A 576,716-nucleotide genomic window follows, 5' to 3' on the forward strand; every position below is an offset into this window, starting at 1 on the left:
ATTTTTTTCAAATCTTCAAAAATGATGAAAAACTGCGTGCTATAGTATGCCGTACGATATGGGCTATAGCCCACGGTCCAAAATGATGAGAAACGAGGCTAACTTTTTTTTTCAAAATTTCAAAAAACATGGGCTATAACCCATCGTTTTTGTCATTTCGTCATTTTTTTCAAATCTTCAAAAATGATGAAAAACTGCGCGCTATAGTATGCCGTACGATATGGGCTATAGCCCACGGTCCAAAATGATGAGAAACGAGGCTAACTTTATTTTTCAAAATTTCAAAAAACATGGGCTATAACCCATCGTTTTTGTCATTTCGTCATTTTTTTAAAATCCTCAAAAATGATGAAAAACGGCGCGCTATAGTATGCCGTACGATATGGGCTATAGCCCATGGTCCAAAATGATGAGAAACGAGGCTAACTTTTTTTTTCAAAATTTCAAAAAACATGGGCTATAACCCATCGTTTTTGTCATTTCGTCATTTTTTTCAAATCTTCAAAAATGATGAAAAACTGCGCGCTATAGTATGCCGTACGATATGGGCTATAGCCCTGTGACGGCGGACGCCGTCACTATACCTAATGCAGATGCTAACCCAATTCTATGTATAATGTAAATAAGGACACAAATTGTAACAAATGCATTTATTGAAGTTAAGGGGGGACACTGAGTTGTCGGTGATTCTCTGAAGTGGTGGATCTCCTCATACACCTACAAATGAGCAGAGATAAGGCACATTAGTTGAGGAATAAATACTATACTAATACTTTCTAATTGACCAGTATCAGGAGAAGACTGGTAAAGAAGGAATGTAAATCTCTGTCTAAACTTACCTCTGTTTATTCTCATCCTCCTCTCAGGGTGGTGTTCGGGCAAATGAGTTCCCTCTGGGTATAGGCACCCCTCTTATAGTTCCGGGAGGGACCAAGTGGGAAATGGAGCAGGGGGGATTGGGATGGACTATGAGGAATGTAATCCTGTATGTGTTGTATATATATCATGTTTACCCATGGGGAATGGTATGGGCTAACCAGGGAATGGACTGCACCATAAAAAGCAGTCAGTTGTATTGAACTCAAGAGATGACAGGTTGTGATGCATAATGCTGTCAAAGTGATGGAAAAATAAAGCCTTATTGAAGGTGCCCCTGGACTGGTCTCCATTCATTTGTTGCCTTGGCCGCTCGACACTCTCACAAGCCCACGGTCCAAAATGATGAGAAACGAGGCTAACTTTTTTTTTCAAAATTTCAAAAAACATGGGCTATAACCCATCGTTTTTGTCATTTTGTCATTTTTTTCAAATCTTCAAAAATGATGAAAAACTGCGCGCTATAGTATGCCGTACGATATGGGCTATAGCCCATGGTCCAAAATGATGAGAAACGAGGCTAACTTTTTTTTTCAAAATAAAAAAAAACATGGGCTATAACCCATCGTTTTTGTCATTTCGTCACTTTTTTTCAAATCCTCAAAAATGATGAAAAACGGCGCGCTATAGTATGCCGTACGATATGGGCTATAGCCCATGGTCCAAAATGATGAGAAACGAGGCTAACTTTTTTTTTCAAAATTAAAAAAAACATGGGCTATAACCCATCGTTTTTGTCATTTCGTCATTTTTTTCAAATCCTCAAAAATGATGAAAAACGGCGCGCTATAGTATGCCGTACGATATGGGCTATAGCCCATGGTCCAAAATGATGAGAAACGAGGCTAACTTTTTTTTTTATTATTTAAAAAAACATGGGCTATAACCCATCGTTTTTGTCATTTTGTCATTTTTTTCAAATCTTCAAAAATGATGAAAAACTGCGCGCTATAGTATGCCGTACGATATGGGCTATAGACCACGGTCCAAAATGATGAGAAACGAGGCTAACTTTTTTTTTCAAAATTTCAAAAAACATGGGCTATAACCCATCGTTTTTGTCATTTCGTCATTTTTTTCAAATCTTCAAAAATGATGAAAAACTGCGTGCTATAGTATGCCGTACGATATGGGCTATAGCCCACGGTCCAAAATGATGAGAAACGAGGCTAACTTTTTTTTTCAAAATTTCAAAAAACATGGGCTATAACCCATCGTTTTTGTCATTTCGTCATTTTTTTCAAATCTTAAAAAATGATGAAAAACTGCGCGCTATAGTATGCCGTACGATATGGGCTATAGCCCACGGTCCAAAATGATGAGAAACGAGGCTAACTTTATTTTTCAAAATTTCAAAAAACATGGGCTATAACCCATCGTTTTTGTCATTTGGTCATTTTTTTAAAATCCTCAAAAATGATGAAAAACGGCGCGCTATAGTATGCCGTACGATATGGGCTATAGCCCATGGTCCAAAATGATGAGAAACGAGGCTAACTTTTTTTTTCAAAATTTCAAAAAACATGGGCTATAACCCATCGTTTTTGTCATTTCGTCATTTTTTTCAAATCTTCAAAAATGATGAAAAACTGTGCGCTATAGTATGCCGTACGATTTGGGCTATAGCCCTGTGACGGCGGACGCCGTCACTATACCTAATGCAGATGCTAACCCAATTCTATGTATAATGTATAATGTAAATAAGGACACAAATTGTAACAAATGCATTTATTGAAGTTAAGGGGGGACACTGAGTTGTCGGTGATTCTCTGAAGTGGTGGATCTCCTCATACACCTACAAATGAGCAGAGATAAGGCACATTAGTTGAGGAATAAATACTATACTAATACTTTCTAATTGACCAGTATCAGGAGAAGACTGGTAAAGAAGGAATGTAAATCTCTGTCTAAACTTACCTCTGTTTATTCTCATCCTCCTCTCAGGGTGGTGTTCGGGCAAATGAGTTCCCTCTGGGTATAGGCACCCCTCTTATAGTTCCGGGAGGGACCAAGTGGGAAATGGAGCAGGGGGGATTGGGATGGACTATGAGGAATGTAATCCTGTATGTGTTGTATATATATCATGTTTACCCATGGGGAATGGTATGGGCTAACCAGGGAATGGACTGCACCATAAAAAGCAGTCAGTTGTATTGAACTCAAGAGATGACAGGTTGTGATGCATAATGCTGTCAAAGTGATGGAAAAATAAAGCCTTATTGAAGGTGCCCCTGGACTGGTCTCCATTCATTTGTTGCCTTGGCCGCTCGACACTCTCACAAGCCCACGGTCCAAAATGATGAGAAACGAGGCTAACTTTTTTTTTCAAAATTTCAAAAAACATGGGCTATAACCCATCGTTTTTGTCATTTTGTCATTTTTTTCAAATCTTCAAAAATGATGAAAAACTGCGCGCTATAGTATGCCGTACGATATGGGCTATAGCCCATGGTCCAAAATGATGAGAAACGAGGCTAACTTTTTTTTTCAAAATAAAAAAAAACATGGGCTATAACCCATCGTTTTTGTCATTTCGTCACTTTTTTTCAAATCCTCAAAAATGATGAAAAACGGCGCGCTATAGTATGCCGTACGATATGGGCTATAGCCCATGGTCCAAAATGATGAGAAACGAGGCTAACTTTTTTTTTCAAAATTAAAAAAAACATGGGCTATAACCCATCGTTTTTGTCATTTTGTCATTTTTTTCAAATCTTCAAAAATGATGAAAAACTGCGCGCTATAGTATGCCGTACGATATGGGCTATAGACCACGGTCCAAAATGATGAGAAACGAGGCTAACTTTTTTTTTCAAAATTTCAAAAAACATGGGCTATAACCCATCGTTTTTGTCATTTCGTCATTTTTTTCAAATCTTCAAAAATGATGAAAAACTGCGTGCTATAGTATGCCGTACGATATGGGCTATAGCCCACGGTCCAAAATGATGAGAAACGAGGCTAACTTTTTTTTTCAAAATTTCAAAAAACATGGGCTATAACCCATCGTTTTTGTCATTTCGTCATTTTTTTCAAATCTTAAAAAATGATGAAAAACTGCGCGCTATAGTATGCCGTACGATATGGGCTATAGCCCACGGTCCAAAATGATGAGAAACGAGGCTAACTTTATTTTTCAAAATTTCAAAAAACATGGGCTATAACCCATCGTTTTTGTCATTTGGTCATTTTTTTAAAATCCTCAAAAATGATGAAAAACGGCGCGCTATAGTATGCCGTACGATATGGGCTATAGCCCATGGTCCAAAATGATGAGAAACGAGGCTAACTTTTTTTTTCAAAATTTCAAAAAACATGGGCTATAACCCATCGTTTTTGTCATTTCGTCATTTTTTTCAAATCTTCAAAAATGATGAAAAACTGTGCGCTATAGTATGCCGTACGATTTGGGCTATAGCCCTGTGACGGCGGACGCCGTCACTATACCTAATGCAGATGCTAACCCAATTCTATGTATAATGTATAATGTAAATAAGGACACAAATTGTAACAAATGCATTTATTGAAGTTAAGGGGGGACACTGAGTTGTCGGTGATTCTCTGAAGTGGTGGATCTCCTCATACACCTACAAATGAGCAGAGATAAGGCACATTAGTTGAGGAATAAATACTATACTAATACTTTCTAATTGACCAGTATCAGGAGAAGACTGGTAAAGAAGGAATGTAAATCTCTGTCTAAACTTACCTCTGTTTATTCTCATCCTCCTCTCAGGGTGGTGTTCGGGCAAATGAGTTCCCTCTGGGTATAGGCACCCCTCTTATAGTTCCGGGAGGGACCAAGTGGGAAATGGAGCAGGGGGGATTGGGATGGACTATGAGGAATGTAATCCTGTATGTGTTGTATATATATCATGTTTACCCATGGGGAATGGTATGGGCTAACCAGGGAATGGACTGCACCATAAAAAGCAGTCAGTTGTATTGAACTCAAGAGATGACAGGTTGTGATGCATAATGCTGTCAAAGTGATGGAAAAATAAAGCCTTATTGAAGGTGCCCCTGGACTGGTCTCCATTCATTTGTTGCCTTGGCCGCTCGACACTCTCACAAGCCCACGGTCCAAAATGATGAGAAACGAGGCTAACTTTTTTTTTCAAAATTTCAAAAAACATGGGCTATAACCCATCGTTTTTGTCATTTTGTCATTTTTTTCAAATCTTCAAAAATGATGAAAAACTGCGCGCTATAGTATGCCGTACGATATGGGCTATAGCCCATGGTCCAAAATGATGAGAAACGAGGCTAACTTTTTTTTTCAAAATAAAAAAAAACATGGGCTATAACCCATCGTTTTTGTCATTTCGTCACTTTTTTTCAAATCCTCAAAAATGATGAAAAACGGCGCGCTATAGTATGCCGTACGATATGGGCTATAGCCCATGGTCCAAAATGATGAGAAACGAGGCTAACTTTTTTTTTCAAAATTAAAAAAAACATGGGCTATAACCCATCGTTTTTGTCATTTCGTCATTTTTTTCAAATCCTCAAAAATGATGAAAAACGGCGCGCTATAGTATGCCGTACGATATGGGCTATAGCCCATGGTCCAAAATGATGAGAAACGAGGCTAACTTTTTTTTTTATTATTTAAAAAAACATGGGCTATAACCCATCGTTTTTGTCATTTTGTCATTTTTTTCAAATCTTCAAAAATGATGAAAAACTGCGCGCTATAGTATGCCGTACGATATGGGCTATAGACCACGGTCCAAAATGATGAGAAACGAGGCTAACTTTTTTTTTCAAAATTTCAAAAAACATCGTTTTTGTCATTTCGTCATTTTTTTCAAATCTTCAAAAATGATGAAAAACTGCGTGCTATAGTATGCCGTACGATATGGGCTATAGCCCACGGTCCAAAATGATGAGAAACGAGGCTAACTTTTTTTTTTTTAATTTCAAAAAACATGGGCTATAACCCATCGTTTTTGTCATTTCGTCATTTTTTTCAAATCTTCAAAAATGATGAAAAACTGCGCGCTATAGTATGCCGTACGATATGGGCTATAGCCCACGGTCCAAAATGATGAGAAACGAGGCTAACTTTTTTTTTCAAAATTTCAAAAAACATGGGCTATAACCCATCGTTTTTGTCATTTCGTCATTTTTTTAAAATCCTCAAAAATGATGAAAAACGGCGCGCTATAGTATGCCGTACGATATGGGCTATAGCCCATGGTCCAAAATGATGAGAAACGAGGCTAACTTTTTTTTTCAAAATTTCAAAAAACATGGGCTATAACCCATCGTTTTTGTCATTTCGTCATTTTTTTCAAATCTTCAAAAATGATGAAAAACTGTGCGCTATAGTATGCCGTACGATATGGGCTATAGCCCTGTGACGGCGGACGCCGTCACTATACCTAATGCAGATGCTAACCCAATTCTATGTATAATGTATAATGTAAATAAGGACACAAATTGTAACAAATGCATTTATTGAAGTTAAGGGGGGACACTGAGTTGTCGGTGATTCTCTGAAGTGGTGGATCTCCTCATACACCTACAAATGAGCAGAGATAAGGCACATTAGTTGAGGAATAAATACTATACTAATACTTTCTAATTGACCAGTATCAGGAGAAGACTGGTAAAGAAGGAATGTAAATCTCTGTCTAAACTTACCTCTGTTTATTCTCATCCTCCTCTCAGGGTGGTGTTCGGGCAAATGAGTTCCCTCTGGGTATAGGCACCCCTCTTATAGTTCCGGGAGGGACCAAGTGGGAAATGGAGCAGGGGGGATTGGGATGGACTATGAGGAATGTAATCCTGTATGTGTTGTATATATATCATGTTTACCCATGGGGAATGGTATGGGCTAACCAGGGAATGGACTGCACCATAAAAAGCAGTCAGTTGTATTGAACTCAAGAGATGACAGGTTGTGATGCATAATGCTGTCAAAGTGATGGAAAAATAAAGCCTTATTGAAGGTGCCCCTGGACTGGTCTCCATTCATTTGTTGCCTTGGCCGCTCGACACTCTCACAAGCCCACGGTCCAAAATGATGAGAAACGAGGCTAACTTTTTTTTTCAAAATTTCAAAAAACATGGGCTATAACCCATCGTTTTTGTCATTTTGTCTTTTTTTTCAAATCTTCAAAAATGATGAAAAACTGCGCGCTATAGTATGCCGTACGATATGGGCTATAGCCCATGGTCCAAAATGATGAGAAACGAGGCTAACTTTTTTTTTCAAAATTTAAAAAAACATGGGCTATAACCCATCGTTTTTGTCATTTCGTCATTTTTTTCAAATCCTCAAAAATGATGAAAAACGGCGCGCTATAGTATGCCGTACGATATGGGCTATAGCCCATGGTCCAAAATGATGAGAAACGAGGCTAACTTTTTTTTTTATTATTTAAAAAAACATGGGCTATAACCCATCGTTTTTGTCATTTTGTCATTTTTTTCAAATCTTCAAAAATGATGAAAAACTGCGCGCTATAGTATGCCGTACGATATGGGCTATAGACCACGGTCCAAAATGATGAGAAACGAGGCTAACTTTTTTTTTCAAAATTTCAAAAAACATGGGCTATAACCCATCGTTTTTGTCATTTCGTCATTTTTTTCAAATCTTCAAAAATGATGAAAAACTGCGTGCTATAGTATGCCGTACGATATGGGCTATAGCCCACGGTCCAAAATGATGAGAAACGAGGCTAACTTTTTTTTTCAAAATTTCAAAAAACATGGGCTATAACCCATCGTTTTTGTCATTTCGTCATTTTTTTCAAATCTTCAAAAATGATGAAAAACTGCGCGCTATAGTATGCCGTACGATATGGGCTATAGCCCACGGTCCAAAATGATGAGAAACGAGGCTAACTTTATTTTTCAAAATTTCAAAAAACATGGGCTATAACCCATCGTTTTTGTCATTTCGTCATTTTTTTTAAATCCTCAAAAATGATGAAAAACGGCGCGCTATAGTATGCCGTACGATATGGGCTATAGCCCATGGTCCAAAATGATGAGAAACGAGGCTAACTTTTTTTTTCAAAATTTCAAAAAACATGGGCTATAACCCATCGTTTTTGTCATTTCGTCATTTTTTTCAAATCTTCAAAAATGATGAAAAACTGCGCGCTATAGTATGCCGTACGATATGGGCTATAGCCCTGTGACGGCGGACGCCGTCACTATACCTAATGCAGATGCTAACCCAATTCTATGTATAATGTAAATAAGGACACAAATTGTAACAAATGCATTTATTGAAGTTAAGGGGGGACACTGAGTTGTCGGTGATTCTCTGAAGTGGTGGATCTCCTCATACACCTACAAATGAGCAGAGATAAGGCACATTAGTTGAGGAATAAATACTATACTAATACTTTCTAATTGACCAGTATCAGGAGAAGACTGGTAAAGAAGGAATGTAAATCTCTGTCTAAACTTACCTCTGTTTATTCTCATCCTCCTCTCAGGGTGGTGTTCGGGCAAATGAGTTCCCTCTGGGTATAGGCACCCCTCTTATAGTTCCGGGAGGGACCAAGTGGGAAATGGAGCAGGGGGGATTGGGATGGACTATGAGGAATGTAATCCTGTATGTGTTGTATATATATCATGTTTACCCATGGGGAATGGTATGGGCTAACCAGGGAATGGACTGCACCATAAAAAGCAGTCAGTTGTATTGAACTCAAGAGATGACAGGTTGTGATGCATAATGCTGTCAAAGTGATGGAAAAATAAAGCCTTATTGAAGGTGCCCCTGGACTGGTCTCCATTCATTTGTTGCCTTGGCCGCTCGACACTCTCACAAGCCCACGGTCCAAAATGATGAGAAACGAGGCTAACTTTTTTTTTCAAAATTTCAAAAAACATGGGCTATAACCCATCGTTTTTGTCATTTTGTCTTTTTTTTCAAATCTTCAAAAATGATGAAAAACTGCGCGCTATAGTATGCCGTACGATATGGGCTATAGCCCATGGTCCAAAATGATGAGAAACGAGGCTAACTTTTTTTTTCAAAATTAAAAAAAACATGGGCTATAACCCATCGTTTTTGTCATTTCGTCATTTTTTTCAAATCCTCAAAAATGATGAAAAACGGCGCGCTATAGTATGCCGTACGATATGGGCTATAGCCCATGGTCCAAAATGATGAGAAACGAGGCTAACTTTTTTTTTTATTATTTAAAAAAACATGGGCTATAACCCATCGTTTTTGTCATTTTGTCATTTTTTTCAAATCTTCAAAAATGATGAAAAACTGCGCGCTATAGTATGCCGTACGATATGGGCTATAGACCACGGTCCAAAATGATGAGAAACGAGGCTAACTTTTTTTTTCAAAATTTCAAAAAACATGGGCTATAACCCATCGTTTTTGTCATTTCGTCATTTTTTTCAAATCTTCAAAAATGATGAAAAACTGCGTGCTATAGTATGCCGTACGATATGGGCTATAGCCCACGGTCCAAAATGATGAGAAACGAGGCTAACTTTTTTTTTCAAAATTTCAAAAAACATGGGCTATAACCCATCGTTTTTGTCATTTCGTCATTTTTTTCAAATCTTCAAAAATGATGAAAAACTGCGCGCTATAGTATGCCGTACGATATGGGCTATAGCCCACGGTCCAAAATGATGAGAAACGAGGCTAACTTTATTTTTCAAAATTTCAAAAAACATGGGCTATAACCCATCGTTTTTGTCATTTCGTCATTTTTTTAAAATCCTCAAAAATGATGAAAAACGGCGCGCTATAGTATGCCGTACGATATGGGCTATAGCCCATGGTCCAAAATGATGAGAAACGAGGCTAACTTTTTTTTTCAAAATTTCAAAAAACATGGGCTATAACCCATCGTTTTTGTCATTTCGTCATTTTTTTCAAATCTTCAAAAATGATGAAAAACTGCGCGCTATAGTATGCCGTACGATATGGGCTATAGCCCTGTGACGGCGGACGCCGTCACTATACCTAATGCAGATGCTAACCCAATTCTATGTATAATGTAAATAAGGACACAAATTGTAACAAATGCATTTATTGAAGTTAAGGGGGGACACTGAGTTGTCGGTGATTCTCTGAAGTGGTGGATCTCCTCATACACCTACAAATGAGCAGAGATAAGGCACATTAGTTGAGGAATAAATACTATACTAATACTTTCTAATTGACCAGTATCAGGAGAAGACTGGTAAAGAAGGAATGTAAATCTCTGTCTAAACTTACCTCTGTTTATTCTCATCCTCCTCTCAGGGTGGTGTTCGGGCAAATGAGTTCCCTCTGGGTATAGGCACCCCTCTTATAGTTCCGGGAGGGACCAAGTGGGAAATGGAGCAGGGGGGATTGGGATGGACTATGAGGAATGTAATCCTGTATGTGTTGTATATATATCATGTTTACCCATGGGGAATGGTATGGGCTAACCAGGGAATGGACTGCACCATAAAAAGCAGTCAGTTGTATTGAACTCAAGAGATGACAGGTTGTGATGCATAATGCTGTCAAAGTGATGGAAAAATAAAGCCTTATTGAAGGTGCCCCTGGACTGGTCTCCATTCATTTGTTGCCTTGGCCGCTCGACACTCTCACAAGCCCACGGTCCAAAATGATGAGAAACGAGGCTAACTTTTTTTTTCAAAATTTCAAAAAACATGGGCTATAACCCATCGTTTTTGTCATTTTGTCATTTTTTTCAAATCTTCAAAAATGATGAAAAACTGCGCGCTATAGTATGCCGTACGATATGGGCTATAGCCCATGGTCCAAAATGATGAGAAACGAGGCTAACTTTTTTTTTCAAAATAAAAAAAAACATGGGCTATAACCCATCGTTTTTGTCATTTCGTCACTTTTTTTCAAATCCTCAAAAATGATGAAAAACGGCGCGCTATAGTATGCCGTACGATATGGGCTATAGCCCATGGTCCAAAATGATGAGAAACGAGGCTAACTTTTTTTTTCAAAATTAAAAAAAACATGGGCTATAACCCATCGTTTTTGTCATTTCGTCATTTTTTTCAAATCCTCAAAAATGATGAAAAACGGCGCGCTATAGTATGCCGTACGATATGGGCTATAGCCCATGGTCCAAAATGATGAGAAACGAGGCTAACTTTTTTTTTTATTATTTAAAAAAACATGGGCTATAACCCATCGTTTTTGTCATTTTGTCATTTTTTTCAAATCTTCAAAAATGATGAAAAACTGCGCGCTATAGTATGCCGTACGATATGGGCTATAGACCACGGTCCAAAATGATGAGAAACGAGGCTAACTTTTTTTTTCAAAATTTCAAAAAACATGGGCTATAACCCATCGTTTTTGTCATTTCGTCATTTTTTTCAAATCTTCAAAAATGATGAAAAACTGCGTGCTATAGTATGCCGTACGATATGGGCTATAGCCCACGGTCCAAAATGATGAGAAACGAGGCTAACTTTTTTTTTCAAAATTTCAAAAAACATGGGCTATAACCCATCGTTTTTGTCATTTCGTCATTTTTTTCAAATCTTCAAAAATGATGAAAAACTGCGCGCTATAGTATGCCGTACGATATGGGCTATAGCCCACGGTCCAAAATGATGAGAAACGAGGCTAACTTTATTTTTCAAAATTTCAAAAAACATGGGCTATAACCCATCGTTTTTGTCATTTCGTCATTTTTTTAAAATCCTCAAAAATGATGAAAAACGGCGCGCTATAGTATGCCGTACGATATGGGCTATAGCCCATGGTCCAAAATGATGAGAAACGAGGCTAACTTTTTTTTTCAAAATTTCAAAAAACATGGGCTATAACCCATCGTTTTTGTCATTTCGTCATTTTTTTCAAATCTTCAAAAATGATGAAAAACTGTGCGCTATAGTATGCCGTACGATATGGGCTATAGCCCTGTGACGGCGGACGCCGTCACTATACCTAATGCAGATGCTAACCCAATTCTATGTATAATGTATAATGTAAATAAGGACACAAATTGTAACAAATGCATTTATTGAAGTTAAGGGGGGACACTGAGTTGTCGGTGATTCTCTGAAGTGGTGGATCTCCTCATACACCTACAAATGAGCAGAGATAAGGCACATTAGTTGAGGAATAAATACTATACTAATACTTTCTAATTGACCAGTATCAGGAGAAGACTGGTAAAGAAGGAATGTAAATCTCTGTCTAAACTTACCTCTGTTTATTCTCATCCTCCTCTCAGGGTGGTGTTCGGGCAAATGAGTTCCCTCTGGGTATAGGCACCCCTCTTATAGTTCCGGGAGGGACCAAGTGGGAAATGGAGCAGGGGGGATTGGGATGGACTATGAGGAATGTAATCCTGTATGTGTTGTATATATATCATGTTTACCCATGGGGAATGGTATGGGCTAACCAGGGAATGGACTGCACCATAAAAAGCAGTCAGTTGTATTGAACTCAAGAGATGACAGGTTGTGATGCATAATGCTGTCAAAGTGATGGAAAAATAAAGCCTTATTGAAGGTGCCCCTGGACTGGTCTCCATTCATTTGTTGCCTTGGCCGCTCGACACTCTCACAAGCCCACGGTCCAAAATGATGAGAAACGAGGCTAACTTTTTTTTTCAAAATTTCAAAAAACATGGGCTATAACCTTAGGCTATAACCCATCGTTTTTGTCATTTTGTCATTTTTTTCAAATCTTCAAAAATGATGAAAAACTGCGCGCTATAGTATGCCGTACGATATGGGCTATAGCCCATGGTCCAAAATGATGAGAAACGAGGCTAACTTTTTTTTTCAAAATAAAAAAAAACATGGGCTATAACCCATCGTTTTTGTCATTTCGTCACTTTTTTTCAAATCCTCAAAAATGATGAAAAACGGCGCGCTATAGTATGCCGTACGATATGGGCTATAGCCCATGGTCCAAAATGATGAGAAACGAGGCTAACTTTTTTTTTCAAAATTAAAAAAAACATGGGCTATAACCCATCGTTTTTGTCATTTCGTCATTTTTTTCAAATCCTCAAAAATGATGAAAAACGGCGCGCTATAGTATGCCGTACGATATGGGCTATAGCCCATGGTCCAAAATGATGAGAAACGAGGCTAACTTTTTTTTTTATTATTTAAAAAAACATGGGCTATAACCCATCGTTTTTGTCATTTTGTCATTTTTTTCAAATCTTCAAAAATGATGAAAAACTGCGCGCTATAGTATGCCGTACGATATGGGCTATAGACCACGGTCCAAAATGATGAGAAACGAGGCTAACTTTTTTTTTCAAAATTTCAAAAAACATGGGCTATAACCCATCGTTTTTGTCATTTCGTCATTTTTTTCAAATCTTCAAAAATGATGAAAAACTGCGTGCTATAGTATGCCGTACGATATGGGCTATAGCCCACGGTCCAAAATGATGAGAAACGAGGCTAACTTTTTTTTTCAAAATTTCAAAAAACATGGGCTATAACCCATCGTTTTTGTCATTTCGTCATTTTTTTCAAATCTTCAAAAATGATGAAAAACTGCGCGCTATAGTATGCCGTACGATATGGGCTATAGCCCACGGTCCAAAATGATGAGAAACGAGGCTAACTTTATTTTTCAAAATTTCAAAAAACATGGGCTATAACCCATCGTTTTTGTCATTTCGTCATTTTTTTAAAATCCTCAAAAATGATGAAAAACGGCGCGCTATAGTATGCCGTACGATATGGGCTATAGCCCATGGTCCAAAATGATGAGAAACGAGGCTAACTTTTTTTTTCAAAATTTCAAAAAACATGGGCTATAACCCATCGTTTTTGTCATTTCGTCATTTTTTTCAAATCTTCAAAAATGATGAAAAACTGTGCGCTATAGTATGCCGTACGATATGGGCTATAGCCCTGTGACGGCGGACGCCGTCACTATACCTAATGCAGATGCTAACCCAATTCTATGTATAATGTATAATGTAAATAAGGACACAAATTGTAACAAATGCATTTATTGAAGTTAAGGGGGGACACTGAGTTGTCGGTGATTCTCTGAAGTGGTGGATCTCCTCATACACCTACAAATGAGCAGAGATAAGGCACATTAGTTGAGGAATAAATACTATACTAATACTTTCTAATTGACCAGTATCAGGAGAAGACTGGTAAAGAAGGAATGTAAATCTCTGTCTAAACTTACCTCTGTTTATTCTCATCCTCCTCTCAGGGTGGTGTTCGGGCAAATGAGTTCCCTCTGGGTATAGGCACCCCTCTTATAGTTCCGGGAGGGACCAAGTGGGAAATGGAGCAGGGGGGATTGGGATGGACTATGAGGAATGTAATCCTGTATGTGTTGTATATATATCATGTTTACCCATGGGGAATGGTATGGGCTAACCAGGGAATGGACTGCACCATAAAAAGCAGTCAGTTGTATTGAACTCAAGAGATGACAGGTTGTGATGCATAATGCTGTCAAAGTGATGGAAAAATAAAGCCTTATTGAAGGTGCCCCTGGACTGGTCTCCATTCATTTGTTGCCTTGGCCGCTCGACACTCTCACAAGCCCACGGTCCAAAATGATGAGAAACGAGGCTAACTTTTTTTTTCAAAATTTCAAAAAACATGGGCTATAACCCATCGTTTTTGTCATTTTGTCTTTTTTTTCAAATCTTCAAAAATGATGAAAAACTGCGCGCTATAGTATGCCGTACGATATGGGCTATAGCCCATGGTCCAAAATGATGAGAAACGAGGCTAACTTTTTTTTTCAAAATTAAAAAAAACATGGGCTATAACCCATCGTTTTTGTCATTTCGTCATTTTTTTCAAATCCTCAAAAATGATGAAAAACGGCGCGCTATAGTATGCCGTACGATATGGGCTATAGCCCATGGTCCAAAATGATGAGAAACGAGGCTAACTTTTTTTTTCAAAATTTAAAAAAACATGGGCTATAACCCATCGTTTTTGTCATTTCGTCATTTTTTTCAAATCCTCAAAAATGATGAAAAACGGCGCGCTATAGTATGCCGTACGATATGGGCTATAGCCCATGGTCCAAAATGATGAGAAACGAGGCTAACTTTTTTTTTTTTTTTTTTTTAAAACATGGGCTATAACCCATCGTTTTTGTCATTTTGTCATTTTTTTCAAAACTTCAAAAATGAAGAAAAACTGCGCGCTATAGTATGCCGTACGATATGGGCTATAGACCACGGTCCAAAATGATGAGAAACGAGGCTAACTTTTTTTTTCAAAATTTCAAAAAACATTGGCTATAACCCATCGTTTTTGTCATTTCGTCATTTTTTTCAAATCCTCAAAAATGATGAAAAACGGCGCGCTATAGTATGCCGTATGATATGGGCTATAGCCCATGGTCCAAAATGATGGGAAAAAGAAATGATGAGCCCATGGTCTCAGCCCCATACAGCAGTACACTAGTAGTATACTACCAGTATACTATTTGGCTGGTTTTCCAGGCTAAGTAAAAAGTAGCAACCACATAGACATTTTACTACAGTTTACTATAGAAATTATGCTCATCTGATTTTCATTTTCATTTTTATTAAAAATTGCAATAAAATACTGAGCAAATATGTATTTGAACATTATAGGCAAAATGCTTTTTTAATATGCATTATGTACAAACAGGACTTAACAGGGAGAATATAAATACTCTTTCAACAAGACCAAGCAATGTCTACAATTTAAAAAGCAACCACGCTATTAGAAAGTGATGAGGGACTGCTTACATTCCTGAGAAATGTATGATTTGTCTTCACTGCATACGGGGAACAGTAGGTACAGTTCTGGACAACCTGCAATGCTCCATTGCTCACCTATCCTGACTTCTTGAACACATCTGTCCCAAGTACTGTTCCATATATGTCCTGACTTCTTGAACACAACTGTCCCAAGTACGGTTCCATATGTTGTGGCTTTAGAAGTCACAACATGGCCTTTTTCACATCCATTTGTTAGTGTACAGTTGGTTGTATGTGAACAAACACGATAATGTAAGCCATCAAGCAGATATCAGTACCATTGTCTTTTTGAGAGGAACTTGAACAATGTCCCTACTACTATGAAATCTCCTATTAGGATGATCAAAATGTACCAATTCTAAGTATGTCCTCTTTAAAGAGAATGTATTACTGTATTAAAAGCACCATTTTCAGTTCATGCAGTATGTTAAGCCATAAGAGCAAGTGCTAGGCATGCACAATCTAACTTTTTGCAAGCACCATGTCCCATTGTCCCAATAAGGTAGTTTTACTTTTGACCGTCATATTGCATAATAAATAACGGAAATACACCCTGTTTCTATGGCACTGTTACACTGGATAAACGAGACCTTATGCTCTTTAACATGGTGCAGACTCCTTATACGTAGCCAATTAAACATATGAGTGGGTCGCAAATTAAACCGTCTTTTATTTTAGAGTTAAACAAACACGGGTTAGAAGACTGTTTGAGACAACCGAGGAAGGCTGATGCCCGCAACGTTTGTATCGTTCATTTCCCCCTTTAGTTGATCTCTTAAAAAAGATGAAGTTTCATGTGCAACCCACTCGTAGAACAGCCTCCCCAAGCATGATGTAAGCTGTAAGGGCGAAATGTCCACCTTGTGAATATGTTCAATGACAAGACGATAACAAAGATGAATTCCAATAGGCGCCACAGCTTCAAAGTATCCCTTGAAATATCAGTGTGCTTGTGAGCCATGGTCGGCTATGCAGGACCTTTACCCAGGAGCCTGAACTTTATAACTGTGACCCAGTGCCTCGTTACCGTTTTTTGATTTGCGTTATCCAAACCCACAGTCATCAAATTTCTAATAACCTCCCTGTTAATGTTTTGGTACTGTAAACCAATAAAGCACCACTGTCTGGGCAACAGATATGCTATCAATGTTCTGTTAAGAATCTGTGCCCAATAGATGCGGTGACACTGCAGGATCAAGATGGTCACTTCCATATCCCCACCCTATCCTCCTTCCCTCCCTCTCTCTCTGTGTCCCTGCACCCCATGACCTCGGGGTGAAGTGTCTCCTTTCTCAGTTTCTGGGCTGGGAGTTGAACTCCTGGCAGATGTTGTGGATGATCTTGGGTACAAATTTGTAGAGGCTGTCGAACTCGTCTACAAAGAAGGAGTGCTCTTTGTCGGGGTCAGTGGCGATGTACTCCAGCTCGTCCTGGGCTGCCCACGCAATACCAATGGAATAGGCAATAACACCTAGAAGGTCACAGGAGATGAGAAACACGAGTCATGAGTCACGATGAGCAGTTTGCAAAGCTGAGGTAGCAAGGCGGCTGTTCAAACCAATACACAGTACAGTTTGTACAGTATAGAACACTTCTGGGTGTTCCATACTGGGTTCTGTTTATCATGTATTGTACAAGTATACTAGCTTGAATAGCTTGAATCAGCAGCTTCCATAAAATAAACAATTTCTCCAGTTCAGATTCTTACCTTGGCGATGGACAGCCAGTGCGGGTGCTCTGACGTCGTCGTAAGAGCGTCCGTCCGTGATGACGATCATGATCTTGCGCTTGTTGGGTTTGGACTTGCTGAACAGCTGATCCGCAGCGTAGGTGATGGCGGCGCCGGTGCTCGTGCCGCCGCTCCAGTAGTTGATGCGCTTGATGGCGTTCAGCAGGTCGGCCTTGTTGTTGTGCTGCCCGAAGGCGAACTCCAGCCGCTGCTCGTACGTGTACTGCACGGCGCCCACCCGCGTGTCCGTGTCGGATATCTCAAACTCCCGCGTGACGTTGGCAACAAACTGCAGCACCGTGCGGAAGTTGCCTGTGCCCACACTGCTGGAGCCGTCGATGACGAATGCGATGTCGTTGGCGTTGAGGCAGGTCTTGCTGCACATCAGACGGTCGGTGTCGCAGACGCGCTTCACAAGGGGCTGCACCGCCTTCCTCAGGCCAAACCAGCTGGACACAGGCAGGGAGTAGAAGCCGTTCGTCCGACACACAGCCTGTGAGGTGGAGGGTTACATAAAAGAAAATAATATATAAGAGTTTATTTTATTTTATCTATCCAAATTCAGGGGGAGTCCAGATTACAAACCCTTCTTTCAAGAAATCTTCACTGTCTACCACGGGGTGCGCACGCTTATCCGACGTACACCAAAGGTCCGACATGTGGAAAGCACCCGTCGCTCCCGACATGCGTTGCGTCGTGCTTGCGGTCAGGGTTAGGTTAGAGTCTGGTGTAGGTTGTCGGCCTAATGACTGTCGGACTGTTCGTATGTCGGAACTAAAGCCTGTACCCGTTTACCACACCTTAGCTCAACACAACTCAACTCCAACCACATGACAAACACCAGCAGCGTCGAGCCTACAACAACTTACACCATTTAGTGCATGGTCTGGTAATATGCACATAAAGCACTTAAACCACCATGTTATTATCAGAAAGACACAGACATACACGTAGGACAATGTGTAAAATACACACATCAGTAAATAATACCTTGTCAACGAAGTTGGGCTCGACCACATTGTGTTTCTCATTGTCATCGGGACCCTCAATAGTGACAAAAAAGATGTTGACGCCAGACTCCCTAGCCAGCCGGGAAGCCTCCTCCACCTTATCCGTGGGCCATCCATCCACCAGCACCACGAGCACATTGGGAGCTGCTCCTCGGTTGCCATTGACATCGCTGAAGTAGTGCTTGTTGATGTAGGAGATTGCCTTCCCTATCAAGACACAAGGGGGCAGTAGGCATTCAGTGCACATTGGTGGATATTATAAAGCAATCACTGAGCATCTTGGTGTCAGACAGTAAAACCATATTTATTCAGATCATGAGGAAATGGGGCTTGTTTGAGATAGTAAAATGGTCAGCAGACTGACATGAATTCTGTTATCAAGTACTTTATTGTATTCAGTGGGCTCATTTTATGTTTTCAATAGTCTGAAATGTCACTATTCACTCACGATATGTATGCACAGGCTTTCTAGACAATGCTCATTAATCAACACGTCAGTCAAGTTTTCACATCCATGTAAATGGGCCAGAGTTAGCCAGAAGCTAATTTCCATCTGTAGTCCCTGAGCATACTTCTACAGGATTGTAGTATGGGCCCAGATTTCTGGCCTAAGCGGTCCAGGTCGTAGGCTCAATGCATGTCGAAGTTCGAATTTCGATCCTGACCCGATCTCTCCTCATCTCGTCTCGACGATCTCTCTCTCTCTCTCTCTCTCTCTCTCTCTTCTCATCTCTCTCTCTCTCTCTCTCTCTCTACTCTCTCTCTCTCTCACTCTCTCTCTCTCTCTCTCTCTCTTCTCTCTCTCTCTCTCTCTCTCTCTCTCTCTCTCTCTCTCTCCTCTCTCTCTCTCTCTCTCTCTCTCTCTCTCTCATCTCTCTCTCTCTCATCCTCTCTCATCTCTCTCTTCTCCTCTCTCTCTCTCTCTCTCTCTCTCTCTCTCTCTCTAAATAAATGAATGAATGAATATAAATAAGGATTGTAGTTGGGTTGGGTTGAATAATGTGAAGTCTTGTGATCACTTCGTATAGTATCGTGATGTGCAATTCCGGGCCAGCGCATAGAATATCAAATTCAAGATAATTATTTTCACATTTGGGAGGTCTGAGGAACGTGTGTAGACCGTAGACAGTAGGCCAGTTGATATGTTATGTATGCCTGAGGCTCAGATAATCAGGGCTCTGTGGGGCGGAAACGTAGCCACATTACTAGAGCAACATTCTAAGAATACATGCATTCATGTCTTCGACATACAAATATCACGTTCTACTTAAAACGTATACAAAAACATTTGCGTCTCTGCAAAGCATATGGTTTGTACAGTTTAGTCTTTCAGAAAACAGTTACAATATGTCATTAAGCCAGTCAAAGTGTAGCGGGTGGTCGATGCTATATCTGTGGGAACAGGAGGAGATCAGTATTTAATGACTGTGAGGTTGACATTGTTGCTTAAGGGGGCTCCTTAACTTACACAAACAGCACTTCTTGTATGAGGCTGCACATTTGAGCCAATCCCACGAACACATGTGGCAATGAACGTGTGCTGACGCACCAGCCAAAGCTGAAAAATAGAGCTTGCTTGTTGTAAGCTGACCCCCTTGAGCTGGTAAAACCAGAATGCTTTTGGTTAGACCAGGAAGAAAACATTGCTTGCAAAAGCAGAGCTGTAATTTAGCAAACGGTGTCTAGGGGCAAATTTAGATTTAATTCTATCCTTGCATGTGAAAATTTGAATCGCCAAGCGATAACTGTGCCCCTTTCACTTTAACAGTTATGTTCGTGATGGCCATACCAGTCCAGTAGTGCACAGTAATTAAGTACATTTACTTTGAGTATTGTACTTAAGTAAATGTGAGCTGTTTCTTAGGATTCTTACTCCACTACATTTCAAAGACAAATATTGTGCTTTTGACTCCTGGTTGTCATTAGGCTACTCTTTATTTTAAACATAGCCTTGAAGTCAGCATTTGAATTTATTGAAGTTTGACCATACTGAGAATTTTCCCTGTCACCACTAGAAACTCGTTTCAACTCATTTGAGATGGACAGAACCGTAGATGTCATTCCCAACAGGTTATTTAGATTAACTGCAGAAGCACACTTCTTTTTGCCTTGAAAAACCGAGTAGACAACCCTTCAAAATGAAAAGAGAAGACATGGTTTTGTTAAGTATTCGTTCACGAAATACTTCACTCTATGGGATGTTTCCCTTTGCGGAGCAAAAGGGCAGAAACTTCATTCATGAACTCCCACAGCACATATCACTCCAAATATGTACTGTGGGTTTAAGAGCGCTGACGTAGACTCCCTGCTTCTCGAGAGGGCAAGGGCTCCATCAACAAGAGCCCGCTACGATACGGCATGGCGCGTTTTTGAGCAGTGGTGCTCAACACGGCCTACCCAAGTGATCCCCTACCAAGCGTCAGTAGTGGACATTTTGACCTTCCTACAGGAGTTCCTAGACAGGGGACTGGGTCTCTCCTCGGTCAAAAATAACTTGGCAGCAATCTCAGTCTGCCATGTGGGATTTGAAAACGAGACGGTATGGAAACACCCTCTAGTTAGACAGTTCGTTAAGGGCGTACGAAGGGAACACAGGGTCAACAGATCCATGGTCCCCTCCTGGGATCTAACCCTGGTCCTGGAGGCCTTAACCATGGATCCCTTCGAACCACTGACGACAGTTAGTTTGAAGAACCTGACACTGAAGGTAGCCCTCCTAGTTGCCTTGACAACTGCTAAAAGGGTCAGCGACCTACACGCCCTCTCGACCTCGCCAGAGTGCATGAGGTTCGATGACAGGTCAACCAAGGTCACTATCAAACCCAACCCAGCCTTCATCCCCAAGAACGCTCTCTCCGTGTGCGTTCCAGTGGACCTACAGGCTTTCCACCCCCCTCCTTTTGCTTCCAACGAAGACAGGAGGTTAAACTGTCTCTGTCCAGTAAGAGCTTTACGCACATACGTGGACAGGACGGCTCCCTTCAGGATAGGGAATCAACTATTCGTATCCTGGGGTACCAGGACCAAAGGAAAGCCTGTCACAACGGTCAGTATCTCCAATTGGATAGTGCAAACCATCCGCCTGGCTTATACTAGTCAGGGAGTGGAGCCCCCACAAGCGCTGAGAGCTCACTCCACAAGAGGCATGGCAGCATCATGGGCACTCTGCAAGGGAGTCCCAATCCAAGAGGTCTGTACCGCAGCGAGCTGGTCCTCTCCCTCAACATTTGCCACATACTATAACCTAGACGTGGCAGCGCCCTCTGTGGCGCACGCAGTGTTGGGAGCTGCCGCACCATAATGGACCTATTAGGCCATTAAACCATGTGTAATCACATAAGTCTAGATGCCCTGGATATACCAGGCCCACTTTAAGCATCTACACTGAGAATGTATATGTCAGCACGAGGCTACTACCATTCTCCACCGGGACCGGCTATCAACCAGAGGTTGTCCAGCCCTCATTTAGGTTACCATATAGCCCTGAACACACTTGACTAAATTCAAGACACGGGAGTTCATAAGGTCCCATAGAGTGAAGTATTTCGTGAACGAATTTCTTTAGAAACCAAGGTTTTGTAAGTAGAGTGAGCGAAATACTTCACTCGAAACACCCTTCTGTCTTGGCCCGGCAGAAAGAAAAGGTGTTCGAATGAGCGCGCTATGACGTAGACGCAGACTAGACGTCTCGAGAAGCAGGGAGTCTACGTCAGCGCTCTTAAACCCACAGTACATATTTGGAGTGATATGTGCTGTGGGAGTTCATGAATTAAGTTTCTGCCCTTTTGCTCCGCAAAGGGAAACATCCCATAGAGTGAAGTATTTCGCTCACTCTACTTACAAAACCTTGGTTTCTAAAGAAACCTCTTCGTTATGATGACATTCATTTCAATGGAAGTTGCTTAGTGGCGTTTGAAGGACCCAGAAGAAAGCTCTACTGCTGCATTTTCTTGATTCCTGAACGAGCGCTCCGTGTTAAACCCCAGCTACGCGCTCTTGGCAGTTCCAATGTTGGCCAGCTGCTCTGGGGGCTTGGGTTATGAATTAATACAATCTTTTTTTTTGCGGCTTACGCCTTTTATTGGTTTTTTGAAGGGACAGACAGTAGGCTGACAGGAAACGGGAGAGAGATGGGGGAAGACATGCAGAAAAGGCCGTGTCAGGCTCGGGAGTCGAACCCGCGGCACACTGCGACTGGATTACCAGTCGGGTGCCCAGACGGTTACGCCACCGCCTGGGCCAATTAATACAATCTTTATTGAGTTTCTCTCTGTGCAGTATTGTTGGGGCAGTTATAAAGCTAGAAGGGAACCTGAATGAGCTTGCAGCTAGCTATTTTCACTAGTTTGTGTCCCGGGCAAACATTTCATTTCTCTTTTGGGCCTTGACTTGAGATAAAGAAAAGGTTTGGGAATCACTGCTGTAGTGCATACTTTGGCCTCACTCACACTGTTGCAACATGCATACAGCATTTGTCTTGTGTCTTGTCCGTGTTTAATGGCCGCCCCCAATGCATTTCCAATGGAAGTCACATGGTTTGACAAAACATTTTTGTTTGATGGCTGTGTTGTGCCCCCCTCCCCCGCATCAAACAAAAATGTTTAAACACAGACAAGACACAAGACAAATGCTGTATGCATGTTGCAACAGTGTGAGTGAGGCCTTTGACTCAAGTCATTTATTTGGTATCCAGGAGACTCACCCACATTGGAGAGACCCCCCTTCTGGGTAATCTTATCTATGGCTGTTTTTACGTCCCTGGAGTTGGAGTACGTCTTCAAACTGAGCTCTGTCACAGGATCATCCCTTTACAATAAAAAAAAAAAGGACCAACAATGTCATTTTGGGGGTATTTGTATATTGTTGCTGCTGGGTGGAAGCCTTGTACAGTAGGTTTTAAAACAAAACTTTAATCGCAGAAATGCGAGTAAAATTTGTGAGAGCCCAAGATCCATATGGCCACCATTGACAACCTATATAGGGCAACATTTCCAAAGTTCATTATGCTTTAAATAGCATGTGACGTGTAAAACTAGGGGGTTTTCATGATTCTGCATCCATTCCAAGCATTTGTTTTGCACGAAAAACACTCTTTGGGCTAAATTCAGCCATAGCCACTTGCCCAAATGTGCCCAAATGTGATGAATTCATCATATTTGTGATGACGGCTATGGCCGTTTTTAGCCCAAGGAGTATTTCTCATGCAAAACTAATGCTTGGAATGGATTCAGAATCATGAAATCTCCCTAGTTTGACATGTCACATGCTACTTAAAGCAGAATGAAATCTAGAAAATGTTGCCTTATATAGGTTGTCAATGGTGGCTATATGGATTTGGGGCTCTCACGAACTTTGCTCTCATTTTTGCGAGGGGCATGGGGGCTCAATCTGTTAGTTAACCTTCATAGATGATAAATCCACTGAGAAACGGACCTTCGTTCTCTACGGTCACGGAAGTATCAATAAAAGACAAAATGTTACGAATGGATAACAAAAGTTACAAAACGTTACAAATGGATAACAAAAGTTACAAAACGTTACAAATGGATAATGATCAGTGAGGATGTTAGGAAGTGCATAGAACAGCGAGGGTACCCGTATTGGATAATTCCCATCATGGGTCCGGCCACGCCCACATTGATGACCTGTGCCACCTCAGCCAGGAAGTCCTTCTGGATCTTGAAACGACGCTTTCCAATGCTCCAGCTCCCATCCATCAGGAAGGCCAGGTCCACTTTACAGTCTGCACAACACAGGTTACAAACACAGGTCCACTTTACAGTCTGCACAACACAGGTTACAAACACAGGTCCACTTTACAGTCTGCACAAGCCCAGGTTACAAACACAGGTCCACTTTACAGTCTGCACAACACAGGTTACAAACACAGGTCCACTTTACAGTCTGCACAACACAGGTTACAAACACAGGTCCACTTTACAGTCTGCACAAGCCCAGGTTACAAACACAGGTTACACACATGGACATTGTCTAGTGCACATCTGTGAATAATGAAATAAGTGAAATATGCAGTGGTACATTTACCCAAGTACTGTATTTAAGTACAATTTTTTGTATTTCCAATTTCCAATACTTTTACTCCACCACATCTCGGATCCAAATATCATACTTTTACTTTATTTGAAAACTTTAGTTACTAGTTATTACTTTGTATTGTATTTTGATTATTATTACAACACACACATTAACCACTTCGGCCTATATTACTAATAAAGCCTACATTACTATAAATATATTTCGGCCATTTGAAAATAGCAGACCTACAAGCTTGCAATGTCACGATATGATGTGATGAGCTTGTAGATCGTCTATTTTCAAAATACTTTTTAATACATTGTGAAACGTGACATTCCGAGTACTTTTACTTTTGGTATATTTTTATACTGCTACTTTTGTACTTTTACTCAAGTACATTTTTAATTCAGACTATTTCTACATTGTGGTATTTATACTTTTACTTAAATAAAGAAGGTGAGTACTTCTTCCGCCACTGAAAATATGAGGGACATACTTGGGTCTCCCTGGGACACAGCAGGCTCTGGTATCCTAGGTATAGAGTCTTGGTCTCTCACACCGAAGCCTGGAAAGTTTAAAATACACACACTTATGCACAGTAACAAAATACATCTAGCAGCTAAATTGCCCTTTGAGTAGGTTTAACCCCTAAAAGATTATATTATATGAATATTTCTGAAGTGCAAATTCTAAACATCAAGTAATAATAAATACCATCACATTACACACAGAATAAGCTTTGTTTGATATAGACAGACAGATGTGAACATACTCTATGAACTTCTGAGATAAATAAAATATATTCTGAACAGTCATATTCCTCTATTTCATCTGGCATCAAGATTTCAAGAATAAAAATATAAAAAAACACAGTATGACTAAGAAACATGACAGTGTCACATATTAATTCAAAATAACTTTATCTGTTTGTCTTTGTGCCTGAGAACACATACAAATTAGAATAACGTTAGGGGTGCTTGCCAGTGCCCACCACCACGGAGTCAGTATACGCATTGAATCCACCGCTGTGCATCTGGTTTGGCTGAGTGTCTACTCTACTGTACATATGATGTACACAAATGGCCTGCATGTTCGGGGGAGGGAAACCAGGCAGGCAGGATGATCTTTGCCCCTGTGCTAGTGACTCCTACGGGCTGGGGTGGCACATGTCAGTGGGGGGGTGAGGAGTAGGAGGTGCCCTCCTGGTGAGGCCTCCTCACTGGTAGGTGAGCCAGTAGGGTACAATAACAATAGCAGTGGCAACACCTCCTCACTGGTAGGTGAGCCAGTAGGGTACAATAACAATAGCAGTGGTGAGGCCTCCTCACTGGTAGGTGAGCCAGTAGGGTACAATAACAATAGCAGTGGTGAGGCCTCCTCACTGGTAGGTGAGACAGTAGGGTACAATAACAATAGCAGTGGTGAGGCCTCCTCACTGGTAGGTGAGCCAGTAGGGTACAATAACAATAGCAGTGGCAACACCTCCTCACTGGTAGGTGAGCCAGTAGGGTACAATAACAATAGCAGTGGTGAGGCCTCCTCACTGGTAGGTGAGCCAGTAGGGTACAATAACAATAGCAGTGGCAACACCTCCTCACTGGTAGGTGAGCCAGTAGGGTACAATAACAATAGCAGTGGCAACACCTCCTCACTGGTAGGTGAGCCAGTAGGGTACAATAACAATAGCAGTGGCAACACCTCCTCACTGGTAGGTGAGCCAGTAGGGTACAATAACAATAGCAGTGGTGAGGCCTCCTCACTGGTAGGTGAGCCAGTAGGGTACAATAACAATAGCAGTGGCAACACCTCCTCACTGGTAGGTGAGCCAGTAGGGTACAATAACAATAGCAGTGGCAACACCTCCTCACTGGTAGGTGAGCCAGTAGGGTACAATAACAATAGCAGTGGCAACACCTCCTCACTGGTAGGTGAGCCAGTAGGGTACAATAACAATAGCAGTGGCAACACAGAAATGTGTGGGGAGGATTAATTGGCATTATGACTAAATAATACTAAATTGAGAGGAGAAAAAAGGGGTGAAAGAAAATAATTGGCTACTTTAATCCAACATTGAAAAAACAATAGAAAGGTAAAAAAAAAAGTGAAACTGGGTCAAATTCCCCTTTCATTACATATCCCATGTGTATACTGATGCGGCAGTTGTGGCAAGATTGTATACCAAACTGGAACCGATTCATTCACCAAGTAAGTCGTCCCGTTTGACATAAATCAGTTAAATTACAGACCGAGCAGCAGTGTGGAAACTGGAAACCAAGAGGCTTTTTGGGTTGACGGTTTGAGCAGCCTTCTCCTCGGATGACCTAACTCACTGACCATCATAACCCAGAAGATGTACTGGATAAGAGGCGGGTTTGAAAAACAGAACCAAAGTTGTGCGACAGAGCAACGCCATCTCACCTAAATCATAAGGGTTTGCTTCTGGATTCCAGGCATCCACTGGCTCCACTGTGTAGATAACATCATACAAGCTCACCATTAGCAAAGTGCCCCCACAAAGCAGCAGGTAGATAGACCATTATTATAATATCATTATTATAATATCATTATTATAACCACAGAAATGGAGAAATATATTGAAGGAAGCCCCTAGAATACAAGAAAATATGTATTAATGCTATAGCGCAAAGAGTCCAATTAGCACTTAAAGGGTTAAATACTTGCTTATTGCGAACGCAGTGAGCACTTACTATGAGACCTAGCAGATCATGTCTGTCTGTCTGTCTGTCTGTCTGTCTGTGTGTCTGTCCCGCTATCCAAATATGGAGTGTGTTGCATCAGCAATCACTCAGCTCCATATATGGGCACAAAAGGGGCCAGGTCCACTCAGCTCCATATATGGGCACAAAAGGGGCACCATATAAGGAGTCCCCAAAGCAGCTATACGTCCAAAACCCAAATATGTACGAGCTGTTTCCCGCGTTTGCGCGTCTTACTCGTTATAGTCATTGCAAAGGAATGAATTGATTGCTTGGTGGGAGCAATCTATTGGTGGGAGTTCTGGTCTGGTTTTGGTGAATATCAAGTAATTCCAGTCATTTGGTGGGGCACTGGTCATTAAAAAAAAGAATATAAAAAATATATAAATATATATATATTTAAGAAAATATATATATTTTTTAATGGGTGGCCTCCCGAGTCCCGACCATTCACCACCAAAACCAGACCAGAACTCCCACCAACTCAAGCAATCAATAAATACCATTGCAAAGACTATATTAATGGCAAGTATTTCCTACAAGTCCAAAGATCTGAACTAAGCCTTTAAGTAGCCAAGAGGTAATAAGCACTAACAGATATTCTGTTGCATAATATATATTTCTTTCAATAGCTTAACCCATTTTGGGCGGGAACCCCTTTTGGTGTTTTAAACATTACGTTATAATTTAGCTATTGAAAAATAGCAGATCCACAAGCTCATACAAGCTTGTAGGTCTGCTATTTTTGAAAAATCGTGAAAATATTTATTTCAGAAAACTGGAGGATTTAGAAGATTTTTTTGAAATTTCGAGGTCAGGCCAAAATGGGTTAATATAATTATCACCATAGTTTGTACAAAGGAAAAGCCACTTTAAAGAATCAATCATGATCATTTCTAGAGACGTAATCATGATCTCCATAATTGGAAAGGTAAAATCCCAAGGAAGGGCTCCCTTGTCTTGTATGCTGTGGGCCAATGTTATGACTTGCTGCATACAGATCGGTATTAAACAATAAGAATCCAGAACATTGCCTTGACATTGCTGTACAATACATCATGGCCATTGAAAAGAATCCCTGGATATAGGAATGCGGGTGTTGAACTATATCCTGCTGTGCCACTCACCTCTAGTATGGGTAGTGTCCAGTGGCACTTTGCGGCTGTTGTCTGAGTCAGTGGAGCGGGGTACTGAAACGTAAACATTTAAAACAGTCATGCACACGCCCTGGCGTAGTAAGACCTCCACATTATCTGAAACAAATGCGCAAACACACCAAGGCAGAACCCCCCCCTCCCTTTTCGCTCAATCTCTCATCTGGTTTTGACGTGTGGTTGTATGTCTGTGTGGGGTATAAAGTTGGAAACCGCCTAGGCACTGGTTTAGAAAACCATTCCATTCTGCCTAGATTTAGATGCCTTGACGTGTGCCATCAAACAGATGGATTCGTGGTCTATATAATCTTAAAAGGAGAGCCGTATGTGCTTGCCACGAGGCTCTGGTTCATTCTGGTTCATACGTAAAATGGCTGTTTGGTGTTTGTGATTTAAGGCGTGTTGTGCGGCTATGAACGCCATTGACAAAGACAAATCTAATTCTCGCACACTTTCAAAGCATTGAATTGTCATGGCCACGTTTAGTAGGGCTTACTATGTGTTGGGATAAATTCAGTTCTGGCATGCACCATTATGCAGTATGAAGGAACTCTTCATATGGGAGGTCTATGTGTTGGGATAAATTCAGTACTGGTATGCACCATTATGTAGTATGAAGTAACTCTTCATATGGGAGGTCTCATTGCATAGAGTCGTGATTCGTGACAAATGTGTCTCACGTCAAACAATATGAAGTTAATAAAATAACTGAAACTTCATGGTAAGGGAGAGAAAATACAATACCGGTATGTTTAAACAATCCTGATTCCAAAAAGGAAATCATAGAAAATAGTAGAGAATATCGTAGTATATATAGTGTGTGTGTGTGTGTGTGTGTGTGTGTGTGTGTGTGTGTGTGTGTGTTCAAAGAAATAAAGTTATGAGACAAGGATGGAGGTGGGTCAGGATAAACGTGTGTGGTGCACCGTGCTACTGTGACAAAACACCAGGTGTTATAATATAATAACATATATTATATACACTTATGCGACATCATAGAACCGGTTAGTTCCCAGTAAATGGAATAGAAAGTCACTTACGGTACGCTCCAAAGTTATAATACCATCGCTCATACTCTGAGATATCAGGCCTGAGATCACGAGCTAGAGGAGGACGTCGTAAGACCCATTAGTATTCCCACAGTGGACATCAGAGGGAGACACACATACATTTCCATGGCTGTGATTGGTCAAATAAGCACAGCCTTTCTTAACCAATCCCAGACCATTGAGGGAGAATGGCCTTGTGCCCTTAACAGAAACACTCTCATCATGCACCAACAATAAACACCGCCCTTACGATGCGATACATGACAGGAATGGTCCCCATATGCCAGGCATATGGCATGTATAAAAACATCCCGACCAGAGCACTCTGGCATGGTACATGGAGCAGTACCAAACTCAACACACACACATGGCCAGCAGATACCAGACTATATCAGTCACACAGGCATGCTACGCTGTGTTTTGAACATGCACTGCAAACGGATATAAATCGATACCAGGCCGGGGTGTAGTCGCCAGCTCCTGTGGGAGGGGGCGCTACACTACACACAAAGCATGTCATGTTGTGCGCTTGTCTGCCAATGCCAGTGGGGGTGTCGGCTTACCTGCGATCTCAGGTGCGTCCACCTCGCTCCACGTGTATCCTGAGTCTGGGGCTGCAAAACTAACATCTGAATGTACAGTAGGAGAAGGTGGAGGTATCAGCAACTACAAGGATCACATTTCATAAAAGGCCAGTTAGTGTGCTTCGGCAATGCTGAACCCCCGATGTGGGGTTTTATGTCCCACAAAATGACTGCATATATCTCTGCTGTCGGGAGGAAACCTCATAACTCCAAAATGTTTTTCCAGGAAATGAAATATATATATACATATTTCAGGAAATTAAGAAAACCATATATTTTTTAAAACAAAGCAATACAGCCTCATCAAAGTTGGTGTTGTAACTGTATATATTGTCATCCATGAGAGGTGGAGAGGTGGTGGAGTTAGTTGATTTAACAGATATTTTGAGGGTCCAATGGAGTTAAGGTTTTGTCCAAAGCACTTTTTACTTTCCATTTTCGAAAGAACACACAGACGTAAAGGGTGTTCAATAGCACTGATTTATGCCAAAAGAAATCAAAAACCTAAAGAAAATGAGTTTTCCTCCCGACAGCAACGATATACAGGTTGATTCTAGAAGCTTGGCACGTACAGTATACTGTAACTGTAGATTCTGCCATTACTCACATTCAATCATTCACAGATCCTAAATTCAAGGAATTGATGGTGGAATATTTATTATTTTGCTCATAGAGATGTATAGGGAGGATGATTTATGCTCATAATACCTGCTGGTCGTCTAGCAGCGGGGAACCAGTCGGGACGAGCAAAGGCGGGGGGCGGCCAATCCCTTCTAGGAAAAGCTGTGCAGGGGCAAGATTAGAAAGCCGCATTCATAGACAAGCTTCAGCCACTGTCATTACTAGGACTACCATACTTGTGTAATTAGTAGAGTATACACAAGATGACCATTCTCAGTCAGTCAGTCTAGGGACAGACAGTGACTGAGGATTGATGGATTGATGTTGTGAAATATTAAAGAACCAAGCTATTTTCCTCTGTGATTTGCGTCCCTTCAACCTGCATTCTGACGCAAAGGAGGCAAGCCTTTGACAGCTGGAGAACTACAGTAGGCTAGGAACGCTCACAGAGCAAGCAGTTGGTCTATCATCATCATAATCATCATCATGTACAGTAACAAAAATGTGGCATAACACCAGCAGCCAAAACTAAACCATAACTGTACACAGCGTCTGATTTAGCAGCTTATCAAAAGCTTACAAAAACACCAAAGCGTACGTTCTGCAGAGTTCCCATCCAGCTAGCGAGCGTTGTCTGTGTTGATGCCGGGGAAAGGCTGGGAGAGCCCAGCTAGCAGCTCAACAGAGCGTGGGAGTATTGTTCTAATACTGGTGTCAAACCAGGGACAGTATATACAGGACGTAGAGATTAGGGTAATCTGCTGCTGTTTCAAAGCCTCAGTGCTGTAGTGTACAGCAGACAGTTTATGTTGTTCTTCTGATTAAACTTACCACTTAAACCCTCTACACTTGATGTGAGTTGGCGCTGTACTCGGTCTGCTCTTTTGTACCGTTGTTGAGCTTGTATAACTTGGATTTAGTTACAAATTGTAATTTTGTTGCACATGCAATGATAAAGCAATTGCATGATTGAATTGAACTGAATTGAAAGGAATGGAGCGCAGGCATGTCGTTTATGGTTATTGGATTAGCATCTCTCATCATAGATGTGTCAGTGATTTAGGCGGGGGGCATACGTTAGTCCGACGTACCAATAGACCGACATGCGCGGCTGGTTAAGACTCATCCGTGTCTCCGGCATATGTGGCCGGTTAAGACTCACCCTTGTGGACTGTTAGGACGTCGGACCAAAGATATGCACCCGATTTAGGCCCAGTGGACAATTACTGGTTACACCGACGTGTACACTACAATGCAGCTGCAAATGATTTTAGATTACAAGACTAGCCCACAAACTCTCAGCCTGTCATCTCCAAAGTCATCTTCAGTCAATGCAAATAATAGCGTAAAGTTACAAAGTGAGCTTGCATATTCAATCAACTCATCAGTTCAGAAAGATCATAGTGCGTGAGTGGTGACTGATACCATCCAATTTGAGGGATTGACGGTTTTTGCATTCCACAGAAGCAAAACAAAAACACATTCCTCCAAGGTTAGTCTGGGCTGGACTCGAACGACTCCGAGAACGTTTCTATTCTAGACAAGCGGGAGAGTGGACCCAGATCCTGCGAGCCCCAGCGGCATTGTGGATTGGGTCAAGTGTCACTCTGTGGGAGCACCGTGGTGCCGCAGCTTTCATCTCACTCCCTCTGCAAGCGTTTACAAGGGAGTGGAAGAGGTCGGACCAGATGGAATCTGTCACAGGATATTATTACAGTACTGACAGAGTGCCTTTCTCATCGTGGTCTTATCAAAAGAGAAAGCATAAGAGCAGGAGTTCACCACCGTCTCATATCTGATGGAGATATGTCCCAAAATGACTCGAAATGAAATCGCCTCGTCTCTTCTTTGAGACAATACCTACCATACCATTTTTCATCACGTTATGCTTGGCGAGATAGAAATCAAGAATAATGAATAATGTCTGCTTTTTTTACCCTTTTATTTATACTGGAGTGGATGTACGTTTGAACCACAAAGTGTTAACATTGGAGCGGCGTTATAAAACATTTCACTTTGGGTTTTATTGCCCTGGTAATTTCCTTGTTTCCCTATTTCGGATGTGTTGCGTTCATTGCCTCTCTAGTAAATAATGGATGTTTTGAAGTATACGGCTTAGAGATGCAGTTTTAGGAGACACTTACTGGGGCTGGACTGGCCAATGTGCAGAGTCCTCTCAGGTGGGGCCGGCTGAACCCGGTTGAAAGCTGCTTGTAGCAATGGGAGACAGGCGCATAGAGCAGAGGAAAGTAGGAATGAGGGTTGGGGATGAGGAGGAAGGGAGAGCTTCAATCCTACGGCTCCATCTGCAAATGGAGCCCAGCTGTTCTTTCTTTTTACTTTAAGGTTGAAGGCATTTTCTCCACAGCATGATATCAAAAAAACAAAAAGGATACATGCTGGATATATTTACCATGCCTTAACTCAGAATGTATTTGTTCTTTTCATCTTGGAAAATAAAAACATCAGTGAGGGAGGGGTGTGTGTTTGACAGCAGACTGCAGTATGCGGTAGTTAATGGCAGTGATTTATTTTGAAGGAATGCCGTGATGCATGATGGAGTGGATTAGTGGTGACCCTGGGGGTGAAGATCACAGGAGCTTACGGGTGTGGACATGAGGGTCAGACTTACAGCAGTCAGCGTCTCCTGGAACGAAGTTCCCACTTCCTGCTACCCAGATCCAATCTGCACCTCTTGTTGTCTATCGAGTGCCCTTGACCCGCATTCCCTGTCAGTTTCCCTCCATGTCTATCCCTTTGCAGTGTCTGTGTGTGCGTGTGTGTGTGCGTGTGTGTGTGTGTGTGTGTGTGTGTGTGTGTGTGTGTGTGTGTGTGTGTGTGTGTGTGTGCATGTGCTTGCGTGTGTGGTGTGTGTTTGATAAAGCTGACCTGAGCCGGCAGGAGGGGCTGGCTGTCTCCTAACAGTAGACCCTGCTTCTGTCCTGCGCAGACCTGTGCCCAAGAAAAAGACAAACTTAGCATTAACAGTATGTTTCCGCAGAACAATCACCATTTATATGCATATTTAAATTAACAGTATATGTACGACAAACATTTAAGCCGCATGTTTGGCACATTGTGATGTGTTAAATTGGTAAATAACTGTTTTGCAGACATGGGGGAATAAAGCGTGGTTAGCTTCAGCAGGAGCCAAGGGGTGAATGCACTCAGAGAATGGAATTGATTAAAGGAGAGCACTGCACAATACAAGTATTCACACATGGTTCCTATTTGCCTGGTACTGTGTGGGCAAATATTGATCACAAATCATACACACAAGTTAAAGCCGGATGAGATTAACTAAAATCTATGATGAGTCAAAGATTGGAGCCAGGAACTGTTCCGCTTACAATGCATGATGGGAGAGTGACTTTGTGAAAATCCCTAAAACAAAATCTCCCTGGATGCTCTCACAGGTATTTTCTAAAGTCATATTTCAAACAGTGACAAGAAAGGCCAATTTGCACATAAAGTGTTCGGTGCGTAAGAGAAGATTTTTTTTTTTGCATTTGTGCGGTTGTTTTTTCAGACTCTATAGGGAACTAACTAAAAATGAACATAAGCCAATCCGTCGTTTGTTTTGACAGTGGGATACATGTGAATAATGGATTTGGGCAGCATTCTACTTTAAAAGACAACAGAACAGACAAGTGGGCCATTCCAGAACATTCTGGGTCCACCCTTGTGTTGGCTCTGTAGTAAAATCCATGTAGGCAGCTGTGCACATAGAGAACAGAGATGCCACGCAGAGATTAAAGATAGTGTCTCAGTGAGAATGAAGAGTGTGTGTGTGGGGAGGGGGTGCGGGGGGGGAACAAAACTCAGCTGCGTGTGTGAGACACTCGGGATAGCCCTGTTTCAAAGGTAGACAAGGTACACAGCATGACAAATAACACATCAGGAATATTAAAGCTTGGTTTACCTGGATTAATGCGTGGTGAGAATCTATTCGGATAGCCAGTCCCTCTGAATACTTTGAAGAGATTTAACGGTTTAGTTAGACTTAAAATATGACTTGTTATGAGAAGGACGTTTGATCTTCAGAGTCAATGAGAGTGTCGACGACATACCTTGACTGGGCCCGTTTCCTTGACCATTCTGTGACTGCCCTATATCAATGTTGAAAGTTTTAGAAAAGAGAATCTTTAATTTGTAATATCTAAACATGAATTACTTGTAAATGTATTGTTCTTATGGTTCAATATGAACAAACAAACTTTCTCTGATCATACGTTAATAGTTTACTTTATGTTAGGAACACTAATACTCTGGTAAGTTTTAATAAAGTATATTTGAAATCCTGATGGACACCAATCCTAGAAGACTAGCATGACAACACTGAAACAACCACAAACAAATACCTCACATCAAAGCACTGCACACTATTGCACACCGTGAGAATACATAATAAACAACAACACTTCATGCTACCAACCAAGGCACTGCATGGGACTGCATAAGGCTTTTGCTACACTTACTTGAGCTGGCAGCTGCTGCAACAGAAGCAAAGTATGGGTGACTGCTGCCTAGATAGAAGAAGCACATTGAGGCCCAATGAGAAAAGAAAGATTGAAATAAAGATAAGAGGGAGGGGAGGAGAGAGAGAGGGAGAGAGAGAGCGAAATGATACGATAAGAAGCAGGCACACAGCCAATCTTATTTAGGACATCGTTAGACAGATACACGAGTACCTGTTTACTGGGACAGAGCGCTCAACCTGATCGCCATCTGACATCGTTTTCATTCTGTGAACAATGAGCTTGTGTTCAAGTCAAATGTACAGCACGGTCAAGCAGTAAAGCAGGAGAACAGAACGGCCCCAAGGTTATCATAGCGACCAGCTGTAATTTAACAAGCACCCATCATTCAAATGAAAGCTTGTTTGGCCAATCAGAGCAATTCCACAGTCGATGCCAATGCCTCTTGGTTAACACAGTAAATGGATCTATCCATCTCGATTGTTATTAAGGCGATCAATTGCTTTTCTTTGTTAACCCAAGGATGTGCTGAGCATTTGCATCCCAGTGAATAAACAATCCGCATACATACATGGATCCAAGTGACACCAATATGGAACATGCACTGTATGCTTGGACTTATCCATGAGTGAGTGAGTGAGCGAGTGAGCGAGCGAGCGAGTGAGCGAGCGAGCGAGTGAATCTGCGTGTAAGTCACCTGCATCCCTGACTTTGTGGACAGCAGCTCGAGTCTTGGTGGTGGTGGTGGGTAGTGTGGTGGTGGGGGGTGTGGTAACTGGCGTTGTGGTTGGCTCTGGTGTGGTGGTTGTCGTAGGTTCGGGGGACGTCACAGGTTGGATGGTTGTGACAGCGGCTGCTTTGGCCTCCTTCTGACCTGTGAAAGATGCAGATGGTTTAAGAGGTTATGGAGGAAGAGCGTCTACAGTAACTCCTGTGTTGTCAACTTGTCATGCATTCTCAGCATTCTTCGGCACAGTGCACACGGCGCGCCCGGTCCCCCCGACTCCACTGCGGCCGGGTTCAAAGTGCCTACACCCATCATGTGATCTGTAGACTGTGACAGGAGGTCATCCCATAACCCCTAGTCCTTATCTGGGTTTTTTGTGATCACTGTGAAATGCCAAACATCTCTCAATCCACCCAGTAACATGTTGGGTAATTAATTATAGTACCTGTATAACAAGACACAAGTCTAATAACGATGTGGCAATTGAAACTATGCAATTAATGTAGCTTTCAGTGAGCTACATAGGTCTATCTGTTTTCTAGCTAACTGGCTATCCCCGTAGCCTACATCTTGAAAGTCGTATTGTAGTTGGACAATTGCTGTATCTCGTGCTGTAGGCACGTGGCAGCGTCTGCTGCACAGTAATTAGGCTAGTTTTGTGGGGACAGAGATACAGAGCAACCCTGTTCTAGACGGCAGGCCCCTTTAGTGCCACAGCAAAACAAGGTGCTGGAGGAAATGGGAATTTGTAGAAGAAAACAAGAACTATTTGACATACTAAATGTAACAGTCTGAAAACACGGTGGTCCCTCGGCCAAGGTGCGACGGACAGACTCAAGCTCTTCTGGCGCTATCGCCGTTTAAAGCCGAAAAGCATAGAACTTATCCACGGCTCCCTCAGAACTTCCAATGCACCCCGTTGCAATAATAAAGCAATATTGTGCACAACCCCACAGATGTCTGACAAGTGGCAGTATGAGTCCTTGATCCAAGTGAAACCCGAACACATTCCATTGCCCGGCCATGCTTATTTTTGGCACACGAGTAGGATTATCATATCTATCCATCTTCTATATATCTACCAGTAAGATGCCCTGAGGACGACACGTGCATGCACCCGCCTGGGTGACGGCAGACAGGAGACTTTGGCATGGGTGGTCAGATCAACATAATGGAATGAATTCTGTACTGGCCATATACGGAGCATGTCTTGAGTGTACAGGGTTTGATGAGGTCACTGTCGTGATCTTCATAAATGGAGATGGCCATATGTATGGTGGCGTGACGTGTCACGAGGCGTGACCATATATGAAAGCGTTACGGGTCTCCATGATGTCACGAGATGTCACAAGGCATGATGGATTGGCAACCATGTATGGAGGTGTGACAGACGAACGCAACCATGTATGGAGGTGTGACAGACGAACGCAACCATGTATGGAGGTGTGACAGACGAACGCAACCATGTATGGAGGTATGACAGACAAACGCAACCATATAATGGAGGTGTGACGGACGGACGTGAGATGCAGGATTTCATAGTAAATGTGACCTTTGGTTGCAAAAAATGCACCAAGTCTCTGTACGTATGTATGTCTGTATTCCACGTAACTCTAAGCCGTTCGCCCCACCGACTTCAAATTTGACACACTCGTTCCACACTACCACAGGGAGTGCAGTACTCAATGTCGAGTCTGTCGGATAGCCAGTTGTCCAGAACCAGCACAAAAGCCTCTGCCCAGGCTCTGGAAAGGGCCCAAATTAGCCAATTGATCACACCTGATCACCACTAGATATCCATGGAGTTGGCCTGTTCTGAGTCAGAATGATGTTCTGACATCTGTATAGACTCCATATTTGGACATGCCTGACAAAGAACTCCATATGGGCATAAAAGGGACAGACATGATAACTGGGTGGGGCATGCATTTTCAACTTTCATCGTTTCAAATAGGCAAGTAAGTGCCCAACGTGCACCGCTCTACTAGCCTATAATGTTGGAATAATCCCACAAAATTCTAGGCTATATTATAATTGGAATACATTTTGAATATCAATTTCACCCAGCACCGATTATATGACTGTCCCGTGTGCCCTGGAGATGTTCATAACGCTAAATGAAAATCCTCTTGCAAGCGCTTATGCTGGAGGTCAAATGTCGAGATAACTGTTCTATTAAAGCTTAAGCTCCCGTTTAAATGGGTGATTATGCATCCAACCTAATAGATTTTAAATACCTCACTTTTAAATGCTTGTAATGATGTCACCCCGTGATTACAACACCCTACACTGCCTACAGTATGGTAGGGATATTTACTTAGCTCTGTAAGATGTTTGGTTACATCATTTTAAGTGACTAGTGGCTGCTGCATATTGATTAAAAGCCATCAGATTGCCAGAAAATGCTGCACCGCTTGTCTACGACGGATCAAACTGGTGTACACGGCTTGGAAACCTGACGGGAGATTTGACTGTGCCGTACGCTTAAAGTGACGATAGAATGATAAATGCAGAAAGTTGCGGTGTCACGCCTGTTTTTCTGTCTGTCTGTTTGATAAATGAGGGCCAGACTCTGTCTGTCATATCGACATCTGTGACCTTGCCCTCCAGAGTATGGGAACTTGGGAAGCGAGAGTGAACCAATCATCTCAAAGATGACAAATACGCCTTCATTTTGCAGAAGTGCAAAACGAGCCTCACTTGTTTTCACGTAGGTTGGTCTTGAAGGGGTGAAGTCCAGGGTAGATGGGTAGATCACACCTTTCTTTGGCTTCCCCACTGCAACACAATAGTGCAAAATAAAGCACAACATCAATTCCATGCACTGATGGCTTTAACATAATATGATCTACCGGTACTATGCAATTATTATTTGCAGGTGAATTTGCATGTTTAAAGCCAACAACAGTGTCATAATAACACACAATTCACGGTGAGCGACTCAATCGTGCAAATCAAACTCTACTCGTTATACCTGAGACTACAAAGGACTCCCTCCATTTTGGCAGGGACAGAGAGCGCACGCCATTGGAATTGCTGCCCTTGTAGATATTCTGCCCAGCCATCTTCCTCACAATCACCTTTCCTCCCGAATTGGTGATGACTCCACTGTGAATCAAATTCAAATAATCTGTAGGAATGCTCTGAAATTATCCATCTGCCAGAACGCTGCATACTCTACACACCAACATGTGAAATGACTACTCCCAGTCTCTGGGGCAAAAATCATGCAGCTGCTCCTTTCAACCGATAACCACTATGGCTTTATGCCACGGGTGCTTTTATATGTTGGGGTTTTTTCATGTCTTTTTCATTACAACACCGTGAAATCACTGGGAGTCACCAGCGTAAGTGAGTGAAAACACTGGTTTCCCCTGCAGGGCAGTAATTATGTTTGGATGTTCCAAACATTAAACATCAGATTTTATCATTGCGGTTGACAGTGGGTTCTGTACCTGTGGATGGCTGCATTGCAGATGCTAGAGATGGAGGCAAAGACTCCCGTTCCATAGACCTGCTGCTTGGTCTCCTTACAGTGTGATGGACACTTGACTATGAATTCTGGGAGGGTGACCTTTCCTGCTCGGACATCGCACTCTATGGCTGGAACAACTGGGCCGGGGTGTGCACAAGAGAGAAGGGTGGGTCAAGACACGGTTTCATGTTTCCTCCTTAATTCATCTATTTCAGGACATTCTGTTTATTTGCAATTAAAACACTGGAAATCTTTTGGTGCAAACATCATCAAAGAAATAAAACTGTATAACAGTGTTTATATAGTGTGTCCACGCCCCTGTGTCCACACCCATAAGAGAAAAGGCCTTTTCACTTATTGGTTCTATATTATAATTTAAAGTGAACAAAATACCTCAAATCATGTGTCAACATAACACTAAATACGGTATATTGTGTTTTTAAATGTGTAATAAAGACTTGAGATGAAGTACAATGTGCGTAACTTAATCCTAGGTATTATAGTTTCAGTACATTTGCAATAGAGTGAAGTGAAAGGGAATTGACCACACCCCTGTGACAAAGAAAGCAGGTGGAGATGATAATACAAGGGCTGACACCGAGATTATAGGCTTGTTCTTGTGTGATGTGTAACCTTGCTTTGGTTTCTTGTTCTTTGATCCAGGCTTGGCCCAGCAAATACTAGAAAGGAGGAGAGCTGTGGGGAAACATAGAAGAGATTCACACAAGTTACACCACAGTAACAGAATCATTAGCTTGTTTTAATGTACACAGAGGATTATGTTAAAATGTGTTCATCAATACACAGTAATCAAATAATGGATCAACACCAAGGGAGTGGGGACAGGATCATCTGCCAGATACATAGCTGGGGGCCACAGGACCCAAAGCTCAAGGAATAGAGTTTAACCTGTGACGTCATGCCGTACTTTTTATTTGTGTTTTTTCTATTCATTTGGTCATTAGGGTCCCCAGAATGAGGTCTGCTTTGCCGGAAACACCCGCTAAAAGTTAAGGCCATTTTTGTATACCACACCATAGACCACCTATAAAAGGCAACATTTTCCAAATTTTATTTTCATGATTCTGAATCTATTCCAAGCATTAGTTTTACAACGAAAACACTCCTTTGGCTATAAACAGCCATAGCCACTTGTCTAAATGTGCCCAAATGTGCTGACCTCATCACATTTGTGCTGAGCTCATCACATTTGTGATGACGGCTAAGGCCGTTTTAGCCCAAGGAGTGTTTCTCGTGCAATACTAATGCTTAGAATGGATTCAGAATCATGAAAAAAGACATTTGGAAAATGTTGCCTTAAATATGTCTATGGTGTGGTATACAAAAATGGCCATAACATTTATTTGCGATGTTTCCGGCAAAGCAGGTCTCTTATTCTGTGGACCCTAATGACCAAATGAATAGAAAAAACACAAATAAAAAGTACGACATCACAAGTCCTATCAAATGTTGGGCCTTTGACTATGTTCCATTTAGGCTTGGTTTGTGGCACTGGCGAGAGAGAGAGAGAGAGAGAGAGAGAGAGAGAGAGAGAGAGAGAGAGAGAGAGAGAGAGAGAGAGAGAGAGAGAGAGACCTACCAAGGCAGATGACAGTGAATGGTGGCTTGGTCATGGTGGGTGGTGGTAGCAGGTTGGCCAGATGTTCTTGTATAACCCCTCACCCTGTGGGAGAGAGGATAACCAGAGAGGAGCTATACGTCATACTTTTATCACATGGTAATTTCCGTAGAGTTCGTTTAATTAGAGTGCAGAAAAAGGACCAAGGACCAACTTTTTCCACTCTCTGGGTTAAATTAACACAAATAAAACAATACAAAAAACTCCCATCAAAGCTTTTTGAACAGGCGACTTTGTGACATATACACATTTATTTGTATGTATATGTCACAATTTATTCTAAATATAGACACATTGGTACTATGAAAAAAGGTAGTTTGAGTCCATACGTGAGATTATGTCAAACGTAAAAGGTCAGAAATCTCTCTCTCTCTCTGAGCAGGGCATCTATTCTATAGCAACATTGTTCAAGAAATCTGGGCTGGAAGACACAAGTCTAGATGTGTGAGGTACTCACAAGTACCAAGGGAGTACTATTACTAATGACATTACGACCATAATACCATAAATCTATCATTGGCATCATGTAAAAATAAACGGCATGGCAAGTTGAATCATGACTACAAAAACCTATCAGTGTTTACAGTACACACAGAAAACGTCTCTCATTGAATCAGCTTGAATGCTTATCCCCATAAAAACACAATAAAACAATGTCAGAGCTAGTCAAGAAGAACATAACTTGGTTGCCAAGGCGGCAAACCAAACAACACAAGTCATAATGTAGTAGTAAAAGTGTAATAATAATAATAATAAGGTGTAAAATCCTGTACAAATGGAAAAGGGTCCATTTGGTTCCATTCGTAAACTCTGAATTGCCTGAATTGACTCACTCACCCCAAAATAGTGTTTTTTGTTTGGCTAATGTCTGAAAATCCTGATTGCTTGTGCTCTGCATACCACCAAACTGTCCAAATTTAAGCATTACTGTAGTGTTCTACACCACCTGGTGCTGTGGGAACCAACACATGGGCACCGATCACGAGGACGTCCCTATGTGGATGTACTCAAGAAAGATGTGAAAGAAAGAGTGCAAAGCACCAACGAGCTGGCCGGATGTATGGAGAACCGGGATGACTGGAAGCGACGATGGAATGCTTGTCTGAGGACGACCTAAAGAGACACCTAAATCTGGTCTTCAGATACTGTATATGCAGCTAGCACTCAGAGTGAGTCACATACCGAACAGTAATCACAGCCTGACTAAAGACAACCACTGGTTAATGATGAAGTACTGTACTTCAGGGACATGTCATTGACTGACTGGTACAAATCAAGTGCTCTTCTCCCATCACAACATGTGGGTCCTGTGACTCCCATTAATGAGAAAGTCAAGTGACTGGCTTGTTATGATTTTGCTGCAGTGAGTTTGGTATTTCTGTTGTTCTCTGTGGATGCTCGTTGAAGTACCTGATCCAACAAAAAATATAGTATGCATATATGATGGAATAGTAAATGAGGGCAAAGATCGAGAAAATATAAAGGTAATTGTAACAATAATATATTAATTGATTGTATTGTAATTTGGATGTTTTTGGGGGGAGAAAAATACTTTATTCTTTTTCTTTCTTTCACATGTGGACAGGGACTGTAAATGAACACTTACTGGGATTTTCCTGTGCAGGTTTTCCGTGCCTGCAGGGCATGTAATCACACAGTGACAGACAGAGAAAGTTTTCTGTGTCCTTCACACAAGCAGCTTAAAAGTTCTGCCCCACAGGTTTTAGGCCAGGAACTGGGGGCGATCGCCATTCCCTGCAAAGCAGCCAGATTCCTGGCCTACGCCAGGGCAGTGAGGCAGAACTCATCACAGGGGAGGTGATGATTGAAGCCTCCCGGTTACCTGTGGAATGCCATGCCCTCCCACAGGAGGCAGCGTCTGGTACAGTACAGTACAGTACAGTACAGTACGTCACTGCTGCCACACGCTGGCAGCTTCAATTTGATCATGTGGAGACGTGATGATTCAGAGAACCATAAACCTGAGGCTTGATCAGTTGCCATTTAGTTCAGTCAGTGTTCCATGTAATATACGGGGCTAGTAGCTATGAGTGGAGTATTAGCAAGACACCGCAAGATCCTCAGTGTCCTCAGTGTTGCAATTTGTAACTTATTTGAATGAATAAAACAATAAAATATAACAAGCTCATCTGCAGTGGTTGTAGTTGGTCTACCTATACTTCCACTAGTAAGAAATGCAATCCCTGGTTGACAAGTAGTACAGTCAGAAGCTCACAAGCACAATATCTCCCCTTGGCCATGCATTCCATCTTAGAAGAGCCGTAAAGGTTTGGTCTCACACATGGGGTTTGAATAGACACTTTTCAAAGATTTCAGCTTTAACAATGAGTCTGTATGCAGAGATCTCTCACAGAATACTGAAAAGGTCAACCAGCACAGCTGTGATAGGTCACCAAGGTCGACTCATGCAATGTCCACTGTACGACTTTCAATGCGCTGTATCTTGCATTCATAACAAGCATTGACACCATTTTTTTCCAAAGTGTTGTGCTTTGACAGGCAGGCAGATAGAACTCCAATCTGCCCTCACGTGGAAGACAGCTGAGGCTTGAACAAGCTGGGGCAGATATGAGTCTGTGGAGGACCCGACCTCCGCTGGATAAAGCAAACTACAGTGGAGACGTCACTACAGTAAATCCTTCATATCCCTTCATATATATTATGTTCATACTATTTAGTTAAAAAAATAAATCTTCAAAAGGGTTTAATGGTTGGCTGACTCCATAGTTCTGATTAAAACCTTGCTTTATATATGAATAACAAAGGAACGTTCTTAAAAAGTGAAAGGTTTAAAAGGTTCCCGTTTGTTTCTTTCTTCCTGAGAGAAGTCAAAGGATGGTGCACTATAAACTCCTACTAATTTAACTCCAAAATGTGTGCAAATGAAACGAAATGGACCCTTAACCATTTGTATAAACTTTGGAGTTAAATAACACGTGATTTTACTGCGTAAAGTGAATAGAGGGTGGCAATGGTTTTCCAGTGGTTATTCCAGCTATGAAATGCAACGCAAATGATATCCTTTACCAAACAGCGGGGAGTTCCCTGAACGGCAGACAGTAGATCTTGAGGGGACTTGCAGAGACACAATCTCCAAGCAGGATAAAAACAAAACAAACAGATCCAGAAGACTTATCGGCCATCACCTGCGTAGATAGCTTTGCAGTGTGTCATGATATGCCAGGCCTTCCACACACTCACTACTTATCATAAATCACAACATGGGAGGGGACATACAATACCCGTACTTAGCTTGAAAAATTAGGGTCATCCCAATGTTCCCCTGGTTCTATGTTTCCCACTTACCTTAGGGTTAGGGTTTAGGGAAGCGGGGAACATGGATACACTCGCTTTGAAAACACCTGTTCTGAGCATTAGACCGACAAATTTATGGGGTTTGCCAGTTTGCTTTAGTTTTCCATCATGAGTTCTTTGGGAATTCCCAACAGTGCATCTCTCCTACCAAAGTAGGGATGCTGCTGATCAAGTACTGCATGCCCTGACGCCTAACTGTACCTCATGGTGCGATCAAATAACTGATTTACAATTTGTTATTGTCGGCAAACAACACTGTCGTAAGTATAAATTGGGCTTAAGTGAATGCACATTTACTTGCGAACATCTGTAACAAATTAGTACAACCAACCAGCATAATGTTTTAAAGGCCTCACTAGCAAAAGTAGGTGACACACTCAGTGCATGCTTAAGCTGAAAAATTGACTAAAGGTCCTTGCACACTGCTGTGTGTTTTTCTGATTTTTAACAGAGTTTTTTGTTTTCCGAAAAACACTTCCAGTCTGCAAAGACCTTAAAGCGAGATTTATCAGACTGACAAAGAGTACGACCTTGCTAGTAAAATATCTGTGGTAGCATGACACAGTACATGTTTTTCTGTTTTCATGCATTCTCCTGTCCATCACCTGGTATTATATTCTTTGATTTGATTGCGTCTTCGTAAAGTTTTTTCAAGCTGCCTCGGTCACTTTTACAATACCCAAGCTCTCAGACATATCACATGGTTTGGGTACCAACATTCTCACTACACCATTTGACCATTACATCAGTGGATTGTGTGAAACAAACTAAAAGCAGTTCTGCACAAACACATATTGTGTTGGGTCTCGTCTCCTGTTGCATAGTGTGGCAGATACATGGAGGTTTTCCCCTAACCAACAGAAATGTGATACTGTATACTGGAATCCTCCAATGTTTTCCATTGAAAGGCTGTTAAAGGTGTCTAGTGATAAGATAAATAATGATAAAGCACAGCAGCTGCGGTGCAAACACGATGTGTATAGTAGCTGTCTAGGCCCATTTCTAAGCTCGCCACACAATAGATTCACAAAGCATGAACAGACCACACACAACCTGCTGCTACTGTACACTGGTGTGCAGGTACACTACACAGTAAAATCCTGAGGGTTCATTTCACCCCGACAGTGAAAAAATGTAACCAGAATTTAGCCGTGCACATGCACAGTAAACTCATTGGGGTTAATTTATCCATTTATAACTCAAGAGTGCACAAATGTAACCAATCTGATAACTTTTGTGGTATTCGCTGACAAGTAATTAGCAGATAAATATAGATTCAAAGTGGTAGGCCTATGTGGTATCAATTCACCCCTGATCTTTCCAGCAAAGTTGGTGACCATCAATCATGGTGAAGAAGAAGAACCGGATATAATCCACGGATGTCCCTTCACACAGAAAATGACCATAATTCATGTTGGCAGTGGTGTAGTGCAAACACATTCCTTGTTCTATAGAGCCAGGCATCAAATGAACGGAGGGATATTGGATAAAATGGATGCATGGGCCAATATCAAGACCAGCTGTGAGCCTGGTTTTACGGTCTCTGAATGACGACATGGGTGGTTTTAAAGCAGCAATTTACCCACGCCCAGCACCAAAGAAGTGGCCAGGTAGTGGTAAATTCCAACATTTACAGGTGTTAAAAGTGTCCTTAAAGCACATTTAAGCGTGCCAAGTGCTGTAGAAACAAGCCAAGAAGATAGACCAATGGAGGAGATCAGAGGCAAAGGAGAGCCAACATGTCTCTACAAGGTCATTTCCAGTCTTGTGCATTTCATATCCCAGCTCTGCTGAGGCACACTTGTTTGTTTATGGAGTGCAGAACATACTGAATTACTTTAATTCTTGGCTATGTCTTTCATGCAAGTCAGAGCTTGTGTAGGGCAGGCTATTACTGGACATACAACCACAACCAAAATAATAATCCCTACTTCTCAACCACACAATGAAATAATTAAGAAAAAACAATAATAATCTAAATAAAATGAAATAAAAAATATTTTATGGAATATAAATAAGCAGCTGCTACTAATAACCACAGACATGAAAACATAGCTTTGAAAGGATTTCAACCATCCATCACACTGTTCACACATCATGAGGGGGAAGGCTATGGTATGATGACTAGCGCTTCACAACCTTCACTTCCAAAACTTGTTTCAGTCAAATCAATTGAGAAAGGAAAGGGGGAGGCTGCGGCAGCTCAGACAGGCTGAGCAAACAGGTCAAGTCCGTATAATAGTGGTGGTGCTGCATGCAGTATTGACATAATGAATCCGCTTAATGTCTAAACTAAAGTAAAACCAATTACATCTTCACGAGTATGAGGATTTAGCCTACGTGAATCAAAATAAGCAAAATACTTATTGGAAATCAAAAGTAGGCTTTACCATAGGCTACACATTTAAGTTATAAAGATTTCCCACCAAATACAACAAGACAGCTCCAGCATGCAATTCGAATTCGGTGTGGATCCACACCGAGTCGTGACGCACAGTAGCCTATTCCTATTGCAAAAACAGAACCTGTTACATGTCTTGTCATTCCCCCGTTTCCACACACGCTAGTATGTTTACAGTAACAGAACAGATGGAGCACTTACCTGCGACAGAATTAATTCCAAAGCAAGAATCCCCAGCGGAAATGTCAGTATATAACCTGGTTCATTGGGGAAACAATCCTGGATCAGCGGGCACGCGTGAATAAGCCAATCAACTTCCACCTGGACGTTAGGAGGTTAGGACTGCATGATGGAGTTATGTGGGAGCTTTGGCTCATTAAAAGTGGAGAAGAAGGAACGGGACGGGGCCAGAGCATACCCCCCTTCAGCCCGTCCCACTCCTAGCACTGCAGAATGTTTCCAACGGCATGCATGCACAGAGCAACAGCCCCCAAGGCACGCAGTTAGAAGAGATGCTATTGCTCGTGTCATCCTCCGACATTCCGGTGCAAGCACTGCATGTGAACTTGTCAGCATCTTTTTTTGTGTGTTTGACGTATTACCTTTGCAATAATATTTAGCAGGCAATTTAATCATAACAGCGTGAGCGTGCGTCATAATTCTGATCTGAGTGAATGCGGGCTACTACTAGTCATGTCTGCCATTGCCTGGAATCTACTGCGACAGGTCAGGATGAATAATGCACGTTGAATGCCATGTAACACGTTTCTGGTGTGATTGCTGGTGCATGGTTGCTAGTCGGAAGGAGCTCGAGCTGGTTGAAAAAAACAACTAATCGGGAATGACACGTTTTCACACTGACTTGAATAATTACTCCTCCTCCACCACCTCCTCACTGCGGCTGCCACAAACAAACCAATCAACACCTAATTGGGAAAGTGATCAACTTTCACTGTGTGTGCGCGTGTGTGAGCGCGCGCGCACGGGGAACTGTACAAGTGACATGTCAATGGCCTGTGCAGACAGCACACACGGTTGTGCTATTATAGACTGTGGATGGAAGCGGTGTTGAGGCTGCCTGCCATTTTGATTTAATGGTCTTAAGTGGCTCTGTAAAAGACTCCATTGTGCCTGCAAAATGCAAATGTGAATTAAGGCTGACTCAGGAACTCTAGAGATTATATTTTCATGCCTCAAGTAAGTAATTGGCCCATTGACATTGTCAGATTGTCTGCTTTTTCAAAATAGCTCAATTTTCTTTCAACAGGCTCCTCAGTTTGTTGTAGTTGTTAGTTTAACCCCCACCCCCCACCCCACAGAGTTTGCTGTAGATGTTAGAACCATGCATTCTCTACCTTTGCCTTTCAGATGACCAATGTGGAGATGTTGCGTCTTTGGGTTCTTTGACTGTTTCGGACTGGCTCGATCAGTGCAGGAAGGATGTGAAAATCAAGAACATTATTTTATTGACAATATTAACCACATTCTATCATAATGGGTAATCACAATATGCATATTGCTTTTTGTTTTTGAGTCTTTCCTTTTTCTGTCTCCTTATGGAAGAAAAACAATGGAGCTTGCACAAAAAATAACAAATTCCACCCACTGTTTTACACCTGTAAACCTGTATGATTCTGATCTCTGCCTACAGTGGTTTCATTCAAGTAATAAAGTAATAAGTAAGCAGTGAATGCAGAGTTGCCATCAGAGTCTGTCACACAGGTACTCTGATGTTTCAATGTGTGATGGCATATCGATGTCAAAGACCTCAGATGGTGGCGTCTCTGGAGGGCTGTTGACCCCCGAGTCGCTATCAGGAGCCTGTTGGATCAGGTCCCCCGTTGCATGTTTTGCCTCGTTCTCCTGGACAGGCGGTGGTGCTGAAGGGCTTTCGGCCTTGGGCTTGAGTTCTTTGAAGTTTTGCAGGCGCACCACGTCCCTGTTCTCTCGGATGCATGGCAGCAGCACGGCCACATCCTTTCGGAACTTGGAGCTCATGCCAAAGTAGATGATCGGGTTGTAGAAGCTGGCCGACTTGGCGAAGAGGCGGGTGAGGATGCTTGTGGTGCCGGGCACGTGGAAGCCCCATGCGGACCACATTGACACCACGGCATAAGGCGACCAGGCCAAGATGAACGCTGTACAAATGACGATGGACACCTGGAAGAAGAACAAAAAGGAAGAATGGGAGAGCCGATATGTTACTGTTCAGGGCACTTTAAAGATGACAGAGTTACATTTTCTTACTCTTCCTTTACTTGTTTACATTCCAAAGGGCTCTGACATTAAAGACACACTGGAGAAGTGCAATAGGTCCGTATGTCTCATGCACGCACAGTGTACGTACCCGGGTAACATCTCTCTCCACCTTCCTTTGGCGTTGGGTTAGGTAACCATCAGCGGACATGGCGTTGGTGCTTTTCACCGTGTTGATGATGGACACGTAGGAGAAGAACATGACCACCACAGGGACGCAGAAGCAGGAGATAAGGATGGAGATGATGTAAGACTTGTAGATGGTGGAGTAATTGGCTTTGGACCAGTCCACCTCACAGGTGCCATAGCCTCGGTCTGTGGAGAAATTGAATAAGGTAGATCAGGTGTGTCTAAACCTTTTTACAAATGGGGCCATATTAGAAAATATTAAAACACCAAAGGGCCAACTACATCTCCTCGACTGACATAATGTGCCTTTGGACGATAACAAAGTCACATACTGTACATCTCATCGCATCTCATTTAAACGATTTTATGTAACTATCATCATCAATGTCTTTTGTTAGGTGTGCTGTGAACAAAACACAAAAATAACTCAGCCTTTTTTCAGCCTTATTTCAAAAATAGCCTTTTTTTAAGGAACAAGGAATCGTGACAAATTATACTCTGGAAAATGCCCAGATTAATTAAAAAAACTTAAAAATGTTGGGGTAAAACAATTCTGGTATGAAGCAGAGGGCCGTATAAAAGCGTAGCGTTGTTTTCAGTCAACTACCTCCCCTCCCAGTTGGGGAATGACATTTAAATCACTGTGGCAATTCCTCGTTGACACTGTGAATCTATTCATTCAGTTGAATTGCTGATGAAATGCTATTGTCTCGTTGTCTTTGTGAATAACTACAGTAGTGAGGGGTGGCGTAGAATGTTATTTAGATAGCATGTTGTATTTTATTTAAACAGATGTTGGGTTCAATGTTTACCTGGTATCCTAGTTTCTTTGAGGCGCTACATTGTCCTCTCCGCACTTTACTTGTGTGACTATTCACAGTGTAAACACTGTTTGTTAACTAGGGTTCATGCTTGTAAGTCACTCTGGATAAAAGCGTCTGCTAAATTGTAAGTATATATATATAAAATGTGATAATCTATACTTATTTACATGTTTTTGTAAACGTTTCAGCCCGTGACCCAAAACAGAAATTAGATATTCGCCCGGGACCCAAACTAACGACAAATTGACAATAGCAGATTGGTTATTTTCACTACTTCTTAAATATCTGTTCTAATTTATGGAATTCCTTTGATTTGTCTTTCATTTTTTCATGACATCACTGAAAAGAAAACTTTGGATGAAAAAAAAAAACTAGGGGACCCGACCGCTGTTTGGGAAACAATGTATTAGATCAGTGGTTCCCAAACTGTGGTGCATGCACCCCTTGTGACGCCTTCTAGGGGGTGCATGACATGAAAAGGCTAATGGTGGTGCTATGGTTTTATTTTAAATTATTGTATTAGAGAATGGCTGATGTATGAGGAGTGAACAGACCTGTGTAGCTCCCCCAGCCCAGCAGGGGCGCTACCGACCAGAATAGTGCCCCGTTCCAGATGCACATCAACGACACAGCAATGGTGTTCGTGCTGATAAGGTGAGCTGTAAATACACAACAATAATCTCAATCAATCAATTTCATCCATTATATAAAATAACTTATTTGAATAAAACAGATATAGATTTTGTTCAAATCAATGCAACGCGTTGTGAGCTTGCAGAACGGTTACTTTCGCAATTCTTTTGTACTATTGTACAATTAAATATAAAGTAGGGCTGAAGTGGTTAGTCAATAACCATGCTAATCAATTGGTCGACTATAAAATCTATACAAATATTTACATTATTTTGCATCAATTAAATAATATCATGTATATGTATATATTTAAAAATGACTGCTTCTTTGAGTAATAAAAAAATACTCAATAAAATAAAAGCTAAGAAATTGAGCAAAGAAATAAGCTAAGAAAATTATCGATAGTTGCAGCCCTAGATACTGTAGTGTTCACATGAATATGATGTGATGTGATCTGATGTATAGCTTCTAGTTCCATTTAAATGTTTGCCCTGTATGGGCTGTTGAAGTGCTTTGCTTGGCTAAATGTTATCATTATGACAAAACATAGCACAGGAAAAGTGAGAGGCACTTTAAACATTCTTTCCTAGTTATGAATGTCAGATTGTGACATTTATTGAACAATGAGTACTTTTCTAGTCCTGACGGCCTTCATGAATCACTTTGACTGAAAAGAACCTCTGTTGACAGAGTACTCACAACTTTGTATTCAGTAGAGGGAAAACAAATAAAAATAAAAATCAAGTGGGCTGATCTATTTTCAGGTCTTTATCTTGATATATCAATAACTCCTGTGTGAATAAAGACAAGCAATATGCCCTTATTTGTTTTTTAGTGTTAACCCAGCACGAAGCCACGTTTCTGCTTTGAAACGTGTACAGGGAACATATAAATAGGACATATTCATTTAATTTCCAAGCTTAATCACTTAACTTAACCACATAAAATATATAAATTATATAAAAATAAATTGCTGATCTACAAGCTCCGAACATACCTCAGAGAAAATGTTTGTTTTTATTGTCGCCTACAATGACATGCCCAGAATTAGGTTGCCAGGTCTAAAGTGGTTAATTTTCTAATTAATTATCTTGATTTGTTTATTTAGTTTACAAATACAGGTCAATCTTAGGTTCACGCTATTAAACGGATACAAATGTCAGGGAAGGAATTATTAAATTAGTTAAAAAATCTAGCTTCCATTGATTAAAGCTAGAAGCTGACAAAACAAACACACTATATAGTTTATATAGGTAAGTTTATGTAGTTGTGTTTTATGAACAACCACAAACACAATAAAACGTGCACGACTGGCTGAAAACAGAGGCACTTACTCTAGCTAATTTCCATGCAATTAAGACATTCTTCAACATCATTGCACCTAAAATAGCAAACCTCACCTCACATTAACTTAATGACATGTTATGGTGAAATGTAAATGAAATTACCGGAGTCAAGCAGTAGTTATTCTCAAAAACTCAAGTCACTAATAAGCTTTCATTACCTAGGGGAAAAAAACACTTTTTTGTCAGATAAGAGCTAGCTACTGGAATGTTAGGAAGGCAGAGACGCCAGCCTGATGCACTTTTTACATTGTCTCAGAGCAAGTCTAAAGTCATCGTCTATACATCGTCTGACTGCGACGTCTAAAAAATGCTACATTATGCATACCATGATGTGTTTTTTTGTATTCTTTATCGTTGTTTTTGGCCGTACAGCAAAGTCTCAACTCTAACCTCTGTTTGGGTGGCATCCCTTGATGTATCTCGTGACACTGATAACGGTCAAGGTGTTGATGCTTGCAAGGCCAAAGAGCAAGGTGAGGAAGCCGTCTATCTGGAAGGAAACAAGAAGATCATTAAAAGATCTTCTTTAAATGGGTTTGCGCATCACTCCATGGTAAAGGGAATGTCCGGAGGAAGCCAAGCTTCTGGGGAAGAAGCCAATGATTGCCTAATTGTCCCGTCCTCTGTTTGTGGATTGCATTGACCATATCAGATGGCGACACAATAGCTTAAAGTCTTTTCCCTACAGTTAGCTGATATGTTCCAGATCCAGGGCATTTCCTATTCTCTGCATGGCAGTTGTTTCATCCTGGAGAAACGGCACCAGGAAAAAACATGACTGGGACTTCACCCTGTCAGGAAGCACCAACGCATACTTAATAATGAAAATGAAAGAAAATAAACGCATAAATAAAAGTAAACAAAGCATAAAAGTCTGCTGAATTCAGACGAGGAAGTGGTTCTCATGTCTCGTTTTGTGTTTGCACATACAAATCCTGAATGGGATGATGGATGAATGTCCTGCTGTGCTCCAGTCTGGTCACTGTGGAGCACAGAGGATCCATGCTGGAACGGGGTTAGGGAGGGACAAAGGCCACGGCCTTCCTTGATCTCCTTGAGGATCTAATCCCATTAAAATCAATAAACGTAGTTTTTCACTCACTGCCACATTATCTTCAATAGTTTTATGCCCATATTCACACTAAGGAAACCCACCCCCCGAGCAAGATGCCTGCCATGTTTTTTTTTCTTTTTTTTTCTCGTTCTTCTTCAAATAAGGGACAAGATTACTTAAAGATGTCTGGTCCTCTGAAGCAATCAGCCTCTCTGCCTATATCCCACAATTCAATGCACATGTACTGTAGCATATTGCTTCACCAATTTCTCAGTTTGAACGTGTAAAAAGGATGTGGTCATTCTTAATTTGGACACGTAGCTGAATCAAATGACCTGAAGACAATTTTATTTCTCCTTTCATAAAGATGAAAAGGGGACAATTAGGATGCCTCCTCTACTCAATGATGACCGGTCCGGTCGCATAGTGTGAAGAGCACAGGGGTCTGGCCCAGCCTGGCCCAGCTTCACACCACGTGTATGTTCATGTTCCGTCATGCTGCTGCAGTAATCTGCTAATGCTTCTCACATGCCTGTCTCGTTCACACACCGTGTTTCTTTTTTTAAACAGCTATTTCTGCCACCTCTTACGTTTTACTATGTCCACGCCTGTTCTCCCTCTCACACCTTCTACCCACTTTTCTCTCTCGTGGGAGGTGGGTTTACTACTATCTCAATCCCCCCCCCCCAACAAAAAAAAACAATATAAAAAACCAAGAAGACAGATAGGATAACTGAGCGATGAGATCACCCGCTTCGTAAGCATACCTGCAGCGGCACTCTCCAGATTACAGGGTCTCTGCTTGGGAGACTGAAGCCGTTATTGTTACTCCAATGTTTTCCTGTGACTCCACAGAGACTTTTCTCATAGGTGCACGGATATCAGGGTTTCCACCACAGGCTTGCCTTGAGCAAGAAAAATAAGCTGTAAAAATTCCGAGGGGAAGTATGGCAACTATTTCAATGCAAGCTAGGGAAAGGCCTTGGGAGGAGGCAAAACATACATGACTATGGTGTCCTCTGCAATGCATGCAAAAAAGTTGTCCATATGGCTTTCCACATCTTATCTCTACGTGCATATGGACTTTTCAGTATACCCACTAAGAGCATTAATGTTGACAGCATGTTAGGAAGTGACCAAGTGAATCTCGAAGCACTTGTACATTCACCTATTTCTCAACTCTCCCTCCCCTGGCGCTAATGAATTATATCATCAATCATGTCATTTATCAAAATCACATTCAGTTAAAAAAGGAAATCATATGTGCATTAAGTGAGGGCACCTTTTATGCATGTGCTCAGTGGTGAAGATGTATTTTTTGATCCACATGATGTCACACAAAGACGTTGCCTGATATCATTTGCCATTGACTTGGCCTAAAGGTTTGTAACTTTGTACGGGACAAAATTAGTCATAAAAGGTCAAATAGACTTGGCCACACACATGACATCAAATGCAGACATTGGAGGGGTTAGCGCCCCTCAAAAAGGTCAGTGCATTAATCCCCATCATTGTAGCCAAGTCAAGTGCAAGTGTCTGTCTGCCTGTCGGCGTATCTAAGCTATGACATTTATTTTATATTTACTTATTATGATGATACGCCTGTTCTTTGTTAGGAGCAGCAGCAGGACAAGTGTCTCATAACTAAATAAAGACCAAACTCTAATATGTACAGGAATTTCTGGAGTGGCTTAAATCACAGTGACCGCAACATAAACATTCTCTAATGTCGTTCATTATTTCACAGAAGTCATTTTGGAGTCATTTAAGATTTAGAAATCCATTGTTAATGTTTTGAATGGATGAATAAATTGCGGCGCTCAACAGATAATGCTCCACAAACACTCAACATTCAATCCTTCTTAGTCCTTAACATCATTTAAATGTCTGTCTGTGTTTGTGGAGCATTATATTGCAGGCAGGCCTTCTATTAATCTGTCAAAATAAACATTTCAGACCTGCACTTTGTAGTTATTATTATAATAATCAATGATCATCTAGTATAATGGCTGTTTAGTGCTAGGGTGTCTTTTCCCTTCAGTGTTCAACATATTTATTTTTCTTATTTCAATATAGCAGTCATAGTAGCCTACATTTGTACGGTCTGTGTACACTAGTAATAGTTATAATACAAACACCCAGTTGTATGCTGATTATGTCAAATTAACTGAAAGGACTTTGTTCACTGGACTACAATGTAAAAACATAAGACTCTTTATAAAAGTATGTAATAAACGTAAACTCTGCAATTCTTATTAGTTGCCTACTCAGGTCTACTGTATGCAGGTGCCATGCCTCTCTCAGAGCGTTTCACCATTTCAAGGGGCCCACAGCAGTAATCTGATTAGAGATTTAACCTCCAGACCACATGGCTACTAGCATAATCCCTCGCGCAAACATACACTTTGCTGTAAGACTTCCTCCTCTTTTCTTTTCCAGTACCTCATTAATTGGGTTCAGTCAAAGTAATCAGCCAATGGATTCCCTCCAGTCCCCTTTGCAAGTTACAGTGTGCACAAATGCCACTTGGTTCCGTACAATTACTTCTGAGTAATACTTCTACACAGACATGTTCTAACATCTGAAAATGCATTTAAAGTTCTGGATGAATTTTACCTGGCATGTCCAGATCCATCTGACCAAGTAGCCATCGTCCTTTAAGATGTTGAATATCTCCAGAATCCCTCTAGAATAGCCAAACACTGAGATACTGGCGTCAGAGATTGCTAGGTTCAATGTGAGGAAATCTGTTGGCTGAAGTGAGTTCCTCTGTCTGTACAGGACGAAGATAACCAAACTGTTCCCAAACCAAGACAGCCAGCCTGAGGAGAAGTAAACACATATATGCATCAGTGACTATACTTCCTCACTTCTATACAGTGACCTCATAATAGTATTGATACATTCACATTTAACAATTAAACAGGATTTTAGTGTTTAGGAGTTTTCTCACCGAAAAGCGCAAAAGCATGCGGGACCTTTAAGGTGTTTGCAGACTGATGTTTGCAGCAGTCTGCACACTGGTCAGAAATTCGCTCCCAATATCGGAGCGAATTTCGGAGGACGTAAAAAAAAGAAACCTCACTTTGTGCCAATCACTTTAGCACACGAATATTTTGTGCGTTCTTTCGGACCGGGGTCGATTTTGATCAGTTTTTCAGTTTTTTGGGGTGTTGGTGACAGACTGACAGCTAGTGATAGCGTACTACTCTGAAAACCTAGCGAAAAAACGCACCAGTGTGCAACCACCTTAACCCTAATGGAAATACTACACTTCCATTGTCCGATATGTACACTCATTGATGACTCCTCCTGACAATAACACTAAATGGAATATCTAAAATCAACCTAAAAACACTGCAAAATCAGTTTAAATATATGTGGTTACTGTGGAAAATAACTTCCCGACTCATTAGTTGACAGAGCAAAAGGGAACTGTGACAATAGATGATGTAACAGCTGTGTATTGGCCTTCAAGAACATTGGGGACAATGGTTGTTTTTGTTATTGACTCCTCAACAATGTGTGACTCCTACTTGCCAGTAATCGCTCATCAAAATTGTAAGAGGGAAAGTATTTTATATGTTCCATGGTGGAATTGTCTGGATGTCTGGATGTTTGTGGTAAAGCAGAGTAGACACAATTTCTACACAGTACAGAGTCCAATCTGGAGTGTTTATTGAACTTGGAGAGTGTACAATAACAATTGGAGCTGGATATTTTAGGTCTACAGTATCTGCAAGTCATACGAATAAACGTGCAAAAACAAATCAAAACTAGAACTGCACTCTGTCGAGTGCCTACTTGCGCAAGCAGCTCAAGTACTGTCGACCGCTACGAACTTTCAAATCTCAGCCTCTCTGTAAAACATTGAAATTAAATACTAAAGTAGGGTTATAACTGGCTGTCAATGGTGACGTAATTACGATATGTTTCAATATTGGTTGGGCAACAGGTAACGTAAACGTATACATGTATACAAGTTGTAAGTTGAAAGTACTATACTGTGGTTGGCTGGCTTTTTTATGCGTATGCTCGGAGGTATATATACTGATGTTGATGGCGACGTAATTAAGATATGTATCAATGCCGAGTTATAAGTGGCTTTTGATGGTGTTTCAGATTACATACATACAGACATTACCTTTAATTCACCCGACACCGAAACATATCCTAATTACGTCACCATCGACAGCCCGTTATAACCCGACATTGAAACATATCCTAATTACGTCACCATCAACATCAGTTTATATACCTCCGAGCATACGCACATTCGTACCAGCACGTCCACAATACTTGCATGCTCTGCTTGCGCAAGTAATGACCACAAGATTCACACAGCCATACCATGCCGTGAAAGGATGTCTAACTACTGTAATAATCCTAGCAATGTTAGTGACACAGATAAACAATACAAACTAAACCGTATAAAGCCAACAAGACTTACCTAGCACTAAAAGATAGACTCCAATGATGGTCTCTCCTTGTTCTGACAGAGGAGTCTCTATGTGCAGATTGGTAAGGTTATTATTCCTCCATGGAATATTGGCAACCTTTAGAAGAGGAGGTTTTAATATGATTTCCATGGCCTAAATAAATATTGCTGCCAATAAGGCATGAATCGTTGCTTCGGCGCTCTCTATTCTGCGATCAGTGGACACTGCTGCATATCTATTAGCAAGGACGACCAGTCAGCTACTCTTAAATCCAGCTTAGATGCACTCGTTAATGCCTCACAACTCACCGTCAGCTTTTGTAATCCCACGGATGTCTTAATGACTAATCAGATATTTTTCTCATCAGAAGTTCTTCTCTAAAAGATGATATTTGACCTATTTGAATGTTCAACAGTGTGGATTGTGGAAACAATGGAGATATGTTCTTGATAATCATTGTTTAACAACCAGTCCTGGGGCCTGTGCTGTCAAAAACATATGCTGAAAAACATTAACATAAAACATGCTGTGTATACTGACTAACTATTTGTTTATAGACATAGAACTGGCTACTTCAAACAATTAATGTTCAACTTGCACAGTTTTCATCAGATGTCGCAGTCATATTGTCTGCTAACAATTTGCATTACATTAACAAATTCCTTTGCAATTTGCTGCATCACAGAGGAACCAGTAGTGCCTCTAAGGTACATTTCTCCCAGGAGATGTGTTCTAGTTTTCTCGTAATCACTTCCATTTACTTGGGGCCCCTGCACATGCTCACTGTAGCTCCATCATCTTGATTACTATGAACCTAAATATCCACATGTGGAAATTGCAGCCAATGCTGGGAGTGGGAGTGTCCGAAACCTAAGCGATGATTAAGTGTGTGTGAGCTGGTATGTACAATAATTTTGATAAGAGTATCAGAGCATGCCAGAAGAATCTGGTATAGAAAGGGAGACAAGCACACGGAAGCCTCTTCAAAACACTCTGTAAAAACCCAGTGCTGAGCTCTCCCATGATATATTACATCAAAAATAAATACATGACAAGCTACTGTACAGTCACTTACTGCAGGGAGAGAAATTATTCCGGACCTCTCCAGTCCACCCTGTGTTGGTCAAACTCATTTGATTAGAATCTTTTGTTCTATTTACTATATTTACTATCATACACACTCTCTCCGTCCCACAAACACAGTGAGGTTCTCTGTGGTAACACACCATCCAATGGGGTAACCTGAACTCCCCCCCCCCCCCCCCCACACACACACACACACACACACACAGTCTGCATGTAGATCACAGTGTTCACCTTGTTTCCCTGCCCCAGCCACCACAGAGCGTCTCTGCTGGCCCTCAGGATGTGGAGGGAAAGGGCTGTGGTGCCGCTGCCAGATGCCTCTGGCTCTTGGCGGTGCTTCCGAGCCCCTCCTCGTCAAACCCTTCCTTTGAGCCCCAGAGAGAGAGAGAGTCTGCAGAGAGAGGGAGAGCTGTGGTTGGTGCAGTGAACCTCTGACCCCAACTGTCACCCATCCAGGAGAAAACACTGCTCCCAGTCAGCACATAATATACCCCACCTTCCACGTCTATCTAGGCTTCACCCTCAGACACCACGCGACACGGCTCCGGTTCTGCCAGTGATCCCCGCGTGTGCTGCCCGTAGAGACAGAGGGTGGTTTTCTGACGCAGCTGCGGTAGGTTTCTGCTGGTCAGAGTGGATAATGTGATAATGGTTTTGGGAGGCGATGCACAGCAGCCTATATAAAGATGCACACATGGCATAATATTGCAGCTCACATGGTGTATGCAAAGTGACTTATTTCAATCTTTTTTTTTTCTCTTCGCCCTGATTGTTTGTATAATCCCTGTCATTGCCAACTCCTACTGTGTGGTCTGGGGAGGGCGTAGAACAACCACACATCTCTTCTTCGAGTCACGAGACGCTTCTTTTCACCTGACACTGACAGTGCAGAGCAACACAGAGAGGATGTAACGCAGTATGCGGACGGAAATGCTATCGCTCCTGGCTATTTCAGCTGATCAGGCGCCCCCGACCAAAGGAATGCTAGTGCGGTGACAGAGAATACCCTCCCCTGCTGTCTTCCCAGACGTGAACACGGCCAATTGTGTCCATTGGAGCGCCCAGCCAAGCCAAAGGCATCTAACCCCAGTCACCACTCACCAGGGTGGGCAGGCACTTCACCCTGTATCACCTGGATGCTCTCATGAATAATCTTATTAGGAATGTCAGCCTTTGTCAATGAAAGTGAAGAGATTAGTGCGTGCGTTGCAAGCTAAGTATTGACAGTAGTCATCATGCTGTCAGTGTTAAGGACAGTTGTCTGTGAGATTACACCATCGCTAAACAGAGAGGCCAAAGGCCACAGGGAGGTTGCACATCGGACAGGTGCAGACTCACAGCAAACTGTGAAAACATCTTCTGCCAATGCAGTGAGAGCAACACTCCATCCATTGTTGCAATCAAAGTTTATGCTGCAATCAAGTTCTCTAAACCATAGTACACCATGCAATTATGGTCTATAGTTATGTTTGCACACAAGGTTTATCACTAAACCGACAGTAACACGCAGAGCCACTACAACGTACAATACTCATGTGCAAGGACATCTCCTTTGCCGGAAGGGGTAGCCATGATTGGCATAACTGTCTCCTGTGTATTTTGGCACGTGTGGTTAAAGCGTGGCAATCACACTGCAGCTACAGTAGGCCACTGTACGATCAGACTTATGATTGCCTCTCTAACTAACTCTCTCTCTGTATAGCAAAGCTGGGGATGTGAGGTAAGAAAAACAACAACTCACAGTTCACCAAATGGAAAATCACAGACACAGATGCTATTATGGAGGTGTGTGTTAACGTCCATGAGCTGTCTGAGGGCAACAAAGCTTCTCTTCACAGACGACATAGGCCAGGTCAAGAGACCAATATAGGTTCTCCTTAAAGAGGTTCACTTTCAAAATGGGAGCAATGCTCACATACTCATACGTCCTCTCTCTCTCTCTCTCCCTGTCACTGAGCATGGGCCCTCAAACACACAGGGAGCACTTGTGTAAGTGTTCCACACAGGAATAAGGAAAATGGTTTGCCTGTAACTCCTCTGGGACAAACTGTGCAGGATATTGACAATTGACTAAGCTCTGTGGATGTCCATCATACTCAGTCAGTAGTTTCTTTAACTTTATGCCTATCTACAATCTTGAGATACAGTACCAGGCTGTACAACTCTGCCAAGGAAGCCTGTTTTGAATCTCTGTTAAGGGACATTTTTCCACGCCCCTGGCAATTACTTTATGTTTGCTCATAGATGAATGTGAAAGCTCTAAGCACGTTCCCCACAGCAAGCCTTGTGGATTGAGTATAACGTTCAGTGCACTGCGTGGGCATTTTGGGGTGTAATAAAGAGAATGAGAGATGGGTTTTCATCGCCAATGCTAGTTCTCAGAAATGGAACATTTGCCGCGAGGAACATTCACCTGGTTTACATCTGAAGATGGCACCAATCCAGCATCAAAACCCTATAAATCAGAACCACCTGCCCACACGTTTACACCCAGAGGTCTGGATCTCCAAGCAATAATATTGCCTTTGGTAAATGGGAGCATCACTTGTCATTTCAACAAGGTGCGATTTTCAGCACAATACGTGCATATAGTGTTGATGGTACACTGATACTCAACCTTCACACTGTAGTCTATACCACTGGTTCTCAACATGGGGTCCAGAGATCCACAGGGGTCCTTGAGGAGTTTCCATGGACCAGCTAGAATATTTGATGGTTACAGTATAGGAACCAAGTGGACCCCTACAGGTCTGCAAATCATGAGAGTGTACAAATGGAATGAAATGGACCTTCACTTGTGCACTCTCAGAGTTCCTGGACTTGACCATGTATGGTAGTTTGCCAACGCCTCCACCTCTGTGAAATGTCCATGTTCATTAATGGATCCAGTGGTAAACAGGATATGGAGTTTAACAGCTGGAGTTGATGTTTATACCACTCCAAAGAGTCATGGTATGGCTCTGAGGTTGGATAACTTCTCCTGGCAGGGCATGGGTTGTTGAAATTTAGACCACAGCTCATACAGTGACCTAGCTAAAGGTACAAAGACCGGCCTGTTTTCTTTCTTTCTTTTCTCTTTCCCCTTGCACCAAAACAGTCCCCCCACGTTAGACGTGGTAAACCTGCAGATGCAGGCATCACTGCTCAAAATACTGTCGCTTAGCAAAACAATATTCGACAACAAATGCATGGCCAGATCGAGTTGAACTACCACTGAATCAATTTGAACGTTCATGAAATTGCACGCGGTTAAGGGGATAATTTGAAACGATTATAGCAGGAATGAGAATGGCTGCTTTGTTGCATGAAAGGGCATTCTGCATAATAATCCCAAAATAAACCCATAATAAAGAACACTCGAATAGTGCAGCGGTGAAAACAAACTCTGCATAGCCTAAGGACCAATGTGGATTGGTCTGTGGCTCAGGATCTTTGGCACTGGACCACATACAAACATTTATTTAGGCACCGCTTCCACATTGCAATTTCTCCTCCAGACTCCATGGTTTATTTAAGCAGGTAACTTAGGTCTCATTTAGGGTAGAATACATGACTGTCCCCAAGGGGTCTGCACATCAGCTTTGACATCGAGGGATATCTTGCCAAAATATAAAGTGATTTCCACGAGGAAATGGAAATGTGTAAATTAAGCTAAACATCCTGTTGGCATGTAGACATAATCATGTGTGGACAATAAACACACACACACACACACACACACACACACACACACACACACACACACACACACAACGGTAACCTACATAGCTCAGACTAACATCTGAACATCTAAAGTCTCAAATCCCTGTCCCTTTACCCAAAAACGAACCCTGACTTTAGCCCCCCACCGCATCCCTAACCATAACGACTGAATGCTTACTCCTAATTTGGACCCCGACATGGATATTTACGTAATTGTAAGTCATTTCTTTTTACCACAGACATGACTCTTTTCCTCATGATGACCAAAACAATGGAGTACTTTTGATACTCATCAAGACAGTAAAACACACACACGGAAAGAAACGCACACGTTTGCACTAGCAGTACAATAGCTTCAGTTTCCAGGGCAACTTGCCATCCTCTCTGTCTGGCCAACTTGTTGATGTCTGTGGCATTTACTTCCACATAAGCTCAAGTATGGTATAACTGGCAGCCCTGTATAGTCCTGCTTGGCATGGGCGAGAAGGGAATGGATGGCTGATCCCCTCAGCCCCACTCCTTTGTTTGAGTGAATGGCCTGTGTGCAGACACTAGACACTGGATCCCCTCCTCAGACCCTTTGGGAGCAGAGAGAGGATTAGTGCAATGTCTTCTCTGTGGAGCTGCAGCTGCAGTGGACTAAACCCTGAGTTAGACTTTGTGGTTGTGCACTGTGTCACGCACATAAAATAGTCAATAGCTCACGATGCGCCATGCTGCGATGCACTGTGAGCTTGTTGCGAACGCAATGAGCACTTACTATGAGACCTAGCAGATCATGTCTGTGTGTCCGTGTGTCTGTCTGTCCCGCTATCCAAATATGGAGTGTGTTGCATCAGCAATCACTCAGCTCCATATATGGGCACAAAAGGGGCCAGGTCCACTCAGCTCCATATATGGGCACAAAAGGGGCCAGGTCCACATATACAGTAACAGCGGGAGAGACACACAGACAGACAGGGTCTCAGCTGCGTTCGCTTCCTGCGTTTGCGCGTCTTACTGGTAGATCTGCTATTTACAGCGTGCGACACCGGCCCTCAACTAAGACAAAATGGCGTGTCACCCCCCCCCACCCCCATCTCTCTCCCCATTTCCTGTCAGCCTACTGTAGTATATCCCTAAATAAACAAGAAATGTTCACATAGTGATATTTGTCAGGTGAAAGAAGCGCTGTCTCCGTTGTTTCCATCTCCCTCCCCCCATATTAGTCTGATTATTCTATTTATTATTATTTAATAATTTATTATTTATTTTAGTAATGTGTATGTTTGTGTGTCACAACCTCGCGTGTTTGCGTTCGTTTCCGACGTTCTGTGTATGGTCCAATGACTGTTTTTGATGTGGCTTTGCATTCCTGTCAAATAACTGTACTAGTGCACAACCTGTATTGTGAGGGAGTGTCGGAGAGGAGGAATCTGAGAGAGACTTTCTGTCTGCACATGCATTCGCATCGCTCACATTTGATGCGTTTATTTCGTTGTTTATTTTCCATATGACTGTGTTGTTGTTGCGTGCTGTTGCTGGTGTCAATGTGACTCTTCATGCCGTGCACGTTGATGCATGTGGTTTATTTTCCACATGCCTGGTTGCTGGCGTCAATTTACACATGGCTAGTATTATGTTGAGTCTTCATGCCGTGCAGACGTTGAGTTTGTGACTCTGCATGCCGTGCAGTCGACGGGATGTTATGAGTTGTTGCCAGTGTTGGCAACTGTCTCGACAGAAATAAGCTAACCAACCTCCAAAAACCAGGCAAGCAACTGTGGGTGAAAAACAATCCAAGCTTTGCTGGAAATAAGCGGACTTGGCAACCCTGGAGTCGACTAGGTCGTGAGTTGTCGCGTACATTTCAGGGGCTGTTGTAGGTCAGGTTTCACCTGATAATTTTTATTTTATTTTTTATAATTCTTAGAGTCTGAGTCAATGTTGGCTAAATCAATGCATGGTTAATAAGTCATCAACATTAAAAGCTTTTGTTTGAAAATCAATCACTAAACTTTTGGCTAGAATGTAAAATCAATCTGTTCCTTAAAATGATTTAATAAGGTAAGGTAACTTTGCCCACAAGTGTACTGGATTTCACAGTGTACTTTGGAAAATGGTTGGCAGAGATTAACTGTCAAGTACTGGATACCGCAATTCATACTCTGTGACATAAATGACAATGGAAGTTGGCGTCCACAGATTTGAAGCCGTCACTCAGGATCAATGTCAGATCAAACAAACCATTTCAAATCTCCTTAAAAAGCATGACCCCCGTCGGCAACAGTTAAGTTTTAAACTGTGCGCTTACTGCGCTACATGCCTGCAGGTCAGCCGTTTGCCCCGTGTGTGACGGGAGGGGAGCTGGGGTTCCTAGGGCAGAGCGTGACCTGGACCCTCAGCCTCAAGATGCTAGCTTCACCTGATGATCCATGACACACGCCTGTTTGGGCCTAATTAAAAAGGGATAGGAGTTGTAGGACGTCTCTCAAGCTGATCTGCTGACCGCTGAGTGAACAAGGCATCTGTCTCGGCTAAGCGCTGACCTTGGGCCTCCTCAGGTCAAGACATCACTCGCAGATGTTCAACAAAATATAGTTATCAATGTCTTAGTCAAGCGTATATGGGACTTTGCAGACACAAGGTGAGGCAATAAGGGTCCATCCTCATGGTAGTGAGGAAATCCAATACATTACATTTCTGTGCATCCTAACGGTTCTTGACAAAGCTGTACCAAGGAGATAAAGTCAATACCATTGTTAGTACGTTATTTACTTTACTGTCAGACATTCAAATACAAAGTTTAAAACTTCACAAGAAAAAGGCCTGGCATCTTCCTGACGACATGGGACACATGCCAAGTATTCGCCATCGTGACTCATGTCAGAGTTCCACAACCAGCTGTAGTGCAGATGGCATGAACTGGGCTCCCACCAAAAAATACTAGCCACATGGTATCGTGTTTACACTTTACAATGTATGTGTTTATAGGACAGCTGAGCCCTGCAGATCAAATGGCTTAAAGTGCTGCCTCTTGTGGTATAAATCTGTTCCAGGTGCCAGTTAAATGTACCTACTTCTTGTTTCGTGAGAAATGATATAGAGGACCACTGTATAGAGATACTGTACACCTGTTAAGACTGATCAGAAAGGAAACCCATGACGAAATTCAGAAATCTCATAGATTATGTCTGGCACTGGCAGAATCCTAAAGGTGCAACTCTAGTAGTGAATAATGCTCGATTCCACACTCTCTGTAAGCCATGGTTGCTTGCACCTTGTGTGATGGCTTATTCCATCTCATGTTCAGATTAGCATTCAAGCAAATGGTGCAGCTCTTTGTCCCAGAATTTTCTTATCACTTCATGGTATGACAGGCAACAATGCAGCAAAACACAAAATGTGCCCCCCTAGTCCTCTGCCGCAGTAATTCCCACAAATCCTTTATAAGCACAGGTTGGAAAACGTTAAACGTGTACGGTTTCCCTATCCTTCAGGCATGAATGCCACATCAATTAGCTGTAATACTACCGGGCACATTGCAGACATGGATTTACAGTAATTACCCAGTGATTTGTACAGGATGCTGCAAGGAGATATGCAATTGACACGCAATATTATGCTACTTACATATCAAAATCACCATTTGTAATGCTGAATATACAAGGCGCTCAATCAATCTCACCTCCTGTACACCGTTTATAAAATGAAGGCCTGAAGGGGTTTCAACAGGAAGGTAAAACTACCATTCTCGTTAACATCTTGACTTTTCCTGTGATTCATCTCTCCGCCATGCCTCCTCTATTAAGTCTATGTTTAGCTTTTATTTGCTTATCCTCCATCAGCCATAGTAAACACAAGCCTACAAGAGTTGTAGGCTTGTGTTTACTATGGCTGATGAGTTGGTGCTCTTGGAGAATTAGCACAAAAGGCACCACAACAGAGATGGAAGAAAAACCCAGCACAGGGGTGGTGGGGTGGGGGACGGCGGGCGACTCTGATGCAGTGGATAACAAGACCTCTGTCTAGCAGGTCATGTGACAGGGGTCAGCGTCTGCTCCTTAACAACATGACCCCCAGACAACAGGAGACGGGGGGGAAACAGGACCTGAGTGGTGTCACAGTGAGGCTCCCTCTCTCAGAGCCTGGTCCAGGGCCAAAGTCATGGGTGTCTGAGGAACCCTTCACGTCGTGCCGCTACCTCTGTTAGCACCTCTGTTATTCAGAAATGAATTGTACTGTGTGCGCGGACGGGCACTAAAGCATGTCTATGTTATTGCGTGCACTTCAGGCTGTGTGTGTATGTGTGGGCGCGCGTGTGTGGTCATCAGTGGCGCTATGAGTCACCAGGAGACTGAAGGAGGCAAGGAGCCCCAGGATTGTTCCTGGGCACACAGCCAAGACGGCCTCGCTTTGAAACATTCTAATGGAACTGAACTTCACTGTAGGCTTGTTCCGTCATGATGTCAATAGACTTTGATATCCTGCACACAACGGGCACAAACATGCATTCGTCTTTAGAGAGGTTCCCTAATCGCTCCCAAGCAAATATCTTGCGTGCGACATGATATAAAAGATAGACTGTGTGACTCGCAGAGCATGAAATCCATCGTGACAGAGAATTAAAGTAATTAATTTCTGGTTGGATTGGTGATAAAAAGGTTTGATATTAATTCCATGTGTGTACAAAGAAAAGAAGCGTTCTTCTCCTGTGAGAGTAGCCTATACACAAGATTAAAAATAAAGCTTTCTTCTCCTGTGAGAGTAGCCTATACACAAGATCAACAGTTGAGGCTGTAGATTTGTTTTACAGTCTTTGCTAGATTATATTTACACAGCTGCTGATGCTACAATAAATTCTAAGTGGGGGTTTTTTTTTGGGGGGGGGGGGGGGGGTAGGTCATTTACAAACAAGCCATACGTTGGAGCGTCTCAAATACAGATTGGATAAGAGCTAATACTTGTCAAGGGACAGTGGAAGACAAGACGGTCTTGTTGTTTAACACACTGTAATTCATAATGATTGAGAACCATGACTCTAAATTGGGTCCGGTGATCTGAAGAAACGACTTCAGCGCCAACAGAGAAAACATTCTCAGAGAATGATATCCAAGTGTTCCTATTTCAAGGAGAACAATTTACTTCCTGTTGGCAACGGATACCCGGACAGTTGTCTTTTTCTTTCGGGTTCTGTTTGCAGTAGTGGAAAGTAACATTACTTAACATTTACTTAAAGTAAGTACAATTTTGAGGTATTTGCACTTTACTTGAGTATTTCCACTTTCCAGTACTTTGACTTCTACTCTCAAATGCAGATATTGTACTTTTACTAAATTTATTTGAAAACTTGTGTTACTATTTACTTTGTAGATTTTCATTATTATGACAAAACATACAATAACCACTTCAGCAGTATATACATTTCGGCCAAAGATTTTTATAAACATTTTTTTTTAATACTTTTGTACTTTTACTCGAGTACATTTCGAATTCCGGACTTTTACGCCCTAACCACACCAAAGGCTCACCATGCAACTCCTTGGGTCCAAACGGTTGCAAGGAGTTGCATGGTGACCCTTTGAAGTGGGTTGGGCCATTGAATTCCATGAGTTGAATCACTTGGGACAACTTCGGATGACGTGCGTCAACGTGCAACAGGACGACATGTCACTCCACTGGGACAACGTTAAAACCGTCTGTAACAGAGTAGTTCTACGTTGCAGAATTGATACTATTACTTAAGTAAAACATTTGAGTACTTTCTCCACCACTGTCTGTTTGTACTATATCTAGTCAACTGTAGATGCTTCAGTTGATGTCAAGCCAGGAGGAGTAGTGTTTTCTTTTCTATCCTCCACCTCCAATACCTGCATTTTATTTTATTTTTTTAAGATTTAGGTCGACGGGGAGTGACACACGGCAAAGGCTGCCAGGATCGGGACTCGAACCCACGACACGTGATTGAATCAGGCTACATTGGAGGAGCGTAGCTGCCCGGACCACTAGGCCAGCAGGCTAGGCCATACCTGCATTTTCAAGGCATTATTTTACTTAATCATAGCTGCATATGCTGCATAAAAAAACGATATGTTTTGAAAATAATAATATACCTTTGGTGTTGATGCTACTGAGCTTTAGCGATATGCATTGTATTGTACATTTTGTATGTCTTACTGATTAATTGAGTACAATGGACCACCATGGGAACAAGCTCCTGGGTTATCCTTTTAGCATAACCTACTCGTACTGTTACCAATCTTGTTAATATAGTATTCAATCAATCAATCACAATGTGTGAATAAGTAATTATTTGGTAATTGGTCACTACACTTCCGAGGTAGGAAGCTGGCTTCTGTTCGTCATTTGCGTTCACAAAAATACATAAAAAAATATCTTTAAATTGAATTTCATAATTTCCATTTCGGTTAAGCAGTAAGCTATATATGCTTAAATGATTTTGATTTATATTAGGATACATTTGCGCAACTATAAAGATGAAACGTTAAGTAGGGAAGGCAGGGGTTCTGCTTTACCCCTTAATCATCAAAAGAGCTTCCGTGCTTCATGACCGGAAGCATTTGGAAATTGTGGGAGGTGCGGAATGGCCACGCAAGACTAAGGGTGCGTTCGGAAATGCGCCCTGAACGCACTGGTGTGCTCTCTTGTCGTTCGTTTATTCAGTGCACTCGGTGCGTTGTCGTTCGAAAATCCAGTGTGCTGCGCACCGGGTGTGCTGAGTGCCCGCACTGAGCGACCCTACCCTGAAGCTGGGGTTGTCCGGTGTGATTCATGTGAATGCGTCACAGCTGTGGTCGTTCGTAAATAAGGCACACTGAATGCACTCTGTGACGTCACCGCCCACCACACTCAACAAACTGACCACATTCCCGGTGCGCATTTCCGAACGCACCCTAGGGTTAAGACAGCTTCTACAACAGGAACCTCGTCAGAATAAGAATATGTGGCCATAAATGTTCACAAACTAGGAATTTGTCCTGGATCGTATAGTGATACGGTCGTACAGTGAAATTACATTTCGAGTCTGGGCTGAACCGCAAACATCACAAAGTTAGCAAGGATACTCTAGTTCTAACTACCATCTGTCTGGTTTGGTGTGACTTGATAATGTTCTCAGGAAGTGTGGTTTCAAATAGCTTCAAGGAGAAGTGTCACCAACAAACAGCTGGCTTGTCATGTCAAAGTGCCATAACCAGAATACCTAATGGGGCACACAATTGTTCCTCATCCCATCTGTTTTTTGACATTTTTCAAAGAGACTGCAACAATTTATTAACAACCAGCTATAACCACCCCACTGCTGCTAGAAGTGTGGTGTGTTAAAGTAATGATTATGATTATGGCAAACTAATGACACGCAAGAGACCGTAAATGATTTTGCTCCATAACAAGAAGTCAGCCCGACTTTAATCTTGGAGGTGGAGGTCAGCGGTGAAACTCACAGCAGTTTAAGTTGGGCGCTGGCTAATTGCTCTACAATGAACCTGAGTGGCCCAGAGGTGAAGGTGATCCACCGGCTCTGTCTTCACATGAACGACCCCAGGGAAGGACAAGGGATAAGATAAAACAAACAAAAAACAAGTGGACAAGCGGAGTGTGAGAAGAGCCGAGTGTCAGACAAGACAGACAGACGGAGCATTACTCTTGTGAAAACACACACTCTTCATTGCACTTTCACTTTTCATCAAGTGTTTTGGCGGCTCACAGGCTGAAGGAATGCACCCCGGGGCAGCCTGCTGCTCACCCTGACACATTACCACCCCACTAACCCCCTCCCGCTCAATCCCAGTCTCACCCTATGTCCTGACATGTCCACCACATCTGTCCAACAATGCAGTGGTTCTCAAAGCCTTTCATATCAAGGATCCCCAAATTGACCTATTTGAGATGTCTTTGTGCCAGGGTCCCCCATAAGAGATACATGTCTTTGTGCCAGGGTCCCCCATAAGAGAAGATTCGTCAAAAATATTAGAAAAAGAAAATAGCGGTTCGCCAAATCTCAAAACAGGTTGCATCATGACGGGTTGTAAGCTGTAGATTTGAGCTATTTACAAATAAATGGTATATAAGGCATTTAAAGGTTTCGATTTGCTGGGGACCCCTGGAACTCCCTCAATGAACGCTGAGGGTCCCCAGACACCTCTTTGAGAACTGCAATGTATCCCGAGAATCATCATCTGGGATGAATGTTGGTCCGAACGACTTCCCAGTCCCACTTAGCACTGCACATCCTCATATGGGACTGCCAGGTTTTTAAGTCAATCCGTTGGACGGTGACCACGTTGTCTGGGACAGCCACAGGCAGAGATTTGTCATACAAAGCTACACTGACGCGACTAGTGTCAAGTCTAATTCCGCTGCACTTTCTATGAACCTGCAGTTTCAGGCTAGGATATGGCCCCGTCATCTCCTCAGCCTCACTTGCTTTATTGAGATTGATACCTTTACAGGTCATGTGTGGGCATGACAGAGAGCTTGATTCTTCTCCGTCCAGCCCAGTATTTTACAGCTTTGTGGCTGCAGGCAGTCAATGAGAAAACGCAAATGAGCCGAGTTCCCTCCAACAGGCATATGTCCTGGTGGTGAGGTTTCCATAAACATTTTACATAGCTTCCTGTCCTGTATCACCGACGGGCATACCATCTCTTCTCTCCCTTGCTATGAAGCACTTACATGAACTAAAAAACAACTTTGCAAGTTGCTTCCCTCATACACCCTGTAAAAAGCAGTGGTATCCCAAATTAGACACGTGCGTTGCCAGGCCTGCTATTACTGACCTGACCACAAGCCATATCACTCTCCTATACGATTCCCCTGGGCTGGCACAATGTAAACCCAAATCAACCAGCATTGACACAAACTAAAATACTAATTGCTCAGGGATAAGTCTCGGATAGACGATATTTTCAACATTCAATGAGAATATTTCAGAAAATAAGAACCCTAAACTATACAGAAGTGGTTTCTAGCAGTCCGAGATGTGATCTCCGAGAGTGCAACACATCAAGCATTGACTGCACAAAGTATCCACTGAATATTCTAATCAACATCCATGGTGTTGAAAGATACAGTGAATAGGTGTACTATGCGCTAAAATAATTGCCCCCACCCCTCCCTCTATGAATGTGCGGTTCATTGGTGTTGTGAAAATATGGTCACAGGTTTGAGGTTTCTCGGATGCTACTATAGCTATGCAATTTGTAACAAATAGTCAATTCATGTTCTCAGAAACTCACCGCTTCGCTTATGAAAGAATCGATCGGTGTCATCTAGAAGGTCCTCGGTTCGATTCCCACTGTGGATGCTGTCGGCGGTGGGGTGTGTTCTCTCCTCCGCGTCATCAGTGTCCATACCCTAGGTGGGGTTGACGAAAGGGCCTTTCTGTGGAGTTTGCATGTCCTCCCCGTGTCCCCTAGGGTAGGTAAGTATCCTCACAAAAAAAGACATGCCGTAATCCAGGTCTCTATACTGCCTCCCCCTGGGGGGCAGTATAGAGACCAGGATGGAGGGGAAAGGAACTGGCGCCTGATGGAAGGGAAAGGAACTGGTTGGAATAATGTGTGACTTCCACATGTTTCCAACCGGGGAAAGTCTCCCCTGTCAGGTTAAAAGAAGTGGTTTGGACTCCTCATGCATTGATGGGAAGGTCGGTTCAGTGCTCTCCCCAGGTTGGCAGAGGGAGTGTAGCGCCCAGGATTAAATTAGACAATTGACACTGGGTGAAAACTAATTAAAAAACTCAATCAATAATTTGTATCAGTACCATTAAAAGACCTTCACAAACATGTAATATACCATATATACCATAAACTGTTGACCAAAATAAAAACCTAATTAAAAAAATAAAAGACCTTCACAAATAAGGTTATAATGCAGCTGAACTGAATCCAAAGTCCAGAGGCAAGAAGTGTTGTAACGTCAATTGAATATCTCTTTAGAATATTGATTGATTTTGCAGATATGAAATCATTATTACAATGTTTTCATACAGTACAGCTGTAAAAACTAACACAATAAATAAATGTCAATCGAAGATACAGGCAGTGCTCTTTTGAAGGTATGTCAATGTGAATCTGAATTTATGGTGTACAGGTAACAGTAATGAATACACAAGTCATAGCATGTCTTTCAATCAAGGTTGATCCAATACATAGTTACAGAGTCTTGGGTAGCAGTGAAATTAAATGCCTGAGATGACAGCTCTTCACAGTTTGACGTTAACATCGTCATGATGACATCTACTGTATGAAATTTCACAGAAACATGCAATTATGTTCTGACAGCAAAACATCCCACTAGAACACCTGTATCTCTGAGATAAGGTCATCCTGAAACACACACAAAAAACACTCTTTAAAACCCAGTGCTGAGCTCTCCCATGATACAGTATATTACATCAAAAATAAATACATGACAATCTAACTGTACACTGTACACTGTCACTTACTGCAGGGAGAACAAATATTCTGGACCTCTCCACCCGGTGTCTGTTCTATATACTATATATTTACTATCATACCACACTCTCTCTGTCCTTACAAACACAGTGAGGTTCTCTGTGGTAACACACCATCCAATGTCGGTAAATGACAAAGTTACATGGTTCAAATTACATGTGCCCATGCTACAGAATTAGTCACTTTCAGCTGACTAAAGGTTATAATATAATTATACCATTGGTCATCTAGTTTGCCTAGCAACGGACTAGTCAACCACAGAGCAGTCATACCTCCAGGTTATGTGATGTAAGATCTGAAACGGAATGGTCAAAATTGTCATGAAAGTAGACAGGCTATACAAGTATACAAGAACAAAATCACATGGCAAGCAACGATTCAAAATGGCCACAGCGTTGGTTAATATGGTCAATACATCCACTCATGGGAAAACAGAATGAGTGATCATTTGACAACACCTCTGGTACGGCCCACACTGTACTCCACACAGTGCAGACAGCACACACACTGAGCAAACAGACCCTGAGTGTTCCTCTAAGTAGCCCTTTATCAGAAGAGTTTGCTATGGGGGGTGCATGTCGAACCAGACGACCACTACTGCTTGAGCTGCAGGGGATCATTGATAGTTTGTGTAGGATTTCTATGGGGTGTTGATATCATCCATCACTAGTGTGCATACACCTCGCTGTAGTCTTTCAATCAGACATAAAATGTACTTTAGCAAAGACAGTGCACAGAGACTGCATGTGCGTGAGTCGTGATGCACGGTGCCCGGGGAACGCCGCCATTTTTTTAACAAAAGCCTGATTGTAAATTGTTCAGCCAGCGATGAGGGATTTCCTTCAAAAATATGGGGGTTAGGCTTTTTATCACCCTGCTCTTAAAGGTGTTTCAGTGCGTACACAGTGGAACGTGTTCAGGGCCGGCTACTATGAGCAGCAAGCACTGACTATTACTGTTCCAATGGCATGCAGAACCAATATGTGTATAATATTTACCTTTGGAGTATTACCTTTCTCTCTCATGGGACGACAGAAGCCAAATCTAAGATTGTATCCAATGGCAACATCTGTCTTTTATGAGCAAATTTATTTTTCTTACACACCATTTATTTATTGTGTGGCCGGGTGCGAGTGTGGTTCAGGGTGTTACTATTTTATTTGCGCGTGTGCGTGTATGTGTGTGAGAGAGAAAGAGAGATGGGAGAAATGGTACATGCATTACGAACACATAGTGTATAGTATACATTTTCTATATTTATGATACTGTATAAAGAACCCAGCCTTTATTTGTCATGGGTGAGGGGAGTGAAAAAAGGAATGCAAGGATGATACTGATAAAGATATTTTCCCTAGGGGTCACACTGCAGATGACCTATCAGTGTGAAGCTAAATTTCCGCTGTGTGTTGAACTGGAACCAAGGGCGACCTTGCTTCTTAACCACTTAAATCAAATGAAATCCTATTATACTTCTTTGACCAGGGTACGCCAGGGGTCTAAACTCTGGGTTTTCTCTCCCTATACACCTAAATCTCATCTGGGGCCAGGCTCAATCATTTGAAAACGTTGATAAACAGCACACCAGAGATGTATTTTTAGAAAAGTAATGCCTGGATTATACTCACGAGTCACAACACATGGCAGTGCGATGAATGGAGAGCTTACTGAGAATGTGCTAAGTCAACTATAACGACAGCCCCCCCCCCCCCCTATCAACACTTAAGGCACTCCATCCTGCAATAGTGGAAGAAACTCATTCCATGATACGTAAAATAGACCAAATAGAACCAAGGTGTGGTTGGAGTCCTATGACAATGATGGTGGCTTTGAGCTGTGCAGAAATAAGTCTAAAGATTTCTAAAGTAACTTGAAAAAAAAAGTGAAAAAAAACAAACATTCATTGGCCCAGTAAAACTATGCAGGGTGGGACAGCAGCCACATAAACTTCAGGCAAAGGCAACACCACTGGCAGGGGCATTTTAGACAGGAATTTCAGTGAAAACCAAGGGAAGTGCACTAAAACCAAGAGTGACCTCAAGCTGCGTTTGCCAAGCCAGAGACAGCTGACTGCATGTTCTGACAGCTGATGACCTCTGTCCATCTTCAAGAAGTTGGTATGTTATTAGTTGTTACGAGGTCTATACAAGAGAATGCAGTGTATAATCATCACCATGACCTCTCGTTCCTACATGCATATACATGTTCATGTTGGGGCTCTCTCAAGTCTATTATCTGACGATCACCATCTAATTTTCCCCCCTCTGATATACGTACTCACACCTGCAGTGCGAGTACAGAAAATGGCTTTTATTGTCATTAATAAGAGATTTACTACGTACATTCCGTTTAAAACCATAACCAAACCTCACATTGATTCAGGATTTGGCCTGAGGCCACAATAGGGAAGCAAAGTTAATACACTACAGTTTTTTTGTCTAAGATCCAAGAATGCACAGTAGATAACCCCTATACACTATCATTAACGTTTACACGACTGTATTCATACCAATAATGGACTGTACTGAATGTACTGTTTGAATATTGTGTTTATTTTTACACCAGGCATTAACATAATTTATAAAGATATTCTGTTCCACTGAATAATGTACAATAAAAAATAAAATGTTGGGTGGGCAAATTAATGAAATTAGAGGAGCCCACACTCAAATCATTGATTCTGTATCTGCAAGCTTCAAACACAATACACCTGTGCTGTTTGGCGTTATAGGCCAGGGTATACAAAATATTAAAATTTTGCTATTATGTTCATACTAGTCAATGGAACTAGTAAACAGGAGGAAATAATCTGATGAGAAAACCTCACCAATGCATTAAATAATTTAAATCCAAGTAGGTTATGCCATGGTTGCAGAAATGTGCTGTCCTCTTGAGGCAAGAGACAGTAATTACACTTTTGCATGGCATGTTTAAAAATAAAGGACATGACTACAGGAGTCCTTTTCACAAGATACAAACTGTAAAAAAATCATCAGAATTAGCGAATCCATCCTTTAAAAGCTTTTTAATGATATTTATATTACCAGCAATGATTTTGTATGCTGTACACATTACCGGTATTAGGCCCAACTGTATGCCTTAAAGCTGCAATCCTTAAGTTTTAGGTCCTCTCTCGATGGAGAGGTCACTGCAGCTCAGTGAAGGCCAGGTGAGATATCAGTTATGAGCTTCAGGCAAATAAGCATTTCTGTTTTGTAGCCCAAAACAGAAATCATTAGACACATTAGTTCAGAGTTCGATGTTACTGAAATGCATTCATCGCATGGTGGGTAAACCTGGGAGAATATACATACCGGTACATTGTTTTTTAAGAAAAGAATATATGTATTTTATTGAGGTCATAATTTACAGAGGATGGGGAAGGCAAATGTTGGGCGAACGTCATACTTCTGTTTCTGTAAATGTTTCTGCTGACTGTCCTATAAGCGAATGCTGAGCTCCTTGACTAGACACTCCAGGCCCGCGCCACCTTTGACTGCAGATAAAATGAACCGCCCACTGCCTTGTCGTTTACTTTTAACAGGTTCATACTATAGTTCTTCTGGATCTCCACAGGGGTGAGTGTGGAGATGTTTAGGATCTGAGGGGAGCATAGGTCTGTGGTGAAACATCAGCACCATGGACAGCGCCTAGCCCTTGGCCAGCCAATTGAAGGGAGGCATGTGCCAATTCACCTACGCTACGGTATAGAGCAGAGGTTCCCAACCACCGGTCCACGGGACATGTGCCACTGGAACGTGAGAAGGGAATCCCAAGTTTTACCGTCGTATTTTCAAATCCATTTGAAAACACGACTGAGAAAAAAAGAGGGGGGACAAACACATTAGTGGGCAGGATTGGCCGTTGCGCGTAGGGTGCGAGCCTCAATCACCCATCCTACTCGTCTGGCAGGTATATCTCCTTTTGTGCTTAGTGTGTTTCTGATTGTGCGGGGGGGGAGTCGACGACGACACATCTTGCTGCACAAAATGTAATTCCTGGAAACTGTTTCCCGACATTCAAGGATTCCAAACAGCGGTGAAAAGTTGACTGCTCAGCTGCGGAACAACAGCAGCAGCCTATTTTATCACGATCGCGCTAATGAAACAAAACGCTACATGGTGACGGTACAGGATTATTATTTCATGTCAAAACTTTGTGTTGTGTTTTTTATTATTCTATTGTAAAGCACTTTGGTACAACTTTGTTGTTATTTAAATGTACTACTGTATATAAATAAAGATGGTATGGTAAAACGTTAAAGTATCAAAATATGATGTTACCCAGGTAAAGTAGGCTAATGCCTCACTCTGCGTTTAACTAACGTTTTCCACAAGTAATTTATGAAAAAGACATAAGACTGACCTTTTTTTTAATACTATCATTGTTGATATAACGCCATTTAGGTCAATGATGTTGTGATGTAATAATATTGCAGCGGGTAGCCTATTTAATAGCCAGTCAACTGTCTTCCGTGAGAACGTTAGGTTTTGGTACGATGATGCGAGATACATGCATGTTATTCTTTTGTAATTATTTGTTCGGCCCAAAATATTGTATTTGTCGTCATGATTTGTCACGATCCCAGTTGGCTTTCTTCGAGGCTTACAGATGTTTAAATAAATACTTGAAACCTTGAAATGTCTATGGGAAAAATGCATGGGGAATTATTTCCTGGGCCTGTCGTCGTCATGAAAGGGGGCAGGACTGTGACGCTCTATTCAATCACAAATGGACCCATCTCGGACCATATCAGTGTTACTTACTCCCTGGTGTTCCACAGTCTACAGTATAGGGCACTGGCGTTTTAGTTCTTTGTGAAATATAGGAGGAGTAAATTACCTTCTCTCTTGAAACTAGTAGGTGTCTGGGATGAACGTGGTGTCTGGGATGAACTCAAAGTCTATCTAATATATAATTCACTACAAACAAAAGACAGTGGGGGTAACCCGCTGGCTATGGCGTGTGAAGCCCAGCACACACCGGGTGCGCAGCGACGCGGCAACGCCTGGAAAATAGAACGGTGGCGTATCGGAGCATCAGGCGTGAACGCGCGTCGGACGCCGCCGGTGTGGGATAGGTTAATTGAAAATAACGAAGGTGGCTGTTTTGACGCGCGGTGTTCGCAGACGGTGTGTGCAGGGCTTAACACAGAGGCTCTAATGCCTGACAGAAAGTCACAGGTTCCACCTCCGAGCCGGGCAGACGTCTGCTGCAGACCACTCTACTCTACTGATTTAATGTCACTTTGTGTCTATATCAATAAAGGCTAGAAAAGGTCCACACAAAAAAACTAAATTTGAAAAGACTGTGTGAAAAGGAACGATTGGATCTATCAACTAAACATCTTAGATATTGATACGGCACTGAGCCAAACTCCAGAACTATACAAACTATACATCAAATGACAAAAGCTCAAAACTAAATTGTACCACCTTACCGCTCACTGCAACACCTTAAATGTTGCACTTGAATTCATCATTGCTAGGAATAACAAAACTCCTAATCATTTAAATATAGTTTTGCTCTTGTTAAGCTTGGCCACATACTCAATTCATCAACCATTGGAATATTGGATCACAAATGTGACAAAAACGAAATCTCCCCATTTAACTGCAACTGCTTTCCATTGTGTTATGGAATAAATGTGGACACATTTGTTTACAGGGATGATTTTGCATGTTAAATTTAAACACTGGTAGGTTTTCAGGGCATAATTTCACCATTGGCTCCCTCTCATAATATTCCATTTGTAGCTACAACTTTAAAACCTTTTAAAAAAAAATGGGAAGGCAGTACCATTCTACACAGAAGACCAAGACAGTATTTGCGTTTCAACTTCATGGTCTCAGGTATAGGCAAGTAGTACTGCTTGAAGCTCATAAGGACAATATCCCCCCTGGCCCAGCAGGGATTTTCTCTTGAAAGAGTAGTACAAGTTTGGTCTCCCACTCAGGAAAACCGGGGTTCGAATCCCGGGTAGGATATGCAACTTGAACTTACCAATTGCAGCTTTATTTAGCTCAGCAAGCTGTTGTGTCACCAAAGTCTTTGTTCCACCGTGCATAAAAATCAAGTGTCTTTGGGTGGACACTGGGTTTTATACGTTTCAAGGAATCTTCAAAGTCTTTAAGTTGGATGTTCCGCACCTGCACATAGAAATGAACATTGCTGAACATTTGTGTTGTAAATCTTTTTGCACAAACTGGGCACACTCAAAAACCATTAATAAATAATACTAATTTATAATAATCCGTTTAGGATTTTTCATTTAGGGTAGTCAACTACAGATTTAAACAGCATCCTCATATGAGTAACTACTTAAACCCCTATACTACGTTGACATATCCATATTTAGTTGAAACCTCTGCATTTGACTTGTCATCCACCTTTATTTTTTTGGGCATGAGCGAACATTTTTGAGAGGTGACAAGGAAGGTAACAGGTCAATCATACGCAATTCACGGCAGGAAACAGATTGTGTGTACGTGAATTAACAGGCTTCAAAATAAAAGCAATGCCGTTTTAGTCCGCGCATAAGATACAATTAGAAAGCATGTTATATTTTCTCATTTCCAAGTAACCTTTCACGGGCCGGTCAAGAGTCAGCTCTCTCTCTCTATATATATATATATATATATATATATATATATATATATATATACTAGCCGTTTGTCATAACACAATATCAATATGAATTCAAAGACCCTGTTGTTCTTACACATAAATACGGTAGTATAATTTGGTTGGCCTTGTTTGTTACATTTTGAGATTTCATCAACTCACCTCACTAGCAGCCATGTTCCGGACTTGTGTTGGTCCCAATTCTGTGTTAAAGATCATTGTATTACTCAATAAGAAGCCAGAATATAAGTACGATTAGGCTAATATCAGCAACTACCGTAATCTTACCCCTAATTGGCCCAAGTGCAGCATCTTTGGCTAATGAAGTCAGATCACTTCCTGAGTAACCCACAGTCACTCTAAAAAGCAATGTCCAAGAATGAACACAAAATGTAAAAAGAAAGAACAATGACATAGAATAGTAGTTGCATGCAATGTAGGACTGGAACTCACTTTGCTAAATGGCCCATCTCTTTTTCCTTAATTGGATTCCCATGCTTTCCCAAAAGATTTTTGAGCAGTTTGAATCTTGTCTGAGAATGGGGAAACCACACCATATGAATTATATACGTAGTCAAACATCTTCACCTTTCAGATTTCAAAAGGTATCAAAGACACTGCAATAACTGCACGTTTCATCAGTAATATCAAAACACTCCTAAGTCTACTCCATAGTTACCTCCTCATTTGGTAAGGCCACATACACTCTTTTTGCAAAGCGCCTGTAAGATAAACAGAAAATAATGAACCAGACTGAAGTCGCTTGCACAAAAACAAGGGGGAATTTCACAAAAATTAGATACATTGTGCATCGCCGCCTTAAGGTCTGATTCAAAAACGATATGAGTTAAATCTGCAATTAATATTACGGGGGTCAAATTATGACAGGCAATTCCTGCTGTCAAAATATGACCCCCCCAGTCAAAAAACCCTTTGTTTGAAATAGACACTCATGCTTTCCAAGGTGTTATTTGGGCTGGGAGGAGGAGTAGGAGCACAAACAAGTTGCAATTTGCCCTTGCTTTTTCACTTTTTGCCGATTGCAGTTATCCATGTGGCAAATTATAAATGGCTTTGTAACGTACTACTTATTTATGTGCTGATGCATCTTTGACTGTCACAGAGGAGTTTGTGGAGATGGTGCCAAGCTGTTATGTATGCCTATAATAATCCTGAAATGGACAATTACAGTGTAGTAATAAAAACGCATACATTTATTAGAGCCAATGGACTCAGCCGTTGGCAAGTTGGTGCTCTGTGGTCCAGAAAAATATATTTTACATGACCCTCCACACTAATGTCTGCTGGTTGAGCAGATGGACTGTTCTGAAACAAATCTTTTCAATTTGCACGTCTGGTGGAAATGTGACTATTCATGAATAACACTGCATTACAAAAAGTGCTTGAATTGGGCCAGTACTGATTGTACCAGTACCAGTTCTGCTGATGAGTTGGCAGCTAAAAGGTGCATTTCACCCTTTGTGAGTGATGGAACAATAACAAGGTTTACTTTTTGGTTATTTGTAGATGGTTAGCAGCCGCAATAGCTGTGCAATAATTTTGTGAATTCATCTTTGAATAACATGAATGACTGTATGTATGTATGTACAGTACCTGAGTACTGCTTCATCAAGCTCCTGAGGTCTGTTAGTAGCTCCCATTACCAACACTCTCTCATCTCCTCCTGACTGCACCTGAAAACCAAGATCTCTCATGAAAGCATGTCATAGGTCACTAGTAAAATAACAAAGCTCCTGAAAAGAATGTGATTAATGCATACAGATTTCAATGTAAAGCATCAGCTGCCCTGACTATAGAGCATTGCAGCATAGACATGGTAACGCCCCGCTTGCCTCTGATTGGCCTACCGACACTGCCTGTCTTGACTGTCCTCCGAGATGTGAGGTTACTCCGTGGTGAGAAATAATACAAGAGAATGACAGAATGCAGCCTTGTAACTAACTTGTACGTTTTTCTGTAGAAGAGGCAAACTAATAGTGTTAGCTTTGATTGAATAATTGATTGAACACGTAAGGTGTACTATATGATTTGATTTGGGTGTGTTCTAAATAAAGTGTTGATTATCATGTATTAAAGTAGGTTACAGTTCTCTTGTATCATACCGTACGTATTATTACCACTGAGTAACCTCGCATCAGACTATCCAGCATAGCTATATCCACCTCGGAGGACAGTCAAGACAGGACGGGCAGTGTCGGTAGGCCAATCAGAAGCAGGCGGGGCGTTACCATGCCTATGCCTATGCTCGGACACAAACGAGATATACGCAGTATACTCAGGCAGCTTCCTAAGAGCAAAATGGCTGCCATGTGAATAATGGTCAACGGATGGCAAATGTGTTAAGTCTTCTTACCCCATCAAACTCAATGAGGAACTCTGTTTTTAATCGACGACTAGCGTCATGTTCTCCTTCCCTTCTTTCACAAAGCAGGCTATCAATTTCATCTATATGAAAACAAAAACAATAAGAAATATAAATTAGTTATTTCATTATCTTCAATTATATTGCTTCTTTTTTGTCGTTATGCCAATCAGTATTTTAGCTGTGACGTGCCCCTTCCTGAGATACTTCCGGGTCCTACTTTTGTGTCGCTTTTGTGTCCCCATAGAGTTACAGTATACTGTGACGCTCCGTCTGACTACATCTCAGACGAAAACAACCACGAAAGTCTCATTTGCCGCTTTCCTCGCAACAACAAAGCTGCGCTGCTCTCCCAAATCTGGCTGACAGGCCGTCTGCCCCACATGGAATACTATCGCCATTTTATTTTATTGTGTCAACTAAATCCTCATTAATGCAAACTAGATTCAACATACTCAAGCCTGCACACATTCTAAATATTTCTATTTCTATAAATATTTTACAGAGCAAATGGACTGTTGCCACCTTCAATAATAATGATAATAATAGTCTTTATTGTCTCCACATCATATATTTTTGTTGTCATGGACACTACAAAACATACAATAATTCTACTCGAGTTGGAAGCATTAAGACCCATTTTAACCCTCAATGGCTTCCTTTCTGAAAAATAACGTCATTGTAAAAAGATTCACGCGTTTAGATATTCTATTTACAATGAGATGAGGACGTGAGCTGGTGCCACTTGGACCCGGACGTAACGTAGCACTACAAAATGACGTCGGACTTAAATACTGAACTGTGTTCATATAGATGCTCGACAGAAGCCGGATGGACCAGTGCACAGTGCATTCAAACCCACAGCCGTGGTGGTGGTAAGATACTTACCACCACTAGAAGTAAAGGAAACATATGTTTTGTTAGCATTTGAACAGATGAACACTAACCAATAAAGATGATCGAAGGCTGTAATTCCCTGGCAACAGCAAACAGAGCTCGTACAAGCTTCTCACCCTCTCCGACCTGTGATGGCGATAGCAAGACCAGACAATTATGACGTTTGTCCCCTACATTCACAGTACCGGTACTTGAAGCCTACTGTGGAGTCCTACATACAAAACCTAGACTTCAAGTGTTAACTTACATATTTAGAGGTCAAACTGGCAGCACTGATGTTGAAGAATGTAGCCTTTGACTCCACTGCAACTGCTTTAGCCTGGTTAAAAGGAAACGACAATGAAATCAAGGGCAAAAAAACAACAACCTTGTGTGTTGAGAAACAGCTCATAAAACATTATTTTACACTTTTGGTTATTGAGAAACAGCTCCTAAAACATTATTTTACACTTTTGGTTATTGAGAAACAGCTCCTAAAACATATTTGACACTTTTGGTTGTTGAAAAACAGCTTCTAACCATTATTTGACACTTTTGGTTGTTGAGAAACAGCTCCTAAAACATTATTTTACACTTTTGGTTGTTGAGAAACAGCTCATAAAACATTATTTGACACTTTTGGTTGTTGAAAAACAGCTTCTAACCATTATTTGACACTTTGGTTGTTGAGAAACAGCTCCTAAAACATTATTTTACACTTTTGGTTGTTGAGAAACAGCTCCTAAAACATTATTTGACACTTTTGGTTGTTGAAAAACAGCTTCTAACCATTATTTGACACTTTGGTTGTTGAGAAACGGCTCCTAAAACATTATTTTACACTTTTGGTTATTGAGAAACAGCTCCTAAAACATTATTTGACACTTTTGGTTGTTGAAAAACAGCTTCTAACCATTATTTGACACTTTGGTTGTTGAGAAACAGCTCATAAAACATTATTTTACACTTTTGGTTGTTGAGAAACAGCTCCTAAAACATTATTTGACACTTTTGGTTGTTGAAAAACAGCTTCTAACCATTATTTGACACTTTGGTTGTTGAGAAACAGCTCCTAAAACATTATTTTACACTTTTGGTTATTGAGAAACAGCTCCTAAAACATTATTTGACACTTTTGGTTGTTGAAAAACAGCTTCTAACCATTATTTGACACTTTGGTTGTTGAGAAACAGCTCATAAAACATTATTTTACACTTTTGGTTGTTGAGAAACAGCTCCTAAAACATTATTTGACACTTTTGGTTGTTGAAAAACAGCTTCTAACCATTATTTGACACTTTGGTTGTTGAGAAACAGCTCCTAAAACATTATTTTACACTTTTGGTTGTTGAGAAACAGCTCCTAAAACATTATTTGACACTTTTGGTTGTTGAAAAACAGCTTCTAACCATTATTTGACACTTTGGTTGTTGAGAAACAGCTCCTAAAACATTATTTTACACTTTTGGTTATTGAGAAACAGCTCCTAAAACATTATTTGACACTTTTGGTTGTTGAAAAACAGCTTCTAACCATTATTTGACACTTTGGTTGTTGAGAAACAGCTCCTAAAACATTATTTTACACTTTTGGTTATTGAGAAACGGCTCCTAAAACATTATTTGACACTTTTGGTTGTTGAAAAACAGCTTCTAACCATTATTTGACACTTTGGTTGTTGAGAAACAGCTCCTAAAGCATTATTTTACACTTTTGGTTGTTGAGAAACAGCTCCTAAAACATTATTTGACACTTTTGGTTGTTGAAAAACAGCTTCTAACCATTATTTGACACTTTGGTTGTTGAGAAACAGCTCCTAAAACATTATTTTACACTTTTGGTTATTGAGAAACAGCTCCTAAAACATTATTTGACACTTTTGGTTGTTGAAAAACAGCTTTTAACCATTATTTGACACTTTGGTTGTTGAGAAACAGCTCCTAAAACATTATTTGACACTTTTGGTTGTTGAAAAACAGCTTCTAACCATTATTTGACACTTTGGTTGTTGAGAAACAGCTCCTAAAACATTATTTTACACTTTTGGTTATTGAGAAACAGCTCCTAAAACATTATTTGACACTTTTGGTTGTTGAAAAACAGCTTTTAACCATTATTTGACACTTTGGTTGTTGAGAAACAGCTCCTAAAACATTATTTTACACTTTTGGTTGTTGAGAAACAGCTCCTAAAACATTATTTGACACTTTTGGCAAATTATTTTGGGAGGCAAATTATTTTGGCAAATTATTTTGGGAGGCAAATTATTTTGGCAAATTATTTTGGGAGGCAAATTATTTTGGGAGGCAAATTATTTTGGCAAATTATTTTGGGAGGCAAATTATTTTGGGAGGCAAATTATTTTGGGAGGCAAATTATTTTGGCAAATTATTTTGGGAGGCAAATTATTTTGGGAGACAAATTATTTTGGCAAATTATTTTGGGAGGCAAATTATTTTGGCAAATTATTTTGGGAGGCAAATTATTTTGGAAAATTATTTTGGGAGGCAAATTATTTTGGCAAATTATTTTGGGAGGCAAATTATTTTGGGAGGCAAATTATTTTGGCAAATTATTTTGGGAGGCAAATTATTTTGGCAAATTATTTTGGGAGGCAAATTATTTTGGGAGACAAATTATTTTGGCAAATTATTTTGGAAATTTATTTTGGGAGGCAAATTATTTTGGGAGGCAAATTATTTTGGCAAATTATTTTGGGAGGCAAATTATTTTGGCAGGCAAATTATTTTGGGAGGCAAATTATTTTGGGAGACAAATTATTTTGGCAAATTATTTTGGGAGGCAAATTATTTTGGGAGGCAAATTATTTTGGCAAATTATTTTGGGAGGCAAATTATTTTGGGAGGCAAATTATTTTGGGAGGCAAATTATTTTGGGAGGCAAATTATTTTGGCAAATTATTTTGGGAGGCAAATTATTTTGGCAAATTATTTTGGGAGGCAAATTATTTTGGGAGGCAAATTATTTTGGCAAATTATTTTGGGAGGCAAATTATTTTGGGAGACAAATTATTTTGGCAAATTATTTTGGGAGGCAAATTATTTTGGGAGGCAAATTATTTTGGGAGGCAAATTATTTTGGAAAATTATTTTGGGAGGCAAATTATTTTGGCAAATTATTTTGGGAGGCAAATTATTTTGGCAAATTATTTTGGGAGGCAAATTATTTTGGCAGGCAAATTATTTTGGGAGGCAAATTATTTTGGGAGGCAAATTATTTTGGGAGGCAAATTATTTTGGGAGGCAAATTATTTTGGCAAATTATTTTACACTTTTGGTTATTGAGAAACAGCTCCTAAAACATTATTTGACACTTTTGGTTGTTGAAAAACAGCTTCTAACCTTTATTTGACACTTTGGTTGTTGAGAAACAGCTCCTAAAACATTATTTTACACTTTTGGTTGTTGAGAAACAGCTCCTAAAACATTATTTGACACTTTTGGTTGTTGAAAAACAGCTTCTAACCATTATTTGACACTTTGGTTGTTGAGAAACAGCTCCTAAAACATTATTTTACACTTTTGGTTGTTGAGAAACAGCTCCTAAAACATTATTTGACACTTCTGGTTGTTGAAAAACAGCTTCTAACCATTATTTGACACTTTGGTTGTTGAGAAACAGCTCCTAAAACATTATTTTACACTTTTGGTTATTGAGAAACAGCTCCTAAAACATTATTTGACACTTTTGGTTGTTGAAAAACAGCTTCTAACCATTATTTGACACTTTGGTTGTTGAGAAACAGCTCCTAAAACATTATTTTACACTTTTGGTTATTGAGAAACAGCTCCTAAAACATTATTTGACACTTTTGGTTGTTGAAAAACAGCTTCTAACCATTATTTGACACTTTGGTTGTTGAGAAACAGCTCCTAAAACATTATTTTACACTTTTGGTTATTGAGAAACAGCTCCTAAAACATTATTTGACACTTTTGGTTGTTGAAAAACAGCTTCTAACCATTATTTGACACTTTGGTTGTTGAGAAACAGCTCCTAAAACATTATTTTACACTTTTGGTTATTGAGAAACGGCTCCTAAAACATTATTTGACACTTTTGGTTGTTGAAAAACAGCTTCTAACCATTATTTGACACTTTGGTTGTTGAGAAACAGCTCCTAAAACATTATTTTACACTTTTGGTTGTTGAGAAACAGCTCCTAAAACATTATTTGACACTTTTGGTTGTTGAAAAACAGCTTCTAACCATTATTTGACACTTTGGTTGTTGAGAAACAGCTCCTAAAACATTATTTTACACTTTTGGTTATTGAGAAACAGCTCCTAAAACATTATTTGACACTTTTGGTTGTTGAAAAACAGCTTTTAACCATTATTTGACACTTTGGTTGTTGAGAAACAGCTCCTAAAACATTATTTGACACTTTTGGTTGTTGAAAAACAGCTTCTAACCATTATTTGACACTTTGGTTGTTGAGAAACAGCTCCTAAAACATTATTTTACACTTTTGGTTATTGAGAAACAGCTCCTAAAACATTATTTGACACTTTTGGTTGTTGAAAAACAGCTTTTAACCATTATTTGACACTTTGGTTGTTGAGAAACAGCTCCTAAAACATTATTTTACACTTTTGGTTGTTGAGAAACAGCTCCTAAAACATTATTTGACACTTTTGGCAAATTATTTTGGGAGGCAAATTATTTTGGCAAATTATTTTGGGAGGCAAATTATTTTGGGAGGCAAATTATTTTGGGAGGCAAATTATTTTGGCAAATTATTTTGGGAGGCAAATTATTTTGGGAGACAAATTATTTTGGCAAATTATTTTGGGAGGCAAATTATTTTGGCAAATTATTTTGGGAGGCAAATTATTTTGGAAATTTATTTTGGGAGGCAAATTATTTTGGAAAATTATTTTGGGAGGCAAATTATTTTGGCAAATTATTTTGGGAGGCAAATTATTTTGGGAGGCAAATTATTTTGGCAAATTATTTTGGGAGGCAAATTATTTTGGCAAATTATTTTGGGAGGCAAATTATTTTGGCAAATTATTTTGGGAGGCAAATTATTTTGGGAGGCAAATTATTTTGGCAAATTATTTTGGCAAATTATTTTGGCAAATTATTTTGGGAGGCAAATTATTTTGGGAGATAAATTATTTTGGCAAATTATTTTGGGAGGCAAATTATTTTGGCAAATTATTTTGGGAGGCAAATTATTTTGGGAGGCAAATTATTTTGGCAAATTATTTTGGGAGGCAAATTATTTTGGGAGGCAAATTATTTTGGGAGGCAAATTATTTTGGCAAATTATTTTACACTTTTGGTTATTGAGAAACAGCTCCTAAAACATTATTTGACACTTTTGGTTGTTGAAAAACAGCTTCTAACCTTTATTTGACACTTTGGTTGTTGAGAAACAGCTCCTAAAACATTATTTTACACTTTTGGTTGTTGAGAAACAGCTCCTAAAACATTATTTGACACTTTTGGTTGTTGAAAAACAGCTTCTAACCATTATTTGACACTTTGGTTGTTGAGAAACAGCTCCTAAAACATTATTTTACACTTTTGGTTGTTGAGAAACAGCTCCTAAAACATTATTTGACACTTCTGGTTGTTGAAAAACAGCTTCTAACCATTATTTGACACTTTGGTTGTTGAGAAACAGCTCCTAAAACATTATTTTACACTTTTGGTTATTGAGAAACAGCTCCTAAAACATTATTTGACACTTTTGGTTGTTGAAAAACAGCTTCTAACCATTATTTGACACTTTGGTTGTTGAGAAACAGCTCCTAAAACATTATTTTACACTTTTGGTTATTGAGAAACAGCTCCTAAAACATTATTTGACACTTTTGGTTGTTGAAAAACAGCTTCTAACCATTATTTGACACTTTGGTTGTTGAGAAACAGCTCCTAAAACATTATTTTACACTTTTGGTTATTGAGAAACAGCTCCTAAAACATTATTTGACACTTTTGGTTGTTGAAAAACAGCTTCTAACCATTATTTGACACTTTGGTTGTTGAGAAACAGCTCCTAAAACATTATTTTACACTTTTGGTTATTGAGAAACGGCTCCTAAAACATTATTTGACACTTTTGGTTGTTGAAAAACAGCTTCTAACCATTATTTGACACTTTGGTTGTTGAGAAACAGCTCCTAAAACATTATTTTACACTTTTGGTTGTTGAGAAACAGCTCCTAAAACATTATTTGACACTTTTGGTTGTTGAAAAACAGCTTCTAACCATTATTTGACACTTTGGTTGTTGAGAAACAGCTCCTAAAACATTATTTTACACTTTTGGTTATTGAGAAACAGCTCCTAAAACATTATTTGACACTTTTGGTTGTTGAAAAACAGCTTTTAACCATTATTTGACACTTTGGTTGTTGAGAAACAGCTCCTAAAACATTATTTGACACTTTTGGTTGTTGAAAAACAGCTTCTAACCATTATTTGACACTTTGGTTGTTGAGAAACAGCTCCTAAAACATTATTTTACACTTTTGGTTATTGAGAAACAGCTCCTAAAACATTATTTGACACTTTTGGTTGTTGAAAAACAGCTTTTAACCATTATTTGACACTTTGGTTGTTGAGAAACAGCTCCTAAAACATTATTTTACACTTTTGGTTGTTGAGAAACAGCTCCTAAAACATTATTTGACACTTTTGGCAAATTATTTTGGGAGGCAAATTATTTTGGCAAATTATTTTGGGAGGCAAATTATTTTGGGAGGCAAATTATTTTGGGAGGCAAATTATTTTGGCAAATTATTTTGGGAGGCAAATTATTTTGGGAGACAAATTATTTTGGCAAATTATTTTGGGAGGCAAATTATTTTGGCAAATTATTTTGGGAGGCAAATTATTTTGGAAATTTATTTTGGGAGGCAAATTATTTTGGAAAATTATTTTGGGAGGCAAATTATTTTGGCAAATTATTTTGGGAGGCAAATTATTTTGGGAGGCAAATTATTTTGGCAAATTATTTTGGGAGGCAAATTATTTTGGCAAATTATTTTGGGAGGCAAATTATTTTGGCAAATTATTTTGGGAGGCAAATTATTTTGGGAGGCAAATTATTTTGGGAGGCAAATTATTTTGGCAAATTATTTTGGCAAATTATTTTGGGAGGCAAATTATTTTGGGAGATAAATTATTTTGGCAAATTATTTTGGGAGGCAAATTATTTTGGCAAATTATTTTGGGAGGCAAATTATTTTGGGAGGCAAATTATTTTGGGAGGCAAATTATTTTGGGAGGCAAATTATTTTGGCAAATTATTTTGGGAGGCAAATTATTTTGGCAGGCAAATTATTTTGGGAGGCAAATTATTTTGGGAGACAAATTATTTTGGCAAATTATTTTGGGAGGCAAATTATTTTGGGAGGCAAATTATTTTGGCAAATTATTTTGGGAGGAAAATTATTTTGGCAAATTATTTTGGGAGGCAAATTATTTTGGCAAATTATTTTGGGAGGCAAATTATTTTGGGAAATTATTTTGGGAGGCAAATTATTTTGGCAAATTATTTTACACTTTTGGTTATTGAGAAACAGCTCCTAAAACATTATTTGACACTTTTGGTTGTTGAAAAACAGCTTCTAACCTTTATTTGACACTTTGGTTGTTGAGAAACAGCTCCTAAAACATTATTTTACACTTTTGGTTGTTGAGAAACAGCTCCTAAAACATTATTTGACACTTTTGGTTGTTGAAAAACAGCTTCTAACCGTTATTTGACACTTTGGTTGTTGAGAAACAGCTCCTAAAACATTATTTTACACTTTTGGTTATTGAGAAACAGCTCCTAAAACATTATTTGACACTTCTGGTTGTTGAAAAACAGCTTCTAACCATTATTTGACACTTTGGTTGTTGAGAAACAGCTCCTAAAACATTATTTTACACTTTTGGTTATTGAGAAACAGCTCCTAAAACATTATTTGACACTTTTGGTTGTTGAAAAACAGCTTCTAACCATTATTTGACACTTTGGTTGTTGAGAAACAGCTCCTAAAACATTATTTTACACTTTTGGTTATTGAGAAACAGCTCCTAAAACATTATTTGACACTTTTGGTTGTTGAAAAACAGCTTCTAACCATTATTTGACACTTTGGTTGTTGAGAAACAGCTCCTAAAACATTATTTTACACTTTTGGTTATTGAGAAACAGCTCCTAAAACATTATTTGACACTTTTGGTTGTTGAAAAACAGCTTCTAACCATTATTTGACACTTTGGTTGTTGAGAAACAGCTCCTAAAACATTATTTTACACTTTTGGTTATTGAGAAACGGCTCCTAAAACATTATTTGACACTTTTGGTTGTTGAAAAACAGCTTCTAACCATTATTTGACACTTTGGTTGTTGAGAAACAGCTCCTAAAGCATTATTTTACACTTTTGGTTGTTGAGAAACAGCTCCTAAAACATTATTTGACACTTTTGGTTGTTGAAAAACAGCTTCTAACCATTATTTGACACTTTGGTTGTTGAGAAACAGCTCCTAAAACATTATTTTACACTTTTGGTTATTGAGAAACAGCTTCTAACCATTATTTGACACTTTGGTTGTTGAGAAACAGCTCCTAAAACATTATTTTACACTTTTGGTTATTGAGAAACAGCTCCTAAAACATTATTTGACACTTTTGGTTGTTGAAAAACAGCTTCTAACCATTATTTGACACTTTGGTTGTTGAGAAACAGCTCCTAAAACATTATTTTACACTTTTGGTTATTGAGAAACAGCTCCTAAAACATTATTTGACACTTTTGGTTGTTGAAAAACAGCTTCTAACCATTATTTGACACTTTGGTTGTTGAGAAACAGCTCCTAAAACATTATTTTACACTTTTGGTTATTGAGAAACGGCTCCTAAAACATTATTTGACACTTTTGGTTGTTGAAAAACAGCTTCTAACCATTATTTGACACTTTGGTTGTTGAGAAACAGCTCCTAAAACATTATTTTACACTTTTGGTTGTTGAGAAACAGCTCCTAAAACATTATTTGACACTTTTGGTTGTTGAAAAACAGCTTCTAACCATTATTTGACACTTTGGTTGTTGAGAAACAGCTCCTAAAACATTATTTTACACTTTTGGTTATTGAGAAACAGCTCCTAAAACATTATTTGACACTTTTGGTTGTTGAAAAACAGCTTTTAACCATTATTTGACACTTTGGTTGTTGAGAAACAGCTCCTAAAACATTATTTGACACTTTTGGTTGTTGAAAAACAGCTTCTAACCATTATTTGACACTTTGGTTGTTGAGAAACAGCTCCTAAAACATTATTTTACACTTTTGGTTATTGAGAAACAGCTCCTAAAACATTATTTGACACTTTTGGTTGTTGAAAAACAGCTTTTAACCATTATTTGACACTTTGGTTGTTGAGAAACAGCTCCTAAAACATTATTTTACACTTTTGGTTGTTGAGAAACAGCTCCTAAAACATTATTTGACACTTTTGGCAAATTATTTTGGGAGGCAAATTATTTTGGCAAATTATTTTGGGAGGCAAATTATTTTGGCAAATTATTTTGGGAGGCAAATTATTTTGGGAGGCAAATTATTTTGGCAAATTATTTTGGGAGGCAAATTATTTTGGGAGGCAAATTATTTTGGGAGGCAAATTATTTTGGCAAATTATTTTGGGAGGCAAATTATTTTGGGAGACAAATTATTTTGGCAAATTATTTTGGGAGGCAAATTATTTTGGGAGGCAAATTATTTTGGAAAATTATTTTGGGAGGCAAATTATTTTGGCAAATTATTTTGGGAGGCAAATTATTTTGGGAGGCAAATTATTTTGGCAAATTATTTTGGGAGGCAAATTATTTTGGGAGGCAAATTATTTTGGCAAATTATTTTGGGAGGCAAATTATTTTGGGAGACAAATTATTTTGGCAAATTATTTTGGAAATTTATTTTGGGAGGCAAATTATTTTGGGAGGCAAATTATTTTGGCAAATTATTTTGGGAGGCAAATTATTTTGGCAGGCAAATTATTTTGGGAGGCAAATTATTTTGGGAGACAAATTATTTTGGCAAATTATTTTGGGAGGCAAATTATTTTGGGAGGCAAATTATTTTGGCAAATTATTTTGGGAGGCAAATTATTTTGGGAGGCAAATTATTTTGGGAGGCAAATTATTTTGGCAAATTATTTTGGGAGGCAAATTATTTTGGCAAATTATTTTGGGAGGCAAATTATTTTGGGAGGCAAATTATTTTGGCAAATTATTTTGGGAGGCAAATTATTTTGGGAGACAAATTATTTTGGGAGGCAAATTATTTTGGGAGGCAAATTATTTTGGGAGGCAAATTATTTTGGGAGGCAAATTATTTTGGAAAATTATTTTGGGAGGCAAATTATTTTGGCAAATTATTTTGGGAGGCAAATTATTTTGGCAAATTATTTTGGGAGGCAAATTATTTTGGCAGGCAAATTATTTTGGGAGGCAAATTATTTTGGGAGGCAAATTATTTTGGCAAATTATTTTGGGAGGCAAATTATTTTGGGAGGCAAATTATTTTGGCAAATTATTTTGGGAGGCAAATTATTTTGGCAAATTATTTTACACTTTTGGTTATTGAGAAACAGCTCCTAAAACATTATTTGACACTTTTGGTTGTTGAAAAACAGCTTCTAACCTTTATTTGACACTTTGGTTGTTGAGAAACAGCTCCTAAAACATTATTTTACACTTTTGGTTGTTGAGAAACAGCTCCTAAAACATTATTTGACACTTTTGGTTGTTGAAAAACAGCTTCTAACCATTATTTGACACTTTGGTTGTTGAGAAACAGCTCCTAAAACATTATTTTACACTTTTGGTTGTTGAGAAACAGCTCCTAAAACATTATTTGACACTTCTGGTTGTTGAAAAACAGCTTCTAACCATTATTTGACACTTTGGTTGTTGAGAAACAGCTCCTAAAACATTATTTTACACTTTTGGTTATTGAGAAACAGCTCCTAAAACATTATTTGACACTTTTGGTTGTTGAAAAACAGCTTCTAACCATTATTTGACACTTTGGTTGTTGAGAAACAGCTCCTAAAACATTATTTTACACTTTTGGTTAGTGAGAAACAGCTCCTAAAACATTATTTGACACTTTTGGTTGTTGAAAAACAGCTTCTAACCATTATTTGACACTTTGGTTGTTGAGAAACAGCTCCTAAAACATTATTTTACACTTTTGGTTATTGAGAAACAGCTCCTAAAACATTATTTGACACTTTTGGTTGTTGAAAAACAGCTTCTAACCATTATTTGACACTTTGGTTGTTGAGAAACAGCTCCTAAAACATTATTTTACACTTTTGGTTATTGAGAAACGGCTCCTAAAACATTATTTGACACTTTTGGTTGTTGAAAAACAGCTTCTAACCATTATTTGACACTTTGGTTGTTGAGAAACAGCTCCTAAAACATTATTTTACACTTTTGGTTGTTGAGAAACAGCTCCTAAAACATTATTTGACACTTTTGGTTGTTGAAAAACAGCTTCTAACCATTATTTGACACTTTGGTTGTTGAGAAACAGCTCCTAAAACATTATTTTACACTTTTGGTTATTGAGAAACAGCTCCTAAAACATTATTTGACACTTTTGGTTGTTGAAAAACAGCTTTTAACCATTATTTGACACTTTGGTTGTTGAGAAACAGCTCCTAAAACATTATTTGACACTTTTGGTTGTTGAAAAACAGCTTCTAACCATTATTTGACACTTTGGTTGTTGAGAAACAGCTCCTAAAACATTATTTTACACTTTTGGTTATTGAGAAACAGCTCCTAAAACATTATTTGACACTTTTGGTTGTTGAAAAACAGCTTTTAACCATTATTTGACACTTTGGTTGTTGAGAAACAGCTCCTAAAACATTATTTTACACTTTTGGTTGTTGAGAAACAGCTCCTAAAACATTATTTGACACTTTTGGCAAATTATTTTGGGAGGCAAATTATTTTGGCAAATTATTTTGGGAGGCAAATTATTTTGGGAGGCAAATTATTTTGGGAGGCAAATTATTTTGGCAAATTATTTTGGGAGGCAAATTATTTTGGGAGACAAATTATTTTGGCAAATTATTTTGGGAGGCAAATTATTTTGGCAAATTATTTTGGGAGGCAAATTATTTTGGAAATTTATTTTGGGAGGCAAATTATTTTGGAAAATTATTTTGGGAGGCAAATTATTTTGGCAAATTATTTTGGGAGGCAAATTATTTTGGGAGGCAAATTATTTTGGCAAATTATTTTGGGAGGCAAATTATTTTGGCAAATTATTTTGGGAGGCAAATTATTTTGGCAAATTATTTTGGGAGGCAAATTATTTTGGGAGGCAAATTATTTTGGCAAATTATTTTGGCAAATTATTTTGGGAGGCAAATTATTTTGGGAGATAAATTATTTTGGCAAATTATTTTGGGAGGCAAATTATTTTGGCAAATTATTTTGGGAGGCAAATTATTTTGGGAGGCAAATTATTTTGGGAGGCAAATTATTTTGGGAGGCAAATTATTTTGGCAAATTATTTTGGGAGGCAAATTATTTTGGCAGGCAAATTATTTTGGGAGGCAAATTATTTTGGGAGACAAATTATTTTGGCAAATTATTTTGGGAGGCAAATTATTTTGGCAAATTATTTTGGGAGGAAAATTATTTTGGCAAATTATTTTGGGAGGCAAATTATTTTGGCAAATTATTTTGGGAGGCAAATTATTTTGGCAAATTATTTTGGGAGGCAAATTATTTTGGCAAATTATTTTACACTTTTGGTTATTGAGAAACAGCTCCTAAAACATTATTTGACACTTTTGGTTGTTGAAAAACAGCTTCTAACCTTTATTTGACACTTTGGTTGTTGAGAAACAGCTCCTAAAACATTATTTTACACTTTTGGTTGTTGAGAAACAGCTCCTAACCATTATTTGACACTTTGGTTGTTGAGAAACAGCTCCTAAAACATTATTTTACACTTTTGGTTATTGAGAAACAGCTCCTAAAACATTATTTGACACTTTTGGTTGTTGAAAAACAGCTTTTAACCATTATTTGACACTTTGGTTGTTGAGAAACAGCTCCTAAAACATTATTTTACACTTTTGGTTGTTGAGAAACAGCTCCTAAAACATTATTTGACACTTTTGGCAAATTATTTTGGGAGGCAAATTATTTTGGCAAATTATTTTGGGAGGCAAATTATTTTGGCAAATTATTTTGGGAGGCAAATTATTTTGGGAGGCAAATTATTTTGGCAAATTATTTTGGGAGGCAAATTATTTTGGGAGGCAAATTATTTTGGGAGGCAAATTATTTTGGCAAATTATTTTGGGAGGCAAATTATTTTGGGAGACAAATTATTTTGGCAAATTATTTTGGGAGGCAAATTATTTTGGCAAATTATTTTGGGAGGCAAATTATTTTGGAAAATTATTTTGGGAGGCAAATTATTTTGGCAAATTATTTTGGGAGGCAAATTATTTTGGGAGGCAAATTATTTTGGCAAATTATTTTGGGAGGCAAATTATTTTGGGAGGCAAATTATTTTGGCAAATTATTTTGGGAGGCAAATTATTTTGGGAGACAAATTATTTTGGCAAATTATTTTGGAAATTTATTTTGGGAGGCAAATTATTTTGGGAGGCAAATTATTTTGGCAAATTATTTTGGGAGGCAAATTATTTTGGCAGGCAAATTATTTTGGGAGGCAAATTATTTTGGGAGACAAATTATTTTGGCAAATTATTTTGGGAGGCAAATTATTTTGGGAGGCAAATTATTTTGGCAAATTATTTTGGGAGGCAAATTATTTTGGCAAATTATTTTGGGAGGCAAATTATTTTGGGAGGCAAATTATTTTGGGAGGCAAATTATTTTGGCAAATTATTTTGGGAGGCAAATTATTTTGGCAAATTATTTTGGGAGGCAAATTATTTTGGGAGGCAAATTATTTTGGCAAATTATTTTGGGAGGCAAATTATTTTGGGAGACAAATTATTTTGGCAAATTATTTTGGGAGGCAAATTATTTTGGGAGGCAAATTATTTTGGGAGGCAAATTATTTTGGAAAATTATTTTGGGAGGCAAATTATTTTGGCAAATTATTTTGGGAGGCAAATTATTTTGGCAAATTATTTTGGGAGGCAAATTATTTTGGCAGGCAAATTATTTTGGGAGGCAAATTATTTTGGCAAATTATTTTGGGAGGCAAATTATTTTGGGAGGCAAATTATTTTGGCAAATTATTTTGGGAGGCAAATTATTTTGGCAAATTATTTTACACTTTTGGTTATTGAGAAACAGCTCCTAAAACATTATTTGACACTTTTGGTTGTTGAAAAACAGCTTCTAACCTTTATTTGACACTTTGGTTGTTGAGAAACAGCTCCTAAAACATTATTTTACACTTTTGGTTGTTGAGAAACAGCTCCTAAAACATTATTTGACACTTTTGGTTGTTGAAAAACAGCTTCTAACCATTATTTGACACTTTGGTTGTTGAGAAACAGCTCCTAAAACATTATTTTACACTTTTGGTTGTTGAGAAACAGCTCCTAAAACATTATTTGACACTTCTGGTTGTTGAAAAACAGCTTCTAACCATTATTTGACACTTTGGTTGTTGAGAAACAGCTCCTAAAACATTATTTTACACTTTTGGTTATTGAGAAACAGCTCCTAAAACATTATTTGACACTTTTGGTTGTTGAAAAACAGCTTCTAACCATTATTTGACACTTTGGTTGTTGAGAAACAGCTCCTAAAACATTATTTTACACTTTTGGTTAGTGAGAAACAGCTCCTAAAACATTATTTGACACTTTTGGTTGTTGAAAAACAGCTTCTAACCATTATTTGACACTTTGGTTGTTGAGAAACAGCTCCTAAAACATTATTTTACACTTTTGGTTATTGAGAAACAGCTCCTAAAACATTATTTGACACTTTTGGTTGTTGAAAAACAGCTTCTAACCATTATTTGACACTTTGGTTGTTGAGAAACAGCTCCTAAAACATTATTTTACACTTTTGGTTATTGAGAAACGGCTCCTAAAACATTATTTGACACTTTTGGTTGTTGAAAAACAGCTTCTAACCATTATTTGACACTTTGGTTGTTGAGAAACAGCTCCTAAAACATTATTTTACACTTTTGGTTGTTGAGAAACAGCTCCTAAAACATTATTTGACACTTTTGGTTGTTGAAAAACAGCTTCTAACCATTATTTGACACTTTGGTTGTTGAGAAACAGCTCCTAAAACATTATTTTACACTTTTGGTTATTGAGAAACAGCTCCTAAAACATTATTTGACACTTTTGGTTGTTGAAAAACAGCTTTTAACCATTATTTGACACTTTGGTTGTTGAGAAACAGCTCCTAAAACATTATTTGACACTTTTGGTTGTTGAAAAACAGCTTCTAACCATTATTTGACACTTTGGTTGTTGAGAAACAGCTCCTAAAACATTATTTTACACTTTTGGTTATTGAGAAACAGCTCCTAAAACATTATTTGACACTTTTGGTTGTTGAAAAACAGCTTTTAACCATTATTTGACACTTTGGTTGTTGAGAAACAGCTCCTAAAACATTATTTTACACTTTTGGTTGTTGAGAAACAGCTCCTAAAACATTATTTGACACTTTTGGCAAATTATTTTGGGAGGCAAATTATTTTGGCAAATTATTTTGGGAGGCAAATTATTTTGGGAGGCAAATTATTTTGGGAGGCAAATTATTTTGGCAAATTATTTTGGGAGGCAAATTATTTTGGGAGACAAATTATTTTGGCAAATTATTTTGGGAGGCAAATTATTTTGGCAAATTATTTTGGGAGGCAAATTATTTTGGAAATTTATTTTGGGAGGCAAATTATTTTGGAAAATTATTTTGGGAGGCAAATTATTTTGGCAAATTATTTTGGGAGGCAAATTATTTTGGGAGGCAAATTATTTTGGCAAATTATTTTGGGAGGCAAATTATTTTGGCAAATTATTTTGGGAGGCAAATTATTTTGGCAAATTATTTTGGGAGGCAAATTATTTTGGGAGGCAAATTATTTTGGGAGGCAAATTATTTTGGCAAATTATTTTGGCAAATTATTTTGGGAGGCAAATTATTTTGGGAGATAAATTATTTTGGCAAATTATTTTGGGAGGCAAATTATTTTGGCAAATTATTTTGGGAGGCAAATTATTTTGGGAGGCAAATTATTTTGGGAGGCAAATTATTTTGGGAGGCAAATTATTTTGGCAAATTATTTTGGGAGGCAAATTATTTTGGCAGGCAAATTATTTTGGGAGGCAAATTATTTTGGGAGACAAATTATTTTGGCAAATTATTTTGGGAGGCAAATTATTTTGGGAGGCAAATTATTTTGGCAAATTATTTTGGGAGGAAAATTATTTTGGCAAATTATTTTGGGAGGCAAATTATTTTGGCAAATTATTTTGGGAGGCAAATTATTTTGGCAAATTATTTTGGGAGGCAAATTATTTTGGCAAATTATTTTACACTTTTGGTTATTGAGAAACAGCTCCTAAAACATTATTTGACACTTTTGGTTGTTGAAAAACAGCTTCTAACCTTTATTTGACACTTTGGTTGTTGAGAAACAGCTCCTAAAACATTATTTTACACTTTTGGTTGTTGAGAAACAGCTCCTAAAACATTATTTGACACTTTTGGTTGTTGAAAAACAGCTTCTAACCGTTATTTGACACTTTGGTTGTTGAGAAACAGCTCCTAAAACATTATTTTACACTTTTGGTTATTGAGAAACAGCTCCTAAAACATTATTTGACACTTCTGGTTGTTGAAAAACAGCTTCTAACCATTATTTGACACTTTGGTTGTTGAGAAACAGCTCCTAAAACATTATTTTACACTTTTGGTTATTGAGAAACAGCTCCTAAAACATTATTTGACACTTTTGGTTGTTGAAAAACAGCTTCTAACCATTATTTGACACTTTGGTTGTTGAGAAACAGCTCCTAAAACATTATTTTACACTTTTGGTTATTGAGAAACAGCTCCTAAAACATTATTTGACACTTTTGGTTGTTGAAAAACAGCTTCTAACCATTATTTGACACTTTGGTTGTTGAGAAACAGCTCCTAAAACATTATTTTACACTTTTGGTTATTGAGAAACAGCTCCTAAAACATTATTTGACACTTTTGGTTGTTGAAAAACAGCTTCTAACCATTATTTGACACTTTGGTTGTTGAGAAACAGCTCCTAAAACATTATTTTACACTTTTGGTTATTGAGAAACGGCTCCTAAAACATTATTTGACACTTTTGGTTGTTGAAAAACAGCTTCTAACCATTATTTGACACTTTGGTTGTTGAGAAACAGCTCCTAAAGCATTATTTTACACTTTTGGTTGTTGAGAAACAGCTCCTAAAACATTATTTGACACTTTTGGTTGTTGAAAAACAGCTTCTAACCATTATTTGACACTTTGGTTGTTGAGAAACAGCTCCTAAAACATTATTTTACACTTTTGGTTATTGAGAAACAGCTTCTAACCATTATTTGACACTTTGGTTGTTGAGAAACAGCTCCTAAAACATTATTTTACACTTTTGGTTATTGAGAAACAGCTCCTAAAACATTATTTGACACTTTTGGTTGTTGAAAAACAGCTTCTAACCATTATTTGACACTTTGGTTGTTGAGAAACAGCTCCTAAAACATTATTTTACACTTTTGGTTATTGAGAAACAGCTCCTAAAACATTATTTGACACTTTTGGTTGTTGAAAAACAGCTTCTAACCATTATTTGACACTTTGGTTGTTGAGAAACAGCTCCTAAAACATTATTTTACACTTTTGGTTGTTGAGAAACGGCTCCTAAAACATTATTTGACACTTTTGGTTGTTGAAAAACAGCTTCTAACCATTATTTGACACTTTGGTTGTTGAGAAACAGCTCCTAAAACATTATTTTACACTTTTGGTTGTTGAGAAACAGCTCCTAAAACATTATTTGACACTTTTGGTTGTTGAAAAACAGCTTCTAACCATTATTTGACACTTTGGTTGTTGAGAAACAGCTCCTAAAACATTATTTTACACTTTTGGTTATTGAGAAACAGCTCCTAAAACATTATTTGACACTTTTGGTTGTTGAAAAACAGCTTTTAACCATTATTTGACACTTTGGTTGTTGAGAAACAGCTCCTAAAACATTATTTGACACTTTTGGTTGTTGAAAAACAGCTTCTAACCATTATTTGACACTTTGGTTGTTGAGAAACAGCTCCTAAAACATTATTTTACACTTTTGGTTATTGAGAAACAGCTCCTAAAACATTATTTGACACTTTTGGTTGTTGAAAAACAGCTTTTAACCATTATTTGACACTTTGGTTGTTGAGAAACAGCTCCTAAAACATTATTTTACACTTTTGGTTGTTGAGAAACAGCTCCTAAAACATTATTTGACACTTTTGGCAAATTATTTTGGGAGGCAAATTATTTTGGCAAATTATTTTGGGAGGCAAATTATTTTGGCAAATTATTTTGGGAGGCAAATTATTTTGGGAGGCAAATTATTTTGGGAGGCAAATTATTTTGGCAAATTATTTTGGCAAATTATTTTGGGAGGCAAAGTATTTTGGGAGACAAATTATTTTGGCAAATTATTTTGGGAGGCAAATTATTTTGGCAAATTATTTTGGGAGGCAAATTATTTTGGAAAATTATTTTGGGAGGCAAATTATTTTGGCAAATTATTTTGGGAGGCAAATTATTTTGGCAAATTATTTTGGGAGGCAAATTATTTTGGCAAATTATTTTGGGAGGCAAATTATTTTGGGAGGCAAATTATTTTGGCAAATTATTTTGGGAGGCAAATTATTTTGGGAGGCAAATTATTTTGGCAAATTATTTTGGGAGGCAAATTATTTTGGGAGGCAAATTATTTTGGGAGGCAAATTATTTTGGCAAATTATTTTGGGAGGCAAATTATTTTGGGAGACAAATTATTTTGGCAAATTATTTTGGGAGGCAAATTATTTTGGCAAATTATTTTGGGAGGCAAATTATTTTGGGAGGCAAATTATTTTGGAAAATTATTTTGGGAGGCAAATTATTTTGGGAGGCAAATTATTTTGGCAAATTATTTTGGGAGGCAAATTATTTTGGCAGGCAAATTATTTTGGGAGGCAAATTATTTTGGGAGGCAAATTATTTTGGGAGACAAATTATTTTGGCAAATTATTTTGGGAGGCAAATTATTTTGGGAGGCAAATTATTTTGGCAAATTATTTTGGGAGGCAAATTATTTTGGCAAATTATTTTGGGAGGCAAATTATTTTGGCCAATTATTTTGGGAGGCAAATTATTTTGGCAAATTATTTTGGGAGGCAAATTATTTTGGCAAATTATTTTACACTTTTGGTTATTGAGAAACAGCTCCTAAAACATTATTTGACACTTTTGGTTGTTGAAAAAGAGCTTCTAACCTTTATTTGACACTTTGGTTGTTGAGAAACAGCTCCTAAAACATTATTTTACACTTTTGGTTGTTGAGAAACAGCTCCTAAAACATTATTTGACACTTTTGGTTGTTGAAAAACAGCTTCTAACCATTATTTGACACTTTGGTTGTTGAGAAACAGCTCCTAAAACATTATTTTACACTTTTGGTTATTGAGAAACAGCTCCTAAAACATTATTTGACACTTTTGGTTGTTGAAAAACAGCTTCTAACCATTATTTGACACTTTGGTTGTTGAGAAACAGCTCCTAAAACATTATTTTACACTTTTGGTTATTGAGAAACAGCTCCTAAAACATTATTTGACACTTTTGGTTGTTGAAAAACAGCTTCTAACCATTATTTGACACTTTGGTTGTTGAGAAACAGCTCCTAAAACATTATTTTACACTTTTGGTTATTGAGAAACGGCTCCTAAAACATTATTTGACACTTTTGGTTGTTGAAAAACAGCTTCTAACCATTATTTGACACTTTGGTTGTTGAGAAACAGCTCCTAAAACATTATTTTACACTTTTGGTTGTTGAGAAACAGCTCCTAAAACATTATTTGACACTTTTGGTTGTTGAAAAACAGCTTCTAACCATTATTTGACACTTTGGTTGTTGAGAAACAGCTCCTAAAACATTATTTTACACTTTTGGTTATTGAGAAACAGCTCCTAAAACATTATTTGACACTTTTGGTTGTTGAAAAACAGCTTTTAACCATTATTTGACACTTTGGTTGTTGAGAAACAGCTCCTAAAACATTATTTGACACTTTTGGTTGTTGAAAAACAGCTTCTAACCATTATTTGACACTTTGGTTGTTGAGAAACAGCTCCTAAAACATTATTTTACACTTTTGGTTATTGAGAAACAGCTCCTAAAACATTATTTGACACTTTTGGTTGTTGAAAAACAGCTTTTAACCATTATTTGACACTTTGGTTGTTGAGAAACAGCTCCTAAAACATTATTTTACACTTTTGGTTGTTGAGAAACAGCTCCTAAAACATTATTTGACACTTTTGGCAAATTATTTTGGGAGGCAAATTATTTTGGCAAATTATTTTGGGAGGCAAATTATTTTGGGAGGCAAATTATTTTGGGAGGCAAATTATTTTGGCAAATTATTTTGGGAGGCAAATTATTTTGGGAGACAAATTATTTTGGCAAATTATTTTGGGAGGCAAATTATTTTGGCAAATTATTTTGGGAGGCAAATTATTTTGGAAATTTATTTTGGGAGGCAAATTATTTTGGAAAATTATTTTGGGAGGCAAATTATTTTGGCAAATTATTTTGGGAGGCAAATTATTTTGGGAGGCAAATTATTTTGGCAAATTATTTTGGGAGGCAAATTATTTTGGCAAATTATTTTGGGAGGCAAATTATTTTGGCAAATTATTTTGGGAGGCAAATTATTTTGGGAGGCAAATTATTTTGGGAGGCAAATTATTTTGGGAGGCAAATTATTTTGGGAGGCAAATTATTTTGGGAGGCAAATTATTTTGGGAGGCAAATTATTTTGGCAAATTATTTTGGGAGGCAAATTATTTTGGCAGGCAAATTATTTTGGGAGATAAATTATTTTGGCAAATTATTTTGGGAGGCAAATTATTTTGGCAAATTATTTTGGGAGGCAAATTATTTTGGGAGGCAAATTATTTTGGGAGGCAAATTATTTTGGGAGGCAAATTATTTTGGCAAATTATTTTGGGAGGCAAATTATTTTGGCAGGCAAATTATTTTGGGAGGCAAATTATTTTGGGAGACAAATTATTTTGGCAAATTATTTTGGGAGGCAAATTATTTTGGGAGGCAAATTATTTTGGCAAATTATTTTGGGAGGAAAATTATTTTGGCAAATTATTTTGGGAGGCAAATTATTTTGGCAAATTATTTTGGGAGGCAAATTATTTTGGCAAATTATTTTGGGAGGCAAATTATTTTGGCAAATTATTTTACACTTTTGGTTATTGAGAAACAGCTCCTAAAACATTATTTGACACTTTTGGTTGTTGAAAAACAGCTTCTAACCTTTATTTGACACTTTGGTTGTTGAGAAACAGCTCCTAAAACATTATTTTACACTTTTGGTTGTTGAGAAACAGCTCCTAAAACATTATTTGACACTTTTGGTTGTTGAAAAACAGCTTCTAACCGTTATTTGACACTTTGGTTGTTGAGAAACAGCTCCTAAAACATTATTTTACACTTTTGGTTATTGAGAAACAGCTCCTAAAACATTATTTGACACTTCTGGTTGTTGAAAAACAGCTTCTAACCATTATTTGACACTTTGGTTGTTGAGAAACAGCTCCTAAAACATTATTTTACACTTTTGGTTATTGAGAAACAGCTCCTAAAACATTATTTGACACTTTTGGTTGTTGAAAAACAGCTTCTAACCATTATTTGACACTTTGGTTGTTGAGAAACAGCTCCTAAAACATTATTTTACACTTTTGGTTATTGAGAAACAGCTCCTAAAACATTATTTGACACTTTTGGTTGTTGAAAAACAGCTTCTAACCATTATTTGACACTTTGGTTGTTGAGAAACAGCTCCTAAAACATTATTTTACACTTTTGGTTATTGAGAAACAGCTCCTAAAACATTATTTGACACTTTTGGTTGTTGAAAAACAGCTTCTAACCATTATTTGACACTTTGGTTGTTGAGAAACAGCTCCTAAAACATTATTTTACACTTTTGGTTATTGAGAAACGGCTCCTAAAACATTATTTGACACTTTTGGTTGTTGAAAAACAGCTTCTAACCATTATTTGACACTTTGGTTGTTGAGAAACAGCTCCTAAAGCATTATTTTACACTTTTGGTTGTTGAGAAACAGCTCCTAAAACATTATTTGACACTTTTGGTTGTTGAAAAACAGCTTCTAACCATTATTTGACACTTTGGTTGTTGAGAAACAGCTCCTAAAACATTATTTTACACTTTTGGTTATTGAGAAACAGCTTCTAACCATTATTTGACACTTTGGTTGTTGAGAAACAGCTCCTAAAACATTATTTTACACTTTTGGTTATTGAGAAACAGCTCCTAAAACATTATTTGACACTTTTGGTTGTTGAAAAACAGCTTCTAACCATTATTTGACACTTTGGTTGTTGAGAAACAGCTCCTAAAACATTATTTTACACTTTTGGTTATTGAGAAACAGCTCCTAAAACATTATTTGACACTTTTGGTTGTTGAAAAACAGCTTCTAACCATTATTTGACACTTTGGTTGTTGAGAAACAGCTCCTAAAACATTATTTTACACTTTTGGTTATTGAGAAACAGCTCCTAAAACATTATTTGACACTTTTGGTTGTTGAAAAACAGCTTTTAACCATTATTTGACACTTTGGTTGTTGAGAAACAGCTCCTAAAACATTATTTGACACTTTTGGTTGTTGAAAAACAGCTTCTAACCATTATTTGACACTTTGGTTGTTGAGAAACAGCTCCTAAAACATTATTTTACACTTTTGGTTATTGAGAAACAGCTCCTACAACATTATTTGACACTTTTGGTTGTTGAAAAACAGCTTTTAACCATTATTTGACACTTTGGTTGTTGAGAAACAGCTCCTAAAACATTATTTTACACTTTTGGTTGTTGAGAAACAGCTCCTAAAACATTATTTGACACTTTTGGCAAATTATTTTGGGAGGCAAATTATTTTGGCAAATTATTTTGGGAGGCAAATTATTTTGGCAAATTATTTTGGGAGGCAAATTATTTTGGGAGGCAAATTATTTTGGCAAATTATTTTGGGAGGCAAATTATTTTGGGAGGCAAATTATTTTGGGAGGCAAATTATTTTGGCAAATTATTTTGGGAGGCAAATTATTTTGGGAGACAAATTATTTTGGCAAATTATTTTGGGAGGCAAATTATTTTGGGAGGCAAATTATTTTGGAAAATTATTTTGGGAGGCAAATTATTTTGGCAAATTATTTTGGGAGGCAAATTATTTTGGGAGGCAAATTATTTTGGCAAATTATTTTGGGAGGCAAATTATTTTGGGAGGCAAATTATTTTGGCAAATTATTTTGGGAGGCAAATTATTTTGGGAGACAAATTATTTTGGCAAATTATTTTGGAAATTTATTTTGGGAGGCAAATTATTTTGGGAGGCAAATTATTTTGGCAAATTATTTTGGGAGGCAAATTATTTTGGCAGGCAAATTATTTTGGGAGGCAAATTATTTTGGGAGACAAATTATTTTGGCAAATTATTTTGGGAGACAAATTATTTTGGCAAATTATTTTGGGAGGCAAATTATTTTGGCAAATTATTTTGGGAGGCAAATTATTTTGGGAGGCAAATTATTTTGGGAGGCAAATTATTTTGGCAAATTATTTTGGGAGGCAAATTATTTTGGCAAATTATTTTGGGAGGCAAATTATTTTGGGAGGCAAATTATTTTGGCAAATTATTTTGGGAGGCAAATTATTTTGGGAGACAAATTATTTTGGGAGGCAAATTATTTTGGGAGGCAAATTATTTTGGGAGGCAAATTATTTTGGGAGGCAAATTATTTTGGAAAATTATTTTGGGAGGCAAATTATTTTGGCAAATTATTTTGGGAGGCAAATTATTTTGGCAAATTATTTTGGGAGGCAAATTATTTTGGCAGGCAAATTATTTTGGGAGGCAAATTATTTTGGGAGGCAAATTATTTTGGCAAATTATTTTGGGAGGCAAATTATTTTGGGAGGCAAATTATTTTGGCAAATTATTTTGGGAGGCAAATTATTTTGGCAAATTATTTTACACTTTTGGTTATTGAGAAACAGCTCCTAAAACATTATTTGACACTTTTGGTTGTTGAAAAACAGCTTCTAACCTTTATTTGACACTTTGGTTGTTGAGAAACAGCTCCTAAAACATTATTTTACACTTTTGGTTGTTGAGAAACAGCTCCTAAAACATTATTTGACACTTTTGGTTGTTGAAAAACAGCTTCTAACCATTATTTGACACTTTGGTTGTTGAGAAACAGCTCCTAAAACATTATTTTACACTTTTGGTTGTTGAGAAACAGCTCCTAAAACATTATTTGACACTTCTGGTTGTTGAAAAACAGCTTCTAACCATTATTTGACACTTTGGTTGTTGAGAAACAGCTCCTAAAACATTATTTTACACTTTTGGTTATTGAGAAACAGCTCCTAAAACATTATTTGACACTTTTGGTTGTTGAAAAACAGCTTCTAACCATTATTTGACACTTTGGTTGTTGAGAAACAGCTCCTAAAACATTATTTTACACTTTTGGTTAGTGAGAAACAGCTCCTAAAACATTATTTGACACTTTTGGTTGTTGAAAAACAGCTTCTAACCATTATTTGACACTTTGGTTGTTGAGAAACAGCTCCTAAAACATTATTTTACACTTTTGGTTATTGAGAAACAGCTCCTAAAACATTATTTGACACTTTTGGTTGTTGAAAAACAGCTTCTAACCATTATTTGACACTTTGGTTGTTGAGAAACAGCTCCTAAAACATTATTTTACACTTTTGGTTATTGAGAAACGGCTCCTAAAACATTATTTGACACTTTTGGTTGTTGAAAAACAGCTTCTAACCATTATTTGACACTTTGGTTGTTGAGAAACAGCTCCTAAAACATTATTTTACACTTTTGGTTGTTGAGAAACAGCTCCTAAAACATTATTTGACACTTTTGGTTGTTGAAAAACAGCTTCTAACCATTATTTGACACTTTGGTTGTTGAGAAACAGCTCCTAAAACATTATTTTACACTTTTGGTTATTGAGAAACAGCTCCTAAAACATTATTTGACACTTTTGGTTGTTGAAAAACAGCTTTTAACCATTATTTGACACTTTGGTTGTTGAGAAACAGCTCCTAAAACATTATTTGACACTTTTGGTTGTTGAAAAACAGCTTCTAACCATTATTTGACACTTTGGTTGTTGAGAAACAGCTCCTAAAACATTATTTTACACTTTTGGTTATTGAGAAACAGCTCCTAAAACATTATTTGACACTTTTGGTTGTTGAAAAACAGCTTTTAACCATTATTTGACACTTTGGTTGTTGAGAAACAGCTCCTAAAACATTATTTTACACTTTTGGTTGTTGAGAAACAGCTCCTAAAACATTATTTGACACTTTTGGCAAATTATTTTGGGAGGCAAATTATTTTGGCAAATTATTTTGGGAGGCAAATTATTTTGGGAGGCAAATTATTTTGGGAGGCAAATTATTTTGGCAAATTATTTTGGGAGGCAAATTATTTTGGGAGACAAATTATTTTGGCAAATTATTTTGGGAGGCAAATTATTTTGGCAAATTATTTTGGGAGGCAAATTATTTTGGAAATTTATTTTGGGAGGCAAATTATTTTGGAAAATTATTTTGGGAGGCAAATTATTTTGGCAAATTATTTTGGGAGGCAAATTATTTTGGGAGGCAAATTATTTTGGCAAATTATTTTGGGAGGCAAATTATTTTGGCAAATTATTTTGGGAGGCAAATTATTTTGGCAAATTATTTTGGGAGGCAAATTATTTTGGGAGGCAAATTATTTTGGGAGGCAAATTATTTTGGCAAATTATTTTGGCAAATTATTTTGGGAGGCAAATTATTTTGGGAGATAAATTATTTTGGCAAATTATTTTGGGAGGCAAATTATTTTGGCAAATTATTTTGGGAGGCAAATTATTTTGGGAGGCAAATTATTTTGGGAGGCAAATTATTTTGGGAGGCAAATTATTTTGGCAAATTATTTTGGGAGGCAAATTATTTTGGCAGGCAAATTATTTTGGGAGGCAAATTATTTTGGGAGACAAATTATTTTGGCAAATTATTTTGGGAGGCAAATTATTTTGGGAGGCAAATTATTTTGGCAAATTATTTTGGGAGGAAAATTATTTTGGCAAATTATTTTGGGAGGCAAATTATTTTGGCAAATTATTTTGGGAGGCAAATTATTTTGGCAAATTATTTTGGGAGGCAAATTATTTTGGCAAATTATTTTACACTTTTGGTTATTGAGAAACAGCTCCTAAAACATTATTTGACACTTTTGGTTGTTGAAAAACAGCTTCTAACCTTTATTTGACACTTTGGTTGTTGAGAAACAGCTCCTAAAACATTATTTTACACTTTTGGTTGTTGAGAAACAGCTCCTAACCATTATTTGACACTTTGGTTGTTGAGAAACAGCTCCTAAAACATTATTTTACACTTTTGGTTATTGAGAAACAGCTCCTAAAACATTATTTGACACTTTTGGTTGTTGAAAAACAGCTTTTAACCATTATTTGACACTTTGGTTGTTGAGAAACAGCTCCTAAAACATTATTTTACACTTTTGGTTGTTGAGAAACAGCTCCTAAAACATTATTTGACACTTTTGGCAAATTATTTTGGGAGGCAAATTATTTTGGCAAATTATTTTGGGAGGCAAATTATTTTGGCAAATTATTTTGGGAGGCAAATTATTTTGGGAGGCAAATTATTTTGGCAAATTATTTTGGGAGGCAAATTATTTTGGGAGGCAAATTATTTTGGCAAATTATTTTGGGAGGCAAATTATTTTGGGAGACAAATTATTTTGGCAAATTATTTTGGGAGGCAAATTATTTTGGCAAATTATTTTGGGAGGCAAATTATTTTGGAAAATTATTTTGGGAGGCAAATTATTTTGGCAAATTATTTTGGGAGGCAAATTATTTTGGCAAATTATTTTGGGAGGCAAATTATTTTGGGAGGCAAATTATTTTGGCAAATTATTTTGGGAGGCAAATTATTTTGGGAGACAAATTATTTTGGCAAATTATTTTGGAAATTTATTTTGGGAGGCAAATTATTTTGGGAGGCAAATTATTTTGGCAAATTATTTTGGGAGGCAAATTATTTTGGCAGGCAAATTATTTTGGGAGGCAAATTATTTTGGGAGACAAATTATTTTGGCAAATTATTTTGGGAGGCAAATTATTTTGGGAGGCAAATTATTTTGGCAAATTATTTTGGGAGGCAAATTATTTTGGCAAATTATTTTGGGAGGCAAATTATTTTGGGAGGCAAATTATTTTGGGAGGCAAATTATTTTGGCAAATTATTTTGGGAGGCAAATTATTTTGGCAAATTATTTTGGGAGGCAAATTATTTTGGGAGGCAAATTATTTTGGCAAATTATTTTGGGAGGCAAATTATTTTGGGAGACAAATTATTTTGGCAAATTATTTTGGGAGGCAAATTATTTTGGGAGGCAAATTATTTTGGGAGGCAAATTATTTTGGAAAATTATTTTGGGAGGCAAATTATTTTGGCAAATTATTTTGGGAGGCAAATTATTTTGGCAAATTATTTTGGGAGGCAAATTATTTTGGCAGGCAAATTATTTTGGGAGGCAAATTATTTTGGGAGGCAAATTATTTTGGCAAATTATTTTGGGAGGCAAATTATTTTGGGAGGCAAATTATTTTGGCAAATTATTTTGGGAGGCAAATTATTTTGGCAAATTATTTTACACTTTTGGTTATTGAGAAACAGCTCCTAAAACATTATTTGACACTTTTGGTTGTTGAAAAACAGCTTCTAACCTTTATTTGACACTTTGGTTGTTGAGAAACAGCTCCTAAAACATTATTTTACACTTTTGGTTGTTGAGAAACAGCTCCTAAAACATTATTTGACACTTTTGGTTGTTGAAAAACAGCTTCTAACCATTATTTGACACTTTGGTTGTTGAGAAACAGCTCCTAAAACATTATTTTACACTTTTGGTTGTTGAGAAACAGCTCCTAAAACATTATTTGACACTTCTGGTTGTTGAAAAACAGCTTCTAACCATTATTTGACACTTTGGTTGTTGAGAAACAGCTCCTAAAACATTATTTTACACTTTTGGTTATTGAGAAACAGCTCCTAAAACATTATTTGACACTTTTGGTTGTTGAAAAACAGCTTCTAACCATTATTTGACACTTTGGTTGTTGAGAAACAGCTCCTAAAACATTATTTTACACTTTTGGTTAGTGAGAAACAGCTCCTAAAACATTATTTGACACTTTTGGTTGTTGAAAAACAGCTTCTAACCATTATTTGACACTTTGGTTGTTGAGAAACAGCTCCTAAAACATTATTTTACACTTTTGGTTATTGAGAAACAGCTCCTAAAACATTATTTGACACTTTTGGTTGTTGAAAAACAGCTTCTAACCATTATTTGACACTTTGGTTGTTGAGAAACAGCTCCTAAAACATTATTTTACACTTTTGGTTATTGAGAAACGGCTCCTAAAACATTATTTGACACTTTTGGTTGTTGAAAAACAGCTTCTAACCATTATTTGACACTTTGGTTGTTGAGAAACAGCTCCTAAAACATTATTTTACACTTTTGGTTGTTGAGAAACAGCTCCTAAAACATTATTTGACACTTTTGGTTGTTGAAAAACAGCTTCTAACCATTATTTGACACTTTGGTTGTTGAGAAACAGCTCCTAAAACATTATTTTACACTTTTGGTTATTGAGAAACAGCTCCTAAAACATTATTTGACACTTTTGGTTGTTGAAAAACAGCTTTTAACCATTATTTGACACTTTGGTTGTTGAGAAACAGCTCCTAAAACATTATTTGACACTTTTGGTTGTTGAAAAACAGCTTCTAACCATTATTTGACACTTTGGTTGTTGAGAAACAGCTCCTAAAACATTATTTTACACTTTTGGTTATTGAGAAACAGCTCCTAAAACATTATTTGACACTTTTGGTTGTTGAAAAACAGCTTTTAACCATTATTTGACACTTTGGTTGTTGAGAAACAGCTCCTAAAACATTATTTTACACTTTTGGTTGTTGAGAAACAGCTCCTAAAACATTATTTGACACTTTTGGCAAATTATTTTGGGAGGCAAATTATTTTGGCAAATTATTTTGGGAGGCAAATTATTTTGGGAGGCAAATTATTTTGGGAGGCAAATTATTTTGGCAAATTATTTTGGGAGGCAAATTATTTTGGAGACAAATTATTTTGGCAAATTATTTTGGGAGGCAAATTATTTTGGCAAATTATTTTGGGAGGCAAATTATTTTGGAAATTTATTTTGGGAGGCAAATTATTTTGGAAAATTATTTTGGGAGGCAAATTATTTTGGCAAATTATTTTGGGAGGCAAATTATTTTGGGAGGCAAATTATTTTGGCAAATTATTTTGGGAGGCAAATTATTTTGGCAAATTATTTTGGGAGGCAAATTATTTTGGCAAATTATTTTGGGAGGCAAATTATTTTGGGAGGCAAATTATTTTGGGAGGCAAATTATTTTGGCAAATTATTTTGGCAAATTATTTTGGGAGGCAAATTATTTTGGGAGATAAATTATTTTGGCAAATTATTTTGGGAGGCAAATTATTTTGGCAAATTATTTTGGGAGGCAAATTATTTTGGGAGGCAAATTATTTTGGGAGGCAAATTATTTTGGGAGGCAAATTATTTTGGCAAATTATTTTGGGAGGCAAATTATTTTGGCAGGCAAATTATTTTGGGAGGCAAATTATTTTGGGAGACAAATTATTTTGGCAAATTATTTTGGGAGGCAAATTATTTTGGGAGGCAAATTATTTTGGCAAATTATTTTGGGAGGAAAATTATTTTGGCAAATTATTTTGGGAGGCAAATTATTTTGGCAAATTATTTTGGGAGGCAAATTATTTTGGCAAATTATTTTGGGAGGCAAATTATTTTGGCAAATTATTTTACACTTTTGGTTATTGAGAAACAGCTCCTAAAACATTATTTGACACTTTTGGTTGTTGAAAAACAGCTTCTAACCTTTATTTGACACTTTGGTTGTTGAGAAACAGCTCCTAAAACATTATTTTACACTTTTGGTTGTTGAGAAACAGCTCCTAAAACATTATTTGACACTTTTGGTTGTTGAAAAACAGCTTCTAACCGTTATTTGACACTTTGGTTGTTGAGAAACAGCTCCTAAAACATTATTTTACACTTTTGGTTATTGAGAAACAGCTCCTAAAACATTATTTGACACTTCTGGTTGTTGAAAAACAGCTTCTAACCATTATTTGACACTTTGGTTGTTGAGAAACAGCTCCTAAAACATTATTTTACACTTTTGGTTATTGAGAAACAGCTCCTAAAACATTATTTGACACTTTTGGTTGTTGAAAAACAGCTTCTAACCATTATTTGACACTTTGGTTGTTGAGAAACAGCTCCTAAAACATTATTTTACACTTTTGGTTATTGAGAAACAGCTCCTAAAACATTATTTGACACTTTTGGTTGTTGAAAAACAGCTTCTAACCATTATTTGACACTTTGGTTGTTGAGAAACAGCTCCTAAAACATTATTTTACACTTTTGGTTATTGAGAAACAGCTCCTAAAACATTATTTGACACTTTTGGTTGTTGAAAAACAGCTTCTAACCATTATTTGACACTTTGGTTGTTGAGAAACAGCTCCTAAAACATTATTTTACACTTTTGGTTATTGAGAAACGGCTCCTAAAACATTATTTGACACTTTTGGTTGTTGAAAAACAGCTTCTAACCATTATTTGACACTTTGGTTGTTGAGAAACAGCTCCTAAAGCATTATTTTACACTTTTGGTTGTTGAGAAACAGCTCCTAAAACATTATTTGACACTTTTGGTTGTTGAAAAACAGCTTCTAACCATTATTTGACACTTTGGTTGTTGAGAAACAGCTCCTAAAACATTATTTTACACTTTTGGTTATTGAGAAACAGCTTCTAACCATTATTTGACACTTTGGTTGTTGAGAAACAGCTCCTAAAACATTATTTTACACTTTTGGTTATTGAGAAACAGCTCCTAAAACATTATTTGACACTTTTGGTTGTTGAAAAACAGCTTCTAACCATTATTTGACACTTTGGTTGTTGAGAAACAGCTCCTAAAACATTATTTTACACTTTTGGTTATTGAGAAACAGCTCCTAAAACATTATTTGACACTTTTGGTTGTTGAAAAACAGCTTCTAACCATTATTTGACACTTTGGTTGTTGAGAAACAGCTCCTAAAACATTATTTTACACTTTTGGTTATTGAGAAACGGCTCCTAAAACATTATTTGACACTTTTGGTTGTTGAAAAACAGCTTCTAACCATTATTTGACACTTTGGTTGTTGAGAAACAGCTCCTAAAACATTATTTTACACTTTTGGTTGTTGAGAAACAGCTCCTAAAACATTATTTGACACTTTTGGTTGTTGAAAAACAGCTTCTAACCATTATTTGACACTTTGGTTGTTGAGAAACAGCTCCTAAAACATTATTTTACACTTTTGGTTATTGAGAAACAGCTCCTAAAACATTATTTGACACTTTTGGTTGTTGAAAAACAGCTTTTAACCATTATTTGACACTTTGGTTGTTGAGAAACAGCTCCTAAAACATTATTTGACACTTTTGGTTGTTGAAAAACAGCTTCTAACCATTATTTGACACTTTGGTTGTTGAGAAACAGCTCCTAAAACATTATTTTACACTTTTGGTTATTGAGAAACAGCTCCTAAAACATTATTTGACACTTTTGGTTGTTGAAAAACAGCTTTTAACCATTATTTGACACTTTGGTTGTTGAGAAACAGCTCCTAAAACATTATTTTACACTTTTGGTTGTTGAGAAACAGCTCCTAAAACATTATTTGACACTTTTGGCAAATTATTTTGGGAGGCAAATTATTTTGGCAAATTATTTTGGGAGGCAAATTATTTTGGCAAATTATTTTGGGAGGCAAATTATTTTGGGAGGCAAATTATTTTGGGAGGCAAATTATTTTGGCAAATTATTTTGGCAAATTATTTTGGGAGGCAAAGTATTTTGGGAGACAAATTATTTTGGCAAATTATTTTGGGAGGCAAATTATTTTGGCAAATTATTTTGGGAGGCAAATTATTTTGGAAAATTATTTTGGGAGGCAAATTATTTTGGCAAATTATTTTGGGAGGCAAATTATTTTGGCAAATTATTTTGGGAGGCAAATTATTTTGGCAAATTATTTTGGGAGGCAAATTATTTTGGGAGGCAAATTATTTTGGCAAATTATTTTGGGAGGCAAATTATTTTGGGAGGCAAATTATTTTGGCAAATTATTTTGGGAGGCAAATTATTTTGGCAAATTATTTTGGGAGGCAAATTATTTTGGCCAATTATTTTGGGAGGCAAATTATTTTGGCAAATTATTTTGGGAGGCAAATTATTTTGGCAAATTATTTTACACTTTTGGTTATTGAGAAACAGCTCCTAAAACATTATTTGACACTTTTGGTTGTTGAAAAAGAGCTTCTAACCTTTATTTGACACTTTGGTTGTTGAGAAACAGCTCCTAAAACATTATTTTACACTTTTGGTTGTTGAGAAACAGCTCCTAAAACATTATTTGACACTTTTGGTTGTTGAAAAACAGCTTCTAACCATTATTTGACACTTTGGTTGTTGAGAAACAGCTCCTAAAACATTATTTTACACTTTTGGTTATTGAGAAACAGCTCCTAAAACATTATTTGACACTTCTGGTTGTTGAAAAACAGCTTCTAACCATTATTTGACACTTTGGTTGTTGAGAAACAGCTCCTAAAACATTATTTTACACTTTTGGTTATTGAGAAACAGCTCCTAAAACATTATTTGACACTTTTGGTTGTTGAAAAACAGCTTCTAACCATTATTTGACACTTTGGTTGTTGAGAAACAGCTCCTAAAACATTATTTTACACTTTTGGTTATTGAGAAACAGCTCCTAAAACATTATTTGACACTTTTGGTTGTTGAAAAACAGCTTCTAACCATTATTTGAAACTTTGGTTGTTGAGAAACAGCTCCTAAAACATTATTTTACACTTTTGGTTATTGAGAAACAGCTCCTAAAACATTATTTGACACTTTTGGTTGTTGAAAAACAGCTTCTAACCATTATTTGACACTTTGGTTGTTGAGAAACAGCTCCTAAAACATTATTTTACACTTTTGGTTATTGAGAAACGGCTCCTAAAACATTATTTGACACTTTTGGTTGTTGAAAAACAGCTTCTAACCATTATTTGACACTTTGGTTGTTGAGAAACAGCTCCTAAAGCATTATTTTACACTTTTGGTTGTTGAGAAACAGCTCCTAAAACATTATTTGACACTTTTGGCAAATTATTTTGGGAGGCAAATTATTTTGGCAAATTATTTTGGGAGGCAAATTATTTTGGGAGGCAAATTATTTTGGGAGGCAAATTATTTTGGGAGGCAAATTATTTTGGAAAATTATTTTGGGAGGCAAATTATTTTGGGAGACAAATTATTTTGGCAAATTATTTTGGGAGGCAAATTATTTTGGCAAATTATTTTGGGAGGCAAATTATTTTGGAAAATTATTTTGGGAGGCAAATTATTTTGGCAAATTATTTTGGGAGGCAAATTATTTTGGGAGGCAAATTATTTTGGCAAATTATTTTGGGAGGCAAATTATTTTGGCAAATTATTTTGGGAGGCAAATTATTTTGGCAAATTATTTTGGGAGGCAAATTATTTTGGGAGGCAAATTATTTTGGGAGGCAAATTATTTTGGCAAATTATTTTGGCAAATTATTTTGGGAGGCAAATTATTTTGGGAGATAAATTATTTTGGCAAATTATTTTGGGAGGCAAATTATTTTGGCAAATTATTTTGGGAGGCAAATTATTTTGGGAGGCAAATTATTTTGGGAGGCAAATTATTTTGGCAAATTATTTTGGGAGGCAAATTATTTTGGCAGGCAAATTATTTTGGGAGGCAAATTATTTTGGGAGACAAATTATTTTGGCAAATTATTTTGGGAGGCAAATTATTTTGGGAGGCAAATTATTTTGGCAAATTATTTTGGGAGGAAAATTATTTTGGCAAATTATTTTGGGAGGCAAATTATTTTGGCAAATTATTTTGGGAGGCAAATTATTTTGGCAAATTATTTTGGGAGGCAAATTATTTTGGCAAATTATTTTACACTTTTGGTTATTGAGAAACAGCTCCTAAAACATTATTTGACACTTTTGGTTGTTGAAAAACAGCTTCTAACCTTTATTTGACACTTTGGTTGTTGAGAAACAGCTCCTAAAACATTATTTTACACTTTTGGTTGTTGAGAAACAGCTCCTAAAACATTATTTGACACTTTTGGTTGTTGAAAAACAGCTTCTAACCATTATTTGACACTTTGGTTGTTGAGAAACAGCTCCTAAAACATTATTTTACACTTTTGGTTATTGAGAAACAGCTCCTAAAACATTATTTGACACTTCTGGTTGTTGAAAAACAGCTTCTAACCATTATTTGACACTTTGGTTGTTGAGAAACAGCTCCTAAAACATTATTTTACACTTTTGGTTATTGAGAAACAGCTCCTAAAACATTATTTGACACTTTTGGTTGTTGAAAAACAGCTTCTAACCATTATTTGACACTTTGGTTGTTGAGAAACAGCTCCTAAAACATTATTTTACACTTTTGGTTATTGAGAAACAGCTCCTAAAACATTATTTGACACTTTTGGTTGTTGAAAAACAGCTTCTAACCATTATTTGACACTTTGGTTGTTGAGAAACAGCTCCTAAAACATTATTTTACACTTTTGGTTATTGAGAAACAGCTCCTAAAACATTATTTGACACTTTTGGTTGTTGAAAAACAGCTTCTAACCATTATTTGACACTTTGGTTGTTGAGAAACAGCTCCTAAAACATTATTTTACACTTTTGGTTATTGAGAAACGGCTCCTAAAACATTATTTGACACTTTTGGTTGTTGAAAAACAGCTTCTAACCATTATTTGACACTTTGGTTGTTGAGAAACAGCTCCTAAAGCATTATTTTACACTTTTGGTTGTTGAGAAACAGCTCCTAAAACATTATTTGACACTTTTGGTTGTTGAAAAACAGCTTCTAACCATTATTTGACACTTTGGTTGTTGAGAAACAGCTCCTAAAACATTATTTTACACTTTTGGTTATTGAGAAACAGCTCCTAAAACATTATTTGACACTTTTGGTTGTTGAAAAACAGCTTTTAACCATTATTTGACACTTTGGTTGTTGAGAAACAGCTCCTAAAACATTATTTGACACTTTTGGTTGTTGAAAAACAGCTTCTAACCATTATTTGACACTTTGGTTGTTGAGAAACAGCTCCTAAAACATTATTTTACACTTTTGGTTATTGAGAAACAGCTCCTAAAACATTATTTGACACTTTTGGTTGTTGAAAAACAGCTTTTAACCATTATTTGACACTTTGGTTGTTGAGAAACAGCTCCTAAAACATTATTTTACACTTTTGGTTGTTGAGAAACAGCTCCTAAAACATTATTTGACACTTTTGGCAAATTATTTTGGGAGGCAAATTATTTTGGCAAATTATTTTGGGAGGCAAATTATTTTGGCAAATTATTTTGGGAGGCAAATTATTTTGGGAGACAAATTATTTTGGCAAATTATTTTGGGAGGCAAATTATTTTGGCAAATTATTTTGGAAATTTATTTTGGGAGGCAAATTATTTTGGGAGGCAAATTATTTTGGCAAATTATTTTGGGAGGCAAATTATTTTGGCAGGCAAATTATTTTGGGAGGCAAATTATTTTGGGAGACAAATTATTTTGGCAAATTATTTTGGGAGGCAAATTATTTTGGGAGGCAAATTATTTTGGCAAATTATTTTGGGAGGCAAATTATTTTGGCAAATTATTTTGGGAGGCAAATTATTTTGGGAGGCAAATTATTTTGGCAAATTATTTTGGGAGGCAAATTATTTTGGCAAATTATTTTGGGAGGCAAATTATTTTGGGAGGCAAATTATTTTGGGAGGCAAATTATTTTGGCAAATTATTTTGGGAGGCAAATTATTTTGGGAGACAAATTATTTTGGCAAATTATTTTGGGAGGCAAATTATTTTGGGAGGCAAATTATTTTGGGAGGCAAATTATTTTGGAAAATTATTTTGGGAGGCAAATTATTTTGGCAAATTATTTTGGGAGGCAAATTATTTTGGGAGGCAAATTATTTTGGCAGGCAAATTATTTTGGGAGGCAAATTATTTTGGGAGGCAAATTATTTTGGGAGACAAATTATTTTGGCAAATTATTTTGGGAGGCAAATTATTTTGGCAAATTATTTTGGGAGGCAAATTATTTTGGGAGGCAAATTATTTTGGCAAATTATTTTACACTTTTGGTTATTGAGAAACAGCTCCTAAAACATTATTTGACACTTTTGGTTGTTGAAAAACAGCTTCTAACCTTTATTTGACACTTTGGTTGTTGAGAAACAGCTCCTAAAACATTATTTTACACTTTTGGTTGTTGAGAAACAGCTCCTAAAACATTATTTGACACTTTTGGTTGTTGAAAAACAGCTTCTAACCATTATTTGACACTTTGGTTGTTGAGAAACAGCTCCTAAAACATTATTTTACACTTTTGGTTATTGAGAAACAGCTCCTAAAACATTATTTGACACTTCTGGTTGTTGAAAAACAGCTTCTAACCATTATTTGACACTTTGGTTGTTGAGAAACAGCTCCTAAAACATTATTTTACACTTTTGGTTATTGAGAAACAGCTCCTAAAACATTATTTGACACTTTTGGTTGTTGAAAAACAGCTTCTAACCATTATTTGACACTTTGGTTGTTGAGAAACAGCTCCTAAAACATTATTTTACACTTTTGGTTATTGAGAAACAGCTCCTAAAACATTATTTGACACTTTTGGTTGTTGAAAAACAGCTTCTAACCATTATTTGACACTTTGGTTGTTGAGAAACAGCTCCTAAAACATTATTTTACACTTTTGGTTATTGAGAAACAGCTCCTAAAACATTATTTGACACTTTTGGTTGTTGAAAAACAGCTTCTAACCATTATTTGACACTTTGGTTGTTGAGAAACAGCTCCTAAAACATTATTTTACACTTTTGGTTATTGAGAAACGGCTCCTAAAACATTATTTGACACTTTTGGTTGTTGAAAAACAGCTTCTAACCATTATTTGACACTTTGGTTGTTGAGAAACAGCTCCTAAAACATTATTTTACACTTTTGGTTGTTGAGAAACAGCTCCTAAAACATTATTTTACACTTTTGGTTGTTGAAAAACAGCTTCTAACCATTATTTGACACTTTGGTTGTTGAGAAACAGCTCCTAAAACATTATTTTACACTTTTGGTTATTGAGAAACAGCTCCTAAAACATTATTTGACACTTTTGGTTGTTGAAAAACAGCTTTTAACCATTATTTGACACTTTGGTTGTTGAGAAACAGCTCCTAAAACATTATTTGACACTTTTGGTTGTTGAAAAACAGCTTCTAACCATTATTTGACACTTTGGTTGTTGAGAAACAGCTCCTAAAACATTATTTTACACTTTTGGTTATTGAGAAACAGCTCCTAAAACATTATTTGACACTTTTGGTTGTTGAAAAACAGCTTTTAACCATTATTTGACACTTTGGTTGTTGAGAAACAGCTCCTAAAACATTATTTTACACTTTTGGTTGTTGAGAAACAGCTCCTAAAACATTATTTGACACTTTTGGCAAATTATTTTGGGAGGCAAATTATTTTGGCAAATTATTTTGGGAGGCAAATTATTTTGGCAAATTATTTTGGGAGGCAAATTATTTTGGGAGGCAAATTATTTTGGGAGGCAAATTATTTTGGCAAATTATTTTGGGAGGCAAATTATTTTGGGAGGCAAATTATTTTGGCAAATTATTTTGGGAGGCAAATTATTTTGGGAGACAAATTATTTTGGCAAATTATTTTGGGAGGCAAATTATTTTGGCAAATTATTTTGGGAGGCAAATTATTTTGGAAAATTATTTTGGGAGGCAAATTATTTTGGGAGGCAAATTATTTTGGGAGGCAAATTATTTTGGCAGGCAAATTATTTTGGGAGGCAAATTATTTTGGCAAATTATTTTGGGAGGCAAATTATTTTGGCAAATTATTTTGGGAGGCAAATTATTTTGGGAGGCAAATTATTTTGGCAAATTATTTTGGGAGGCAAATTATTTTGGGAGGCAAATTATTTTGGCAAATTATTTTGGGAGGCCAAAACACTTTTGGTTGTTGAGAAACAGCTCCTAAAACATTATTTGACACTTTTGGTTGTTGAAAAACAGCTTCTAACCATTATTTGACACTTTGGTTGTTGAGAAACAGCTCCTAAAACATTATTTTACACTTTTGGTTATTGAGAAACAGCTCCTAAAACATTATTTGACACTTCTGGTTGTTGAAAAACAGCTTCTAACCATTATTTGACACTTTGGTTGTTGAGAAACAGCTCCTAAAACATTATTTTACACTTTTGGTTATTGAGAAACAGCTCCTAAAACATTATTTGACACTTTTGGTTGTTGAAAAACAGCTTCTAACCATTATTTGACACTTTGGTTGTTGAGAAACAGCTCCTAAAACATTATTTTACACTTTTGGTTATTGAGAAACAGCTCCTAAAACATTATTTGACACTTTTGGTTGTTGAAAAACAGCTTCTAACCATTATTTGACACTTTGGTTGTTGAGAAACAGCTCCTAAAACATTATTTTACACTTTTGGTTATTGAGAAACAGCTCCTAAAACATTATTTGACACTTTTGGTTGTTGAAAAACAGCTTCTAACCATTATTTGACACTTTGGTTGTTGAGAAACAGCTCCTAAAACATTATTTTACACTTTTGGTTATTGAGAAACGGCTCCTAAAACATTATTTGACACTTTTGGTTGTTGAAAAACAGCTTCTAACCATTATTTGACACTTTGGTTGTTGAGAAACAGCTCCTAAAACATTATTTTACACTTTTGGTTGTTGAGAAACAGCTCCTAAAACATTATTTTACACTTTTGGTTGTTGAAAAACAGCTTCTAACCATTATTTGACACTTTGGTTGTTGAGAAACAGCTCCTAAAACATTATTTTACACTTTTGGTTATTGAGAAACAGCTCCTAAAACATTATTTGACACTTTTGGTTGTTGAAAAACAGCTTTTAACCATTATTTGACACTTTGGTTGTTGAGAAACAGCTCCTAAAACATTATTTTACACTTTTGGTTATTGAGAAACAGCTCCTAAAACATTATTTGACACTTTTGGTTGTTGAAAAACAGCTTTTAACCATTATTTGACACTTTGGTTGTTGAGAAACAGCTCCTAAAACATTATTTTACACTTTTGGTTGTTGAGAAACAGCTCCTAAAACATTATTTGACACTTTTGGCAAATTATTTTGGGAGGCAAATTATTTTGGCAAATTATTTTGGGAGGCAAATTATTTTGGGAGGCAAATTATTTTGGCAAATTATTTTGGGAGGCAAATTATTTTGGGAGGCAAATTATTTTGGCAAATTATTTTGGGAGGCAAATTATTTTGGGAGACAAATTATTTTGGGAGGCAAATTATTTTGGCAAATTATTTTGGGAGGCAAATTATTTTGGAAAATTATTTTGGGAGGCAAATTATTTTGGCAAATTATTTTGGGAGGCAAATTATTTTGGGAGGCAAATTATTTTGGCAAATTATTTTGGGAGGCAAATTATTTTGGGAGGCAAATTATTTTGGCAAATTATTTTGGGAGGCAAATTATTTTGGCAAATTATTTTGGGAGGCAAATTATTTTGGGAGGCAAATTATTTTGGCAAATTATTTTGGGAGGCAAATTATTTTGGGAGGCAAATTATTTTGGGAGGCAAATTATTTTGGCAAATTATTTTGGGAGGCAAATTATTTTGGGAGACAAATTATTTTGGCAAATTATTTTGGGAGGCAAATTATTTTGGCAAATTATTTTGGGAGGCATATTATTTTGGGAGGCAAATTATTTTGGAAAATTATTTTGGGAGGCAAATTATTTTGGGAGGCAAATTATTTTGGCAAATTATTTTGGGAGGCAAATTATTTTGGCAGGCAAATTATTTTGGGAGGCAAATTATTTTGGGAGGCAAATTATTTTGGGAGACAAATTATTTTGGCAAATTATTTTGGGAGGCAAATTATTTTGGGAGGCAAATTATTTTGGCAAATTATTTTGGGAGGCAAATTATTTTGGCAAATTATTTTGGGAGGCAAATTATTTTGGCAAATTATTTTGGGAGGCAAATTATTTTACACTTTTGGTTATTGAGAAACAGCTCCTAAAACATTATTTGACACTTTTGGTTGTTGAAAAACAGCTTCTAACCTTTATTTGACACTTTGGTTGTTGAGAAACAGCTCCTAAAACATTATTTTACACTTTTGGTTGTTGAGAAACAGCTCCTAAAACATTATTTGACACTTTTGGTTGTTGAAAAACAGCTTCTAACCATTATTTGACACTTTGGTTGTTGAGAAACAGCTCCTAAAACATTATTTTACACTTTTGGTTATTGAGAAACAGCTCCTAAAACATTATTTGACACTTCTGGTTGTTGAAAAACAGCTTCTAACCATTATTTGACACTTTGGTTGTTGAGAAACAGCTCCTAAAACATTATTTTACACTTTTGGTTATTGAGAAACAGCTCCTAAAACATTATTTGACACTTTTGGTTGTTGAAAAACAGCTTCTAACCATTATTTGACACTTTGGTTGTTGAGAAACAGCTCCTAAAACATTATTTTACACTTTTGGTTATTGAGAAACAGCTCCTAAAACATTATTTGACACTTTTGGTTGTTGAAAAACAGCTTCTAACCATTATTTGACACTTTGGTTGTTGAGAAACAGCTCCTAAAACATTATTTTACACTTTTGGTTATTGAGAAACAGCTCCTAAAACATTATTTGACACTTTTGGTTGTTGAAAAACAGCTTCTAACCATTATTTGACACTTTGGTTGTTGAGAAACAGCTCCTAAAACATTATTTTACACTTTTGGTTATTGAGAAACGGCTCCTAAAACATTATTTGACACTTTTGGTTGTTGAAAAACAGCTTCTAACCATTATTTGACACTTTGGTTGTTGAGAAACAGCTCCTAAAACATTATTTTACACTTTTGGTTGTTGAGAAACAGCTCCTAAAACATTATTTGACACTTTTGGTTGTTGAAAAACAGCTTCTAACCATTATTTGACACTTTGGTTGTTGAGAAACAGCTCCTAAAACATTATTTTACACTTTTGGTTATTGAGAAACAGCTCCTAAAACATTATTTGACACTTTTGGTTGTTGAAAAACAGCTTTTAACCATTATTTGACACTTTGGTTGTTGAGAAACAGCTCCTAAAACATTATTTGACACTTTTGGTTGTTGAAAAACAGCTTCTAACCATTATTTGACACTTTGGTTGTTGAGAAACAGCTCCTAAAACATTATTTTACACTTTTGGTTATTGAGAAACAGCTCCTAAAACATTATTTGACACTTTTGGTTGTTGAAAAACAGCTTTTAACCATTATTTGACACTTTGGTTGTTGAGAAACAGCTCCTAAAACATTATTTTACACTTTTGGTTATTGAGAAACAGCTCCTAAAACATTATTTGACACTTTGGTTGTTGAGAAACAGCTCCTAAAACATTATTTTACACTTTTGGTTATTGAGAAACAGCTCCTAAAACATTATTTGACACTTTTGGTTGTTGAAAAACAGCTTTTAACCATTATTTGACACTTTGGTTGTTGAGAAACAGCTCCTAAAACATTATTTTACACTTTTGGTTGTTGAGAAACAGCTCCTAAAACATTATTTGACACTTTTGGCAAATTATTTTGGGAGGCAAATTATTTTGGCAAATTATTTTGGGAGGCAAATTATTTTGGCAAATTATTTTGGGAGGCAAATTATTTTGGGAGGCAAATTATTTTGGGAGGCAAATTATTTTGGCAAATTATTTTGGGAGGCAAATTATTTTGGGAGGCAAATTATTTTGGCAAATTATTTTGGGAGGCAAATTATTTTGGGAGACAAATTATTTTGGCAAATTATTTTGGGAGGCAAATTATTTTGGCAAATTATTTTGGGAGGCAAATTATTTTGGAAAATTATTTTGGGAGGCAAATTATTTTGGCAAATTATTTTGGGAGGCAAATTATTTTGGGAGGCAAATTATTTTGGCAGGCAAATTATTTTGGGAGGCAAATTATTTTGGCAAATTATTTTGGGAGGCAAATTATTTTGGCAAATTATTTTGGGAGGCAAATTATTTTGGCAAATTATTTTGGGAGGCAAATTATTTTGGGAGGCAAATTATTTTGGGAGGCAAATTATTTTGGCAAATTATTTTGGGAGGCAAATTATTTTGGGAGACAAATTATTTTGGCAAATTATTTTGGGAGGCAAATTATTTTGGCAAATTATTTTGGGAGGCAAATTATTTTGGGAGGCAAATTATTTTGTAAAATTATTTTGGGAGGCAAATTATTTTGGGAGGCAAATTATTTTGGGAGGCAAATTATTTTGGCAGGCAAATTATTTTGGGAGGCAAATTATTTTGGGAGGCAAATTATTTTGGGAGACAAATTATTTTGGCAAATTATTTTGGGAGGCAAATTATTTTGGGAGGCAAATTATTTTGGCAAATTATTTTGGGAGGCAAATTATTTTGGCAAATTATTTTGGGAGGCAAATTATTTTGGCAAATTATTTTGGGAGGCAAATTATTTTACACTTTTGGTTATTGAGAAACAGCTCCTAAAACATTATTTGACACTTTTGGTTGTTGAAAAACAGCTTCTAACCTTTATTTGACACTTTGGTTGTTGAGAAACAGCTCCTAAAACATTATTTTACACTTTTGGTTGTTGAGAAACAGCTCCTAAAACATTATTTGACACTTTTGGTTGTTGAAAAACAGCTTCTAACCATTATTTGACACTTTGGTTGTTGAGAAACAGCTCCTAAAACATTATTTTACACTTTTGGTTATTGAGAAACAGCTCCTAAAACATTATTTGACACTTCTGGTTGTTGAAAAACAGCTTCTAACCATTATTTGACACTTTGGTTGTTGAGAAACAGCTCCTAAAACATTATTTTACACTTTTGGTTATTGAGAAACAGCTCCTAAAACATTATTTGACACTTTTGGTTGTTGAAAAACAGCTTTTAACCATTATTTGACACTTTGGTTGTTGAGAAACAGCTCCTAAAACATTATTTTACACTTTTGGTTGTTGAGAAACAGCTCCTAAAACATTATTTGACACTTTTGGCAAATTATTTTGGGAGGCAAATTATTTTGGCAAATTATTTTGGGAGGCAAATTATTTTGGCAAATTATTTTGGGAGGCAAATTATTTTGGGAGGCAAATTATTTTGGCAAATTATTTTGGGAGGCAAATTATTTTGGGAGGCAAATTATTTTGGGAGGCAAATTATTTTGGCAAATTATTTTGGGAGGCAAATTATTTTGGGAGACAAATTATTTTGGCAAATTATTTTGGGAGGCAAATTATTTTGGCAAATTATTTTGGAAATTTATTTTGGGAGGCAAATTATTTTGGGAGGCAAATTATTTTGGCAAATTATTTTGGGAGGCAAATTATTTTGGCAGGCAAATTATTTTGGGAGGCAAATTATTTTGGGAGACAAATTATTTTGGCAAATTATTTTGGGAGGCAAATTATTTTGGGAGGCAAATTATTTTGGCAAATTATTTTGGGAGGCAAATTATTTTGGCAAATTATTTTGGGAGGCAAATTATTTTGGGAGGCAAATTATTTTGGCAAATTATTTTGGGAGGCAAATTATTTTGGCAAATTATTTTGGGAGGCAAATTATTTTGGGAGGCAAATTATTTTGGGAGGCAAATTATTTTGGCAAATTATTTTGGGAGGCAAATTATTTTGGGAGACAAATTATTTTGGGAGGCAAATTATTTTGGGAGGCAAATTATTTTGGGAGGCAAATTATTTTGGGAGGCAAATTATTTTGGAAAATTATTTTGGGAGGCAAATTATTTTGGGAGGCAAATTATTTTGGGAGGCAAATTATTTTGGCAGGCAAATTATTTTGGGAGGCAAATTATTTTGGGAGGCAAATTATTTTGGGAGACAAATTATTTTGGCAAATTATTTTGGGAGGCAAATTATTTTGGCAAATTATTTTGGGAGGCAAATTATTTTGGCAAATTATTTTGGGAGGCAAATTATTTTGGCAAATTATTTTACACTTTTGGTTATTGAGAAACAGCTCCTAAAACATTATTTGACACTTTTGGTTGTTGAAAAACAGCTTCTAACCTTTATTTGACACTTTGGTTGTTGAGAAACAGCTCCTAAAACATTATTTTACACTTTTGGTTGTTGAGAAACAGCTCCTAAAACATTATTTGACACTTTTGGTTGTTGAAAAACAGCTTCTAACCATTATTTGACACTTTGGTTGTTGAGAAACAGCTCCTAAAACATTATTTTACACTTTTGGTTATTGAGAAACAGCTCCTAAAACATTATTTGACACTTCTGGTTGTTGAAAAACAGCTTCTAACCATTATTTGACACTTTGGTTGTTGAGAAACAGCTCCTAAAACATTATTTTACACTTTTGGTTATTGAGAAACAGCTCCTAAAACATTATTTGACACTTTTGGTTGTTGAAAAACAGCTTCTAACCATTATTTGACACTTTGGTTGTTGAGAAACAGCTCCTAAAACATTATTTTACACTTTTGGTTATTGAGAAACAGCTCCTAAAACATTATTTGACACTTTTGGTTGTTGAAAAACAGCTTCTAACCATTATTTGACACTTTGGTTGTTGAGAAACAGCTCCTAAAACATTATTTTACACTTTTGGTTATTGAGAAACAGCTCCTAAAACATTATTTGACACTTTTGGTTGTTGAAAAACAGCTTCTAACCATTATTTGACACTTTGGTTGTTGAGAAACAGCTCCTAAAACATTATTTTACACTTTTGGTTATTGAGAAACGGCTCCTAAAACATTATTTGACACTTTTGGTTGTTGAAAAACAGCTTCTAACCATTATTTGACACTTTGGTTGTTGAGAAACAGCTCCTAAAACATTATTTTACACTTTTGGTTGTTGAGAAACAGCTCCTAAAACATTATTTTACACTTTTGGTTGTTGAAAAACAGCTTCTAACCATTATTTGACACTTTGGTTGTTGAGAAACAGCTCCTAAAACATTATTTTACACTTTTGGTTATTGAGAAACAGCTCCTAAAACATTATTTGACACTTTTGGTTGTTGAAAAACAGCTTTTAACCATTATTTGACACTTTGGTTGTTGAGAAACAGCTCCTAAAACATTATTTGACACTTTTGGTTGTTGAAAAACAGCTTCTAACCATTATTTGACACTTTGGTTGTTGAGAAACAGCTCCTAAAACATTATTTTACACTTTTGGTTATTGAGAAACAGCTCCTAAAACATTATTTGACACTTTGGTTGTTGAGAAACAGCTCCTAAAACATTATTTGACACTTTTGGTTGTTGAAAAACAGCTTCTAACCATTATTTGACACTTTGGTTGTTGAGAAACAGCTCCTAAAACATTATTTTACACTTTTGGTTATTGAGAAACAGCTCCTAAAACATTATTTGACACTTTTGGTTGTTGAAAAACAGCTTTTAACCATTATTTGACACTTTGGTTGTTGAGAAACAGCTCCTAAAACATTATTTTACACTTTTGGTTGTTGAGAAACAGCTCCTAAAACATTATTTGACACTTTTGGCAAATTATTTTGGGAGGCAAATTATTTTGGCAAATTATTTTGGGAGGCAAATTATTTTGGGAGGCAAATTATTTTGGGAGGCAAATTATTTTGGGAGGCAAATTATTTTGGCAAATTATTTTGGGAGGCAAATTATTTTGGGAGACAAATTATTTTGGCAAATTATTTTGGGAGGCAAATTATTTTGGCAAATTATTTTGGGAGGCAAATTATTTTGGAAATTTATTTTGGGAGGCAAATTATTTTGGAAAATTATTTTGGGAGGCAAATTATTTTGGCAAATTATTTTGGGAGGCAAATTATTTTGGGAGGCAAATTATTTTGGCAAATTATTTTGGGAGGCAAATTATTTTGGCAAATTATTTTGGGAGGCAAATTATTTTGGCAAATTATTTTGGGAGGCAAATTATTTTGGGAGGCAAATTATTTTGGGAGGCAAATTATTTTGGCAAATTATTTTGGCAAATTATTTTGGGAGGCAAATTATTTTGGGAGATAAATTATTTTGGCAAATTATTTTGGGAGGCAAATTATTTTGGCAAATTATTTTGGGAGGCAAATTATTTTGGGAGGCAAATTATTTTGGGAGGCAAATTATTTTGGCAAATTATTTTGGGAGGCAAATTATTTTGGCAGGCAAATTATTTTGGGAGGCAAATTATTTTGGGAGACAAATTATTTTGGCAAATTATTTTGGGAGGCAAATTATTTTGGGAGGCAAATTATTTTGGCAAATTATTTTGGGAGGAAAATTATTTTGGCAAATTATTTTGGGAGGCAAATTATTTTGGCAAATTATTTTGGGAGGCAAATTATTTTGGCAAATTATTTTGGGAGGCAAATTATTTTGGCAAATTATTTTACACTTTTGGTTATTGAGAAACAGCTCCTAAAACATTATTTGACACTTTTGGTTGTTGAAAAACAGCTTCTAACCTTTATTTGACACTTTGGTTGTTGAGAAACAGCTCCTAAAACATTATTTTACACTTTTGGTTGTTGAGAAACAGCTCCTAAAACATTATTTGACACTTTTGGTTGTTGAAAAACAGCTTCTAACCATTATTTGACACTTTGGTTGTTGAGAAACAGCTCCTAAAACATTATTTTACACTTTTGGTTATTGAGAAACAGCTCCTAAAACATTATTTGACACTTCTGGTTGTTGAAAAACAGCTTCTAACCATTATTTGACACTTTGGTTGTTGAGAAACAGCTCCTAAAACATTATTTTACACTTTTGGTTATTGAGAAACAGCTCCTAAAACATTATTTGACACTTTTGGTTGTTGAAAAACAGCTTCTAACCATTATTTGACACTTTGGTTGTTGAGAAACAGCTCCTAAAACATTATTTTACACTTTTGGTTATTGAGAAACAGCTCCTAAAACATTATTTGACACTTTTGGTTGTTGAAAAACAGCTTCTAACCATTATTTGACACTTTGGTTGTTGAGAAACAGCTCCTAAAACATTATTTTACACTTTTGGTTATTGAGAAACAGCTCCTAAAACATTATTTGACACTTTTGGTTGTTGAAAAACAGCTTCTAACCATTATTTGACACTTTGGTTGTTGAGAAACAGCTCCTAAAACATTATTTTACACTTTTGGTTATTGAGAAACGGCTCCTAAAACATTATTTGACACTTTTGGTTGTTGAAAAACAGCTTCTAACCATTATTTGACACTTTGGTTGTTGAGAAACAGCTCCTAAAGCATTATTTTACACTTTTGGTTGTTGAGAAACAGCTCCTAAAACATTATTTGACACTTTTGGTTGTTGAAAAACAGCTTCTAACCATTATTTGACACTTTGGTTGTTGAGAAACAGCTCCTAAAACATTATTTTACACTTTTGGTTATTGAGAAACAGCTCCTAAAACATTATTTGACACTTTTGGTTGTTGAAAAACAGCTTGTAACCATTATTTGACACTTTGGTTGTTGAGAAACAGCTCCTAAAACATTATTTGACACTTTTGGTTGTTGAAAAACAGCTTCTAACCATTATTTGACACTTTGGTTGTTGAGAAACAGCTCCTAAAACATTATTTTACACTTTTGGTTATTGAGAAACAGCTCCTAAAACATTATTTGACACTTTTGGTTGTTGAAAAACAGCTTTTAACCATTATTTGACACTTTGGTTGTTGAGAAACAGCTCCTAAAACATTATTTTACACTTTTGGTTGTTGAGAAACAGCTCCTAAAACATTATTTGACACTTTTGGCAAATTATTTTGGGAGGCAAATTATTTTGGGAGGCAAATTATTTTGGGAGGCAAATTATTTTGGCAAATTATTTTGGGAGGCAAATTATTTTGGCAAATTATTTTGGAAATTTATTTTGGGAGGCAAATTATTTTGGGAGGCAAATTATTTTGGCAAATTATTTTGGGAGGCAAATTATTTTGGCAGGCAAATTATTTTGGGAGGCAAATTATTTTGGGAGACAAATTATTTTGGCAAATTATTTTGGGAGGCAAATTATTTTGGCAAATTATTTTGGGAGGCAAATTATTTTGGCAAATTATTTTGGGAGGCAAATTATTTTGGGAGGCAAATTATTTTGGGAGGCAAATTATTTTGGCAAATTATTTTGGGAGGCAAATTATTTTGGGAGGCAAATTATTTTGGGAGGCAAATTATTTTGGCAAATTATTTTGGGAGGCAAATTATTTTGGGAGACAAATTATTTTGGCAAATTATTTTGGGAGGCAAATTATTTTGGGAGGCAAATTATTTTGGGAGGCAAATTATTTTGGGAGGCAAATTATTTTGGAAAATTATTTTGGGAGGCAAATTATTTTGGCAAATTATTTTGGGAGGCAAATTATTTTGGGAGGCAAATTATTTTGGCAGGCAAATTATTTTGGGAGGCAAATTATTTTGGGAGGCAAATTATTTTGGGAGACAAATTATTTTGGCAAATTATTTTGGGAGGCAAATTATTTTGGCAAATTATTTTGGGAGGCAAATTATTTTGGCAAATTATTTTGGGAGGCAAATTATTTTGGCAAATTATTTTACACTTTTGGTTATTGAGAAACAGCTCCTAAAACATTATTTGACACTTTTGGTTGTTGAAAAACAGCTTCTAACCTTTATTTGACACTTTGGTTGTTGAGAAACAGCTCCTAAAACATTATTTTACACTTTTGGTTGTTGAGAAACAGCTCCTAAAACATTATTTGACACTTTTGGTTGTTGAAAAACAGCTTCTAACCATTATTTGACACTTTGGTTGTTGAGAAACAGCTCCTAAAACATTATTTTACACTTTTGGTTATTGAGAAACAGCTCCTAAAACATTATTTGACACTTCTGGTTGTTGAAAAACAGCTTCTAACCATTATTTGACACTTTGGTTGTTGAGAAACAGCTCCTAAAACATTATTTTACACTTTTGGTTATTGAGAAACAGCTCCTAAAACATTATTTGACACTTTTGGTTGTTGAAAAACAGCTTCTAACCATTATTTGACACTTTGGTTGTTGAGAAACAGCTCCTAAAACATTATTTTACACTTTTGGTTATTGAGAAACAGCTCCTAAAACATTATTTGACACTTTTGGTTGTTGAAAAACAGCTTCTAACCATTATTTGACACTTTGGTTGTTGAGAAACAGCTCCTAAAACATTATTTTACACTTTTGGTTATTGAGAAACAGCTCCTAAAACATTATTTGACACTTTTGGTTGTTGAAAAACAGCTTCTAACCATTATTTGACACTTTGGTTGTTGAGAAACAGCTCCTAAAACATTATTTTACACTTTTGGTTATTGAGAAACGGCTCCTAAAACATTATTTGACACTTTTGGTTGTTGAAAAACAGCTTCTAACCATTATTTGACACTTTGGTTGTTGAGAAACAGCTCCTAAAACATTATTTTACACTTTTGGTTGTTGAGAAACAGCTCCTAAAACATTATTTTACACTTTTGGTTGTTGAAAAACAGCTTCTAACCATTATTTGACACTTTGGTTGTTGAGAAACAGCTCCTAAAACATTATTTTACACTTTTGGTTATTGAGAAACAGCTCCTAAAACATTATTTGACACTTTTGGTTGTTGAAAAACAGCTTTTAACCATTATTTGACACTTTGGTTGTTGAGAAACAGCTCCTAAAACATTATTTGACACTTTTGGTTGTTGAAAAACAGCTTCTAACCATTATTTGACACTTTGGTTGTTGAGAAACAGCTCCTAAAACATTATTTTACACTTTTGGTTATTGAGAAACAGCTCCTAAAACATTATTTGACACTTTTGGTTGTTGAAAAACAGCTTTTAACCATTATTTGACACTTTGGTTGTTGAGAAACAGCTCCTAAAACATTATTTTACACTTTTGGTTGTTGAGAAACAGCTCCTAAAACATTATTTGACACTTTTGGCAAATTATTTTGGGAGGCAAATTATTTTGGCAAATTATTTTGGGAGGCAAATTATTTTGGCAAATTATTTTGGGAGGCAAATTATTTTGGGAGGCAAATTATTTTGGCAAATTATTTTGGGAGGCAAATTATTTTGGGAGGCAAATTATTTTGGCAAATTATTTTGGGAGGCAAATTATTTTGGGAGACAAATTATTTTGGCAAATTATTTTGGGAGGCAAATTATTTTGGCAAATTATTTTGGGAGGCAAATTATTTTGGAAAATTATTTTGGGAGGCAAATTATTTTGGCAAATTATTTTGGGAGGCAAATTATTTTGGGAGGCAAATTATTTTGGCAAATTATTTTGGGAGGCAAATTATTTTGGGAGGCAAATTATTTTGGGAGGCAAATTATTTTGGCAAATTATTTTGGGAGGCAAATTATTTTGGGAGGCAAATTATTTTGGCAAATTATTTTGGGAGGCAAATTATTTTGGGAGGCAAATTATTTTGGGAGGCAAATTATTTTGGCAAATTATTTTGGGAGGCAAATTATTTTGGGAGACAAATTATTTTGGCAGGCAAATTATTTTGGCAAATTATTTTGGGAGGCAAATTATTTTGGGAGGCAAATTATTTTGGAAAATTATTTTGGGAGGCAAATTATTTTGGGAGGCAAATTATTTTGGCAAATTATTTTGGGAGGCAAATTATTTTGGCAGGCAAATTATTTTGGGAGGCAAATTATTTTGGGAGGCAAATTATTTTGGGAGACAAATTATTTTGGCAAATTATTTTGGGAGGCAAATTATTTTGGGAGGCAAATTATTTTGGCAAATTATTTTGGGAGGCAAATTATTTTGGCAAATTATTTTGGGAGGCAAATTATTTTGGCAAATTATTTTGGGAGGCAAATTATTTTACACTTTTGGTTATTGAGAAACAGCTCCTAAAACATTATTTGACACTTTTGGTTGTTGAAAAACAGCTTCTAACCTTTATTTGACACTTTGGTTGTTGAGAAACAGCTCCTAAAACATTATTTTACACTTTTGGTTGTTGAGAAACAGCTCCTAAAACATTATTTGACACTTTTGGTTGTTGAAAAACAGCTTCTAACCATTATTTGACACTTTGGTTGTTGAGAAACAGCTCCTAAAACATTATTTTACACTTTTGGTTATTGAGAAACAGCTCCTAAAACATTATTTGACACTTCTGGTTGTTGAAAAACAGCTTCTAACCATTATTTGACACTTTGGTTGTTGAGAAACAGCTCCTAAAACATTATTTTACACTTTTGGTTATTGAGAAACAGCTCCTAAAACATTATTTGACACTTTTGGTTGTTGAAAAACAGCTTCTAACCATTATTTGACACTTTGGTTGTTGAGAAACAGCTCCTAAAACATTATTTTACACTTTTGGTTATTGAGAAACAGCTCCTAAAACATTATTTGACACTTTTGGTTGTTGAAAAACAGCTTCTAACCATTATTTGACACTTTGGTTGTTGAGAAACAGCTCCTAAAACATTATTTTACACTTTTGGTTATTGAGAAACAGCTCCTAAAACATTATTTGACACTTTTGGTTGTTGAAAAACAGCTTCTAACCATTATTTGACACTTTGGTTGTTGAGAAACAGCTCCTAAAACATTATTTTACACTTTTGGTTATTGAGAAACGGCTCCTAAAACATTATTTGACACTTTTGGTTGTTGAAAAACAGCTTCTAACCATTATTTGACACTTTGGTTGTTGAGAAACAGCTCCTAAAACATTATTTTACACTTTTGGTTGTTGAGAAACAGCTCCTAAAACATTATTTGACACTTTTGGTTGTTGAAAAACAGCTTCTAACCATTATTTGACACTTTGGTTGTTGAGAAACAGCTCCTAAAACATTATTTTACACTTTTGGTTATTGAGAAACAGCTCCTAAAACATTATTTGACACTTTTGGTTGTTGAAAAACAGCTTTTAACCATTATTTGACACTTTGGTTGTTGAGAAACAGCTCCTAAAACATTATTTGACACTTTTGGTTGTTGAAAAACAGCTTCTAACCATTATTTGACACTTTGGTTGTTGAGAAACAGCTCCTAAAACATTATTTTACACTTTTGGTTATTGAGAAACAGCTCCTAAAACATTATTTGACACTTTTGGTTGTTGAAAAACAGCTTTTAACCATTATTTGACACTTTGGTTGTTGAGAAACAGCTCCTAAAACATTATTTTACACTTTTGGTTGTTGAGAAACAGCTCCTAAAACATTATTTGACACTTTTGGCAAATTATTTTGGGAGGCAAATTATTTTGGGAGGCAAATTATTTTGGGAGGCAAATTATTTTGGGAGGCAAATTATTTTGGCAAATTATTTTGGGAGGCAAATTATTTTGGGAGACAAATTATTTTGGCAAATTATTTTGGGAGGCAAATTATTTTGGCAAATTATTTTGGGAGGCAAATTATTTTGGGAGGCAAATTATTTTGGGAGGCAAATTATTTTGGCAAATTATTTTGGGAGGCAAATTATTTTGGCAAATTATTTTGGGAGGCAAATTATTTTGGCAAATTATTTTGGGAGGCAAATTATTTTGGCAAATTATTTTGGGAGGCAAATTATTTTGGGAGGCAAATTATTTTGGGAGGCAAATTATTTTGGGAGGCAAATTATTTTGGGAGGCAAATTATTTTGGCAAATTATTTTGGGAGGCAAATTATTTTGGGAGACAAATTATTTTGGCAAATTATTTTGGGAGGCAAATTATTTTGGCAAATTATTTTGGGAGGCAAATTATTTTGGGAGGCAAATTATTTTGGAAAATTATTTTGGGAGGCAAATTATTTTGGGAGGCAAATTATTTTGGCAAATTATTTTGGGAGGCAAATTATTTTGGCAGGCAAATTATTTTGGGAGGCAAATTATTTTGGGAGGCAAATTATTTTGGGAGACAAATTATTTTGGCAAATTATTTTGGGAGGCAAATTATTTTGGCAAATTATTTTGGGAGGCAAATTATTTTGGCAGGCAAATTATTTTGGGAGGCAAATTATTTTGGGAGACAAATTATTTTGGCAAATTATTTTGGGAGGCAAATTATTTTGGCAAATTATTTTGGGAGGCAAATTATTTTGGCAAATTATTTTGGGAGGCAAATTATTTTGGGAGGCAAATTATTTTGGCAAATTATTTTGGGAGGCAAATTATTTTGGGAGACAAATTATTTTGGCAAATTATTTTGGGAGGCAAATTATTTTGGGAGGCAAATTATTTTGGGAGGCAAATTATTTTGGAAAATTATTTTGGGAGGCAAATTATTTTGGCAAATTATTTTGGGAGGCAAATTATTTTGGCAAATTATTTTGGGAGGCAAATTATTTTGGGAGGCAAATTATTTTGGGAGGCAAATTATTTTGGCAAATTATTTTGGGAGGCAAATTATTTTGGGAGACAAATTATTTTGGCAAATTATTTTGGGAGGCAAATTATTTTGGGAGGCAAATTATTTTGGCAAATTATTTTGGGAGGCAAATTATTTTGGGAGACAAATTATTTTGGCAAATTATTTTGGGAGGCAAATTATTTTGGCAAATTATTTTGGGAGGCAAATTATTTTGGGAGGCAAATTATTTTGGAAAATTATTTTGGGAGGCAAATTATTTTGGGAGGCAAATTATTTTGGCAAATTATTTTGGGAGGCAAATTATTTTGGCAGGCAAATTATTTTGGGAGGCAAATTATTTTGGCAAATTATTTTGGGAGGCAAATTATTTTGGCAAATTATTTTGGGAGGCAAATTATTTTGGCAAATTATTTTACACTTTTGGTTATTGAGAAACAGCTCCTAAAACATTATTTGACACTTTTGGTTGTTGAAAAACAGCTTCTAACCTTTATTTGACACTTTGGTTGTTGAGAAACAGCTCCTAAAACATTATTTTACACTTTTGGTTGTTGAGAAACAGCTCCTAAAACATTATTTGACACTTTTGGTTGTTGAAAAACAGCTTCTAACCATTATTTGACACTTTGGTTGTTGAGAAACAGCTCCTAAAACATTATTTTACACTTTTGGTTATTGAGAAACAGCTCCTAAAACATTATTTTACACTTTTGGTTATTGAGAAACAGCTCCTAAAACATTATTTGACACTTTTGGTTGTTGAAAAACAGCTTCTAACCTTTATTTGACACTTTGGTTGTTGAGAAACAGCTCCTAAAACATTATTTTACACTTTTGGTTGTTGAGAAACAGCTCCTAAAACATTATTTGACACTTTTGGTTGTTGAAAAACAGCTTCTAACCATTATTTGACACTTTGGTTGTTGAGAAACAGCTCCTAAAACATTATTTTACACTTTTGGTTATTGAGAAACAGCTCCTAAAACATTATTTGACACTTTTGGTTGTTGAAAAACAGCTTCTAACCATTATTTGACACTTTGGTTGTTGAGAAACAGCTCCTAAAACATTATTTTACACTTTTGGTTATTGAGAAACAGCTCCTAAAACATTATTTGACACTTTTGGTTGTTGAAAAACAGCTTCTAACCATTATTTGACACTTTGGTTGTTGAGAAACAGCTCCTAAAACATTATTTTACACTTTTGGTTATTGAGAAACAGCTCCTAAAACATTATTTGACACTTTTGGTTGTTGAAAAACAGCTTCTAACCATTATTTGACACTTTGGTTGTTGAGAAACAGCTCCTAAAACATTATTTTACACTTTTGGTTATTGAGAAACGGCTCCTAAAACATTATTTGACACTTTTGGTTGTTGAAAAACAGCTTCTAACCATTATTTGACACTTTGGTTGTTGAGAAACAGCTCCTAAAACATTATTTTACACTTTTGGTTGTTGAGAAACAGCTCCTAAAACATTATTTTACACTTTTGGTTATTGAGAAACAGCTCCTAAAACATTATTTGACACTTTTGGTTGTTGAAAAACAGCTTCTAACCATTATTTGACACTTTGGTTGTTGAGAAACAGCTCCTAAAACATTATTTTACACTTTTGGTTATTGAGAAACAGCTCCTAAAACATTATTTGACACTTTTGGTTGTTGAAAAACAGCTTCTAACCATTATTTGACACTTTGGTTGTTGAGAAACAGCTCCTAAAACATTATTTTACACTTTTGGTTATTGAGAAACAGCTCCTAAAACATTATTTGACACTTTTGGTTGTTGAAAAACAGCTTCTAACCATTATTTGACACTTTGGTTGTTGAGAAACAGCTCCTAAAACATTATTTTACACTTTTGGTTATTGAGAAACAGCTCCTAAAACATTATTTGACACTTTTGGTTGTTGAAAAACAGCTTCTAACCATTATTTGACACTTTGGTTGTTGAGAAACAGCTCCTAAAACATTATTTTACACTTTTGGTTATTGAGAAACAGCTCCTAAAACATTATTTGACACTTTTGGTTGTTGAAAAACAGCTTCTAACCATTATTTGACACTTTGGTTGTTGAGAAACAGCTCCTAAAACATTATTTTACACTTTTGGTTATTGAGAAACGGCTCCTAAAACATTATTTGACACTTTTGGTTGTTGAAAAACAGCTTCTAACCATTATTTGACACTTTGGTTGTTGAGAAACAGCTCCTAAAACATTATTTTACACTTTTGGTTGTTGAGAAACAGCTCCTAAAACATTATTTGACACTTTTGGTTGTTGAAAAACAGCTTCTAACCATTATTTGACACTTTGGTTGTTGAGAAACAGCTCCTAAAACATTATTTTACACTTTTGGTTATTGAGAAACAGCTCCTAAAACATTATTTGACACTTTTGGTTGTTGAAAAACAGCTTTTAACCATTATTTGACACTTTGGTTGTTGAGAAACAGCTCCTAAAACATTATTTGACACTTTTGGTTGTTGAAAAACAGCTTCTAACCATTATTTGACACTTTGGTTGTTGAGAAACAGCTCCTAAAACATTATTTTACACTTTTGGTTATTGAGAAACAGCTCCTAAAACATTATTTGACACTTTTGGTTGTTGAAAAACAGCTTTTAACCATTATTTGACACTTTGGTTGTTGAGAAACAGCTCCTAAAACATTATTTTACACTTTTGGTTATTGAGAAACAGCTCCTAAAACATTATTTGACACTTTGGTTGTTGAGAAACAGCTCCTAAAACATTATTTTACACTTTTGGTTATTGAGAAACAGCTCCTAAAACATTATTTGACACTTTTGGTTGTTGAAAAACAGCTTTTAACCATTATTTGACACTTTGGTTGTTGAGAAACAGCTCCTAAAACATTATTTTACACTTTTGGTTGTTGAGAAACAGCTCCTAAAACATTATTTGACACTTTTGGCAAATTATTTTGGGAGGCAAATTATTTTGGCAAATTATTTTGGGAGGCAAATTATTTTGGGAGGCAAATTATTTTGGGAGGCAAATTATTTTGGCAAATTATTTTGGGAGGCAAATTATTTTGGGAGGCAAATTATTTTGGCAAATTATTTTGGGAGGCAAATTATTTTGGGAGACAAATTATTTTGGCAAATTATTTTGGGAGGCAAATTATTTTGGCAAATTATTTTGGGAGGCAAATTATTTTGGAAAATTATTTTGGGAGGCAAATTATTTTGGCAAATTATTTTGGGAGGCAAATTATTTTGGGAGGCAAATTATTTTGGCAGGCAAATTATTTTGGGAGGCAAATTATTTTGGCAAATTATTTTGGGAGGCAAATTATTTTGGCAAATTATTTTGGGAGGCAAATTATTTTGGGAGGCAAATTATTTTGGCAAATTATTTTGGGAGGCAAATTATTTTGGGAGGCAAATTATTTTGGCAAATTATTTTGGGAGGCAAATTATTTTGGGAGACAAATTATTTTGGCAAATTATTTTGGGAGGCAAATTATTTTGGCAAATTATTTTGGGAGGCAAATTATTTTGGGAGGCAAATTATTTTGTAAAATTATTTTGGGAGGCAAATTATTTTGGGAGGCAAATTATTTTGGGAGGCAAATTATTTTGGCAGGCAAATTATTTTGGGAGGCAAATTATTTTGGGAGACAAATTATTTTGGCAAATTATTTTGGGAGGCAAATTATTTTGGGAGGCAAATTATTTTGGCAAATTATTTTGGGAGGCAAATTATTTTGGCAAATTATTTTGGGAGGCAAATTATTTTACACTTTTGGTTATTGAGAAACAGCTCCTAAAACATTATTTGACACTTTTGGTTGTTGAAAAACAGCTTCTAACCTTTATTTGACACTTTGGTTGTTGAGAAACAGCTCCTAAAACATTATTTTACACTTTTGGTTGTTGAGAAACAGCTCCTAAAACATTATTTGACACTTTTGGTTGTTGAAAAACAGCTTCTAACCATTATTTGACACTTTGGTTGTTGAGAAACAGCTCCTAAAACATTATTTTACACTTTTGGTTATTGAGAAACAGCTCCTAAAACATTATTTGACACTTCTGGTTGTTGAAAAACAGCTTCTAACCATTATTTGACACTTTGGTTGTTGAGAAACAGCTCCTAAAACATTATTTTACACTTTTGGTTATTGAGAAACAGCTCCTAAAACATTATTTGACACTTTTGGTTGTTGAAAAACAGCTTTTAACCATTATTTGACACTTTGGTTGTTGAGAAACAGCTCCTAAAACATTATTTTACACTTTTGGTTGTTGAGAAACAGCTCCTAAAACATTATTTGACACTTTTGGCAAATTATTTTGGGAGGCAAATTATTTTGGGAGGCAAATTATTTTGGGAGGCAAATTATTTTGGGAGGCAAATTATTTTGGCAAATTATTTTGGGAGGCAAATTATTTTGGGAGGCAAATTATTTTGGGAGGCAAATTATTTTGGGAGGCAAATTATTTTGGCAAATTATTTTGGGAGGCAAATTATTTTGGGAGACAAATTATTTTGGCAAATTATTTTGGGAGGCAAATTATTTTGGCAAATTATTTTGGAAATTTATTTTGGGAGGCAAATTATTTTGGGAGGCAAATTATTTTGGCAAATTATTTTGGGAGGCAAATTATTTTGGCAGGCAAATTATTTTGGGAGGCAAATTATTTTGGGAGACAAATTATTTTGGCAAATTATTTTGGGAGGCAAATTATTTTGGGAGGCAAATTATTTTGGCAAATTATTTTGGGAGGCAAATTATTTTGGCAAATTATTTTGGGAGGCAAATTATTTTGGGAGGCAAATTATTTTGGGAGGCAAATTATTTTGGCAAATTATTTTGGGAGGCAAATTATTTTGGCAAATTATTTTGGGAGGCAAATTATTTTGGGAGGCAAATTATTTTGGGAGGCAAATTATTTTGGCAAATTATTTTGGGAGGCAAATTATTTTGGGAGACAAATTATTTTGGCAAATTATTTTGGGAGGCAAATTATTTTGGGAGGCAAATTATTTTGGAAAATTATTTTGGGAGGCAAATTATTTTGGGAGGCAAATTATTTTGGGAGGCAAATTATTTTGGCAGGCAAATTATTTTGGGAGGCAAATTATTTTGGGAGGCAAATTATTTTGGGAGACAAATTATTTTGGCAAATTATTTTGGGAGGCAAATTATTTTGGCAAATTATTTTGGGAGGCAAATTATTTTGGCAAATTATTTTGGGAGGCAAATTATTTTGGCAAATTATTTTACACTTTTGGTTATTGAGAAACAGCTCCTAAAACATTATTTGACACTTTTGGTTGTTGAAAAACAGCTTCTAACCTTTATTTGACACTTTGGTTGTTGAGAAACAGCTCCTAAAACATTATTTTACACTTTTGGTTGTTGAGAAACAGCTCCTAAAACATTATTTGACACTTTTGGTTGTTGAAAAACAGCTTCTAACCATTATTTGACACTTTGGTTGTTGAGAAACAGCTCCTAAAACATTATTTTACACTTTTGGTTATTGAGAAACAGCTCCTAAAACATTATTTGACACTTCTGGTTGTTGAAAAACAGCTTCTAACCATTATTTGACACTTTGGTTGTTGAGAAACAGCTCCTAAAACATTATTTTACACTTTTGGTTATTGAGAAACAGCTCCTAAAACATTATTTGACACTTTTGGTTGTTGAAAAACAGCTTCTAACCATTATTTGACACTTTGGTTGTTGAGAAACAGCTCCTAAAACATTATTTTACACTTTTGGTTATTGAGAAACAGCTCCTAAAACATTATTTGACACTTTTGGTTGTTGAAAAACAGCTTCTAACCATTATTTGACACTTTGGTTGTTGAGAAACAGCTCCTAAAACATTATTTTACACTTTTGGTTATTGAGAAACAGCTCCTAAAACATTATTTGACACTTTTGGTTGTTGAAAAACAGCTTCTAACCATTATTTGACACTTTGGTTGTTGAGAAACAGCTCCTAAAACATTATTTTACACTTTTGGTTATTGAGAAACGGCTCCTAAAACATTATTTGACACTTTTGGTTGTTGAAAAACAGCTTCTAACCATTATTTGACACTTTGGTTGTTGAGAAACAGCTCCTAAAACATTATTTTACACTTTTGGTTGTTGAGAAACAGCTCCTAAAACATTATTTTACACTTTTGGTTGTTGAAAAACAGCTTCTAACCATTATTTGACACTTTGGTTGTTGAGAAACAGCTCCTAAAACATTATTTTACACTTTTGGTTATTGAGAAACAGCTCCTAAAACATTATTTGACACTTTTGGTTGTTGAAAAACAGCTTTTAACCATTATTTGACACTTTGGTTGTTGAGAAACAGCTCCTAAAACATTATTTGACACTTTTGGTTGTTGAAAAACAGCTTCTAACCATTATTTGACACTTTGGTTGTTGAGAAACAGCTCCTAAAACATTATTTTACACTTTTGGTTATTGAGAAACAGCTCCTAAAACATTATTTGACACTTTTGGTTGTTGAAAAACAGCTTTTAACCATTATTTGACACTTTGGTTGTTGAGAAACAGCTCCTAAAACATTATTTTACACTTTTGGTTGTTGAGAAACAGCTCCTAAAACATTATTTGACACTTTTGGCAAATTATTTTGGGAGGCAAATTATTTTGGCAAATTATTTTGGGAGGCAAATTATTTTGGCAAATTATTTTGGGAGGCAAATTATTTTGGGAGGCAAATTATTTTGGCAAATTATTTTGGGAGGCAAATTATTTTGGGAGGCAAATTATTTTGGCAAATTATTTTGGGAGGCAAATTATTTTGGGAGACAAATTATTTTGGCAAATTATTTTGGGAGGCAAATTATTTTGGCAAATTATTTTGGGAGGCAAATTATTTTGGAAAATTATTTTGGGAGGCAAATTATTTTGGCAAATTATTTTGGGAGGCAAATTATTTTGGGAGGCAAATTATTTTGGCAAATTATTTTGGGAGGCAAATTATTTTGGGAGGCAAATTATTTTGGCAAATTATTTTGGGAGGCAAATTATTTTGGCAAATTATTTTGGGAGGCAAATTATTTTGGGAGGCAAATTATTTTGGCAAATTATTTTGGGAGGCAAATTATTTTGGGAGGCAAATTATTTTGGCAAATTATTTTGGGAGGCAAATTATTTTGGGAGACAAATTATTTTGGCAGGCAAATTATTTTGGCAAATTATTTTGGGAGGCAAATTATTTTGGGAGGCAAATTATTTTGGAAAATTATTTTGGGAGGCAAATTATTTTGGGAGGCAAATTATTTTGGCAAATTATTTTGGGAGGCAAATTATTTTGGCAGGCAAATTATTTTGGGAGGCAAATTATTTTGGGAGGCAAATTATTTTGGGAGACAAATTATTTTGGCAAATTATTTTGGGAGGCAAATTATTTTGGGAGGCAAATTATTTTGGCAAATTATTTTGGGAGGCAAATTATTTTGGCAAATTATTTTGGGAGGCAAATTATTTTGGCAAATTATTTTGGGAGGCAAATTATTTTACACTTTTGGTTATTGAGAAACAGCTCCTAAAACATTATTTGACACTTTTGGTTGTTGAAAAACAGCTTCTAACCTTTATTTGACACTTTGGTTGTTGAGAAACAGCTCCTAAAACATTATTTTACACTTTTGGTTGTTGAGAAACAGCTCCTAAAACATTATTTGACACTTTTGGTTGTTGAAAAACAGCTTCTAACCATTATTTGACACTTTGGTTGTTGAGAAACAGCTCCTAAAACATTATTTTACACTTTTGGTTATTGAGAAACAGCTCCTAAAACATTATTTGACACTTCTGGTTGTTGAAAAACAGCTTCTAACCATTATTTGACACTTTGGTTGTTGAGAAACAGCTCCTAAAACATTATTTTACACTTTTGGTTATTGAGAAACCGCTCCTAAAACATTATTTGACACTTTTGGTTGTTGAAAAACAGCTTCTAACCATTATTTGACACTTTGGTTGTTGAGAAACAGCTCCTAAAACATTATTTTACACTTTTGGTTATTGAGAAACAGCTCCTAAAACATTATTTGACACTTTTGGTTGTTGAAAAACAGCTTCTAACCATTATTTGACACTTTGGTTGTTGAGAAACAGCTCCTAAAACATTATTTTACACTTTTGGTTATTGAGAAACAGCTCCTAAAACATTATTTGACACTTTTGGTTGTTGAAAAACAGCTTCTAACCATTATTTGACACTTTGGTTGTTGAGAAACAGCTCCTAAAACATTATTTTACACTTTTGGTTATTGAGAAACGGCTCCTAAAACATTATTTGACACTTTTGGTTGTTGAAAAACAGCTTCTAACCATTATTTGACACTTTGGTTGTTGAGAAACAGCTCCTAAAACATTATTTTACACTTTTGGTTGTTGAGAAACAGCTCCTAAAACATTATTTGACACTTTTGGTTGTTGAAAAACAGCTTCTAACCATTATTTGACACTTTGGTTGTTGAGAAACAGCTCCTAAAACATTATTTTACACTTTTGGTTATTGAGAAACAGCTCCTAAAACATTATTTGACACTTTTGGTTGTTGAAAAACAGCTTTTAACCATTATTTGACACTTTGGTTGTTGAGAAACAGCTCCTAAAACATTATTTGACACTTTTGGTTGTTGAAAAACAGCTTCTAACCATTATTTGACACTTTGGTTGTTGAGAAACAGCTCCTAAAACATTATTTTACACTTTTGGTTATTGAGAAACAGCTCCTAAAACATTATTTGACACTTTTGGTTGTTGAAAAACAGCTTTTAACCATTATTTGACACTTTGGTTGTTGAGAAACAGCTCCTAAAACATTATTTTACACTTTTGGTTGTTGAGAAACAGCTCCTAAAACATTATTTGACACTTTTGGCAAATTATTTTGGGAGGCAAATTATTTTGGCAAATTATTTTGGGAGGCAAATTATTTTGGGAGGCAAATTATTTTGGGAGGCAAATTATTTTGGCAAATTATTTTGGGAGGCAAATTATTTTGGGAGACAAATTATTTTGGCAAATTATTTTGGGAGGCAAATTATTTTGGCAAATTATTTTGGGAGGCAAATTATTTTGGGAGGCAAATTATTTTGGGAGGCAAATTATTTTGGCAAATTATTTTGGCAAATTATTTTGGGAGGCAAATTATTTTGGCAAATTATTTTGGGAGGCAAATTATTTTGGCAAATTATTTTGGGAGGCAAATTATTTTGGCAAATTATTTTGGCAAATTATTTTGGGAGGCAAATTATTTTGGGAGGCAAATTATTTTGGGAGGCAAATTATTTTGGGAGGCAAATTATTTTGGCAAATTATTTTGGGAGGCAAATTATTTTGGGAGACAAATTATTTTGGCAAATTATTTTGGGAGGCAAATTATTTTGGCAAATTATTTTGGGAGGCAAATTATTTTGGGAGGCAAATTATTTTGGAAAATTATTTTGGGAGGCAAATTATTTTGGGAGGCAAATTATTTTGGCAAATTATTTTGGGAGGCAAATTATTTTGGCAGGCAAATTATTTTGGGAGGCAAATTATTTTGGGAGGCAAATTATTTTGGGAGACAAATTATTTTGGCAAATTATTTTGGGAGGCAAATTATTTTGGCAAATTATTTTGGGAGGCAAATTATTTTGGCAGGCAAATTATTTTGGGAGGCAAATTATTTTGGGAGACAAATTATTTTGGCAAATTATTTTGGGAGGCAAATTATTTTGGCAAATTATTTTGGGAGGCAAATTATTTTGGCAAATTATTTTGGGAGGCAAATTATTTTGGGAGGCAAATTATTTTGGCAAATTATTTTGGGAGGCAAATTATTTTGGGAGACAAATTATTTTGGCAAATTATTTTGGGAGGCAAATTATTTTGGGAGGCAAATTATTTTGGGAGGCAAATTATTTTGGAAAATTATTTTGGGAGGCAAATTATTTTGGCAAATTATTTTGGGAGGCAAATTATTTTGGCAAATTATTTTGGGAGGCAAATTATTTTGGGAGGCAAATTATTTTGGGAGGCAAATTATTTTGGCAAATTATTTTGGGAGGCAAATTATTTTGGGAGACAAATTATTTTGGCAAATTATTTTGGGAGGCAAATTATTTTGGGAGGCAAATTATTTTGGGAGGCAAATTATTTTGGAAAATTATTTTGGGAGGCAAATTATTTTGGGAGGCAAATTATTTTGGGAGGCAAATTATTTTGGGAGACAAATTATTTTGGCAAATTATTTTGGGAGGCAAATTATTTTGGCAAATTATTTTGGGAGGCAAATTATTTTGGAAAATTATTTTGGGAGGCAAATTATTTTGGGAGGCAAATTATTTTGGCAGGCAAATTATTTTGGGAGGCAAATTATTTTGGCAAATTATTTTGGGAGGCAAATTATTTTGGCAAATTATTTTGGGAGGCAAATTATTTTGGCAAATTATTTTACACTTTTGGTTATTGAGAAACAGCTCCTAAAACATTATTTGACACTTTTGGTTGTTGAAAAACAGCTTCTAACCTTTATTTGACACTTTGGTTGTTGAGAAACAGCTCCTAAAACATTATTTTACACTTTTGGTTGTTGAGAAACAGCTCCTAAAACATTATTTGACACTTTTGGTTGTTGAAAAACAGCTTCTAACCATTATTTGACACTTTGGTTGTTGAGAAACAGCTCCTAAAACATTATTTTACACTTTTGGTTATTGAGAAACAGCTCCTAAAACATTATTTTACACTTTTGGTTATTGAGAAACAGCTCCTAAAACATTATTTGACACTTTTGGTTGTTGAAAAACAGCTTCTAACCTTTATTTGACACTTTGGTTGTTGAGAAACAGCTCCTAAAACATTATTTTACACTTTTGGTTGTTGAGAAACAGCTCCTAAAACATTATTTGACACTTTTGGTTGTTGAAAAACAGCTTCTAACCATTATTTGACACTTTGGTTGTTGAGAAACAGCTCCTAAAACATTATTTTACACTTTTGGTTATTGAGAAACAGCTCCTAAAACATTATTTGACACTTTTGGTTGTTGAAAAACAGCTTCTAACCATTATTTGACACTTTGGTTGTTGAGAAACAGCTCCTAAAACATTATTTTACACTTTTGGTTATTGAGAAACAGCTCCTAAAACATTATTTGACACTTTTGGTTGTTGAAAAACAGCTTCTAACCATTATTTGACACTTTGGTTGTTGAGAAACAGCTCCTAAAACATTATTTTACACTTTTGGTTATTGAGAAACAGCTCCTAAAACATTATTTGACACTTTTGGTTGTTGAAAAACAGCTTCTAACCATTATTTGACACTTTGGTTGTTGAGAAACAGCTCCTAAAACATTATTTTACACTTTTGGTTATTGAGAAACGGCTCCTAAAACATTATTTGACACTTTTGGTTGTTGAAAAACAGCTTCTAACCATTATTTGACACTTTGGTTGTTGAGAAACAGCTCCTAAAACATTATTTTACACTTTTGGTTGTTGAGAAACAGCTCCTAAAACATTATTTTACACTTTTGGTTATTGAGAAACAGCTCCTAAAACATTATTTGACACTTTTGGTTGTTGAAAAACAGCTTCTAACCATTATTTGACACTTTGGTTGTTGAGAAACAGCTCCTAAAACATTATTTTACACTTTTGGTTATTGAGAAACAGCTCCTAAAACATTATTTGACACTTTTGGTTGTTGAAAAACAGCTTCTAACCATTATTTGACACTTTGGTTGTTGAGAAACAGCTCCTAAAACATTATTTTACACTTTTGGTTATTGAGAAACAGCTCCTAAAACATTATTTGACACTTTTGGTTGTTGAAAAACAGCTTCTAACCATTATTTGACACTTTGGTTGTTGAGAAACAGCTCCTAAAACATTATTTTACACTTTTGGTTATTGAGAAACAGCTCCTAAAACATTATTTGACACTTTTGGTTGTTGAAAAACAGCTTCTAACCATTATTTGACACTTTGGTTGTTGAGAAACAGCTCCTAAAACATTATTTTACACTTTTGGTTATTGAGAAACAGCTCCTAAAACATTATTTGACACTTTTGGCAAATTATTTTGGGAGGCAAATTATTTTGGCAAATTATTTTGGGAGGCAAATTATTTTGGGAGGCAAATTATTTTGGGAGGCAAATTATTTTGGCAAATTATTTTGGGAGGCAAATTATTTTGGGAGGCAAATTATTTTGGGAGGCAAATTATTTTGGCAAATTATTTTGGGAGGCAAATTATTTTGGGAGACAAATTATTTTGGCAAATTATTTTGGGAGGCAAATTATTTTGGCAAATTATTTTGGAAATTTATTTTGGGAGGCAAATTATTTTGGGAGGCAAATTATTTTGGCAAATTATTTTGGCAAATTATTTTGGGAGGCAAATTATTTTGGCAGGCAAATTATTTTGGGAGGCAAATTATTTTGGGAGACAAATTATTTTGGCAAATTATTTTGGGAGGCAAATTATTTTGGCAAATTATTTTGGCAAATTATTTTGGGAGGCAAATTATTTTGGCAAATTATTTTGGGAGGCAAATTATTTTGGGAGGCAAATTATTTTGGCAAATTATTTTGGGAGGCAAATTATTTTGGCAAATTATTTTGGGAGGCAAATTATTTTGGGAGGCAAATTATTTTGGGAGGCAAATTATTTTGGCAAATTATTTTGGGAGGCAAATTATTTTGGGAGACAAATTATTTTGGCAAATTATTTTGGGAGGCAAATTATTTTGGGAGGCAAATTATTTTGGGAGGCAAATTATTTTGGGAGGCAAATTATTTTGGAAAATTATTTTGGGAGGCAAATTATTTTGGCAAATTATTTTGGGAGGCAAATTATTTTGGCAGGCAAATTATTTTGGGAGGCAAATTATTTTGGGAGGCAAATTATTTTGGGAGACAAATTATTTTGGCAAATTATTTTGGGAGGCAAATTATTTTGGCAAATTATTTTGGGAGGCAAATTATTTTGGCAAATTATTTTGGGAGGCAAATTATTTTGGCAAATTATTTTACACTTTTGGTTATTGAGAAACAGCTCCTAAAACATTATTTGACACTTTTGGTTGTTGAAAAACAGCTTCTAACCTTTATTTGACACTTTGGTTGTTGAGAAACAGCTCCTAAAACATTATTTTACACTTTTGGTTGTTGAGAAACAGCTCCTAAAACATTATTTGACACTTTTGGTTGTTGAAAAACAGCTTCTAACCATTATTTGACACTTTGGTTGTTGAGAAACAGCTCCTAAAACATTATTTTACACTTTTGGTTATTGAGAAACAGCTCCTAAAACATTATTTGACACTTCTGGTTGTTGAAAAACAGCTTCTAACCATTATTTGACACTTTGGTTGTTGAGAAACAGCTCCTAAAACATTATTTTACACTTTTGGTTATTGAGAAACAGCTCCTAAAACATTATTTGACACTTTTGGTTGTTGAAAAACAGCTTCTAACCATTATTTGACACTTTGGTTGTTGAGAAACAGCTCCTAAAACATTATTTTACACTTTTGGTTATTGAGAAACAGCTCCTAAAACATTATTTGACACTTTTGGTTGTTGAAAAACAGCTTCTAACCATTATTTGACACTTTGGTTGTTGAGAAACAGCTCCTAAAACATTATTTTACACTTTTGGTTATTGAGAAACAGCTCCTAAAACATTATTTGACACTTTTGGTTGTTGAAAAACAGCTTCTAACCATTATTTGACACTTTGGTTGTTGAGAAACAGCTCCTAAAACATTATTTTACACTTTTGGTTATTGAGAAACGGCTCCTAAAACATTATTTGACACTTTTGGTTGTTGAAAAACAGCTTCTAACCATTATTTGACACTTTGGTTGTTGAGAAACAGCTCCTAAAACATTATTTTACACTTTTGGTTGTTGAGAAACAGCTCCTAAAACATTATTTGACACTTTTGGTTGTTGAAAAACAGCTTCTAACCATTATTTGACACTTTGGTTGTTGAGAAACAGCTCCTAAAACATTATTTTACACTTTTGGTTATTGAGAAACAGCTCCTAAAACATTATTTGACACTTTTGGTTGTTGAAAAACAGCTTTTAACCATTATTTGACACTTTGGTTGTTGAGAAACAGCTCCTAAAACATTATTTGACACTTTTGGTTGTTGAAAAACAGCTTCTAACCATTATTTGACACTTTGGTTGTTGAGAAACAGCTCCTAAAACATTATTTTACACTTTTGGTTATTGAGAAACAGCTCCTAAAACATTATTTGACACTTTTGGTTGTTGAAAAACAGCTTTTAACCATTATTTGACACTTTGGTTGTTGAGAAACAGCTCCTAAAACATTATTTTACACTTTTGGTTGTTGAGAAACAGCTCCTAAAACATTATTTGACACTTTTGGCAAATTATTTTGGGAGGCAAATTATTTTGGCAAATTATTTTGGGAGGCAAATTATTTTGGCAAATTATTTTGGGAGGCAAATTATTTTGGGAGGCAAATTATTTTGGGAGGCAAATTATTTTGGCAAATTATTTTGGCAAATTATTTTGGGAGGCAAAGTATTTTGGGAGACAAATTATTTTGGCAAATTATTTTGGGAGGCAAATTATTTTGGCAAATTATTTTGGGAGGCAAATTATTTTGGAAAATTATTTTGGCAAATTATTTTGGGAGGCAAATTATTTTGGCAAATTATTTTGGGAGGCAAATTATTTTGGCAAATTATTTTGGGAGGCAAATTATTTTGGGAGGCAAATTATTTTGGCAAATTATTTTGGGAGGCAAATTATTTTGGGAGGCAAATTATTTTGGCAAATTATTTTGGGAGGCAAATTATTTTGGGAGGCAAATTATTTTGGGAGGCAAATTATTTTGGCAAATTATTTTGGGAGGCAAATTATTTTGGGAGACAAATTATTTTGGCAAATTATTTTGGGAGGCAAATTATTTTGGCAAATTATTTTGGGAGGCAAATTATTTTGGGAGGCAAATTATTTTGGAAAATTATTTTGGGAGGCAAATTATTTTGGGAGGCAAATTATTTTGGCAAATTATTTTGGGAGGCAAATTATTTTGGCAGGCAAATTATTTTGGGAGGCAAATTATTTTGGGAGGCAAATTATTTTGGGAGACAAATTATTTTGGCAAATTATTTTGGGAGGCAAATTATTTTGGGAGGCAAATTATTTTGGCAAATTATTTTGGGAGGCAAATTATTTTGGCAAATTATTTTGGGAGGCAAATTATTTTGGCCAATTATTTTGGGAGGCAAATTATTTTGGCAAATTATTTTACACTTTTGGTTATTGAGAAACAGCTCCTAAAACATTATTTGACACTTTTGGTTGTTGAAAAAGAGCTTCTAACCTTTATTTGACACTTTGGTTGTTGAGAAACAGCTCCTAAAACATTATTTTACACTTTTGGTTGTTGAGAAACAGCTCCTAAAACATTATTTGACACTTTTGGTTGTTGAAAAACAGCTTCTAACCATTATTTGACACTTTGGTTGTTGAGAAACAGCTCCTAAAACATTATTTTACACTTTTGGTTATTGAGAAACAGCTCCTAAAACATTATTTGACACTTCTGGTTGTTGAAAAACAGCTTCTAACCATTATTTGACACTTTGGTTGTTGAGAAACAGCTCCTAAAACATTATTTTACACTTTTGGTTATTGAGAAACAGCTCCTAAAACATTATTTGACACTTTTGGTTGTTGAAAAACAGCTTCTAACCATTATTTGACACTTTGGTTGTTGAGAAACAGCTCCTAAAACATTATTTTACACTTTTGGTTATTGAGAAACAGCTCCTAAAACATTATTTGACACTTTTGGTTGTTGAAAAACAGCTTCTAACCATTATTTGAAACTTTGGTTGTTGAGAAACAGCTCCTAAAACATTATTTTACACTTTTGGTTATTGAGAAACAGCTCCTAAAACATTATTTGACACTTTTGGTTGTTGAAAAACAGCTTCTAACCATTATTTGACACTTTGGTTGTTGAGAAACAGCTCCTAAAACATTATTTTACACTTTTGGTTATTGAGAAACGGCTCCTAAAACATTATTTGACACTTTTGGTTGTTGAAAAACAGCTTCTAACCATTATTTGACACTTTGGTTGTTGAGAAACAGCTCCTAAAGCATTATTTTACACTTTTGGTTGTTGAGAAACAGCTCCTAAAACATTATTTGACACTTTTGGTTGTTGAAAAACAGCTTCTAACCATTATTTGACACTTTGGTTGTTGAGAAACAGCTCCTAAAACATTATTTTACACTTTTGGTTATTGAGAAACAGCTCCTAAAACATTATTTGACACTTTTGGTTGTTGAAAAACAGCTTTTAAACATTATTTGACACTTTGGTTGTTGAGAAACAGCTCCTAAAACATTATTTGACACTTTTGGTTGTTGAAAAACAGCTTCTAACCATTATTTGACACTTTGGTTGTTGAGAAACAGCTCCTAAAACATTATTTTACACTTTTGGTTATTGAGAAACAGCTCCTAAAACATTATTTGACACTTTTGGTTGTTGAAAAACAGCTTTTAACCATTATTTGACACTTTGGTTGTTGAGAAACAGCTCCTAAAACATTATTTTACACTTTTGGTTGTTGAGAAACAGCTCCTAAAACATTATTTGACACTTTTGGCAAATTATTTTGGGAGGCAAATTATTTTGGCAAATTATTTTGGGAGGCAAATTATTTTGGCAAATTATTTTGGGAGGCAAATTATTTTGGGAGGCAAATTATTTTGGCAAATTATTTTGGGAGGCAAATTATTTTGGGAGGCAAATTATTTTGGGAGGCAAATTATTTTGGCAAATTATTTTGGGAGGCAAATTATTTTGGGAGACAAATTATTTTGGCAAATTATTTTGGGAGGCAAATTATTTTGGCAAATTATTTTGGGAGGCAAATTATTTTGGAAAATTATTTTGGGAGGCAAATTATTTTGGCAAATTATTTTGGGAGGCAAATTATTTTGGGAGGCAAATTATTTTGGCAAATTATTTTGGGAGGCAAATTATTTTGGGAGGCAAATTATTTTGGGAGGCAAATTATTTTGGCAAATTATTTTGGGAGGCAAATTATTTTGGGAGACAAATTATTTTGGCAAATTATTTTGGGAGGCAAATTATTTTGGCAAATTATTTTGGAAATTTATTTTGGGAGGCAAATTATTTTGGGAGGCAAATTATTTTGGGAGGCAAATTATTTTGGCAGGCAAATTATTTTGGGAGGCAAATTATTTTGGGAGACAAATTATTTTGGCAAATTATTTTGGGAGGCAAATTATTTTGGGAGGCAAATTATTTTGGCAAATTATTTTGGGAGGCAAATTATTTTGGCAAATTATTTTGGGAGGCAAATTATTTTGGGAGGCAAATTATTTTGGCAAATTATTTTGGGAGGCAAATTATTTTGGCAAATTATTTTGGGAGGCAAATTATTTTGGGAGGCAAATTATTTTGGCAAATTATTTTGGGAGGCAAATTATTTTGGGAGACAAATTATTTTGGCAAATTATTTTGGGAGGCAAATTATTTTGGGAGGCAAATTATTTTGGGAGGCAAATTATTTTGGAAAATTATTTTGGGAGGCAAATTATTTTGGAAAATTATTTTGGGAGGCAAATTATTTTGGCAAATTATTTTGGGAGGCAAATTATTTTGGCAGGCAAATTATTTTGGGAGGCAAATTATTTTGGGAGGCAAATTATTTTGGGAGACAAATTATTTTGGCAAATTATTTTGGGAGGCAAATTATTTTGGCAAATTATTTTGGGAGGCAAATTATTTTGGCAAATTATTTTGGGAGGCAAATTATTTTGGCAAATTATTTTACACTTTTGGTTATTGAGAAACAGCTCCTAAAACATTATTTGACACTTTTGGTTGTTGAAAAACAGCTTCTAACCTTTATTTGACACTTTGGTTGTTGAGAAACAGCTCCTAAAACATTATTTTACACTTTTGGTTGTTGAGAAACAGCTCCTAAAACATTATTTGACACTTTTGGTTGTTGAAAAACAGCTTCTAACCATTATTTGACACTTTGGTTGTTGAGAAACAGCTCCTAAAACATTATTTTACACTTTTGGTTATTGAGAAACAGCTCCTAAAACATTATTTGACACTTCTGGTTGTTGAAAAACAGCTTCTAACCATTATTTGACACTTTGGTTGTTGAGAAACAGCTCCTAAAACATTATTTTACACTTTTGGTTATTGAGAAACAGCTCCTAAAACATTATTTGACACTTTTGGTTGTTGAAAAACAGCTTCTAACCATTATTTGACACTTTGGTTGTTGAGAAACAGCTCCTAAAACATTATTTTACACTTTTGGTTATTGAGAAACAGCTCCTAAAACATTATTTGACACTTTTGGTTGTTGAAAAACAGCTTCTAACCATTATTTGACACTTTGGTTGTTGAGAAACAGCTCCTAAAACATTATTTTACACTTTTGGTTATTGAGAAACAGCTCCTAAAACATTATTTGACACTTTTGGTTGTTGAAAAACAGCTTCTAACCATTATTTGACACTTTGGTTGTTGAGAAACAGCTCCTAAAACATTATTTTACACTTTTGGTTATTGAGAAACGGCTCCTAAAACATTATTTGACACTTTTGGTTGTTGAAAAACAGCTTCTAACCATTATTTGACACTTTGGTTGTTGAGAAACAGCTCCTAAAACATTATTTTACACTTTTGGTTGTTGAGAAACAGCTCCTAAAACATTATTTGACACTTTTGGTTGTTGAAAAACAGCTTCTAACCATTATTTGACACTTTGGTTGTTGAGAAACAGCTCCTAAAACATTATTTTACACTTTTGGTTATTGAGAAACAGCTCCTAAAACATTATTTGACACTTTTGGTTGTTGAAAAACAGCTTTTAACCATTATTTGACACTTTGGTTGTTGAGAAACAGCTCCTAAAACATTATTTGACACTTTTGGTTGTTGAAAAACAGCTTCTAACCATTATTTGACACTTTGGTTGTTGAGAAACAGCTCCTAAAACATTATTTTACACTTTTGGTTATTGAGAAACAGCTCCTAAAACATTATTTGACACTTTTGGTTGTTGAAAAACAGCTTTTAACCATTATTTGACACTTTGGTTGTTGAGAAACAGCTCCTAAAACATTATTTTACACTTTTGGTTGTTGAGAAACAGCTCCTAAAACATTATTTGACACTTTTGGCAAATTATTTTGGGAGGCAAATTATTTTGGCAAATTATTTTGGGAGGCAAATTATTTTGGGAGGCAAATTATTTTGGGAGGCAAATTATTTTGGGAGGCAAATTATTTTGGGAGGCAAATTATTTTGGGAGGCAAATTATTTTGGGAGACAAATTATTTTGGCAAATTATTTTGGGAGGCAAATTATTTTGGGAGACAAATTATTTTGGCAAATTATTTTGGGAGGCAAATTATTTTGGCAAATTATTTTGGGAGGCAAATTATTTTGGAAAATTATTTTGGGAGGCAAATTATTTTGGCAAATTATTTTGGGAGGCAAATTATTTTGGCAAATTATTTTGGGAGGCAAATTATTTTGGCAAATTATTTTGGGAGGCAAATTATTTTGGCAAATTATTTTGGGAGGCAAATTATTTTGGCAAATTATTTTGGGAGGCAAATTATTTTGGGAGGCAAATTATTTTGGGAGGCAAATTATTTTGGGAGGCAAATTATTTTGGCAAATTATTTTGGGAGGCAAATTATTTTGGGAGACAAATTATTTTGGCAAATTATTTTGGGAGGCAAATTATTTTGGCAAATTATTTTGGGAGGCAAATTATTTTGGGAGGCAAATTATTTTGGAAAATTATTTTGGGAGGCAAATTATTTTGGGAGGCAAATTATTTTGGCAAATTATTTTGGGAGGCAAATTATTTTGGCAGGCAAATTATTTTGGGAGGCAAATTATTTTGGGAGGCAAATTATTTTGGGAGACAAATTATTTTGGCAAATTATTTTGGGAGGCAAATTATTTTGGCAAATTATTTTGGGAGGCAAATTATTTTGGCAAATTATTTTGGGAGGCAAATTATTTTGGCAAATTATTTTGGGAGGCAAATTATTTTGGGAGGCAAATTATTTTGGCAAATTATTTTACACTTTTGGTTATTGAGAAACAGCTCCTAAAACATTATTTGACACTTTTGGTTGTTGAAAAACAGCTTCTAACCTTTATTTGACACTTTGGTTGTTGAGAAACAGCTCCTAAAACATTATTTTACACTTTTGGTTGTTGAGAAACAGCTCCTAAAACATTATTTGACACTTTTCGTTGTTGAAAAACAGCTTCTAACCATTATTTGACACTTTGGTTGTTGAGAAACAGCTCCTAAAACATTATTTTACACTTTTGGTTATTGAGAAACAGCTCCTAAAACATTATTTGACACTTCTGGTTGTTGAAAAACAGCTTCTAACCATTATTTGACACTTTGGTTGTTGAGAAACAGCTCCTAAAACATTATTTTACACTTTTGGTTATTGAGAAACAGCTCCTAAAACATTATTTGACACTTTTGGTTGTTGAAAAACAGCTTCTAACCATTATTTGACACTTTGGTTGTTGAGAAACAGCTCCTAAAACATTATTTTACACTTTTGGTTATTGAGAAACAGCTCCTAAAACATTATTTGACACTTTTGGTTGTTGAAAAACAGCTTCTAACCATTATTTGACACTTTGGTTGTTGAGAAACAGCTCCTAAAACATTATTTTACACTTTTGGTTATTGAGAAACAGCTCCTAAAACATTATTTGACACTTTTGGTTGTTGAAAAACAGCTTCTAACCATTATTTGACACTTTGGTTGTTGAGAAACAGCTCCTAAAACATTATTTTACACTTTTGGTTATTGAGAAACGGCTCCTAAAACATTATTTGACACTTTTGGTTGTTGAAAAACAGCTTCTAACCATTATTTGACACTTTGGTTGTTGAGAAACAGCTCCTAAAGCATTATTTTACACTTTTGGTTGTTGAGAAACAGCTCCTAAAACATTATTTGACACTTTTGGTTGTTGAAAAACAGCTTCTAACCATTATTTGACACTTTGGTTGTTGAGAAACAGCTCCTAAAACATTATTTTACACTTTTGGTTATTGAGAAACAGCTCCTAAAACATTATTTGACACTTTTGGTTGTTGAAAAACAGCTTTTAAACATTATTTGACACTTTGGTTGTTGAGAAACAGCTCCTAAAACATTATTTGACACTTTTGGTTGTTGAAAAACAGCTTCTAACCATTATTTGACACTTTGGTTGTTGAGAAACAGCTCCTAAAACATTATTTTACACTTTTGGTTATTGAGAAACAGCTCCTAAAACATTATTTGACACTTTTGGTTGTTGAAAAACAGCTTTTAACCATTATTTGACACTTTGGTTGTTGAGAAACAGCTCCTAAAACATTATTTTACACTTTTGGTTGTTGAGAAACAGCTCCTAAAACATTATTTGACACTTTTGGTTGTTGAAAAACAGCTTCTAACCATTATTTGACACTTTGGTTGTTGAGAAACAGCTCCTAAAACATTATTTTACACTTTTGGTTATTGAGAAACAGCTCCTAAAACATTATTTGACACTTTTGGTTGTTGAAAAACAGCTTCTAACCATTATTTGACACTTTGGTTGTTGAGAAACAGCTCCTAAAACATTATTTTACACTTTTGGTTATTGAGAAACGGCTCCTAAAACATTATTTGACACTTTTGGTTGTTGAAAAACAGCTTCTAACCATTATTTGACACTTTGGTTGTTGAGAAACAGCTCCTAAAGCATTATTTTACACTTTTGGTTGTTGAGAAACAGCTCCTAAAACATTATTTGACACTTTTGGTTGTTGAAAAACAGCTTCTAACCATTATTTGACACTTTGGTTGTTGAGAAACAGCTCCTAAAACATTATTTTACACTTTTGGTTATTGAGAAACAGCTCCTAAAACATTATTTGACACTTTTGGTTGTTGAAAAACAGCTTTTAAACATTATTTGACACTTTGGTTGTTGAGAAACAGCTCCTAAAACATTATTTGACACTTTTGGTTGTTGAAAAACAGCTTCTAACCATTATTTGACACTTTGGTTGTTGAGAAACAGCTCCTAAAACATTATTTTACACTTTTGGTTATTGAGAAACAGCTCCTAAAACATTATTTGACACTTTTGGTTGTTGAAAAACAGCTTTTAACCATTATTTGACACTTTGGTTGTTGAGAAACAGCTCCTAAAACATTATTTTACACTTTTGGTTGATGAGAAACAGCTCCTAAAACATTATTTGACACTTTTGGCAAATTATTTTGGGAGGCAAATTATTTTGGCAAATTATTTTGGGAGGCAAATTATTTTGGCAAATTATTTTGGGAGGCAAATTATTTTGGGAGGCAAATTATTTTGGCAAATTATTTTGGGAGGCAAATTATTTTGGGAGGCAAATTATTTTGGGAGGCAAATTATTTTGGCAAATTATTTTGGGAGGCAAATTATTTTGGGAGACAAATTATTTTGGCAAATTATTTTGGGAGGCAAATTATTTTGGCAAATTATTTTGGGAGGCAAATTATTTTGGGAGGCAAATTATTTTGGAAAATTATTTTGGGAGGCAAATTATTTTGGCAAATTATTTTGGGAGGCAAATTATTTTGGGAGGCAAATTATTTTGGCAAATTATTTTGGGAGGCAAATTATTTTGGGAGGCAAATTATTTTGGGAGGCAAATTATTTTGGCAAATTATTTTGGGAGGCAAATTATTTTGGGAGACAAATTATTTTGGCAAATTATTTTGGGAGGCAAATTATTTTGGCAAATTATTTTGGAAATTTATTTTGGGAGGCAAATTATTTTGGGAGGCAAATTATTTTGGGAGGCAAATTATTTTGGCAGGCAAATTATTTTGGGAGGCAAATTATTTTGGGAGACAAATTATTTTGGCAAATTATTTTGGGAGGCAAATTATTTTGGGAGGCAAATTATTTTGGCAAATTATTTTGGGAGGCAAATTATTTTGGCAAATTATTTTGGGAGGCAAATTATTTTGGGAGGCAAATTATTTTGGCAAATTATTTTGGGAGGCAAATTATTTTGGCAAATTATTTTGGGAGGCAAATTATTTTGGGAGGCAAATTATTTTGGCAAATTATTTTGGGAGGCAAATTATTTTGGGAGACAAATTATTTTGGCAAATTATTTTGGGAGGCAAATTATTTTGGGAGGCAAATTATTTTGGAAAATTATTTTGGGAGGCAAATTATTTTGGAAAATTATTTTGGGAGGCAAATTATTTTGGCAAATTATTTTGGGAGGCAAATTATTTTGGCAGGCAAATTATTTTGGGAGGCAAATTATTTTGGGAGGCAAATTATTTTGGGAGACAAATTATTTTGGCAAATTATTTTGGGAGGCAAATTATTTTGGCAAATTATTTTGGGAGGCAAATTATTTTGGCAAATTATTTTGGGAGGCAAATTATTTTGGCAAATTATTTTACACTTTTGGTTATTGAGAAACAGCTCCTAAAACATTATTTGACACTTTTGGTTGTTGAAAAACAGCTTCTAACCTTTATTTGACACTTTGGTTGTTGAGAAACAGCTCCTAAAACATTATTTTACACTTTTGGTTGTTGAGAAACAGCTCCTAAAACATTATTTGACACTTTTGGTTGTTGAAAAACAGCTTCTAACCATTATTTGACACTTTGGTTGTTGAGAAACAGCTCCTAAAACATTATTTTACACTTTTGGTTATTGAGAAACAGCTCCTAAAACATTATTTGACACTTCTGGTTGTTGAAAAACAGCTTCTAACCATTATTTGACACTTTGGTTGTTGAGAAACAGCTCCTAAAACATTATTTTACACTTTTGGTTATTGAGAAACAGCTCCTAAAACATTATTTGACACTTTTGGTTGTTGAAAAACAGCTTCTAACCATTATTTGACACTTTGGTTGTTGAGAAACAGCTCCTAAAACATTATTTTACACTTTTGGTTATTGAGAAACAGCTCCTAAAACATTATTTGACACTTTTGGTTGTTGAAAAACAGCTTCTAACCATTATTTGACACTTTGGTTGTTGAGAAACAGCTCCTAAAAAATTATTTTGGCAAATTATTTTGGGAGGCAAATTATTTTGGGAGACAAATTATTTTGGCAAATTATTTTGGGAGGCAAATTATTTTGGGAGGCAAATTATTTTGGAAAATTATTTTGGGAGGCAAATTATTTTGGCAAATTATTTTGGGAGGCAAATTATTTTGGCAAATTATTTTGGGAGGCAAATTATTTTGGCAAATTATTTTGGGAGGCAAATTATTTTGGCAAATTATTTTGGGAGGCAAATTATTTTGGGAGGCAAATTATTTTGGCAAATTATTTTGGGAGGCAAATTATTTTGGGAGGCAAATTATTTTGGGAGGCAAATTATTTTGGCAAATTATTTTGGGAGGCAAATTATTTTGGGAGGCAAATTATTTTGGGAGACAAATTATTTTGGCAAATTATTTTGGGAGGCAAATTATTTTGGCAAATTATTTTGGGAGGCAAATTATTTTGGGAGGCAAATTATTTTGGAAAATTATTTTGGGAGGCAAATTATTTTGGGAGGCAAATTATTTTGGCAAATTATTTTGGGAGGCAAATTATTTTGGCAGGCAAATTATTTTGGGAGGCAAATTATTTTGGGAGGCAAATTATTTTGGGAGACAAATTATTTTGGCAAATTATTTTGGGAGGCAAATTATTTTGGGAGGCAAATTATTTTGGCAAATTATTTTGGGAGGCAAATTATTTTGGCAAATTATTTTGGGAGGCAAATTATTTTGGCAAATTATTTTGGGAGGCAAATTATTTTGGGAGGCAAATTATTTTGGCAAATTATTTTGGGAGGCAAATTATTTTGGCAAATTATTTTGGGAGGCAAATTATTTTGGGAGGCAAATTATTTTGGCAAATTATTTTGGGAGGCAAATTATTTTGGGAGACAAATTATTTTGGCAAATTATTTTGGGAGGCAAATTATTTTGGGAGGCAAATTATTTTGGAAAATTATTTTGGGAGGCAAATTATTTTGGAAAATTATTTTGGGAGGCAAATTATTTTGGCAAATTATTTTGGGAGGCAAATTATTTTGGCAGGCAAATTATTTTGGGAGGCAAATTATTTTGGGAGGCAAATTATTTTGGGAGACAAATTATTTTGGCAAATTATTTTGGGAGGCAAATTATTTTGGCAAATTATTTTGGGAGGCAAATTATTTTGGCAAATTATTTTGGGAGGCAAATTATTTTGGCAAATTATTTTACACTTTTGGTTATTGAGAAACAGCTCCTAAAACATTATTTGACACTTTTGGTTGTTGAAAAACAGCTTCTAACCTTTATTTGACACTTTGGTTGTTGAGAAACAGCTCCTAAAACATTATTTTACACTTTTGGTTGTTGAGAAACAGCTCCTAAAACATTATTTGACACTTTTGGTTGTTGAAAAACAGCTTCTAACCATTATTTGACACTTTGGTTGTTGAGAAACAGCTCCTAAAACATTATTTTACACTTTTGGTTATTGAGAAACAGCTCCTAAAACATTATTTGACACTTCTGGTTGTTGAAAAACAGCTTCTAACCATTATTTGACACTTTGGTTGTTGAGAAACAGCTCCTAAAACATTATTTTACACTTTTGGTTATTGAGAAACAGCTCCTAAAACATTATTTGACACTTTTGGTTGTTGAAAAACAGCTTCTAACCATTATTTGACACTTTGGTTGTTGAGAAACAGCTCCTAAAACATTATTTTACACTTTTGGTTATTGAGAAACAGCTCCTAAAACATTATTTGACACTTTTGGTTGTTGAAAAACAGCTTCTAACCATTATTTGACACTTTGGTTGTTGAGAAACAGCTCCTAAAACATTATTTTACACTTTTGGTTATTGAGAAACAGCTCCTAAAACATTATTTGACACTTTTGGTTGTTGAAAAACAGCTTCTAACCATTATTTGACACTTTGGTTGTTGAGAAACAGCTCCTAAAACATTATTTTACACTTTTGGTTATTGAGAAACGGCTCCTAAAACATTATTTGACACTTTTGGTTGTTGAAAAACAGCTTCTAACCATTATTTGACACTTTGGTTGTTGAGAAACAGCTCCTAAAACATTATTTTACACTTTTGGTTGTTGAGAAACAGCTCCTAAAACATTATTTGACACTTTTGGTTGTTGAAAAACAGCTTCTAACCATTATTTGACACTTTGGTTGTTGAGAAACAGCTCCTAAAACATTATTTTACACTTTTGGTTATTGAGAAACAGCTCCTAAAACATTATTTGACACTTTTGGTTGTTGAAAAACAGCTTTTAACCATTATTTGACACTTTGGTTGTTGAGAAACAGCTCCTAAAACATTATTTGACACTTTTGGTTGTTGAAAAACAGCTTCTAACCATTATTTGACACTTTGGTTGTTGAGAAACAGCTCCTAAAACATTATTTTACACTTTTGGTTATTGAGAAACAGCTCCTAAAACATTATTTGACACTTTTGGTTGTTGAAAAACAGCTTTTAACCATTATTTGACACTTTGGTTGTTGAGAAACAGCTCCTAAAACATTATTTTACACTTTTGGTTGTTGAGAAACAGCTCCTAAAACATTATTTGACACTTTTGGCAAATTATTTTGGGAGGCAAATTATTTTGGCAAATTATTTTGGGAGGCAAATTATTTTGGCAAATTATTTTGGGAGGCAAATTATTTTGGGAGGCAAATTATTTTGGGAGGCAAATTATTTTGGCAAATTATTTTGGGAGGCAAATTATTTTGGGAGGCAAATTATTTTGGGAGGCAAATTATTTTGGGAGGCAAATTATTTTGGCAAATTATTTTGGGAGGCAAATTATTTTGGGAGACAAATTATTTTGGCAAATTATTTTGGGAGGCAAATTATTTTGGCAAATTATTTTGGGAGGCAAATTATTTTGGAAAATTATTTTGGGAGGCAAATTATTTTGGCAAATTATTTTGGGAGGCAAATTATTTTGGCAAATTATTTTGGGAGGCAAATTATTTTGGCAAATTATTTTGGGAGGCAAATTATTTTGGCAAATTATTTTGGGAGGCAAATTATTTTGGCAAATTATTTTGGGAGGCAAATTATTTTGGGAGGCAAATTATTTTGGCAAATTATTTTGGGAGGCAAATTATTTTGGGAGGCAAATTATTTTGGGAGGCAAATTATTTTGGCAAATTATTTTGGGAGGCAAATTATTTTGGGAGACAAATTATTTTGGCAAATTATTTTGGGAGGCAAATTATTTTGGCAAATTATTTTGGCAAATTATTTTGGGAGGCAAATTATTTTGGGAGGCAAATTATTTTGGAAAATTATTTTGGGAGGCAAATTATTTTGGGAGGCAAATTATTTTGGCAAATTATTTTGGGAGGCAAATTATTTTGGCAGGCAAATTATTTTGGGAGGCAAATTATTTTGGGAGGCAAATTATTTTGGGAGACAAATTATTTTGGCAAATTATTTTGGGAGGCAAATTATTTTGGGAGGCAAATTATTTTGGCAAATTATTTTGGGAGGCAAATTATTTTGGCAAATTATTTTGGGAGGCAAATTATTTTGGCAAATTATTTTGGGAGGCAAATTATTTTGGGAGGCAAATTATTTTGGCAAATTATTTTACACTTTTGGTTATTGAGAAACAGCTCCTAAAACATTATTTGACACTTTTGGTTGTTGAAAAACAGCTTCTAACCTTTATTTGACACTTTGGTTGTTGAGAAACAGCTCCTAAAACATTATTTTACACTTTTGGTTGTTGAGAAACAGCTCCTAAAACATTATTTGACACTTTTCGTTGTTGAAAAACAGCTTCTAACCATTATTTGACACTTTGGTTGTTGAGAAACAGCTCCTAAAACATTATTTTACACTTTTGGTTATTGAGAAACAGCTCCTAAAACATTATTTGACACTTCTGGTTGTTGAAAAACAGCTTCTAACCATTATTTGACACTTTGGTTGTTGAGAAACAGCTCCTAAAACATTATTTTACACTTTTGGTTATTGAGAAACAGCTCCTAAAACATTATTTGACACTTTTGGTTGTTGAAAAACAGCTTCTAACCATTATTTGACACTTTGGTTGTTGAGAAACAGCTCCTAAAACATTATTTTACACTTTTGGTTATTGAGAAACAGCTCCTAAAACATTATTTGACACTTTTGGTTGTTGAAAAACAGCTTCTAACCATTATTTGACACTTTGGTTGTTGAGAAACAGCTCCTAAAACATTATTTTACACTTTTGGTTAGTGAGAAACAGCTCCTAAAACATTATTTGACACTTTTGGTTGTTGAAAAACAGCTTCTAACCATTATTTGACACTTTGGTTGTTGAGAAACAGCTCCTAAAACATTATTTTACACTTTTGGTTATTGAGAAACGGCTCCTAAAACATTATTTGACACTTTTGGTTGTTGAAAAACAGCTTCTAACCATTATTTGACACTTTGGTTGTTGAGAAACAGCTCCTAAAGCATTATTTTACACTTTTGGTTGTTGAGAAACAGCTCCTAAAACATTATTTGACACTTTTGGTTGTTGAAAAACAGCTTCTAACCATTATTTGACACTTTGGTTGTTGAGAAACAGCTCCTAAAACATTATTTTACACTTTTGGTTATTGAGAAACAGCTCCTAAAACATTATTTGACACTTTTGGTTGTTGAAAAACAGCTTTTAAACATTATTTGACACTTTGGTTGTTGAGAAACAGCTCCTAAAACATTATTTGACACTTTTGGTTGTTGAAAAACAGCTTCTAACCATTATTTGACACTTTGGTTGTTGAAAAACAGCTTCTAACCATTATTTGACACTTTGGTTGTTGAGAAACAGCTCCTAAAACATTATTTTACACTTTTGGTTATTGAGAAACAGCTCCTAAAACATTATTTTACACTTTTGGTTGTTGAAAAACAGCTTTTAACCATTATTTGACACTTTGGTTGTTGAGAAACAGCTCCTAAAACATTATTTGACACTTTTGGTTGTTGAAAAACAGCTTCTAACCATTATTTGACACTTTGGTTGTTGAGAAACAGCTCCTAAAACATTATTTTACACTTTTGGTTATTGAGAAACAGCTCCTAAAACATTATTTGACACTTTTGGTTGTTGAAAAACAGCTTTTAACCATTATTTGACACTTTGGTTGTTGAGAAACAGCTCCTAAAACATTATTTTACACTTTTGGTTGTTGAGAAACAGCTCCTAAAACATTATTTGACACTTTTGGCAAATTATTTTGGGAGGCAAATTATTTTGGCAAATTATTTTGGGAGGCAAATTATTTTGGCAAATTATTTTGGGAGGCAAATTATTTTGGGAGGCAAATTATTTTGGCAAATTATTTTGGGAGGCAAATTATTTTGGGAGGCAAATTATTTTGGGAGGCAAATTATTTTGGCAAATTATTTTGGGAGGCAAATTATTTTGGGAGACAAATTATTTTGGCAAATTATTTTGGGAGGCAAATTATTTTGGCAAATTATTTTGGGAGGCAAATTATTTTGGAAAATTATTTTGGGAGGCAAATTATTTTGGCAAATTATTTTGGGAGGCAAATTATTTTGGCAAATTATTTTGGGAGGCAAATTATTTTGGCAAATTATTTTGGGAGGCAAATTATTTTGGCAAATAATTTTGGGAGGCAAATTATTTTGGCAAATTATTTTGGGAGGCAAATTATTTTGGGAGGCAAATTATTTTGGCAAATTATTTTGGGAGGCAAATTATTTTGGGAGGCAAATTATTTTGGCAAATTATTTTGGGAGGCAAATTATTTTGGGAGACAAATTATTTTGGCAAATTATTTTGGGAGGCAAATTATTTTGGCAAATTATTTTGGGAGGCAAATTATTTTGGGAGGCAAATTATTTTGGAAAATTATTTTGGGAGGCAAATTATTTTGGGAGGCAAATTATTTTGGCAAATTATTTTGGGAGGCAAATTATTTTGGCAGGCAAATTATTTTGGGAGGCAAATTATTTTGGGAGGCAAATTATTTTGGGAGACAAATTATTTTGGCAAATTATTTTGGGAGGCAAATTATTTTGGGAGGCAAATTATTTTGGCAAATTATTTTGGGAGGCAAATTATTTTGGCAAATTATTTTGGGAGGCAAATTATTTTGGCAAATTATTTTGGGAGGCAAATTATTTTGGGAGGCAAATTATTTTGGCAAATTATTTTACACTTTTGGTTATTGAGAAACAGCTCCTAAAACATTATTTGACACTTTTGGTTGTTGAAAAACAGCTTCTAACCTTTATTTGACACTTTGGTTGTTGAGAAACAGCTCCTAAAACATTATTTTACACTTTTGGTTGTTGAGAAACAGCTCCTAAAACATTATTTGACACTTTTGGTTGTTGAAAAACAGCTTCTAACCATTATTTGACACTTTGGTTGTTGAGAAACAGCTCCTAAAACATTATTTTACACTTTTGGTTATTGAGAAACAGCTCCTAAAACATTATTTGACACTTCTGGTTGTTGAAAAACAGCTTCTAACCATTATTTGACACTTTGGTTGTTGAGAAACAGCTCCTAAAACATTATTTTACACTTTTGGTTATTGAGAAACAGCTCCTAAAACATTATTTGACACTTTTGGTTGTTGAAAAACAGCTTCTAACCATTATTTGACACTTTGGTTGTTGAGAAACAGCTCCTAAAACATTATTTTACACTTTTGGTTATTGAGAAACAGCTCCTAAAACATTATTTGACACTTTTGGTTGTTGAAAAACAGCTTCTAACCATTATTTGACACTTTGGTTGTTGAGAAACAGCTCCTAAAACATTATTTTACACTTTTGGTTATTGAGAAACAGCTCCTAAAACATTATTTGACACTTTTGGTTGTTGAAAAACAGCTTCTAACCATTATTTGACACTTTGGTTGTTGAGAAACAGCTCCTAAAACATTATTTTACACTTTTGGTTATTGAGAAACGGCTCCTAAAACATTATTTGACACTTTTGGTTGTTGAAAAACAGCTTCTAACCATTATTTGACACTTTGGTTGTTGAGAAACAGCTCCTAAAGCATTATTTTACACTTTTGGTTGTTGAGAAACAGCTCCTAAAACATTATTTGACACTTTTGGTTGTTGAAAAACAGCTTCTAACCATTATTTGACACTTTGGTTGTTGAGAAACAGCTCCTAAAACATTATTTTACACTTTTGGTTATTGAGAAACAGCTCCTAAAACATTATTTGACACTTTTGGTTGTTGAAAAACAGCTTTTAAACATTATTTGACACTTTGGTTGTTGAGAAACAGCTCCTAAAACATTATTTGACACTTTTGGTTGTTGAAAAACAGCTTCTAACCATTATTTGACACTTTGGTTGTTGAGAAACAGCTCCTAAAACATTATTTTACACTTTTGGTTATTGAGAAACAGCTCCTAAAACATTATTTGACACTTTTGGTTGTTGAAAAACAGCTTTTAACCATTATTTGACACTTTGGTTGTTGAGAAACAGCTCCTAAAACATTATTTTACACTTTTGGTTGTTGAGAAACAGCTCCTAAAACATTATTTGACACTTTTGGCAAATTATTTTGGGAGGCAAATTATTTTGGCAAATTATTTTGGGAGGCAAATTATTTTGGCAAATTATTTTGGGAGGCAAATTATTTTGGCAAATTATTTTGGGAGGCAAATTATTTTGGGAGGCAAATTATTTTGGCAAATTATTTTGGGAGGCAAATTATTTTGGGAGGCAAATTATTTTGGGAGACAAATTATTTTGGCAAATTATTTTGGGAGGCAAATTATTTTGGCAAATTATTTTGGGAGGCAAATTATTTTGGCAAATTATTTTGGGAGGCAAATTATTTTGGCAAATTATTTTGGGAGGCAAATTATTTTGGCAAATTATTTTGGCAAATTATTTTGGGAGGCAAATTATTTTGGGAGGCAAATTATTTTGGCAAATTATTTTGGGAGGCAAATTATTTTGGGAGGCAAATTATTTTGGGAGGCAAATTATTTTGGCAAATTATTTTGGGAGGCAAATTATTTTGGGAGACAAATTATTTTGGCAAATTATTTTGGCAAATTATTTTGGGAGGCAAATTATTTTGGGAGGCAAATTATTTTGGAAAATTATTTTGGGAGGCAAATTATTTTGGGAGGCAAATTATTTTGGCAAATTATTTTGGGAGGCAAATTATTTTGGCAGGCAAATTATTTTGGGAGGCAAATTATTTTGGGAGGCAAATTATTTTGGGAGACAAATTATTTTGGCAAATTATTTTGGGAGGCAAATTATTTTGGGAGGCAAATTATTTTGGCAAATTATTTTGGGAGGCAAATTATTTTGGGAGGCAAATTATTTTGGCAAATTATTTTGGGAGGCAAATTATTTTGGGAGGCAAATTATTTTGGCAAATTATTTTACACTTTTGGTTATTGAGAAACAGCTCCTAAAACATTATTTGACACTTTTGGTTGTTGAAAAACAGCTTCTAACCTTTATTTGACACTTTGGTTGTTGAGAAACAGCTCCTAAAACATTATTTTACACTTTTGGTTGTTGAGAAACAGCTCCTAAAACATTATTTGACACTTTTCGTTGTTGAAAAACAGCTTCTAACCATTATTTGACACTTTGGTTGTTGAGAAACAGCTCCTAAAACATTATTTTACACTTTTGGTTATTGAGAAACAGCTCCTAAAACATTATTTGACACTTCTGGTTGTTGAAAAACAGCTTCTAACCATTATTTGACACTTTGGTTGTTGAGAAACAGCTCCTAAAACATTATTTTACACTTTTGGTTATTGAGAAACAGCTCCTAAAACATTATTTGACACTTTTGGTTGTTGAAAAACAGCTTCTAACCATTATTTGACACTTTGGTTGTTGAGAAACAGCTCCTAAAACATTATTTTACACTTTTGGTTATTGAGAAACAGCTCCTAAAACATTATTTGACACTTTTGGTTGTTGAAAAACAGCTTCTAACCATTATTTGACACTTTGGTTGTTGAGAAACAGCTCCTAAAACATTATTTTACACTTTTGGTTATTGAGAAACAGCTCCTAAAACATTATTTGACACTTTTGGTTGTTGAAAAACAGCTTCTAACCATTATTTGACACTTTGGTTGTTGAGAAACAGCTCCTAAAACATTATTTTACACTTTTGGTTATTGAGAAACGGCTCCTAAAACATTATTTGACACTTTTGGTTGTTGAAAAACAGCTTCTAACCATTATTTGACACTTTGGTTGTTGAGAAACAGCTCCTAAAGCATTATTTTACACTTTTGGTTGTTGAGAAACAGCTCCTAAAACATTATTTGACACTTTTGGTTGTTGAAAAACAGCTTCTAACCATTATTTGACACTTTGGTTGTTGAGAAACAGCTCCTAAAACATTATTTTACACTTTTGGTTATTGAGAAACAGCTCCTAAAACATTATTTGACACTTTTGGTTGTTGAAAAACAGCTTTTAAACATTATTTGACACTTTGGTTGTTGAGAAACAGCTCCTAAAACATTATTTGACACTTTTGGTTGTTGAAAAACAGCTTCTAACCATTATTTGACACTTTGGTTGTTGAAAAACAGCTTCTAACCATTATTTGACACTTTGGTTGTTGAGAAACAGCTCCTAAAACATTATTTTACACTTTTGGTTATTGAGAAACAGCTCCTAAAACATTATTTTACACTTTTGGTTGTTGAAAAACAGCTTTTAACCATTATTTGACACTTTGGTTGTTGAGAAACAGCTCCTAAAACATTATTTGACACTTTTGGTTGTTGAAAAACAGCTTCTAACCATTATTTGACACTTTGGTTGTTGAGAAACAGCTCCTAAAACATTATTTTACACTTTTGGTTATTGAGAAACAGCTCCTAAAACATTATTTGACACTTTTGGTTGTTGAAAAACAGCTTTTAACCATTATTTGACACTTTGGTTGTTGAGAAACAGCTCCTAAAACATTATTTTACACTTTTGGTTGTTGAGAAACAGCTCCTAAAACATTATTTGACACTTTTGGCAAATTATTTTGGGAGGCAAATTATTTTGGCAAATTATTTTGGCAAATTATTTTGGGAGGCAAATTATTTTGGGAGGCAAATTATTTTGGGAGGCAAATTATTTTGGCAAATTATTTTGGGAGGCAAATTATTTTGGGAGGCAAATTATTTTGGGAGGCAAATTATTTTGGGAGACAAATTATTTTGGCAAATTATTTTGGGAGGCAAATTATTTTGGCAAATTATTTTGGGAGGCAAATTATTTTGGAAAATTATTTTGGGAGGCAAATTATTTTGGCAAATTATTTTGGGAGGCAAATTATTTTGGCAAATTATTTTGGGAGGCAAATTATTTTGGCAAATTATTTTGGGAGGCAAATTATTTTGGCAAATTATTTTGGGAGGCAAATTATTTTGGCAAATTATTTTGGGAGGCAAATTATTTTGGGAGGCAAATTATTTTGGCAAATTATTTTGGGAGGCAAATTATTTTGGGAGGCAAATTATTTTGGGAGGCAAATTATTTTGGCAAATTATTTTGGGAGGCAAATTATTTTGGGAGAAATTATTTTGGCAAATTATTTTGGGAGGCAAATTATTTTGGCAAATTATTTTGGGAGGCAAATTATTTTGGGAGGCAAATTATTTTGGAAAATTATTTTGGGAGGCAAATTATTTTGGGAGGCAAATTATTTTGGGAGGCAAATTATTTTGGCAGGCAAATTATTTTGGGAGGCAAATTATTTTGGGAGGCAAATTATTTTGGGAGACAAATTATTTTGGCAAATTATTTTGGGAGGCAAATTATTTTGGGAGGCAAATTATTTTGGCAAATTATTTTGGGAGGCAAATTATTTTGGCAAATTATTTTGGGAGGCAAATTATTTTGGGAGGCAAATTATTTTGGCAAATTATTTTACACTTTTGGTTATTGAGAAACAGCTCCTAAAACATTATTTGACACTTTTGGTTGTTGAAAAACAGCTTCTAACCTTTATTTGACACTTTGGTTGTTGAGAAACAGCTCCTAAAACATTATTTTACACTTTTGGTTGTTGAGAAACAGCTCCTAAAACATTATTTGACACTTTTGGTTGTTGAAAAACAGCTTCTAACCATTATTTGACACTTTGGTTGTTGAGAAACAGCTCCTAAAACATTATTTTACACTTTTGGTTATTGAGAAACAGCTCCTAAAACATTATTTGACACTTCTGGTTGTTGAAAAACAGCTTCTAACCATTATTTGACACTTTGGTTGTTGAGAAACAGCTCCTAAAACATTATTTTACACTTTTGGTTATTGAGAAACAGCTCCTAAAACATTATTTGACACTTTTGGTTGTTGAAAAACAGCTTCTAACCATTATTTGACACTTTGGTTGTTGAGAAACAGCTCCTAAAACATTATTTTACACTTTTGGTTATTGAGAAACAGCTCCTAAAACATTATTTGACACTTTTGGTTGTTGAAAAACAGCTTCTAACCATTATTTGACACTTTGGTTGTTGAGAAACAGCTCCTAAAACATTATTTTACACTTTTGGTTATTGAGAAACAGCTCCTAAAACATTATTTGACACTTTTGGTTGTTGAAAAACAGCTTCTAACCATTATTTGACACTTTGGTTGTTGAGAAACAGCTCCTAAAACATTATTTTACACTTTTGGTTATTGAGAAACGGCTCCTAAAACATTATTTGACACTTTTGGTTGTTGAAAAACAGCTTCTAACCATTATTTGACACTTTGGTTGTTGAGAAACAGCTCCTAAAGCATTATTTTACACTTTTGGTTGTTGAGAAACAGCTCCTAAAACATTATTTGACACTTTTGGTTGTTGAAAAACAGCTTCTAACCATTATTTGACACTTTGGTTGTTGAGAAACAGCTCCTAAAACATTATTTTACACTTTTGGTTATTGAGAAACAGCTCCTAAAACATTATTTGACACTTTTGGTTGTTGAAAAACAGCTTTTAAACATTATTTGACACTTTGGTTGTTGAGAAACAGCTCCTAAAACATTATTTGACACTTTTGGTTGTTGAAAAACAGCTTCTAACCATTATTTGACACTTTGGTTGTTGAGAAACAGCTCCTAAAACATTATTTTACACTTTTGGTTATTGAGAAACAGCTCCTAAAACATTATTTGACACTTTTGGTTGTTGAAAAACAGCTTTTAACCATTATTTGACACTTTGGTTGTTGAGAAACAGCTCCTAAAACATTATTTTACACTTTTGGTTGTTGAGAAACAGCTCCTAAAACATTATTTGACACTTTTGGCAAATTATTTTGGGAGGCAAATTATTTTGGCAAATTATTTTGGGAGGCAAATTATTTTGGCAAATTATTTTGGGAGGCAAATTATTTTGGGAGGCAAATTATTTTGGCAAATTATTTTGGGAGGCAAATTATTTTGGGAGGCAAATTATTTTGGGAGGCAAATTATTTTGGCAAATTATTTTGGGAGGCAAATTATTTTGGGAGACAAATTATTTTGGCAAATTATTTTGGGAGGCAAATTATTTTGGCAAATTATTTTGGGAGGCAAATTATTTTGGAAAATTATTTTGGGAGGCAAATTATTTTGGCAAATTATTTTGGGAGGCAAATTATTTTGGGAGGCAAATTATTTTGGCAAATTATTTTGGGAGGCAAATTATTTTGGGAGGCAAATTATTTTGGGAGGCAAATTATTTTGGCAAATTATTTTGGGAGGCAAATTATTTTGGGAGACAAATTATTTTGGCAAATTATTTTGGGAGGCAAATTATTTTGGCAAATTATTTTGGAAATTTATTTTGGGAGGCAAATTATTTTGGGAGGCAAATTATTTTGGCAAATTATTTTGGGAGGCAAATTATTTTGGCAGGCAAATTATTTTGGGAGGCAAATTATTTTGGGAGACAAATTATTTTGGCAAATTATTTTGGGAGGCAAATTATTTTGGGAGGCAAATTATTTTGGCAAATTATTTTGGGAGGCAAATTATTTTGGCAAATTATTTTGGGAGGCAAATTATTTTGGCAAATTATTTTGGGAGGCAAATTATTTTGGCAAATTATTTTGGGAGGCAAATTATTTTGGGAGGCAAATTATTTTGGCAAATTATTTTGGGAGGCAAATTATTTTGGGAGACAAATTATTTTGGCAAATTATTTTGGGAGGCAAATTATTTTGGGAGGCAAATTATTTTGGAAAATTATTTTGGGAGGCAAATTATTTTGGAAAATTATTTTGGGAGGCAAATTATTTTGGCAAATTATTTTGGGAGGCAAATTATTTTGGCAGGCAAATTATTTTGGGAGGCAAATTATTTTGGGAGGCAAATTATTTTGGGAGACAAATTATTTTGGCAAATTATTTTGGGAGGCAAATTATTTTGGCAAATTATTTTGGGAGGCAAATTATTTTGGCAAATTATTTTGGGAGGCAAATTATTTTGGCAAATTATTTTACACTTTTGGTTATTGAGAAACAGCTCCTAAAACATTATTTGACACTTTTGGTTGTTGAAAAACAGCTTCTAACCTTTATTTGACACTTTGGTTGTTGAGAAACAGCTCCTAAAACATTATTTTACACTTTTGGTTGTTGAGAAACAGCTCCTAAAACATTATTTGACACTTTTGGTTGTTGAAAAACAGCTTCTAACCATTATTTGACACTTTGGTTGTTGAGAAACAGCTCCTAAAACATTATTTTACACTTTTGGTTATTGAGAAACAGCTCCTAAAACATTATTTGACACTTCTGGTTGTTGAAAAACAGCTTCTAACCATTATTTGACACTTTGGTTGTTGAGAAACAGCTCCTAAAACATTATTTTACACTTTTGGTTATTGAGAAACAGCTCCTAAAACATTATTTGACACTTTTGGTTGTTGAAAAACAGCTTCTAACCATTATTTGACACTTTGGTTGTTGAGAAACAGCTCCTAAAACATTATTTTACACTTTTGGTTATTGAGAAACAGCTCCTAAAACATTATTTGACACTTTTGGTTGTTGAAAAACAGCTTCTAACCATTATTTGACACTTTGGTTGTTGAGAAACAGCTCCTAAAACATTATTTTACACTTTTGGTTATTGAGAAACAGCTCCTAAAACATTATTTGACACTTTTGGTTGTTGAAAAACAGCTTCTAACCATTATTTGACACTTTGGTTGTTGAGAAACAGCTCCTAAAACATTATTTTACACTTTTGGTTATTGAGAAACGGCTCCTAAAACATTATTTGACACTTTTGGTTGTTGAAAAACAGCTTCTAACCATTATTTGACACTTTGGTTGTTGAGAAACAGCTCCTAAAACATTATTTTACACTTTTGGTTGTTGAGAAACAGCTCCTAAAACATTATTTTACACTTTTGGTTGTTGAGAAACAGCTCCTAAAACATTATTTGACACTTTGGTTGTTGAGAAACAGCTCCTAAAACATTATTTTACACTTTTGGTTGTTGAGAAACAGCTCCTAAAACATTATTTGACACTTTTGGTTGTTGAAAAACAGCTTCTAACCATTATTTGACACTTTGGTTGTTGAGAAACAGCTCCTAAAACATTATTTTACACTTTTGGTTATTGAGAAACAGCTCCTAAAACATTATTTGACACTTCTGGTTGTTGAAAAACAGCTTCTAACCATTATTTGACACTTTGGTTGTTGAGAAACAGCTCCTAAAACATTATTTTACACTTTTGGTTATTGAGAAACAGCTCCTAAAACATTATTTGACACTTTTGGTTGTTGAAAAACAGCTTCTAACCATTATTTGACACTTTGGTTGTTGAGAAACAGCTCCTAAAACATTATTTTACACTTTTGGTTATTGAGAAACAGCTCCTAAAACATTATTTGACACTTTTGGTTGTTGAAAAACAGCTTCTAACCATTATTTGACACTTTGGTTGTTGAGAAACAGCTCCTAAAACATTATTTTACACTTTTGGTTATTGAGAAACAGCTCCTAAAACATTATTTGACACTTTTGGTTGTTGAAAAACAGCTTCTAACCATTATTTGACACTTTGGTTGTTGAGAAACAGCTCCTAAAACATTATTTTACACTTTTGGTTATTGAGAAACGGCTCCTAAAACATTATTTGACACTTTTGGTTGTTGAAAAACAGCTTCTAACCATTATTTGACACTTTGGTTGTTGAGAAACAGCTCCTAAAACATTATTTTACACTTTTGGTTGTTGAGAAACAGCTCCTAAAACATTATTTGACACTTTTGGTTGTTGAAAAACAGCTTCTAACCATTATTTGACACTTTGGTTGTTGAGAAACAGCTCCTAAAACATTATTTTACACTTTTGGTTATTGAGAAACAGCTCCTAAAACATTATTTGACACTTTTGGTTGTTGAAAAACAGCTTTTAACCATTATTTGACACTTTGGTTGTTGAGAAACAGCTCCTAAAACATTATTTGACACTTTTGGTTGTTGAAAAACAGCTTCTAACCATTATTTGACACTTTGGTTGTTGAGAAACAGCTCCTAAAACATTATTTTACACTTTTGGTTATTGAGAAACAGCTCCTAAAACATTATTTGACACTTTTGGTTGTTGAAAAACAGCTTTTAACCATTATTTGACACTTTGGTTGTTGAGAAACAGCTCCTAAAACATTATTTTACACTTTTGGTTGTTGAGAAACAGCTCCTAAAACATTATTTGACACTTTTGGCAAATTATTTTGGGAGGCAAATTATTTTGGCAAATTATTTTGGGAGGCAAATTATTTTGGCAAATTATTTTGGGAGGCAAATTATTTTGGGAGGCAAATTATTTTGGGAGGCAAATTATTTTGGCAAATTATTTTGGGAGGCAAATTATTTTGGGAGGCAAATTATTTTGGGAGGCAAATTATTTTGGCAAATTATTTTGGGAGGCAAATTATTTTGGGAGACAAATTATTTTGGCAAATTATTTTGGGAGGCAAATTATTTTGGCAAATTATTTTGGGAGGCAAATTATTTTGGAAAATTATTTTGGGAGGCAAATTATTTTGGCAAATTATTTTGGGAGGCAAATTATTTTGGCAAATTATTTTGGGAGGCAAATTATTTTGGCAAATTATTTTGGGAGGCAAATTATTTTGGCAAATTATTTTGGGAGGCAAATTATTTTGGCAAATTATTTTGGGAGGCAAATTATTTTGGGAGGCAAATTATTTTGGCAAATTATTTTGGGAGGCAAATTATTTTGGGAGGCAAATTATTTTGGCAAATTATTTTGGGAGGCAAATTATTTTGGGAGACAAATTATTTTGGCAAATTATTTTGGGAGGCAAATTATTTTGGCAAATTATTTTGGCAAATTATTTTGGGAGGCAAATTATTTTGGGAGGCAAATTATTTTGGAAAATTATTTTGGGAGGCAAATTATTTTGGGAGGCAAATTATTTTGGCAAATTATTTTGGGAGGCAAATTATTTTGGCAGGCAAATTATTTTGGGAGGCAAATTATTTTGGGAGGCAAATTATTTTGGGAGACAAATTATTTTGGCAAATTATTTTGGGAGGCAAATTATTTTGGGAGGCAAATTATTTTGGCAAATTATTTTGGGAGGCAAATTATTTTGGCAAATTATTTTGGGAGGCAAATTATTTTGGGAGGCAAATTATTTTGGGAGGCAAATTATTTTGGCAAATTATTTTACACTTTTGGTTATTGAGAAACAGCTCCTAAAACATTATTTGACACTTTGGTTGTTGAGAAACAGCTCCTAAAACATTATTTTACACTTTTGGTTATTGAGAAACAGCTCCTAAAACATTATTTGACACTTCTGGTTGTTGAAAAACAGCTTCTAACCATTATTTGACACTTTGGTTGTTGAGAAACAGCTCCTAAAACATTATTTTACACTTTTGGTTATTGAGAAACAGCTCCTAAAACATTATTTGACACTTTTGGTTGTTGAAAAACAGCTTCTAACCATTATTTGACACTTTGGTTGTTGAGAAACAGCTCCTAAAACATTATTTTACACTTTTGGTTATTGAGAAACAGCTCCTAAAACATTATTTGACACTTTTGGTTGTTGAAAAACAGCTTCTAACCATTATTTGACACTTTGGTTGTTGAGAAACAGCTCCTAAAACATTATTTTACACTTTTGGTTATTGAGAAACAGCTCCTAAAACATTATTTGACACTTTTGGTTGTTGAAAAACAGCTTCTAACCATTATTTGACACTTTGGTTGTTGAGAAACAGCTCCTAAAACATTATTTTACACTTTTGGTTATTGAGAAACGGCTCCTAAAACATTATTTGACACTTTTGGTTGTTGAAAAACAGCTTCTAACCATTATTTGACACTTTGGTTGTTGAGAAACAGCTCCTAAAACATTATTTTACACTTTTGGTTGTTGAGAAACAGCTCCTAAAACATTATTTGACACTTTTGGTTGTTGAAAAACAGCTTCTAACCATTATTTGACACTTTGGTTGTTGAGAAACAGCTCCTAAAACATTATTTTACACTTTTGGTTATTGAGAAACAGCTCCTAAAACATTATTTGACACTTTTGGTTGTTGAAAAACAGCTTTTAACCATTATTTGACACTTTGGTTGTTGAGAAACAGCTCCTAAAACATTATTTGACACTTTTGTTTGTTGAAAAACAGCTTCTAACCATTATTTGACACTTTGGTTGTTGAGAAACAGCTCCTAAAACATTATTTTACACTTTTGGTTATTGAGAAACAGCTCCTAAAACATTATTTGACACTTTTGGTTGTTGAAAAACAGCTTTTAACCATTATTTGACACTTTGGTTGTTGAGAAACAGCTCCTAAAACATTATTTTACACTTTTGGTTGTTGAGAAACAGCTCCTAAAACATTATTTGACACTTTTGGCAAATTATTTTGGGAGGCAAATTATTTTGGCAAATTATTTTGGGAGGCAAATTATTTTGGGAGGCAAATTATTTTGGGAGGCAAATTATTTTGGCAAATTATTTTGGGAGGCAAATTATTTTGGGAGACAAATTATTTTGGCAAATTATTTTGGGAGGCAAATTATTTTGGGAGGCAAATTATTTTGGCAAATTATTTTGGGAGGCAAATTATTTTGGGAGGCAAATTATTTTGGCAAATTATTTTGGGAGGCAAATTATTTTGGGAGGCAAATTATTTTGGCAAATTATTTTGGGAGGCAAATTATTTTGGGAGGCAAATTTTTTTGGGAGGCAAATTATTTTGGCAAATTATTTTGGGAGGCAAATTATTTTGGGAGACAAATTATTTTGGCAAATTATTTTGGGAGGCAAATTATTTTGGCAAATTATTTTGGGAGGCAAATTATTTTGGGAGGCAAATTATTTTGGAAAATTATTTTGGGAGGCAAATTATTTTGGCAAATTATTTTGGGAGGCAAATTATTTTGGCAGGCAAATTATTTTGGGAGGCAAATTATTTTGGGAGGCAAATTATTTTGGGAGACAAATTATTTTGGCAAATTATTTTGGGAGGCAAATTATTTTGGCAAATTATTTTGGGAGGCAAATTATTTTGGCAGGCAAATTATTTTGGGAGGCAAATTATTTTGGGAGACAAATTATTTTGGCAAATTATTTTGGGAGGCAAATTATTTTGGGAGGCAAATTATTTTGGGAGGCAAATTATTTTGGGAGGCAAATTATTTTGGCAAATTATTTTGGGAGGCAAATTATTTTGGGAGGCAAATTATTTTGGCAAATTATTTTGGGAGGCAAATTATTTTGGGAGGCAAATTATTTTGGGAGGCAAATTATTTTGGCAAATTATTTTGGGAGGCAAATTATTTTGGGAGACAAATTATTTTGGCAAATTATTTTGGGAGGCAAATTATTTTGGGAGGCAAATTATTTTGGGAGGCAAATTATTTTGGAAAATTATTTTGGGAGGCAAATTATTTTGGCAAATTATTTTGGGAGGCAAATTATTTTGGCAAATTATTTTGGGAGGCAAATTATTTTGGGAGGCAAATTATTTTGGGAGGCAAATTATTTTGGCAAATTATTTTGGCAAATTATTTTGGGAGGCAAATTATTTTGGGAGACAAATTATTTTGGCAAATTATTTTGGGAGGCAAATTATTTTGGGAGGCAAATTATTTTGGGAGGCAAATTATTTTGGAAATTTATTTTGGGAGGCAAATTATTTTGGGAGGCAAATTATTTTGGCAAATTATTTTGGGAGGCAAATTATTTTGGGAGACAAATTATTTTGGCAAATTATTTTGGGAGGCAAATTATTTTGGCAAATTATTTTGGGAGGCAAATTATTTTGGGAGGCAAATTATTTTGGAAATTTATTTTGGGAGGCAAATTATTTTGGGAGGCAAATTATTTTGGCAAATTATTTTGGGAGGCAAATTATTTTGGCAGGCAAATTATTTTGGGAGGCAAATTATTTTGGCAAATTATTTTGGGAGGCAAATTATTTTGGGAGGCAAATTATTTTGGGAGGCAAATTATTTTGGCAAATTATTTTACACTTTTGGTTATTGAGAAACAGCTCCTAAAACATTATTTGACACTTTTGGTTGTTGAAAAACAGCTTCTAACCTTTATTTGACACTTTGGTTGTTGAGAAACAGCTCCTAAAACATTATTTTACACTTTTGGTTGTTGAGAAACAGCTCCTAAAACATTATTTGACACTTTTGGTTGTTGAAAAACAGCTTCTAACCATTATTTGACACTTTGGTTGTTGAGAAACAGCTCCTAAAACATTATTTTACACTTTTGGTTATTGAGAAACAGCTCCTAAAACATTATTTGACACTTCTGGTTGTTGAAAAACAGCTTCTAACCATTATTTGACACTTTGGTTGTTGAGAAACAGCTCCTAAAACATTATTTTACACTTTTGGTTATTGAGAAACAGCTCCTAAAACATTATTTGACACTTTTGGTTGTTGAAAAACAGCTTCTAACCATTATTTGACACTTTGGTTGTTGAGAAACAGCTCCTAAAACATTATTTTACACTTTTGGTTATTGAGAAACAGCTCCTAAAACATTATTTGACACTTTTGGTTGTTGAAAAACAGCTTCTAACCATTATTTGACACTTTGGTTGTTGAGAAACAGCTCCTAAAACATTATTTTACACTTTTGGTTATTGAGAAACAGCTCCTAAAACATTATTTGACACTTTTGGTTGTTGAAAAACAGCTTCTAACCATTATTTGACACTTTGGTTGTTGAGAAACAGCTCCTAAAACATTATTTAACACTTTTGGTTATTGAGAAACGGCTCCTAAAACATTATTTGACACTTTTGGTTGTTGAAAAACAGCTTCTAACCATTATTTGACACTTTGGTTGTTGAGAAACAGCTCCTAAAACATTATTTTACACTTTTGGTTGTTGAGAAACAGCTCCTAAAACATTATTTGACACTTTTGGTTGTTGAAAAACAGCTTCTAACCATTATTTGACACTTTGGTTGTTGAGAAACAGCTCCTAAAACATTATTTTACACTTTTGGTTATTGAGAAACAGCTCCTAAAACATTATTTGACACTTTTGGTTGTTGAAAAACAGCTTTTAACCATTATTTGACACTTTGGTTGTTGAGAAACAGCTCCTAAAACATTATTTGACACTTTTGGTTGTTGAAAAACAGCTTCTAACCATTATTTGACACTTTGGTTGTTGAGAAACAGCTCCTAAAACATTATTTTACACTTTTGGTTATTGAGAAACAGCTCCTAAAACATTATTTGACACTTTTGGTTGTTGAAAAACAGCTTTTAACCATTATTTGACACTTTGGTTGTTGAGAAACAGCTCCTAAAACATTATTTTACACTTTTGGTTGTTGAGAAACAGCTCCTAAAACATTATTTGACACTTTTGGCAAATTATTTTGGGAGGCAAATTATTTTGGCAAATTATTTTGGGAGGCAAATTATTTTGGGAGGCAAATTATTTTGGGAGGCAAATTATTTTGGGAGGCAAATTATTTTGGGAGACAAATTATTTTGGCAAATTATTTTGGGAGGCAAATTATTTTGGCAAATTATTTTGGGAGGCAAATTATTTTGGGAGGCAAATTATTTTGGCAAATTATTTTGGGAGGCAAATTATTTTGGCAAATTATTTTGGGAGGCAAATTATTTTGGCAAATTATTTTGGGAGGCAAATTATTTTGGCAAATTATTTTGGGAGGCAAATTATTTTGGGAGGCAAATTATTTTGGCAAATTATTTTGGGAGGCAAATTATTTTGGGAGGCAAATTATTTTGGGAGGCAAATTATTTTGGCAAATTATTTTGGGAGGCAAATTATTTTGGGAGACAAATTATTTTGGCAAATTATTTTGGGAGGCAAATTATTTTGGCAAATTATTTTGGGAGGCAAATTATTTTGGGAGGCAAATTATTTTGGAAATTTATTTTGGGAGGCAAATTATTTTGGCAAATTATTTTGGGAGGCAAATTATTTTGGCAGGCAAATTATTTTGGGAGGCAAATTATTTTGGGAGGCAAATTATTTTGGGAGACAAATTATTTTGGCAAATTATTTTGGGAGGCAAATTATTTTGGCAAATTATTTTGGGAGGCAAATTATTTTGGCAGGCAAATTATTTTGGGAGGCAAATTATTTTGGGAGACAAATTATTTTGGCAAATTATTTTGGGAGGCAAATTATTTTGGGAGGCAAATTATTTTGGCAAATTATTTTGGGAGGCAAATTATTTTGGCAAATTATTTTGGGAGGCAAATTATTTTGGGAGGCAAATTATTTTGGGAGGCAAATTATTTTGGCAAATTATTTTGGGAGGCAAATTATTTTGGGAGGCAAATTATTTTGGCAAATTATTTTGGGAGGCAAATTATTTTGGGAGACAAATTATTTTGGCAAATTATTTTGGGAGGCAAATTATTTTGGGAGGCAAATTATTTTGGAAAATTATTTTGGGAGGCAAATTATTTTGGAAAATTATTTTGGGAGGCAAATTATTTTGGCAAATTATTTCGGGAGGCAAATTATTTTGGCAGGCAAATTATTTTGGGAGGCAAATTATTTTGGGAGGCAAATTATTTTGGGAGACAAATTATTTTGGCAAATTATTTTGGGAGGCAAATTATTTTGGCAAATTATTTTGGGAGGCAAATTATTTTGGCAAATTATTTTGGGAGGCAAATTATTTTGGCAAATTATTTTACACTTTTGGTTATTGAGAAACAGCTCCTAAAACATTATTTGACACTTTTGGTTGTTGAAAAACAGCTTCTAACCTTTATTTGACACTTTGGTTGTTGAGAAACAGCTCCTAAAACATTATTTTACACTTTTGGTTGTTGAGAAACAGCTCCTAAAACATTATTTGACACTTTTGGTTGTTGAAAAACAGCTTCTAACCATTATTTGACACTTTGGTTGTTGAGAAACAGCTCCTAAAACATTATTTTACACTTTTGGTTATTGAGAAACAGCTCCTAAAACATTATTTGACACTTCTGGTTGTTGAAAAACAGCTTCTAACCATTATTTGACACTTTGGTTGTTGAGAAACAGCTCCTAAAACATTATTTTACACTTTTGGTTATTGAGAAACAGCTCCTAAAACATTATTTGACACTTTTGGTTGTTGAAAAACAGCTTCTAACCATTATTTGACACTTTGGTTGTTGAGAAACAGCTCCTAAAACATTATTTTACACTTTTGGTTATTGAGAAACAGCTCCTAAAACATTATTTGACACTTTTGGTTGTTGAAAAACAGCTTCTAACCATTATTTGACACTTTGGTTGTTGAGAAACAGCTCCTAAAACATTATTTTACACTTTTGGTTATTGAGAAACAGCTCCTAAAACATTATTTGACACTTTTGGTTGTTGAAAAACAGCTTCTAACCATTATTTGACACTTTGGTTGTTGAGAAACAGCTCCTAAAACATTATTTTACACTTTTGGTTATTGAGAAACGGCTCCTAAAACATTATTTGACACTTTTGGTTGTTGAAAAACAGCTTCTAACCATTATTTGACACTTTGGTTGTTGAGAAACAGCTCCTAAAACATTATTTTACACTTTTGGTTGTTGAGAAACAGCTCCTAAAACATTATTTGACACTTTTGGTTGTTGAAAAACAGCTTCTAACCATTATTTGACACTTTGGTTGTTGAGAAACAGCTCCTAAAACATTATTTTACACTTTTGGTTATTGAGAAACAGCTCCTAAAACATTATTTGACACTTTTGGTTGTTGAAAAACAGCTTTTAACCATTATTTGACACTTTGGTTGTTGAGAAACAGCTCCTAAAACATTATTTGACACTTTTGGTTGTTGAAAAACAGCTTCTAACCATTATTTGACACTTTGGTTGTTGAGAAACAGCTCCTAAAACATTATTTTACACTTTTGGTTATTGAGAAACAGCTCCTAAAACATTATTTGACAGTTTTGGTTGTTGAAAAACAGCTTTTAACCATTATTTGACACTTTGGTTGTTGAGAAACAGCTCCTAAAACATTATTTTACACTTTTGGTAAATTATTTTGGGAGGCAAATTATTTTGGCAAATTATTTTGGGAGGCAAATTATTTTGGCAAATTATTTTGGGAGGCAAATTATTTTGGGAGGCAAATTATTTTACACTTTTGGTTATTGAGAAACAGCTCCTAAAACATTATTTGACACTTTTGGTTGTTGAAAAACAGCTTCTAACCTTTATTTGACACTTTGGTTGTTGAGAAACAGCTCCTAAAACATTATTTTACACTTTTGGTTGTTGAGAAACAGCTCCTAAAACATTATTTGACACTTTTGGTTGTTGAAAAACAGCTTCTAACCATTATTTGACACTTTGGTTGTTGAGAAACAGCTCCTAAAACATTATTTTACACTTTTGGTTATTGAGAAACAGCTCCTAAAACATTATTTGACACTTCTGGTTGTTGAAAAACAGCTTCTAACCATTATTTGACACTTTGGTTGTTGAGAAACAGCTCCTAAAACATTATTTTACACTTTTGGTTATTGAGAAACAGCTCCTAAAACATTATTTGACACTTTTGGTTGTTGAAAAACAGCTTCTAACCATTATTTGACACTTTGGTTGTTGAGAAACAGCTCCTAAAACATTATTTTACACTTTTGGTTATTGAGAAACAGCTCCTAAAACATTATTTGACACTTTTGGTTGTTGAAAAACAGCTTCTAACCATTATTTGACACGGAGGCAAATTATTTTGGGAGACAAATTATTTTGGCAAATTATTTTGGGAGGCAAATTATTTTGGCAAATTATTTTGGGAGGCAAATTATTTTGGGAGGCAAATTATTTTGGCAAATTATTTTGGCAAATTATTTTGGGAGGCAAATTATTTTGGCAAATTATTTTGGGAGGCAAATTATTTTGGCAAATTATTTTGGCAAATTATTTTGGGAGGCAAATTATTTTGGGAGGCAAATTATTTTGGGAGGCAAATTATTTTGGGAGGCAAATTATTTTGGGAGGCAAATTATTTTGGCAAATTATTTTGGGAGGCAAATTATTTTGGGAGGCAAATTATTTTGGCAAATTATTTTGGGAGGCAAATTATTTTGGGAGGCAAATTATTTTGGGAGGCAAATTATTTTGGCAAATTATTTTGGGAGGCAAATTATTTTGGGAGACAAATTATTTTGGCAAATTATTTTGGGAGGCAAATTATTTTGGCAAATTATTTTGGAAATTTATTTTGGGAGGCAAATTATTTTGGGAGGCAAATTATTTTGGCAAATTATTTTGGGAGGCAAATTATTTTGGCAGGCAAATTATTTTGGGAGGCAAATTATTTTGGGAGACAAATTATTTTGGCAAATTATTTTGGGAGGCAAATTATTTTGGGAGGCAAATTATTTTGGCAAATTATTTTGGGAGGCAAATTATTTTGGCAAATTATTTTGGGAGGCAAATTATTTTGGCAAATTATTTTGGGAGGCAAATTATTTTGGCAAATTATTTTGGGAGGCAAATTATTTTGGGAGGCAAATTATTTTGGCAAATTATTTTGGGAGGCAAATTATTTTGGGAGACAAATTATTTTGGCAAATTATTTTGGGAGGCAAATTATTTTGGGAGGCAAATTATTTTGGAAAATTATTTTGGGAGGCAAATTATTTTGGAAAATTATTTTGGGAGGCAAATTATTTTGGCAAATTATTTTGGGAGGCAAATTATTTTGGCAGGCAAATTATTTTGGGAGGCAAATTATTTTGGGAGGCAAATTATTTTGGGAGACAAATTATTTTGGCAAATTATTTTGGGAGGCAAATTATTTTGGCAAATTATTTTGGGAGGCAAATTATTTTGGCAAATTATTTTGGGAGGCAAATTATTTTGGCAAATTATTTTACACTTTTGGTTATTGAGAAACAGCTCCTAAAACATTATTTGACACTTTTGGTTGTTGAAAAACAGCTTCTAACCTTTATTTGACACTTTGGTTGTTGAGAAACAGCTCCTAAAACATTATTTTACACTTTTGGTTGTTGAGAAACAGCTCCTAAAACATTATTTGACACTTTTGGTTGTTGAAAAACAGCTTCTAACCATTATTTGACACTTTGGTTGTTGAGAAACAGCTCCTAAAACATTATTTTACACTTTTGGTTATTGAGAAACAGCTCCTAAAACATTATTTGACACTTCTGGTTGTTGAAAAACAGCTTCTAACCATTATTTGACACTTTGGTTGTTGAGAAACAGCTCCTAAAACATTATTTTACACTTTTGGTTATTGAGAAACAGCTCCTAAAACATTATTTGACACTTTTGGTTGTTGAAAAACAGCTTCTAACCATTATTTGACACTTTGGTTGTTGAGAAACAGCTCCTAAAACATTATTTTACACTTTTGGTTATTGAGAAACAGCTCCTAAAACATTATTTGACACTTTTGGTTGTTGAAAAACAGCTTCTAACCATTATTTGACACTTTGGTTGTTGAGAAACAGCTCCTAAAACATTATTTTACACTTTTGGTTATTGAGAAACAGCTCCTAAAACATTATTTGACACTTTTGGTTGTTGAAAAACAGCTTCTAACCATTATTTGACACTTTGGTTGTTGAGAAACAGCTCCTAAAACATTATTTTACACTTTTGGTTATTGAGAAACGGCTCCTAAAACATTATTTGACACTTTTGGTTGTTGAAAAACAGCTTCTAACCATTATTTGACACTTTGGTTGTTGAGAAACAGCTCCTAAAACATTATTTTACACTTTTGGTTGTTGAGAAACAGCTCCTAAAACATTATTTTACACTTTTGGTTGTTGAGAAACAGCTCCTAAAACATTATTTGACACTTTGGTTGTTGAGAAACAGCTCCTAAAACATTATTTTACACTTTTGGTTGTTGAGAAACAGCTCCTAAAACATTATTTGACACTTTTGGTTGTTGAAAAACAGCTTCTAACCATTATTTGACACTTTGGTTGTTGAGAAACAGCTCCTAAAACATTATTTTACACTTTTGGTTATTGAGAAACAGCTCCTAAAACATTATTTGACACTTCTGGTTGTTGAAAAACAGCTTCTAACCATTATTTGACACTTTGGTTGTTGAGAAACAGCTCCTAAAACATTATTTTACACTTTTGGTTATTGAGAAACAGCTCCTAAAACATTATTTGACACTTTTGGTTGTTGAAAAACAGCTTCTAACCATTATTTGACACTTTGGTTGTTGAGAAACAGCTCCTAAAACATTATTTTACACTTTTGGTTATTGAGAAACAGCTCCTAAAACATTATTTGACACTTTTGGTTGTTGAAAAACAGCTTCTAACCATTATTTGACACTTTGGTTGTTGAGAAACAGCTCCTAAAACATTATTTTACACTTTTGGTTATTGAGAAACAGCTCCTAAAACATTATTTGACACTTTTGGTTGTTGAAAAACAGCTTCTAACCATTATTTGACACTTTGGTTGTTGAGAAACAGCTCCTAAAACATTATTTTACACTTTTGGTTATTGAGAAACGGCTCCTAAAACATTATTTGACACTTTTGGTTGTTGAAAAACAGCTTCTAACCATTATTTGACACTTTGGTTGTTGAGAAACAGCTCCTAAAACATTATTTTACACTTTTGGTTGTTGAGAAACAGCTCCTAAAACATTATTTGACACTTTTGGTTGTTGAAAAACAGCTTCTAACCATTATTTGACACTTTGGTTGTTGAGAAACAGCTCCTAAAACATTATTTTACACTTTTGGTTATTGAGAAACAGCTCCTAAAACATTATTTGACACTTTTGGTTGTTGAAAAACAGCTTTTAACCATTATTTGACACTTTGGTTGTTGAGAAACAGCTCCTAAAACATTATTTGACACTTTTGGTTGTTGAAAAACAGCTTCTAACCATTATTTGACACTTTGGTTGTTGAGAAACAGCTCCTAAAACATTATTTTACACTTTTGGTTATTGAGAAACAGCTCCTAAAACATTATTTGACACTTTTGGTTGTTGAAAAACAGCTTTTAACCATTATTTGACACTTTGGTTGTTGAGAAACAGCTCCTAAAACATTATTTTACACTTTTGGTTGTTGAGAAACAGCTCCTAAAACATTATTTGACACTTTTGGCAAATTATTTTGGGAGGCAAATTATTTTGGCAAATTATTTTGGGAGGCAAATTATTTTGGCAAATTATTTTGGGAGGCAAATTATTTTGGGAGGCAAATTATTTTGGGAGGCAAATTATTTTGGCAAATTATTTTGGGAGGCAAATTATTTTGGGAGGCAAATTATTTTGGGAGGCAAATTATTTTGGCAAATTATTTTGGGAGGCAAATTATTTTGGGAGACAAATTATTTTGGCAAATTATTTTGGGAGGCAAATTATTTTGGCAAATTATTTTGGGAGGCAAATTATTTTGGAAAATTATTTTGGGAGGCAAATTATTTTGGCAAATTATTTTGGGAGGCAAATTATTTTGGCAAATTATTTTGGGAGGCAAATTATTTTGGCAAATTATTTTGGGAGGCAAATTATTTTGGCAAATTATTTTGGGAGGCAAATTATTTTGGCAAATTATTTTGGGAGGCAAATTATTTTGGGAGGCAAATTATTTTGGCAAATTATTTTGGGAGGCAAATTATTTTGGGAGGCAAATTATTTTGGCAAATTATTTTGGGAGGCAAATTATTTTGGGAGACAAATTATTTTGGCAAATTATTTTGGGAGGCAAATTATTTTGGCAAATTATTTTGGCAAATTATTTTGGGAGGCAAATTATTTTGGGAGGCAAATTATTTTGGAAAATTATTTTGGGAGGCAAATTATTTTGGGAGGCAAATTATTTTGGCAAATTATTTTGGGAGGCAAATTATTTTGGCAGGCAAATTATTTTGGGAGGCAAATTATTTTGGGAGGCAAATTATTTTGGGAGACAAATTATTTTGGCAAATTATTTTGGGAGGCAAATTATTTTGGGAGGCAAATTATTTTGGCAAATTATTTTGGGAGGCAAATTATTTTGGCAAATTATTTTGGGAGGCAAATTATTTTGGCAAATTATTTTGGGAGGCAAATTATTTTGGGAGGCAAATTATTTTGGCAAATTATTTTACACTTTTGGTTATTGAGAAACAGCTCCTAAAACATTATTTGACACTTTGGTTGTTGAGAAACAGCTCCTAAAACATTATTTTACACTTTTGGTTATTGAGAAACAGCTCCTAAAACATTATTTGACACTTCTGGTTGTTGAAAAACAGCTTCTAACCATTATTTGACACTTTGGTTGTTGAGAAACAGCTCCTAAAACATTATTTTACACTTTTGGTTATTGAGAAACAGCTCCTAAAACATTATTTGACACTTTTGGTTGTTGAAAAACAGCTTCTAACCATTATTTGACACTTTGGTTGTTGAGAAACAGCTCCTAAAACATTATTTTACACTTTTGGTTATTGAGAAACAGCTCCTAAAACATTATTTGACACTTTTGGTTGTTGAAAAACAGCTTCTAACCATTATTTGACACTTTGGTTGTTGAGAAACAGCTCCTAAAACATTATTTTACACTTTTGGTTATTGAGAAACAGCTCCTAAAACATTATTTGACACTTTTGGTTGTTGAAAAACAGCTTCTAACCATTATTTGACACTTTGGTTGTTGAGAAACAGCTCCTAAAACATTATTTTACACTTTTGGTTATTGAGAAACGGCTCCTAAAACATTATTTGACACTTTTGGTTGTTGAAAAACAGCTTCTAACCATTATTTGACACTTTGGTTGTTGAGAAACAGCTCCTAAAACATTATTTTACACTTTTGGTTGTTGAGAAACAGCTCCTAAAACATTATTTGACACTTTTGGTTGTTGAAAAACAGCTTCTAACCATTATTTGACACTTTGGTTGTTGAGAAACAGCTCCTAAAACATTATTTTACACTTTTGGTTATTGAGAAACAGCTCCTAAAACATTATTTGACACTTTTGGTTGTTGAAAAACAGCTTTTAACCATTATTTGACACTTTGGTTGTTGAGAAACAGCTCCTAAAACATTATTTGACACTTTTGTTTGTTGAAAAACAGCTTCTAACCATTATTTGACACTTTGGTTGTTGAGAAACAGCTCCTAAAACATTATTTTACACTTTTGGTTATTGAGAAACAGCTCCTAAAACATTATTTGACACTTTTGGTTGTTGAAAAACAGCTTTTAACCATTATTTGACACTTTGGTTGTTGAGAAACAGCTCCTAAAACATTATTTTACACTTTTGGTTGTTGAGAAACAGCTCCTAAAACATTATTTGACACTTTTGGCAAATTATTTTGGGAGGCAAATTATTTTGGCAAATTATTTTGGGAGGCAAATTATTTTGGGAGGCAAATTATTTTGGGAGGCAAATTATTTTGGCAAATTATTTTGGGAGGCAAATTATTTTGGGAGACAAATTATTTTGGCAAATTATTTTGGGAGGCAAATTATTTTGGGAGGCAAATTATTTTGGCAAATTATTTTGGGAGGCAAATTATTTTGGGAGGCAAATTATTTTGGCAAATTATTTTGGGAGGCAAATTATTTTGGGAGGCAAATTATTTTGGCAAATTATTTTGGGAGGCAAATTATTTTGGGAGGCAAATTTTTTTGGGAGGCAAATTATTTTGGCAAATTATTTTGGGAGGCAAATTATTTTGGGAGACAAATTATTTTGGCAAATTATTTTGGGAGGCAAATTATTTTGGCAAATTATTTTGGGAGGCAAATTATTTTGGGAGGCAAATTATTTTGGAAAATTATTTTGGGAGGCAAATTATTTTGGCAAATTATTTTGGGAGGCAAATTATTTTGGCAGGCAAATTATTTTGGGAGGCAAATTATTTTGGGAGGCAAATTATTTTGGGAGACAAATTATTTTGGCAAATTATTTTGGGAGGCAAATTATTTTGGCAAATTATTTTGGGAGGCAAATTATTTTGGCAGGCAAATTATTTTGGGAGGCAAATTATTTTGGGAGACAAATTATTTTGGCAAATTATTTTGGGAGGCAAATTATTTTGGGAGGCAAATTATTTTGGGAGGCAAATTATTTTGGGAGGCAAATTATTTTGGCAAATTATTTTGGGAGGCAAATTATTTTGGGAGGCAAATTATTTTGGCAAATTATTTTGGGAGGCAAATTATTTTGGGAGGCAAATTATTTTGGGAGGCAAATTATTTTGGCAAATTATTTTGGGAGGCAAATTATTTTGGGAGACAAATTATTTTGGCAAATTATTTTGGGAGGCAAATTATTTTGGGAGGCAAATTATTTTGGGAGGCAAATTATTTTGGAAAATTATTTTGGGAGGCAAATTATTTTGGCAAATTATTTTGGGAGGCAAATTATTTTGGCAAATTATTTTGGGAGGCAAATTATTTTGGGAGGCAAATTATTTTGGGAGGCAAATTATTTTGGCAAATTATTTTGGCAAATTATTTTGGGAGGCAAATTATTTTGGGAGACAAATTATTTTGGCAAATTATTTTGGGAGGCAAATTATTTTGGGAGGCAAATTATTTTGGGAGGCAAATTATTTTGGAAATTTATTTTGGGAGGCAAATTATTTTGGGAGGCAAATTATTTTGGCAAATTATTTTGGGAGGCAAATTATTTTGGGAGACAAATTATTTTGGCAAATTATTTTGGGAGGCAAATTATTTTGGCAAATTATTTTGGGAGGCAAATTATTTTGGGAGGCAAATTATTTTGGAAATTTATTTTGGGAGGCAAATTATTTTGGGAGGCAAATTATTTTGGCAAATTATTTTGGGAGGCAAATTATTTTGGCAGGCAAATTATTTTGGGAGGCAAATTATTTTGGCAAATTATTTTGGGAGGCAAATTATTTTGGGAGGCAAATTATTTTGGGAGGCAAATTATTTTGGCAAATTATTTTACACTTTTGGTTATTGAGAAACAGCTCCTAAAACATTATTTGACACTTTTGGTTGTTGAAAAACAGCTTCTAACCTTTATTTGACACTTTGGTTGTTGAGAAACAGCTCCTAAAACATTATTTTACACTTTTGGTTGTTGAGAAACAGCTCCTAAAACATTATTTGACACTTTTGGTTGTTGAAAAACAGCTTCTAACCATTATTTGACACTTTGGTTGTTGAGAAACAGCTCCTAAAACATTATTTTACACTTTTGGTTATTGAGAAACAGCTCCTAAAACATTATTTGACACTTCTGGTTGTTGAAAAACAGCTTCTAACCATTATTTGACACTTTGGTTGTTGAGAAACAGCTCCTAAAACATTATTTTACACTTTTGGTTATTGAGAAACAGCTCCTAAAACATTATTTGACACTTTTGGTTGTTGAAAAACAGCTTCTAACCATTATTTGACACTTTGGTTGTTGAGAAACAGCTCCTAAAACATTATTTTACACTTTTGGTTATTGAGAAACAGCTCCTAAAACATTATTTGACACTTTTGGTTGTTGAAAAACAGCTTCTAACCATTATTTGACACTTTGGTTGTTGAGAAACAGCTCCTAAAACATTATTTTACACTTTTGGTTATTGAGAAACAGCTCCTAAAACATTATTTGACACTTTTGGTTGTTGAAAAACAGCTTCTAACCATTATTTGACACTTTGGTTGTTGAGAAACAGCTCCTAAAACATTATTTAACACTTTTGGTTATTGAGAAACGGCTCCTAAAACATTATTTGACACTTTTGGTTGTTGAAAAACAGCTTCTAACCATTATTTGACACTTTGGTTGTTGAGAAACAGCTCCTAAAACATTATTTTACACTTTTGGTTGTTGAGAAACAGCTCCTAAAACATTATTTGACACTTTTGGTTGTTGAAAAACAGCTTCTAACCATTATTTGACACTTTGGTTGTTGAGAAACAGCTCCTAAAACATTATTTTACACTTTTGGTTATTGAGAAACAGCTCCTAAAACATTATTTGACACTTTTGGTTGTTGAAAAACAGCTTTTAACCATTATTTGACACTTTGGTTGTTGAGAAACAGCTCCTAAAACATTATTTGACACTTTTGGTTGTTGAAAAACAGCTTCTAACCATTATTTGACACTTTGGTTGTTGAGAAACAGCTCCTAAAACATTATTTTACACTTTTGGTTATTGAGAAACAGCTCCTAAAACATTATTTGACACTTTTGGTTGTTGAAAAACAGCTTTTAACCATTATTTGACACTTTGGTTGTTGAGAAACAGCTCCTAAAACATTATTTTACACTTTTGGTTGTTGAGAAACAGCTCCTAAAACATTATTTGACACTTTTGGCAAATTATTTTGGGAGGCAAATTATTTTGGCAAATTATTTTGGGAGGCAAATTATTTTGGGAGGCAAATTATTTTGGGAGGCAAATTATTTTGGGAGGCAAATTATTTTGGGAGACAAATTATTTTGGCAAATTATTTTGGGAGGCAAATTATTTTGGCAAATTATTTTGGGAGGCAAATTATTTTGGGAGGCAAATTATTTTGGCAAATTATTTTGGGAGGCAAATTATTTTGGCAAATTATTTTGGGAGGCAAATTATTTTGGCAAATTATTTTGGGAGGCAAATTATTTTGGCAAATTATTTTGGGAGGCAAATTATTTTGGGAGGCAAATTATTTTGGCAAATTATTTTGGGAGGCAAATTATTTTGGGAGGCAAATTATTTTGGGAGGCAAATTATTTTGGCAAATTATTTTGGGAGGCAAATTATTTTGGGAGACAAATTATTTTGGCAAATTATTTTGGGAGGCAAATTATTTTGGCAAATTATTTTGGGAGGCAAATTATTTTGGGAGGCAAATTATTTTGGAAATTTATTTTGGGAGGCAAATTATTTTGGCAAATTATTTTGGGAGGCAAATTATTTTGGCAGGCAAATTATTTTGGGAGGCAAATTATTTTGGGAGGCAAATTATTTTGGGAGACAAATTATTTTGGCAAATTATTTTGGGAGGCAAATTATTTTGGCAAATTATTTTGGGAGGCAAATTATTTTGGCAGGCAAATTATTTTGGGAGGCAAATTATTTTGGGAGACAAATTATTTTGGCAAATTATTTTGGGAGGCAAATTATTTTGGGAGGCAAATTATTTTGGCAAATTATTTTGGGAGGCAAATTATTTTGGCAAATTATTTTGGGAGGCAAATTATTTTGGGAGGCAAATTATTTTGGGAGGCAAATTATTTTGGCAAATTATTTTGGGAGGCAAATTATTTTGGGAGGCAAATTATTTTGGCAAATTATTTTGGGAGGCAAATTATTTTGGGAGACAAATTATTTTGGCAAATTATTTTGGGAGGCAAATTATTTTGGGAGGCAAATTATTTTGGAAAATTATTTTGGGAGGCAAATTATTTTGGAAAATTATTTTGGGAGGCAAATTATTTTGGCAAATTATTTCGGGAGGCAAATTATTTTGGCAGGCAAATTATTTTGGGAGGCAAATTATTTTGGGAGGCAAATTATTTTGGGAGACAAATTATTTTGGCAAATTATTTTGGGAGGCAAATTATTTTGGCAAATTATTTTGGGAGGCAAATTATTTTGGCAAATTATTTTGGGAGGCAAATTATTTTGGCAAATTATTTTACACTTTTGGTTATTGAGAAACAGCTCCTAAAACATTATTTGACACTTTTGGTTGTTGAAAAACAGCTTCTAACCTTTATTTGACACTTTGGTTGTTGAGAAACAGCTCCTAAAACATTATTTTACACTTTTGGTTGTTGAGAAACAGCTCCTAAAACATTATTTGACACTTTTGGTTGTTGAAAAACAGCTTCTAACCATTATTTGACACTTTGGTTGTTGAGAAACAGCTCCTAAAACATTATTTTACACTTTTGGTTATTGAGAAACAGCTCCTAAAACATTATTTGACACTTCTGGTTGTTGAAAAACAGCTTCTAACCATTATTTGACACTTTGGTTGTTGAGAAACAGCTCCTAAAACATTATTTTACACTTTTGGTTATTGAGAAACAGCTCCTAAAACATTATTTGACACTTTTGGTTGTTGAAAAACAGCTTCTAACCATTATTTGACACTTTGGTTGTTGAGAAACAGCTCCTAAAACATTATTTTACACTTTTGGTTATTGAGAAACAGCTCCTAAAACATTATTTGACACTTTTGGTTGTTGAAAAACAGCTTCTAACCATTATTTGACACTTTGGTTGTTGAGAAACAGCTCCTAAAACATTATTTTACACTTTTGGTTATTGAGAAACAGCTCCTAAAACATTATTTGACACTTTTGGTTGTTGAAAAACAGCTTCTAACCATTATTTGACACTTTGGTTGTTGAGAAACAGCTCCTAAAACATTATTTTACACTTTTGGTTATTGAGAAACGGCTCCTAAAACATTATTTGACACTTTTGGTTGTTGAAAAACAGCTTCTAACCATTATTTGACACTTTGGTTGTTGAGAAACAGCTCCTAAAACATTATTTTACACTTTTGGTTGTTGAGAAACAGCTCCTAAAACATTATTTGACACTTTTGGTTGTTGAAAAACAGCTTCTAACCATTATTTGACACTTTGGTTGTTGAGAAACAGCTCCTAAAACATTATTTTACACTTTTGGTTATTGAGAAACAGCTCCTAAAACATTATTTGACACTTTTGGTTGTTGAAAAACAGCTTTTAACCATTATTTGACACTTTGGTTGTTGAGAAACAGCTCCTAAAACATTATTTGACACTTTTGGTTGTTGAAAAACAGCTTCTAACCATTATTTGACACTTTGGTTGTTGAGAAACAGCTCCTAAAACATTATTTTACACTTTTGGTTATTGAGAAACAGCTCCTAAAACATTATTTGACAGTTTTGGTTGTTGAAAAACAGCTTTTAACCATTATTTGACACTTTGGTTGTTGAGAAACAGCTCCTAAAACATTATTTTACACTTTTGGTAAATTATTTTGGGAGGCAAATTATTTTGGCAAATTATTTTGGGAGGCAAATTATTTTGGCAAATTATTTTGGGAGGCAAATTATTTTGGGAGGCAAATTATTTTACACTTTTGGTTATTGAGAAACAGCTCCTAAAACATTATTTGACACTTTTGGTTGTTGAAAAACAGCTTCTAACCTTTATTTGACACTTTGGTTGTTGAGAAACAGCTCCTAAAACATTATTTTACACTTTTGGTTGTTGAGAAACAGCTCCTAAAACATTATTTGACACTTTTGGTTGTTGAAAAACAGCTTCTAACCATTATTTGACACTTTGGTTGTTGAGAAACAGCTCCTAAAACATTATTTTACACTTTTGGTTATTGAGAAACAGCTCCTAAAACATTATTTGACACTTCTGGTTGTTGAAAAACAGCTTCTAACCATTATTTGACACTTTGGTTGTTGAGAAACAGCTCCTAAAACATTATTTTACACTTTTGGTTATTGAGAAACAGCTCCTAAAACATTATTTGACACTTTTGGTTGTTGAAAAACAGCTTCTAACCATTATTTGACACTTTGGTTGTTGAGAAACAGCTCCTAAAACATTATTTTACACTTTTGGTTATTGAGAAACAGCTCCTAAAACATTATTTGACACTTTTGGTTGTTGAAAAACAGCTTCTAACCATTATTTGACACGGAGGCAAATTATTTTGGGAGACAAATTATTTTGGCAAATTATTTTGGGAGGCAAATTATTTTGGCAAATTATTTTGGGAGGCAAATTATTTTGGGAGGCAAATTATTTTGGCAAATTATTTTGGCAAATTATTTTGGGAGGCAAATTATTTTGGCAAATTATTTTGGGAGGCAAATTATTTTGGCAAATTATTTTGGCAAATTATTTTGGGAGGCAAATTATTTTGGGAGGCAAATTATTTTGGGAGGCAAATTATTTTGGGAGGCAAATTATTTTGGCAAATTATTTTGGGAGGCAAATTATTTTGGGAGGCAAATTATTTTGGGAGGCAAATTATTTTGGCAAATTATTTTGGGAGGCAAATTATTTTGGGAGACAAATTATTTTGGCAAATTATTTTGGGAGGCAAATTATTTTGGCAAATTATTTTGGGAGGCAAATTATTTTGGGAGGCAAATTATTTTGGAAAATTATTTTGGGAGGCAAATTATTTTGGGAGGCAAATTATTTTGGCAAATTATTTTGGGAGGCAAATTATTTTGGCAGGCAAATTATTTTGGGAGGCAAATTATTTTGGGAGGCAAATTATTTTGGGAGACAAATTATTTTGGCAAATTATTTTGGGAGGCAAATTATTTTGGCAAATTATTTTGGGAGGCAAATTATTTTGGCAGGCAAATTATTTTGGGAGGCAAATTATTTTGGGAGACAAATTATTTTGGCAAATTATTTTGGGAGGCAAATTATTTTGGGAGGCAAATTATTTTGGCAAATTATTTTGGGAGGCAAATTATTTTGGGAGGCAAATTATTTTGGCAAATTATTTTGGGAGGCAAATTATTTTGGGAGACAAATTATTTTGGCAAATTATTTTGGCAAATTATTTTGGGAGGCAAATTATTTTGGGAGGCAAATTATTTTGGAAAATTATTTTGGGAGGCAAATTATTTTGGGAGGCAAATTATTTTGGGAGGCAAATTATTTTGGCAAATTATTTTGGGAGGCAAATTATTTTGGCAGGCAAATTATTTTGGGAGGCAAATTATTTTGGGAGGCAAATTATTTTGGGAGACAAATTATTTTGGCAAATTATTTTGGGAGGCAAATTATTTTGGGAGGCAAATTATTTTGGCAAATTATTTTGGGAGGCAAATTATTTTGGCAAATTATTTTGGGAGGCAAATTATTTTGGCAAATTATTTTGGGAGGCAAATTATTTTGGGAGGCAAATTATTTTGGCAAATTATTTTACACTTTTGGTTATTGAGAAACAGCTCCTAAAACATTATTTGACACTTTTGGTTGTTGAAAAACAGCTTCTAACCTTTATTTGACACTTTGGTTGTTGAGAAACAGCTCCTAAAACATTATTTTACACTTTTGGTTGTTGAGAAACAGCTCCTAAAACATTATTTGACACTTTTGGTTGTTGAAAAACAGCTTCTAACCATTATTTGACACTTTGGTTGTTGAGAAACAGCTCCTAAAACATTATTTTACACTTTTGGTTATTGAGAAACAGCTCCTAAAACATTATTTGACACTTCTGGTTGTTGAAAAACAGCTTCTAACCATTATTTGACACTTTGGTTGTTGAGAAACAGCTCATAAAACATTATTTTACACTTTTGGTTATTGAGAAACAGCTCCTAAAACATTATTTGACACTTTTGGTTGTTGAAAAACAGCTTCTAACCATTATTTGACACTTTGGTTGTTGAGAAACAGCTCCTAAAACATTATTTTACACTTTTGGTTATTGAGAAACAGCTCCTAAAACATTATTTGACACTTTTGGTTGTTGAAAAACAGCTTCTAACCATTATTTGACACTTTGGTTGTTGAGAAACAGCTCCTAAAACATTATTTTACACTTTTGGTTATTGAGAAACAGCTCCTAAAACATTATTTGACACTTTTGGTTGTTGAAAAACAGCTTCTAACCATTATTTGACACTTTGGTTGTTGAGAAACAGCTCCTAAAACATTATTTTACACTTTTGGTTATTGAGAAACGGCTCCTAAAACATTATTTGACACTTTTGGTTGTTGAAAAACAGCTTCTAACCATTATTTGACACTTTGGTTGTTGAGAAACAGCTCCTAAAACATTATTTTACACTTTTGGTTGTTGAGAAACAGCTCCTAAAACATTATTTGACACTTTTGGTTGTTGAAAAACAGCTTCTAACCATTATTTGACACTTTGGTTGTTGAGAAACAGCTCCTAAAACATTATTTTACACTTTTGGTTATTGAGAAACAGCTCCTAAAACATTATTTGACACTTTTGGTTGTTGAAAAACAGCTTTTAACCATTATTTGACACTTTGGTTGTTGAGAAACAGCTCCTAAAACATTATTTGACACTTTTGGTTGTTGAAAAACAGCTTCTAACCATTATTTGACACTTTGGTTGTTGAGAAACAGCTCCTAAAACATTATTTTACACTTTTGGTTATTGAGAAACAGCTCCTAAAACATTATTTGACACTTTTGGTTGTTGAAAAACAGCTTTTAACCATTATTTGACACTTTGGTTGTTGAGAAACAGCTCCTAAAACATTATTTTACACTTTTGGTTGTTGAGAAACAGCTCCTAAAACATTATTTGACACTTTTGGCAAATTATTTTGGGAGGCAAATTATTTTGGCAAATTATTTTGGGAGGCAAATTATTTTGGGAGGCAAATTATTTTGGCAAATTATTTTGGGAGGCAAATTATTTTGGGAGACAAATTATTTTGGCAAATTATTTTGGGAGGCAAATTATTTTGGCAAATTATTTTGGGAGGCAAATTATTTTGGGAGGCAAATTATTTTGGAAAATTATTTTGGGAGGCAAATTATTTTGGCAAATTATTTTGGGAGGCAAATTATTTTGGCAGGCAAATTATTTTGGGAGGCAAATTATTTTGGGAGGCAAATTATTTTGGGAGACAAATTATTTTGGCAAATTATTTTGGCAAATTATTTTGGGAGGCAAATTATTTTGGCAAATTATTTTGGGAGGCAAATTATTTTGGCAGGCAAATTATTTTGGGAGGCAAATTATTTTGGGAGACAAATTATTTTGGCAAATTATTTTGGGAGGCAAATTATTTTGGGAGGCAAATTATTTTGGGAGGCAAATTATTTTGGCAAATTATTTTGGGAGGCAAATTATTTTGGCAAATTATTTTGGGAGGCAAATTATTTTGGGAGGCAAATTATTTTGGCAAATTATTTTGGGAGGCAAATTATTTTGGGAGGCAAATTATTTTGGCAAATTATTTTGGGAGGCAAATTATTTTGGGAGACAAATTATTTTGGCAAATTATTTTGGGAGGCAAATTATTTTGGGAGGCAAATTATTTTGGGAGGCAAATTATTTTGGGAGGCAAATTATTTTGGAAAATTATTTTGGGAGGCAAATTATTTTGGCAAATTATTTTGGGAGGCAAATTATTTTGGGAGGCAAATTATTTTGGGAGGCAAATTATTTTGGGAGGCAAATTATTTTGGCAAATTATTTTGGCAAATTATTTTGGCAAATTATTTTGGGAGGCAAATTATTTTGGGAGACAAATTATTTTGGCAAATTATTTTGGGAGGCAAATTATTTTGGGAGGCAAATTATTTTGGGAGGCAAATTATTTTGGAACATTATTTTGGGAGGCAAATTATTTTGGGAGGCAAATTATTTTGGCAAATTATTTTGGGAGGCAAATTATTTTGGGAGACAAATTATTTTGGCAAATTATTTTGGGAGGCAAATTATTTTGGCAAATTATTTTGGGAGGCAAATTATTTTGGGAGGCAAATTATTTTGGAAATTTATTTTGGGAGGCAAATTATTTTGGGAGGCAAATTATTTTGGCAAATTATTTTGGGAGGCAAATTATTTTGGCAGGCAAATTATTTTGGGAGGCAAATTATTTTGGCAAATTATTTTGGGAGGCAAATTATTTTGGGAGGCAAATTATTTTGGGAGGCAAATTATTTTGGCAAATTATTTTACACTTTTGGTTATTGAGAAACAGCTCCTAAAACATTATTTTACACTTTTGGTTGTTGAGAAACAGCTCCTAAAACATTATTTGACACTTTTGGTTGTTGAAAAACAGCTTCTAACCATTATTTGACACTTTGGTTGTTGAGAAACAGCTCCTAAAACATTATTTGACACTTTTGGTTGTTGAAAAACAGCTTCTAACCATTATTTGACACTTTGGTTGTTGAGAAACAGCTCCTAAAACATTATTTTACACTTTTGGTTATTGAGAAACAGCTCCTAAAACATTATTTGACACTTTTGGTTGTTGAAAAACAGCTTCTAACCATTATTTGACACTTTGGTTGTTGAGAAACAGCTCCTAAAACATTATTTAACACTTTTGGTTATTGAGAAACGGCTCCTAAAACATTATTTGACACTTTTGGTTGTTGAAAAACAGCTTCTAACCATTATTTGACACTTTGGTTGTTGAGAAACAGCTCCTAAAACATTATTTTACACTTTTGGTTGTTGAGAAACAGCTCCTAAAACATTATTTGACACTTTTGGTTGTTGAAAAACAGCTTCTAACCATTATTTGACACTTTGGTTGTTGAGAAACAGCTCCTAAAACATTATTTTACACTTTTGGTTATTGAGAAACAGCTCCTAAAACATTATTTGACACTTTTGGTTGTTGAAAAACAGCTTTTAACCATTATTTGACACTTTGGTTGTTGAGAAACAGCTCCTAAAACATTATTTGACACTTTTGGTTGTTGAGAAACAGCTCCTAAAACATTATTTGACACTTTTGGCAAATTATTTTGGGAGGCAAATTATTTTGGCAAATTATTTTGGGAGGCAAATTATTTTGGGAGGCAAATTATTTTGGGAGGCAAATTATTTTGGGAGGCAAATTATTTTGGGAGACAAATTATTTTGGCAAATTATTTTGGGAGGCAAATTATTTTGGCAAATTATTTTGGGAGGCAAATTATTTTGGGAGGCAAATTATTTTGGCAAATTATTTTGGCAAATTATTTTGGGAGGCAAATTATTTTGGCAAATTATTTTGGGAGGCAAATTATTTTGGGAGGCAAATTATTTTGGGAGGCAAATTATTTTGGCAAATTATTTTGGGAGGCAAATTATTTTGGCAAATTATTTTGGGAGGCAAATTATTTTGGGAGGCAAATTATTTTGGGAGGCAAATTATTTTGGCAAATTATTTTGGGAGGCAAATTATTTTGGGAGGCAAATTATTTTGGCAAATTATTTTGGGAGGCAAATTATTTTGGGAGACAAATTATTTTGGCAAATTATTTTGGGAGGCAAATTATTTTGGGAGGCAAATTATTTTGGGAGGCAAATTATTTTGGCAAATTATTTTGGGAGGCAAATTATTTTGGCAGGCAAATTATTTTGGGAGGCAAATTATTTTGGGAGGCAAATTATTTTGGGAGACAAATTATTTTGGCAAATTATTTTGGGAGGCAAATTATTTTGGCAAATTATTTTGGGAGGCAAATTATTTTGGCAGGCAAATTATTTTGGGAGGCAAATTATTTTGGGAGACAAATTATTTTGGCAAATTATTTTGGGAGGCAAATTATTTTGGGAGGCAAATTATTTTGGCAAATTATTTTGGGAGGCAAATTATTTTGGGAGGCAAATTATTTTGGCAAATTATTTTGGGAGGCAAATTATTTTGGGAGACAAATTATTTTGGCAAATTATTTTGGCAAATTATTTTGGGAGGCAAATTATTTTGGGAGGCAAATTATTTTGGAAAATTATTTTGGGAGGCAAATTATTTTGGGAGGCAAATTATTTTGGGAGGCAAATTATTTTGGCAAATTATTTTGGGAGGCAAATTATTTTGGCAGGCAAATTATTTTGGGAGGCAAATTATTTTGGGAGGCAAATTATTTTGGGAGACAAATTATTTTGGCAAATTATTTTGGGAGGCAAATTATTTTGGGAGGCAAATTATTTTGGCAAATTATTTTGGGAGGCAAATTATTTTGGGAGGCAAATTATTTTGGGAGGCAAATTATTTTGGCAAATTATTTTGGGAGGCAAATTATTTTGGGAGGCAAATTATTTTGGCAAATTATTTTACACTTTTGGTTATTGAGAAACAGCTCCTAAAACATTATTTGACACTTTTGGTTGTTGAAAAACAGCTTCTAACCTTTATTTGACACTTTGGTTGTTGAGAAACAGCTCCTAAAACATTATTTTACACTTTTGGTTGTTGAGAAACAGCTCCTAAAACATTATTTGACACTTTTGGTTGTTGAAAAACAGCTTCTAACCATTATTTGACACTTTGGTTGTTGAGAAACAGCTCCTAAAACATTATTTTACACTTTTGGTTATTGAGAAACAGCTCCTAAAACATTATTTGACACTTCTGGTTGTTGAAAAACAGCTTCTAACCATTATTTGACACTTTGGTTGTTGAGAAACAGCTCCTAAAACATTATTTTACACTTTTGGTTATTGAGAAACAGCTCCTAAAACATTATTTGACACTTTTGGTTGTTGAAAAACAGCTTCTAACCATTATTTGACACTTTGGTTGTTGAGAAACAGCTCCTAAAACATTATTTTACACTTTTGGTTATTGAGAAACAGCTCCTAAAACATTATTTGACACTTTTGGTTGTTGAAAAACAGCTTCTAACCATTATTTGACACTTTGGTTGTTGAGAAACAGCTCCTAAAACATTATTTTACACTTTTGGTTATTGAGAAACAGCTCCTAAAACATTATTTGACACTTTTGGTTGTTGAAAAACAGCTTCTAACCATTATTTGACACTTTGGTTGTTGAGAAACAGCTCCTAAAACATTATTTTACACTTTTGGTTATTGAGAAACGGCTCCTAAAACATTATTTGACACTTTTGGTTGTTGAAAAACAGCTTCTAACCATTATTTGACACTTTGGTTGTTGAGAAACAGCTCCTAAAACATTATTTTACACTTTTGGTTGTTGAGAAACAGCTCCTAAAACATTATTTGACACTTTTGGTTGTTGAAAAACAGCTTCTAACCATTATTTGACACTTTGGTTGTTGAGAAACAGCTCCTAAAACATTATTTTACACTTTTGGTTATTGAGAAACAGCTCCTAAAACATTATTTGACACTTTTGGTTGTTGAAAAACAGCTTTTAACCATTATTTGACACTTTGGTTGTTGAGAAACAGCTCCTAAAACATTATTTGACACTTTTGGTTGTTGAAAAACAGCTTCTAACCATTATTTGACACTTTGGTTGTTGAGAAACAGCTCCTAAAACATTATTTTACACTTTTGGTTATTGAGAAACAGCTCCTAAAACATTATTTGACACTTTTGGTTGTTGAAAAACAGCTTTTAACCATTATTTGACACTTTGGTTGTTGAGAAACAGCTCCTAAAACATTATTTTACACTTTTGGTTATTGAGAAACAGCTCCTAAAACATTATTTGACACTTTTGGTTGTTGAAAAACAGCTTTTAACCATTATTTGACACTTTGGTTGTTGAGAAACAGCTCCTAAAACATTATTTTACACTTTTGGTTGTTGAGAAACAGCTCCTAAAACATTATTTGACACTTTTGGCAAATTATTTTGGGAGACAAATTATTTTGGCAAATTATTTTGGGAGGCAAATTATTTTGGGAGGCAAATTATTTTGGCAAATTATTTTGGGAGGCAAATTATTTTGGCAAATTATTTTGGCAAATTATTTTGGGAGGCAAATTATTTTGGCAAATTATTTTGGGAGGCAAATTATTTTGGGAGGCAAATTTTTTTGGGAGGCAAATTATTTTGGCAAATTATTTTGGGAGGCAAATTATTTTGGGAGACAAATTATTTTGGCAAATTATTTTGGGAGGCAAATTATTTTGGCAAATTATTTTGGGAGGCAAATTATTTTGGGAGGCAAATTATTTTGGAAAATTATTTTGGGAGGCAAATTATTTTGGCAAATTATTTTGGGAGGCAAATTATTTTGGCAGGCAAATTATTTTGGGAGGCAAATTATTTTGGGAGGCAAATTATTTTGGGAGACAAATTATTTTGGCAAATTATTTTGGCAAATTATTTTGGGAGGCAAATTATTTTGGCAAATTATTTTGGGAGGCAAATTATTTTGGCAGGCAAATTATTTTGGGAGGCAAATTATTTTGGGAGACAAATTATTTTGGGAGGCAAATTATTTTGGGAGGCAAATTATTTTGGGAGGCAAATTATTTTGGGAGGCAAATTATTTTGGCAAATTATTTTGGGAGGCAAATTATTTTGGCAAATTATTTTGGGAGGCAAATTATTTTGGGAGGCAAATTATTTTGGCAAATTATTTTGGGAGGCAAATTATTTTGGGAGGCAAATTATTTTGGGAGGCAAATTATTTTGGCAAATTATTTTGGGAGGCAAATTATTTTGGGAGACAAATTATTTTGGCAAATTATTTTGGGAGGCAAATTATTTTGGGAGGCAAATTATTTTGGGAGGCAAATTATTTTGGGAGGCAAATTATTTTGGAAAATTATTTTGGGAGGCAAATTATTTTGGCAAATTATTTTGGGAGGCAAATTATTTTGGCAAATTATTTTGGGAGGCAAATTATTTTGGGAGGCAAATTATTTTGGGAGGCAAATTATTTTGGCAAATTATTTTGGGAGGCAAATTATTTTGGGAGACAAATTATTTTGGGAGGCAAATTATTTTGGGAGGCAAATTATTTTGGGAGGCAAATTATTTTGGAAAATTATTTTGGGAGGCAAATTATTTTGGGAGGCAAATTATTTTGGCAAATTATTTTGGGAGGCAAATTATTTTGGGAGACAAATTATTTTGGCAAATTATTTTGGGAGGCAAATTATTTTGGCAAATTATTTTGGGAGGCAAATTATTTTGGGAGGCAAATTATTTTGGAAATTTATTTTGGGAGGCAAATTATTTTGGGAGGCAAATTATTTTGGCAAATTATTTTGGGAGGCAAATTATTTTGGCAGGCAAATTATTTTGGGAGGCAAATTATTTTGGCAAATTATTTTGGGAGGCAAATTATTTTGGGAGGCAAATTATTTTGGCAAATTATTTTACACTTTTGGTTATTGAGAAACAGCTCCTAAAACATTATTTGACACTTTTGGTTGTTGAAAAACAGCTTCTAACCTTTATTTGACACTTTGGTTGTTGAGAAACAGCTCCTAAAACATTATTTTACACTTTTGGTTGTTGAGAAACAGCTCCTAAAACATTATTTGACACTTTTGGTTGTTGAAAAACAGCTTCTAACCATTATTTGACACTTTGGTTGTTGAGAAACAGCTCCTAAAACATTATTTTACACTTTTGGTTATTGAGAAACAGCTCCTAAAACATTATTTGACACTTCTGGTTGTTGAAAAACAGCTTCTAACCATTATTTGACACTTTGGTTGTTGAGAAACAGCTCCTAAAACATTATTTTACACTTTTGGTTATTGAGAAACAGCTCCTAAAACATTATTTGACACTTTTGGTTGTTGAAAAACAGCTTCTAACCATTATTTGACACTTTGGTTGTTGAGAAACAGCTCCTAAAACATTATTTTACACTTTTGGTTATTGAGAAACAGCTCCTAAAACATTATTTGACACTTTTGGTTGTTGAAAAACAGCTTCTAACCATTATTTGACACTTTGGTTGTTGAGAAACAGCTCCTAAAACATTATTTTACACTTTTGGTTATTGAGAAACAGCTCCTAAAACATTATTTGACACTTTTGGTTGTTGAAAAACAGCTTCTAACCATTATTTGACACTTTGGTTGTTGAGAAACAGCTCCTAAAACATTATTTAACACTTTTGGTTATTGAGAAACGGCTCCTAAAACATTATTTGACACTTTTGGTTGTTGAAAAACAGCTTCTAACCATTATTTGACACTTTGGTTGTTGAGAAACAGCTCCTAAAACATTATTTTACACTTTTGGTTGTTGAGAAACAGCTCCTAAAACATTATTTGACACTTTTGGTTGTTGAAAAACAGCTTCTAACCATTATTTGACACTTTGGTTGTTGAGAAACAGCTCCTAAAACATTATTTTACACTTTTGGTTATTGAGAAACAGCTCCTAAAACATTATTTGACACTTTTGGTTGTTGAAAAACAGCTTTTAACCATTATTTGACACTTTGGTTGTTGAGAAACAGCTCCTAAAACATTATTTGACACTTTTGGTTGTTGAGAAACAGCTCCTAAAACATTATTTGACACTTTTGGCAAATTATTTTGGGAGGCAAATTATTTTGGCAAATTATTTTGGGAGGCAAATTATTTTGGGAGGCAAATTATTTTGGGAGGCAAATTATTTTGGGAGGCAAATTATTTTGGGAGACAAATTATTTTGGCAAATTATTTTGGGAGGCAAATTATTTTGGCAAATTATTTTGGGAGGCAAATTATTTTGGGAGGCAAATTATTTTGGCAAATTATTTTGGCAAATTATTTTGGGAGGCAAATTATTTTGGCAAATTATTTTGGGAGGCAAATTATTTTGGCAAATTATTTTGGCAAATTATTTTGGGAGGCAAATTATTTTGGCAAATTATTTTGGGAGGCAAATTATTTTGGGAGGCAAATTATTTTGGCAAATTATTTTGGGAGGCAAATTATTTTGGGAGGCAAATTATTTTGGGAGGCAAATTATTTTGGCAAATTATTTTGGGAGGCAAATTATTTTGGGAGACAAATTATTTTGGCAAATTATTTTGGGAGGCAAATTATTTTGGCAAATTATTTTGGGAGGCAAATTATTTTGGGAGGCAAATTATTTTGGAAATTTATTTTGGGAGGCAAATTATTTTGGCAAATTATTTTGGGAGGCAAATTATTTTGGCAGGCAAATTATTTTGGGAGGCAAATTATTTTGGGAGGCAAATTATTTTGGGAGACAAATTATTTTGGCAAATTATTTTGGGAGGCAAATTATTTTGGCAAATTATTTTGGGAGGCAAATTATTTTGGCAGGCAAATTATTTTGGGAGGCAAATTATTTTGGGAGACAAATTATTTTGGCAAATTATTTTGGGAGGCAAATTATTTTGGGAGGCAAATTATTTTGGCAAATTATTTTGGGAGGCAAATTATTTTGGCAAATTATTTTGGGAGGCAAATTATTTTGGGAGGCAAATTATTTTGGCAAATTATTTTGGGAGGCAAATTATTTTGGCAAATTATTTTGGCAAATTATTTTGGGAGGCAAATTATTTTGGGAGGCAAATTATTTTGGGAGGCAAATTATTTTGGCAAATTATTTTGGGAGGCAAATTATTTTGGGAGACAAATTATTTTGGCAAATTATTTTGGGAGGCAAATTATTTTGGGAGGCAAATTATTTTGGAAAATTATTTTGGGAGGCAAATTATTTTGGCAAATTATTTTGGGAGGCAAATTATTTTGGCAAATTATTTCGGGAGGCAAATTATTTTGGCAGGCAAATTATTTTGGGAGGCAAATTATTTTGGGAGGCAAATTATTTTGGGAGACAAATTATTTTGGCAAATTATTTTGGGAGGCAAATTATTTTGGCAAATTATTTTGGGAGGCAAATTATTTTGGCAAATTATTTTGGGAGGCAAATTATTTTGGCAAATTATTTTACACTTTTGGTTATTGAGAAACAGCTCCTAAAACATTATTTGACACTTTTGGTTGTTGAAAAACAGCTTCTAACCTTTATTTGACACTTTGGTTGTTGAGAAACAGCTCCTAAAACATTATTTTACACTTTTGGTTGTTGAGAAACAGCTCCTAAAACATTATTTGACACTTTTGGTTGTTGAAAAACAGCTTCTAACCATTATTTGACACTTTGGTTGTTGAGAAACAGCTCCTAAAACATTATTTTACACTTTTGGTTATTGAGAAACAGCTCCTAAAACATTATTTGACACTTCTGGTTGTTGAAAAACAGCTTCTAACCATTATTTGACACTTTGGTTGTTGAGAAACAGCTCCTAAAACATTATTTTACACTTTTGGTTATTGAGAAACAGCTCCTAAAACATTATTTGACACTTTTGGTTGTTGAAAAACAGCTTCTAACCATTATTTGACACTTTGGTTGTTGAGAAACAGCTCCTAAAACATTATTTTACACTTTTGGTTATTGAGAAACAGCTCCTAAAACATTATTTGACACTTTTGGTTGTTGAAAAACAGCTTCTAACCATTATTTGACACTTTGGTTGTTGAGAAACAGCTCCTAAAACATTATTTTACACTTTTGGTTATTGAGAAACAGCTCCTAAAACATTATTTGACACTTTTGGTTGTTGAAAAACAGCTTCTAACCATTATTTGACACTTTGGTTGTTGAGAAACAGCTCCTAAAACATTATTTTACACTTTTGGTTGTTGAGAAACAGCTCCTAAAACATTATTTGACACTTTTGGTTGTTGAAAAACAGCTTCTAACCTTTATTTGACACTTTGGTTGTTGAGAAACAGCTCCTAAAACATTATTTTACACTTTTGGTTGTTGAGAAACAGCTCCTAAAACATTATTTGACACTTTTGGTTGTTGAAAAACAGCTTCTAACCATTATTTGACACTTTGGTTGTTGAGAAACAGCTCCTAAAACATTATTTTACACTTTTGGTTATTGAGAAACAGCTCCTAAAACATTATTTGACACTTTTGGTTGTTGAAAAACAGCTTTTAACCATTATTTGACACTTTGGTTGTTGAGAAACAGCTCCTAAAACATTATTTGACACTTTTGGTTGTTGAAAAACAGCTTCTAACCATTATTTGACACTTTGGTTGTTGAGAAACAGCTCCTAAAACATTATTTTACACTTTTGGTTATTGAGAAACAGCTCCTAAAACATTATTTGACACTTTTGGTTGTTGAAAAACAGCTTTTAACCATTATTTGACACTTTGGTTGTTGAGAAACAGCTCCTAAAACATTATTTTACACTTTTGGTTGTTGAGAAACAGCTCCTAAAACATTATTTGACACTTTTGGCAAATTATTTTGGGAGGCAAATTATTTTGGCAAATTATTTTGGGAGGCAAATTATTTTGGGAGGCAAATTATTTTGGGAGGCAAATTATTTTGGGAGGCAAATTATTTTGGGAGACAAATTATTTTGGCAAATTATTTTGGGAGGCAAATTATTTTGGCAAATTATTTTGGGAGGCAAATTATTTTGGGAGGCAAATTATTTTGGCAAATTATTTTGGCAAATTATTTTGGCAAATTATTTTGGGAGGCAAATTATTTTGGCAAATTATTTTGGGAGGCAAATTATTTTGGCAAATTATTTTGGGAGGCAAATTATTTTGGCAAATTATTTTGGGAGGCAAATTATTTTGGCAAATTATTTTGGGAGGCAAATTATTTTGGGAGGCAAATTATTTTGGCAAATTATTTTGGGAGGCAAATTATTTTGGGAGGCAAATTATTTTGGGAGGCAAATTATTTTGGCAAATTATTTTGGGAGGCAAATTATTTTGGGAGACAAATTATTTTGGCAAATTATTTTGGGAGGCAAATTATTTTGGCAAATTATTTTGGGAGGCAAATTATTTTGGGAGGCAAATTATTTTGGAAATTTATTTTGGGAGGCAAATTATTTTGGCAAATTATTTTGGGAGGCAAATTATTTTGGCAGGCAAATTATTTTGGGAGGCAAATTATTTTGGGAGGCAAATTATTTTGGGAGACAAATTATTTTGGCAAATTATTTTGGGAGGCAAATTATTTTGGCAAATTATTTTGGGAGGCAAATTATTTTGGCAGGCAAATTATTTTGGGAGGCAAATTATTTTGGGAGACAAATTATTTTGGCAAATTATTTTGGGAGGCAAATTATTTTGGGAGGCAAATTATTTTGGCAAATTATTTTGGGAGGCAAATTATTTTGGCAAATTATTTTGGGAGGCAAATTATTTTGGGAGGCAAATTATTTTGGCAAATTATTTTGGGAGGCAAATTATTTTGGGAGGCAAATTATTTTGGGAGGCAAATTATTTTGGCAAATTATTTTGGGAGGCAAATTATTTTGGGAGACAAATTATTTTGGCAAATTATTTTGGGAGGCAAATTATTTTGGAAAATTATTTTGGGAGGCAAATTATTTTGGCAAATTATTTTGGGAGGCAAATTATTTTGGCAAATTATTTCGGGAGGCAAATTATTTTGGCAGGCAAATTATTTTGGGAGGCAAATTATTTTGGGAGGCAAATTATTTTGGGAGACAAATTATTTTGGCAAATTATTTTGGGAGGCAAATTATTTTGGCAAATTATTTTGGGAGGCAAATTATTTTGGCAAATTATTTTGGGAGGCAAATTATTTTGGCAAATTATTTTACACTTTTGGTTATTGAGAAACAGCTCCTAAAACATTATTTGACACTTTTGGTTGTTGAAAAACAGCTTCTAACCTTTATTTGACACTTTGGTTGTTGAGAAACAGCTCCTAAAACATTATTTTACACTTTTGGTTGTTGAGAAACAGCTCCTAAAACATTATTTGACACTTTTGGTTGTTGAAAAACAGCTTCTAACCATTATTTGACACTTTGGTTGTTGAGAAACAGCTCCTAAAACATTATTTTACACTTTTGGTTATTGAGAAACAGCTCCTAAAACATTATTTGACACTTCTGGTTGTTGAAAAACAGCTTCTAACCATTATTTGACACTTTGGTTGTTGAGAAACAGCTCCTAAAACATTATTTTACACTTTTGGTTATTGAGAAACAGCTCCTAAAACATTATTTGACACTTTTGGTTGTTGAAAAACAGCTTCTAACCATTATTTGACACTTTGGTTGTTGAGAAACAGCTCCTAAAACATTATTTTACACTTTTGGTTATTGAGAAACAGCTCCTAAAACATTATTTGACACTTTTGGTTGTTGAAAAACAGCTTCTAACCATTATTTGACACTTTGGTTGTTGAGAAACAGCTCCTAAAACATTATTTTACACTTTTGGTTATTGAGAAACAGCTCCTAAAACATTATTTGACACTTTTGGTTGTTGAAAAACAGCTTCTAACCATTATTTGACACTTTGGTTGTTGAGAAACAGCTCCTAAAACATTATTTTACACTTTTGGTTATTGAGAAACGGCTCCTAAAACATTATTTGACACTTTTGGTTGTTGAAAAACAGCTTCTAACCATTATTTGACACTTTGGTTGTTGAGAAACAGCTCCTAAAACATTATTTTACACTTTTGGTTGTTGAGAAACAGCTCCTAAAACATTATTTGACACTTTTGGTTGTTGAAAAACAGCTTCTAACCATTATTTGACACTTTGGTTGTTGAGAAACAGCTCCTAAAACATTATTTTACACTTTTGGTTATTGAGAAACAGCTCCTAAAACATTATTTGACACTTTTGGTTGTTGAAAAACAGCTTTTAACCATTATTTGACACTTTGGTTGTTGAGAAACAGCTCCTAAAACATTATTTGACACTTTTGGTTGTTGAAAAACAGCTTCTAACCATTATTTGACACTTTGGTTGTTGAGAAACAGCTCCTAAAACATTATTTTACACTTTTGGTTATTGAGAAACAGCTCCTAAAACATTATTTGACAGTTTTGGTTGTTGAAAAACAGCTTTTAACCATTATTTGACACTTTGGTTGTTGAGAAACAGCTCCTAAAACATTATTTTACACTTTTGGTTGTTGAGAAACAGCTCCTAAAACATTATTTGACACTTTTGGCAAATTATTTTGGGAGGCAAATTATTTTGGCAAATTATTTTGGGAGGCAAATTATTTTGGCAAATTATTTTGGGAGGCAAATTATTTTGGGAGGCAAATTATTTTGGGAGGCAAATTATTTTGGCAAATTATTTTACACTTTTGGTTATTGAGAAACAGCTCCTAAAACATTATTTGACACTTTTGGTTGTTGAAAAACAGCTTCTAACCTTTATTTGACACTTTGGTTGTTGAGAAACAGCTCCTAAAACATTATTTTACACTTTTGGTTGTTGAGAAACAGCTCCTAAAACATTATTTGACACTTTTGGTTGTTGAAAAACAGCTTCTAACCATTATTTGACACTTTGGTTGTTGAGAAACAGCTCCTAAAACATTATTTTACACTTTTGGTTATTGAGAAACAGCTCCTAAAACATTATTTGACACTTCTGGTTGTTGAAAAACAGCTTCTAACCATTATTTGACACTTTGGTTGTTGAGAAACAGCTCCTAAAACATTATTTTACACTTTTGGTTATTGAGAAACAGCTCCTAAAACATTATTTGACACTTTTGGTTGTTGAAAAACAGCTTCTAACCATTATTTGACACTTTGGTTGTTGAGAAACAGCTCCTAAAACATTATTTTACACTTTTGGTTATTGAGAAACAGCTCCTAAAACATTATTTGACACTTTTGGTTGTTGAAAAACAGCTTCTAACCATTATTTGACACTTTGGTTGTTGAGAAACAGCTCCTAAAACATTATTTTACACTTTTGGTTATTGAGAAACAGCTCCTAAAACATTATTTGACACTTTTGGTTGTTGAAAAACAGCTTCTAACCATTATTTGACACTTTGGTTGTTGAGAAACAGCTCCTAAAACATTATTTTACACTTTTGGTTATTGAGAAACGGCTCCTAAAACATTATTTGACACTTTTGGTTGTTGAAAAACAGCTTCTAACCATTATTTGACACTTTGGTTGTTGAGAAACAGCTCCTAAAACATTATTTTACACTTTTGGTTGTTGAGAAACAGCTCCTAAAACATTATTTGACACTTTTGGTTGTTGAAAAACAGCTTCTAACCATTATTTGACACTTTGGTTGTTGAGAAACAGCTCCTAAAACATTATTTTACACTTTTGGTTATTGAGAAACAGCTCCTAAAACATTATTTGACACTTTTGGTTGTTGAAAAACAGCTTTTAACCATTATTTGACACTTTGGTTGTTGAGAAACAGCTCCTAAAACATTATTTGACACTTTTGGTTGTTGAAAAACAGCTTCTAACCATTATTTGACACTTTGGTTGTTGAGAAACAGCTCCTAAAACATTATTTTACACTTTTGGTTATTGAGAAACGGCTCCTAAAACATTATTTGACACTTTTGGTTGTTGAAAAACAGCTTCTAACCATTATTTGACACTTTGGTTGTTGAGAAACAGCTCCTAAAACATTATTTTACACTTTTGGTTGTTGAGAAACAGCTCCTAAAACATTATTTGACACTTTTGGTTGTTGAAAAACAGCTTCTAACCATTATTTGACACTTTGGTTGTTGAGAAACAGCTCCTAAAACATTATTTTACACTTTTGGTTATTGAGAAACAGCTCCTAAAACATTATTTGACACTTTTGGTTGTTGAAAAACAGCTTTTAACCATTATTTGACACTTTGGTTGTTGAGAAACAGCTCCTAAAACATTATTTGACACTTTTGGTTGTTGAAAAACAGCTTCTAACCATTATTTGACACTTTGGTTGTTGAGAAACAGCTCCTAAAACATTATTTTACACTTTTGGTTATTGAGAAACAGCTCCTAAAACATTATTTGACACTTTTGGTTGTTGAAAAACAGCTTTTAACCATTATTTGACACTTTGGTTGTTGAGAAACAGCTCCTAAAACATTATTTTACACTTTTGGTTGTTGAGAAACAGCTCCTAAAACATTATTTGACACTTTTGGCAAATTATTTTGGGAGGCAAATTATTTTGGCAAATTATTTTGGGAGGCAAATTATTTTGGGAGACAAATTATTTTGGCAAATTATTTTGGGAGGCAAATTATTTTGGCAAATTATTTTGGGAGGCAAATTATTTTGGGAGGCAAATTATTTTGGCAAATTATTTTGGCAAATTATTTTGGGAGGCAAATTATTTTGGCAAATTATTTTGGGAGGCAAATTATTTTGGCAAATTATTTTGGCAAATTATTTTGGGAGGCAAATTATTTTGGGAGGCAAATTATTTTGGGAGGCAAATTATTTTGGGAGGCAAATTATTTTGGGAGGCAAATTATTTTGGGAGGCAAATTATTTTGGGAGGCAAATTATTTTGGGAGGCAAATTATTTTGGCAAATTATTTTGGGAGGCAAATTATTTTGGGAGACAAATTATTTTGGCAAATTATTTTGGGAGGCAAATTATTTTGGCAAATTATTTTGGGAGGCAAATTATTTTGGGAGGCAAATTATTTTGGAAATTTATTTTGGGAGGCAAATTATTTTGGGAGGCAAATTATTTTGGCAAATTATTTTGGGAGGCAAATTATTTTGGCAGGCAAATTATTTTGGGAGGCAAATTATTTTGGGAGGCAAATTATTTTGGGAGACAAATTATTTTGGCAAATTATTTTGGGAGGCAAATTATTTTGGCAAATTATTTTGGGAGGCAAATTATTTTGGCAGGCAAATTATTTTGGGAGGCAAATTATTTTGGGAGACAAATTATTTTGGCAAATTATTTTGGGAGGCAAATTATTTTGGGAGGCAAATTATTTTGGCAAATTATTTTGGGAGGCAAATTATTTTGGGAGGCAAATTATTTTGGCAAATTATTTTGGGAGGCAAATTATTTTGGGAGACAAATTATTTTGGCAAATTATTTTGGCAAATTATTTTGGGAGGCAAATTATTTTGGGAGGCAAATTATTTTGGAAAATTATTTTGGGAGGCAAATTATTTTGGGAGGCAAATTATTTTGGGAGGCAAATTATTTTGGCAAATTATTTTGGGAGGCAAATTATTTTGGCAGGCAAATTATTTTGGGAGGCAAATTATTTTGGGAGGCAAATTATTTTGGGAGACAAATTATTTTGGCAAATTATTTTGGGAGGCAAATTATTTTGGGAGGCAAATTATTTTGGCAAATTATTTTGGGAGGCAAATTATTTTGGCAAATTATTTTGGGAGGCAAATTATTTTGGGAGGCAAATTATTTTGGCAAATTATTTTACACTTTTGGTTATTGAGAAACAGCTCCTAAAACATTATTTGACACTTTTGGTTGTTGAAAAACAGCTTCTAACCTTTATTTGACACTTTGGTTGTTGAGAAACAGCTCCTAAAACATTATTTTACACTTTTGGTTGTTGAGAAACAGCTCCTAAAACATTATTTGACACTTTTGGTTGTTGAAAAACAGCTTCTAACCATTATTTGACACTTTGGTTGTTGAGAAACAGCTCCTAAAACATTATTTTACACTTTTGGTTATTGAGAAACAGCTCCTAAAACATTATTTGACACTTCTGGTTGTTGAAAAACAGCTTCTAACCATTATTTGACACTTTGGTTGTTGAGAAACAGCTCCTAAAACATTATTTTACACTTTTGGTTATTGAGAAACAGCTCCTAAAACATTATTTGACACTTTTGGTTGTTGAAAAACAGCTTCTAACCATTATTTGACACTTTGGTTGTTGAGAAACAGCTCCTAAAACATTATTTTACACTTTTGGTTATTGAGAAACAGCTCCTAAAACATTATTTGACACTTTTGGTTGTTGAAAAACAGCTTCTAACCATTATTTGACACTTTGGTTGTTGAGAAACAGCTCCTAAAACATTATTTTACACTTTTGGTTATTGAGAAACAGCTCCTAAAACATTATTTGACACTTTTGGTTGTTGAAAAACAGCTTCTAACCATTATTTGACACTTTGGTTGTTGAGAAACAGCTCCTAAAACATTATTTTACACTTTTGGTTATTGAGAAACGGCTCCTAAAACATTATTTGACACTTTTGGTTGTTGAAAAACAGCTTCTAACCATTATTTGACACTTTGGTTGTTGAGAAACAGCTCCTAAAACATTATTTTACACTTTTGGTTGTTGAGAAACAGCTCCTAAAACATTATTTGACACTTTTGGTTGTTGAAAAACAGCTTCTAACCATTATTTGACACTTTGGTTGTTGAGAAACAGCTCCTAAAACATTATTTTACACTTTTGGTTATTGAGAAACAGCTCCTAAAACATTATTTGACACTTTTGGTTGTTGAAAAACAGCTTTTAACCATTATTTGACACTTTGGTTGTTGAGAAACAGCTCCTAAAACATTATTTGACACTTTTGGTTGTTGAAAAACAGCTTCTAACCATTATTTGACACTTTGGTTGTTGAGAAACAGCTCCTAAAACATTATTTTACACTTTTGGTTATTGAGAAACAGCTCCTAAAACATTATTTGACACTTTTGGTTGTTGAAAAACAGCTTTTAACCATTATTTGACACTTTGGTTGTTGAGAAACAGCTCCTAAAACATTATTTTACACTTTTGGTTGTTGAGAAACAGCTCCTAAAACATTATTTGACACTTTTGGCAAATTATTTTGGGAGGCAAATTATTTTGGCAAATTATTTTGGGAGGCAAATTATTTTGGGAGGCAAATTATTTTGGGAGGCAAATTATTTTGGGAGGCAAATTATTTTGGGAGACAAATTATTTTGGCAAATTATTTTGGGAGGCAAATTATTTTGGGAGGCAAATTATTTTGGCAAATTATTTTGGGAGGCAAATTATTTTGGCAAATTATTTTGGCAAATTATTTTGGGAGGCAAATTATTTTGGCAAATTATTTTGGGAGGCAAATTATTTTGGGAGGCAAATTTTTTTGGGAGGCAAATTATTTTGGCAAATTATTTTGGGAGGCAAATTATTTTGGGAGACAAATTATTTTGGCAAATTATTTTGGGAGGCAAATTATTTTGGCAAATTATTTTGGGAGGCAAATTATTTTGGGAGGCAAATTATTTTGGAAAATTATTTTGGGAGGCAAATTATTTTGGCAAATTATTTTGGGAGGCAAATTATTTTGGCAGGCAAATTATTTTGGGAGGCAAATTATTTTGGGAGGCAAATTATTTTGGGAGACAAATTATTTTGGCAAATTATTTTGGGAGGCAAATTATTTTGGCAAATTATTTTGGGAGGCAAATTATTTTGGCAGGCAAATTATTTTGGGAGGCAAATTATTTTGGGAGACAAATTATTTTGGCAAATTATTTTGGGAGGCAAATTATTTTGGGAGGCAAATTATTTTGGCAAATTATTTTGGGAGGCAAATTATTTTGGCAAATTATTTTGGGAGGCAAATTATTTTGGGAGGCAAATTATTTTGGCAAATTATTTTGGGAGGCAAATTATTTTGGGAGGCAAATTATTTTGGGAGGCAAATTATTTTGGCAAATTATTTTGGGAGGCAAATTATTTTGGGAGACAAATTATTTTGGCAAATTATTTTGGGAGGCAAATTATTTTGGGAGGCAAATTATTTTGGGAGGCAAATTATTTTGGGAGGCAAATTATTTTGGGAGGCAAATTATTTTGGAAAATTATTTTGGGAGGCAAATTATTTTGGCAAATTATTTTGGGAGGCAAATTATTTTGGCAAATTATTTTGGGAGGCAAATTATTTTGGGAGGCAAATTATTTTGGCAAATTATTTTGGCAAATTATTTTGGCAAATTATTTTGGGAGGCAAATTATTTTGGGAGACAAATTATTTTGGCAAATTATTTTGGGAGGCAAATTATTTTGGGAGGCAAATTATTTTGGGAGGCAAATTATTTTGGAAAATTATTTTGGGAGGCAAATTATTTTGGCAAATTATTTTGGGAGGCAAATTATTTTGGGAGACAAATTATTTTGGCAAATTATTTTGGGAGGCAAATTATTTTGGCAAATTATTTTGGGAGGCAAATTATTTTGGGAGGCAAATTATTTTGGAAATTTATTTTGGGAGGCAAATTATTTTGGGAGGCAAATTATTTTGGCAAATTATTTTGGGAGGCAAATTATTTTGGCAGGCAAATTATTTTGGGAGGCAAATTATTTTGGCAAATTATTTTGGGAGGCAAATTATTTTGGGAGGCAAATTATTTTGGGAGGCAAATTATTTTGGCAAATTATTTTACACTTTTGGTTATTGAGAAACAGCTCCTAAAACATTATTTGACACTTTTGGTTGTTGAAAAACAGCTTCTAACCTTTATTTGACACTTTGGTTGTTGAGAAACAGCTCCTAAAACATTATTTTACACTTTTGGTTGTTGAGAAACAGCTCCTAAAACATTATTTGACACTTTTGGTTGTTGAAAAACAGCTTCTAACCATTATTTGACACTTTGGTTGTTGAGAAACAGCTCCTAAAACATTATTTTACACTTTTGGTTATTGAGAAACAGCTCCTAAAACATTATTTGACACTTCTGGTTGTTGAAAAACAGCTTCTAACCATTATTTGACACTTTGGTTGTTGAGAAACAGCTCCTAAAACATTATTTTACACTTTTGGTTATTGAGAAACAGCTCCTAAAACATTATTTGACACTTTTGGTTGTTGAAAAACAGCTTCTAACCATTATTTGACACTTTGGTTGTTGAGAAACAGCTCCTAAAACATTATTTTACACTTTTGGTTATTGAGAAACAGCTCCTAAAACATTATTTGACACTTTTGGTTGTTGAAAAACAGCTTCTAACCATTATTTGACACTTTGGTTGTTGAGAAACAGCTCCTAAAACATTATTTTACACTTTTGGTTATTGAGAAACAGCTCCTAAAACATTATTTGACACTTTTGGTTGTTGAAAAACAGCTTCTAACCATTATTTGACACTTTGGTTGTTGAGAAACAGCTCCTAAAACATTATTTAACACTTTTGGTTATTGAGAAACGGCTCCTAAAACATTATTTGACACTTTTGGTTGTTGAAAAACAGCTTCTAACCATTATTTGACACTTTGGTTGTTGAGAAACAGCTCCTAAAACATTATTTTACACTTTTGGTTGTTGAGAAACAGCTCCTAAAACATTATTTGACACTTTTGGTTGTTGAAAAACAGCTTCTAACCATTATTTGACACTTTGGTTGTTGAGAAACAGCTCCTAAAACATTATTTTACACTTTTGGTTATTGAGAAACAGCTCCTAAAACATTATTTGACACTTTTGGTTGTTGAAAAACAGCTTTTAACCATTATTTGACACTTTGGTTGTTGAGAAACAGCTCCTAAAACATTATTTGACACTTTTGGTTGTTGAAAAACAGCTTCTAACCATTATTTGACACTTTGGTTGTTGAGAAACAGCTCCTAAAACATTATTTTACACTTTTGGTTATTGAGAAACAGCTCCTAAAACATTATTTGACACTTTTGGTTGTTGAAAAACAGCTTTTAACCATTATTTGACACTTTGGTTGTTGAGAAACAGCTCCTAAAACATTATTTTACACTTTTGGTTGTTGAGAAACAGCTCCTAAAACATTATTTGACACTTTTGGCAAATTATTTTGGGAGGCAAATTATTTTGGGAGGCAAATTATTTTGGGAGGCAAATTATTTTGGGAGGCAAATTATTTTGGGAGGCAAATTATTTTGGGAGACAAATTATTTTGGCAAATTATTTTGGGAGGCAAATTATTTTGGCAAATTATTTTGGGAGGCAAATTATTTTGGGAGGCAAATTATTTTGGCAAATTATTTTGGCAAATTATTTTGGGAGGCAAATTATTTTGGCAAATTATTTTGGGAGGCAAATTATTTTGGCAAATTATTTTGGGAGGCAAATTATTTTGGCAAATTATTTTGGGAGGCAAATTATTTTGGCAAATTATTTTGGGAGGCAAATTATTTTGGGAGGCAAATTATTTTGGCAAATTATTTTGGGAGGCAAATTATTTTGGGAGGCAAATTATTTTGGGAGGCAAATTATTTTGGGAGGCAAATTATTTTGGGAGGCAAATTATTTTGGGAGACAAATTATTTTGGCAAATTATTTTGGGAGGCAAATTATTTTGGCAAATTATTTTGGGAGGCAAATTATTTTGGGAGGCAAATTATTTTGGAAATTTATTTTGGGAGGCAAATTATTTTGGCAAATTATTTTGGGAGGCAAATTATTTTGGCAGGCAAATTATTTTGGGAGGCAAATTATTTTGGGAGGCAAATTATTTTGGGAGACAAATTATTTTGGCAAATTATTTTGGGAGGCAAATTATTTTGGCAAATTATTTTGGGAGGCAAATTATTTTGGCAGGCAAATTATTTTGGGAGGCAAATTATTTTGGGAGACAAATTATTTTGGCAAATTATTTTGGGAGGCAAATTATTTTGGGAGGCAAATTATTTTGGCAAATTATTTTGGGAGGCAAATTATTTTGGCAAATTATTTTGGGAGGCAAATTATTTTGGGAGGCAAATTATTTTGGCAAATTATTTTGGGAGGCAAATTATTTTGGGAGGCAAATTATTTTGGGAGGCAAATTATTTTGGGAGGCAAATTATTTTGGCAAATTATTTTGGGAGGCAAATTATTTTGGGAGACAAATTATTTTGGCAAATTATTTTGGGAGGCAAATTATTTTGGGAGGCAAATTATTTTGGAAAATTATTTTGGGAGGCAAATTATTTTGGCAAATTATTTTGGGAGGCAAATTATTTTGGCAAATTATTTCGGGAGGCAAATTATTTTGGCAGGCAAATTATTTTGGGAGGCAAATTATTTTGGGAGGCAAATTATTTTGGGAGACAAATTATTTTGGCAAATTATTTTGGGAGGCAAATTATTTTGGCAAATTATTTTGGGAGGCAAATTATTTTGGCAAATTATTTTGGGAGGCAAATTATTTTGGCAAATTATTTTACACTTTTGGTTATTGAGAAACAGCTCCTAAAACATTATTTGACACTTTTGGTTGTTGAAAAACAGCTTCTAACCTTTATTTGACACTTTGGTTGTTGAGAAACAGCTCCTAAAACATTATTTTACACTTTTGGTTGTTGAGAAACAGCTCCTAAAACATTATTTGACACTTTTGGTTGTTGAAAAACAGCTTCTAACCATTATTTGACACTTTGGTTGTTGAGAAACAGCTCCTAAAACATTATTTTACACTTTTGGTTATTGAGAAACAGCTCCTAAAACATTATTTGACACTTCTGGTTGTTGAAAAACAGCTTCTAACCATTATTTGACACTTTGGTTGTTGAGAAACAGCTCCTAAAACATTATTTTACACTTTTGGTTATTGAGAAACAGCTCCTAAAACATTATTTGACACTTTTGGTTGTTGAAAAACAGCTTCTAACCATTATTTGACACTTTGGTTGTTGAGAAACAGCTCCTAAAACATTATTTTACACTTTTGGTTATTGAGAAACAGCTCCTAAAACATTATTTGACACTTTTGGTTGTTGAAAAACAGCTTCTAACCATTATTTGACACTTTGGTTGTTGAGAAACAGCTCCTAAAACATTATTTTACACTTTTGGTTATTGAGAAACAGCTCCTAAAACATTATTTGACACTTTTGGTTGTTGAAAAACAGCTTCTAACCATTATTTGACACTTTGGTTGTTGAGAAACAGCTCCTAAAACATTATTTTACACTTTTGGTTATTGAGAAACGGCTCCTAAAACATTATTTGACACTTTTGGTTGTTGAAAAACAGCTTCTAACCATTATTTGACACTTTGGTTGTTGAGAAACAGCTCCTAAAACATTATTTTACACTTTTGGTTGTTGAGAAACAGCTCCTAAAACATTATTTTACACTTTTGGTTGTTGAAAAACAGCTTCTAACCATTATTTGACACTTTGGTTGTTGAGAAACAGCTCCTAAAACATTATTTTACACTTTTGGTTATTGAGAAACAGCTCCTAAAACATTATTTGACACTTTTGGTTGTTGAAAAACAGCTTTTAACCATTATTTGACACTTTGGTTGTTGAGAAACAGCTCCTAAAACATTATTTGACACTTTTGGTTGTTGAAAAACAGCTTCTAACCATTATTTGACACTTTGGTTGTTGAGAAACAGCTCCTAAAACATTATTTTACACTTTTGGTTATTGAGAAACAGCTCCTAAAACATTATTTGACACTTTTGGTTGTTGAAAAACAGCTTTTAACCATTATTTGACACTTTGGTTGTTGAGAAACAGCTCCTAAAACATTATTTTACACTTTTGGTTGTTGAGAAACAGCTCCTAAAACATTATTTGACACTTTTGGCAAATTATTTTGGGAGGCAAATTATTTTGGCAAATTATTTTGGGAGGCAAATTATTTTGGCAAATTATTTTGGGAGGCAAATTATTTTGGGAGGCAAATTATTTTGGCAAATTATTTTGGGAGGCAAATTATTTTGGGAGGCAAATTATTTTGGCAAATTATTTTGGGAGGCAAATTATTTTGGGAGACAAATTATTTTGGGAGGCAAATTATTTTGGCAAATTATTTTGGGAGGCAAATTATTTTGGAAAATTATTTTGGGAGGCAAATTATTTTGGCAAATTATTTTGGGAGGCAAATTATTTTGGGAGGCAAATTATTTTGGCAAATTATTTTGGGAGGCAAATTATTTTGGGAGGCAAATTATTTTGGCAAATTATTTTGGGAGGCAAATTATTTTGGCAAATTATTTTGGGAGGCAAATTATTTTGGGAGGCAAATTATTTTGGCAAATTATTTTGGGAGGCAAATTATTTTGGGAGGCAAATTATTTTGGGAGGCAAATTATTTTGGCAAATTATTTTGGGAGGCAAATTATTTTGGGAGACAAATTATTTTGGCAAATTATTTTGGGAGGCAAATTATTTTGGCAAATTATTTTGGGAGGCAAATTATTTTGGGAGGCAAATTATTTTGGAAATTTATTTTGGGAGGCAAATTATTTTGGCAAATTATTTTGGGAGGCAAATTATTTTGGCAGGCAAATTATTTTGGGAGGCAAATTATTTTGGGAGGCAAATTATTTTGGGAGACAAATTATTTTGGCAAATTATTTTGGGAGGCAAATTATTTTGGCAAATTATTTTGGGAGGCAAATTATTTTGGCAGGCAAATTATTTTGGGAGGCAAATTATTTTGGGAGACAAATTATTTTGGCAAATTATTTTGGGAGGCAAATTATTTTGGGAGGCAAATTATTTTGGCAAATTATTTTGGGAGGCAAATTATTTTGGCAAATTATTTTGGGAGGCAAATTATTTTGGGAGGCAAATTATTTTGGCAAATTATTTTGGGAGGCAAATTATTTTGGGAGGCAAATTATTTTGGGAGGCAAATTATTTTGGGAGGCAAATTATTTTGGCAAATTATTTTGGGAGGCAAATTATTTTGGGAGACAAATTATTTTGGCAAATTATTTTGGGAGGCAAATTATTTTGGGAGGCAAATTATTTTGGAAAATTATTTTGGGAGGCAAATTATTTTGGCAAATTATTTTGGGAGGCAAATTATTTTGGCAAATTATTTAGGGAGGCAAATTATTTTGGCAGGCAAATTATTTTGGGAGGCAAATTATTTTGGGAGGCAAATTATTTTGGGAGACAAATTATTTTGGCAAATTATTTTGGGAGGCAAATTATTTTGGCAAATTATTTTGGGAGGCAAATTATTTTGGCAAATTATTTTGGGAGGCAAATTATTTTGGCAAATTATTTTACACTTTTGGTTATTGAGAAACAGCTCCTAAAACATTATTTGACACTTTTGGTTGTTGAAAAACAGCTTCTAACCTTTATTTGACACTTTGGTTGTTGAGAAACAGCTCCTAAAACATTATTTTACACTTTTGGTTGTTGAGAAACAGCTCCTAAAACATTATTTGACACTTTTGGTTGTTGAAAAACAGCTTCTAACCATTATTTGACACTTTGGTTGTTGAGAAACAGCTCCTAAAACATTATTTTACACTTTTGGTTATTGAGAAACAGCTCCTAAAACATTATTTGACACTTCTGGTTGTTGAAAAACAGCTTCTAACCATTATTTGACACTTTGGTTGTTGAGAAACAGCTCCTAAAACATTATTTTACACTTTTGGTTATTGAGAAACAGCTCCTAAAACATTATTTGACACTTTTGGTTGTTGAAAAACAGCTTCTAACCATTATTTGACACTTTGGTTGTTGAGAAACAGCTCCTAAAACATTATTTTACACTTTTGGTTATTGAGAAACAGCTCCTAAAACATTATTTGACACTTTTGGTTGTTGAAAAACAGCTTCTAACCATTATTTGACACTTTGGTTGTTGAGAAACAGCTCCTAAAACATTATTTTACACTTTTGGTTATTGAGAAACAGCTCCTAAAACATTATTTGACACTTTTGGTTGTTGAAAAACAGCTTCTAACCATTATTTGACACTTTGGTTGTTGAGAAACAGCTCCTAAAACATTATTTTACACTTTTGGTTATTGAGAAACGGCTCCTAAAACATTATTTGACACTTTTGGTTGTTGAAAAACAGCTTCTAACCATTATTTGACACTTTGGTTGTTGAGAAACAGCTCCTAAAACATTATTTTACACTTTTGGTTGTTGAGAAACAGCTCCTAAAACATTATTTGACACTTTTGGTTGTTGAAAAACAGCTTCTAACCATTATTTGACACTTTGGTTGTTGAGAAACAGCTCCTAAAACATTATTTTACACTTTTGGTTATTGAGAAACAGCTCCTAAAACATTATTTGACACTTTTGGTTGTTGAAAAACAGCTTTTAACCATTATTTGACACTTTGGTTGTTGAGAAACAGCTCCTAAAACATTATTTGACACTTTTGGTTGTTGAAAAACAGCTTCTAACCATTATTTGACACTTTGGTTGTTGAGAAACAGCTCCTAAAACATTATTTTACACTTTTGGTTATTGAGAAACAGCTCCTAAAACATTATTTGACAGTTTTGGTTGTTGAAAAACAGCTTTTAACCATTATTTGACACTTTGGTTGTTGAGAAACAGCTCCTAAAACATTATTTTACACTTTTGGTTGTTGAGAAACAGCTCCTAAAACATTATTTGACACTTTTGGCAAATTATTTTGGGAGGCAAATTATTTTGGCAAATTATTTTGGGAGGCAAATTATTTTGGCAAATTATTTTGGGAGGCAAATTATTTTGGGAGGCAAATTATTTTGGGAGGCAAATTATTTTGGGAGGCAAATTATTTTGGGAGGCAAATTATTTTGGGAGGCAAATTATTTTGGCAAATTATTTTGGGAGGCAAATTATTTTGGGAGACAAATTATTTTGGCAAATTATTTTGGGAGGCAAATTATTTTGGCAAATTATTTTGGGAGGCAAATTATTTTGGCAAATTATTTTGGGAGGCAAATTATTTTGGCAAATTATTTTGGGAGGCAAATTATTTTGGCAAATTATTTTGGGAGGCAAATTATTTTGGCAAATTATTTTGGGAGGCAAATTATTTTGGCAAATTATTTTGGGAGGCAAATTATTTTGGCAAATTATTTTGGGAGGCAAATTATTTTGGGAGGCAAATTATTTTGGCAAATTATTTTGGGAGGCAAATTATTTTGGGAGGCAAATTATTTTGGAAAATTATTTTGGGAGGCAAATTATTTTGGGAGGCAAATTATTTTGGCAAATTATTTTGGGAGGCAAATTATTTTGGCAGGCAAATTATTTTGGGAGGCAAATTATTTTGGGAGGCAAATTATTTTGGGAGACAAATTATTTTGGCAAATTATTTTGGGAGGCAAATTATTTTGGGAGGCAAATTATTTTGGCAAATTATTTTGGGAGGCAAATTATTTTGGCAAATTATTTTGGGAGGCAAATTATTTTGGCAAATTATTTTGGGAGGCAAATTATTTTGGCAAATTATTTTGGGAGGCAAATTATTTTGGCAAATTATTTTACACTTTTGGTTATTGAGAAACAGCTCCTAAAACATTATTTGACACTTTTGGTTGTTGAAAAACAGCTTCTAACCTTTATTTGACACTTTGGTTGTTGAGAAACAGCTCCTAAAACATTATTTTACACTTTTGGTTGTTGAGAAACAGCTCCTAAAACATTATTTGACACTTTTGGTTGTTGAAAAACAGCTTCTAACCATTATTTGACACTTTGGTTGTTGAGAAACAGCTCCTAAAACATTATTTTACACTTTTGGTTATTGAGAAACAGCTCCTAAAACATTATTTGACACTTCTGGTTGTTGAAAAACAGCTTCTAACCATTATTTGACACTTTGGTTGTTGAGAAACAGCTCCTAAAACATTATTTTACACTTTTGGTTATTGAGAAACAGCTCCTAAAACATTATTTGACACTTTTGGTTGTTGAAAAACAGCTTCTAACCATTATTTGACACTTTGGTTGTTGAGAAACAGCTCCTAAAACATTATTTTACACTTTTGGTTATTGAGAAACAGCTCCTAAAACATTATTTGACACTTTTGGTTGTTGAAAAACAGCTTCTAACCATTATTTGACACTTTGGTTGTTGAGAAACAGCTCCTAAAACATTATTTTACACTTTTGGTTATTGAGAAACAGCTCCTAAAACATTATTTGACACTTTTGGTTGTTGAAAAACAGCTTCTAACCATTATTTGACACTTTGGTTGTTGAGAAACAGCTCCTAAAACATTATTTTACACTTTTGGTTATTGAGAAACGGCTCCTAAAACATTATTTGACACTTTTGGTTGTTGAAAAACAGCTTCTAACCATTATTTGACACTTTGGTTGTTGAGAAACAGCTCCTAAAACATTATTTTACACTTTTGGTTGTTGAGAAACAGCTCCTAAAACATTATTTGACACTTTTGGTTGTTGAAAAACAGCTTCTAACCATTATTTGACACTTTGGTTGTTGAGAAACAGCTCCTAAAACATTATTTTACACTTTTGGTTATTGAGAAACAGCTCCTAAAACATTATTTGACACTTTTGGTTGTTGAAAAACAGCTTTTAACCATTATTTGACACTTTGGTTGTTGAGAAACAGCTCCTAAAACATTATTTGACACTTTTGGTTGTTGAAAAACAGCTTCTAACCATTATTTGACACTTTGGTTGTTGAGAAACAGCTCCTAAAACATTATTTTACACTTTTGGTTATTGAGAAACAGCTCCTAAAACATTATTTGACACTTTTGGTTGTTGAAAAACAGCTTTTAACCATTATTTGACACTTTGGTTGTTGAGAAACAGCTCCTAAAACATTATTTTACACTTTTGGTTGTTGAGAAACAGCTCCTAAAACATTATTTGACACTTTTGGCAAATTATTTTGGGAGGCAAATTATTTTGGCAAATTATTTTGGGAGGCAAATTATTTTGGGAGGCAAATTATTTTGGGAGGCAAATTATTTTGGGAGGCAAACTATTTTGGCAAATTATTTTGGGAGGCAAATTATTTTGGGAGACAAATTATTTTGGCAAATTATTTTGGGAGGCAAATTATTTTGGCAAATTATTTTGGGAGGCAAATTATTTTGGGAGGCAAATTATTTTGGCAAATTATTTTGGCAAATTATTTTGGCAAATTATTTTGGGAGGCAAATTATTTTGGCAAATTATTTTGGGAGGCAAATTATTTTGGCAAATTATTTTGGGAGGCAAATTATTTTGGGAGGCAAATTATTTTGGGAGGCAAATTATTTTGGGAGGCAAATTATTTTGGGAGGCAAATTATTTTGGGAGGCAAATTATTTTGGGAGGCAAATTATTTTGGCAAATTATTTTGGGAGGCAAATTATTTTGGGAGACAAATTATTTTGGGAAATTATTTTGGGAGGCAAATTATTTTGGCAAATTATTTTGGGAGGCAAATTATTTTGGGAGGCAAATTATTTTGGAAATTTATTTTGGGAGGCAAATTATTTTGGGAGGCAAATTATTTTGGCAAATTATTTTGGGAGGCAAATTATTTTGGCAGGCAAATTATTTTGGGAGGCAAATTATTTTGGGAGGCAAATTATTTTGGGAGACAAATTATTTTGGCAAATTATTTTGGGAGGCAAATTATTTTGGCAAATTATTTTGGGAGGCAAATTATTTTGGCAAATTATTTTGGGAGGCAAATTATTTTGGCAAATTATTTTACACTTTTGGTTATTGAGAAACAGCTCCTAAAACATTATTTGACACTTTTGGTTGTTGAAAAACAGCTTCTAACCATTATTTGACACTTTGGTTGTTGAGAAACAGCTCCTAAAACATTATTTTACACTTTTGGTTATTGAGAAACAGCTCCTAAAACATTATTTGACACTTTTGGTTGTTGAAAAACAGCTTCTAACCATTATTTGACACTTTGGTTGTTGAGAAACAGCTCCTAAAACATTATTTGACACTTTTGGTTGTTGAAAAACAGCTTCTAACCATTATTTGACACTTTGGTTGTTGAGAAACAGCTCCTAAAACATTATTTTACACTTTTGGTTATTGAGAAACAGCTCCTAAAACATTATTTTACACTTTTGGTTATTGAGAAACAGCTCCTAAAACATTATTTGACACTTCTGGTTGTTGAAAAACAGCTTCTAACCATTATTTGACACTTTGGTTGTTGAGAAACAGCTCATAAAACATTATTTTACACTTTTGGTTGTTGAGAAACAGCTCCTAAAACATTATTTGACACTTTTGGTTGTTGAAAAACAGCTTCTAACCATTATTTGACACTTTGGTTGTTGAGAAACAGCTCCTAAAACATTATTTTACACTTTTGGTTGTTGAGAAACAGCTCATAAAACATTATTTTACACTTTTGGTTGTTGAGAAACAGCTCCTAAAACATTATTTGACACTTTGGTTGTTGAGAAACAGCTCATAAAACATTATTTTACACTTTTGGTTGTTGAGAAACAGCTCCTAAAACATTATTTGACACTTTTGGTTGTTGAAAAACAGCTTCTAACCATTATTTGACACTTTGGTTGTTGAGAAACAGCTCCTAAAACATTATTTTACACTTTTGGTTGTTGAGAAACAGCTCCTAAAACATTATTTGACACTTTTGGTTGTTGAAAAACAGCTTCTAACCATTATTTGACACTTTGGTTGTTGAGAAACAGCTCCTAAAACATTATTTTACACTTTTGGTTGTTGAGAAACAGCTCCTAAAACATTATTTGACACTTTTGGTTGTTGAAAAACAGCTTCTAACCATTATTTGACACTTTGGTTGTTGAGAAACAGCTCATAAAACATTATTTTACACTTTTGGTTATTGAGAAACAGCTCCTAAAACATTATTTGACACTTTTTGTTGTTGAAAAACAGCTTCTAACCATTATTTGACACTTTGGTTGTTGAGAAACAGCTCACACTTTGTTTACAGTAACAACCTGTTACTGACAGGATAAGATCCAAGAATATCTGCCAAGTGTCTAAATACACAATGGATGTGTACATTCATTTTGATGTACGCTGTTAGAAGTGCTACGCGTCGCACCGTAACACATTTTGATCTGTATTAAATTGCTATTTTGAGCTGGAAATGTCATGTAACTTACCAACATGGTCTTCCCATTTCCTGGAGGACCAAATAAAAGCAACCCACGTGCTGGACTTCTCAGGCCAGTAAACAGCTAAAATGTCAACATAAAGCAACAACACTGAATTAGATTTTGAGGTGTGTGGTACAAATGACACCAGACTACCAAGCAGAAATTCACTATATTTTTTTATTCTTTAAGTGATTACTGTTGCGGCGGTTTATAGGCCGCCGCGAGGAGCTAAACATGAGATTAAAGAGACGCTTGTATGACGCGCACGCACTGAATTCAGGTGCATTCCAGCTGTAGGTTTTACCATTTATTCTTGTCACCACACGTAAGTTACAACAGTTCCCAGGCTTTAGATATAACTGAACGTGGTTGTTAAGGTGAATAATAGGTGCGATTGATACGGTCAACAGAATTGTCTTCTCCCACGCTCACCTCCTCTCTCTATCCAACTTCCCTCACCCAAGTGACAGGTAACGCCATAAAACTAGAGTGACAGCGCCCCAGCCCCGGTGACACGCCCACTACCTGTGCAGTGCCCATTAAAGTGACATACCTTACGTCAATCATAATAGCACATTAGAATGCCACACATTACGGCTCCTACAATTACCTCTGGTCTTATTGAAGGAAGGATGACTATCTCCTGGAGGGCTTGCTTGGCCAAATCCTGCCCAGCAACATCGTCAAAGCAAACAGTTGCACCACTGTGGTGGGGGAATAATAATAATAATTATTATTATTATTATTATTTACACAGTAGCTGCAGTTTGTTTCTTCTTTAATAATGCTGAGTGTTTCACTGTCAGGACAATAAAACCCCATTAAATGTGGTAAGAAAGAGCCTCCCTCATAAATACCTGTCAATAATTTCATTAAGAATCAAGTTGGCCAATTTGCTGTCCACATTCTTAAAGTTTTTCATGTCCGTCTTTTTGGGCTGCTTCACACCTGAAGGTTTTCCATTTTGCACTTTTCCCACTCTTGGTGTAACCTTGAGGAATATTAACACACATGTAAATCCATGACCTACCAAAAGCAATTGACCCAACTGTATAAACTAACATCACCTTAACATCACAGGTTCTGGGAGCTGGTCTGAAACTAGTGGAGGGTTTGATGCATGCACCGCCTGCTCCAGTCTGGCTTTTCAGTCCCGGCTTTGACTGGGGTGAGACATTCTGAGGATAACTTTTCCTTTTAGATGCCAGTGTAGCTTCTGTGAAAGGAGATACGTTTTAATATTGGGGCAGCATTCTTTCAGAAATCATTAAATATTCAATTAAATCTTTATTTAATCTTGAATAACTGTTTGAGAAGTCCTCAATGATTAAAAATGTACGATTCACAAAAACAAACATTTATTACATTTATAAATTAAATGTAACGACTTACAAACTGGCGTCCCTATTTTGGGTATGACTCATTATAGGCGAAAATGTTCACAAATGGCAGATCAACAAGGTCATAGGCCCTCACGAGTCGTGACGCAACGTGTTGAGCCTGTAGATCGGCAATTTTCACTGTGCTACACTATTGTACCAATGTAAAATAGGGCTTAAATAAGAAATTATAAGTTTAATATCAGTAACAAAGGATGGAGGGAATTACGTCTAGTGTAAGTTTATTCGGCAATCCTCTACCTACACAATAAAGCTCAGCTAAATTAATTTCTATATAAAATGTAGTGTGAGTTCGATGTTCATTCATACATAAAAGACAAGATCCTTCAAGAATGGAGGATGGATGGAGGCAACCGTGTTTGTGGAGATCCGTTATTGCAGTATGTGGTCCATAAATCACTATTGTACATCACCCTAAGGTCCAAAAGTGAGTGATTTCTGTCTGACGGAATACCCCAGGGATATCATTTAGCATAAGGTAGGTAGTCATCACAGGTATTCATCACCGTCAACTGTTCTTTCACAACTTAACACCTGTGTCTACTTTCTAGCCCCGTTTGGAACCTCACCTTCCAGCCTCCGTTAGCATTGAGAAATGGCTTTCGCCACTGCTTTTGGGAGGCTCGACCCATTTCGACTTATGCAGGCAGAGGGATATCCTGACAGTGGCTACGTTTACATGAAGGGTGATCATTCCGAATAAATACTTCCGAATAAAATACATCCGATGTAATGTTTTTTGCCGAGAGTTTACATGGGAAATGGTCATTCCGAACGAATGTTTACATGGACGTTGCCTCGGTGTGATATAAGCCATGACACGTGAAACTACGCCATCTGTTGGACACATAAAATATAGGCAGTTCATTCAGTAGAGTAGCCTATGTCTCAACAATAGATTAGCCTACAGACGAAAGACCATATACTTTGAAATCCCATCATTTCATCTCTCGCTTGCTGTAAGCACTGGACCAGAGAGAGAGAGAGAGAGAGAACGCGCACACACACACACACACACACACACACACACACACACACACGAAGCAGTAAAACATCGCATTTATCAACTTTTCGCTGCGCGCCTCACAAGGCTATTGGATTTATGCACGTATAGGCATACATTGTGTAGAGCTGATCTACAGGCTGACAATGTGCCCCACATAATAGCGTATTCTTGGGACTGCGTGTGTGTGTGTGTGTGTGTGTGTGTGTGTGTGTGTGTGTGTGCGCAGGCTGACGGCATTGCGTCCTCTCTCCACTGTCTTTCTGTGAGTCCCCGATGCACTATATAATTTGAAAATGATCAGTGATCATGATCAACTCGGGACTGTTGGATCTTTGAACACTCACAGACCAGCCTACTGCAGCCTGCTCCACGTTTTGGGGGGGGGGGGGGGGGGTTTCGGAGCTGCAAAATGCAAGAAATAACGCACTCTATGTGCAAACTCCTCGGTGCGCCTTGGATATGAGCGCCTTGGAGTTGGAGCGCAATGGAAATGGACTAAATGAGCATGCTCAGAAAGTCCAGAATGAACTTACATCCGAAGCAGTGTATACATGAGTCCAATTTTCTTTCAATCGCATTGAACATCGGAGTAATCCGGCCAGTGACATCGGAATGGTTTTGAAATCGCATTGAGTGTTTTCATTCGGATGTAAGTTTTTGTAGGTGTTTACATAACAACGTTTAATAGGATTGAACTTCTATTCGGAATGAAAAGGGGATTTAACTGCTCATGTAAACGTAGCACAGTGACACGGAACTGACAGTGAAGGGTGAGGTTCCAAACATGGTTCCACCATGCTCACTTACCCAAGAGTGCAAGTCTTTCTTTTGCCATGGTAAGATTAGTCACCATTTTATCTTGAAGTCTCTTCGACCGATCATACTGCTCTCCTAAAAATAAAAATAAACAGAGCAAATTTCACATTACAGTAGCCCTACACAGACAGTACTGTTGTTTCTAGCTGCATACATTAATTAATTATTCATACATCACCTTGTCCGGTGACCTCAACTGCAATACCCCTTTCAAGCTCAGCGATGCCTTTCTTGTACCACTGAACAGCTTCATCCTTCACACCTGCCAGTCCACAGAGCATGATGTTATGACATGAGTGACTGACTGAATAAAGCATAATATGACTGTGTAAGAGATTCTCTTTGTTTGCTGATGGACAAACTGCACTCATAATAACACCGTTGTGCTATTTTATGTGCCACTACAGTAGTGGCACTACTGTAAGTGTATAACTGCTTCCCCGTGCAGCTGCATGGGGAATAAAGAAAGCTAGCATTCCACAAACATACTATTACTAGCCTCGGAGACCACGGGTCTTTTGTTTTCAAAATAAAATAAATACAAGACATAAAAGACAGTGACATACCTGTATCGTCTTCATCGATCCTTAGTGCCTGAGATATGCATTCGAACGCCTTCTTGTGATGACTTTTAATAACTTCACCGTTGTCTTTGCTCCTACCAACACTTGTTTTGGCCGACATGGTTCCTTGAAGAACACACAGCTGACTGCTGAGTCAGCGGGAGTTGGACACAGAGAATTGTTGTTTGTCCGCACAGCTGGGACGTTGACGTTGATTCCACCAAGAGACAGCGAACCGATACAAAAAGAATAAAAATGCTGAAATATTTACAGGGAAGACCAAATATTACAGTGCTAAGTAAGTGTGCTGCTTCTGTTGCTTCATTTCATCTGATCAAAAACAGTTCCGGGGTGGGCGGGCCAATGGTGTGTTTACGCCTAGGTTAACGCGAGATGTGTTCCCCTGTGTCATGGGTCAAACCAGTGTTTGACTGCCCCCTACTGTCAACAGTAGGTAATCAGTGCAACACAGTACTGCATCTACTGTGGGCATTATAGTGAGTAGTAGTGACTAGATCCAAAGTGTTCATTTGAGGGACAGAAGTATCATTTGTGGGATAGGGAGGGGGGGAGCAACTTATTACTTAAACGACAAAAAAAGAACGGGTGTACAGTAAATGTTTTAATTAAAAAGAAAATCACACTTGTGTGAAGTGAGTGGCGCTCTTATCGTCATACATCACATTCCGTGCTCAGCCAATCAGCTGGAGCACATTCTGTAGTACCACACACAAACACACACAGCTGTGCAATAGGAGTGTCTAGCGCCTGTTCAACAATTCCCACAAATGTCTGGTGTGAACCACCTACAAGTTAAATGCTGGGGTATTGTCCAGCATTTAACCTGTAGGTGGTGTTGGAAACCTCTCGGATGAGTGGAGACAAGGATTTAACCTATATTTTAACTTTTAAACCATCAATCTTTTTTGTATATAAAATGTTTATATAATATAATCCATTATACTATGGTACATATTTTTCAGTAGAGCCACAAAGGCTAACTACTTAAAGAGATATTTCACGTTCACAAAAATAAATAAAAAGTAATGGCAAGATCACAGCTCCCTCACACATTAGAATGTTCTTCTAATACGTGAGGGGGCCGTGATACTATAATTATAAATATAATTAATTATTTTATTTGAAAGTGAAATATCCCTTTAAAGTGAAGTTTAAACCCCAAAGCCTATTCTTCCTTGTATGTCAAATAATGAACATGGAAAATCTACAAGCTCATTGCATTATGTTGTGACTGTGAGATGGTAGATCTGATATTTTTGGCTAAATGCTCACCCATTGTGACATGCTCAGAATAGGAAGGAACGCTAGGGTTTATGGATCTTTTTACTGACCCTAGAAAAGGTACTTTATATAACTTGAACTGAATCACTACTGAATATTATGCAAACAGCATAATACCATTTCTATAATGGTAAACAATATCTTTTTTTTAATCCCTCTACCACTCATCCGGCTCCCTCTGCTGGCCAAAGGCAAAGCTATTATTTACAGGTATAGCTGCTCAAATCTTTCTTTACCATATAATTATGCACTGGATTCAAAATAAACAAGGACATTTCTCAATTGAAAATAATGAACAGAGAAAACTAACTTAAGATGGTATGACAATTCAGGGACAAGAATCAACCACAATTGCAAGACATTAATTTGCTGCAAGATTACAAATAACAAAGAAAAAGGAATAAGACACCAGAGAAGACATGCTTTTCAGTAGATTTTTACTGTTTTTGTAACATGAATCCGAGGTCTTTATCCGGAGAGCATTTTGGGATGCTCTTGTCAGTGGAACCTGAGATTAAAAAAACTCCTTTGTGGGAGTATTTAAGTAGTATATATTTTATAGGTTTGTGACGTGTGAATTCCTATTCTCTATGCAAGAAAAATAAAAAAACAAAAACATCTGATAGTAAAACAAAGGACCATGAACAGAAAAATGAACAGTATTGAGGTTCAGCCTTTCTCTCTACATTAAGAATGAGTTGAGGTGGATGATAGCAGAACACCACTCCCAGCTGGAATAAAGAGATAACAGTTGGTGCCATTTTATACCAACGGATGGGGACAGGCCACGCACTCCTACAGCGGTGATTGAAGAGACATTGTTGGGCACAATGTGGAGGCGATGTGAGTGGGTGACATTAACTGAGATATACATTCTAAAAGAAACCTCAAAACAAAAAGTTCAATGTGCAACAGCGATCCAAGGCACAATAGCACAGTGTGTCATGCTTCACTAGCCTCCCTTAACTTTACTCTGAAGATCAAGTGAATCAGTGGATTCCTCGGTTTGTTCTTGTGCCCACTTTGCTGAAACAGATGGGTAAATGTCAAGTGTTGCCACTCACGGTATACTGCGCTCAAACCCAGCTGTAAGGGTTTAGAAATGACAAAACGGCTCTCACCTGAACAAAAGTAATGCTGGACTTCAGCAGCTAATGCATCGGTCAGTAACAAGTCTTAATTGAAGGTCAAATGTAGGAGGGCATACATTGTGCTTCGCATGCCTCCAATTAATCGTGTCCAAAAACGGCTACATTTATACTGCCACTTTGAGTCTGATTCATTTCCTCCCCACAGATATAGCTGACATATGAGGTATTTTACACAGCAGCATTACACAGACGACATAAAAATACGACAAAAAGGTTCTAATTCAATGTTTATAATAAGCAATTGCCATTTCATAGTCTAAATATTCCTACTATTAATAGTTTCTAAATGTCAGTTCTCATGTTCTGCATATTGCCTCAGTAATGCAGAGGATTCATAGCTGACTTTTATAGACAGTGAATTACAATGAAAAACTTGAAAATTACCTTCGCGTTTAGGGGTGTAGAACATGGAAGTCATTGCAAAATACGAATTACATGAATGACTTAAGTGTCTATTTTAATCAATGAAATAGTATTTTCCAAGTACCTTTGGCACCCTAAACTTGAGGTCGGTTTAACCAATACGGCTGAAAATTACAAACACGTTAATCTTAATTTAAAACACAATTAAATCTGTGGATTTAATCTAGTTTATGATTGGAGAGATACTTCTGAACGCAATTCTTTAGATGGGTCTGAAGGACCTAGAACAGGTTTCCTGTGTGGAAAATCAAGCAGAATCAAAGTGGCAGTATGGGTAGAGGCTAAAATGCTAAATCGTCTTAAACTTCCTGAATTTTCAGAAAGGTTTACCTTTCTGTAGCACTCACTACTGCAGTATGACCATAATGAAACATCTATTCAGTGCTACTAGAATCTCAGTTCAATGTGTGTGCAGTGTGGCTAGTTGCTCCAACCCAACCAGAGGGCAAACTCTATTGATAACTTTGCACCATGAAGGACAACTGCTTTTGTTCAAATGCACCACCACATTGCTCATAAATATGTATCTCTAATAAAACTACAAAATAGAGAAATAAAGGGAACAAAATAGGAATAAAATATATTTAAACAGACTATTATGATGATAATAATAATAAGAATAATAAGGTTTTTTTTGGTATTTTACAGCAGGGGGTTAGTGAACTTTGTTGGGTGCAGCCCTTTGTTAGAATCTATAATTGTAGGCATATGTTGAACGGTGGTATAAGCTACCTTATACTATTCTCAATTGCAGTAGCATATAACTTGAAGCAGACAGTCAAAACACTCATTTCATTTTCATCTGGCAACATTTAGATATTCTGATTTAATTTCTGCAGTTGTATTATCATTCATTATGAAGAAGAAAATTCCCCATGGGGAGATTCTTATATTATCCTTATGTTATCTTATCTTCTTATCTGAGGCAATTTACATGAGCACAGGTCGCAAAGGGTGCAAATGTAAAGATTACATTACAACTTTGAGGAAAACAAAAACGACTAAGAAAGGACAACTACAGTCCTTGCAAAATCCCCCAAGTAAGACTTTTCCACTCCACATTTGCTCAGAGTCAAAATAATAAGCACTCCTATCTCGTCTCCAACCATTGCTCCTGCTCAATCTCAATCTGCACTTCACGCAAAAACATTTCAACGGAAAGCTCTGTATCACACTTCAAACAGAGAAAGGCAGGGGCGTTGAGGGAGAAAGGAGACTGCATTGGCTTTAAGTGTCTAGGTCCTTCCTGCAGATAGTGGGGTGTAGTTAGGGGTGGGGGGGTTCTGGGTCAAGTTATGGCGATAGATACTGTAGTAATAAGGGTGGGGTGCTGCAGTGGCTCCTGGGAAAGCTGACCTCAATGAACGATGAGCGCCCCGGCAGCATAACTCACAGAGCTGTCCTGCCAGTTCCTGCACTCACTCGACTGGGCATAGTTCAGGAACGAGAAGTTCATTTCTAACCCGTTCTTCCTCAGCTCAGCAACAGCCTGCAGAGATCATATAGACATTTGGTCATACATTCACAACACATATGCATGCTTGTATATACACATACACAGATTACTTACGGAGGCTTGACTCCCTTCCACTTTATAGGAAGTGATATTTGATATTCCTGTAATTTACAAGTGCTCATTTTCCCCACACTAACTATACTGGCCATATTCACACGGCAGCCATTTTGCTGTTAGGTCAAATCAATACACATTGGGTGGTTGTTCCCCAGTTAATTGGTTTTACTTCTGTGGTCATAGAACTCACATGTAGCAGCACTCCAATGGGGTGACGCCCACAGATGGTATTGTGATATTTCTTCAAGTAGTTTGTAAAGGACATGGGATCCAGTTGTTCTATGATGCCCATCCCCTTTCACAAGCAGAGAGGAAACAATGAGTGAGGATGAACATGAACGTAGTCATACGCATTGTTTGTTTACAAATGCAAGTTGTCATGCATTTTTGTTTGAATAAAATAGTTTGTCAATTTAACAGATGTGGTAACAGACGTACCATTTTGTCAAGGTGCTCAATAGAGCGGTGGATCTCCCCTTGGGTTTCATCGTAGTATGTGTAGCGGAACCGCTGACCTTCAAAGAAAAAGAAAATAATCGGTTGGCGGCGGATATCTGGATACAGAAATTGTATCATTTAAGGCCCAAAGGATGATAGTGATTTCAAACTACATTTTACATCACACGATATATCCAAGACAAGAAATGTTAGTCTCCCTTTTCAAGCAATTCTCCACTGTCAAATGTGTGGCTGTTTAGTCAATATGTGATATTAACAATTTTGATTGATATCAAATATTTTTTGATTAACTCACCAAGATTGCCATCTAGTGGCTTCAATGTTAGAGCGTCTTAGTTTGAAAGCCGATTTACCCGGAAACTGCGAGTCAGGAAGTGAAAAACTGCTCTAACATATCCCGCAAATGTTATTTAATTCACCCAAAACAGACATTTTGTAACCGAGGATCATATTGTCAGCCGCAAATCAAGCTTGTTTTGGTCCAAAAAGAAGAATCCGAGATGTTACGATTCTAAAAACTATGTTCCCATAGACAGCATAAGCCAGCGGAATTTTCAATTCAATTTTTTCATCGCACGGAGTGCGTACAGAACAGTTGTGAACTGTAATCAATTGATATAAGGTGTGAAAAGGCGATCTCGGCGCTGTGCGCCTCTGCACCGGGTGAGTTGGCCAGAATCTGAATTCCCCTAGTGGCAGAGGAGAGAAATGGCTGTTGTCTTTAATGTTTGTGTGACTGCGGGGTGTCAACAGACGCACCATGTAATAATAATGACCTCATGGAGATACGGTTGAAAAACAATGGAGTATTGCTTTAAATGTTCTCAATATCTACCCCAATGGCAGAAGTCAGATGAGATGATGAAGAGGTTAGAAGGGTCTGCCAGGTACTTGCTGAGCAGCTTCCCATACTCCTGTTCCTTGGACTCGCTCAGGGCTCCCACCAGCACAGGAACAATGCTAAATTCATCTTTATGGCTGTAAATGGAAATCAATGTAACAACACGGTATGATACAACCTGGATTTTATATACACTTCACTGTCAAAATCTAGTCAGACATCAGGTTACAAAGGAAAAAAATACAAAATCAGCAGCCATCAGACCCTGTAACACGGCACCTGATTTTTTTCCACAGATCATCCATCTGTGAAAAGTTAATTTGAAAACCTCCACACAGTCAACAGATTTGGATTATAAAGATGACACTGGTGTAATTAGCCCACCTCTCACAGAACACCTATTACCACTACAGTACCTACAGTACACTGATGTTTCTTGTTAATTCAATATCACAAATGTGTTGCCACCTGATGCCATTACCTGATCAGAGCTTTTCTACAACAAGGAAATTGCATTTAGCTTTTGCCGACCGGACAGAAGGCTGTATCAATTATGCATTCAACCCTTGCCGTGTGTCACATGCACAAACGTGATTTTGGCATAACTCGCAAAATAGTGAAGCACTCGCAAAAAGTGAAGCACATAACTGAATATCTTCCAATCATTCACAACCTTACCTCTCCATGGCTTTAGCAGTGTAAGGCAAGTGCATTTCAATGCTGTGCTCATCTTCATCCGTCTGCAGGCTCATCCGCTCAAACATCCCAGTTTTCCAGAGGTCAGCATAAACTGCAAGAGAAGACCCTTTGTTTCAATGTGTCTAAACTCTCAACATAATCATGATTTAATATTTTAAAGCAACTTTAAAGCTGAGTATGTACAGAACTGCGTTGCAGCACTAAACTTCCCACAGGAGGTCTTTATTCTAACACTCAGGTAGATGTCTGGCCCTAGAGGTTATTTCAATGTATTTCATCTCACAATGCTGCTTGAGATCTGTATAACAAAGCAAGCATATCTAATGCATCTAAATCCTCTCTAGATGAGAAACCACACTCAATAAACAGAACTTCATTTCTACTCACCAAGTTACCAATGCTTGTGCTTTCCCCCTATAATCCAATTAATTGAAATGACCAGAAACAACATTTCTAATGAATCCAAAACAAATTATCATCATAAACTGAGAACAAGCTAGAGTATAAATCAAGTTATGTTTCCGTTTGCCTTTTCCTCACATTCCCCTGTTAATTCTTAAATTAATCTTCAACAATGAAGCTTCTGATCAAAGCAGGAATACAAAGACATTATGAACTACAGTCCAAGGAAGTGTGACGCCTGATTTATATGTAGTTGCGCGCCGGTGCCACGCACCAAAAACAACAGATCTACAAACTCAACAACAACACATCAGATGCAACGTGGCGTGTTGTGGGCTTGTAAGATCGGCTGTTTTCGGCACACAACAAAGCGCAACCACATACAACACAAGCTTGAGAGAGAACACCGCAATTTATAGAAGAAAAGCCATGAATACCCTTCTGGTCAATCCTCAGGTCGTAGAGGGGTGTTCTATAGACCTCTGCAGGGGAGAGGGCACAGCGGGAGAGGGGCACGTGGTGTGAGGGTCCCAGAATGAAAACCCTACGACTGCAGGACAACAAGGCTTACGCTCATTCACACTTTCTCCCAAAAGTATGTATACCACCAACACTGCAATACTACCATCTAAGATCCAATTGTTCAATCCTACAAACAAGACTATAAGACCTACATAGAGTGAGCACATTATAAGATGATAAGAATATACTGCTCATTACCCACAAGATGTTGAATGTAAAAATAAAAATAAACTGTAAATAACTCACGTAATCGATGGGTCAACTTGCTTATAGGCATGTGCCGCACAAGCGCCACAGTATGTATATCCAGCATGCCTGAACGCAAGAACATATCCAATTAGATCAGGGTAGGGCTGCCTGCAACTATTGATTATCATTTTTTGCAATTATTCTAATATTTGTGTGTGTATATATATATATCGATCAACAACTTTCCACCGTTATCTTATACTATTGCACAATACAACAGTGTTGTACAATAGTGAAAATAGCACAATAGTAACATGTCGCATCACAGCACAGTGTAAGCTTGTAGTTCTGCCATTTTATATACACATACATACACTGTATGTATATAGTCGTTTATTTTTACTTTTTTTTTTAACTTCAATCCCCAAAATAGGGATTTAATTATTCATAGAATATTTCATTTAAATCAATTAGTCCATCCTAGTATGTGATACGTGGGGATGTTGTTCTACCTTTTCAGAATGTATGCTATATTTGCTTACGGTGCTATGATGGCTCTAGCCGGTCTGATAGAGGACTGTGCTTGGGACAGCCAGCCTTCCAATTGTAGATTCAGCTGGGATCCTGGCAAATAGTTTAAGAAAAAGACATATTTTGGATTTATTCCTGATTCTGGACACAAACCAAACAATATATGCAGTAATAAACCAGACACTTTATACACATACTTTATACTAATTTACACTAAATGAACATGATTTATTTTTATATAAGCACTTCTTAGAGCTACTGCCCTTTTTCTTTTTTTGGACTCTGCAAGTCTTGTAGCTTTGTCAAATGATAATGAAATGAATAGTTTATTTCGATCTTTCTCCTTTTTCAGAGAGACATTACAAATTAAACAGTACTTTTAAGGTGATCGAAAAGGTATAGGCAGAAGCTTATAGCTTATTAGTGCCTATTCTTATCACAATGTATTCCAAGATACTAATGTGAATATACATAACCTGTATAAATGAACCTTATTTACATGGGCCATGAAATTCATCTTCATAATTTATTAGGTACCCTAACCGCATATGAAGCCATGTAGTCGAAGTAATGGGATGTCAGAGTTTATACTTTCTCACACAACAGTGTCAAAATAAGTATAAATATTATTATCACTGCCCTCACGAAGCTCTTGGAGCCAGGAAAATATACAAGTCATTTGTGAAACCCAAATACAAGAGTTTGACTTGACAACTGTCAGATGATAACACAATGAATCAATCTGTTTATATGTAGGGTATTTATTTGTATAAATGTGATAGGCTGGATTATGGCATCTTCTGTGACGACTCTTCCAATCTTGAGGATTTTTGGGGAGGATTTTGTTTTAATAATGGCAGGCAAAAAAGCACAAAGGCTTAGTAGCCACACATAGATATTCTACATGTAATTAAGTAACCAATGTTTGACTCAACTATAACTCATATGTCCAAAGTACCATGATGGGTATCATGGGTTATCATTGACATTATAGTGGGACTGGCTTAGAGGGGATAAACAGGCAGGATTGCTGGGCTTAATAGAAGGGAAGTATAGCAGCTAGCTGGTAAAATGGGGGAGGGGGTCGTCAGTGCAATATGAACCTTCAATTTGCTGCCCTGCCCTACCCAGTCCTTTGTTCCTAGGCAGAAAATAAAACATTCTGCGCTTCTAGTCGGTGGAGTCAGTGACCAACAAGACAGCAAAAAAGGCGTATTAATCATTTGACAGTTTCCGATGGCGAGAAGGCTGTCTTTGTTTAGAAATGTTTTCCAAATCTAGACAGTTAGCAGGCCAGTAAGTTTCAGTAAGGTTAGCCAAATTTGCTATTTGCAAGTTCACGCTGACACCTGGCACCAAACAGCTTGCTATTACAACAAATAAAGGAAATTTCAGATATGCGTTTGTTTTGAAAACACCTCCATCGACCACCAGCCCAGGGAGAATGTGCTGAATAAGCTCAAAACAATAGCTATAGCTACACGTTAGCATTATACTGTCATAGCTTGTCAGATCATGAATGAAGCTCTTATTGAACAAGAAAACAGTCTTATATATTATGAGACCCACTAGGCCGGGGAATCAACACTGATAAACAATAAGACAGACATCGATGTTGCCGGGTCCGGCTGGGATTCTCTGGTGACAGTTACCCGAAGCAGAGTACCAGCTGCCGGCGTGACTTGCTTCTCTGCACACCACTCGGTTCGACATCTTGGTTCCCAAGCCGCCTATCTTGGTTCACTTAAAATCTTTTGTCAGGTGGGGGGAAAAACTAAAAAGAATAGAAAAACATAAAAATCACAAAAGACGGTAAACAAACAAACGCCTGTGTGCTCTGCCGACACGCTGCTGGATCAGAGGAACAGAAGAGACAAAGGCTTCTGCTGCTAGCTTGGCTGGCTGGCTGGCATCTGCTGTCTGTTCAACCGTCCCGTCGTTGTGTTGTTGTTGCCACCCGGCTGGGAAATAACAAAGTTATAGCTGCTGCTAGTTCTTTCCTGCTGGACAGTGGACACCCGCTGTATCAGGCAGATCGAGAAAAGGTGTGATCAGATCACAATGTGTGATCAAAAACTAACTAAAGCTTGTCTGGACTGGTAGTGTCAGTGTGTCGACAACATCGAGCGGTGTCAGCAGCATATGTAGTTGGAATAGTAGTATAAACAGAAGAGAGGGATGTCTATCGGCTCCAGTCCAACATAGAACCAACAAGAACTGTCATAAATCCAATGGATTTTTCTTTTCTCGTTATGCTTGACTTTACGCTCCGTCGCACGAAGGTGTCGCGCGCCGCCGATCTGCAAGCGCGCAACGAGTCTCCTACGCGAGGCGCTGTGAGCTTGCAGATCCGCGGTTTTCGACGCAAGGCACCGGCGTACGACTGAACTATAAATCGGGCTTGCCTTCAAACTACGCGAGATTACGACTGGCTAGGGCTGAGAATGACGTCAGAATGAGAAATTATTTAGTTAGGTTTTGTAAACATTGTTATTACCAATTGTAATAACAATGTTATGTATTATTTAAAAAGAATAATAGAGTACAGTAAAGTACACACAGAGACTTCAGAAAACGCACAGTCAACACTGCACAGCACAGTCAGGCACATAATAACAAAAGGTTCCTTGATGATTGGCCTATTGAATTTGAAAAACGTTAGAATTATCTGAATGTGCATTTATGGAGGGTATTTAGCAAATAAAAAGGGAATATCACAACACATTATCATGTGATACGTGGCCGTGCACATGATTCACATTCACATTTGTGATGACGGCTATAGCTATGTATGCAATCAGCATCCGTCAGTTTTACTGGGGACCCGGCCATACTCAACATTTCTATCATATAACAAGTGGACTATGAGGGGAAAACCGGCTGCTGGCATCATGTCTTGTGATAGGGAATGCAGACAGTACAGCACACATGGGAACTGGCAATGAATGGCTATTAATTTGGAATCTAAATAAAAAAGGACATCATCGGGTCAACAGATGAAAGTGAAGGCATGAAGAAAAACAGAGTTAAGATCTCATGTATAATTTTATAAAATTGTGTGTGTGTGTGTGTGTGTGTGTGTGTGTGTGTGTGTGTGTGTGTGTGTGTGTGTGTGTGTGTGTGTGTGTGTGTGTGAGAGAGAGAAAGAGGTGGCTGAGAGAAATATTTAAATACAGAATAACACTTGATAGACTGGAAAACTACCAGATGAAGGCAAGTATTTGTAATATGCTAGTTACCATATCACAGTGTGTATAGGCCTATCATCTCAGGCCAATGTTTGTGTTAACACAATGTTTGTGTTTACACAAACCCTCAAAGCTGGACATAGGAGGGGCTGGCGGCGCCCCTCAATAATTGGGCATTAATAAAGTTGGGATCTTCTCTGTGAATTGTCACCTTGTGGAGAATCTTGTGTCACCCTCAGATCCTGAGCTGTCTAACCAAGATCTCAGTGGTGGAACAGGCGGATGATGATGGCTGACTTTAGGGGAGCATAAGGCAGATGAAGGGCAGGCTGCAGCAGAAAAGGGCCCCCAGTCATGTGGACTCAATGCCATTGGATCCTGACCCAGATCTGTCAAGGGCCGTGTGGTGGTTGTCCATGCACCAGTCTCCCCCAAACATAGTCACACACAGGCGTCCTCCGTAAAGGGAGAGGAGAGGACAGTCATCCTCCCCTCAAGGGACTGCCAATGGAGGTGGGTTTAAATTCTACAGACAATTATACTTAACTATTGAACCTACATTCATATAGCTTGGGTGCATACTTAGTTTAATGATATTTTATGATATTTTGCATAAAAATCTGTTATGGCAAAAGCTACAGGCTAGTATATGCATACTTGGTCTGAGATAAAAATGGTTGACCAAAGTTTTTAAGTGGTGCAACCAATGTGTGTGGGTGGCTGCCTGCCTGGGTGCGTCTGAGCACGAAAACAGCATGGTTTGTTTTTCACCACATGTGCGTAGCCTAACACACACACACAAACACACATGCACATATTAACTGTATATATGGTGATTTCGGGTGTGCCAGTATAGTACAGTACAGTACAGTAGACTGAGTAGAGGGTACAGTAGAGGGACCCCCACACGGTAACTCTGTCATTTCTCAACCGTTTCGGACACAGGCGGCTCGCTGGAATCTTCCACCACCCCCACACGGAGTTGCACCACTTACTTCACACGGGTGTGATATTTTCTTAACTTGCTGGAATTTGCTGCAAATATATTTCAGTGTACCGCTAACAAAAGTGTAAAGTTGATGCCCAGTGAGCATCAACTTTGCGTGCCCTTTGCGTCCCCTTTGCGTGGGTCAGTCCCTCATTGCCAGGACTTTTCAGGCGACCCACAAATTGAGACCATGTCCCACATTGTGACTAGCAGGCATCAGTGTTCAAATTCCCTATAGTCCCCTAATAGTTGGCTTTCTGTTGTAAAGCTCTCATTGACTCTTTCCTGCAAGATGTACTATTAAGTCTGTTAAAATAACATGAGAAATATCCCCTAGGCTACGGTACCAAGTCGGCCATACCACCCATGACCAAAATTTCCATTTAATACCAAATGTGAGATCAGAGGGGTTTAATAATAAAATGATAAGTTGCTAATGCCGTCCCGTACCCCCGGTTCTACACAATTACTTCTGTCCCTCAAATTAACAGTTTGGATTTTATTCTGGTCATCCTAAATCCAGCAAGGGCTTACCTGTTGTTGTTCTGTAGCTGCTGTCTATGAAGTCTATATAATAGTGGCTCTGCAGTGCAGGGTGACAGGTTTGAACTGCATGGCCAAATTGTGTCTCTTTTTATAGACAGAGCTTGAAACAGAACCTGTATTCTCAGTTGAGATTCTGGTTGGTTTACATTACTGCGGTCAGTCAGGCTGCATTCAGGTGTTAATGGCAATACCAAAATAAGTTGGAAGTCCATGAGCCAGAGCTCCAAATGTGGGCTCCTAATCTGAGTATTATATGAAAATATGCCAGAATTTGCATAACTTTCCAGAATGAAAATCGGAAAATTGGATATAAGAGGCAAGCTTCTTATTTAATTTTGTTTACATGTTAGAATCAAAGGTTTTAAAAGGTAAAGCACTACCGTATAGTCCTAGTAATTGCTAGTGCTTCTTCAGTTTTAATAGTTAATACCAGCTTAAATTTTATGTATAGTGTTCAAGTTCATTTTTGTTTCACCACTTCAAGTTTCACTTGTGTATCCTCTATGAGTTCTCTCTCTCCTGACTGGATAAAATTGGTATCCCAACCTGAAAATGTATTCTCGGTTTACTAAAGAGCTGGAGAGACGTTCGGGGAGACCCCTGTTACTGAAGAATAACTCTATTCTATCAATGATTACTTTCAGAGAGTCTGGTAACGACATGGTTTCATGTGGCCAGTATGATGTCAGTCACCAATGATGTATGACTCCAAACCATGAAACCATGCCGAATGCGCATGGTTTCATCCTAATGCTAGTCTGACTGCCATTGACTTGTACTTGGTCTACTGGCACCATGCACAAGACATTATTACACTGATTGGTCCAGCAGTTTGCAAGATGATCCCTGCTTTGGATCGATCGTAAGAGGTTACATCAAAAAGAGATTTCACTGACCTCAGTGTCAATGACATCACTGTCTCTGACATCACATAAGCCAGGCAACTGGCCAATCGGGCTAAGAAATAGTCATCAACTATTTAAGGCACAGAACAGGTACGAGTATATCGGAAACTTAACTAAAGTCCTCAAGGAAGCCAAGAGAGACCGAAACTTTCAATTGTCGAAGAGCCATCACCGTCTAACAGAGTTACAAGTGAGAACGGACAGTCTCAAAACATCCAAAGTGGGCCAGCTTTGTTAATCTAAAATACTTGGTGATCTAAAAAAAATGCTATTGCCAATCTGTACACTTTAGCTACAAATATTAACCAAATTGCCGTAAACAATGAAGGATCCACGGGACTTTCAGATTTTGTCCCGCATTGCTGCTGGTTCTATGTCGTTTCTCTCTGGATTTATGGACGACTGGCGTGCCAATGATATGAGAGTGTCTATATTCAAAATCATGTCAAGTTGGTTGGTGTTTAGTCTTATTGCAATTCACTTTGCATGGACAGTCTATGGAAACACAGTGAAACACCTGTATAACAGTCAAGGTACTGGACATAATGGACGCACACCTGGTACAGCAGTAACTGCACCTGATATAAAAAGGGGATGGTCTGTCTCAGTGGATCCATGTTCATTTAGGCAAAGCACAGCTGGAGAACCTCTCGACTGTATCCTCGTGTAATGGTGAGACCGGGGCAATCTACAACAGATGACAAAATGTGATGTTTTAATTTTCCAAGTTTCATGATGATACTGCATTGTAGACTAAATGTGCAGCCCTACTACAATACATATTGTATTTGTTGTTTCTCCAAACAGTCAGTGTATCATGTTTTCCTGAGTTACTGAAATGTGCCTTAAAGATTCCGAGTAGGCTTAATAGGCTTAATAATGAAGGACCGTCGGTCAAGAGAGGAAGGAAGATGCACCTATGTTGAAGATTGCACCAATCTCATCACTTTCTACTCACATATTGATGACATCAGTCCAGTCCTTCACAAATATGGAGCAACGGTTGGACGATGGATCTGAGAACAGCCTGTGGACAGACGGACAAGGACACAAACATTTTGGGGACAGAAATACGCAGACATATAAGTGCACTAACGTTCTTCTAGATGGCTCACCCCCTTAGGAGGAATGATGTAAGCGGAGATGTCACTGACATCAGTGTCATTGACATCACATAAGCCTCTCTTGAGCATCACATAAGCCAGTTGACCATCTGAAGAGCTTCTCTTTCACACCCTGATTAGCAAAATTATTAAACCCCGACGTCTTGACAAAGTGCCGGAGGCGCCTTCCTACCCCAATGCACAATGGCATACCGGGCTTTAAGACAGGAATACTCTCAAATGCCGGTTGTAACTCGTGCATACATAACCGCATGTGTCCTTACAACAGCTGCTGTGCAACTAGAGCTGATCACCCCTTTTCAACTCTACTTTAACCCTAACTTGATTCTCCGAAAGTACCAGATCTGGCGGCTAATAACGAACTTTTTGTTTTTTGGTCCTGTTGGCTTCAGCTTCCTTCTCCATATGCTTTTCCTGTATCAACACTGTCGTTGGCTGGAGGAGGGGTCTTTCAGGGGCCGCACTGCTGATTTTGTGTTTATGTTCATCTTTGCGGGGCTGCTGATGACTATATTTTGCCTTTTCGTAAGTCTACTCTTTCTGGGACAGGCCTTCACAATGATGCTGGTATATGTGTGGAGTCGACGGAACCCCCATGTCCACATGAACTTCTTTGGCCTCTTTAACTTTCAGGCACCCTTCTTGCCTTGGGTGCTGCTGGGATTCTCGGTGCTGCTAGGCAACAACGCCATTATAGATCTATTAGGTATCGCTGTTGGTCATGTGTACTACTTCTTGGAGGATGTGTTCCCCAACCAGCCAGGTGGTGGCAGGTGGCTGAAGACCCCTTCCATTGTAAAGATGCTGTTTGACACTCCAGAGGAAGATGGCAACTAACAACCCTCTTCCCGTGGAACACCCTCAAGGATTTTCCTGGCGGGAGGCTGTGCCTTAGGGGATTACAATGCCAAATGATCAGAACTCGTAAACTATTCATGATGCCAGATTATTGTCACAACAGCAGAGAACGATAGCCCAGTGACCTTGCATTGTGAACCTGTTGTTGGAATTTGATTAAATCGCAGCAAGAAAATATTTGACAATCGTAAAATGAGAGTAAATGTTAACTGTATATGTGAATGAATTCAGATTGCCGTTTCTTTTTCTTTCTTTCTTTTTTTCATTTGATTACCAATCTAAAACATGACAACCAATTATGAAAGAGCCCTGAAAGTGTCAGTGGCAGGATGACAATCTATATTCACTGCCCCTCCCAGAACCGCAATTGGCTGTTACAGTATTTGCTTGCCATCTTACCAATGAGACCCACCCAGGGGGTTGGCTGATCAAATAGCCTACATTACAACATGGATAGGAAGATGGGATTTTAGTAAAGCTATAGTGCTTAGTGCTGAAACCAACACACAGTGTGGACCTGCTACAACATCCACCACAATCTGGACGTCAAATCAAAACAGGCATACCTAAACATCATCGGCGACAGTGGCACTTAAGATGGAACAGTGAGGTCAGCTCTCTGAAGTCTGCGGGTAGTGCCAGGGTGGGTGCCCAATCAGTGAAGAGAACGATCCTATCCGGATTGAGGGGATCTGACATTTGTGATCCAGATCACACAACATAACATGCTCTTCTGACGGGGCGTGCAGACGCATCACTCACACCGGTCATCTATCCTGAGTCAGACCTGTTGAGTCGTCATAGACAGACAGTCAGCTGCTAGAAAATACTTTCTGGAAGTACTTTCTAAAATTCTACCTGCCTAGTCTCCAGGCCCACAGAAGTGTCCGAACTCAGGTCGACAGAAGGGTCCGAAGTTTGAACTCCGGTCGGGACCACATGCATGATCGTAGACCCTCATTCACCCCGAGCACAGATCAGAGTAGGGCAGTTGGAGCTGTGTGGATCTTCATATTTGGATCACTGACATCATATTTTTGATGATGCGATATTTGAGGCAGTTCTGCATAAACGCTTTCAACACTTAGTGAGGGGCATTAGCGTGAGATCAAAGACAAATAGGTAGAAAGCAAACTTATAAAAACCTTATATGGTTAGGTTCTTTCTGTCTGTCAGAAAGTGGGCAAGACACAGAAACCAAGGGCTATAGCTAGTTCCAACTGCTAAAGAGCAAAGAAAACAGCGGTTGCTAGTGCAAACAAAATGGCATTGAGGGCACCAGCATCAGTGACCGGGAGTCTCATTCTTGGATTCCGCAAATGGTATTACAACCTATGTGGCTTCAATAAGCTCGGTTTGTTGCGTGATGACACCATTCATGAAGATGATGATGTGAAGGAGGCGCTGCGGAGGATTCCGGAGAATGTGTACAATGACAGGACTTTCCGGTTCAAGAGAGCCCTGGACCTCTCCATGAAGCACCACATCTTGCCCAAAGACCAGAGGACAACATATGAGGAGGATGTCCATTATCTGACACCATACCTGGAGGAGGTTATTCGTGAAAGGAAAGAGAGAGAGGAGCATGACAGGAAATAAAATATATGCTGTGATAATTTTATTGGACCTTTGTTTGGTATACAAATATTTCATATATATTTCTATGAATGCGGCAAGTCTATGTGTGTAGTGTGTACGTCTGTAATCCACGTAACTTGAGAACCGAGAACCGTTCGCCCCGCCGACTTCAAATTCGACACACGCCACCACAAGGAGTGCCGTGCCCGGTGTCGAGTCGGTCGGATATAGCGTTGTCCAAGACCAGCACAATAGCCTCTATCCGGGCTCTGGAACTGGTCATCGCTATATCCCTATATATGGAGCTGGCCTATTCTGACATCTGCATAGACTCCATATTTGGGCATGCCTAACAAAGAACTAACAAAGGGCATAAAAGGGACACATGATAACTGGGTGGGGAATGCATTTCCAACTTGCATCGTTCAAAGTAGGCCAGTGCCCCAACAACGGGCACCGCTCTAGTATAAAATAATAACCAATATAATAAATTGTAATTCATTAAAAAGAAAAGAAAAAGAACAAACCATCAAATATTGGAGAGCCCTCTCCTAGTTGTGGGGCCCATCTGTGGGTTATGCCTGAATATGGAGATGACTGATGTTGTCATCCTGACATCATAGTTTGGCCTTCAAATATCCAATACTGCAAGCCGCTGAGGGTCCAGCACTATTAGAAAGGTCCAAACGCGTAACAAGAGAACGTAACAAGAATATTCAGTTGTCACAATGCAGGACCCAAATGAGGACACAGAGTGGAATGATATTCTGCGGAAGAAGGGCATTCTTCCCCCCAAAGAAATCCCCAAAGATGATGAAGAGGAGGAAGAGTTGGCTCTCCAACAGCAGCGGTCTGTGAAAAGCTATGAAAGCATGACAGTTGATGAGCTGGATGAAAACGAGGACGAGTTCGATGAAGAGGATGAGGCTGCCATCGAGATGTACAGGCGGAAGCGCCTCGCGGAATGGAAGGTGACTGAGGTGAAGAATGTGTTCGGGGAGGTGGGCGAGATCTCTGGACAGGACTATGTCAAGGAGGTCAGCCAGGCTGGAGCCGGCGTTTGGGTTGTGCTACACCTCTACAGACAGGGCATTCCCCTGTGTACCCTGATCAACCAGCACCTCCACACGCTGGCCAGCAAGTTCCCTCAGACGAAGTTCCTCAAGTCCATCTCCAGTACCTGTATCCCCAACTATCCTGACCACAACCTGCCCACTATCTTCGTCTACTTTGAGGGAGCGCTGAAGGGGCAGTATGTCGGACCACTTGTCTTCGGTGGTATGAACCCAAAGGCTGAAGATTTGGAGTGGCGGTTATCGCAGAGCGGAGCTGTGAAAACGGACCTGGAGGAGAACCCCAGGAAGCCACTCCAGGACATACTCATGTCCTCAATCAGATCGTCACTCCCCACGCAGAAAGACAGCGACTCGGACGACGAAGACTAGACTGGCAGCACAAATACAACTTATGCCCTATCCAGATTGGAATCTGATTGTTTTTTTATCTGTGCAGCAAAAAAAATCACACTTGTGTGAAGTGAGGGGTGCTCTTATCATACATCACATTCTGTGTACAGACAATCAAACGCTCAAACGGACAGACACAAAGCTGCATGAAGATTTAACCACATTCCTAGGAGGTTTTAAATGTTATTCAAGGCTATGAAAGCATGACACTTGCCTCTAGCCACTATAGGATATGACACTTTCCAAAATATCACTAGCAGCTCGACACATATGTATATTAATAACATTATGTACTGTTAGTGACATACAGTAAAACGTTATTATGGAAGACATTCTGTATGAATACCTCTGTTGCTGATGCACACTGCACTGCGACTATAACTAAAAAACATCGCATGGATGCACCTGGGACGTATCCTCAGTGATGTATCCTGAGGTCAACGGGGTTTCGGGTCTCTCAACATCATACCCCTCACTTAGGCGACCCAGCCGGGAGTGATCAAGTCCCGACTTACGTCCCAGTAGCTACCCTCTATCAGTCCCACTAGGGAAAAACCAGGGTCACACAATCCGTTGGAATTACTCCAGCACTACTCTGCCAGGGCTGGGAGGTACACTTCTGGCACGTGGAGGGACTAGGCTCTGTGGGTTGTCTCCTGTCCGGGCCCCTCCTACGTCTCACCAGGTCCACTCCTGCTCTCACCAGGAGTAGAGCGAGGACCTGTGCGTGGCACCAGAGTCCCAGCACCAGACAGTTCATTCAGGAGTGGTCGACAATGGTTCCGCAGGGTCATGGTGCTGCGGTTACGCTTGCTGCTTGCCTCCCAAAGGCCTCACCGAGGGTTGTTCACAGTGATATAGTGATATGGCATGATGGTTGAGATTACAGATCTCCATACTTCCATAGTTGCTGCTTTGTTGTCTGCACTGTTTTCATTAGGTGAAGCCCGATTAAAATTTCATCGTACAATTCTGGTGTCGCTCACTCAAAATAGCAGACCTACAAGTCCATTTATTTTAGTTCTGTGTCTATAATACTGTATCAGTACCCACCTGTGGGTAGACCTATTTTCTCTGAGGGGCGCTAGCCCCTCCCATGTCCAGCTCTTGGTGTACCGGTATATGTGTACAACCTTTGTCCTACACAAACATTAAATTCCCATTGACAATTTAATGGACAATAAGAGTGCCCCTCACTTCACACAGGTGATTTTATTTTTTACTGCATTTTTATTTAGAAGTTAAATAACTAAAATGTTACTATATATACTGAAGAGATGTTAACGCTCTCTCTGATTTATCTGAATTTATCTGGTAAAGGAATATTTTGTATTACACCACACTACAGTACACACTTACTGTATATGTGACCAAACTTGACACACAGTCATAGGAGGCCTTCGCCTTGGCCTCCAGATCCCTAAGGGGTCATACAGTAAGTCATTGCTGTTTTTGTAGACATTCTCCAGTGAATCTATGTAAAGAGTCTGCCTGCCAGTTTTTCTCCTACATTACTGTAGTGGTTCTATGAGAGATTCTATGGGAGAAGACTACATTACTGACATGGTTCGCAAACTTTTTAATTTCAAGTACACCCTTTCTCTCAGGTCACAGACCTGTTAGGTGCTATTCCTTCAAGGAACCATGATAGTCCCTGGTCCTCACTTTGAGAACAACATTAGTGATTGGACCTGCCTCACTGATAACAGACTATCATTGCACCTGGTTAAAACTGAATCGATTATCTTCTTTGGGTCAAAAACAAACCACTGCAAGGCAGATGGCTTCACAGTCAAAGTGGGTGACAATGTTATCACAAGAAAATAGATTACCTACCTACCTGGATGGCTGGATTGTATTTCAGAGGCAAATCTTTCCAGTGAAAAAGCTAGAAGGTCCTGGGTTCGATTCCCGCTGGGAACACTGTGGGTGCTGGGTGCGTCTTCCCTCCTTCGTGTCATCAGTGACCATACCCTAGGTGGGGTTGGCGAAAGAGCCTTTCTGTGTGGAGTTTTCATGTTCTCCCCATGTCTCCTACGGTAGGTAGGTACCCTCACAAAAACATGCAGTAATCCTGGTCTGGTTGTAAAGAAAAAATGCCAACTAAATTAAAGTAATAAAAAATAAGTCAACCAAAGAAGAGTTTTGTACAGGATCTCCTCACTGGTCAGTAGGATGTAAGTGTTTGGTCCGACGTACTAAACAGTCCAAATACACTGAGGATTCTAGCAGGAGCACTCGTCCAATGTAACTTCGACTATGCATGCACCTCATGGTACCATAGTATGACAAAGGCCTTAAAAACAAGGCTTCAGACATCCCAAAACAAACTGACCGTCAGGCTACTGCTTGGCCTCAGACCTTCTCATTTAACCCCTGCTCAATGGGCCTGGTCTACAAAATACTCTACAAGTTACAACACAAAGAGACACACAATGTGGTCTGTCAAACTACTTCAGCATTAAAGACGGACGACGGCCACAAACACAACACAAGAGGCAGCTCCACAAATCAAATCCAACCCCATCTTTGGCTCAAACAAGGGGTTAAGGTTAATTCGGTCTACTGCTATGCCACCTAAATGTGGAACGCCCTACTAAGTACAACAGTCATAAAAGCATGTGAATTTACTCTCCTTCAAAACCGCTCTAAAAGGGCACTTGCAATTCGGAACTGGCCCCTGCAAAAAGTCCAAGCCTATCACCAAAAACCTTTCTCTCTAAACAAATCCAATCCAGGAGGTGAAATGTGCGAGTCTGCCAGAAGATGGCAGTGCTTCCTAAACTAGCCTAGCTTGTGCAGTCCATGCACAGTGTGAACGTACTGTAGCAACATGAACAAAGGTCAATCAGGAGAGCACTGTTGATCAGGATCAGCGTCAACACGTAAATATCTCCAGGGACTGGTTCCAAGTGCCTACTGTTGCTACTTAGAGCTAGGTTTTCGTTTTTGAGGGGAAAGGGCTTAAGTCCCACTTCCACCTCCGAAAAATGAATTCAGAAGCTCCTGGGATTTCCCTCTGACCTTTCTACCCCCTCAGCCCTGCCAGAGGGATTACTGTAATATATATATAAAACACACACACACACACACACGCGCGCGCGCACGCACACGCACGCACGCGCGCGCACGCACACACACACACACACACACACACACACACACACACACACACACACACACACTGTACTGTGCACATCTACGCTCAAAGAGAAATAGGACTTATTTTTAGGTAAAGGTAACTTCTTCATTCGAACCTTCCACTGTGTAGGTATTCTAATGTGCTGACAAATGCTTGTTTGTTTAACGTTTTAGTTGGACAGGAATCCTTTTGCTACTTTTCAGACCTGCACACATTTTATTGGCTTGTGTGGGATTTTGGGCAGGAAACCAGAGCTAATGCTCGTCTCCCACTTCAAACGGATGCCAGGAGCCCTTAAATGTCATGGGTTGGTTGGGGAGGTGGGAGGTTGTGGGGTGCAGGCAGGGAGGAGGAGTGAGGAGGTGGGTATAGGTTCCATCTTGCTCAGTCTTGCATGGGGAGAGGGAGAAATCCTCCTGGAAATGCTCCAGCCAGTGAGGTCTTATGATCTGCTTATCAGTGAATTGTGAAGGTGACTGTACCTACCTACTAGGCTGCTAAGGCGGAACAGATGTTACTATAGATAGACTGTGCCAGTCTGTGTCAGTTACAGCCAGGGTCAGCCTATATGGGACCTCTGCAGTTTAGGAATATTCTATACTCTTCAAACTCAGTGCAGATGTTCTTAGATTGGAAACACAATGCACCGCGGGGGTCCTGCAGCACATCTTCTTAACTCGACTGGATCCCGCGGGTTTGGAGGTTTCACAGTGTCAGTTCAATTTCTTAGCCCAGTGGACCCCCCCCCCCCATCCACTGTTTTTAGATTGACAATTACAATGGTTTATGGTTGGCATTTTCAAGACTCAGATGCCCAAGTTTTTGCTCCACATGACGGTAGGACAGCGTATTAGATCAGACCTCAGGGTGGGGATGTTGTTGGTCAGCGGGTATCCCAGGGTGTCTTTCGACTCATGCCAGGAGCCGTGTTTATAGGACAGTCTTGGCTCATTCTCTCCAGTGTTAATTTATTTCCATAAAGGCAGCCATGACACATTCTCTCCTGGGTGTCTCTGTGTGGCTTTGCTGTGCTTTTCTGACCCCTCTCTCACTCGCACACGCACATGAGCGCGAGCACGCAGGCAGGCAGGCAGGCAGACAGACAGACAGACTCCCTCTTTATTTCTCTCTGACAACACGCTTTTTCTGTTTCTCTCTGCATCAGAAAAAATTGCTGTATAAAAAAAGAAGAGAGTATAAACCAGGGATTACGACAGTCATTGGGTGTATGTCTATCTGTGTGTCATCCTGTCTGTCTGTCTCCTCATTTTACTCCTTTTACTTTTTACTTATATTTAACTTTTGTATATCTTACTATTATATCTTATACAGTACTGTAGACAACGGCTTGTGTTACCCGAGTCTAAATCGAGTTGTCTCCTGAGACCAAGCTTGAACTCAGATTTAACTAGTTCTCATAGCTGCTGTGCCGAATTAGCTTCTCAGTGCAATGCCACAATCAAGTCAAATTGCATGTGAACACACTTGGCTCAACACATCTACAATGTAGTGTTCTGTGGTTTTGGGTCACGTCACAGGCTCACAGTGTATTGTTACATTTCCTGTGGTATGTGATTATGTGATCTTCTTCATGTTGTGGCATCTACCTGGTGTGGCACGGTTGAGCCACTTTCCCATATCTGTGACTAAACCTTTAAAATCAGCTTGCCAGTAATGTGCTCCTACCGCCCATGGATCTGTTTGGCGATGGGGAAATATTATGACGTCTCTTTGTCGGGCTTACATAGAGCATGCAGGTCTTAATTCACTAAACCATTGGCATAATTGTATCAGTGGTTTGACCAGGCACACATTCATGATTTGTGCTCTACTGCATATTCGCTGGGTCTGAGACTACCCCGGTCTGTCCGTCTTTTTGTCAGACAGATCCGATCCACTTAATGAGGGAGAACAAGGCTGAGAAATGAGGTATTTCCTGGCTGAAGGGTTTATCCTACAGCATAGCGGATCTGGTTACAGCATCCTAAGGCGAGACATGACACGAGAAAGTCTCTGGAGAGATTAAGACATTTGCTCCTATAATACGTCACAAGCATTCTGCTGCTGCATATTCCATAAAAGATTAAGTTTGCACATAAGACAAAAGGGCGTGTGCCCTTAAAACCCTTCGCACGCATCTTTCCTTCACTGTAACGGGCACTGGCCTACTCGTGAAAGTAGAATGTGACATGTCAAAGTAGGGGGTTTTCATGATTCTGAATCCATTCCAAGCATTAGTTTTGCACAAAAAACACTCCTTGGGCTAAAAACAGCAAGAGTCACTTGCCCAAATGTGCCCAAAATGGACAGACCTCATCACATTTGTGCTGACCTCGTCACATTTGTCATGACAGCTATGGCCGCTACATGCTACTTAAAGAAAATGTTATGCCTTATACGGTATAGGTTGTTAATGGTATGGTCACACGACTAATCAACGGGCAAGAAAGTAGAACGGGAACTAGATGAAAGAGACGAATATTAGGAATTGATGGAAGAAGAATATGGTAGAATTATGTATGGCAGAATTGTTCTATGAGGAGTGTAGTTATGAAAGACTCCATCTTATTGATGGGGAGGATAATTTGTATTTAAATGTGAGTTACCACTGGATCTATATATTCCAATTTTTAGGAGGAGATTCCCTGGGTTCTTCCAGAATTAGAGGTTTTCCAGTCTGTTCATGGAGTCTGGTCCATATTCCTCTCAGATAGAAAGTAGAAAGACCTTCTGCAATTGTTCTCTTCTGTGTGTAATTATGAAACATTCCTTCTTATGGACGGGGAAGATCTTATGCTGAGGTAGAGCTGGAGCTCGACAAAGGCTCTCTCGTTAAGATAGCCAAAGTTACCAAACATTCAATAGTATCAACTGTTAATATAGAAGAGCTTAATTCTATTCCAATCCTAATTTAATATTCAGACGTTTGAGGTTCTACCCACCGGGGGTAATATAGAGGGTATGCGGGTGCAAAGGGAGTGTCAAATCGAGTGCAAGTGAGAAAGTGAGTTTAACATAATGTAATGCAATCAGATAGGACTTTTCTGTTTGGATGTATGGGCTGTCAAGGCCAGAGAGTTTTTTGCCACTCAGTCAGTATGATGATGATGATGTCACGCACATACCCTCGTTAGACCAGTAAGACGCCTGAGGGCGCATCCGGATGCCTGGGTGACAGCAGACTGCTGGGTGAGCGCATCCGGATGCCTGGGTGACAGCAGACTGCTGGGTGAGCGCATCCGGATGCCTGGGTGACAGCAGACTGCTGGGTGAGCGCATCCGGATGCCTGGGTGACAGCAGACTGCTGGGTGAGCGCATCCGGATGCCTGGGTGACAGCAGACTGCTGGGTGAGCGCATCCGGATGCCTGGGTGACAGCAGACTGCTGGGTGAGCGCATCCGGATGCCTGGGTGACAGCAGACTGCTGGGTGACAGCAGACTGCTGGGTGAACGCATCCGGATGCCTGGGTGACAGCAGACTGCTGGGTGAGCGCATCCGGATGCCTGGGTGACAGCAGACTGCTGGGTGAGCATCCGGATGCCTGGGTGACAGCAGACTGCTGGGTGAGCGCATCCGGGTGCCTGGGTGACAGCAGACTGCTGGGTGAGCGCATCCGGATGACTGGGTGACAGCAGACTGCTGGGTGACAGCAGACTGCTGGGTGAACGCATCCGGATGCCTGGGTGACAGCAGACTGCTGGGTGAGCGCATCCGGATGCCTGGGTGACAGCAGACTGCTGGGTGACAGCATCCGGATGCCTGGGTGACAGCAGACTGCTGGGTGAGCGCTGGCGCTTTGGCATGGGGGGTCAGATCAACATATGCAATGAATTCTGTACTGGCCATATACTGTATGGAGCGTGTCTTGAGTGTACACTGTACAGGGTTTGATGTGTTCAGATCAACATATGGAATGTCAGAACAGGTCAGCTCCATATAAGGCAGTGTCTTGAGTGTACAGGGTTTAATGAGGGCCCAGTTGTGGCCGGGCCTTAATTTCCGGGCCTGATCTAATTTTCGCCGGCTGCCGGGCGCGGATGCACTAATAACTTTGGGGCAGGCACGTCTAGAGTTTAAAGTATCAGTCAAAAGGGAGACATCGAAGAGGAAGGATGGATGGGGAAGGATCAACATATGGAATGTCAGAACAGGCCAGCTCCATATATGGATATCTAAGGGTTTGAGGTCAGATGTACAGTTGCTGGCCAATATTGATGACATCAGGGTACTCCATCCCTGATGTCACGTGATGTCACGAGGCATGACCTTATATGGGTGACCAACCAACCGACTGACTGACGGGAAATGCACGATTTCATAGTAAATGAGCAAGGAGCTGGGGTAATGGATCTGTAACGATTACATAATCGTTACATCAGCCCCTCCAACACCTGGCTTTGTGTGTGCCCCCATGATGTCATGTGGCTGCCAAGTTTATGGAATATTTACTATGATGTAGTGGGTGCTCCCCAAAGGCAATTTTTTTTCAACATATTCCTTTGAAACGTCATGTCCACATGCTATCCATCCACGTTGTTGTTCTTTGCCTCCTTTCTAAAGCATGTCGACAAAAGCTGAACAGACTAGGCTTCAGACTTCCATATCTGAAACATCTTTTACATTTTCATTTCTGATTGACAAATACTTAAAATAAAACTCACTATTACAGATGAAAACGTACACAGTCACAATATAGACTTAGATAGACTTGATTTTGACTTGTCTTGGACTAGGTGGGCTTCATTAGCCATGTATGGCAGTCTATCAACTGTGTTTTTCAGCTATAGTCAACTTTGACTGACACAAGTATGGTGTTGTCCAAGGACAATTCTTTTTTTACAGTGATTTATTTATGCTATCAACTGACATGGTTGAGGAAAATGTAGATTTCTGCTCCGTTTTTCCCATGAAATGTGATTTTTTTTATAGTCGGTTTTTGACTGATCCACCCATCCATTGGAACAATATGGATTATACATTAGTATCTACCCATTACAAAGTTATGCCCATGCGGTGTAGCACTGCAATGGAAAGGATCAAATAAAAATACATCAAAAGACCCATTTTACCCATATTACCATATTACTATTACATAGACATTTCATGACTGAACTAAACAGGAAAATGAAAGACAGAGTGACCTTAATGATCTGGATTTACAAGAACACTTGACCACTTATCTACTGTATAGATGGACGTCAAATAAAAGGAGCGAAATAACCTTTTTTACATGTACCACCCTCAACACTACTGTACTACTCTTTCTCTCTCTCTCTCTCTCACACACACACACACACACACACACACACACACACACACACACACACACACACACACACACACACACACACGAACAACAAAATATCAATAATATCGAGGGATAAAAACGGATCTACAAGCTCACAATGCATTGCAATGTGACGTGTTGTGAGCTTGTATATTTTCACCATATTTGAAGTAGGGCTTAATAGGGTTAACTCATTAATGTACTGAAGTGGAGTCAAAAGTACAATATTATTTGTTTTAGAAATATAGTGGAGTGAAAGTCATACAGTAAAGGTGGTTGCACACTGAAAGCTATCACCAACATCCCACTAGACCCCACTAGACAGATAAAATGGACTCCGGGTTAGATTTCTTTTTTTATGCGGACAAAATATAAAAAAAAAAAAATATATATATATATATATATATATATATATATATATATATATATATACATATAAATACGCAAGTACAGTTACAGATACTCCAAATAACGTCCTCAAGTGCAGTGCTCAAGTAAGTGTACATAGTTACTAGTGTCCACCACTGGTACTCAGATGGCCATCCTCTCCCGCTGCGGAGAACTCTCAGTGGCGACGCCGGCAGCATCCTTCTCTGGGTCGGCCATACTGTGCTGGAGTACAGGATGCTGGCGGGACAGGGGGCCATGCGGGGGTCGGCGAAGGACAACAATGGGAACACTGCTGGGTCCCTGGAGAAGGAGGCAGCTTAGTTCCTCCTCCGTCGAGCGGACCACTGGAACCCCATTAACCTCCACGAGCCTGCAGGACACATTACTGTTCTCATGAAACAAGCACAAATACATCGAATGTTTCATTACATTCATTTTCATTTATTTAAAAAATATATAGTTTTTTCTTTTAGGTTTTATGACCTCAATTACACCCACACAACCTGAACTTTGAACATTCAGTGGATTTTCTGTGACACTGGGGTTTTCTCTGTGTGTTCTGAAGCCTTTTGAGCTGCAATGAAAACAGGCAAAATCCCTCAACAGTGACATCTGCTGGCAAATTGTTACATAATGGGATTTGTGGACTCATACATCACAGTCCACAGGAAAATCTGAGCACTTGTTTGAGCCAGAAAACCCCAGACCACAGAAAATCTACTGAATGTTAAAAGTTCGGGTTTTTTGGGTGCAATTGAGCTAAAAATAATAAATAAAAATCACACCACATCACCTGTGATTAATGATGATATAAAACAGTGTCAAAACAAACATTAAATTATCTTTATTGTTTTTAAAACAAACCTTATAGGACAAAAAATATATATATCTTTCTTTAAACAAATATATTGGGGATGCACGATATTGACATTTCAGCCGATATACGATTACCAATTAACCCATTAAAACCGGGAAAGCATCTGCGTCATTTTAGAATTTTGCGTTGCCTATTAAAAAATAGCAGATATACAAGCTCAGAGCACATCTGCTATTTTTGGAAAATCTTGAAAGTGAGAACTACTGCTTTAGAAGGCATTTGTGGAATCGATCTTGCATGGTCAAATGGACCGGTACCGTTTGGTCAAATGGACCGGTACTGTCTGGTCAAATGGACCGGTACCGTTTGGTAAAATGGACCGGTACCGTTTGGTCAATCAATCAAACCTTATTTACAGATCGGATAGGGAAAGGTAGGTTGTTCTAGAGCACGGGGGCGGCTGAGGCAAAGGCACGGTCGCCCCTGGTCCGTTTGGTTGTTTCGAGTATAGTTAGTAGTGACTGCTCAGAAGACCTCAGAGCCCTAAACAACAGTGCATTCTTATTACCTGATTCATTACCTATACACATATTCATTAAAACTTAAATGTAGTATTTTTGAGGGGTGTTTTTGTTTTAACACAAACATTAAATGCCATTGACAATGAATGGAGAATTTACGTCATGTGTCTGAGAAAATCGACATGTTACATGGCAGATGATGCACGATGATAAGAGCGCCCCTCACTTCACTCGGGTGTGATTTTTAAATTACATTTCAACTTGTGGACCCTTTAGAAAGCTTCCCCAGAAAATACTGACGGAATCGGCAGCCTTCGTCATCACAAAAGGCTTTTTCAGCTCTGCATTCAAACAAAATATAAAATAAAATATCGGTTAAAACCGATATCTTTCCGATGCGATTTTTAAGACCTATATTGAATGAAGGAATCATTTTCTACTGAGAGCCTCTTCCTCATTTTGATGAGAATCAGTACATACAGTAAATGGCTCATTACTGCAACAGGACAGTGCAGATCATTTAGACCTGCACTATAATTATTTTCAGTAACCCTACTACACCCAAGAAACTGTGAAACGATGGGTGCTCATTAACAAAAGTGTCTTAATCATAATTATCATCATTCTATCGTACCATCTCGTGCATTCAACGCAGATAACCGCAAAGGTCACAACAGTTCCACCAAAATAATTCAATCTTCCCTTTAGTTCCGCAAACAATATCAGTTGTTATTTGGCTCTTGGCAGAATCCTCGCTTGCAGGTAGAGGCAGGGCCCCCTCACTGCTTGCTAATTATAACAAATCACAAATGATATCAAAGACCTCACAAATGACAGGGCGTGAAATATTAAACTTAAGTTTAACACAGACTCCAAGCTTGTTAAAAAAGCCCCATTCGTTCGCTTTGTGTTTATAGTCGTCCCCGATGAAACTGTGAGAGGGGAAAAAATGAGCCTTTTATATTTTTTCACTGACTGTATAGAGGACTGGCAGAGGTACTGTGATCAGCAACCAAACAGCAGCGTTCACAGACAGCACACTCTCAGCTTCTGTCTCTGGAAGCCTACCGTCTACGCAGCAGGGGCGGAAAAAGTACTCTGATTTTTCTAGTTAACTACTTAAAGCTTCTAAAATGGTCCTGAATGGCAGTGTAGCCTACATGATGCATTCTTTTTTTATGCCATCAGGATCAAATCTCCTCCAAAAATGACCACTGTACAAGCTCACAAGTTGATCCAGGATCCAGGAGGATATTTCCCCCAGAATAGGGATGCTGGGGTTCAAGTGGTAAAGTAAAAGTACCAAAGTAATTATTTCCTAAACTGGTAAAACGTTTTGGAAAATAGCAGATCTATAAGCAAAGACTCACAGCGCGCCACAGTGCGTCACAACGCACCGCAACAAGCTTGTAGATCTGGGCGACACGACACCACTGTACCACAGAGAATGAATTAAGCATTCCTCTTGAGAATCATTGACATTGGCTCTCTGTTACTTCCCATTTGCGTGTGCACACATGTTCAGTGTGATGTTTGTTTGGCGATGCAAAAACATGCCAAAAACTGCATGTCTACATGCAGCTCCATTATCTGTTTGCCTTCAAGTTGAAGCATTACAGTGTTTTCCTGTGTCGGAGCCAGTCTCTGATGGGTTTCCACAGCTACCGGGCAGAGAGAGAAATAACGTATGAATTGGCATGGGAAATGAGTGATTTACATCGCTCTCAAAACTGGAAACTGGGAGGCTTTCGGAGGACACCAGCCCATGTGGAAGTCTTTGCTGCGATGCAGCCTGCTGATTAGGCGTGTCAACATCAATAGTCATATTATTGTTACATTATTTTAAGGCTTTTTCTTCTTTCTTTCTTTATTAGATGGCACAGCAGAAGGAGAGACAGAGAGGCGAGAGTCGAGGGTATGACATGACATGCAGATCCGGAGCTGGATTCAGACCCAGAATGTCGCCGTTATATAGTATGTCGTTGCTGGCGGGCAAAAACCTTGTATGTCCATAGTTGTTGTTTGGCGTTTTATTTATTTGTAAATTCATGCCCTACTTCATGAATCATGATATAAGAGTGTTACACAAAAGTCAATCTACAATCTACTATTTCAAAATGTTTTTAAAATAACAATAATGATTTTGTACATACAAGGTTTCCTTGAGCTACTGTACTCATGGTGCCCTTTAATGTCAATATTGCTGTATTATGTGTTAGTGAGTGAGCCCAGGTGCCACGAGCAGTTAGTGAATGTACGTTTGTACTGTATCACATAATCATGCAGTCCTATAGGGTTCAAAACGGGCCCATGGCCTGGGTGGCCACGTGGCTTTCTGCTTCCTCTCTCTCTGAATTATACCACCCTATAATGCAAAACTGGCACAAAGTTGTATGAATGAATGAGAAACACATTATTCACCAACTGCAATGAACGTATAGCAACGCAAAAGAAAGAATAAGTCTGCACACCGTTTTGAGAGCTCCCCAAAAACTTTATTTGCCAAGGCAGGGGAAAAATATACCTGACGAAGGCCACAGAGGAGAAATATACCTGACGAAGGCCACAGAGGAGAAATATACCTGACGAAGGCCACAGAGGCCGAAACGTTGTGTTTTTAAAATATACCTGACAAAGGCCACAGAGGCCGAAACGTTGTGTTTTTAAAATATACCTGACAAAGGCCACAGAGGCCGAAACGTTGGGTTTTTAAAATATACCTGACGAAGGCCGAAACGTTGGGTTTTTTCCCCGCGTTGGTAAACAAAGTTTTTGGGGAGCTCTCAAAACGGTGGGCAGACTTATTCTTTATTTTGCAGTCGGTTCTTTTTGTTCGAGCACCCGTTGAATTAGCCTGGGATGTGCGTGCATCTCCTGACCACGTATAGCAACGCACACATGAATTGCACAAGATCCCTTATGCTGCGTTCAACACGGGTGCGACACAGATGCAAAAATACAGTCTACCATTCATTTTCAATGTAAGCCAGCCGAAGATAAAAGATACAAAGATAAATTAAAGTTACACATGCAGCTACAAAGCTACAAAAAACGTTCCGCTGGTTTCAACTTCAGCTACAAAGATACAAAGCTATAAATATGCTGTGTAGCTTTGTATCTGCCAGTGTGAATGCAGCAGTATGCAATGTGCAACATGGCACAACATAGTGCATCATGTGCAAGACCCACTGGGAAGAGACCTCGGGGCAGACCAGGGCGCAGATGGAGGGATTACATCGACTCACTGGCCTTGGAACGCCTCGGGATCCCCCAGGAGGAAGTTACTATTGTTGCTCTGGAGAGGAATGTCTGGAGCTCTCTGGTGGAGCTGTTACCCCCGCGACCCGACTACAGATAAGCGGTTGAAGATGGATGGATGTGCAAGACAGTTCAGTAGATGGGCTGTGTATTAACCATTAAGACAGTTCAGTAGATGGGCAGTGTATTAACCATTAAGACAGTTCAGTAGATGGGCTGTGTATTAACCATTAAGACAGTTCAGTAGATGGGCAGTGTATTAACCATTAAGACAGTTCAGTAGATGGGCAGTGTATTAACCATTAAGACCTGAAGACAGTTCAGTACATGGGCAGTGTGTATTAACCATTAAGACAGTTCAGCACATGGGCAGTGTGTATTAACCATTAAGACAGTTCAGCACATGGGCAGTGTGTATTAACCATTAAGACCTGAAGACAGTTCAGTACATGGGCAGTGTGTATTAACCATTAAGACCTGAAGACAGTTCAGTACATGGGCAGTGTGTATTAACCATTAAGACAGTTCAGCACATGGGCAGTGTGTATTAACCATTAAGACCTGAAGACAGTTCAGTACATGGGCAGTGTGTATTAACCATTAAGACCTGAGGCCCATTCTACAACTGCCTTCTCAAACAGTAGTTCTCACACTTTCTAAAATATTTTTTAAATGTTCAAAAAAATAGCAGATGTACAAGCCCAGCGTGGCACGAAGTGGTGCACTGTGAACTTCTATTTTTGAATAGCCAATGCTATAAAATCTAAAATGACAGAGATGCTTTCACGTTTTGATTGGGTTAAAGGTGCATAGCCAAGATGAAATAGATAATTTCTTCTTGTTCAATGACAGGGGTCTCCCCGTCTCATATTAAACACAAAATAAATGTTCGGCATCAATTTTATAATGTTCCATAATGACAGTTACAATTTTGTCTGTTCACTCTTGTGTTAGATCACATCAAATTACACTTGTTTATCCTGTATTGTGTATCTACAATTGGTACCCCCACCTAATTATTTCTTTCTGTTTACTGAACAACGAGAGATGTGGAGACGATGTGGAGATGTTACTGGAAAAACAAACAAAAACTCTATAACAATGTTTCTCAACCTGTGATATGTACCATCGGCGAGGCCCCCTCTGGTGGTATGCAGAGGAATTTCCCCCAAAAATAAAAATGAACGAGGACTGAAATGATATCATGGAAAAAGTAGTTTTGCTTTCCTTTTTTTTGACGCAGAGGTGAGAACACGCCCCCAGCGCCCACAGCGTCCCAGGACCTTCTAGCTGTGAGGCAAAAGCACTACCGACTGTGCCACCGTGCCCCCTAGTTCTGCTTTCCTGTATTAATACGCTGCCAGTGTGTGCTGTGTTTATGTTCGGCTTATATAAACGTGTCGGCGATGCGTCCACGATATCAACAGATCACAAGTTCAACAAGCTAAACGGTGGCAAGATAATAAACAGCAGAGTTAAAATGATGAAACCGTGGCTCAAAACTAATGGAACTATAGCCTATTGTAAGTATGGATCAAGAGGAGAATTTTTTGACCAGCAGTGCAGCTCTGTAACTGAAGTGGTGGATGTCTTGGACCACAAAACTTGAACAAAGCACAAGCAGTTGGTCCAGGAACGCCAGTGAAATCGCACGCAGCACCGGTAATTGGTGCCATTCAAATGGCACAAACCCACCAGTTAATATGACTAGACTGGTGCCCGGCTGTAGAGCACCAAGTCGGTAACGATTAACCATTATGGAGATTTCTGTATCTGTCTCTCTGTGTCCCTTTATTCCTATGGAGTTCTGTGTCAGGCATGCCCAAATATGGAGTGTTGTGATGTCAGAACAGGCCAACTCCATATATGGACCCTGGGCAGCTACCCTGTGCAGAGCCTGGGCAGAGGCCTTTTGTGGCGGTTCTGGACATCCGTGAGTCCGACCTTACTCGACACCAGGCACTGCACTCCCGGTGGAGGTGTGGAACGCGGTTTTTTGAGGTGGTACTCAGTGTAAAAAGGTTGAGAACCACACTGCTCTATAGCAATAATTACTATCCAAATGTATAGAGCATTGTAATACTTATACCAAAAAATATAATTAAATTGCACTTGCACCCCTTTAACCCCTGAGAGTGTATCATATGTACATTAAGTGTACTAGTTCAAACTCACATAGAGATTTGTCATTCTCAAAGTGGGTGCCGTGACACAAGTCCAGGCTGTGGTGCCGCAGAATACTTTAGAGATATTTGGAATTCATCAATATGACTTCAGTTTAACAACTTAAACCCTCTATACTGTACCTAGTAAGATGGACCACCAAACCTCGCCCAAAATAGACGATCTACAAGCTTACAACGCGTCACAGATCTATACTATTTTTGGTGAAATTCCCCCCAGCATAGTGTCGTGATGGAAACATACTGTATCTTAGGGGGAAACATTTACATACAGAATTCACACACCGTAATATGACATAAATGTTAGGTTCTATCTATAAAGTAACAATGTAATTCAGGAATGCCTTAATAATAATTGTAATATTAATAATAATAATAATAATAATAATAATAGCTTGAAGTTATATAGAGCCTTTCATGAACCCAAGGACACTTTACAAAATTAACCAACAAACATGCAACAACTTGAATGAGAAAGTTATTTACAAGGGGTGACTTGAGACAAAAGCGATCGAGAACCACTGATATAGAACAGTGGTTCTCAACCTGTGGGTCGGGACCCCCAGTGCGAGGCGTTGTGTTGTGAGCTTGTAGATCGGCTATTTTCACAATATTTATCTGTGGAACCGAAAATGTAATGCCTCAACTCCTACATTCCATGTGCTTGTCAGGGTGTGTGTGTGTGTGGGGGTCCCCAGTTCAAATAGGATTCTTTTTGGGGGGGTCGCGGCGTGAAAAACGTTGAGAACCACATGCTATATAGAGGGACTACCTGTCATCCAAACAGAGGTGAGAGTTGCTGGCCACCTGAACCACCACCAGACCGCTACCCTCCATCCGGCGACAGGTGAAGGCATACCGGCCGTCCGGTCCTTGGCTCTCCTGGACAACCAGCAGCATGGCAGGACACTGAGGTGACACCAGCTGGCCCAGCGCGCCGAGGGCTGCGGAGCACTCGCTCTGAGACCTCCTCTGCAAAGCACAGCCCCACACACACGTTATACACACAGTTATAGAATGCACACGTGCACATGCAAGGGGCAAGGGCACACACACACAGACAGACAGGCAGGCAGACAGGCATTGCTCTCACATACTCTAGACTCTCTGACGCTTTGTTTTGCGTCGTATGCGCGCATAAGAGATGCACATGAAACAATTTCCATTTCGCAGCGCCGAGGAAACTCCTCGCCTGGACTAGCTTCTTTTACTTTTAGTGGTAAAACTAAAATGATCCTCTGATTGTATGTCTCCGTGGAAATAAAACTCTCATTATCTTTGCAATGAGCAATTTAATTAAAGGGCAACGCGAGAGTTATCGAGAACATAGAGTTACAGCAAGCTATGGAGAATAATGCCACTGGCACATATTTGTGCTCATGAGCTGATTACAGACTTAAATCATGTCACAGAATCGTGTTATGTCTTAATGCCCCTGCAATGTGGCAGTGATTTATGCAACGTTATTCCCTCTGAATGGCGACCTGGAAGCTTCAAACGGCACCACGTGGAGGTCACGAAGAGATAAGTCTGAGGGTGCGTCAGGGCCTACAGACCACCAAGATGTAATGATTAGCTTTGGAAAGGGATCACACCGCAAGTAGCTTGTGGGGCACAGAAATAACTTGTGAGTCTGACCACTAAATTCCAACGTTCCCTCCTCCGCCCCCCTCCGCACACTCTTCCCTCCCCCCCCCTCATGGCGTGTGAATGCCTTGCAGCGCTGGATGCCGCCGTGCTCAGGGTCAGGGGTCAAAGCTAAGGCCTCTTTCTCCTCAGACACAAGGGCCAGACAGGATATCTCCACGGAAACGCTGCAGAGGCCCCTTGAGGAGCATGCTCTAATGTGCATCATTTTCTCTTTCTGGTTTCCCTCGAAGCTGCAACGGGCACATGGCGAGAGCCCAAAGAATTTTCTCTTCATATTCTCGTTGTTTATCCAGTGGATCTGGCCCAAATCCTAGCCTACCTGTGCCAGACACAAGACATTCCACATACCCCAGATACACTCCAGACGCTAACAATGCTGTGCAAGTTTGCAATAACACTGCTATAGGGATCAGGGGCGGCCATTGTCGCATGCACGGCCAAAGGCAGAGGAGAAGGTGGAAATAAGTCGTGTGTAGGAATAACGATAGAAAGGATATTAAAAGGGAACCACTCCCATGGCATTTTCATAGAGAGAATTATTTTGGCACTGTCAGGGGAAGTTGTTGAAACATGAGCCTGTGGAAGGACTTTGTTTGATCCAGTGTGAGAAATGAGTCACTGACAGGCCAGACAACGTAGATGCAGGCTAAGTGGAAAGAATTACACTATCATTTCTAATGACGTTTTTGTAGCAGCACGATGGTCAACGCTGTCGTCCTCAATGTAAATGTCTTGACGGCTCCGACATCAGGGTTCTCTAACACAGCCGACCTTGGGGGAGAAAATGGAGGCTAGGATAATAGGAGACAATCTGACCACAGGGAGCAATAGAGCACGACCGCAACTTGTATCCTGACTGTTCATGGCATGGGAACTGGAGACACCCTATATCCAACGCCACAGCCTTCCTAACCTCAGGGGTATGCCACAGAGCAGAGGTGGCAAATTGTTCTCAAAAAATCGATCCATCTTCAAAGACCAATGAGCGAGGAGGCTGGAGGGAGGGAGGGAGGGAGAGGGAGAGGGAGAGGGAGAGAGAGAGAGAGAGAGAGAGAGAGAGAGAGAGAAAGAGAGAGAAAGAAAGAAAAAGCAATTCTTCTCATTTCCCCTCCTTTAACCATCCGTCTGAAGTTGTCGTCGTTTTTCTTTTGTGCTGTCCAAGTTAAACTGCTTATTTAAAATCATTTCCGCCATTTGCTGCCCTTCCTTCCCTCCCTCTCAATACGTTCCCCCTTCCCCCCTGGCCTCTTTATTGATGCTCTCCAGTTGCGATAGATCCCCGAGATTAGACGGCCGATGATGAAATATTTCCTTATTGTCTGTAATGCGGGGCAGCCTACGAGAGCAAACACGGGGCGGTCTGCTCCTTATTAGAGCTCGCGTCTCCGTCAGTTCCCAGGCTGCTCCTCTCGGCCCTGACCCGTGTGTTAACTCTGATTAGGTCATATGATAAACATTAGCGCTGCTGCTTTTCCCACAAACTCAGCACCTTAAAAAAGAAGGAGAAAAAAAAAACGGTGTGGCCCTCGGGCGGCAACGTGACACGGGGCACCTTTCAAAGCCGAAGCCGCGTGTGTCCTTTCATGGCACCTCGTTAGGGCTTCTCCAATGGGATAAAAGACCCACATAAAAAAAAGCCTCCTCTGGGGATGGTTGGAGATAGTTTTACATACGCTGGCCCATTTCTCCCTCGCGCTCTCCCAGTGGCTTTTGTCACAAACATTCCATTGTTAGTATAGTCACAGGCTCTCGGGTGTCAGCGCTAAAGATCACTTTCTCAGTAAAAGCGCATGTCCGGCCAATGGACGACACTCGGGCCTGCATGCGTACCCACTCTCACACAGCTGCTAACTGCATAGCTTAATGAAACTGGGTGCATTTGAATAGAAAGGATTGTGTTTGTCACTCAAGAGAACAGTAAAATCTGGATCAGAGGTGACAGACACAAAGACGTCAAGTAATACTAGATCAGGATGTTGCTATCGCCCTCCCAGAGTCAGCTAAATCTACTGCAGTGACAGTCTAATTCAATGAACAAGAACGTAACTGTCTTTGTGGTTTCATGGGAAGGCCATGACTGCCACCAAATGATGACTCATCAAAGGATAAAACACAGGAATATGTCAACCTATCTGTACTCGAGTTCTATTTTAGGCCTGCCTACATATGACCATAATTGTACACCCAGCTCTTAGTATCTCTAAAACGGTTGTAGAGACAGATAGTCTTCTTGGGATGATGGAAATCACCTTCTCGTGGCTGCCCTGCAGAGCATTCTCTAGGTGAGACATCTGTCGCTTGAGGTGCACAAGGGAGATCTCCTCCTTAAACACCTCACAGTTCAGCTTCATTTTGTCAAGAAGACGAACCTCCAGCCTCCTGCATGGGTGGCAAGACAATATAATTTCAGCAAAGGTCATGAGTGATCGCCTGCTATTAATCTGTCCGTTTTCTTTTTCAAAGAATAGGTCAGTGCCGCAGAGAATAAATAGAAAACTAAAGCTTTGTTGCATGACACTTTGAAGGTGAAATTGCAACATGTTGTGTGACGGTTGTAAATCAGGCTTTAGGGGAACACCAGTGCCGTCGTTACGTATATGCGCAATAGAGCGTCGCAGTCCCGCCCCCTTTCCAGACCCGGAAAATAATTCCTTGTTAATTTTCCTCATAGACTTTTCAAAAAGTATTTATTTAAAGACGTTTACGCTGTGGACAAAGCTAACTCGAGTTGTGACAAATCATGACAATAAACACAATGTTTTGTGTTTATTGATCAAATCATTTGTAAGAACATCATTAAATATATATATATATTTTTAAAGTCTATAAGGAAAATGAACGGGGAATTATTTTCCGGGTCTGGAAAGGACTGCGACGCTCTATACGCACTGCGTGTAGAGCAACATGCTGAGGGGGGGCAACAACATGTGCCAAGCCGGCCTTCATAATAACAATTTTTTCCGCGGCTCCGCCGCGTAATAACGAGCAGCCGTATGTGTGTCCTCGCAAACGGCGAAAATAGCCGATCTGAATGAGGAAAGTAAACGCAACGCTCTCGTCGGCAGCACAAATATCCTACGAGTAGGGCAACCAAATGGTCAGCTACGTCCCCGGGGAACACTATAGGATGCACATCGACTGCACCTGTGTGATTATCAGTGCAGCCCAGCATTGATTGGTGGTCAGTCTGAGGTGTTACTAAAGAGTGTTGTTTGGCTTATGCCTCATTCTGAAGAAGACTGTGTGTCGAAACGTTAATCTATAAAGCCTTGACTGGGAGCTTTTGCAAAGTCACATTAGGATGCAACCATTTCTAGTAGTGTAGTGCATGGGTTTCAAAGGTGGGCTGGGTCAGTCGTAGATACCTACTAGACATACATAAATGGTAAATGGTGCATTTGTATAGTGCCTTTATCCAAGGCGCTTTACATAGATGCATTACATTCACCCATTCCCTACATAGACAGTTTATAATTATTCAACCCACTTATTCTTGTGAGCAGCAGCATCGCTGATGTTCTCCCTGAGGGAATGAAGGCTCTGCCTCTTATCCCTCAGTTGGCTTTCGACCAGTTCCAATTTCTGCTCCAGTTCAGCAGTGCCAAGCCCTGCCACCTCCGCCTCTCCATCCATGCTCTTCAGCTCTGAACAGAAGGCCACCAGGCCATGGTGGAGTTCTTGGACCTTGGAGAAAAGGACATAGTCAGATTTTAGTCAATGACGATGAATGAGCATGCATACGTTTCCATGCAGTTATGAAGGAACTGTTAAGTGATCACCGGTGCTGAATACACAGGGTAGCAAAGCTTCTGGGAACTAGGAGGCATAGCATACCTCTACATCAGTGGTTCCAAAAGTGGGGTCCGGGGACCCCCAGGGGTACCTGAGGGAGTTCCAGGGGGGACCCATCTATTTTGTTCATGTTCATAAAGTGCTAAAGTGTTTAAAGCAGTGGTTCCCAAACTTTTTCATGTCAAGGACCCCCAAATTGACACTACTTAGCCCGTGGACCCCCATTTGAAAAGATATGCCAGGGACCCCCATAAGAGAAGACGTACACATTTAGACGTCTACATTTAGACGTCTACATTTAGACGTACACATTTAGACGTCTACATTTAGACGTATACATTTATTTGTTATCCGTGTTGCGAGGATGAGGGGGTACCTGGAAAAATATCTACCCCAAAAGGGGTACCTGGTCCAAAAAGGTTTGGGAACCCCTGCTCTACATGCTCTAAACCCTACTGGTGAAAGTCACAAGGACAATTTGTCAGCCTTCTGATTGGTCCCTGACTCTTTCTGCCTTGTTCCGCCCTGGTTTATGTTGAATTTGCTAAAACATCATTTTTGGAAAGAAAACTAAAAACAAACATGATATTCCCAGTCACCATGCTGCACCTGTGATGTTCCTTTTTACTGACAACAAATTTCAAATAAGAATTGAATGCACAGAATATCAATACGAAGCAACTGAAAAAACGCCTTATTTCAATGGTAGTGGATGGAGAGAGAGGATTTTTGTCCAACCACAAAACGGCAACCAATGGGTGCAAAGAGAGGCACAGCTACGGACAGGCCTTGACACAGGGTGAATAAGCAGTGACAAGGGACAAGGGACTAACTTTAACAAATGACTGGGGGTCCAGTATATTGGGTGGAGAACTGGAGATACAGTACAGACCTGAAGGATGACATTCTGTAGAGAGTCCACCTGTTGATTTAGCTCCATGATCCTCTGTTCTTTAGCCGGCTGCTTCACTTGGCCATTCTGTTTACCATTCTCATGAGAACCATTGACTTTAGGGAGTTCTTGAGAGTCAACACCCGGTGGCTTCTCCTACGATGCACAAGCATAGAGTATAACGAGCTGGTTGATACCAGCTGCTACAGTACTATGCATGATGATCAACTTAACTGCCTGTAAATCTACCTTTTTACACAGGTGCAGCTCCAGTTGTCTGTTCTCTGATGCTAATATCAGCAGTCTCCCAATCTGTCCATCTGGTGACAGTTCCTCTGAGGGACCTTAAACACAGGGAATAGGTAACTGTCATCGATAGTAGTTGGCATGTAGATAGGTGTGACAATTCGCCTGACGCACGCACGGGTACAGTAGATAGTACAAATGTGTATCATTGTGTATGTCACGCCTTTGTTAGAGTCTGGTATTCTTATTTTGCTTCTGTCTTTCAGGGGGATTCTCCCCAGCCTCCATTTGGTGTTGGGGGGTATGTGGTGTTGGTGGTGGCTGATTTAAGGCAGTCCCACTCGGCCTGGGTTAGGTTAGTCTAATCGATGCACACGGGATAAATCAGCCCCGGTATGACAGTATGATTCCATCTCCACTGGCTTGTATCATCTTGCCCAATAAAAAAAGAAGGAAAAAGAAAACGCTGTCGTCTTGCACACCTCCCCAGAGTAACCAACCACCGACACCACCTTACGGAGACCAGATCCTGAGGCAGTAGGCCAGGCCAGCTGGTTCAGTACAGAAACTCTCACGTCAAAGTAAATTAGATTAACCATTTATTGCAATACATTTCAGATTACAGTTAAACTTGCCGTTAAAGGCTCCACTGTCGGAGATGTTCCCTGAATTCTGCCTAGGCAGCATGCTTGAAAACCAAAGGAAGGGAACGTTGAGCAAAACCCCCCATAGGGATGTCTCGCATAGCCAGACAACTATTCCACAATCTCTGAATGCTATATAGAGTCTGGAACTACACCTCCTGAAATCAGAGTAAGGAAGCTGCCATTTCCGTTCACGAAAATGTATTTTGAAATATCTTTGGAGCTTATTTTTTTATTTCCTTTTCTGCTAAGTAACCAGCTATACATACATGCTTAGATGATTTCTATTTATATTAGGATACATTTGCACGACTGTAAAGACGAAACGGAAGTGGGGAGTCTCCACTTCCGCTTTATATTTTACTAGTCATGACAGCTCTTTCGTTGCTCCAGTCTTCAGACTGTATGATGAAAGCATTTGGACATTGCGAGAGGCAACAGTCTGGTAACGCGAGACTATATGCTTCATGAATCCTTCCCCACCCTCAGATAGGCACTGTCGACTTCAGCCGTTGCATGGTCCTCACTAATGTTCATGATAAAATGCCACAATTTCTTTTTACTCTGTCCGTGTCTCATATGAGGTCTGTGGGCCGTTCAGAAACCCATCCACCATCATCCCCATCATCGATGGGGAATCTAAGCTAATAGAAACGGCAGGCTTTCTATTCCTGAAAAGTTGCAATGCAAAAAAGGAAGCCATCGTTCTCACAAGATCTAAATATTTTGAAAATAATCTTGTTTAAAAATAAAAGTCTGGTCCCCCAGACTGCTGGGGCTGGTAGCCAGAATGCTGACTTCTATAGTCAGGCTCTGTTTCTGCACCTCGCCAGGGGTACGTCGCTGCAGTCCCCTGCTTCACTGTCATTTTCTGTCTGGCTCTTCTGTGTCATATGGCTGCACATCAGGTGTCAGTGTGGCGATGGGCAAGACAGTACAAGCAAGAGCAGATGGAAGCATGCTGTCAAGACAAAGGCTCTCTCCTGAGTATGTGCGTGGGGATGGCTGATTAAGGGTACGGTCACACATGATCACACATGATGGCAGGGGAGTGGCCAATGCATGCTGAGGCATCAAACACGGCAAAGTTCAACCTGAGGGCACGCGACAGTACGTGATACGATTTTGTCTCGTAATCAGAAGCTCCACCCCAATTACCTCGCATAGAATGGTGTGTGTGTGAATGAGACACGGTCGTTTCACTCACGACTGTGTGGCGCATACCCTTATCCTGACCTGGGTGCATCAGATGCACAACAGGTGTGTAGTCACAGCACACCCATTGAGCACAGCGGTCTGATATGAGAAATATACAATTTTGCAATCAGCTGATTTGCAACACCTGTGGCAAATGTAATTGACTGTACTATTATATTTAGCAGAAGCAATGCTTTTTAAATCAATTAAATAATGTTTTGTTAACTTACTTACTTGTGAATGTGTGTGTGAATGGGTGAATGTAATGCACAATCTCTGTAAAGCGCCTTGGATAAAGGAGCTATATAAATGCACCATTTACCATTTACCACTTTCTTCACTTCATACAAGGACGTGTGCATTTCTCTTACACACAGAGAAACAAAATGATACAGCAGGTAAAACTAAAAAAAGTAAAAAATAAGAGTATGGCGTGCATGCGTGCACGGTGTGCGTGGCGTGTGCGTGCGTGTGTGTGCTCAAACCTTGCTTGTCTTTCAGAATGAAGAGATCCTTGTCCTCTGTCATTCCAAGCATCCTGACACACGACTCTTTAACCTTTCCTACTGTCGTGTCCTTTGGGGTTCTGAGATGGACAATCCGCTCTGAGGCTGCAACACAACAAGGCACTATTATCAGAAGTAAGAAGCACAAGCAAGCCTGCCTCAACAGCGTGTTTGTCTGATGCAAAATGCACATAGGTGTCATCTACTGTAACAGTATACAGTACATCTGAATATGGGTTTCTGGATGATCTGGATGGGTTGGAAGCCCCAATGTCTACAGTGTATACTCATAGCGCGTCGTATTGAAACACGCTCTGGGCTTGTAGAACGCACAATGAATAATATGACAAATATCAAATACTGTCTACAGTATATAGGATGTCAAGACTGACCCTGCACAGTATAGGTTGACACTGAATAAGGCCAATGCAATGACTTGAATGTCTGAGAATCTTTATATTTTTGCCAAAGATACCAGGGCAAGGATAGACATTGCTGATGCTGGCTTTTAAACGCCAGTCAGTATTCAGACTCCAGCCTTAAAATGAGCATAAGCCATTTAAACAGGGAAAGCATCTGTGTCTTTTTAGATTTTAGGGTTGGCTAGTTTGTGCTGCGAGTACATCTGCTATTTCTTTTTAACTTTTTTTTTTTTAACACAAATCTTCTCTTCTGGGGGTCTCTGGCACAAAACATTTTCATATGGGACAAAATATATATCAATGTGGGTTGGGTGTCTTTTGTCCATTCCAACAGAAAGCATTTTGAATTGCATCTGCAGAGACTAGACTAGAGAAGCCCAGGGCAGTGCTTCGGCAGAAATGCTGGATGTAGAGAGTGCTGCTGAACATGAAACACATCGCTGGGAACAGGAGCGCTCCATAGTGCATCTTTACCATAGAGATGCATGGCAGAAAAGCACTAGCAGCTTTAAAAATAAAACAAGAGGCCTGGCCGTGGCTCAGCGGTCCAGGCACTTTGGCTGGTAATCCAGTCTTGGCTGGTAATCCAGTCTGGCAGTGTGCCGTCAGTTCGACTCACGATCCCGACGGCCTTTACGGCATGTCACCCCCCCATCTCTCTCCCCATTTCCTGTCAGCCTACTGTGATTCTATCCCTCTGAAAAAATACAAAATAAAGGCAAAAGCCACAAAAAATATATTTGGTCAGGACACCTGCACCCCAAGGTCTTGCACCCTAATCAGATACACATACAGTACCATTAATGGTAATCTCTATCAGCTGAGGGTTCTTCTGTGTCATGAAGCTTTGGCTCTTGTTTCTGCAACGAAAGGGACAAAACTGTGGCTTGTTGTGTTTATCTTTACTGCATAATATGGTCTTAGTCATAATGTGTGCACGTGGGAGACTGCACCTAAGCTTCAGGGAAGAGCGGTTCATGTTGAGGCAGCTCACATGGGGAGAGGACCTCGACTTGCTCATCGACACCAAAGCCGCGGTGAATCGCTCAACACTGTTGGGTCCTATGGTTTCTATGGAGAAATGACGAGACAGAATCAAGAGTTGACTCATGTGATGCTTCACTGACTGGCACATGTGCGTCTGTCTGGGTGATGTCATAATGATGTAAGCGTATACCCAGGAGAGAGTCCACTCTCTGAGAGATGGTGCTGGGAGGGTGGAGCTCCTTATAGATGGCTGACAGAAGAAGCTCCTTATCTTCCACTGTGGAAACACGGAGCAGGTCCAGAGTCTTTGCATCCACCGAGGCTATGTTGGCTCCACGCAGACCTGCCTCTGAAAGAGGGATAGGTTGACTGATACACAGTACATGAGTACAAGGACCTGTTCGTTTTAACCAAGCACCTCGTTTGGAATATTAACAATTCTAAAGAGACATCAGACTTAACAGCGCGAGGTAGTAATTATATCTCAAGGTTTTACAAATCTGCGACATACTAGCGTCATGTCCAGGGGGGTGTACTTGTACATCAAGCTGCCTCATGCTACAGAAACAGGAGATAGGCTTCTGCCCTATGGGCATACATATCATTTTGGAGGTCCTTGACATGAAAGAGTTTGAGCACCACTGATGCAGCAACATAGGTTTTCAGAAAACTAAACCAACTGGATTCAACCCCATTCAACCCCCCCCCCCCCCACCACATGAACCACACCCACTGCATGTAACAGCACCAATGTAAGCTCCTGGATGCAAACCCAGGTCTCCTGCCTGGGAAAACATCCACCACTCAGGCAATGGGGAATCCCGCTGATATTAGGTTTCTGAGCTTCAAGCTACACAATCATTTATTATCCAGAAACATAACGAACCCCGGAGATACTTAATGAAGGCGGTCATATCATCTACCATAGCAATTTCCATTCAAAGGTGTAGCCAAGTCTTCACATCCTGAACTAGTTACAGCTCTTCCTTGTTTGCAAATGCTCAGAAGGAAGTTCAGAAATAGTTATTTTTGGTGTTTGGTTGGTAAGATGATATTCTGCTGAGTTGGCCCCACGTATAGGAATAGGAATTAATGAAAACAATAGCACACTAATCCTATTAGTCAAGTATTTGTTCATGTGTTTATTTTGTTCCTTCCACAGTACTTTGTTTTTCAGCGTGGTTATTACAACATACCAAAGAATGATCAAAATTGTGTTCTGTAAACTGTATAATGATGTACATCAAAAGTGTTTTGGTTTGATTTGATTTCTGTAAATCACATTGTCAGTGTCTGCCTGGAAATGTGTACTGGAAACAGCATTGAATTGATTGCACAACCAAGGAGGGGAGCCAGGCAGCAGAATGTGTGTTACCTCTGATGAAAGGGAGGCATTTCTGCAGACCAATGTTGATGAACCATTGGCAGACCTCGTCCGTGTTCAGATCTCCGAGAGTTTTGACCACTGGCTGCTCCTTGCCCTTTAGAGACATAAAGGATACAGGAACGCTGCATTTCACAAACGCGTGTTTACTTGGAAGACAAAAGTGGTTGCTGCAGGATGAATGTGCATCTCTTGTGGCATGTCACTTGTGACAAAAGGAAGATATCCGTTTATGCGAAACACTGTCAATTAAACAAATACACATCACACACATGACACACCACAACCACAACAGACACCGTGCAAATCATTTTAGAGACAGTGTCCGGGTTCTTTTATCTGAACTGCCTCCGAACTCGCTCTCTACTACTCCATTATATCAACCTGTGTGTCTTTCATAGGAATGTGCATGTTATGGTACTAAACGCACAACATCTACCACAAATGATGCCACTGGGAGCCACCATTTTGATTTGCTGGTATGGAAAGTAACAAGAAAAAAAAGAAGAAGAAAACAAAAAGATAAGCCTGATGCATGGACAAAATGGATTATTAATCCATAAACACGGTTAATAACATGTAAATGTATCTAATTTAGGCAAGATACAGTACCAGCACAAAGCCACACAGTACAGAACAACAATGGCATTATGTTCTCAACCTAAACACGGTTTTCTGTGAGGTAGAGATTTACCGTTTAATTGAACTCCGATGAACAAAACTGTGGCATTCCCTGCATGTTGCCAGTACAGGCCCCATGGAGTTTGGAATATATTAGTATTAGCCAAGTTCATGCAAGTGGTCTGCCTTGTCTCAGTGGTTTTACTCTTGTGTTGTTAGGCAGAGAGACATTTTGAAAATAACCACTATTACATTGTAATTGACCAAAATCTAATTAGCAATCCATAGTATTTATCTAATTTGGGGATACTAGGCAGGGTTTTACTCCAAGAACATGTTGTACAAATTATTTATACTTAATTCATGGGGTGCTTGAGGGAGAGAATATAGGAGATAATGCATGGAAACATGAATCATGTAGGACTTGAGCAATTTGTTTTTGAGGAAAAAAAGAAAAGAGAGAAAAAGGGGTATTTTCTTTCTGTTTTGTGTTTTAACTAACACATGGATTGCTAAGGATACCAGCAGTCTAGCTTGGCAAATCCTGGACAGGGAGACTAAAATCCTGAGAATATTTGCAGAGTCATTGCTTTGACAGATCAAGGGGAGTTGGGAAATATAAACATATTCTGTAATTGCACCAGCTTTGGGCTGCGTGTTGATGCCACCCTGAAGGGGCTGCTTGGATGGGTTACAGTACCTTTTCACTGAAGTTTCCATTCTGATCCTTAGACTGAGGAGGAGGCATATACGACGCTGGATGCACAGCAGCGGGGAAGTGAGAATTGTGAGATTGAATGCATTGAGGTACAGCAATGGAATAACAACATGTATCCTGGGTACGAAACACACCCGACGTAGGCCTATTAGAAATCACATAAGAAATACACTGTATTCCTGGAATACTTTGTCACACTGTGTACTGTACGAAACAATACACTTAAAGGACCACTTCACCACTTTTCAACCTATCTTCATAATGTCCTATCCTCACAAATGTTTATGATAAAATACCACTATTTTTTTCTACTCAGTCTGTGTCTCATAGGAGGGCTGTGGGCAGTTCAGAAACCCGTCCACCAGTGACATCATCGTTAGGCATATTTTATTTATTTTACAAAATATTTAGGGAAATATTCAGGAATAGAAAGCCTGCGGTTTCTATTAGCTTGAATTTCCCCATCGATGATGTCACTGGTGGACGGGTTTCTGAACTGCCCACAGCCCTCCTGTGAGACACAGACTGAGTAAAAAAAAAGAATTGTGGCATTTTATCATGAACATTAGTGAAGACCAATTAAAAAATAAAACTTTATAAGTGGTGAAGTGGTCCTTGAACACATCATTTATTTCCCGGATGAAACACGGCTGTATCAGATTCAGTGGTGGAAAGTAACTAAGTACCTTTACTTAAGTACTGTACATAAGTACAATTTTGAGGTATTTGTACTTTACTTGAGTAATTCCAATTTACAATACTTTTACTTCTACTCCACTACATCTGAGACAAATATTGTACTTTTACTCCACTACATGTATTTTAGTTACTATAGTTACTTTGCAGATTTTGATACATAACCACTTGAGCCCCTATAAACAATTTGGCCATTAGAAAATAGCTGATCTACAAGATCGCAATGTGTCGCGACGCCACGCATTGTGAGCTTGTAGATCTGCTATTTTCAAAATATTTCTTATACATTTGAAAACTTGAAATGGGACATTCTGCAGTACCTACTTTTACTTTTGGTAGTTTAAGTACATTTTGACGCCAAGTAAAATGTTGAATTACTTGTAACGGAGTATTTCTACGTTGCAGTATTGATGCTTCTACTTAAGTAAAACAAGCGAGTAGTTTTTTTCCACCACTGGCCATTAGGCCTCACCAACGGTTATGCGGCGTTGTCGTGGCGATCCCTCGTCGGCCTTTCTGTTCTGGTGTGTTGTCAGCTGGGGCGTGACGTGAAGGGCACGGCTCCTGGTCACTGTGTCTCCCACACTGCAGGAACGCGTGGCAGGTCTCTGAAATGTACAATCAATGATCATAGCATGGTCTATCCCAGGGCTATTCACCTAGATTACTGTAGAAGATGTGTGGGTTCTCAAAATGCATTTTGTGCTCAAACACGGAGATTTATGTATATATAATACATTTGTGCACACTGCACAGTAATGAGCAGGATAATATATCATGTCTATACAGGTATATATATGCTATCTTAGAATAGATGTAGACCTATTTGACAGTGGTGCATAATAATTGCATAGAAATTAACAAGCGTCAACGAGCACCAGCTGGAAGCACACGCACGCACACACACAAACACACGCACGCACGCACGCACGCACGCACTTTGCAGGCCGCGACCCCTGAAAATAATCATATTTGAACTTTTTATGGGGTCCTTGTACCTTTAAATGATATCATCAAATTGATCATCATCATCACAAGTTTAGTGATTGGTTGTTTTTGATCAAATGTTTGTATATAAGTAACTCTGTGAAAAAGCTGTGTAATGCCTGAAGAAGCTCCTTAGGGAACGAAACGTTGCCCTCATAATACAGAGTTGTCCTCTTGTACCGAGTAGATATACAGTGTGCAGGCGTATTTTCTATTTTATTGCTGATGTGCACTTGCCTACGCACCTGTTCCTAAGCCTCTACTCTAGGTGTGTGGAAGTTTTTCTCTACAATTTTATTATTTTATTTATTTATTAAAAAGTCCTGAAATTGTCACTTTACTCACTGTCATCTGCGGACCTGATCCCCAAATGATGTGGGGACCCCTCTAGTGAGTCTAATTATGTGGGGACCCCTCTGGTGAGTCTCGACCCACAGGTTGAGAACCCCTCTGGTGAGTCTCGACCCACAGGTTGAGAAGCACTGAGCTAGAGCAGCGAAAATGGCCCTCCCCGCTCGGCTTCCCTCTTGTGAACACGGCCAACTCCTATCGATGCTGGGCCAAACCGACACCTACTTTGCACCTGCGCCACCCGAGTGCCATATTTATTTTGTGTAGTGGGCTCATATTGTCTACGTGATATTTTTACCTGTAGGCGAGTGGATGCATCCATCTTGGTGGTGTGAGGGAGCAGATAAAGTTGAGCTTTCAGTAACTCGGCATAGGTAACATCCTTGTTACTTAGTTCATCTATATAAGACAGAGAAATAAACACACAGGGTTACAACAAACTCTACTCGGGACCTCATCTCCTGCTAATGACAAATGTATACTTTGCTGTATTACTGTGGCGCTCGTGAGCGACGTGGACATACATGTACAAGTATTTAAGGGCTTAAGGCTTTGCAGAGTCCATTTATGGTAAACTTCATGGCCTTCCGTCTATTCTCAGGGTCCTAGAATTTGGGGTTCTCAGCGTCCATTTGGAGCACAACTCAGAGTCTATTTGCAGTGCATTAGCTCGGTGCTGATACTGGACGCAGCCAGCTGGGGTTGCTTGGCAACCCGTCAGAAACACTAAAGTCTGTCTGGCTGATCACATAGTTTTGTGACAACCCTCGTTCTTTCCCACAGAAAGCCCATGTTCTTGCATTTCCCCCCAAACGTCACTTGATCAGCGAGCAAATATCTCTTTCCTCCTATCATAACAAGCAAGACAAATGAGACTGAGAATATGGCATCCGAGCTATAGGGACTGGCCTTCTCAAGCAGTACAACACTGTGACATGATTATGACCGATGTTGATAGCTAAGCTATAACTTAGGCATTGGGTATTTCCCCCTCATACCTGCACTGATTATAGCATCAAGTCCCTCTTTATTGACACAGTTCACAAACAGTCTTTTCAAATAGTTTAGCCAACAACAGCACAAAAAAATACACTCTAATTTCTTAAACACATGTTTTTCATTTCAGGGCCCTGTTTCTGAAAGGCTTGTTTGATGTGAAGGGGACTTTAGAGGGAGGCAGAATCAGATAAGACAGTGTAATTGGTTTATGTGTGTCAGCGGTGGAATCTTGTCTGGGCCCTGGAGAGACAGTAGAACACAGATTACAGGGGGGAGGGGGGGGTGGTGAGGGGGGTCACGGGCAGAGTGAAATGGCACACTCTCCATCACCTGGCTGGCCTGCTGTGAGTCACTCTTTACGCCATCATAAAGTCTGGCCCCTACAGCTCTGCCAAGGCAGCACACCCGGGCCACGCAAAACACTGAGAATTAAACCTTTTTTTTTTGCTTTTCTTTTTTTACTAGGAAAGCCAAATGAGAAAAGCGAGGGGCCTCGGCCAAACACGTGTAGGCTTATAATGGCACCCTCCTCCAGCTGACCTCAGGCCCTTAAAATAACAGAGAGTGTCTTTGAAATACGGAGAAAATCATTTCCATCCTCCTCTGTCCTCGCTCTATGACTGCCTTTCACCGAGCGTGGGAGAAGGGACACACGAGATGTGAAGTTGTCTGGGGATCCTAATGGAGGGTAGCAGGACACACACACAGCCATGTCGAAGCGATGTCAGAGACCTCAGGCGGCCCGTGTCTTCCAAGAAAAGGGTAATGCAAACAGAGGAGGACAGGAACTTCTGGCCATGGCTTAGGGACATGGCCCTGTGTTGTCTCAGTTGGAAATCATCGGTCATGGAGAGATGGACATCATTCTGTCGAAGCATACAGTACTTGCGTCTAATTCGTCATGTAACGGCGTCTCGGTGTGCTCGCTTTCAACCGATTTCAATATTTTCTGTGAAAATGCGTAAACATGTAAACATTGACACAAACACACCTGCCAAGCACGCACGCACACACGCACTCACTGGTTTAATGCAAAAGCAGAGGAGTTTCAAACTTTTCAGCACATTTATGTAAACGGATAGGGCAAGCAACGATGCTTATCATTTGGAGCGTTATTGTCCTACTCCGGTTTGAAGATTGAAAGGAGAGTAAGCAGTAATCTCTATGGGCAGCGAGCAGAGCTCTTTGAGAGAACACAGCGTGCTGAGTCACAGGAACCCAACACCTGGGAACCGCCTGCGTGGCCACGCACAGGGAATACGCACACAATGGCTAAAAAGACATTCCAACAAAGGGAAACTTTTTCGCAATTCCCGAAGGAGGCGTTAGAGGTACTGTAGCCATGTCACATAATCACTGCAATTTCCTCTGAATAGGGGGAACCGAGATCAAAACAAAGAGGCAACACATGAGCTCAACAGCTGGAAGGAGGGGGGATCATCATCTGTTGCCATTTACCTCTCACCTACAGTTTGAAGTGGGAACTGCGTGGCAGACGCCCAAATACAAATAATCCTTAACGTCTGCAAATGCAACTCAAGGATATACTGTCTGTCAATACATCTCGTTGGTCATTCTACATACACGTTTAACACACTAAACCTGAATAATTGAATTATGTTAGTTAACAAGTTAGTTATCTTGACTATTTTCAAATCAATATATGCTTTAAAATACATTAAAACATCACGATAACCAAAAGAAAAATAACGGTGCAATTATATTTAGTGTGTTGGATACCTATATCTCAAGCACTACCAATTCCAATTTAGTGTGCTTTGCAAAATGGTGGGCAGTATTTGTCCAGTGTGCCATGAATCTTAAGCCCACCACACACCGGCTGCGTATTTTCAATTAACCTATCGCACACCGGCTCCGTCCGCCGCGTCACCTGGCGCGCCGATAGAACACAGTTCTATTTTCCAGGCGGCGCCGCGCAGCAACGCGGCGCGCAGCAGCCGGTCGCAGACGGTGTGTGATGGGCTTAAGTCAGGCTAAACATGCCAGATTAGCCCATAGCCTATATGGTCCTTTCAATCCAACTTACCCAGGTTGTGCTCAGTAAACGACAACAGATTGATGCCAGTGTTGAAGCTCCCTATGATAGAAAAAGCAGGCAAGATCATTACATGGTGCAAACACATCATGCATGGCAGAGCTGTGAAGCACATGGATTGCTGAAGGGGCCTACAGTTGGACTCACTCTTCTTCCATGGATACTCAGGGAGAGGGGCAACTTGGTAGGCACTACGCAAGAATGTGGCCTTGGGTTTCTCAATTTCCTTCATGTTGCCTGGAATGACTTCTGCTATGGGTTTAAGCTCTGGTTCAATTTGACTGTCGTCCTGGTTCTCAGCTTGTGCACACTCCCCTGTTGAATTATCCGGCCCCATGCTTTCCATCCTCTCCTCATAGCTCTCCTGGTCGCCAGTAGTGAAGCTACCATCGCTACCGGAGGTATTCATCATGCTCTCTTCCTCGGAGTTGAGGTCAAAGAACTGATCATCGTCAATGACGTCGGAAGGAGTGGGCGGGATCAAGTTGATGACGGGCGGCATCAGGAGGCTCCCAGAAGCAGCCGTGCTGTCGGTGCCACTCTCAAACCAACTCGGATCTTCGTCATCTTCCTGCTCCTCGTCCTTTAAACCATTGGCGGGAATGGCGCCGCTCTCGGCCCTGGGCTGCAGAGGCAGCGAGGATAGAGGTTTGAGCCTCTTCTTCCTCAGAGCCCGGCTGTAGCAGGCAGACACGGAGCTGACTGAGCGGGCCATGCCGGCGGTTCTGTCGGCTGGGGAGTCCTCCTCAGATAGGCTGAAGCTGGGGTTGACCAGGCCCAGGTCCTCCACTGTGATTTGGATGGTCTCCTTGTCTCCTCCTCCTGACACTCCATCATGCAGGCAAGGCAACTGGGCGCCCCCATCGCTCTCCTGCCTCAGTGGAGAACCCCTCTCCTCCGCTCTCAGACACGAGCAGCAGAACAGCCTGCATGAGAGTGCCCGTGGGCTTTTCTTACGTGGGCACCGACCGGCCCTAAGCCTCTCTGAATCTGCCATTGTGTCGGCTTTGTCGGTGACAGCCTAACTTTGCGCTGGCTGGATTGGTAAACACGTCATTCTTCAGGTTCTTCAGATAAACCTCTACAGTCTGAGGCGAGGATAAACAGCCACCCACACCTCTGGAGCAACATGCTGCCCTTTGATAGGACCCAAAGCCTCTGCACGCAACCCAAAACGTTCATCTGGAACATGTGTTGCTTAGCAGTGAGAGAGAGGGGGATAAATAGGACCAATTCGTTTTTCTGGGTCAGGTAAACACCTGAAATGAATACTGATTTAAATTAGCATGCTTTCATATGGTAAGCAGCTCCATTGTTTAGACACAGGTCTGCTTTCAAAGGGCCTGAAGATGACATCAATATTCTGCCCACATAGCATCTTGGGAGAAAAACATATGGACGGTAATGTGTAGATAGCAGGAAAAAGGAAGGAAGTGATTAAAATCTTTTTCAATGTTTTTTGCACGACATTATGTTGTTTTGCATATGCATGCAAGGTTGTACAGGACAGGTCTTGCGTGTCTTTATTGCTGTGTGTGTGCATGCATGCGTGCGTCTGTCTTTCTGCGTGGTGGGGGTCTGTTTTGCGTGATTCCATGTCATTCACACCGCTTGAGTCAGTAGTATTCCCTTTCACTGTGGGTCTCCTGTTGGGGTCTTGTGTTTGGGAACAGGTGAGAATATGGGCAGGCGGATGCACGGCTGACAACAGCCCCTATGGCATCAGATAGCATTTGTTTCACCCCCACAGGCCCAGTCCTGTTCTCTGCTACAGGATAAGTCATCCAGGACAGAGTAAGAACCACGTCGTCTATCCACCACCCAAACGTGTGGGCGGTCCATGTTGCCGTTGGCTGCAAACACTTGTAGGCAACAAGGACAGCATCTGTGTTTATTGTGCACTTTTGTCCACACATCTATGGTAGAGTAATGAGCATGATTGCTGTCTGTGACAATGTCCACCTTTCATACTGCATGTCCTTTTTAGATCAAAGGGCAGACAGCTTGTAATGCTGATTTTCATGCTTTCCTGCACGTTTCCACACTTTCTACTGACTCTAGTTTTCCATTCTCCCCTCTCTCTCTCTCTCTCTCTCTCTCTCTCTCTCTCTCTCTCTCTCTCTCTCTCATAACTGAGTTACTGTGCGATTTGGAGCCCTTGTCCGAAGTCGAAATACACTTTTATCTATACCTACAATGTGCAAGTGAGATTCGTTCTCTCATATATTTTGCACAAAAGTAAATTTCAGTCAAACTAAAGGTCATTCCATGATATTACCCCACATGCATATTGGAAAAACCTCAATGTGTGTTTTAAACCACAGACGTTGCCTTAATTGGAGCTGTAATGAGACCGGCTATTCTTCCCCGAATAAAGGTTGACCTGGGACACAGTTACAAGTCTTAAATTAAATTAGGCCAAACAATTTCTTGGTGTGCTATACTATAATTTGTACTTGCTGCCATCAGCAGTAAGCAGCAGTTCTCTCCATTTTTCTACATGCCCAATGCTGATAGGGCGGTTATGGGTTGAGAAATCTCTCTCCCTCTTTAAGTTTTTTCATAGGCCGCAAATGTTGCAAATGACCTTCCTTTTCTCTCTCTCTCTCACTGTTGAGGTTTGTCCAACGTGGGAAGATGCTCGTATTGACAGACTTAGTGCCAGCATTATACTTTGTCTAATGCTGCCTGGCACCAAGTGCAGAAATTGGTTTGAACGCTTGTGGGGGTGAGTGGTGGGGGAGAGAAGCGGGGGGGGGGGGGGGGGGGGGGGGAGTGGGTCGGGGGGGGGGTCTATACCAAGTGGCAGGCACTCACAGGCCCGTATGCTGGTTTCCGCTGGGAGAGAGGAGGTGGTCTGGAGTCTCTGCTCCAACAACCTGGGCCCTGAATTAGTGGCAGATGAGAGAAAAGCCTCCCAGTTTGGGATCGGTTTACCTCAGAGCAGAACATGACACAGCAAGAGCTGCAAGGCCCAGAGGCATGCCAAGAACTACAGCACGGCATGCAGCGGGGAGAGAGGTGAGAGAGACCATGCCTCAGAAAAATGGAAACACTACCTCTCCTTAAAAGCAGCTGCAACCAATTTCGAAAACAATGTACGCAGTATGAAAAAAAGAAAGGTATCATGGTCGAAATATAAAGCGCAAATAATTTTTCTATTTTGGTCTTCACTTGTAGCTCAGCGTGTTGCTTTGGAAAAGGAATTTCTTGCCCAGCGACACAGGGGTCTGTGACATAATTGCGGTCGGTACTGCATGCCCACCACAGAGAGGCAGTAGAGAGCAGAAGCAGAACACGGAGGAGACACAACGCAGAACCCATTGCTCCTTAGAGCAACCTCCTCTGGTATTCACAAGTCTGGCTAAAGTTAAACCGCACAAGTGCTTTTCATTCACAACATGGAGAGTCAGGCTTTCATGATGCTGTGATCTGGGTATTTGCAAGAATATCAGGTTTTGTAATAATCCCTTTTACATGTTGTTTGACTGCACAGACATAGTAGGGAAGTAAGAAAGGGGATGTGTGTAAGACAAACTGATGTTTCATCTCTTTTTCTAAGCTAATGGTGGGAGATCATTTGAAAATCTACAGACATACTGACAGATTTATGAAAGATTGGTTCCTCATGATAGATTCTAAAAGACACCATAAGTGTCAGAGCACACAGGGATGAATGTGTCACAGCTGGCCATCTCGCTGACTATACTGTAACTGAGGGAATAACCGAGAGACAGACCATCGAACCCACCATGGCTCCACAGCGAGGATGTGGAATCACGTTTACAAGTATCCAAATTACTTGTCGAAAGGTTGATATGTTTGTTTTTGTTTTGCCTCAGTGTGAAACTGGGCAAGCAGTCAGTAGCCTGACTTCATTGCACTTAATAAGTTGGCCATAAGTCACATGCAGACACAAGTCTGTGATGCATGCTCTCGGTGTGTGTTTCCTGAGCCCCACCACCAGAGTGTGGTAGATTCTGGATGGGACCCCATTCATCTTCGCAGCCAAGATCAAGGGCCAGCCCACTGCCATGAACAGGCTCCTCCAAAACAAAGACCCTCCTCGCTCTCGTCCATCCCCCCCCCCCCCCCCCCCCCCGGTTCCAGCACTCTTGAAACATGTTGAACATTTCCTGTGACAGTCATGTTTCCATAAGCATCAATACTCTCCCTCCACAGTCCCTAAAGTGTCGTCAGCATGCGGCTTCTGTGGTGAGCATGACCCCGGTTGGCCGTACCGAAATCTCACCGCAAAAGACCAGAAAAGAGGCTCCCTGTCTCTCTGTGGAGCAGAACAGTTCAGCTGTGCTGTAAATGCCTGTACTAAACAAGATGGCAGCATGAATCAATTTCCAGATGGGTGGAATGTCACCTCTTTGTGTGAAATCAGGAGAAACGGAGGGGGGACCCCGAAAGGGTTTGGGAACTTGCAGAATAACATCCACAACCTCTTTATATTGTCAAGGATGTTGAGCAAACACGGTGGGACAAACATGAGAGGGGCCTTCTACGTGAACAAATAAGTGTGTTCCTCCGAGGACATTATTTGTTGAACTCCTGGATCAACAGATGAATCAACATGGGGAGAAGTAAGCCTGCGAACCGAGCCACCCGGTTTGACCTAAACAGACGCATTTAAATTGCTTACACGGGCCTTCCTGTTTGTGCACTCAGCACCACGGAACCTCTTGAAAGGTTCAGTCCAAAATGCGCCAAATATTTGCAGGCTCCCCCTGTGGGGTGATACCTAATAGCATGAGAAACTGAGTTAGGCGAGGGGGGCAGTGACCTTGAGAACTTCTGGGCTGAACTTTCCCCTCTACCACCGCCACCAAACCCACCCCCCAACCCCGGCCCTCCGGTCCTCTGCTCTCCCTAATCAATTACCGTTGGCAGTCAGAAGACCACCAAAGATTAGCGGCAGCAAGGCAGCCATGGACTGGGGGTTAGAGTGTGGGATATGGGGCTGAGGGGGGTCATGAGGGAGAGGAAAGGAAAGAAGTCCTACAAAACGGCTTTGATCAAAATGCTGCTTCAAGAACTGGGTGTGTGTGTGTGTGTGTGTGTGTGTGTGTGTGTGCATGCGCGTGTGCATGCACGTGTGCGTGCGCGTGTGCGCATGTGTGTGTGTGTGTTTGTGGGGGGCATGCATGCAACAAGACTCCCCTTGGCTTAAATGACCCTTGAACGGTTTAGTCGACTCATTATTTATCTAGAGGAACAAAGATTGTGCTCCCCTTGTATTCCCCCCCCCCCCCTCCTTCGCAGGCAGTTGGAAGGAGAGAACCGAACCCAGCGTTTACACTTACAACATGCACAGTAGAAATCAGCTGAGACTCTGAGACAAGCAGGCAGCAACAACACCACCACACATAAACACAAACCTTTTTGTTGCTCAGCCCCTTTGAAGCAAGAGAGGGGAATCGTTTACTGGCCCCCCCATTTTTTTCCTTTTTTTTCCTCCTTTTTTTTTTTTTTACGAGAATCTGTGCCGGTTCCCACGCCCAGTGTGGCTAGGAAGCTCAACTAAATCATTTGTCTTAAATTGCCTGATTGGCTTGCTGGAATCTCAGCACAGCGACGGTGATGGAAGTTTAATTTGATGAGTGGAATTCTTGCCCTCCCCCCCTTCCCCTTCTTGACTCTTTCTCTCTGCCCCCCCCCCCCCCCCCCCCCTCCCGCTCCCTCCCCCCTCTCTACATTTTGTCTTTTTATGGAGTGAGAAGTGAGGGTCTTGCCTAAACTCTCTCTGCATCTCTATACTATATCTTTCTCTATCTCCCACCCTCTCTCGCTTTATCCCTCTATCTTCCTCTGTCTCCCTGTTTATCTTTTTATTGAGTGAGAGTGACGCTGAGAGAGAGAAAGGGGCCCACGGTCCTGTAGACGTCAGCAAAGTTTGTGTCTTTAATTCTCCCGTCTTGTTTTATGGTCGGGGGGCGGTGGGGGCATGACTGTGTGTGTGTGTGTGTGTGTGTGTGTGCGTGTGTCTGCATACGTGTGTGTGTGTGTGTACGTGTGTTAGGAGGGGTAGAAACAGTGAGAGGCATACAGAGAGAGGAAGAAGAGAAGAAAGGAGGAAAGGAGACGAGAGGCAGAGGGGCGGATACAGGAGGTCTGACTCCACAGAAACCCCAGCAGACTGTGGGCACACTGTAAGAAAACCTGCTAAACAAGTTGTGGTTCTCCTCAGGGCTCTTCATGGCTAGCCCTCACTCCAACTCTCCCCACACACACTTAATGGTATCATGAGCACCACCGGAAAGCTTCAACTAAACACATGGGTCTCCTAGAACGTTCCCATGGGAACACCCGTTCTGCAAAGATGACAAATACTATCACTTATCACTTTTCCCTGGCGTTCTATACTTACTTACAGGGGGAATGTAATGAACTGGTGACTTTGGTAAGGTTGCTCATGTTATTTTCGGAGAACACTATTTTTAATGACATATTAAGTGCTTAAGCCCCACAATATAGTTTACTTTGTTGGACAGCGAATAGTGAAAAATAGCTGGTCTACAAGCTCACAACATGCAACACGTTCTAACAGTGCTATCACAATATTTTAACTTTTCAATAGACTGATTTTGTTGGACAATTGTCAATTGTCTCTTTGAAGAAAATGTGAAAATGTTCACCCAAGTACATGCACATGCCTAACATAGGGACACCAGGCTTTGAACGTGCTTAGCTAACTAAATTGCAGAGCTGCTGTTGTTGCAACAAGAGCAATTTCAACTCATCAAAGGTCTGCTTTGCTAGGTTGATGATGTTTGTCACAAGAGGTATACTCTCGCAGCCAAACAAGTATGTCCATTGTGATGTCCACTGATAGGGCATCGGAGCCTCGTCGGGCATGGATTTCATAGCTGCTGTCACGGGCATTTACAAGGGACTACACCAAAGACAATGGCCCACTATTGACATTCTGTCCATTGGCTAGGCCCTTTGAGGCTCCCTAACGACGCCAGGAACCCTCATAGAAATCACTGCAAATTAATTGTAACACGCTGAAAAGGCAGATTAGTGCCGAGAGGATGGCACAAAGGGTGTTAAATATGGCGAGCGGCACGCTGGACCACAGGCCGGCCATGGGACACATCACAAACAGCTGCCAACCACTGACCTATTTCCACAAAAACCAGCTTAAGGATTTCCAACTACTTCTATTGTGCTGCGACGGCCCTGCTAAGAAAACCATTGAAGTCTCGATGTCTTTGATGCTTTCTCATTGAAGGCACTGATGGGGTTTGTAATTAAGTGTGGCAGGTGATTGGATGGTGCATATCGATCTGGAGGGTTAAGGGCAGATGTAGGAAGAGACAATGTGGGGAAATTGCTCTGTGGTGAATATAAACAAGGGCCCGCTCTATTGTGGTCTAGAACCCAGAGGAAGGCACACCCCCCTCCCTCTTAAAACGAGAGAGAAAAGTGATTTCAGATTCAATTATCCTCTTTAGGTGGTGGAAATAGTGAGCAGATGGCCACAACAGTCACAGGCCTTGCCATGACCAAACACTAATAATGGAACTCTTTTCTTTGGGACAAATTTACCGTGGCCTCATGGGTTTTTCATTGAAGTATTAACACCGGGAGGTGAAGCTTGTCAACAGGTCAACTGCATTAGGTATATGAAAGAGTTATAGTCAAAGAGACAGCCGTGGCAAGAAGGGGTAAAACACCACTTGAGTAAATGATATTTTAAATATATTACCTGTGTTATACTGAAAATAAAGTGTTTTGTATTTTACATTGCGATTGTGTCACAGAGAACAATGACTCCCTTTGTTTTACTTTGCAAGAGAAGATTAAGCTAATGGTGTGTTCCTTTGTTCTTGTCACGTAGTTTGCAGCCATCATTCCATGTTCTATGCAGAACAGCCACACGTACGTAAACCGGTGACAGTGACATGGAGATCTGTCAGGAGAATTGATCCCATCGGATCATAAATCATGGATTACATTTAAATACTTGGAAGCGTACAACAAATCAACAGCCGCATGCCTTCTTGATTTGTTGTTTCTGGACGGACTCATAAGATGTCTAGCATGAGCGCAGCAGTGTAAGTCATACACATCATAGGAGGAATTTCATAAAGACAAAGACTTGGACGCAGTGCGGTTCGTCTGCTGGTTGTCATTACGGGGAGGAGAGTGAAAGTCTTATTGAATGTTGCCCAAGTTTTTAACACTGAAGAAATCCAATTCATTTCAGGCAACATAAATCTCCATTGGCAAGGCGGTGGGGGGTGGGTCTGTGTGTCAAAGACCATTGTTAAGGAACACGTCAAACATTACATTTATTGCATGCATGCCAGGGAATAATAATAAAAAAGGTATGTGTTTATTCACTTGAAATAGCTATTGGACAAAACAAATCAGTCCTTTGATTAATCAAATAACCGACAATTTTATTGACCAATATACAGTATAAGAACTAAGAAGGCGATGTCTAGGTTGATTCACTGTACAGAATGAATCAGTTTGACACCGTGTTGAGCTTTAATGTAACTCAAAAGATCCTTTGTCTTTTGTCCGCCTTAATCAAAAGGCCAAATCACTCTGTCGGCAATGGAATACGCATTTTCTTTCTTAGCTTTGTTATACTTAATTTGGTCCCCACAAGGATAGTAAAACCAGAAAAAACAATCTTTGGTGTTAGGATGAGGCATTTAGGGGTTTAGGATTAAGGTTAGAGTGTGTGGTTAAGATTAGGAATAGTGAGGTTATGGTTAGATGCACTTGTGGTTAAGGGTAGGTGTGGTTGTGGTTAAGGGTGGGGTCAAGGTTTGGTGTAGTTGTGGTTACGTTTATGGTTAGAATCATGTTAGGTTGGGCCAGCAGGTTATGGGAAAAAAATGAATTTTTAGCTAGCAGCAGGGCAGGACAGCAATGTCTGTACAATATTTCTTAAAAACGACTTGCTGGATTCTTGCCATGGAATTTCCTGTGCATGGAATCCTCAGGTCGATTCCAGGGCTGGACTGGACTGCGAGAAAAGGTTATCAATCCCATTTTCAGATGGATTGGTGAGGTGGAGCGCAAGACACAACATAGCATCGGTACGAGTCACGACTTAGTTACCCAAGCCTTGTTACTCATATATGCTGAGGTGGCGGCGTCTGGGATCAAATCCAGAACCTTGCACTACAAAAGTAAGTGCTCTACCAAGTGAGCTATCCAGACACCTGTAACAATCAATAAAGGCAAGAAAAGCCTGAACAAATAACTTGGCAGGTTGTCAATTGGGGGTGGGGCTTTAAAATAGTAACCAAATGAGAGCATGCATGCGTGCGTGCGTGAGTGTTTGTTGTTGTTGTGTGTGGCCTTGATATGGTGCAGGGTGGGTTCCAGCAAGCTGAAAGAGATGGTATACGTTCCAGCCTCAACAGCTATGGCAGGTCATCATTGAAGCGCAACCACACACACCCACGCGGCACATCGCTATCAGTCCCAACTGAGCCAAGTACTGCAGTCAGGTGACATGCATTCAGAATGTAGCTTATCATCTCACATCACATATTCCATGCACACTGTAAGCCTAGCGAGGGAATCGGGCTGTAGTGTTGTTGTGTATTTCTTTGCAAGAAATTGAAATAGGGATGAGAATATATGGTACAGAGACAACCATTCTGCCATGCCCCCAAATTGCAATTGTTGGAATCCCTGAGGAGGATGTAGTTATAACCAAAAAACAACTTAATGTTATTGCTTTCGTCTTGTTAATGAATTGCCCGGCGGAGGATACTTTTACAGTGGAAGGCAGAGTCCCCTCCCTCGGCTAAATAATGTCTAATATGTGTTATGTTCTTTCTGAAACTTGAAAAAAAATCTATACTAACTAACTATTGGCAACCGTTAATAAGATGGATAGATTCTTTATTTATGTGTCATGCACCAGAGGTGCCCAGCCCACATGGACTTATAACATAACATATGCAAGCAGATTACAATCACTGTCACCTGAGTGAAGACGCATGGTGCTGGTGTGCTTTGGTGGTACAGATTTCTATTTGGTGCAAGATGTACAGTATAGACTAATCATGTACCATCTCTGTAAAAAATGCATAATGTCCCTGCTTAGTGCTTACACTTTGAATACATTTTGTTTTAAAAAAATATATATTTAGACTAAATATCAGCTGGGAGTTAGAATATCATGATATGGTATAAGTCAGTGTTGTCAATTACTGTTTTATTTTTTATTTATTTTTAATAATTTTTATCCCACGATTTTGTAACCCATTTTTCACCCCTGTGTCAATTATCTAATGTGATCCTGGGCTCTACACACCCTCCGCCAACCTAGTCCCCATATATGGAGGACATGGGGAGAGCAACAGACTTGAACTCATGCTTCCTTCATGCCCGAGTGTCCAAGTTGCTCCTTTACACCTGACAGGGGGGAGTTTCCCTGGTTGGACGTAGCGTGTAGCGCGTGGAACAACCAGAGTTCCCCTCCATCAGGCGCCCCGGCTGGCCAGGGGGAGGCAGTTTAGAGACCAGGATCACTGCATGTTTTTTGTGAGGGTACCTACCCTAGGGGACACGGGGAGAACATGCAAACTCCACACAGAAAGGCCCTTTCGCCATTCCCGCCTCGGGTATGGGCACTGATGACCAGCACCCACAGCACCCCCGAACCCAGGACCTTCTAATTACTGGTTTTAATCACTTAATCAGATTTACCAAAATAGCTAAAATAGATCTACAAGCTCACAATGCGACAAGTGAGCTTGTAACTTTTTATGACAGAAAATCTAAGAAAAAAGAAAAAGACTAGAAAAGTGCTCCTCGGAGCACAGGTCTCTGTCAGGTCACGTAGGTAATTGTGGGCCAGAAATGTTTGCCAATCAGGATGGAATATGAAAACTCGGACGGATCCATCTTGATCACTTGACTATAGAGATAATGTGTACCGATTTGCATGATGTTTGGACAAAGTTTGTGGGAGTAATATTAAAAACAAAATCTGCCTCCTGATGGCGCTATAATAGAGCAATGTAAAAAATTGTTCCTCAACGTGCGAGACAAACTATATATATCGTCACAAATTATATCCAGGTATTTGTTCAAAAATATTGTACCGTAATATTCTATTTTGTACATATCGCCCAGCCTTAACACACACACACACACACTAACGCACGCACCACACGCGCACGCCACGCATGCGCGCACGCACGCACCCACGCACACACGCGTCATCTCTCTCTCTATCCCTTTCTTGCCGAAAAGCACTAATGACGGCTTGGCATTGCCCGGACGGGCACAAAGGCCACCTTTGAGCATATAATACCATGAGTAATCAGCACCTAGGAATGACTTTGACAAAGACCTGGAAACGTAATGGGATCAAATGTACTGTACACTCACTGATCACTCCATAACATCACTTAATGCTCGTGCAGACTGCCAACGTTTTAGGAACCAAGGGAGCGATCCTTTTATTTCATAGAGTGAGCTGTCGACAGAAACCTGACCCTTCTTAGCTGCTCAATTAGCAGAAGGGAGGACAATGCTGCTTCATTTCCTGGGCTGAATGGAATGGGCTTTTCAAAGGGTCATGGGCTTTTTTTGTGTGTGTGCCCTGATCACAATCGCAAGTTTCTTGACACAAAGTGCAAACGATTGCTGCTTTGGAACCTGGAAAATGTTTTCTTCTCATATGGGGTGGGCAACTTCCACGATGGAGAGGGCCACTATATTGCCACACTCACTCCAGAGGGCCACAGTGCATATTACTGTCGTAGCAAAAATAGCCGATCTACAAGCTCATTGAAATCCTGAATAATTCTTTGCAATTTTTTAATTGGAATCATGAAAAGTTACATTTTTATTAAATTTTAAATGCATTTAGTTATAGTTATGTTAACTTTGTGAACTACATACAAATACATTGGACATAAAAAAGACAATATTTTAATACTAGTAATTGAAATCAATATTATATCAATGTTGGTATATTAACCTGCGGGCCTCATTAAGCGATGGTGGGGGCCGCATTTGGCCCCCGGGCCGCCAGTTGCCTATGTATGTCAGGCGGAATAACCTTATATGTTAAAATTCGTTACTTCTCAGGAAATGGGGGCCCTCTGATTGAGTGAATTCAATGTACCGTAGTTATTATTTAGTCATAATCTCTTGCTAATATACTATATTGGTTAAAGTATACTTCTTACATAATTTATGTAAGAAATTTGGTCTTCCACGCAGGAGACCTGGGTTAGAATCTCGGTTATGAAACGTACGCATTGCAGCTTTACATAAATGTAACTCTGATAAATCACAGCAATCTTTTCTGACCAAAAGAGAAAATTAACCAGGTGCTCGAATCTCGATGGAGATGCAAAAAATATAATGTAAAGTAGGTTCTGGTGCTTCAAGGATCAGTGGGACTGGAATACTAAAGGAAAGGCGGCGATCCGAGCACTCAAAAAGTTAAAAAAATGAGGAGAGGGTGGATACAAATAAATGTACTTATTTAGAAAACCAACATGTTTCGACGCAAACAGAGTCTTCATCAGGGCAAGTATGCAGAAAAACAAGCAAACACAGGTCCATAACTGAGACAGGCAAGTCAAACAATCAATCAGCATTAGTGTGAGAACACACCCAGAACTAGTTCTAAACACTGATGAGCAAATTGCCATAGGTAATAACGTAAGAAAAGCATATGACGTTATTGATAATCCATCTATTATAGCTTGTAAGTTTAAGATAGTTTTAATTAATTAATTTCATAATGTGCTTAGCACACATGATTTTTAAATAGTTTATCGATCTCCGGTGCTGAGTGCTGCAGGGTTATGAGGGCATTTCATAATAGTATTTGTGGTCCTCCCCCCCCCCCCCCCCCCCCCTGCATGCTTCCGTCTGCTGACGATTCTCTCTATAAATGGAGCATTCGGCGTCCATTTATATACTCTCAAAGTTAAATGATCACTCAGGATTTTACTGTGCAGATCCCATTATATGCTGCGAGCCAGCAGCAAGCGCTTTTAGTACTCAGGTTGCTGTAAGTTGTTCTCTTGCCTTGACCCCCGCTGAAACAGGAGAGCTCCAATGCCATCTTTCCGCCTTCCTTCAAATAGCAACACAGGGCTTCTTCTCACCCCCTGCGGTGTGCACAAAGGAACTTGGTTTTTGGCTAGCTGCCTGTTGTACTATTCTCTATCTGCATTCCTCATCTTTGCCTCCCGTTTAAGAACAGTGCATAACGGGGTTAAGCCACTTACTCTCAGAAGCCGTCTTCTATTCCAGTGTTTGTTTTATCAGTATTGCAATAGGGTCATTACAAACTATCAATAGCATGTGTCACCCCTGTGACATTCTTTGCATAATACTAAGCTTCTAAAACACAGCTGTTATTTTACTATTCATTTGATGTATAATTTGACTCCTGCACATTCATAGGGAGCTTTGAATGAGGTGTACATTTTTCAAATATAACGTTTATTTTCATACGCCTTATTGAAAAGTAACCATCTTCTATAATGGTACGTGACGTGTGAGTCCACACACCATGATAGTACAAATATAACAAAATAACAACATAATAAAATGTCAGAAAGCATACCTGCTTTACTTTTATTTACTAGTACGCCTACAGGTATTTTAGCCTACTGTCCAATAACCAGCACGTACTGTAGCAAGGCTAACGTTTTTGTAACGTAATTGTGGTTATTTTTCATGTCATGATTATGAATTGAATACCCCAGGACCTGAATGCATTGAAACAAGACTGAAAGGACTTTTTCTCTGTCTGTGATGTCCTGTGTTTGACAGTACTCTGTACTGTTTACATTTCTGACTAATAAAACCTTCAATCAATCAACGTCAAAAAGTGACAGTCAGGGCCAGCCTTACCCTGAAGGCATTCAGGGCCAGCATTACATTTTGTCTGAGCAGGGGAAACCATGCGCTCTGACGCTTCACCACATCACAGTCCACCTGCCACAGAAAAACCTTTGGCTGACAGCCACCTGATATACGACAGTATACAGGAGTCAGTGTAACGCCTAGGAAGCTGAAAGAGCCCATCTTTATCAGCTTTGATTAGGATGAAAAAATTCTTCCCGCAGAACAAACAAAGAGCAGGAGAAAGGCGTGCGTATTTAATCCAGGGCCGCCACTGCCACACCACCCCACCCCCATCACCCCCAAATGCCCCCACCAGACCCCCCTCCCCCTTCCCCTCCATCGCCAGCCCTGGATGGAATGCGGCGGAATGCGATGGCAGACAGGAAGTCCTTATTGTACTAGGTTCAGAGATCCCGGAGCCAGACAGCATACAGGAGCGATGTCATCCCTGGCCGGCCCATGGAATATCTTTGTGCTTGCTCACTGCGGCAACAAAGACGTAAATAAACACTGTCACTCCCACCGTTCTTCAACTGTCATTTCAATTAGCCACCAGGGTGATCGCATGCCACCGGCTCTGTTTTTCCCAGCCGTGGCCTTACCTCTGACCCCTGGTGGCTCGTGCCTGAGGTGATTTTCTTTATTAGTCCATGGGGTCAGTATTTAGCCCCGTTAGCCCGTCAGCGACTGGGCCCAGTTCTGCAGAGTCAACATTCTGCCTTCCTGGCTGTTAGCTGCATTAGCACGCCGCTGAAACCCCTTCCACTCCCCAAAGATATCCTCCCTCCCAGGCCAGATAACATCTCTGTTCCGTCTGCTCACCGCATGCACAGCCTAAACCCCGTGCACGTTGCACTGTGCACGTTGCCCTGTGAACTCTGTGTGCACATTGCAATGATGTCCATGGGGAGAAGCACAGTAGTTATTAACCTAGTTCAATGGTTCTTTAAAATTTTAATTTCAAAGAACGCTCAGTTTGATATGTATTACTAGGCAACTATTCATGTTGTGTGACAGTAAGCAAGTGATATTGACGTGTAAAAGTTGTACTAACACCAAGGCTAATTCTTTAAACCGCTTGCCAAGTTCTTATCAGCACACTGTGTGTTTGACCTGGTATGGCCTTCTTGAAATCGCTGATTGATTTTCTTCCCTTGAATTGTTTTTAGACCATTATGTCTAATCACAGCCTTATGGATAGAAATTGTATTAATGAATGAAGGGCCAAAGTGCACTTGGAAGGCTATACAAGCCACTTCATAAGTCATGTTCTCTCATTCAAACAAATAACACGTCCCTTTAGAGACAAGGCATTACAATTTGGTAGCACTATAGCTACCATATAAAACCCTAACCAACAGCTACTAATTCATGCTCCATTGTAGGATGGTGCCACGCGCCAAAAATAGGCAATCTACAAGCTCACAACGCATCGTGGTTGTGCCATGTAGTGAGCTTATAGATCGCCTTGTAGACACCGTCGTAAGACAATGTATACAGTATATATCAGGCTTAAAACTGAATATTAAAGGAGCTGTGAAAAGGGAGACTCTCTCCAGGAATCCGGGCCTTTGGGATCGAAACACTGATGCGTGACCCCGAATGTCTCATTATTTGGCTGTAAATCATAGCATTGTTTAATTTGCATCCTCTAATTCTCATTCATTGTGGTGCGTCCGCAAGATGTTTCCTCCTTTGGCTTCTGCTTGCATATTTCTCAAGATATTCCACCCATCAATTTTGCCACTGCGGACAGAGGCACGTGGTAATTACACAAGAGGGGAAAAGGAATAAAACGAGCCATTGTGATGATCGTTCTCATCTCGTTGTCTCGTATCAACTCTCACAATAGTTGGGGAATGGATTACAATGGATTGGATTTACAATCTCAGCCAAATGACGAAATATGATGCAGCAATAATGTCTGTTATCACACACTGAAAAACTGCTGGGTAATGAACTGCTGGTCTATAATGAAGTACGATAGTCTATAACGCATTAGAAAAGGCTTTAGGATGTGTTATGATGGCATTACAAGTACCTATGAGTGCTATATGCATTTATGTGTTATTATTATTGTTAAAACTAGTATGTATTTATGAGTTGTTATAACTAATTATACAGTCAGTGTCATGAGAAGACTGTAATGTCTTAAAAGTATGTTTATATTATAACTTTTCAAATCTGGGTTATGTGGACAAACTTAGTGAGGGAGTGAAGATTATTTGTTCATTTATACTTGAGATTTTGCAGAGAAACCCCAAAAAGAACATGATCATGAGGTATTATGATATAACCAAGATTGCTTTTCAAGCAAAGTGTACAGAAAGTGTTAAAATTATGTTTTTTTATGTGGCCACACCCACCATTAGGTATGACATCTCGCTCCATATATGGTCGTCTCCATATACTGTATGAAGATCATGACACTGACCTCATCAAACCCTGGATAGCCATACATGGAGAAGACTGAATCATCACCTAGATCTGCATATATGGAGCCGGCCAGCAACTCTACATCTGACCTCAAACCTCAAACCCTTATAGATCTCTATTTGGAGCTGACCTGTTCTGACATTACATATGTTGATCCTCCCCCACCTGTCCTTCCTCTTCGATGTCTCCCTTTTGACTGATACCTGTCCAATCAAACTCCAAAGTTACTAGTGCAGCAGCCCCCGACAGAAAATGAAGGCCCGGCCCTACCTGGGCCCTCATCAAACCCGTATATCTCCATATACGGAGCTGCCCTGTTCTGACATTCCGCATTATGTTGATCTGACCCCCCATTCCAAAGTGCCAGCGCTCGCCCAGCAGTTTGCCGTTAGTCAGCCAGGTAGATGCGTGCACGCGACCTAGGTGGTATGATAATGGGGGAGGGGTTAGGGGAGGGGACGATTTTAGTGGGTCACTAAAGTGGTGTATTTTATTTCGATTGGGCCTTTTGACTCAAAGGCCCATAGGCATTAGGCACCTTACTACTTCTCACATACTTAATGCAGATAGAAAACCCCAACTCGGTATAGCGTGTCTGGCTAATCACTAGACTTTCAATCCACACTTGAATCCCGCTGCCGCCACTATATTTAACAGCAGACTACATTTTTGGTTGATAAAGTATAGTTTAAGACCATCTTTAACAAACCACCACTTGTAATTGTACCTGCTATCACAGGGAAACAAAACTAACACAGCACATGATACTGTAATATACTGTTCTCACAAGCTACTAAATGTGTGTCATTGCAACTCACCACGTATCGTTTTGAGAGGTACAGTTTCGCTTAAACTGTCTCCTGCTCTATAGCACAAAGCGGCCACAACAATGACAAATACCTTTCGTCCCACTCTCCCCTAAGAACCCCGTGCTTCACCTGAACCTAATCTCACAGGGCATCTTAGCTGGACAGACCCTTTCAGTCTGCGTAAGACGATGCCTTGCTGGTGAAGGTCTCTGAAGACCAGTTGGGACAATGGATCAAATACAAACTCAGAGGCTTTGAACTATTGTTCTATCATTCTCTTTCAATCCATCGCTCATGCCAATCGTGGCCCCTTACCCCTCCTGCCGATGTTTGCTATCTGACAAAGAATTCCAGGCTCGATTTTCAGTGAAAGTAAAGCATTTTGGAGCAGGACGAAGCAGGAAAGAGTCCTGGATTGTCTATCTTGTGTCCTGGGAAACAATAGTCTCTCAAGCTAGACAACTCTTCCACAAACTTTGAATGAGTCTGTAACTCCGCCCCAAAAAAGTTATACACAGGAAGCTGCTTCTCATTTAAATATATAGCAATGAATTTCCATTTCTGCTAAGCAGCAAGCTAGATCGGCTTTGACTAATTTGGTTATTGCAAACGTGAAATGGCAGTTAGGGGGAGGCAGGACTTTTCTGTGGATTTTCAGCACTTCCATCTGTTAGCAAGGCAAGGCAAGGCAATTTCAGTTGTACAGCACATTTCAAAGGAAACCCAATTATACAATCGACATTAGGATGCATAAAACAAAATATTAAAAATAACATAATTACAGTGAGTGCAGAAGTGAAAGAAAAAAAAGAAAGGTAACTCAATCAAAGCAGCAAACAGAAAGGTCTTCAGTTATTTTCAGGATAATAGACGCGTTTGTGATGTTTGGACAAAATGTCCATCAAATAGATCTGTGTTGAACACATGACTATAGAGATACTGTATACCGATTTGTGTGCTGTATGGATAAAATCTGTAAAATATAACAGGCAGATGTGGAAAATGCAGGGCAAAGGTTTTTCCTTGATGAGATGATGTATGATGATAAGAGCGCCCCTCACTTCACACGGGTGTGATTATTTGTTTTGGGGACAGAAAGCAGACCTTTTCCAGGTTCATGATATCGCACAAATTAAAAAGCTTTAGAGACCAACAGTAGTATTCTCTGACACAGGGAGCCGGTGTAAGGGTTAAGAACTGGAGGAGTGATATGCTCCACTTTCTTGGTATTATTAAGGAGTCGGGAAGCAGCGTTCTGAAACAACTGCAGTCATGTGATTTATTTTTTAGGGAGACCTGTTAAGACACAGTTAGTTACAGTAGTCAAGTCTACTGAAGATTAATGTATGGACTTAAATTATGAGGATCTTACGGTCCCCAGAGATAAAGAATTGTATCAAAAGGTGATGCATACCAAACTGGGATGCATGAAATGAAAAAGGTTAAGAATCACTGGCCTAGTGTACTCCAAGAAGAATCCACGTAGCTTTAACTGGGCTAGCTTTAATGCTGTTTACTAAGGACGTGTTTTTAATCTGATAAACCTCCTGGAATTCCCCTACATTGTACTGCAAGGTCATTAAAGCAAAGCAAAACACTGCAAACATCCACACGCCATGGGTGGGTATAGTGGGTGCTATATATGAATCCCAATCATTATACAAGAAGAAACAGAGGATGGGAATAACAGTCTACATGCAATGGGATTGCAATGTAATCCCAAAGGATTAGGTTAGCAATTTTAATTTAAGTAGACAAATGATGACCCATAATGGAAGGCAAATTGAAAACAACAGTGCTATGGTCCTTGTACAGTACAGTACAGTACAGTACAGTACAGTACAGTACAGTACAGTACATTGTCTTCTCCAAGTGATTGCTCATCCTTGAACCATGAGACATTAGACAATTAATCATCCACAGACACATTCCAGGAAAAAAGCTAAAAGGAAAATGTGACTTGTGACTTTCTTTTAGAAATCAAAAGCACTAAAATTGACCCATAGAATATCTTTTAAAATCAAGCCATGCACTGACCATAATGGAAAACTGAATGCTTATCCGTGTACATGAGCTCTGCCAGCTTTCATGAATAACACAATAATGCCTAAATTAGGCTCCATTCTATGTCAGCGGTGTGCACCGAAAATCAGCAGATCTACAAGCTCACAACGCGTGGCTTGTAAATTGGCTATTTTGGCACACAATACCATAGTCTAAATCCCGCTTAAGGGGGAAAAGTCAAAGTCAAATAGCCTATAGACGCTTTCCAAAAAAGGTTTGAAAAATGGGAGGCTCATGAGGAATCTGATCCTGGGGTATCAATCTCTGTCTGCGTGATAAAGACACTGGTGACAGAGGAGTTGATCGCCGGCCCAGGGTGGGGTCCACGCATATTTGTCTGCAGTTCTACAGTAAATGCTGCCGTCTCCACCCAAAAACTCAAAACCGCTCCCTGGGCAGGCTGCTCGCTTCTTCTCCCAAGCCTGTCCACAGCCATCCAAGTCCAACATGTTGTACGACCCCTGCGTCTCCCTACAGTACTACTCCTACATGTTGTACGACCCCTGCGTCTCCCTACAGTACTACTCCTACATGTTGTACGACCCCTGCGTCTCCCTACAGTACTACTCCTACATGTTGTACGACCCCTGCGTCTCCCTACAGTACTACTCCTACATGTTGTACGACCCCTGCGTCTCCCTACAGTACTACTCCTACATGTTGTACGACCCCTGCGTCTCCCTACAGTACTACTCCTACATGTTGTACGACCCCTGCGTCTCCCTACAGTACTACTCCTACATGTTGTACGACCCCTGCGTCTCCCTACAGTACTACTCCTACATGTTGTACGACCCCTGCGTCTCCCTACAGTACTACTCCTACATGTTGTACGACCCCTGCGTCTCCCTACAGTACTACTCCTACATGTTGTACGACCCCTGCGTCTCCCTACAGTAGTACTCCTACATGTTGTACGACCCCTGCGTCTCCCTACAGTACTACTCCGACTAGACAGGACTAAAAGGAGCTTGCTGCGCCGGCGCTAATGAGAAAACAACATGTGTGTAATCAGCAAGAGAGAAACGAGCCCCAGGAAAACCATCACTCGCAGTGGCAGTGTGCGATACGGGCCGGCCCATGTCAGGGTTTGCCAGTTGGCACAACGCGCACTGGCAACCACCGGGCCTGGGCTGTTAATGTATCGTAAAGGTTTCGCTGGAAGTCAGTTCACAGCTCGAGTTGATTTAGGACTGTAACACAAACCCATTAGTGCAGTGTATTCTGTGTGAGCGAGCGTCGCATTCCTACCCTACACCACACGCAGCAAAATGGACGCTGTCTCAGCTCATATAAATCATTAGGGTCTGGGCAAGCACGTACGAAAGGCAGTTTACACATTTCATCAAAAGAAATGATACGGCTTATCACATAATCACTCTGAAGTTATTGGCAGGCCGAAAAGGCAATTAACTTTCCAGTGGCTCCAATTAAACTCCAAGAGTAATTTCTTTGACAGCTCCAACCATATTGTCAACATAAATACATTCAAAATCATAATTCAAAATCATAACAAGCTCCTATACTGTATATCACCCCACTGGGTCAGTTGCTGTGCATGAATCAACAAGATCTACAGCAGATCTTACACAATACACATTGTTTTTTAACCAAACTGGATCACAAGGCTGGGTTAAAAAGTATGATTAGAATAACATTCATAAAAATCACTCTTACCTCAATGATAACGGCCTTCTAATGAGCCTGAGCGTGTATCTTAGTAAAGAAACATGATTTTAAAAATCCAAACGAATCCGTTTTCACTTTGTGGCTGTGGAGATGAGTGACATACTGTACAGTAGATAGTGTGTTGCATGGCATGGGGACTGGAGGCTACAGGGACGGATTAGAATGTATTAAAGTCCAGATGCAAGGCCATGGCACAGATGGCACAGACTAATACGTTGCTACTCTAAAAATCACACCCGTGCGAAGGGAGGGGCGCTCTTATCATCTTATCTTATCATCTCAATTCCGGCCAATCACAATTTGCGTTCCTCACCTTCGTCTTCAATGTTTGTGTTTACACAAACCCTCAAAGCTGGCCATGCATTGTCGAAGGCATTCAATGTTTGTGTTTACACAAACACTCAAAGCTGGACATAGGAGGGGCTGGCGCCCCTCAAAAACATGAACAGCGATGTCATCCCTACCATGTAACAGAAACAACTAATGTTGTCCCACCATATCACATTAGTTTTGCATAATTCATAGACAATAAATCAGTATCCAGCAGAGCGTATAGGCCTACAGTAAAATCCTCAGTGAGCACTTCATCCATTTTCAACAATAACTTCGTATAACAAGTTCATTTCCGTCCACTCGCTCTGCGTATCAGAGTTGGCCGTGGATAATATTCAGAGACCTGCCCTACAGTATCAATCACATCTGGATGGGGATTCCAAGCTGTTGGAAACTACAGCCTTTCTCTTCCTGGGAAGTTACCGTAGACGCCATTGTTCTTGCATCAATAAATCAAATAAAACTGTTTGAAATGACCACTGATGATGTCATTGGTAGGCCTGAACTCTAAGAGGTACAGCTAGATACAATAACAGCTAAATCCTGAGTGTCTGACTGATACAGGTCAATTCGGTTTAATGTGCTTCTAGCACATGAACTGTTTCTGTGCCTGTAGCGTTGGTAAAGCAGATTAAAAGTGCTCCAGATGGACTCCAGTGGTGGCCATGCAGAGCCTGGATGTGGTAACAGGCCAGCCCCACCCCCAGGCAGCCATGTCTACACATCTGTATGAGTGGATGACCGAGGGACTGAAAGTAGGTCAACCAGATTGTCTGCCTTCCTCCCGTTAGTTCGACCATTACTGACCTTACTAACCCTATCTCTAACCCTAACCTAAACATAACCGCAAGCACGGGAGCAGCGTATGTTTGCCAACCTTAATGCATGTTCACAAACCTTAATGCATGTTCGCCAGCCAGTAAACTAGTGCTGTGGGAACCAACGCACGGGCACCGGTCACGAGGACGTCCAACGCTAACATACGTGGATGTACTCAAGAACGACGCAGGAGCGCAAATTACCAACGAACTGGTCAGATGTATGGAGAACCGGGATGACTGGAAACGACGATGGAAGGCTCGTCTGAGGACGACCTAGAGAGAGCCAACCTTAATGCATGTTCGCCAACCTTATGCATGTTCGCCAACCTTAATGCATGTTTGCCAACCTTAATGCATGTTTGCCAACCTAATGCATGTTCGCCAACCTTATGCATGTTCGCCAACCTTATGCATGTTCACCAACCTAATGCATGTTTGCCAACCTAATGCATGTTTGCCAACCTTAATGCATGTTTGCCAACCTAATGCATGTTTGCCAACCTAATGCATGTTTGCCAACCTTAATGCATGTTTGCCAACCTTAATGCATGTTCGCCAACCTTATGCATGTTCGCCAACCTTATGCATGTTCGCCAACCTTATGCATGTTCGCCAACCTTAATGCATGTTCGCCAACCTTAATGCATGTTCGCCAACCTTAATGCATGTTCGCCAACCTTAATGCATGTTTGCCAACCTTAATGCATGTTCGCCAACCTTAATGCATGTTTGCCAACCTAATGCATGTTCGCCAACCTAATGCATGTTCACCAACCTTAATGCATGTTCGCCAACCTTAATGCATGTTCGCCAACCTTAATGCATGTTTGCCAACCTAATGCATGTTTGCCAACCTTAATGCATGTTTGCCAAACTTAATGCATGTTCGCCAACCAGTTAATGCATGTTCGCCAACCTTAATGTCAGTGTTCATTTCGTCTACTAAAACTATGACAAAAAATGTTCGTCGATTACCTTTTTCCACTGAACTAAATGAAAACTAAGCTACGATGACTAAAACTATTTTGTCAACAAATACAAACTAGACCAAAATGTGAGGGAGGGACTACTGTAGAAGAAGTTTGGTTGCATGCAGGTGTCACGTTCCGAAAATAGCTGATCTACAAGCTCACAATGCGTTGCAGAAGTGTAAAACCAGCCATTACGACACCCTCATGGCCTGCCAAAATACATTTTAGTCGACTAAATTAACTGTACATTTAGTCGACGAAAATCATATGACATTTAGTCGATTAAAACTAGACTAACACTAAAACATTTCAGGTGATTAAAATACTATTATGAAGTTTTATTCCAAAGACTAAACTAAAATCAAAGTTTGCTGCCAAAATCAACACTGACTGGAAGGAACGGAATATGACAAATCTCAATGATCAAACATGTTTATCACATGACTCCAGACATAATGTCTACTTATTTGGGTGAATTTTGGAAAGAATCTGTAGGTAGCACAAATTGTATTTCGAGGAAAGGTGAAATATGCGTGGCCTATATGGGGGTGTTGCATCATGATCCAAGGAATCCAGGATGAAAGACTTTTGTTCATATGACCTAGGGTCAAAACATAAAGCACCCTGGTATAGCGCCACCATGAGGCCCATTCGAAAAATGTGTGTCTTCCTTGGCCTTTTGGGACTGTGCATGCAAAGTTGGACACCGATTGGTGTCCGACATAAGCTGCACAGACTGTGTGGTGTCCCCTAGGGTAGGTACCCTCACAAAAAACATGCAGAAATCCTGGTCTCTATACTGCCTCCGCCAGCCGGGGCGCCTAATGGAGGGGAAAGGAACTGGTTGGAATAACGTGTTCGTTCCATGTGTTACGTCCAACCGGGGAAACTCCCATGTGAAAAGAAGCGGCTTGGATTCCGCATGCATTGAAGGAAACACGAGGTCAGTCCGTTGCTCTCCCCAGGTTGGCCGAGGGAGTGTAGCGACCAGGATTACATTAATATAGACAAATTGACTCTAGGTGGATTTTTTTTTGTTACAAAACCCGTGGGATTAAAAAAGAACAAAAAAAAGCTGCACCACGTACACACACACACACACACACACACACACACACACGGTCATACAGACACACAGGCATGCGCGATAACATAGTCAGCCTGTTGGCCCAGTGAAGACAAAAGCAGTACAGAGCTACAGACATCAGGTGCTTAGTTGTGTCTCTAGCATGTCTCTGCTGTAGGTCATTGTAAGAGTGCACAGGTCATGAACCTACATGCAAAGAAACTCCCCCGGCCACAGCTGTGGGGCAGACCTAACCTCACAGCCTCCATGGCTGGAAGTCTCCTACGACCCCTTCCAGACTTTTCCATAAATCTGCTGAGTGATTGCGGTGGCCAATTAAGCCTTGCTCAACTGCCCCCGGAGGACCGAACGGTCACATCCGTAACAGCAAGGAGAAACCAAAGCTTTGGCTCGTACTCGGGGTCCTGCAGTAATAACACCGTGGACCTGGTACAATGAAAACGGGGGTTGAGGGCCTACAACTAGAATAGCTGCTATTGTGCCTGTGGTCATGCAGTCACTCAAGTGCAATATTCAGGAAGGCCATTTCATTACATCCAATAGGGCCTCAATCATGTGTAAAATTTGCAGTTTGAATAGGCCGGCTATCATATCAATCATCAAGCGCTACAGCGACGGCGGCTAATGGAGGCCCTTTCTTCCTGCTGACTCTCTGTGTTTATTGTTCCCATTTATCAGAGTTTGGCTTAATTTAGTTGACTTTTTTCTTTTTAATCATGAATGATTGCCGCTGTGCTGACCAAGGGTGTTCACAGCTAACATGTTTCCTCAAGATTAGGACGAAATGAAAAAAATATATGTTGCATCACAGGAGAAACCCATCTCTCAAACTGGCGTGAGTTTCAGGGTTTTTCGTTCTTTTTTCTTCTTTGTTTTTTTTTGTACTATTATCGTACAATTATAGCCTATTGTTACCAATGTTTTTAAATAGGGTTGAACGCTTTTAGAGCTAAAGCAATTATGGCTCAAAATGGAATATTGTGTAACAACTGATGTGGGGATTTGGAAACCGTAGCGATATGCAGTGGTGGAAGTACTCATTTATTTACTTAAGTAAAAGCGGCAGTAAAAGTCCACAATGTAGAAATACTACATAAATACTGGCATCAAAATATACTCAACTCAAATAAAAGAGCACATTTAAAATGACTGAAGCCAACTAATACAACACAGCGAGAGAACAACAACACATTGATACAGCAATCTGATTCCGAGTACTCTGACAACATGTACAGTACAATGGGTAATGCATAACCGGGTTACGTAATCGTTCCCAACTTGCATCGTCCCCGAGTAGTTCGGTGCGCAAACGGGGAGTTATGGTAACTCTGAGATGGTACAGATGGACCCGTATGGTTCTATTTGTACGATAGTTAAATCGACACAGTTTACATTGTGACATGTGAATATACCTAAAGTTTGGGGAGCGTAGGATCCCAGAGGATGCTCGCATGTGACATTCACTCATCGATGTCAGGAAACAGGGGAAGTCCAGTATGGAAGTGATGCGGTCGCTGCCGTCACACTCATGATTCTCAAACACTGTTATGAGTGTGCAGTTTCACAATCTCTTCATTGTGGAGAGAGTAGCATTTATGGTAAACCTGTAAAGCCTTGGCTTGTTTGAAAAATTACAGTAGGATATGTTCATTGGTGCTGCGTTTAACAGCGCCGCTGAACCTGCACTTTCAGACTCTGTGGAGTCTGTACAAAGTTACATGTGTTTGTTATTTCGTATATACTAAACAGTAGATTTCATCCAGACGAATCCCTAAAAAGAGGCTCTTGGGTTGATGACTGTGGGATATTTGGGTTGCAGATTGACAATACATGCATTCCACAAAGCCCAATACAATCTAATTTATAATGCTTTTAATGGCATGTCTCGACTTGAAAAGTTGAGAAGGTGTCCAAAAAGGAGGGGGGGGGGGAAATAAATAAAAACAAATAAATATATTTTTTCCAAGTCATACATTTTCCGTGTCATAATATTTTGGCCTCTGCTCTGTGCATCTTCAGTTAAAAACCAGTCAAGTTTGCACAAATACAGTCTCAATTATATGTTGTAAATCTTGAGAGGGGACCCACGTTTTATGTGAAAGTAATATAAGCGACCTAATTGTTGACTAAACGCACAACTTGTTCCCCAACTCTGAAGCCTGATTTATACTTAAGTTGCATGCCGGTGTCACACAGCGACAGTAGCAGATCTATAAGTTCACAACGTGTCACGCTGCCATGCATTTGTGAGCTTGTAGATTGGCTATTGCCGGTGCGCGACACCCGCTCACGACCGAGTAGAACTCAGGCTAAAATGTTCATTAGGCCTCATTCCCTTGAATGACATCATCTGTGGTTGCAACAGTTTGGGTGTGTATGTGGTGGTTCTCTTTGTTTACACATGTTGTCACTTTGTGTGAAAATAGGTGGCCATGCAGTACCCCCACAAATCTCCTCATTTGCACATCGTCGGCTACGTTTTTTAATGGTTCTGCGAACAATTATGTATACAAGAAGCATCTCGTAAAAAAGGCACTAATATAGACGTTTTATGACCACAGGCAATCTTTTCCCCATGCAGGACAAAGACATCATAGGATCAGCAGTGGATGACTTCATCCACTATATTTTATCTCTGGAGTTAAAATATACAGCCTGCAAGGTGCTTGGCAAAAAAATCAATAGGGGAATCTCGCTCCCTCCCTAGATAGATACTGCACAGAGGTCTACTCTGGTTTCCATGCGTATAGGACAGTTTTGCACAACCCAGCTGTGGGTTTTGGACCCTAGTAAAATGTTTTTTAAGTCTAGACGTCCCACCAGAATAGAAACATTGAATGCATTTGGCTGAGAATCAACCAGTCCTACCAACTGAGTGAGTGTACTTTCTCATGACTATGAAAAAAATGAACTATTCCACACTATTATTAGATCTATGACTCTGTAGTGCAATAGACATGCCCTTTTGAAAAGGAATGTCAATATTGCAATGCCTGATAAGGCCAGACCATATAACTAAGAATCTTAATCAAGATATGCATAGGTCATTCAAACCGATAGATATTGACTGGCCATATTAGACAATAGTTCAAGCATAGCAAAACGTGTTTTAAATGAATGCAAAACAACAAACTTTTCGACTACTAAGAGTAAAGTAGTGAGAACGGATAAATAAATAAGTTTAAATCCCTGCGTTAGCTTTGACAGAAAAACACATTTGGGAAATAGGCAAACTTGCACAGACTATATAAGACGTGTTGATCCAGTCCTGTTGGTGATGAAAAGCAGGGAGTGTGTACATTTGATAGATTGCCCAAGATTCCATTCCATTTTAATGTCTCTCCAAGAGTCTCTTTCTCTTGACTACATAACACAATGGTCGCCCAGAATGGCTCTTGCCTTTTGTTGTTCACTCAAGTGTTGGAAAAAACGTCCTAAATGGGCGAGCAATTTATGTTTCCAGTCAGATTCCTCAACAAATATGATTTGGCTAAATGCTGTTTGGAGGTGCTTCCCTGAGGAGCCTGTGACTCACTGTTCAGGAATCTCTCCATACATACGCTGCTAATGCACAATGACAAACAGCGCGGACGGATCAGGGATCTCCAAACATTCTCCACAGACTTCATAGAGCAATCAATTTATCACAGGCACTGGTAGAGCAGTGCCAAGGCTTTTAACTGCAACACAAGACACAATTCGTGCAGCTTTGCAGGGGGAGTGCACGAAGATTGATAGCCAGATGAACATCTATTATGACTAACAGCACTCGGTGGTTTTCAGACGGTGCCGCTGGGCCGCTTGAAGTGTGTGTATGGGGCCAGTGACGCTGCGTTGGCCCGGCCAGGAAGACTGACAGGGCAGAACTGTGAGTGACAGGGCCGTGCTCCATCAGTGGTTCTCAAACTTTAACATTTCAGGGACCCCCCATAACTCTCTCTGACAGTATAGCAATGGAATCAAATTAACCCTTATTTGGTTCCATTTGTATGCTGTCAGAGTTACAGACTGGAAGGGTCTATTTAGAACCCTCTCAAGGAACCCTGAAGAGTCCTATACCACCATAGAACCCCTGCTCTAGATCACCTGTACGCAGGTCTGGGGACCACCAGTGGTCCAATTAGACCCTTAAGGGTCCATAACAAATTGGAACCAAATGGACAACTACGGGTCTGTAAGTCTTAGACTATACAAATTTAATGAATTTGGTTCCATTTGTAGACTAAAGTTACGTTGATGATTTTACAGTGTAGACTGGCTTCCCAGGGATAAAAACAAACAAACAATGGCATTTGGGGTCCATAGCATAATATGCATATCAAACTGGGGGTACTAAACTAAAAACGTTGAGAATCAGTGACTAATCTTCTAGCTTATTTAAAGCAGAGAGTGTAAACATGTTACCAAATGGATCCCTGTAAGGGGCCATTGGGACAGCTGGTGGTCCCCGGACCCGGCGTTGAGAACCACGCAGCGCTCGATATCTCTGTGTGGAGCCTGGATAATCTGAGCTGCATAGTGTTGTGCTGCAGTCAACAGACGCACTGGCAGCGGCTCGCACTAACAAACGCCGGCTTCAGCTGCGGAGAACAGATAGTCTCCGCTCTCGTTCTGAGTAATGTCTGCCTCTCGTTCATTGGGGCGGCCCATGAAAAGCTTTCAGACGCAGTGGCAGTGCCAGAGGTGACATCATCACGCCACACTGTCGACGACGGAGACTGCAGCAGGATGCTATAGGAGAGTGTCATGACCAAAACCACCACCACCGTAGTTATGAAAGTGTACAATGTCAACGCCCTTTTTATGTGTGCTGCGTGGAAGTGTGTGCCAGCGTGAGCGTGCCATTGCGTGCGCCAGCTTTCCGTGTTTATGGTCATATGTGTGTTCAGCTTTTTGATGATGGCGCTGGTCTGTAAAGTCACTTTCAATTTTTCTCCCTATAGCCGAGTTAAATGGGAGAAGGGGTCTGGGTGGATTACTCAAATTAGAAAAAAAGATCTTTATTGGACCACTGAGGCATTATTCTAGTTTCTCTGAACTCTTCTAAAGGGGGTAGAATAACTCATATTTCCAAGGTCCAAAGAAGCCATCCAAGAAAGTGGTCTCCAAAGACTGATGGTGGGTAGGGTCGTGCCTGGTGTAGCAGTACTTTGCAAATTACATAAACTCTGCATTAGCGGGGATAACATTTTCCCCTTTTAAGAGTTAATGCGCTTGCCCCGCCTCCGACCCCAACTCCCATTTCAATCTCACTCATATTGCTTTTGATTGGCCCACAGTCAAGTCTTGATCTAATTGGACGGCACATGATTTAATCTCAGTCTACTTGGTACCTTGCGCTGATTTTATATGGCGTCTTCCGAGTAGTGAATTTATAGGTCTGTGGAAAAGTGGTTTGTTAAAAATGATTGTATGCATTGGCCTCAGTCATTAGCAATTAGTGTTATGTCCTTGCCATTTCGACAGGACATCGCAGACCACATGTCTTCCGCTTGTCAACCGAGTGGGATGATGTATACGCGTTTTACATTTCAGGCTGTTTTTTTGTTGTTGTTGTTTTGTTGCTCGACGGCTCAATTTATATTTCAGCGCCGCCGCCTGCAGATTGACAATGCCTTTGTGCCTGTGACAGATGGAATGCAACCAAAATAATCAAACATCCAAGTAATTACACATGATGATTGCAGCGTTTGCTTAAGCAACAAACAAACTAGAATGCTTTGGGGGTTATTCAGGGGTTTCACATTACAAACCAACGTGTTTGGCATGACACGCGGTCCTGTTCGGATCAGCACTGAGGCTAGATTTGCGGTAATCATTTTGACTGATATGTGGAAACATGAAGCAGACATCACACCTACAACTTCCCCCCTGCGCAATCAGGGCTTGTCTCTGCGGCTGACATGGTGGTTGGGAGTTCAATTCATTCTGTCTTATTTCACCCCTCAGCGCATATCATTTAGTTATTTCGCCGCAAGAGAGGGAAGACAGGAGGGGGGAGATGAAAAGCGAAGGGGTTCCGAGAAATTAGAGCAGTAACTATTTTTTGGTTTCCAACTAAGCCTGCATTCCCTTGTCCCTCACTCTCCAGTCCTATGCGATAAACAGAGGAGGTCTTCAAGGAGAGGCTGGTAGAAGTCAGACAGGGATGGGCCTGAAAGAGGCATATTGTGAGGTCACATTCTTCCCAAATGCAGGCAGGAGCCAAGTCAGTAGCCAGCGGAATTACCCCCATGAATCATGCCCATTGTGATGCCTACCACAGGATGAGAACATGGAAAGGAATTAGGTATGTCAGGCTCTTATCAGCTTCCCATTCGGAGTTGGCCCGGCCAAACGGGCAGAAGTAGCCGGAACGGCCGTTCCATGCTTGCTCACGTAGAGTGTCGATGAATGTGGAATTCCTCCATTGCCATGTGTTGTTACTTAAGGGTGCGCTGCAGCCAAGTTACTGCGCTCTTTTCCATCCACGCCCGTCCTCCTGTCTGTGTACTTCCTTCCCTCCCATTTACCCAGAGATCTTTGTGGTAGGTCCTGGAGTTCAGGCAATATTAGGTTGCACCTCTTAAAACATGTCAGGCTTTGTGGCGAAAATTAAAGAATGGAAAAATGATGAAATGTAATGTTTTGCTGAGGGCCTTTTCACGTTAAAACTGTTAGAAAGGGGGATAAAATGCGATTGAGATGGAAAGAGAGCAGACAGTCCTTATCTTAGCTGGTCTGCTTTGTGTGCAGTTGTGTACAGTGCAATTATGACACAAAACAGCTTCAGTGTGCACAGTAAAACAAGTGTTCATTTCATACTGAGAGGGTGCAAAGTTAAATTAACACTTTTTCGTTAATGTTATTGAGATTTATACTGTATTCACCTATTCATGATTGTTATTGAAGTCTGATGCCTTTAAAAACACATTTGAAATGACCACCTCCATAATCCATAAGTAAGACTCAGACAATAATCATGAATAGGTTGACAGAAAAGGATGACATCCTACAGATATGAATGACATCTTATCGTATGAGTGACAAAAGGATGACATCCTACAGATATGAATGTCATCTTATCGTATGAGTGACAAAGGACCGCATGTGGACATGGCTGGTATGCTCCATCAAGCTCTACCCTAGCTTTGACATGAGAGGGGTGCACTACAGCAGGGGTTCCCAAAGTGGGTTCCTAGGGGTCCTTGAGGGAGTTCCAGGGGGTCCCCAGCTAAATGATACTTAGGAACCAAATGGACCCTTATGGGTCTGAATCTCTGAGAGTGTACAAATGGAACCAAATGGGCGTCTGTACCTTAATGCATATCAAACTGGGGGTCCTTGAAATGAAAACAGTTGAAAATGACTGCTAGAGCCGTACAAATTGGGGTCTACCAGAACCATTACTAACCCTACCAGGACCATTACTAACCCTACCAGGACCATTACTAACCATTACTAACCCTACCAGAACCATTACTAACCCTACCAGAACCATTACTAACCCTACCAGAACCATTACTAACCCTACCAGAACCATTACTAACCCTACCAGGACCATTACTAACCCTACCAGAACCATTACTAACCCTACCAGAACCATTACTAACCATTACTAACCCTACCAGAACCATTACTAACCCTACCAGGACCATTACTAACCCTACCAGGACCATTACTAACCCTACCAGAACCATTACTAACCCTACCAGAACCATTACTAACCATTACTAACCCTACCAGAACCATTACTAACCCTACCAGGACCATTACTAACCCTACCAGAACCATTACTAACCCTACCAGAACCATTACTAACCCTTACTAACCCTACCAGAACCATTACTAACCCTTACTAACCCTACCAGAACCATTACTAACCCTACCAGGACCATTACTAACCCTACCAGAACCATTACTAACCCTACCAGAACCATTACTAACCCTACCAGGACCATTACTAACCCTAAATAGCAGCCTAACCAGAACTGCACGAGGAAAACAAGGGGGACTAACGCATGCCCCCCACACGAGAGAGGGAGAGAAAATCTGTAAAAGAAAATCTCCAAAGAACCATATTAGACGAATATCCTCTGATTTCACCTTTCACTCTGAATGAGTGTGTGTGTGTGTGTGTGTGTGTGTGTGTGTGTGTGTGTGTGTGTGTGTGTGTGTGAGTGAGTGAGTGTGTGTGTGCGTGTGCGTGTGTGCGCATGTGTGCGTGCGTGCGGTGTGTGTGGATGGTGCCACAGTGGAGCAGATATCAGTTTTTGTTTCAGCTCTCCTATCTTTGCATCACGGGGTGAAAAAGATCCGTACTTGATATGACAAATGAAGTAAATGTCATGGCGGAGCGGAGAAATGTGTTTGTCATTTTTGCGAGGGAAGATGAAAGAGATAGAGATCAACAGTGAAATACTATAATAGAAAACACTCCACGACAGAGACAAGCTAGCTCAAACGTATCCCTCTGGTGATTTCAGTGAGAAAAAAATGAAAGAAAGGGGGGAAAAAAGGATAAATGAGTCTGGTTTGTCATGTGGCTATATCAAGCTATTCGCTCTGTGTGTGTGTGTGTGTGTGTGTGTGTGTGTGTGTGTGTGTGTGTGTGTGTGTGTGTGTGTGTACTCGTGCGTGCGTGCACCCGTGCATGTGTTTGCGCATGCATGTGTGAGTGTGTACACTGTAGCTTTAGCGCTCCAGGACTTGTTGATGGATTCCAAACAATAGTGAACAGTTCTTTATAACGTGTGTAAGTGAGGTAATAGCAGCAGGGAAACAGGGACATGGACGTTCAGGAAGTCTGGTGTCAGCATGTTCAAATGTCTGCGAGAAAGAACCAACGAAAGAAAATGCATCTTACTGTTGGAGTCCATGCAGCCCCTATCTATCTATCTATCTATCTATCTATCTATCTATGTATCCTTCCATCCATCTAGTATTCTGTACAGTGTAGTCAATTGTGTGTGTCTCTGTCAGTGTGTAGACAGTACAGGGCAGGGTGTGGGCAGGAATCACCCCTCCACCACATCCACCAGCTACCCCCCCCCCCCTCCCCTCCCCCTTGCCCTCCCCTGCCCGTGGAGGGCAAATCGGGCGGGGCCGGTAAGAGCTTATGAGGGCCCCCATGCCTCATAAGGGCATGACACAAGCGGTGACTGCACACATCCGGGGAGTGAAGCCTTTGTCATAACACTCCATACACAGCCCTCGAAAAATCAAATAAACACACAGCGGAGGAGGAGGGAAAGACAGAAGAGAGTGGAAAGAGATAAGCACAATGAGTGAGTGAGTGAGTGAGTGAGTATGAGTGAGTGAGTGAGTGAGTGAGTGACTGACTGACTGACTGTATGAACAAGCAAGTGCGTGAGCGAGCAGGTACTAGTAGGAGGTGCTAAAGTGTACAGAAAAAAAAGAGAGCCAGAGAGGGTTAAAAAATGGCGGTGGAGGGAGGCGGTGCGTGAAACACAGCGACAAGCCCCCCCAAGTTGCCAGCTATTGAGTAAGCCCCTTAGTCCATTAGCCCAAATAACATCCAGGTGCTGCTGTGGCTACGCTGCTTCTTTTTTTCTTCTTTCACCGGGGTGTAAACGACCTGCTCCTTTTCATGCTCCAACACGGGAGGCCGGGAAACGGGCCAGACAAGCGCCATGTCTCCTTGGGCTATTCCTCCTCCCTCACCCTGCCTCTGTCACCTGAATCACACCAGGAGGCCCCCACTGCGCATTGTGTGTGTGCTCCTCGAGTCATGTTCTACTCGGGCTATACTGCCACTGACATCACTGGAAAACATCACTGCAACTGATGCCCTGTGTGTGTGCGTGTGTGTGTGTGCGCGCGCGTGTGCGTGTGTCTGCTCTAAACGTGGGTGTCGTCTCCCCCTGGGTGAGACCTCCATTCATTAACCAATACAGCTCCTTCCCACAACTGAGCAAGGGGCCCCTGGGCTCGCATTAAACACACTTTCTTCTTCTTCGTCGTCTTCGTCTTCTTCTTCTTCTTCTTCACAACTTTAATGAGCAAGGAGCGGGAGAGCGAGAGAAGAATGTTTGGCAGAAAGGTGGAGGAATTTCACAAAACAACCACAGAGGATTTATTTGACAGAGGAAGAAAAGAGAGCGAGAGTCGAGGGACATTCTGGTGGATGTGGAGACAAATATGTGTGTGTGTGCGTGGGACCGCACTGCATTCAACAGTTATACCGCTCATTACAGTCACGATAAGCACCAGAACTACAGGCTACTCCATCACAGTAATGACCTCTGTACAACAAATTAGTGTCCTTTAGCCAAGCCCAGCCTGCAGAGGCCATTATAGGCCTGGACTCGGCTATACCTCTCCAGACCCTGACTTAACCTGGGTGAAATGGACTTTTGTGGATGCCATTCCATTCCATTCGAGGCAGCGCCACAATATACAGCATCTACTAACCCGTTTACTGCAATCGTGCATTGCATGCAACGACATTACAGTAAACTGGTTACAGTAAGATGGCCAGAGAAAACGGCAATCCATTCGACCAAAGATTAGCGACAAGACAAAACTGTTTTTATACTTTGTCGTGTGACGGATCATACAACGTGCCCTATGCAGAGAAAAAACACAGTAACTTACCGTTTTGTAGTTTTAGTCCAAAACATGCCTCAAAGAGAAAGTAATAGGCACTTTCATTGTGAGATTAGATCGCATATCTTGAAAGAGATGTTAATTTGTGGAGGAGGAACATCAACTTAAAATCTAGTCTAAAAGTAATAGAAATGAATCACGTCATTTTACTTTTTTTAAGAGAATACAGTGTGGATGAAACTACTGATTAAACGTGTAAAATGTATTTAGAATGATGTTCCTATCCCAGCTTGTTCCTTCTCAATTACATTGAATTCTTACATTACCTGCTGAATCGGGAAACATCTGTGTCATTTGACATTTTAGTGATGGCTATTCAAAAATATATACAAGCTCACAGCGTGTCACTTCATGCCACTATGCAACCTTTTTTCTAAATATATTTTTTATCCCACGATTTTGTAACCCATTTTTCACCCCTGTGTCAATCATCAACTGTGATCCTGGGCTCTACACACCCTCCGCCAACCTGGGGAGAGCAACGGACTTAACTCATGCTTCCTTCATGCTTGAGTGTCCAAGTTGCTCCTTTACATCTGACAGGGGGGAGTTTCCCTGGTTGGACGTAGCGTGTGAAAGGAACACGTTATTCCAACCAGTTTCCCCTCCATCAGGCGCCCCGGCTGGCCAGGGGGGGGCAGTTTAGAGACCAGGATTACTGCATGTTTTTGTGAGGGTACCTACCCTAGGGGACACGGGGAGAACATGCAAACTCCACACAGAAAGGCCCTTTCGCCGACCCCGCCTTCGGGTATGGGCACTGATGACGCGGAGGAGGAAACACGCCGCCAGCACCCACAGTGCTAATAATAATCTTGAAAGCGTTTGCCTTCTAAATATTTACTTTAGAAGGCATTTGTATGGCAAGGCAATTAAGGCAAGGCAAGGCAAGGCCTTTTACATTTCAACAACAGGACAATTCAATGTGATTTGTAGAATCGGCACACAGGTCTTAATGGGTTAAAGATTAAGATTACTAGGTTAACACATTTTCCAAAATGAATGTACAGGAAGGAATTTGCCTTGATTTGAACATTTATTGACACATTGCCCAGTGAAAACAGCACATGCCACAGGAGTTCAAGGCACACTATACAGACAATGGACTGCACACACACAACCTTCTATATAGACCAGGCTTGCTGCTGTGTATGCTCAGGTGAGCGCGGACAGTACCAGAGTGCTTAATCACTCCAGCCCTCACTATAACCCTTAATGGGTTCCATTCGGACGTGTGTACATGTCACAACAAGAGGCTCAGTCTGCTTTCTCTACAAGCATAATATGTGCCATCTAAATTGCAATATTTGAACTGCTTTGTGTGCCTTTCTTTACCGCCTATATTGCTTTCTGTGCACGCTCTACCTCACGTTTACCTTTCCACGTGAAACAGTTCATCCGCAGACTACAGGACGTGCCCTATGTGTCACCTCCCTTATGAAGATGTCAGTGAAACATTCACTCAGCAGGGACACAAGGAGTTAGATGAAGGGCCGCATTGGAGACAAACCAGGCAGAAAATCCACTCATCCCTGGCTGAACCCAAGTTCTCTTGAGTGGGGGCGACCATTAGACATGCTCTCCTGACATGCCATGGAACTGGGCTGGGTGTTTGAGGTGAGGAGGCCTCATCACCGACTGTCTTGGGGATTTCCATCGTTAAAAGTCCATGACAGGGGCACAAAGCCAAGGGCCTGATCTATAAGCCCCCCCTAATGACTGTGTGCATGTTTTCTATGCATGTGGACGGAGCTTGTATATGTTTATGGTGCTTAGGGCTCTAATCCTGCTAGTTGTTCCCCGTGCAGCAACAGATCTCCACAGCCACGGTGATGGGAGTATAATAGCAAACATGCGTTTTGGGGATGATTGTCAAAAAACATGATGTTGGCAACACTATAGCATATGAAGTTGAAGGCATGTGTACATAGTTACATACCTCTATACACATACATGAGGATGCATGCAGTGTATGGGTGGAGCACATGCAGGTGGGCACATGTACAGTATGTGTGTGTGACTCTGTGTGTGTGTGTGTGTGTGTGTGTGTGTGTGTGTGTGTGTGTGTGTGCGTCCGTCCATTTTAGAGCATGCAATAATTACATGGATATGTGTTTTTGTTCAATTCATTCCCAGGAGCACAAAGCAGTGCAAAAGAAAATGTATTTATAGCCAAACACACGTACACGCACTGTACGCACACACACGAGCCAAGTCCGAGCATTTGGCATAAACATACCAAGACGATAAATCGTAGTTCAATATTAGTGCGAGAGGATATGTTTTCTCTCCATTTTTCATTATTTCTTTTTTCATTTGATGAAGAGTGAAAAACCTGATTTGGAATCTTTCAGGGAACCTGATTGATTGTTTTACATCAGTAAGTTTGAGGCTCGTACTGTAACTGTAAACATTCTGTAATGGGCAAAGCGTGGATAATATAATCTAAATGTAATAATATATCATTTCATGTCCAAGTGGCACAAGGGTACTACTCACTCACCAACATGGAGACTGGTATTCTATGGCTTGGCCGGGCGTGCCTCACACAACTGTCAGTACATGTATGTTAGTGAAGGGATTGTGTTATTTGTCGATACACGAATGACTCCACCGTGTGTGTGTGTGTGTGTGTGTGTGTGTGTGTGTGTGTGTACGTGCACATACTGTACATGTGTGTGCGTGACTGTGTGTCTGTCTACAGGCAATCTTGCATATTACCAAGCGTATCAGCATCATAATTTATATCTTGTGCACAGTACCATCAGGCTAAGAACCTCAATTCCCAAATATTGTTCAAATCGGTCAATGAAAACTATGTTCTTTTTGAGAATAAATATAACCATCTCCACCAGGCCGAAGGCAGCACAAAGTGTCTTGTGTTCACCCCTGTCTGTCTGCATGTCTGCTTTAGTCTGCCAACAGCTAATCTCACAAACTAATAGCACCATCAGAATCACATTTCTTGTGCATGCTGCCTGCAGGACATGGAACTCACCCCTGAATATTTGTCACGTAGGTCAGCGACAACTATGTCAACTTGTGCAGCCGTGATATCAAAGTACTACATATTGCTAACCTCTCTGTTGGCCAGCGAAAGAAAACTATAAAAACGTAATCCCAGTAATTTGAGTATTACGAGTGAGATGTCCCATCTAGTAATTATGAAAAATAACAATAAATTCCCAACGTAACCCCAGTTATTGGAGTATTACGAGCGAGATGTCTCGGTTATGGCGCCATAAGCGAGACAATGAGTGAGTAATATAAAAAATATGGCGACACCTACTCTACATTGCAAATGTCAACCTTTGATAAGACTAGTGATAAAATCACAATTGACACATGGCATTAACAATCAGACAGCTAACAGTAGGGATTATGCACAACAGGTAATCACACGGTGTGTATACTACTGTTTCATAACTCTATAGCTAGTAATTTCACTGCATACTGTACAATGCTATTATTATTATTATTATAGGTCATGCCTCCTGGCAGAGATTTGCTGACTACCAAGGACACATTTCTAACGTGGCATATCATATACATTTTCCGGTATAAGAGAGCTGTTCTTTCACACAGAACAGTAATTTCCGGTGCACGACATACTGTAGTACAATTCAACAGCTTTTGTTTGAGAACGCCTTCCTCGCCCACCGAGTTATAACACTGAAAATCATGTATACCGTATCTGACGGGACTAAAGCTACCCATTCAATCTTATAGCACAAGTCAATAGCGTCCCAATACGATTACAATCTAGTCATATATGGATGGATGGAACGAATCACAGATTTATTTTAACATTTGAGTACATTACCAACTCAATAGGTCAGTCAAAAAAACTGCCAGCAGTGCCAGCAGCCAAACTGTCATGACTGCAGTAGGTATCACTCAATGTCACCCTAGGTGCTATCATCATGTTACAGTACTGAATGCACCCAGTGTCTCTCTCCATTATGGCATAAAGTCTGATTTATGATCCATCATAATGCCGGTGTTGTGTGCAGACAATTTCACAACACATTGCATTCACAACACATTGTGAGCTTGTAGATTGGCGTTTTTTGGAGGGCGACACCATTGTGTAAATCAGGCTCAAAGTATAAATCAGGCTCAAATTTCCAAACAGACTCAAACCTACTAGGCATGAAAGATTAGACATGGCCTCAGCGATGTGTGCACACAATCCTGGCAGGTTCCACAACACGTGAGTTTGGACACATAATTTACACAACCGTGTAGAAAGTTTTGACTGGCCGAGGCTACGAAGGGAACGGGAGAAAGCTGACCTCTCAGTACGCATAAAGAGAGGAAACATCTTTAGCTTCTAGTGGATTTCACTCCAGGGATAGTGGATGAATGATCGGGCCGTTTTTGTGTAAAAGCTGGTGGAATGTTCTCATCCCCAGTGATGATCTCAGTGTTTGGAGCCCCTAGCTCTTTGTGAGGGTGAAGTTACTGTTTGTCTGGCGTGAGAAATGCCAGGACTGATGAGATGCCTGGCCGACGTGCCAACAAAACCCCCACCGGCTCCCTCTGCCACTCTTTAACATACAATCGTGTCGCTCGCAAGAAGTAACAGATTTTCAATGGGTTATTTTGGGGCTGTGCTGCTCTGTAGCACTTTATTGTATCATTGCCCACTGTTATGCTTATTACGTTTCATTTGCACTGTAAAACACACAGCTGCCATAGCAACAGAGAGGGGCTATGCAGTAAATTAAATTTAAAAAAAAGTTGTATTTGTCGTCTTGGTTTGCCCTTACTTTGTGGTTCGTTGCCTCGGGTTGGACTCACTTGTTTGGTGGGTTTGATGAGCGCACAGCAAAATGGTCGCTGGGAAATTTCTGAACTAATATTCCAGTTTACAGCATGCACTAAAATCATAATAAAAATAACATAGCTGGCGTGGCAGGGTCATAGCGGCCATGGAAGGAAAAAGGTTGTGACATTTTTGCGTTGAAGAAATTCCATTTGTTTTGAGTAATTTTTTTCTTGAAAATGCAGTGTTCCCCATCGCCTTGAACATACGCTAAAAAAAGTTAAACTGATGCGTGCCCTCAGTATCACATAACCTAGCATTGGAACCATCTGGGTCTTAATCCGCTGAATCTTGAGTACAACTTGAGATCAACCAAACCGTATCCAAGCACAGATCCGTGCTTGTTACCAAAAGAACATATCTTCGCTTAGATTATTTGTAACATCTAAATTTCAGGGAGAGAGAAAAATAAACATTAGCCATCCAGCATGAGTGACAAACAGATTCACCAAGGGAGTTATGTTGCATGCATTACAGTACATAAAATGTGTCTTTCCAGACTAAGGGCTCAGAAGGAAAATAAGATCATTAGCTGGAGTTTTCCCAACAGTAGGCAAACTACAGGCTATTTTTACAGTGGGACTGGCAGAATAAATCAGCTCTATCGGAGCGCTCAAACTAAGGAGGCTTTTACTTAGCCCCCTTTGATCTTGGCAGAGCACCTGCATCCGATGGCTCAGGGAAAATCTGTTAAAAGTCAGGGGCACGTTTATGTGGTGGCCACCGCGAGACCTTCTTTCTCATCACTTTATTATCGAGTCTTTTAACCCTGAGCCGTACGAAGCCAGACTGAAGCTCCCGAGCAGTTCCTAGGCGCGAGCGCGAGGAAATACCCAGAGACATAATAATCATTAAATGATTAAACCAGGGAAGCGGCCCGGTGAATCATCTCGTGTGTATTTAATGGAACCGTTCCATGCCTGCATGTCTCAGGAGACACCTGTGTTCCATCAGGATGTCATTAGAGCCTGCAAAGATCACGTCCAGGATCCTGCTCACACTTCCTGTTCCTGTCTGCATGTGTGCGTGTATGTTTGCGTGTGTGTGTGTGTGTGTGGCATGAGGGGGGGTTTACTTGTCTCAGTTGTTTTGTTTTAATCAGTTTCGCCTGTAATCACACCGCTCACGGAGTTGGCAGGCGATGAGACTGGAGATGGGCCCGGTGCGGGTAAAATGACTTCCTCTCTCTCTCTCTCTCTCTCTCTCTCTCTCTCTCTCTCTCTCTCCATGGGCTGACTCATAGCTGGGGAGCGGCCGTGCGTATGAGTGTGAAGATGAGGGGAAGTGAGCTCACTGGTGGGCCGCCCAGCCCTCTTGGGGCCAAAATCCCTGCCCTCTAATTAACCACAGCGTGGACCCTACCCAACAGCACCCAGCGGGGAGTGCACTCCACTCCACTCCACTCACAGCAGCCACTCAGCTAAAAAAGACCCAACTCTGTTTGGGGTATATACGGTATGCAAGTAAGTGCGCAGCAATTAATGCGTTCATTAAAACCGTTGCTGGTTATGAAATGGGTTAGAACGCTGGTTCTCAAACTGTTTTCATTTCATGCATGTTATCTTGGCCACGGACCAGTTCAAGTGGTTAAACTGAAATTAATGCTAAATTAACTAATTTCACTATACACGGGCCCCCTGGAACCACCTTCAAGGACCTGGACCCCACTTTGAGAATCACTGGTTCAGAATAATCAGTGAACAAATGCAGCAGTTCATCAGTCATTTACAGAATGGTCGCCGACTGTAGTGTGCGCTTGCAGGTCGCAATTGTATCTGGCATCCCAGTTGTTTTTGGTTGGGTGTCAACCTGCGCAATCTGCCTGTGGTTTCACCCCCGTGGAAACAGTGTTGCAGTGTTGCCATGACAGCATGTACCTCGGGTTGTGTAATGCGTTCCAGATGAATAGGTAAAAACCCCCAAAATGCAAGACTACACAGGACCGTTCTGCTAGAGGGATCGCCTACCACCAGTGGTACAAAGTACATACTTTTACTTTGACTATATTGGAGTATTTCCATTTTTCTATATTTTATACAATCATTTTAACGGCTAGTTACTTTGCAGATTTAGATTATTAATAATAATACACAACATTAACTACTTAAACCCTACATTTTACTTGGACTATACTACTATACCATTTTTTTAAATAGCGGATTTACAAGATGGCAATGTGTCACATTGCGAAACGCTGAGTTTTTAGATTGGCTGTTGGGAGACTGTACTTTTACTTTTATTCGTTTGGTACTGTAAGATGCAGATACTTTTGTAATTTTACTAGTACATTTTGTTTTTATTTCTACATTGTGGTATTGCTAGTGCTACTTTTACTTAAGTAAAACCAAATCTGAGTAAGTAAAACTAAATCTGAGTAAGTAAAACTAAATCTGAGTAAGTAAAACTAAATCTTCCTCCAAACTGCTTTCTTTGGATGACTAAAGGAAACGATGACTGAGATTTAAAACGCTCCACTTTGATTTCTGGAAAACTGAGCCCCGGCCTTGTGTTGGCTCACTGTCACTTGTAAACTGACAAGGTGGGAGTCTGTGGCTTTGGGCTAATAGGCTTAAGAACGGCCAAGCCCACCCACACCTGACAATTCAAAGTAAGATCTAATATAGGCAGACGTTAAGTGAAAGCGATGCACTTTTTGATTATTATACTTACAAGAAAATAGTCAGGTTTACTGTATATCAACTCACCACTGCTTTTTAGAGTTACAGAAGCCATTTTGCTCTAACAGTTGTAAACAAACTATGGCGGTCTGGCATGTGACTGAAACAGAATGCTGATCAACAGTCGCGGAGACGGATGCCAGAAGCAAAAAAACAACCCGATTGGGCTAAGAGAGAACCGCTGTGGTCAAGTCAATAGAATAATCAGCTTTTTTGCATAGTTGCTCTGGGCTGGAAGAGGACCCGGAATAAACTTTCCTCAAATCAGAGTCTATTTATCAAAACATTACAGCAGTGCAGATACCGCGTCTGTGCACAAATACATGGGATGGCACCGCAAAACCTTTGTTGATTAGTGTTTATCTACTATGTGCTTCGCCGTAAATACTGGTCTCCCTTTGGAAATGTAGAATTTTACGGGGAATGCCACTGTGTTCAACAAACAGTGATCATAATGTTATAACACAATTCCAAAACAGAGGGGAAGAAGAGGGAGTGAGAGAGAAATGAGATGTGACTTACATAAGTGCACTCACAAATTGATATCCTATGTGGTTAAAATGTAGCCCTTGATTTTTAGGATAGTGATTACATGAGGGAAGACACTGCTTGTATATACGTCTTTAACAATGAGTTTGATCTTAAATTGAATGGTGGGAATCTCAAGGCATGAAATGGCTTAATTATAATCCCATCACAGTTGGTGGTGAAAATGCCATGTATTTCATGACGAGCTGTACGTCAAATTTTAAAGGAAAAGTCTCTGTTCTTACTGATCTTCTGTAGCCACCCTATGTATATAATAATAATAATACTGGAATCGAATGTTCCTTTTTCTAACCACTTTTGACCTGCTGTCCCAATTCTGAGCATGTCAAAATAGCCTAATACTGTATATATATATATATTCACAGAGTACCAGAGGACAGAGTCGGTCAGAATCTAAGCCACAAATCCCCATATACTGTATGGAGTACCCTGCTGTCATCACTATGACGTCATAGTGCTGGTGTCATAAACAGGCCTGGACTCTACTGTATATGTGGGTATGCCTGACACGGAACTCTATGGGGGACACAGAGAATACAGAAATAAAAGTCACACAGACAGACAGACGGGTACGACGGGTGTTGCATAACTGGGTGGGGCATGAATTTCCAACTTGCATCATTCCCAAGTATAGGTCTATATCAGGGGTGTCCAAAGTGCGGCCCGCAGGTCAAATGCGGCCCGGGACAGATTTTATACGGCCCTCGGCTTCATACCAAAATTGTATTAGCCCAACATTTTTACATTGAAGTTTTTTTTTAATTAACCTGGGCATTTCCCCGAGTATAATTTGTCAGGATTCCGTGTTCCTTGTCGTCTCATTTTGAAGGGGTAAAAAAAAAGGCTATTTTATTTCATTTTTTACCTTGCACGTCTGGCTGCATTTGGTAATGTGACTGCAAAACGGCTGAGATATTTTTTGTGGTTTGGTTCACAGCACACCTGACAAAAGACCATTGAACTCAATGTCTGCCAATGACTGAATTGACTGATTTTTCAGCAACTCCAGCAGCGCCAACGACGACTTTATCGTTTTTTTCAGACGGGTATAACATGGGATGTTTTTTAAATAAAAAAATTAAAATTAAATAAAAAAATTTATAGAGACTGGCGCTTAGGGACTTTTTGGCACTTCTTAAAAGCGATGGATGAGTTAAATATTGATGATGATAATAGTTACGTAAAATCGTTTAAATGAGACGCATATGTATGTGACTTTGTTATAGTCTGAAGGAGGCACATTATGTCAGTCGAGGAGATGAGTTGGCCCTTGGGTGTTTTAACACAGTCGGTGCGGGAAACGGTTTTCAACGTGGTTCGAATCCCAACGGTCTGGTGCGGGACACGTACTGTAGATGTCCGTTTAGCGCATGTTTTTATTGATTACTTTCACACGCCTTTCTACACACCTGGACAATAGATCAACCAGCCCTGGTTCATAGCACAACACTCCGGCCATGTGATAATTTTTTCTCTCTATTTGACCCAGTGTTAGGAGCCGCGGGCACCTACCTACCGTGCAGCGGTCAGAGACCAACTCCAGCTGTAATGGCTGCAGCTTGGTGAAGGGCACTGCCACGAGTAACGGTATGTACCTAACATGGATGTCTTTCGGTGTAGCGAAAATAACAGATCATCGGCTAGTTTGGCAATACAAATAAACAAATAATAATGATTTTGAGTTTTTGACCATTTTTGACAATATAATGATGACCCAAAATATGGATGCCTGGTTTAAATTGGATGAAAGTTTAGATTTTGCGCAACATGTTTAACAATTGTAATTTCTGTGGTTACACATAGTTACACATGGCGTCACCAAAATGCAAGCATCCATGAACACTGTTACTGTACATGACTACACAAATGGACGCAGGCCGATGACGTATGGCGAGTTGAGGGCATTGCATCATGGGATGCATCAGTGGTTGAACAGTTGGCACGGCACTGTGTTGATGTAATATGGCAGTCATTATCTTCCACAGGCCCTGCCAGTGCATGGAGGAATACCCTCCCAAATGTCAAGTCACATCAGGCCCCTTGGAAAACCACACTTATTATGAGAACCAATTTGTCACATTTACAGTACATGGCACCACACCAGCACCAGAAACAATTGCTAACAATCATTGCCCTGATTGCCCTTATTACGAGAGCAATAAAATGAAGAGAGACTAGTACACCCATACTATTCATACAACTATTACGTCGATAACTGGGATTATTCTGGTTTCATGGCACAACGCGGATGCAGTGACTTCCAGGTTTAGAATCACAACAAATTCAGTGAATTTAATGACAACTAATTTGTGTTGGGGATATTGGTGTGTACATGGCTGGCTACTGACAGACAAACATGATACAAGGACATTGTGACTTCAAGGGGACAGTGGAAGATACTAGTATCAACCTGGTGTCCCTATTTTGAGTATGTCAGGCAAACAGTTTCACAAGTTTCAAGATTTTCGAAACGTTTTGAATTGAGCTTTTAAAAGCGGTTTTAAACTTTGCGAAAACCTTCAAAAGATAGGAGATGGACTGTAGGTCTCACTACAATAAATGCACACGGGTCCCAACCTGTGAGTGCAAATGGCAAACGTCCACGCCTGCAAAACTCAAAAGCTTTTTCCTCCATCTGCTCTGCACCCCCCACACAGTGTAAAACGTACTGTACAGTATTTTCCTTTGAGCATCTGTGCCATGTGGATATTTTTCTTGTCTGAAACCCATGGTTGATCTAATCTCAAGTTTTCATCTCTGTGTTTTAAAGTGGGGACTTTTTATGTTGGCCTGTTCTCAGCCTTATACTTATATGTCAGGCATGGTCAACAATGTTTAAGTTTGTGGTGGTTGGAGGGGCCGCGTTGTGTTTTGCGGTACTGAACAATGCCGTGTGTGGCACCGTTAGACGGTGTGTGGAGTTATCTATGCAGTCTCTCTGGCCACAGGGCAAGGATGGGAGCACTCTGCAAAGCCTTCCGGAACATACCTTTCTGTTGTGATTGGGCTGAGATTAAACTTCTGAGGCGGCAAACACAAATGTGGGGCACATATGAATTAATGCAAACTACAACCATATGAATCTGATGGCAGGCAAATGAAAGAAAGAGAAAATAGACAATGACTGCAAGGTCTATTGTAATTAGAAGCAGTGGGGTTGCTGGAAATACCCCACTGAAATGATGAGATTGATTTTGTCTCTGACTGCTCGCGTGTGCATGTGTAGACTCGCACGCACGCACGCACACACGCACACACACACTCACACTCACACACTCACTCACACACACGACTCTGGAGGATTTACTTTTCCTGGCATTCTCGCAAGCTAATACTTTTATGCACTGAACTCAGAGAAGAATTAAAAAAAAACCTTGTAGTCAGGCTCTTGTGCCAATAGCTGTTGCAATACTGGTCTCATGCTGAGTGGAAATAAGGAGAGAGGAACATGAATCCACACTGTATACACATAAAGCAAGGACGCGAGCATGATCCTCCTCTCGCAGCGACATACCTTTCCTCAAACGTTTTTATACCCTGGCTCTGATTGGGAACAATTTGGCCACTACTTAAAAGCCTACGACGTAAAGCCTAAAATAAACAATTTCCCTTAGCTTTGCTTTTACTTATAACAAAGGGATTAAAGAGACATCTTAAGAATTTGCACTTTTACCCTATTGTTTTCTCCGTTTTTTGGACCGATGCCAGACGTGCCCGTTGATGCCAATGTAGTGCAGACCTACTGCATTGTGAATGTGAACGCCTTATATTGTGTCGTGCACCAGAAATAGCCGATCTACAAGCACATAACATGTTGCAGTGCGCCCCATTGTGAGCTTGTAGATTGGCTCTTTTAGGACCGGCTATTTTGAGAGCAGCTTACATTACATTCATGTAGTGAAGACCTATAACATTGCTGGAGGCTTATATAAACAATAATCTTTATTTATGTAGGACTTTTCTTTTACAAGGTTACGAGGTGCCACCTGTCGGAATTCTCCCCCAACTGAGCTATAAGCTATCTGGAGGAAGTTTTCCGCTCAGTTCCGTAGAGCATGTGGGAATGCAGAGCAGGGGGCCGAAACACCACCGAACATGTAGAGCATGTTTCCGAGCGAGAGCCCATGCCTCGGTTCGCCTCTCTAGAAAATAATAAACCAAAGTCATTTCATGTAAAAGGACGGCCTCCTCTTGGTCAGGTTTGTTCACACAGCAAAGCTCTTCGGTCTGCTTTCAATATTGTTCCACAGCAGCTGGCAAACTGAAACACACACCTGGGTAAACACGCTATGCTCTCGCTCTCGTGCTCCTGTCCTGGTCTCTGTTACTCTCTCTCTCTCTATCCACTTCTCTTTCTCTTTCTTAAAGAAATTAAACTCATTGGCTGTTTTAGGGGGATCTCGGTCTGTTTTCGTCGTGCTCGCTGTCAGGGCCACAGGGCCGCTCTCCAACTGCGGAATCAATCTCACTTCACCAGCATTGTCCACCTAGACACAGAGAGGGGCGCAGCCAAAATCCCACCCAAAATCCCCCCCCAAAAAGAAGAAAGTCCTCCTCATGCCGAGCAAACGGGCTTCCAGCTCCACAGCCATGTGCAGCATTACCTCAGGAGACAGACAGAGCCCAGCCCCTCCACTCTGGAATGGGAGTCTAGTTTGCAGCCATGGCTTTCGATTGTATCAGTGCTCATGATGTCAGCCTTCCCTACTGGCTGGTTTACTCCTGCTCCCTCTCCCTCTGCCTCTCTCTCATTACTAGAGTCACCGCTTGATTCAGCCATCTCACAGCCCTGGAAGTGTGCTCTCGCGCTGACCTTGCCTCGATTGCAGGCTAGCGCCGGCCTCCAGATACCAGAATGACTTAACCTCTCGCCCGTAAAGCAGGAGGAAGAAAGGCACACTGGTTACGATGACTATACTGGTGGCCCTGGTTGTCCCAGGGAGCAGAGGATTGGCTGCGACTCTGCGCTGAGAGAGAGGGCCAGTGGATATTAGCGGTTTGCAGTAAAGTTTTCTGGGAGCCAGAGAGAGTTTGGTGTCACACCAGCCTGCTCGCATCGTCCCCATCGCAGCCAAAACCATACCCCCTTGCAGTTTTCCTCCCGCCTGACCCTCGGAGTTGGAAACTCCATGTTAGGGCTTTTTTTTGGGTCTCACTGTTATTTATTTATGAGTGTTTTAATGCCACTGCAGCCTGGCAAGGACTTTAATGGAGGTGAGGCGGAGACACTCCCATGTCGTACTACTCCCCTCTGTAAAGTTTTACAGTGTCCCACCGCACTCTCCAGAGAGGCCAGGGGAAAGTGACGCCATCGCCCAGGAAAATGCTCCGCACTCACGCCTGGGCAGACTTTCTCGGTTTCGGTTGAGGCGGGAGGGGTGGTTAGGTAGGGTGCGAAAGTAGTTTTTTGAGTCTGAGAAACTACCCCACTCCCATTGTCACAACTATTATTATATCACTGTAAAAATGTTTTTACTATCGAGTTAATGCGTGCGACTGTGAAATGCAGCCAGAGCAAATGATAGCTTTACACTGGACAGTGATCCCCTCAACACTGATGTAATCAGCTTGTGCTTATCATCCTGTAGGCCAATTATATCCATCAATCTTCTAAGCCCACGGTGGCTAATGGATCCTGACTTTATCTCATTGATTCTCCTGGAAAACCCACCCACCCCTCTGTCAACCCACCCACCTTTTCGCCTACCCCCACCACCCCCCCGCCTATATGGCCTTGATGAGATCCAGACCCCGCGGGGAAGCATATTAGAGTGGACCAACACTGTCGGCAGGAGAGCTAAATGGAAGGTAGTGAAATCTTTTGAACCTCTGTTACATTATAACCGTTCTAAACACATCCAGCTGGGTCCAAAGTTCAGGGAAGACATAAAAGCGCTGCTGGCATGTTACCTCAGAGGATGATAATAGCCGAGCGCCACTAAAAACTACTAAGTCACTCCGCAATCAAAGAGCGCAGAGGGGAGACTCCCCGCACTTCTTACTGGCTGCTAATGGCCTGTGTGTGTGTTGGAGACAAACTGATCGCACACTCTTTATTATCTCCTGTAACACACACCCCGTGCATTGTAAAGACAAGGAAATCGTTGGTGGCTAGTTATTAAACTCAATTAAGTTTGGGTTAATTTAAAATAAAATAAAAATTCAAGACTTAAACCAGCAGTAATTACCAAAGAAGACCAGTCTGCTATTGTCAACGCCTTGAACACAGCCAGCTGATATTGATTGGGCATGGAGGGCAGCTTGTGGCGTCTTTGCCCAATCTACGTCTAAGGTTACGTCATTCACCGAAATGAGTTGTGGTGGTGCTGTGATTGACATGATTGCTGATATTGTCTATTAACATTGAGGAGAGAGAGAAAGAGAGAAGCTTCGTAGCTATGGTTGAGAAAGCAAGACAGCACAGTGTGTGTGTGTGTGTGTGTGTGTGTGTGTGTGTGTGTGTGTGTGTGTGCGCATGTGCCGTGTGTGTTTCTTTGGCCATATGCAGGGAAAAGTATAATTATTTTAGTAAAGTAAAAGTATGAATACGGCAATGTAGATACTTGTAAAGTACAAGTACAAGTCCATGTGTACAAAAGTATTGGCATCAAAATATACTTAAAGTTACCCGGACCTCTGGCATAGCGGTCCGGGCATGCGGACAACTAGGCTACAGTGTAGCCTGACAGGTTCAAGTCCCGATCCCGACGGCCTTTGCTAGGTGTCACCCACCCCATCTCTCCTCCCCATTTCCTGTCAGCTAACTGTCCTGTCATTAAAGGCATAACAGGCCAAAAATAAACCTTAAAAAAATTATAATAATAAATGAATAATTAAAAAAAAAATTATATATATATATATATATATATATATATATATATATATATATATATATATATATATATATCCTTTCAGTGGGGAGTGTTGGCTGATGAATGAATATCAACATCCTAATGCATCCTAATACCTCCCCAGTCAAAAAACACTTTGTTTGAAATAGACACTCGTGCTTTCCAAGGTGTGATTTGGGGTCCTAACTGGGGGGTAACTACCTGTAACTACCTTGCCAGTCTACAAGCTCACAATGCGTCGCATCGTGGTGCATTGTGATGCGGCGCATTGTGAGCTTGTAAATCTGCTATTTGCAAATGGCCGCAATATAGAGCTGAACTGCAGTGTTTTGTAATAATATTCAAAATCTGCAAAGTCACTACTAGTGATGAAAGTTTTCATATAATTATAGTAGAGTACCAAAAGTACAATTATCTTCCTCTGAGATGCAGTGGGGTAGAAGTTAAAGTATAGGAAATTGTAAATACTGAAGAAACCTCAAATGTGTACTTATAAGTACGGTACTTGAGTATACATGTACTTTATACTTTACGCCACTGGCCATATGTTGGCTGTGGGTTCCTCTGGGGCACTGCAACCACACACCATAAATATGAGCTTGTGGTGAGGCCGTGGTGCCCCAGGAACGCTCACATGTGGTCCGGCAACTCTCACCACCATTGACAAGAGGGTTAGATGGCTTTTGGTCATCAACATTCCTGGTGGGGAGAGCTACATAGGCGGCCATTTAACTTCACCATCCGAGGCTGCGTATACCCACCGATGCCCTGCTGGTCTGGCTTTCTAGACCAAGTCTCTTGCTTAAGTGTGTTATTTGTTTACTGTCAATTCTGACCAGTATTGTTTACTGGTGGGGGTCTGATCACAGTCAGGGCCAAAGCATGCACTTAATCACCAGTTACCAGCCTCTGAAACAAACATGGAATGGCTATGCCCGACAGGAACCTATTTTCCCAGCTTGAGAGTAATTCTGTGAATGTGTTTCCATATTTATCTGTGCCACTCAGAAATGCTCTGCTCTCACAGCCTCTGAGGCCAAAATTAACTCTGACAAAGCAGTCTCGGCCCAAAGTATGTGACATAGCAGGGAAAAGAACAAATGAGTGAGAGAAGCAAAGAATCCCAGAGCAATGCCAAACAAAACATGAACCCATGATAAGATCAGTCAGTGCTCCGACCCAATTAATCAATAAGTTGTTTGAGTCCGGACCAATAATGACAGCTAGTCATCTGTAAGTAGTAAAGTACTGTTCTGCAATCGCCTGTCCGGTCCGGTCCTGTCCGTTTGTGCATCTGGCCGGCCATCCGTCCATCAACCACTTTGGCCCCAAAGAATAATTACATCTCGAAACTACCAATCTGTGAACTCATTCGGGTTCAAAGAAAAACAAGTTATTTTCTTTTCTTTGTAGACTGTCTTGACTTGAGAGTTTACAAAACCAGTATACTGGCTGCATATGTTTGTTAGACATACTAACAATCCGACAGACATTAGTCCGACAATACCGTTGCTCCCGACATGCACGGCGGTTTAAAACTCACCCGTGGCTCCAGACATGTGCGGTAGGTTACAACTAACCCGTGGCCGGGTTCAAACTCACCCGTGGCTCCAGACATGTGCGGTAGGTTACAACTAACCCGTGGCCGGGTTAAAACTCACCCGTGGCTCCAGACATGTGCGGTAGGTTACAACTCACCCGTGGCTCCAGACATGTGCGGTAGGTTACAACTAACCCGTGGCCGGGTTAAAACTCACCCGTGGCTCCCAACATGCACGGCTAGCTTCCTGTGAGGTTGGGTTTAGGATTGGATTTTGGATAGGGTTACACACGACTGTAGGACCGTTTAGCACGTCGGACGAAACACATGCACCCCTTGCTCCCTGGAAGGTGAACCCTACTGCCTTTGCTGAACCCCACATCTTTCCTATATAGCACCACCCTTAGGTCAAAATGTCCACTTGCTCACACTGTAAAATACCGCAAAATCTAATAGTCAGATTACCATGAAACCTGCTGAGTGGACTGATGGTCCCAAGAGGATAATCCCAACTGATTTTGGTTTCCTCTAGCGACACCCTTAGGCCACTTTTAAACAAGGTAACATATATTCTAACAGGCAGGTTGCAGGATGGACCCTACTGATTTTGGTGACCTCCACATGACCTCTCCTGCAGCGTCCTCCTTTGAGCCAAAATGTACAGCTTTTGGGGCTCTAGGAATGTCAATGTCAATTGGTTCAAACCACTGCTGGTCTGATTGGGTGTAAGGGTTTCGTGTCAAGGACCCCCACATCGACATTTATTAGGCCCCCATTTGAAAACATAATGCCAGTGACACCGATAAGGGAGGATTTTTACGGCTCTAGCAGTGATTCGGAAACATATTAATTTCATAGACCCCCAGTTTGACATGCATTATGGACACATTGAGAGCTTGTATATCAGCTATTTTCTTGTTGTTTGGAAATAGGGTGTAGTGTACAGTAAGTGGTTAATTCATGTATTTTGGCTCACACTCCTCTATTTGTATTTGTCACCGCATATTTGCATATACAGTGAAATTTGTTCTCCATCATAAGTATCAGGGGCGCTATGGGGGCAGCGCTTGAGCTGAAAATTAGGAGAAGACCTGGTGTACTGTACACCACATGTCGTCATGCCACCACTATCTCCGGGTGCCGCTGTGCATGCAGTGCACAGCGTGTGACGTGATGGGCACTGGGCCTTAATTGACTCCCTAATTCCTACCATCCCACCACAAGACAGTAAAAATGTCCCGAACCTTATCTTCTCCATCACACTATGAAGAGCAGAGCAGGAACCACAGTGTAATGGATAGATGTTCAAACCACTTACTGACAGTCAAAGAGAAAAGCCATTCCTTCTCAGCTACTTTCTCCCATGCGCATGAATGCTGCAGCGCTTGAGTCGTCTGTTGTGTTATGATCCTTATCTGTAGATAAAGGTCTCTGTTGCCAGAACTCTAGAGGGAGATAAGCGAAAGTCATTTGTCCCGCAAGCCAAATATGCCAAAATGTTTGAAAGGATGTATTACTCTTACTGTAACTTGACATCCTCAGATGCGGACGTTTCCGCCTTTTTGTACATCGCACATCGAGTTACTTACGCATACGGAGCATTTACATACTGTAAATAACAAGGCCATCTCGGAAAATCAATCCCATGGCATTTCACAAGCGACAAGAATACATAAAGAAATAATAAAGTTATATTACCGAGGAAATTAGAGTGATGCAACCGAGTCAAGTATGCTTTGATGTGATATTAATTCATAACAGCATATTAACATTCATAGTCAAAACGTGCTCACTTTTTTCCCCCTTTTTAAACCACATCATCAATCATTTGGGGAATATGCTAAGTACAAATCATGGGACTATATGAGCCAGGCTCTCCGTCCACACATCCGTCATTGGAGACTAATCTGTTGTCTCCCATAACTTCACGGCTGACAAAGGTCATTGCCTGAGGCCTCTTCAGAGACCATATCCCCGCTCTGGACAGAGGCAGCGGTCTAAGGAGGGGGGGGGGGGGGTCGGGGAGGGGGGGGGGGGGGCGGATGCCCTATCCCCCTGACCTCTCTCTCTCTCTCTCTCGGAGGCTGAGACGGGGGTCCGGGGGGGTTGTGAAGGTCCTGGGGACTGGACACATTGCGGCATTAATTACACACTCAGTTACCATCCAGCCTAATGTTTGGCCTCCCCCCTGAGGTTAACTCCTTCCTGACAAGCTCGGAGAAAGTAATGGGGCCTCTGTGGCTCGTTTGCCAGCAGTCAGCCGAGACAGATCCTCCGCGGTCATCGTCCGCGGCGGGCGGGCCCCCACGATCGCTGACTGACAGCGGCTAAACGGTTCAGCGCCACGTCTCCGCGCTCGAGCGGGGATCACAGGCGGAGGAGCTGAGGAGGAGGAGGAAGAGGAGATAATGGGAGGTGTGAGGCGGCGGGTGACAGGCGGGACACTTCTTCCCATCAAAGGGCTCCGCTGGCCCCGCTTGTGCAATCAGCAAACAAAGAGCGGCTTTATTGGGAGCGTTTATCTGTCACAGGCTTCTCCCGCTGACATCCTGACTGCGATCCTGCCAAATGGGCGCTCCTCAGTCAGTCAGACCAGAGACAGACGGAGACAGGGGGGGCGGGGGGGGGAGTATGTATGTATGTAGCTAGAGTACAACAGGATGTTCCTGCCGTCAGTGCAAAGCAAAGTAAACACAGTGTAAAGAGTGTTCAGGACGTCCGGCGGGCTCAAGATGTGATGCATTCAGAGATGCATAAAAGATGAGTTCCTCTGAACTTCGTCCGGGGTAATGTTTGGGCTGCAAAAGTTCGGAAGCTCCCCTGAAACATCTGGAGTGTCGATTTAACTGGCGAGAATGTAAGAAAAAAATAATGCATGCACATGCCATGGGTCAATTTCCCAAGAGTTCACTGGACACTCTGGACTCAGCGGCATATAACCGCGAGTTGCCTCGGCCCTTCACTGGAGCACTCGATTTCTGGTGGCAGGGCAGTGTATAGTCAGTAATCTGATAGGAGAGCACTTACAATATCAAGGCTTGGCATTTCGTTTGATTAATTCATTTGCCTACAAGATCTGTGCGATAGAATGGAGGGCGCAGCATGAGATCATGACCCAGGAATTCCAAACAATAACCATCTGCACTGAACCATGTCGGGATCTCCTTCGATTCTTCTCTTTCTCCTCCTCTCCATTCTCTCTCTCTCTCTCATGGTTCTTTTTCCCCCCTCATCCCACTTTCTCCCCTTCCCCCCTCCTTGTTTAAGACAGCCATGATACACATACTTGTTTTACAAACCTTTTCCACATCAAACACACCCACAAATGGAACACCCACATGTGTGCACGTGTGTGGGTTTGCGACGTGTGCTCTCTCTCACACACACACACACACACACACACACACACACACACACACACACACACACACACACACACACACACACACACACACACACACACACACACACACACCTGCAGCTGCCCTATTTGTATATCGAGCCTACGCTGCCTACCAGCAAGGGAGTATTCACCGAAATATGTTATGACATGTACAGTATTGAAAAAAGCATACCTCTGGGTCTACAGGCATGTGTTGTCTTAACACTGTGTATCTGAGCAAACATGGAGACGCACTGAAGCTACAGCATTCACACAACGCTGACAGAGACATCTTGTTTTCAGTGACAAGGGCAACCATTCAGACTTAATTCCCTCTTTTTTTTAAGATCATGTCATTTAATAGTTCCTTGGTTATAATCAGCTTGGCACCAGTGGTTTGCACTGAGGGCTAAGAAGTGTTAAAGTAAATATCTCCAGTTTAGGTTTTAATTAATTAGTCTGCTGCTCTTTGCAGAGACAGGGGGGAAAAATCTGCCGTTCTGCATGCTTGAATGTGACTTTATTTTTTATTTTTAACTACTTTGAAGGATTTGAAGATTTGTTGTTGCTCAATCCGCAAAAACGAAAACAACATCTCTGTAAATGTCAAAGTTGTTCTAGCGTTTCCTTTCTTGTCAAAAGAAAAAGTGAGGTGGTTTTCTCTTTCAGCTGGTTGCCACAGGGCTGAGAATGAAAGATGGAGTGTTGCTTCACGGACTATTTTTAACTTTTCCAAAGCAACGCTCAGACGCCCCATCTGGACAGGGTTAGGAGCGAAAAGCATCGCGAGTTCTCCCTGCTGCCACTGCTTATAATAACAGACAGCATGAGAGACGCCTCGCGGAGATATGAACACAAACGTGATGCTTATTAGCGTGGCATAATGAATATGGCCCAAGATCGCCTTTCACGGGATGCTGACTGTTTACCTTACACTAGGGTGGGGTGGGGTTAACACGTTTTTTAAAGCTTTTAATATTATTGTTTATTTTAAACATTTGCTTTGGGCTTTTCTGCCTTAATTGATAGTTTCAAGTGAAGATAGATAGGAAAGAGGGAGAGAGAGAGAGACGGGGAGAGACATGCAGCAAAAGTCAGGCCAGAGAGCCTATATGTGGCATGCGCCTGGACCGCTAGGCCAGTGGACCTCCTATTTTAAAAGCTTTTAACAGAACACATTGGAATTGATCAGAATCCATCAGAATCCTCCAGTGTCAATTTATCCTCGAATGAGTACAAGGAGGGTCACAGTCTCTGTTACAAATTAATAAATGATGATACACATGAGAGATGAGAGCTTCCACTGAAGCTGCTGGGGACATCTAAATTAAGATTCCGATTGAAGTGTAAAACAAAACTGTGCCATAAAATACTTGACAGGCTTTCCTAGTGAGAGAAGGTCTACTGCACATTTTTTGGTCTATGTCCATGAAAACCATGGGTTGGGCCACGGGGCCGCGAATGGAAGGCCACGACCTTTTCATTTAATAACAGAATGCATGACCTGTGAAGGCTGACCTTTTTTCTTCTTACAGAGAAACACCATGCAGATAGATATCAGACTGGAATCTCCCTTAATGTTTATGTTTGACGGGGTGTGTCAGGAACACAGCGTATGACTGAGATTATTTGAGAGAACAGGAGACGCACCCTGCCTCAAGGCTGAAGCTGAACGCCATAAGTGCCAAGAGTAGATGTGAAGAAGAACAATGAGGCTGCAATGCTCTCTCTCTCTCTCTCTCTCTCTCTAATGAGGAATGTCTTCATGTCTGGAGCGGCAGAGCCATGGGAGAACGGCTATAACAAACTGGCTTTCCCTGGCTTTTGTTTTCTGGCAAAACCGCAATATCCGCAAATAACTCAATATTGCACAGAATGCATTTTGTCAGCACTCCTTCTGTACCACTGGATTTTCTTTTTTTTTTTCTTACCTCGACAGTGGATATTTATGGAGTCAGGTTCGTCTCTGGGCCCCCCTGCATGGCGCTCCAATGCCATGTACAGTACAGTACAGGGGGGCCTTCAGTTTTCAATTACGCTGAACATTTAAGTGGTCCCTGGTCGCTCCCCATGACAGAGGTGGCAGGATGTATGCGGAGGGGCCACCTTAGTGTTTCATTTAAAACACAATGTGGGAAAGTCTCACTCTCCGCCTTATTTGTTTGGAATGTTTTATGGTTCCAGTGCGTGACATGTGGGACTCCTGCTGAGCCAGAGAGTCACTCCAAACTAACACTGTCTCTGCTCTTTCAACCACAACGCAGCGGCTAAGCCCTTAATCAGAAGTGGGACTAATTGAATCACATACTGTATCCAAAGAATACAGTTTACTGGCATTTACTAGAGGCTCACATGTATCTCTTTGTTTTGTTTCTTTGTTTTTATTACACATGAAGATTGCGTGTAATAAAAGACATGCATAGGCCTCAATGAATCTTCATCTAATTATAGTGCTGAATGACTGAAGCAACTATAGTATAATAATAATAATCATATTACAAAGTTCTCTGTAAAGAAGGTAAAGACATACATTTATAATGATGCTATTGAAAACTGAACTATTGCACTCTGTAAGGCTTAATTTATGACTATATAACTATATTCATCAGAAGAAAGTGACACCTTTTTCAGTTGTAAATATGTCTGTTTAGTACGGTAACCCAGACATGGGTTGTCTCTGTTGCCGGGTGGCCCTGTGATGCTTTTGGGGGGTCCAGGGGTAACCTACATGGTATCAGAGAGTTCCACATTCATCTGCCTTACATGTGCTTTTTAGGGGTGGGGAGAAAGTACGCCACCAAAGTAGAACACAGATCCTGTTCACTGAGAGAGAGAGAGAGAGAGAGAGAGAGAGAGAGAGAGAGAAACCGAGGAATGAAGAACACAAGATTCATATCTTGTTTAAACAAGGTCATTTCCACTACAATATATCAGGTGTAAAGTTATACCCTCTGGTGCTGATCTGACAGCAGACTTTTTCTTTCCTTCCTCAATTTTTATCCGACGATTTGCAACCCTTTTTTTCACCCAGTGTCAATTATCTAATGTAATCCTGGGCGCTACACTTCCTCTGACAACCTGGGGGGGGGGGGCGTCATGCTTGACTGACCTCATGCTTCCTTCTATGCATGAGGAGTTTCCCCAGCCGGACATACAGTATAGCGCGTGGAAGGAATCTGACAGAGCTTGGCAGATTTCTGTCAAAGGGAACGTATGGTCAGAAGAAAAGTCTTCCTTGGAGCAAGATACAATTTCTGGAAACTCACAATTTGTCACAAATCTGTCCAGAACATGCAGTAATTCTGGTCTCTAAACTGCCTCCCCCTGAGCTGGTTGTGTTGGTGGCATAGTCATTAAGAAACTCACACCTCCAGAATCACAGGAAACCCTGCTGGGCCAGAATCAACTCCTGCCTGTGCCTTAATCCTAATTCATACTTTGTCAGTGTCTGGCAGAGTATGTTGCAAGATTTCTCTGCCACTGCCTATAATAACAGACAGCATGAGTCAACTCATGGAGATGTAAAAGCAAACATGATGCATATTGGTGTGGCATAATGAATATAGCCCATATAATCACCGCTCAGGGGACGCTGACTGTTTACCTTATAACTAAGGCGGAATGAACACGTTTTAAAAAGCTTTAGCAAAATCAGTAAATGAGTAAAAGCAGTGTTCATTTGACTCCAAGAGGGTACAAATGTAAGCCAAAAGTACAATATGATGCGTTACTTGTGTTTGGGTGTTTTTGTTGAAAAAACATCAGTTATTTTCAGTGAGGAACACTGTCATACCATTGAACTAACTGTATTAGGCTTCACTCTCCTGTCATTCACAGTCCTTCTGCACACAATGAAGGCAATTCATTCGTGCGTGCATTCATGGCTCACAGGGAAGAACTCATAATCACTTTGAACGGTCACAAGTTGAAGTGTTTAGCCTCGGATACAAATTTAAGCTCATATCACATCTATTTAGAGCTCAATGACATAAGCTGTATTCTCCTCTGGGTCCATTTGGTTACATTTTGTACACTTCTCTGCAGAGCTAAATCAACACTCAGGACTTTGTTGTGTACGTGAGCGCCAATAGTCCCATTTGACTCCCTCCGTCCTGACAGTTCAGGGCACACTTCCGGACACACACACAGCCACACACACTTCTTACACTTATTGTCAATTAGGATTCATTAGAAAATGGAAATTTAATTAGTGGCTAGAGTTTGTCATCGGGTAAAAGGCTACCATTTCCTCCGTCTGTCACCCAACCACACACTTAACTCCATGTTTTAATGGAGGTCTGGTGGAGAAGGGCCCCAAATAGAAAAAAGTTTTTTTTTTGTTTTTTTTAATGGAAATGCTGTTGTGGCCTTCTTCCACACCCTTCTGTCATTTGTCTTTATACCAAACCCGCCCAGAAATAAAAAGACCCAAATGAAAGGGGATTTTCTATTTTTTTTCCTTCTTCTTCATCTTTCTTTCTCTGCGAGTTTTCTTTTTTGCAAGTGGAAAAGCAGCACGCTTGGCGGAATTCAGTCGCCCACGCACTCTGTCAGGACACTTGATTCCAATTAGATGTTTTTCTTTGCTTTCTTGTTCTAGCCTGTCTGAAAGGCCGACTCGTACGTCGTCGCACAGGGGTGTCGCGCATCGGGGAAAAAAAATCAGACCCACAAGCTCACAACGCGTCGCATCTGCAACGCGCTGTGAGCTTGTAGGTCTGCTATTTTTGGCGCGCGTCACAGTCGTGAGACGGAGCATAAATTACACTCGAGAGCGTCCTGCTTTCTCCCCTCCTTCTCTCTCTCTCTCTCTCCCTCCCTGCACAGTGTGCACACCCTCTCATTCTTGAACTCTATCCCCTCCTCTCTCTCTCTCTCTCTCTCTCGTCCTCCTGGTTTTCTCTATCGGTGGGCTGCTCCAGGGTCCAGAACATCCTTCTCTCATTCTCTCACTACACACGGCCACTGCCAGTGGTGGACAGAGTACTCAGTACAGTATAGTACTGTAGTACAGAGTACTCAGTACAGTATAGTACCCAGTACTTGAATAAATGTATAGATACTCCTGGCCAGATATTGCAAGTGAAAGTTGATGTGTCAAATTTGTACTTGAGCTAAAGTAGTACTGCAGTAGTCCATTTGCTTGTAAAAAATAAATAATACAAATACTTCAAAAGTACAAATTACAGTGCTGTGTGTATTAAATATATACGCGCGCACACACACACACACACACACACACACACACACACACACACACACACTCGATTGATTGATCATTCAAATAAACACGCGGCCCACCCATCTGTAATAAAGGTCAGATGGGTGGGCTGCTGTACAACCACTGTCCCTATGAATGTCTCCAACAGTATAATGTACAGTAGTGTTCTTCTTTGTATGGTGTAACATGTTCCCTACAATACTAGATACGTTTTAATAGATATGCCTCTAATAGATTGCGGTACTTAGCCTGAGATCTTTTGGAATACAAGCGATTGGTGGTTTGAGTTGTATATACACTGTGATTGTCTTGTTTATACAGTATGTAGCCATTATGTGTATAATGTCTGTGTTCAGTATATGATGTGAAATATGAATGCATTTTTTGCTACAGTTTGACCGATGGCAAAACGCAACAGATGTGTTTTATCATGTGGTTTTATAACAGGGAATATGAGTATTTAAGATGGAGACTTTCTGTTGGAAGAGCCTGTGTTGCTCAAAAAGCCATTGCATGACATAAAACCGTCTTAACCACTTAAACACTATGCTGTATACTTACTAGCTGTACGTCAAATAGCGGAAATAGACGATCTACAAGCACACAATGCAATGCGCCGCCTGGGACCCATTGTTAAGCTTCTAAGCTTCTAAGATCTGCCATTTTCTTGCAAAAGTGTTTGCCTATCATGACATGCTCAGAATTGGGCCTCTAGCTTCCGAGTGGTTCATGGGAGTCATTTGGTGTGCAGATCTTTCTTCTCAGTATTGTTTTGATCCAGCAGCCACTGGATTGGACATTTGGGTCGTGTGCATCATGTCTTTTTTATCTTCTCACGTTCCGTGTGAAGACCATCAAAGTGGTAGAAATCCGCCAACAACGTCAACGGAGGAGACAAGACAAAATGGCTTCCGTAATGACACAGCAGGGATCAGAGAGTGATTTAAGAAGAGACTCCCAGATAGTCTTTGTTTTGCTGGTGACAGTGACTATTTATTATTAAACTTATGGATCTGTATGATTATAGTGTGAGGTCAGCTCCTTGCTGTGAAAGTCCTCCCACACATTCACTAATGACAGCCTAGGCGTGGAGCGCATACAATGCATTCATCCAGAACGCAATAGCCACTTGTAATTCCTCATTCAAATGACTGTAATTAAAAGATTCCACAGCGCTTCAAGTGTTATTTCTCCCTTCATCCACTGTTGCTTCTTGTCCTGGCTTTCTTTTAATTCTACAAATCAAACAGGAGCCATGTTGGAGTCTTAAGTGTTGCAAATACTTCTTCAGAAAATCGCTGTTCTACAAAACCTTGTGGCTTTAAGCAGCCATAATACAGATGGATTGAGAATAGACCATATTGCACACAACACGTATGAGAGACATTCTCTATCTATGGCAATGTTCCCAATGCTTTTGATCAAATCGAATCAAGACAAATCAAATCATGCGGTCTTGGGATCATCCACATGGGAATTGTGTGGCTCCAACATGGATGTTGGACTTCATGTGGCCCGCCTGTGATGTCGGTTGTCTGTCAGTCGTCTATGATGTATGACTCCAAGTTTGGGCAAGGTTTCAGGCCCACTGACTACGATTACAAAATTAAAGTTAAAGTACCGGTATTTCAAAACCTATAAAATATTATGTAACAAACAACTATTTTGTATGTACTAAGTTAGCCTACTGCCAGTATGCAGGCGGGCGGGCGGATGGGCGGGCGGACAGACAGACAGTCAGGCACACGCACGCAGACAGACAGACAGACAGACAGACAGACAGACAGACAGACAGACAGACAGACAGACAGACAGACAGACCGTATACCATTCTGTGGGGATTAGGCTCAGACATTACATCGCTTTTATTTCTAATGCTCACTTTATGCTTTATTTTGTGACTTGCCAGAAAGACATTGCTGTTCAGCCTATATATATTACATGATCACAGGGAGTTCTTCTCCTACTGCATCCAACTCATTACTTCAGTCCTTCACTATGATTTAATACAGTTCTGGAGCACCAGGCTTCATCACATGGTTACATATTGCAGCACATTTGTGCTTCGGCACCACACCACTATTATAATTTAGGTCTTAGTGACTAACAATTACAAATAATATAAATCTTCAGGATGAGTTATCTCAGTGATTGGCATGAACCTCTCATTCCAAGGAGGACCCCCAGTTTGTCATGCATTAGGCTACACGGTCATCTGTTTATCTCTAGGAGCCCAATCTGCACTGTAAAATATGTGCGTTTATTAAATTCTGAGTCTACAAAAGGGTGTTCATTTGGTTGCATTCCGTGCACTCGTAGAATTACAGACGTGTTGGTCCGCAGGCCCGACGTTAGTTAGTTACTGCGAGAGTGAGGTCTAGCCAACACCAACTCGGGACTCCTGGATCGCTGCCCTCCACACTCAACATCAGGTTCTTGAGCTCTACAGTGTTGTCAGCTAAGCTGTCGTGTCGCAGTGCGTATATGTAGGTGGTGCGCTTCTTTCCCCTCCTGGTTTTGCCCTGGGTTGGCGCCCATAGAATCAAATGATTTGCCTCAATAGTTCCGGGTTCCTGACACAGTGCCCTGCCAGCCACATCCTTCACTCCCTGACTTTGTGTGTGACCTGTCGTAAGTCCCTATGGAGGCGAGGTCCACTCCACATTTCTGGCGGTCCGTCCAGGTGCCACCTAGTGCCATTCGTAGCATTCTTGTAGAGACTCCATCCAGGGTTCTTTCCTGTCGTGCTGTGAGGGTGCATGGCATGCCCATACAGCAGTACTGACTCCACTGTGAGGGTGCATGGCATGCCCATACAGCAGTACTGACTCCACTGTGAGGGTGCATGGCATGCCCATACAGCAGTACTGACTCCACTGTAGCTATGAACATACAGCAGTACTGACTCCACTGTAGCTATGAACATACAGCAGTACTGACTCCACTGTAGCTATGAACATACAGCAGTACTGACTCCACTGTAGCTATGAACATACAGCAGTACTGACTCCACTGTAGCTATGAACATACAGCAGTACTGACTCCACTGTAGCTATGAACATACAGCAGTACTGACTCCACTGTAGCTATGAACATACAGCAGTACTGACTCCACTGTAGCTATGAACATACAGCAGTACTGACTCCACTGTAGCTATGAACATACAGCAGTACTGACTCCACTGTAGCTATGAACATACAGCAGTACTGACTCCACTGTAGCTATGAACATACAGCAGTACTGACTCCACTGTAGCTACTGTATGAACAGCCGCCTCTTAATGTCTTATTTCCACACTCTCTCACTTCCCCATGCAAGGCACTCCAGGCAAGTGTTCTCAGGACCTGTTCATTTGAACAGGACCTGTTCCGTTCTGTCTAGGGCGAGGTGCGACGCAACAACGTTGGAAGCAACGTTTTGAAATAACAATAATACAAATTTACAAAAAATGAGTAGCTAATATTTGCCTCTGAGATGTAGTGGAGAAGAAGTTCCCCCAAGGTAAAAGTGCCTCAAAAGTGTACTAAAGTACAGTACTTGAGTACATGTGCTTAGTTACTTTACACCACTGGTGTTGAGCAACGCAAGTTATTGCTGAGCCATACTGCAGCTACTGTACAATGCTTTCATCCATGAGAACTACTGTACATATTGCTCACTTGGGAGCCGGCCCTTCATCACTTGAGATGCAGGGAATAGAAGACTCTGTTGAACTGTACCCTCTCGACAAGGACAGAACAAATTCACTAAGTCAAGAAATCATCAGATCGCCTTCAACACCAAAACATGTCCACCTCATGGCGGATTTATACTCCATTGTGCGACGGGTGTCCTGTGCCGAAAACAGACGATCTACAAGCTCACAACGTGTCGCAATGCGACGCACTGTGAGCTTGTAGAACGGCTATTTTTGCCATACGAACACTGAACCTGCGATGGAGTGTACATCAGGGAACATAATATCTAAAGTACACAGACTGAATGGGGAAAACAGATGGGGGTTGCAGCCGCTGCTTGAAATATGCACATTCCAGATGATCCACCTATATGAATTGAAAACTCAGTACTGTGCTGTAATTTGAGTCCAATTACAGCCTGAAATTACTCTGTGAAGATGACACATAACATGAACCGTCACAAATTCATCTCGCCTGGAAATCTTCAGAATAACTGTCTGGGGAGCCGGCACAGCAGTTGATACAACTGTATACATGGCTCAGTGGATGGCTCAGAGGATATTGGTGTGCATTACAGAGGAATCAAAACAATTACAATGATCATTGCCACCACACTAGTCTTTTTGAGTTTTTACTACCACCTTACTTGCCCTCTAAGTCGTCTAAGATGTACAAAAAGAAATAAAAGAAAGTGATAATCATATATTGACATGAACGGCAACAATTAAACAACAGAGGATTATGTAGTGTAAAAGGGACATTACAAAGAATATGTGAGTTTCCAAGGGACACGCTGAAGTCTTTTGAGGGCCGCAAACTGCCCCTGGGTCAGATTATTTTTGAGCTCCTATGCACAGCTTGGTGTGTAGGTGTGTTTGAGCACGGAATGTGTTTGTAGCACGGAATGTTATGATAATTTGATTGGAGGTTGGCAGAGGAAGTGTAGCGCCCAGGATTACATTAGATAATTGACACTGGGTGAAAAAATGGGTTACAAAATCGTGGGATAAAAATTATATAAAAAAAAAAGATAATTTGATTGGCTGAGCACGTAATGTGATGATTTGATTGGCTGAGCACGGAATGTGATGTATGATGATGTATGATGAGAGCTGCACACTTCACACGCTATATACAGCTTTTCGTCCCGTCACGTCTCACATTTGCCATCGACAAAGAAATTAGAATTTACGTCATATGTGCCTGAAATAATATGGCGTAGATTTGTGGCAACACAAACATTAAATGCCATCGACAATGAAATGAAAATTTACGTCATAGACGAGCATAAATTCAGTTTTCATCTTATATGATCATGGTGTAAAGATGAGGTTTTTTTAAACATCATGGTTAAAAGATAACATAAGTTGACAAATTAATTCATGAAGAAGTATATTCATCTTTTATTGGATGATGTACGACAAGAGCGCCCCTCACTTCACACGGGTGTGATTTTTTTCATATATCGTTGCTGTCGGGCAGAATTAATCCTTGTATCCAGCTTTCAGTGTTTTTTTGTTTCTTTGTCAATGCCATACTTCAGAGTGTCGCACAAAAGTAGTGCAAATTGCAGATTTACAAGCTCACAACACTTTGCGGTGCGGCGCATTTTGAGCTTGCAGATCTGCTACCTTTGCTACTGGAATCCTGAAAAGTAACAGCGTTGTACAGATGAGGATTCTGCCCGACACCAACAATGTGAATAATAAAGAATAAGATGTATACATTGTAGAACTCCTTTTTTATATACTGCACACTTGCTGAACATCTGCTGACTGTAATATATGTAAAGTTTCATAGCCGAGAGGAATTGTTTGGAAAAGTGACATTTTGCACTTATTTGTTAGGAATGCAAGTTAACAAGTCGGTTGACACATTATAGCATTCTGAGCTGCAATAACACCAACGCAGTTCTAATGCGTAACATTCAAGAGAGAGTTGTCTGTCTGTCTGTCTGTGGTAGTAATGTGGCACAGATGCAGGATGACTGCATCGCGGGGCATGTTTACAATAGCTATGCCGCCGAAAAAGGCATTCTGGCCCAAGTATCACCACCACCATCGCTTGTAATTTAAAATATTCTTGCCTCGGGAATCTCCTTCTCCAAAATGGGGTAGGAGAAAACATTCCTGTGTGAGCCGTGACAGACGTGTTGTCAGGGTGAAGCGAGAGGACCACACAGGAGAGTCCTTCGGAGCTCCTCAAGGACGGAGAGAGAGAGAGGCGAGACATGAAAGATCTACGACTGGAGTAAAAGCCTCTATAGCCCTGCAGGCCTTGTGCCTTCTGGAAAAAAAACACTTCTCCTTGAGCGCCTGCAGAGCGGGACAGATGCAAGCAGGCAGGACGACCCATTGAGAGGGTCATGGCAAAAACACAGGGACACTTATGGGAGGATGGTCGACCTTCATGCCGAGGGTATCCATCACTCAGCGTGTCTTGGCAAGACGCACGCACGCACACATGCATGCATGCACGCACGCACGCACGCACACACGCACGCACGCACACACACAGTCGGTCGGAAACCTTGTTGTCAGAAACAGTTGGGGAAATACACACACACGCACACACACGCACACACACAGAGACACACATGCACGGCACTCTTTTCCTCTTTGCTCGACACAGAGCGACTAATGAGGGTGGCACTCAGAAGACCCTTGAAAGGAAGCGAGGCCACTACTCTCACTTATTCCACTGACTCTTCAGGGTACGGTCGGGGGCCACACAACGGCCCTCACATGTCTGCACTTCACAAGATAACCAGACTGAAAACATGCAGACAAGTGTGTGCTCTGTCCAAGGCCGAGGGCAGGCCCTGCTTTTCTGCTGGGTCTCCCTGCCGCTAACCGAGAGGGACATGTAATGTTCTCTCTGTACGGGTGCCTGTTCTGTTATACGTACGGCCGTAACAGGGGGGGGGGGGTCATCTTCATCACAATGCCCGCCATTATCCTCCCCGTCTCCGTGCCTCGGCCCGATGTGCGCCAGACAGACACATGCGGCCTTGATATGCGACGCACACTGTCAGCATGTTATGGCCCCACTCAAGTGACTGTATAAATTCAGATTATGGAAGAATTATTCTGGTCTGTCTGGCAATTAAAATACGCTCATGTGTGGCTTTTCCAGGGCTGCCCGCCAAGCCCCTCCGCGGCACCGGTCCCAGCCCAAAGCCTAACTCTCAGAGCGTCTCTCTTTGTCAGTGGTAATGCTGTTTTTATCAGAAGGGAATGTGCTTCACACAAGGATTGAAATATCACTTTCCACTCGTGCTTCCTGAACACTGCAGTATACGACAGCAAAGAGGTACTGTTACTGTACTACAGCATCCTTCTTTTTTTATTTTCTATTTTTCTTTTTCGGACTGTGGCCGAGCCATGCTGGTAAATCCAAACAAGATGGGTCCGTCTTGGAATCGCCTGGAGGTCCATTAATCATGTGCCACCGCACAGCGGAGGAACCCCGCGTTGTGTCACAGGGAGATGTCCAACTCATTTAATTGATATTTAATACTGTTGGTGGTCGCTCGCCCCTTTCCAGAAGATGAAATGCTAATCCCCTGGCCCGACTCCTCCGTTACAGCAAACGCTGTCTGGGACAGAATGTAATGAGCAGCTGGCGGCCGATCAAACGCCCTCGAGATCTTTTAACGGGGGCACGTGGTGGAGATGGTGGCGCAGGTTGCCCTTGGTTCTCCGGGTGTGTGTGTGTGTGTGTGTGGCGTGCGTACGTGTTGTTTATACGGGAGCTGAGTGACGAGGTACACACGAGGCAGAGCCCCCAGACAACAGAGAAGGGAGACATCACGTCAGACACTAACGAAGCCCATAACTCCCCGGCAACATATGAGCGTACACACAGTCACACACACACACACACACAGACACACACAGACACACACCATCACCACACTTGGACCGACAGCCACACAACAGCGGGCAGCCGAACCTGGCAGTGTGCCAGTAGGGTGGGGGGGTGGGAGGGAGGGAGGGAGGGAAGAGGGGTTTCGAGTGGCCTCATCCAAAGAAACGCAGAGACCACTTAAAACGCATTCCTCCAGCTATTTAACACAGGCCCTCAACACAGCCCAACAGCTGAGGTGGACCAGACTCCCATGGATCTGTGGGGATGGATGCAGAGGGTTGGAGAAAAAACTATTACCTTAGACCACAGGAAGCATGAAACACGAAACATATCAGTTCAAGCGAACCCCAAGCCGAGGTGTACACTCATTCACACATCTATATTTAATCTCATGTGTGTGTCCCCATTAAGTTACTGCTGTCGACATGTCGCGGGAAGGGTGTTGAGGTCTCGTCGTATTAAAATAAATCAGTAGGGAACAGAGTGTGGAATCCAGGGAAGATTCATCCACGGTGCCAAACAGCCTTATACCGTACCCCTTCCTGCATCATTCCCTGGCACTCCTGGGATCAAAACAGACACGGGATTGGCTTTCTCTCAAAACAGATATGGGGTTGGCTCTCTCTCAAAACTGCACATGTAAGCAGTCTACTGGTAGCATAAATCCTTCGTGTCCATGCAATATAGAAGCCCCTAGATTACGCTGACGGGTAGAATCCTATGCCGTGCGCGGTTCTCAGTGAATATGCCTACCACTCATGGAGACAGAGAGACACCTATAGTGCTTAGAGATAATTAGTAGGCAGCTCACTGCCTTTCACAGCATATCTATTTCCCATCATGTACAATAGTGTATGCTGTATGGTATTGTGAAATGTGTGCTTTTGTTTCCATGGAAGTGCTTTTCTCTCACTGTACTACCGACAGACAAATGGTGCCCAAGTCCTTATGCTTATCGTTACAGTCCATTTTGAACCATATTGACAAAGAGCCTATTGTTGTACGTCAGAAGAATTTAAAAAAAGAGAATAAATGGTAGGCTACTTTATTATGAAATTCATTGAATGTAGAGTCCAGTAAGACCATGAGGATTTTGCAACGGTTGGTTTTATGTGCCTTGGCTGTCAGGAGGATACAGGCAATGTTTGGAGAACCTAAGCAATTACCATATTTCCCCAAATAGTAGCCTATTATATTATTTCACAAAATCGACTTGGACCCCAGGTGTCCAACACGGACACTGCACACGGCTATTTGTTGCAGGCTTTATATATATTTTTGCACGACCTGCACCAGGCCATTATGTGGTTACAGTTCCTGTCCAGCATATTTATTTGTGCAAAAGTACCATATAAACCCCGATCCTGTACTAATAATTATCGGTTTGTCAGACTCCATGCCTATGTTGACGAAAGCACAGAAACAACTCTTCTCATATGGTCTGATTACAGCGAAAAAACTAATTCTGACACACTGGAAGAAGGAAGAGGCTCCTGCATTTAAGCACTGGTTAAATGAAATGACTAGTACACTTCATCTTGAGAGAATAAGGTATTTCCTGAGAAACAGGGAGAAACAGTTTGATAAGATTTGGCTGCCCCTTGTCCATTACCTGAGTAGAAACGATTAATAGACAGGATACCATTGATATGGTTGACTGTACGCCATTTTCTTTTCAGATGTTTTCCACAAGATTTCTATCATCTTATTATATAGTATGCAATGTCACTGAGCAGTATGGGTGGGAGGGTTAAGGGATTTCTTTATCTTTTTTGTCTTTATCTTTTCTTTCATTTTGTTTCATAAAAAAAGTATTTCATATTATAATGTTTGTAATAATTTATCTGTTCAATAAAAACATATTTGACAAAAAAAAAGTACCATATAAGGCAGTGGTTCCCGAACTTCTCAGTTCGAGAGACCCAAATGAGAGATTAGACGTTTGCCCGTGACCCAAACAGGCGGTAAGCCAATGAAGGCATCAACATGCCAGGAGATAACATAGTAAAAATAAATGAAAGCAAACTCCCGGCAGCCATTAGGTTTGCTGCCGGGCTACTATTTCGGGAAATGCGGTATGCATTTTGGTTGGACAGTAACGGCAATACAAATGTATTATTTTGAATTATTTTTGCGCAATCAAGATACACTGTGCTCCATTTCTGTGATCCATTTTGCTTCCGCTATGGAATCTCGTGAAGGTTTGCCAATATCGCCTCCCGTTGCCTTCATGTTGCCTTCCCTTGAGATACAGACGCCCTAGCGCCGGAAGAGGCGTCTACCTTTATGTTTGTTTACACAACACACACAACCTACTGTTCATCAGTCTGCAATTGAAAATTAACATTTGGAATTGTTGGCTGTTATGTCAAAGCCCAGAACTTCTAGCTCGAACCAAAAGGAAATAGAAAATTCACTCATAGGAATATGTACTGTACTGTTCCCTGTTACAACTCACATACTGTACCTTCAACGGCAGATACAACACAAGATACAAACTGTAGATCAGCATTCAATTCCAGAGCCACAAACAGTTACTGAACATGTTTCATTGCCACCCAGTCATTGGGTCCCAAAATGACAGTAATAGTACACCAGCTTGAATCACACTATAGTATGCACACAGCATACGACACAAGCAGCAGCAGCAAAGAAGAAAAAACAGTTCATACCTTGAGCCGTCCTCACTTGACTTCATCAGTTGTGTAAGTGATGCCCAGCGTCATGATGAGCCCTCCAGCGGCGTCTCCAATCATCTCCATCCTCCATAGCTGGCCAGTACTTTGTTCCCAGTATCAATGGCACCGACCAGCCTCATTCTCCTGGCTGCCATCTTCTCACTCAGCCTTGGATGTTTAGTACTGCACAATGTGTAGTGCAGTGGTCAGGGATTTAGGGAAGGCTCTAGGGTCCAGCATTCACAGCATGTCACAGGAGAAAGGACTCAGGGTTGAGTAGAAGGTGAGCTTGGGAGTCTGAGGTCATCACCCTGGCTCGTGTACTGTACCTGTGAAGCAGGTTGAGAGAGAGACACCATAAGCTTTGTGTATAAGTAAATAAGTAATGTAGAAATGGAGTGAGCTGACCAAGAGCCACATACTGTACACCAGTGGTTTTTAACCCTTTTCATATCAAGGTCCATTATTTATTGACCATTTGAGCCACAGACCAACATTTGTTGAGATTTAGCCTCTCAGACCCAAAACTAAAGAATATTTTGTTCACAAAGAGTTTGTCCACAATTCCATGCTGTATTGATGTTGGTACCAATTCTTCTACATTCTCTAATTGTGTAGACTTCTTGTAAATTAAGAAATGCAGATGTGTAACAATTTAATTCTTGAGAGCATAAAGTGCATAAAGTGTAAAAGATAAATGGTAAATAAATGGTAAATTATGCTTTATATATAGAGATTGTGCATTAAATTCAACCATTCACACACACACACACACACACACACACACACATTCACACACCGATGCCAGAGGAAACCATGCAAGGCACCAACCTGCTCATCGGGAGCAATTAGGGGTTCAGAGTCTTGCTCAAGGACACTTCGGCACCAACTCTGGGGAGCGCGAGTTTGAACTGGGAACCTTGCGGTTCCCATCCGGGTTCCCATCCGGTCACTTTACCCCTGAGCCACTGCCGCCCCTATATCTATAAGGGTCCATTTCATTACCAACTCCCAATCATTTAGCTGGGGACCACCTGGAATCCCCTCAACGACCACTGGTGGTCCCCGGACCACTGGTTGGAAACCACTGTCTTAAAGTATACAGTATCTACTGTCTATGGTAACTATGAATTCAACCAGCACTGTCTCCAGCAGTCCATTTTTCTACCTTTAATTAATGACATTTGAAAACGTCACTTATATATAAAAGACAGATGGTTGTTCAAAGAAAGCATTCCTGTTAAACACCTTTTTCCGGGCTGTTATTTTATTTGCTCGCCTCATACAACATCTGGCCTTTGTTTGCACTTCATTATTATAGAGGTTGATTTGCAGTATCATGTCAGAAGACTGCGTCACACAGGGCCTATTCTAAGGTCAGGACCTAATCTAATATGATGGGACTATTATACTGACATGGTCATAAGAAATTAATGGTTTCCCCCCATTTTGGGCGGGGACCCTTTTTGTTGTTTTAAGCATTATGTTATGCTTTAGCTATTGAAAAATAGCAGATCTACAAGCTCATAGAGCGGCACCGAGTGCCACGCTACGAGCTTGTAGGTCTGCTATTTTTGAAAAATCGTGAAAATGTGGTGCAAAGCTTTGAATATATTCTTTCAGAGCCAACGTTTTTAACTAAAATATTTGCTTCTGGGGGGTCCCTGGAACAACATATTTTCAGATGGGGGTCGGCAGCCAATTATATATAATCTTGGGGGTCATTGACATGAAAATGTTTGAGAACGACTGACATAGAATCATGCGTTCTTCAGAAAACTGTTAGGATTTAGAAGACATTTGTAGAATCGTCCTCAGGTCTAAATGGGTTTTTAAGTCTCTATACCCCTGATATAGAGACTATTACCACATATTAATCTTGTTTCTATCATGCTACTCACTGCTTCCTCTGCTCAAACTGTTTCTCCTGTTCCTTAACGTTTAATTTAATTTACTTCTAGGTACATTATGTAACTGCATGAAAGGAGTTAAGGGAAGAAGTAAAGAAAGAAAGAAAGAAAGGTCCTGTGGTTAATCAGATGGAGGTGGTAGTTATTATGCGGACTGATAACACATGGGAGCATGTGGAACAAATCACAATCACAGAGCAACACACGCAAGTGCACAAACACAAACTTCCTGTCACAAACACTTGTTCTGCACATCTACACAGTAACACACGCAACATGAAATTAAGCCCATCCGAGGCCATTCATGCTCCTACAGAGTACACAGTTTGTAAACCCGAGCGTTCAAATGCAACCAAAAGGACCTGTAAGAGTTGAGTTGAGACTAAGGGCTGTACAGTGTATCTAACCACACACTACCAATCTCTCCTCATTCAAATATCAAAACTGTGGTCAAGCATATAAAAACTTTAAATCTCTCTAGCAACCCTTGGGACAAATATCGCTCACATTGGACACACGCACACCATCTTAGCTGTTCATCGTGTACGATGATCGCACACACACACACACACACACACACACACACAGAGAGAGAGAGAGAGAGACAGGCCAGTTTTTCTCCATGGACTGGGCAAAAGCTCACTTTTCAAGAGGGGATGCTTTGAGTTCCAGAGGGGTGCACATGAAAGAGCACCACAGTATAAAGGAGTGCCCAAGGATACACTGCAGTGCTCAATGTGAGGACAATTTAGCCCTGATGGAAAACCTGGATCAAAGGCCCGGCCTCCATAATTGCACATTCCCCAACAAACACCGTGCCATTTGAAGAGTGGGCCAGACCTCAGGACTCCTGAGACCTGTGCCTGCACTCAGAAGCAAGCAGCCCCGTTCCCTCCAACCTGCTATGTTCCCTCTCTATCTCAATGCGTGCTAACAGATTAGAGAAATGCTATCATTCCGAAACGCCAACATGGCTTCCCTTTGAATGTCAAGAAAGATACTGTCTGCCTACGGTGCCTAGTGCCTACAAAGTCTCGTGTGTGCTGCTTTGTTGCACGGAACAAAGATTGTACAATACATTTTTGAGTGGTGCAACCACTCCTACATCCAGCTAGCAGCAATGTCCATGTATGTACGTACGTACCCGTTTGTGTACCTCAATGAGCACGAGTGGTGTGCGCATGCGCGTGCCTGCCCTACAGTGCCTAGCACGTATCAACACAATGCTGCGTCGTAGCAACACACGTCAATGCTGCGTGCGCTGCGTGCGTGCGGTATCGCACGTGAGTGTGTAGATGCGCGTGCCTGCACAATGCGTGCCTAGCACGTAGCAACACAATGCTGCGTCGTAGCAACACACATCAATGCTGACTGTAGTCTCCAAGGGGAAGAGAGAAGCTAACGGTTAGCATGTAGCTACAGGCTAACATTACTCTAGTGTCCAAGGGGAAGAGCGAAGCTAACGGTTAGCATGTAGCTAACAGCCAGGCTAACATTACACTGTAGTGTAGTCCATTACACTGTAGTGTCCAAGCAAGGGGAAGAGAGAAGCTAACGGTTAGCATGTAGCTAACAGCCAGGCTAACATTACACTGTAGTCTCCATAAAGGGTGTTTAGTTATGAACTCTAAAGTATTCAACCAGTCTGTGGACATTCTATTCAAAGTTTTCAAATGTTTAGCTATAGGCATACAGTGTTGTGTACTTGAACCATTAATTATTTAAAAGATGGTATTTCAGGCAAATATTGAAGTTATTAAAAAAGAAGCCTATCCATCATTGCCGTAGGAAAAAAAAGATCCTTGCTACCCATCCTTCCCACGAAAATAATAATAAAATAAAATAAATTCCTTGCTACCCATCCTTCCCACGAAAAATAAATTCCCTACCTACTCAGCCCAAAAATGACAGCCAATCGGAAACCTTTTTTTTGTGTACAGTAACTATAACAAACTCAGTTCACACGGGTGTGATTTTTACAAAGAATTTAACAATACAAGGTTAAATTGGACACCAAAGAGACCACATAGAATTGCATAAAATAATCATCTCATGTCTCGACATTCCTCAGATACTGTGCGATTGATAATGTAAGCTACTTGTGACCACGACTCATTCAGAATCACTATTAAAAATACCATTCCCCCTCAGACACATGCAACAGTGATACCACTATTCACTAATACCATTACCCCTCAGCCACATGCAACAGTGATACCACTATTCACTAATACCATTACCCCTCAGCCACATGCAACAGTGATACCACTATTCACTAATACCATTACCCCTCAGCCACATGCAACAGTGATAATCACTAATACCATTACCCCTCAGCCACATGCAACAGTGATACCACTAATCACTAATACCATTACCCCTCAGCCACATGTAACAGTGATATCACTAATCACTAATACCATTACCCCTCAGCCACATGCAACAGTGATACCACTATTCACTAATACCATTACCCCTCAGCCACATGCAACAGTGATACCACTATTCACTAATACCATTACCCCTCAGCCACATGCAACAGTGATAATCACTAATACCATTACCCCTCAGCCACATGCAACAGTGATACCACTAATCACTAATACCATTACCCCTCAGCCACATGTAACAGTGATATCACTAATCAGTGAATCACTAATACCATTACCCCTCAGCCACATGCAACAGTGCAACATACACCATCTAAAAACCATCATAAGAACACACAACATAGACAAACATTGAAGAACCCCCAATAAGCATATAGGTAAAGTGCCATGGTGCAATCCTCAGTTTAAAACCTTTTAACGCAAGTTATTTTTTCCTCATTATCCAGGTGTGCATCAAACCACACCTTACTTATTTATGACCGTAACTCAGACCTTGACTATTTCAACCCAATAGTCGATCATGTCCTTGGGGCAGCCACCTGATCAGTTTTATGAAAACCCAGCCATCCGCTTTCAAGCTATTTAATTCACAGACAAGAATTAATACCTGCCACACAATTGCTGTGGGTATAGGGAAAATAAGTGTTTGGTTACATATCTTGGCCTGGGGATTATCTTTAACTTCCTTATTGATGTTCAGTTCCTCTTTAATGTCAATGTTATTATTTTGCAATTCATGCTGAGCCTGCTGGAGCATGTACGGAACATAACTGTATCGTGACTGACGGGCAGAAACCTTGTATGTTCAAAATGCAGTGGTGTGAAGTACTGGCAATACTCAAGTACTTTGAATATCTTGAGTATTTCCAATTTTCGGTACTTTTACATTTACTCCACTACATCTCAGAGGCAAATACACTTTCATTCCACTGCAATATTTTGAAAATTAATAACTTCCTAGTTACTTTGTCTTTGAAGATTTTGATTATTATTACAAAACACACATTAAACACTTCAGCCCTATATACATTTCGGCCATTTGAAAATGAAAATAGCCGATCTAGGGGAGGAAACATACTGTAGTGTTTGCAGATTGTGAACGGGACATTCTAGATAATGAGTACTATTACTTTTGGTACTTTAAGTATATTTTGATGCCAATGCTTTTGTACTTTTACTCAAGTAATTCTACCCTGCAGCATTAATACTTTTTCCACCACTGCCAAAATGGTAGTAAATAGTATATATTCCAAAATTGTAGATTGGTTATTTTTGCACTTCATTTATGGAGGAAAAACAAAACAAAACATAAAAAGACGACATACGGAAATACAAGGTTTGTGCCGACAGCAGCGATATGTTCCCAAAAACAACAGATAGTCAGACATGACATCGTTTAGTTTTGAAAGTAAAAGCACATATTTCCCACTCCTTGAACGTTGCAGGTCCCGTCATTCAAACACAGAGAGTTAGAGCCTGTAAATGGATTTTCCTCCCAGGTGGAGGACCTCTGGACATTGAAGCATGCATGTCTTTCTTGGCATCAGCACGGGGGAAACCATCAGTAATAAAATGAACTATCTGCGAGAGTTGAAAACATTGCAAGTCACAAGGGGCATTTTCCATGAGAGGCGGGATTTATGTTAACACATGACCAATAGTGTTCCTATTCTGAGGAAATAGCAGATCTACAAGCTCAAACGCGTTGTGGGCTTGCAGGTCGGCTATTTTCGGTAACGCGATTTGGTGTTGAGGAAAAGAAAGGAGTGGACCTAGTATAGAGCCTTGGGGGACCCTGGTCAACTAAGTACATGGGGTTTAAGTGGTTATAAAAGAACAGAAAATGGGACAGCGTTTTTATTCTATGTGCACAATGCACATACCAAAGGCCTCCTTTAGTCAGATGTAAGGAGCTAAGCCCGTCTCCTTACTGTCTGTCTCCAAATCCCCCCAGGTCCAGTAGACTCTGCAGACAGTGTGTTTAAGGCACATCTCGTATTGTTCAGTCTGGTAGACCGCTCTATAGTGACCCCGGCACGCCATATTTAGCTTCGGTTTTTTATTTGTCCTCTCCTTGTTCTGGTATGATATAGTTGGTTAAGTGACTTCCTTTGACTCCGTCGTCAGCGATTAGAAGGGACGTATTGATGTGTGCAGTGCTGTGCACTAAATCTCCCCTAACACGGCTCAGACAGCGGTGGAAAACCCAGGGGGTGGTTGAGGAGATACTGACAGCGCCGTCCATGAGAGAGAGCCTGCGAGTGCTTACACCAGGACTTCTCATGGTTTTATGTAGCGTCTAGACTTTAATAAGTGGTTGTGTTTTCCTGAAATCACACCCCTTTCTCTCCCCTGCGAGTCCAATGGTGATGCTTTAGTAATGAAATCCTATACGTATATGCATGTGTTGTGAAGCTGGACTCAAATAAACACGGAGCTAATAAGAGCCAACTGTTGGTGGGCCGGTAGAAAAGGTGTCACCAGAAATATCACTCGTGAGCGTGTGTGTGTGTGTGTGTGTGTGTGTGTGTGTGTGTGTGTGTGTGTGTGTGTGTGTGTGTGTGTGCGCGCGCACGTGCGTGTGTGTGTGTCCCACATATTTTGAGGTTGAAATTTAGAAATAATGTCTTCTGTGTGGACAAGATAAAGCAGCAATGCAGTAAAAAAAGAAAATTCCTTCCAGAAACAACACTCCTAAACTAACAGACCTTAAAGGACGACTTTTCAACCTATCTTCATATAATAGGTCCTCACTAATGCTCATTAACATGGTACCATTTTTGAGGGGCGCTTGCCCCTCCTATGTCCAGCTTTGAGGGTTTTTGTAAACACAAACATTGTCCTAACATAAAAATTGAATGCCATTGACAATGAATGGCCAGTTTTGAGTGTTACACAAACATTGAAGACAAAAGTGAGGACGCAAATTGTGATTGACCGGAATGAGATGATATGATGATAAGAGCGCCCCTCACTTCACACAGGTGTGATTTTCTTTCCTACATGTCTTTTTTTCGACAGCTGTGGACAGTTCAGAAACACGCCTACCAGTGACATCATCGTTGGTGAATCCAAGCTAATAGAAACTGCAGGCTTTCTATTCCTAGAAGTTAGCATGGTATAATGAAGGAAAAAAAACATTCCTAATGATGTAACTGGTAAGCAGGTTTCTGAAGTGTACACAGACAGCCCTCCTTTGAGACAAAAATATGATTTAATTTATCAGGAGCACCTATATGAAGATACTAAAATGGGCGAAGGTTTTAGACCTGAGGCCGATTCTACAAAAATGTCTTCTAAATTCTAAATGTTTTCTGAAAAAGCTATGTTTCTATGTCAGTGGTGCTCAGTCTTTTTCATGTCAAGAACCCCCAGAATTATCTGTATTTGGCCGCGGACCCTCATATGAAAATATGTAGTTCCAGGGACTTCCCAGAAGCAAATATTTCAGTTAAATACGTTCTGAAAGAATAATATATTCAAAGACTTTGAAAAAAATAGCAGATCTACAAGCTCGTAGCACGGCACTCGGTGCCGTGCTACGAGCTTGTAGATCTGCTATTTTCCAATAGCTAAAGTATAACATAATGCTTAAAACACCAAAAGGGGTTCCCGTTCAGAATGGGTTAAAAACGATATTGTTTTAAATGCAAAGAGCCTTAGCTGGCAGGTGACCTATAACTCTGGTCACGTGTCACGTGTCTAGTCTATGAATTCCTTGTCCTCTGGATCAATTCATTGATATAAAGTCTTATATAAAGGAAACACATAATAATTTGATGTCTGCAGAGCCGAGGTTCAACAAAGGTTTGCCATCATGACCTTGAAATAAAGCCTAGCTGCCCTAGCTAAAAGCATACTCTGTGAAATGTTGAGTCCATTAAAATGAAGATACACATATCCAGCTACCATCTGTGGCTCACCTGCGCTCTATTCTATAGTCTGATTATACCTGCTTAGCAGATGGACCATCCATCATATAGGACCTCTCTGGGGACTTGGTAAGTGCACAGGCCCAAATCCCCCCATTCACTGGTGACCTTCCGTTAACCTGAGGGGATTTTCTTCAGTTGTCGATGAAAACCATGCAAGTGGGTCAGATCCAATTTCGATCTCTCGATATATATTCTTTCTGCCAAGTTCAAAGCAGTCACATTCAGCTACAGTAGTACAACTGTCATCGTTTGTTTTGACAGGCTTTACAAAAAAGGGGAAAAAAAGGATCAGGAAGATCGAGGTAATGAAACGTCACAACGTTTGCATTTAATTGTGTTCTAAATCTTATTCAAGAATGTGATGTGTTGTGCCTCAGCCTTATAGTGAAAAAACGGTAATAAATAAATAAAATAAAAGAGGTGTTAATAGCAGGACACAGACTGTCCACTGATGAGGTTTTGACAAGGCCAAAGTCTCCGTTTCATTCAGAGGGCAGATCACCGTGGAGATGAAAGCAGGGAGGGGAGAGAGAACTGAAGCCTTTGGTGTTAATCAGGTGTTGATTGGCAGCATGGGAGCCTTTAAGAGGTTGGAAGGGTTGGTAGACCATAGAGAGAAGGGTCATTATCCCCAAACACCATCCCTGCTGTTTCCTCTATATCACGCTCAGCGACTGTGCAGAGGAATCAGGTCACAGATCTGGTTTCATGTTTATCCTCCCAGGCTCCCAAGCTAAAGTCAAGCTGCATCTGTCACTTCGTGTTTGCACGTTGTCCTAGAAATCCCCTCTCCGATGGCTGTTTGTAAACTCGTGTCGAGTTTGTATTCAATTGGCTCCCATTTACCACAAACCTGAACATTAAACAGCGGTCTTCTTCCCGTGGAACAAAACCAACCAGCTCCACATGCAACGGTGTGTGCTTACGTATTCCTTTTATCTGTACAAACACTGAGATACACACGTTTCATAATCAAGACATGAAACTGCTGGCTGTGCAAATGACTCAAGGGACTTATTTTTGTAATTGCTCATACTAAAGCCCTTCATCCCTGGTACGTTATGCCCCACAGCTCAACATGGAAATGGGACACAAGCTGGCTAATTGGAAGGGTGGTGGGGTTAAATACTTCCCTCACTGTTCCAATCTGTCACTCCACACAGATCCAGGCCGGGGCTGGGACTGGACCTGGGTGTGGAAGTCCGACAGAGCTCTACCAGCGCAGAGACTGCAGACACCCCAGAGAGGCTGGCTGCCGCAAGAGAAACATAGAAACCAGCTGTGTGCCGTTAGCCACCCACTCAACTCCTCGCCCCCCGCCTCCCCAACCCAACCCAATCCATCACCTCAGCGAGTCGGCGTACATGTTGCCGGCTCTCAGACATTTGTCATTTTGTCAACTTCTTCCCTCCCCTTCATCTCAAAATCTCTCACCTTTCGATCGTAAACCCGTAATGCATAATCGTAATACATGACTGCTGTATGTGATTTGTGTATAGTATAACGAACCCATTGCCCTCTGCAAAAAAAGGTGATACTGCAGTGTCTGACAAAATCACACAGATAGACAGGAAATGTCACAGCCTGTACATTTGAGAGAAAAGTCCCCAGGACAAAAGAAATAACTTTTTACTAATTTTAAGGGTGGATGCAGAACTGAGTCACTCAGACCCCTTTTCCACCGGTTGCTTCAGTTCTTTTTGATTCTTAGTCCATGAGCCAGAGCTCCAAAATTGGAACATTAATTATGATTTGAGTGTGCAAAACCATACCTATATTAGATTGTTATCACCATGAAACTTCCCCAGTTAATTACTTGCACGAAGACAATGAGTTATTGTATTACAACATTTAAAATGTGTAATATGCAAATGAGGCATTATATAGGAAAATATGCAAAAATTGTAAAATATGAAAAAGCTACTACTGTGGAAGGGTTCTCATATATATTTATTTACTTATATTGATCCTATAAACAATATAATGTAGGTATAGTTTAGCACACTCAATTCATTATTAACGTTCCAATTTTGGAGCTCTGGCTCATGGACTTTAAAGAACTAACCGGTGGAAAAGGGGTCACAGTGGTGCATTAACCGTAAATGTATATTTCTTACAAACGCAGAACTTAATACCTAAGCTTAATTTCCTTAAAAACTAATGTCATTCACGATAAACTGCCTGCAGCAAATTCCCCGCTTTATCCTATTTGGGCCTCCCAGTGATTGAAGTGTCATACATGTTACTGTAGCTTAAGTAATGGCTGTTTAACCCGCAGGCCTTGACATGATATGGAATGAATTACCTGCACACACCGCATTGCTTAGATTGTAATCTTTTCATAATATACAGCCAATTTTCACCCAGTTACATAGCTGATTGTTACTCAGTTAGGAGCAGACCTGGAGGGCTGCTTGGAGTAGCCCGTGCCATGCTGCGCTGGGTGGCGAGCCAGGACCCCTAAACCACTATGTTTATGTTCAAATGGTTTCAGATCTACAACGCTGTGCCATGCGACCTGCTTTGAGCGTGCAGGTCGCCTATTTTTGCCGCAGGCCGGCCATCATACAATGAAGTATAAATAATGAGCCCTAACAGGTAGGACATTAAAAACTAAAGGATATACAAATGCAACAGAAAAAGTATACATGGTTACGTCTTCACACATGAAATGTTGCAACTGTAAGCAGTGTAATCCTTTGAAGCTATGCTTGATCGTTCACAGTCCGGCAAACTGTTGCACTCATATGTTGCACGTTTTCAAATTAAAACAAACCACCAGTATACTTCCTTGCACTTACAATTGTGGCTTTTAAATTAAAACTATGAACAACAAATCCATGATGGAGAGGTGCCCCGTAGGCCAGGTGTAGGCAATGAAAACTGAGGTGTCAAGTTGCACTAATGGTACACCTCAGCTATGGCTGCGCCAGAGTAATATAGTAAGTAGTGGCGACACTAGCTTTGACACAGCTTTTTGAAAACCTTATACCCATACCTAAGGGCCGATTCATACTCCTATTTTAGAGCGGAATAAAAGTAGTTTCGGCTCTGTAGAGCCTACAATGTGACAAAATTTGAGGTTCGGGGGGGCGGGCCCTGTCCTAAAGTCGGCTCTTCGGTGCTACTGAAATTTTCTGACGAGCCGAAATCATTTCGGCACTACAGCGGCGAAACAGCGGTAAAATAGGAGTATGAATCGCCCCCAGCTATATACCGAAATCTAACCTTAAACTTAACACGAACGTACTTTATCGTCCAAAAACATAGTCCGTGGTTGTTGGCAGTCTAATGACTAACGAGCTGGCTGCCAGAATAGGGTTTTTTTTGTATTAGAATGTGAGAAAGCCCCACCCCAAGGGTGCCCCACTACTTCCTGCTACTAGTAGTAGCCCTAATAATACTAGTAGTAACCGGCGATGTAAAACAAGCGCCCCATCAGGTGCGAAAAAGGTTGCCCCAATCTTCCACAGTGTCTCCGACTTGGCTGGGAGCTCCAACGATTGGACATGTTCGATTGGACATGACCAACTTTGGGGACAGAAGTGTGGGAATTGGCATAATAAGTAAACTGATACAAAAAAGAAAAAAGAAGCCTCCCAACTCTAAGGGCCGATTCATACTCCTATTTTACCGCTGTTTCGGCGCTGTAGTGCCAAAATGATTTCGGCTCGTCAGAAAATTTCAGTAGCACCGAAGAGCCGACTTTAGGACGGTACCCACTACCCGCCCCCCCCCCCCCCCCCCCCCCCCCCCCCCCCCCCCCGAGCCTCAAATGACGTCACATTGTAGGCTCTACAGCGCCGAACCGACTTTTATTCGGCTCTAAAATAGGAGTATGAATCGGCCCTAAATGTACCCTCTAAAGCTAGAGTACGCTTGATTGTTCACAGAAACTGTCCTGCAAAGATGTCTCTTCCCACGGTTTTTAAAATTAAACCAAACAAATTAACCACCAACACACTTCCTTGCACTTGCAATTGTGGCTTTTAATTTGTAATTTACATTCATATTAACTTTCCATTGCGATGTTAATGCGTGCAACGATAGGGGGGTCATATAATATTATTTGTGGCTGTCTGTCAGCACTCAGGGAGGAGTGTTTTCAGATTTAAAGACACTGTAACCACTAGTATGAAGGGACTCTACCCATTTGGCCAAGACCCCATCTGTCACATTCCTCCATTAATCATCATTTCATATTACTTCAAATTGCCTCCCCTGAGAAATCTTATGATAATTTAACGTTGACATATTGTACAGTAACTCGTTTTTTCTGCCACTGATGTATTCCATTGCTTTATTACATTGATCTACTGTAATTCATTTTGAACTAAATTGTTGCTCAATTTTAATATGGGAGTTTGCGACGCATACTGGTTACAGGATGGTCTGTGTCAAGAAACACTGACACACAGTAAAATCGTCAGTGTTCATTTAGCCATTTGTAACTCAGAGGATACAAAATGATGGTTATAATTTGTACCCTTAAATTATCACGAAGGATTGCACTGAGCTGTGTGCATTTGTTTTTGACTGTCTGACTCTGAGGCTATAGCCTGCATAGTGCATAGTCTCACACATCAGTGGAGGGACCTGGTGGGCCAGCTGTGGTTGTGAACCAGGCCATGGCTGTGGGTCCAGACACAGATCAATGTGCTGCTGTGAGCCCACTCCACCTAATCCCAGGCTGCATTACTCAACCGTCCAGCCGAACGGCACACAGACACGGGGACTTCCCCTTGCTCTCCAAAGAAGTACAGGAACACTGTATTGCCTCACAACACTGAGGTCATTACATCAACTCAATTTGAAGTAATGCTAAGTGAGTCTAACATGAATATCATGTTAAGCCCAAATTCTGTGAGAAACCTGCATGCCAGCGGCAATGTTTCCAATAGGGATTTTGAGGTAGTAACTCCATCAGAAATCTTGGACAATGGCAGCATGCAGGATTATGAATCTAATTTAGTGACACAGCTGTCCCTGACGGTGTTATTGCTGTCTATTGAGACGTCACCACCCCGTGGGTTACCTTACTTTGAGTCCCGTCACACAACACCTCCAATAATAATTATGTATTTATTTTCCTATAGACACCAATTAAAGTCTCTCAAGGGAAATCCATTCAGAGTAGTGGCACCTATTGTCTCTCGCGCTAAACTCTGAAATGACTGCTCTGCACGTATTTGAAATCACTGGCACCGCTCTCTACACCTAGAGGGGGCTGGAGAATGTCATTTTGAGCCGGAGGGTAACAGTGTTCATATCTGTTGGAACATGGCTTTAAAACCTAACACCTCTAATCTTGCACAGTTCAGAGAGGCTTAATCCTAAATAAGCATGTTCCTTTGGCCCGGCTTCAGTTTAAGGAGGCACGAAGCAGACGATCATAAGTGGAAATACTGTGAGCAATGCGTATCAAATTTCACAAATTAGATTAATTAATCCCTAACATGAAGACATTTGTGCAAGACGAAACCTCATGGTAATTTTGTGGTTTTAAGTAATTTGATCAACCAACATGGTGTTGGTTATCCACGTAACAATAACGAATCTTTCCATCAACCACAAAACACAATTGTTTATTGCTGATCAGTGTCTCGATGGGATGAACTAAGTGTGCGAAAGTGCAATTTGGCTCTCAGTGCTGACATATTTCCCACATTGGATAAATATGAACTTGAAGCAAAGTGTTGGGGCTATCAATGAAAACAAACAGGGCCATATATTTCACTTGGAACAACAAGGATCAGCTGTATCAACACTGATCCACCTACTGCAACTGAGAATAGTCTGAGAATCATCTTCTGAGTGCATCTGATCAATGGCAAGGCAAGGAAAGTCTCTTTCACATGGGTAACTTAGAAGTAGTTTGTTATTGCAAATAATCAGCAATCTAGTGTTTAAGCCCAGCTTTGTGGCATTCTAATACAATATGTTCCCGTAGAGCAGGGTAGAATTTTATAACAACACAATGGAAAGCGGTCAAATGTAAAACAAAACAGGCACAAATGAAGAGCACATGGACCATTATGATTTAATGGCAGGTATTATCATAGAGAGGCCTGTCTTACTTTGTACCGGCGTATAATCTGACTGATGTTTGCGTTGGCACAGCTGTTTGCATTGCCTTTGTTCAGCTGTGTGAGAGCTCCCTCCCTCTCTCAGAATGATAACATAATTATACCGTGAGCATGTTTCCAGAGAGTGATAAAGGGAGAAAGCGGCGCTATTGAGCCTTTGATTGAGCATTGAGCAAGACCCAATTTCGTCATGTGACACTCAAGCATTTTTCGCGTCACTCGGCTGCGTTCTTCACTCATACAGAATAGAATATCCTGAAGACTCCAAATCAAAACTTCTTCTAATTTCAAGCAAATGTCAGCATTCAATAGAGCCCCGAAGTCTGACGTCAATATCGGTAGAGGGCGCAAATCCACAGGTTCATGTACTTTTTATTTGCATTGTAATCCCCATAGGGGGGTTTTAGATCGCCTCATTTAAGAACTGTTTTTGAAAAATAAACATGTCATCCCGGCCGTTTCACTCATATGGATATGAAGAATCAACTGACTGAGAGAAAACTCTATTGTTACTGCTACTGAATTAGTTACATTATGAGTGACTGACTGTCGCAAACAATACAGAGACACCTCCCTGACAATAACGCTGAGAAAGCTTGTTTATTTTTGGACCACAATGCTTATATGAACCGATTTTTGGATGACCCCATGTTATTGTCCATAGAGAAATTACTTCCGTGAACCAGGCAGAACCAGGTGATAAGCGGGTGACGTCAGGACTTCGGCGCTCAAAACATTCAACACAACATGTCTCTCGCAAAGCTAGAATCAGGAGAACCGAGGCTCTTACTTGCGATCAGCAGATCCGCTATCAAAGACCACAGCCACCTCAGCCACGGACTGTTCCCATAAGCTACCGCATGTTGCAGTTCTGCATTCACGGCTCCAAGACCAAAGCCAGTAGGCTCTGCAAAATGTTTTACTATTGTGTAGTTATTATGTAACAAATTAATGTTGAATCATAATTTCTGGAGATGCTTCATCTGCAATGAACAGCTGGTGGACGTATTTGGTGGACAAATAGAACGTTTGCTTAACTACTTCTGCATTCCAGATGAGATCACCCCTTGTTTCATAGTAGGAGTTGGGAGTTGTACTGCACCAGGAAATGTACACTTGACTTGACCCCAGAAAATCACTGCCACGCTGTCTATGCAGTCAGTCTCCTATATTTGTTTTCAAAGCTCCTGAGCCTGAGGGGGCAACTTATTTCTAGATTTGGGGAGAGACTTGTTCATGCTCACAGATCTAGACACAACACAAACACATTGAATAGAGAGACCCATGCACATGTGTGAGGCTGCAACGCTCATACTGTACATACATGCCACACACACACACACACACACACACACACACACACACACACACACACACACACACACACACACACACACACACACCAGTGCACTTAGTCACAGTGCTGCAGGCTATTGTCTGGAGGGACTCTGTGTTTTGTTTCAATCATCAAAGCTATTGGGTTTAGGGTCCCCTCTCTCTCTCTCTCTGCCTATCACTCAGCGGCACTCATGGTTGCTCGGACCCTGAAACTTTACCCCGGGGTCTCTGAGTGGAGCAGCGGTGGGTAAACTGAAACACACGTCTCCCTGGCCTTGCTCTGCGCTGCCGGGGGTCACCCTGCCATTCTTCTATTACACAAAAGGCTTCTTCAAGTGCCTGTGTCACAATGGCCTTCAGATCGATGGGGCGTAATGATCGCCGCTTAATGTGAATGCACTCTGTATTAATTGAGCCAGAATTAAGTCCACTCAAGTCCTGCATACTTTGTTGTATGACAAATAGCAAAAAATACAATCTACAAGCTTACCTGTTGCGCCACGAAGCACTGTGAACTTGTAGGTCAGCTATTTTCATTATTTTGTAATAAAAAATAACTGCTTATAATGTATATAACAAGGTTATAAAATAGGATTTGGATCTCTGGGTTGAAAGTGGTTAATGTGAGGTTATTTAGCATGTGTTGTTCTTCTTGTCAATGTTGTTGCTTTTATCAATTAGCCGCACAACTTGAATTCCATGGTTTCTAGCATTGTCTTACTTTTTCCATGCTAGACCGTAGCTTGCTTCTGAGAAGAGGATGACTGTTACAATTCCCAGACTGGATCACATTCTTAGCCTGTTAACAAGCAGAACTTCACACGTTCACCCCTGTGAATAGACGCACAATAGACGTGCACAAACCACTGTGCCACAGCAGGGAGTAATGTATCATTCCACAAGATATGATGTCAAAAATGAATGTCTTTTACCAAAACAATAAGGAATGTCGGTCACACTGTCAATAGTAATTGTGTAATTTATATAAAGTACAAAGCAGAGAGAGAGAGAGAGAGAGAGAGAGAGAGAGAGAGAGAGAGGCCAGTTATGCTTTGGCACAACACACTGATTAAATCCGATTTAAAAATACAACAGGAGTGAAATGCATCAAAACAATGTTGAGAGATACACTGGATTACCACCGACTCGCTTTTTATGGTTGGCCATCATCATAAACTATGTCTATCGGTGAATTAAGAAAACAGAGTGACCCCCTCTGCTGTGGTGGCCATGAGATCCCTGCCAGTGGTTTGATCTCTTTCAGCGCACGTCTACTGGGCCAGTGAAAGACAGGCACCCAGATGTCAAAACACAGTCTGTCTGTCCTCCTGCATGTCTGTCTGTCTGTCTGTCAGCCAGCCAGTCTGTGGCCTTCAGCCAACCAAGAGAGGCTGCGGGCATCTCGATATCGCATATCTGTTAGATATGCAAGGATACATTCTTACTATCACAGCAGAAGCAAATAAGCAATGTAGCCCAGTCAAAACAGCTAAAGATCACGTCGCTGTTGCTGACATTTTTTGTATAAGCTTAAGCTCCTGCAGGTATAGTCAGTGGTTCCCGGCATGACCTCTCTGTCTCCACTTTCCAAAGATCACTTATCAGTATCGTTCATGCATTTTAGAAACTCTTCAGTAATTCTATCACCGTGTTCATTTCGCCTGGGTTGACTGCTTTCTCTCAGCCTCACCCTCTTATCAATATTACTTTAGATCAAATGCTTTTTATCTCCCTATTGGTTTGGAATGAAAACACTTTGCTTTTCGTTCCGGATCATTTACTGTGGTGCAACATTGAGAGATAGTAACATGCTCAGGGTTAATTTAACCCTGATAATAGCTAATCTACAATCTCACAACACGTTGCATCGCAATGCGTTGTGAGCTTGAAGATTGGCCATTTTCGGCACAGGATACATCGTACAACAAAATAAAAATCAGGCTTCACGGGTCATTTGGATCCATTTTTACACTCTCAGGGGGGGTCAAATGAACACCCGGGATTTTACTGTGCAGAACCCGGCAGAGAGGTCAGTTGATTGGGAGGCTGGAAAGAGGACACCTCTTCAAAGGGACGTGTGTAGGCCGCGGCCCGGCAGAGGTATCCTCTTTCTGACCCCAGTTCAAAAGGCGAGGCTTGGCCTCCCATTTAAATCTGATTGGGTGTTTTGCATGGTAACCACCTGCTTGACTGTGCCACTGTACACTTCCTGTTCCACCGTGCGTGCTTCCCAAGCATTGGTGATAACAAGTGAAAGGTTGCACAGAAGCAACGCTGGTTAGTTAGATAACATGCAGAGATAATCCAGCCGTATTCAGATCCATAATCCAAAGAATTGTGTGTGAATGGATAAATGTGTTTTCTATGACATCCATGCATGCAAACGTCTAAACACTAATTTGTCATCGTCATGTTCCATGGAAAATATTGCTGCTACTGACAGTTTTATGACCACTCGACTCGACGCAGCATTTTGAGGTTCATGGCCAAGAAAAGAAGGAGGGTAGTAAAACGGAGGAGTTAAGCATCTCTCAGTAGTCAGTAGCTAAATCGGCATTGGTATAAACACTCAACGGCGCGTTTCACATGGGTTTGGAGGGTCTTCGAGCCTTCGACCGTCTCACAGGACGCTCTACCGTGTGAGAAGAACCAGCCTTAGCTATTTAATAAGCTAAGGAGCCTAAAGGTCATTGGATCGACACTGCAAATATGCTAAGAGCTACTTTTCTTAGATTTCAATCAATTTTCATTCAATTTTCAAAGGTGTCTGTGATTGTGTAATTTCAGGGGAGGTTCCTCCATAAGCCATTTGGGGGTTTTAAGTCCTCCTGTATCTTAGGCGGCGACGCATGTGTATTTTTGTCTCCACCAGGCCGAAGGCATGGGGAGAGATGTTTTGGACCCTGTCCGTCCACATGTGTCTGTGTGTGTCCGTCTATGGACAGGAAATCTCCGCCACCGTTGTCTTGATCGCAGCAAAACTGTGCACACACACTACCTGGATGGCAGAGCAGAACCTCTGCCCCACATTTTTCACATTGGCCTCTTATAGCGCCACCAGGAGGCAGATTTTTGCAAACACACATTTTTGGACAGTACACTTACAGACGCCATCAATCTGCCCATTATAATTTGAGATATCTTGTGTGCATTAAGTGGACATATTGGCCTAATGGTGGCGCTAGAGGAAAGACCTGGATCATAAACATCAATAGGGTTCATCCTCTGGTGAGCATTAAGGGGCACAGTAAATCCCATGGCAATCCAGCCAGCACTTTTTGAGGTTGTTTGGGGCCAAAGTGGTGGATAGATGACAGATGGACTGACTTGACATGTGACAGGGGCATCCATAGAGAACCGCTGCACTGCTGACAGATTTGTGTAGGCGAAATAACAAAAACTTTGTCTTTCATAAACATCCTCAAAAACCCATTATTCTATTAATTTTGCAATTATGTTCCAGGGCTCACACCTCACTCACTAAAGGATTCAAATGAAGGGGCGATTCTTTATTGCTCTATACATCATAAGTGAGTTTGTTGTTGCTGTCACAGCTGTATTAAAGCCAGAACCTACTTCATATAATCCCATCTGAATAAACACATTTTTCATGGACCTGGCAGGCTGGCACGTTGTGGTCAATGCACTCACCCACAATCCCACATGCATGCATGCACGCACGCACACACTCACACAGTGTGGTGTATGTGATTCACAGTAAAATCTTAGTAAAATGTTAGTTGAATAAATGTTCATTTATTCATCTGTAACGCTGTAACTTAGTCATTTGTATAAGTACAGTATATAAATGTAATGTGTACACTCTCAGAGTTACAGATGGAGAAATTAACACAGGATTTTACTGTGTACATTCATCAAACAAGCCTTGGATTTAATAGTTAACTCTTACTTAAACTTATGTTCGATGACAAAGATGTCACTGCATTTTATACAGCAAGCACAGAAAAATACATACCCTATTGGCCTGAATATAAGAATACGTTTTTTTTTCAAATGGAAATATGCTAAAAAAATGGGGTCGTATTATAATCGGGGACTATAGACTATTTGACATGCAATGTTCTTTTTCCATAAATGAGTCTTGAAAAATGGTGGTCGTCTTAAAATCAGAGTCGTCTTATATTCTGGACAATACGCTAGACTATGGAGACTGAGCCAATCATTACACTAGTATGGTGATTTATGTCAAATCTGAACTGAGCAGCACAACCACAATGACAAGGAAAAGTAGGCTCATTAGTTTAACATTAACAGGTAGTTGACATGCTTCAATGAAGTAGAGCTCAACCATGGCATTATACCAGGGAGGGAGAGTTGCTTCCAGCCATTTACATGTCCTAGTATACAGTATGCATGCTCCACTGGCCATGTGTACAGTTCCCTTACCTTACCTCCACTTACATGTGGTGCTACGCCTATACTTTTGCCCTGGAGAGTAAAGTATCTGTTTTAAACGGTATATTTATTCAATCAATGTTGATGTTGGGTGTCGTCGATAGGATATAATAGGATATCCTTTTATAGGATATAAACTAGAGAAATTAGTTAAAAGGTCGACTTGCTTGAAGAAATCATGTTTGAAGAACAAATGATGTGACAACGATCTTTCTATCGGCATTCTTTAAAATAAACAAATTAGCTTAAGTCCTGTTGGTCGTACAGTATATGTTCTGACTTCCTAACAATTCATGATCATTCTTCAACATCACATTACTGGCCCACATCCATTTGTCTAAAAACAACACTGTGGCTTTCAGACTGAAAACTTAGGAAAACATTATAAATTCAGGCCGCCCGCTGCCTAATACATTCCTTGAAGATTGAGAAGATTGAACATGAAAACATACATCAGCTCGCAATTGCCTGTTCTACCTCAAGACGCTGTCCTGGTGTGTGATCATACGTTCTGTATGTGTCTGGGAGAGCCGATGGATTTTGTTTACTTTAGGAAAGCTGAAATGCCGTGGTTGCCTTTATTAAAACTGACAAGCCCATTTGGAAACAATCATCAAATGTGTCATGGAAAAACCGCTACGTCATGCCGCTAGCGACTTAAAAACTTTGCCAGTATCAATATTTTCACTCGACGCTGGCAGTGGCTGTCATTTTGACTAGCCCTACATGTTGAAGTTTCTTTACATGCTGCACACAGATCATTCTGCCTAGATGCACAGATTACAAGATTGTATCTAAAAAAAAAAGGATCTCTCTCTCTCTCTTGCGCACGCGCACACCACACACACACACACACACACACACACACACACACACACACACACACACACACACACACACACACACACACACACACACACACACACACACACACACACAATGTGTAACATGATGAGGGACAACATAGACTACTAGAGGAAGGATATTATCAGTGTCACCTCCTCCGGGAAATACAGGTAATTATCCTCGCTTACCTCGCTCAAGGGCCAATATCCTGTTGTAGGAGGATACTGTTCGTTGATCCTATAGGCGGCCCATGGACTTTCCTAATTCTATTGGACCAAGTCCCATGGTGAGATGATGTGCATAGGACCTAATCTTTGTGCCTCGGCTAGTTTCACCCCCACCCCAACTAGTGCATTGTCACATACATCAAGCAAAGTAAGTGGCGAGCATTCCTGCTTCGCATTCCAAGTCATTCTGGAGCTGTCCACTCCACTGCAGAGACAAATCTAATCAAATGCATATTTACCCTTCACAGTAAAGCAACTGTGCTATCGCAAACTCCACACATGCGCACGGCCACACACGCACACAGTGTGCGTGGTGTGCGTGTAATCACATGATCAGGGTCAGTTCAGGAGTATGAGGGTTGTGTATTGTTAGCCAGGTGGAAATGGTGGTGAGCCCTAAAGCAGAGATAATCTGATTTGTTCCACTGACGGCAGCCCTCCGCCCTCCCCTCGCCGGATCAAACATTAGGTGTGAGGACAGGACACCCACAGGCAGATGATCCATTCACAGGTTCTCTCTGTAGGGCTTTACTGGTTTAAGGCTTCCCACACACAGACACAAACATACATGCTGAAACACACACACACACACACACACTCACACACAACGCTGATCCAGGCCCCTCTGTTGACAGTGTCGATGTGGCCCATTCCTTGTTCATATTAACGTCAGTCTGACAATTTCACATACACAATAGAGAGCCCTTATTATGGTCTTATATGGCTACAACTAGAATTATTTCAGGCATATATAACATATATATGACATCAATTCAAGTTAAGCTTGCGTTTTATCATTTTCATAATAGAAGAATTCTACCAGGTTTCTTATAACTCTATCTATGGGAACAAATGAGCAGGCAGATGATGAAAATCTGAATCTGTCTAGCTCTAAAAAATAAATGTTCTACACCCGGCCCAACTAGCAGCTGGACTTCCTTCGCAGCAACTTCATCGAATGTCTTACTTAATTTATACTTAGACATCAAAATAACCATCACCTCACAGAGCTAGCCCTTGAATAAATGTTGAAAATAACAAAGCGACCGACCACCTTTACAGTGGAAAATAATATTTATCCCAGAGTGGATCGTTGATACCATCTGTAACACATTATGTAAAAGCAGCTCTAATAAACATGCTGTGTAAACACTGTACAACTTTTAAATAGGCGAAGATTGAACTTCAGACATCCTCCCCATTGCTCACTCACTCAAAATCTCCCAACGGCAATGGGTTTACACACAGAAAGTGCTCTGTCCAGGTCCAGGATGAGCCATGCTAGAACACCCATCTTCACTTACTTCACCATACAGCACATCTTGGACTCACATGTGGAGATACTTCGTAAAGTGTCACTAAATTCACTCCCCTGCCTTCCCTAATGACTGCATGGCGTAATGCGGAGTGCTATCAATATGTTTACTGTCCACAAAAGGGCTTATTGTTGAAGCAACACTGGCATATCACTTCTACCCATAAGACAATACTGGCGGACATAACTATCTTTTATTTCAAAAGGATGACATACAAAGTAGGGGGCACTGAATGTAGCATAAACAAAAAGGCAACACTAATGGCAAATATTATCTTTCGTCATAATGACAATGTTGCTCGCTGAAAATAAATGACTCTCTACACACGTGACACACTGCATGTTTCCCATTTTTAGTACAACAAAGTATACATTTTTCAGGCCTGCACACCAGAATTCTGTAAAAGTAGGGGGAGGGGAGTGCTCATTAAGCACATAATCCTCCACATTCTTGTTAGGGGTCCGAGTCTGCATTCAGGCAAGCTTCAATGCCGTGTGGTGTAATAGGAGGGGTTGCAAAAGGCTGAGGTAATTGGATTGGTATACGGCATTGAGTGTCAGACAACAAAAGATATCCATCTCTCTCGTGGCCGCTGAGCCCCTTTTGTTGCTGGATGGAATTTATTTGGTCATTCACTCTACTCTTCCAAGCTCAGCAAGGACAGAACAACAGGAGCAGGCCACCAGGACTGGCTTATGCCGAAAATAGCCAATCTACAAGCTCACAACGCGTCACAGATGTGACACGTTGTGAGCTTGTAGATCTGCAATTTTTGGTGGGTGACACTGTCGTACGGCCGAACATAAATTGTCATCATTCTGAATTTCTGGTGTCTAGTATGCAGGCGAGCAGAGTCACAGTGCCTATGCAATGGCCTGTGTTTGGATGTGTGAATCACGGATCCCTCAAAGCCCAGGGGTCATTTGTGTGATCATTACCATAATCACATTAAGGCTGGAGGAGATTAGCACCCTGGCCTCAGAGGAGAAACACTGTCTCTGCTCCATGACGACTATTGAGCGTGCAAGGGGCACACCATCACAGAGCATGCTCCGAACACCACGCTGTTCAGATAGGCATAAGCTAAATGACAGACATGGATGGAAAAGCAGGGCCGACACAGGACACAGAAACATCCTAGGGCAGACTGGGCAACCGTACAAATGCTTTCACAGTTATGTCATTGTGAAACTCAATGAATTCAAAGTCAAACATTTAATTTGGTCATCTGTTGCACCTTGCACTTATCCCATCCCATCAATAAACCCAGGTTAATAACTGGAACCTTGTACAACCCATCTCCCCATTCATCAGGCTCAGAGAGGCACAATAAATCACAGAGGCCATTACATACTATTGATTGAAGATAAGTCACTGATAAGTCTGTCTGTCTGCATGTACTGTATGTCTGTCTAGGCTATCTATCTATCTATCTATCTATCTATCTATCTATCTATCTATCTATATACATCACAAATGTACCCAATCTCACAGCTATTCAAAAATGTTGCCATCTGCTGTATTATTGCACGTCAACAATAAACCATCTTGAACCTATGTCAGATGTTTTCCCCATAGCAACCTAAATGTAACAAGCTAACGTATCTGGCCTCTCTTCAGTCCATATGCTCAGCTACAACAAGGCGTTTATTTTTATTGAGGTTAACTATCCCCTTCCTCCCCCATCTTCATCATCACTTTCAACACAATCATCACCTCTGGGCAGGTCACAGGGGCATGGTCCCCATCAGGTCCCAGTCCCTCAACCCTTCTACAAGCTCTCTTCTACGAGACTACCGGTAATTTGGCTATATCATGATGGCAAATTGTAGTGCCACAAAGGTTAAAAAGGTTCTCCCAATTAACCCTAATTACCCCAAAAAGGAACATTCAAATAAGGTCTGTAACCTGAGACGTCTATGGGGTGGATTGACTGAGGAAGGTAAAGAGGAAGGCAGCCACAGGAAACATCGTCATCTTGATTTGGTGGCCACAAGGCAAATAAAATATGAATGTATTGACACATTAACTTAAGCCATGAATTATTTCAGTGCTGTGGATTTCAATCAATCAGATACTGAATGAGCAACCTAACTTCAAAGTTGCACACGTGCATTACTTCTTTATTGAAAACTACGGACTACTAATACTTTGCAATCACACTACACGTAGTCCTCTCTAACATTTGGGGCATCAGGGTAAGCACCTTATATTTTGCATTTCTTACTACATGTTCAGAGCCCTGCCTACGGTACCAGCTGGTGTTCGTCCGGTATGCTCAGGGGAACGAAGCCTTTAGACTCTCGATAAAATCTTATAGGCTAGTTCTGGTGACTGATATTGGCCTTCTAAGGAGTGAGTTTTTCGCTTTTCCATTATTCCATTATTATCCACTCACGTGTTAAAAGGACATCAGTCACCAGCACCAAGAACAGGTGTTTTTGATGAATTTATCATGGTTGAAATGGACTTTGAAGTTACAATGCGTTATAGGAAGGGGAAGTGTCTAAATGAATATCAAATATCTAAATACTGAATCAAGCAACTCTGTCTCTAGTCTATATACTAAGCTCACAAGCTATGAGACTGTTGTTGTACTGTAGGGAGGGATCTGCTATTTGCACTGAATGTTTGCCTATTTTCCCTGAATGATCACCTATTATGACATCACATACCCAGACCAGGAATGCTAGCAACCAATCCAGAAGCTACTGTTAGGCCTGGTCTGCTGAGACGTCTGACAGATAAGATAAGGCCCTCGCTGGGCTTCTTTAGAGGTGAAAACAATGCATAAACCTCTATCACTGCTGAGCTTCCTCACAAAAATGTGTTGAAATATCACACGTTTCGGCTTGTCAATGGGAACGCATGCATCCGAGAAATGTGTGACACCCTCATAAACATCTATAAAAAATGATGATGAAACATGTTGTGGTTACTGATTGATATGGGCAGCCTTTACTACAATGCAAAAGTTCCCAACCGTGTTTCCATGATTGTGACCGGAATGACCTGTGTAATTGCTCCACGCAAATCACTAACTACTGGGACAAATGGGCTCCCCATCCTCTTGTTACTGCATGCATGCGTCTGTGCGTGTGTGTATGCATGATGTGTGTGGTACCTTGTCCTTATCACAGTATCCACTTTATCCTGGAGGTGGGCCTATATCTGGGTGCAAATGCCTGCCTACATTGGGGTAGAGTAGAGAAGGTTATTGAGGCCATTTTTAGTTGAGTCATTCTCCACTTTGGTGTTTAATTCAAGTATTCAGCGTGTCATGCATATTCTGCCATTTGATATGACCATAAATACAAGGCTGATTATTAGTTGTAAGTAGCAGACAGTTTATGGTGGCTTGCCATAAACATAAATTGTATCTGACTACAGGCAGATAGGCCTATAAAACCTGCAATGCACATGTGTTTAACTTTGAAGTTAGGTTGCTCATTCAGTATTGGAATCTGACGTTTCACACACTGACACAATAACACCCATCGACTATGCTTTGACTTACATATTTGACTTCTGAAATAAAATGTAGAAATAAATCGTGATGCTGGAATTGCAGAATTGTTATTGTTTTTCTCCAAGACTCACGTTACAAGGAGGGCGGGATAAGAGTAACCTAACCTTTTTAGCATTCCGTGCATTTATTGAAATTCCACTGAAATACCACTCAGCCACTGACCTTGGTGTAATCTGATTCGGCGTTATGGTAGATTATTGTCCGATAGTCATAATAAAGCATCCACATAGTAAAAAAGGAAAAACCATGGGCGGGATTGTCTTGTGCCCAGCTCATGAATAATGAACACGGAGCGACACAACCACGCCTTCGTGTTGAACTTGTGTAGCTGGTTCGACTTCGACCAAAGCAGTCAGTTGTGGACTCGGCTGCCGCATGGCTACTGTGTGTAGTAGACCTATCGTCGTGTATAGTGGAAGTGGAAGCTGTCGGATATAAATACGAGAAGAACGAACTCTACTTTTTCCTTTAAAAGTTTGAGGGAATATACTAGGAAGAAGCCTTTTTTTCTTCTTCTTCTATGAATCGGGACATCATTCTATGCTCTGTTGATAGACGTGCTTGTTCCCCCACTACTCGTGCATGTTTAAATCAGAGGAGTACATTTGTGCCGTGTGTCGGCCAGACAACTAATATCAAAAACGAGTGGCAACACAACACCAGTGTGCGGAGGCATGATTTTGAGACGGGGCTCAGTCGTTGCTGCCTTTTTACTTTGTTTTCTTGCCAAGGTATGTGGATTACTTTACTTTTTTTTGTCTTTTGTTTCATTCCTTTTTCTTTCTTTTTTTAAACAAACAGAATAATCCTATTAAGGATGCACCTTGCATGTCTTGTTGTCTATAGCCTTTAAATGTATGGCTCACATACATCACATGCAAGGCAGGCTGTGCTGTGTGGTGTCGACAGTTAGTTAGCCAGCTGCTGTGCATGTTATGCCGAATTTATATCGCTGCGTACGACGGTGTATATGAATTAAGCATAAAGCAAGTATAATGTATTCGGCCTCAGGGACACCGTTAGCACAACTTTTACCAGGTTGACTGTCTTTATTCTGTATCAATGTCGTCCCCATCAGTGGTGGAAAGTATAAGTACATGTATACTACTCAAATACTGTAGGCCTACTTAAGTACTGTGCTTAAGTACAATTTTGATTTTTTAAAAATATTTAACCTTTTTACTCCACTATTATTTGAAAACTTTAGCTATAGGCTAGTGTCACTTGTGTCTTGTGTGCTATTTTCAAAGGGTTGTTTTACATGACAAACTTGTGAAATGGACATACGGCATGATAATAAGTAGGCCTAGGCTACTTTAACTTTTGAATTTGATGCCACTTTTGTAGCTAATTTTACTCAACTACATTTTGAATACCGGACTTGTAGTTGTAACAGAGTAGCCTAGGCTATTTCTGCCGTGCAGTATTGATACTTTTACTTAAGTAAAACATGCGAGTACTTCCCCCCCCCCCCCGACCCACCACTGTTAATATCTGTATTGTACGTCAATCAATGTCGCCCCCCCATGCATTCAATCAACTTACGGTGTTGTGTATTGTGTCAACAGGTGTCAGGATCGGGACAATTCGAGCTGCAGGTCGTGTCGATGCATAATGTGAACGGGGAGCTGCTGAGCGGCCTGTGCTGCGACGGCAGCAGGAGTTCTGCGGATCGAAAGTGCACGCGGGACGAGTGCGATACGTTTTTCAGAGTTTGCCTGAAGGAATACCAGTCGCGGGTGTCCGCCGCGGGGCCCTGCAGCTTCGGCACGGGATCTACGCCGGTTCTCGGAGGGAATACGTTTTCTTTGAAGAGCACTGTGAGGAATGAACGATCCAGGATAGTTTTGCCGTTCAGTTTTGCCTGGCCGGTAAGTTGATGATGAGTGAAAAAAAAGAAAAGAAAGAAAGAAAAAGAAAAAAATAAATCTGCTGCTGCAGCGACTTTTCCCTGGCGCGCTTGTCAAAAAAAAACGTTGGGAAAACACCGGCTTGTAGGGCAATTCTCTGCAATTTACTGGTCATCAGTGCCCCCCCCCCCAAAGGAAACAATGAATGAATCTTTTTTTTTTTTTTTGCTGTCAAAGCCTCTTGATAGACAGCCCTTCATGAATTGTCCTTTGAGTAAAGAGCCCCATGGTCCCCTGATTACTGCAGGCCAATTAACCAGATCATGCAGGTGTTTTCTTCAGGTCTACTACTCTTTTATTTAATTTTAATTTTCGTTCCAATTGCATATAATAATAATCATCTCAGAAAAGTTGTACGTTTTTAAAGTTACACAGACGAAAGCGCCATAAAACCAGCAGCTGATTTAATATTTTACCCCAGCAACGACATTTTTGGTGGGAGTTGCACACTTTACGCCCACTTGCAGTGAAATCCTTCTATCCGGAGCCTTAATTCTTCATAATAGAGTAAATAAACGAAGCTGACAGGCCAATGGGAGGGATGTGGGTTTTGTAAGAGATGATTTGTCATGCTGGAACATATGTAGAGGTAATGAAAAAGTGGAACTCACTCTGCACAGACTGAGTGGCCCCATGGCACTGGCCCACAATGTTCTATACGTGACTGATGGGCGAAACGCACAGTTCATTGGTATGCACGTGTCCAATTACATTCATGCTATTTTTATCACAACCTGAATGGATGTTCTTGGCATTATTTCTGAGTCTCAAGCCCATTTAGTAGTTAATTCTTAAACCATGTGAAGAAGAAAGAGTAGGCTATGAGCAAGAAGAACATGCAACTTGATTGAATTGTGATAACTGCTCATGGTGTCCTTTTATGGTGTGTAGGTAGGCCTCTTCAAATTGGTTGCATTATTTAAATAGGCTACCCTTTTAGGGGCATTCATGGCAGTATGCAATTTGATATGCTTCTTTGTTTTTTTTTATTGTCTCATAATTTTCATGTTATTGCAAAACCAATCAATACATTTTTCCAGTTGAAATAGTATTCACCAAATTGTCAGAAAACTACTTTAACATGGAAATTCAATCCATGCCCCATTTACAACTATAGGCTCCTCCTAGTCTTTCTCACACTGTTGGTCAAGAAATAGTGATACAGTACAGTGAAAATGGCCCCATGTCCATCGATCAGTCTGCATGAACCACCAGTCATAGCCTTTTTAGTATTTACAGCCCATTCAAACTAGCAAAAATGTTTTGGGAGACCAGAGTACATCAGTCTTGCTGACTTTTACACCACTAACTACATGGTATTGTTATTCTTGTGTCATTTTTGTTAATGGAGTGGTCTGGAAATCTCATGTAAAACAAAAGCATTTAAATATAACTGTACTGTAGAAAAGAGGAGGTCTAATCACATTGGCAGAGTTTAGGGGAGAACAGAGCCTGTTGTTGGAGTTCCCCCTTCCCTCACTTGTAGCGCTCTACTTCAGTGCACATCAACAATCGTCAGGTTAGTTATGATATCAGTCTTTGTACTTCGCATAAGTTGATTGGCTGTTGTGGACAGATGGCAGTGCAGGGAAATTGGGTTGTCGGGTGCTTCGAGTTCATGACGTTTTTTTTTATTTTTTATTCCTCCATCCTCTCAAGAGCTGCCTGAAGTTGGCCTCATGTCCAGGCCCAGGGCTTTGTTTAAGTCACGCTCGGTTGGACCCTAGGCATTTCATCGCTTTAACCTTGCCACCCACAGTAACTGCTGCACTTAATGAGGCAAACCACATGTGCTTAGATCAGGTAGGGCACGAGCTAGACATCAGCTGAATGTTTCAGCTGGGACATGTTTAGTATCTGGCGAATATTTGTTTTTAGAGCTCCATATGGATTCACAAACTTCCCATTTTGCAGCTAGCCCTTTACAGCTATGTTCAGGGATCCGTGCTTTTATTCCACAGAAAAGTGTGGGCCCAGCCACCCAGACTGAGGCAGGCCCTCACAGCTTATCAAGCAGGGACAATGGTGTGCCGACTGTGACTACAGTGAGGATTACAGAGCATAATGGAGGCAGTGCAGATATAATGCCAACACAGGGCAAGCAACAGGAAGCAGCAGTAGTAGACTCAGCAGTGGTGAGGTTGGCTCTCAGACAAACCCGACCTTACTTCTCTATGGCCCCCTCAGCATGTTTGCTGATGACATCCCTCCACCATGGAAGTAACATTTATAGAATAGTAATGAGTAATGACTAGCTTTTTTGGATACTAGTTCATTTTTCTTTGCAAGCTCTGGCCAGGTTTCTGCATAGTACAAACGTTTCTTCTTGAGAAACGTCCTGCCTCACTTCTGGAGTCTTATTCTTAATTTACACTTCGTCACACGACTGTGGCACTTGACGAAAAATAACAGATATTCAACTGTAAAAACATGTCAACGTTATTCGGTATAAATGAGCCATTAGTTGTTCTGGCAGTCAAATCCTACTCTCGGTTGATTTTTATATTCACCGTATTTCCCTAGTGTTCTTTTAACACGAACCTGGCATGCATCCCCCAGACCTGGGATGTGTCAGCATCAGAATGATTGATGACTAGTTGGAATGGTCAAAGAGCTGGGGGTCAGGTGAATTGTTGAACAACGCTCAGCTCAGCCTTGAGGGTAAGCACCGCCAGCAACTGTGGGTCTAATGACATGTTTGCTTTATATAGTCTGCTCTGATGTGGCAGTTAAGTGCAAATTACTCAAGTGAAAGAGAAAAACGTGTTCTTCTCCCCCCCCCCATCTCCAACAGTCTTCTGCTTTAACAAGGGAGTGCTTTTTATGCACTCGCGGTGTTTCGGTTTGGTGTTATGTGACAACTTCTGAAATGTTATTGCGGACCATGGTTAAACACATGAAGTAGCCTAGTATGTACTGTATGTAAGCATCATGTTTGAGAAATGTATTTTACTTATGCTTATACTCTTTCAGTTTTGCTTTGCCAACAACACTCAAGTCACCCTTTTAAAAGAAGGTAGCAGTCTTTTGAAATGAGAGAAAGGTTGCACTTGCACACCTTTCAAGTTCAGCAGCGAATGCACGTATGTTTGTCTTGCTTGGCCCTTGACCTGAGTAATGATCTTGATCTGGTTCGATTGGAAAAGGCTTCCACATCTGCCAAATGGTGACTGTTTTGTTAGAGAAACATTCCACATTATCCTAGCTGAAGTGCCAGAGGAGGATTGTTTAAAATTTGTGGCAAATAATGTTACTTCTTCCCAGCTCATCAGTGCCATGGTTTTGAAAGTAGTTGCAGTTGTCTTTTCTTAACCAGGTTTTATGGAAAACGGTTACCTAGCAGTGTAAATCAATCAGTCAGATCTTACTTTAAGTGGTTGAACTTGACTCAGGAAAAGTGATACAGCAGGTCAACATCCTTTTGATTACATTGTTTACGTTACCCCCCCTTTTGCTTGCTTGGGCTATGCAACTGTTTTGCAGACTTTATTTAGGGCACATGGCTATTTCTTTTACTTGATGGTAAGAGGGACATTCCCTCTCTTATTGAATTTGAATGCTTTGGAAAGGCACATCAATTGGCTCCATTTCCAGTCTGGTATAGAGTGATAGGGCTCTCTGTGTGCAAGTTCGGTGAATTCCCCTAGAGTGAATCCAGTAGTGTTCTTTGGCAGGTCGGTGTGATTCGAACTGGAATGGTCTTTATCAGTTATGCTGTCTGTTTGTTGGACAGTGTCTGGATTACCAGGACAGATTGTGTGTGTGTGTGTGTGTGTGTGTGTGTGTGTGTGTGTGTGTGTGTGTGTGTGTGTGTGTGTGTGTGTGTGTGTGTGTGTGTGTGTGTGTGTGTGTGTGTGTGTGTGTGTGTGTGTGTGTGTGTGTGTGTGTGTGTGTGTGTGTGTGTGTGTGTGTGTCTCTCTTCGGTAGTTCAAAGAGAAGTTGTGAGTCAGCTGGGAGCCTGGGAAAAGTGAACCTGGCAGTGGCACACAATTCCAAACTGATAACCGCCCAGGAGTTATGGGGTGTCGGGGAAGGAGGAGGCATGCAGTATCTCACTTTTTAGAGGCAATTACAAGGTCTAGGCCCAAATGTTTCAACAGTACCGGTTTTGCTTCACGTTTGATCAAGACATTGCCTGGCATTGACAATGAGGTCACGTAATACAAATCCTTTTAATCGGTAGGCTCAGTTGAAGAATTTAACCATTTAATGTAGAACAAATTGAACAAAAAGTGAATTGTAGGTAGTCTGTTACATACTAGTATTTGCGGTCAAAGCTGCTTCATTTTATCACGATGATTTTAAGCCAAATGTCTTAAAATTATGGTAATGGTTGACTAATATCCAGTAGGATCAACCAATGCTGCTGCAATAGTTTCCATGTCTAGGCGAGTCCAAAGTGCAATATGGATTTGTGCATTTTCCCATAACACATTGCAGGTCCACCCTCCTCCAACAAATTCTTCTCCCCGTAATAATTTGGCAGCTTCTCTTAAAACAGTTATCTGTCTGTTAATTTCCATTTAAATATCCATCAGTTATGGTCCATGGATAGCTCAAGAGAACATGTAGACATCATTGGCTTTATCCTTTGAAATGCCACGGAACCTTGTGGTGCAGATTCAGATTTCTTCCCATAATCATATTCATTTGAGACCAGATTGGCAAAAAGGTCCCACATGTGCCAGCCAGGTCACGGTTCACCAGATATTCATTTATCATGACTTTAGTAAGCTCGAGTGCAGGGATACAATGGCTATTCAATCGATATAATATGCACTCTTGTTAGTTTGTGTCTTGTAATCATCTTTTGTTTTTCACTTTCAAATGCTCTTGTCCTGTGTAAGCGATCCTGTTTTTTGTCAGTATGACCTGATGAGTTGACCAGCAAGACATCAGACAGTGCATATAATTAGATTAAACTCTAAATGCTGCTTAGGCCTACACTAATGCATGAAGATCTGTCACAGAGGAGCTAATGGATGTATGCTATCGATTTGACATGGATAGCTGTGTAGCCTGGTTTGACGTGGTTAATGGCATCACACTGCCACTAAGGCATTTGTCTGAGATTAATTGTAGCGTGTAGTACTAGTGATTAGTTCGATAAGTGAAGGCGTTTGTTTTGTTCTTCTTTGTAAAACAGAACATGCTGCAGGGGCTAGCTGTGTTGTTGATTGATTACTGCATTTGTCACTCCAACTATGGATTACATAGCCACAGACTTACTGTATGTCTGTTGGAATGACACATGGCAGTTTAGCTGATGAGCTATTAAACTACCATGAGGAAGAACATCAAAAGTTCCAGGAGTGTCTCTTAAGTTTAATGAATTCTCCATCGCATGGTGTCACTTGCCGGAAGGAACAGATTTCCAAGCTGCAGTGTGCCTTGTTGTTGTTAGGTTGAAAGACCGTTATTTTCTTCAAGAGACACCGTTGTGCGATGGAGTATAAATTAAGACTGTACCCTTCTCTTGGAAAGTGAATGAGAGGTTCTTCTGGATCTAGTAGGTGTGTTTATGATGAGGTCACTGTGCTGGTGGTTAGAGCAGCAGTGGCCATGTAGAATGTCTGAAATGCCTCCCAGCTCTGCTGTCAGGGATGAGGGTGTGTGCGAATATAACAAGTAGGTGTTTCTAGTGGATGCTCGAGGGTTGTAAGTGGATCTCTCTCTCTCTCTCTCTCTCTCTCTCTCTCACACACAGAAATACACACATTACTGTCCATTCCCCCATGGCTGTGGCACAGACCTGTAGGGATGTGTAAGCTGATACTGGTGTGAGCGCTACTGACCCTGAGTCAGACAAAGCGTTTTAGGAGTGCTGAAATCAAGACAGGCCCTCCAGAGATCCCCCCCCACCAACACCACCTCACCCAAACACTAGGGCTGAGCATCTCTGTCTGTCTGTCGGTCTGTCTCTCTCTCTCTTTAGTTTGTCTGCTTGTCTGTTGTTCTCTGTCTCTGTTTTCATGTGCCTTTATAGTACGGGTCCTGACTGGAACAATCAGAAGGATGTGGCTGGCATTTAGCTGTATGTCTGCGATATACATTTAGCACGTAATGGGGATTTATGTATGCAGTGCAAGTTGTGCAACTGTGCAAAACAGAAATGCAGATTGGCATTTATTTTCTGACTGCCTGTTCATTAAACAAATGTGGCCTAAGTGATACCCACGGTTTGAAGCTGACCGAAAATCAAGCATGCCGTGATCTAGACATAATGTTAAACATTTGAAATTATGTTTTCCGTGTGGGTCTTTTTTTATTATTATTATTATCAACCTGGCAGTGTGTCCTGAGCTGCCCTATTCTCACCCTGCTAGTTGTGGCGCCTCAGACGCCCTCCTGCTGGGTGGATGTAGTGGACCAGACCACTGCCCATGTGTCTGCCATCCTAATATGTACAGCACAGGCCCTTGAACAACCACAAGCTTAGCCCCTCTTAAGAAGATCAGCAGAACTGTTGTTTTAAGTCTCATTTCAAGTTAATCCCATGAGAAGGAGATGAAGCTTTATTAGCAGGGTTCCCGCAGTCATAGAAAAGCTGGTGAAGTATAGGCCCGGACCGCTTGGGCACTGAGGCTCCAACGCAGCCTATCGGCGGGTTTGAATCCCGATTTCGACAACCGTTGCTGCGTGTCACTGCCGGTCTCTCTCTCCCTATTTCCTGCCTATATACTGTATACTGTCAACAAAGGCAGAAAAAGGAAACAAAAAGTCGTAGAAAAAGAAAACGATGAACATCCATAAACAAAACAGTCTAATCTTTACCTATCAACAGCATGTCACTAGCTGTTCAGTTCATTAATTAATCTGCACAAATCGCAATGCATTCAGTGGCAAATTCTGCTATTGGCTGCTTGTGGTCAACTGGGCATGTTGAATAATGTGGTGTCTCCTATGGCCAAATGGAAATGATTTAAATAATTTAGGCATCTTTTTGTGAAATCACACACCACGTGATTGGTCTATTGTTTGGGGACATAAATGCATACATACAATACAGGCAAAAGCCGTTCTTGACAGCTTGGCTGAAAAATGTATTATAAATGTCATGGAGGTTTTTGTTTATTTAAATCAGTCGGTTCAACATATACAGTAAATGTTGGCTGTTGGTACAACTGGTTTTAAATTTGAATTAATGAATAACCCAAATACAATAATGTGCCATTGTGTCATGGCCTTGGTTAGCACAAAATGGCACTCAAATATGTCAGTAAAGGCTGATCTATAGTTGGTTGTGCACCAGTGTCATGCACTGAAAATAGCTGATCTACAAGCTCACAACACGTCGCTCTGGGATGTATATCAAATATATATCGGGGATAACGTTCTGTTCAGAGAAGGATTTAGTAAAGGCTTGACACAAGGTTCTATACTGTCTTAACTACTCATCCTTGAACGTTAACCGTGGCAACTATTCAATGATCTCTCCCTTTTGATGTATGGTGTTTGTTGTGCCTGACACCGCTTGTATCTCTATCTTCCTCAGAGGTCCTACACTTTGATAGTAGAAGCCTTGGACTTCAACAACGAAACCAGTGGTGAGTATCTGTCCTTCTCTGGCATTTCCATCTTGTTCCTCTCTCATATCCCCTTCCCACAGGGAGGAGGAGTGTTGAAGGTCAGAAACTGACATTTATTCATCCCTCAACCCTCTGCCCTCTCCCATATGGCCCCACTGTCTGTGTACGTGCGTGTTCGCGGTGTGTATGTGCGCGTTGTAGAAAGTGCGTTGACAGGTGCCTGTAACAAGGGAAAACGGTACAGGGAAGTGGAGAGGGGGGCGAGAGGAAGAGGCTGAGGCAGGGAACAAAGCAGTGCAGCAGACAGAGAGAAGGAAGTATGGTGAGGTAGAGGAGGTGGGGGGTTGTGGGTCATGGGGGGGGGGGGGCATGCTGCCCTCTATGAAAATGTTTTCATTTGGCTGATGACTGATGGCAGGTGCTGCTAGCCGGGGTCAGGGTCACACGGTCTCACTGTCACTGAGGCGTGAAACATGCGAGTTCATCCGGCCGCCCCAGCCCCTGCAGCGCAACCTGGCTCCGGTCGCAATGTACAGCCGAGGCCTTTGTGCTATACGCTGTCCGTTTGGTTAAAGTTACCTCAGGTACAGGTGTGTGTGTGCGTGTGATTTAGGGTGGTTGCCGGAGCCAGAGCAGTGTTCGTTCATGTCGTACAGTGTGAAAGGTGAAGGGGCTATTTTGTACACCGTCTGGAGAAAACTGTATTTCTCTCCGCCAAAGAGGCACTTAGAGTTTCACAGTGATATCAAGTTGCATCTGTACTCTCTGGTCTTGGGTTTGGGTTTGGGTTGTACAGTTTATGGCCCTGGATTCCTGCTGGTTTGTGGTTAGATTGGCAGCGGCGTGGTGATTCCAGCTGAGGGCAGGCTGCACCTCTCTACTCCGTTATACCGTGCTTGTTGATGAAGTAACTGTTTGAGGTCAACAAGGTTTCAGTCTTTTCTGCTGTATTTGCAGCTCCCCAGAGAGCCATTAGGGCATTGGTGTGAGAAGCCCCCTGAATGTACACACTCGATGCCTGTTAAGCCCCTCTGAGCTCAACTACACTGTAAAGTCCTGAGTGTCAACTTAACTCGGAGTGCAAGAATGGTCAATTTTTTACTCTAGAGTTAAAATAATACTCAGGAGTTTACAGTTTAGACTAGCCTGGGGCTCTGTTTGCTTGACTTGCCATTACTAGCATAGCACCCAAGTGCCGTGGGGGTCAATTTGTAGCACACACAGTTTAAATAGCACTCAAGCTTTTACAGTGTAGGCTAGCTTGGGTCTCAATTAGCTTTACATGATCATTACTAGCATAGCACAATTAATGTGTAGACATATGGCATCCCTGTTAAGAAAATACACATACATACTTTTTTTATGCATCATTTTTATGCTCATAATATCACTGAGCCGGCATTTTCACATTTTAATCTAGTCGAGCTGCACTTGCCAACTTTTCAGCAAACGTTTCATATCTAGCTCACCGGTGAGAATTCTAACCACTTTCCATCATTTAACCGCAGCCTATTTTCTCCTCTACGAGAGTATTTTGGTGTCTCTGGTCTGTGAGCGTGCCCGTTATGGGGGTTGTGTGTTGTGATTTATACTCCGCTCCCAGCCAGGGAGCAGGTAATAAGGATGTGCCACCCCACACGCAGCAGGCCAGCGTGCGGTAGAGAAATGCCACATAGCTGAGCTCTGGATTCCAGGCCACTGTGAAATGTTACTGCCCACTGTGATTTCAGCATGCACCCCCCCCACACCCCATGTATAGTAAATAAATGACAGTAGCTTCTGCGTTGCATCATACTTCACAGAGAGGCGATTCAGTGAAAAGGCCAGTGACCTCGTCTTTTTTCCTAGGATGGTAAATAAATCGTCTGACATAGGTTTCTCATTCTCTCCCCAAGTGCAGATTTAGATAATCAAGGAGTGATCGCTTTATATTTGTGTGCAAGTGGATCCGTGTGCAACGTTCATCCGCGCAACTCATTTCCCTGCACGCAAATGCACATGTGTGTGTACAGTGCAGCTGTGTGTTTGCTCAGTACGAGTGTGTTTGCACTACGTGTGAAGCCCATTAGAGCGCTTGGCTCCCAGGCTAGTCCTTGCCCTTCTGACAGACCCATGACCCGGTCTGTTTGACGAGGCTGAGGGGATAAAAAGGAAAGCAACACAAGCCTCTGGTTGTAGTCCCACTCAATGATTGCACAGTGGCCTCCGCAGGGCTGAATTGCAGACAGATACTCTGTGAAAGTGTGTTTGAAAACATAAATTCTCGAAAAAGCCCGGGGGTAGTCGGCTTTGGATCTCTGCTGTGTGTCCCAAGTGTCTTGAGAAAACTTGTAGTGATTTGGCACTATAATAAATAATAATTGACTTGAAATTGACTCATCATGATCCTGTTCAGAGTGGCCTCGTCCGTTCCACAACCCTTTAGGCTCTTGCACAGATATTCAGCTAGGCAGCAAGACCCTTTCCAGTTTTTATGTGATTGCACCTAAGAGAGAAAGACAGAGGCCTATTATACTTGGTTGTGTGTCGGTGTCATGCAAAAAAAGGCAGATCTACAAGCTACAAGGGCTTTGCAGTGTGTTGCATTGTAGCGCTTGTAGATCTTCCCTTTCTGGTGTGCGACACGATGCACAACCAAGTATAAACCAGGCATAAGGGAGGGCTAAAAAGTGCTGATGGCGCACTGGCAGGCCTCCCAGCAGCCACTAGTGCCGTTGGTGTCCTTGCACACTGTAATTTATGGTGGCTGTGGTTCTGTCCTCGCCGGAGCAGATGGGGATGGCAGCATCTGAGCCCAGTAATATCCTGACGCTCAAAAACCTGAGAGACGGAAACCGAGCCGGGAGGGAGAGCGTGAGAAAAAAGGCAGTGAACAGTACTCATTACAGTCAGGCTTTTCATTTTTCTGCATTTCCGCCTTGCACTTTCCTTCCTCGTCAGGGCGCACACGGTCTTGTAATTACATGGCATTCTGTGAGTCAGTGAGATCTTCTGCAATTTGTGTCAGAAGAATGTTTTGGGGACATTTTGGATTCTGCTGTGTGATCATCACATCTTTACGCTGGAACTCCCATGAACAAGAACAGTACAGTGGAGTACGGTGCATGACACGTTCCTGTACTGTCCTTTAGTCCCTAGTTCCTGTACTCAAACATACCAGCCTAGTTTTGTTGATTTTATTTTTGAACATCAACCATAGACGGACACTGACTGACTGTGTTGAAACTGTTTTAGGTGCAGATGGGCAGGTGATAGAGAAAGCCTCTCATTCCGCCATGATCAACCCCGGCCCCCACTGGCAGAAACTGACCCACAATGGCCCCATAGCCCAGTTTGAGTACCAGATACGGGTCAGCTGTGACGAGCATTACTACGGCTTTGGCTGCAACAAGTTCTGCCGACCCAGGGACGAGTTCTTTGGGCACTACACCTGTGACTACAATGGAAACAAGACCTGTCTAGAAGGATGGTCCGGGGCAGACTGCAACACAGGTTTATAACCGCTTTTTGTTTTGCATTTTTGAAATATCAAATAATATCCAGTTTATGAAGGTAGGACCGGACTACAGCAGGATGTGAGACAGTCGTATTGTAATAATAAAAATCATACGAGGGTACGATGGCTGTATAATGTACTCTACAGCACTGGTTCCCTAACAGTGGACCAGGACCCATTATGGTTTTTAATTATTATTTCAAAAACATTTTCAAAGAACATTCCCAAAAAAGCAACATTTTTCATGAATTAAAAACAAATTCCATGATTTCTTTTCCAGTAATTTCATGAAGAAATCAAGGAAAAATCTAAGAGTTTCCATACATTAGAAAACAAATGTTAAGAAGTAGTGAAAATAGCCAATCTACAAACTCACAACACGGCACGAAGCAGCACATTGTGAGCTTGTAGATCTGCTATTTTCACTCGCTTTGGCACCCCCCGGGGAGACATAAAATGTCTCTTTTGGGTCATGGGCTAAAAAGTTTGGGAACCACTGCACTACAATCTACACAATGTATATGAATCTGAGGACCAGGCATGTAAACATATTGTTCTCTTCCTCCTGTAGCGATATGTCGTCAGGGCTGCAGCACGGAACATGGATCATGCAAGGAGCCAGGTGGCTGCAAGTAAGTTATCGTGATTTTTCACTCTTCCTCTTTTTTTTCTTCCAGCATTATTTATCAGCCTGTGATTCATGACCTGACAAACTGTGGGCTTTTATCATGTGAAACGTATTAGGACCGCTGTTTAGAATTGGAAGGGCAGTTCAAGTGTCTTAACTTATGATGCCGGCCTGTGCCAAAGGCTTGCAGTGCTGTGTTCACTCATGTAGGGATTGGATCCAAGCACCAGTGTTTTAACATAGATGCATGCTGAGCCGTTCAGGAAGCTGTCCTCTGCAACTATGGTCTGGAGCTAGCTAGCTGGATGGCTTGCTGGATGGATGGCTGGCTAGGGAAGTCTTGAGAGAGGAAAGGCTAAACGGCCTAGACTCCATGTTGAAATTGTGGGCTATATGTATTCCCCCTAATGAGACAGGCTTTATCAGTCAAATTGTGTGTAACTCTTGGATGAGCCTAAAAGTGCACTGTTTGTGCAGCTAATGGTTTCCTAATGCCGTTTGTGAACACAGCCTGAAGGAAAGCCAGGCGCAGATGCCTATCTGCACTGGGGTATTGTGCACAGTTCTTCCTAAAACCAAAAGCAATCATATCCTCATCCTGGAAGAGGCCCTACAGTGGTAGGCTCTCAGCGATTGGCTGCTTTCGCCTGTCGGGTATGGCCACAAATCAAGCTGTTCCTTGATCAAGTTTGTTTTTCTCTCTTGCGGCTGTATTGTTCTCACAAGCTTTTGACATCATCAGTTTTCTTATGATGGCTAGCTTTGCCAGAATAGGAATATTGGACTGCCTTGTTCTCTGTACAGGTGTGGTTACGTTTCAAACTCAAGGGCTTAAAGTTGTTTAGATGTGTTCAGCCAGCAAACCGTCTTGGCAAATGCTGGTGCTTCCCTTGATTTACGTTGCTTTCTACAAGTTGCTTTCTCGTCACAGGGCTTTATTGTAGCATTATACAACAGTGGTTCTACAGTAAGTGCTGTGAGCTGCAGGCCAGGCAGGGCAGTCGCTAATCTTATGTCTGCATAGTCACTGCTAACAACACTCCCTGGGGCATTTTAGACTGGACCTTTTAAAATGGTTGTTATTCAACTATGACAGCTAGCGCACCAAGGGACCAAGTTAGCCACTACTGCCTGCATATGCAGGCAATGCAGCTACAAACATGGATTCGCTCTTTGAAAGCAAAGCCTGCTTTCTGTCTAGAACTGAAACTGTCTCTTTGCTCCCCACCAGTGCTTCGTAATGTATCGTCCAATTCCCTGGCACTTTGGCACTATGTAACTAACTAGTGACAATTTGGGATCCCACTGTGGAATCCTGTTCTGCTTCTCATGAAGAGGATTAGCACGCTTTTAAGAATAGCCCATTTTAATCACAGACTCATGTTTACTTAACCACGCGTTTATTTTTACAGTCCGTCCGTTTTCTCGTGGCTAATCAGCGTGCCGTTCTCCCAGGGGGACACTGATTTCCTGCCACCGTGCTCCCGAGGAGCACCGTATGGCCACCCTCTTTAAAAAGAGCCCAGTTATCAGTCAGAGGCCCAGGCCTGAATTACCTTAATTGCGGAGCCCGGGAAAGAAGGGCCAACTTTCTATCAGCGTAATTATGGACCTGGACGTCTCCGTGCCATGGTCAGAAATCTCTGTCCTTCTTGCGGCCCCGAGTCACAGCTCTTAACTCCTGACTCATGGGAAGCTTGGAGGACCACTAGTACTACTGCTGTGTTCTACAGTAACAGCAGCCATTTAGAGAGTGGGCTGCACACTCCCCCTGCCTGGCACTTACTGCTGCCAAGCCACAGGCATAGTGTTGTTGCAGAGAGCGTCTGGCCGCATGCTAATGTTAGCCATGCTAAAGGTCCCATTGGAGCCGTAATTTAGTGTTTTGTTTTTTTGTTTGGTAAAAGGGCTAAATACTCCTCTGTTGTTTGCCCCCAAGTATTGTTGAAGAGCTGTTGCATAAACATGCCTACTACTTAAGATTCATTTGTGGTCTTTTAAGACAGCGCAGTTGTTAGGGCAAGAATAGCGCCTTTGTTTGTTTATTTGCATGGCTCCATCTGTGTATGCTAATTCGTAGTTCATTAAGTTCAGATTATCACAAGATTGCTTTTAAAAGGAATTTAGGTGAACCAAAAATATTCAGATGAAACTGATAATGATACCCCGTGGATTATTTAACCGACTTTATTGCTCTGAATTTGCATGTTGTCTGCATATGCGCGCGCGTGTGTGTGCATATCTTGTTTGTGTAGCATTTTTTTAATCTAGGTTCAGTTGCAGAGGCTAAATATCTGGTGGCTCTTATGTCTGTGTCTTGCAGGTGTCTGTATGGTTGGCAGGGCCAGTACTGTGACAAGTGCATCCCCCACCCTGGCTGTGTGCATGGGACCTGTGTAGAACCCTGGCAATGCCTGTGTGACACAAACTGGGGCGGCCATCTTTGCGATAAAGGTTAATTTACTTTCTCAATTTCTTAAACGAAGTCTTGGTTGCAAAGCTTGCGTGCATGTGTCTTTTTCCCCAAGTTGTGTCGCGTTACAATAAAATTAAATGTCAAACATGCCTCCCTGACAGATCTGAACTTCTGTGGCACTCACCAGCCATGCCTCAATGGAGGGACATGCATCAACACTGGACCAGACAAGTACCAGTGCTCCTGTTCTGAGGGTTACTCTGGAGCCAACTGTGAGAGGGGTAAGTTCCTCAAACCAAAGTTCAATGCTAAATTGTTACTGGAAGTAAGAACACCACAAGCATTTCTGGGCTTGTACCCAAGTATCACTTGGGTAGGGTACATGCTGTATACTTGTATAGTATATAGCACTGCACTATATAGACACAACTTTGGACTTTAAATGATTGACAGTTTGACACTATGTTTTGACATTTTATTTCAAATGCAAAGCATTTAAATCTCCATTTTCTTTCCTAAAAAATAATTTAAGATTGGTAAAAGACAATTAAAAGCCAGAACATGGTTAATTCAGTAGAATAAAAACGTGATCTGTAACAGGCTTTGAAATCTGGACAAAGGGGAGTGATTCTGGCCTTGATGAGCTCGTAGAGGAAAGGGTCAGGAGGTGACCTGAGTTTGCAATCAGAGGAGGTGGTAACTTGGCCCTAATCTGTTTCTACTGCGGCTGCCCCCCCCCACCCCAGTCAGGTAATCCAGTGGTTTGATCCGCCAGGGTGGGTCATCGCTCAGCTCCTCAGACACTTGAGACAGATGGGTACGGTGCTAAAGTTCAGCTGCTGGGAACACTTACCATGGAGATGATGGTTTTTTCCTCATTAAATCTGAGCCTCGCGGGGCGCTGACAGCTTAACTGCAGAGATGTCAGGAAACCGTGCCCTTCTTAACAGGAGGTCCCACAGACCAACGGATTGGCCAGGCCATTGTAGCGGAGAGAGGCCCCCAGTGCACCCCTGCATCCTCTTCCCCTCCTCCCCCCGCCGCATACCAAGAACTATCCACTGGTCACCTCCAGCAGCCTGGTGACTCTCCCCGTGTGAATCATTCATTTTTTGATTCATTCCGGACCCACTCATCCTTAAATCGAACCACAAAAGAGAAACTCGGTGCCGGAGCCTTCCCTCTCTCCCGCCCAGCCTCTCATCTTGTGCCGCCTCTCACAGGAAGAATGGCGGGGAGACAGAGGGGAAGTCACGGTGCATTGGCCAGGTCAACTTAGCATGAAAGATGATTTCCTGTCGGTGTGGTCCGCCGGGCGGGTAATAAGAGCAAGACAGGGATCTGAGCGGGATATAGGGGCAGAGTGGAGGGGGAGTAGGTAGGACGATGGGGTGGTCCAAGGAGGGTGGAGGGTGGTGGGATGTTATAGACGGGGCTCTGGATTACAAGACAGAACTGTGAAGCCTCAAAGCAGAGTGCCAAATGTTGGCATATCCAGATTAGAATTGTATTGGTTTTTATCATGTATCTGAACACTAAATTAATCCATAGAAACACATTTCTGCAAAGCACATTTAACCATTTGTTACCACAACAACCAATGCAGACCACTTGATGATGTCTAATTACACAACAAATCCAATCTGATCACTTGCAAATAGCAGTGTGGACAGTCAATCATACAGATCAGAATCATCTGAACGAAGCCAAATACTCTAAAAGGTGTGTTTGTGGGGGTATACTTCTAAAACTGTTGTGTGTCCCCACCTCCTTCACAGCGGAGCACGCCTGTCTGTCCAATCCTTGCTCCAACGGCGGCAGCTGTGCAGAGACCAGCCAAGGCTATGAATGTCAGTGTGCCCCAGGGTGGAGTGGACCATCCTGTGTCATCAGTAAGACTGCTAACACTAAAACATTCCATATCCTCTTCACTACAAAAAAACCCAAAGTATGATGTGGATCATCTGAATTTGACCATACTCCCCCGTAACTCTCAGATGTCGACGAATGCAGTCCAAATCCGTGTAACCACGGAGGCACCTGCCAGGATCTGGTCAACGGTTACAAGTGTCACTGTCCCACGCAGTGGACAGGCAAGACTTGTCTCATAGGTGAGCTCCAATCTCTCTTTTTGTCTCCTAGTCATAAGTGAAGTCATAATTGTATCGATTGTACACAAACATGATGTTCAATGACCATTCTTGGCCCCTTTTCTCGCTGTAGATGCCAACGAGTGTGACAGCAAGCCTTGCGTCAATGCAAACTCCTGCCGCAATCTGATTGGTGGATACTTCTGCGAGTGCATCCCTGGTTGGACGGGGCAAAACTGCGACACCAGTGAGTTGATGGCTTCAGCTGTGTAGTGTCTGCCTCCTCTCTTGCTCTCTGTCCGTTCTCTCGCTACATCTCACTCACAAGCACATGCATGACGTTTAAGACAGAAGTGGACAGTTGGACAAGGCTGGTCTTGTCTTATAGTGTAAATGATCTGCCTCGATCATTATTGGGTCTGTGTGTGGCCAGGGCTGTGGTTATTAGCGCAAGCTAAAAACAATCCTGCTCTGGTTTCACTTGGCAACGGGCACAGTCGGTATTGCCCAATATGCAGTGTTGCATTCACTCTGTACCCATATTATCTGAGGCGGAATGTTTTCCAGCGCCTGCAAAGCTTACTCAGGCCCCTTGCAGGGGAAAACATGAGGTGGAGAACTGGTTTTACAAATAGGCTGTTAAGCTAAGACATGCACCGTTCTGAGCATTAATCCAGAAATCTGTTTTTCCCATTTTAGATATTAACGACTGCAAGGACCAGTGTCTGAATGGGGGAACTTGCAAGGTATGTTGTTGTTGTTGTCAGAAGCATTTCCGTGCTGTCTGGACTCATCGCTTTGTCTGCTTGCTTCCTTGTTTGTTTATATACTTGCCTTTTGTTCCTTGTTTTCAACCCGTTTGGCTGTAAACTGTTCTCTTCCAAACCCAACAGTGGAATTGTTGTGGAATTCCTGTCTGAAATCAAATCTGACGGGAGTGGGTTCAGAGGGGTTTGTGAGGGAGGGACAGAGAGGCTCCTTGACCGCCATCGGATTGAATTACCATAAACATTATTGTGTTGAGTCAGTGCCAGGAAAATGTGTTGAAATAATTGTGGAGCTGTGATAATGCACCCCCCCCCACAGCCTCTCCCTCTCTACTCTTCATTCTCTTCCCACTTTGACAGTTATTGTTCAAGACTCCACCCTTTCAAAGTGATTACTGAATTCTTGGCAACGTGAGGGTAACCTCTGTTTTTTTTCACTCTCTCCATTTCTCTTTCTCTCTCTATCTCAGGACTTGGTAAACGGCTATCGCTGCATGTGTCCGCCGGGCTACGCCGGGGAGCACTGCGAGAGAGACATCGACGAGTGCGCCAGCGCTCCGTGCCTGAATGGCGGGCGCTGTCAGGACGATGTGAGTGGATTCCAGTGTCTGTGTCTGGCTGGCTTCTCAGGAAACCTCTGCCAGGTGAGAGACCCCAAAGCGAAAATGGCTCCTCCAACGTCTGTCACCACGCTCATCAGTCATGCACGCCACTAACCGCACACAGAAACGCATGCATCACCCTTCTATCATTTAGCATCTTAGTCTTGTCCTCTCTCCTCTGCCAGCATTGTTGGATATTCGGGGCTCATTGTGAACAGTTTTTCCTGCCCCACCCTCTTAAATGGCTCTTGTTCCACAATCCTCCTTTTTAAAGGCAGCGCTTTGTTGAAGCTGCTCCTGGCTACAGAGGGATGCATTCCTTAGCACTGAACCCCAGACTCAGAGGACGGCTCCTATGTCTCTGCCTTATTTTTCCTTTCCTAGGGAGTGCTCTCTGTGTGTGTGTGTGTGTGTGTGTGTGTGTGTGTGTGTGTGTGTGTGTGTCCTGGCATCATCTGCGGGGAGGATGCTGTGGGTTGTGCTCTGTTTAGTGTTGCAGAAAACTATGTCAGCTATCGGGTTCATCGCTCTTCTTTTCAATACCCTTGTGTTTTTTTTTCTGCCTCAGCTGGATATCGATTACTGCCTGCCCAACCCATGTCAGAACGGAGCGCCCTGCTTCAACCTGGCCACGGACTACTACTGCGCCTGCTCAGAGGATTACGAGGGCAAGAACTGTTCTCACCTCAAAGACCACTGTCGCACCACCACGTGCAAAGGTAAGGCTCGGTTTAGCCTTCACAATCCATCACGCTGTGAGGTGTTGTGGGCTGTAGATCGGCCATTTCCGGTGCGCGTCACCATAACGCGGTGTCGACAGCCAACTTCTATTTTCGGTGTGCGGCACCATAACGTCTCCCCCGTCTCCCAACAGCTACAAACTCCTGCTCTTCTCATATCGTACCAAACTTTCCAGGCCTTTTGCGTAGCAATGCTCGAACTTCAGCCATTCGCCCGAACTCTTTGCCCACACATTTCCCATGGGTGCAATACCTAAAGTTTCAGTTTCAAACGGCAAAAAGCTCCATAGGCCAAGGTGGGCTGCTTTCTGACTCAAGCTTCTTTGATGGATTGCCCCCCCCCCCCCCCTCTCCTCTTCCACCAGCAGAGTTGTTTCCAAAAAGTTTCCCCTCCTCCGAGTCTAGTGAAAATCTGGCAAAAGCCTGATAGCGCTGTGTGTGTTCTTGGTAATGACTTGGTGGGCTACCTCGACTTTTCTTTTCTTTTTTTTGTCAATGAGTGTGCACATTTTTGTGTGTGTGCGCGCGTGTGGACCAACCACGGAGCCCGATACCATAGACCGTGTGATTCCTCTTTCTTGGCAGGAATTTAGTGTTTACAGGGGAGCTAATTTACCCCCTTGTCTAACCAGATCAGACGTGGGGGAAAAGAGGGGGATTTCAGCATAGAGTGAAAAAGATCAGTCCGAAAGCCCAGTTTATTGCCGTTGCCTCTTCTTATAAAGTATTTCCATCACGTTCTTGACAAAAGCAGCATGAATTCTGATGCAAAACAACGTTTTACGATTCACGGATGATTATTTGTTGATTTTGAGTGTGCTGTTTTCACGTCAGTTAGTCCCCATACTGTCACCTGAACTCAGTGGGTGTCTCTCTCTTCCTCTGATTCACAGTGATTGACAGCTGTACGGTCGCTGTTGCATCCAACAGCACACCAGGAGGAGAGCGCTACATTTCATCCAACGTGTGCGGTCCCCACGGTCGCTGCCGGAGCCAGGCCGGGGGCCAGTTCAGCTGTGAATGCCAGGAGGGCTTTCGAGGCACCTACTGCCATGAGAGTAAGGGGCGCGCGGAGATCGCCATTCCAATGCTGAAAGCAAATTGCAGTACATTTCTTCAGTACTAATTTTATTTTCTCCCGTCTTTAGACATCAATGACTGTGAGAGTAATCCATGTCGCAACGGAGGTACCTGCATTGACAAAGTGAGCGTGTACCAGTGCATCTGCGGAGATGGCTGGGAAGGCGACCATTGCGAGATCAGTGAGTAGGATTCCTGGCATCATCATCTATTCACATGTCGTAATCTCTCACTCAAACATAGCTGGTTCGTTTCAAGTGCACCTACTGCTTGGCGGACGATTTGCGTGTCATGCCGAAGCATAAATCACGCTCCTTTTGATGTTCTCTCCCAGACATTGACGACTGCAGCACCAACCCGTGTCACAATGGAGGGACATGTCGAGACCTGGTGACTGACTTCTTCTGCGAGTGCAAGAACGGCTGGAAGGGAAAGACCTGCCACTCCCGTAAGAGCCTCCCTTTTTTCTTTTCTGCTTTGCATCCCGCCCAACTCATGTTGTCTGTCCGTGCAGGCTCGTGGTATGTGCTCATGGCTGTGTGCAATTAGACTGATCTGCTGCATGTGTGTGTGTGTGTGTGTGTGTGTGTACAGCTTAAGCAATCCTAATATTTCAATGTTGCTCCCCCTCACAGGCGAGAGCCAGTGTGACGAGGCTACGTGTAACAATGGAGGCACTTGCCATGACGAAGGAGACTCGTTCCATTGCAAATGTTCTCCAGGGTGGGAGGGGACCACATGCAACATAGGTAAGTCACAAAGAAACGTCCACTGGTTATTTGGCCAAAACGCACAAAAGAACATGCCTGTATTAATACATAGTTTTGAGGGAGAGCTCTTTTTTTATCTGCCAGATCTGTGAGGTCTGTCATCGCTCCCTTCCTTCCCATCTCCCTCCACCATTTTTTCTTTCCGTTTTTGTTTTTTCCTCCGTGTTGACAGCTCTCGGCTCAAGCACCCCCCTATTGCCACTGATAATCTATTTCAAGGCATGCGGAATGTTGACTTCCCTAAAGGAGAAATAGGAACCAAGCTTCTTTGATGGATCGACCTAAACCGACATCGGTTTTCTTCATGTAACGCTAGCATTTTAAGACGGTTGATTTAGCTGATAACCTGCAATCATTGTAATCTAAAAGTAACCCCCCCCCCCCATTTCCCGTTTCAGCCAAGAACTCGAGCTGCCTGCCAAACCCCTGTGAGAACGGTGGCACCTGTGTGGTGAGCGGCGATACCTTCACGTGCGTCTGCAAGGAGGGTTGGGAGGGCCCCACCTGCACCCAAAGTGAGTACCAACACGCCTCCAAGGCAAGAACACCCGTTGAGGTCAGGGTGGGAAGTAACAGTTAAGCGATAATAAAAAATACAAAAATGAAACGTTCCCTGCCTAGAACAGTCCCAGATCTCTTGTCAGTCCCGTGTATACCTTTCATCTCTCCAACCCCCCCTCCCTACTGTGATCCTTACCTCTGCCCTTCTTTCATCCTCAACCCCCCCCATCCCCATCCCCATCCCACTGCTCTCTCTCTCTCCATCTCCACCTCCCTCTGGCTGCAGGCTGTTGCCGGCCATGAGAGAGAGAGAAAGAGGGAAGGAGGGAGGGAGGGAAAGAGAAAGGAGTTTAAACGGAGGAAAGTGGAGACAGATGTTCCCCCCCCTCCACACCACCACTCTCTCTCTCTCTCCTTGTGCATTCCTGTCCAAACAGTGACATGTCGGCTTGTTCCGCAGCCCTCTTCCATTTCCCTGGCTTCGCCGGGATCCCTGCCCTTATATGCGTGTACTCCAAAACATAAATTCCCCTCTCTCTCTACATTTTATGACAGAGGGAAAGAAGTGTCGGGGTGGGAACTGGGGAGAGGGAAGGGGAGGGTGGGGGGGTTATGGGGGGACAGGGGGGGTTGCTGGTGTGGAGGAGAGGAAAAGCTGGAACTCATTTGGAGGGTGAGAGACGCCGGCGTTGTTTGCTCTGCGTAGTTAATAAGGCAGAGTAATCAGTCGCTGTGGAGCCCCGACCGGCCCAACACGCCTCTGCACACGCAAGCTCAGACGTGCTCTCTCCCCGTGTTGTCATCTGCCCTAAACACTCCAATGCATGTGAAAAATAACACACTCTCTTGTTTTTTTCTCTCTGTGTCCCTCCCTTTCTCTTCCCTCTCTCTTTTCTTTCATTCTCTTTCAGATACCAACGACTGCAGTCCCCACCCTTGGTAAGTGGAAGCCAAACATTTCCTGTAGAGTTAGATTAGCGTAAACAGGGTGCGATAGTTTCTCACCTGCAGGCTCTCTCTCTCTCTATCTTTATCTCTCTGTGTTGCTGTCTCCAGAGGGAAACAGGCACACACCCTTCTCTGTCATTCCTGGGGTGAAATCAGCTAACCCTCTATTGTGAGCTCCGCAGGCACCGCTTTAGTTAACCACACAGCTCTGGAGCTCACTCCCAAACCCATACATACTTGTGTCCATTAAAGAGAACAAGCATGATTGCCTAAACCAGAAATGGTTATTATAATGTTGATTGGAGGAAAAATTCCACCCCTGAAATGGTTTTGAATGTGAAGTGTTAATCGCATAAGTGAGAGCAGACAGATATATATATATATATACATCAGCATGTCATCAGCAAGGTCTTTATGGTCTCCTGAGATGTTCCAGTGATAAACTTAAGACACTAACGACTGTTCCACCTCTCGCCCTTTTGCAGCTACAATAGTGGAACGTGCGTCGACGGGGATAACTGGTACCGATGCGAGTGTGCCCCCGGATTCGCCGGTCCAGACTGTCGGATCAGTGAGTATTAAAGGGCCACTTCACCCCTTTTGCAACCAGATCTTATTTCAATGGTGTTTAGGACACAAGAAGAAACACTTTCCTGGGCCTTTTACTGTGCAATGTGTGTTTTTAGATATGTATTTTAGTCATGATGCCACGTTCATGACCAACATTTGTCATGAAAATGTGGTCTCACTTCCTTCCTGGACTACAAGTCACACCCCCACACAGCCTCCCTCTCTCCACAAGGAGGGGCAGTGCACCAAAGCATTATGGACCATTGTAGGAATTCAGCAATCTAGTAAAAGCCTAGTCAAACACAGGCCATAGGGTGCACATTTCAAATCGTGCCAGGTTGAAAGTGGTCAACTCCCCCTCCCTGATCCCTGGTTCAGACTGGGCCTAATCTGAATGTGGGACGGTCGCGGCCCCTTCCAAATGGAAGGTCTAGCCGGCCAATTATGTGTGCTTTAGGCAGAGGGCCAGGCCCGGCCATGTCCATGTCACTCCGCCGCGCGGGCCCAGCACTCTGCTGCGCTGCCCGTCCCCGGGGGGGAAACGGGCTTACCAGGCCAACAGCTAATCAGCCATGCTCTCTGACACTGATTACACAGATTGTTTTCCCTCTTAAAGTCTTTCAGATGGCCACATTCTTTCCCATTCCGAACCCTTTGTTCTATTAAGTCCAGCCTTTAGCTCCCGCATACCTGCTAATGATGCTGCTTTTAATATCGAGCCGCGCAGGGCAAATGGTCCGAGGCTGATTTAAAGCTTGTTTGCTTGTCTTTTATTAACTGCCGTGCACATAGTGGCGCATGTGGTTCAAATGACACATGTGACTTTGGTGAATCGGGCCTTGGGAATTTAGATGTGCATGCAGATTTCCGACGTGGCTACATGGGAGCAGTTTGTTGGAGAGCCGTTCCTTACTGGTAGCTTTCCCTCTTTGTGGCAGATATTAACGAGTGCCAGTCTTCCCCCTGTGCCTTCGGCTCCACGTGTGTGGATGAGATCAATGGCTACCGCTGCCTCTGTCCGCCAGACAAGACTGGACCTCGCTGTCAAGAAGGTAACGTGTCTTCTTAAGAGCAAATCACTCGCACATGGCACTTTTCCACTGCAAAATGAGTCGAGTCCCCTGGACTGGAAGTACTTTACGCATAGCTACATAAAAATACCTCTGCTCTATTGCATCTGTACAGTACAATCTGTACAGTTCCTATTAATATTTTAGGTGAGAAATAAACCATGCAATTGCTCAATATTTACAAATGGTTAGTTCAAAGGTTTAACAGTATTCGGGATGAGGGTCTCCATCTTGATGCAATAACGAGTGTTTTAGCTCACTTGGAACCTCGACAGATATGATTTTAAAAAAAGTCTTTAGTAAAATGTGTGCTGAATTTCTGAAATGTAAAACCAAAAAAAAGTTGAGCCGGTACCACGTAGTGGAAAAGCGCCAACGGACACACACATGATCTTCATTCAATTATACTTAAACGCATTTGCTTCGTTTTAAACAGTAACAAGACGACCTTGCTCTGTTAATGGACACGCCACCCCTGATGGAGCCAAATGGGATGATGACTGCAACACCTGCCACTGTTCCAATGGAAAGGTCGTCTGCACAAGGGTAAAGGTCATCATAATATACTATTATGTCTCCATAGATGGAGGATGCAATCAAAATGAAATGTTCGTTCACGGAGTGTCTCTGCGCTGGTCTGAGAAGCATTCTCGTGATCAGATCTGTCATCTAAATATTTTCATTGTATTCATGGACGTCACTTTACAGAGAAACACAATAGGCCATCAAAGGCTATAATGGATTGTGTCATGGGGTGGAGTGCACAGGAGTAGAATTCAATACAGCGATGATGCAGTCTGTGTGTTCAATGCAGCAATGACGTAGTGTATTTCTAACAGTTACACAACAATGGTGTTAAAAATAACAAATGTTAGTTCCTGGGTCTCCTATAACTACTTTGGTTGTTAACTCGTTTAATCCCCACCGGTCACATTTATCATGACCATGGTTAAGTTTAAAAGTAATAACACAAAGCCATCTAGAGAATGAGACACAATGAAGTCCAGGACTTTATATGTAATATAATGTATGTAATGGGTTTAGCCACCAAGCCAGTCATGAACCAATACAGCCATCCTGTCACAACTCATACGCTTCAACAACAGCCACAACAGACACGCTGTAGATCCACATCATCATCTTCAATTCCATGTGAACATGTGTTCCTTGTTACAACTCACTACCTTCAACGACAGATACAACTCAACATATACACTGACACAGTAGATTCAGATACAACTCAACATATACACAGTAGATCCACTTCAGCCTTCAATTCCAGGGCCAGAAACAGTAACTGAACATCAGCCACCCAGTCATTGGGTCCCAAAATAAAACGACACTTTAAATCACATTAGTATACACAAAGCTTACAACAAGCAGCAGCAGCAAAGAAAGAAAGAAAATATAAAACGAGGTTCCTACCAGTCAGTCACTACCTATCAGTTGTGTAAGTGATGGTCAGGGTCACACTTTGGATCCCATGGATAAAGCGATAGAGCGTCCGTCTCTCTGGTTCATCCTCGGACGAGACCTCCAGCAGCATCTCCAGTCATATCCATCCTCCATACATCTGGCATATACTGTATCCTGTCAAAACATACAGTACACAGCTTAGAACTGTACCTGTACGTGTCTTCTAGAGACAAGTACAGTCACTGAACACTATTAATTTCCAGACTGTCAATAGGGTAAATAGGTAGTTTGTTTTATATTGGATCATTGACAGACATATTGAACAACTTAGGGCCATCAAAAAATACTCGACTTGATCTGTATTTAATTAATTATTTGGTTTAAAACTATGCATTTAAACCTAATGATATGGCTCAACAAACTACATTGGGATTAAACGGTGTTACCAAGTGGGATTGTGGATCGGCTGTTTGTCAGTAATAAAACCTTTTAAATTACATATTGGACATGAGGCAGACTTGCAGGTGAAGATAAGTTTTAATAAGTTCCAGGCCTGGACAACAATAGTGAATAATAAAGAAAATAAATAACTCAAAACAACTCAAACAACTTAACTTTGAACAGAGAGGTACTGGTGTCAACCTCTCCCCATGGCAGCACAAACTCTACTGAGCCATTTCCCCTCTATATAGACTCCTGACTCCACCCCTGGCTAAGCAGTCAGCGAATCACAAGGCATTTAATAACAAGCAATCAGAGCTCTCTTCAGGCCATCAAGGCAGCTTCCAAACTACAGCATCTGCATAGATAAACACAAGTATATTAATTCACATGTCACAGCAGAATGTGCACCTTCTGTGGGACTGAGAGTCAACCTGTTACACATACCATACAGAAACAATACAATGAATGTATATTGTACATTACATTACTCTGACAGAGGCTGCTCTGTCACAACGGGTTAATTTTGATTTAAAAGGACATGGCATATTGCTGTTCTTGTCAGGCTCAAGTAATCACTGGCTGAATAATCACAATTGTCAATAAGATAATTCTAAACAATGACATGGTGTGTGTGCATGAGGGACAGTAGTTGCACTATTTAAGAAAAAGAAAGGAAAAATAAAATTTATACAAAAGACTTGACTGTAATTCGCTGTTAAACATGATGCCGCCTTTAAGTTGCAATAAGAAATTACTATTTTGTCATTTTCCTAAGGGGATCCCGAAGAATCTTTCAGTCGTGACTAACATTAGTATTAAGTGATGGTAGAGTGAAAACCATTCCAGGAAACGCATCAGAGTACCCACAATCCTTGAGTGTGGGAAAATGTGATGGTAGAGGTTCCATCATTTAGAGTTTTCCCTGTTTACCATGCTTTTTCTTTTCTTCTTTTTTTTCCATGGTGTTCCATGAATAGTGGTTTGACATGATTGCACGTTAGCTTTTACCGGACGAAACACAATATGTGTGCATGCTCCTGACACTTTCTCACCATGTTTGCTAATCTAGATGTGGTGTGGCCCAAAGTCATGTCAGCTGGGTGCCAAAGGTCGCGGCGGGTGTCCTTCAGGCCAGAGCTGTGTCCCTATCCGAGAAGGCCACTGCTTTGTGAGGCCCTGCCTGGGCCTCGGAGAGTGCTGGCGCTCCAACCCTCCACCTCCCTCCACCAAATGCCACCCCAGCTCCAGTTACCAAGACAACAGCTGTGCCAACATCACCTTCACTTTCAACAAGGAGACCATGCCTCGAGTGAGTTACTGCCTCCGACAGAGAGAGAGAGAGAGTGAGAGGAGGAGATTGAATTAAAGGTTTTTGGGTCATTTTTCATGCCTCTACTCCTCCTCCACCCTGCTTTTCCATCCAGCCTTAACTCAGTCAAAGCTGTAAACTGTGAACGATCAGGACTCTCCTCCCGGGAAATAAGTTTCCAGTCCGCGTGTCTCGTGAAGGGTTCAGTCGTGTATAGCGCACATGTGTTCCAGGATGAAATGGGGTGGGGAGGTCTCTTGTCGCTTGTCTGCGTACAGGTTTTGGTAGCCCCCAGAAACAAAAAAACATAATGCCTAATCCACTCGTTAACCACTTAAATGGCCAATCTGACATTAAAAAAACCCCCATTGATAATTAAAAAATAAAATCCAATGTAAGATTTTATTGACAATGTGCCCAGTATATTGACGCCAGAGTTAACGTGGTTAACATAACTATGCTGTAAGAGTAATTACGAGGTCACGTCGTGGGGTCTGAGCTATAACAGGATCACTGGGCAACTGTCACCACATAGGATCATCGCTCTGCAGCTGGCTAACGAGCATGACGGCAGATAGTGGCAAGCAAGTGAGCCCCGCTTAATATTCTAAACGAGGCGGACCTCAACCGGCCAGGGTGTCAAACGGATTGCCTTGGACACAACGTAGACCCTTCCTTCTTTTTTTAGCCCCCCAACCACCATGTGCATTTACAGTTTAAGGGTCCCAGACGGAGATCTCCGTCCTGTTAATTAGTACAGTCTGATGACCTAGAGTCGGAGATTGATTAACAGGACGGAGATTATTGATATCAAAACCGATCGCTCCACAGGCTGGGAGCAACACAGGCTGCGCAACATTCGATGTTGCGCAACAGTGGGACGCCATCGAAAATGTTCCCAACCTGTATAGCCGACGAGACCGAAGATCTTAAAACGTTAATAACTCTTGATCTAAATCATTCCGTCCAATTCTAAGCAACGATCATGTGATTGACGGCCCACCGAGGTCCCGTCGCTAGCCGAGTTAGATTTAATCATAACTCCCGTTGTTGTCGATCGGCTCTAGAGTGTTTTGGCTACATTTAGCTGCTACAGCCACATCCGGGATAACATCCGGTCTGTCGGTAAAAGTGCTCCGCTACTATAAATTGCTGGGCCCACTGATTTAATGGATTAAATCAGGGATACTCAAATAGATTTACCTGTGGGCCACATTACAAAAATGGCAAGGGGCCAGGGGCCAGTAGATAAAATTACGACATTAATGATACTTGATAACTTCTCTCTTTCAATTGCTTTATTTTCGCAAAATGTATCAAAGTACAATGTGCATGCACACAATATGTAAATAAATAAATGTGTTACATTTTCTTGCATAAACACAAAGAGCTGTTTCCATAACTGCACAAATTATTGCACATAACATGAGTAGCTGTTATAATAACATAATAACATAACATGAGTAGCTCTTTGCCTGCCTGCCTGTCTGTCTGTCCATGAGTAGTTATTTGTCTGTCTGTCAATGAGTAGCTGTCTTACTGTCTGCCTGTCTATGAGTAGCTGTCTGCCTGCCTGTCTATGAGTAGCTGTCTGCCTGCCTGCCTAATTGTCCATGAGTAGCTGTCTGTCTGCCTGTCTATGAGTAGCTGTCTGCCTTCCTGCCTGTCCAATTGTCCATGAGTAGCTGTCTGTCTGTCTATGAGTAGCTGTCTGCCTGCCTGCCCAATTGTCTATGAGTAGCTGTCTGTCTGTCCATGAGTAGCTGTCTGCCTGCCTGTCCAATTCTCCATGAGTAGCTGTCTGTCTGCCTGTCTATGAGTAGCTGTCTGACTGCCTGCCTGTCCAATTCTCCATGAGTAGCTGTCTGTCTGTCTGCCTGTCTATGAGTAGCTGTCTGCCTGCCTGCCAGCCAGCAAGTTGGTTAACAGAAAATAAATTGTTATGGCTGAGTAAAATAAAATACAATAAACACAATTTGCCTGAAAATAGATTACCCAGCTATGACCTTTTTCATGAAAAAAAATGAGTAGTGATATGGCTGACTGAGTAAAATAAAACAATCTACCTGAAAATAGATAGCTATAAGTGAAGAGCAATTTCCGCAATTACCATTTCCGCAATTTCTGCAATTTCCATTTCCGCAATTTCCATTTCCTCAATTTCCATTTCCGCAATTTCCATTTCCGCAATTTCCGCAATTACCATTTCCGCAATTTTCCGCAAATTCCATTTCCGCAATTCCGCAATTTCCGCAATTAGCATTTCCAACTATTAATGGCAGCTGGGTTTCATCATTCAAATAAAATAGAATTCTGTCCGTTTAGCTATAAAATTATGTCAGGGAATAGGGATACACAGTATATGTCTTTCATTTGCATTGCATCTCCCCCCCCCCCCCAAGCTTTTATTTTCGTTCGAGTAATAGTACAACTCTAATAGTATTACTTATAATAATGTAATTAAAGATAACTTCATTCAGATTTATTTATTTTTATTTCATTTTCCAGATTTTTTTTTCTTTTTTTTAGATTTTCATTGGTGGGCCAGTCATAATGGTCCCGCGGGCCTGATGTGGCCCGCGGGCCTGGGGTTGAGTATCACTGGATTAAATAACCCCTGGCAATTAATGTGTTAACAATGAGTTAATTTCTCTCGCCTCTGTGTCCAGGGTCTGACCGTGGAGGACGTGTGCAAGGAACTGAGGCACTTGTACGTGGTGAAGAACCTCTCCTTGGAGCATTCCGTCTCCATAGCCTGTGACCCGTCGTTCTCGGCCAGCAACGAGATCCACGTCTGTATTGTAAGTAATTTCTCGAGGCTGTCGTCCGCCCTGCGGACACGCGCTGTTGTTTGTCTGACTCTTACTATTGAAAAGAAAACTTGTTGAACTAAACATGCCGCTGAAAGATCTCTCTCTTATTTAATGGCCTGAGGCTTATTTTTAAGGAGGGGTACAGATTAAGCATGCTCTTGTGGGACATGTGGTGGCTTTGGCTATGCTATGCTAATAGCGGTTGACAACAAGCAAAGAAATGCATGCAAAAGCAAGCTAAATAATCACCGGGTGAAAAACGTACACCCACGCTAACGCGTTCCAACCTCTTCTTTCTCCTCTCAAGTCGACAGAGGACCATAGACTGGACAGGAGCCCCATTAAAGAGATCACTGACAGGCTCATCGACATGGTGAGCAAACGCAATGGGAACAACACCATCATCCAAGCCATCGCGGAAGTGCGCGTGCCAAGCCCCAGCAAAACTGGTATGAACCGCCTCCCTCCAACTGTGTTTATCGCTGCTCACGTCTGTTAGGTTTTCCCCGAGACTTGCACACACTTGCATGTGTAAAATAAAGGGTGGGAGGATTTTTGGAACAGATCGGGTGAGAAGATGGTTGTAGGATACTGTAGCCCTGAATAGAAACCGGCACACCAGAGTTAAAAACGTAACACACATACATGAAAAATAGCACCTAGTTCTCGCACACTGCCGTGTTCGGCCTTACCCTGCCTTCACACGAGAGCGGTAACACTCTACAGCTATGCTCTACTACAGTCTAGCCAGGTTTTTCTGTGGGCTCATACTGCAGTTTGACTGCCTCTCATTGCTTGTTCAGAGCGCACAGGTCAGATTTTATATAGTAGAGCATGTTAACTCAGAAGTGGTTACAACTCTTAGTTTTATGCTTCGGAGGAAACTGCAGTGATGACCGTACTACAATAAAGATGGCAGTGCATCTGCTTCAAATAACTTTATTGATATTGTCAACCAGTCAGTGTTCTACACCTGACACCATGGTCAACATTTCTCAATGAAAGAGTACGTCGACCACCTGAGATCACAATGTGTTGCGACGCATTGTGAGCTTCTAGATCTGATCTGAGAATATGAACGCTAGGGTTCACGTGGTTCAAATGAGTCCCTGATTGTAGCTTTAAGTACCAGCATTGAGTTTAGGCAAAACATTGAATACCACTCACTTTGTTTTCAGTTTAGCCTTCTCTATACTGTATGCAGGGTTCCCACAATTAATAGAATTTCTGGAAAGGCAGGAATCTGAATGATGTATTGTCTCAACCATGGATTATCATGGGATTCTGATATCCCATCTGATATCCTAAAATCAATATTTTTCTTGCTGAATTTGGAAGACACAAAAAGAACTCTATACTGTTTACTGTGTGTGTGGTTTAGCTGTATTTCACTCCTAATGATTAATGGGTTTAAACGCCATAAGAGCTGATGCTACTGTCATGGTCCTTATGTTATTCCATTTGGATTGGGGATCATGTGTTAAGCTTAATTTCACTCCCATCGTGTGAAGGTAGCGCTTGCCAAAAACAACAGATCTACAAGTGAGCAACGCAATATTGCTGGCGTGTACCTCTGTTCTTTTCGGCCCTGCGACACCATCATAAGATGGTGTATACATTTTCCTTTAGCGTGCATGCTTGCGTCAATGCGACACTAACTGTCCCTTTTATGTATTTCCCTGCAGACTACCTGGTACCCCTACTCAGCTCGGTCTTCATCGTCATATGGCTCTTGGTCCTGGTGTCCGTCTTCCTCTGGTGCGTGCGTCGCCGGCGAAAACAGGGCGCGAACGGCGGCGCGTCTGCCGCGGGCTCGGAGGACAACACCACCAACAACGTGCGCGAGCAGCTGAACCAGATCAAGAACCCTATAGAGAAACACGTGGGCCTCACGGTGGCCATCAAAGACTACGAGGACAAGAACTCCATCATTGCCAAAATAAGGACAAATCACCCTGAGGGGGACGAGGACGACAAGGAGAGGCACCTACAGAAGGGCCGCTTCGCCAAACAGCCAGCATACACACTGGTGGAGCGCGAGGAGAGGACTCCCATGTCCATCCCCAACTCCACGCCCAGCAAACACCCCAATTGGACTAATAAACAGGACAACAGAGACTTGGAGACGGCAAACAGCATAAACAGGATGGATTACATTGTATAGCAGACAGCTGCGTTGCCGTGCAACCAAGCCCTATGCCCTCGTGCACCCCCGTGGCGGGTCAACCGGGGAAGTTTTTTTGGGGGGATACAATGTAGTTCCTAAACTGTCGTGTCATTCTTTTGACTCCGCAGCTGGTATTATTTACATCCCTGCGTTAATTTAAGTTTTGACAAGCTGGCTTACACTGGCAGGTGACAGTTGCTTTGGTTGGCTGGAAATAATAGGCACCGATATACATTTCACCGCAGACCTTTGATGCAACAAGTGTCCTCGAAGCATTTCACTTCCCGCCAATTTGGCGGAGACATCGGAGGGGCTCCCTGGTCCAGTCTTTGTTTTTCTTTTCAGCGTTATTTAAAATATTTTTTAGTATTACTTCTTGTTGTACAAGTAAAAGTACACATGACATTCAACACTAAAGCTAATTATTTTTTTTAGTATGTGTTTGAGTTCGCCCTAGGTGATGAACAAATAGTTTGGAGAAGTGCCTTTTCAGCATTAGACCTAAGCAACTGTCAAAAAATGAGTAAAAAAAAAAGATCAACTTTATTATTTATTTTTATTTCTTTGTTTGGGGTGGGCGGGATCAATGTCAGCAGTTGCTGCCAATATGAAGAATTTATGTGTCGATTTTAGAACATGTAGATATGTACATTTTTTTTATTAATCATTGTGTATATTTGATTTATTAACTTAATAATCAAGAGCCTTAAGATATCATTCCTTTTTATTTATATGTTCTGTCTAGAGTTTGAAGGTTTTGATAGCTTGTGGAAGCTTACCGTTTCTTTCAATGACTTTTTTTTTTTTTACTTTTTACTTCTACAAATGCCAAAATTTCAAAGAAGACAAAGGATGGGCACTTTGGCCTGAAAGAAAGTTTTTTTTTTCTTTTTTTTTTTTTTTTACAAATTTGAATTTAGTTTTTATTTTGCCAGGACCTTGATGTAATGCAAGTGGGGTAGGAAATAAACAAAGACAAGAGAAGGGCTGCTTTGAGGAATGCACAATGATGGCAGACATATTGCTTGCCACAAAAAAAGATAAACACTTAAGGGAACAAAGTCCTTTAGCAGTTTCTAAAAAAAAAAAAAAAAAAAAAAAAATTAACCATTGACATGAAAAGGCTGTTCGAATCTGCCAACTCGCAAGATAAATCACGCATCAACATGACACGCCAGAATTCAAGATAAATCACGCATCAACATGACACGCCAGAACTCCCATCTGCTTTAAGCCTAAAGCTGGATTTATACTTTGTTGCGCACCGAGATTGGCAGATCCTACAAGCTTGCGATGTGAGCTTGTAGATTAGATATTTGTGAGCTTGTAGATTAGATATTTTCGGTGTGCAACAAGTATACATCGTGCACGATTCATACTCCATAGTACGACGTCGCATACTGATGAGAACTGATCTACAAATAAAGCTCGTCTGGCACGTGATGGGGTATGCAATGTCTGCATTTTAGTCAGCATAATATCCTAAGCTAGACCATGAGTACTTGAACAGGAAGGCAATGGGAACACTGTGATCAAACACACTGCCTTGCTCTGCAGGAGTCTGCTCTGCTCGGTTCTCTCTCTCTGCACATTCGTTTCTTTTTAAATGAGGCTCTTAAAAGACAAACATGTTTTATCTCATTTGTTAACCCTTTGAGATCATGGCAACATTTCGTGTCCTTTTTTTCCCCTTTTGACTCTTGTGTTATGAATTGAGAATTATTTGTGTTGATCTGGCAATATATTTTTTTGAAAGTCATATTTATTAAATATTTTGTATGAAAAGAGAATTAAAGTTGTCTTTGTTCTGGAGACCCGAGTGAAAAGAGTCTGTCTCCCCGATGCTTCAAGCCAAACATGTCACGGCGTATGAAGGCCTTTCTCAGAGAAATAGCGTGGGAAAGGCTTCTGGAGAGACATCATACGCCAGAGCAAGGTCTCTGTCCAAATGTGTTTACAACTAATTACATTGTAGCAAGCAAGCCTCATATTAATCAGCTCAGTCCTGGAGACAGACATTGTGACAGAAATATCCTGGCTCCTCATGATCCACAAGACAATACCGCTTTTGTTACCGCGGCTTGAGCTCGCCGACTTTTAAACAAAACCCTTTCAGACTAACCAGACCTGGGAAACGTACATTGTGTTGGCTGCATTGGACCTGCACCGCACAACCCCGGTCTTCCACAGTATCTGCTTAAAAGGATTAAAGGAAAGGGAACAGATTATCGACACCTCTCGAGAACGATCTTAAACACATTACGAGTTAAAACACTGGGGTCGGTTTCACTAATCCTCCATCTTGTGTCTCTCCCTTGATAAAGGGCAGGATTGGATCAAGAGGCCTCTGCTAGCAACTGGAAAGGCCTCGGGTCAGGTTGCACTGGGCACTAAGCTATTACAACGGCAGAGGAACAGAAAAAGCGGCAGCTTGTATACCAACGCCATTGACCACGTTGGTCAGGTTCCGTGCATACTGTGCTGTCAAATGACCGTGGCCACATTGGTTAACTATACAACATCAGTCTGTCTTTCGTCTGCACATTGGCCTCGTGGTATGTGTGTACGCTGGTTGCTCCCCTTGAATCCTCAACCGTTCACATGAAGGCCAGTGGTGGAAAAAGTACTGATTGTTTTACTTAAGCAAAAGTATCAATACTGCAATGTACTTGAGTAAAAGTACAAAAGTAGCAGAAAGTACTCACTATGCAGAAAGTCCCATTTCAAGTTTTCGATGTATATTTTCTGAAAATAACAGATCTACTGTACAAGCTCACAATGTGTCGCATTGCAACGCATTGTGAGCTTGTAGATCGGCTATTTTCAAATGGCTGAAATGTATATAGGGCTGTAGTGGTTATTGTATGTTTTGTAATAATAATCAAAATCTACAAAGTAACTAAAGATTTCAAATAGTCGTAGTGGAGTAAAAGTATTGGAAATTGGATTTAGTCAAGTAAAGTACAAATACCTCAAAATTGTACTCAAGTACAGTACTTAAGTAAATACTTAGTTACTTTACACAACTGATAAAAGACACAGGAAGTCAATTGACGGGGGGGGGGGGGGGGGGGAACCACTTTTAAAACCATAAAGTCTTTCCATGAAAACAAAATAAAACATAAAAAATGATAGATTAAAAGAAACATGTACAGGCATCTTTATGAGACATCATGGGTCTTAAATAGGGGCACAAAGCCTCTGTTGGCCCCTATGGGACTGCATGCTCTTTCTGCATGGCCTTGGGTCAGTGGAAATAGGGGCACCAGATTTACTCAGTAAAAAGTGCCCCCTGGCCTCCCTCTATGCATCTATGGTGTCTGTGTGTGTGTGTGTGTGTGCGTGGGGGTCTACAATAGCAGTTTCACCTCAGCCTCCTCTGACACTCACTAGAGAAAAGCCAAAGGCGACCACACAGACAGAACCATGCGTATTTCAACACACAGTTGCACTACCTACACAGATCCTGTCAGTTTAATGCTATGAAGGAGTTGTATAACACACTCCCTTTTTAGAGATAAGCTCTGCTTTCTCAAGAAGCTGTACTTGACAAAAGTGTCGAGCATATACAGTACATACCGTATGTTGACCACAAAATATATATATATATATTAAAAAAAGGCTTCGACGTGACTTAAAAAAACAAAGCCGGGTGATGAAGTAAATCTGGAAACGGGAATCAATCACACGCTAGAGCTTCAGCAGGGAAACTGGACTGTGTTCAGACCCGTAGGAGCCAGTGTTTCAGGCTAAAAGCCATGACGTACTGCATGGCTCCTGCCTGTCTGAAATCCCCAATCTTTAACACAAAACCAAATCTAAACTCCAATTAAAGGTTTTTGACTTACATTTGCGAGCCTCTCTTGACCACCACTACTTATGGGTGGAGGCAAAAATCTGTTTCAACTATTTGACAAAGCATAACTGAAGCACTCATGTATCAATTGACACAATATGTTAAGCATTTGATCTGTGCATGACGTGTGTGTGTGTGTGTGTGTGTGTGTGTGTGTGTGTGTGTGTGTGTGTGTAGTGCACGCGTTGTATTATACAGTGTGTTGGAGGAAGAGAGATTGCAGTGAAGTGTGGATAAGTGTGTACCAGTGTACGCTTAGCTGGAAATGCAATTCTGTGGAGGAGACTGCACCGGGTAAACATCTAGCCTGACACAATATCATCTCTATCTCCATGGCGTCAGGCATCTTTACTGTTAGCTCGTCTCTCCCCCTCAGGACCTCTTCAGCCGTCGTAATCTAGAGGTTCTGGGCACATTTTCACTCCCCTCCTCTCTGCCTGTGGATCTGGAACTAATAGAGGCTGAGGATGCAGGCTTGACAGATAGGCCCCTCAGACTTGCGGCCAGCCTGTTTTGGTTTGTCTGCTCCGTGTTATTGCTTGTGAGGGGGAGCCTCTGGGCCCGTTTCCCTGGAGTAAGCAGCTCCACTTCCAGTGTGGTTTCGTTGCACTCGGAGACTGGGAAAGCCTTGGACTGTGCCTTGGCTTCGGCTTTGACCAGAGGAAGAGGTGGCGAAGGAAGAGGGTCATGCTTGGATGTTTGCGCCGAGGAGGAGGATTCGAGAGCGTGCGCTTGCACCGTGAGCTCACTGGCGGTGGAGATCGGAAGTCGTCCAAGACACGCCCTCTTGGCCCTCGGAGGACGAGGGTCTTCCCCGGCAATACTGGGCTTGCACCTCTCACTCTCACTGGTTCCCTGACTGGGTTTGCGCCGAGGGGAAACCGCCGAGGCCTGACTGAGGTTCACGGAGCCTGGAAGCCCGTTCCCAGCTTGCTGGGCGGCGGGGGTCAGGCCGGCGGGGGTCAGGCCGGCGGGGGTCAGGCCGGGATCCCCCGTGTCAACCTGGGCTGTGGACCGAGGCAAACATGGCGACGTGGCCTGACGCACTGGGAGGGGCACCAACTCTCCGGGAAGGGGATCTGGGTTTCGGGAGCTGGAGATGATCTCTCCAGGGCATGTGAATTCCTCTCCAGAGCTGAGCTTCTGTCTCTGGTCTCTTTGGTTTAAACAGTCTTGCTGTCTTAGACTGGAACCAGTGAGCTCTTGCTGGACACTGGCTTTTTTGGCTCTGAAAAAAAAGGGGGGGGGGGGGTTGACAGGATAGTAGGGCATGAACAGATACATGAGCATCCTCTCTGACTGGCGGGGTTGGAAAAGTTCTGCATTAGATCATACGTACATCTTTTGAAGCGCACTTCTCTTTGTTTTCGTGGTGCTGTTCAACAGCTCTTGGGTTTCTCCCGTTCTGGAAAAATATTCCGATCTGCTTTGTTCATTCAACTCGGTCTAGAGAGGATAAACACAGAATCAGTGTAAACAAAAAATATTATCCCTGGCTTCCCCTGGAAAGGTTTGGCTCACCAACAGACAGTTGTCATCATCACACACAACAGAGAGGCAGATTATATCCACTAAAATGTAATAACCTGCTGGACTGCAAATACTGGATGACACCAACACATAAATTAGCACAATCAGATATAAAATGTGGTATGCACTATGCAGTCGAGTTTAAATAAACGCGTCCTCTTTTCATTCCAATGCATTTCATACAGAGCTCTGGCTTGGATTGTACTCTTGCTGATTAAGGCTGTCTCAGTCCTGTCTGCATATTTACAGCTATTGAACTATGACTATAGCACATTACTGTATGTTTGCTATCATGGCTAAAGAGACACTTAGTAACACCCCAGCTGGCACAAAGCATTAAACCTTCACATGACTAATACTGTGTAGGGGGGGGGGGGGGGGGGGAGAAGAAGGGAAAAAAAGAAAAGCAAAAACGCTTCAAAGCCGCTGTGAAAATAATCACCAGACCGTTACACTATGATGTGCATTTCATAGTCTCCACTCTGAGGCGTGGACTGATACTTGCAGCCTGAGGCAGAATTGCTAAGCTGTGAAACCATGTTGACAAGTTAAAACAGCGATTTAAGAAGGTTAATTAATAGGAAGATGTATGGAACCTTCACTGCAGGAGTGCTGCGCTAAAACAAGGCAAGGGAAAACATAACATAACGTTTAGAGGATAGATGACTTAAGGAGACAGGGGGTAATAAATTCAAGCAATAATTCATAGCAGGCCATGCCCTGTTCCTATTTTTACATTTTACAGTAGGCATGGCATTATAGGTGAAAACATTTGCACACACACACACACACACACACACACACACACACACACACACACACACACACACACACACACACGGTTCAGGGTTTCAAAGTTCAAGGTCTCTTTGTTACTATAGGGTCAAATTAAAACGAGCCCAAAAGAAGCAACTGGGCCACAAGCCACATGACTACACACAGGGGGTCCCCAGCAAAATGAGGTGTGTGTGCGTGCGTGCATAATCTAGGTTAGGTTTATGTGTATAATATGTTTGTAAGTCATGGATGTAAACTTATGCAGAATATCGTTCATTATGAACAGTTAAAAGCTCACAACTGCTTTTGTCATCTTGAAAAGAAATATTTGGAATATTGTTGAATCATAAATACTAAGGGTGTCCCTGGCACAAGATATTTTCAGATGGGGCTCTGTGGACAAAAACATTAATTTTGCGGTCCTCGACATGAAAAAGTAAGAGAACCAAGAACATAAACAACATTAGGAACAAGCCCAAATAAGCAATTACTCTTTAGAAACAAGCCCCAAAAACCTCAACCCGCTTACCAATATTTACAAGCAACTTTGCAGAAAAACATGCCCAAAGTTGCATATAAGCGTACTTGGCAATACTGGCTGCAGTGGGGACAGAGGGAGTACTAACCTTTTCCGATTTTCACGATTGTGATGTGTTGTGAGGTTGTAGAAATTATATTTTCACTATTTGTTGTATATAAATAAATAAATTACACCCATGTATCACCGTACATCAGCATGACGTAAAATAAACACTGTCTATTTGCCATACACTGATGTAAAATGCCGCCGAAATAGAGGGGGCCACACCCACGGAGAGGACCCCAAGCTCCGAGGGGACCGGGGACAGGTATCCACCATCTGGACAGCGGCCCGACCCAGGATGAAGAACGAGCACCCTCCAGCAGCACAGACTCTGAGAAGTCACATGGCAGGGCAGAGCAGTGAGTCTGGACCCCTTTGTCGAGTTTCCCCCGAGGCGGCCCCACCCACGGAGATCTCTGCCATTCGGCAGAAGGCAGAAAAAGCAACAAAAAAATAATAATAAAAAAAACTATGCCTAACCTCACGAAAACTATGCCTAAACCTAACCTGTAAAACAAGCGCTCCCTCAGCGACCATCGACTCCCAGGCTCATCAAAAAAGACTCTCCCGTTATTTACAATAGCTGAGTTGAACAGTCACACCCTTGCCTGGGAAGCCACAGTCTTGGATGTTTGTCTGTTTTTTTTCTCTCTTGTACTCCCTTGCTCAAGGGTCGTACCTTCATTAGTTGTTGAGGCAGAGTAGAATGAATCTTCTTTCCACATCCATATTGTTTGCAGCCTGTCAGGCAACTGTCGGCTTAGTGGTCGGAACTTGTTTCATTAATTATTGAGCTACTACTTTAAGGATGTGTCTATTCACCTCAGCCATTGTAAATAACAGTGTTATTAGTCAACTTGCTCGGTTAAATAAGGGTTAAAAGTTCAATATACACACATACTTTGAAGTCCTCCCTTTCAATATCAGTGATGGGCAAGAAACTCTCTGAGGCAGAACGAGGGCAGAGAAAGAGATTGGATGTCACCAACGTGTGCCTTCAACGGGCCACTAATGAAGGTTAATTGTGGGTCCCTTCCTTGGCTGCACCAGAACAGACCATGGACTTATGAGAGGACAAGCCAGGCTGGGGGAAATTGAGCAGAACTTAAAGGTTGAGAGCCTGTCAATCTAAACAAAACTAATTGCATCAAGAAAGTGGCTTTGGTTTAGGGATGGTTGCCTAGTCAGACTAGTTTCACAAGAATGGCCAGTGTATAAATGACCATACCGGTGGTCTTTCATGTTTAGTCTATTGACTACAACTATACTTACTGACGAACATTTTCCAAAGCATATAGTTTGTTTGATTTATGAGGAAGGTGTTGGATTCCATTCATTCCAGTACGGTATGAAAATCAACTTGCAGATTTGAAACTAACATAAGATCCGACAAGGGGAACTTTGTGGCATCTTGATTTTTGGTCAGTTACAGAATCAATGTAATCGAATTAATTTACAAGAGCCAACATTGACACAATTATTCAGGTATGTTCATTATCATCTTAAAGAAACGTGGGGGGGAATCATTGGCATCTACTGTATGTTTATGGACGAAACTGTGAATAGACAATGGCATGCCATACACAGTCGACCATAGACGGAGCAAATTACGGTATTGATGCCGGTATGGTCCTCTAAGATTAACAACATTCTAATAAAATGAGCCAAAACCAACAGTTTACAAAGACAGCTGTTACTTAAGCTCTCTACCAGGGTGGGAAATTAATACCAGCCAACAGCTAAATGAGAGTACATCTTTGGTTCTGGCTGGGAAGACCGTTTACTCTGTCAGGTAGAGACTGGTTGGCAGACAACCTGTCTTCAGCCTATTATTGCGCAAACAAAAGTTTAAAATCAAATCAATATGCTTTTAAAAAGGTCACTTGCACATTTCCACTTTATATAAACTTTTATTATTAACTGATTAACCGTTTTAATTTGATTGCTTTGCACCGTCTCAATGTCATTTCATGTGTCGATTGCTGTAGTCTTACTTTGTATATCGTAGATTTTATGGTGCTTGTGCAACTAGAGCACTGGAGTTAAGTTAATTTCCCTGTGTGGGATAATAAATCTGAAGTCTGATTTGTTGGTAAAAAAAAACTAAAGAAAAAACACATTTTGAATCCACAGCAAGCACACACGATAGTTTCTTTCCAGGGACCAGGGACATTATAATATTAAGAATAATATTTGTATAGCGCCTTTCATGACACAAGAATGCAGCACAAAGTGCTTTACCTGGCAGAAAAACAAGAAAAAAACCCAGTAAAATATCATCAATCAAGCAATCACCCGGGACGCTCTCATCATCATACATCATCTCATTCCGGCCAATCACAATCACTTCAATGTTTGTGTTTACACAAACGCTCAAAGCTGGCCATTAATAATCAATGGCATTTAAGGTTTGTGTTGGGACAATGTTTGTGTTTACACAAACCCTCAAAGGTGGACATAACAGAATAACGTCAAGACAATAAAACAATATCAAAGAGCATAAAACCCCCTATAAGACCGTACATACATAAAAAAGCAGTGGTTAAGTGTAAAGACCACGGTGCTGCATAGTGGCCTCGGTACCACTCAGTGTCAACATGGCATAGTAAACAGGATGATGGCTTCAGAAAGACACATGATGGACTAAAGCAAAATAAATTCTCACGACTGATAATGTTTGCATGGCTAAATCCTATAATCTCAGATCTGTAAAACAAATATGAAAAGCCCCCAACCCCCCTTCCTGTTCCTGCTGTAGTCCTACTACATGTACTGCCAACCAGGTGCAGAAGTCATAGACATAGGCTGAGGTTTTAAACCTATGCTTTTATACTAAAGTATGGAATATCCAAGAGTATTAAGATTTTATGGAAAATGCTTCAGAATGTGTTGCTATTTTGACCACTACAAATGCTTAAAAAAACATGAAAACAGCCGAAGCTTGTAGATAATAGGCTATTTTCGCTGCACAAAATACTTCCATAGAAGACATGCCGGCTTCTATATCGACTTAAATCAATGGTGGTGACTGAGTACTTTAATCCATGAAGACACCTGGGGGGAGGGGGGGACATGAATTGGGGGCAGATTAAAAATATATAAATGATTGTTTTAAAATGTATATTCAAATTCAATGCATAAGAATGTTGTGCCAGTTTAACCATTTCAATGGAGGAAAAAAGAATCACAACCGTGGGAAGTGAGATACGATCTTATCATCGTACGTCATCAATCATCTCAGTCCAGGCCAATCAGAATTTGCATCCTCACCTTCGTCTTCAATGTTTGTGTTTACACAAACACTCAAAATTGTCCATTTATTGTCAATGGCAATTTAATGTTTGTGTAGGACAAAGTTTGTGTTAGCACATACACCAAAAGCTGGACATAGGAGGGAAGGGGCTATCGCCCACCATTTTAAGCCATTTCACAATGGTTGGATGGGGGGGGGGGGCAGCCAGAGGCCCAAACTCTGCACTAAAGCCTAATTTATATACTTCATAGTACAACGGTACCGCTTGCCGAAAAGAAAGTCAGATGGAGCATAAATTAAGCTTAAGAGAAGACAAGCAACGTGACAAGACACTAAAGAATGAGAGAGAAGAGAAAAAAAACACACACACATGGGAGAAGATATTCAGGAAAGAAAGAGAGTGAGACAGACAGACAAAAGAGGAGGTTCCCCCTCCAAGTCACATCCCCTGACCTCAGCAGTCTCTTCAACATGCCCACAAACACAAGAATCCACACACAGGAAGTTCTCCACAAGCTGCCCTTTGTGTGGAGAGATGGAGTCATGTCAGAGTGTGGGCTGGGGATCTGTCTCTGTGCTCCTTCGTACCCATAACCATGGGTTGCTGGGGTTTCTCACACACAAACACATTCACACACACAAGCAAATTGCACAGCCACACATGCGTGCACGAGCGCGGGCGCGCGCACACACAAACAACAATTCTGAGAAAGATGTGGGTGTGATCATTTGCATTGTAATGCCTTGATATGTATTCTCGACTGTTTAATATGAATAAAAAAGAAACTCTTTGAACATGAACTTGAAAGAAAAGCCAACAGGCAGCAGCTAATGGGAGGTTTCCTCGGGGGAAAGTTTGGTTGTGGCGATGTGATGTCTTTCTGTTCCTGTAGGCACAACATCAGAGCAAGACGTGGAGGGGACCAAAGCAAAAATGAATGGAGAGATACAGAGGAAAGAGGAAAAAGATGGGAAGGAGGAGGGTTAGAGAGAGAGAGAGAGAGAGAGAGAGTAACTTTACTGGATGGGGGAATGCAAAAAGATGTCAGAGCGAGATAGGGAAGGAGAGAGAGAGGGCGACATGGTTTACAAGTAATTATAACAAGTTATGTGGATTACACGGTAAGTAGTGTGTGGGAACTGGGGTGGGCTAATCTTGTACGCAGTGATGAAACCGCCAATGGCTGGAGAGTGTCCATGACGGGTGGGGGGTGATTGGGGGCGATGGTGGTAAATAAAAACCTCTAGCCACCCCCACCACCTCTCCCTCAGCAACAGGGATTTAAACTCCCCCCACCCCAACGCCAGCCAGTCTGCTCGCCCCCACACAGAGCTGCAAAACAGCTCTCGTGATGCAACATGTTGAGTAGACTAACATTAGCCTCCCCGGCTCCGGAGCCCGGCCTCCAAACAGTGGTGGTTGGAAGACGTTTTTTTTTCTTTCTTTTTTTTTTTGGTAAAAGTAGCAATATCACAATGTAGAAATACTCTGCTAAAATTAAAAGTTCTGTATTCAAATTGTCACAAAAGTACAAAAGTGTTGCCATCGAAAATTATATGTAAATATATGTACTCACTACAATCTGAGAACCCATCTAAAAGAATAAAGGAAAAACAGCACCCTCATTTCCTTTGAATTATTACATTTTTGAGGGCTCCTAAATTCAGCTATTAGTGTAGATTTGCGTCTTACACAAACCCATTGACAAGGAATGGAGAATTTACGTCAAATGTGGACGAGCAAATCGGTTATTTTGATGGAGATACAGCAGCCATTTAATCTGTTACTAGATATACTGGAAAGATAGCATGTGACAGATTGCATATCGTCACTATCGGGCACAAACCTTATTTTTTTGTACAAAACCGTTTCTTTTCAGGAAGTCTGTCTAGCATCAAATGCTGGATGAGTGAGAACTTTCTCAAGCTAAATGAGTTTAAGACACAAGTTCTCATAATCGGTTCTAGTGATCAGAAATAATCAATAATAAGCAGACTTGGCAACCTGACTGTAGAAAGTAACAGTAGAGTAAAGAACTTGGGGGTCATTATTGATTTTTAATTTAATTTTAATTCACACATTAATCATGTTACCAAGATTGCCTTTTTTTACCTTAGAAATATTGAACGAATCAGAGCCTATTTGTCATTGGACGATGCAAAAACGCTAATCCACACCTTTGTTTTTTCTTGGCTTGATTACTGCAATGCACTTTATTCTGGACTGGCTAAGAAAACAACTGACAGATTACAACTTGTCCAAAATGCAGCACTCTGACCCTTTTGTATAAATTGACTTGAATTCACTTGATGTGAATGCTCTGATGAAGGCTGCATAGCCGAAACGCGTTAGCGTTACTTTTTGGTGTGTGCCAATAAAGAAATGGAAATGTGAGTACCTTGTCCCCCGCTTGTTTAATTTTTGGATGTGCTACCTTATTGGAATTTTTAATTCCTATTTTTTGATGTATACTTGATTTGGGTTTGGCACTCCACTGAAAGCCATTGCTGATGCGCAACCTCTTTTTCTCATCCAAAATGCAGCAGTCAGAGTTATAACTAAAACTAGGATGAGAGAACATATTACTCCGGTTTTAGCTCCACTGCACTTGTTTCCGGTTGTTTTTAGGATTGATTTTAAAATAATTGAGAGAGAGAGAGAGAGAGAGAGAGAGAGAGAGGGGGGGGCAGGGGGTTGCACCACTCAGTTCACACGGGTGTGATTTTTTTGTTATTCATGTCCTCACTATATTGCATTACTGCTATTATTTATTAATGTTTATGCCTTGCTTTTCTTTTCTTTCTTTCTCCATTGCTCTGTAAAGCACTTTGAGCTGCATTTCATGTCATGAAAGGTAGGAGAAAACTTTCGCACACCTATAAATTAAGCGTATGCACAGGTGCGTAGGCCAGTGGACATCAATGAAAGCAGTAAGGTACACCCGCACACTGTGTATTTGCTCGGTACATGAGTATTGTCTTATTTAATGAAGCAACGTTTCGGTCCCTGCAGACCTTCCTCAGACCTGAGGAAGGTCCGGAGGTACCGAAACGTTGTAAAAGAAATGTTGTAAAAGAAATGTTCCTGCTAAATCGGTGCTTAAGTACTTGAGTAAATGTACGTGGTTACTTTCCACTACTGCCTCCAAACAAACACCACTGCCACAGGAGCTGCAACAGACTGCACATCTGGAAGTGAGATTATAAAGATAAGCGGGCGAAAGAGAGAGGAGGGACAATAAATCTAATGGCTTTAAAGGATACAATGACCTATTCCTATAGTGTGCCCCGATTACCCTGCTGAGGCTGGACACAAACTTCAAAAGGATAGTTAGCTGAGATTGAACAAAGTACGGTGGTAAAGTGGTTCGTCTGTGCACAAGATAAGATAGGATCAGAGATGGCAAGAGTTTGGCTCTGTCAAGGAAGCTAAGTAGGGAGGTAGTATTTTTAGGACTGTCTTATTACAGTAGAGAAAGCAAAGGATACATCCTGATTAGGTTCCTTGATTCAGCGATATTTAAGAGAGACATCAGATGGTGCCTTGGTATGATATCCTGACAAGACTGCGCAGCAAATCCGGCGACTCTTACTGGTTATCTGGTTATGTGAATCGTTTATTTAATTTTAACTTCCTGAGTTTCTTTTCTTCAGCTTCTTCTTCAAAGTGAGTTTTGGTAGGTTTGTCAACTTTGTTTGTTGTGCAGTCAGTTCATATTTTGTGTGAAAGGTTTGATATTTAAGACACACAAAGCTATCTTTCTAGTTTCTAGGTTGTCAAAAATCATGTAACCTGAACAAAACAGGTACATCCTGTTTTGTAACTAGTAGGTACGATTGGCTTATGATGTATCCTTTCAAAAGAGCCCATGTTGTGAAGGCCTGTTTAAAGTGTGATGAACCCCCCCAGCTTTGTTTCCTCCCCACCCACTCAATAGTTAAAAAATGCAGTGAAATTCAAGTTGAGAGAGCAGCGGTGGGAGAGTGAGGAGTATCATCACTTCCATATCTGTATTCTGTATGGTGAGCATATGGATACTGGTGTCATTCAGTCATCACAGGCGATGCACACTTTACACTTTGTACCAGTAGTGGCAATATTGCTCACCCTCTAGGCCATGAAGGATTATTTATTGCACACTTGCACATGACTGGTAAAAGTAAATTAAACTAAAACCAAAAGATCCATTTGTTTAATGGTGTTGTCCTTGAGTGACTCCTTAACCGGGTCTTTTTTTAGGGAAGTAACACATGCAGTAATTAAATACCTTTAGTTTTTTTGCACAACCTGTCCCATAAACAAGACACAAGCTGCCTACATGTGTTAAAGCTTTGACACAACAAGCTGACATCGGCTGAAAAACCGTCCTCGAGTGCAACTGCCTGGATCCCTGCATGTACCGATGGCATTAATCGGCCATTATTGGTCGCTGTTCACCTGACTAAGCATGTTGAATTGGCAGTGGGCGTAGTCGTTGAGGAGAAAGCACTGTTTGGCTGTTCGGCCTGCAAAGCGGAACATGAGAAGCGGAACGGAAGTTAACAGCAATCCTATAAAACAGAGGGCTTACAGGGCACAATATTGACATCAACAAAACGCCAGTGGCAGTTACAAGTACACATAATTTAGTCTCAATGTGTGAACATGCTCAGATTGGTTTTTGTCTTCCCATAATGTTTGATTCCGGTTTTCTATATGGATTATGAATACAGCTTACCTCCTGCATGGAGTAATTTCCTCTCATTCAGCCACAGAATAGAACATACAAGTCCACCATCAGCAGACTGTCAGTTACAGTCCTTGCAGTGTGTTTCAGCGCAACCTTTAGAAAATATATATATAATTCATAATTCACTTTATCTGATTGCGTGACTGTTTGCCTTTCAATATGTAGGGAAGACATTCTTTTAAAATGTATGGTATGAGGTAGCACAGAATAGTTACGTTTAAATAGGCCTAGATAAGATACATTGCCGTCAACGAGAATCAGCCCCAGCAACTGAAATGGTAGTCCTACTGGGATTTCAACAGTGTGGAGATTTAAGCTAACCACATCTTCAGTGCAGCAAGGTCAACAAACAAGCATGGGTTTATACAGCTATCCATTACAATGAGAACGTTTCTGGATCCACCCAGATTACATGTGTATGGATCAAGAGTTGTCCTGATGCAATTTTTTTAAGTACAAGTATTTAAATTGTAGTACTCGCCGATACCGAGTACCGATATGAGTACTTTTTATTTTCGTTGAGTAACCACTTATTTTTCCCCCTTTTTCCACAATTTAATTTCATTGTCATGCATACACTTGTCAATTGTCATTTATGCTTGTAGATCGGCTGTTTTTGGCAATTTGCTGCAGTGTTGGGGCAGAATTACTGCCGTTGTATTATTTCAGCCTAGTGTCAATTGGATGTTTTGGTACTCGGGTCAGAGTACCGAGTACGAGTACTTGAGGGTGGTATCGGCCCGAGTAACAGATACCAGTATCGGGACAACTCTACAAGACAAGCCACTGTCCACAACTGTTGACCTCCCTCCTGCTTGGTACTGTACTGTACAAGTACTCGGGTATGGAGGCCGGGTACACAGGTGCATATCATAATCATATGCTTGTCATAACAGACAAGAACATGGTCCGTCTGGGTGGGGAGCAGATAAGCAGAGTCCTGGGACAGAGCTGCCGCTGACTTGTTGCAAGCTTTGTACCAGAGAGCAGAGTGAACCAAATGGTAGTACCACCGACAGTGTGGGGAGGGAGTTGACAGAGAACATGTCATGAAAGGTGCTACTGGTGTGCCTCGCCCTTGGTTGGTAGTATACAGTACAACACAACACTTCTGTGAACTGTCCAAGATGGCGGTTTTGATTTCTTTGCCGCTAGCAAACATGTTAGACAGCCGGATGCCACGGCGAGGTTGCTCTCGTTGGCACTTGATAAAGCTTTAGCTTGCACTGATTACCAACACCTAAGCAATGCCCAGATGATTATTTGTTTATAACTTAACTAATAGCATTATTTAGTCACAAAGACAATGAGAAAATAGTATTTGGCCAACCGTGATAGCCATGTGTCAGTGGCACTTTAGCTTGCTTGGTCAGCTAGTCGTATCATCCCCAGGGAGGATAACAGTTATCAGCCCTAGGACCGATTTCAGTTATCTCTGTCCTTTTATCACTCCCCAACAGGGAAAAAGAAAGGTTTGTGTATGTGATAAAACAGGTTATTCTCATACCATACGCATGCGTGTGCAATAGCAATATCATAGAAAAGCCAGTAGACACATAAACACAGGTCTATACAGCTGCCAAAGCTGCAATCAATTACAGTTTGTCATCAGAACAGGACCAAACTGGGAGCGATCTTGTTTGATTTAGGATTTGCTTGCTGTGCTGGTTTCTTGCCTAACAAATACAGTACTGTACAAGATTGATGAGATGCTGTCTTGTGAGAATAGCCATTACACTGTTGTCACACCATAATGACTTATATTTTATACGCATTTATAGCTCTCAGTTTAAGAATCTGAATAAAAGGAACTTTTCTTTCCCCTGGATAACCCTTGGACGACATTTTAATGCGAAGACCGAGTACACAAAATCCTGGATTTGGCACCGTGAGCCAACAGCACTAGTATCAACATCAGGGACCATTGTAGCTTTGCCTCCCCGGGAGATGATCTTGAAACTAATCTAGTATACAAATTCCACCGTCTCCACTTGCCCTCAAAACATTCACCTTCATCTCCACTCGCTCTCACAGAGGAAACATGCCCCGTTTGTCTAAGCTAACCACATATTCAATGCAGCAAAGTCAACAAACAAGCATGGGCATATACAGCTATAAAAAGGACAGTGCTTTTTTTTAATCCCTTACAATGAGAATGTTTCTGGATCCGCCCTGATTACATCTGTATGGATCATCAAGACAAGCCATCGACTGTTGACCTCACGCTCCTGTTTGTACAACAAGGAGTACACCATTGGTTATTTGGTTCTCAAACTTTGTCATGTCAAGGACCCCCAAATGTCAAGGACATTTATCAGCCTACGGACCCCCATTTGTACGGCTCTAGCAGTGATTCTAAACCGCTTTCATTTCAAGGACGCCCAGTTTGACACGCATTAAAGGGATAGTTCAGATTTATTTTAAACTTAAGCTGTATACAATGAACTACCATTTATATAGTGGTTGCAACTGTATTAATTGATTGCCCGAGCCCTGTGGTGGGAGTTCTGCTCTGGATTGGTGAAATATTAAGTAGTTCCGGTTATTTTGTGGGGGGCACAGGGGGCCACGCATTAAAAGTAAATTATGTCACAAAACTAGCGTCATTTGTATTGTTGACATATTTCTACCATGCAACTTTGGTTCATTTTTGACCCCTCTATCACAAAGAACTATGATTCGCCCAAAAAGTAGTTCCATGTGATCAAAGGTTCAAAGTTGAACGAAAGCTGCCCTAATATTTTAGAAATAGGTCAACAATGCAAATGACGCTAGTTTTCTGGATTCATTTACATTCACCAAAACTGATGCCCCCCTGTCAAAAACAGCTAAAATCCCTAAAACGAAAGAAAGCAGCAAATGAAAAAAAATGAACACACATCTTTTACTTTCTCTAATAACAACCTAAAACATGAACCTTGGTTGAAAAAATACTAAAGTTGTCCTTTAAGTTCCAAAATTGTGAACTACCCCTTTAAGCTATGGGCACCTATTCAGTCCGTTTGGTTCCATTTGTACACCCTGGAACTCCCTCAAGGACCCCTGGGGGTCCCTGGACCCCACTTTGAGAACGACTGGCGTGCACGATAGCACAGGATCACTTCCTGCATATCAACAAAAGAACATTCTGACACTGCATGAGTTAAGAGGAGGGGGGCATAAATCACACTGTCATACATAATATGTACAGCGATGATATTATCGTTACTGTCCGGCGTAAACCTTGTATATCCAAAACCATGTAGTTATGTAGTCACAAGTTCTTGTTAATACTTTTCACTGGTTAAAAAATGTCTAAAACCCACAAACACGTCCTTGTATTGGGCATGTCATTGAATTATTCAAAGTTTTCAAAAATGTTCAAAAATAGCAGATCTACAAGCTCAAAAAGCATCACACTAGGACACCTTGTGAGCTGGCAGACGAGGCTATCTTTGCTACTTTTGCAGGTCACTGTCATACGACAAAGTATAAACACGGGGGATTCACTTTATGGAAGAAAAAAATGAAGAAGAAAAACAAAACATAAAAAGATGAAACATGGAGATACAAACTTTCTGCCCGACAGCGACAATGTACATACAACAGACAAGCTAACGTGGTCAGCCTGGGTGGAGAGCAGATAAGCAGACACACAGAGTGCTTTTTCTCAGAGAGAGCTGCCGCTGGCTTGTTGAGAGCTGTGGAGAACAGAGGCGTGCTGAGGTCATGAGTAAACACACGGGCCCTTCCAGAGCTCAGGAGAAAGGGGGGAGGGGCGGGGGGACTCTGGAAACACATCTGTGCTCTGCCTTTGATCCAACCTTCTGCAGCGCAGCAGGCCACTCACCTCAACTGCCCACTCTCTCTCTCTCCCCGACTAGAAAACAAACAGGCCGTACGGTCTGAGCCTCTCTCTGGCTCCTCCTTCCTGACTGTCCTCCCCTCGGTTGCTGGTGCTGACTCACGATGGGAGCATGCCTTTATAAACTGACTTGTAATCCTCAAATGTCAGGGGAAATAAAGACGAACATGACGAGGGCACATGGTTTGCGAGGACTTGTCTCTCTTGTTTCGTGATTCCCACAGTCCCGTTGCAAACGTCACAGCCATTGTGTGACTTGGGTTTTTAAAGAGCCTTGCCCCGACCAGAGCAACAGTTGCTGGCTACACTACAGTATTGGAGGTAACTGAGGCTCTTTTCCTCAGCCCATGGTTCAGGATATGACTAATCAGTGTGCACGTTTCTTGAGAGACATACAGCACACCAGAGTGTGGGAGTGTGATGCTGGCTTACACTGGACATAAAACCCCCGATCATGACGTCACTTTAGTTCCCTCACAACATAACCCCCTGACCTCAGGAGAAGTGCTAATTTAGTGAGTCTATATTTCCACTGTGGTCAAGCAGTCTTTGTTCAGCAAATCGCACACTTTCAAACTAAACAAAAGAGTTCAGAACGTCCCTGCGTACTGGGAAACATGTGGCATTTTTCAGGCCCAGCGGCCTCATGCTGTCAAAGTCTGTGGTCTGAAAGACCCCCTCGTAAACATATGACTATTTCACACACTCCAATGGCCCCATTATCGTTTGGAGGGCAACATTATTCCTTTATATAGGTTGTGACTCATTCTGCAAAAAAAAAGAAAAAATCTCCCTTTTAATTTTGATTTATAACTTTCCTGGCTACAGTGTGGCAAAAAAAAGAATCCCTGACAAATTTGAAGTGAGTGACGAGGTAAACAAATAATTGTTTTTGTCATGTGAAAGAAATGTCAGCCTTGCCGTCTGGTATCTTTCCCTTAAAAACCACTCTCAAGGTTGGGTTGGCGAGAATGCTACCGCAGGACTCCCACCCTCCAATTCCCTCTGCTTGTACTGTATGAGCCCAGAGAACCACATCCTGAGGAGAGGAACGCAATCGACAGCAATGCCTCCTTGAACTGGAAAATTGGTTACACAATCTGAACTTTTCACTGACGACTGCGCAGCTCCACTAAAAATATTACAATCGCCGCTTTCATTGGGAGCCAACGTGTGCAGAGTACAGAGACATTTCAAAGGGGAAACAATAGCAAAAAAGCCCCCATAGAAAAACAGTGGGCCACTGATCATGGGATGTGATGGGAGAGATGTCTTGTGCTTGATGTCAGTGCCAAGGTGAGGAGGCTCCACCACGATTTCCCAGCATGCTCTGGGGAGAACTGATTAGGTTGAACTGAACACTGACTGGACGAACGATGTTCGCCTGTAAACGTGAAAGGACAAGAATCACAGTGTTTGGTCTTATGACATGGGCAAAAGTGCAACACGATGTGCACAGCATGGGCTCTTAAAGGGAAATACCCACACAGCTCTGAATTCCCAGACTGAGTCCAATCAATCATGGCACATGATTTCTGATTGCACACAGCTGAAGTCTCCCCAGTGAACCCAGGCAAGAATGAACTATAAAGTGAAGACGAATGCTGTTCACAATTTCATAAATTTTGACAGGGTAGTATGAATGATCTATGCTGCAGACCTTGTGCCAGTCGAACATAAAGACACTGCACCGAGACCGTAAAACATACTGTACACTGTTTATGTCTGCAGTGGCATGCTTTTCCAAACCGGATGTTGAGCCTGTCAGAATTCCATTCTTCATTTCAACAGGCCAATACTGGTGTTTTCCCTGACATGCAATTTGCAGCAATGATTTCGGTATAATCACGCTGTGACTTCCCAAAAGCTCTCTAAACTTTAAGCTTTACAACCATCCTGTCTTTGCATTTTAAAAATATGACAGACTAGCAAAAAATGCGCAGCTGAGCAGGCTTGGCAGGATGTGTCGCTCTGCGAGGATGTAACTGTATCTCCAACATTAGGGGGGAGAAAATGTGCACATTTATTACAATAAATATGCAATAAATGTGCAATTGTGCACATGTATTGTAGTTTTAGATATTTAACATTATTCAACTGTCTGTTAAAGCAGTTTCTACCTGTAAGCCTGTAAAGCCCATGTCCATGTGGTAGATAGGCAATCATATTTTATACAAACTGATATTTGAATTAAAGGTTCTATAACATGAAATTCAACTTTTACATTTTTGAGCTCCCCATCTCCTGTGTGTTTTCTATCCCCACAAATACGCAATTTTGAACAATCAGGCTCTCTCATCATAATGGGCTTTCATGGAAATTACTCTCAGGAACAGCTCAACTTATTAGGTCATATGCGTGATGTCATCAGTATCGCCCTACTTAGTATAATTCCTCCCCCTCTTCAGTCCCAAATTTGTATTCCCACTTGGTTTACAATGTCCACCATTGTTGCTGATACGTCATCAGCCAGCGCCACTCTGTCCATGCTTCTCACTGTTGACAAAAATAGCGCCGTTCGAGACTTGAGAGTGAAAACCTACGTAAACAATTCAGTAGTACAAAAACAATGATGGCTGTGTGGGGTGAGTTTAGTGAATGATAAGGGAACGTTGCAAGACAACAGCAGTAGCTGCGCAGTGCGCATTGATACGATGTCAAACTGGTGTTTTTCCTCAACCCGTGCTGCACAGTTCAAAGCTACTGCCGGATGTTATTGTTCGTTAAACCGGAAGTGACGTCGCCAGATTCGCTCTATTCGGTCAAAATCGGCATAATGGTGACGTTACCGTGACCATCAGGACTGAGTGTCTAATACTATAGTCTTTCCCCGTGAAAATGAGATATAGTGTGTATATCACGGATTTTTCTATTGGCATTAAAATTATGAATAAAAAATATGAATAGAAGGCACTGAAAAGCTGCTATTGGGAGTGGCAGTCCATGAAGTCTGGCATGGAGCCCATGGTCTTATGGGCCTTCTACAGTGGTACCACAAAGAGCATCCTTGCCAGCTGTATCACAGCCTGGCATGAGGACTGCACTGCCTGACCTCAACCGCAAAGCACTGCAGAGGGTCAAGCGGATAATATCCATTCGGGATGGCCGTTGTGTCTGCAAAGCCCGTAGGATTATCAAAGAGTCTAGCCACCCCAGCCATGGACTGATTTCAATGCTACCACACGTGGCAAGTAGTTCTGCATGCATCCACAAGCCAAATGCTAGGCAGCAGCTACTTCCAGGCTCCGCAGGCAATCAGGCTTTTGAACAAAACCAAGAACAGTAAGTTCTGAAAAAGTGGCAGGCAGTCAGGTTATGAACGATTTACACTATAGGCATGTTACTACGCAGAGTGTGCACGCACGCACGCACGCACGCATGCACGCATACACCCACCCACACACACACACACACAGCGCTGAGGCCGCTAGAGCTCAGCACCATTCAAGTTATGTACTGATGGGGACAGAATCGTAAAGGGACCCCCACACACACACACTAGGCAGTGCCAACACGAGCACTATTTTCCACCACGGAGGAAAGCCATTCCCCTGGAATGTGATGCATGACTAGGGGGTGAAGCAATTGGAAGGGGGCGTCCCAAGCTGAGGGGGGGCGTCACCATTTTACTCAAACCACACTCGTGGGATCAACTCGGTTTGGCCCCTCCCCTTTCTTAGTCGACTTCCTCCTGCACGTGCTTCTGTGTTTATTCCTTCTAACAACAGCACTACATGTTTAGGGCAGTGGTGCTCTGGTCTGGAGTGGAGAGGTTATGTACAATAAAGATATAGGCCTGTTTGCCTCTGATGTCGTTTCCGAGTTCCTTCTTTAGTGTTTGAGAAAGCCACCATTTTCAGCATCTTCAAGCACCTCAAAGTGTGCTATGATTAATGTACATACTGTAACTGTTACATACATGTAAACAAAATGTAAACAAACCTATTAGAGCTCCATTAGAGTGAAAACCGTTTAAAAAATAATTTGATCTGTTGGCTATATTGTTCTATAAAGAGGTGAGCCGATCACATTGAGAAACTCCTCCTGAGGTCTCCTTTGTTTTTTTTATCGTTTCTTTTAATCGGTGGGGCTACCTGTGTTTACATTTTGTACTGATTGGGCCTTGAATGTGATATACCAGCAATATAAAAAATAAATAAAGGCATTTGGAAACATCTTAAATTTTGTGGAGAAGAAATAAAAGAAAGGTAAGGTTTTCATTTCAACTCTGAGAGTGTACAAGTTTAACCAAATATAACTGTGAGGGTCCATTTGGTTAGATTTGCACACTCTCAGAGTTAAATGGTTCACCGTGCAGGGGCTTTTGTTTCAGCTGCAGTAGCTTGGTGTCAGTGAAAGACTCCCATTGTAAGAGAGGGTGACCCTACAGCTTTGGGAGAGAGTGACCCTACAGCTTTACTCTCAGGGTAAGAGAGGTTGACCCTACAGCTTTGGGAGAGGGTGACCCTACAGCTTTGGGAGAGGGTGACCCTACAGCTTTGGGAGAGGGTGACCCTACAGCTTTGGGAGAGGGTGACCCTACAGCTTTAAGAGAGGGTGACCCTACAGCTTTAAGAGAGGGTGACCCTACAGCTTTAAGAGAGGGTGACCCTACAGCTTTGGGAGAGGGTGACCCTACAGCTTTAAGAGAGGGTGACCCTACAGCTTTAAGAGAGGGTGACCCTACAGCTTTAAGAGAGGGTGACCCTACAGCTTTAAGAGAGGGTGACCCTACAGCTTTAAGAGAGGGTGACCCTACAGCTTTAAGAGAGGGTGACCCTACAGCTTTAAGAGAGGGTGACCCTACAGCTTTAAGAGAGGGTGACCCTACAGCTTTAAGAGAGGGTGACCCTACAGCTTTAAGAGAGGGTGACCCTACAGCTTTAAGAGAGGGTGACCCTACAGCTTTAAGAGAGGGTGACCCTACAGCTTTAAGAGAGGGTGACCCTACAGCTTTACTCTCAGGGTAAGAGAGGGTGACCCTACAGCTTTGGGAGAGGGTGACCCTACAGCTTTGGGAGAGGGTGACCCTACAGCTTTAAGAGAGGGTGACCCTACAGCTTTACTCTCAGGGTAAGAGAGGGTGACCCTACAGCTTTGGGAGAGGGTGACCCTACAGCTTTGGGAGAGGGTGACCCTACAGCTTTAAGAGAGGGTGACCCTACAGCTTTGGGACAAATGCTAGCCCCTCTCTTTAGAGAGAGTGACCCTACAGCTTTGGGACAAATGCTAGCCCCTCTCTTTAGAGAGAGTGACCCTACAGCTTTGGGACAAATGCTAGCCCCTCTCTTTAGAGAGGGTGACCCTACAGCTTTGGGACAAATGCTAGCCCCTCTCTTTAGAGAGAGTGACCCTACAGCTTTGGGACAAATGCTAGCCCCTCTCTTTAGAGAGAGTGACCCTACAGCTTTGGGACAAATGCTAGCCCCTCTCTTTAGAGAGGGTGACCCTACAGCTTTGGGACAAATGCTAGCCCCTCTCTTTAGAGAGAGTGACCCTACAGCTTTGGGACAAATGCTAGCCCCTCTCTTTCCCATCGCTATAGACCTGGAGCCCGGCCCCCGGCAGGTCTTGGGGCCACCTTATGTCAACAGGGCCATATACAGTGAGAGCACAATTTTGGCAACGCATCCCTATAATAACACACAGACCCGTGCAGGGTTTTTTTGCCAGGCGACTGGAGGAGGAAATAGGGGAGTATAAACAGCACTCACCGCGGCCGGGCTCGGGTTTCCATGGTGTGCTGAGGCATCCTCTGGACAGCTTACGCACACAACATAGCGTTCAGGAAACACACGCAACTCTGGAGCAGGCAGAAGAACAACATGGAGGAGACCATGCTAGTTAAATAATGTGGGATCGCGTTGGGCGCGGAGACAAACTCAAGACATAGGGAATTGTGGTGGAGGTTAGTAAGGCCATCAACAAGCTCAAAGTATTTACTAGGCCTCAAGCCCGAGAGAAAATGACAGTTTATACATGATTGCCTGTCTTTATGAGCCACGTGAACAGCATGAAATATTACATCAATAATGGTTCTCAGGGAGCAATCTGGAGGTTTTATCTGCATAACTCTTACAGTACATTAAACTATGGTACCGTACAACGCAGCCTAATAATCACTGGCTCCAAATGAACTGATCTCATATGAACCCCTCAAACAGACTTGAGTTAAGTAGCCTAGTTGGCAACCTATCAGATTGAGATTTTATAGCAATTGTGATTTTCTTGCACAAAACCAGTTTAATGTTTAATCCATTGCAACTAATCCAGCTGTAACTAATTTAAGGCTTATTATAGATTCCTTTCAGCCACTTAAGCCTGTTTTATACTTTGTCGTATGATGCCGTTGCACAGCTCACAAACCTGATGCATTGGAAGCTCATAGGAGCTTCGCTAGTTCTGAAATGTTTGGAAATGACATGACCAAATTAGGAATGCCAGGTTGAAAGTGGTTATTTTCCAGCTTCCTGAAGATTTCGGACACATTATTTCTGTATTTCTTTGTTCCGTCACATAACTTCTAGAGATTTTTAAAACACATTTTAGAATTCGATTAGAATTCTAAGTGAACAAAGTGCACGGCTCACACAGCCCTCTAAATGCTGCCACCTTTGACCTTTGGGTGCCTAGTTCTAATTTGATGTGTAATGGAGCTGCCGAGTGAAGCCGTCATCCCAGCCCACAGCCTTAACATCCAGGTCCCCGGGGAACAGATATTAACTTTACTGACGGGAAGTAGCCCATGTTGGTCCCATGAAAAGGTGACCACGGGTCACAGCCACTAGATGGGGCATAGCGATAGATTCTCGGTGGCCCTCCACAGACAGTCCTCCAGTCTTTCTCTCCCACTCCCAGTAGCCTCTCTGGGGAACCACTTAACGGCTGCCTGCTCCCAACGACACCCAGAGCAGGTAGGAACAGGGGCATTAAAACTAGTGAGGGGAAGAAACGTCAACAATCATACCGCAAGAGATGACTTGCCGTTTTCTGTGGGAAATCTGGGTAAGTGTGATCTGCTGCGATGGTTCTTATTCAGTGAACTGACAAAAGTGATTTATTGAAGTCTCAAAAGGTTACACACCCCCGTACTGCTGCTTGACGACACACCTGAGATGTTGATGCCGCTTCACGAAATTGGCCACGACGTCGAAGCCGTTTCCTGTTAAAAGAAAAAGAAAGATATAAGACTATAGCTAGAAACATGCATGTGTAGCTTGCACTAAAAAAAATACATTCACTTAAATCTTCTGTGATGTGGGGCTGCACATCGGTTTAATCATGTTGAACTTGGCATCATTAGAAGGAGATCATAGATCTGAAAGCTCACAACACGTCTGGATGCGGTGCGTTATGAGCTTGTAGTTTGGCAATTGTTTTAATGAAGTGGTTAATTTATAAAATTGCCCTAGTGGCTCAACCAGTTAGAAAATGAAGTTGAAGTTCTGAAGTAATGGAAATTTAACTCTTAAGGTCCCTGCACACTGCTGCGTTTTTCGGATTTATAGCAGCGTGTTTCCGCCGTTTTTTTCTGAAAAAGTCTGCCAGTCTGCAAGGACCTTTACTGTATTTACAACAGTCTGCAAGGACCTTTACTGTATTTACAACAGTCTGCAAGGACCTTTACTGTATTTACAACAGTCTGCAAGGACCTTTACTGTATTTACAACAGTCTGCAAGGACCTTTACTGTATTTACAACAGTCTGCAAGGACCTTTACTGTATTTACAAAGAGTCTGCAAGGACCTTTACTGTATTTACAACAGTCTGCAAGGACCTTTACTGTATTTACAAAGCAGGAAAGGCAATATTATTTAGAATATTGTATGGGACAATTAGTTCCTCATGGGAGACGGTTGAGGTTCATGCATGATGTGCGGTGGGGTGCCGTTTGTTTTCACAGAGAGACAGAGAGAGAGATCCTCTGATAGCGTGCGTTCAATTCACCACGATGACAGAGCACGGCTCCTCTTGGGATGTGGATGTATAGTCAGGAAGCCAAGGCAGCGAGATAAAGTGATGCCCAGTGTAAATAGGATCTGCTTCAGTGAACAGCCATGTGCGGGTGATGAGTTCTGTGGTGCGGCTCGACATCAAGTGCAGAGTACTTGGCTTGACAAGCCGCTAATGCAGAACCGTAAATCATGGAAAATGACAAGAAAATGTGAAAATGCCTAGGCGTCTTCACCTTTGGATCTGTCTCCATGGCACCCAGGGGCACAAAGTCCATTAATGCAGTGAAAACTTGATTTGGCTGCAAAACAGCATCAACCTGTCCTCCTTGTTTTGGGCATGACTTGAATAGATCAGAAATAGCCGATCTACAAGCTCAACATTGTTTACTGGCCATTTGTGTTATTCATCACAACAAAGTAGTAGTAGTAGTCAATTAAAATGTCTGCTCATCAGAAGCTCACCTGTTGGTCTCGTAGCACCAGTCTGTGTCCAAGTGTCCCTTAGCAATTCACCCATTAAGAACTGAGGCCAATTCTACAAATGCCTTCTTAACCCCCATGAGCATCTGAGCAGCCATCAGCTGGGTGAAGCAGACAACAGTCATTTCCCCTGCGGGACTGTAATAAGGTAATCAAATCAAATCAAATCACACACACCTGTGGCTCAACCAGTTGGTGCATCAATTACAACATCCCTGGTTTGAATCCAACCTCAAGACCTATAGGTTGCATGACATGTCATCCCTTATCCTTTGCCCTGTTCAAATGATGCCCATTTCAGCAGGACATCAGCTATGCTGCTGTTGTACCGATGTGCCAAAGGTTAAATCCAGTTGCAGAAGACCTCCTGGACTCACACTGTATTAGATAGCGTAACGGATTCATCCCACCCACACTGTGCAGCATTCCTCATTCAGAGATTAAGAACTGGGCTTTAACCACATGAACCCCAGCGTCTCTACGCTGGGGGGTGCCAACATTCAGCGAACACAGATCTATGAGAGCGTGTAGCGCGTCTGTTTTCAGCACAGAGATTTGGTGTAGACTGGGGGGGGGGGGGGGGGGGGGGGGGGTCCCGACTCCCTAGTACAGTTCCCTGGGGTACTTAATTTAACGGACTGCTCAGCCTGGCACAAGCAGGGAGACGGTCGATCGGTGTCCTTGGCCTTCGCTCTGTTTGTCATTATCCATGGAATGCAAGATGCGCCGGACAAAGACACAGGCCTGTTGCCTAATCTGGGAGGAATTTGTTGACTAGAAGTGGGGGTCTGAGTAACACGCCATGGAGTCTTCTCTGTAAACAAGACAACAGTCCTGGGAAGTGGAGCGCCAGCACATCCCCTGTGTCCCGTCATACAGTCCAGTGTTCTATAGTCCAGGGGTTCACATCCCCTGTGTCCCATCATACAGTCCAGTGTTCTATAGTCCAGGGGTTCACATCCCCTGTGTCCCATCATACAGTCCAGTGTTCTATAGTCCAGGGGTTCACATCCCCTGTGTCCCATCATACAGTCCAGTGTTCTATAGTCCAGGGGTTCACATCCCCTGTGTCCCATCATACAGTCCAGTGTTCTATAGTCCAGGGGTTCACATCCCCTGTGTCCCATCATACAGTCCAGTGTTCTATAGTCCAGGGGTTCACATCCCCTGTGTCCCATCATACAGTCCAGTGTTCTATAGTCCAGGGGTTCACATCCCCTGTTTCCCATCATACAGTCCAGTGTTCTATAGTCCAGGGGTTCACATCCCCTGTGTCCCGTCATACAGTCCAGTGTTCTATAGTCCAGGGGTTCACATCCCCTGTGTCCCGTCATACAGTCCAGTGTTCTATAGTCCAGGGGTTCACATCCCGTGTCCCATCATACAGTCCAGTGTTCTATAGTCCAGGGGTTCACATCCCCTGTGTCCCATCATACAGTCCAGTGTTCTATAGTCCAGGGGGGTCCTCAGCGTTTTTGGCTGGGGACCCCCGGAAATGCTTTGGCCATGTAGTCTCGCGACCCCCGCCCTTCCCCCCTTCCCCACCCCCAATACAAACTGACTGCAAAAATAACCTTAATAATAGAGAAAATATATCATAAATGAATACAGATCTAAACTTTAAAGATTTTTCAAAAAGTGTACAGTATTTGTTACGATCAATCTGTGGACACGCCCACCAGTTCATTAAGTATGCCTGGTTTGCCTGCTGGGTGGTGATGGGTGGTGATCCACCATGAACTGAAGCCGCACCCACAGCTGTTGTTGTATGATAAAGGGAGAGGGGTTAGGGGAGGGGCTGATAGTGTGATGTCACTATATTACTGTTTATTTCATTGGCCCGTTTGACTGTCAAGGGTTCAGCCTCCAGGAAGAAAACCCTAAATACAAAGTTAATACACCATTGCACATAAAAACGACTCCAGGGTGTCAGTACTGTCATCTCATAGACACATGAAAAACTGGAAAAATACATTGTGGCACTCCATCTTTAAGGAACGTTTATGCATGTACTATGTAAACTCTTCATTTCCATTTCCCAGCCATTCGGGCTGATATGAAGACTCTAAATTAAAACCTTAAGAAGCAACTAGGCTTGGTCAGTATATCGTTTACAGTGATTTCCACAAGATTGAAATATTTCTGATATATCACAATAGCAGATTTAGGGTGATGTTCAGAACACATATTATTGAAATAAAATGTACTGTACAGTACACGATATAACATTATCTTAAAAAAGGAGACATGGCCTAGGCCAGGGCTGTACAACTGGCGGCCTTAAGAGAGAAAGTTACAGGTATGATGTGTGCGATATATAAAGTGCTAGATTATCATAATGAGAGTAATCCTAAATTATATTCTATCATTATTCAAGAGCGTTTGGAGAGAAATGAGTGTGTGTGTGTGTGTGTGTGTGTGTGTGTGTGTGTGTGTGTGTGTGTGTGTGTGTGTGTGTGTGTGTGTGTGTGTGTGTGTGTGTATGTGTGTTTTCAGCTAGTGCTCGTTGACACTCGTTCTGTCAAATAGGTCTATTCTAAGGTATAGCATATACTTGTATAGACATACATCACCCTGTGCTCATACTGTGCACAAATGTATTAGCCTACATAAACCTTTGTGTTTGAACACAAAATGCATTTGTAGAATCCAAAAAAAATCACGCTTCGCGTGCACGCTGTGCGGCCCTCCACACACAATCATTCTACAGTTGTTGCCCCCGACCTAATCTAGTTGAATACCCCTGGCCTAGGCCGTGGCTCAGCCGTCCAGGCACCTTGGCTGGTAATCGAGTCTGGCAGTGTGCCGCGGGTTCGACTCCCGAACCCGACGGACTTTACTGCATGTCCTCAATTTCTCTGAAAATGTATTCTCTACAGTATATTGACAGCCTAATTCACATTCACACGCAGGAATGGTCGGCTATGTAGTGCACTTAACCTGCTGTACAACTGCCAAAAATAACCTTCGTGGACATAATAGAGGACAGACCAGAGGTTCTCACTTCTCAACACTAGTCATGACATTAGTTTTCAATTCGACAGTACCCGATTGTTACCTGCATTCATCTGGTGTCCCATAGTGGCTCATTAGACACCAGAATAAGAACCAGAGGTACTCTGGGTCCTCAGGACCAGGGTTACGGTACGGCAGCCTTGAGGTTTTTGGGAGACAATCTGGGGCCACACAGGAGTGAGAGGAGCCTGTTTCAACACTTCTCCTTTCTCTGTTAGCTCACGTCATCCCAGCTCTCGCTCAAGAGGGTCTAATTATCGTCTTCAAAAAAGAACCATGTTGTGATTCTGGATGTAATGACATGCAATTACTGAGACAGCTCGCCACAAAACTGCCACAGGTAGACAGTTAAGTCCACTGGCCAATGATTAATGGCATTACCTTGGCTTTCTTCTCTTTGTTTTTGGCTTCCCCTGGGTGAATTGGCGACCAGGGTCCATATTTCAGTGAATACAATTAATAGTAGCATTAAAACATATTGACATACATCAATCTTACTTAACTCAAGTTAATTCAAGTAAGCCTACTTAAAGGCCGTCGTAGGCCCTTAAATTGCGATAATATTTAAGCATAAACAGGATTCAAGATTTGGCAGAAAATTAAGTATGAAAGAACAAATGAGGCGCTTTAACTTGAGAAACAGAACTACCACTGTTGTCAGGGTACAAGAAACAGAACTACCACTGTTGTCAGGGTACAAGAAACAGAACTACCACTGTTGTCAGGGTACAACATATAATTAAGATCAATATTTTCCCAAGATTTAGTGAATCCCATCCTGCAAGGTCTCTAAACTACCTCCCCCTGGCCAGCCGAGGCACCTGATGGAGGGGAAAGGAACTGGTTGGAATAACGTGTTCCTTCCACGCACTACGTCCAAACAGGGAAACTCCCCCCTGTCAGCTGAAAAGAAGCGGCTTGGACTCCTCATGCATAGAAGGAAGCATGAGGTCCGTCCGTTGCTCTCCCCAGGTTGGCAGAGGAACTGTAGCGCCCAGGATTACATTAGATAATTGACAGACACTAGGTGGAAAACTTTGGTTGCAAAATCGTGGGATAAAACTTTTAATAAAATAAAAAAAGATGTCATGTATAATTATATATATTCTTTTACATTTCTGAGAATTTAGGCAACATCTGACAAAATGCTAAACAGAAGAAGAAATCTCCCATAGCTAGAAACAAGCCTCGCCCTCTACTAATCAGTGATGTCATGGAGTAAACTCTCTCTGGGGCTGTTCTGTTGGTGATGAATACATTTTGAAGACCGTGAGATGGGCAATTTTCCCGGGATATGCGTTTAGTTTGTCTTTGAGAACGTTTTGCGAGTGAACAGAAGCTGATTCGTGTCCACACAGGCTCAGATAATCATTCTATAGGCCTATAAATTATTCTATACTTCATCAGTGGAGGAGCAGAAAATATGACTTGATGACATCCACGAATTGCATACTGTATATATATATTGTTCAGATGTTGTCTGGAAATTGAGACAGAGTTTACATAGTATACACATAGTGCATGCATAAACTTTCCTTAATGATTATATCTGGTTTCAGTATTTATTTATGATGTATTTTCTCTATTATTAAGGTTATTGTAGCGGTCAATTTGTATTTGTGGAGGGGAGGGGATGGGAGGGCGGTTGGAGGTCGCGAGACATGGCCAAAGCATTTCCGGGGGTCCACAGCCAAAAACGTTGAGAACCCCTGCATTAGATTTAGATAGCCCTAGGTTATTGCTATTTTCCTCCTCTAAATTCACTCCAAGACAAATGGGAATCAAAACTAAGGATGAAGAAAGAAGTCGGCACACAGGTTCTGCTCCAGTGGTGTTTTGTTTTATTTAAAACAACATTAGTTAAGGCACTTAACAAAACTTATCCCAAACTTCATTGCCTTTTTTTTTACTATTTTGAAAGATATTTTTAAATGTTTTGAACTGATCTACATGCACACGTTGTGAGCTTGTAGATTGGGCTGGATATTTGAACTATTCAAAATGTTTTTCAAAATGGTAAAAAAAAGGGGGGGGGGGAATGGGGCAAAGAAGTTTAGGGATAAGGGGTAGAAGTTTAGGGATAAGGGGTAAGGCACTGACCAAAATAGGGCCATAAAGTCTAGAAGCTTAGCTAGTGGCCCCTAGATGCCATACTGCTCCTTTAGGGCATTTTAACAGACTTGGTTTTGCTACCCTTAAGAGCTCCATGCTCTCACTAGTGGGACTAAATAACAAACAGTGAGGGAGACAAATAATAGAGTCAAGGTCATCGGGTCACTGAAATGCTTAGTCCTATTAACAGTTGGACTCCATAAAACACGTAACCCGCATTTTAATCAAATATTCTACGCTGCCGCGATTGTTTTATTACCTTTAGAGCATATGCTGAAGTATTTGGGCTTTTGATCCGTGAAAATCCGGCAAAAAATGATCCGTCCGTTTGTTATGATAATCGGCACCAGCGGCCATGATGGTGAGGCACAAGATCCGCCTCCAAGAGGCAAACCCCCCCGCCCCACCACTTGCATTGGCCTCAATTTCCCAGAAGCCTTAGCAGCCCACAGCATGTGTTGATTTCCGGTTTCGTCATCATAACATGAAGGTCTGGTCTCCAGCTCCGCGGCAAAGACGGAGTTTATTTTTAATTATTCAAATATGCAATTATGCAAATATGATATTATGCAAATTAAACACATAAAACAAAAGGCGGGAATGTCGTATTACGCGCGGTGGAACCCTGGATTAAACAATTAGCTGCGTCAAACTGTTAAACTGACCTCGCCGTTTAGAGTTCGTATTGGTGATGAAATCACTAGCAGTAGTATAAAGACCTACAGCCAGGTATAGCTCACGTTTTCACATGCATGATGTATGCCCTTTCATCTTTAGTTTTGAGCAGCATTCAATCATAACAGATGGCAACCAATCAAACAAACAACCATCACCCCACCCCAAGCCACCACACCTTGGATTTTCCTGTGGGAAACACTGGCTATACCTCGCTTTATGAGATAAGCTCCCTCCAAAGCAGACAGCCCAACCAGGACTGTCTCAGACTCAAACCTTCTTGTGAGAGGTCTTGTCATGTGACAGCGTTGGATGGATGACTATTGAGAATTCCTCAGGTTAATTTTACAACTTGTTTCCGAACCCAGGGCTCAGGTTGCCAATAACTGTGAGAGAGCGAAGACTGATGGGGGACATCTCGTGTAGATTTATAACTACCACATACCTCTGGTACCTGTTATGTATCGAAGGAATTTAGAGGCCAACACGATGCCATCGAACAAGTCTTCAAATACACAAACAATGCATGTAATATGTCATGCTACCGTAACTGGCTTCAAAATGCAGTGTATGGCACATTGACTGTCTGTAATGAATAGCAACATTCCTTTATGGGAAAAACTCCCAATACTTGTGTTATTCTTTGAATAACAACCCGGTGGTGATCTAATCTATTGACTGATCTGCATGCCTACCCTGAGAAGAATGTAGATCGCTATCTCTGTTTTCTCTGCCCATTCTGGGTACAGGGGCGGACCAGGAAACAAGCATCTTTCATTGCACATGGATGGGCTTGTGTGTTTTGAAAAGCTTTGATTTAGTCCATTAGACTCTTTAGCCTCATGTAGCTCGACAACTATTCTCACTGCCTTCCCTGGTGAGTTGCGCTTGCCAATTCCCAGGACAAGTCTGACAGGGACGTCTGGACCCAGAGTTGGGAACCAGTGAACGGCGTGACTCGAGACATCAGCTGTTGCTTCAACTTTATAGCGTCCTGCACAGCACAGAGTTGCTCTTGGCCCTCTGCCCAGGCTCTCTCGTGCTAAGCTTACATTCATGTTTCTGTCTCACAAACAGTTTGCTGGTGCCTCCTTCGGGAACCAGTGGCCTCTTTCTGTGGCGACCAGTGCTGCCAGATTTAGCGAGAGAAATAAGCAACCAGGTCTATGAATATGGGGCCACCTGAGCACTTTAAACCTACAGTATATGCATTGGATATTTGAAAATAGCCAAGTAAATGTGTTCTTTTGGGTTTTTTTTTATTTTAAAGTGAAAGTTTGAATATTATTTGAAACACAAATCTGATACGTACAGAGACCCTGAATGGCCATGCATTCAAAATGTATTTTATCTACAAGATATTATCTCGTACATACAAGATATTATCTCGTACGTACAAGTTAATATCTCGTACGTACAAGATATATATATATATATATATATATATATATATATATATATATATATATATATATATATATATTTTTTTTAATGCATGGCCATTCAGGGGCTCCGTAGATACGGGGTCCCTGCCGCAAAATATTTGCAGATGGGAGGGGTCTGTGTACAAATGCATTCATTTGGGGGTCCTTGATTTGAAAACGTTTGAGAACCACTGTTCAAGCCCAAAATAAGCGACTGCATTTTTAAAACAATCCTCCCCCCCCCCCCCCCCCCAAAAAAAAAAAACGCAACCCACAACTACTAATATTTACAAGCAACAAAAGAACAAGCCCAAAGTCGCTTATAATAAGCAGACATGGCAACACTGGTGGCGACTGTAGTCCACGGTGGTGCAATGCTCACATCTACAAAGAAACCTAAAAGCAATTGGAGGACCCCCCCCCCCCCCCCTGCTTTCCCCCAAATTCCTTCAAGTGAGCACGGCCTGGCTAAATTGCTTTGAAACACAACGCGCAGCAATATTATGACGGGTTAAATCGAACCATAAACAAGCCGGCATGCCATGTTTTCCAGAAGTGTGGTAGATAAATGCTGCAACCAGAGACATCTACCATCATCATGACATACCACAAAGACAACTGCAGAACAAGACCCAGACTAGACAGTTACGGCACTGTACTTGTCACAGGCCACCCATGGCACGCACGCACACACGCACGCACAAGTTTGAATAACTATACTTGGGAGGACATCATTTTAGGTCAACAACTTTATGAATACCATTTAAAATAAAATAAAAAATTTAAACACAATCCCTCCCGCCACACGGGCGGGGATCATGACGCCAGTGCCAGTCAAATGTGCGAAATACGAAAGTAGAAGAAGAGATCCTCTGCAACCTAGAATAAATAAAGAGGATAGTGCACGGAGGCTCCTGCGGGAGGTTTGCACATGCTCAGTGTAAACAGGAACTGTGATGAAGGAGTGTTCCAGCAGAGGTGCTAGATAGAAAACTCATAACTTGTGATGTAAATAATGAGATCCAGAACAGTTGAGAATTAAACAGCAGTCACCCTTCCCTTTTCAAATGTTTTGTATCATCCACAGCACTTGAATGAACACTATCCATGTTCCTTTGTCATTTCACAAAAATAAAAGTTTGACACATGTACTAAAGAACATGGAAAATCCACAAAATAAAATATACAAAAACATTAACATTTAGTGAATGTGGTTGTCCTTTATCTTTCAGTCTGTTATACACAACATTTTTTCTACAGTTATGAAATTGATAAACTTTTAAAAATAAAACCAAAATCAACTTTGTACTATTCTCTTTTTGTGATATCCTTTTTATTATTTCAGTTCAGTGTCAGCAACTCTCATGCACCTCTAGCACCTCTGTTGGAACACATCATCGCAGTTCCTGTTTACACTGAGCATGTGCAAACCTCCCGCAGGAGCCTAGGCCGTGCCTCCGTACACTATCCTCTTTATTTGTCCTAGTCTGCAACCAGGAAGTGCAGCCCCCCTGCCCACTGTGTCCGACTCCGTCTTTTTGGCAAATCTAGAACTTCCTGTTTGAGAGCTAGCAAGACATCCGGTTGCTTTCAGAATAAAAGTGTTGTTAATTAAATAGTTATTACATTACAGTTATTGTAAAGACACACATTATGTTTCTGTGTAAAAATAAGTAATTAAATAACATAAAAAAGTTATCTAAATGGATTCACTGGAGTGCATGGACTTTATAAAGTGGACGGTGGACAAAAGACGGCTCCGCGAGTCAACTGTTGTGACATATGCACGCATTCAGGGAGATGTCCTCTACCACACCCCACTCTGCGCTAAGAGGTGTAAAATTCCCAGCAGCAGACCTTCTACTGGTGTCAAAGGTAAAATAAAGTGCCGTTTCCAGACCCAGAGTGGACACTGGACAAAAGACGGCTCCACGAGGCAACTGTTGTGACATACGCAGTTTACGCACGTTTGCATGTTTTGCATGTGTTTGAATAATGTTTGCTGTATTAACACAGATGGGCACACACATACAGTAAATTGATCAAATCTGTGACTACTAAACTATTAAAGTAGACAAATTATGATGTTTAAAAACAAATATTGTAGGGATTTGGAAACTTTTAAATTAGCGTTTTATTTCTGATTGTGATGATTAGAAGTAGCAGACGTGATAGTAGAAGGTCTGCTGCTGGGAATTTTACACCTCTCCCGCTTAGCGGAGAGTGGGGTGTGGTAGAGGACATCTCCCTGAACACGTGCGTATGTCACAACAGTTGCCTCGCGGAGCCGTCTTTTGTCCAGTGTCCACTTTATAAAGTCCATGCACTCCAGTGAATAGAATTTATCCATTTAGATAACTTTATTATTATTATTATTATTATAATAATTATTGAATTACTTATTTTTACACAGAAACATAATGTGTGTCTTATAGCATCATTTAAATGCTTAATTTGTTGTTTTAATGTGCAAATGAAACTTTTATACTTTTAATACTCTAGAGGGTACTCTTATTTTGAAGAGATCATCTTAAATTTGCTAGGTTAGATTTGCCAAAAAAAAACAGTGCCACTGTGCCACACACAGGAGGAATCGCAATGGAGGAGTTTTCGACCACGCCGATGTAAGAACAGAGAATAATAACCTTCCAAAAACTGGATTTTGGCTCATTTTTTGCAGAAAAGGGAGTAATAAGTGAGCGAGCGTGCACGTCGGATCCGATATGTTTGGCGAGGGATACAGGTGCACATGCGCAACTAAGTATGAATCAACTATCTTGTAAATTGTAAGCATAAAACAACCATTTCCCAAGAAAATGAAAATTTCTCAAATCCTGCTAAACATGTGGGGACATTATGTCCGCACAAGTATAGTAATACGTACACACACACACACACACACACACACACACACACACACACACACATCCCTACAGCTTTCACCGCTTCCTGAGAACACAATGAAAGGAAAGAAAAGTAAACAAGCCAAACGGCATCCAGAGTAGCATAGGGACAGTAAAATGGGAACAGACGAGGGTGAGAGGCATTCAGACAAGGGTCAGAGGTAAAGCCCCATGGAAAGGGCTTCATTAACTTCAGCCATATCCTGAGGAGATCATTAAAACAGCCACCGGAGAGGGGAAACATAGACCACTTCTCCTCGCCATGTGCACTCCCTGACTGGGCCGCGCTGCGTTATAGTGACTCACACTGAATGGGCATTCCTGTGCCGATATGAAAACTTCACACAAGTGGCCGGCGGGCAGGCCCTCTGCCATGCGTTATTCCTGACCACAGTGGTGGCTCAGTCAGGGGCTTGTTAAAGATCGACCCGTCACTGTGGGGTCACCGATGACAGGAACACAGTTAGTTCCCACGCAGCCACTCTGGTGTACACGAGTTGAAAGCGGCACAAAATAGTCGCGCACGGTGCCTGAGAAGAACCTCGCTCCGCTGACATCTCCGCTTTGATGTCGCGGCGGCCTCCCTCCGTCCCTCCTGAGCGGGACAGCTTACCGGGGGTTCGGGGGGGGGGGGGGGGGGGGGGGAGAGCGTGTTGGGGAGGGATCCGGGGCACGAGAGAGAGAGAGAGAGACATAGAGAGCTTTGAGGAAGTTGCCCACATGTAAAGCAACGAGTGGGGACTTTCCTGGAAGGACATCACTCTCTGTGTGTAACTGTAACTGCGAGCTCCGAGCACAGCGCTGTGTCTTATCGTCCCGCTCGACGTCCACCTGAAACAATATTTGCACATGAGTGTTCAATTTAACATTTGGGTGACCCCTCCATCGCGGTTACGAAATACGCCACAGCATGGTAGCAACCGGCCAGCTCCACTATGCAGCATGTGACTAGAGTGGCGGGGTGCATTTGGGAGGATAGGTCAATCGTCGAGGGGGAAAAAAAGCGCAACTTTGCTGAAACCGAATCTGATGGAAAAGGAGAAAATGTAGTTGCAATGCAAACCGTCCAAGATTTGGTCATCGCTATTATGTTTATTAGCCTTTAGCTAGCAGACATTGCTAGAAGTGGGCCTGTGGATCTTTTCACGCAAAACAAAGAATGCATTCCAATTGTCCTTCTCGTTTGGAGCTCTGTTGGCCTTAGCCCTGTGAGAAGCTGTTTGAGGATTTGAGTTATGCATTGCTCTGGCCCTTTAAATCTCTGATGAAGGTCTCATTGGTTCCAGACTGCTTCCCCCTGTAAATCTGCTAGCCTGTGTGTTTATAAATCTAAATAGATGAAACAGGGTCGTGGAACACATGGAGATTCTATCTGTGTCTAGCTACCAGTGTCTAATAATAATGGACAAGCATAAGGCCACTGCAAGAAGTAAAACAAGTGTGTCGCTAGGGTTCTGACATCCGCAGTAAAATAAAGATGTTAATTTCATCTTGTTAAAATGTTGTGTTTTTAAGTGTGGTAATGCATTAACGTCTTAACTTCCAAGGCCTGGAAAGCATTAATGTATACGGTTACACTGCGGTCCAGTTGAGTGTTGCTTTCATAAAGTCATCCTATACAGACCGTTCCTTGACAACACAAGGCCGATTTGGCACAGTGCGTGGCGGCCATGACACCTGTTCCCAGGGAGGGAGGAGAGGAGGGGAAAAAAGGAGCGCATGACCCAGGCGTGGGCTATTCCTCGCCCAGAGTGAAACAAAAGGAGAGAGAGAGGAGAAAAAAAAACACTGATCCTCTGCAACGATTTTTTGCTAATTCCTAAAGCGAGGCAGTTCTCGGTCGGGCCTGAATAGTTTGCCTGAGTTCAGGAGAGCGTGTGCCGTCTCCCTGACCAGATTGCGGTAAAGGGGGGGGTGGGGGAGGGGGGGGTGGACAGTCACATGAATCCGATCCGTGCTCGGGCTACCATTCCACTGCCCTAATTATATGGGAAAGAGAGTGTGGTGTGACAGCTATGACTGGGGCTGCGGTCGTGTCCTAAGAGACTGCAGCTGACCCTGTGAGGAGAAAGGAGACGGCGAGAGCGGATGAGAGAGAAGCGAGGATGACAAGTCAAATGAAGAGGAGAGTTGAGTTTATGGTGCGTGCATGCATGCGTGCATGCATGCGTGCGTGCATGCGGATCCAATGCGATAACCGTGAGTAAAAGAGCGAAATAAGCAGAGTGGGGGGGGGGGGGGGGGGGTAACGTGAACGCGCTGCGCAGTCGCGCACAGGAACGTGCATGTCCACACTAAGGGGGTGGGGGTGGGGTGGGGTGGAGTGCAGGGGGGTGGGGTGGTTTAACAGTGGAGTCAGACTGTCCTATGTGTCGGTGCTGAGTAAGGCCAGGGGCTTACAGGCGGGATTTGCAGAGCCACCACAGCAACACCACAAAGAACCAGGGGGAAGGGAGGGTTGCCCAACAGGGGCCAGGGGGAAGAGAGAGAGAGAGAGAGAGAGAGAGAGAGAGAGAGAGAGAGAGAGAGAGAGAGACAGACAGACAGACAGACAAACAGACAGACAAGCCAGTGGGTAGAGGCGGCTACTCTGATCAGGATCCATTTCCAGCCAGGGCCTTGGAATTCCTTTGTTCCTGCCACAGGTCGCCCCCCACCCCCGCACCCCCTTCGTCTTAATCCCAGCCTGCATCGCGCCTAGCAACACACAGGACAGGTAACTCTGCCACAGAGATGCTTCTCTATCCATCCAGTACCGACAGATCAGACTCTCCAGCCACACTCGGCAGAGCGGAGTGTGGGATCGAGCAGAAACGAGGTGGAACGATGACGAGATGCTGCCACAAAATAATAATAACTTTTTGGTCAGGCCCGGCAGTAGCGTGGAGCATATGAGGTCTCCCGAGAGGAGGCTCCCGGCACACAGCGGGGAGGAGTTTACAGAGGAGAGTGGCGAGCGGGTGTTTCATTACATCCGTGAACGATTTGAACCGTGAGCTCTGGGACGCAATGAAAAACCTCGGGTTGGCTCAGAGGAGGCGAACAGATCCAAAACGTTAAGACAGCGGGAGGGCGATAAAATTAACATAACTCCTATTTCTTCTCTCCTATAACCCTCTCAACACATCCCCTGCATTCTTCATCAGGAGGGAGCTTGATTGTTCATAAACACATTCTCCCAAAAACAGCAAAGCTATCCAGCAACACTTGTGTTCCTTTCCGCGGGCCAGGGCCTGCCTTAAGCCCCTTTCACGGGGCTGCCAAGAGGAGTCAGTGGTACACTGTGCAGCACTCGCAAAGCCCTCTCCCACGGCTATTAGTGACCATTCATCTGGGGAGCCTGGGAAAATGCCTCTCTAGCCTGCCGTGGCCATGGGGGGAAACAGGCTGGCAGGTGTTCCCTCTCCCTAAGCCCTGGCACCTGTGCAGAGAGAGAGGAAGAGGAACCCAGCGCTGCCCGTGGGCAGGAACAGGCACTAGGTGGGTACCGCCATGCGTCCCTGCCTCCTGTGACTGTACTGGGCTTGCAGATGAGGCCTCTCTCGCTCCACAGGGCTGGAGCCATCAATGGGGCATGAATCGATACTAAGATCCTAAAGGCATAAAACATCTGCTAATGTGCTTTTGCGGTTCGAAATGGCATGTTAGCTAAATCCATGAAAAAAGGAACCTTCTCGGTTTACATTGTATGGGGTCCAGTGCAGCTTGCGTGCACACACACACACACACACACACACACACACACACACACACACACACACACACACACACACACACACACACACACACACACACACACACACACACACACACACACACACACACACACACACACACACACACACACACACACACACACACACACACACACACACACACACACACACACACACACACACACACACACACACACACACACACACACACACACACACTTAATTCAACTTGTGTCAAAAATATAGAGCAAGAAATGAGCAAATAAATGAGAAAAGATGGCATACAAACAACATTATAAGTAAACAGGAGCTAGTCTAATGCAAAGTGTTAAGCCAGTTAAACATTATATACCTTTGAGTTGACTGGAGTCCCCCAGGGGTCTATACTAGGCCTCTCCCTCCTTTCCCCTCTACACCACATCTCTTAGCTGAAAACAGACGACCTACAAGCTCACATAGATCTGCTATTTCCACGGTATGTTCAAGTGCATAATAGGGACGCTAGGGTTTGTGTGGTTAAAGTGCACCATATCTTGGTGCGTGCCGTCTGCACGGCATAAAAAGGAAGTAGGGTAGTCGTTGGCTACTATGTTATTTGACAAGACCACATCTGAAAAGAATTTCCTGCTCATCAATGCAAGTACAGATCAGTGGCATCTTTATAAAGAACAACTGTGACGCTCTTGCTTAACATAACCCCTTAGCTTCCTTCCACAAATATTTATCACGTCAAGTCCCCCCAAAAAATGTATTCCTCAAAACAGAGAACATATTATCCACTCATTTTTTCAATCTGTAATTACCCTCTGAAAAATGTGGGTGTGTACAGTGCAGTCTAGCAGGGAGAATGCAAGAAGCCTCTCCCAAGATCCCCTTCCCTGGGTTTCTAAAGTCCAGCATGTCCATTCTGCTTGTTGGGAGCCAAGACGTTTGGTGGGAAAATGTCCCTCGATTCAGCTCTCTAAAAACATAAATAAATCACATCACTATGAGCTAATCATGAATTCTCTCAAGTAGCTTGCTTTAAAAGAAAAAAAGATGTTGCAGCGTAGCAACTGACATTTGGAGAATGGCCTCCGCAGCTGAGATTCTGAGAAGTGGTTCAGATTTATGCACAGAGGAGCAGATAAGCGACCGACCGGTCTGACATATTCATGGGATGTGATGCATATGCACACAAGACATATTCACCACTTAACCACTTGAACCATGGCATGCCTAATATTCTGGGGGCAAACATTCAACACAAACTACAAGCTTATCTACTATTTTAGCTATTTCTGAACCTTTAAAAACAAAATATATATACAGCATTTCCCCCAAATAGTGTGCCTGACATGTGAACACAGACACAGTTATGCACATTGTACGTACTGTAGCACTTCCACAGATAAATACATAAATATAATGACCCATAGTCACGACTGAACACGCTCACAGCGATGGACTGGGGAATGTTAAAAGCTGTTGATGGCTCATTTGAAGTGCCAACAGCTGAGGCCGTTATGCTGTTCTGACTGCTGGGTAGTGGGTACTGGCGCGAAAGCCTCTGTGATTCCACTCTGGCACCAGCACAAACACAGCTTCACATGAGGCCCAGAATACGCCCAGACATAGCACCACCACGCACCACGCTCCATCCTCCTATTCCTGGCCCTGACATAAATCGCTGCCGTCGGGCAGAAACCTCTTATCTCCATATTTTAACTTTATGTGGGTTTTTCTCTCCCGCAAATTAACACCCTACTTGATCATACTGCGGAGTGATACAAAAGTAGCAGATCCACAAGCTCGAAATGTGGCGAGAAGCGACACATTTTGAGATTGTAGATCTGCTACTTTTGCGGTTTTCTAATTTGAATCCGTTTTGGACATACGAGGTTTCCACTCGACAAGAGACGAAATACTACCCTAGCCAGCACCTTTTATCCATGTCCACCGGCACCACATGCTTGTGCATGTGCTCAGCGTGCATTGCATGTGCACAAACGTGTTCTACGAACAAAACAATACACCTCACTGTTGGGTGTACGTAACCAAAAAGAAGGGCTACGTAATTCCCTTCTCAAATGACTTGAACTGCTAAACACACACACACACACACACACACACACACACACACAATGCTACAAAACACCACTCCACTCCACTCCACTCCCCCTGCAACGGGCAGTTTTGAAAGTCGTGCGAGGATTAGCAGGTTAGTGTTTGACCTGCCTGCAGATATAGGTGACCCCCGGTCCTTAATACCCGCCCTGAGGTTTGCTGGTCTTCCCTCCCTAAGCTTGTAGTCTGCCCTTCCCCTTTTTTTTTTAATGGCTCCTGCCTGCCTGCTCGCTCGCTTCTCACACTCTTGTCTCCACCTTTACGGGCTCTGCCGCCACCCTCACATGGGACAACAAAAGAGCAAAAGAATGCCATTACGCTCACTTAAGGCCTTTAATAGGACCGGACTGCCTGAACCGCGTAGGCCTGTCCGAGGCACTGCTCCGTTTCATGTTCAGGGAAACACTGATATGGAGCGGAGTCATATTCCATTGGTTACATTCTTTCTGGCAAGCCTGCAAGGGGGGCTTAATCATTTTTGCATGCATATTTCCGCGCTGAAACACTGATCTTTGCCTTGTTCACACAGTGTGGTGTGGGAGTAAAGCGTCTGTGTTTGCGCTACGAGCGTGTGTGAGTAATGTAGTGTCTGTGTGTGCGTGTGTGTGTGTTTGAGCGTGTACTGTATGTGTGGGTAGTCTGTGATCTCCATCATTAGAGCTGTCTGTCTCTCCTCAGTCTGTCACAGGGAATATGAGTCAGGCTTTTCGGTAACCCTACACCGTCAGCCTGTTCACACCTTGCCCAGAGGGAGGATATATCTCCAACACACTGCCGCTCACTCTCCATTCCCACTGGTCATAACCAGCGACAATCATCCGTGTGCACGTGCACACGCACGCATGCATGTATGCATACCCACCCGATGCATGTCTGCATGAAAACGTTAAGTGCTTGCCTATCTTTGCTATCTTTTTTTCATAAATCAGTGCTATTGAACACGGTGCTATTGTTGGTTAAAAATAAATATTGAAACAATGAAAAGTAGTAAAAAGTGCTTCGGACAAAACCTCTTAACTCTATTGGACCCTCAAACTGTCTGCTAAAGCAACTAACTCTACCACCTCTCCCCCTCTCATGCAAGTAATTGACAATATATAAAGTCACAACACCAACTTTGATGAGGCAGTATTGCTTTGTTTTCAAAATATACGGTTTTCTTAATTTCCTTAAAAAATTATATTTTTCATTTCCTAAAAAAAAATTACATTTTGGAGTTAGGTGGTTTCTTCCCGACAGCAGAGATACAGAATGCACTTACTGGACATACAAGTACCTACCCATACATAGAAGCACTTGAGCAGGCTGCAGACATTTACACTGAACCACTTTCAACCTAGCGTAGTTTAGCAAAACAAGTGGCCATGCGTGCGTAGACTCGCATATAGAGTACTGTGTATATACACTCGTCATCCTTCTATCACATATACACACTGTGGTGGGTGAGGAAGGTGGGGGGGGGGCTAAACGAGCGAGGTGTGTGTAGCGTGAGATGCCGTGCTGCAGCCAGAGGAGAAACTTTATGGCACAGGCTGCCCTGTAATCCCACTCTCACAGTCAGGCCGGCCCCCCGCTGGGCGAGCCCCGTTTAACTGCCCTTAACTGCTACCTGTGTCCAACCTGTTTGCCTTCCACCACACAGCCGGGGGTTCCTGTCGATGTGAGCTCGCAGTGCTTCAAAGGCATGCGAGTGGGTGGCTGGGGGATCGTCCACCACACAGCTCGGAAGGATGGCTCAGGAACTGTGGGCGTCTTCTGCACCCCTCACGTGGGCGCGGAGAGCACAGTGTGGGCTGAACGCGGCCGTGTGTTTTTGCATGTACAGGAAGGTGTCTCGGCAACCGTTTTTTTTGTGCTGGCGCTGCAGGTAACTATATTAAGACACGCAGATCAACACGGGTGTGCCAGCAACACGTTAAACAGAAATACAAACACTGCCCACTATAATGGGCTCACATATTTGCATGTAGTAGAACTATGAATGTGGCATGCCAAGGTAAACAGTATGGTACAATACGGGGAATAAAAACCCATATCAGCTCTCGCCTCCATGGGTCACACCCTTTGGGCGTCGAAAGCCACCGTGTCCTAACTAGTTCTGTGTTCTCTCCTCCCACACTCTCCTCAAACGGGTGGCCATGACACACATTTTATAATGTTTTGCAACTTGATTCCCACCCTACTTTCAGACCTGGCTGCACGCATTCAAGGAGCCATACATGTGTACTGAAGTCGTCGTGAACAAACAATGGGGTTAAGTTAGGCTCCAAAATAAACAATTGCACTTATTGGACTGACGATTGGAGACACACCTAAAGACAAAGTGTTTGTTGCTCATTCCTCTTGGTGCCAGAGGAATGAGCAAATCAAAACAGAGGCGTCCTTATGTTGTGCTGTCATTATCATGTCATAACAACTTTTACAGTTTGCTTCTACACAAACAAAGAAGACACAAGAAGAAAGCTTCACTTTCAATTATGGGCTGCATTTCAGAAAGGGGTCTGGTCTATTATGTGGCGCAATTTGGATGCCGTGCAGTAGTGTAAAAGGGTTGCATGTTGTGGTTTGTCATTATTACCTTTCACATAAAGAGCTTTGGAAGTTGCCAGCTCCTTCTTGTGTTTGGGCTGCCCTCTGTTGTGCAGGAACTCTGTGTACTGTTTGACTCTCTGGTCCACCGAGTCTCGAACAAGAGCTGTAACACCCTGCAGTATACAAACAGAGAGCAGACGACGCAATAAAACAACGCTTCGTCGAACAAACTCTTGCTATATGTAGGAGATGCACGACAGTCTGCAATTCTAGAAGGGCAACTGACATTTTCTAATGCTGGCTCGGAGGGAAACGAACGTCCGGAAGGTGTTTGGTGAAATGGTACAGGGTTTCATGTTAAGGATTAAATGAATAGGGAGTGCAATCACACAGGTCAACAGCAGTCTGGAGTGGAAAGCCAGAGGCAACAGTGATAGAGGGGGAGGGGGGGTCCAGAGATGGGAACAATTAACAATGAAAAGTCCCAAGGCAAAAAAGAAGGCTCAAAGTCATTTTTGATTCCACGCTATTCCTTTCTATTTTATTAAATAAGGCAGCAGGACTCAGGCACATACACTTCTTATGCACGCACGCACGCACGTTTCTTTACCTCTATGTGCTCTGCAGTAAACCAGCCGGCGTCCTCTCGAACGCCCAGGGGCAAAACGTGCAGATCCACCAGCACGGCGAAGTTCCCACACTGTAACACAAAGAGACAGGACAGCCACAGGTTGCTGAGGGGCACTGAGCTTCACAGACAACAAAGGAAATCAGACCGTCGTTGATTGACAGCGAGACAAACCATAACGACTCCCCCCACTTCCATCCCCAAACATCACCCCAGGCCCTCTACGACGGTCCCCTCTCTCCGTCTAGCCATCTCTCTACCAATCTCTTTTTTTTTCTCTTATTATTTAAGAAAAAAGCCTAACCTCTGTTGGTCCTCATATTTCCATTTCTCAGCATTATTAGTATTTTCTTTCATCTACAGTACTCTTTCTAGCAGTGGTGGCATATAGGTGCTCTGTAAGGCTTCATTAGGCTGAACCAAAGAGCCTAAACAATTATGTGACACGTTTGTATATGTTGAAAATCTGTTATTTTTGGCAAGCAACACTGTACCAATCGGGATTAAACATGCATTAAGGTTATGAGTGGGGATCATCCTAACTCTTAGCAAAGGAGCCACGATAAACCACACATCTACCCTAAAGTATACTGCCTCCGTAGCTCCGGGCCATAAATTATCAGCACTGTAGGAAGTAGTGTGGAGGGCTGCAGAGCGGATTCCTGAGGCACTACGTCATCATGTCATCGACAATAAGTCACATGGGACCAAGAGGCCAGAAACGCCGTGGCTGGTTAAGTTGCCGTTACATCTTTCTCAAGCTGGCCTGATTATAGTTTACACATGAGTGCAAAAGCTGCCCGCTGCGGAAAGCCGAATGGATGTGGCTCTCGTGTGAACCTCCGCCGCTCCCTGGACATGGAAGTGATGGATGGACTCGGACCACCCGCAGAGTGACACTCAGGAACTCAAGAGCAACAAGCAACTGCCCCGGAACTGGGGAGCGATAGTGCACCCAAGGCACCCCGCCTGAGTGGAAATGGGGAGTGAGACGTATAAAGACTAAACCAGACACACAGCAGAGTTCCGGCTGGACGACGAATAGATCACGGACATGCTGAGGAGGTGATGACGGTACACAGTGAAATCCTGCGCATTCATTTATCCATTTGGAACTCAGAGAGCACGCAAACGTAACCCAAATGGAGTCATGTGGGCCTCTGTGGTTACATGTGTACACTATCAGAGTTATAACGAGCGTGTAGTTTACAGTGCAGTTGTTCAGCAATAGTGAGTATTCGCACAAAGGCAAGGCATAGCTCTACGTTCTGGCTGAGACAGCAGCGTTGATTCCACGAGGCCCTTCCCCTTGGGCTGACGTACCTCGGACAGGACCGGCCAAAGTGAGTTATAAACGCAGACCTGTGGGGGTGTTCCTGAGGCTCAGCTCTGAGGATGACGTGTGGGAGAGAATTAACAGGGTGTGGAGGCAGGGGAAGGCCCCTGCTTCTCGGGTCCTAATTCTGGGCACAAACCTACATTTCTGTGCTGCATCCTCCCTCCCGTTGCTGGCTCACTCTGCTCTACAAGAAGGCTTTAGGCTCTAGGCTCTAGGCCCTCCATTTATACGCGCTCCAATGAAACAGGGACGGGCAGAAAGCAGCAGAAGAGTGAGTGACGGTGAGAGAAAGGCAGGAAGAGAGAGAGGGAACGAGAAAGTATCCATTTTACTTTGATCACAACAATACAGCCGGGCTGAAAATCTTCAGTCAAGTGGGATTAAGGTACTAAATCAGTGAAATGACGATTCTGTGTAAATTAAGCTGCCAAGTGTTTTCTTTTTTTCCTTTCTTTTTTTTTTCTAATAGTCTCCTTGTAAACAAAGAGAAAAGAGTAGCTGGTTTGGCAACTGCTTCTATAAGGTCAAACAGTGGCATGAGCGCCCCCATATGGCTGATGATTGAATGTCAGGTGTTTATATGTTGAATGATGTGTATAAGGCACTCCCTGGCTCAATCAATCAAACTACTTCCTAGTTACTATAAGAAAAGAAAAAATATATATATGAAGTAGTCCTCTACTGTACATCACCCTATGTAAATAAAATGATTCATCGGCGAAAGAAAAAACATTTGGGTAAGTTGGTTTGCCTTTAATAATGTCTTTCCTGTCACACAGTTAAAACATGACAGATCAACATGTATTTTTGTGATAATGCATGATATTATAATGAGCATATTTTCTCAAACTATGGATGGATGGATATTTTCTCAGACTATGTATGTATATCAAACATGTTGCACAGCTCTTTCTCTCTCTCCTCTCATCCATCTACCATGTTTATTTCAGCGCAAGGCATGATGGTGTAGTGGTAGGTTGGTGACCATCAGTTGTACACTATTATTGTACACTACACTATGAGTACACTACATAGGGTATAAACCTTCTCACTAAACATTCGAACAGCACTGTGGCAAGCTCACTATAGTGAGTCTAGTGGGTAGTAGCCTGGGATCCACCTATACTTTCTATGGCATAGGCAGCTCCCGGCAAAGCAAAGTTACTATGTTTACCCAGGGTAACTGGACTAAGCTCAAGAACTTGTTTACAGCCAGGCCCTGCTCATAGAATATTTCATGGTAGGGGTTCAATGCCTACCATGATCCGCCGGGATAATCTAGACACAGCTGCGCGACATGAGACTAATTAATTAGAGCGACAGAGAGAGAGAGGAGTGTGTCTGTGTGTACGTACGTGGGTGCGTCAATTTAACATCGGTGCAGAAATCAGCAGAGAGTGAGCGACGTTTGCGCTACTCTATGCCGAATTGAAGTGGACTCGGCCCCAGACCTTTTTTTTTTCTCCCTGGAAATAAAAGCGTCTGGGTTTCCGAGGCTAAGTGGGTAGTGACTAGTGAGTGATTTCTGACACAGCCCGTCTTCTTATATATGTGGCACCAATGTTACGGAATAATGTATTATACCATTACACACAGTACTGCACCTGGCAACTGAGGTGATTCTGATTTCAATTATGTGACTACGGTAATAAAGTGTCACAGAGTTCCATAAACAGAATGAACACCCATTACCATTCCATAAAAGTCAAAATAAATAAATCGAGACATTAACGTCTTCTTGAAAATGAATTAAGCCTATAATACATTTAAAAAAAAATAACATGTATTTTATACACAGCATACCCTAAAAAGGAAATAGGCACACCAGTTGTTTTCCTTTTGAAAAAGCCATTAGCTTTCAGAACGAAAGAAGAAACAACAACAACACAAAAGCTAATGGGTCATAACAGAGCGCTCGTTATGCACGAGCTCTCGCTGCATAAAATGTGTGCATGTCATGTGTGTCAGTGTCTGTCTGTGAGGGACAGCTCTTCCCTATACAGACCGTATTCTCTTGGCTCTCGGGGCCCTTTTGTGTCATGGTGGTCTGCGGATGACCGGTGGCTTCAGCTGACTGCTTCCAACAATTACCAGTGCGTGGGAAAGCCTAGCTGCAGAGGGCCAGGCCCTGTCAATCAAGCAGTGAACGGACGACTGGCCCGGCCCGAGTCCCACGGTGGCTTACTGGCCTGCATGGTCTTCAGTCGGAGATGCTGGAAGGGAAGGAAAAGGACTTCACGGTCCTGACTCCTGGCCTCCTGACTCCTGGCCTTCAGGGTTTGCGTTTTGAGCAAGGCCGGGTCATTGCTATGCTGGCTCGTGGTGGACATTTTTGTCCAAATCAAAAACAAATTGCCACATACATATTAATGAGCGGACAATAATATTACAGAAACACAAAGAGTTGGCATGTAGGACCGTCCATAACAAGTCTGTAACTCTGAGAGATTACAAAATGGACTAATTTGGTTCCATTTGAACCAAATTAGACACATATTTGTTTATAGAAGTGGTCACACATGTTTATGTGGAGTGGTTTTTGTGAAACTTATGCCAGTGAAATTACATTAAATAAAAAATAACTTTTTTGTGGAAAAACTTACGTCAGTATGACTTTAACTGTGTAAATAATGAGAATCATTCTTTAGGGGGGGGGGGTCCTGATGGAATTTCAGGACCAGTCAACTAAGCTATGTGGCTTAGAATTACACAACCTAATAGGAGTCTGAGGACTCGGAGGTAATTCGATCAATAATGAGGCTGCAGAGCAGAGGGGTCTTAGTATGCAGACTTTTTATATGGACAAACAAATGAGAGTGAATCTCCTAAAGTCATTTGAGTTTTTGATTGAATTTGCGTTTTGGGCGAAGTGCCAGACAACTAGCTTGCTGCGGCCTTCCTAGCTCCTGTTTTATCACATTAGAGAGCAACAGACACGATGGGACTGTGAACTGGACAGTAACAATAAACACTGGCCCGTCCGTCACGCAAAAACAGCATGTGAGCCTCTGGACTTCTCAGAAGAGGGGGCTTGTGCCAGGAATGCAAACTAACACAATCGCACTAATGAGAAAACTGTTAATTTGCCTTGCTTAATTGGTGGTTCATTGGAGCCACGTTTTTTTCCCTCCAGCGTATGACTGCAAACTTTAGGCTGAGTAATTAAGAGCTTGTAGCCAACCATTTAGCGTTGATTGTGGCAGGCAGTGAAGAGACAAGAAGCACAACTCCTGAGCTATACTTAATTGTGTGCGTGCGGGTGTCACTCGTCGGAAATAGACGATCTACGAGCTCACAATATGTTGCACTGCGAAGACACTTTGTTAGTATGTTGAAAAGAAGGCTCTAACTACAATTTGATCAAGTTATCAGAACTTGCCATCTTTGACTACAAAGTGTGACAGTAGTAGGTCTTTGAGGTGAACACTGCCACGACCCTTGACCTCCATCTGATGAACACGCTGAGCCTAGGCATGGCCTCTGTTTGAGTTCTCTCCAAGAAGCCTAATCCTTTGTAAATGTAGTAATAGGAACCACAAGAATCTCATCCTCCCTGAGCAAAGATTAGATCTGAAAGGAGTTGAGAGCCCAATGCGCTTCTGGAGAGTGAACGCAATGAAAATAGCCAATTCAAAGACTCCCCCTCCCACCAAACACTGTTCCACATGTTCTCTCTCTATCATGTCTGCAAAGGAATTTAATGAATCTTACATATTCATTAATCAAGACACATTGGCCAGCTTAATGTATGGAATTTTAATGCAACATTCCGGGCAAGTCCCACTGTTATTGGAAGGAGTTTTGATTATGTGCCAAGAGTCAGAGGAAGTTACCCTTTTCATATACTGTACTAAAGTGGGCCAACGCTGCTTTGTTCTATTTTACACTAAGACTATCAGTGCTGCTTAACACTTTATTGTGCTGCAGACAGTACCTTTTGTGTGCGAATGAACTGAACTGAACTAAATCATCCTTAATTCTTCCACATCCAATGTGATAACAGTAACATGGTTAAAACCTTACCACACTGAATGACATCGGAAAACATTAGAAACCTCAACTGCCTTTCATAAGAAGCCCTTAAATCGGCTTCAAGTCATTCTATTTTCTGCTGGTAAGCGGTAAATAAACAAATAGTGAATCACTCTCACTGCAGGCTCCCTTTCCCTTTTCTGGTCTTCGGGGCTTCTGGTCTATATCACTCTCAGTTCCCAAGACACTCTCTACCTTCCCTTATCTCTCTCCCAGACCCCACTCTCTCCATCCTCCCCGTCTGCGCTGGGCCAAGTTGCGCTCAATGAGCAACTAACGCCCGCCTCCCCACCTCGCTGCCCTTTGCCACTGCTATCGCGCTGTATAAGAACCAGACCCCCTCAGCCTGCACTTAGCTCAGAGGCTAACACTAACCAGCCACAGATGTTTACATTGGGAGAGAAGGGGCAGCAGATGCGGTCTCACTCAATAAAACTTGCATCTCTCCACACACACACACACACACACACACACACACACACACACACACACACACACACACACACACACACACACACACACACACACACACACACACACACACACACACACACACACACACACACACACACACACACACACACACACACACACACACACACACACACACACACACACACACACACACACACACACACACACACACACACACACACACACACACACAAAAGAGCCCAGGGGGGAGTGCTCTTTCTAGATCTATGGGTATGACAAACAATTTTTCTAAACTTTATTCATCTCAGTCCCAGGTTACATCTAAATGAGTCACAGGGATTTCTTCCCGGACAGGCAATTCTGATATCTCATGCTCCTCGTCCCACACGCCGGGCTGCTGAGCATGACTGTCATGGCAGGATGGGGTGGTGCGTATTATTATTAGCAGGGAAATCGTTTTGACGGAAGCGTTGTGTGCAAAGCTCCCTTTATTCAAGTTGAATGTTAGCACACCTGAGTGCTCTTTATTTGATGATAAAGAGGGACACAACCCAGGAGGAGTCGAATTCCTCCAGCAAGAACAGACAGGAATATCTCCAGGTAACAGTCGGCAAACGCAAACAGCGCCCATGCAGCCAGGCACATCGCTGAGAAATGGTTGATAGACACATTTGGACAGTTGGACATGACAAGTGCTGGCTATGCCAGTGATTCTCCACCTGTTTAACTTAAGGCACACCAGATATGCATTGATATGCATTAAGCCATGGGCCCACATTTGATGTGATTTCTCTGGGACCCCAATTTAAAATGTTAAATCTACACTGTGAAAGGAATGAAAATACACCCGCACACAGTGTATCTGCTCGGTACATGAGCTCTTAATGGAATGTTTCGGTCCCTCCGGACCTTCCTCAGGTATGCAAAAGCTTTTTCCTACAAAAATCTACACTGTAAAATCCTAAAGTTCGTTTAAATGTCTTTGAGTCACATATCGGCAAGGGTCCATTTGGTTCCTAAATACCAATAATTTACCTGGAGACCCATCGAGGACCCTGGACCCCACATTGATAACCACTTGGCTAGGATATGTGCATTCCATAAATTCACGAATAACAGAAAGTCTTTCTTTCCTTTTGAATGATCCCCAGAAAGTGTTCAAATAATGCCTCCTATCTGATTGCAGAGGGTGTTGATGTGTGTGGCCTGATCTAGGCTCACCTATAGAGTGACAAGAACATTAAACAGCCCCCTGAACCTCTGACACTGAACTGTACTGCAATACTTCATAGTGAAAAATGATTTGGCCTCCCTGTCACTGTATTAGCTGGTTAGAAAGTCACTGGTGCATATTGCTAACAGAAGGCAGATTGCAGTACAGTCTAGCACGGTAATGTCCTGGCAGAGACAGCGAGCGGTGTAGTGGATCAGTGTTTCAGCCCTGAAGGCCCTTTGGGGAGGTCTGAAAAGTGGCAGGTCACTAAAGTCTAAAGCCTGTTTAAGTGGGAGCATACCAGCACCTCCTGCAGTTCCACAGACTTGGGAACGAGAGAAGGGAGGTGGGGCAGAGACAGACAGACAGAGAGAGATGTCTTGAAAACATTTGCGGTGCCAGACCAGTATCATAAAGCACATTTCTCAACCTTACTCGGTCTCTAGGATTATCCTTAAAGCCTAATTTACTGCATACAACGGCCCATTCAAATGAAGTTACTTTTGATGTCACACGTTGCATGAAAATGCTGTTTGTTTTTGCGAGTGACACCATCGTTGAACAAAGTATAAACTAGGGCTTCACACTAGAGACATTCTGGTAGACGGAGTCAGCCTCGGGGACATCTTCAGAAGGAAAAAAATAAAAAGGGCAGATTCTGTTTCCTTCCCATCCAGTGAGGTTTTATTCGCTCGCTAAAAAAAACATGGTGTTGATGTTGTTTGTTTTATGAAAGAGGAGACCAGAGTAGCGCGCCTTGAATGCTATTGTTTGGAGTGATCCCCTTCTAACATGCTTGTTTGCGGCTAGCTGGTTGGGCATAGTAGAGGGCTCTCTGCATTTTCTCAGGCAGAATAACACAACAGTATCATTATGTGCCCACTGGGAAGGAACCTTTAGTGAACCTCCAGGGCTTTGCTCTCCCACAACCAGTTAAGGGAGGGTGTGTGTGTGTGTGTGGGGGGGGGGGTATCAGCCAGTATGCAGGCATGCATATGAAACGAATAAAGAGAGCGAATGCAATATCTGGTCAACTAGGCACACATGGCATTACGGAGGATGTGAGAGATCAGTGGAAATGTTTGCGGCGCTTACACAAAACTTTCAATAAATGAAACATCAACAAAAGGGTAGACCGGTGGCTCTCTTTGCACTTAACAAAAACATCTGAAGTGCATTATTCCTGACAGGGAGTTTGACCGAGGATGGACGGCTTTGCTTGTTTCTATGTGGGGCAGAGATTCCTCCGCCCCACATCACTGTGTTCATTAACTAAAGCCTGTCTGGGAGACAAGTTGGTCTTGAGACACACCAAAAATAACACCAAATAAAGACAGCCATGTATGTATGTCCATTTATCAAAGACAACCAGGTCAGTGGTTCAAATGTGTATCTGTACTTCCCTCTAGTGGCGAAACATTTGATTACAGGTAGACAAGGACATGACAACAGCTAAGTTAAAGGGATAGTTCACATTCAAACATGTTTAGGGTCAATTTAAGTCTACTCAGGCTTTTGTGAACACCCCAGACAGTTTTTAAGTTGCTTGACTCCTATTTAGACATTTGATATTAGATATTCACCAGCACCTCTTCAGACGGGTACAGGCTTTAGTTTAGACATACTATTGGTCCGACATTAGACCGACAACCTACCTCAAAACCTAACCTAGCCTAGCCTCAAAAACTAACCTAACCTCAAGCACGGGAGCAGCGCATGTTCGACCACATGTCCGACCGTTGTTTCCGCATGTCGGTCCGTTGGTGCTGTGCATCCCGTTAGGTTCTTAGTTTGCTTTATTGCTTATGATCCTTGATGACTATTTTTATGTCTTTGATATATTACCATGTGTTGTTCTTGCTTACTGTAAATCGCTCTGGATTAAGAACGTCAGCTTAGATATGCCCCATTCTAACTCCACTTTAACCATGTTGAATTCAACGAAAACACCTATTGTTGGTTCTGGTGGTGACTGCTAGTATGTGAGGGGGGTGTGAATTTTCAATAACTTGTTTCATTTAGGCCTATATTATTATGGGTAATTACGGTATTCATTTATTTGAAATTAAAAGAATATATATAAACAAATAAAATAATTGAAAAACCACGGCCCCTACACACATTAGACAATATCAGTCACCAGAAAAGTAAATCAAAGAAAGATTTCTGGGCAGAATTTCCTCTTTTGTGAACAAAGGTGCTCTCTCAAACTCTAGCGGGAACTAATTCAGTCCTCCTTTGACTATGCTTCCACCTCTTGGTCCAACATCACAATGTCACTTAAGACTTCCCAAAACAAACTAATTCGACTACTTCTCGGCCTGGGGCCCATGACCCATCTCTTTCCATCCCATTTTGCTAGTCTAAACTCTGGGTAAAAGACAGAGTAAAGCGTTATTCATAGTCTGGATTTTTGGTGGTGAGGTGACCACCGAACTACAATGACATGACGTCACTGAGCCGCGGTGATGAGAAAACCACCGCCACCGCTCCAGCCCTTTTTACTCACCACCACTCAACCTTATTACAGCTCCGGTGGTCACCTCACCACCGAAAATCTAGACTATAGGTGCTGCCAGACTTACTAAAGAGCCGCGCACCTTCTCGGCTGTGCGCAGCTTCTTTTTCCGGGTTTTTAGACAGCTGGTGGATGGAAATTAAGCTCCACTTCCGCGGACGACTTGCCAGGAATCGGCCAGATTCCCGGAAACGCTCTCCTCCGCGTCAGTCGTCCGTGGAGCTTAATTTCCATTCACCAGCTGTCTAAAAAGAAGCTGCGCACAGCGTCTTCTGTCCGCGGCTTGAGGACGTTTTGCACTTAGGTGTGGAAACACACTGTGAATGAGCCTTTAAGCAATTCATTTGTCAGCCATGTGATTGGTCCCTGACTGACTAACAAGCAGGCTCTTTCTGCCTTGTTCTGCCCTGGTTCCTCCTTGTTTATGTTGAATTTGCTAAAACATAATTAAAAAAATATATATATATATGCCCAATCACCATGCACCTGTGATGTTCTTTGTTTACTGACACCAAGTTTAAAATAAGAATTGAATGCACAAAATATCAATACGAAGCAACTGAAAAACACCTTATATTATTTCAATAGTAGTGGATGGAGAGAAAGGATTTTTGTCCAACCACAAAAGGTTGAATTGAAAATGGGTTTGGCATTCAAAATGTACCCTCTTACCTGACTAAATACCTCAAAAAAGTGAGTGACAGCCAAAGTCACAATACTAGAGGGAGTGGAAACAACAATCTGGTACCACCCACTTTAAAAACAAATATGGGAAATTCTCAGCCACCCAGGCATGGAATGCCCTGACCCCCTCCCACAAAAGTTTCAGATCACTTAGTTTTATCTTTAGTTTAATTTTAGTCATTAAATAAAATTAATCCAACCAGATCGGCGCAGGCAAAACACGGAAATGCCGTAGTAGAAGAAATGACTGTCCGGTACATTGCTGTATTAAAATGGCACAAAGTGCATTTTAGAGAGAAGCTGGGGACCTGAGACACTTCCCAGCTTTGAGAATAGACTTTTACCAAGGTCTAGCAGGCTTTGTGTCGGTGAGTAGTTACGGTAAGTCATTTTGTTTATTTTCAGGGAATTGTAAACCCTCGCACACAGTGGGAAAAGCTGCTAGTGAGCAGTGGATGAGTGTCCGACAGGGTGTCAGTGAGAGAGAGACTCGCTGTAAGCGCTGGACCAGGGCTAGGTTTGTATGAATTAATTGAGTGTGTGTGTGTGTGTGTGTGTGTGTGTGTGTGTGTGTGTGTGTGTGTGTGTGTGTGTGTGTGTGTGTGTGTGTGTGTGTGTGTGTGCTAACAAAACAAGTACTCACCTTAATGGTAAATTTAAGAGGAAGCATTCTGGTGGATACAGCAAGTCAAAACACAGAGGATGATCTGCAACACAGAGATACCACTGAATCACACAGGATTGTACTGCAACGTTTGTAGGTCACTATTTGTGGTAAAATATGCGACAATTGACGACAACACTGGGAAACAAGTATCACGTCGTGAATCCAGTCGTGTACAACTTTTAGACCAGTCAAAGAAAGCACTAGCCCTGAAACATGACTCTCGTATCATCATGGCAGTCATGTTTCAGGGCTAAGAAAGCACATGACTAAATTCAGGTGAGTTTGTTAAAAAGTAAACCAATTACCAGTTACTTCACTCTTGTCACGGTTACAAGCAGCAACACAATATTGTAATTGCTATTGTCAAAAAATACACAAAGGATGAAATGGAGATCAAAGGTAATCTATGATAGATCATACATCGATATAAAGCTCAATGACACATACCCGCCAGCACTTTTGAATCATGAGGATGGAAATTACGTCATAGTCTCCTTACTTCTTCTTCCATAGTCTAACGTGTGTACACTTTAACCATAAATAGAGCAAGTACAATAATTGACAATAACCTTAACATTCAGTGCAGTAAGAGCGTTGTAAAATGTATATCTTGTATGTCCCTTTAGTATGCGTTATGTCGATTGTTGATTGTTTTGTTTACTTCCAGCTGCTATTTCCTGTTCGTGAATAGAAATATCGCGAGAATGGTCGTAGGACCCCAGGCACCTAAGGACCCCTACCGACGCTATGTGGGTTACTATGGAAACGCAAGGCAACACTGACAAAGCCTGTAGTAAATATTGAAATATTACTTTGTTTCGATTCGAATATATTTATCTTACCGTAAAATGTATATGTTGTCAACGATTTAACTTTACACGGACGTTTTCCAGCAGTAGAAAGGTTATCTGTAACGATACATTTGTTTCTGAAGATCAGGCAATTTCATAGTTGTCTCTATCCAGGTTTAATCACAGAAGATGAGCTGGGCATTCTTCTCCAATCGGCCCCGAAACTGTGGTCAATATAACTTGGAGAACTGTCGAACGCTTATTATGCCAACAACAGCACGCATTGTAACCGAGCATAAATCAGTTGAATTTGAAACGCTAGTAGTATTAATTGAGCGATGACGACTCGACTCGCCAAGAAAACGCCGCCGCTGTGCACGGATCAGCCCACCGACGACCCTGCCGTCTGTCAGAAGCTCCGCGTGCTGAGGCTGCTTCTGACGTCCTGTTACGGCCCCACGGGCAGGCTGAAGCAGCTGCACAACAACATAGGGGGGCACGTCACGACCACCTCGACCTCCTCGGTTCTCCTCCAAGCCGTGTCGTCCTCGCAGCCCCTGGTGAAGCTCGTGGCAGCCTCCGTCCTCAGCCACGTGTCCCGTTTCAGTGACTGCGGTTTGTTTACGGCCGTGCTTTGTTTAGCTCTCGTCGACCAGACCAAACAGTCCGGGCTCAGACGAAACGTCGCCATCGACGTGAACAGGCATCTGTTGGACGCGTGCACCTCTTACCTCCGCCAGGGTGATTGTGGTTGTAAGGTCGAGCTTGACTTCTCCAGTAGTCGACAACTGATCACTTTGGCTCACAGTGTTCTCTCCAGCAAGCCAGCCTGTGTGCTGACAGAGCCTGAAACACTACACATGAGTAGACTGGCAGTTCAAGCTTTTTTACTGACTGTACCCTGTGACTGTCCTGACACTGTCATTCTTGGTGAGATAGTAACCATGTCCATTGAGGGACATTCTGTGATGGACTCTGCAGTGTTTCCAGGGTTAGTGGTGGATATGCCTGATGTTCTTTACCACAGCAATGTGGAGAATCTGCACTCCGGTCCACTGAAAATTGTATTATTTACTGTCTCACTCTCCGGGGACCTTTCTGATTTCGGTGAGTGGACTTTGGAGATGCATGAAGGGGCAGACTCGGAGTCACAGATCCTGGATCACCTGCTGGAGCTGGGCAAACGGATGGCAGAGAACGAGGTGAAGATCTTTGCATGCCAGAAGGTCATCCACCCAGTCCTGCAGCATTACCTGAGGCATCGTGGTATTGTGGTGATGGAAAGACTGGGAATTGCTCTCATACAGCCACTTTGCCAAATGACAGGTTGGCCATGCTATGATGATTAGGCATGCATCTGTACTGTTTTTAACGATGCAATCTCAAACTTATTTTAATGAATAGTAACCAATACAATATAACTAGCACAGCTCCAGTGGTTCCAATGAGAAATGTGGACCCTGGTATCTGATAGGATAGGACATGGTCTACTGGTTGACAAGTAGCCAGCCTGAAGCTCATATGCCCAATATTTCCCCTGTTTAGAATGGCACAGACGTTTGTGCCTAACATGTATTGCACTGTCCCATAACTATGTGTCTTATTTTCATCATGTACCAGGTGCTCAACCTATAGCCACCTTACATGGTGCAATTCCACCGGAGGCCTATGGGCGAGTGAAGGGTCTCGGTGTTAGGCACTTTGGATCTAAGACAATGCTGCATCTGCATCCGCTGGACGAGCCAGCGGTCTGCACTTTGATCCTCTGCCATAGGAATGAGACCATGTTGAGCGAGCTGAAGGTAAGTAAGCTGAAACAGCCACGGTGGCCAAGCGGGCTAAGACGCATAACACAACACAACATTATATTTTAGGTGAAACCTAGCTCTGGTCCATAGCATTAAGGACTTCTCTGTTATGGACCAGAGCTAGGTGAAACCTAGCATCCGTATTCTGGGGTGAATATTTAGCAGAAATAACCTGGCGTCCCTATTTTGGGCATAAATCTTCAAAGATTAAAAATACTAATAATTATCTCTCAAATATAGCAAAGATAGCTTATCTTTATTGTGGTGTTCTAATCTCTGCTTTGATTTAATTGAACTTCACCTGGTTAAATGAATGATATTAGTATGTAGAACTGCCCTCTGTGGGTATTGGACCCGTGACTTGTTGGTGATGGCCCGGGTGGTGGTCTCTTTAACCTTGAAACCCTCTATACTTAGGCTCTGTACCTGGCCTGCTCTTGTTTCCTTCTACAGCAAATCTATTTGCCAGAAATAGCAGATCTACAAGCTCACGACATGTTGCGTTGCGACGCACTGTGACCTGTGACCAGCTATTTCTGGCAAAAGTTCCACCAGAATAGACTACCCTGCCCTGATGTTTAAAAATTCCTGTTCCGTGTTTAAATGATTCAGGTGGCATGCCAGAAAACGGAACATGTGTTGAGGCTCAGTCTGAGGGAGCCATCTGCTCTCCTTGGTGGAGGATGCACTGAGACCCACCTAGCCACTTACATCAGAAACAAGGTCAGATTCTCTTCTAAACCAAATAGTGAACGAAACTATGCTTTTTCTTTTCTTTTGGGGCTTAAGTTTTATGGCTTCATTGATAGGACAGTAGGAGTGACAGGAAATGGGGAGTGACACTAGCCTCACGTAGCCTCCCTCTCAGCATTAGATTTCTTTCCACAATGTCTCAACCCATATTTGCATACTGGGCCCTGGTTGGATATAGCCTGGTTCCAGACAAATCTGGCTGGTCCTAGCAATTCCGGCCGCGAAGTCCGCCCACAATCAAACCTACAATGTGCTGTCAGGCTACGTTGTAGCCCAGAAACTATGCTAATTGATTTCTTGAATGCTCATTGAATTACTAAATTTAAAATGTCGATCTACAAGTTCACAACGTGTCGCAATGTGACACGTTCATTGTTAATTTCAGCTTGTCTTTAGGTAGTTTAGAAGAGTTGCTAGATCCAGAGGTTTACACATTCACTTTCTAACATGTCCTCCTGATGATGTCACCTGCCAGGGCCTGACGGAAGTGACGCAGGCAGCGGCATTGGTAGGGTGCTCACAGGTCGATTACCTGCTTGGGCTGGAGGCATTCTGCAGCTCTCTGGAGTGGGTTGCCCGGGCACTGGAGCACAATGGTGGAGATCCTGTTATTGATCTGACCAATGGCCACCGCTGGACTGTCGCTGCAGACGTTGTCCAATCGGGCCGCTGTGGCTGTGGACTAGTGGAGAAACTCGGTGAGAGGTGGACCTACCTGAGGACTAAACACACAGCATTTTCCCCTGAAGCTGTGTCTACAGATGATGCCACCCAGCCAAATGTGCTGGACTCTTTCACAGCCAAAATCAATGCATTACAGGTTGCTGTAGAAACTGCCAATCTCGTGCTAGATATTAGGTATATTATTCAAGATGTGAACTAGCCTATTCTATGCAATTTAATCCTGTGTACTTTGTAGATTGGAAAAAAGTGAAAGCTCTGCAATTCTTTTTTATTATTCATCAGTTTTCAACATTCAATGTAATAATTCTTCTGTAAAGGTTTTATACCTGACAATAGAACCAATGATGTCAGTCAATAGTTTAGTTATCTTTTGGTATTGTTATCAATAACCATTTTGTTAGCTCATTCATTGACCAATATTGGACATTACGTTTATTACTTTGTCTTACAATATTCGCTGGGATTGATTTGCCCATGAACTGATTAAGGAGGCATTATGAGGAAAACACAGAATTGGTCTTATAGCTGGTAAAGGATGGATTAACACCAGGCCACAAAACTATAAAAGTGTGTGCCTCTGAGTGCAGATCTCCACCAGGCCTGGTTGCCTACCCAGGGCTGTGCCCTTTATGCGGTCCATCTGTTGGCACACAAGGAAACAGCCAGGGAAATGGTTTGTTCACATTTAATTAAAGACTACCGTATATCAAAGCTTGATATTCTGATTAATATTAAATTCCTTCACTTGAAGACACCTGAATGTCTCTGACATTCTGGTGTCTTCAAGACCCACTTATTTTGGTGTATCAGACTCATCAACCTCAGTCTTCATTTGACTGTTTTCATTGGTATTGAGCAGGGTTGTTACTACAGTAAGGCTGCTCCCATAGAATCTCCCATAGAACCACTACAGTAATGTAGGCTACTCCCTTAGAATCTTTCATAGTTCTAAATGCTTACAGTTTTCAAAAAAGCCATACAGAGATTTAAGGAATTTAAAATGATTGAGTCGTATTGTGACAAAATACTGAAAAGCAAGTCTAACTTATACATCATCGCACACACATCACACGTTGCTCGACGACAAGAGCAGATTTTTAACCAACGAGGCAGGCTATATGGTGTATCAGACATTCATATAATGCCCATTAAAAGACAAAGAGAAAATGTGATTGATGAGCGTACTGCCAGCATAGCATGGATTGAACTTCAGCAGATTAATTTGTATGAGATAGACTTGGCATGAGGCTATGTTTTAACAGATGCAGAGAGACATTTTAACCCATTCTGGATGGGAACCCCTTTTTGGTGTTTTAAGCATTATGTTATGCTTTAGCTATTGAAACATAGCAGATCTACAAACTCATAGCGCGGCACCAAGTGCCACGCCACGAGCTTGTAGATCTGCTATTTGATTATGTTTTTCAAATGTGAGCAAATCTTTGAATATATATTCTTACAGTGAACGTTTTTAACTCGTATTTGCTTCTGGGGGGGTCCCTGGAACTACATATTTTCAGATGGGGGTCGGCGGCCAAATGCAGATAATTCTAGGGGTTCTTGACATGAAAAGGGTTGAGAACCCCTGATATAGAAACAGGTTTTTCAGAAAACTGTCAGGATTTAGAAGAAATTTGTAGAATCAGGCTCAGTCCAAAATTGATTAAAGCTCTTCTCATGGCTGAATTAAAAAGCTAATGAAAAGGCCATTAGGATCAAATCTAAGGTCTGCTTCGGAGGAGATAAATACAATGAAGCAATTACTTTGCATAGCCTTGCCAATGGCAGTGATTGAGAAAGGTCAGCATAAGGCATTAGTCACCTTCTAATCCATTTTCTTTGAAAGATGGAGAGTGCAACGACCTCTCCCTTTGTCCTATGAAGTCTTTTAATTAAACAAAGAGGAGATAAGAGGAGGCAGGGTTATTTTATATTCTTTATTAAATAGTGCTGCTTAGTATTATCAAATAAAAAATGAAACGGAGAACAAAATCATGTGAGGAATATATCAGAGGAAAAGAGATGGAAATGGTTGGTACCATAATATGAGTAAGGGTGAGTGTGTGTGTGTGTGTGTGTGCGCGCGCGCGCACTGTGAGTGAGCAAGTGTGCGGTAAATGAATGGACCCATGTTGAGTCAATAGATGGTAAAATATTAAGCAAATCCAGTATCTTTAGACGCTATTGGAATAAATCATTAATTGCATGCCAGCTTTTGATCAACCTCTCTTCATTCGGTTTTATCACATTGTGATACGTTTTGAACTTGTAGATACATTTGTATACAGCTTACATGGTTAAAACAATGTTCTCTCCCCCCCGTTACACTTTACAAATCAAACCCTGTGTTCCTAGACATGATCCTACTATGCTATCTGTCTATGAATCCCCTACATCCATGCTCTAGATGGCAGTAGAATTCTCACAATCCCCTCGACTGTTGCTTAGAAAATGGGTTTCTCAGTGGAACCATGACCAGAGAGCCAGAATGAATTAGAAAATAATGGTCCACAAGCAGGGTTGATTTCGTCGACTAATAAATACTATGACAATGTTTTCGTCGACTACCTTTTAAAATTAAATAAAAAGAAAAGAAAACTAAGCTATGATGACTAAAACTAAGACTAGATTGGCAATTTCGTCAAATAAAATCTAGACTAAAATGTTAGGAAGGGACTAGAGAACAAGAGAAGTAATTTTACACACAGATCTACAAGCTCAGCTTGTATATCGGCTATTTTCAGCAAGTGTAAAATCATTACACTTGCTGAATCATTACAGTCATTACGACTAAATCAACTGGAGATTTAGTCGACTTAAAATCTTATATTTAGTCGACTAAAACTAGACTAACACTAAAACATTCCAGGTGACTAAAATGTAACTAAAACTATATGAAAACTATTCAAGAGACTAAAACTAAAATCAAAATTTGATGTCAAAATCAACACCGTCCACGATGTTGGTTTGAGAAACAGCCAAGAACATCAATAGGCTTTGCAGATTTACAGCATTATGATTTGAAAAGTAGGCCAAGGCTGATACCATGGGTACAACATGTTGCATTGACGATGATCATGGCAAAGACAATGCTGAACGTACGTTTGATACAACCGCGGCCGTCACTGCTATAGTAATAAACAGACCTCTGAGAGTATAAGAGTTAATGGTTACTTTTTAAAATGTGAAAATAACGCCCAGGATCTCACCGTAGTAAATTAATATAATATTGGTAATATGGTATGGTAAATGGTTGAACATGGTTATATTGAACCATTTGACAATTTGCAACAGCTTCGTGTTCGACTAAATGATTTCCTCCCCCTCCCGTACGGTAATAAAGAAGCTGTCTTTATGGCCAGGCGGTACACTGAGCCATCACCATGGTTTATCTGTATGTTCAGTATGTAGTCTAGGTACTGTATGTCAGTATGTCTGACACACACACACACACACACACACAAAGCTGTGCATAGGAGAGGCCAGCGCCCCTCAAAGATCACACTTGTGTGAAGTGAGGGGAGCCCAGGTTTTTGGTGGCATGTTGATGTTCTCATGATAATGAAATACATTTATCACAAGATATATTTACTGTAAATCAGTGAGATGACGTATTGCGTTGTCATTTACTGCATAATTTACGCTTTACGGCGTTGTCCATAGACTTGGCTGGCACGAATTACTTCATAATTTACCCTAAACAAACATTAGACTTAAAAAATTATCTTATTGGGAAATACGGTCATTATGGTTTCCATTCCCTTACCCAGGAGGGACGACCCTGTCACCTGTCAGCTGTTTATGTCCCATAACCCAGGGGGACTGTGCTGGAATTGCTTAATTGGTTGTCTAAAAAAAGTGATTTAATAGAGGATTGTTTTAGGCTAAATGTATGCTATTTCAAAGAGGGAGATCCTGTTCAGCTAAAATATTATTTAAATTGTGTCTGTATTAAGTGCGGGAACAGACCCCCATTCAGAAACACCGCCATTCAGAAACACCGCCATTCAGAAACCCATTAAGTGCTATAAACTTTGTCACACAACAAATCTGTTGCATCGTGAGCTTTAAAAAAATAAATCACACTGTGTGAAGTGAGGGGCGCTCTTATCATCATACATCATCATGTCATACATCACATTCTGTGCTCAGCCAATCAAATCATCACAAATGTCATTCCGGCCAATCACTTTTGGCGTCAAAAATAACAAATAAATAAATTGAACATTTGCCCAAATTAGAGGCATATCGGGACAATACAAAGAGACCGGCACACTGGATGACACTATGAGGGGGGGGGGGCATAACTTAGAGGGGCCGCCTGGTAAGCAGAAGGTCACCGGTTGACCTTCCAAACCCAGTCTATAATCCAAGCGTCTCTGAGCAACACACTTAACCCCTTAAAACTAAAACTAACACTCAACTGGTAAAATAAAACACTTCAAAGGCTAATTAAAGCCAATAATAACCTTTATCTGAACCCCTGAAAGTGTGGGCTTTGTTTGGGTTGCGTCCTGTGGGTGTGCATGCCATGGCTGCGTGCGTGTGCTGATGTACCAATGGACACCCACATTTTTGTTTATTGCTGTGGTATTGCATATGTGCTATTTAGGTTAGAAAATAGTTCATGCTTATTGTGACTGGCATTCTCATTTGATGTTTATTGTCTCCACCAGGCTGAAGGTATGGGGAGAGATTATGTTTTGCCCTCCGTCCGTGTGTCCGTCCGTCCGTTAACAGCTAATAAATAGGCACTGTTAAAGCGGGCGATGCCAAACAGCCTGTTATAGCGCCACCATGAGGCAGATTTTCACATTTTACCTATAACTGCACCGATTTGCGTGAAACGTTATATGCACACCTGCCTTTTATAGCACCACAATAACCTGACCAGGCCTGGTGGAAACCTGGCCGGGAAACACTTTTTCTAGTTTCAGCCATGTATTTGCATTCTTTGCGTAGGTGGTTATAGTGAGTTCATGATTGCAAGTGACTATAGATGGAGGACATGAAAGGAGGACACCAGGGAATGATGTGGGGAAATGATGCGCATGATGCCTGCTGAATGGTGGACCATGGGGACAGATACTGTCTGACCGTGTGCTAAGGAGGTGTAGGAGAAAGCTGTATGCTCGGGTAGATAAAAGCAGGCAGAGAGAGATGCAGAGCAAGAAAAAACAAGTTCATTGTCAGAATAGTCATCATGTTGCAGAGGTTGAGAGTTTCCACTTCTTTGACTACTTACCCACAGCATGACATTCGTCTTCTCCATAATTATGTTGCATCTCCCGCACACAGCTATTGAGAACCACAGAATAATTACTCTCAGAGGGTTCAGAGATGGAAAACAAAGCCATGATTTATTCAGACTCTTGTTACATGAATTCAGCATTGCCGTTATGATTCCTCTTTTGCGCGTGTATAGGCATAGCCCAGAAATGTCGAGGCCTCTCTCGGTACTGTATCAAACATCGTTTTCTCTCCCTTGTCTTCCAGCGTTTCATCTGCGGAGCAGGGCCCTCACACACAGAAACAATGGTGACCCAGTTCTGCGTATGTCTCTGTCTCACAGCCAGTTCTCTTCCGTCCTAAACATAGTCCCTCAGCTGAGCTGCGGCACTAAGAAGACAGGAGAGAAAAAGGGGGTGGGATGACAAGGAGAGATAAAAAAAAGGAGAGGGAGAGTGGAGGAGAGTGAGAGAGGAGCAGTAGCCTACTCAAAGGAGAAGAGAAGGGGGGGACACACATAGGCAATAGACACACAGATAAACAGGAAGAGACAGGACGAATGATAGATACTAGAGAGGAAGGATAGAGAAATGGGATAAGGAAAGTGATCGAGGAAAATATTAGAACAGGTGATTGAGTGGGAGAGAGTAGGAGAGAAAGCCACACAGAGGGAAAGAGAGAGAGAGAAGGTTGAACCATACTCCACCTTCACAGATCCATTCCCCATGGAGAGCACATCTGAAGGCAGGATTGATTCCGTGACAGGTTATGGAGGGAGGGAAGTGGAGGTCTGATGCACTGCACTTCCTCATCTGGGACAAAGTCTCCAGAGATGCAGGGAATCAGGTCGTTCTGTTCAGCTTCAGGTGTGACTATACATTCACTTGCAGAGATGTAGCACCCCCCTACCCCCTTCCCCCCAGCACTGCTTATGTAATGCATTACCTTTAAACTCCATTCAACATACAGGAGGAGCACACTCCATGGAGCATGCATGTACTGTACTGTACTGTACTGTACTGTACTGTACTCACAGGTTGTTGTTTTGTTCTGTGTTGTGCAAAACAAACCCTAATACAATACATACAAAAAAATCACACCCGTGTGAACTGAGTGGTGCACCCCACCCCCCCCTCCCCCTCTCTCTTTCTCTCTCTCTCTCTCCCTCTCTCTCTCTCATTAGCAGGCAACAACTCAAAAATAAAGTGTGTGTTATTGAAACGAACACAAGAATATAGAGTTCAAGACCTCAGCTGAACAAATTGAAATGCAATGGATTCCGAGACTGAATTTTGTCTTTTCGTCCCGGAAGCATTACGTGTGAAAGGTTGTTTGCAGGACAATTTCACACCAAAGTATCTTAATAATATGCTCTGATGGACCACATACTGTACCCTAAGGTAACTACAGGGTAGTTGGTCCTTTTTTAATTTCACTATAATCTAATGGCTTTAATTAACTCAGAAATGCCAGGGAGTAGTTGAACATACAGTAATGTTCATTCATCTAGCTCCATGTGTTTTTTTGATTAAAGCTACAACCCAGGACTATTTAAAATGAATTGATTGATTGAATACTTTATTATCAAGATTTAACAGTGCAGGTAAGTGCAGTCAAAGGTTATGCTAAATGTGGGTTTGAGTCCCGAACATGACGGCTTTTGCTGCATGTCACTCCCCATCTCTCTCTCCCTGTCCTAACTATCACCATCAATAAGGCATAAAAACATTTTGGGAAAATGCTCAGTAGTAGGTATATTTAAAGAGAAAGGAGGGAGGGCAATGGATTCGACTATCAAGACACAAAAGAAGTTACACTATGTCCACTTGTATTTTGAGAACAGGATTTCTTTTAGGTTAACTTTGAGTTTGGGTAGGGAGTCGAGAAGCTTTATATCTTTTGATAGGTCATTCCACATTTTGGCAGCAACAAAGTAGAATGCATTTTACCCATGTTTGAGCCGAATTTGGGGGGAACGAGGTCAGATGATCTCCCTCTGGTGTTATACCCATGGGCGTGACTCACTCTAGAGAAGTAGTTTGGCAGGTATCTGGCCACCGATCCTCTGAGTGTCATGAAGACCATCCATTGAGAGATGTTGCACTCCATCTTCTACTCTCAAATCTGGCGACCTCAGAATGGTCTAAACCACCTACATGTAAACGTAACCTCATCAAAACTATGCCCAAAGCTAACCTTATTCATGAACGTAAATCTCAGTAAAACTATGCCTAAACCTAACCTTATTCATAAACGTAACCTCAGTAAAACTATGCCAAAACCTAACCTTATTCCTAAACTTAACCTCGGTAAAATACAAGAAGCGCTCCATGGAAAAAATGTGGACGAGTGTGTTTTAGGACGAGTGTTCCAGTTAACCGCCCAGACTAGCAAAGTGAACTGAGAGAATAGGAGTCCTGGCCTAGTAGCAGTCTTATTAGTTTGTTTTAAGGTTTGAGTTTAGTTTTTAGTGACATGACTTTAGTGAACCATGAGGTGCAAGCATAGTCAAAGTGACATTGAATGAGGGCTCCAGCTAGCTAGAAAGAATTATGTTACTTTTCAGAAATCAAAGATTCTTAGAAGATCTACAAGATCATAACGGTGTCTCTTTGTGCCATGCTTCGAGCTTGTGGATCTGCTACTTTTGATGTTTGTGTGGCACTGTAGTTTGATCAAGTAGGGCGTTTGGAAGCATATGTTACAATATAACTAGTGTTGGTGGTCCTTGTTGCAATAAAACAAATAAATACCATTACCATATGTTGTCGATGCATGTCTTTGGGTGTGTGGACACAGTGAGAACATGCAGACATCACACAGAAAGACCCCAGTCAGCTCAGGACAAATCCTTGCTGCGAGGCAACACTGCTAATCACTGAGCCACTATGACATGTATGTCATGTGAATGTGTGTGTGTGTGTGTGTGTGTGTGTGTGTGTGTGTGTGTGTGTGTGTGTGTGTGTGTGTGTGTGTGTGTGTGTGCGTGCGTGTTTGATAGTATTTAGGTGCTTGTACTGTATCTGGTTATTTCAGAAATAGAGTAGGGCTTTCTGGCACAATGTCACCTTCCAAGGTTCACAGAGAATGGGAAAAAATCTAAAGAGGTCAAAACTCCAGCAACACGTGTACAGAACCCTACTGTATATAGAACAACTTTATTGTTAGACTAACGCGTTTTGGATTGTGGCCTTCATGAGGGTCACCATGAAAACAGGGTAGGTCTAAAACAAAAAGACAGTGAACAGTGTACGTGGTTCCAATATGGATCTGGGACTTCATGTGGCCAGCCTGTGACATCAGTCGTTTATCGTCTCTCAGCTGACTTTGATTACAAAATGAAAGTGTCATGTCTTTGGCCTACTGGTAGTGTGCATACCGTACGATGTTTGGCGCTGATCAGTCCAGCGGTCCAACATTAGTTCCGGACACGACATACAGTATATACACACAAGACAAGACCATATTTTTCTGTAGATGGATAGTCTCCTGCAGAGCCACATCATAAAAACATGAAAGAAAACTGAAAAATAATTTACAGCCACACACATATAAATACAGTATCAGCCAATGAGGCATCTACAAAGAGGGGTTTGTGCGGTCAATCATTTGACTTCAGGCCAAATCGTTTTCCCAGACTGCCAGAGAGAGAGAGACAAGGGGAGTGTCCATTAAGGGAAATGGGTGACAACGATGTTTGATCGATTAACTGGAGAAGTGCAGAGGGACTTTAGTCCAAAATGTGCACTCTTTAAAACACATTAGTCATTGAAAGAGTACAGTAAAGAGCATCAAGATACATTCATCTTCATGTCTGTTATATGCCATGTGTCTGTTTCAAGTTTTTCAGGATAATCTGTAATCTCCTATGGTGTCTGTAGGACATTCCCTGTGCTGAAAAAAAGCCTGTCTTGTGTGGACAGGCTCTTTTCAGCACAAGGAATGTAGCCTCATGCTGGTGTCACTCAAGTGCACCCCTCTGATGCAAACGGACAAGACAGTAAACACAGAGCAAATTGTTGCATCAAGCATGAAAACAGCTCCCTGTCCCCGTGTCCCTTGCCACTGACTGGGGGTAATACTTGCAGAGCGATGCGTTGTGAGTTTGTAGATGGGCTATTTCCTGTGTGCGACACTGGCACGCAATTAAGTATAAATCAGCCTTAACGACCAGAGATGGATCTGACCCTGTCTGCCTGCCCATCACTTGTATACTAGTATACAGGGACGTGCACACATAGACATCAAAGGGGGCTTCAGCCCCTGCCCTTTCACCCGTCTGTAAAACAACTGCCCTTTCCAGACCACGAATGCAGCATTTACTATGGTGAAAGAAATGTAAATGGCACAGAAATACTGTATATATATTCTTTGTAAAATGATATAGGAGGAAATATTTGTAATTGGCTCGAATATATCTCAAATCTAGCTACAAATAAAGGCATCGACATGCCTACGTATACAGTGTAGCTGTCTGTCTGTCTGTCTGTCTGTCTGTCTGTCTGTCTGTCTGTCTGTCTGTCTGTCTGTCTGTCTGCCTGCCTGCCTGCCTGCCTGCCTGCCTGCCTCTCTCTCTCTCTCTCTCTCTCTGTCTGTTTGGGAAGGATAAAATAACAGAATTCCCATTGGTAGCATTGGCTTGGCAGTTAAGTGTACGTGGCAATGAGGAGCTGTGGGGTTCCGGGGTGTGGGGGTGTGAGGCATGTCAATGTCTTTCTGTTGGAATAGAAGGGCCAGATGATTCTTCCTAAGCTATCCATACCATGCTAAGACGTTTGTCCATAGGGGAGCACAGCTTGAAGTTGAAAGTCACCCAAGGACAGAGATGTTTCCAGGGCCAATCAGAGGCTGGATTAGCCCTGGGTAAGATACATCACCACATCGCCATGAATTAGTTTGACTGACTGTGTTGACATTGACTGATGTTCATCAGCTCATTAAAATTATAAAATACTCTTGGCTGTGATGGCAATGAGACGTGTGGATTTTTTTATGTGCAGTCTATGAAAGTCAAATCATTTATTCAACCATAAAGTTAGTCTATATCAGCGGAGCAATGAGGGTGTCTATCCCCATTACTATCACAATTGTTTTTAAGTTTTTAAGTCCTGATTTTCAATTATCACTATATAGATCATAATGTACATAATTTTTCAACAAGGGGAAAACCAATAAACCGGTTTTGTTTGTGGACCACATCCAGGAGTTTAATCTCTGCTGAACGATATACATTTCTGACATGTGGAGATGAATTGCACCCTCCGCTCATCTCCCCCGTCTCAACCTTTACACAAGGTGACCTTCATGTGTAACATGATTTACAACTGAATGACATGTTTGCCGTTAGTTGGATTGCCAAGCTGCATCAACAATGCTATAGAGTTGCAGCATGCGAGAGAGTACCCGGCGCTAGGTGGTACAATTCAATGAGGACAATTTATCATGAATTGAACACAAGTTGAACACAAATCAATCATGGTACTTTCATGTGTCTGGCATGTTGTTTGTTTACATTGTGCCTCCCTATGACATTAATTAACCACTCCGGCGTATTTTGGGCATGCCATTACAGGTGAAAATGTTCCAACAATTTAAAAAAATCACACCCGTGTGAAGTACATCATGTCCAGGGGGTGTACCTGTGCATCAAGCTGCCTCACGCTACAGAAGGAGCCCATCTCCTGGCAAGGCTAGGCTTACTTTCTTACTTAAATGTTTAACTGCGAGATGAAGATGAAGTTGATAAACAAAACAAATGTCATTTCAATTGGAACAACCTGATCTTCCAAAACGACAGCCTTCCTGCCACGGAGCGGGAGTGATTGAAAGGGTGACCTTCAACAGCATTAGAACTCAACCTGAGACAAACTGCTATCGACAATGCTCTGCAATGCATTTAATTTCTTCTACAGTACACTCTATTCTCTGACCACAGTAAGGCGGCACCGCTAAGCCCACAGCTCGCCTTGCTTGACTCGATCCTGCCCCACCCCGTCTCTACCCCACCCAGGGGCTGATGATGTGAAATATTGATTTGCATGTCCACCCCTATCACCACGCCTTGGCTTTCCTGTCAAGTTCATTTAGAAGTCAGCCTCTTTAATGGCCCTTTGATGCCAAGTTTGTGGCAACAGCGGGCAGCAGAGCAGCAGAAGGAGGTTCCCCTGGGGTACAGAGCACAACAAGGAACAAGGATAATGGTGGCATGTATAGGGGTTTGTTACACTGTAGAGTTGAAACGACAATGGCATAACAATGCACTGCTGTTACTGAGGGCACAAACCTGTAGTTATTCATGCAGAGTGATGCAGTTGCGGTAGCTTTAATTAATCAGATGTGGCCGTGCAATGTGTTTCCCAATTTGTCATTTCTGCATGGATACACTCTTCTGCCTCCCCGGAAAGCAGTCACACATGCCTTGTCTCAGCTCAGGGTCATGCCCTGGCATACGCATAAACATACGCATAAACTAAACACTCACACTCACACTCACACTCACACTCACACTCACACACACACACACACACACACACACACACACACACACACACACACACACACACACACACACACACACACACACACACACACACACACACACACACACACACACACAGGGCAAGATATTTCAGGTTGAAATCTAACTACCCAATGAAGACTAAAGCCAATAATTGCAGGATGACCTTTACAGATTACGCAAAAGTAAAAGTTAGATTGTACGCATTAACTGTGGGCGGAATCTGTCCTTTTTTCGTACTTTGCCAAAACGCAGAACTACAGCGCACCGAGGGACGTGCAGTAAAGGTTGAGCGTGCTCCTTGCAGCAGTAAAGGTTGAGCGTGCTCCTTGCAGCAGTAAAGGTTGAGCGTGCTCCTTGCAACTCTGCTGTTGCTTGTTGATAAAGCTTAGTTTTACCTTTTCACTCCGCAGTCAGGCAGCGACAGTTCATCTTGGAGACACCAGTGGCCTTTAAACTCTCCGCCATGGTCCCTGACACTGTCTGGATGACAGAATGAAGGAGAGATCTTCTGAGACAAGGAGAAGGAGGGGGGGGGTGTGACAGAGAATGAGAGAGGGAGAGAGAGACAGAGAGAGAGAGAGAGGAGGAGGGGGTGGTGGGGGGTGATAGACAGACATCGTCCAGGGAGAGGATGAAGGAGAGAGGCCACATCACTGTCAACAGTACAAAACAAAAAAAAGCAGATTCAATTCAATGCACGACATCCTCAATAAAACACAGCAACGTGAAAGCCGTGCCATGCATTCTCAGGCCTATACTGAAGTGTGCAAAGGGGAGAGGGGATTTGCAACATACTATAGGAGAAGGAGTTCTATTCAAACACACCCATGTTGGGAGAGACACTGCGGCGACGTATTGTATAGGGGGACTGATTATGGAGGGGACTATAGGGAAGTGGGTAAGAAAGAATATATAGGATTAGTCTCCATTACGCTCGCAGTGTGAGATCGAAGGCCGTTATTGTCATAATATTATTAGCCGCTATACTGTGTCCCAGTTCTGAAGGTTTCCGTCTTCCTGCCTATAAACCTTTGCTTACTTATTTATTCTCACTGAGAATATAGGTCACACATTTATACTAAGCATCCATTTTTAATAGTTTTGCAGCTTTGACTCAAGCGTCCACAAGCCCTGTCCCCGTGAGCTAATCTAACATATGCTCCTAGGTATAAATGGAAGATGCAAGGATGCACGGATACACAGAAATAGCACAATACCCTGGCAGCATGATTATAGACGTTGGGGTGTTTAGTTCTTAGCTCTTGCTTGGCTGATTAAAAAGCATGATTTTCTAGAGTGCACACAGTCAAATCTGGAGTGTTAATTCTGAAAGAGTAAAAAAAGCACTCGTGGGTAATTTTTTTTTACTCTTATGGGTCAATGTTTACCCTTTCAGAGTTAATCTAACTCTCCAGATGGAGTGGTGGGTGGTGTCTAATATGAAAAGTAGACCACTTAAATGGATCACTTTAGTGCCGTGATTTTTTTCCACTCTAAAACATGATCATCAGGTATTACTATTATATAAGGAGGAAGTATTCTTTTCCAAAAAGTGTACAGTATTTGTTAAAATGTCGTTTTTATGTGAACATGCCCACCAGTTCATTAACACAATCAGCCGCGGGATTCCTTCAAAATAGGAGCTCCGGGGTGCTGGGAAGACATGGCCGACTTCACTCTGATCCGCAAAAAAAGGGATGTACAACAACACAATCTGTTTAGTCAGCGTCTTTTAGAACTCAATCGAATTGTTTTGAATAATAATATTAAGAAGAACAGTCACCAATCAGCCAAAAAGGCTCTAAAATAAAACATTAATCTCTCCCGACCTTTGAAATGAAATGTTTTCAAGCCAACAGCCAACAAAACAAAAACAAAAAAGGCTGTGATTGGCCTTTTTCTCTATCATTTCCTCTCTTTCATCCGTCACCACAGTACAAATGGATAGCAGCTCAGTGTGCATCCTCAGTACCAATCATCTCCACAGAGATTATTATGAGGCCAACAGGAATGTGCACTCAAATAAGCCCCCTAGCTGTCTCTGACAATCTAAGACCATTGTGGAAGCTATAGTAAAAGCTACGTAAAGGTCATTTCCACTCAGAATGTGGCTGTCAAAGTTATAGCAAACAGTATGCCATTTATGGAAAACATCCGAGTCATGGAGTGGAGTCTACCTTAGGGATGGGATTTGATTATTATTGTCCGTCTCGACTGGCAGAGATGATCAGAATAGCGTGAATCCATTTCTCGCGGGCGACTGCGGATGATAATAACGGCTAAATAACTGTCTTGTGTACGAGCGGTTTGGATGCTTTACCATCAGCGACAGCAGGAGATAGTTAAAGTACAAATAAGTGGAGGCAAATTGCTCGCCAGCACAATAACATTTTCAATGGTTTTAGTGGGAAGCATTAAGGAATATACAAGTGATGCCATGTGGATTTATCGTCCCATTTCACAATCGTTTAGCTCTGATTAGACAGTGATGTGAGTCGCTCTGTCTGAGAGCAAGAAAATGGTGTCTTGGGTTAAATAAGTCTTCTTCTGGGAAGCAACTGGCCTCGGCGTTAATTGTCTCTCAGATGATATAACAGGAGATAAATCAGTCCGTAATGAACTGTTTGATACCGCAGCCATTCCGTTCTCTTTTCTTCGGCTCAGCAGTTTGCCAAATGACTCAGCAGCTAAATTACCACCAAGATGTTTAATTTTCCTCACAGCAGTTAGGGAGCGTCGGGTTAAATGTCTGCCAAACTGATTTCAGCATATTGCTCTTCATCACAGGGTCAAATATCATAGCATTGCCTTGCTTTTTCTATATAGAGCGGTTCCCGTTGGGCACTGGCCTACTTGGAATGATGCAAGTTGGAAATTAATGCCGCACCCAGTTATTGTGTCAGGCCAGCTCCATATATGGACATATAGGGGTGATCAGGTCCAGACCCTGGGCAGAGGATTGTGATATCAGAACAGGCCAGCTCCATTATGATCTATAGGGCCTCTGTCCAGAGCCTGGGCAGGGGCCTTTTGTGGCGGTTCTGGACAACCGGCAATCCGACCGACTCGACAACCGGCCCTGCACTCCCTGTGGTGGTGTGGAATGCGTGTGGCGAATTTGAAGTTGGTGGGGTGAGCGGTTCTCGAGTTACGTGGATTACAGACACACACACGAGCACGCACACGCACACACACACACACACACACACACACACACACACACACACACACACACACACACACACACACACACACACACACACACACACACACACACAGTGCATTTATAGATAGGTAGATATACGCCTAATGGATTGCCATCCGGTTGTGGTCATGTGTCATTTGGGTTTTCACGCTCATTTTTATTGTATTATCTTGAATCAAGGTGAGGTATACTATACAATACATAATGACATGCAGGAGGTGCAGCATGCTTCTGATAGCATTGCTGTTGCTTCGATACACATTTTCCTTTTCAGAGGAAGAGCATGCTTTTGCAGAAGATGCACAGCTGCTACAGTCATAGCTCTCCCTACTGTAGCTCGCCTTATAATAGAAATGCTCCAAACTGTATGTGAGCTGTTAGACATGCTTGATAAGAGAACGATAGACGGTCTCCACAGTCGAGTGAAGCTGCAGTTTTAGAGTTTGAATGCATTAAATGGGCAAAATCAATAAACGCCAGGAATGTCAGCCCGCTGGACCGGAAAAGACAGGTATTTTTGTATTTCACGCACTGTCTAGAAATAAGATTGCCAAGAGAACGACATTAACCATGGTTAAGTTAAGATGTTATGAATCGCTGCTCTCTACAGATGCAGCCCTGATAAGGGGTTCCAGTGAGAGTGCAAGAAGGATTTAAGAGAAATGCAATCAGAAAACACCAGCTCAAAAACGTAATTCCTACCTCAACAGATATATCTTATTACGAGGACAGCCTTTATATAGCCTAGTCTATGTTTGTTAGTTGGAGTTGTGGGAATGTAAGTGCAGTCTTTGCCCTGGGGTGAAAGCATGGCATTTAATTTCTACTTCCTAAAGCTGAAGTTGCTGGGAAATGATAAGGATAATCCTTTACTGAATTTATATGACTAGAGTTTTGGTGCAAAGCTGAGCCAGGAGTATTAGAAACTATGGCCATCACAATCCTATTGCAAATTCTCTAGTGCAACAGCTGTTGCAACAAAAAAAATAAAAAAATAAAAACACCTTTCAATGTAATGTTGAACATACATTGAGCTGTGTAGGGCATTGGCGGACGACCTCAGTTACCTTGACCTCTGGCTACCAAATTGCATGACGTCAGATGAGATAGGGATATCAGATATGGCGATTCATGACCTTGCGTTGTGATTAGATGATTTTATTTATTTATTTGACAGGGACAAAGCTCATTAATCAACATGTCAGTTTTCACATCAATGTAAAAGGGCCAGAGTTAGCCGAAGCTAAATTTCATCTGTAGTCCCTGGGCAGGCTCTTAAAAAAATGAATGAATGATAAAAAAGAACAAAGTGTAGTGTGCCTGCACACAACACCATGCGTTGATGCCATGTGTGCATATGTGCAAGCACCCAACACTACGTCCATACAAAAACACAATACAATATATATATATCTTTCTGAACGTACCAATTATCGCAAGACTTCCCACCTTTTCCTGTCTGGCAGCCAAATCTTGCAATACCTCCGAGCCAGAAACAATACCTGCTGCTGTTTAGATCCTCAAATAAAATGATATACTGTGCCCTCTGTGCACATCAAAAAGCAAGTGATTAACAATGGGTATGGGTTCTGCTGATGACGGAGGAGAGAACACGCCCCACTGCAGCGCCCATAAAAGATTACCAAGGGGCTGTTAGTACAAACAGATTCAAAAGTCACGTAAAAAATGTTCAACTTTGAATAGTGGGCGCTGACTGCTGGTCACCCATAACTCTGGGGTGAGCAAAATGCAATTCAAAGCAAGGAGACAAGTGCCAGACCAATCTGCCCAGGGCAATTTCTTTTTTGGTTTGGCAGATTCGCCTGGTTTCCAGGTCTCGCTCAAACCAATAACTAAGTGTCAAATAGAATACATTGTTCCATGTGGCTCAAGTCAAAATGTCCTCGCTCCTGGAGGAATGAGTCAGTGACACACATTCTGCATTTACACCAAGTAAATGATTACGTTTCCCTGGAGATTTAGTTTCACCTGTTTTTGTCGATACAAGGCATTACGTATCTGGGAACTCAGCCATGCAGCAACTAAATTCCTCATTCTCTTTTCATTATGAATATTTTTTCCCCCCGCTTCTATTTTTTCCTTAATTTGTTTGCATGTGCACAGTTCCAGCAGAATGGTGGATGCACACTGTATGCAGGAGCACAGCTGTTGCTGAAGCAAAATCATGTTTGGCCAGATGAGTTTACAATTCATCAGGTTCCAGTTTAATGGCATTATATCATAGGTTAGTGGGCGCAGCTGGAGAGGCCACATCAGGAAAAGGGTAGAGAGAAACACTGACAATCTGACATTACACTGCAGTGCACACTATTCCTAGAATCCATCTATCTACACTGTACTGTACAGTATACTATATACAGTACATACAGTCTATACCTACAAACTGTAGTGTCAGGCAAAAACAGGAGACAGTCTTTAACTACAAGAACGCTATTATTGCTATCTACAAGCTCACAACACGTTGCAACATGACACCTTGATGTGAGCCTGCTAATCAGCTATTTTCGGCTAAGATATTTGGTGTAGAGGGAAAAAATTGCAGACCTACGTCCTACAAGTTTGTTTCGTAAGGAGCTTAGACTGGAACAGCCAGGTCTTAAATACCAGCTGGAAGACTGGCCAGGTGCTTCCAGTTGCACTGATTAACTCCACCCACAAGGGACCTGGCTGTGGCAAATGCACAAACAGACACACGTGCAACTGCAAACGCACGCACACACAAAGCAGGAGGGCCTGCCCCAGCCCTACACAGTAGAAATATGGATTACTGCTTGGGCTGATATGCAATCAGATAAGCTCAAGCAACAATACTGGGCGATAATTTGTTTATCCCATAACCAGCATTATTTATTAAGAAAGACAATGAGAAAATAGCATTTCATCAACACTTTAATAAACAGATTAACATTACTGTCACCAACGAAATGCCCTGGTGAACAAAATTAAAGTACCACCAGGATTTCCCAACAGCGTGTGTTTGCGCCGTGCATGCAGTCAGGTTTATTGCGGTCAGGTTTTTTCTGCACCCAGCGTTGAAAAGGGAAAAACCATGTCATATACTAATGTGTATTGGACCCCAATCTACACTGCTACACTACAGACCAACTAAAGGACCACAAGTGTGTGTGTGTGTGTGTGTGTGTGTGTGTGTGTGTGTGTGTGTGTGTGTGTGTGTGTGTGTGTGTGTGTGTACTGTATGTGCGTGCGTGCATGCGTACGTGCGCACACGTGCCGCCATTAGCCATTCTGTGAACCGCTGCTCTGTTTTGGTTCCTTTATGGCTGGATGAACTGGCAAGCTCCTTAAACAGAGAGGTTAACAGACAGTGAGTTAAGCGGAACTTTAGCTTGCACTGACCAGCACAAGTAGGCATATCACCCTCTCTGTACTGTCATCACCTGACCCCAACCCATGCACCCACATAAAGGCTGTAGGCATATCACCCTCTCTGTACTGTCATCACCTGACCCCAACCCACCCACATAAAGGCTCAGACAGATATGATCACGCACTGATGAATTCTGGGTGATAGTTTGTTTATATTCAACATTTAGAATTTCAAGAACCGATATGCATTAGGGCCTAATGATTATGCCACAAACCACTATTTGATAAGATTGTCTTAATCCCTTAAAGCCGGCCAATCCCGTAAATCCCGTAAATCAGCTTTAGTCTGACCCCCGCCAATCACATAAATAAATTATATCACGTAAATCAGCTTTAGTCTGACACCCGCCAATCACATAAATAAATTATATCACGTAAATCAGCTTTAGTCTGACCCCCGCCAATCACATAAATAAATTATATCACGTAACTCAGCTTTAGTCTGACCCCCGCCAATCACATAACTAAATTATATCACGTAAATCAGCTTTAGTCTGACCCCCGCCAATCACATAAATAAACTATATCACGTAAATCAACGTTTGATCCATGTTTTGATCCGATTGAGTCGATAGCCGACTCCCGTTAGCATCCCAGTGTCGAGTGTGACACTGGACCGTGCCATCTTAATGTGCGCGCGCATTCATGTGCATTCTATGCGCTGCTTTCAATGGCTTTTATCTCCAAATTGGTGCCATGAATGGCGTTTCTGGTCAAAACAAGGGTTTTTCAACAGCCGATAGCCAGTGCTGTGATAGTCGCGGTCAGGTTTCTTCTGCACCCAGCGAGAGATCAACAACCGGTCAAGACAACACACACACACAGCATTATGTCATCGTAACATCCGGTTACAGGGATTTGGCTCTTCAAAATAAGGGTTGAAAAGGGAAAAACTATGGCAATACGCGTTACTTAAATCCTAGCAGGGAATGTGTATTGGACCCCAATCTACGCTCCTATACTGTACACTACAGACCCATAACAACTAAAGGACCTGGGGGTCCCCGGACCCCAGGTTGAGAACAAGTGGATTAGGTTTACGACATACCTAGTTATCTACAAATGCCATTTAATAACATACAATCATATACAAGACATCATCACTGGATAAGACAAGTCAGTCACTGTGTGGAAGTATGTCTGTGACTGAAACTCCCTTATTTTGGTTGCTTAGAAACATAACCCCTGGTCGACTTAAGTGGGATATGTTAGAATTATGGGCACTGTGAATTAATACCAAACCATCCACAGTAGGCTAACCATGTTTTATGGTCGAGTGTCATCCATGTTTGACTAATCTTGTTGAGCTATGCAGCCAAACCTCTAGGTTAACCACAATGGGGGAAATAGGTCCATTTGGTTCCATGTGTACGCTCTGAGAGTTATGGGGGTCCTTAAAATCTTTGAGAACCACTGGTCTAAGTGGTTCTCAAACCAAAGCAGAGGCTGCTTGCGGTGTCCGTGCTACAGTACCTGGCTTGCTACTTCAGCCTGTGTTGATTGGTCGGTCAGCTGCTATGTATTCCCCCCGGGCCCCCAGGGTTATATGACAGTTCGCCACAACCTTATTACCCTCTTGGTCCTTTTATCACGCCAGGTCAAGTAAAACGGCTGGGAATATGAGGACCAAAATACAGTGTAATATTTTCAATTCTTTCTTTTCCCCCCCCCTTTTTTTGTTGCTTTGATTGATACTTAATTTGACTCATCGGCCTAAAATGGGACAGTCCATAAAAATAACTGATTAATGGAAGACAAGAACATAAGGTTGAACAAGAAAGAGGTCAACCAAATGGCCTACAAGAAATTAACAACAAAATGTATATAAAAAAAATACAATGACATGGCCCGTTAGTGTCTTGCAGAACTGGCTGCAAGAAATGACAGTTGATGGTGACAGCTAGAGTACAGCAGAACTGAATAGTCACACTCCATTAGTTAGCTGTGATGCTGATTTATGAGTAGGCGGGGCCAGTGTCCTGCAATGAGCCCATTTCCATCAGTGTTGTATACATAATTTACAATCTAGGCATTTAGCAGATGCGCTTATCCAGAGCGACATACAAATTGCAAGATTGGAGTAAGTGGCATGAACACTAGTCAGGAACAGTCGTAAATAGAGTGAAAGGAAATCAATCAAGTGACTGCATGGGATACCAGGTAAACATAAAACCAAGCATAGCTGTTTAAACAACATCTAAATAACACACTGTGGACAAGCAAACCATATGTAATAATCACCAGTGTTTTGACGGGCAAACAGAAGCCAGTGAAGGGAGTCCATAATGGGGGAGACGCGAAAATTCTGGACCAGTAGCTCGACGACCTTGCAGGCTTAAGCAAAGGGTAAAATGTACGGGTCTAATGTAATTTAGATTCATGTTATGTAGACAGTAGCCTAGAAGATTATTGTTTTTTTTTGGCAAGGTGGCACAGGGGTAGCTTTCTGCCCACCACCATGGTGCCTCAGGCCTGGCCCGGGAATTCCAACAAACTCAACTGTCCGTTTTGTGGGTGGGCAGCTGGCAGGGAAGGGGCGATATCTGGCACTGCACGACTCCTACAGTTCGCTTAGGGCTCCTGTTCTGCAAGGAGCGGATCTGGGAGGGATAACATGTTCCTCCAGATGCATTATAGCCTTTGGGTAAAAAAGAAAGAAGTAGTAGTTAGTGCTTGACGTCGGAGGGGAGACGGTTTCTCGAGGAGTGGGGTATACTCTGGCTAACTTGAAGACAGATGGAATGCAGCCTGAGGTAATATGGATTTGTTGATGATGAATAGAGGGAGGGCTGTACAGTCTGATAGACACCAGGTTCAGGACTAAACTTGGAGATCCAAGAGCCGAGAAGGTAGACAGGAATGATATGTTGGGGTTAGCATTAGGCCAGTTAGTCCAGTGGTTCCCAAAGTGGGGTCCGGGGACCCCCAGGGGTCCTTGAGGCAGTTCCAGGGGGTCCCCAGCTAAATTATAGTTTGGAACCAAATGGACCCTTATGGGTCTGTAAATGGAACCAACATTCATTTTACAATATGTATTGGGGTCCCAGAGATAGGAATGCCATTAATTAGGGGGCCGTAGCCTAATTCAGGTCAAACCGGGGACCCTAGAGCCTTGGCATGTATTTTCAAATGGGGGGTCCGCAGGCTAATGAGTATCATTTTGGGGTTCCTTGACATGAAATATATATATAATCCTACTGAGCCACCAACTGCCTGTAACTGTTACATGTGACTGAAGCCATTACAAAGTGAGTTGACAACAAACAAATGCTGTTTTGTGCCAGCGGCACGGGTCCAAACACAATCTTTGAAATTCCCAGCATATGGGTCATGTGATAATTATGTGGCAAAACAAAATGCACCGGCGTATACTGTACACTGGAAAAACTGCCAGCAACTGCAGTCTGAAATGTAATTAAATAATTGAGAATTATTTACAATGTACGCCGTGTTAATATTTCAAAATCACTGTATGTTTGGTAAAATATTTGCAGTATCAATATCACATCACCATTGGTCATTTTGAAATCTGTTAGGTCTATTGACCTACAGTACACAGCATTTCATAGCATTTCTTATGTTACCATTATAGGCTATGGCTCATATCATAACATATCTATATCACTATATGCACGGATAACGTATAAATTATATGTATTATATTATAAAAACCATAAAAGAAAGAGGGAGAACAGAAGCGGCCCATTTAATGTGGGCCCGTGTGCATATTGCGTATGGTGTGCACTGCGTCTTTGGATGTATTGGTGATTGCGTGGTCTATGTTGCGGTAAAAGAGCAACACACACACAGTGAGGCAGCTGGATGCTGTCAGGAAGCCATAACACTGATGGAAACAGGCTGATTGCAGCACACCGGCCCCGCCTGTTGGAGCATAAATCAGCCTCACAGAGCTCAGCCATGGGAACCAACCATCCACAGGAAACATCTCTATCGGGGATGGCATTGTGGCTTTATGCAGTATAGTACGTCACTGTTTCTCAACCTGTGTGGGCTGCGGGGGTATTACGTGTATTAAGTGTGCCCCCAAATAATTGCCAAAACACTACGATTTTAATGATAATATAACATTAATATAAAAAAGTGATACCACTTATAGGTAAAATATACCGGTTCCATTGATCCAAGCCAAGGTGGAACACGATCGATTTGATTTGATTGATCGTTCATCCTGAGAAATGCACACAGTCCTCCCATTTGACCACTTAATAACACGTGAGATGGCGAGAACTTCTGGGAACACATGTACTTAATTAACATGCTGATTATTGGTCAGATGGGTGGGCCGTGGATGCTTTTGAGACTTTCAATGGGCCCTGATCTAGAAAAGGTTAAGAACCACTGGTGAACATTTTGAAATATTTATATAAAACTGATATATATATATATATATATATATATATATATATATATATATATATATATATACATACATACACACTGTGTATATATATATATACATACATACATACACACTGTGTATATATATATATATATATACACACACTGTATATACGGTGTATATATATATATATACACACACACACACTGTATATGGCTTAAAGAGCAAGAACATTTTGGTACAGGTTTGGGTTTTGTACTTATACCTTGCCATGATGTAACTCCAAAGGTGGACAATTAATCAAAAAAGAATTGCTCCATTGATTAGAAATTGAAAATTGTTCCTCATTGACTTACATTATACGGTGAAACAGCAATAAAGTCACTCTTAACATGTACATGTACGGTTCAGACAATATAGAACATCACAAAACCCAGTACTGTAATACAAATGTCAGATTCCTGTTGATTTTGCTATCGGGAAGAAAACCCGGACTGGATCCGTGGCTCCGGATCTTCAAATAGTAAAATCAACAGGAAGTTGACATTTTTATTAAAAAAACAAAAAAAAAACAGTATTGGGTTTCATGATGTTCTAGACCAGGGGTGCCTACACTTTTGAAAATGATCACAATGCTGAAAATATTAAAAAATGTACGGTAATGTATGTGGTGGCTAAATAACAACAGGACTGCTTCAAAATCAATTAATTCCATTCATTTATCATTCCAGTTACCCCACATTGGTAGAAGTTTAATTGCAAAGAACAGAATGTTTGGTAAAGTTACTCTATGTGAACAAATTGCTCATGGAATGTAACACAAAATTATAAAAAGCATATACGCACAAAAAAATGATACACAGTCACATAAAAGCATAATGCACTACTCAACTCAGTAAAGTGCACACTTGAAACAACAGCTAACATAAAAAGAGTCTCTTTCTCAGCAATAAGCCAAAAATCCAAAACTATTAGAACCTTGCGCTGGACTTCCTCCTAAAAGCAGCGCCAGACTGCAGCGCCTCCATGAGGCCATCCATGATACCAGTTTCATCACCCTCTACGTTGACCTTAAGGCTCTGACTCTTCTTGAATTTCTGCCCCTTCTCCTTTTCAGACTTCACTCTCACTCTCCTGATCTCCTCAGACTCTCTCTTCTGATTCTCCATCGCAGCTTGTTGAAACATGTTCTTGAATTTGTCCCTGTTACTAGGAGTTAATGTTTCCAGAAGTTTCTCCATGTTCTGAAGCTTCTCTGCCGACACTCTGCTGGCCTTCTCCACGTGGATAAGCTCGTCAGGGAAGCTCATCACGTTAGGATACTGCTCCAGACACACGTCAGCCAGGAAGTGGGGCAGCATCTGCTTCTGGTCAACTGACTTGGTGTGACGCAACTTGCAGAGGTAGGACACTGATTTAGATGTTGAGGATATGGTTGGGGATATGGTGAACCCGAATGTCTTGGCATTGCGGAACGGGGTTGGCACAGGAATATTACCGGTGACAACTATAGTTTTGGCCTCTTCCAGATCTTTAGACAGCTTCTGACTCTGCAGTGTTCTAAGCTGTTGCTGCAATTCTTTGTTCTCTCTGTCTGTGTCCTGCTTTTTAGAGGCCAGCTGTTCCATCTCCTGGCTGAGCTCCAGGAGATGCAGCTCATAGTCTCCCTTCTGCTTCTTCCACTCTATCTGCAGCTCATGGTGTGCCATTAGCTTCTGCTCATGCAGTGTTCTAAGCTGTTGCTGCAGTCCATGGTTCTGTGTACTAACCATGGCAACGTTGGTCTTGGCATCTTCCAGATCATTAGACAGCTTCTCAATCTGCTCATGCAGTGTGCTAAACTGTTGTTGCAATTTCTTGTTATCTCTGTCTGTGTCCTGCTTCTTAGAGGCTTGGATGGCTTGGATGAGCTCCAGCAGCTCCTTCAGCTTCTTCCACTCTATCTGCAGCTCATGGTGTGCCATTAGCTTCTGCTCATGCAGTGTTCTAAGCTGTTGCTGCAGTCCCTGGTTCTGTGTACTAACCGTGGCAACTTTGGTCTTGGCAACTTCCAGATCATTAGACAGCTTCTCAATCTGCTCATGCAGCTCTTGGTGTGCCGTCAGCTCCGCATACAGCTCCATCTCTAGTTCCTTGGCCTCGCTGGACTCCACCTTGGTTTGATTCACCATGTTGTCTATCAAGCCCTCAATATCCAGGCTGAGTTTACGGCACTTAAAGTCTGGGTCAGCACCATTACTGTGAAGCACGATCTGACTAATGCACTCGTCCATCAACTTGTAGTACTGAGGCCTGGCCAGATCATCATTGCGGATCAGCAGCAGGTGCTGTAGCAAGGACAGGAAGTAGCCTTCAGATTTTGAGTCCTTCAATGTGCTGACGAGGACTTCAAACACCTCCTTCACATTGTCCATCTCAAACTGTATGTCGTGCAGGCGTGCTTTGAGTTCTTCAGAGTCCTCCTCTGCCTGCTCGTCAAACACATGGAGTTGTACCCTCAGCTCGTCGTTCTCGATCATCCTCACCTCCTCCGTCAGCTGGTCTTTGAGCCCCAGTCTCATCAGCTCAGAGCGGATGTGGATCCTGAAGTCTGCCTCCTCTCCTTGACTGATCAGAGCATTGATGAGCATAATGCAGCCAGCCTTTAGAGCATTGTTTGGTTCGTTCATGCCAGTCAGAAGTGGCTGAAACCTCTCAATATCCTGTTTCTCTGCCTCCACTGTTATGGCTTCCAGAACACGTTCATGAAGGTTGTCTGAGTGATCTGAAATGGAAATAGCGGAAAGCAGCTCGATGGCATCCAGCATCATGTCGGGTATCCTGGGGTTGATGGCTCGCACCAGCAGAGGAATCCCCTCAGCCGAATCCACCATGGATTTCAGTCCATGAATATTATTCATTGAAGCTTTGAGACAAAGGAGGATCGCATGTTGACATTTTACTCCAATGTTAGGGAACTCATCTCGTTCCTCCTGCAGTCTCCTCAGCAGGCTGAGCAGTAGGGAAAGGCCCTCATCTCCAAAACTATGCACCCAGCTGACAGGGTTGTTATTGAGTGAGACTCCTAGCGACTCCAGACAGCCCAGCAGCTGTTTGTCTCGGATATCGGACTTCAACTCCTGGATGTACACCATGGCCGACTTGATGCCCTCATTCTGGTTCTGACCCATCTTCTTGTCCTGGTTGAGGTTAAATGTCAATGTAATGGGAACCCAGTCTGGCACATTGAACAACAGGGATTCAGAGTTTTTATACCTGCCCACAGCTACAACTCGGAAACAGACATGTTGCATGAGAGTCTGTTGATTGATTAGGTCATGAAACAAAGATAAAACAGTCTTAGGACAGTAAGGTATAAGCAAACAAAGGAAGTAAAGTAGATTGCATAATACGCAATAATCATGTGAGTTCTCAGTAAAGATTCCAAAGGCTGTGTTCCTTAGAACACAGCTCATGGAGAACAGTTACTAAAAATACTTGAAAGATACGTTATAAGGGGTATTAAATGTTTACTCATCAGAATTCCTCAACAACTCTTCATCCTATTCTTTTTTTACTTTCTTGTCATAGCCTTGATGCGGCATACTTTTGCTGATTTCTAAAATATGAATGTGAGTGTACTTTCCAGAGACAATTTAGCGTCTGTATACCTTTGTTATCCCATTGGGAAATTCTATTGTCATCACAGGCTACGAGCGAGCGAGTAACATTTTTATTCGTAAGGTATTATTCTTCCGGCTTGAGGGAAAGGAATTACGTTCTGGTTTGAGGAATCCGTCCTGAACTGATTACTACAAAACAATTACTACAACATGACGTAACGACCGGATCATAAACCGGAAAAGGAATGCTGCCCAGGCTAATTCTGATGTATTATGAAGAATAGACCTACTGCACATGTAAACAGAAAACACATCTTAAATCTGAGGTTTCTTTGTATGCTATTTAAATAGTCTTGAGATTCTTTTTTGCCATTTGTCCCAAAGTGACTCTAAAACAATTGCTGCTATTTGTTAGGAAAAAAAGCTTAATACCCTCACCTGTATAACATGTATATAACGACACAATGTGTTATAGCTCTACAAAACTCTGTACCCCCTCCAACTGTACATATACCTTCCCCAATACACTTGCTTTGGCAATGTAAACGGATTACTCTTATAATAATAATAATTAATTGCATTTTTATAGCGCTTTTCCGATTTTTCGATGCGTCCTCACTTCCCACATTCACACATCAATGGTGGCAAGCTCACACAGACTCATTGGAGACAATGTAGGGTTCAGTGTCTTGCCCAAGGACACCTCGACATGTGGACAGGAGGAGCCGGGATTCGAACCGCCAACCCAGGGATCATTGGACGACCTGCTCTACCTCCTGAGCCACAGCCACCCCACAAAGCTGCCCCCTTAAAGTAGCTATATTTGTGCAATAGTACAGTTATATATAATAATAATAATGTGCAATTTGAAGCTGGCTATAGCCTATATTACATGTTTATATGACTTATTTTGTCTTCAAACTGTTTTCAATCAAAATATAGTATAGGCTACAGGGGTTCCCAGACTTTTTTGACTTGATAGCTACTTTCAAAATAACCAGCTCAACAAGATTTCAATTTATTTTGTTATTGTTACATAATACACACTTAGAATAGATGGGGGAAATTGATTTTATTTTTTCTTCTTTTTTTTGTAGGCCTATATAACCTTTTTGTAGCCTAGTAACTATAATGTTACTGATGTTTGTGCTCAACACTCTTGAAAACAAAGTATTCCATTGTGGGTTAACAAGCTATTTTATGTCAATCAATCAAGTCATCTTAATTCAAGTGTCAGATGCCAAATTTTATTTAAATTATTATATATGTTTTAGGGGCATGTCATGTGATCTAACGGCACAGCCTTTGTAATCTACTGGTAGATTGTGATCTACCTTTTGAACACCCCAGTCTATACTGTCTGTCTGTCTATTTTGAATGATCAATTTCTAATCAATGGAGCAAACACTCCTTTTTGTCTTGCCCACCTTTGGAGTTACAACATGAAGGTAAAACTATACACAACCCAAACCTCTACCAAGGTGTTGCTACCCTGGGCGTCGTGGGCGGGAACCCCTTTTGGTGTTTTAAGCATTATGTTAAACTTTAGATGTTCTTTTTTATTGGCACACATCTTTGAATTTATATTCTTTCAGAGCGAACATTTTTAACTCAAATATTTCCAGATGGGGGTCGGCGGCCAAATACATCTAATTCTGTGGGTCCTTGGCATGAACTAGTAGAGAACCACTGACATAGAAAGAGAAAAAATAGGTTTTTCAGAAAACTGTCATGATTTAGAAGACATTTTGTGTAGTTTGTTTTAACCAGCTAAATGGACACTACATGGTGCCTGTTCACAATCAAATAAATATATTGGAAATGTTATACTCTCCAATCCTTTACTGATGCCAAAAGAAGAGTACTGTGTTAAATCAACGTTTAATGGAAGGAAAATAAACAGTTTAAAGGATTCATCTACTGTATGACGTAAAATGTCCTCAACCATCATCCAGTGTGACATCTTTGCTTCTTAGATATAATAAGCATTCACAATCCTTCCTCCTGGCATGTCAAATATGAGCTGCCAGGCATTCACACACAACACCCACATGGGCTGTGCTGGTGTCAGAAATAATATGAAATTACACAGCAGCACTGTGGCAGCAGTGTCAATCTAATTTGTAAGTGTGGGATCCTGGTCCTCCCCCCCCCCCAAAAAAAATATAAGATAGAGTGAAAGGTTTTAATGTGTATATGTGGTCAGCAGATTTAACTGACATAATGTAGGCTACACGCTACAGTAACTATACTGCAAATTATTTATATAGATATTATATACATTTGTATACGATGTTAAGACAATATCATTATTTTTTTTAGAATGGCAGGAGTTGAGTCACACTGCGCTGATGGCAGTTGCCAACATGAATCACTGTACATGAATTACTGTAGTAAATTCACAATGTGTGGATACACGAATGTAACCTGACGCTGCCAGATGAGGGCGGTATTGCGGAAACCCCAACACAACACTCATCTGGGATCTCTGACGGAGTTGAGCCCTGAGTCAGATCTGCTTCGTACCGAACCAATCAGCGTGAGCTAAAGGCGGGATGCGGATGTGACGGTATATAGACACGTCGATATGATTGGTTGTGTTTGCACGCCCACACGGTGATAGACAGACGCTCCCATCCAATCATCTACCATGTATCTTGAAAAAAAGGAACAGCCCCGTCATCGAATTTGCTTCCGCGATCCCAGATCCAAATAAGCTGTGAAACAAATTTGTGTAGCAAGCTTTTTGGATCTGGCAGCGTCAGGTTAACACGAATGACCTAGTCAATAATTCCAAATTATTTACCATTTCCTTGGAGCTAAGAGATCTGAACACATTCCGCTCCATTACGCAATGACACACTATAGTCTCTATTCCAATATGGCCCTATATTAATGTTTATCACTGAAGCCTTCTTATTCTGTGTTTTGCAATCTGACGCATTGTGAGTTTGTAGATCATTTTAGTTTGACATATTTGGTAAATTTGTGAACATGTAATGACATCCTACTATAAATGTGCCACGTCTCTGCGTACGTGCGTGCGTACATGTGCACGGTTGTAATGCACGTAATTCGAGAACCGTTTGACCCACCGACTTCACATTCGACATACGCGTTCCACACCACCACAGGTAGTGCAGTGCCAGGTATCGAGTCGGTCGGACCCACAGTTCTCCAGAACCACCACAAAAGGTCAGGCTCTGCCAGTGGGCTTAATGAGGCCAACTTATTTTTTTCACCTGTGCAATAGAGCGTCGCAGTCCCACCCCCTTTCAGAACTACGAGTGGCCCAGGAAATGATTATCCATTCATTTTCTCCATAGGCTTTTCAAAAAGTATTTATATAACGACGGTTACGCGGCTACGCCGCGGACAAAGCCAACTCGGATTGTGACAAATCATGACAACAAACACGATATTTTGTGCCGATTAAATAATTTGAAAGAAGAAAACAAAGGCAGGATACAACACTATTTGTTTTGTTTTTCTTCTTACTAATTATTTGATCGGCCCAAAACATTGTAATTATTGTCATGATTTGTCACGATCCGAGTTGGCTTTGTCCGCGGCGTAACAGTCTTTAAATAAATACTTTTTGAAAAGCCTATGGAGAAAATGAATGGAGAATAATTTCCTGGGCCACTCGTCGTTCTGAAAGGGGGCGGGACTGCAACGCTCTATTTCCAGCCTCTGCCAATTGAGGCTCAACCAATCAGGCTCTCCCAGTGGGCCGAATTGATTGCCAAGTACACTTTTCAGTTTGCAGTCTTCACACACAGGCACATACACAGATCTCCATGTGGGACACCGGCTGACAGTTAAAACGGGTGCCATATGACAACGAATATCATTAGGTTCCCAAGTTGCATCGTTCCCAAGTAGGCTGGTGGCCAACTGCGACCGGCACGTACAGGTCTAGTGCTCTATAAAAACAAGTTATAATCCATCATTCACCGCTGACCTTTTAACAAAGTTTTGTTGATGTAATTGTGTTGAGATAGTACAAGATGGTTTGGGGCTTAACACACTTGACAAAGAATCGACTTGTAAGAACGACAAACTTTCAAATGGCAAACTACAGTAATTGGAACGGTGGATGTGTTTGAATTGCAGGCGAGTAAAGGTCACACTGGGATTCTCTGTGCAGTTTGAAATGCTATACCTGAGGATCATGTGACGCTGTGAGACTGCCTGAGGATGCTGTGACTATAGAGTATGCAGAGGTGAGGTATGCATAGGTCAGGTTCCTCTGTCACAAACTGCTGCCATCATGTCTTCTTTGCCAACGTTCTGAAACAAATGCACGCCGTGTCTTATTCTAAAGATAACCATCGTGCTGGAGCAGCGGCGCATCCTTTTGATTGTTTGGTGGTTTGAAAAAGTCACAGATGGATAAAAGGGTCCCCTGACATCAGAGAGTACAGTGAGCACAAAATGGGAGTTCACAATCTTCCAATACAATCAGTGCAATACGTTCAAATACACGCTCACATGCTAAGCCACTGGCCCAACTATCAGGAACGCTGTTTGTCTGAAATGGCCAACTCAAGGTTCACAGACCCCCAGAGGCATTGTTTACAGGAAGAAAGAAATCAAATGGAATCTAGATAAAGATAAATCAATTAAAGAGGAGCCGGAAGAATATCTCATGCTTTGGACAAAATAACCGTCCACTATTGCATCTCAATCGAGATGCAAATGATTAACCTACAAATACTATTTTCATTTATGGCCTTTTGGGAACAAATCCTCACAGTGGGGCAGAAATGTTGCCACCTCATTACACTGATTACTGTCATTTTGATTCTGTTGCTGATAATAAAATTAGAAAAGGTCACATTTGGGCCGAGCGGCGTGCAGTGTGGAGTCGGATAAGTCATGAGAAATTAGCTGTGAGAAGGTCAAACCATCCATCCGGCATCTCGCCGGCAGGTGACGGGGCTAAATGAGTAATTCTAGGTGGCCATGCTGGCATAAAATGTATCCCAAACTGCTATGAAATAGTGTCAATGTTAATGTAGTGTCAGAGATTAAAATGGGAAGCAGGAGGAGGATGGAGGCACGAGGTCTTGGAATAGAAACAGGATTAAGAATAAGCTTTGAAGTGCTTTTCCTTTTCCTTCTACTATGAAGAACCATATCTCACTCTGCCTGGTCAGTCAGCTTCTATAGGAGCCGTCTTCAGTCAGTCACCCAAACCCAATCTCCTTCATGACCTTGCCCGCTAGTTTCTCCACGAAAGCATTTGAGCGCAAACGCACGCGTGCACGCACGCACGCACGCACACATACACACACACACGCACATATGCATGCTTGCTGATGATACGCGAAGGTGTGCATGCGCAGGTGTCCCCCCACACACACACACACACACACACACACACACACACACACACACACACATGCGTGCTTGGGGATGATACGTGGAGGTGTGCATGTGCAGGTGTCCGCACACACACACACACACACACACACACACGCACGCGCACACACACAGTGTACGACCTTCATACTGTACAAGCAATTTGTAGTTCCAGTGTGGGAACTGGCAAGCCACCTGACACCATCTGCACCATTACAAAACCTATAGCGAGCGAGCAGCTGGCAGGCATGCAGGACAGGCCACACAGAAGTGGTATACTACTGTACAATCATCTTTACACAAAGTATGCACTAAACTGAACAATGGGGAGACAGATACCAGATACCAATTTTCATTTTTTTTTTGTTGTTCTTAATTCCCTTCATTGTGGGTTTTTTGTCCTTTCTCGTTGCACTCCGTCTAAATGCCACGAGTGTCAAACGAGACAGCCGAGCACATCATTACTGTTATCCCAGAGATATTCTTCTCCTCTGGCTTTATTAAGTCAGCAAGGAGACGTCCCCTCCTCCCCCAACAAAAGAATCCTCATTACACACACTATCTCTCTCTCTCTCTCTCTGTCTGTCTTCTCTCTTTCACAGCCTGTCTCTCTCTCTCTCTGTCTGTCCGCCTGCCCAGCCAGTCCCTGTGTTCACACTCTCTCCGTCTTTCTACCCACCTCCCTCTGTGTGCGTGGTCAGCACTCCTCTCCTCGTGGAGGAGGGGGTTGGCGTAGCCAGAATACGTGCTGGGGGGAGATCGTTTTGATCCATATTCAGTAGAGATTCACACGTGTATAGGATCTAATTCTTTAAAAAAAAAGAAAAAGAAGAAAAGACAAGAATAATAAAAGAATCCGCTTAGCACACCGGTTGTGCATACAGGATAAGATATGTATGAGATATGTAGGGGGATGTGCGGATGAATGATGACTAAATCACTAGCACCTATACGTAGCATGATCCCTCTGTGCACCTGCATGGGATGGGATGCATGCAGGCATGTGGTCCGCTGACATATGGTTGGTCATGAAGCCTCCACACAACCAACGGGCCTCCTGCCAACGACACACAACACAGCACTTGCTTCGTCAACACACCAGAGTTATGGTGGCCATTTTCTGTGGTTTGCGGTAAGCAGGCAGAGCAAGGTAATTCTACTACAGCAGTGATTTTCAACCCTTTTCATGTCAAGGCCGATTATTTATTGGGAATTTGATCCAAGGACCACCATTTGATGACATTTAGCCTCTCAGACCCAGAACTATAAGATTCTGTGCACAATTCCATGCGGTCTTGTACATTTTGTAATGCAGATGTTTAACAATAGCATCTCAGTTTTAAGACTTCAACCCTACTATGTGTTATGCTTCAGCTATTCAAAAAGAGAAGATCTACAACCTCACAATGCGTCACGATGCTACACAATGGTAGCTTGTAGATCTGTTATGTGGCAGAAAATAAAACATAATAACCAGAAAATAACATGGCACAGTAAGTAAATGCATTTAGTTTCCACTTTCCACCACCGCTCGACGACATGACAAAGTTGGAGAAGCGCTGCCGTTATGTAACACAGGTTTATGGCCAGGGGGAAATGGTATGCCAGACGCATGAAGCACAGAAAGGCAATACAGAAGTAAGTGGAGCTGAGGACGACGTACAACGGCACACGGCACAGAGAGGCGTTGAGTGAGTGAGCACTAGATGGAGTTTATACTGAAGTGTGTGTGTGGGAGATGGAATGGTAGCGATGCTCGTGGGCCGGGGTTGCAGGGTCTTCTCTACATTGTCAAAATGCTGCACTACCCGCAAAGCATTGCACGCGCACACACACACACACACACACACACACACACACACACACACACACACACACACACACACACACACACACACACACACACACACACACACACACACACACACACACACACACACACACACACACACACACAGGGTGAAACATAATGTCTCCCAGTGTAGCACAAACCTGAGCAATGGTTAACTGATTCCACGTATAGACTATATGTGTGGGAGAGCTGTGACTCTTCAGTAAACTACTTTAAAAATGGACCCAAGTTGAGTGCCGTGCGTTAACCATATACGAACCCCCTGTGCTGGGAAAAAATAGCAGATATACAATCTCTATGAGCTTGTATATATATATTCTATTTTATGTGAAAATATTTAGTGTAAAGGGAGACAAAAATGAGCGGACCTACTGTAGTATAAAGTCCTGGGGACTCCGCGGTCAACAGCGTATACAGTACACAGGTATAAGGTTAAAGTGGTTAATACAATGGGTTACTGTCGTACTCCCTACAGTTATTGCTTTTCTGTACTTTCTGGCAAAGTAAATTAGCCTCATACATCTTTCTGTCTGTGGCGTGTTGATGGCGAGCCCTAGGGAAGGCCAACATCTTGTCTCCATACTCTCCATGAGAGAAAGTAAAGTTTCCTTCCAAATTCACAGTTCACACTGGGCCAAAAATGATTGCACGTTCTATCTGAACTGTTGATCCAGGCTGTCTGCTGACAGTCGAGAGAGTCTTATTGCAATTTGTCCGGGGCCTATGGGGGCATCATGCAAATGTTACAACCCAACCAGACTATCAATATTTATGCTGAGAAGCTCTTGGTGTGCAGACAGAGAAAATGATAAGTCAGGGAGAGGACAGCGACACACAAGGCGGACCAACCAAGTTTCACACTGTTTGAAATGTTCGGAACACGTCGTCCACACACTCTACGTGTGCAAAAACACATACAAGCGCGGCCACGTGCACAAACACACACACACACAAACATGAAATGGTGTTGGTGTATGCTTCTGAGAGGAAATCGTGCCAGATCCCACTGACTAACAGGTCTCGTGTTTAGGAGTTCTAGCGCCATTGCCCACTTTAATGGGGGTGCCGTTTTGTGTGTGTGCGTGCGTGCGTGCGTGTACCCATGCTCTGGATGAGCTGCCTGTTTCTGTCCCTGACTCGACTGTGTGCCAGCCCTGTATCCATCATGGGCTCATTTCCCAGCCACCCCTCCTCTCTGCTGTGCTCCGCCAAGCCTCTCAGCAGGTGTCTATCTGCTGAACATATACAGTTCGGCCACAGCCAGTATATTGGGCCAACATTTCTCGGAGTCCCATATTTTCCACCAGAGAGAGAGAGAGAGAGCTAGAGAGAGAGCTACAGAGAGAGAGAGAGAGATTTGCCATTTACTCTGCCCTCCCTGGAATTCATCCTAATATAAGCGTTTTTCGTATTATTAGTGTATGAAGAATAGCAATGTATTTTATTTTTTTTGCTAAGCATCTTAAGATCAAAACGGTTAAGGGCTGTTTTGGTATGCTATAGTCATCCACTTTATCTTGAGATCTTCTCTTGGTTAAGTCCAATATTTTTTAAATGGAAATGTCAGATTCTGCCATGTCATGCCAAGATAGTAATCAGTCTGGGGTGACAGTTGTTTACTCTCAACTGAGAAGACACAAACAAAGGAGAAAGAATGTAATGGAATCATCAACACCTTCTGGGAGAGATGGTGAAGATTAAAGGCCCATACCAGCATCAATACATGTCATTGTCTATTCACAGCTTTGGCCATATATCGTATAGGATAAAACCATGCACACAGAGCTATGTGTGAGACTTCTTTATTTAAACAAATTAAGCAACATTTCGAAGCGTGCGGCGGACCTTAAAACGTGTAATTCACCTGACAAAGATCCACCATGGATCGAAACGTTGTCTAATGAATCTGTTCAATTACCATAGCTCAGTGTGCGTTTTTTATACCCTGAAATTATGGGTTGTTGAAAATCTAGTGCGCTGTGCCCCAGGTGTGCTGAGTGCCCGCACTGACTGATAACCCTATACTCAGTGGTTGGGGTTGTCCAGTGTGTGTCACTGCGGTGTCTCGAGTGCTCCCCGGCGGCAAAATTGATCCTTTGAGCTTTATAGGAAAACCCCCCGTTCCGCCCGGTAACAAGATGTGCACATGAACGCACTACAGTGGGGGGACATACTGTACAACAGGCCAACAGCACGCACACCAAGCCCCTGATTGGCGGAAGGCCCCTCTCTATCCTGATTGGATGAAGGCTGGGCCACCTAGCCAAAAATGAAACCTACGTTGTTTTTTTTGTTTTTTTTAAGATATTTTTTTTGCTGCTTACGCCTTTTATTGGTTTTTTGAAGGGACAGACAGTAGGCTGACAGGAAACGGGAGAGAGATGGGGGAAGACATGCAGTAAAGGCCGTGTCGGGCTCGAACCCGCGGCACACTGCGACCCAGACAGTTACGCCACCGCCTGGGCCAACCTATGTTTTTTTACCCCAGGGGTTAACTGGGGACAGGGAGGAACTCCTTAGGTCAGCACACTCTAGTAGGGATGATTATCACAACAAAACAAAAAAATAAATTATATTCGAATTAAGTGAAATCACTGAATATACAATCCACAGTTCTTAGGTGGACGGGGAGCTCATTCCATAGCCTAGGGGCAAAACCTGCAAAGGCTTTAGTTACTAGTTTTGTCTGAGGAACAACCAACAAGCCACTCATTATATCGTAAATATAAATATCACATGGTTGCTGGTTTTATTTTTTCCATTGGATATTTATATAGTAGGCCTAATTAAACTGACAGAGCAACCAACATCAATATGTTGGCTTCCCATCATTGTTAATACGTCAGGGACTTTTAAATATAGTTTGAGTATAAATCTTTTGATTATAAACTACTACTAGAGCATAGGCATTTGGCAATGTTCCAAGTTACAGTTTCGGCCAATATAGCTTTGAATAGTTAAAAAACCACACCGTGTTCTTTGTTGATGCCGATGAATAAAGGCAACAGCATCGCTCACATCGCCCACATCTTTTGCTTTTGCTCTCTTTTTGTGCCTCGATTAACAGCTATTGTGTAATGGAGGTACAAAGCAGGCTGCACACTGTGGGTCTGATCAAATGCTTGCCATCCTTTAAAACTTGTACAGGTTGTGGAGAAGAATCATTCATATTATTTATTGTGAAAATGCAACTTTAGTCACTGCAAAATAAAAATAAACCTGGCCTGCAAATGCCACGAAAAGCCAGAAACTGCCCCAAAAACGTGTTGGCATCCTACTCCTAACTACTACTGTCAGTTATTCTAACTATGTGGGATAATAACTATGCCTCTTTTGTTTGAACTCTTGGAACAGTTCTAGAGTCTGCAGTTTTAGTTTACGTGACCCCTTGAGGCTGTGCTTCAGCCTAAACTCAACCAGATCCAGACCACAGTGAGTGGTTTGAACCAACCAACATTGCCATCATTAGTGTAGTATCATTAAAAGGTATATAGAATCATTCAAAAGCTACAAACTAAAGCCTTCAAAACAGATATCAAGTGAACATTTTGGTGTCTATTTTGGGGCACTAGGGGAAAGGCCACGGGGTCACCAAAATCAATAATGGTTTGTCCTGCAATATGCCTGTTAAATTGTGAGATATTTTGTGTGCAAAAGATGTCCATTAGCCTGGTTTCACTAGAGGAAAGATCATGCAGGTCACTCAAATGGTTACGGTTCAACTTCTGAGCATGTGTGTGCATTCAGCAACACGCACCGCCATTCCGAGCCACCGCCATTCCGAAGGTTCACTTCCATAAAGTTCCGAAAGTTAAATCTCCGAAGCGCACAGAGCACTAAACAACCCCTCTCACTTTCTCTCTCACTCCCATAAATAGATGATAATAAATTATCATATTGGCGAGAAATAGTTTCTCAAATGTAGGCCTATTCATTTCATATTGGCATTCCTGTTACCTTGGCGACAGCTAGTTTTGAGACATATGGCAGTAGCTTACAGTAGGTTATGACTTGTTATGAATAAAATAAAACCTTCAAACACATTTGGCATCTTGTCCGTCGCTCTTTGTCACTTGATCAACCCAGTCGCTGTTTATTCAAGGACAGATAGGCATTTAATAGTGAGTGAGTAAAGTTGCGGGACTGTGAGTCAAGGGATTCGCATGTCATTAAGACATGCAAATCCCTTGACTCCTTCAAAACCGCTCTCAAAGGGCACCTACGGACGGCTGCAATTCGAAACTGGGCCCCGTAAAATCGGAATCACACTCAATAAGCAAAGCTACTTTCAATTGAGTAGAGTGAGCATAGTGGTCACGGGTCAGGCTGACCAAATAAGGAGGAGGCAGACATGGAGAGCTCAGTTTAACCACACGGTGGTGGTGTACTGTATTTAGTGAAGTTGTGGAGCATTTATGTATAGAATATATATAACATAATTAAAGCAGGATATACTAACTCATTCTAGTATGAATCAACAAAAAGGATAACTGAAAGAAGTAGTACATAAATTAGGGTGTGAATTGCTTCCTTGGAGATCAAACGGTCCATGTCATGATGGCCCATTTCCGAGTCAATGGGCGCTCATTAGACACGTTGCGTTTATGGACAGGATTGGACGCACGCGTATTGGGCCCATTAAATAACAGCCCTGTGGGACCGAATGAGCAGCCATTGATTTACATGAAAATAGACAATTCACAGACCTTTCGGAATGGCGGTGTTTCGGAATGGCGGTGTTTCGGAATGGCGGTGTTTCTGGATGGCGGTGTTTCGGAATGGAGGTCCGTCCCCGGGTAGGTTTAAGATGAGGATATCTGCAATTGGGGCAGATAGGCCTTTCAGACATAGAAGTCTTAAGATACATATTTATAGATAACAATACAACATCTGTAGTGCTTATTTGGCATGTTGCCTGTTTAAGTAGCTTACAAAAACAATTGTGCATGCGTGCATGCGTGCATGCGTGCGTGTGTGTGTGTGTGTGTGTGTGTGTGTGTGTGTGTGTGTGTGTGTGTGTGTGTGTGTGTGTGTGTGTGTGTGTGTGTGTGTATGTGTGCGTGTGTGGGCTTCAGACTTCAGCACTTTGCACCCAAGTTACTTTTACCTCATGAATAAACCAGAGAGGCAGCCACTGCTAAATGGCTGAAGATTCCACATTCTCAGTATAGTTCACTCAGAACACATGAAGGCTGTTGTTTGGTACCACATTGGTAGACCGTCCCTGAAGGAGTTCCAGGGGGTCCCCAGCTAAATGATAGTTTGCAACCAAATGGTCCCTTATGGGTCTGTAACTCTGAGAGTGTACAAATGGAACCAAATGGACTTGTACACTCTCAGACCCCTTTTCCACCGGTTGGTTCCCAATGGGAACCGGTTCAGTTCTTTTTGGTTTTTAGTCCATGAGCCAGAGCTCCAAAATTGGTGGGAAAACTATACCCTATATTAAATTGTTTATAGGATCAATACAAGTAAATTAATACATGATAACCCTTCCACAGTAATAGCTTTATCATATTTTCGACTATTTTGCATATTTTCCTACATAATGCCTCATTTGCATATTTAAAAATGTAAAAATTTTAATACAATAAATCATTGTCTTCGTGTAAGTACTCAATTGGGGAAATGTCATGGTGATAATAATCTAATATAGGTATGGTTTTGCCCACTCAATTCATAATTACCGTTTCAATTTTGGAGCTCTGGCTCATGGACTAAAAACCAAAAAGAACTGAACCGGTTCTCATTGGGAACCAACCGGTGGAAAAGGGGCCACATAGTTAAATTAACATTGATTTTACAATATAAATTGGGGTCCCAGAGATATAAATGCTATCCAATGGGGGTCCGTAGACTAATGCATGTCAAACTGGGGGTCCTTGAAATTAAACGGTTTGAGAATCACTGCTAGGGCCGTAAAAATGTTCTCTTATGGGGGGTCCCTGGCATATGTTTTTAAATGGGCGTCCACGGGCTAATAAGTGTCAATTTGGGGGTCCTTGACATGAAAAGGTTTGGGAACCACTGGTCTACGGCACAGACAGACCAAACAGCATCGCCATCCTTAGAGCTGGCCCTACTAACATTAAAAGTACTTGAGAACGATGCAACTTGGGAACCTAATAATACCCGTTGTCAACTTGTCATAGCACCCATTTTAACTGTCTGTGTCCCACATCTCTGTATCTGCCTGTGTGTGAAGAGGGCAAACTGACTGTGACTGTGGTTATTGGTTAAGTAGGCTAATCAATTGTCAGGTGTGGGGTTGCCATGGCAATCAATTGGCTGAGGCAGAGGCTGGAAATTGCACAGGTGAGGGGATTTAGGCTGATTAGGCCCACTGGCAGAGCCTGACCAGAGCCTTTTGTGGTGGTTCTGGAGAACCGTGGGTCCGACCGACTCGAGTCTGGGCACTGCCCTCTCTGCGGGGGTGTGGAACGCATGTGTCGAATATTAAGTCGGTGGGGCAAAGGGTTCTCGAGTTGCGTGCATTACAACCGTACACACACGCACACACGCAGAGACGTGGCGCATTTATAGTAGGATAATCCAAAATTCCAAATACCGCATCGTATCATTTATTTCACACCTGTAGTTAACAGTTAGCCTTGCATTTTGAAAACACGTCCCTTTTCTGTTTTGAAGATATATTTTAGACTTCATTCTTTTAACGCGAAATGGTGAGGATGATGGTTAACAACATAAACAGCTCCATCTCATAATGTCCATGTTGTATTGAAAGGCCTGTTCGCTTGTAGACCTTCTACTTTTGTTAGCCTACTTTTGAAAAATAATGACATGCCCAAATACTGTAAGGACACCATGTTGAAGGTGTTAATAAGAATAATTACATTTCTGATTTGCTTGGACAAGCATGATTCTTCCTCCACTGTAACAGCCAGCGAAGTTTACCACCTTTACAACGCTAATTGCTGTGTTACTATATAGTTATGCTAATGTGGCTCCCGTCAATGAAAATGTGTGATTATGTTGTGACAAAGTGTGAGACAGAGGTGATGCTGATGCTATGACAACACCGTCAGTACTTTCCCTTCTCCCTCCCACCTCTCAATGTGTGAACAACAAGACTGTGTCATCAGGCACCAGGAGATAAATGCAGAGGAAACACAATTAGAAGAAGCAGAAAGCAATTGTCAAGGTGATATATAGTGACACTTTAACATGCCCGTTGCTAGACTGCGGAGCTCCAGACAAATCAAATTCAATACATTAATTTGCTCAATTCAACTTGCACTCATCTTAAACTTGACTTCTGCTCTATATTTTGACAATGACCTTGAAATGTCAATGTCATTCCATAACCACTTCAAACCCAGGGCTGTATTTTGCGTGTCTTAAGTACCAGGTCTTATTCCCTAACTTGAGTAAACTAAAAACCTGGAGGCGTGATCAATGCTCTTTGGCCACTCAGAATAGCCAAATGGCATTGATCACGCCTCCAGGTCTTTAGTTTAGACACGCAAAATACAGCCCTGGTCCCTGTCTGAGGGCGAACATTCAACGAGAATCGCTGATCTTGTGTGTAGAATAGATCAGCCATTCAGACGAAGAGATTTGGTGGATATATAGAGGAACATACTATAGGTGGACCCCAGGAAATTAGGATTTAAGAGGTTAAAGTGCCATAGATAGGGATGGAGCTCGATAACCGATACCCGAAAAAAATCTGATAACAAGCTTATTGAGTACCCGTTATCAATAAGATTTGGGCTTATCAAGCCTGTTATCGAGCATAACAAATGTAATCATCCATGCTGGCACAAACATGTCTAAAGTGTATTGATACATGCCAACCAGCGCTGCCCGGGTAAACAAAATTACACTTTTAAAGTGACTGTACACATATTAACCAGTTTCTTTAATATTATTTTATTGGTAAAAATGTCAATTGCCTTCCATCTGTTAGAAACTTACTGTATTTGATGGCTCTAGTAAAATATACTGGTTCTGTTCAGAATTTATTGTCTCCCATCTTTCCACAAAATAATAGAAAATGCCCGATAGTGGGCTCGATAAGAAGCCGCCTCGATAAGCCTGATCGATAAGGTGATCGTTATCAATCAAACTTAACAAGCTCCATCCCTAGATCATAACCATACATTGATAACCATACCAGGTTACCACCATTGATGCAAATGATACATGTTTTGTTTCTGATGTAAGTGACAGATAATCAATGAAGTATAGAGCTGTGCCTTGAAGTTGTCTGATGATAACTGTCATTGAATCAGTGTCATTGTCCCTCTGTCTCTTGTGTCCAGTCCACTACACCTCCATCTGCCCTGCTGCTGGTGGAGCCTGTTACCACGGTAACATCTCTAGTGGCTTCCTATTTCAGAGAGTACAATGCCTAATGTTGCTTCCATGTTACTAGAGAGCCATTTCACTGCAAGAAGGATAGGGACGCTCATTTTAGAATTTGAATTCTGAAAAGTAACACTTACGATATGAGGGAACTAGGAAGCCTAATGCCACTCAATAGAACGGCTTGTTATTAAAGAATAAATAAATGAGTATATGTTTTTATCATTAAAGTTGTCCACCTACTATTTACACAATTACACAATATTTTTTTGTCTTCCAACCAATACAGAAATGCCTTCTTGCAGAGCTTCCATGTACTCATAAGTGCTGAAGAAATGTAGCAACTCCTTACAGTTCAAATACTGTTGCCAGATTTACATAATGTAATTATTGTATTTGTGTGATAATTTTACCCTGGAAATATTTGTGGTGTCATGATTAAACATGTTGATATGGTATGGTATACTGACTATCAAGAACATAAAAACATGTCAAAAAGGCTGCCGACCCCTGCTCTGTACGATGCACGATCAATAATTCCAAAAATGCCCAAATGTACAATAATTTTGCCATATCACAAAAAAAGTGTGTGAATTTACCTTTTGTGAATTCCCTGGCTGCTGATTTGGGACCCGGTTTAGCTTTTCAAAATAAATCAGTAAATCTGACTCTAGGCATTAAAAACACTGATCGCATCTTAGTCCATTTCCAGACATGTATTTGTGTAAGGTCCAGGACGTTGCCTGTTTCTATGAGCATATGTGAAGTGTTTTTTATCTTGTATGAGTCTCAAACAAGGTCGTTTCTTACAATAAATACAAAAACAAATTGTGAAATTACATATTTACACGACTGTGATATAGATTTTGGCTGTGTACGATCGTTTTCTTTCAAATACGATCATTTTAAGCCTCCAGTATATGATAATTGAAAATTTCCCATCTGATCTGGCAACACTACATTCAAACCAAAATGGCTAAAATCACCCATAAAGCAAAGCAAAGCAAAGTTACTATGTTTTCCCAGGGTAACTGGACTAAGCTCAAGAACTTGTTTACAGCCAGGCACTGCTCATAGAACATTTCATGGTAGGGGTTCAATGCCTTGCTCAAGGGCACTTCAGCGGTGGTAATTGCAACGTGCCGATCCAGGGATACGAACTAGCGACCTTCCGATATCAAGACCGCTCCGCAAACCGTTCGGCCACCGCTGCCCCTAACTTTGAACTTTGAACAGTACATCCATTGTGCAATGGTCAAGCTACAGGAACAGCAATGGTGGCATTATGCATTATACATAGTGCAGAGTGGGTTACATTTATAGCCCCATGTTGTTCTGCTGTAGGGATGACTTAACAAGTGGGTTGAGCACAAGCACAGCACACATCCTTGGTCGTAACAAGAAGTACCGAACTAGACAGAAGACAGGAGCTGACAGAGGCAGAACAGCCATGGGTTCACATAGAAGTATAGGCCTAACACACATAAACCAGCCATGGACAAAGTACTCAACCCCATTGCTTAAGTCGAGGTATACTCCCGGTCAAATATTACTCAACTACAAGTGAAGTTTCTGTGTCAAATTTGTACTGGAGTACTTGCTTTTAAAAAATACATAAAAAATACAAAGCACACATTCGTTTCAATAGACGCAATTTAGACATTTTACCAAAACAATTAAAGATTTTTTCTAAAATATCAATAATAGTGAAACTATAGCAGATGTACAAGCTCAGGTCGAGATGCATTGTATATGGTTTAGATCAGCCATTTTATGGGTGGGTGGTTAATTCATAATGCATTTTTCCTTTCTTAGAAATGCAGTGGAGTCCGAAGAACAGTATTTGTCTTTCGAATTTAGTAGTGGAGTGAATAAGTATCCAAAAATACAAACGCTTAAGTAAAGTACAGATCAAAACTTACTTACTTATAGTAAGTACAGGAGCCTACTGATTGTGATTCGAATGAAATTCAACCGATAATCGTTGGTCGAGTTGTCCGACTAAATCTAACCCTAACCTCAGTCTTAAAGTCCCCTAACCGGCTCATATCAGTTTTAACCAGCCACATAGTTTTCTTCAAAATCTTTTTATTTGGTTTTATAACAGTATAGATGTCAAGTCACAGGTTCTTAAAAAATACTATGATTTTAGTCAGATTTTAGTAAACACACGTATAAATCACAGAGATCATGGGCAGACATAATGAAAATGTTGTTGTGCAAAACATGCCCCTTTAAGTCCCAATTTAGTAAAGCCAATTCCCAATTCCCCAGCCTCTCTACAAGTACTCCATCCCTGCTAACCCCCACAATCAGTCATTGGGAGGGTGAAGAAAGCCTCTGTCTCCTCCGACACCTGGGCCGTCAAGCCAACATCTTCTTTCCATCTGACAGTGCCACGTATCAGTTTTAACCAGCCACGTAAGTCCCCTAACCTCATATCAGTTTTAACCAGCCACGTAAGTCCCCTAACCTCATATCAGTTTTAACCAGCCACGTAAGTCCCCTAACCTCATATCAGTTTTAACCAGCCACGTAAGTCCCCTAACCTCATATCAGTTTTAACCAGCCACGTAAGTCCCCTAACCTCATATCAGTTTTAACCAGCCACGTAAGTCCCCTAACCTCATATCAGTCTTAACCGGCCACTTAAGTCAGTTTCCTAATCGCAGACAGTAGGCTCCCAGTATACATGCACTGGTGATTACTACTGGCTACTGGTGATTATCGGTTGATAACATTCGAAGCGGGTGGGTGTAGCCTACTGTTTTGTCATTGTATCACACTAAATTCGGGCAGTCAGCAGTCACATGACACGAAGAGCTGTTGTTCAATCAGTATTCAGTAGGCCTACTTTTAAATCCCAAAAGAGTCGGTTAAAGCCACTCAATGCTTTTTCAAAGAAAACAACGCTCTGTGTAATTTGGGTTAGTACTTGTGTGATATGCTATTATGAAAATAACACTGTATGTGTGTGGTTTTTGATTCTTTGTTTGTTGTGCTGTTTGTTTGTGATCTGCCAACGGGACTTCAATTAAAAATGAGGTATAAGCTAACTCTGGTATAGTACATCACATGGTAACATTTATATTTAATATGCTGTACAGTTCACTCTCCCATACAAATAAAGAAAAGGAGAAAAATGTCTGTGTAATGCCAGCGGGATTCGAACCCAGCCGGAAAAGGATTCTTGTTTCCCCAAACCTAGACCTGAACACAGAAGGATCTGTAGTAAAATAGTAGGCCTATTATTACATTTATGAAAATCATTAAAAAGAACAGCCGGTGAATGCATGAATTAAAGAAATTCTGACCTTAAAAAAGGGCAAACCTAAAATGATTCATTGCCCTTTGATATATTATATAATCTGTATAATTAAAGCGGTTCAGCCTGAAATTCATCTGCAATCCAAAATTGTAGATGGACTATATCAATCTGAGGGTGGGCAATGGGTATGGTTGTCACTTTAATTGAGAGGCAGAACATTGCATATTCAAGTATAGTGCAGCATCAGCCTGCTTTGACCAATCGTGAGTCCCGTGCTCTCCTATTCGTTGAGCGCATTGCACTGTGTGTGGGGAGGGCTGCCTGTGTGTATGTGTGTGTGTGTGTGTGTGTGTGTGTGTGTGTGTGTGTGTGTGTGTGTGTGTGTGTGTGTGTGTGTGCATTTTGCGCTCTTCCATTCAACCTCTGTAGTCAGCAGAATGAGGTGGCTAAGCACAGCTCTCAGCATTCAGGAATAGCGCAAGAAAGGAATAGAAGTGAAAAGTGTGATAGAATAGAGAGAGAGAGAGAGAGAGAGAGAGAAAGAGAGAGAGAGAGAGAGAGAGAGAGAGAGAGAGAGAGGCAGAGGTGCTGGAAGCAGTCAGAGAGAGACAGAAGACTTGGAGGAGAGGATGAAGAAGGGAACCACTGCAGCTGTACTAAATCTGGGGCTGTCACGCCAGCCTTCACCAGAGCAGTGAGCAATAAGACAGGGGAAGAGGAGGAGAGAGATGAGAGGAGAGGGGGAAAAAAGGAGTACTTTTTATTATTATAATTATTTTGTTATCGTCTAAAAAGAGGCGTTTCTACTGTGCACGCGGCTGGACCAGCAGGGATGGGAACCGGCGCGGGAGCCGTTTCCTTCTTCAGAGGATCAAACTTCAAACAGAGGGAAAGTGTCTGACTGACTGTGGAGTGTCCGATCGAGAGTTGCTCTCTCCGGACGGAGGAGAGCGAGACAGGAGGAGGAGGACTGCAAAAGGAAGACGAGAATCAATCAGAAACTAAAGAAAACAAAAGGTGAATTAATCCTCAACTCCGAGTGTGTGGGATATATCTGGACTGACTGACCGCCGTCGCGCTTCTCTCCTCTGTGCCGCACAACAAACTCTCTCTCTGCTGTCCTGTCCACAAGTCTCCATCACTACTCCACACCTCCACCTCCCTCCTGTCCTGCCGCTTTTGGCCCGGATGACTTCTCTGCATGCGCTCGCACTGCTCGGCAGTTGAGACACACTCATGGTCGATGCCAAGGGAAGGAACATGAAATGTCTGACGTTCTTCTTGATGCTTCCAGAGTCGGTGAAGGGCAAGTCGAGTGGCAATAAGAGCTCAACTAAGAAGAGCAGCGGCGGAGGAGGCGGCGGCAGCGCCAACAAGCTGCCCCCTGTCTGCTACGAGATCATCACGTTGAAGAGCAAGAAGAAGAAGAAGATGGCTGCAGATATCTTCTCCTCCTCGTCGTCGTCCTCCTCGTCGTCCTCCTCCTCCGGTAGGAAGCCGCCGGGGTCCGCCACCGCCTCCTCCACCACCACGGTCCAGCAGTACCAGCAGCAGAACCTCAACAACAACAACACCATCCAGAACTGCAACTGGCAGGGGCTCTACTCCACCATACGGGAAAGGTAGGTAAAAAAAAACAACAACCCAACGCTACTTTTTTTTAAGCCTCCCGACTCGATCTCAATAGTTTCAATAGTTGTCACACGAACTCTGAGAGCACCTTAAGAAAAGACAAGCGTGATTTAAATTACCGGTAAGTCAAACAGCGGAAAGCGTTATTGGTTTTTTTAGAATGTCACGTGCCTATGGTGCCTACACTTATTTATAATAATATGCACAGTCACTTACAATCATGCGTTTCAACTCGAGTTCAATTAAATTACTGTTACACACGCACGCACGTACGGGGTACCCGTGCGCGTGTGTGTGTGTGTGTGTGTGTGTGTGTGTGTGAGAGAGAGATAGAGACAGAGACAGAGAGACAGACGGACAAAGACAGACAGATGGAAGGGGTTAAGATAGCCTACTAGAAAGAGTGGAGAGGTAAACGAAAAAAAAGGACTGTGTGTGTGTGTGTGTGTGTGTGTGTGTGTGTGTGTGTGTGTGTCTGTGCATGTGGTGGGTGGGTTGGTGGGTGTTCCCCATGCCTTGCCCTACATCTGCTGGGGGTGCATACATACTGCATATCTCTGTGTTTATGTCCTCCCTGTCCTGCAGACATTGTTGCTCTGACAGAATGTAACAGGGCGTACGTGCACCGGGGTGGCTGCGTGCGTTTGATGATATGCACATCAACAGGCAGAGAGAGGTTACTCTGTGCTAAAAGCAAAATATTTACCTTGGCTCTATCAGTGAAAGAGCCCAGCTGGCCAGAGCAAAAATGTTCACATTCAGACCAGCCTTTGTTGTCTCTCCAGAACATTAGGGAGCTGTTTACCCAGCCCGGCATGTTCCATCACTCAATAATATATGAACATTGCTTATTGTTGTCACATTCTATGGGAGTGGGGGGTTTCCATTGAGCCAGACACTACTAGACAGACAGACAGACAGTCAGTTTGTTCATCTCGTTTTACCCTTTAGGAAATACTTTTTGTATTTATGTAAAATGCTTTGAAAACGGCAATCATTTCATGTGAATGTTTAGGCTATGACATCAGTCTGTTTGTCGGGTAATAATGGTGCGGCAAGCCGGCAACAAGCTGACGATTTGTTAATCAACGAGCTCTGAAGAGTTGCCTTAAGCTACTCTAGTGAACCTCTTAATAATCAGCCTTTGTAGTTTATTTTTCTTTTCTTTTTTTTGACTACCATAACAAGATCAATGCATTCACTTTAATGTTTTAACTGAAAAATTAAAGAGATTACTGCCTATGGCCACCACTTGGTTTATTTCAAGTTTTACCACGAGGTTGTATGCATAATGAATTTAGTGTCTATTCCACTTTTCGATTTTCTCTGTTTCTCAGAAAAACTCATTTGCAGAGTGAAACTAAATTAATGCCATGTCTCTCTCCTGTTTTTCTCTTTTCTCCCCTAGAAATTCGGTCATGTTCAACAATGAGCTGATGGCAGATGTGCATTTTGTGGTGGGTCAGACCGGAGCGACCCAGCGACTCCCTGGACACAGAGTAAGAGTTTACATCAACCAGTCCAATTACGATAGCACACGGTTCATGTTCACTCCCGTAAGGCTCCAGGTGGCTCCATATTTGTACACGCTCAAGAGTTATAAATGAACACAGAGCATTTTACTGGGCCACTGAGTGTGGGTGGGCGGTCGGGGGGGGTGGGGGGTGAATTAACAAACAATCTGTCAGCTCACTCAGTGTCGTCGGTATCATCACACTATCAGCATAAAAAGTAATCTGTCTCATCGCCGGCGGAGACGGAACCAAACTCCTTTGTGTACGGTTCTCAGTTCCACACCGTGTGTCTTTCTCAGACACTCTTCAATTATTTATGCAAATGAGTCTGAAAGAGAGAGGGAGAGAGAGACACATGGAGTGGATGGAGGAGGAAGGGGGGTCCTCCTCTTCAGCAGTCATCTCACACATTCTCGGTTGTCTCCATAAGCTTTTTATCAACTTTTTTGTCGAGCAGATCCCATGACACACCTATTAACACCTTTTGTCCTCGTGATAATGATATGACGGACTTAAGAGAATTGGACTCATTTCCATAAAATCGTTGACTACAAACATATTCATTGTTATTTCAAACTGGCCGAGATGCTCATTTATCGCTGAACTGACTTTGCATGAAATCTTCTCTGACCCCATTGTATTTACCAGATGTTCACATCCATTATTGCTCACTTTTCATAACATATTCATAGATCACGCACCACCAGCATTAACACATTATCATTATCGCTCTATTTGAATGACTAGAACAGTCACATTAAATATTTGGCAAGAGACTTGGCAGCAATGTTTTTGTTTTTTTTAACCATTTTACGGTTGAGAGTCAAGACAGCAGCCCATTCTAAAACTACCCTGTCAGATGGTCCATGTATGAGTGAGTCATCTCTTTTACAAATTATAACAGAGTCAAATATATTAGTCTGTGATGAGTTGCTGCAATGTACTCTGCACATTTATAGACGGCAGTTAACCAAGGACATTGTGGATGATTTGACTGCTCTCTGCTGAGGCTGTGTGCCAATGGGGATGATGTTATGCCCAACAATCTTTATGGTTTCCATTTGGCAGGAATTTAGATTGGCATTACGATATAATTCATAAAGTTATAATATCTCTCCCAGCAGAAGACACGGCTACGCTAAGTATGCCCACACTGTTTTGCTCCTTGTTGTACGGCTGACTCGATCTAAAAAGCAAGAAAGTTTCAAGCAAGAAAAAGAACAGGACATCCTCGCCCCAAATAGCCGCCTCTGGTCATTGTAAAATGAGCCGAGCCATTACCAACAGTTGTGTCAGTGTGATAAAAATAACTACTTTCTTATTACATTTTCCTCCTTCCAGTCTATATTCAAATCTGATCAATTTAGAGCAACGTTTTTTGAGCAAACACATTTTTTCGAGATTTTGTATTAATGACACAAACGCACACGCACACACAAACACACACACACACACGTCACACACACACACACACACACACACACACACACACACGCCAATGACAACAGCACTTGAGTATAATTTATGGAACCTCATATGTACCGCTTCCTGAAATTATCTGAGAACACTATCTTGCGTCCAATTTCATCATTAGCAGAGAAAGTTCATTAACATCAGCAAATTGAACTGCTGCTGCACCCTATTCACTTGCGCTATAAGGATTTCCTGTTTGTCACTAGAGGCAATTGCAATTTTTTTCCCCCTGTCCTCAGGGGAAATAGTAACTGGGTTTTTTATGTGCATTTCTTATTCAATCACATCATTGCATAGATGGGGAGTGAAACTTATTGTCCAATGTCTGCAAGGACAGTGATTTGCAGAAAATGTCATCACAAAGTTGACACAATTACACGTTCCTTTCCTGGTAAAAAAAAAGAAAACCCCATGTGACATGCTCCATGTTTACAAGAAGAATCACAGACCATATAAAGTCATTAATTAATTGTATTATTACATCATACATGTAGTTTGTACCATATGTATTTATTTGTCTCTCTCCTGTGTTTTATCAACAGTATGTTTTGGCTGTAGGCAGCTCAGTGTTCCATGCCATGTTTTACGGTGAACTGGCAGAACATGACGATGAAATCCGCATCCCGGATGTCGAACCGGCGGCATTCTTGGCCATGCTAAAGTAAGGTTCCTCTTCTTGGCCATCCATTTTACTGTACATCCTTCAGTCATTCTCACTCCCTGTGTGCTGCCCTACGGTGCCTTTTATCGTTTAATCTTCTTAAGGCAGCTTCGGGGTCATTGGTGTTGCCAAGCTGTAATTATTTATTTGTTTATTCAAGCACACCAACTATTACGCAGTCTCAAAGGGAGGACATCATTTAAAACAGTGTGCCCCAGGTATTTTTGGGGTTATGACTTATTGATAGGAAAGCAAAGTACAAGTCTAACCTCTCGTTTTTGTGGGAAATAATTTACTTGGAGCCCAAAATATTGGACAGCGTTTAGCCGATTCAAATTATATTCTTGATAGTCTTGAAATCCACAAAGAAATCTCTATGGTTTTGAAATAAAAGACATACTAATTCAATGTCCACTTTTGAGTTGCAGGATTTGTTATAAACACAGTTACTTTTCCCCCTTAAACTATGTCTTATCATGCAAGATAAAGGACAACATTTCTTTCTATTCTGTTTTCTTTTCCATACCAGTCCAACCAACCCCCACAGAACCACTACCTACTGTTCCTACTTCTATTTCAGAGTTTTGCTTTCCTTCTCCCTGTGTGTGTATCTCTACTGTATGTGGTATGCAAGCGTGTAGGAGGAATACAATATCACTGTGTGCTCTGATCAGCACCTTCCTCTGCCCAGTGCCCATATGTAAATTCCATTGTATTTAGAAACTGTTCAGGCATTTTAGTAATATCCAACTGTGTCGTGTTTTTGTTTTCGTCTTGTTGATATGCATGCAGCGGTGTCAACGTTTGCAATGGTCTCTGTGTGATATAACTATTTGGAATATAGTTGTTCATATTTCACATTTCATTTCATAATGTTTATTTCATAGTATTATTATTATTTACAGTTGAAAAAGAACCAGTTGGGAGTTAAAAGGATTGAATTGATTTAGAATAGCTGTTTTCTGTTGCTATATTCATTTACGGGGTTTTGCTGGAACTGCATTTCCCATTAAGGCTTTTATACTAGCGTCTAAGTCTTTTCGATCTAATAACTATATTACTGTGTTCTCTTGCAATTATTCATTTATTCAACATTAACATCCACAAAGTGACTTCACAGGAATACCGTTAGAATCTAGATTCCAATTAAGTCAATCTTCTTTCAAGTCACATACTGTAGTGTCGTAGGAGCATATCAATGTTTTCAAATGTAATTGTGACACAAACAAGCTGACATTCTCCCTGCATTTTCATCTCAACAGGTACATATACTGTGACGAGATTGACCTGAGTGCTGACACAGTGTTGGCCACTCTTTATGCTGCTAAGAAGTACATTGTCCCTCACCTGGCACGTGCCTGTGTCACCTTCCTGGAGACCAGCCTGAGTGCCAAGAACGCCTGTGTGCTGCTTTCCCAGAGCTGCCTGTTTGAGGAACCTGACCTGACGCAGCGCTGCTGGGAGGTGATTGATGCCCAGGCCGAGTTGGCGTTACGCTCCGAGGGCTTCTGCGACATCGACTCTCAAACCCTGGAGAGTATCCTACAGCGGGAGACACTCAACGCAAAAGAAATAGTGGTGTTTGAGGCGGCCCTGAGCTGGGCTGAGGCTGAGTGCCAGAGGCAGGAGCTCACCATGTCCATTGACAACAAGCGCAAGGTTCTGGGCAAGGCTGTGTACCTGATACGCATCCCAACAATGTGTCTGGACGACTTCGCCAACGGGGCAGCCCAGTCGGGTGTGCTGACACTTAACGAGACCAATGACATCTTCCTGTGGTACACGGCAGCCAAGAAGCCTGATCTGGAGTTCGCCAGTGAACCCAGAACGGGCCTGTTGCCCCAGCGCTGCCACAGGTTCCAGTCCTGTGCTTACCGGAGCAACCAATGGCGGTACAGAGGTCGCTGTGACAGCATACAGTTCGCAGTGGATAAGAGAGTGTTCATTGCCGGGTTTGGCCTTTATGGGTCCAGCTGTGGCTCCGCGGAATACAGTGCCAAGATTGAACTCAAACGCCAAGGGGTATTGCTGGGCCAAAACCTCAGCAAGTACTTCTCGGACGGTTCCAGCAACACCTTCCCAGTATGGTTTGAGTACCCAGTCCAGATTGAGGCTGACACTTTCTACACAGCCAGCGTGGTTCTGGACGGGAATGAATTGAGCTACTTTGGACAGGAAGGCATGACGGAGGTGCAGTGTGGCAAAGTGACATTCCAATTCCAGTGCTCGTCGGACAGTACCAACGGCACCGGGGTGCAGGGAGGACAGATCCCAGAGCTCATCTTCTATGCTTGACAGCCCCTGTGTATACTTGACTGGTTTACAGTACAACTACTGACATGAGCCACAGAACTGTCGTTGTGCATAGCATCAGTCTTGAAACATGAAACTCACCATTTGTACAAGGATGTACTGTATCTCTGTTAATATGTATTTCTGTCACTACTGTGAAAAAAAGGTCAGTATTCAATGTATTAACAGGGTCTCAGATGTTTTGACTGAAGCAGAAGGTCATTTTGACAGGACCATGCTAAATGGCGCAAGATTTTGTCCTGCGCATCAAATGTGCAGCCAAAAAAAGTACCGGGATTGTGTGCTGGATGTGTAATGTATGTCAATCTGAAATGCACATATTGCCACATGTGTGGCTAATGCTGAAGGTATCTTATATGATGAATATGCTATGTTTATTATTTCTATGCTTGCATAGGATGCACATATACTGTAGTATATAGCCGCAATATTTCACATTCTATTCTATTAGCAGCTCATGAATCACCCCTGGCGATCAAGTGTTAGAATTGTAACACAAGGCTATGGGATACTTAATAATGACATAATATTCCAAACCACGATTAATGTAAAAAAAGAATGTGTAATATCCATTAGGAATTTGTATTTGAGTGTTTGCAATTGGATCTCCAGCTTTGTGATACTCTGAACACAGCAACAGATCACATGAGGGGTATATACAGTATGAGGGAGCTTTGACTGGGTTGCAATCTCCATCTCTCTAGCATGTTCTCTTATGCCACACACTCATCTCAACCACTACAGTGACATTTTGGTGAGACTACTCTACTACTGTGCAAATCATGAGTTTTTACACTGATCATCACGGATGTCCATGCCGTAGCCTAAAGAACAACAACCACATTTTCTTTTGCATGGGCAACAGTTGTGCCATCCCCTCTCTAATGTGTACTACTAATTGTTTGAATGCTTGGTTTTGTTTACAGCATTAAGATAAAGAACTGATTCCGTGTTGGAATCGAGATTATTTGACAAACTTTTACTTTGTTGATGTTTTGTGCACTCTGGTGACCTGCTGAGCACTCCCAGCCCAATGTGATCAAATCTGTACTCGTAGAAGCATATATAGTACGTACAATATATGCTAAAGAATTGCACTGATATTAGTCTGTGATGGAATCTGTCTTCATGTTTTTTTAATTAATTAGGCAGCTTTTTGATTTGCTCTTGCTACTGAACCATTTTCCTGGTGTAGGATAAACTGTGTATGAAAAAGGATGTCTGTGGATGGGCAGGTTACTGTACTGTACATGTCCTGTGTCCATGTGCTACAGTGCTGAGAGACATATGAATGTGTATGGTTGTTAATGATGCAAATAAACCTGAAGTGGTATATACTGCTTATGTATCCTATCTTTAAAACAAAACCTTGTCTTCAATACCAAAAGGGGCCAATTTAGTTCATGAACTAAAAACAGATCATCCAGTTTCATGTTCATTCAAGACAGCAATAGAGTGATGAATGCCTTAATGTTCACTCATGGACACTGTCTCTGTACCGCACGGAAAGAGAGCTGAGCCAGAAGGCAAAGCAAAGCTTATATCGCATACTTCTCAAAGTGAACTTTAATTGGCTGAACACTGACTGGATAGATAGTAAGAGTCGGGCACTGCAATCCTAAACATTTGTGAAACTCCAAAGTGCTCCCGTTGGAGCACCCTGACTTCCTCACTTTCTTCTGGTTTTATTGTTATGTTTCATCTGCTGAGGAAATAGACAGCTCTGTCCCAGATGGGAATAAGTATGTCTGTTCTCATCTACTGTATGTCTGAGAAATGTCTGATGAAGAGCAGAGAGGCTTGAAACGTCACGTCCATGGTAGGAACCATTAATACCGGTAAACCCGTTTTGGAGCATCATCCAGTGTGCAGAGTGACCTTACCTTTCTTTGTTATTCTAACCTCGGCCCGGCACCTGGTTTTTGAGGGGCGCATATGGCAGCCAAGTCTATGGGATCTTTAATGTTTGTTTAGCCCATTTAGACCTGAGGACGACTCTACAAATGTCTTCTAAATCCTGACAGTTTTCTGAAAAACCTATGTTTCCATGTTAGTCGTTCTCAAACATTTTCATGTCAAGGACCGCCCAAAGAATATATGTAATTGGTCACCGACCCCCATCTGAAAATATGTTGTTCCAGTGACCTTGCAGAAGCAAAGATTTGAGTTAAAACTTTCACTCTGAAAGAATATATATTCAAAGATTTGCTCTACATTTTCACGATTTTTCAAAAATAGCAAACCTACAAGCTCATAGCGCAGCACTCAGTGCTGCGCTATAAGCTTGTAGATCTGCTATTTTTCAATAGCTAAAGTATAACATAATGCTTGAAACACCAAAAGGGGTTCCCGCCCAGAAAAAAACTGTTTACACTTTGGATTAGCCAAAACAAATGCTTAAGCATTTGTTAGAGAGTCTGATCGCAACAGTGAGTTTTACAATCTCAGAATGCTTGGCATCCTTTGAAACTCGAAAAACAAGATGAGACACTGAATCTCAAGACGCATGAATTCTCTTAGTGAATTGAACACTCAAGAACATATAATCACTCCTGAGAATATATGGCAGCAAGCTGATTACTGAGGCACTCAATAACGCTGAGACCAAGTTTGACATAACCACTGAGCATGAAGTCCTTGATGAATTGAACTCAATATGTTCTGGGACCAGGGCCTTTGGTGTGATTTTTCATGATTGTGGTGCTAATGTTGTAAGCAGGATCATTAATTGAGCTTGAGGTGGCAGGGGACTGGTGTGTGCCAGGAGTCAGCTGCAGCAAGGCTGTTTCCCACTGTATAATCATGGCATGCCCCATCCACCCTGCAAATACAGCTGCTGATCTATGGTACCACCAATTACAGTTCACTGAAGGATTGGAGGTGTAATAACTTACGAGAACAAAACAACCGCACGGCAGCTTTTTATCTCGAGTAAGAAGAACAATGGGACGTTATCAGTGAAACAGACGAAGAAGAAAAGAGGACACTTCGTATATTTTGGCCCTGATAGAAGCGAGGCGGTAAGGATGGCGATGTCAGTCGATATCTCATAAACTATACTGGCTGGATTGCCATAGAATTAGCTAAGCACTTTTCCTGTGCATTTTGCCTACTGTTTTCTTTTAATGCTGTCCAGCACTTTGGTCAACCTTGGTTGTTTTAAATGTGCTCTAGAAATAAAATTGACTTGACTTGACTTTCATAAACCTGATGACCTTTGTTTATCTTGGTGACCCCAAAGCCTTTATTCTAGCACCATCAGTAGGCAAAAATCAAAATCTAATGACCATGACATTTTTCAAGTGCATTCATGCTCACAGGAGGGTGTACCCTAACTGTTTAAGTGACCCCATAACCTTTCCTTTAGTCTAGCTGCCCTTGGTTTCCCTGCAAATATTATATGCTAAACGGATATAATGTATTCAGAAGTGGTTTGAAAATGTGGTTTCCAACTCGTTTCCAGCATGCTGTTCAAATAATTAAAATAAGATAAAAGATAAAGAGCTTGCACAGCCGCTATAAAACCACAGGTGCAGGACAAACCGATCAAAAGCGGGTAGAAAGAAAAGGAAAAGACAATTAAAATAACATAATTATCATTATGTGGATAAATCCTTCCTCTCCGACTGGCTTCTGTCACAGAAGTCTGCCTCCATCTCCATCTGTCGCTTAACTCGTCATGGTCTTTTATGTGACCGATTTTCATGTATTTCAGCAGATTTGTGGTATTGTCGCAAATACTGTAAAAAGTTGTTTTCATTTGTTGTTTCCTCATGCCCACCATGTACACTACTGGGTCTTTGGGTACTTTGGGCGCTATATAAATTCAAATACAATATTGTTATTGTACATCTTTATTCCTCGGCCCGTTCTCCATGGATGTGACGTCATGAGTGAAATAACTCATTCAATAACCATATTTAGCTTTCTCTGTGCCATACCTGTTTTTAATGTGACTTTTTAATCTCAAATTGCCACCTTTTTCGCTGAAGGTTCAACCATTATGTCATGCCCAGAGTATAGGGACCAGGGTTCATGTGGTATTATTTGCTACTACATTTGATTTGTTCTTCACTTTTTCAGCATTCAATATGCATTACATTTCAGAGGGAAAAAGATATAAAACAAGGGAATATCGATCTGCCCACCCCTATAATGTCATACGGCTATATTCCTTTTCATAGGGTTAGGGTTCCTCTGTGTCTCGCTCTCGTTGGTCCAAAATGTGGCTGCTACACTTTTACATACAGTAAATCACACATTATTACACTGTCCATTGTGTAATGTCCACTCTACACTGGTTACCCATTATTTAAAAATTCTCTCTTAATCATCTATAAAGCACTACATGGTCTGGTTCCACTTTACATAATCTGATTCTGAATTATTGTGTCCCCTCTGCCTGGACACTCAAATCTCTCAGGACTTCTGGCCAAGGCCTTCTGGCTGTCCTGAAATCTACTAACTAAGGGTGACCGAAAAAAACGGTCAGTGGATAGCTTTAACAATATGAACCATCGCGCCCCCTATTCTGGGGAGAACCAGAGTAATATAGTAAGAGAGTGGCGACACTAGTGTTGACTCCCATTGTAACAATGGAATGCGGAAGTGCTCATTCTATCTCAATGGGATAGTTCCAGCCATAGGAGCAATGTTTGGAACTATAGCCCATAGGCACCCGCTTTGCGGCGAGATCAAAGCATGTTGCTACTCTCCTACTCTACACTCTGGGGAGAATATACTGTGAAAATAGCAGATCTACAAGCTCACAATGTGATGCAATGTTGTGAGCTTAAGATATTTGGTCTATAGGGGGCGCTAGCCCCTCCTATGTCCAGATTTGAGGGTTTGTGTAAACAAACATTGTCTTAACACGAACATTGAATGCCATTGACAATGAATGGCCAGCTTTGAGTGCTTAAAGATTGAATTCCAGTGACAATGAATGGCCAGTGTAAACACAAACGAAGGACGAAGGTGAGGACACAAATTCTGATCGGCCGGAATGAGATGATGGGAGATGTGAAATTGTGATTGGTCAGAATGAGACGATGTATGATGACGTATGACGATAAAAAGAGCCCCTCACTTCACACAGGTGTGATGTTTTACAGTACGTCTTTAGCTCCTAAAATCATGTTTTTCTGTTTTAAACTTTTTTTATTTATTTTATTTCATTTGTATTTCTGTCATGTTTTTTCCATTCTACATCACCTTGTAACTCTCGTTTTGAGATTAAAGTTTACTTACTTTTTGGCATGTTTTAGTCCAGCTAAATCAGAGGGGGGGTCTGTGTGAGTTTTGAGGGGTGGAGAAGCATTGGAGCGCTGTCCACCACTCCTTAGCTGTGTCGGGAATGAAGCTGCTCTTAAAGAGACTGCATTCCTGCAAACAGCAGTGGGATCAATAGCAAGACTTCAATCACTAGCTATGGGGGAGCAGTTGTAATAAATGGCAATTGAAAAGCAGCCATTTATCTACCAAAAAAAAAACCTCAGCCGTAAATCGGTCATTGGCTCCATTACGTGATTAGACTGTACTGCATTTCTCAACATCTCGAAATGTAAGCATAAATATTTGTTTTGAAATCCATCTTCATTTCTGTGAATGAAAAAGGAATCAATTCCTATGGGGTTTGAAGTAAAATGGATGGTTAGGCGTCCAATAAGACATGTGCATGTCGGTAAAAGCAAACACGAATAGAATCTGTGTATTATTGATGAGAGAAACTGTGGTAAGCAATTTCCTCCAAATATAGGCTACAGTAACAAAGATGAAAGGAGGTATTCCCTGCTTGCTCTCTACTTTTGCAAGCTCACATGATTTCAGCTTAAAAGGAATTTCCGCCATTGGATTATTTCACACGTTTAGCAGATAATTCTATCCTCCTGATCATCAGACCATAGACAACCTTAGGCCCTACATTATATGTTGTTTTTGTGTTGTTGTTATTTTTGTTATGTGAAAAACGGAAAAAGAAATGCACACACGCAATGTCAAAGAAAATTCCTATGTGTTTTACACAATGGCAAATAAATGTATCTGAATCTGAATCTGAATATGAGCATATAAAACTTCTAAAAATAAAGTAACTTCTGGTTTTGTCTCCACCAGCCGAAGGCATGGAGAGAGTATGTTTTGCATTCCGTCCGTCCGCCCGTTGCACACACACACACACACACACACACACACACACACACACACACACACACACTATGATGATTTGGGGGTGTTACAGTACAGTACAGGGACCCCCTGTGGACCCCCACAACCATTGAGAAATGGTTGAGATGGAGGACATCCACGACCATCTGAAGCAGCTGGTTTGTCATGAACTGCCGGGTGCTGACCGTCACTGTGTCGTTCATCTTGGCGTTGGCCTTTGCTCAGGGACGAGGAAAAGAGGGAAGGACTTTTAAGCTTTCAATATGTCGGACTCAGCCATAACCATGAGGAGTTCCCAATGCAGCTACGCCCAAATATGGAGTGTGTTGTCTAACCTCAATGTGTCGTCATATCATCAGGTTAGCTCCATATATGCATGGACACAAAAGGGGGGCTTGCCCACACATGAGATCTCCAAATATGGGCATGAAAGGGACAAGGACTGCTCACCTGACCATTATATGGACAAATAAGTCCAATCGGCTGTTTCTGCTATTTTTGAAAATGTATGACATTTTTCAACAGATGAATTCATACGGATCAATGGAAACAATTCTGACAACCATGAAAAATCATTAAGATTATCCCTAATTGATCAGGCGATGATGTAATAATTGTGACAGGGCTTATGCTATCCGAGATTAATTGTCCAATTTGCCTGTGTGGACAGAACCAGAACGTCTGCGAGAGAGAGAGAGAGAGAGACAGAGAGAGAGAGAGATGAAGCTGCATCCTTACATTTGGTTTATTCTTCTCCATTAGCAATCCAAGCACTCAAGAGGCAAGAGATTAAAAGGGATATAGCAATGTCTCCTAAATCAACAGCGCAGCGGTCCGGTTTTAAAAGGGTGAACTAAATGGAGCAGCTCTAGGTACATTTATTTTCCGAGAAGACAGTTCTGCAGTTTGACCCTTCAGTAGGTAGACTGTATTCTGCAGTTTGGCCTCAGCACACAGCAGGTGATCACAGCTCCGCTGCTCCACATTCTGCATGGAGTTTTCGTCTTTGCTACAAATGTCAAACGACCCAGCAAGGAGGGAAACACCACTGTGAAATCACACTATCCATCAAAGGAAATATTTCAAAGATATGATGTTTAAACACATCTAAAAAAAGGAAGACTTAAATAAATCCCCCTTTTCCCCAGTTCCACCTGTAAGCTGTGTGCTTCCTTCAAAGCCTAGTCTCAATCAGAAGCCTCTACAACAGTCTCAATCAGAAGCTCTGTACAACAGTCTCAATCAGCAGCCTCTACAACAGTCTCAATCAGAAGCCTCTACAACAGTCTCAATCAGAAGCCTCTACAACAGTCTCAATCAGAAGCCTCTACAACAGTCTCAATCAGAAGCGCTGTACGACAGCGTTCAGAGTGCAGGAGTTCTCTTACACCTGCTTGGGACCGCTGGACACAGTGTGCTCTGTGGCAAAAATAAAATGTAGTTTGAACAAAACCGCCCAGTAAGTGTTATATGAGCATCTGGCAAGGGCTACTGAAGGTTATTGCAAATTGCAAAAATCCTGACAGCTGCAAGCGGGGCATATCATCCCCTCCGACCACCGCCACCATCCTTATTACACTACCCTCAGTATGTGGTGGAAAGTAACTAAGTACATTTACTTAAGTACTGTACTGAAGTACAATTTTGAGGTATTTTGTACTTTTACTCCACTACGTTTATTTGAAAACTTTTATCACTAGTTACTTTGTAGATTTGGATTAATTAACCACTTTAGCCCTATATACATTTCGGCTAGTTGAAAATAGCAGATCTACATGCTCACAACGCGTCACAATGCGACCAAAGACTGTAAAAATTAAGGATGCGACACATTGTGAGCTTGTAGATCTTCTATTTTCAAAAGATTGAAAACTTGAAATGGGACATTGTGCGCAATGAGTATGAGCACTTTTACTTTTGGTACTTTAAGTATATTTTGGATGCAATACTTTTACATTTTGAATTCCAGACTTTGGCCCGACTCACACCTTTCGATCTAGCATACAACATTGATGCATGCTAGATGTAAGCAAGATGTAAGTGTCATGGCCGCCCCAATGCATTTTCAATGGAAGTCACATGGTTTTATACAACATTTTGGACTACAAGCTGTTGTATGGCTTTCGGCTGTGTTTCGACTGCCCCCCTCCCCCTCATACAACACAAATGTTGTGTCAAACCACGTGACTCCCATTGGAAATACATTGGGGCAAGATCACACCCTTTGTATACAACAAGCATACATCAATCTGTTGCGAAGGTGTGAGTGAGGCCTTTTACTTCTAACAGAGTATTTATATATATTGCAGTATTGATACTTTTACTTAAGTAAGGAATGTGAGTACTTTTTCCACCACTGTTCTCAGTCCAATGACGGCCCAGTCAAGCAAATCGGACCCGACTAGCATTCAGGTGAAGCGGCCATGTCCCCTGATAATTATCACACAGGTTATTAGTGGGCCGCTAAAAGAACAATAAATCACGTGTGAATGGCAAAAGGTCACAGTTCAGGAGTCAGGGGCAGGTGGAGGCAGGGAGACTTGAGCAATGATGGCCTCCATTCATTGCCTCTCCATCATCCCACTGTCCCCGACCCGAAGGCACTTAAGAATCTTCAAGAAATAAATGTAAGCAATATGATTTCAAATCATCTCCCATCTCAGGGCTGTCACCCACAGCAGAAGGCAATTGGGATGCAACACAAGATCAGGGATCATGATTGCGTCTCATTTATCTATTTATTTATTCATTGCTACGAGGCAGCGCTAGATCATTTCAACAGGCTCGGGGCATTGAGAGCGCAGCTTTTTGATGTAAGATTAGCCTGTTTATTGCGGTGTCACTCAGCTCCTGATCGATCAATATGCCACAGATTTCTCGATGTAAGCGCCCCACGTACCGGGTGAATTATGATCGCTGATGAGATTGAACTGTCAGAAATAGCATATGCACATTTCAATTTAGCAACTCGCAGTGCAGTAGATCATACAGTATTCAGCAAGAAAATAGCCAAATAAGAAAACACAGCAACAGCAAAGCAATGTCCGTCACAAATGAAATTAAATATGATCTCATTTTTCTCAAATATGGAAAGAGGTAAATAGTAGGCTATCTTTCTACTAAATTGTGCATTTTTCCTATGAAGTATGAAGGTATGCGATTGTTGCATGGAAGGCTGAATTTGTTGTGAGGCATTATGCTAATCAAGCTATTTATTCCCACTACTGTGGTCTCTGGGATACCTGTCACCCACGGCCATAATGGCAAAGCTTGATCAAAACGGTGAATGTCGGCAACCTCACAGTGAGAGAGGCTGAGTTGGGGGCTGAGTCTAGTACGTTGGTGTATGTGTAGCTTACTCTAAAGCCTCTTTTCATACTGGAGCATGCCCTCCAAGATAGCACTGTTGCTTTGATAATATAGAGTGAGAGGGACCGTCTCTCCCCAGGGTCTGATATAATGAGAGTGGGCTTACTAAACATGATCTGCATCGCTCTCTGCATGTGAGCTGCTTGAGAGAGCTGGAGCCTGAAACAGTATACAACAAACAGCACATTGGTACTATGTTACTATGTTACTCTATCCCAACTTCTCTCTGTACAATGTGGGTTTATGGTTTTGTCATAACACCATTTGTATTGGGTGCACGTGTGTGTGCGTGTGTGTGTGTGTGTGTGTGTGTGTGTGTGGGGGGGGGGGGGGGGGGGGGGGGGGTGCAGGTACAGAAAAGCAATTCATTAATTTTGCCATTTTCCAGGAAGAATATTTAATTCAAATTTCCTGTGAGCACAAAATGCTCAGCTGACAGATTTCAAGATAAAACCTCCCATTGTTAAATTATTCAAGATACAGTATGAATGGAGGTAAATAACAATTGGCAGAATAATGAGTCAATTGTGCCATGTCTCATTATCGGTTTAAAGATCTTATCTTTTGGCAATGTGGAGCATGGCATTCCATAGAAACATTATACTAGCAAGAACATATTTCTTTTGTCAGACAAATCAGACATATCAACTAGACAGGGAGTCAGCACTATTGTACAATGCTGCCGGGAATGCATTTCCTGTCCCCACACACACATTCAGAAGAGTGAATTATTTGCTGAATGCCCATTTTCTCTCCGTTTAACCTTAAAGTGACCGGCATTTCTCCCATTTTGTCAATTTCTATGCGAATTATTGCATGCCAGCCCAATAACAGCCATAGTGGAATGACATTATGCCAGAGTTCCTTAACACCCAAACGAGCTCCGCCAACCTGCTTCTGTGGCCTAATTTGAGAAGTAGAGCAATTTCTCCTGTATCCCTTTCCCATTTACAGTATATATGCATACCATAGGTCCTATGGCATAGGATGAACCAGTTAATATATCCATAGCAATTAGCATCAAGCTGAAGCCAATGCATAGACTATGAGTTTTTAAAATGTGTTACAAGGAATCACAGTTCTTTGAAGTAGACCTACTTTCTATAATGTGGTCCATTGCTAAATAGATTTCAGAGTAATTCCCATGCTCACAACAGGAGAACCAGATGTAGTTACAGTGAACAAACCCACACAGCTGTCTAATTGTCAAGTTGATAATGAATCGGATGTTGGTGATCATGATGAAAATAATAATTTCTTTCTGAACTGTTAAATCGGATAATTGGCTGTAGCTGCCTCGACTGTCGAGAATTAAAGCAGTTTACAATCGCTAATGTTGATTCAAATAAGAAACTCTGGTGCATGAAATGCAAAGTGATTCCAAATGCTTTTGAGTTTAACATAAAATATTCACAATAATAAAACAGAACAGAATAGAATAGAATTGAATCATATGTTATTCAGTAAAATATAACATTCTGCATTTAACTATACAATTTATTTTTTCCTACTTGTCCAGAAGGACCTCAAATTCAACACATTTATGTACAGTAAGGAGCCATTGGTATTCCTCTGACCTAACCTAAAACTATTTCCATGAGCCAGTTTATTTTATCAGTCTCTAAACTATTTTCCATACTGCCCCCAATGATGGCCTCAATTTAAACTTTACATTTCCCCTACCTTTCCCTTGTTTTGAATTTCCTTTTAGATAGTAAGCTTATTTTCTCACTCTGAGCTGGTGGAAATAATCACAAGGACATGAGGTGAATAAAGTGTTGTGCTTAGAATGTTTTCTTTTTCTGTTGAGCACCTTAATGCGTTCTTTTGCAGCTTTCTACATTAACTGTGAGTGTGCTGTATTATGCATGATTTTAAGCCCATCATACGGTAGTGCTCTAAAGATGATATAGAGTCAGACTCTAAATCTATTTGCTTTATTTACATTTGTATATTTTTCCTCTGGCGCCATCCATAGGATGAACCTTAAAGATGGAGTGCCGTATTATTGCAGGTCGCATTTACTATGAAAACGTGCATTTCCCGTCAGTCAGTCAGTCAGTCAGTCCGTCCCCACATATGGTCATGCCTCGTGACATCATGTGACATCATCAGGGATGGAGATCCCTGATGTCATCAATATTAAGCCCATATATGGGATTGCCCATATATGGAGATCCCTGATGTCATCAATAATGGCCAGCACCTCTACATCTGACCTCAAACCCTAAGAATTCCATATACTGTATGGAGCTGACCGTTCTGACATTCCATATGTTGATCCTTCCCCATCCATCCTTCCTCTTTGATGTCTCCCTTTTGACTGATACCTTGCCATTCAAACTCTAGACGGGCCGGGCCCGCCCCAAAGATATTAGTGCAGCCTGCCTGCCTGCCTGCCTGGCAGTCGGCAAAAACTAGAGTTCGCAACAGGCCCGAAAATTCCCGGCTCTACCTGGGACCTCATCAAACCCTGTACACTCAAGACACTACCCCCGCTGCCATATATGGAGCTGACCTGTTCTGACATTCCATATGTTGGACCTCATCAAACCCTGTACACTCAATACACGCTCCATATGGCCAGTACAGAATTCATTCCATATGTTGATCTGACCCCCCATGCCAAAGTGCCAGCACTCACCCAGCAGTCTGGATGCATGCACGCGACCTCGCCCTTTAGTGCCAGGTTGCTTCTCGCCATCAGGGCGTCTTACTGGTTATATAAGGAGGAAGATGTTTTTCAAAAAAGTGTACAGCATTTGTTATGACATTTTTATGTGGACACGCCCACCAGTTCATTAAGTAGGCCTGGTTTGCCTGGTGGGTGGTGATCCACCTGAACTGAAGCACCCACAGCTGTTTGTGTATGATAAAGGGGGAGGGTTTAAGGCAGGGGTTGATATTGTGATCACTATATCACTGTTTTTTCATTGGCACGTTTGACTGTCAAGGTTTCAGCCTCCACTAAGAAACCCTAAATACAAAGGGAATCATTGCACATAACAACCACACCAAAGGGGTCTAATGAAGTAGGCTACTGTCACTTCAGAAACACATGAAAAACTCCATCTTTAACTATTTACCTTGATGTTTTCTGACTAGAGTTCATTCTTACTCTGTTATTCCGATCTCGCACTTGTAAGTCGCAACTGGTTAGGAGCAAGAGTATGCATGTTCTGCTGTAATTGAAATAGAGCGACAGAGAGAGCACTCTGAAGTATGTTTTAGAATTCATAAGAGAGAGAGAGAAAGAGGGAGAGAGCCATTGTTCAGTTCAATCCCACAACTGATTAACACCAACATACAGTTATAAACGTGACAGCATATCCTGTGCGTGCACCTATGATACGCGTGCATGAGTATAGGCTGTGTCTTGTTTTCGAAGGTTATGAAACTACGTACTGTTACCACGAAGGCAAGTCCTCATGCTACTACTCATACTACTTCCGACGAGCCGAGCCACCCGCATCCCAAACGGTCGAGAAATTACAGTTACCGCGTTGGGGGTCCACCCGGTTCCGGCGAGCCGCCCCTCGTCCGAAATGGTTGAGAAATGACAGAGTTCCAGGTGGTTCCTCTACTGTACTGTATTGTACTGTCACACCCAAAATCATGCAGTTAATGTGTGTGTGTGTGTGTGTTAGGCTACGCAACAGTGACACTTGGTGGTGAAAACCAACCAACCAAACACTATTTTCGTGCTCAGACACAGCCAGCCAGCCAGCCTGCCAGCCAGCCAGAGACCCAGGGACAGAGCTGTCTATAGGAGTGGTTGCACCACTCAAAAAATAGATGCCTCGTTGGCCACTGCAGTTCATTGGAGCGACGAGTCTCCATTGAAGGCAGGAAGTCAAGCGGAAGGCATGCTGAGTCGCTGCCCAAGTGACGTCACTCATGTGACTCCTCCATGTATCTCGCTGTCACTCAAGTGACGACTGGCCAACCACAGCACGTCTTTTCAGGGACTTATGTTATGCACGCGGAAGCTTGACAAGCTTCCACTCATGCTTCCGCTATGCTTCGCAAGGAATCTCGGGAAAATTGTGCCTTAATTTTTGACACGCGCCCCAGAGCCGGCATCTACCTTTTTATGTCTATCGTTTTCAGTCCTTGCAGTGTGAAATGGGAGTCAGATGACTGTATGGCTACTGCTGCTAGCAGTTTTGCCGGTCAGGACACAGAAGGAATGCCCAGCTAAATATTCCTTGCAAAAAAAACTGACTAGTAACATAACATTACATAACATTTGGAGCAGCACTCCAAAAGTGTAACAATTTTCTATCGGAGGTGCTTAGGGCGCTCCGCCAAAACATTGTGGATGCCAAGAGCACTGATGCAGTACAGAGAAATGCATGCATTGCATGGACACGGCCCCTTATGCAGTTAACAGTGCAATGCACACCCTCTATGGGGCGCTAGACTCTTCTTGACTCCTTGTCTTGTCTGCTAAATGCCTTCGTTGTAAATTGTCTTGTTACAGGTGTTACACAGTAGCAGTAGCTCCCTGTAGTGATTACATTATTCGATTCAATTTAGTTCCAATTTATTACATGAATCCCGACATGTTGTCAGGACACTTTACACAAAATACAGAAAAGACCCAATGTTAATGCTCAGCGTCACCCCCCACCCCCTCTTCAATGGGAAGACATCTTGGCCAGAAACAGACTTTAGGGTGGGTGGCCAATTACCGCCTTGAACATGACGGAGGGAAAGAGAGAGAGAGAGAAGAGAGACAGAGACAGCGAGAGACATAACGAGATACAAACAACAGCAGCAATAGTAACAATTATGTGGCCAAATGATAGATAATCAGAGTGCCAGACGTCTCTAGCTGAGCTACTCACCCCAGATAGAAAACCTGGACTGACTCACATCATGTGAGCAATGAGTGTTTATAGAGCAGGCCAGCATGCAAAGTGTGCAGCACCATATGCGTAGGATGAACACTTGTGTTTTCATTCAGGGGAGGGAGATTACACCATGTTTACAGAACATGTCTCTGTTGACATTGAGTGTCTATGCCACATGACGGTCTCTGTGGGAAGAGATGTACACGGACACCATTACTGTAGTCACTATACAATTTCAGCCGTAGAGGGAAATGTAAAGATTATGGTAAAACAGGAACCACTATAATAAGTTGTATATTGGACACCCTGTTCACAGCATTAAAGTGCATGTTATTATTACTATAATACCCACACTGCAAGGACTGAAATGTAAACAACTAGGCTACCTTGGAGCTGTTTATAGAATAATAATGTGTGTATGTATGTATGTGTATGTATGTGTGTGTACTGTATGTGTAATCAATGCATTCAATGTTCATTCTATGACCAAAATAAACTGAACTGAACTGGGGGAAAAAAAATATGTGCATGTATATATACTGTATATAAATGGTTCATCTACTATTACTATACCATATTATAGTATAACATATATTATACCATATACATTATAAGTAACAGATTATATATATTCAATAAGGATAAAATAACAGACACATGAATCAATATCCCCTAAATAATAACCCTTATACAGTAATCCGCCAACAATGTACCTCGGGATGCTCTTTGCCACCATGGCCTAATCAATCATTACAAGTAAACCATAACACAATGGCAATGAAAGATATTGACTCTGCACAGCAGGAATTATTGTATTGATGCTATGTATATTGCTGTGCATGTAAGTAGCTGTGTATATGTATGTTTATATGCTTATTTATGTATGTTTATATATATGAATATGTGTAGATGAATGTACTGTATATATCTAAGGACAACATGAATGTATGTATGCACTGTGTAGCCAGATAGATGTCCCATCAGTCTGCTACACGTGCACCTAAATATAGAAATGGACTCCAGGGGTAGGGCCAGACAAGCCTATGGCTTCTCCCTAGCCCTTTTTCGGACAGGACATAAGCAACGGACACTCAAAAGGAGTAGAGAAAAAAAACAAAAAAAGGAAATTATGTGTGCTATGTATGAACTGTATGTCCACCATTCCTAAAATAAAACTGAACTGAACTGAACTGAACTGAATGGATTGTATACTATAATTGGATTTTTAGCAAAGAGCCAAAGAGTTCCAACTTTCAACATCAGCCACAGAATGAGCACGCGGACGGAGCTAAATACAGCTCAGACAGCAGCAAACATCTCATTTAGAGTCTCCCTTCCCGCACCGGCGGTGTGACAGAAGAGCCACATGGAATATTCAAAAGGCCCAGTACGTCAGAACTCACCAGGACTGAAACACTGGGACTTTCCTCCACAGTGTGCAGTAAGTAGGTGCTCTGCCGCCGTTGTCGTGGCGATGGGGAGGCGGGGCAGATGGAATTCTGTTTCTCCGTGATGACATTCTTTTCATCTTGCCTCGTTTGCACAACAAAGGGGGCATGTAATGAATTATACACGGGGAAAAAATGGGACTGTACACCGCAACAAGAAGGCTGTCTGTTTGACGCAACTACCCTTTCCCCGGGAATGAAATCATACTCCCAGGCTCCCACCGTGGCAAAATGCTCCGCCAGTGTCCTGGCCGCCAGTGACCTTTTACAAAATAACGACACTCCTCTCCGGCGATGGAAAAATATATTTCAGGTTTTCAAATGTATAATGCCTTGTTCACACCAGCAGAAGCTGGGGAAAAAAAGCACGCAAATATATTTTTGAAGCAGCTTCCTTATTTCAGCTGGGGCGGTGTGTAGTAAAAGATATTGAATATTGGTAAATACTCAAGTAGAAGTAATCTAAAAATAGTTCTTAAGTACAGTACAAATATAGTTATTTTCCACTGCTGCCCCTATCCCATCATAGTTGGGTAGGAAGGGGTCAATTCATGTACAGTATAGCCTACCTGAAAGATATATTTTTCTAACATAACTTTTAATAATCCTTAAGGTGTCTAGTTAATGAATTTTGATGTTACCAGAGCTAATTATTGTCCCATATGTTTTTAATTTATACCATAAATTGTGTCCGTCCTGGATGTTCGGCTGTGAAAAAAAAGAAAACTTTAAATCAACATAGCTCCTGAACTATACATCTGACAGAAACCATTCACCCCATTTTATGTTTGTCTTTGCATGATGAACTGATTGATGTGAAGATTTGCACATGTTTAGTGCATAAAAACCCAAATAAGCACAAAGAAATGTAAAAATTTGCCTAAACTGGATCAACTTGATCCTTATCCATGCACCCTATTGATATATTTTTCTACATTTGCATTTTTACAATCTTCAAGATGTACTGTATAGTAAACAAATGTTGATGTTCCATACTTGAAATATTGACACGTGTATGTTTACTCTGGCATATTGGTTGGTATAGTGAATTTCCACAAATGCAAAAAAGTGAATGTAAAATCTACATAAGGTCTTAACTATACATTATTCTGAGACAAATGTCGCATTTTTCTATTTCATTTTGGCATGAGGCATTGAGGGAGATGGCTAGTGACATAACAGGAACAAACATTAACACTCAAATAAATGCTAAAATGTAGGGAAATCAATAGGCGTAATTGGGCGAGAGGACCAATAGACAAGGAGTTTAAAACCTTTTTCAAACTGTTAATATGAATGCTTTTGGTCTATAGACCATTGTACTGCATCTATAGACTCCATACATTGACCACTGTACTGTAGATCATTGTATATGATACTGCATCTCAACTCATCTAGACACAAATTGTATTCATAAAGCACATTTAAAATGGCCGAACCATCTAGAAGATGGAAATATCTAGAAGATGGAAATATCTTCATCCAAATATTGTAAAAAGATTATGCGTGCGTGTGCATATGTCTCACATTGTGAATGATTTATCTCAGATCCATCGTGAAGACCGATGCCATCAGTATATGACATCAGAGATCCACAGGGTATATGTCGTTATTAGACCCCGTCCTGTTAATGCATTGCCCTTGTTTTAACGACCAGTAAGTGCCATGATGCAGGCCAGCTCACTGGCCTTATACAGTAGCCCTGAGATTGGGAGGTCGGGGTTCGACTCCCCTGTCGAGTCATACTGTACGGAAGACTATAAAAATGGGACCCAATGCCTCCCTGCTTGGCCCTCAGAATCGAGGCTTGGATTGGTCGTAAATCCCTGCCATATACAGTATTGTCCAGGAGGGATTGTATCCAACTTGTTCATCATGGCTGGGGGATGTACTCACGCTACAGAAACAAATAGACTCCTTCCTGCCTTATGGGCCACACATGGCTTGGCATAGCCCATAATCCCACAAATTGTCCCATTAAATTGTTCACCCCTTATGCACACGCACACGCACACACACACACACACACACACACACACACACACACACACACACACACACACACACACACACACACACACACACACACACACACACACACACACACACACACACACACACACACACACACACACACACACACACACACTTCAGAGTTCAGGAGCTGTCTATAATCTTTCATCAGTGGCATATTAGGTTGATTAAAAAAAATGAAACAAAAATATCACACTCATGTGAAGTGAGGGGTGTCCACTGTGGCTGGCTGCCACATAAAGCAAACATTAAAGTCCTAGACTTGGCAGCCACATGATCCACACGTCATGTTCTGTTTTTTTGGAGGGCATATTATTCCATAGACTTGGTTGCCACATGATGTCACGTCATTTGCTGTTATTTCATACATCCAGTCATAAATCCAGGTTTTGTTACCATCCACAAACTTCGTCTTAAACAAACATTAAATTCTCATTGAATTTTACGTCATAGTGTCTAGTTTACGTCATGATGATGTACGATGATAAGCGCGCCCTTCACACACACAGGTGTGAACTTTTATAATTTGGCTGCCATATGAACAAAATAAAGGTTAGTGGGTCGCACTCACCAAGACTGCAGTTCAAATATAGTTTATTTCATATTTGAAAAAATGGACAAACGTTTCGGCTATCCAGCCTTCATCAGTGCCATATGACCGCCATATGATGTAATTTCTGAAAGCCAGACATTAGATGGAATAGCTAGCCAGCGCCCCTCAAAAAGAAGAAGCTATTACAGCTGAGGATCCATGCCAGGTGTCACTCTAATTTAATCAATTCACTAAAGACAAAGGAGCAGCCCAAGGGCCAGTATATTCAATACCAAGGCTGACGCACTGTACAGTCGGATGACAAATGAAATGGCACAGCAACCTGTGACGGACTGTAGAAGACCACAGGGCAGTCAGTCACACTCACACACCAGCGTGATTGACAAAGCTCAGAGCTTCAAAGGCTGAATAACAATTAGAAACAATTACATTGTGGTTTCCAGACATGCTTGTGCAAATAAAACTCTCCACTGAGAATGTGGCGCTAGGGCATTTACTGGCATGAGGGAGTCTGATTTACTAGTTAACTCCAGGCAGTGGTGCAAAGTAAACATTATTCAAGTGCTCTACTTGAGTACAATTTTCTACATCTCACAAATATTGTACTTAATTAATATTCCACTACAATTATTTGACAGCTTTAGTGTTACGGAAAAGTTGATGTGTGACGTAATAGTCCCTTTGCTTCAGTATGAACCTCAAGTGTTTCAATAATAACAATGATTTCTTTCCAGTGTCTGAGTCATTTTTGACATGTGGCACAGCTACAGATAGTATAAATCAGTCATCTTTGGCCTCGATTGTTCTTTCCTCAAGAATTCAACGACACTAGTCACTTTGCAGATTTAGATTATGACTACAAGACATACAATAACCACTTAAAGGACAACTTTATTTTATTTTTCCAACCAAGGTTCATGTTTTAGGTTGTTATTAGAAAAAGTCAAAGGTAAGTGTTAAATTATTTTCATTTGATGCTTTCTTTCGTTTTAGCCTTTTAGTTATTTTTGACAGGGGGGTGGGGGCATTCAAACAAACTGGACCAATCAGCGCCAAACTGCTTATACACTGCCAGTAGGCCAAGGAAGGACGTTCTTTTCACAAAAAATATATTTATTCAAATATTTATATAAGTTTATAATGTCGTAAGTCAATGGAGACCCCATACCCTCCTTCAAAACCACCATAAAAGAGCACCTAGACAAGTCTCATAGTTTGCCAAAATAAATTAGACAAACAGCCCCCACTGTTTGCAAATGTACTTTTATTTATTACTTACTAGTATTGATCATTCTTGTATAGTATTGTCTTGATTGTGTATTGTCTTTCTTGATGAACTGAATACATAGGGCCACGATGGAAACAAGCCCTATTTGTGTTATCTGTTTAGCATTATTGAATAACTGTAACCCTGTACTTTTTGCAAACTGTTAATAACGGGTTCAATCGATCAATCAAAATGGAGGTCAGTTTCCAACATGCATCATTTCTGACTAGCAAGTTAAGGTTAATTTCAGGGTCATGCCTGAAATTACATGGATGCCTGAAATTACACAATCCGCCATATCTCAGGCGGACAGACTGTGTAGCACTGGCATAAGGACTGGTGTGCACTCTAACCACAACAATACTTCTGTTATACAGAGGTTCACTGAGCACGTGTTACACCCTTCACGCAGCTCTCCATCGCGTGGGAAACAATTCACTTTCCGCACACGGTTAGATTTGTCCGAAAGCAAACCAACGGCTGGAAGCTATCAATACCTCTATCTATCCTCAGATGTCTGTGGTTGTAGGTATTACTATTCAGATCAAGCGTAAGCCTGATGGGGTCTGAACAGACCACTGGGCACTGTGCACTGTGGTCTTGCCAAGCTGCAGACAAAGCTCTGCATGGTTCAAAGTTTTTTTTTATGCCCAGGCACTGATGGTCAGTCCAGCTAAATGAATCTCGATGGGAGTGATCGAATGGTCTGTTCGCGCTTCTGAAATCACTGGACACAACACTGTCAAATTCAGAGTTACATATAGATAGATAACACAGGACTGAATCTAGACACAGACGGATGCATGACATAAATTATGCTTAAGCAGCGCTGCTAGGTCATTCACATATTCGATACGGCACTTCAGGACCTCTAGAAGATTTGCGGGATTAGAGTTTGTAAGCTAGGCCAGTTCAATATATTGATCTGCCCTCACTGAGAGCTGCATTCAATTTCCCAACAATTAGATGCAGCTGAAGGTTAATATGCTGCTTTGTTAATCTGTTGTGTTGTGCTGTTTGTAACTCTCTCTCTCTCTCTCTCTCTCTCTCTCTCTCATGTGCCTCTCTCCCTTTCCATACAAGATACGCTTGCTTACACACACACACACACACACACACACACACACACACACACACACACACACACACACACACACACACACACACACACACAGACACACACAGACACACACCTCTCACCTTCACTTCCTTGCCAAATTGTTGTTGATAAAGTGCTTCCCTCACTGTGCATGCACGGCTGCCGCTCAATCTGCGATGGATGAAAGGATCAAACCTCTGGGAGGGTATTATCCATAATCCACTGCGGTAAGCATTAACGTGTGTCATTTAATAATTTGTTAGGTCCTGATTCAGACACATGGGGGGGGGGCTGGGGGTGTCTCCTCTCCTATATAACCTTGATTGGCAAGTGTGCATGAAACTTCCCAGGCTATTCCCAAGCTATTAAAGGGACACTTCAACCCTTTTGCAACCAGATCTTATTTTAATGATGTTTGGAACACAAGAAACACTTTCCTGGCTTTTTTTTTTATGTGGGTAATGTTTTTAGATATGTCCATGATGTCATGGACACTGGGCTCACTTCCTTCCTGGACTACAATTCCCATAATGCTTTGGTGCACTGCTCCTCCTTGTGGATAGGGGGAGGGCTGTCTTACCGAGACAACATGTAAGCAAAAGAAAAGCAAAGTTACTATGTTTACCCAGGGTAACTGGACTAAGCTCAAGAACTTGTTTACAGCCAGGCCCTGCTCAATTCATAGAACATTTCATGTAGTCCAGCAAGTGAGTGAGCCCTGCAGTGTCCATGACATCATGGACACTTTGAAATACTAACAAAATGTGTTTCTTGTCTCCCATTCTTGTCTCATTACAATAAGATCTGGTTGCAAAAGGGGTGAATTGGCCCTTTTTATTAAAATATTTGAGCACTTTTTCCACCACTGTGTATAAGCCTGACGCTTAGATGGTACAACAAAAGGTATGTGACCTGCAAGCGCGTAGATCAGCTGTTTTGCGCTGCGCTGCACGGCACGACCAATATATCAAGCATTACCGGACTGGGTAAACAAGATTGGTCCCCGGTATGACCTTGCATCCACAACTCCTCCCCTGACCACAGTGTGTGTGTTTAATAGGCCTGGCTATTACATCCACTGGCAACATGGTCTCCATCCATTAGCTCCGCTTGGTGTTTGTATTCCACGGACGAGGCAGGACGTACAGTACAGGCGGTGCTAAATTGACATTTCTCTCGTGGGGGTCCGGGGGCTGATTTCTCTGGTGTGTCATAACAAGGCGAGCGCTGGAAATGTAGAAATGACAGCAACATTACATGGTTGAAATTACCCCCCCCCCACCCTCCATATAATGTTATCCATTTCTTATTCATGTAACTTTAAGGATCAATGGATTTCCTCTCATTGCCTTGCGTGTACTGTAGGCACATGTGGAGCTAAGGGAGGGGATTTCGGAGCAAATTTCCCGTTATAAATCACAGACGACTGAGAATTATGGGGGTCAACAGAAACATAAAACGATAGTGTTTCCTTGGGTGTGTACACGGGTCGATACAAGCCACACGCACGCACGCACGCACACACAGACACACGCACAGGTGTTCATTTTGTAAACTGTTCAGCCTCGGCTGCAGGCCTGGTAAATCCACACGTCTCTACAGGGGGAGGAACGCGGGGGGTGCTGCCTGCCACTGACCAGCGAGGAACAAGATTAGCCACAGAGGTTCTGCTGGCGTCTGCTACTTTAGAGAGAACTAATAGCATCTGGACAGGAAAGGAACTAATAGCATCTGGACTGGAAAGGAAAACAATGATTTCGCTTCAGGAAGAAGAAGATTGAAGCAGGCAAAAGTCGAGCACTGTTGCCCATGCTTGTCTGCGATGTTTGTAAGTGACTTTGGGCTTGTTGTTCTTCTGTAAAGTTGCTTGTAAATATGGTAAGTGGAATGCTAGCCTTAACACACGCTTCCCCTAATGTTTTGTGCCAGGGAGCCCAGTTTCAGATTTAGTTGTTAAAATGTTTTAGAAATCTTCCAAATATTTCACATTTTATTAACAGATTCTTATACAAACTTGTACATCGGCTATTTTCAAATAGATGTACTGTATATAATAATGTGCTCATGTGGCCTCATCGTTTCTTTTGGGCTTGTTTTATTGCTTATTTCTCTCGCAAAATCTGGCAACACTGAAAGTGAGGTGAGGAGTTTAACATTAACATCCAGCAAAATCCTCAGTGTTGATTCAACTCCGAGAGAGAGTAAAAATAGAGAGGTTAGAAATAATGTTTTTTTACATTCGCACTTAAATCAACAAAGTATTTTACTGTGCAGATTTCAGTGTTATGGTAATGCTTTCAAGGTTTCAAGGGTGATGTTATTCATTGCAGGCAGTGAAATCCCTGTACTTAGAGCTTCCTCGAACATTGTGGCTAGAATAAATGAATAATAATAATAAAACTGTAAGAAGATTCAAACTTAATGAATTAAAATAGCAAAAAGGAGCAACATAAATGTAGCACAAGAATGTCATACAATTAGGCTATTTATAGCCGGGATAATAACGCAATAAAATAAAATAGCACCTGTACCACTATGGCCTTTACAGGCTGTACTCAGCCCTATGTTGCCTCCATTAGGCTTGGGGTTAGGGTCCTAATAAGTACGCACACTACCTGTAGCACTTTCTATAGGCCTATAAGGCAGGCGCACACACACACACACGCATTATGTCCACACAAAGGATATGCATACAAGGACACAAATATTATAGGTGCATTTAGAGTTACATCTGCAAAATCATGGCATGTGTTTTCATGATACAATATGTCACTCAGTACTCTATGGGTATAAGTAACAGCGTCTCCGCCATAAATGACGGCTGCCAATTATAGCAGAGACACCACAATACTTTTCCAGCCTGTTTGCCTCCTTTTTGGGCATCCCAAGTTGTTGGAACCCTCTAACAACCAGTCTGTGGGGGTATGCCCTAGGCTGCCAAATATAAAGACAAATAGTCTGCACCTATAGCCCAGCTCTGAGATGTTATGTAGAAGTGGTTGGTATTTTCCTCTAGGCTATGGTCAGGCTATCTCTAATACAGACACTTCTCTGGACTCTGCAATTCTGCATCAACCACAACCTTATCTGGTGTATTAGCTGTCAGAGATGTAAAGTATAATACTGTGGATGCAACATGAGCTGTGTCAGTAGGCTATGCATGATGACTCCCTGAGGACAGGAGCTGTCCCTGAACCTCCTGGAATGGGACCTGATGCCAGTTTGACAGACAGCAGCACAGTGAGCAGTCCATTACTGGAGTGACAGGGATACTTGATAAGGAATATTCACTATTCACAAAGCCCTGCTACACTATGTCTACACACAAGACATTAGTGACATGAGTATACTAAATGTAGCTGAGATGTAATTTCAGTCAATCTACGGTTGAGTACATGTTTTTTACCTGCCCGTAATCAGCAAACAATGTGTGTTGTCCTGCTGGGGCTGCTTCCCACCTCAGTCGTACCTCTTAGCAGGAACCCCCCGGAGGGAAGCGGTCACCGTGACCCACAACTTCAATGGCAAGCAAGGAGATAGTGACCATACTGCATGCTGCTTTCCCACTGCACAGTACTGGCTCAGCTAGCTCAACTCCACTCCTGTTTTGCCTAATCCGGGGCATAAATAGTGGATAGTACCTGGTGGTACATTTAATTGTACTTTTTGGGGGATCACTCAGTGATGTATCCCAAGGTCATCGGGGCTTCGGGTCTCCCGAACATCATACCCCTCACTCGGGTGACCCAGCCGGGGCGATCAAGTCCTGACTGACATCCCAGTAGCCACCCTTGATCAGACCCACTAGGGAAAGACATGGGCTTCACAATCCGTTGGAACCACTCCGGAACTACTCTGCCGGGACTGGGAGGCACCATTCTGGCAAGTGAATACTGTTAGCCGTAAATGTACTACATGGCCTTTAATTGTCACAAACAGTTTTTAGTTTCACTGTACTGTCACCATTGTTCTTTAACACTCTCCTACGCAAAAGGGTTGGATGTTGCTATGGCGACCAGCTATATTGAAGGGCTACTAGTGCTACTACGTATGTGTTAAACAATGTACCCGGTACAAAAAGCAAGTACGGTGGAGTGGAGTATAGGGTTCAGTGGAGTTGTTCTGCTACCACGCAGTGGAAAAGCACCATCACTTAGACCTGATGTACAATCTATTACCGGCGATAGCAGCTAATAGATGTGTAACTTCACCATGGGACGTGTATTACTGTATTTGCATTTTCTGTCTCGTACAGTCTGAAAAATGAAATCTTATTTAACCATCCAATTAGCGAGTTTGCCAAGTTATATCGACAGCTACTGTAGTGTCAACAACTGTGAATAATTCAGACAACTCCTCCAGGAATTTGTGATTCCTCTATAGAGCATTAATTAATGCAAATTAGCTTGCAAATTTTGCAGCGCACATTTTTTTCAAAACAAAAGGGCCGCGCCAATGAAGCACCACAAAACTCTGCCCCCTATAATCGCGATTTTGAGAAAGGTCACTACAAAGTCGAGCACTTTTGGCCGAAAATGTGAAGCCTCAGTATATGGACAGGTGCCAGCTGATCTAAATCACTAGTCCAATAACGCTGCCGGCTGTCCTTACGGTCACCTTCACGGTAAACACATACTGTATAAGCTACATCATATGTGTCACCTCCAGCAGAGCTGAATGTGCAAAAACACAGAAGTGGGATAGAGTGGGATAGTACTCAGTGTGTGTGTGTGTGTGTGTGTGTGTGTGTGTGTGTGTGTGTGTGTGTGTGTGTGTGTGTGTGTGTGTGTGTGTGTGTGTGTGTGTGTGTGCATGCATAGTGCGCACATGTGATAGTACTCTGTGTAACGCACACACACACACACACACACACACACACACACACACACACACACACAAGTGCGTTTCGAGCATGACTGCATGTGTGCGTGTGTGTGGCCTAATTTATGCTTCATCGTACGTGCGTGAGTGCGTGCGTGAGTGCGTGAGTGCGTGCGTGAGTGCGTGCGTGAGTGTGTGCGTGTCCGTGTGTAGACGAGCAAGGCTGCAGCGGATGATGGATTACCAAGACAAACTGTTGTTACTAATCAGTCAATACCGCCATGAAATAGATTTTATGGCTTTGCAGTTTGAAGGTCTCGCTCCTCACTGATGACTGATAATGCCTGAGATAGTCACAGAGACACAGTAAACCAGTGTAAATCCACAGGAAGGGTTATCTTTATTTGAGACCCATGACCTTCCTTGTGGCTAAACTGACTCACATCACCCTGCCCTGTATTAACGTCATAACATCACTTGTTATGGGCTTGGAGAGAGAGAGAGAGAGAGAGAGAGAGAGAGAGAGAGAGAGAGAGAGAGAGAGAGAGAGAGAGAGACAGAGAGACAGAGAGAGAGAGATAGACAGACAGAGAGAGAGAGAGAGAGAGAGGAGATGCACTATACAGCCTGTGTGGCTTGGAGCCAGCTAGTCTTTTGAGCGGTGCACACCGCTCCAATAACTGGCCGTGTGTGTCTCTATGTATGTCCCCATGTATAGTCCCTATATGTATGTCTGTATGGAGCGTCGCAGTCCCACCCCCTCGAGAGACCCGGAAAAGAAATCCCTGTTCATTTTCCTCATAGACTTTTCAAAAAGTATTTATTTAAAGACGTTTACGGTGCGGACAAAGCCAACTCTTGTCGTGACAAATCATGACAATAAACACAATGTTTTGGGCCAAACAAAGAATTAGAAAGTAGAAAAAAAGCGGCAGGTTACAACACTTTTTTGTTGGCTTCGTACGACGCTTAAAAGGTCTTTAAATAAATACTTTTTGAAATGTCTATGAGAAAAATGCATTGGGATTCATTTCCTGGGCATGGCGTCGTCATGAAAGGGGGCGGGACTGCAACGCTCTATAGAGTAAAAACAGCTGCAATACCGCTGGGTGACCTAAAGTGTCACTGTTGAGCAGCCTAACACACACAGACCCATTGACCACTGCACGCACACACTCACGCACACGCCAACGAGCGCACACACACTACAGATAATAGGGGATGCTGACATTCTGGTGTCACACCACAAACAACACCTCGACACTTGACTGCACTTTTAGATGTATAATGATGAAAATAAGAAAAATTTGAAGAAATGCGCCCCCCCCCCAACCCTTTCAATAATATTTAGTATCTAGCGCCCTCCCAACGCTTTGTGAACCCGGGAGGGCGGCGGTGCGGTATCACCCCTGTTGAGAAACACCTCAGTCTATGCTGTCGAAATTGGAAATTCAAGTCATTAATTCAACCACACACTGTTTCTATCTTTCTTTTCCTTTTCTCTCATTCTCTCTCTCTCATATACCTCTCTCTCTCCCTCTCCCCTTCTTACTGTGGAGGAAGCGGTTGTTTCGGGGGTGGGGGTGTGTGTGTGTGTGGGGGGGTGCAGCGGAAGGGGGGGGGTGGGTTGCTTCAGTAATTGGGAGAACACCATCTGAAACATGCAGATGAAGCAGGTGAGAAGGATATATAGGAATGAAAGCGGAAGAGGGAAATGGACCGGATTCCTAATTACCTAAATCCCCGCTACCCCGACCGAATACCCCCCCAACCCACGCCAGCGGCACACGCTAAACCACCCTCTCACACTGGCCTCGGAATAATTAGACAAGAAAGAGCAGGGCAATGCATGCAGGGATTGATGCTCACATACAGGCCCGAGCTTTGATGAGAGCTAAGAGCAATGTCAGCAGGCTCACACGCGCGCACACACTCTCTCTCTCTCACACTCTCTCACACACACACACACACACACACACACACACACACACACACACACACAGCGCGTGTGTGTGTGTGTACGTTATGACAAAACACCCTGTCAGCTGACAGCCATGAAGCCAGGGACGGACAGCACTGCATTCCCAAAATGTGCAGAATACACACTATGGGAGAGTAATATCTCACCCGCACACAATCTTTATATCTCACATATTAATATGTTACTAGTATATGAAGACCTGAATGGACTGGAAAGCCAGCGGGCCACTTTGAGAGCGGCGCAGAAGACCAGGAGTTTTTCTCTGAATAGCAAATAGACATGTGACGCGATATATTACTCCTTGGCTAAGAAAGGAAGCCAATTTCAACAGGGGTGACATTCATTTCCTTTGAGGTGGCAGAAGGAGGGATAAGAAGAGGACTGTCTGCCTTTTTAATATATCTAACAGTGTCAGCACCTCTCACAGCTCACAGCAGAGGCAAGCCGTTACACAGACCGTGGTGTGTTTGAAAGCAATTGCACACAAAATGGGAAGTGGATAAATCGCATTGTTGTGTTGTTGGTGTGTGCGGCACGCTTGTGTGTGTGTGTGTGCGTGTCTGTATGTCTGTGTCTGGGTGTCTTCATTTTGGCAAGTGCATGCAATAATGCATAAAGGTGTATTCATTCGTGCATACAGTTACATTGTGTGAGTGAGATTTTGATCTCTCTCTGTATCTCTCTCTCTCTCCCTGAAACTTCACTACCCCAGCTGTCGTCTCCATTCGGTGGATTGCTACAATGGAAAAAATATATATATACAGAATTGGGACCGAAAGTTCTATTTACGACCACCAAAAGCAAACAAGCTTTGTCTCTTTCCTCCCTTCCATTCAGTAACCCAAATCAAATCAATTTTATTTGTATAGCACATTTAAAAACGACTCTCATCGTACCAAAGTGCTTCACAGGTCAAAGAAAACAATACGATACAGTGCAATACAATACATCAGTGAATCAAAGAGAAAAGAGAGCAGTTAAAAGGCAGTACGGAGAACGTATCCTATAAAGTGCAAGAGTAAATTACCCAGGACAGCACCAGCCCGCAACACGACACGCGGTCATATAAATTTCCAAATATTCAAATAAGATAAGCTTATATCTAACATGCCAAACCAGCAGAACAAGAGTCGTATACCTTGGCTTAGATATTTTTTGTTGTTTTTGGTATTTTTCTATATGGTACATAAAACTATGTACGGTTGGGGGGGACGGGGACGCAACCTGTCCCCTCATGGTGCTGGCCTGCTGGGTCATGTGGTAATAATAAATATGCACTGAAACCAATATGCTTCAGTCTCTCATCCTCCAAACCGGCATTATTCCAAGAGTTAAGTCTTCATGCAGTTAGCACAGTCGTTAGCACCATTTTCTCGCACACGCACGTTTGTGCGAGCACACACACACACACACACTACAGTATACTTGTATGAGCGTGACAATTTCTTGAATCGCTTCATTACAGATCTGAGACATTGTTTGTTATTTAAATGTCTGCATTATTACTTTCTGTCCATCTTATTGCTGGTCCTTTATGCAGGAGATGGCCTTTATTCTGAGGTATAGTTTTCTCCACAGCCCATTCCATCTCTAACAACCCTCACCTCTTTGTGAAAGATGATTCCCACGGCTGGGAAATCTCAGCGGACCATTTCCCCTTGTGGTTTAGTCACCTACAGCCGACAGAGGCTCATGCCTAACTGTATAATTTATAATCTGTCGCAGGCGGGAAAATAGCCAATCTACAAGCTTGCAGCACGTCGCATCTGCGACACGTCCCAAGCTTGTAGATCTGCTATACAGTATATGTGGTGGTGTGCCACTGCCGTACAGGGAAGTATAAATTGGGTTTCTGCTCTCTCTCCCTGTTCAGGAGGTCTGGAATGCCTCTTATCGCCCCGGTGCGAGGTCCCTTGGGAGTAATAGGATTGTGGCTCTCACTGAAAGCGCCATGCTAACCGGGCAGGGGAGAAAGTAAAGGATGAGGCTCGAATGTGATGGCTGGCCAGCATCATGAAAGCCAATGCGGAGCTAGGCAGTGAGACGCATTCTCCTCACTCCACAAATAACCCTGCTAAATTGAAGGCTTTGGAGGGGTCAGCGGGGTGGTACTTTGCCAGTGAATATATGAAGGGCTGGATGGATATAACCTGTAATCCCACACCAGCCACCAACAGAAAGTGTACAGCACAGCATTTACTGTAGAGCCAAACGCCTTTCCTGCTACTTGGGAGTCGAAGCAGTTACGCGTTCCGAAAGTGACGGCACGGCCGCTTCGAATGTCATCAACCGATATCAACCAGCATAGGTTACTTATCAAGACGATGCAATGGAGCCAGTATGACTCGCCTGGAGCTGGCTGCATATATTCTCCGCTGTGATTAGGAAACACGGAAATGAAATTACTGCCGCTGAAGCGGAAACATCGTGAAACTGACTTACGTGGCCGGTTAAGACTGATATGAGGTTAGGGGACTTATACGTGGCTGGTTAAGACTGATATGAGGTTGACTTATACGTGGCTGGTTAAGGTTAGGGGACTTATACGTGGCCGGTTAAGACTGATATGAGGTTAGGGGACTTATAGGTGGCCAGTTAAGACTGATATGAGGTTAGGGGACTTATACGTGGCTGGTTAAGACTGATATGAGGTTGACTTATACGTGGCTGGTTAAGGTTAGGGGACTTATAGGTGGCCAGTTAAGACTGATATGAGGTTAGGGGACTTATAGGTGGCCAGTTAAGACTGATATGAGGTTAGGGGACTTATAGGTGGCCAGTTAAGACTGATATGAGGTTAGGGGACTTATACGTGGCCGGTTAAGACTGAGGTTTTGGTAGGGTTCGATTTTAGGGTTAGGGTTATTATAGTGGGACCAACACCAAGTCGGATGCCAGTAGGGAGCCTACTGGCTCGATTGCATCGTCTTGATAAGTAACGTATACTGGTGGATATGGGCTGATTTTCATTCTAATCCGCTAGTGACAGAGAGATGCAGTGGGGTGTGGCCGTGGGCATGTTTGTGTGATTTTGCACTTCGTAGTCAGTGTCTGAGTGGTAGGCTGGCTCCTTCCTTTCCTGGCAGTTTCCCAGCAGTAGCACAGCTCTCACTTGTATACTCGGAACGGAAGCCGCAGATGAAAGTGGCCCAGGGTCAACGAGGGATGGAATAGACGGAGGGGAACAGGGTGGAGAGGGGGGACTTGACAGACGGCACGCTGCATTATCACTTTTTCGGGGGACCGGCGGGGGATATCTCTGGCTTAAGCAAGCATTTAGTGATTAAATATTGATCTCCAAAGATGAAGCACCGATTCTCTGATGATTTGAAATCAGAGCCTCGGGAGCGCCATTACATGCATAATGTTTTTCTTTCCCACCGCTGAAATGTATTTTTCCTTTTCCAGTGCTACAGGGAGAAGCTGTTGGACCTGAGAGTAGCCGACAGTGCGGGTGCACATTCTAGTTACATCAGCGCCTTGGTGTGCATGTCAAGGACACTAAAGGACGGTGTGCTTCAGGTGGGGCGAAAGCAGAGATGCCAGCGTTTCCATAGAAAACGAGACGCCTGAGGCGGTGGGGCTGTTTAAGGAGGGCCACAGAGTAAAGATCCACAGCAGAGGCTGTTATTTATAAAGGCATGCTACAGAGCTCCATGACATAAACAAGGCTGATATCATATTGGGCAGATAACAGCCTTATCCCTCCAGACACACCATTTTTATATGGATGGAAAGCTGTGTGAACTAAGTAGCAGGTCAAGTTTGCATACAGATTATGAATTATGTGCATGCGCCCACACACACACACACACACACACACACACACACACACACACACACACACACACAGAGTTTTTACTGCAGACTATAACCTAAAGTTTATCTTCTCTCCTCTACTGTATAGGTACTCCATGATTCTCCAGTCCGGATAACAAGTCTGTCACTGAAAGTTTGTCCGAAGGCCACGCAGGTGAAAGGCATAAATATAAGTGTCATCATGACCTTCTGCCAGTTAGATCTATGATATTTTGTTTTGGCACCAAAACAGACAGACAGACAGACAGACAGACAGACAAGTGATTATAGTAGCTCTTAGGGATGTCTGGATCGATTCTGTAAGCACTCCAAGTTCATGTTGGCTGGTGTTTCATATATTTCTTATTAACTAATAAGAAATCGGATGGTACATTCTAAAAAAATAAATAGAATATATTGTAATTAGAGAATTATCAATCATTCAAATAAGAGCTCTTCTAGGCCCACCCATAAATTACAACAGTGTGATTTGTTTCAGGAGAGAAAAATCATTATCATGCATATAAAATATCCGAGATACAGATTTTTTTTTGCTGCGCAATCAGAACATCCGCTGCTCTGCAAATTGAGAGCTCAGCCACAATTAATGTTCTAATAACACTATGTATGGATATAATTTTACCCCATTTCTCATTATTTAAATGCTAGCTCATTGTTATGCACAAGTAATCAATCTCAAAATGGACACGCATGAAATTACACAGGCATTCATGGCAAAACTGGGCTGTCACCCTACATTATGTGTGTCACGAATAAGGACGCGCAACTTCTGCTTTTTTGCCCCTGTGCCTGCTACATTCTAATTTATTTCCTGACAGGCTTGATGAGATAAGGGGAGAGAGAGGTGGGGAGGGTGTGGGGGTGACAGAGAGAGAGACAGCGTCTTTCTTCCAGCTGTCTGCTGCCTGCATGGTGGCTATCGGGGCTTCTTATCCGTGGATCTGGAGCTGTGACACACTGGAGGCTTCATTGAGAAGGTCAATGGCATTGACACCGCAACACGGCAACGTCTTTGTGCTCTGATTGGCACTGACACACCGTGTAACAATTGTTGCTGCTATAAGCCTAAATATGTCTCGCTGGGGGGGGGGGGGGGGGGGGGGTAAAAACATTTACAGCAATGCACTGTAAGCAATTGAATTAATGAGCGTGATACAGTAGGGAATGAATTATGCATGAGATGCAGTGTAAGCATTCCCCCTTTCAATTTAGTCTTCCAAAGGTATTGGACAAGATATGGATAAGAACAATGGATTCAAATAAATGAAATGAAACAAAATGGAATATATAAACACAAGCGACAATGAACAAGCTTTTCAGCATTTCATGTGAAATGTATCTGTTACATCTAACCCTAGAACACTAACGCTTGTTAACACAATCACTAATGCCGTACTAGCCGGTTATTTAACCCAATATAATATATTTCTCAGCTAAATATATACAAGTACAACAATACATGGCAATTTGAGGTACTCAAATTATATTTCAACCTGAAAATTAAAGAAGATATATATCTGGGGGTTGGGTATATTTACTTTAGGATAATTAAAAAAAGAAAAAATAGAATCGGCCCAGGTCTAAATGGGTTAATTCACCCAACACCTGTCTGTAAAAACCAGGGAATCACACCAAGCTTATATGATGTCACTGAGCATCCTGAAGGAACCCATTAAGGACCCAGTCCACCTCAGACATCAGTAACATTGTGAAAACACAATATTGTCCGGCTGAAATACGAGTCCTGGGTATAAGCTTACTAGTAGTACTGCATGATTTACTTTCACAAACCCCAAAGTCAAATCCTCACTGCAAATGTATCTGTAACTCAGAAGAGTGTAGATATGTACTGTAACCTAACCACACTGCCACAGGATATATACACACACACACACACACACACACACACCATGATGTACACACTCTCAGAGTTCAATGAACAACACATGACAATCTTACAGTACTGTACGTACTGACACTGTACAGTGGTGAGGTAGCTATATCAGGTTTTATGTGTGTATGAAGTGGTAGTTGACACTGCAGTGGTCTACCAATAAATTATCTCTGATCATCACGCATGTCTCTTCAATAGTGCCCTGTGATAAGGCAATATCTGCTCTGTCTCCTTTCCTCTGTGAAAAATGGTTAGTGTACCGTTATCAGCCACCCTCTCTCTCTCTGCACACCATTGTTGGTCTGTGGGTGATTTCAGTGCACCTCACAATGGAAGGTATCTTCTTGCCATCAGGAGGATTAAATTGCACCATTCCACAAAGTGATTCATTGTACAGTACAGGTTTATTTCCTGTCCCATCAAAGCTTTTCTCTCTCTCTCCTCCTTTACAGTGTCTCAGTGATCTATTGGTCGGCTCCGTGCGATCATGATTTTGACAATGATTATGACCATCTTTTGACCATCGTTTGACCACCCTTCCCCCGTCTACATGTCTAATCCTATATGGTGGATTATATTTATTCACTTCTCTCTCCATCTGTTTTTCTATCTCTCTCCCCCTCTCTCTCTCTGTCGGTTTTTTTATGACCAGAACGTAGACATACTTTGTCACTGGGAGAGCTTCTGCTTCAAGAGACACAATCCTGTTAGGAATTGGCAGAGATGCTACCCCTGGATGCCAGTAAAAATCAACACCACCACCACCACCAGTCTGTTTACAGACATAATAAGCAGTGGGCATAATGAGATATATGTTCCTACGTTGACTCAGTACAAAGACAGTACAATGTCCACACTGTTCCAATTGCATTTACAATCATACGCGTTCATGTGTGTGCATGCGTGCATGTGATGTGGAGACAGATTGAACGTGTGCGTGTTTCTGCCTGCACATGCATTCTATCCACATCGTGTGGCGCATCACGGCGGTCGAATGCTGTCTTCGGCAACCTCACGACGTCAACGTTGGCGTGTGTATTGTTCATTTTTGAGCCAGTGGGCTGATCAGCATTCAGCAGGTGCTGTGCGCTGCGGCGGAGACTGATGCCTGCTCACGACCATCCATCAGAGCTAAATGGCAGATGGCCCTCTCTGTGGCCAGGCAGGAAGTGCACTAACACAATCGCTGCAGAAAGCACGGGGCGCACTCTACCTGCTGCTAATCCACTTACCCCACAGACAAAGCTGCTTTAATCTGCCCGCTCCATCCCTCCCTCCCTCCCGGCCTCCTCCCCCCCCAGACCGCACGGCCAGGCCAAGCGCCATGCTGAAGGAGGGACCCACCTCTGTTCCACTCAGTGACGGAAAAACTACTCACATTTTGTTACTTAAGTAAAACCACAATGTTACGTCATGTTAATTAATTTGACGGACATCACATTGCACAATTGTACAATTTTCCGATGCGCTGCTTACAATGTATTGCACGAGTGCTAGTTCTCAACACCTGTCCACAGGAGACTTTTCTGAAAGTACGATTTAGTCTAAAACCCAATTAGGGGGTTTTCATGATTCTGAATCCATTCCCTGAAGAAGGCAGTATTTCTGTCCGAAACGTTGGTTTGTTTTATCTGTGTCCACAATAAACTCTTGGCATTTGGCAACTACGAGCGTGCGGCAATACATTTTTTTCCTTTTCTGAATCCATTCCAAGCATTAGTTTTGCACAAAACAAATCCTCAGGCTAAAACACATTTGGGCAAGTGGCTAACTAATTAACTAATTTAACTAATAAACATCTAAAAATGTAGAAATGCTCTGTTACAAGTAAACTTCCCCCACTTGTATTAAAAGTGCAGAAGTATTGGCATCAAATAAAGGTATCAAAAGTAAGTAAAAGTAATTATATGCAGTTCAATAAGTTCAAAATGTATACAAATCTTTTGAAAATAGCCGAAGTATATATATAGGGCTGAAGTGGTTCATGTATGTTTTGTAATAATAATCCAAATCTACAAAGTAACCAGTAATTAAAGTTTTCCAATAATTGCAGTGGAGTAGTTCTAAAAGTATAGAACATTGGAAATACTCCAGTAAAGCCAGATTTGTACTTGAGTACATGCACTTTTAGTTACTTTCCACCACTGGCCACTCCACCCATACAGCAGGCTTACAAGATAAGGATCAGTTATTCTCCATTTATTCTCTCTCATACTGTGTACAGTGTATAAATCACCTTCAGACCGGAGGGCGGAGGCCCATTCTAAAAAAATGTCTGTTCTAAATAAATCTTTCTGAAAAGACCTGTGTTTCTATGTCAGTGATGCTCAACCTTTTTCATGTCAAGGACCCCCAGAATTATCTGTATTTGGCTGCGGACCCCCATCTGAAAATATGTAATCCCAGGCCATCCAGGGGACCCCCCCCCAGAAGCAAAGATTTGATTTGTTGTTGTTGTTTCATTCCTACGCTATTCTTTCTTGGAGCCACAAATGATGTGGATGGGAGCTTATACCTACGACTAAGAATTAAATGATGTTGATGGGAGCTTATACCTACGACTAAGAATTAAATGATGTTGATAGGAGCTTATACCTACGACTAAGTTCTTAGCCTGGATCCAGCCCAAAGACCCCGCCCACTCTCTGAGTGGACTGCATACAGTCTGATAATCAGGCTTCCAAGTTCTATGGAGCAATTAAGTGCCTATTCAGCACACTCATTAAGTAAAGTTTGACTTTAATAAACTGCTTCATCTGCAAAACGTTGTGTTAGGTCAAAATAAACACTTTATTTTTAGTGGTCGTAGTACCAGGTTAAATAAAGGTAAAAGCCAAGCATACAATGCAATCTTTCGCTTTGAGAATATAAATGCGAGGATGATTTAATCAGCTTGGGCAATGTTTTGTTGTCCAGACATAGGAATCAATACACACGGCTTGGAGAAGTTGTTATTTGCTTCACAGGATGATTTAAATTCTCATATCACAATGCTCATGTAATGCAATATATATATACAGTATATATGCTTGTTTTTCTACTCTGTTTAGTAGCAGTAGTTATATTACTATTGATCGCACAGAGGGGAAATTATTTATCTCTGAAGCACTCTAAGTAATGTGGCAAGAAACTGAAGAAACTGTTCACATAGACAGAAAAGAATTACCCCAGAGAGACATACAGCACAGCACAGTGAAGAAATATCTATGGCCATGAATCCACATACAAAAAACAGCAAAATAATTCCAACAAGGGCAATGTCTCAACAGACAGCCAGAAAGGTCCATTAATATACAGACGCTATGATTTCGAATTAAATTTTGACATGCAATCACCTTGGCGTGACATACATAACGTCCTTTATATTAAGCAAATTATTTGCTCATTAATCTTGTTTGTTTTTTATGGCGTGCCCATACGGTAACAAGTACACATTGCCAATTCCCATATGGTTCCAGCGTGTTAGTAAGCATACAGTAAGCTGGACTTGGCACTGGCTCAGCGGCGTAGCACCAGGCCTGGCCCAGACAGTCCCAGAGGGAGTCGTTAGACAGGAGGGTGCAGTCTGATGGAGATCTATGGCCGGGTTTGTTCCTGCTGATTGGGCTTCATTAGCGTCGCCCGTTTTACGAGGCAGAGCAGGAGCGCGTCCCGTTTCGCCAGTGGTGGAAAGAGTAACTAAGTACTATTTACTCAAGTGCTATACGTCAGTACAACGTTGAGCCAGTACTTTTACTTCTACTTCACTACATTTCAGAGGCGTATATTGTACTTTTACTCCACTACAATTATTTGACAACTTCAGTTACTTTGTAGATTTAGATTATTATTAACCACTTCAGCCCTATACATGTTGGCCATTTGAAAATAGCCGATCTACAAGCTCACAATGTGTTGCGATGCAATGCATGAGCTTGTAGATCTGCTATCTTCAAAGGATTTTCATACATTTTGAAAACATAACGAGTACTTTCTACTTTTGGTACTTTTTGGTGTACATTTTTATGCCAATACTTTTGTACTTTCTGACTTCGGAGTATTTCTAAATTGGAATATTGATACTTTTGCTTAAGTAAAACATTTTGAGTACTTTTTTCCACCACAGCGTTTCTCTCGCTGACGTCAGAAAGTAGCTCTACCCAGATGTGTATGGGTTTTACAGTGAGGGATTTGGGCCCCATTTCTGTATCCCAGGGAATTGGAGGCAGAGCTCCATAGCTGTTGAACTCATCTGTTTAATGTTTGAAATAACGAGTTGGTCTTCTTCAAGGCAGAGGGGCAGCGGAGCGCCACAGGGAAGACGTGTCACAGAGCTGGACCGGGAGGGAGAGGGAGAGGGAGAGGGAGAGGGAGAGTGAGAGAGAGAGAGAGAGAGAGAGAGAGAAGGAATGGACAATTAGTGCTGTGGTGAGAACGCGGTTGGAGGAGGTGGGTGGGTGGCGGGTGAGGGTTTGGATGATGTGGGGGGGGGGGGGGGGGGGGCTCGCCCGCGGCCAGGTGCAACATCACATCCTTCCTGTCAGCGTGTTTGAAAAGGAGAGCGGAGGAAGAGCGTTTAGCTCCGTGAGACGCACGTTGAATGTTGACCACAGGTTGTGAGAATATATATAGGCTTATTCAGAGTGCGTCCCGTTTCCGCGTGCCCTTTTAGGCCCGAGGAGGGATCTGCCAAGTAAAAACTGCCTGCCAACATCGTCCGAGGCGCCTGGAATACCGAGCAGGTCCGTCCGCGGGATCAGAGCCGACCTTGATCACACAGATAACTGTGATTCTCCGCTGAGATTACACGCAAAGAAAAAGGATATCGCCTCAATCCAAGACGTTGGGAGTTTTGCCCGGCCTCTTATACAAACCCGCGACTGAAAAGTTTGACGCATCATTCGTTTAGCTAAAAGAAAAACTAAAAAGATGTTCTGGGAGGAGGAGTGACATTGATTCAGGATATACATAATTTGATGACACAGTCTTTTCTGCCACAGTCATTTCTGTACACCACTGCTCTTATTTTATATGTGACACGTTTCATTAAAATAATCTATACAATTCTTCTGTGCTGCAGAGAAAACGCCATAGAGATCTTTCTTTTATGAAATGGTATGATATCCTAAGTGGTATTACTAATGATCAATGTCATTTTGTCTCCTATACCACCTGCAGGACTTCAGAATCAGTTCAGTCCTGCATGGGGGATAACGATAGAGATGTCCAATCAGTCTGCCTGGAGGATTAAACCCTAGCATCCATATTCTGGGGTTGTTGTAATAGGCCAGAACAGTCAACGAAAATACTAAATATAGGTTCAAAGTTCAAACCACTTTGGTCTGGTTGGAGCAGCACAGCCTACTAGAGTCCACTAGCAGGACTATAGGGACCCTATTTTTGAGAAACATATGGCATGACACCCAGTCACACTTTCCTGGCATTGGAGTGCGGTGACAGACATTTTGCTATTTTCCAGACTGGAAAAGGGCCTGAGGCAAAGTGGCAAAGTCGGTTGTATTAGGTTGATAGCATTATCAAGGGATGTGTTACAGGTTGATTCAATCATGACCAATCAAATGGTCACTTTTCATTGCCTTTAAGACTTGAGCTGTGCCCAGCCCAATGTCATACTGGTCAATTCCACAGTGTAATGAAAGAAAAGCATCGGAAATGGAATTTCTCCCAAGAGCAAACTGATGTCCTTGTGTGGGAGGTCGGAGGTGCATGTTGTTCATCAACAACAACAAATACAGACAAACTACTGTTTTGACCGCGACGTATGTATAGGCATGGCTTTCACTAGTACGGAAGTGCTATTTCACCATAGCTGGTTTGGGCTGTAGTGGAAGATTTAGTCATGTCACACTACTCACACTATTGGGTGAGTTCGGGTTTGACATTATTTACTATTCTGTCCATATCGGGTTACAACTCGGACGGGGATGAGTCGGCTCTACCGAACTTGAGCCACGGGAGACACCACCGCAATTCCATACATATGTACGCATTTCTGTGAGATCGGGTTGTAATGTAATGTATGTGTATCACCAATCCGAAAGCCTTTTTAATTTATGGTGTACTGTAATGTGTGGTCTAGATTCTAGAATGCATAAAACATATTAAAAATATGTTTTCTAGCTTGATGTATAAGTGCCAAAATGAAAGAGATATAGAGTTTGTGTGATTTTTCCTACACCAACTAAAGTGTTTTGACAATATCAATGGTGGATGTCCGATGTCGTGAAACACAACATGCTCCCCTTGTCCCCAACATTGTATTGCTCTGCTGATTTGCAAACAACACAGTGTAACTTCTACTCTGACTGGCACACTGCAATGATGGCATTTCACCAAAATACCAGGCCAATTTGCCTTAAAAAATGGTCAAATCTCCCTTCTGCTGTGCGCCTCATGCCAATCCACCTGCTCAAAAACAGGGCACTTAAAAAATAATAATGTTTTGGTTGGGATGATCCTCAAACTTAATTCTGTCTCAAACTAATAATATGTATTGAGCCCAACAAAATATTCATGGTGCATTACACAAGAGCTGTGAATGAGTGAGTTTTGATGTTTGAGTGCCTGTCACTTTGAGTGACCCGAAAGTGCTCTCCTATCTCCCCTCAGTTGTGATTACCATGGGAACATGTCAGACCGTTTAATTCCTTCCATTAGTCAACAATTTTTTTTACCTGAAAGGCCTCTGGGTCTCCCTGCAAGGCAGCAGGTCTTATATGAATAACATTGACAGCCCCTGATTCCAGCAGAAAACCGTCCAGATTACACACATTAAGCCAATTCAAACATAACGGCACACAATTATGCAGCACTAAAGAACTCAAATATGATTACGATTGGTTTAAAGAGCCAAAGTCAAGCTCTTTTGTCACGTCTCATTCTAAGTTGTACGCTTAAAAGCAGAGAAAAAGCTTTTAGAAAAGGAAATTATCCACATAATGATGCATCAAAAGGGCCATCTCATTTTCTTTTATTTCTCAATCAATCTACTTTAAAAGTTTAAATAGCAGACGTTTCTGCGGCCAGTTTGTGTTCAGATAAGGGGGAGCATCTATGATGCCTTTGTTTGAGTTCTGTCCTTTTCCAAAGCCAAGCACAAAGTCCCTGCTGTGCATTCTATGTGTTTGCCCATCATTGATTAGTGGGTCTGTTAACAGCATGCACTAACATTTCAATTCTCTGTTGAGACAAGTGCCAGGGTTCAATAACTACCCTCTGCACAGGCAGTGTCTCGTCAGAAGTATGCAAAGCATGCAGTCCTTTCTGCCCCAATTGACATCCTCGTCCCCAAAGTCAATATCCAGCACTTAGTCACACAGTCACAAGCGGAGAGTAGGCCTGCCAAACGCAACACTACGGTGTCCTTTTGCCACAGCTTTGCCACATGACGCGTATGCAAAGGAAAATGGCACCATAAATGTAATTTAATGTTTGTTTAGGGCAGTTATGATGTAATTTGTTTGCCAGCCAAGTCTATGGACTTTCATGTTTGTTTAGGGCAGTAAATTACATCACTTACCGCCATGTGTGTCAGAGCCATAGAGTAAGACAGAGTTACAGAGAAAACTCTGTTCACTTCATGGGGCCAGTCCAATGGCGGCTCTCCTACATAGACTTCTAATGAGAATGGGGACAACAGATTGTAGGCAGAAATGCATTGGACCCAGGCAACAGCCCAGCTTTAATGATCTGAAATCCCTTTATTTTAAATTGTTATGTAGTAATCATACAACATAAACATTACAGATACTTTAGTTGTTAGTTACTGTACAATACTTTGCCAAACAGTTGTCATGTTGCACACATGCCTAAAATTGCTCTTATTTGCGCCATCCTCGTTGAAAACAATGTATTTCAAACTCCAGCTTGTCCCTCTCCAGGTTGCAAGAACAGCGCTCGAGTGCTCGGTTTATGCCCCCTCATTATCGTAACTCTATTAGATGGCTCTGATGTGCGTAAGACATGAAAGCGTAAGGCGTCATGCGCTCACTATAAATACAGTGGGCGCCCCTCACTTCACACAAGTGTGATTTATTACATTTTTGAGGTGCGCTAGCCCCTCCTATGCCCAGCTTTACGTATTTGTGTAAACATTGAAGAATGTTTTTGCTGAGCACGGAATGTGATGTATAAGAGTGCCCCTCACTTCACACAGGTGTGATTTAATTTTTTTTAGACATTTCAGGTCAAATGTCCGCTAAATCTTGTCCCCACACGTCTCAAGAGTTGCCATTGACAATGAACGGAGAAATTAGGTCAAAACTCTGCTAAATATGACGTAAATTAAACATCAAAACACGCCATTGACATTCAAGGGAAAATGTACGTTTTTTTGATTGATTGAAATCTTTATTAACAGTTTGCAGAATTACAGTACATTTCAAGCACAAACTCAATACAAAGACTGTTAACTGTGAGTGGACGACCCAATTAAGCCTTACACTTGTTTACAACAGGGTCCACATTGTTCAATTCATCAAAACATTTAGAGACAAACAAATAGACACTTCTATGTAGTTAAAGAACAGAACAGGAATTCATCATATAGGAAGCGAAAAGGGAAAAAAAGTATATATACAGTGAGGGGAACAGGGGGATAAAAGAAAAGAAAACGAAAGACAGAGTGTAGGGCGCCTGCACACAACACCATGCGTTGATGCCATGTGTGCATATGTGCAGGCACCCAACACCACGTCCATACAAAAACATAGTACAATCCATAGTACAAAGACAGAGTGTAGGGCGCCTGCACACAACACCATGCGTTGATGCCATGTGTGCATATGTGCAGGCACCCAACACCACGTCCACACAAAAACATAGTACAATCCAGATACAAATTCAGCTTTTACAGAGGCCAGTTTCGAATTGCAGCCATCCGTAGGTGCCCTTTGAGAGCAGTTTTGAAGGAGCCAAGGGATTCACATGTCTTAATGACTGTTGGTAGGGCGTTCCACATTTTGGTCGCATAGGAGCGAAAAGAATTTAGTCCCTTGTTTGTGCCGAATCTGGGTTGTACATGGTTTGTTGCACTCCCTCTGGTGTTGTGGGTGTGGACTTCGTTTACATTAAGGAAGTATTTAGACAGGTACATGGGTATCTTGGTGGTGTATCTAATCTTGTGGACCAGACCCATTGCAAGATGCTGTACTCTGTCGTCGACCCTAAGCCATCCCAGCCTGTCAAAGTGGGCAGGGGTGAGGTGGGTTCGGGGGGTGAGGCCAAGTAGGAGCCTGACCAGTTTGTTTTGGGAGGTCTGGAGCCTTGTTTTAAGGGCCTTTGAGGTGCTGTGGTACCAGGAGGTGGATGCATAGTCAAAGAAACCTTGTACAAGGGCTCCTGTTAAGGTCTTCAAGGTGTTTTTGTCGACCAGTGAGGAGATCCTGTAGAGGAATCTTGTTCTTTGATTGACTTTTTTGATTACGTTGGTGGCCATCTTATCACCGGAAAGATTGGCCTCCAGGATGGAACCTAGGTAGGTAATTTGATCCTTCCGTGTGATAATATCATCACCAACTCTAACCAAGAAGCCATCTGCCTTTTTGAGATTACTATTTGATCCGAAGAGAATGGATTCAGTTTTTCCCAGGTGTAAGGATAGTTTGTTATCAGCGAGCCAGGTGCAGATTCTACCGAGTTCAGAGCTGAGGGTCTTTTCAACCTGCAGTTTGTTCCTGTCCGAGACCAGCAGTGCTGAGTCGTCTGCGAACAGGAACAAGTTGCAGTCACAAGCTGAAGTCATGTCGTTTACATATATTAGGAACAGTAAAGGCCCTAGTATGCTTCCTTGTGGGACGCCACAGCTCACTGGGAGGGGGGGGGACAGTGTTCCGTTCACTTCCACCATCTGTTCTCTCCCCTCCAGGTAGGATTGCATCCAGCTCACTGATGTGCTATCAAAACCAATAGCTTTAAGCTTGTTAACCAGTATGGAGTGGTTCACGGTGTCAAAAGCCTTTTGGAGGTCCAGCATGACCATGCCGCAGTATTTTCCAGCATCCACCTCGTGTTTGATGTGGTCGCTCAAATAGAGAAGGCATGTGTCAGTGGAGTGGGATGTTCTGAAACCAGATTGGAACTCGTACAACAATTTATTAGTGGCAAGATACTTTTCAACCTGTTCATAGACTATTTTTTCCATCACTTTCGAGATGGAGCTTAGAATAGAAATAGGGCGGTAGTTGCCGGGTTCTAATTTGCTCCCTTTTTTGTACAGGGGGGTTACTTTGGCCAGTTTAAAATCTCTGGGGACCTGTCCTTGTTTGATGGAGAGGTTAACTATGTGGGTGATGACTGGAGCTATGGAAATGGCTGAGTCTCTGAGAAATTTGGAGGGAATATTGTCATGGCCAGTGGCCTTGTGGGGTTGGAGGGCACTCAGTTTCTTAAGTACCTCCTCAGTTGTTACCATTGTCATTTTAAAATCATCTTTACAAACACCTAGGTTTTTGTAGAAGCCTTTGATGTGCTCTACACCAAAACGCCCAGAGTGGGAGGGCAGTTTGTTAACCAGCATTGTTGCAATGTTTGTAAAGAAGATGTTCAAGTGATTGGCTACATCAACCTTGTCAGTGATGAGGGTGTTATTTGATTTGATGTTTATGTTAGTAAACCTGGTTTTAAGTTTCTGACCACAGCCTAGTCTGGCCTAGCCTCCACTGGCTCCCGGTCGCTGCCCGCACAGAATACAAAACCCTGATGCTGGCATTCAAAGCAACCAAAGGTATGGCTCCCCCATATCTTGCAAGTATGATCGAACCCTACAAACCCTCCCGCTCACTCAGATCAGCCAACGCAGGGAAGCTGGAAGTACCCTCACTAAAAACGCCGGGACAACGCTCCACACGTCCCAAACTCTTCTCCCTTCTGGCTCCAAAACTGTGGAATGCACTTCCCATTGCAGTCAGAACTGCAGCATCACTCCCAATCTTCCGCCGTAGTCTGAAAACCCACCTTTTCAGACTCCATCATGGCCCATAGCACTTACCCCACCCCCTTAGATAGCAATTCTAGTAGTCATAGCACGTCATAGTACATATGTGTAGCATAGTAGTATAGATGTATAGCTTATATGTATAGTTTCATTATAGATATTCCACTGTTACTTTCTTAGCTACGCATGTTTCATGATAAATGTCTTTATGTGATGTATTCCCATGCTTTTGTTCTTGCTTAATGTAAGTCGCTCTGGATTAAGAGCGTCTGCTAAATGCCTAAATTGTAAATTGTAAATTGTAGTAGCTTCCAGAGCTCCCGAGGATTGTTTTTGATTTCCTCGGCTTTATCATTGATAAAGTTACTTTTGGCTGATTTGGTCATGGCAATTACACCGTTTCTTAGCTTGTTACATTGGGTTTTAAGGATGCACAGTTTGGTTTGGAGATCACTGTCGAAGCGCTTAGCTAGCTTGGACTTGCATTTAAGAAGTTCAGAGCATTTGTTGTCTCTGGCTTTCATTGCAGTCAGTATGTCCGAATTCATCCATGGCTCCGAGCGGGTTTTGACCCTGATGGTTCTCAGAGGAGCCATGTTGTTTAGTACTGTTGTAAATTTGGTTTTAAAGCCAAGCCATGCTTCTTCGACTAGTGAGCTCCTGAGCACATCGGACCAATCCAGTCTCTCCAGTTCTAGGTTAAAGGCCTCACTAGAGTAGGTTTTGAGGTCCCTAGATATGACTGTTTTGTGACAGTCAAATTTTAGTTTCTGTATTTTGCGGGTACAGAAAATCATAAAATGATCACTGAGCCCACATACAATAACCCCTTTCTTGGAGATTCTGGATTTGTCCGAGGTCAGAATGAGATCAATGACAGTTTGAGTAGAATCACACACTCTTGTGGGTTGGGTAATTAGCTGGCTGAAACCATGCAGATCACAGAGCCGACTAAACGATTTAAACACAGGCACTTCCTTACGATGCATGTCCGTATTCCAGTCGCCAATCAGGATTTTCTCTACAGATTCCTCCCCAGCTAAGCACCCCTCAAGAATATCATAGAACCCGTGCTGATCAGGCGGTCTATAGACGGTGCCAAAAACGTCATATGCAAACGAGCAAATCGGCTAACCAATCAAAGGCAACAGGCATTCTGATGGCCAATATGAGATGATGATGTATTGTACGATGATAAGAGCGCCCCTCACTTCACACGGGTGTGATTTTTGTATTTTACCTACAGTTACTTTTGACCTTTCAAAGTTGCTCTGCACCACTCCGGGTGCAAAGCAAGAACTCAGTGGCAGCAGGTTGGAATAAAGTATCTGAGGGAGACGGAACACCTGGGACTGTGTGCCGCAGCTGCTTACCTTGGGACAAGCCCTGCATTTATCGATCTTGTCGGGAGCCTTCACCCAATGACCAATGGAGCTTGACACGGCAAGGGGGCAGTATCTCACCAGAGGGCCAATTCAGGTATAAATCAGCTGCCGAAGGACACTTACATGCAGACTTAATGTATCTCATTAGCCCGGATTTTTCGGAAAGCACACTCACGGTTTATAACAGCTCCCATGGCTGTGTTTGCCCTTGGCAGGGGCTGGGGCTATATATATATATATACACACATTACATACTGTATACAGCACAATAAACAGCAATTTTACAGCACATTGTAAATAATTCTAAATTAAATATAAACTGTGCCCTATCTAAACTTGCAGCAGCATAACTTCACTGTTCACTTGTAATATAGTATACATGAGGCGACAGCTCAGGAAGTAGAACGGGTTTCTTCGATCTCTGGCTTCTCCTGGCCACACGTAGAATGGGCCTTGAGCAGGGTACTTATCCCCTAACTGCTCCTCCTGGTGAGCTGGTTGGTGCCTTGCATGCTTTCTCTGCTGTCCGTTTGTGAATGGGTGAATGCAAGGCAGGTGAAGCACTTCGCACAGTTTGCAGAAATGCACCATTTATTCATTTAGTTACAAAACCAAAGCCTTAATTCCAATTTTAAAGTAGCTTCATGATGGTAAGAAATGTCATTTTTTAAAGCCTGTGGACATGAACCACTTAGAGCATCATTTTCTCTAGAGCTCTATCCATCAGTAGCATGTAGGCCTACACTGTTATACAACTGTACAGCAGCTTCTCTTGCTTATGGCTGGAAATGTAATGCTATTTTTTTCTGTAGATCTACTACTTTATAACCTTTATTTAACCAGTAAAGAATTACCATTTTCACGCACGCATGCACGAACGCCACATGTCATGCCATCTCATAAATACAAGGTCCTAGAGTGAAAATTAACATAGCCATGGATGGGGGAAAAAATCACACCTGTGTGAACCGAGTGGTGCAACTTCTCTCTCTCTCTCTCTCTCTCTCTCTCTCTCATTAGCAGGCACAGCATACCCCTCTCTCTGTTTCTGGCGCCCCGTACTGGTATTAATAAGTCACATACTCGTGAAAGTAGTACTACTTTGAGACTCATGATACATACATAGGTGGAGGGGTGTGTGTACACGGACATTGCTGGTTGTAGGAGTGGTTGCACCACTCAAAAATATGTACAGGGTAATTGATCCCAAAAAGACCACAAAGCTATAAATTAATTAGTACCTTGTGCAACAACCTATGTAAGAAAGCAAATAAAGTATTATTATTATTATTGTTGTTTTTATTATCATCACCCAATGAACAGTACAGTACAAAGAGAAAATGTACTGTACAAGGGACTGGGCTTAGTTTGCACTACAGGTAAAGCAAACCCTCTGAGGACTGCTGTGGTAAATTAATTTGTGAGGGCTTCCTGCAGCATTGATGGTCTTATGAGAGTCAGTAACCCATACTGTATATGACCACATATTGAAAATAAAACCCACAAATGCCTTGCGCTCCTGCAGCATAGCATATTTCCAATGGGAGCCAATGTCATTTTGCTCCTGATTTAACGAGCAGCAAAAGAGTAGAGACCTTTTTTCCTTCCTGCTTTGCCCCCAGCATCAATTGAGTGTCGAAGCTCGTTCACGGGAGCCCTCTGATGAATTAATGGCCGGGGAGACGATGTGTGACTTGGGAACATGTTGCTACCCTGGCTCCCGTGTTAAAAGCTCAAAGTGAGATTAATCACTGTTGCGGTGAGGGATGATATTCTTTGTTTCTGTTAATTTAGGGTCTCTT

General features: G+C 40.3%; 13 protein-coding genes across 27 annotated transcripts; 6 read left to right on the forward strand and 7 right to left on the reverse strand.

Annotated features, from left to right (window-relative positions):
- Positions 1-15,364: 15,364 nt before the first annotated feature.
- vit (vitrin) lies at positions 15,365-47,913 on the reverse strand. 9 transcript variants are annotated; one of them, XM_080782754.1, is made up of 23 exons: positions 47,896-47,913; positions 40,765-40,848; positions 39,798-39,860; positions 39,145-39,301; positions 38,664-38,797; positions 38,390-38,467; positions 35,660-35,836; positions 34,963-35,010; positions 34,555-34,593; positions 34,407-34,457; positions 33,374-33,436; positions 32,629-32,691; positions 30,572-30,646; positions 29,843-29,908; positions 29,271-29,333; positions 28,204-28,266; positions 26,778-26,825; positions 24,856-24,924; positions 23,919-24,066; positions 23,026-23,129; positions 18,304-18,530; positions 17,293-17,806; positions 15,365-17,055 (listed from the first exon to the last, which is right to left on the reverse strand). In XM_080782754.1, the coding sequence occupies exons 2-23, from the start codon at positions 40,796-40,798 to the stop codon at positions 16,877-16,879; spliced, it is 2,463 nt and encodes an 820-aa protein (XP_080638880.1). In that variant the 5' UTR covers positions 40,799-40,848; positions 47,896-47,913; the 3' UTR covers positions 15,365-16,876. The 9 variants fall into 9 exon arrangements, with proteins under 9 accessions (XP_080638880.1, XP_080638879.1, XP_080638881.1 ...); XM_080782753.1 differs by lacking the exon at positions 47,896-47,913 and adding an exon at positions 46,742-47,015; XM_080782755.1 differs by lacking the exons at positions 34,963-35,010; positions 47,896-47,913 and adding an exon at positions 46,742-47,016.
- A 71-nt stretch (positions 47,914-47,984) lies between these two features.
- Positions 47,985-57,371, reverse strand: LOC308328698 (visual pigment-like receptor peropsin; the record flags this gene model as incomplete). Its single annotated transcript, XM_080782764.1, has 6 exons — positions 47,985-48,700; positions 48,888-49,111; positions 50,304-50,408; positions 52,119-52,218; positions 55,399-55,604; positions 57,233-57,371. The coding sequence occupies 6 exons, from the start codon at positions 57,369-57,371 to the stop codon at positions 48,245-48,247; spliced, it is 1,230 nt and encodes a 409-aa protein (XP_080638890.1). The 3' UTR covers positions 47,985-48,244.
- A 1,180-nt stretch (positions 57,372-58,551) lies between these two features.
- On the reverse strand, positions 58,552-234,118 carry LOC308328697 (spastin-like). 4 transcript variants are annotated; one of them, XR_013965323.1, is made up of 18 exons: positions 233,805-234,118; positions 233,417-233,500; positions 233,230-233,313; positions 231,084-231,232; positions 230,874-231,007; positions 230,627-230,720; positions 230,023-230,097; positions 82,615-82,686; positions 82,418-82,493; positions 81,462-81,553; positions 80,702-80,781; positions 79,767-79,809; positions 79,541-79,620; positions 79,376-79,446; positions 79,250-79,290; positions 78,467-78,612; positions 71,246-72,337; positions 58,552-58,698 (listed from the first exon to the last, which is right to left on the reverse strand). XR_013965323.1 is itself a non-coding variant. In XM_080782763.1 (17 exons), the coding sequence occupies exons 1-16, from the start codon at positions 233,920-233,922 to the stop codon at positions 78,487-78,489; spliced, it is 1,419 nt and encodes a 472-aa protein (XP_080638889.1). In that variant the 5' UTR covers positions 233,923-234,118; the 3' UTR covers positions 74,092-74,200; positions 78,467-78,486. The 4 variants fall into 4 exon arrangements, 2 of the variants coding, with proteins under 2 accessions (XP_080638889.1, XP_080638888.1); XR_013965324.1 differs by lacking the exon at positions 58,552-58,698 and adding an exon at positions 58,838-58,928; XM_080782763.1 differs by lacking the exons at positions 58,552-58,698; positions 71,246-72,337 and adding an exon at positions 74,092-74,200.
- A 1,405-nt stretch (positions 234,119-235,523) lies between these two features.
- On the reverse strand, positions 235,524-246,654 carry memo1 (mediator of cell motility 1). 2 transcript variants are annotated; one of them, XR_013965258.1, is made up of 10 exons: positions 243,546-244,266; positions 241,905-241,986; positions 241,420-241,488; positions 241,089-241,201; positions 240,229-240,340; positions 239,545-239,687; positions 238,689-238,765; positions 238,441-238,545; positions 236,608-238,166; positions 235,524-236,557 (listed from the first exon to the last, which is right to left on the reverse strand). XR_013965258.1 is itself a non-coding variant. In XM_080781812.1 (10 exons), the coding sequence occupies exons 2-10, from the start codon at positions 243,604-243,606 to the stop codon at positions 238,035-238,037; spliced, it is 894 nt and encodes a 297-aa protein (XP_080637938.1). In that variant the 5' UTR covers positions 243,607-243,667; positions 246,604-246,654; the 3' UTR covers positions 235,524-238,034. The 2 variants fall into 2 exon arrangements, 1 of the variants encoding a protein (XP_080637938.1); XM_080781812.1 differs by adding an exon at positions 246,604-246,654 and having other exon boundaries at positions 235,524-238,166; positions 243,546-243,667.
- Positions 246,655-248,827: 2,173 nt separating this feature from the next.
- Positions 248,828-249,481, forward strand: LOC308328389 (derlin-2-like; the record flags this gene model as incomplete). Its single annotated transcript, XM_080782165.1, has 1 exon — positions 248,828-249,481. The coding sequence occupies one exon, from the start codon at positions 248,828-248,830 to the stop codon at positions 249,479-249,481; it is 654 nt and encodes a 217-aa protein (XP_080638291.1).
- Positions 249,482-250,765: 1,284 nt separating this feature from the next.
- On the forward strand, positions 250,766-251,101 carry LOC308328632 (cytochrome b-c1 complex subunit 7-like; the record flags this gene model as incomplete). Its single annotated transcript, XM_080782607.1, has 1 exon — positions 250,766-251,101. The coding sequence occupies one exon, from the start codon at positions 250,766-250,768 to the stop codon at positions 251,099-251,101; it is 336 nt and encodes a 111-aa protein (XP_080638733.1).
- A 707-nt stretch (positions 251,102-251,808) lies between these two features.
- LOC308327825 (phosducin-like protein 3) lies at positions 251,809-252,525 on the forward strand (the record flags this gene model as incomplete). Its single annotated transcript, XM_080781382.1, has 1 exon — positions 251,809-252,525. One exon carries the CDS (start codon positions 251,809-251,811, stop codon positions 252,523-252,525), a length of 717 nt encoding a protein of 238 aa, XP_080637508.1.
- Positions 252,526-261,508: 8,983 nt separating this feature from the next.
- Positions 261,509-281,235, reverse strand: LOC308328796 (uncharacterized protein; the record flags this gene model as incomplete). The annotated part of the gene is made up of 12 exons (XM_080782906.1): positions 261,509-261,737; positions 268,919-269,118; positions 272,046-272,175; positions 273,284-273,480; positions 274,481-274,636; positions 274,730-274,824; positions 277,053-277,178; positions 278,294-278,355; positions 278,449-278,566; positions 278,673-278,831; positions 279,858-279,963; positions 281,188-281,235. The coding sequence occupies 12 exons, from the start codon at positions 281,233-281,235 to the stop codon at positions 261,509-261,511; spliced, it is 1,626 nt and encodes a 541-aa protein (XP_080639032.1).
- A 101,383-nt stretch (positions 281,236-382,618) lies between these two features.
- On the forward strand, positions 382,619-417,327 carry jag1b (jagged canonical Notch ligand 1b). The gene is made up of 26 exons (XM_080782623.1): positions 382,619-382,980; positions 383,818-384,120; positions 391,655-391,706; positions 394,923-395,180; positions 395,756-395,816; positions 398,136-398,266; positions 398,390-398,509; positions 400,007-400,120; positions 400,226-400,339; positions 400,452-400,565; positions 401,018-401,064; positions 401,556-401,729; positions 402,256-402,406; positions 403,321-403,485; positions 403,576-403,689; positions 403,842-403,955; positions 404,143-404,256; positions 404,676-404,792; positions 405,690-405,717; positions 406,212-406,297; positions 407,235-407,348; positions 407,803-407,912; positions 410,296-410,535; positions 413,205-413,336; positions 413,656-413,797; positions 415,034-417,327. The coding sequence occupies exons 1-26, from the start codon at positions 382,924-382,926 to the stop codon at positions 415,510-415,512; spliced, it is 3,651 nt and encodes a 1,216-aa protein (XP_080638749.1). The 5' UTR covers positions 382,619-382,923; the 3' UTR covers positions 415,513-417,327.
- A 1,849-nt stretch (positions 417,328-419,176) lies between these two features.
- Positions 419,177-472,942, reverse strand: slx4ip (SLX4 interacting protein). The gene is made up of 8 exons (XM_080782624.1): positions 472,828-472,942; positions 472,499-472,562; positions 461,617-461,706; positions 461,053-461,179; positions 441,173-441,250; positions 439,803-439,891; positions 420,711-420,817; positions 419,177-420,599 (listed from the first exon to the last, which is right to left on the reverse strand). Exons 2-8 carry the CDS (start codon positions 472,523-472,525, stop codon positions 419,744-419,746), a joined length of 1,374 nt encoding a protein of 457 aa, XP_080638750.1. The 5' UTR covers positions 472,526-472,562; positions 472,828-472,942; the 3' UTR covers positions 419,177-419,743.
- A 709-nt stretch (positions 472,943-473,651) lies between these two features.
- Positions 473,652-476,808, forward strand: mkks (MKKS centrosomal shuttling protein; the record flags this gene model as incomplete). The annotated part of the gene is made up of 4 exons (XM_080782907.1): positions 473,652-474,639; positions 474,934-475,115; positions 475,734-475,844; positions 476,350-476,808. 4 exons carry the CDS (start codon positions 473,652-473,654, stop codon positions 476,755-476,757), a joined length of 1,689 nt encoding a protein of 562 aa, XP_080639033.1. The 3' UTR covers positions 476,758-476,808.
- A 23,443-nt stretch (positions 476,809-500,251) lies between these two features.
- On the reverse strand, positions 500,252-502,450 carry LOC308328798 (protein diaphanous homolog 1-like; the record flags this gene model as incomplete). Its single annotated transcript, XM_080782908.1, has 1 exon — positions 500,252-502,450. One exon carries the CDS (start codon positions 502,448-502,450, stop codon positions 500,252-500,254), a length of 2,199 nt encoding a protein of 732 aa, XP_080639034.1.
- Positions 502,451-522,202: 19,752 nt separating this feature from the next.
- btbd3b (BTB (POZ) domain containing 3b) lies at positions 522,203-530,630 on the forward strand. Of its 3 annotated transcripts, XM_080781397.1 has the most exons (5): positions 522,203-522,714; positions 522,992-523,319; positions 524,738-524,828; positions 526,859-526,977; positions 528,240-530,630. In XM_080781397.1, the coding sequence occupies exons 2-5, from the start codon at positions 523,129-523,131 to the stop codon at positions 529,270-529,272; spliced, it is 1,434 nt and encodes a 477-aa protein (XP_080637523.1). In that variant the 5' UTR covers positions 522,203-522,714; positions 522,992-523,128; the 3' UTR covers positions 529,273-530,630. The 3 variants fall into 3 exon arrangements, with proteins under 3 accessions (XP_080637523.1, XP_080637522.1, XP_080637524.1); XM_080781396.1 differs by having other exon boundaries at positions 522,203-523,319; XM_080781398.1 differs by lacking the exons at positions 522,203-522,714; positions 522,992-523,319 and adding an exon at positions 523,458-523,740.
- The last annotated feature ends 46,086 nt before the right edge of the window (positions 530,631-576,716 follow it).

The sequence above is a fragment of the Protomyctophum bolini genome (genome assembly GCF_963924005.1).
Source record: "Protomyctophum bolini genome assembly, chromosome: 14".
In the NCBI taxonomy this organism is placed as follows: domain Eukaryota; kingdom Metazoa; phylum Chordata; class Actinopteri; order Myctophiformes; family Myctophidae; genus Protomyctophum; species Protomyctophum bolini.

Excerpts from the sequence above, each read along its gene's own strand:
- vit (XM_080782754.1), bottom strand. The coding sequence starts at position 40,798 with ATGACCAAGCCACCATTCACTGTCATCTGCCTTG. Across the intron at positions 34,594-34,962 it reads TGCAGCAGCTGCCAGCTCAA|GGCAGTCACAGAATGGTCAA; the intron begins GTAAGTGTAGCA and ends ACATTGATATAG. Across the intron at positions 32,692-33,373 it reads AGCCCCTCCTGCCGGCTCAG|CTTTCAACCGGGTTCAGCCG; the intron begins GTCAGCTTTATC and ends TGCTACAAGCAG.
- LOC308328697 (XM_080782763.1), bottom strand. The coding sequence starts at position 233,922 with ATGTCGGCCAAAACAAGTGTTGGTAGGAGCAAAGACAACGGTGAAGTT. Across the intron at positions 233,501-233,804 it reads GATCGATGAAGACGATACAG|GTGTGAAGGATGAAGCTGTT; the intron begins GTATGTCACTGT and ends GTGGACTGGCAG. Across the intron at positions 80,782-81,461 it reads TCCTCATTGAGTTTGATGGG|GTGCAGTCAGGAGGAGATGA; the intron begins GTAAGAAGACTT and ends CTTGGTTTTCAG.
- memo1 (XM_080781812.1), bottom strand. The coding sequence starts at position 243,606 with ATGTCGAACCGAGTGGTGTGCAGAGAAGCAAGTCACGCCGGCAGCTGG. Across the intron at positions 241,987-243,545 it reads CAGCTGGTACTCTGCTTCGG|GATCCCAGCTGAATCTACAA; the intron begins GTAACTGTCACC and ends ACTATTTGCCAG. Across the intron at positions 241,202-241,419 it reads CAAGTTGACCCATCGATTAC|TCGTAGGGTTTTCATTCTGG; the intron begins GTGAGTTATTTA and ends GTTGTCCTGCAG.
- jag1b (XM_080782623.1), top strand. The coding sequence starts at position 382,924 with ATGATTTTGAGACGGGGCTCAGTCGTTGCTGCCTTTTTACTTTGTTTT. Across the intron at positions 391,707-394,922 it reads CTTCAACAACGAAACCAGTG|GTGCAGATGGGCAGGTGATA; the intron begins GTGAGTATCTGT and ends AAACTGTTTTAG. Across the intron at positions 404,257-404,675 it reads GGGGACCACATGCAACATAG|CCAAGAACTCGAGCTGCCTG; the intron begins GTAAGTCACAAA and ends TTCCCGTTTCAG.
- slx4ip (XM_080782624.1), bottom strand. The coding sequence starts at position 472,525 with ATGCTTCCTCTTAAATTTACCATTAAG. Across the intron at positions 441,251-461,052 it reads CAAAGCTCTTTATGTGAAAG|GAAACGGCTTCGACGTCGTG; the intron begins GTAATAATGACA and ends TTCTTTTAACAG. Across the intron at positions 420,818-439,802 it reads GAAACCCGAGCCCGGCCGCG|ACCGAGTTGAATGAACAAAG; the intron begins GTGAGTGCTGTT and ends TATCCTCTCTAG.
- btbd3b (XM_080781396.1), top strand. The coding sequence starts at position 522,934 with ATGGTCGATGCCAAGGGAAGGAACATGAAATGTCTGACGTTCTTCTTG. Across the intron at positions 523,320-524,737 it reads TACTCCACCATACGGGAAAG|AAATTCGGTCATGTTCAACA; the intron begins GTAGGTAAAAAA and ends TTTCTCCCCTAG. Across the intron at positions 526,978-528,239 it reads GCATTCTTGGCCATGCTAAA|GTACATATACTGTGACGAGA; the intron begins GTAAGGTTCCTC and ends TCATCTCAACAG.